The sequence below is a fragment of the Acanthaster planci genome, linkage group LG01, assembly GCF_054643075.1.
Source record: "Acanthaster planci isolate LZ-2023a linkage group LG01, COTS_SCS, whole genome shotgun sequence".
NCBI lineage: Eukaryota > Metazoa > Echinodermata > Asteroidea > Valvatida > Acanthasteridae > Acanthaster > Acanthaster planci.
The window spans coordinates 16128266-16704981 of NC_141777.1; the positions used below are offsets into that span (position 1 = coordinate 16128266).

The window sequence follows — 576716 nt, forward strand, 5'->3', positions numbered from 1 at the left end:
AAAAATGGTCCTAAGTGCCCGAAAAGTTGAGGGTTGCCACTTGAAAAATGGCTGCAATCAGACTTCGGAAAAATCACTTTTTGGGGGGTGATTTTGTTTTGTGGGAATAATTAAAAATGTAATTGGTTAACCCACAAAAATTGAAAAGAAATTGAAAGATAAGTGACCAGACAAGAATTTCATTTGTGTTTCAGAAATCTCAGGGATGTTGGCGTGCATGCTATTGGGCCCTGAACGGTGCTGATTTTACACTGTTTTCAATGGGGCTTGAATTAGTGGACTGGACCCGTAGAAGATTTCAACCTTGATCTCATTTGTAGCTTGGCGCACGCACCTTGGGCCTGTTGCCGAACCTGGGCCGTTTTCCAATACTCGACCTCGATGAGTTATAGACTTCAACTGTTTTTACTACCTGACTTTAAAGCCACAAGCACATTAGTAAGTCTGGTTGTGCCTAAAAACATCAAATAAGATGCAAAAGAGCCAAACATTATGGTACTTTTTCAATTTAATTTAAACACTTTAGGACCACAATCGGGGACTGGTTTCGGAGACGAACCTAAATGGAGACGAAATTGAGTATTGGAAAACGGCCCTAAATTGAGCGTTTACGAAACGACTGGATTCGGTGGGACTGTGGTGTACATTTTGTAAAGATTATACGGCGACAACGAGGCGGTCGTCGGTAATGCTACGATCGGTTTCTACACATTAAACTTCACTTGTGACAGCCGGCTACTGTGATGACTTCGTCTTATCTAAATCAAATGAACATTATGAAATATGCTATGGTTTCAGTCATTATGTCGGATATTCAGAAGTACGGTAAGCAGTGTAAGAATATAAATTACTTATGACTTAATTTGTTGAACTCAGGTAGCATTAAATGTAATATCAAACTCTAACGTAATTGACATCAAGGATAGAACACTGAACATATTAAACGAAAGAAAAATTTCAAAATAAGGCGCACACATGCAACACAGGTGCACGTTGATGAACGTGCGGGCGCAAAAATTAAACCAACAAAACGCGTATCAACATGAATTTAGTCCTTAACATCCCAGCCCCTTAAATGTTGCTATACGAACCAACATTTACAACTAATCATCAATCATTTGACACCAAGAAGCTACTAAAAGTTATGAAGTTACATTAAAAATGGTAAAGTAAATCTTAAAAGTTTAAAGCATTATTTACTAGTTTTCTTCGAATGTAAAAACCAACAACAAGAAAGCAAAAACAAACAATAAGTGGTGGGGAAAAGCTTACTGAGGCCGGATATATTTAATCCAGGTCGCCTTCCAGGAGGCAAAGCTTGATGATCGGCCTTTTGAGGCGTCCACTGTGCGTACGAGTCCATCTACCTCAGGAAAAGCCCTAGTGACTCTGGCCAACGGCAACTGGCCACGAGGAGTGTTGTTGTCACTGATCAACACGATATCTCCCGGTTTGAAGTTCCTTTGAGGCTCAATTCATCTTTGTCTCTGTTGTAGGGTAGGTAGGTATTCAGAAATCCAACGTTCAAGTTCCAGAACATCTCTGTCAAATACTGAATATGTCACCCGGTGATTTTTTTCCAATATTTTTCTCTTTCAATCCTCTCAGTGGGATTGGATGACTAGGTCTGAATTTGAGCAAATGACTAGGCGGGAGGGCTTCCAAATCATTCGGGTCGTCTGAGACTGTAGTGATAGGCCTATCATTAACTGATTCTGCCTCACAAAACAGTGTACACAGACGCTCTCGTCCATGACTTGATCCTTCATTAGTGCTCCAAGCACTCACCTTCCGTACGGTTTGTATTGGCCGCTCCAGAAATCACCCACGTGTGAAGCAGCAGGTGGGTTGAATTTACACTTAATGTGTTTCTCCACGGAAAATCCATGCAATTTGCTGTCCTTCTCTAACTGAGAGATAGCCTGCCTTATCTCTTTCTCGCCTAGCTCCAGCAAAGTTCGTCCCGTTATCTGACAGCACCTTTTCTGGGGTACCTCGTCCGCTCGTTGCTTGACACGAGGCATCTTTTTACAGCAAACTCGTTCAACACAAAAAGCTCATCAAGACACTTCGCCCAGTTTTCCCTGAGTTTTGACCTCCAAAGGATCATCCCAACTCTTGCCAACTATACGGCATTCGTTCTGGAAGAGGAGCTTCGCCCGAAGGACATACGGGCAAACAAATTCCAATGGATCATATACTGAGCAGATGACGCTAAGTAATCCTCTTCTTGTCTATGTTTCAACTTGATCATCATCCTAAGTAAGTCACGTTCAGTGTCCCAGTGGACTCCCAATGCTCTCTCAGCAGGGAGCTCTTCTTTGTTGAGATCGAGGTTCTTGACAACCGCTTTGGCACTCTCGTCTGGCCTCACAGATTTAATTACTCTTGTGCTATTGGTGATCCACTTTGTCAGACGGAAGTCCCTTTTGCCAGTAAGTTGGTCAATTTCTTCGCCATGACTACTGCGTCATCCTCAGAATCTAGGGACTTCAGACAGTCTTCCACGTAGAAATTCTCGTTCTTGTATCCACCACTGAAGTTGTTCGTGTTATCTTCTCCCGTTCGTCTGTGGACATAACTTGCACAACTGGGGCTCCTTACGCCTCTAAACAGGTGTACTGTCATGCGGTACACGTCTGGGGATTTCATGGTATCACCGTCTTTCAACCAAAGGAATCTCAGGGCATCCCTATCCCTTTTTCGAACTTGCACCCAATGGAATATCTGCTCGACATCAGCCATTATTGCCACCGGGCGCTCATGGAAGCGTGTCAAAGCACCAATGAGTCGGCTCATCAAGTCCAGACCCTGTTAGACCATACCATTCAAAGACTTGCCTTGACTCTTCGCGGCGCAAACAAACACAGTTCTCAACTTTTCTGGCTTGTTGGGGGTGATGACACAATGGTGTGGCAGATACCAAGTTCGGCCTTTTGGCAGCATTAAGTTCCGCGTCTAGTACCTTTTCTGCAAAGCCTCGTTCCAGAAAAAAATTTATCTCCTTCTTGTATCTCTCCTGTAGCTCAGGTTTATTCGACAATCGTTTGCCAAGACTCTTCAGGCGCAATTCTACCATAGGCTTGTTATATATCCACAAGTTTCGGAGGGTTCAACTTAAAGGGTATTGCTAGCTGGTAGTGGTCGTTCACCAATATGATTGACTCATTCCAGATCTTGACTGCCCTTTTATCTTCAACAGATGCAGCACAGGAATCATGATCATCAGCCACAGTTCCGGCGCTGTCTATTTTCCAGAATCTTTCCAGATTCCCTTGCACAAAGTTTAAGAGAAAGCCGTCTCTGTCACTTTGCGTTCAACAGGGCCATTAACTGTCCAACCGAGAGACGTTCGCACTGCATAGGGCTATCCCTCGTTGTCATACCGTACTTCGAGGGAATCAGCACCCCTGGTGCATCTTTACCTATTAAGATGGTTACACCTTCTGCGGATACTTTCGGAATTGGAATATTTCTGAGATGACTGTAGCTGCTCAGGTCTTCACTCGTAACACAACTGTCCCGCAGTGACGAGAAATCTTTCAAGGCGTACACCCGGGGCAGATGAAACACCTTGCTTCCACAACCCTTTGCGCCAGATAACGTCAAGCGTAACTTCGAATGTCTCCACCTGTGAACTCTTGTTGAGGGTGTTGAGGGTAAGGGGTCGCAGACTGCCTCGTATGTCCAGTATCTTGATTAGTTCCATAGAGCAGATACTTTTGTTGCTCCCCGGGTCGAGTAGACCGTAGGTCTGGACGAGATTGTCAGAGTAATACTTGTTCATTGCAATTTGCGTCTGATTTATTGTGCATTCTCTCGCAGCAGAACGCCTATGGTAAATAGAACAGTCTTGTTAAGCGCCGATTCGGCTTGACCAAAGTTTTAGAGAATTTTTCCCGCCGAACGATTTTTCATCCTGGTTAAAAATCTCCGATCGCCATAGGTTAGCACGCGATCGAGTGGTGCGTCTGCAGTTACCACGGACTACATTACACCCGGCCATGGATATTGTCAAACTAAATTTGCGTTTTGTTTGTATTTACGTTCCTGATTCACTTTGTTTATATTCATGAGTTTTGGGTAGAGTAGACTTTGAGCTTGGAAAGAGTATCTGTGTGTGAAAGAAAAAAAAAACGATTTTGATCTCCAAGGTGGTATTAAACATCGAGTGTGTTAGCTGAGAATTTTTACAAGTGACCGGTACGAACTTTCCTGAGGTCTCTGAAGCAGCAGATGACGATCGCCTGGAGAAAACCCAGTTTCGGTACCATCGGATCGTCAGATCTAGCTATTACAAAGCTAGTATGATTCTTCAGAATCCGGTCCCTGAATTTTGCAACTTTCAGCCAGATATCGTTGAATAATGTTACCTGAAATAACCGTAAGTTGAATATTTTGTCTTCTAAGAGATTGTTGTTGAAATGCAGTTTGCTTGAATCAAAAGTACCCTGTGTTAATTATTAGATACAGACTGACAATACATGACCATGATTTGCAGTTCAGTGTGAGATTTTCTTGGTGTAAGATAATTGCGAACGTGATTGATACATGTTGTTTCAAACGCAATGCAGTTTAACTGAATAAGAAACATTGTGACTTACGCAGTTGTGAAATGGAAACTTTTGAGTAATTTCCGGCATTAATTAGTAGACATGAAACTTGCACATGACAGTATTGAATTTATTTGTATAGATGGCCGTAACCTTTGGTACTTGAGAATTCCCTTTACATCCACTCTACGTGTACTAACGATAGTTCTGGGTAGCCTAAGCCCTGAAGTCAAGCTGTCCTTGAGAGGGGACTACGCCGGACTCTGTAGCCTGGCTGGAACGCCACGGAACCGGTCGAACACACCGTTACGGAGTGGGAATTTACATCTTTACTTGTTGAGGGAGTAATCACATATCAGGTACTTATACTTGATCAACATAATAAAGTTACCAATTTTCAATAACTAAGTACATAGCCCTCTTGGAAATCTAGTAGACGAGTAAAGTACATATAGTAAGTCATGGGACAATTATTTCAAATTTAAATTAAGGGCTCATTGTAGCGATTATTCGTCTTATTCAACATCATTGTAAATAATGTACATAATCTGGAATTGCAAATACACAAGCCCGAATTGTACAGACTGGTTCCAAGTCATTTTTTCCATGTGTCTGAAGTATCTTTACCCGGAGTCATCGCTAACATAATGACAAAACTTTTCAGTTTAGAGAAGTGGTGACAATTCATTGTCCGGGAAATCGCACATGAATTGTCATTCAGTCGCTAACCACCTAAGATTACGGTCCAGTATAAGGTTGTCTTGTTTAAATATCGAATAAAGTTATGTACCATGTACTAATTCTATTTTCTTCTGTTATTGGTCTACAGGCTATTTGTTGCTTCCCCTTTTCCCTTCAACCAGGTCGTTTGCTTCTGGGGCAGCCTTGCTGGTAAACTTCCCAAGTTTGTAGATGGTTGTTTTATGGGTAACAACCGGTCTTCCCCAAGTGCTGCACTGCCACGAATCGCCACTTCGTCTGGAGATGCTGTGATAGTCTCTTCACAATTAAGGCGAGGCTCCTCTTGGTGTCGGCCTCATCTAAGTTGTACATAGCTTTCAGTGCCAATGTACAGCTTCTCAAGTCGTCTGCTGTTTTCTGAATGGTTCTGTATAGTCTCCTGGTGTGACTCGTTGCCCTTCTGTAAGCCTTCTCACCCGTGATCCAGAAATTCTGTAATAATTTCCAAAACGCTCTCGAAGGAGCTCTCTAGCTCTGGCATAACCTTCACCTGGCTCCATCATGGCGCAACATCGGATGACTGCCAAAGCTTCCCCTTCACAGTACTGGAAGAGTCGATTGAGCTCAACGCACTGGCTCAAACACTTGAGTTACCGACCGCTTTGTCAAAGCTCTGGATGAACACCCAATAATCTAGTGGATCACCATTGAACTTGACGAGCTTACATTTCGGTCGAAGCATTGTGGCGATCATCTGGCGCTGCAGATCTGACGCAGAGTTGTCGGATGAGGGAAGAACTGAGGTAGTGGGGACGGGTACGGGCAGAATTGTTGAGCGCTGTACTGGCAGCGTGTGGCTGGGTACTGGTGGAGTTGCGAGTTGGACTGCAAGAATAGGCCTGACATTAGCTGGATTAGTCTCATATAGACTTCCGACGGGACGCAGTATGGGCGGTCCAGCCTCTGGTGACTGATGCTCGTCTCCAAGCCAAAGCTTGACCTTCTCTCTTGAATCGGACATGACTTCATCGACGAGCAGAAATTTGCCTTCAAGTTCGTCCAGAACTTGTTCCCCTGCTGCAACCATGTCCAATTTAACTTGTAGCTCAAACTCCCTCTTCCTCTGCCGCAATTTCAACTCCTATTCAATTTCTACAACTGACATGTTTGCCGTACACCCTTCACCTGACCTAGTAGCCTGTGACATTTTCTAGCTTAGCAAACAACTTAATCTTCGACAAATTAAACAGCAATTCAAATAGGCTAAATGACAATGAACAGATAGGCTACAACAACCATCAGGACAGGTAACAATTGAGTTTGCAAACTCAAATGACCAGATTCTTGTTCTAGCTGCGAGAGACCAAAAATGTAAACCACACAAGCCCAATTTTTATCAAATTGTAGCAACCATATAAAAAGCAGTATTCAATCATTCGTTTAACAAAGGCAGTCACTAAAGGCATTTGCGGTCTAGCATGAAATTCTCCCTGAACCTCCATCACAGATGCTGAAAGAAAAATCCTTTAAAATACAGTTTACTGATTTGTAATTTCTTCATTTTATACACAAGAAATACACTCTCCGTAAACTTGCACGTATGCTAAGATTTTTCGGATTCTCTTGAACAGTTGCTTCTTTTCTTTTCTTTTTTTGTCACTGATTTCAAATATTAATTTTTTGTGACATAAATAATTTTATTTCACCTTTTTATAGAGATCTCTACCCATGAACCAAACGTTTCCTTTCTTGAAATATTTTGAATAAATGAATAACACTGCACGAATCTCACAAATGCTTGCCGATTCACGAAAGTGAACGCTAATGCACGTTGTGCGGGAGTGTCCCCTCGAATTTGAATGCGTTTATGGTGTTTTTCCAAACTGAACACTGACCCATTTTTTGAATAACAAAACTGCGCAATCACATGCTCTTATGATGAAATCGAATCATCAGTTTTGCTCTTTAAATGGTGGTCTAGATCGTCAATCGTTTTTGTGCTGTTCGGTGCTTTGAATGAAACCGTCGCTAATTCTTGTCCGAAGATGATGAATTCGGCTGGGAAAACCTATAACATCCAAACTATTTGAACGTTAGACTGATGTTCACAGATTGAATCAATGCTTGAAGGTTAAACTTAAATTAAGACTGGCTTAAAGTTGGAATGAATTACGAAACTGTTATCGTTTGATTCAAAAAGAATAGTATGGAGGGAACAACTGACATTCTGAATATATTCTGTAAAACGGGTGAATTTGATAATCGATTCTTAATTGTTATTTATGTCAAAGATATCTGGTCAAAAATACTTCAGTATTTAATATATTATAAATGAATGGTTGTCCGGTGAAGGAGACGAGACCAGAAAATACATGTAGCTGACATCTAGGGGTACTAGCGCTGTGCAGCTGTTGAACACCCAAACCTAGAAGGCGGTGCTTCCAATAATCAACCGGTAGTTGACACCGGCACCCGCTCTTCCTAGTTATAAAAAACTGATTGTATTAAAGTTTGTGAATTTTAACTTCAGAGAAAGTTGGAATTCAAAGACTGAAATTTACCGATACTAACTGAAGGAAAAAGAAGGAACAATACGTGAGTAATTTTAAAGCTAATTTAATTTGGAAAGTGAAAATACCGGTATTGAAAATGTTGTAAATAATTGTTAATTGTGAATAGAACACAGTTAATGAAAGAAGACTTATTTTGTCCAATGTGTTTCTTTCGCTTTTGGAAAAAACGTATAGTTGGAGACGTTTGGACACATTGTCTAACATAATATAATCGTTTAGTTTGTATTACTGGGTAAAATATCTATCAATATAATCATTTTGCATTCTTTGAAATCGTGTCTGTCGAAACTTAGGGTTTAAAAAATTGTAATGGAGACCACGAGAGGGATTTTGATCTTTCCAACTCAGAATTCGTAGAACTGCTCCCCGGAAAGGTTGCTCATAAAGTTTGATATATTCTGTTATGTGTTAATGATCTCTTAATGAATCTTAATGCAGCCCAAACTGAGGGCACTAACATTGAGGATGATGATCTCCTCTCTGAAATGGCTGCACTCGTTGACAATTATACTAAAGAGGGTCCTCCTATCATCAATGAGCAGTTGGCTAAAATTAAAGGCGTTTTAGATATCATTACGTCAGGTTAACTCCAATCTGCAAGTGGAGTGTGTGACTCCCTATATTATTGAAATTTAGTGAACGGGTAAGTAGGACACGTTTGGGGGTACCATTTTAAGATAAATGTCGATTCCATGAACTACAAAGTTATTCTGACTGTTCAAACCATCAGATTAAATGCTGATGATACTTGGGTCCCGACAAACAGTTTACTGGATATAAAAATATGATGACCTAAAATGTGTCCCATTCGTTTAAATGCATGGGGTATATGTGCACGTACGTATTCCCATTGTGAACAGGTAGGCCTACATTTTGCAAAAACGGTCCTTAGTACAAGCTGTACAGTCCACATTCCTTGCACAAAAAGTCCCTCAGTTATCGACCAAGAATAGTCCGGGGCGAGATTCGTCAAAGCCTATAAGATCCATATGGAATTCCATATTTGCCGTCCCCGTCGTGCGTCACCCGTCGTCCGTGCTTTTTTTCACGATTGCGTAGTGGTATTTTTAATTTTGACTCTTGATCGTTTCACATTGAAAGAAGAAATAATATCCTTTCATTTTTAAAGACTGACATCGGTAAAGTGACGTGTATATGAAATAATACCATTTTTTGTTACACAAGTAAATTAACAAAATAGACATTTGTTAGGGTAGATTGTTTTTCTTGATAACTTAGTTACCCTAGACGTAACTTTCCTCGTTAACGGTCTGACGTTAGGTCTATAGCTTACGTAATATTTCTGTCTATCCCTGCACGATATCCCACAGAACGGAATGTAAATAATAAATTATTTACAATGTTTGATTCCTTAATAGTTTTCATAAGAGACGGACTTATTCAACATTATTTTGAGGGCGGGTATACCTATGATGAAATCTGCTGTATACTCCAAATTAGACATGACTTGAGTTGCAGGTAGGCTCACAGAAGTCTTTTAAACAGTAACGTTACTTGTTAGCCCCATAAATAATGCTGATATGCTGGGCAACCTGTTCTCATCGGTCTATCCACCATGGCATACACACCCACAAAAACCAACACGTCACATTTTTTGAAACTTAAACCAAAAGGTAATTTCCCCTAACAATTCATTTAATTAACAGTTTGTTATCCACAGCACTGTCTAGTATTTCTGGATTTCATGGTGAAATTGAGAGGACAAAATGGAATATCTGTATCGGTTGGCAGATTTCTTTGTAAAATTTGGTGAGAAAAAGTCGGCACATTTTTACAGTATGCAAATTAGAATTAGACTGTGGAGAAGTTGGCCAGAACATTTTTGCTGAAAATTCCCCTCCCCCAAAAATGGTTGAATTCTCAGGAAGGCGACATTTTCTTGTCAAGGGGCAGGGGTAGCTTAGCATTATTGGCATTAATTATGGGACTGGTATATGCTTTGCAGGTGGGATTTGTACTTGCCTTGTTGGGAAAAGATCCTTAGAAGTGAGGGAATCATCATATTGTCATTTGTTAAACCCCGGCTTTTGCAGTCCTATGCAACCCCCTTTGACGGGCGACGCACGACGGGTGACGCACGACAGGTGACGCATGACGGGCGACGGGCGACGCACGACGGAAGTAGTGGGGGGCCTGTTGAGCACACTTTGACCTTTGACCTAAAAAGAGAAAAGGTTATTAATATGCATAAGTATAATAATATGTTATTGATATGAATGGGAATGAGGTGTAGGGTGAAAAATTCTGGCACAAATTGACCTTTGGTAAGGGATAGGCATAGGATAAGGTCAGAAAGTTTGGTACATGTTGACCCTGGTGTATGGGATAAAATATATAGGAATAAGGCACGGGGTAAAAAGTTTTGGTACAATTTGACCTTGCTTATGAAATTATGGCACAACATGATGAAAGAGGATGAGTCATATAGTGTGTGATGGTATACTGACTGGCCCACCAGGCAATCCTAAGGTAATCAAGGAGTGTGAAGCGATAATCCCTACACAATAGACAGCTTGTGCCGCCGGGTATTAAGAGGGATAATCCCTAGATAATGGACTGTATGTAGTGGCCGAGCTGTGTCGGCAGACTATTGTGTTAATGATTACATTGTGTACGTTGGAAGTGAGTGTTGGTCTGACTTAACCTTTGGACACTAATTAAGGATGAGAGGGCGCCCACATGCTAGCGGTCTTCGGTTTGGCTTACTATGGCTACCGAGATTTGATCGATACGGGAAGAAGACTCTGTTGTCCCTAGCTGAATTTTTTAACCCTTTGAACTAGAGTGTTTTACGTCCCGTTACCCTATACATGTACACGTTTCACAAATTCAGTCAGAGTTACTGTTGTTCTTTATTGCGGAACCTGAATGTAAAATACAGCATTATAAAAAAATTAAGAATTCTGGGGGTGGCATGACGTCAGTTGGGGATTTTTAATACGTAGCAAAGGGGTAAATTTATTTGTCGTGCTGTGGAATATTCTGCAGAAGTTCCGGCCAATATCCGACCTGAAAATTATTATTCAATAGTCATACCGATAGGTATAACACAAAACAAATTCAGTGGACTTCACATATTGATTTCTGGTACGTTTGTACTGGTACCGTTATATTTCCCGTTGTTCATCATATTGATTTTTTACAAAAATTATCTTTGTAATTTTGCCAGTAAAATGCCTCGTCACAAAATCGTAATGGATAATGCGTAGGTGCTATATCTCCGAAAAGCAAAAAGGAAGATGAACCCTGGCCTTACACATATAGAACTATGGATTGAATTTCGAAGGGTTCACGCATTTGCCAAATTCATTTTTCAAGGTATTCTGTTGAATAGCAAAAACCATCTCAAACATCACAGGTCGATTCGGAAAGCTGGAGAACGCAGGAAATGAGATGATTTGAAAATGCCAGAAAAAAAAACAGTCCCAGGTAACTATGTGCTGATGATGGATGGTTAATTAACACTCAAAGACGTAAAACACCACAGGTCAACATGAAACTGAGGGCACATAATACCTCCAAGGTTAACGTTAATTGTGACCGGGGATATGGCCAAGTCGGAAGATCTTTGGCGAGTTCTAGCCGTAATTATAGGATCGTTTTTATGTGTCTAAAGGTTTACACCCCACACACGGAGAGCATTAGACATCATGTGATCTTCGTGCCTGCCCTGGTGTCAGCGTAGGTTACCCCAGCTGGCGAGCGGGTCTCTGGAGGCTGCCCGAGTGTAACACGTCACGGATGGACTGTCCGTGTATGGACATGATGGAATTGGTGGAGACTTGACCTTTTCCCCAGACTGTCTTGGCTAATACGCGTACGCAGGAGCGTTCGATTAGCCGTATTTCGAGGCTTCTCTTGCATGTAAGACTGGTGTATTGAGGGGAGTTAATCGAACACACCCACTCTTTCAGTAGTAGGAAACTGACAGTTCTGGACCACACGCCCTTTTCACCGTTTTCAACAAAAACCCCTGGGTACCTATACGGCCCAAAAATCTCAGGGAATTCCCTAAAAATCTTAAATTCAAGATTTCAGCAAAAACCCCTGGGTACCTCATCGACCCCCCTAAAATCTGGCTCTAAATATTATACATTTTGAGCCAAAATCTCTTTTACCCATCACACGCACCGCTCGCTACGCTCGCTCACCTTTTGACCCCGGCGCCGCTCGCTCGCTCGCTGACTAAACAACTCGTGACTAGCGCCGGGGATTTCCACTCAACTTTTGACCCCGGCTGGCTAAACAACTCGTGACTGGCAATCGGCACTCACTCACAAACAAAAAGGGATTTTCCCTTGCTACAAGTCGAGACTTGCCCGACCTGAACTCGTGACCTCTACTTAAAGCATGGCTCTGTTCAAAGCAAAACACGCTATATTTACAACCGCCTTAAATAAATGGTCTATATATAAAAATACAAAAAACATGTCAAGTCAAGGCGTCAGAAAAAATGATGAAAATTTTAGAGATCTACATATAAATAGAGACATGAGCAACCCACAACACCGGCCTCTACTAACGAACTTTAATCGATTTAAGAAGGCGTTTTTAGAAGATTTTGTCAAGCGGTATAACATCCCATTACCGGCAATCACCCGTAAATCTCACACTAAACCCGAGCTCATTGAAGCTATACGGGCAGATCAAAAACAATTTAGATATCTCCCGCGTCAGTCCTATCGGCAGCTGTTGAAAACGGTACAAAAATATAATATTCCTTATGCAAACAAAGACAGATACGTCAAACAGGACTTTATTGATGCGATTAAAGCTTATACACAACCTAAAGAACTCGAGGAAGTAGACATTAAACGTATAAGGCGTTTTAAAGATAATTTTCGTAATTGGGAGTTGATTCCTCGCTTCTATGAAGACGATTTAATACATTTTTTTTATTTTTACAAGCAGTTGATAGAGAAAACAGCGTTAGCCGAACTCAAAGAAATCGGGAGTTACAAATTACAAACACATCTTAAAGTGCAGTTTAGATTGGAAAAAATTGACGGAACGATTGACTACGGCACCTTTTCCTTTCAGAGTGATCAAGACGTAGTAACGAGTAAACCAAGCGCTAAAAATGCACTTGCTAAGCAACGCGAAGAACAAATCGAACAGGTGGAGGCTCATACACAAAAAGGCTCGGGTTGGATCTTTGACAAGGTTGTCGCTTTTTACACCAACGTGGTTAAATATAATCCAGTGGGTTCTTCTTACATTCCGTTGCCTAAGGAACTGTTAGACAAAAAAGCAATCATAAACGTCCAAAATAAAGATCAAGAATGTATCCGATGGGCGTTGAGAGCAGCTTTAAAGCTGTATTCAGACGGCGTCAAAAGTCAGCTAGAAACAAATTCAAAATATAAAATACATGACGAGCGGCCTTCGACTTACCGGTCAGAAGCAGACGGTCTAAATTTTACAAACATAAGCTTTCCAACACCGATTTCACAAATCCCTCGTATCGAATCGCAAAATAACTTGGCAATCAATGTGTTTGGTTATACCAAAAAAGACGGTATTTACATTCTCCACAAAAGCAAGCGTTTAGAAGAACCAATCAATTTACTTTACTTTAACAAAGGTGACGAAAACCACTACTGTTGGATTAAAAACTTTTCTCGGTTGACGGGTGACATCAATAAACACGACGGCCAAAAATACTGGTGTTTCAAGTGCATGACACATTTCCTAACTGAAGAAAAGTTAGCCAGCCACAAAGAAGATTGCCAAGGCTTAAACGTTCCTACGTGTAAAGTTGAAATGCCCGTCAAAGGCGAGAATATACTCAAGTTCAAAAATTACAAAAATAAGCAAGACGCGCCTTTTGTCATTTACGCCGATTTTGAGTCTGTTTTAGAAAAATTACCGCTGACTGACACAAATACGGTGAAAACACAGATTCACAAGCCTTGCGGATACTCGTACGCTGTCGTTAGATGCGATGGAGTTTGCACTAGCCGAAAAACATATAGAAGTCAAGACGCAGCCGTTAATTTTGTAGAATCACTTTCTCGGGAAAAAGAAAAAATAAACGAAACGTTTAAAAACAAAGAGCCATTGATTTGGAACGATCAATTACAAAAAATCTACGAAAATTGTCATAGATGTTGGATATGCGAAAAGTTGATAGATCGAGCAAAAGCGGATGAACGAAGTGAGTATGAATCTCACTGTCAATGTGATATTCCAAAACCACCTGAGACAAAAGCTGACAAAATTGCTTTCTGTCATAAAAATGAAGCTGGGTTCAAAGAGTGGAAATGTTTAGATTGCGAAAAGCCCATCAACAATTTTAGAAAAGTTCGCGATCATTGTCACGTGACGGGGAAGTACCGAGGCCCAGCGCATGCTAGTTGTAATCTCAAGTTAAGAATAGTGCCCGACCAAACACCTATTCCGGTTATCTTACACAACTTGGAGAAATATGATGCGCACTTGATTATGCAGGGTGCTCACGAATTTTATGGGAAATCAATTAAGTTGATCGCTTAAAATATTGAAAATTACATTTCGTTTTCTTTTGGCCAACTCAGATTTTTAGACTCATTTCATTTCATGGCGGCTTCGCTAGATCGGTTGGTTAAAAATTGTTCACCAGATGATTTTAAATTACTTTGCGAAAGGTTTCCAACGAGGACGAGTTTACTTTTGGAAAAGGGAATTTATCCTTATGAGTATATCGATTCCTTTGATCGATTTCAAGAAACAAAACTCCCACCAGTAGACGCTTTCTATAGCTCTCTGAAGCAGGGAGGGATAACCGAGCAAGAATACACTCGTGCAGAGACAGTATGGGAAGCCTTTGGTTGTCAAAACTTGGGGTACTACCACGACTTATACGTGGAAACGGACGTGCTATTGTTAGCGGGTGTATTTGAAAACTTTCGGAAGGTATGCAAGAAGAACTACGGCCTTGACCCGGCCAACTATTATACGGCGCCAGGCCTGTCGTGGGATGCATTGTTAAAGCATTCGGGTATCCAACTGGAACTACTGACAGACATCGACAAGCACTTGTTCTTTGAAAGGGCCAAAAGAGGTGGTATCTCGAGTGTGGGCGCAAAGCGATACGCGAAAGCTAATAGTCCAGAATTACCCGACTACGACCCAAATAAGCCAGAGTCACAGATCATGTACCTAGACGCAAATAATTTATACGGCTGGGCGATGAGCAAATATCTACCCGTAGGGGAATTTACCTGGGAAACAGACTTAGAAAAATTTACTTACTATTACATCCAAGAGTTGCGACTAACTGACGACTACGGTTACATGTTTGAGATCTCTTTAGATTACCCGGAACGTCACCATGACAAACATAATGACTTTCCACTTGCACCCGAAAACATGTCGGTGCCGAACGAATGGTTTTCGAGTTACCAACAGGATTTAATTGGTAATGGTGAGCAAGTGACCTCGGTAGACAAACTAGTGGCTACTCTCGGCACCAAAGAAAACTACGTGGTTCACTATCGTACATTACAAAAATATCTCAAACTAGGGTTGTGGATCAAAGAAGTTCACCGGGTACTGCGTTTCCGCCAAAAGCCGTGGATGAAGAGCTACATCGATAAAAACACAAAATTGCGCAAGAAAGCAAAAAATGATTTTGAGAAAGACTTTTTTAAATTGATGAACAACTCGGTCTTTGGCAAGACGATGGAAAATGTAAGACATCGAATTGACGGCCACCTCCTAAGGGACGAACAAGACGCCGTCAAATACAAAAAATTAACGTATAAACCGAATTATAAATCGACGGTACCATTTGAGGATTGCGAGCTTTCGTTTGTGGAGATGTACCGAACCAAAACAAAATTAAATAAGCCAATCTATTGCGGTGTAAGTATTCTCGATATCTCAAAAACGTTAATGTACGATTTCTACTACAACGAACTAAAATCAACTTTTGGTGAAAAAGTAAATTTACTTTATACGGACACTGATTCTCTATTAGTTCAAATCGAGCAAAGCTCTGACGATTTAACTGGTTACCTAAACGAAAAGCGCCATTTGTTTGACTTTAGTAATTATCCACCGGGTCATCTGCTTTACAGCGTCAAAAATAAAAAAGTCATAGGCAAAATGAAAGACGAGTTTGGCGGTAAAACAATTTTAGAAGCCGTTTGTATTAGGCCAAAAATGTATTCAATCTTAACTACCGATCACAATTTAAAGAAGGCGAAAGGGGTCTCCAAGGTAGTAACCGAGAAACGATTGACCCACGAGATGTATAAAAGATGCTTATTTGAAAGGGTTTCTCATTTCAATAAACAACAACTATTTAGATCGGATAAACATCGGGTGTTCACCATTTCACAAAATAAACTTAGTTTGTCGCCGTTGGACACAAAGCGTCACATATTGCCGAACGGAATCGATACGTTGGCTTACGGGCATAAGCGAGCGCAGCGAGCTAATCAACAGCGAAGCGAGCAACGAGCGGAGCGAGTATTACTCTGGTAATTCGGTGTCCTCGGGTACGACCTGAAGTTCCTCTTTGACGAAACTCCTATTCGGGCCGTTTAATAGGTAGTACAATGTTGGGCCCGTTTTGACGCGTTTTCCTTTCACTCGTTTAAATTGACTGGTGCGCTTTTCAATTTGGTAGACGTCCACGGACCATATCGGATCTGTTGCCCTTCTGACGGTGCCGCCCTCTTGCTCACCCGGGTAATAGAGGTACCTGACGACTGCGTCTGGAGGAAGTTCTCTTTGGGTAATACTCGCTTTGCTCGTAGCTCGCTGGCGCTCGCTTACAGGTGCACTCGGTTCTTGGTTCACTCCGCTCGCTAATTTGACGGCTTCTGCAGGAACGGCATCTATTAATCGCGTTTTTTCCTCGTTTAACGATTTCACGACCTGAGGCAAACGTTCCACCCATTCCACGTTACGCACACCCACGTTTAACATTTCTTGAGCGTATTGGTGGCCAAATAACCTTTCGGCTAAAGTACGGTTAAACCTTTCTACAATTCCTTGAGATCTGTGTACCCCAGGTTCACCCACTTGAATTTGTACTTTATTTTTTGTCATTAACTTTTTAAACTCGCCTTTGAATTCAGATCCCGAGTCTACCATTACGAATTTGGGCCATGTCAGAGGTGATCGCGAATAAATCTTCTTTATTACTTCACTCACTTGTTCGGCGGTTTTACTGGTCAACGGTTCTGCCTCTTTATATCGCGAACCCACGTCTACCACGGTTAAAGCGTACTTAAACGTTTTCCTTTTAACGCGGTCCCAGGGTAAATACAAAACGTCCATTTGATGCGCGTAATTAGGTTTGACCGATTCTGATTGCAACATTGTAGGTCTGGGTACGTAATGTGGTGCGGGTAAGTATATTTGCCAAACGGCCTGCTTTTTTAGCCACTTCCTAATAACTGATTTGTCCGCACCGGTCTTTTCGTGTAGACGATCGACAGCACTTTCTCCTCGCCAGTAGCCTTGCAGGCTGTAAAACAATTTTGAAAATTCTCTCTCCATTTTAAAATAAGTTACACAAAGCGAGCTACGACCGAAGGGAGTACCGGTAAGCCAACAACCCGACTATCGCAGTTCCACCTATAATCCAAACAAACTCGCGAATTTTTTGATCTTCGGAAGGCTCGTAAAAATCGGACAACTTAGGCTCTGGTGGTAACGGGATAATACTCTTACCGGTCAATTCTGAATACTCCCGCGACCCTTCGTCCACGTTTTCAAATGTCTGCTGACTCCTGAGTTTTTGTTGACTTCGTTCATATAAAAAGTCTTGCATGTCTACGCGTTTTTGTTCCCACTCTTGTTTTGCTTGCTCCAATTGTTCTAACGCGAGGTCGTGACGCTTTTGTTCTTCGTCGACGTTGTTATCTTTTGATAAACTGCCAAATAAAAAATTTGAGCCCGTGAATGCTAAGGCGTTTACTATCGCTCCTCCAACCATCATTAAAGCACTAGCCATTTTTAAAATAAGGTTAAATTAAATATGGAGAACGAACGAAGTGAGTACGACTGGAGGGAGTACGAGCGAAGCGAAGCGAAGCGAGCAACGAGCGAAGCGAGTATTACCGAAATTAAAGATAAATTAATCGAGATTCAAACCGAACAGGTAGAAACTCAGCTAAAGATCGACGAAATCGCCCATATGTTAGAAGGTGAAAAATATGAAGATCTGTTTTTTGCAGCGGGTTTAACGTTAGTCGTGTTTTCTTTTCTTTTTAAAATTATAAAATAAGAATTGTATTATATAAAAGTAAGATGTATACCAAAAAGCTTAACCCGAGTCGCAGACTTAAAGTTCCTCGCGCGATCAAAGGCGAGCGGCGCGAAGTCACCATTACGCACAACCCGAGTACCGTAGACGCGGGTCACACGTTAAACGTAAAATTCCCCTCTTTAGGTATGGACGAAGTCATGGTACCCGGTACTGCAAAGTTGGCTTTTAAACTCGATCTCGACGGTGCCTCGGACGACAACCGGACGGTTTATAACAACGTGGCGAGAAACCTGGTGTCGGAAATAAATATATCTCTCCAGGGAAACAAAATCGTAAGTTACTATGACGCGGACGTATTTCACAATTTCAAGGACAATTGGTTACCCCCGTCGCAGACCAAAAATATGGCGTATTTTGGTTTGGAAAGAGAAAACGTAGCTAAGATACGTCTAGGGGCTGACGATGCTAATGCCGCCGCAAACGATGGTAAGGACAAAGCAATTGCTGACGCTTTTAAAAACAGGTACGCGATTCCACTAGACACGCCTATGTTGACGGATCACGCTCCATTTTATCCTTCGTGGTTTAAAGAGCCTCTAACGTATCAACTAACCTTTAACAGGCATGACAAAGTGGTTAATTCGTCAGATACCGCGGCTGAATATCAAATTTCAGATCTGACCCTGGAATACGAGGTAGTCACCAACCGAGACTTGGCCCAAACCTTGAGAAATAAGAAGACGATGTATTATCTATTCGACCGTATTCACTCGTGGAAGAAGCAAGCGGTAAACAAGTCAGACACGCTGTGGAACATCAGCATCGACCAGAGTATTAGAAGCCTAAAAGGGGTGTTGATTTTATTCAGAGACCCGACGATCAAAAATCCGCAAAAATTTTATAATCCGCACATCACTAAAACGGTCGTCACAGTCGAAGGAAAACCAAATCAATTGTACTCACAGGGTCTGTTTGAATATCAACACTGGAACGAAGTTACAAAGTATTTCGGAGACTCGGATAAAGAATTGGCTAGAGGGGTCGTCTCGGACTTATCCTTGTTGGGAGTAGACATGGCGGACTATCTAAAAGACAAGTACGGTCTATGGCTCGACTTCCGAAGTTCCGACGACAATTCTGCTCACGGATCGGGCAGACCTCTAGGCGGAGGAGGAGACATATCTATACAGATGGAACGAACGGCTGAGAACGCAGGACCGCTGACTATGTACGTATTCCTGGTGATGGACTCTCAACTAACGGTGGAAGACGGGAACTTTAAAAATCTTGTTTATTAAAAATGAACGAGCGAGTGGAACGAGCGAACTACGAGCGAAGCGAGAACGAGCGAGCGAGTTATGAAAGAAGTGAGAACGACCGGAGGGAGCATGAGCGTAGCGAGAACCAGATGTTTAAGAATCCCCACTGCGCCTTGATCGTGGGCAAAACTGGCAGCGGGAAGACTAACTGGATCTTAAATCTTTTAGAGACAGAATACCGATTCACCTTTGAAGCTATCGTCATTATATGCCCAACGCTTTTTAAGAATAAAACGTATTTAGAACGACTGTGGGTGTACACCGATGAAAACGTTTACCTATGTGACCTGGATCGAGAAAGACTAGAATTAAATGAGGCAATAGAAATCTACCAGAAAATATTCGACGGGATAAATACATTGTTTATTATCGACGATTGTGCAGCTGATCAGTTTATTAAGTATCGTAAGAAGTCTAAGAGTGGTTCAGTTTGCGCGTTGTCGAAAATGGCGTTCTCGGGTAGACATTACCTTCACAGCTGCTGGCTTTTGACGCAAAAGTACAATTCAGTTTTAAAAGATTTTCGCGAGAATACTGCTTGGACAGCAATTTTTCATTGCAAGGACCGTGGTTCGTTTGATCAGTGTCTGGACGAGAACGACATTGTACCAGATGAAAAGAGAGGGGAAATTAAAAAGCATCTACGCACCGTGAGATTTAGTAAGTTGGTGTTAAATACCGAAGCGCCCGCAAGTTACAATATTTTTTAGCTAGTTACTCAGCTCAGTTGTAACTAAATAATAGCTATGTTATAATACGTTTTAGCTAGTTATTTATTTGTTTTACTTTGTTGATTAACTAGTTACTAATTACTTACCCTTTGCTTGAGCATAGCTAATTCAGCTGTGCTATAATAAAATTTAATTTAGTTATAGTAAATAGATAACAATGCTACAATACGTCCAGCTAGTTATTCAGCTAGTTATTGCAGCTAACTTGACTTATTATACAGTTGAATACATACGACTAAAGTATACTTACAACAAATTTAAAGAGTACTTATTATTAAAATGGACGACATAAAAAGCATATTCACTGAATCAAAAAGCGAAGCAATCAGCTCAACCTCAAACGTAAAGGATAGACTTTGCGCGATATCTGCCTCGGGCGAAAGCAAGAAGTATCTCGGAAAAGAATACTCGATAAAAGAGATCGAAGCCATGTCACCAAAAGAACAAGAAAAATTATTCAATTTGTACGAAGTTAAGTTTGGCAAAGAAATTGTCAAAACCCTCGGTCACTCGATTTTGAGCCTCTACTCTCGTCTACTAGGAATAGCTACTCCGATCGATCTACTCGGATTCAACGTCAACTTAAAGTCCGAAGAAGCGCTTACTAAAGATCTCAACGACGATCCGATTATCAGTCAAACTATGGGTAGACTACTTACAGAGGTCTGTTATAAATATGGAGTTTATCTTTCTCCACTTACAACAATGCTGATTACAACAAAACACCTGGAGTTTAACAAAAGTTCTGTTATTATAAAAGAGGATGTCAACAAACGAAGTGAACCCAACAGAAGCGAGCAACAACGAAGCGAACTCGAGCAACCAAATTCAGAAAGCAGTTAAGTCAGTTACTAAAGCTAAGAACCCAAAGCGCGTAGAACAAGGTAAGAAGTTGGCGGAACATAACAAGAAGATGAAGCAACAACTAGTCAAGATGAAATTAGCGGACGAACCGAGTGAAGAATCTAGCTTTACCCAAACGGCCTTTGAAAACAGAAGCTTGATACTCGGTGGATTGGGTATCGCTGGTGTTGTGGTTCTCTACTTAATTTGGAAAAATAAGTCGACTAGTTCACAACAAATTAGCGTTCAACCAAAGCAAAGCTTGACTATTCCCAAACAAGAACCAGATTTGGTTATGGATTAAAAGTTCCTTATTATTAAATATGAGTAACGCTAAATCAATCGACGTAAACGGAATCGCCAATACGGTTTACCACGGCGCAGTTGTTTCAGGTATCTCACTCGGATACGCCATGCTGTCGAGTAAGCTATTTAAAATTAAACCACCGGACTTCAATAAGTTGTCTGCCGAAGATGCATTAAAATTAACCGCTTTGTCCAGCGGCGCATTGGCTACCCAAGGTTGGTTGGTGGGGCAGGGTATCTTACCCTCAACGTTTCCTATGGGCGGACCGAGTTAAGTTTTCTTATTTTAAATGGCAGAAGGGGGATTTGAAATGGATGAGACAACATCTATGTTAGAAAATCAAGATCGAGGTAACTTAGAATCTGACGGTGACTATTACACAACGGTCCATATAAACGATGACTATTTTGAAGATCAACTTGCAAATTTAAATCCTCCCTCAACGAGACCCGAGGCGGGCATCGAAGAACTAAAAGCGCAGAATGATAAAGATTATGAGATTAATCGTGATAGAGAAGTAGATAAATTTTATAAACACTTTAGCGAGAGAGAAGACAAACCACCGAGTTATATCTATCAAAAGTTTGTTCACACCTCTAAGGGTTTATTTTACGATGGTAAAAAGGGTTTTGTTATGCTAACCCGTAAAGGTGCAGGAAATGTTGACCAACCCATAGAGCTTAGTACAATCGTCGATCATGCTCGAAAAGCTGGCTATAATACTGAGCGGGGCGAGGCTCAAGCTTTTGTTAGAGATGAACTAGGGTTTGAAGACTATGGGTTAGCGGCTGAAAAAGCTTGGAAAACTAAAACTAAACAAGCACGATCAAAATTAGACACCATTCAAACCGAGAACATTCCAATGAAAGAGCTTCCCAAAACAGCCGACCAAGTAAGTGAAGTCATAGAAGACCTCACTAGTGACATAGACATTCAAACAGAAGGACTAAATTATAGAGAACTCGTCGCTTTAGATAAAACGTTACAAACGGTAAAAGGAGAATTAATTTTAAATCAAGGTAAATTAGATGAGTTAGACGCAAAAATTCAACAATTTGAAGCCGAGTTGGAAGAAGCGACGTCCGAAGGAGAACGTATGGAACTTCAACGGCAATTGGACGACTTACGAGTCGAAAGACGGGGTAGATTAGAAGTCATCAATAGAAATACCGATCGATTGAGGAGTCAAATTAATCGAATTAAAGAAACGATTACGTCAGTAATAGATTCGGATTTGACACTACGCGAACGAATTAAAATTTTATTTAGAGAACAAGGCGTCACAATCGTGAGCATTTTAACGGCTATTGGTTTAGCGATAAGTACCATCGTTAGTAGTATCGTGGCTAGCGTTAAGGGTGCCGGAGCTAGCGGAGCGATCAAACCAGCACCTAAACCAACGCCTGCTCCTCCTTCCAAGGGCGGGGTCACCGATTGGATCAAACGTCAATTACAAAATTTAGCCAACGTATTAAAGAAACTCGGGTTGAGCGCATTAGGAGCTTTGCCCGGGATCATCGGTAGCATTTTGAGTTGGATTTTTAACGTAGCGAGTAAAGCGGTTGGATGGGTGGCAGAACATTTATGGACCTTGTTTGTAGGCTTGGGTGTTTTGCTTTTAACGTACGTGCAAAAAGGGTAAAAATAGATTTTAAAATAAGATAAAAATTCACCCCAAATTTGAGGTGAATTTTTTTATGCCTTACATCAAACCGTTTAAGTTAAAATTTTATACAGCGTAAAACCGATGACACCCACGGCAACGGCTCCGATGGTTAAGGACAGTTTTTCTTCGTTGTGTGCGTCGAGCGGCTTGGTCGCTGCGGCCTGGGTCGGGGTCGGGGTCTGGGTCGGGGTCTGGGTCTGGGTTGGGGTTGGGGATGTTGTGGTGGTAGTCTGCGGGTTAAAATTGTCTTCGGCCACCGGGTTTAAGTTTAGACCTTGTACATATCCAGTCTGCATGTCTGCTGTCGCGATTTGTAATTTGTTGTTATATCCCTCAAACGTGCCGATGCGTAAGTCCATGTCCGAGGGCACCAGGTATAACCCCGGAGCTATTACATAATCTAACGGCGTTTTAGCAATCTGTAATATATGTTGAAAATCACCTATTGATTTAGAAGAACCGGGGTTTTTCGGATGGAATTCTGCCTCCACGATATCGTTAAATCCTTTTTGTGCGATTAATCCGGTTCCATAAGACAAAATACTCGCCTTACTCTCAAATTGAGATCCTAATAACGCATAGACATAAGCTCTAATAGATTCGTTTACCTTTACATATCCTATATCCGTCAACCTAGACTTTTTAGGAATAAAATCCCACCAGGCCAGAGTAACCGCGTCCGACTGTGAAATCCAGGTAACTGTGTATGTACTCGCGTGACCAGAGCCTTTAGGTGGCTTCGCCCATCCAAATCCCATGTAAGTAGATCCCGCATATTTACCGTTGGTCACGTGTAAGTCGTGCGTGTCGTAGTTTTTACCCGGAACGGGTATATATCCATTGTCATAGTAGTAAGCTGTGCCTAATCCGTTCGACAAAGTGTCCCTTGTTTGTTTGTACGATTTATTCGGGTCTACTCCGTATGTAGTAACACACATGTCGGTAAACTTCCGATGGTCGTAATTATTGTGTAACGCGTCAAATACGTCGTCGCTCGGAATGGGCATCACGCAGTCGTAAAATATTTTTCGTACGGTATAATACAAGTGAAACCTCATTATAGCCGAGACGTATGGATTAGGGTCAGACAGCAGATCAAAACCCACACCGCAGGCCGTCGTCGCGCAATAGACCGCAAAATTAAATTGATTTTGGTAAAACGATATCGGCTCGGTAGACCACCTATTTACCGCTTCATCCGTGGTTACTTTCGGTAATTTATACGCATGCGTTAAATTTGGAAACTCGGATGTAAAGGAATTGTCTTTGTTTACTAAAATATTTAGACTACTAAAATTACCTCCCATTTACTTTAAAAGAATTTTAAAAATAATCTTTACCAGTCTTTTACAGGTGCCGTTGGAATGGTCGCTTCTCGATAAGCGGGTGGATCGCTCGCTTTGCTCGCTTCGTATTTAACCGACTTTGTAAAACTTATTCGCCAAGTTTTTTCATAAGATCTTTTTTTAAAACCGCCGCCCGTTCGTTGGCTAGCGCTTCTGCTCTTTCGTTGACTTGGCGTTCAAATTCTTCTTTGGTATGAGCTTTAGTTTCTTCCAATTTTGTAGACGTACGCGATCTGATCTTTTCTTTCATCTCGTTAAACTTTCTCAGCTCGGATAAAATAAGGGCAAATTCTTCCTGGGATATGTCGCCGTCTTCAATCGCGTGAGATACGTATTCTTCGATGGTATTTAATTTAGCGTCTGCCAAAATTCGAATTTGGTCGTGTTTTTTAGTTTTGTGGGTGAGTCTACGAGATGCATACTTTAGAATCGCGTAAGCGCCAAACGCACCGATAGCGATTCCTTCCATCACGAGCCCGACGGGACCAGTGATCACTCCCAAAATAGCGGGAATGCCTACGGCCGCCGATGTGGCACCCAGTGCTTCTACTCCGTACTCTACGTATCCAAGCGCTGTTAAGAGTCGTTTGATCTTTTTATAACTATTTTCCCTCGCGTCGCGTTCTCTTTGGATTTGAGATTTAATTTCTTCGATCTTTCTTAGCCTGTAAACCTTTGTCTCCGCTTGTTCGGTTGAAGCTCGCTCGTTCTCGCTCCGGTCATACTCCCTCCGGTCGTTATACTCACTCGCTTCAACCGAGTTTAAATCAGGATATATGTTAGTCGTCATCTTATAATTAAGAGTTTTTAAACGATATTCACCTCGAGCAAAATTCCATCTCCTTCACCGCTTACCAACCTACCTTTGTCGTTTTTTAAAGAAAAGGTGAGCTTGCTTATGTTCCGATCTACGAGCCTTTTACAGGTTGGGTTGACCTCTAAGTTACAAAGATCTGTGTCTCTGGTACTGAGTATCGTCGAAGACTTCCCGTCATAAAAGTTATAATTTGGATCGAGCTGCTCGCAGTGTATAAACAGATATTTGATACTATCGATGTCATATTTGCCTTTGTGCACAACTATGCTTTGTAGTTCGTCCTGGGGCAGGCCGAGCAATTGACCCACGCGTTCATTTAGTTTAAGTTTTAAATAAGGGTCAAAATTAACAGGGTTACTATTTGGGACTCTTTATAAACTTTAAAAATAACACCCGGGATAGCGTTTAAAATTGAAGCAAACCAGTCAATTCCGTAATACCCGGGTTTGAGAACAAAAATACTACTACTATGAGGTGCCCCTGATGATGTAAGTGTAATTCTATTTATATACCGATGGCCACCCGTTTTGTGAACAAAATTACTACTATAAAACCCAGATGTGCTTGATGCCTCAGACGCCTCACTAACATAAAGTTGACCAAACTCATAAGGCGTCCCAGAGTGTTTCACAATATCCCATATAAACACCTGTTTTTCTCCAGTTGACTCGGGCGGCCCCTCTACGAGATAACTTTTATAATCTAAATCATCAAAAATTTCGCGCACCGCATAATAAATGGTACCTAATATCGATTGAAAAAAGGGGTTAGTAGTAGACACGCCCAAAAAGCTCTCGTCTCTTCTTGGATCGTCATACATGCTACGCCTCCAACTAAATCTCTTATATCTAGTTGAGAAAAAAGAGTCATAATCTGAATTAAGAATAGATAGCCTCTTTGTTGTCGCAGCAACTCTATAAAGTTCAAGAGGCACATCTTCTTCGGTTGACGAGTCTGCGTCAACCGGAAAATTAATATCAAGATAATAATCTGGCTCATACTCACCACCAAAATAAAAAGAAGAAAAATCTATAAACTTGCGCTTTAATGTTTCTATTATAGTTAACATGTGTGATTTATAGATTTTTATTCGTCTAATGTTATATTCCCAATTTCTAATATATTTTTCCACGTTTGCTAAAAAAGTTCTAGAAGTATAATAAAATCCCATAAAAATATCTATTAAATGTAAAGTCGGTTCTTCAATCTCATATCTTTCACCTGTATATAAATCGCTATATTTTTGTAAAAAACCTGCGTTAATGCCGCCATACATGCCGGGTTCAGCAGGTAAAATATCCCCTAAGTCCCACTCGATCTCTGTCTCTCTCATAATGTTAAAAAACTTTTTTTCTAGCTGAATGTTTTTGACGCAGATACGTTTGCTCCCTTTTTCGTTTTTAATCTCGTTTTTTAGTTTAAATGTTTGTGGATTTTCAGTCAAGTGAAATATATGCGTCTCCATTTTATTAATAAGCATCTAATTCAATCAAGATTTTACCGACGTTGTTCAAGAGTTCATCTCGCTCGTTTCTCAAAGAAAAGGTCAACTCACTGATGTTCCGAGATAATAGCTTTTTAGGTGTTTTATTCGTTGATTCATAAGGGATAACGCCAAGCAGGTTAGAAGACTTTCCGTTATAAAAATTGATAGAGTGATCCAATTGTTGACAGTGAATAAACGTAGGAGTTGAGTTATACTCACCTATATAAATAACGTTGGGTGAAAGTTTGTTTTCGGGTAAGTTTAACAAGTTAGCCACCTCTCTATTGAGCCGCAATTTGAGATTGGGATCCGTAATGGTTAAGGTCACCCTTTTTGATTCCGAGTGCACCTTAAAACTTACTCCAGGGATGGCGTTTAAAATAAAATCAAACCAATCGATTCCGTAGTACCCGGTAGACACCACGATGCTTCCTCTTTGCGACTCGGGCAACGGTTGAGCCAAACTTGGAGCTAGCAAAGCATATATAGGTTCTTTCATTCCCGTCAAAATAAGTTTTGGAGCCGTCTCTTTTCTTCTTTTTTCGTTTCTGTCCAAATTTGTATCCCATTGAATGTCGGTGTCTTGCGCCACGTATAAATATTCAGCTTCAAACTGAATGTTTTTGACTCGGACTACTTTATCGCCTTTAATGTTGTTAATCTCGTTTTTTAATTCAAACGTTTGAGGATTTTCAGTCAAGTAAAACGTATGCGTTTCCATTTTTAAATTAAACTATTTTTAAACTTCTCCATAGCGTTTTCCCAGTGCTTATCCGAGACATCAAAAAGTTCTTTCACTTTAGATTCGGTTTCCCCAGTGACGTCTTGATAACAGACTGCAATTAAAGCCTTCAACGGTTTACCTCGAGAGATATTACCATTTAAAACTTGGTTCAATCGATATTCTATTTCACCCGCTTCGCCGTTTTGAAAAGAAAGATTATACTTCAGCAACGTTTTTCTCGATTTTGGCGGCTTAGGTTTTTTCCAAACGTGATGCTTGTGATATTGATCTCCCACGTCTGCGGCTCTGAACGAAGAAACCCACCCAAAAATTTGACCGCAATGTTTACACGCGTATCTTTCACCCGTTTCAAGTATTTGGTGATCGCAAGGTGGCCTCGGTTGAACATTTCTCGTTGCCCCAATTATGTATACTTCCTTTAGATTCAGCAAGTGGCAAAGTTCCGCATCAGTCATTTTATATAAGAGTTTATTTATTTAAAGTAAAAAAAAAAAAATTTAACCCCGGGATAACCGAGGTTAAATTGACTTTCACTAACTTTTATTTAACTCCCTTCGGTCGTACTCGCTCGCTCTGCTCGCTTTTAATCAAACGCGTCCAAAAGGTAAGGTTTCTCTTCAACCGTTAGCATAGCCGATATAACTCTATACCTAACACTCGCGCCGCAAGAAAGTGAACCGTGCGCGCCGTAGTAAATATCTTTAGGAGAGATCAAAGAGATCGCTTGGCATTTCTTATTAGCAAAAAGAGAGCGATCAATTTCTTTAAACGATTTATCCACCAAAGAGGCGTCATAGGCTGTCTTAACGTACATCCTATTTTTATCGGTATAAGCCGGCTTAACTAAGTAATTAATTTGGTCGGGTATGTCATCTAGTTTTTGAGACACCTTAAAAGAGTTGCGCGTAATCGCAGGTAAGTCTTCCAAGATCCCATCTGTTAACTTTTCAAAATGATTGTAAACTGACTCATTTATACGTAGTAGCAGCGATTCAGTATCGGGAGACACTTGATAACAAATTTGATCTTGGCCAGTAGGTTCCTTAGTGCCATATTTGTAAACCGAGTTAACGCCATAACAAGGGTCTTCGAGTCTAATCAACAATCGCTTGTGTTGCCCCTCGTGAGAATAGAGAATCTTAGAAGAATTCTTTGCAGGTCTTAAAATGACTAAGTTTTCAGAGTCAAAGGGGCCATAAGTAATTTTTGGGTTTTTGTTGCCGGCATTTAGAGGTTCGTGGTCATTTGAGACGATATACATTTGAGTTGACATGTTCTATTTATAATTAGGTTTCTAAAAATTTTTTCATTTTTATTCAGACGGGATTTCGACGTCAGCGTTGTATTCAATAATTAATCCAATTTTGTATAAGTCCGCGTCGAGTTTAGTAGCTGAATCGGGCAATGACTCGTTTTGTCGCGCGTGCCTCAGCTTTTTATGCTTGTCGTCTACGAGCACCACGTGATCCATTCCTTCCAACTCGACACAATTTACGCAGCAGGCGCAGTACGTACAACCAAAACACTCGATACAATTAAGGCAGTCATAACAATCCTCACAACTGTCCAAGACATTTGAATTTCTGCAGTCATAAGAATCAAAACAAGCCACACAATTTATACATCTGCCACAATCGTCGCTGGTAGAGCAGTCCTTACATCTGACACAGTCTTTACATTTGTGGCAATTGCGGCACTCTTTACAATCAATGCATTTGCGTAAACTTTTGGAATTAAAACAACGAGAGCAATCGTACGAATCTATCAAGTCAACCGAATTTCTCGTGTCTTTGCAAAAATAACAATTCACGTTTGTAGTTTTATCTACCATTTATTTTTATGTATTGTTTATTTATTTTTTCGTTTTTTATGACGGGCAAGTCTCGACTTGTAGCAAGGGAAAATCCCTTTTTGTTTGTGAGTGAGTGCCGATTGCCAGTCACGAGTTGTTTAGCCAGCCGGGGTCAAAAGTTGAGTGGAAATCCCCGGCGCTAGTCACGAGTTGTTTAGTCAGCGAGCGAGCGAGCGGCGCCGGGGTCAAAAGGTGAGCGAGCTTAGCGAGCGGTGCGTGTGATGGGTAAAAGAGATTTTGGCTCAAAATGTATAATATTTAGAGCCAGATTTTAGGGGGGTCGATGAGGTACCCAGGGGTTTTTGCTGAAATCTTGAATTTAAGATTTTTAGGGAATTCCCTGAGATTTTTGGGCCGTATAGGTACCCAGGGGTTTTTGTTGAAAACGGTGAAAAGGGCGTGTGGTCCAGAACTGTCAGTTTCCTACTACTCTTTCATAATAAAATACTTGAAACGCCACAGGTTGGTTTAGAAAAAAGGAGATTTTAGATATCAGGGGTGACGACGAGAAGGACAAAATCTTAATTTCTATATTGTTATCTTTTGCATTTAGGGGTTGCTAACATTACTGGTGGCTTAACTTTTCCTGTCGACACTTGCTTATGGGTACCCTTCCTACGGAAAACAACAATCGGTGAAACCACCTCAAGCAACACTCGTTGATTGGGAATTTCCTGCAGAGATAGTTGCATCTGGCTTTTCCGCAGCAATGCCAAACGATTCAATTTGCATGGTAAAAGGAAACGAAAGACCACGACATCACGTGGATGAAGACAGACTCTGTTTCTTGACAGTTTTTCTATACACAAGTTACCTAACACTTGTTTCAAACAGGTGTTCTAGAGTTGCGTCGAACCTGGAAAATAAAAACGAATTTTTGTCGGAATCAAGTATAGGAGCGACCAGGCATGCTTGCAGGCGAATCGACTGTGGCACTCGGAACGACACAGTCACAGCGACTTGGTTTCAAAAGTCGTTCTTTCCATGGGCCGAACACAATGCACATATTAAGTTCGTCTCTCTGAATCCAAATTTAATTGGGTCGACCCGGGTCGCTCTTTATTCTATTTGGTTCGGCGCGACCCGAAAACGCCTGTCTGAACCGGGTGTACTGTTGCAGGCGCTCTATCTGACGGAGTGTTAAAGGGCGCCCTCACTGGCGAAACACGTCCATTCACCTTAAACGCCACAGGTCGTTTTGGGACGGAGGCCGGCACGCTATAGTGTGAAGACCCGATAATTCCGACTTTTCTCGTCGAATCAAGGGTTAGGTATCACACAGTGTTCACTTGACCGAAATATTCCGAACTCGTCCCGTCCACATTCGGATAGCACCGTTGATGTTCGGATATTTCTGGCCATGTCTGTATGCATTATGAGATTGATGAGCTGAGGAGTCAGGGGTCGAGTTCGGGCGGCCTGGTCTTGACCCGTGTTTCTTGTTCTCGCGCTCGAACGGCGGGAACACGACTCAATAACACTGTTCTCGGAACAGGAACACACACAACCTCCTCGTCAGGGTTTTACAGGAACACACAAAAAAATAGTGAGATTTTGGTTTTTAGAACAGCTGCCAAAAGTAGAGGGATGAATTCCAAAGCCATAGACAGTGGGTGGTTTTGCAAAATTAACACTGATTATTTTCCGTAACACAGAAATTAATGTTCCTGTTTCTATAGAAAAGAATTCAGCCCATCCAAACATTAACTCGCAAATAACGTAGCCTACGCGGACCCCGCCATGTTGCATGTTGCTTACCATTAACTAATTAACCGGTTGTTTGTTCCCGGTGTTCGAGCGGCCGACCTACGAAAAACAAATCGAGCTATTTGTGAACATACGAGAACAAGCCGCCCGAACTCAGCCAGGGTGATAGGGCCTAATGTAGATTGAAGTAATGTGATAGGCGACCTGATTGGGATTTTAGACGGAGAAGGTGTGGACTTCCGAGCGTACGGACTGGTGTTCCAGCTGAAGGCCTCTTTTTAGGCACAATGGGTCGTATGAATAAAAACTAGCAAATGCTGTGAAGTTCAGTTACCAAACAGCAAAAGCATTTACTGAGAAATAAAAGCATTAGGCCTAAGGATAAATAATTTCTTGAATTTGTATGAATAAAATGTTTATTTCACTGTTCAGCGTCTGCTTGTACAAATAGTAGCAAATGTTTAATGCTTGTGGCTGACTGCACAGTCGAATGGTTTTGCACAATAGGGCTTCCGTTGTCTGCACGTATACAGACACACAGTGCAGCACGGTGCTGCATCTTGAGACCTAAGCATGGCGGATAAGCACAATGGCAGTAATTTTGATCGCAAAAACGTGATGAAGAAAATTGCTCTACCGCTCTCAAATCGGTACAGCTGCCTACATCTGGTTTCTTGAGGTTCTCTCCTAAAGGCATACAGCTTTTCCTTTCGAATGACATTCATGAACGCTGCCATTTTGAATATAAGTAAATGCTCCTCGTTTTCAAGCTTGCCTTAACCCATTCTTTAACAATGTCAAGTAAATACTCCAGTTCTGTAGAACTTACTCATTTTAATTCATACAAAATGAAGCAACTGCTTATTGTCAAGCACAAGCTTAACGAGTAAAAAGTAAATACTTTTACTTTTTAGCAATGGCACTAAAGTAAAAGCATTTGCTTCATTATAATTCACACAAACACGAGTAAATGCTTCAAGGATGGTAGTAAAAGCAAACGCTACTTTTTATTCATGCGACCCAATATTTACACTTGGGGACTCACCCAAAAGTTCTGGCTGGATTTCTTTACACGTCGTAAAACTGTGTGCATTTATCGCGAAGGTTCTTTAAACGCGTAGTGCAGTTTCGACACAATGTGCCAGATGAGATACCTCCCCCCCAAAAAAGCTGGAGGTCACACAATTTCTTCCTTTTTCCTACCTCTCCCTGCAGATATATATTTTTGTTTTACCTATTGCCCACATACATTACAATACCGTTCCCTTCCTACGACTTTTTTCCCCGAGTTTCTAGCATGTTTTAAAAGTGACTGTCAACATTAACAATGGCATCTAAACATGGAGGAAGGACACAGAAGGAGTTGTAACACAGGCACTTTAAAGCGTCCAATGATGGTCGCCGCCGCGTCTGACGAATAATAGAAAACATTCTAAAAATCCCTTATTGCTGCCTGACATTAGCCAGACAAGCGGGGCCAGTAATATCCTGGCAATACTTGTATTTTTTTGCTTGCAATTAAATACAACTATCGATGTGACCAGGAAATAGAGAGAGAAAAATTCCTGATATTAGACCTACTTTTGCCATCATAAATAAACGTTTTAAATGTTGACACACTGTTTCATTATCCATGCAAAGTTTGTAATTCTAGTCTCCTCCGTCCAATATATCAGTGTTCAAAGACTAGGTACGAATTTGGCTAAGACTGGCCATCAAAATCTTCACTACTTCTGGAAAGCTCAGTTCATTGGGAACAAAATGCGCTATTTCATCACAGGGAGTGATCGTGAAATGTCATAAAATACGCCTTTGTACAAATGCCATAATACAAATTATTCAAACAAAACACAAAATCTTACAAACAGTTTGGCTATTTATTCCAAAAAAAGTCAAGAAGAAAGCGTTCGATAGGGGCAACAACTGCACATGAACACTTCGGGTACACAGGTAGTAAAAGAAACTACGCAAGCACTAAATTTGATGTTGTTGACGGATTATATCAAGCACCAACGATGGCATGAATATAAAACTTCCTATACTACAGTACACAACGTTTTAGGGATGCAGATTACCAACGAAAAATTGCGGCGACGATCGTAGGTACAAAGAGGGCTTATGGTTGCAAAACAGGTGGTGAGTAGCAGGCGTGCGCTGCGCTCTGGCTATAGACATAGCGGGTATGCCAGAAAGCGGTATTTGGCCAGACGTTGTAGCCCGGGCAGTTCAAACTCCTGTGTCCTTCCTCCATGATCTAAACATACGATGCGCCCACATATGCAGCAAGGTATGAGACGGAGAGAACCCCCCTGCTTTGCATTGGTCATTGTCTCGCAGGAATCTGGGGAACTCCTTTCAGACATCTTGGGGATGTGTTAAGTAACAATAGTCTGGAATGTATATAGGGATTGGACATGTTGGGGGGGGTACCCCTCGGTCTCATTTCTTGCTGGGTATATCCATCCAGGGCGTCCTTACAAGTAAACCTTGGGATGTTGCGTCATGGTCTATTCACATCCATGGGTCACACCCAGCCTAAGATTTTATCAAGCGTCGTCAGCAGGGAATATTTTGTCAGGGTACCAGACTAACAGGAAAAGCAATAGTGTCTTTCGTCTGCGAATTAAAATTTGTATGTTTATGAGCACTCAGGTAACTTAGAGTATCGGATTTTTTATTCAAATTTGATTTGCAAAAGGCTTATTGGCTTTCCTTATTCTGAAGACCGTTTCGTCAAGCCATAAAAAGAAACATGACAGCCATCAAATTTCTAGTCTTAATTAATGCATCTTTCTTAGGATGGGTTTAGTGAATTGATCTCGGAACACCGTGAACACGTCAAAGCTAAAATCAGAGTAGGGACCCGTCTTAAGTTTAAAAATGAGTTGCAAGATAAGATGAGTTTCGTGCACAGGTATCATTTTACACAACCCAGATATTAAGTATATTCTCCTCAGGTGAACCCCTTTGCAAATAGCCCCGGTAGCATTGACATAAGAATTTCTTAAAATTCTTTCAAGGGTACTGGCCTCGTCTGAATCGGAGTTTCCACAATGAAACGTTGACCGAGTATAGAGGATTGGACTCAAATTTGCCTGGCAACAGCTACATTGTTTTCGTTGAAGAAGCAGCGCGTTTTCGAAGACAATCACACTCTTTCACCTAGAATGCCAACTGCGCAGCCATGCGCTAGCGAACAGGTGATTGCGTGAATGAGTAACATATTGTAGCGTGGATTGCAGGGATACGCCATGCTATGCTAACCAGAATAGGGGATGGAGTCGCGAAGACAGGTTGAGCGTCAGAGATGTGGCTATCACAAGAAATGGAAACCTGACGGTGTCGTGTTCCCGTAAGTAGCGCTAACATTTCGCAGGACGGTGAATAATCCCCTATGATTGTGCAGCTATGAGTGTGTGGGGGGAGTAGGCAGTTCTGTTCAGATATTTTGTGCATTATTTTGTTAGTTTTGGCTGAAGAAAATGTTGCCGAGTGTCATAAATTGGTCGACGGCATCGGATGTGCACCCACCCATAGGCTATACGAGTTATGACAACACTCCAGACTCTGGCTGGCGACATTTTGTTCACGATTTGCTAATATGTAGAGGCGTTTACGTAATTTAATTGTATGCAGTAACAGGGACATTAGGGACATATTAAAACTTGACTGTTTCACCGTGTAGGCCTACCTAATCATTTAAAGTCGCGGTTTACAGGCCCTACAATACTGCTCCTACACCACAGCAGTGTTGCGCTAATTCATCAAAGTCGATCATTTGGGCACTGCTTGATGGTGTTTTGATGAACGTAATTGTACTTGTTATGATTTATAACCGTTTCACTTGTTAAATTCGTCATAAAATTAACGAAGAGTTTATTTCCAAAATGCGATAAGCGCCAAAATTGATATACCTTTCAGAATCCTACCTTCTCTCAGTTGCCTACAGCTAGTTTCTGCATCTCTTAGACAGCCAAACACAACTCTAATGAGTCAAAACAGTGAAACAGAAGCTTGAAGATAACTATTCACTGCTTAATTCTTCAATCTTTCATAACTGTGAAAAAATGTTTTTCAAATGGATATAGGTCATCCCATGTCCGAGCAGACCAACACACTTTTAAGCCTAGGTCTTGAGATTTTGATAAAAAATGCTGTGCTTGTAGACATCAGTGAATAATAGATACATACCAATTATTAGCAGAAATTGCCCTTCCATGTGGTCAGGGTAGAGATCAATAAAGTAGCCAGTTTTCACGTAGAAATTCACCCTTTTAGTAAAACTGAAACACCGTCTCATTTTTCATCAATATATGCATTTTTTCTCGAAATAATCAGAACATACTATTTTCATTGATGTTGCGAAGATTTGGCTTTGAGAATCAAGGGCTGCATGACCTTTGACAAACATCTGTGACCTTTTGCCCCATTTAAAAAAAGAGTATTGGTCTGACATGGAATAACCCATATACCTCATTTTGGAAACAAACTCTTCAAATAAAAATTCTTTTGTCGTGGCCAAATCAAAGTGAATTTATGTTATTTATAGGCTGATTCATCATTGAATTTCATGCATTCTAATTCATTTTTACGGCATCATTTAAAAAACTTTGATTCATACGTATCTTTTCATTGTTTGTGTCGTTCGATGAAAAGTTATTTTATGTTCCTTATTTTCACACTTTCTGATAATTAATTTTGGAATCAGAAAAGGGCGTGCAAGCTTGGGCAAGATGATAGGATATAAATTTATTTACCCTTTTACAAGTTCTTTGTTTCGTAAACTTTGTTGTTTATAAAACCTTGTTTTCAAATTCTTTATAATAACATCCAAAAGAAATAAGAAGGAAGACGAGATACATGTGTGCAGAAATAAAACAAAGAAGGAATGCAAACTCTATAACTTTACAAACATTCAGTTTTGCACGTTTAACATTATATGTATATCCTTAATTCATCATTCTTACACATTCCTTATTCCATTACTAAGTTTTAGATTCATGATAAGAAAAGAAACTAATTGCAAACAAAAAGAAAAGTTAATTCGGAAGTATTTCGATACAATTTTCATATTTTTGATGACATTTCTATGTCTGGCCATTGGTGAATTCGAACGGCAAATTTTACGGTGTTGAAAGTTCTTTACTGAAAATATTGGAACGGAATGTTGAACAAGCGCAAAAAGTGGCTGATCAATTTCACAATTTATCAAATTATTTGTTCCGTTCAACCTTCACCACCTCAAATCCTCACCAACAAGATTGTCAATAGTTCATGACACCTAATAGGCCTATGTCTTTTACAGCAACCAAAGGAAATACTCAAATGCTAGTACAAATTCGTTGGATTTTTTCTCCAAAGTCCCTGGGCCTGTTTCTGTGCTGATGTGTCTCAGACACTACCTTATTTTCAAGTGCTGTTCCACTATTTCAAAGGTTTTTTTTACCACCTTTGCAGTGTTATGCTAATAAATATTTCCACAAAACTGTATTGTCATCCCAGCGAGAAAGTGCCAATGTTACATTAGTTTTCACACATAAAGTCTTTTATTTTCGGTAGATTTTTCTTTTTGCTGATTCATTGTTGTTTATGTGCATAACAATAACAAAGCACCAATCCCTCTCTAAGAAATGTTTTCAGTTGGTAAATTTTGGGTTCACAATTATTTGAACAGAAACATTTGTGTACTGCCCCACGTCTTCCTTAGATGACTTCACAGCAACAGCGTCCTCAGATGTCCCGGAAAGTATGGATAATTTTAATTGTTGAAAAGCATACACTTTTCAATGTATTCAACCAACTAGAAAAGTAAAGGAGTTGTCATACATTGAAGTAGAATGGAAAGTTGAAGAAAGATTGTGTCTTAGAAAACTATCAATTTTACTAGAAATGGTTTGGGATTATTCATCCTCAGTTTTTGTATAGCTCAGTTCTTTATGTATTGATGACCAGGGTCTTTATGTCATGATGTCTCAAAGTCTTGAAGTTCTGACGTCTTGGTGTCTTGAGGTCCTGGTGTATTTATATTCTAAATCTTGATGTCTTGGTGTCCTTGTAATTTGGTGTCTTGATGTCCTGATTGTCTTGATGTCTTGGTGTCTTGATGTCTCGACGTCCTGGTGTCTTGATGTCATGATGTCTTGGTGTCTTGATATCTCGATGTCCTGATGTCTTGGTATCCTGATGTCTTGATGTCTTTATGTCTGGATAGCCCGATGTCTTGGGAAATTGGGTGATGAGATCGGTTGGGTGAGACTGGTTGGAGTTCTTCCTTCTTAGTCACTTCCTTCCTCTGACTTTTTCCCCTGATGTCCTGATATCCTAATTTATTGATGTCCTGATGTCTTGATGTCTTGGTGTCTTGATGTCTTGTTGTCATGATGTCCTGGTTGTCTTGACGTCCTGACGTCTTGGTGTCCTGATGTCTTGATATCCTGATGTCTTGACGTCCTGATGTTTTGGTGTCTCGATGTCGTGATGTCTTGCTGTCTGGATATACTGATGTCTTGGGGAAGTGGATGAAGAGATTAGTTGGATGTTGAAAGGCATACACTTTTCAATGTATTCAACCAACTAGAAAAAGTAAAGGAGTTGTCATACATTGAAGTAGAATGGAAAGTTGAAGAAAAATTGTGTCTTAGAAAATATAATATCAATATTACTAGAAATGGTTTGGGAATATTCATCCTCAGTTTTTGTAAAGCTCAGTTCTATATGTATTGATGACCAGGGTCTTTATGTCATGATGTCTCAAAGTCTTGAAATTCTGACGTCTTGGTGTCTTGAGGTCCTGGTGTATTTATATTCTAAATCTTGATGTCTTGGTGTCCTTGTGATTTGGTGTCTTGATGTCCTGATTGTCTTGGTGTCTTGATGTCTTGACGTCCTGGTGTCTTGATGTCTTGACGTCCTGGTGTCTTGATGTCCTGATGTCTTGATGTCATGATGTCTTGGTGTCTTGATATCTCGATGTCATGATGTCTTGGTATCCTGATGTCTCGATGTCTTTATGTCTGGATAGCCCGATGTCTTGGGAAATTGGGTGATGAGATCGGTTGGGTGAGACTGGTTGGAGTTCTTCCTTCTTAGTCACTTCCTTCCTCTGACTTTTTCCCCTGATGTCCTGATATCCTAATTTATTGATGTCCTGATGTCTTGATGTCCTGATGTCTTGGTGTCCTGATGTCTTGGTGTCCTGATGTCTTGGTGTCCTGATGTCTTGGTGTCTTGATGTCTTGGTGTCACGATGTCTTGGTGTCACGATGTCTTGGTGTCACGATGTCCTGGTTGTCTTGACGTCCTGACGTCTTGGTGTCCTGGTGTCTTGATATCCTGATGTCTTGACGTCCTGATGCTTTGGTTTCTCGATGTCGTGATGTCTTGCTGTCTGGATATACTGATGTCTTGAGGAAGTGGATGACGAGATTGGTTGGATGTTGAAAAGCATACACTTTTCAATGTATTCAACCAACTAGAAAAGTAAAGGAGTTGTCATACATTGAAGTAGAATGGAAAGTTGAAGAGAAATTGTGTCTTAAAAACATATCAATTTTACTAGAAATGGTTTGGGATTATTCATCCGCAGTTTTTTGTATAGCTCAGTTCTTTATGTATTGATGACCAGGGTCTTTATGTCATGATGTCTCAAAGTCTCGAAGTTCTGACGTCTTGGTGTCTTGAGGTCCTGGTCTATTTATATTCTAAATCTTGATGTCTTGGTGTCCTTGTGATTTGGTGTCTTGATGTCCTGATTGTCTTGATGTCTTGATGTCTTGACGTCCTGGTGTCTTGATGTCTTGACGTCCTGGTGTCTTGATGTCCTGATGTCTTGATGTCATGATGTCTTGGTGTCTTGATATCTCGATGTCATGATGTCTTGGTATCCTGATGTCTCGATGTCTTTATGTCTGGATAGCCCGATGTCTTGGGAAATTGGGTGATGAGATCGGTTGGGTGAGACTGGTTGGAGTTCTTCCTTCTTAGTCACTTCCTTCCTCTGACTTTTTCCCCTGATGTCCTGATATCCTAATTTATTGATGTCCTGATGTCTTGATGTCCTGATGTCTTGGTGTCCTGATGTCTTGGTGTCTTGATGTCTGGGTGTCACGATGTCTTGGTGTCACGATGTCCTGGTTGTCTTGACGTCCTGACGTCTTGGTGTCCTGGTGTCTTGATATCCTGATGTCTTGACGTCCTGATGCTTTGGTTTCTCGATGTCGTGATGTCTTGCTGTCTGGATATACTGATGTCTTGAGGAAGTGGATGACGAGATTGGTTGGATGTTGAAAAGCATACACTTTTCAATGTATTCAACCAACTAGAAAAGTAAAGGAGTTGTCATACATTGAAGTAGAATGGAAAGTTGAAGAGAAATTGTGTCTTAAAAACATATCAATTTTACTAGAAATGGTTTGGGATTATTCATCCGCAGTTTTTTGTATAGCTCAGTTCTTTATGTATTGATGACCAGGGTCTTTATGTCATGATGTCTCAAAGTCTCGAAGTTCTGACGTCTTGGTGTCTTGAGGTCCTGGTCTATTTATATTCTAAATCTTGATGTCTTGGTGTCCTTGTGATTTGGTGTCTTGATGTCCTGATTGTCTTGATGTCTTGATGTCTTGACGTCCTGGTGTCTTGATGTCTTGACGTCCTGGTGTCTTGATGTCCTGATGTCTTGATGTCATGATGTCTTGGTGTCTTGATATCTCGATGTCATGATGTCTTGGTATCCTGATGTCTCGATGTCTTTATGTCTGGATAGCCCGATGTCTTGGGAAATTGGGTGATGAGATCGGTTGGGTGAGACTGGTTGGAGTTCTTCCTTCTTAGTCACTTCCTTCCTCTGACTTTTTCCCCTGATGTCCTGATATCCTAATTTATTGATGTCCTGATGTCTTGATGTCCTGATGTCTTGGTGTCCTGATGTCTTGGTGTCTTGATGTCTTGGTGTCACGATGTCTTGGTGTCACGATGTCCTGGTTGTCTTGACGTCCTGACGTCTTGGTGTCCTGGTGTCTTGATATCCTGATGTCTTGACGTCCTGATGCTTTGGTTTCTCGATGTCGTGATGTCTTGCTGTTTGGATATACTGATGTCTTGAGGAAGTGGATGACGAGATTGGTTGGATGTTGAAAAGCATACACTTTTCAATGTATTCAACCAACTAGAAAAGTAAAGGAGTTGTCATACATTGAAGTAGAATGGAAAGTTGAAGAGAAATTGTGTCTTAAAAACATATCAATTTTACTAGAAATGGTTTGGGATTATTCATCCTCAGTTTTTTTTATAGCTCAGTTCTTTATGTATTGATGACCAGGGTCTTTATGTCATGATGTCTCAAAGTCTCGAAGTTCTGACGTCTTGGTGTCTTGAGGTCCTGGTCTATTTATATTCTAAATCTTGATGTCTTGGTGTCCTTGTGATTTGGTGTCTTGATGTCCTGATTGTCTTGATGTCTTGGTGTCTTGATGTTTTGACGTCCTGGTGTCTTGATGTCTTGACGTCCTGGTGTCTTGATGTCCTGATGTCTTGATGTCATGATGTCTTGGTGTCTTGATATCTCGATGTCATGATGTCTTGGTATCCTGATGTCTCGATGTCTTTATTTCTGGATAGCCCGATGTCTTGGGAAATTGGGTGATGAGATCGGTTGGGTGAGACTGGTTGGAGTTCTTCCTTCTTAGTCACTTCCTTCCTCTGACTTTTTCCCCTGATGTCCTGATATCCTAATTTATTGATGTCCTGATGTCTTGATGTCTTGGTGTCCTGATGTCTTGGTGTCTTGATGTCTTGGTGTCACGATGTCTTGGTGTCACGATGTCCTGGTTGTCTTGACGTCCTGACGTCTTGGTGTCCTGGTGTCTTGATATCCTGATGTCTTGACGTCCTGATGCTTTGGTTTCTCGATGTCGTGATGTCTTGCTGTTTGGATATACTGATGTCTTGAGGAAGTGGATGACGAGATTGGTTGGATGTTGAAAAGCATACACTTTTCAATGTATTCAACCAACTAGAAAAGTAAAGGAGTTGTCATACATTGAAGTAGAATGGAAAGTTGAAGAGAAATTGTGTCTTAAAAACATATCAATTTTACTAGAAATGGTTTGGGATTATTCATCCTCAGTTTTTTGTATAGCTCAGTTCTTTATGTATTGATGACCAGGGTCTTTATGTCATGATGTCTCAAAGTCTCGAAGTTCTGACGTCTTGGTGTCTTGAGGTCCTGGTGTATTTATATTCTAAATCTTGATGTCTTGGTGTCCTTGTGATTTGGTGTCTTGATGTCCTGATTGCCTTGGTGTCTTGATGTCTTGACGTCCTGGTGTCTTGATGTCTTGACGTCCTGGTGTCTTGATGTCCTGATGTCTTGATGTCATGATGTCTTGGTGTCTTGATATCTCGATGTTATGATGTCTTGGTATCCTGATGTCTCGATGTCTTTATGTCTGGATAGCCCGATGTCTTGGGAAATTGGGTGATGAGATCGGTTGGGTGAGACTGGTTGGAGTTCTTCCTTCTTAGTCACTTCCTTCCTCTGACTTTTTCCCCTGATGTCCTGATATCCTAATTTATTGATGTCCTGATGTCTTGATGTCCTGATGTCTTGGTGTCCTGATGTCTTGGTGTCTTGATGTCTTGGTGTCACGATGTCCTGGTTGTCTTGACGTCCTGACGTCTTGGTGTCCTGGTGTCTTGATATCCTGATGTCTTGACGTCCTGATGCTTTGGTTTCTCGATGTCGTGATGTCTTGCTGTTTGGATATACTGATGTCTTGAGGAAGTGGATGACGAGATTGGTTGGATGGGATTGGTTGGAGTTCTTCCTTCTAAATCACCTCCTTCCTCTGACTTTTCCCCCGATGTCCTGATATCCTGATTTCTTGATGTTCTGATGTCCTGTCGCCTTGATGTCCTGATGTCTTGATGTCCTGATATCTTGGTGTCCTTTTGTCTTGGTGTCCTGATGTCTTGATGTCCTTGTGTCTTGATGTTTTGATGTCGTGATGTCTTCGTGAACTGGATTCTTGATGTCTTCGTGAACTGGATTCTTGATTTCGGGGTATCATGGTATCTTGATGTCTCGAGCTGGTGAGATTATACGGTTAATTGAGGCTGGTTGGAGTCTGTTTTCACTTGTGCTACAGGTTATCTGTTTGTGAACGATGACGTATTCGGGATAGTCTTGGTTTTTCAGTACTTTCTTCAATATTTATAATGTTCAAAAATTATGAAGTAGATCCGGATAGATTGCCGTATTGTAGTCACCTCATGCGGGCGATTTGTTGATGCACACGCAAGCTTATTCTGTATGCAACATTGGGTACCTGCATTGTTCAATTTAAATCAATTTCAATGCAGTGCAGTGTCAATGCAGTTTGATTGTCATTCAGAAATGGGGTCACAATATAAATAGCCTCCTCCATGGTTGACGTCACAGAAATGGCACCAACAGATGTAAAGAAATGATTTAAAATATTTCATTGTTTAAAAAAGGTCCAGTTTCAAAGTACTTAGACCACAATGGATGTAAAAAACCGTTTTCATACATACAGTAGTTCTGATGTGAACTGTCCGATCGCAGTATTCAGCCATGGAATGTAATGGAAATGGTCACTCGGTGTTAAACGTGTGCATCTAAGCATTCATATCTGTGCCCAGCTTTCAACTGCGTGAGCTTGGCCATTCGAAATTGCGAGTAAACAAGTATCTTTAAAAATACAAGCGAAGAAACCCAATACTTATTCATTTATTATAAGTACAGCCGAGAGCATATTTACTCAGTGCGACCACCTGAAACTCACTTTCAGTGTTGTTGTTTTCAAGGTTTTCAGAAAAAATAACAAATGTCCGTTTTAAAACATTTCTTGCTAAAAGTCATCTTAATTACATACACAACATCAAACACAGACAAGCAACATGAAATATCCTTTTCCGTTTTTCATGGCTCTTTCAAATGTTTTTGACATCGTGACCCTGATGTGATTATTATTGTGCATACAGGAAGTGCTAAATTGGCAGCATATAAACGGAAAGGGAGAATATAATGTAGGAGCTTTGTTGATTCACGGGGTGTCGAACTAAATGACAGTTAATCGTATTTTTGCACATTATCGAATAAAGAAATTATATTTCAGACGTATTTCTTATGAATTGGAACGGACATTCTGCTTGAATGTGAGTTTTTAATCCCTTCTTGTTTCCCTTTAAGGACTATTCATAAATTTGTGTCTTTGTGACGCGTTTGTGATCAGTGTTTTTTTATTTCGCTTTCGATCCTTCAAATAATGTTTACTTTCTTGCATGTACCGTTGTAATGGCTAGCATTTCGTTTCATGATTTTGATTTCAAGTAATGTTTCTTTCTTTTTAGTTTTTCTAAAACTTAGCTCTTTCATGTTCAGGACTGTATGACGCAAACGGTCGACAAAGGAAAAAGCAAACGTACAGAACCTGATAGGCAAACACAACTTTGCTAAAATTTCTTTATTGTCATTTTGTTTTGCTTTCTGTTTGCTGTATGTTGTGGTGGTTGCTGTTTTGTATTTGGGGGTTTTGTTTTGTTTTATTTTTGCACATTTTCTGCTTTAGTAATTTCCATTTTGTATCGTTTCTTGTCCTTGTCCCTTTTTTATCTTTGTTTTCTTTAACAACTGTTCAAGTAATCGATTTAAACTTAAAACCATCGTCGTTTAACGGTCGTTTTACTGTCGCTTTTGAGCTCTTGAGGGTGTTTTTGAGCTAAAATTTAAAACCTTGGATTCAGCTTGAATCTTTTTATGTGGAATTAATGCACATTGTCTATTCTTTAGTGTCTGTGTTTTGATGTTCAGAAAATTGATGTATGGAGCCTCTGGATGGATGGCTGAATCGAGCTGAAGACACCGGTTAGATTGCTTCCACTGGACAATTGCTACATTGAAATGAACGTCAGCTTCATTTTATTTGTTTAATCAAAATGTAGTCCAAACTGGTCAGACTCCCCTCCCCAAAAAAGAGCTACATTTTCTTTAATTTTAAGGGAAATGTATTTTTATCTGTGCCGTCTTTCAATTTTCGTGAAAAACAGTTCGTGCGCTAGATCTTTGTTCCTCGGGCGTATACGTTCTTGCCGTCGCGTTTGTTCCGTCGTTTCGTTAGCTCTCGGTTTCTTTCTGTTTCGTTGACCTGTGGGATTCAGTTTTAATTATTTTGTTCTCTTTTCTTCAAGATGGTGTCTATTGATTCTTAGGTCATAGATGTGCGAAGAAGGAAGCGAGCTGAAGATGACTGGTCACTTAGCATTTAGATGTTTCTCACTGAAGTGCATAAGATAAGTAATTTTTCAGTTTGAGCAAAACTTTTGGCCTGTTTAACGAAAGGTAAGGCTCTGAGTTTCTTTTTTCTTTTCTTGCTTTCTTTACCATGGCGTATTGTTGGCTTCCACTATTTGTGCTTCATTATTGTTTCGCAGGTCGTTTCTTTTTATGTGTCTTACGTATTTTTGTATTCTTTCTTTCGACCAGCGAAACAAATTTATTTCTCATTAACTCCAATGAGCAGACGTACAATTCTGACGATGGAGGAAGCAGACTGTACACGACTTAACACAAACTGCAAATAAGGTGAAGGTAGTTCAGTTTTAGGCATTTTTTCAAACTCATTGACCCTTGTTGGTCATTCCTTTTTTTTCTCCAGCAATACTCGACGCTATATTCCGTGGCTCGTGTATACCGTTTTTTTTAGCTGATAGTTTCTTTTCCATGTTCGTTTTCGATGGTATTTTTTGTGGCTGCGTGTGTTATTCGCGCAGTTTTTGATATGTGCTTATGTTTTTCTCATGTACTTTTTATCTTTTAAAATCCGAAATTGGAACCCGTGAGTAAGCTGACAATGACCGGACATAGGACTCTGACTGATTTGTTTTTAAATTAAAATAAAGCGTTTTTTTTGAAGTGTAATCATTCTTATTGGACAACCTTTAAATTGTGTTTTCAAGCCAGTGAGTTTTGCATTGTTGTAAGTGGCTTTTTGCTTCAATTTGTCATTGCATTTGATTTTTGTTTGTTTTGATTATCGCCGTTTAATTGACAGTGAATTAACTTGATGTGGATTTTTCTATCTCTTGAGTTTTGTCTTTTGATATCTAGGTACTGGATAATGGAAGCATTTCAATAACTGAAGCAAACTTCGGAGACATCATGCATCAGTCGATGCCATCACTAACAGAAATGCATTTTGTACACTCGCGTGGATGCGTTTTTGTCGCGTTCGTTCCGTCATTTCGATGGCTCTTGGTGTCTTCTTGTTTCGTTGACCTGTGGGATTCAGTTTTATTATTTTGTTTTCTTTTCTTCAAATTGGTGTCTCTTAGTTCTTAGGTCATGGATATGCGAAGCTGAAGATGACTGGTCACTTAGCATTTAGATGTTTCTCACTGAAGTGCATAAGATAAGTAATTTTTCAGTTTGAGCAAAACTTTTGGCCTGTTTAACGAAAGGTAAGGCTTTGAATTTCTTTTTTCTTTTCTTGCTTTCTTTACCATGGCGTATTGTTGGCTTCCACTATTTGTGCTTCATTATTGTTTCGCAGGTTGTTTCTTTTTATGTGTCTTACGTATTTTTGTATTCTTTCTTTCGACCAGCGAAACAAATTTATTTCTCATTAACTCCAATGAGCAGACGTACAATTCTGACGATGGAGGAAGCGGACTGTACACGACTTAACACAAACTGGCAAATAAGGTGAAGGTAGTTCTGTTTTAGCCATTTTTTCAAACTCATTGACCCTTGTTGGTCATTCCTTTTTTTTCTCCGGCAATACTCGACGCTATATTCCGTGGCTCGTGTATACCGTTTTTTTAGCTGATAGTTTCTTTTCCATGGTCGTTTTCGATGGTATTTTTTGTGGCTGCGTGTGTTATTCGCGCAGTTTTTGATATGTGTTTATGTTTTTCTCGTTTACTTTTTATCTTTTAAAATCCGAAATTGGAACCCGTGAGTAAGCTGACAATGACCGGACATAGGACTCTGACTGATTTGTTTTTAAATTAAAATAAAGTGTTTTTTTTGAAGTGTAATCATTCTTATTGGACAACCTTTAAATTGTGTTTTCAAGCCAGTGAGTTTTGCATTGTTGTAAGTGGCTTTTTGCTTCAATTTGTCATTGCATTTGGTTTTTGTTTGTTTTGATTATCGTCGTTTAATTTTAATTGACAATTAACTTGATCTTGATTTCTCTTTCTCTCTTGAGTTTTGTCTTTTGATATCTAGGCACTGGATAATGGAAGCATTTCAAGAACTGAAGCAAACTTCGGAGACATCATGCATCAGTTGATGCCATCGCTAATAGAAACGCATTTTGCACACTCACATGAAAGAATTGTTTTGACTCGATCATCCTTAACCATATCAATTTCCCACAGGATTACTTGAAGACTAAACAGCAAAGAACATGTACCTGAAGCTTATGCGTATTATTCAGTTAGTAAATCCTTAAAAAGGACAGTAGAGATTGTTTCTGTCAAATTTGTTCTGCTGTTGACATTAAGTTAACTTTGTTTCCATTTCTTCTCTGTTAACTCTCCAGGGACTAAATCCTTGAAGCAAGGTTTTACCAAGTGGATGAACTTGGGATGACCACCAAAGATATTGTGACTATCCATTCTGATTAGTATTTTGTATTTTTAGTGTTTCCACATTCTTGCAACTTGTCCCTTGATTCTTACTGATGTACAAACGTAGTCTAGGTTCCTTAGATTCTGTTGTGAGAAGTGTGTCTTTGATGTCTCTGCAAAGGATGTTGTTTCACTTAATTTCCATATAGTGATGGAAAGTATACATCGGCGGAGATTTTGTAAATGAGCCAGTTCGGTATTCCTACAGCGTATGCCCAGCACAAGGCTATTAATATGGCCACGCGCGCGCACGATAGTCTGTCCTATCAGCGCAGCCATAAGCTGACTCGCGCGCGCTTTGTTCCCAAAAGACCTTGGCTTTATGAATACCCAAATAGCTCATTATGCTCAAGAATCTCAGATATTGACACTGATCCCTTAAAAGAATCTAAATTTGTTTCAGAAGATGCTTATTGTGTGTACTGTTTTCCTCCTATTTGTCCAGGATATGTTTGCGAAGAATGAAGACAGTCGAAGACAAAGCACCGGTCTACACTTTCCATCTTGGAGTTGTTGGAGCATTATGGTTTGAGAATTTCATTACGTAATAGTTAGATTACTTTATTTGGTTGGCAATTTATTTTTTCCATAAAGTATGCACTGTAAGATTTACACACATTATGAGGTATAATATTATCAATAAGAGTCTTTTGTGATGTGGCAAAAGTAAAGAAACCCACTTTTAAAATGTAAAAGCACTATGGACCATGAAAATATTTTGCTTTCATTTTTTGTTTAAACAGAGTTTTAAGACTTTCTATCACCATCAGCTGTTTCCAAAGGAATACATCGGGAGTCTATGGTCATCAGGCTCGGTCAGTGAGCTTGGTGCGTGCTTGCTGTGGTGTCGGACTCAAGAGATGTGGTGTTTTGTGAAAGTAGAGCTTCTGCTCATTTGTTTGTCTCCATCAGCCAACAAGACAGAATCCACTTTATTCTTCTGATAAATGAGTATATTCTCAATAGGAAAACAACCACACTAATGGTGGACTTCGCAAGTTAGCAGTGTTATTTAGTGTTTTGTATTATAGAGCCCATTGACAGGTAGTTGGTATTCCTGATATATTTCGACTGACTTGATACATTAAAGTGCAGAGAAATGTTCTAGGAGTAATAGGTGTAAGCGATTTTAGATGGGAACAGTGAAACTCGGATGAAACTGAAGCATGCATAGCTATTTCTTACTGTCGGAAATCGAAGGATGAATGTTACATTTGACATAGGCAAAAATCCTCAAAAGTTCATTCACCCTAACACAACCACTTAATACTAACACCAACACTGACTGCCATTACTTATTAGTCCACCATCCACCAAGGACACAGTGCTAAATTATTGCCTAATGCAAATGAAACATTCATAGGGCCTATGCAGAAATTCTTTTGTAGATGTGTAAAAGCATTAAGTGCCGAACTACGTCGTCTGAGTTTTAGTGTTCCCGCCACCTCAATGTAATGTTGCACTAGGACAACACTGTATGCTTACTTTGTATTATCGTATAATTCAGCTGGGAATTTTTATACTAAAGAATAAAATGTCAAGTTATTTACCACAGCTTGCATTGAGATGTATTCCTGGATTCTTCAGCTGACTTGCATTCCCTTTCCAATATTCTTGTTGAAGCTGATGATTATTTAAATATATCCATGTATGCGCGTTGCCATTTTTTTGGGGGGGGTGTTTCTGGGGGAAGCATTCATTGGTATCAAACTGATAAGCATTGGAAGGGGGGTATTATAAGGGGTTTACATTTTAAGTGAATTATGCCATTTTTACTCCTTTCAATTTTTAATTTTTTTTACTTCTTTTTTCATCATTTTTTTTGTCGGGGGAGGGAAAGCGCCATCGAGGGATACCGCCATCGCAAAGTTAACAGAAAGCCCGCCGATTGGTGAAATGAAGCCACGAGAGGGCGCAATAGAAATCGGTGAGCGTATGCTCGATCGAGTCCGCTATCGATATATCGAGTTCTGCCGTCTATCTTGGCCCGAGACTAGGGTAACGCATGCGCATTGAGTATTTGCGAAGTGGTTGAGGTTGGTGTGTATCCATGGACGCTGTATCGCAAGCATTGGCTATGATTACTTTTTCCTCATCGGAAGCTTGTTGTACATGTACATTGTAGGCCTACGTCTACCCCCGGCTCGTCCATGGTGTCGAATACATTTTGGTACGTGACATAGGGACTAGCTAATTTCCTAAACCGTGGAGGAATGTGTTTTTATTCCTCCATGCCAGGTGGACCTGAGCTCTAGCCTGCTGAACTACTTTACTATAAAAAGTTAAGGACCACTTGTTAGTTTTTGTTTTGTGTAAATGTCTTAGGAACATTAGGAATGAGATACTTTACTGCTGAAAATACTGCAATACAGCCTTGAACTGAATTACCTTGTTGGCCTGGCTGGGTAGTTGGTTTCACTTACAATTATCTGGATTTGTGACTCTAATAAAACAGGTATCCGCATCACATCAGAGATGGGATGCATAATGTCTCTTGCATCATTGCACATCTGAAATTACAAGTTAACAAAAAAGTGGGCACTTGCCAAAAAAGTTTTTCGATAATTTCGAATATTCTTGGTACAGACGCAGCTGGAAACCATCCAAATGGTCTTTTTCTTCTCCCCTTACCAATTTTATTCATTTTAATCTTTGTAACAATTTTTACAATTTTGAGGAGCATTAAATAAACTGTGTTGACGTTAAACAGAATTTAATATGGACAGGATAAGTTCGGAATTGTTTGACTATTCCCGGAAATCTGGAGGAATGTTGGTCACGTGAACATTGCGTGATACAGCTAGGATAGGACCTTTGATTAATAGAGTAGTCGGAATCATTGGGTCTGGTATCCAAAATGAGTATTAATATGTAGCGAGTTGAGCTAGTTTTAGCTAACTCTCCACGGTGAAATAAATAACTTGCCGCGGTGAGATAGTAAGTCGCCACGGTGAATTACTATCTTGGCGCGAAACATTTTTTGCAAATGGTCCTTTTACGCTTCCGTATACATGAAAGGGGCCGGGTGAGGAAGAATTTCCACCGGCTACATCCATAATGTGCATGATGGAATCATGCCGTCATGTGTTTTCGCTAACCAAATTTTATTCCCGTTTAGTACGTTACCGTGAGACCGTGCAAGATAATTTGTGATTTGTGTGCTTGATGTGATGTCCATACTCACCGCTATCCCCGACTTTTAAGGTGTTGAGAATAAAGTTACCTGCGTAAATATTAGATAGATTGATAGATTTATAATTTGTATATTTTTTGGGTATGTTAGTAGTGCACTTTTAACTGATTTCCAAAGGAGCCCAAAACACATAATCAGTTACCAAATATTCCAAACTTAACTATCGTCTGCTTGGGCAAGTTTCTGAAGGCAGGCAGCACTTCAAGTTACCATTTTGCTTCTTGGATTTTTATGGCTTGCTAATGTGGCAAAAATGTTACGGTCTTGTTCAAATTGAGGAGACTTTGTTTTGTTTTTCTCTTTTAACCTCAAGCTCAATTTAAGCTGTCCACTGTTTGAAACACTCATTAGCTGCCATATGGAATCAAAATGCAATGATAAAAATGTTATGCAAAGTTCAAATTAAATTGCATCAGGATGCAGTCCTTGAATTTATTTCTATCGTTCTATCTCGCAAGTACATGTAGGCCTGAGAACATATTATATATAGTGATTTTAATGAATTTATAACAGGATTTAATACGTTTTAAAGACAAAAACCTTTTTCTTTTTAAACTGCAGACTGTGGTCAATAAAGGGAAGACGAGTTACTGCAGTATTCTTATGATTCATTCATTTTACTTCAGGGAATGTCAATTAATGAGGCTTCAAGAATTTTGTCTGTCCCATATTCTGCTCTTTGTAATAGAATTAGCGGAAAAATTAAACTGGAAACAACTACTGGTAGGTCTGGTGCTGAACTCCTATTTTTTTTAGAAAGAGGAACAAACGCGGGTCAATCACATTAATGTGATGTCTTCCTATGGCTACACCCGTACAGAAGTTACAGCACTTGCTACTGACTTAGCAGTTCATATTGGGAAGAGGAAGAAAGTGGACAAGCCCCTCTCACCTCAGTGGTTTCTCAACTTCATGGCACACTGACCTGAGACCCTGATCACTTGAGATAATGAGAGCAAAGGCCACCTCTAAGGAAACGGTGAACAGATATTTTGATGAGCTGGAGGAGTTCATGGAGAAATATGAAAAAAAATCACTGATATAAATCAACATATTTAATTTTTTGGGAAAAAAGCAAAAGTGTTTCAATTTTTGAATTTTTGTTACTGATTGGAAATGTTGGCAGGTTTTGCACAATTTAAACAGCAAATATTCCCTCTGTGAGCCTTGCAGTTCTTAGTATTAAAGAAATATGAATGCACATGTGTTACACAAAATCTGGGTTGTAAGATTTTGATATTCAAATCTGTCCACTTGTGTTGATTTAAATCAGCTTTTTGGATTCAGTAATTATAAGTGCGTTTATAAGGAAGGATTTATAATCATGATTTAATTTTACTTCATTTAAATTGCCCACTTCAGAGTTTAACCATAGAGGACTCAGGAAGGGCACAGAAGGAGTTAGAACTCTGGCACTTCAAAGTGCTCGAGCACTGCCGCCTGGTCAGACACACAATAGTAAACATTACAAAAATGCCTGATTACTGTCTGCAGCTTTAGCTGGACAAGTGGGCCAAGTAATATCCTAGCAATATTTTGTGTCTTTTGTTTGTAATTAACTACAACTTATCGACTTATCGCCGTGACTAGGAAATAGAGAGCAGAAAGTCACTGACATTATATCTACTTTTGCCACCGTGAATAAACATTTTACTTTGATATGCTGTTCCATTATCCATGCAGTGTTTGTGATTTTATTTTGTTTTTCCAAACATCACTTTTCAAAGTCTTTGTACGAATTTGGCAACGACTGGCCAACAACATGTTGAGCACCATTAGACAATTAAGTTCATAACAAAATGTGCTATTTCATCACAAGAAGCGCTCAAGAGATCTCATGAAATACTTTTTTGTATAAATGCCATAATAAAAATGATTCAAATAAAACACAATATTTCATAAAGAACTTTGCTATTCATTCCCAAAATAACTCCAGAAGAAAGCGTTCCATAAGGGCAATGACTGTGCATGAACACTAAGGGTACAAAGCCCAAAACAAGCAACTGCGTAAGCATTAAATTTGATGGGGTTTTCAGGTCATACCAAGCACCACCAATGGCATGAATATTCAACTTCCTATACTGCAGTGTACAACATTTTAAGGATGCAGATTACCAGCGAAAAATTGCGGCGATCATCATAGGGTACTAAAAGGGTGTATGGTTGTGAAACAGGTGGTGCGTAGCAAGTGTTCGCTGCGCTCTGGCGATGGACATACCAGGTATACCAGAAAATGGTAATCGGCCAGATATTTTAGCCCAGACAGCTCAAAATCCTGTATCCTTGCTCCATGATGGTTTAACATGGTAAAATATCAGTGTACATCAACCTTTTATATCTCTACAAGTAAACATGTATTTTATTGAGATTAGAAATGTTAGTCATTATACACGTAGTGTAACTAAAACCACTAAATTTATGCCCTGAATAAAGTGATATTTAGTCAAGCCTAGGTCATTGCTCTGTGAAGTTGGATCACAAACAAAATGAGACTGCTTTTGCACACAGGTGTTATACTGCATGCACTTCACCAAGGCTAAGATATGGTGGTTTGTGAATTAAATCAAATTACTTGATTTAAATTTCTTCATTTAAATCCAACTTTGTTTACGTTTGTCACAAGACAAATAAATAAAAGAAAACTGTACACATGCACCTAATTTGCTTGCTTTTGAATGGACATTTGAGCCAACTTGTCTCAAATTTGTATCAGAATAAACAAAAATCTGATTTAAATAGAAAAATCTGATTGAAAAAAAATCTGATTTTTTAATGTAAACAGTAAGAGAATGAAAAGAGCCAAACTTTTCCCATCATTTTCCGTCAATTTTGTGCTCTTTTTTTTCATGGCTTTTGTTTTTCAAAGTTATTTCTTAGGTGCATTAAAATACATCAGTTGAAAAATATACTGAATTCTTCTTCTTGTTGAGAGAGGTTTGAGAGAGGTCCTCTGGTACAAGTACTTTGCCATAAAACTTTAAATGAATTCAACTCCATTTGATTTGCACTGGTAGCCAACCAAATGTCCACCAAATGTACACAGTATGCCTAATTATCCCCAAATAATCATGTTTATAAATCTGAAGGTGCTAATTTGTATTTTACATGATCAAAGTCAGTCTGTTAGAAGTTTTGAAAAATGACATGTGGAGTTGCATTTTGTTCCATTTTATGAAGAACATGCCTTATGCAAAAATTCAGGCTGGTGATGTCATCAGACTGGAAGTTACTATGTGAAGACATATAATTTATTAAAAATCACTTAGAAATCAATCATGACAGATGAAGTCTTGAATTGTTCAAATTGAAGAACACTTCATTATCTCTCTTGGAGAAATTGTATTGTGGCCAGTGACAATTAATTTAAATCAATAGATAAATAAATATAATACATTTAATACAAATCCTGGCCCAAAAAATAATACATTAAAACCTGTTTATATGTTAAAAATAAAAAAAATTAAAAGTGGTAAAGTAAGACAGTTATAAATCACTGTTTACATTTCTACACACCCAAACATGTTGGCTGCTACTAATACATTTTTGAACTGTGCGTAATCTTCACTATGGGCGAGATGCTTCTGGCTGTTTGTAAAAATACAGTAGGCCTACCTACCACACAATTTAGCAATATTATTGATGAATTTTATTGACGACATGAGCCTCAGTATGTGGGTAGAACACAATCCCTCGTCTTACTGCATCAAGTAGCATACGCGTATTTCTTCCATCTGCAGTCATTTGTCAGCGTTGCGTAAGCAAGCACTCCTCCCCACAAGTAAAGACTCACAGCAAACACCTACACCATCGTGATTTTCATCCACCATAGGGTAGCACTTGCTTTATCACCTGAAATGCTCCAAACAGTCCAGTAAACAGCAGTTTACTGTACTAGCCGAAGCATGCAATTTCAGTCAACTATGCATGCTTGAGGCTACCTACATGTTCATTCACTTCACGCAACCAGCCCTGTGCGGTAGGAAAGAATGTGTGTACACTTCATTTCACATACCGGTACCAGTAATCACGTATTGTCTTGCTGACCTAGCAACACTTAGAATTTGAGAACATAATTCCAGCTCTAGTCTTATACTATTGTCGATTAATGTCTGATGTCATTTTTGCTTAATGCAAGTCGGAAAGTGCTTCAGCATGCCTTTATCATTACTAAATTCCATTCTCCAAAAATGTGTATACATAGGAATCCATTTATTTTCCAGATTAACCTGATGAGAGACTTTGGATGAAAATGAACTATGCAGCATTCTACTGAAGAAAAAATCTTGACTGCCAGGCCGGTGCTCCCCCCGATTAAACCTGAGATACTGGATCAACACACACAGCAGAGGCTGAAAAATGGCCTTGAATGTAATGCCGTGGAAGAAATGGTAAATCCTGACTACTTTTCTGAAAAGTGTCTTGAGGAGAGCAGATATTCTTTGATAAAAGAAACATTTAACCAGGTGAGTTTATCATGTTGTGTACATGTAGGTGTAAGAAAACCATTTAGTTCTGCTCACACAATGAACTTGTACTTTCTTGAATATTCAGTGGCAAAGTAACACTGCTGTAATAATAAATTATGTTATTGCAGAGGTACATGTACATGTAGTTGTCTGTGTTTTTGTTGTATGAGTAACAATTTGATAGGCTGCATTCTTCAAATTTGGCTACTGCTAACAACACCAAAGCCACAGGATAGGATCTCTAGCCAAGGTGGGGGAATTCATGCATGTGCACGTATGTCCACTTAACTTCGACTGGGTAATGTGCAGTAGGGTATAATATCTCTTCCTATTTTATGCGAGCCACGAAAATAAATTTCCCCCCTTCTAAGAAATGAGGTGTGCACAACACATTCCTGTAGTGTTAGAAATATATCCTCCTTTTTTTTAGAATGTCCATCGTCATTGGGTATTTAGAAAATTGCATTTTGTCATTATCACTCTCACTTGTACACACAAAATGCCTTGGCTGGTGTCATTTCTTACGGAGGTGTTGTGGTCACCTTGGGGCAGCCTCGACTCTCACTTTTTTAGGGAACAGTTATGCAAAGCTAGCTAGAAACAAATACAGCGACCTCTTGAAAACCAGTTGGATGACTTGAAACTCTGCTTATCTCTCAAAATCTTTGACCATTTATGTCAAAGATTTTGAGCAGTGTTGTTGACACAAATGAACCAAATGGGTATGTATCCCGCTGTCTTCTGCTTTCATCCTACCCAAAACAGTCTCTACATATGCAAATTTTCTTTGTGTCTAATTCTATTTGCTAAAAACTTGATCAATGGTAGTGTGCCCTCTAAACCCATAATGTAAAATGAGGTAGCCATAATCATCCTTTTTCTAAGGGTCATTTCTAATGGACGTGTCATTTTTTACCTCCATTTTTTTGAGATTCTTTTTCACAATCACGTTCCTGTGATAATTTGATCACCTGTAACATATACATGTAATAATAAACTGTAATACAATTAGGTGTCATCCACATTTCGCAGAATCACGGAGAGCATGCTAATCCCTGCCAAACAGGCTGTTAGAAACTTGGCGGATCCGCGGACGGAATGCAACACGCAAGCTTTATGTATTAAAATTACTGTAGAGATAAATACCTGGTATAGCGACAAGGCCGTCTTTGGTAATGCTACAATCGGTTTTACACATTAAACTTCACTTGTGACAGCCAGCCACTGTGATGACTTCATTTAGTAACTTTGTTGAACTCAGGTAGCATTAAATGTAATCTCTAACTCTAACGTAATCGGCATCAAGGATAGAACTGAACATATCAAAACGAACAACTTCAAAATAAGGCGCACACATTCAAATGCAGGTGCGAGTTGATGGGCATGGGCATAATTAAAATTTTAACAAAACACGCATTAACATGAATTTAGTGAACCCTAGTGCCAGTCTACTCAGACTAAAAATGAAGGCGTAACTCAGACGAGCAGAAGACCAAACACGATCTGCCAAACACAATAATTAGTTATTTATTTCAAGAAAGGACTAAACTAAACTCGGGTATTTACACTTCTTTTTCAGTCAGTATAATGGGCCCAGTGGGAATACGTTACGAAATAATCCTGTAAGCAGGGAAAATGGCTCAATATATTACACAGCAAGGAAAATAATACAATATAAATATTCCACAACTCTCTTAAATACTATATAAATACAATGTAAGGCCGGTCATGGAACAAAGGCTTAAGATGAATCCCTGGACCACAAGAATGTGAGAAGGAAGTCCCCGGCTTATGTTCTTGGTAGGTCGCTATGCACTGACCATCGGAAAGTATGTGGTGTTTAGGCCAGCATTCATCAAAGTCACATAGCAAGGTCAAAATCAGGATCATGGGGAAACTGGGATAGTAGCCACTGTGCTAATAACACACAGGGTAGAATTACAAGATACCCTGTAATATATAACATACTCAAGGTTTTCCTGGCTACCACACCGCAAAGCTCAATTCAGACAAGGTGGGCACAGGTTATATACCTTCCCATCTCCCTGTACCCGATTAATACATTTCTAACATTTCACATGTACACTGAGGCAAGAAATAAACAAGAGGACACGAGCCCAGTGCGTATGCATAACCAAGGAATCCTGGTTTAGCTGGCTGCAACCTCCCAAGTTAAATGTGTGTATGTCAGACAATTTCTCCTGTTAAAGAAACAGTGTTAAACTTGTCTCATGACAATCGCTTTCCCCCAAGAAAACTATTTAAAATTTACTCAAATGTTATCCTTTTATTTCTGATAAGAACCCCTAGATTTTACAATACTTTCCAAGTTACATTCTTTTTGGTTAATGTTACATACAGTGTACATGTATAATGTCGATTTGAACCTCCAAATATGTATAACACCTCAAAAATTTACTAAAGTTTTATCTGCTCACACTTTGAGTACTCCGGACACCTACTGAGGTAGTCGGCACCGATGTTATCTGAGCCCTTGATAGCCTTTACCTGTACGGTTGTAACTTGAATTCCCAACGCATTAATGTATGGTTATTAATGTGACTCCCTGCAAGATATGTCTGTTTTTAACAAACTCAGTACCATATAAACATACATGAACCCTATCTATTACCCACACTAGGGTAAGACATTCCCTTTCAATTACAGCGTAGGCGACTTTGCGGGCAATAGCTTATGGCTAGTGGCCATGGCTATTCTTGTGTATTGGTCCGTTGAACCTGATAAGGCTGACCTTTTTTTGTCGGGTCTGTTATAGGCGCAGCTATCGCCACGAAGTTTGGAATAAACTTGCGATAATAATTGACAAGAGCGACAAAAGACTGAACTTGTTTATTAGTTTCAGGTCTCTTTGCAGTGAGTACACTCTGTACTTCATCTGGTTTTGGTTTTATCAACCCTTTTCCTACGATGTGGCCAAGAAATCTACCGATTCAAACCCAGTTTTACATTTGCTGGGTTTTGCTGTGTGCCCTGCTTCTTGCAACCTTTCAAGAACCTGTTTTAGCACTATCATGTGTTCTTACCACGTCTCAGTAAAAATGAGCACATCATCAATGTAATGAACAACACTGGCTTGCCCATCCAAAACTTTCGCATCATTGGAGTTAAAACAGCAAGAGCATTTACCATGTTGAATGGGGGAACTTGACATGATACAACCCTTCTTCTGTAATTAAGGCAGTTTTGAGTTTGTTCTTGTCACATATGGGTATCTGCCAGTAACCTTTGGTAAGGTCCAGTTAAGAGAAGTATTTCCCTTTAGCTACTTTATACATGATATCTTCAATGTTGGGTATCGGTTCAGGATCGAACACTATCTTAATGTTTATGGAAGTCTACACAGAATTGATTTGACCCATCTGGTTCCTTGACGACAACTGGTGAAGCATATGGAGATTCTGATTTTTCAACAACATCTACCTTCTACGGGCAATCAGTTCATCTTTGATTGTTTCTTGCATCGAGTATGGTGCTGGATATGTTTTACAACACACTGGTTCGGTACTTGTTAACTGTTAACTGTATAGTATGTTCAATCAGACTTGTATGACCAGGTACGTGTACATCAGTAAGCACATCAGTACAATCTTGCAACAGATCATTAATTTCAGATTTCTTAACCTCTGTTCTGTTTTCACAGATGTGTACGTGCGTGTGCATTTCAATACTCTTGAGTTTGCTCCATAGATGGAAAAGTAATTTCCATCAAGTTTTCATCGTCTGCTTCAATGAAATTTGTGCATGCATGAATAGGGCTTACTGCAGCGTGTACAATCTCTGCATCATTACACTTACTGTCTTCATGTCTAACCACATACTAGTTGAGGAGATCTGCATGGAATACTTTCTGTTTACATCAATAACATACATGTATATGTAGTCCTCTGCATTTTCAATTTGTTATTATCAGTGGGATGCAAAACAGGAAGCTTGTCTACAACTATATATTTGTGATCCCAGGTTCTAGTGCCATGGTACTGTATCGTTTGTGTCATTTTGATGCTTCGACAAGTTGTTGCCTTGCTAGTTCACAGGTTGAATCAAGAGGATTACATAAGTCTACTACATATTCATGGTATTTTTGACCTCTTCAATGTTTTGTCCCATCCAAAGCTCCACAAGAATGGCAAGAGGGCCCCTTACAGACCTATCGAACATTAGCTCAAATGGAGAGAAGTTGAGGCTTTCCTGTTTCACTTCCCTGTATGCAAACAAGAGCGCTGGCAAATAGCGGTCCCAATCTTTGGGCCGTTCTATACACATTTACGCAGCAGTTTTTTCAGTGTGCCATTAAACTTCTCAACTATTACACATAAGGTGGTCAGGTGTTGTCATCCGTTTCAAGGACAAAAGGCATTCTATTTCCCTCATTAAATCTTTATATGTATATTGAGTACCCCTATCACTTAGAATTTCCTGCGGTACTCCCATGCGAGTATATATCTCAACCAAAGCCTCTGCCACATGCTCAGTTTCTATGCGGGGAAGTGCAACTGCTTCTGGGTACCTCGTCGCATCGTCTACCAGTGTAAGGATATATCGATTCCCACGCTCAGTAACTGGATCAACTGGACCAATGATATCGATGGCTACCCATTGAAACAGAATGTTGATTAATGATATGTGCCCTAATGGCACTTATCTTACACTACCCTTGGCAATTGTTCGTTGACAGAATCATAGGAAATGCAGTATTTGTACACCCCCGTTAACACCGAGCTAATAAAAATGAGCTTGATCTCTATCTAGAGTTTTTTTAACTCTCGTCAGGTGACCTGCGAGCTGAATTATGAGCGAGTTCTAAAACCTGATTCTGAAACTGCTGAGGAACCACCAACTGGTTAACTGGTTCTGCCATGTCCATTTTGCTTGGCCTGTCTTCTCTGTAGGCTATTTTTCACTATGTAACAACTCTCATTTCCAGCACCTGTAAGTTTAGGTTTACCTACTAAAGCTAAGTCCCATAATTTTGTTAGCAAGGAATCAGTCCTGTTTAGTAGCCAACAATCTAGTACACTCTGGTACTATCAGTGTTTTAAAGGTTGTGCTCTCTTCACCTTCTGAGTCCTAGCTTCTACTGCCACAACTGGTTGAGTGTCGGTACTAATATGACTTTCAACCTCCAGTGTGACTTTTTGAAAACTAGATTTCCACTCAGGGTCTGCATTATTTGGTTCCCTACTTCATTACCTAAGATAAAAATTATACAGTAGATATTCCAAGTGCCTGAACTGATCCTATATAGTAGGGTGTGTCTATTTTGATTTGAGCAGCAGGAAATTGGCATACTGTACTGTCCAGCATGACACAATTTTCATTGTAGCCTAGCATCTGAGCTTATTGACTAGACATCTTTTTACCACTATGGTGCTACAACCACTGTCCCTAAGAACAGCAACCTTTTGATTCCTTATCTATCCACTCAAAACTGGCATGCATTTCAGAGTCACGCAAGCAGAACTAACTACCGGCAAAGTGTGTCTGCAGGCAAGCTTTATGTCAGTAAAAGTTTTGGTCAGTGCCTCTAAAAGGGTTTTGACAAGCCATTGTATTCATCTCAGTGCATACAGCAATTTTATGTTTTCTTTCACTGGGCTTTTCTTTGCCTTCGCTGGTCAACTCAAGTGCTGCTCCTTCTGTTCATTTTGCTCATTTCGCTTGGTGGTTGACTTGCGCCATGATACTTATGGTGACATGCACGTGCCACGTGCCCTCGCTTGCCACACGCATAGCATCACCTGACGTCATTGTCCGCATTGTATGAGGGTGGTTTTGAGCTACACTCTGACGTTCACTGAACCTTATAAGCATGAGAATTTCTGTTTAATTTACTACTATATTTCCTATGAGCTTCTACATAGTGATCTGCCATATCAGCCATTTTGATGACACCTTCTGGCTTCCTTTCTTTCAAGAATATGCCTAGCTCTTTTTCACACACATTTAACATCCGTTCCATAAGAACCAAGTCAGTTAAACCCCCAAAAGTATCAGAAGTATTTCCAAGATTCATCCATCTGTTCAAATATGAATGAAGTCGTTCAACAAACTGTACCTTACACCATGGTCTGGTGTGGAATTTCTGAATTTCAAACCAAAACCTTCTGTCAACTGAAACCTTTGCAACAGTGACTTTTGAACCTGGTTTAGTCACTTGCTTGTTCTACTGACAACCTTGAATTCACTTCCATTGCTTTCCCAGTAAGTAAAGCATTAAAGTGTTATGGATCGATCTGATTCAGGCCAACCCATAGAGGTTGCAAACCATTCAAAATGTCTAAAGTACCCATCCATATCATCTTTTTGTTCATTGAAATGTGGGTAGCGTAGGCATTTTCGCTTTGGAATGTGGCGTGCTTAACACTGTTGACTTCGTTGGATTAACTACATTACTATCAGTACCCTTGGCATTTTGTTCTCGAAGGATTTTAAGTTCATAGTTAAGTCCCACTCAGCAGATAAGCCAATCAGACCCTCCATCTGTGATATGTATTTATATGTAGTTGCATATGAATGACATGATCTTGCATAATGTATATGCAGAATTTCCACCTGTCAAAGTTGTCAGACTTAGAATTTCCGCCAATCACAGTAGTCAGTCTTGTGGACTCGTTCATTATAACAGAGGTATGCACAATGCTAAAAAGTCCGGCAATTTGATTGGCTGCTACAGTAGAAGCACATCACATCACCATCTTCGAACAGTTCACATGGATCTTCCAACTGGCTACATCTGCCCCAAATCTAATGTGCTCTCCGCCATGAAGATTTCCTATAAGGGAGTCAAGTCCAAACTTTAAGATCTCTTGCTCTATGGCAATGATCGCTTTGCCAGGAAATTTATTGAAAGTTTGGAGGCTGAGGTTGAACAATTTGACATTTCCCACAAGCTTACCCTTCGCGAACTTCCCCTCCTCCAACCCAGGGTGTCAGGTCAACTCGCCCCCTGACCGACTCACCCCTTACCAACTCGCCCCTTTCCAACTCGCCTCCTCGTAAACTCGTTCCCTGACCGACTTGCCCCCTGACCGACTCGCCCCCAAGTAATGTCAAGCAAGTATGGCCGGCTCAATGTGTAAAAAAAACCAAAAACGAATGGTTCTAACCAACGATGTGACAAGAACGACTCATGGACGGTGATCCGGATATTCGAACATCACCACTAATCACTTATTTATTCAAATGTCTTAGCGCTTCCCACGTCCACTGTCTGATTAGGTCATTTGTACATCAAACATACCCTCAGGATCAACAACTTCGAACCCTCCGTCCCATTAATGTTTGGGTATGTGACTGAGGTCCACAGAAGGGCCGCAGCTGGGCAGATTGCCCATACACATGATAATACTGAATTAGTTTTACCAATATTTAAAAAATATTTTTACCCCAAATTCCACAGAAAGTAAACATCCACCAAACTTTTAACAGTTTAACTTTCATAATTCTCAACTTTTAGTGTCTGCTACAAACCCCAGAACCTATTTCTACGGGCAGCAATCACTGATTCCATCTCCGCTGATCGTGTTTTGTTTATTAAATGGTGAATGGGCCGGCCATACGTGTACGTGCTTGGCAAACTTAGGGGACGAGTTGGCCACGGGGTGAGTGGGCCAGGGGGCAAGTTGGCTAGGGGGCGAGTTAGCAAGGGGTGAGTCGGCCAGGGGGGCAAGTCGGTCAGGGGGTGAAGGTGAGTCGGCCAGGGGGCGAGTTGACCTACAATCCAGCCCAGCACCAGTACCAAACAGACGACCATTGAGCCTGACCCTCCAGTTTGGTCCCACACCACAGGTTGTCAAGTCCCTCTCATTCCTTTCGTTGGCCCATTCAACAGCCGAGTTACATCTGTCCCTTTGCTGCTTACTCTACAAGGTTGACACAGAAGAACAGCAAAGGAAAGGCACTCGGCCGTTCTGCTCCCAGGGCCGGCACCGATGACTATGCAAATTTTTGTGACCCCCCCATCCTGAACCCGTCAGGGGCCACTTTCAGTCTTTCACAGGGTCCTGGAGAGATATCCCTTCAGACAGCTCTCCCTGGGGTACTCCCTTAAATTTACGAGCACCCCTCCATCTGTGCCACTCCTTCATCCAGTCATATAATTACCTTTGAAATCACTGGTCACCGTGAGATTTAGTCCAGTCTCTTGTCACTTGTATTGGCATTATTGTAACCTTTATTGACATTGGAATTAATTACTTAATCACAGAGCGGTGGTGGACTTCCACCAAATGAACACCCCCCAAGGCAAAGTCCACTGTTCATTAACTGATATTGCCCCTTGCGTATGGATAGCTGCTCATTCTTGCTTAAGGTTAACTGAATATATTTGTGGGGTTAGGCCAAGTTGTTTCCATCCCCGATCAGGCCAGTCTGCTGGTCCACCACAAAAAGGTTTCGGTTGTCCCACCACAATACTGTACCTTGCATGGGCACCCACTGGCTTGCTCCTGATAAATATGAACGAAACCAGTCTAAAGCTGTACCTGACTTACCATGCTTTAATGGTTGGCTTTTAAGGGTGTTATGGTCAACTCTGACAAATGAGTTCTAATATTACCAGTACCAGCACTAAGATCTAATAGTAGTGGTACCAACAAGGTACAGTGTATATGTACATGTACATGTTACATGTTCAGAAATCATCCATTAAAATGTTGTGCATCCTCATCAGTAGAGCTGTTTCTGTACTATGGTGCTTCCTGTAGGCCGATTGTGATGCAATGAAATAGTAGTGATAGGCTCTTTTAGTCAGCTTAGATATGGCAGGTTCCTCAAAATATGGACCATTAGATAATGTTTAACTTCGGTGGTTCATTTTTCCTGAAGTGAACAGCAGTGAATTAATTTCCAATGTTTGATGTAATAAGGGAAGTCGTGGTTGATATCTGGAACAATGATGACCGTGTTAACCTTTCAACTTAATTGGAGTTAATTAATCAAAGTCTGGAACGTTAGCAATTTTGAGGGACATGAACTCGCTGTTAAAATCCGAGCGAATAGAATTTACTGAGGAGTGATAATCCCCGAGGTTATTTTACACAGATTTAAATGTGGTGAAAGGTGATAATATTTACACATATTAAAACCATAATCACAAAATTAAAAAGTACCTCTTACAATTAAGCGGGTCCCGAAGTCGGCAGTTGCGGATGTCACTTGATTCTGTCATTAGTGTCCAAAAAATCGACTGCAAAAAAGAAAGTAAAATCCATATAGCGATGTACAACACAAGGTTTAAAAAAGAGTGCAAAAAAGCACCGCTAAACCATCATCCTTTTACGACTGGACCGATCACATTTTCTTCTAGTCTGTTCCCGAAAACTGCAGTTGGCAATTTTGCGGCTTCCATCAATCTCTCGCGGTGACGTTAGAGAAACATTTCGCTGCATCGTGGCCCATTTGACCTTTGACATCAACCCAGATGGTGGGCCCTGTTTTTTATTCGATATTCATGAGCTCGCCCGGAATGGCGACGCTCCGCGATTTTTCTCTCCAGAACAATTTTTCTCAAAAGAAAATCCGTCATTCTGAATGACGTTCGCAAGAAAATGACGTTTGAGACATAAAATACGATTCATGATGAAAATCTAATGCTCAAAGTTGTTAATTTCGATTTTATTTTCAGCGGAGTTATTTCCAAAATAACTGGCAAAATGAAAAATCGCGCATGGAATTTTCGAACACTACACGTTGACAGCATTTCCGGCATTCTCAAACGTCATGCAGTTTCTGTCAAAATTCTCGAACGTCATCAAAATTCTGTCAAATATGACGTTCGCAGCAAACATATTGTACTCATTATAAATTTTTGATGCAGCCAAACTTAAAGATAATTTTTGGTGGTCGAAAGATACAAGACCTGGCAAATAAGTTGGTGTAGTGAGAGTAATTATAAACGGTAAGAGAATAAAGAGAGCCAAACTTTTTCTCATCATTTTCCGTCAATATTGTGTTCTTTTTTTCATGGCTTATATTTTTTAAAAGTTATTTCTTAGGTGCTTTAAAATACATCAGTCGAAAAATATATTAAATTGTCCTTCTTGTTGAGAGAAGTTTTGAAATCAAGCCCTCTGGTGTAAACACTCTGACGTAAAACTTTAAATGAATTCAACTCCATTTGATTTGCACCATAAGTACGTATTATGCCTAATTATCCCCATATAATCATTTTTATAAATCTGAAGGTGCTAATTTGCATTTTACATGATCAAAGTCACTCTTTTAGAAGTTTTGAAAAATGACATCCGGAGTTGCATTTTAGTCCATTTTATGAAGAACATGCCACATACATTGTACATGTACTGAAAAGGAGCTTTGATTGAAATATCAGCCCAGGAAAGATATTCTGTTTTCAATGGGAGCAGTTGGAAACTGTGCTTCGCACACTAATTTTTTGGTACACAAGAACAAAAGAAATATCTTACAAAAATACAAATGTAAGGGCAGTTGTGGGTGTGCGGGTACATGTGCGTGTGTATGCATAGAAATGATACACCCTGACTTAATAAATGCGTGTACCTCCCCAAAAGCTAAGTTGCCAAAAGGATGATTTTAATTGAGTTGTCTCAGACAGAGCCACCTTCTTAAAATTATTCATAACACATTTTATTTCTTGTAGCTTGCGGAGTACTTACCCGGATACTGCCCACTGTTAATGGCAGTTAAAGCAGAATTTGAAAACTGCATACAAACCATCCAACGAGGAAACCAGGAAGCGTTGTATCTGTCTGGCAAAATCAGATCCATGGTTGCTGAACAAACTACCCTGAGTTACTATACCAGGCGGATTGACCAACTTAAGCAAATGTAAGTTGATTCCCCATTATTGCTATGATTGTTCTGCATCTGTAGGTACAATAGATCATTACTATAATGACAAGATGGGTCAACAAACTTTGTTGCAGTGTTACAAGGGTTACAGAACAGTGATTGTCAGCAGAGTGCCCAGTACATGTATCTCTTGCCTATTTAAATGTGATGTGGCTACCACATGCCTTTTTGTCCAAAATTGCAACCTCACGTTTCTGACCCATTTAATTATTGTTGAATTCATTTTAAGCGTGGTTTTGTGTCTTCTACAGTAGGTTTTATTATAATTCCACAGTAGGCCTATGCAGATATTTATTTCTTTAGTTATTATTTCCTCTATCCGTAAATGTCGGGTTTTTCTGAAAATAACTGCTCTAAAGGTTATTTAAAGTCCAATTTGACCAGAATTCAAGGCCTACATTACCCCATAAGCTGATAAGTGAATATAAAAAAGCAAATGTGTCAGGCTGTGCAGTCTACATGTACATGTACATGTAGGTGATACTCTTGCTTATACTGGTGATACTTGGCGGCTTCGGGTAGGAGACCTGATTTTGCCATGGTCACAGGGATTTGCAGCCAACAACGATTGCGAGCAAAATTTTATTTTGCAACAACATGGACCTCGCAGAGTGCGCAGACTTCCATTGAAGTCTTGTTCCCGTACCAATACTTGTCCTGTACAGATTGTCATGTACAGATCACAAGGGAGCTGACTACAAAGCAACAACGCAAAGGAAGAATGCGCTGCGCAAGTATTTCACAAGCCCGCACAGGCAAAGCGCCGTGCGGTGTGGCTAGCTTTAGCATTAAAACTGCCTTCACAGTATCTGTTGAAAAAGGACGCAGTTGGGCCCTAAAAGTGGTGAGACTGTGTAAACCATTGCCAGGGTCAACACATTTGAAAACATGGTCCCAAGTGCCTGAGAAAGTTGAGAGTTGCCGTATGAGTAATGGTAGAAAGCTGACTTCATAAATATCACTTTTGGGGGGTACTTTTGTTTTGTGGGAATAATAAAAAAGTAACTGGTTAACCCACAATAATTGAAAAGAAACTGAAAGATTAGGGACCGGAAAATAATTAAATGTGTGTTTCAGATACCTCGTGGATGTTGGTATGCATTACAGGCCCTAAACATATTGCTGACAATTACCATGACAGTGCTGTTGCCAGGCAACCTCTGAAACCTAGCCCCTCGGAGTGGCCATTTCATCATGCTTGGCATTCCTGACAACAGTCGCCCAATAATAAAAATGAATGCCCAGTCCCTTGGATAAGTCTCATTGCTCTACGCAAACGTAGCAAGCTGCCGGCGCCCAGTTCCCACTGTCCTGTCTTGGCAATGAGCCATAGCCTACATGTAGCTGTCGGCTATGCTGCCAATCATAGTACATGTACATATATATCCACAAAAAAGGCCAAACAAATTGTGCATGGAACAAAATTAGGTTCTGCGTAATTACTGGTGCCATTAAGGTTTAGTTTGACCAGGCTCCCAAATCATTTTGAAAATTATTTACAACAAAAAAAAGATAACAGGAGTTTCAGTTCACTGGTTTTTCTGATAGTGTTGAAAATTTGAAAACTTTGTGTCAGGGCAAAATGGCATGGCACAGTCAATGTATATGGCCTTTATGGGTTGCATTTTTTAATCCGGGAACCCATGCCACCAATGGCAATTCCCTTTTCAAAATCCAGCATTATTGTACATGTACGTGTATGTTTGTGAGAGTTGCTTTCGTCTTGGACTTCGTTGCAATAATTACTTGTTCATTGCATCGTGAAAGTTTTCATACAAGAATTATTGGTCTCCAGTAAAAGCTCCAATCGACATGTTTACTCTCTAACAATTTTCAGAAATAAACAATTTAAAAGCTCCAAATGAGACTTGTTAATAATTACATAATAAACACCTTACTCATTTCTGATTTCAAAGGTTGCAATGAATGACACAAACATTTCTTTAAGGGTTCTTTTTAGCAAATATACCACTAAAAATACAGACACAATCCAGCATTAATCTGGACACAAGTTACTGTGTCTGATTCATTTCTGACTGGTGAGTTTTAGCCGCTGTTGAATTTTCCTCTGCTCTGCTCTCCCACGATGGTGTTGTTTTTCTTCACTCTTGTGTGGTACATTTCTGGCATTTCTGCAGCAAGTTAAACAAATTTGGCGAACTGTTTTCTTATTTTGAAGAATAGAAACCCACATGTACACATGCGCAAGTAGCTCTTCGAGCAAAGTTTTACACAACCAAATTGGAATGATGATATGGGGACAACTTCGAATTTTGGGGTGAATCTCTGACTCTAACCATGTTAACACGCTGAAATGATAACTTCCCCAGATTTCCATCTTTCAATTTCACCTGTTAGATTTCCCTTTTTAGAATCCTCACATTATCAACTCACTGAATGGGACTTAGAATATGACGAAATACTGGTATCAGGCAGCATTGTGGCTGCACGACTCGTGACAGACAGGCATGCCATGTATATATGGTGGTAACTGCTGTGCATATCCTGTATGTACATGTACATGAACGTACCGGTAGACTCCCACAATACAAGAAAGCAGCACCATGCATGCTACAGGGCCTCTTCGTGCGCCATGTGCAACCACACTCGATGAATCGCCAAAACCTGTCCTTTTCATTTCGCTTTCCGTGGACTGTTTCACATTATAAAGCTTTGCAACCCAAATGAAAATTACGATGAAAGATCAAAGATTTGCACGTACCTTGTTCTCTGACAAAGAGCGGACATTTTAGACCGGAAAAACTACATTGTAATTTTCAAAATGTAACTTTGCCGTCTGTGAATGGATCATTGTGGAACACTGGTGAAGGAAATGTTCAGATCTATTCGGAAAGTGCCATGAAGACAATTAAACCAATCAGAATGCCCGGATTGTTTTTGGAAAAGTCTGTCCCGAAAACAAGTTCGTACAAAGAGCCGCTGAGAGTGATGCCCGTGTGTCCTGACCTTCTAGTCTGTTCAGGAAAAGGATGCTAAAGACACGTAATTTTTACCATAAAACCAAAACCATTTAGAATTCAGCAACAAAATTCTGGAATGTAGGAAAGAAATACACAGAATAAACCCGTCGAAATTTTAAAATGATCTTCTGAGGGCTTCATTTTTACCATTTTTTGCAGCTCAAGGCTGTTCCCAAATATTTAAGTGGTATATTTGTACAGTCTGCTGAGTTTTTGTTGAAAAGAACCCTCAGTGATCTCTTTTCCGGGTACCCAGGTATCCGATGTTGACAAAAAACGGTACCTGGTTCCAAAAATACCTGGAAATGCACACCCCTAATAGATTGTCTTTCAATTTTTCAAATACTATTTATATGTTGTTTAGTAATCCTGCTAAATAATTGCCCAGTGACATTATGATCGACAAAACTGATTATAATAAATTTCTTGGCTTATAGTATATTGATTATCTATGTACCGTGAGATTGTTGCTAGGAATGTAGGTGTACTTAAGATTAGGTATTTTTTACCCAGAAGTATTTTGGAATCTCTTTACAATATCTTGATTGTTTCTCATTTTAACTATGGCCTGCTTGCTTGGGTGGTGGTTTTGGCACTAATTTAAATAGACTGTTTTTTTAAAGAAAAGAGCCTTGTGTATAATAAATTTTGCTGATTTCTATGAATATACAGATCCCCTTTCTATCAAACATGAGACCTTAAAACTAAAAGTTTCTACTAATCTATAGATTATCTTTAAGCAAATGTTTAAATCTACCATAATTCAACCATACCATTAATCATGCCTGTGGTTTACCTACTTTATTTCTTGTGGTCTCGATAAGCCTGCTGATCTGTACTGCATTTTTTATCATTTAATAATTGTTGAACATATGGTGTGGGATATTCACCTCGGGGCGCTATGCGTCCCTCCTTTGTTCACAACGTCATATCCCACACCAAAGCGGTCAACAATTGTTTTGTCATACCTCAGTCTGAATGAATTTATCCAAAGAAACAAGCTGAGCAATTTCAGAAGATGATAGGTCTATTGTAAAACTGTACAGTTAACGTACACAAATGATATCATTTGCAAATGTATTGTACCCTCTGATCCCTTTCGTTAATTGCATAAATGCTAATGCGAAACTAGTGCGGGTACCAGTGAGTACATTTATATAGTCTGGTTAGCAGTCCCTGCATTACCTTATACACTGCGGGGACGGGAACAAGTCTGTTATACGAGTGCAATCAATGATCAAATTCCCTGGTAGCCTATGCACAAAACGTATAACGGGTACCATGCAAAAATGACCAAATTACCAAATGACCAAATTAAGTGTTAACACGAGTATGCTTGAGTGCTCAAACGGCTGGAGTACGACCCGTGGGTCAGCGAGAGTTAAAATTACTAGCAATGAGTAGTATCAAAATCGACTGTAGTAGTCTTATGTGTGCAGGCATTCGGTGGCCCAACAGGGTTTTGCAAGTTGTTCTGGGCAGCACAGCAGACCTATCAATGATGACATAAATACATTTTCCATGTTCACTTTATTATGAGATGACCCTGTTTAATGACTATTTACATGTACATGTATGTTAAGGTGATTTGTGGTAATTGAGAATAATTTATGTTATGTATAAAATATCACACGATATTGAGGGTGCTCCTCCTATCCAAGATGAATGGATTTAGGAAAAATGGCAGGAAAAGTTCAGGGCAAATAAAGTCTCTGGCAGAATGCCTTTATTTTGGAGGGCATATGTGGCTTTTGCCGCTGACGCAATAGCAAAAATGGAATGTAGACCTAAAGGGCTAGGGTTTGCAGGCTTTACAGACTCAGTGCAGGAACATTTCAACCATTTTGCTTGCATTAGAATAGTGCATTTGTGTAGGTAGAGTAGTTCCATGTACATGTGGGTCAGTCAGCGTCATAGTGTGCACTCCCTAGGTATTATTTTGCATTGAATTCATTGTTTGGTCTTTGGCAAGTTCGTTTTTACATCACAATCATGATGAGGTTGCATAATTCTTTGGTTTGTCCCTTGCTTTGACCAAAGTTTGGGGAACATACAGGACAAAAAGTTGTTACGTTCAGCTTGTGCTTAAACTCAAATGGGCATGCATTATCCATCAAATTCCTCAGTTTGCTCGGGCCATTCAGACTACAGCGACATTGTTGCAAGCAGGGTTTAATTGCAGTTCATGCCATTTAATGATGATCAGTTTGGGGCCCATTGGAGTGGGAAGACTTTCATGTAGACCTTTGGGAAAGCCTCACTGCATTACGTTTATGAAGATGGTCACCGATTTGTTACATTTGCAAAATCTTTTGAAAACACTGACACATAGTCAGTTTAGTGTTTTTTATGGTGTCACGACTGAACAATGATAATGGTGGATATGCGAGAAATGGGAAATAGACAGGCCCCTAGGTTAAATACCCAACAATACACAAGTGCAAGGGCATTTTCAAGAGATAACTGGCCCTGCGTTGGTGGTAGACAGCCTTTAAGTGCTTAATGGTGTTATGCACAGTAGTTCTTAGAGTGAGCCGGCACTGAGAAATACAAAGGATTCGATTAGCCTTAGTTGCAAATGCTCTGGCCAAGATGCCATTTTAGTATAGTTTGACTAAGCAGCTATGATAATGGGGGTATTGCAAAGTAGCTCACAGTGAGCAGCTATTTGGTGACTAAAATAATGAGGTCAGGAGAAATTTAGAAGACAGTATAAAGCGAGTTCTTGCTGTACGACTCGATAGCCAATTTTGGGCAATAGGCCTGCATGACCAGACTGGCCTCTCGATATTCAAAGAAGGATGACTCCAGGTAGGGTGTGAAATTTGCAGCGTGTACCCAATTTACAACGTTTCAGTTTTAAACTGGCAGTTACAAGTACATGTAGCTTTGCAAGCGATGGCCTCAAGAAACCTGTTTTTTTTAGCAACATCACAGCTGTTCTTGTGGCCGCCCATAAAGTGTGGCTAAGGTCTGTTTTGGCATACAGAGCAATGGATACGCCAGTTGTGATATTCATGTAAATCAAGATGCCTTTCGGCAAGATTCAAGGGATAAGCCCGAAAGGAAGAAGTGAAAGGCAATGTTTCTGTAAGAAGTGGGCTTAAGGGGTGGATCCAGCTTCGGGTGTCGGGGGCAAATTCAAAAGAGAAATGCAGTTTTGAACGCATTGAATATGATGTTGGGGATACAAATTAAAGCTTTACTCTTGGTCCTGCCATCCTTGATTTTATTTGTTGGTGTTGTTTTCTTAGGGTTTTGTTGCTAATATTTGATTGGAAAACACCGAAACACTTTCTTTTTCACTCACCTAGGATGGGTTCTGTGTAAAAAAAAGAGGAAAAGTTGACATTGCACTGATTGAGCCATGATGGAATGTGTACAAGGAGCACAAGGGACCGGTCGACCAGGCATAGGTGCAATGAAAGGCAATCAGGGCCCCAGTTATCATGGCCGGTACAACAGTAACAAATACTGTAGAAATGGAAAATGAAATTTATATATATTAGTGTGTATAATTATATTAATGGTCGAGGAGCCCTCTGGCTATGAAAGTAATCAAAGATTGGCTCAGTGAAAAGGCAGGAGCAGGTGAGGTGTGAATGAGCCCCCATTAGCCCAAGAGGGAGAGCAAACAAAGTTTAACACCGAGGAAAAGCCAGGAACATGAGGAAAAGGGAAATAAGCCCCTTGGCTATAATAAAGAAAAGCAAAGATGAGCTCGCCAAAGGAAAGGCTGGAGCAGGGAAAAGTGAGGGGAAATACCAGTAAAACTGGGAAATATCCCTCTAAAATGTTGGCTTCTCTTCCAAATCTCTGACTCCAAAGAAATACTTTGAAGGTACTGGTTGAAAGGGGAATAAGCCCCTTGGCTGTCATAAAGCAAAGCAAAGATGGACTTGCCAAATGGAAGACTGAAGCATAGAAAAGTCAGAGAAAAGCCCAGCAAATCTTGAAATGCCCTTTAAATGATGGCTTCTCTTCCAAATCTCTTACTTCATTACTTTGAAGGTACATGTACGTGATGAGGACGGGCCAGCAATGGCAAAATTTGATATTATCATGAAAATAAGGGGAAGCAACAACATCTGAGCGTCATATCAATCAATTACTTTTGGGGGTCAATCTTAGTCAGGCCTTCGTAAAAGCCATTTTGCTGGCTACTGGCCTGAGTGCCATTCAGAAGGCATACGCATCAACTACGGTATGTGAGCAGTTCAAGCATTTGTGCCATGGCTATATCAAAGAAGGCAAAGAGTGGCTTGCTTCATGACAGAGAGGAGCAGGGTAAAAGGGGAATGAGCCTCATCTGCCGTGAAAGCATGCTTAGGGTAGCTCGCCAATTGACAGGAGCAAAATAAAAGGGGAGTGAGCCCTTTGAAATAGGTTTACACAGAAAGAAATTGCATTTGACAAATAAGTCACGCAGGGTAAGACAGGGGTGAGTGAGGGATGGATGAGATATGGGGGAGCCTGGGCAGGAAAGAAGGATATGCCTGTGTTGTAAAGGAGCGAAGGGAAGGGTGGTTGAGGGGATCTAAAAGTTGGAGTGATGAATCTTTCTGCCCATACCTGAGACGAAAGACTCTGAAGCCCGAACAAAGCGGTGATGCAAATAGTTTACTGTAGAAGGCCTTCCATTGATGTTGACAGTCCCTGTGGTTTTGTGAGACATGGCTTCTTATATATTTTTTAATCACTGGCCCCTTTAGGAGTTTATTTGTAATTATTATTGAAATTTCTCTGTGTGTTGACAATGGTACTTCTTTTGTTTTTATATTGTTGCTGTACATTTACCCATTTGATTATGATTTCATGTAATATTATAAAACAGAATGAATGGCTGGGCACTTGAAACTTGAGGGGAGACATTCATCTTATTCCAAAGGAGTTGATTGAAAAATTGGTTCATGCCTATTGGTGCTGAACTGGGGGGGTCCCCAATTTTGATTTGGCCAGGGGATTGCCAATACATGTATATTCTCTCCCCCCCCTTTCAAGTCATGGTTATTCACACCCGTAGCGCCCCCAGTGGAAGTGGGACCTTGGACCCTGTGCTGTGTCACACTCCACACAGGGATAACTTTTCAAAAACCATTCCCCCCCATGTGACAAGAAATCTCTGCCCATGGTCTGGTTCATACTGTATTTGCAGTGGTTTGGCATAAGTTTCTAAACCAGTGGTGGTTTTCAATTGTGTATGTCATTTTGTTCAGGTTTACTGAATTCTTGCCTTTGGGCCCCAATTACAAGTACATTTCAAGCAACAGCACTTCAAGCTCTAGATTGATCATCTGTTAATTCTCCTGTACTGGGATTTTGTACCTGAGCACTTGCTTAAGAGCAGGGTTTGACACATACATGTACATGTATTGTGTCTTTTTCTCATCCTCTGTAGGTCCAATTTCAGGATAACAATGGATCATAGTTGCAGTTACTTCTTTACAATATCGCAATGTCTCATGGATTTCTCTGGGAAAAGTTGCTCAATTTTCTGATGCAATAAAAAAATTAAAGATTCTGGGTTGTCCATTTTATTTAGAACAGAACCAATGAAATTAAAGTATTCAGCAAGACTTTGGTCCCTACAACACCTGGCCACACTTCCACACACTGTGGCAATTAGGTTGCATTTGAAATTGGTTTTTCTGAACATACGGGGTAAAAATGTCCTTTCATTTTCTTCAGAATCCCTGTCATTCAGTCCAACAATAAGAAGCTACATCCTGAACAAATGACCATTCAAATGGAGTCAGGAGATCACCTTCAAGAAATACAGGAGCAAGTGATTTCAGTGGAAGTACCAGTAGATAATGGACATGTAAATGCACCCAAAAGACTTTTCCATGGTAAGTGTATATGAAGAAAACCAGGATATTACTGTGTTTGTCTTCCTTTCAATCTGTTCATCTCAACGCCTTAGCAAACTAGTATGGCTTACTTTTTTGTGTGTTTCCTGTTCTCTTTTAGCTGTGTTCTCAAAAAGTTGGTCATTTAGGAGCGTTTTGTTTATGGTTTTTAGTATTCATCTCACATGGTTGAGTCGGAATGAAACTTGCCGTACACTATTAGTTATCACACGAGCACGAGTGGAAAAAAGTTGTGGGAACATGAGGTTTCTGGTCCACGCTCACCGAGTTTCTTGGATAATTCTTTTATATGTTTCTTGTCCACGGTACAAAGAGCAAATATCCGAGATTTCCAAATCTGGATTTCCTCTCAGAGCCCTGGACCAGGTCGTTGCCCCTTTTTTGTAAATCTTCCCATGCACTCTCAACATTCTCTTTAGTCATGACCTTTGGCATTATTCCAAAAATATACAGTCTACGGTGCTCTACCTTCCCAAACAGTCACTACATATGCAAATTTCCCATGCGCGTATTATTCATTTGCTGAAAAGATTTGATCACCCATGTTGCACCCTGACCTCCCACAATGCAGCGTGGCCTCGCCGCCATGATGGTCTGTCCTTTTCTCAGCGTTGTAATGTAACGGACGTGTCTTTCGAGGCATCTTCGATTTATCGAGCTTCCGTTTTCGCTACACCGTTCAGTGTCAATTTGATCACCTTTCATTCCTTTGTAAATAAAGTATAACTTGGATTTTATCCATTTATTGGTAAGAGTGTTCTTTTCGTGTATAATTTGTGTTTTTTCTTCAGTTTTCTTGTATGTACACACTGCAGGTGTTTACTGTCGGTACTACGAAGTTCGTTCCAGCTACACTGTGTCTACCCTACCAATGAATTATAGGCCTTAGCCAGTTTAATTCAGGGGGGTCGCTGGCCAGGCCTCTGGTTCATTGGACCCCATGGAGCTGACGAGGAAGCTACGTGGTCAACTGTGGAAGACCCGAGTGGGGACACCGCCAGGATCTGGCAAGGACCCTATCTCCTTGGTCAATTGCTGGCCTGGCGAGCCTGCCGTGACTCCTAGAGAGTACCCCATCAGACGTCTCCGGGGCCCGTCCTACCATCATTGTGAGGTACACCACGTCTTTTGCCCGATATAGCCCAGAGGAATCCACGCAGCATTCCAGCCAGCATTCTTCGGCAACACCGAAGAGCACCACCAGCCTTTTAACGTTGGCCTAGAACACCACTTCTCTAGCGGCCCCCTGCGCGTACTCCCTCTCTCCCATATACATAACACCCCCGACACCCGCTTATCCCTCTTCGGGTCCTGCAGAGTTTACTGGGGTTTTTACACCTCCAGGGCCTCAAGCCGCCTTATCCCATCCACGTCTCCGGCTTTCAACTGGGGATCAACAGGTCATCGGACCTCATTTCTCCTAGTCCCTCTGCCTGGAAATCTGCAGTTCCCGTTGACATCGACCGGGAACACACTGTGGGGGTTACACCTCCCGTGACCCTGTCTGTTACCTCTGCTGTCGGGTCGCCGGCCACCGAGAAAAGGCAAGCGCTTCTCATCTTTCTCGACCACCACGACATACCTCTGCGGCTTGAATGTCGGCCTTCCAGTCCATCAGTGAAGTTCCGACCTCCATCACTCGCCACCTCGGCGTTAGACCACCACCAGCCTACACTGCCCTAGACCCATTTCTGGCAGACCAGGCCTTTCTGCCCTCTCCGGCCGCAAGCCGTGATTACCTCAGGCAGGGTTCCACTCTGCAATCACGCCAGCCTGGCGTACTCCCTCGAGAGCAGGCCGCTCCCACGGGACTCTGCGTGGCTCGGAATGAGGCACTGCCCTGTCCCCGACTGGGCAACCAGCATTGTCTGCCGAGAAGAACGAAGTTGATTCCATCAGCACCCTCTCTCTGTCCAGTTGTTGCCTCTGTCCTTCTCAGCGAGACATGATGCAAGTGCTTGGCCTGCTGGTGGCTGCTTTGCCATAGGAAGACATCAGCTACAAGTTGTTTAAATGACATGGCATTACTGGAATCTTCCAAGCAAACTTTGCGAAACTCCCGCTTGATCTTTCATGCGTGGAAATATTCTAGTCTCTTGCCAGAGCTTGGCACGTGTCCGAGTCCGCTCCAGCATGATGGCCCATTGCTTAACTACCTGCCAATCTACGGGGTACCCTCGGCTCTTGACTATAGCACCGCCATATATCAGTCGAAGTAAAGTGACCGTGTCTTGGGTTGAGGATGACACAGATTTTATCGGCGTCCTCACCACCTGTGACATGTTCCAGATTCTGGATGCTCTGTCTGCCTCCCTTCCAGAGGAAGACGCTGACCACGCCTGGGCCAGTCAACTGACCCCCCACATCTTCAGATACTCTTGCTCTGTTGCTCCTATTCATGAAGTATATATAGGCTCTCGCCTTAGCGGACCACTCCCCTTGCAATCCGGAGTGGCCCCATTGTATACAATGCCGGGTAATGTCTCCTAGTTGCCTTCCCTTTATCTAGGGCCTTCAAAAAGATTGTCTTGGAGACAACTACTCTACACTGTTATAACAGGGTCCTTGGAACTTTACAAATTCCATATGTTATCATTTATGGAAAATAAATAAATTAAAAAAAAATAAAGGAATTCCTTGTCATAGGTATGACCTTGTATTATCAATGCTCGTTCCATCTGTCTTCGATTATACATATATTGTGAGAGTCCATCGGTATCCCTCCTCAAATGAACATGAGCCACTGCCCCACTTTTCCAGGCGGCCGTTATGTGCAAATGCGACCTCGCTTCTGACATATCTGCGGCGTGGGCATCCAGACGTAATCCAAACTGTAGTATTTTCCGGGCCAACTTCCAGGATTGTTGCCCCGATGAATACTCCATTGATACGCTGACCCAGTCCCAAGTCTCCGTTACAGCCTTCTGGAGCTACTCCCACTGCCATTGGTAGGCCCGCCCAGGCCAAGGGGAAGTGAGTCCATGCTAATGACCGCTACAAGTCTAAACCTTCCGGCATTTGGGACTACATCACCAGGCACCAAGACAGGAATGAACAAAATAACATTTTCCTATCTTTTTCAGTTCTGTTACAGTGAATTCGTCGTCGTGACGCAGACCTACTGCTGCGTCTCTCCAGTCCACATCCCCAGGCATCCGAACTTCACGTTCTTTAAGCCGTTGGGACCCTGTAATCTGGGGTTTCCCCAAGGGGCCCTGCGAGAAAAATTTTGCAAATCTATTTCCACTGCATCTCACCATGTACAACCCTGTAATCAGCAGAATGACCATTCTGTGGCCCCCACTTATGTGGCTCCACGTGAGCAGATTCTGCTGTGTGGCCCTGCCATATAATGAACACTCTCCGAACACGTGTTCACTTCAAAGTGGGCGTGTCCAAAATCTGTTTGTTGTGACTGTTATGATGTCTGTCAAAAGTAGGCTTGCTTTGAGTCATCTAATTTGTTGGGTTTCTTTTCCGATAATGCTCAGCATGATCAAATGAGAGAGAATTCTGTCAGATCTTATTCATTTCTTAAATGAATACTTTCTGTTGTAAGTTCTTACCACGATTTCGGACATTCGGAAGAGGTTTTTTGTCTGTGGAGATCCTTTCCTTGAGCAGAAATTACTGGCAATTTTCTCCAGTCAAGGTCAATATATACTAGAATGAGTGCTCTTCTCGGAGTGAGTTGCTATGGATGCTCATTCTGTTATTCATATCGCAAACGTCATTTGGCCTGAAGCATTTCACGCCGGCCTTATATTTTTCATGCATGCGTGAAAATGATCGAAGTTTTCCGACGCAGTTGGGTACAGAACATAGCCTTCAACGTCTTCAACACCCTTCCGCATATTCAGGTGTTATACACTGCCACTACAGACAAGTTATGCATTTGACTTAGCAAGCCTTTTTGTTAAGAACTCCTTGCTCAAAAAAGACTGACATTAACTTTATCTAGGTTACATGAAGTCTTTGTCTCGCTCTCTGACCTATTTCATTTCTTCCCCTCTTATCAAGGTAAATTCCTTTCCTGGGAAAGGAGAGTTCTCCTTTCCGCCCAGACCTCACTAAAGTCATGCTAGAAACTCTGAATGATAATGTCATCTCCATCTTTGAGTATGTCTTGCGGCTTTCTTGCCTCTTTTTTCACACTGCCAACCAAAGCCACATTATACAGAAGGGATAAAAGACCAAGCAGTCGACCTGAGACGATCCACATGGCAGGGTCCGACAACGTAGTGGCAGACACACTCTCCCTGGGATGATAGAGCAGCCTTACATCGATCTCTTTGCTTCCTTGAACAATGCTCAACTTCCCATGATCTTCCTCTTCGGGGGGACTTTCTGGCAATGCTACAGCCATGGCTACATGGGACATCATCTGCCCACCTTTCAAATTTGTGACAGCAGAGTTTAGCATTTTGTTATGTGCGTCAATAGTCAGGCTTGCTCCAGCCAACGCTCCTGTGAGTGCTATAACAGACTTCCTTATGTACTTCTTTCACTCGGAGCTACAAGTATCTACAGGTCGACCCTAGCTGCCATACACATTGGTTTCAAAATTGGTTCAACTACTCGTAACAACATGACATTCTATCACCTTTTGTATGATATGCTTATTCAGTGTCCCCTTGTTGGGAAATTGGTCTGGTCATAAGATCTAAGGTAGGTTCTCTAGATGCTTTCTGGTCCTTCCTTTTGAACCCTAAATAATGCCAGCCTTGCACACACCATGTCAGGTTGGCCTTTCTCCTGAAAATGGTTACGTCCTGAGAAAGCAGCAAACTATAGGCTCTCCCCGTTGCTGAAGGCTTTCTATGTTGGGAGCCGCATGGTGTTCACCTCATTCCTTCGATTGGCTTCCTGACAAAGGATCAGATTCCCTAACTGGATCCATCTAATATCTCTACACTCTCCGCCTCCTTGCATCCTGGAGACAATGTGGAATAAACTTTGGGGCCTAGTTCATGTCCTGAAATGGTAAGTGACTAAAATGATAGCATGAGAGGGACGATATCAACCCTGTTGTTTATCACTTTCATTAGACCACACTGTCCAGCGGTGTCAGTACACTATTACCTGTTGGACGGCTTCAGCCATTAGATTTTCTAATCCAGTCTGGCCGTCAAGCTCTGACGAACATAGTCAAAACTACATCAGGGTACATGATGTAAGGGACGGGATCAAAAATACAGAGACCGTTTGCACGCCTGCAAACGCCAGGAACGCATTCTTTTGTTCAAGCTACCTCCATTTTGCACTCGTGAGAACGGCCGTCCTGTTCCCTCACGTTCCTCTACAACAAAAGACCCGTCACGGTCTGTGCACACAGCAAGATGTTGTGGCCTCCATGGTGGCACAAAACCTATGCGAAGAAAATGTGTCCCCAAAACAAGAATAGTGTTCGAACAACCGTCCATGGATTTGCGAACGGCGGGGAAAATTAAATGTTGGGCCACTCTTCTTCTTAAGACATTTCTTTTTAATTCTCTGAAGTAGAGCACTTCAGCACTGCATTCCACAAAGTAATACTTTGCTTATTATCAACAACAGATATACATTGTTTAAAGTTTTGAGAGGAGGTGTTTGTTATTGAGTAGAAACATCTTTCCAGCGTTTGAGATTTGCAGATTGTGCCATTATTTACTTTCGGTATGTGGAGCCTGCCAATACTGAACTTGAAGAAAAAACATTAGTGCTTACGATGTCAGCACTCTTCACATTAGAATTAGGAGAAGGATTTTGAGCCCTGCCAATCGCATTATTTCATTCCAGGTTGTATCCTTCCCTATCACAGAGCATTATCACCATCACAAATATATTCTGCCATTTCACAGTTTTGTCATTGAGATCTAGGCAAAAACATGTCATGCCCGAACTGGCTGCTTTTTTAAAGATTTTTAATCTTTATTTTAAGCTCCTCCAGGAAAAAGAATATTCTTGCCTTTGCACATTTAAAAAAAACGATCCAACAATACTTGTGCTTCACAGGTTTGAAGAATCGGAATTTATGTTTAATTTTCTAAATGTTTAGCAACTTTTCAATTTGCCATTTAACCATTTGGCCAACACCAAAAAAAAAAAAAATAAAAGCCGCCGCATGTCAGCTCTGTTTCTGCCCAACAAGTTTGTTTTTAATGCATGTACAGTATGCAGCTCAACAACAATGTATTTGTGGTTGTCCGAGTGTATGCCGGTGTGCTGTTATTGACGACATAGGACTTTCCAAGAAAATAAAGAGAGAACGGAGGGGAAGTTGTTGCAATTGATCACTGTGTAATTATAAGAAATATATTCATTTGGGCTTTTCAGCAAAATATTTTTCCTTCCAAAAAGGTGAATAAATTTTTGTGGAAGAAGTTGTTTATAAATTTTATGGAGTGGAAAATGCCATTTTTCATAATTTAATGTGAAGAGAAGGAGGTGAAGGAACATTATTTAATTTATCCAAGGCTGTACAACAAAGTCTGGCTAGCAGCCAGGCAGAGTCCCGGCAGGGGCTTGAAGGAGCCCAGGATTTCCCATGTTGATACTCTTTCTTGGCAACAGTGGCATTACTCTCGGTAGGATCCAGTGGCTGCTGTACTTGCTAAGAATCAACTTAGTAATTGGCTGAGGATTTATGATCAATATATCTTCCCCCAAGTCTTCCTACGAACAGGGGGCATCTTCAAAGATAGCCTGGGTGACCCAAAGTCTTGAAAAGATACATTGTGTCTAATGGAACAATAGAGCTGTCAATCACTCCTCAGAAGATTTGTTTTCCTGCAGAGCTGGGGGTGGATTTATTCAAAAATTTTTTTGTCTTCTGGATTTGCCGAGCCACTTGCAAATAATCATTTAGTCCCAAGGTATTTTTTTGGTGTATTGGCGTTGAAGTCAATTAAAAATCATAATATTAAGTATTAATAAGTAACAGCCAAATATTTTTGTTCGATGTTTAGAACGGTACTTAAGGGTTTGACAAGACTGACCATCTCTAAGCCTGAGTAATTGAGAGTTCCTGAAGTGTCGACTTTCGCAGCATCTTTTGAAAATAAAAAGTAGCCCAGATTGCATCAATTGAGCTTTGTGAAACCTTCAACAGTTGGTTCCGTTTAAATGTCTTGGAAAATCTCTCTAATGGATTTAATTTGTTTTGTTGAAACGGTTAAACGTTTAAACTTCCGACCCTTACTGACGTGGAAAGTTTTCATCCAGACATATCCAAAACAGCTCCCAGTCGGAGGCAATAACGTGGATGACAAATGCAAGCGGTCTGTGCACCTTGTATAGATGGGGGAAATCATGGAATGTAATGGTCGGTGATAGTACTTTAGTACCATACAATGGTCAAGTGCTTTGAGGAAAAAAGGAAATTTTATAGAAGTACTTATGGAAGACCCATTTTTATGGGATTAATTCACTGGCCATTCATTATTGTTCAGACCGGGAGAAAAATAAAAGTAGCAAGGGAATAAAATCAGGAGAGTATTCCAAATAAAGTCTCTGAGGAGCTTTCATCCAACCAAAGATTCAGCTGACCGACCCTCATGTATAACAATTGTTCCAGAAGACTTGGTTGCGTCTTCTGATTGACAGCCCGCCTTGGCATTTCTTTTCCTAACACCCTACCCGCCAGTTATTCTCCAACTACAGTGTATATGTGCACAAACCACACATTGACACCATGTTTTGGTTTTTGGCAAAGATTTCGAGAGGCAGGTTTATTTGTTTTTGCAGATTTCAAAGCCACTTTCTGTTGCCACACTTGGCAGAAATTCTGTAAGATTTTCCTGGCACACTTGCCATACTTGCCACACTTGGCAGAAACTCAGGCACACTTGCCATATAGATACTTGCCACACTTGGCAAAAAAACAGGAACAAACTCGCCAAAGGCTTGCCACACTTGGCAGAAAAAGGCAAGGTTGTTAGCAGAAAGACTTGCCACACTTGGCATAACAGGTTGGAATTCCTTGGCACACTTGCCATGCAGACAAACCCCACCGGAACCTGTAGGTGCTTTTCCTAAAATTAATTGTCATGTGATTCTATTTATCATTTACAGATTAAGAAAATCTTACATAAAGCATGCTGTTTTTCCACAGCTTGAACAGGCGGTTGGAATAAGCCCCACCAGAAAAAGAGGGTGCTTGGTGTAGTGTTTAAGAAAAACAAAATGAAACATTACTAACAACTAGCTTTACGTTATAATCACTGAGAGATAAGTTGCGTAAATTGTTTATTTGTTTACTTCGGAAACTCTTATAAGTTGGCTCTAAAATATTTGTTGCCCATGTCAGATACGTGGATGCCATAGTAATGATACAATGCGAACTCCGACCATCTGAACTGAGGGTGGTGCAGCACTGACACTCCCAGTCGACTACCGAGCAAACATGCCCACCTATTGATCGCATGGCGCTTCTTTTCCATTTTTGATGGATTAGTAGACCCAAAGTAACAGGCGCGCATTAAAATATCTGACCAAACCAACTGCCCCTCTGGGTTAGTGTCAAGACACTGTCTTGTGAAAAGTGCCAGCCTTTGTCGGAAACAGAAAAAATCGGTCTCCACCAACTCATTCGTGCCTAAGTGGACGATTAGCATGGCCGGACGAGGCCATCTTGCTGCGAGTTCTGCCATTAATTTGTTACGTCACCATATTTCGCTCCACCCAGGCCATTCCAGGGGACGTCGTGCCTAGTCCCGAGTGTGGTCTCTGCTCGACTTATGATGGAATCCAAGTATCCAAACATCCCCTGTGAACAAAGGGGAGAGGAACAAGGAATGTTCCGGTGCCGTTGTTACTGTTAAATATTAGTATTACTTTCAGTAGTTTATATATTTGTATTTTGTTATTTATTTTTATTTATTCTTGATTATATCATCCAATAGGTGGACAGTTCCCTATGCTATGCACACAAGACAAGCAATTGTCTCTGTCTGATTATGCGTTGGGAAAATGACACGATACCAGCAGGCGAATATAACGCTGAGCGGCCTCCGAACGCCAGCGTCCCGTTGTCTTGATCTGCTCAAGGGGAAAACCCAATGTGAATGCGGTTGACGCCGCTCCGATGCAAAAGGAGTGGGAGCAAAAGTGGGTGTTTGCGAGCCCTAAAAACAAACAACTTTTTTCAAAGTGTCATTAAATTGATACTGCTGGGGAATTTCCAGTATTGTTCTGGTGTGTTTTTGCGTCAGGTTGCAGTCCTAAGGCAATTGAACTGGACTCACCACCTGAAGAGGTGAATGTTCCGGGCAATCTGCTTCCAGCGAAACCTGCGCTGAGACTCCCGGCCTGTCCGCTCGTCACTGTGGCGGGGCACGTTGCCGCACCGGTATCCTCTGCCATCGATCTACCGACTGATGTGGTGGCCTGATCCGCTTCAACCGTAGTGGTGAAGGCTCCGGCACTCGTAGGCGCTGACCTGGACTCAGCAGCTGAGGACTTGCGGGGCCGACCGCGGGGGCGATAGGGGGCATACGGTGTAGGCGACCGTTGGGCCCGGCGCTTCTGCTGCTGTTGCTGTCAGGGCATACTGCACCGTGACCGGTGCTCGGCAACCCAGCTGGGGAAAGGTGCTGGCAATCTCAGCAGCTTGTCCGTGTACAAGAAATGTTGCAAACCTGTCGCACGCAGTCCCAGGAAACCAATTCGCAAGCCAACTCCTGTAAATTCCAGTGATAACTTCAGCAATCCATAAGGTTGCCTCTTCTGTGTGTAAAGGAAATGTCAGACACAGATCCATGGAACCACCCCCTTGGCTAAAACGACTGAAACAGTTCGGCAGTAGAGAGCAACTGTTGTAAAAAAGCAGCAATCAAACCAGCAGAGTTTTAGTTTGTGTGTTGCCACCTCGAAAATCTAAGCCGAAGTGGCCCATTTTTAGTGCCAAACTTGCTGTGGTTCAAAAGTTATTTCCTTGTGGCCTTCTGGCTTCACCAATTATTCCCCTCCAGACAGTTTTGAGTGTCTGGGCCCGGAAGAAGTTCATGTACTACATTCTCTGAACCCTGTTAGGCCTCTGCTGAATAAGCCAGCTAGTGCAAGACAGTGATGGGTGAGACAGTAGCACCTTGTTCCCATCGTATAAACCAGATGACCAGGACTGTTTCACAGACTAAACAACGTGCGTTGTGGTGAGTAATGCATTTTATCCCAAAGCGATAAAATAGAATATATTAATACTTCTCTCCTTGGCATTTTCTATCCTAACCTAGATCACGTGTTGTTTTTATTATTTTTCACTAACACAACCGCCCAGTTATTTTATTCAGAGCACCCAACCCACCAAAAATATAAATTCTTTTCCCCCTTGGCATTTCTTTAAGGTTTTAATTTTTTTCTGCACCACAGTCTCTTTTTTAGTTGGAGCAGCCAACCCGCCAATAATATTAATTCTTCCTTCCTCGGCATTTCTTTTCTATCCAAAGCTAGACCACGTCTGGTTTTTAAATTTTCCCAGCACCTCTGCATTTTTTTTATTTATAGCACCCAACCCGCCAATAATGTTAATTCTTCCTTCCTATCCTCAGCATTTATTTTCTATCCACACCTTTCCCACTTGTGGCTTTTATTTTTTTCCTGGCACCACTGCATTTTTATTCAGAGCATCTATCCCAACCCATCAAAATATATAAATTCTTTCCTCCTTGGCGTTTTTTCTGTCTAAACCTAGACGTGGTCTGTTTGTTTTTCCTCTACCTGTTTTCATTTTTTTCCTTATTTCAAGCACACAACCAATCAAAATATATTATTTCTTTCCCTCCTCAACATTTTTTACCAAAACCTTGACCACAAGGGTTTTTATTAAAAATGTATAATGTAATGTGGGAAGTCGGTACATCAAAGGGACAGAATGAGCTTTTATAAGAGGGAAGAAAAAACATCTTACCGGACCAAACACTGGTGACACTTATTCAACCAAGGCTCAAGAACAGCTTGTATGCATGTTCTTCACATCTTAGTTGTGACCCTGGCATTCTCGCATGCACTGGAACGGCCAATTAACATAATAATACTCTCTGAATCACTTATGCAAGCTAACGGTTGAGAACGCGTTCCAAAGTGCTCTTTGGAACGGGGGTGAACGGGAGGGCATGCAGAACGGAAGGGAACGCGTGCGAACGCATGTGAACGGTCTCTGTATTTTTTGTTCCGTCCCTACAAGCAGTATCTGCATCTTGGTCTCACTCTTGAGATGTTTCCATTGCAGACATCTGCAGAGCTGCCTGTTGGTAGTCTCCTTCTACCTCCTGCAACTTGAGGAATGTCCTGCAGAGCGACACCGCAAATGGCAGGACAATCCTACTGTCCGCAGCACAGAAGTTGAAGGGACCTCCTCTAGGACGACAAGTCATTATGAAGTTCCTTTACCATTTCCTAAATTTATACATTCCTCCTTGTTTATATTTAAAAGTACATTCTTGGCATTAGATGTGTCGTTGCCAACCCCCCACCTAGACAGGTGCTACTCTGCATATGTTGTGACTGTTTGGGTAGGTAGAGTGCTGTAGATTCCTTCCCCACATTAAGTGTGGGTGGGGTCTACCAGAGAATACCTACCTAAACAGTCCTTTCCCACCTGTCCTCCCCACTCTGGCTCCGACCTTTTGAGTAGCTTTCGAAAAGGATGATCATGCCGCGCTGCATTGTGGGAGGTCAGGGTGCACCATGGATGATCAAATCTTTTCAGGGAATAAATAATACGCACATGGGACATTTGCATATACAGTGACTGTTTGGGTAGGTATTCTCTGGTGGACCTGACTCACACTTAATGTGGGAAAGGAGATTCCCCCTTCCTTTTCCCCAAAATGCCCCTTTTTGCCAAGTTTATCCCTTTTTGCCCCTTTTTTAAAACTACCAAGGTTTCCAAATTTTAACTTCTCCCGCAAAATTTCCCAGAATTTCAGGAATTTTCCTTTTTGTTTCTGGTGTTGCATCCAAGACCCAGGATTCCCCAAAACTAAATTGAGAAAATGTTGTATCTTAAAATGACAAATAGAATGCTGAAGGAAACTACCGTATGCCAAATGTTGGTCAAATGCAAATATGAAGAACATCAGAACCAACATATATAATTCCAGTGATTCTATTTCAGCTGTATGACCGCATCAAGCTCAATTTCAAAATTTACCAAAAATTAGACGTGATGAATTACAGACAGTTACTCAGTGTGATAATAATATTAATGTCATACCCATGGGCAGAAATGGTAGGTTTGTGAGAGGAAACTACATTTCTATGTAGAAATTTACATAGTATAAGAAACAACGAAATACAGACAGTTGCTCTGAATAACAGTATCAACCCCCAAAAGACAGGTTTACAAGGACATCAAGTCAGTCTAGAAATATACACTGAAAGAATTATTATGAATTACTAGGAATTGCTCAGAACAATAATATTTGAGTAGTACTTATGGGGAGAAATGGGGAATTCCTTTAAAATGACTTCATCGGAACAAGAGCATACATGTACATGTAAACCTCAATAGAATGGTTTGACATATTCAATTTCAAGTGGTTAGAAGGTTTCAAAACAACTTTACTGAGTTTGACCTTATACCTAGAGTGTTTAACACAGACTCAGAGGAATGCTTTATTTCCTGTAGGCAAATGATTCCTGAGGATAAAGTAAGGACTGTGTTTAGAAACCTCATGTATACATGTACATGAAGCTTCTGCCCTGCCAACCCACACGGTGCACAAGCCAGTTCCTTACCCTACTTGCACACCATACACCTTGTTCAAATTTTTTCCCCTATTTGGCCCGAAAACAATCATCACATCACATGAAATACCACTCTTCATATCAAAACTTTTATTTTCATACAAGAATTGTGCAGTGTAAATTTCTATTTCATTGTCCTATTAAAAGGGTTCAGCAAACGTTCCAAACACATTAGCAAGAATACTGTGGTGTGGATATTCCTTTAATACAAAGTTTTCTGGTATTTTGGTATTTATTGATCATCAGTCGGTAATATATGCCATTGAAAAGTAACTGCCTCTATTTGCTAGTGTAAAATGCCATCCAAGCCAATTTGGGGATGAAAGGTTCAAGGTCAAGGTCACAAAGGTTTAAAACAACTTAAACCTTCCAGCTCTATAACTTGAGAAGTACTTTTAGTACAAACTTCAAATTTGATTTGTGGATTGCTCTTAGGTAATTTTGAGTTAAAAATCCATTGGGTCTAAAAGGTCAAGGTCATAGAAATCTTTTCAGTGCAGTAACTTGAGAAATACTCTGCTTAGGAACTTCAAATATGGCTTAGGCATCGTTTCAGCAATGCCATAAGCCTTTTGCATTGAAGTTGAAAATGTCAAGAGTTAAAGTCACAGTTGCTAAATGACAAATATTGTTTGTGATCTGAAAATTTAAGTTGTGAATTTAGGAGTAGGTTTGGTAGGGCATTTGTGTTACTTCATTCTTGCATTATTTTATGATTTTTTTAGTCTCTTCTAAATTTTATGACTTCATGTAGTCTCTATGAAAGAGCTTATTATACAGGCAGTATAAAAAAAAGATGAATCCTATGCAAAAGTGAAATCCTGTTGTGATCAGGGTGTTGGGCTCTTCATCTTGTACATGTATCTCTCATCTACAACTTCCTATTGGAAATTCCAATACTCAATTACTTTCCTCATTACTTCAACCCTGAAAAATTTGGCAACAATCAACGTTTAGCAGGAGTATTTACATTTAGCAGGAGTAATTTTGAGTGAGGCCTAAAGTGGATCACTTATTACATACAGACACTCTACTTCCGATGAGCATAGAAATGTGACAGGGAATGAAACTACAGCCATCACAGTCTTCTACAGAACTTATTTAGTTCATGTAATATGTCACTGCAGTTTTTTAAGTTGCTCAAAAACACAATTGATATTTCTTAGAAAGTGAAAAAGTCATTGCTTTAAAGTAACTTGTCTTCCAGTTGTGATTCCACTATGTATTTATTCCCATTTGTTGACTTTCTCAACAGGGTTGATACTTGGAGAATCAATTGATGTTGAACATCTTCGTAAACAAAGCTCCAGCTTAGATCAGCAAGTCAACAACCTTCGTCAAGCTAGAAAGAGTCATTATACACCTAGAGAACAAAAGGATCGATTGAAAGTACAACTAGCTACAAAAACCAAAGCAAAAGACCTTGTCACCGAGAAAAATTTTCAACTGAAAGCAAGGTTTGTTGCATTGTAGGCTTTTGCGGCAGAGAATTTATTGAGGTACATGCACAGTACTAGTCATACATGTAGTAAATTATGTATGATGAGTGATCAATAGAAGGTTCCGTGCACTGCAGTGTTTTATGAACTTGAAGGCTTTTGACACCATACAGGCCTTGAATTTGGAATTAAAAATTTTAGGACAAATTGAGCAAAAGTGATATCTTCTTGGAAGGTGTCCAATCTAGCTCATCATAGAAGTTTGTTTTCTACTTCACTTATACATTGTGGAAAACCACATTTTCCTCTCTCTCTGCTGGAAAGACTTCTCCAATCAAGGAACTGACAAGGTTAGAGTAACTTCGGTGATCGCTGAAGTTGAGTTCAGCCACAGGGCTTGCCGAAGTGAGACCACAGAAGACAGATGCTTTCATCTTGCTGTGATCAGTGGTTGATGTGGTGCGAGTTTGGGCTAAAACTGACACTTTGCCACATGTCAGGTTTGGCAAGAAACCACGAAGTCCCATTGGTCCCAACGGGAGCCCTGACCCAACTCTGAAACTGAGAGTCCTCTGATGATGTCATCTGCTGGGTTGTCGACGGAACGAACTTAATGCCGTTCACTGCTGGTTATCGAAGTCTGGATTTCGACAAAGTGTATCGACAAAGACTTTGAAGCTACATGATTCAGACTGTATCCATATCAGCACAGTAGTCGAGTTACTCTGACTTCTTCAAACTGATGAACAACTCGGTTTTTGGCAAGGCGATGGAAAATGTTAGATTTCGAATGGACGGCCATTTATTGAGAGACGTACAAGACGCAAATAAGTAAAAAAAAATGACCTTTAAACGGAATTACAAATCGACGGCACCATTTGAAGAGTGCAACCTTTCATTTGTGGAAATGTATCGGGTAAAAACCAAATTAAACAAGCCCATTTACTGCGGCGTAAACGTGCTCGACCTATCCAAAACTCTAATGTATGATTTCTACTACAACGAACTAAAATCCAATTTTGGCGATAAAGTAAATTTACTTTACACAGATACGAACAGTTTACGTGTTCAGATTCAAAATGACGATTTAAATGGCTACTTGAGTAAAAAACAAACTATTCGACTTAAGCAATTACCCACCCGACCATAAAATTTACGATCCGAAAAACAAAAAAGTTATAGGCAAGATGAAGAACGAATTTGGGGGTAAGGTCATTTCAGGAGTGGTTTGCATAAGTCCGAAAATGTACTCGATTTTAACGGAAGATCAAAATTTAAAGAAAGCAAAAGGTGTCATTAAAGTAGTAACTCAAAAACGGTTGTCGCACGATATGCATAAAAGTTGCCTATTTGAACGGGTGCAGCATTATAACAAACAACAGCTATTTAGGTCTGACAAACGTCAGATACGGTGTCGCACAATAAATTAAGCCTCTCACCGTTAGACACAAAGCGCTATATATTACCAAACGGGGTTGTTAGCTTACGGGCACTGTCAATTGAGGATTAGAGGATTCAAAGCATCTGACCTAGAGCGAGTTAAGCAATCTGTTAAGACAAAAGAACAATGCAAATTGTTTATCACTGGGTGTATAACTCAGATTTTAAAGAAAAAGAAAAGGCTCTTAATTCAGTTTTTGCACAGTTAAGGTTAAAAAAAGCCACCTTGACTTTGGCGCTTAGATCTACTCGCACAGACAACAAAAAACTAAGCGTTCTCGGGTGGTTATTCTGTATCCTCAGGTACAACCTGAAGCTCTTCTTTTACAAAACTCCTTTTGGCCCGTTTAACAGATAGTACAAAGTGGGACCTGTTTTCACGCGTTTACCTTTTACCCCTTTAAACTGACTGGTACACCTCTCTACTTGATAAACGTCCACAGACCAAATGGGATCTGTTGCTCTTCTGACGGTTCCTCCTTCTTGCTCACCCGGGTAATATAAATACCGAACAACCATGTCTGGAGGAAGTTCTCGCTCTGTGCTTTTTTCAGGTGCACTCGGTGTTTGCCATACTTGATCTAATTTGACAGTTTCGGCAGGCTCTTCGTCGATTAAACACGTTTTTTCCTCATTTAATGATCTCACGACTTGGGGTAAATGCTGTACCCATTCTACGTTACCTATGTTTACGTTTAACATTTCTTGCACGTAATGATGACCGAATAAACGCTCTGCTAAAGTACGTTAAACCTTTCCACGATACCCTGTGACCTGTGTACGCCTGGTTCACCTATTTATACCGATACGCCTTTCTTAATAAACATACTTTTGAACTCACCTTTAAATCCTGACCCCGATTCTACCATTATAATTGTAGGCCAAGTCAAGGGCAATCTTTTATAAATTTGTTTCACGGCTCCTAACGCTTGCCCGGAGGTTTTACTGGTCAACGGTTCTGCCTCTTTGTACCGCGAACCGACGTCTACTACAGTCAAAGCATATTTATAAGTCTTACGATTTACTCAGTCCCAAGGTAAGTATAAAATATCCAACTGATGCGCTTCGTTTGGTTTGACGAACTCGGTTTGTAACGTTTTAGGCCTCAGTACGTAATCTGGCGGGGGTAAATAAATTTGCCAAATAGCCTGCTTTTTTAACCAGTTTTTAATACTTGACTTGTCTGCACCCGTCTTTTGCGTTGCGTTGACAGTGCTTTCACCTTTCCAATAACCCTGTGGGCTGTAAAACAGTTTTTTAAAAGTTTTTTTCATTTTTAAAGTTAAAGCTTTTAAAAGTGAACTAACTGTAAAATAAAATGGCTAACGCTTTAATGACGGTGGGAGGAGCGATAGTAAACACTCTGGCATTTGGAGGTTCAAATTATTTGTTTGGTAGTCTGGCAAACAGTAAAGTCGACGAAGAACAAAAACGCCACGACTTAGCCGTAGAACAATTGAACCAAGCGAAAGAAAAGTGGGAGCAAAATGGCTTACACATGCTTGACTTTCTAAACGAGCGAGTGCGATGAGAGGCTGCAAGCCAACGGACGTTTGTAGACGTAGACCAAGCTTTACGGGCTTACTCGGAGTTGACGGGTAAAAACTTGTATAATAGTCTACCACCAGAACCCAAGTTACATGATTTTTACGAACCTTCCGAAGACCAAAAAATGCCCAAATTTATATGGGTTTTAGGCGGAACTACTTTGGTTGGTTTTTTGTCATATTGGTACATTTAAATTGACTCTATTTTAAAAAATGGAAAGAAAGGAGGAAGAAATTAAAAACAAGTTGGTAGACATACAAGCTGACTTAATTGACGTAAGGCAGATGCTGGGCGACATGCGTGCAGATATCGATCATGTTGGCGACATGGTTTTGGAGATACAAAGCGAGACGATTAGAAAGAAAAGTCAACTAATGGAACATGAAAAACTATTTTGTAGCGGGTTTAACTTTAATAGCATTTTTTTTCCTGTTTAAGGTTTTCCAGTGAACTTTCAAACCCCAATAAATTAAAAATTATATATATTAAGAAAAATGTCCCAACAATACGCCAAAAAACTAAACCCGAGTTGCAGGCCCAAAGTACCTCGCGCGATCAAGGGTGAAAGATGTGAAGTAACCATTACTCACAACCCGAGCACCATCGCAGCACACCACACACTAAACGTAAAATTCCCCGCTTTAGGCATAGACAACGTAATTGTTCCGGGTACCGTGAAACTTGCTTTTAAACTAGACCTAGACGGAGCCTCAGACTACAATTGAACCGTGCTTAACAATGTGGCGCAAAACCTGGTTTCAGAAATCAATGTTAGCCTACAGGGAAACAAAATCGTCAGTTACCGAGACGCGGACGTATTTCATAACTGGCTACCAATTTCACAGACGAAAAACATGGCGTACTTTGGTTTAGAATTTGAGACAACATGGCCAAGTTGCGTTTAGGTGCGGGCAACAAAAACGAAGCTGCAAACAATGGTAAAGATAAAGCAATTGCAGATGCTTTTAAAAATTGATACGTGATGTCGTTAGACACGCCGATGTTGATGGACCATGGACCTTTCTATCCGTCAGGGTTTAAAGAACCTCTGACATATCAGTTGACTTTTAACGGTCACGACAAAGTGGTTAACTCGACAGACACGGCCACGGAATTTCGCAATTTCGGATTTGACTTTAGAATATGAAGTAGTAACCAATCGAGACCTGGCGCCAAGTTTGAGGAGTAAACACAAAAGCACCGTCTATTACCTTTTTGACAGGATTCAGTCGTGGAAAAAACAAGGGGTAAACAAGTCTGATACGCTATGGAACATCAACATCAGCATTGATCAAACAATTAAGAGTCCAACAGGCATCTTGATTCTGTTCAAAGATCCAAACGTAAAGAACCTGCAGAGATTTTACAATCCGCACATCAGTAAAACGGTCGTAACGGTCGAAGGTAAATGAACCAGCTCTATTCGCAAGGGCTGTTTGAGTACCAAAATTGGAACAAAGTAAACAAGTACTTTGGTGACTTGGATACGGAATCGGCTTGCGCGTTAACCAAAGGCCTGAACTTGACCGGAGTAGACATGGCCGACTATTTGAAAGATAAGAACAGTATCTGGCTCGATTTTAGGAGTTCGGACGATAATTCGGCGCATGGGTCGGGTAGACCACTTGGCAGAGGTGGTGACACATCGATACAGACGGAACGCAAAGCTGAAACCGCAGGACCTTTGACGATGTACATGTTTTTGGCAATGGACGCTCAATTGACAGAAGAAGACGGGAATTTTAAGAGTTTGGTTTACTAAGTTTGTTAAATAAAAAGATCCAGATGTACAAGAGCCTGTTATATTAGATCGAGTTTAAAATATAATGAACCAGATGTTTAAATCACCACACTGCGCATTGATCGTGGGTAAAACTGGGTCGGGTAAAACTCAGTGGATTTTGGATCTTTTAGAAACTGAATATAGGTTTGCGTTTGAAGCGATAGTAATTATATGTCCCACGTTGCTTGAGAACAAAACTTACCTAGAACGGCTATGGATCTACGCAGACGACAATGTTTATTTATGCGACTTACATGTAGATTGGGAAAAGTTACAGCTAAACAAAGCCATCGAACTTTATCAAAAAGCATTTGATGGCGTAGATACCCTGTTCATTGTAGACGATTGTGCGGCCGATCAGTTTATCAAATATCGCAAGAAGTCCAAGAATAACAGCACGTGTGCCTTGAGTAAGATGGCCTTTAGCGGCAGACATTATTTGCACAGCTGTTGGTTATTGAGCCAAAAGTACAATTCGGTGTTGAAAGACTACCACGAGAACACTGCTTGGACTGCTTTATTTCATTGTAAAGACCGTAACAGCTTTGACCAGTGTTTAGACGAGAATGACGTGGTACCCGATAAGAAAAGGGAACTTATTAAAAGGCATTTAAGAGACGTGAAGTTCAGGAAGTTGGTTTTAAATACTGAGCCCCCAGTGAGCTACTTGGTTTACCTAGTTTAAACCACTTACACCTTTAACATTTTTTAAGTTCACTTATAGTTACAATTAATTCGAGTTACTTGGTTAACTAGTTTAAACTACTTACGCCTTTGTTATAGCTGGGCTGTTCACTTATAAGTTCACTTATAATTAAAGAACAGCAATGTTACAGTTAGTTCAGGTAGTTATTCAATTAGTTATTGTAGCTGATTTAACCTACTGCACCTACGAATACTTACGACTTAAACATACGTTTAACAAATTTAAAAACCATATATTAAAATGGACGACATCAAAAGTATACTTACCGATTCAAAAGTTAAAACAGAATCAACCGAGCTTAAGTCAAACGTCAAAGATAGACTCTGCTCAGTGGTAGCATCGGGTGAAAATAAAAAGTACCTAAAAAAGAATTTACAGTCAAAGACATCAAGTCACTTAGCCCACAAGAACAGGAAAAATTGTTTCTATTGTACGAAGTCAAATTCGGCAAAGAGATCGTGAAAACCCTAGGTCACTCGATTTTGAGTTGATACTTGTGTTTGCTAGGTATTTCCACTCCGATCGAACTCTTGGGCTTCAACATAGACTTGAAATTTGAAGAAGCGTTAACTAAGGACTTAAACGACGACCCTATTATTAGTCAAACCATGGGTCATTTTTTAAGCGAACTTTGTTACAAGTACGGCGTGTACCTGTCGCCCCTGGTAGCCATGCTAATTACAACAAAGCATTTGGAGTTTAAGAAAAGTCCTTTTATATTAAAAGAAGATGTCAACGGAAGAACAAACGCCAGCATGACGCCGGTCAACAATCCAGCAAAGACGCAGGTACAGACAGTATCTGAAGTTAAAAACCCGAAACACATGGAGCAGGGTAAAAAACTTAACAAAAAGATGAAGCAGCAGTTAGCTAAGTTGAAAGTGAGTGAAACGAGCAAACCGAGTGAACCGAGTAAAGTCTACACGAACTTTCAAACGGTTAAAGACAACCAATACTTGATCCTGGGTGGGCTACCAATCGGGGGAATTTTACTCGCGTTTTATTTGAAAAGGAAACCAACTGAACCAAAAGAAACAAATCCAACTGTTCAACCGAAAGTGAGCGGGCAAGAAGTTTTAGACATGGAGTAGTGGAAGTTAAGTGAAAGTTAACTGAAGTGAAGTTAAATTTAAAATACCTTATATTAAAAATGAGTAACATCAACGGAATTGCAAACAAACTCTACCACGGTGCCCTAATCTCCGCAATTTCCATGGGATATGCCATGCTAGGTAAAAGGCTGTTTAAAATTAAACCACCAGATCTAGATCGGTTGAGTATCGAAGATGTAGCAAAAATGACCGCTGTGGCAAGTGGTGCATTGGCTACCCAAGACTGGCTTGTGGGGCAAGGTGTGTTGCTTGCGAGTTTCCCCAGTAGTTAGTTTAAATCGTTTTTCCCCAGTTTAAATTGTTTTTCCCAGTTTAAATCGTTTTCCCCAGTTTTTAAATCATTTTCCGTCGTTTAAATCGTTTTCCCCAGTTTAAATCGTTTTTCCCCAGTTTAAATTGTTTTCCCCAGTTTAAATCGTTTTTCCCCAGTTTAAATCGTTTTTCCCCAGTTTAAATTGTTTTCCCCAGTTTTAAATCATTTTCCCCAGTTTAAATTGTTTTTCCCCAGTTTAAATCGTTTTTCCCCAGTTTAAAGCGTTTTCCCCAGTTTAAATCATTTTCCCCAGTTTTAAATCCTTTTCCCCAGTTTAAATCGTTTATTTTAAAGTTAAAGTAAACTGGCAGAAGGAGGACCTGAAGACTCTGAAATGGGCCGTTTTGACGAAGAGGCCAAACAACAAAAACAAGAACAAGCCGATAGAGATGAGATGGCATGGGACCGTCCCCTTGATACACCGCTAGAAGAAGAGACAGCCGTTCAACCTAGAAGAGCCTACACGGTTGAACCAGAATTGACCCAGCCCGAGTTAGGCCCAAATAAAATCAAATTGAGGGCAGACAACTTTTACAAATATTATCATGAAATGGGTAGAACAGACATACCGAGTGGACCCAATTATGATTTATTTGAATAACGCCCAAATAAAGGACTATTTTTCAAAGGCGCAGAAAGGTGGGCAACGCGAGAGGTATTATTGACGAGCAAAAAGAGCCTAGGTCAATTGATAAATTTAGATACAACAGCTAAACACGCACGCGACGCAGGATATTCACCTACGGGTTTCATGACGAAATATTTTAGGACTTGAATATTATGGAAGGAAAACCCTACAGGTAGAAAAAGGGTTAAATGATGTGGCAAATAAATTACCAGACAAAATAACAGACCAAACCGATCCCGACGAACTCGATGAAGCACTCGATCGAATTCAGGACTTGGCAGAAGACTACGTGCGTGACCCAAACACACAGGGTGAAAACGAAGGACTTCCCCTGAGAGAGCTTCTTGCGTTAGACAAAAGCTTGCAAACAATATTAAGAGGTCAATTACGACTTACAGAAACTAAGATTGCGAGAGTAGAAGAAAATATTCAAACAACTAAAGATGCATTGAAGGAACCAGATATCACATAAGAACAAAAAAGTTCAGAGCTTAAAATGCTTAGAGATTTATATAATGAGATAAATGCATTAAATACGCATGAGAAAATTTAAACATGGGATTTAGAAACCAATTTGGAACGTTAAAAGAAACGATGCAAACAGCTCTGGGTAAAGATTTAACTTTACGCGAACAAATTAATATTTTATTTAGAGAACAAGGCGTCATGGTCGTAAGCATTTTAATGGCTGGTGCACTGGCAATAAGTACCATCGTAAGTAGCATCATAGCTGCTGTCAGAGCTGCCAGCACGCCTAGTTCAACTCCCACACCTGGACCGGGCCCAAAACCTCATGAACCCCCTAAACCTCTGTCCAAAGGGGGTGTAACCGATTGGGTTAAACCGCAAATGTGGAACTTGGCAATGTGTTGAAAAAACTCGGGTTGAAAGCTTTAGGCGCTTTGCCTGGGATCATCGGTAGCATTTTGAGTTGGTTGTTCAACGTGGCTAGTAAAGCGGTTGGGTGGGTAGCAGAGCACGTGTGGACTTTGTTTGCGGGTGTGGGTGTTTTGATTTGGACGTACGTGCAGAGGGTGAAGTAGGTTAAGTAAGTAAAGTCGGCAGTTTAGGGTAAGTAGGTAAAGTAGTTCACAACAAACCAAACCTAGGCAAAGAAAATTAAACCCCTTCCTAAATTTGAGGAGGAATTTTTGTATATGCCTTAAATCAAACCATTTAAGTCAAAACTTTAAACAGCATAATACCAATAACACCTACAGCAATAACTCCTACGGTCAGAGCCATTTTTTCTTCGTTGTGTATGTCCAAAGGTTTTTTCTCGGGAGTCGGCTTTACAGGTTAAGGTTTTGGGGTTGGCTCTACAGGTAGAGGACTTGGGCGTGGTGAAGGCTTTGGAGGTGGTAGACTTGGGGGTGGTGTCTTCGGTAGAGGCTTTGGGGGCGGTTCTGTCTCCGCAAAATCATCTTCAACCTCAGGCTCTAAATTTAAATTCGGCACATAACCAGTCTTCATATCCACAGTCGTGATTTGTAAATTATTGTTGTAACCTTCAAACGTACCGATGCGTAAGTCCATATCCGAGAGCACCAGATATAACCCCGGGGCGACTACAAAGCCTAAAGGCATTTTGGCGTATTGCAACGAATCCTGGTATTGACTAATCGACTGTTCGAGATCGGGGGTTAATTTATTAAAGATTCTACGATTGTAATAAATTGTTGCTTTCTGGTTCAAAGGGCTAAAATGCTTGACCTCGTCTGAGCTTGAGCGCCCAGTAACGTATATACGTAAGCCCTAATGGACTTGTTTACCTTTGTAAAGCCCAAGTCTGTAAAGCTACTCTTTTTTGGAATGAAATCCCATCAGGCCAAAGTGACCACGTCGACTGCGAAATCCAAGTAACCCTGTAAGTACTCGCGTGACCCGAGCCTTTAGGCGGATCAGCCCAACCAAAGCCCATGCAAGTAGATCCCATATATGTAACGACTTCGGTGACGTGTAAATCGTGCGGATCGTAATTTTTATCAGGGACAGGTACGTAACCGTTGTTGTAATAATAATTTCGTTAAACTTTTTCAGTTCGGATAAAATCAGTACGAATTCTTCCTGCGATATGTCACCATCGTCAATCGATTTGATCGTGCTTTTTGGTTTTGTGAGTTAATCGGCGTGTGCCGTACTTTAGCACCGCATAGGCTCCAAACGCACCAATAGCAATGCCTTCCATTACAAGTCCCACGGGTCCAGTAATGACGCCCAAAATAGCGGGAATGCCAATGGCTGCCGAGGTCACGCCCAACTTTTCTACTCCATATTCCACGTAACCGAGTGCGTTGAGTATCCGTTTGATCTTTTTGTAGCTAGTTTCGCGTGCGTCATGTTCTCTTCGGATTGGAGATTTGAATTCCTCGATCTTTCTGAGTCTGTAAACATTAGTTTCCACTTGTACGTCCGAGTTTAACTTTAAATCCGGGTATTTTGTCAAATCGGGGTAAATGTTGGTAGCAGCCATCTTTTATTATATACGTGTTTTAAAAAAGTCTAACTCAAGTAGAACCCCGTCTCCTTTGTTACTTACCAGTTCTCTTCGCCTGTCTTTTAAAGAAAAGGTCAACTCGCCTATGTTTCTGTCAATTAACTGTTTTGGCATCTTATTTACGTCTAAATCGCATGAATCTAAGTCCTTAACGTCTAATATGTCTGAAGATTAGCGTTATAAAAATTATCGTTGGTGTTTAACTGTTTACAATGGATCAATACATTTTTCAAGGGGTTTAAACTATAATTACCCACATAAAGTTTAGACGGAAAAAGTCTGACTTTGGTAGATTCAACAAATTAGTCACTTGGTCACTTAACAACGTAAGGTTGGGATTTGAGATATATAAACTTACCTTCTTAGACCCTGCATAAACTTTAAAATTAACCCCTGGAATTAAATTAAACAAAAGTCAAACCAATCTATACCATAGTAACTGGGTTCTAATATGATAGCTCCTCTTTTAAGCCAGGGTAATTGTTGCGCGTCTTTACGTATTAAATCACCTACAAAGTGAACTGTTTCTGTTACACCTGATGTTAATTCAAAAGGTGGGTCAAACTAAAGGGGTTCGGGGGGTCAATGAGAGGGGGTGTATTTATAATCTTCTCAAGATTTACGAGGTGGGCATAATCACTTTCTGTGGGATGAATGTAATACTTGGTATAAAAACGGTCTGGTATTTTTGGTAAGGGGGTTCTGGTATGGGATATGGCTACTCATAATTTTCTCCATAAGTTTCAGCAAAATTTTTTATAATTTCTCTCCTAGCACCACTCCCACAACAGCCCGATACAAAAAGTAGAAAGTTCAATCGTTTAAAAAGACGTTGTTCTGTATCTTCGGTTAACCCCCGATTAACTTGCTCTGTTAAAACCTTTGGTCTTCAAATATCTTTCTAATGACCTTATCTATTTCTGGAAAATCTTCGAGTAATTGTATAAAATCCTCCTTTGAATCATATCCTGTTGGTAATCTACGTCCATATTGGACCCATGTTAAACCTTCTAAACCAAGAAAAATCCTTTGAGGGCTAGTATCCCATTCAATTTGGACAGGTTCTGTAATTTTTAAAAACTTAGAGTCTAAAAATTTGTGTTTTATCCTAATCAACTTATCCTTTGTGTTATTAATCTCGTGTTTCAATTTAAACGTCTGTGGATTTTCGGTCAAGTGAAAAGTGTGAGTCTCCATTTTATTTTATTCGCGTTTAAACAATGTCAATTTCGAGTAAAATTTTACCGTCATTGTTGTTGACTACCTCTTGCCGTTTGTTTCTCAACGAAAATGAAAAACTCATTATTCACTTATTTACGAGTAATTTAACACTTTTGCTCAGGTCTGACGTGGTACACAATGTGTACGAAGGTCGCCCGGTAAAGTAATTAAAATGGTCGTTTATTTCTCGGCAGTGTATTCAAAGCTCGTCAAAAGGATTTGTATTTATCTTCCCTTTATAAATAACATTTGGCACAAGCCTACCTCTTGGCAGATTTAAAAGTTTGCTGACTTCTTTACTCAACTTTAATCTGAGATTTAAATCAGTTATCATTATCGTTACCAAATTTGACTTTTCGTGAACTTTAAAACTCACACTTGGAATGGCGTTTAAAATAAAATCAAACCAATCCACATTGTAAAACCCCGGAGGAATAATTACATTTTCCTGTTCACCACCTTGTAAAAAATCCGTGGGTGTTTGTCTTTTGTGCAATCGATGCATCACCGGAGTGTTTGAACCAGAAGCCGTGATTAAAAGAGTGGGCCTGGGTTCGGTTTGAGCGGCTCTGATGGTTCTCGTTCTTTCTTCGTTGTCGTCGCGTAAAAATCCCTCTTGAATAAATTCTAAAGCAATGCGGCAAGCTTCTTTGTAAGTATCGACTTGGCCTCGAGTTAAAAGTATTAAATAAATTAACATGTTTTCTTTCTCTTCCTCTGATATTGAACTTAATCCCGAACGTTTATTTGTCTAAAAATGGTACTATCAGTTCAAGTGCTTCTATAATATCCGTGTTAATAACAGATATTGGTGAGTATTGCTAGTCTAACTCCATTGGGAGCTCTTTCTGCGGGCTTTCCTTCTATTTGAGTTTGCCATTCGATTTCGGTGGATTTTGTAATGTTGAAGTTACCCAGGCGAAAGCTTACTTTTCTGATTTATTTTTTTGTCACCTTTTAAATTGTCGATTTGATTTTCTAATTTAAACATCTGGTCGCTTTTGGTTAAGTAAAACGTGTGAGTCTCCATTTTATTATATACATTTTGAAAAATCTTGTTTGGCAAGGTTTAATTTGTCAAGGGCATTTTTTCAGTGCTTGTCCGAAACTTGAAACAAATCTTTTACTTTTAAATCGTCGTCCCGGGTTGCCTCTTGATAACATACTGCGATTAAAGCTTTCAACGGTTTACCTCTAGAGATCTTACCATCTAAAATTCGGTTTAACACGTATTCTATGTGGCCCGATTGTTCACTGGGCAATTCAATGTTTAACTCTTTCAAAGTCTTTCTCGATTTTGGTGGTAGTGGTTTTTTCCAAATGTAACGCTGGTGATATTTACCTCCCACGTTTTCTGGGGTGTATGAAGGAACCCAACCAAACACTAAACCACAATGTCGGCATGCATATCTTTCGTCTATTTCCATTATGTAGTGTTGGCAGGTGTTTTTGGGTGGTGACCTTGGTGGCAGCGGTTCGGGTGTTATGCCAAGAAGTTGGTAAATCTCTGATGGGTACTTATATCTCACGGCTTGACTTGACATGTTTTTATATTTATTTAAAGTCTATTTATTTATAGTAGTGAAGACTCACGATTAGAGTCCAGAAAATGTCCAAAGTTATCGTCAAATTCTCTAAAACATTGCTGATTAAACCCGTTTGGGGATTTAGGTGGTAGTTCTACTTCTACTTCTCCTCCATAGTCAATTACTAAGCCAAGTTTGACTGCTTAGTCTTCTAAATCAGTTTCGGGCTTATAGTCATAAGGTTTTCTTGGTCTCATCTTATAGTAGTGACCAATGTGAGAATCTTTGTTAGATTCAAACGCTAAATATGACTTGCCTATTAAATTTTCACAGTCAATACAACAATAGCAAAAGTCGCAGTTTGTGCAATTGATACAGAGTTGGCAATCCTCACAATTTACACAATACTTACACCCTACACAATTTTGACATTCTTCACATCCAGTACAATTTTTGCAGTCTATACAGTCATCATTGGGCAATTCTTCGGGTACGTATTCAACAACGTGTGTTTCTTCTTCTTTGGTTCTGTCAATCATTAAACCTAATTTTCCAAGTCTTTGTCTAAGTCTGTTTTTACTATGGGCAAAGAGTCGTTTGCCATAATTAGTTTTAGTTTTTTAAAAGTGCCATTTATATATGGCGTAAAATCCAATTTTTCCATACCTGTACCATTGATACAATAAATACAATCAATACAATCGACACAATTGATACAACTTTCATAAGACTCACATTTCCAAGAACTATGGCATTCCTTACAAGATTTACAATTATAGCAATTGGTACATCCTTCGCATTTTGTACAATCTTTACAGTCCTGGCACGAATAAATTTGACAACAGTCTGAACATTGTTTGAATCGATGCTATCTATTACGTTAACAGACGCTTTTATCGTTTTCCCAAAAGTGGCAATTGACGTCTTGTTTTTTCATCTCTGTTTTTATATTAGTTTTAAAAATATTTTTTTCATTTTTTCTCAAATCTTCGTTGTTTTCCATCTCTAATTTTTATAGATCTTCAAAATAAATCTCATTTTTTCTCAAGTCTTTGTTGTTTTTCCATCTCTAATTTTTCTAGATCTTCAAACTCATCTTCTGACCCAAAACCACTAAATGCTTGTAACACAGATTTATTTGAAATAAGACCGTCTTTTCTAATTTTTAACATAGCCACTGATACTTTATACCTAACACTGGCACCGCATGACATTGAACCATGAGTACCATAGTATACGTCTTTTGGACAAATAAAAGATTGTGCATCGCATTTCTTATCGGTAAATTGCTCAATGTTTGACGAGTTAATGGGTCTTTTTTGGTGATCAAATAGAGAAGCATGGGGGTCTATTTTAACGTACATTTGGTTCTTGGCCGTGTAAGGTGGTTTAACGACATACTCTATTTTATTAAGGTTATCGATGTCACGACTGGCTTCGGAGGCGTTTATGGTATTAGACGGGATGTTAGACCGTACACCGACTTGAGATTTGATAAACCTGTAAACAGCTAAATTTATGTGATCGAGAATGTTTGCTGTAGGTTGCTGTATTTGGTAGCAGATTTGTTGGTCCTTTATATTTTTTAGGGGTTTTGTCTCTAGTACCGTAGTTATACAGTGGGTTTATGCCGGTTCGATTGTCATAATTAACAGGCTTTTTTCGCGGCCGTTGTGGTAATAAAAAATAGACGAGCTGCATATGGTTGCATGTTTGTTGTCTTTAATCACAGGTTTTGAAATAATCAATTTACTCGGGTCAAAAGGACCAAAGGTGACGTTGGGGTCACAGTTTTCGCTGAACGGATGCTGAACCGACTAATTCCTTACTACTCAGCACACATCTATAATGTGGCACAGCTCTGCTTCCTTATCTAGAGTGACAATATCCGGCTGCTTGTGTTCAGTCTGAAGTCCCAAAGAACTTATAACACCTCCTTTTCAAGTACTTTTATGGAACATGCTCCCGCCACTTGTCCTTGACTTTGATCCCACTTTTCTGACACACATCCCAGTAGATCAGCCTGGCTGACTTGTTGTACTTCCCTTTGTATTTATTCTGGACCATCTTGCTGAATTCACAAACCAAATGGAACACAGTCTCCTCTTTCTTCCCACACATCGTGCACATTGGAGATAATGTTGGCTCCCTCTATTACCTGGGCTTCATCATGTTCATTCGATCCTGTGCAGCAGAGATCAAACTCTCTGTTGGGTTCTTCGAGTCGCTTCTCTTTGCCTGCCCCCCGTCCCATGTCCCTCCAAAATTTCCCATAGAGTGGCTTCCCTTCCTAATCTCTAAACCTTTCCTCTTTCCTTTCTGCCTGATGTGCATTGGCGTCCACTTCCTTTCCCTTGGCATATTTCTGAGCCATCCTAATCAATCCATGCTGCTCCATATGTTGCCAGTGTCTGTCATGCTCATCATTCTCCGTCCACCAATTGTGGGCCAAGTGTAGCCTGCTGTTCTTAGTCCTCAGATGCAGCATACCATGCATTGTCATCCATTTCCTCATCTTCAGGTCACTCTGACTCCGCCTTAGCTTAGTTAACAATCCCTGCATTCTGCCTCATCAGTGACACAGCTCAGGTATTGATCACCTTCACCATATTGCCCCCATTCAGCTTCAACTTAAACACTTCTTCACCCTCCCCATGTACTCCTTGCTTAGCCTATCCTTCACTTTATCCTGCATCATGCAATCCACCTCTAATACACTAAGACACTTGTATATTCATTTGTCCAAAATGACTTCAGGAGCGATCCATCAGGCAGTAGAATGCTGTCAGAATCCACCCACTTTCCCTGTATTTCATGTGGAAATCGAACAAGAATACAAAAGTGTGGATCTGAATCGAAAATATGGAGTTTTGAAAAGCAGATAGTGGCATAGTACACAGTAGTGACAAGCTTGCTATAGACTGAGTGCCGGCACTATGCAATTCGATCCCAACAGAAACCAATCACATTTGCAGTACACGTAAGGAGCCAGAATTTTGCTCACTCAAATTGTCTACAGTGACCTGGCAATGCACTTTGCATGGCAGCCCTGCCTAACGTCTAACAGGGTGAGCATGGTAATTCATTAGCACTGTGTGGTGTGTACCAGCGTGCTGTGCATACCTTGCTTGTTTGAGTAACGTGTAAAGGTGTAAACTACCAGTTGGGAGTAACATAGCATACTCTGACGGTGTCGTGCAGCAAAATACTAATTTCTTTAGCTGCATACTGATTTTCAGCCTTCTGAATACTGAAAAGCTGTGTTAAAGGTTGGCATCTCTGGTCAAACCAATGGCAGTTACATGCAGTTGAATCAAGTAAAGTGTTAATGTGAATCAGTGTACTTCTGCCAAAGTTGACAACTAAATAACATTTGGTATCTGTAATATTTTTCTCATTTGAAGGTGCCGGAAATTACGTGTTGCATTAGATGCTCTAAGAGTGTACGAGAAGGATGCCCTTGTGCAACCAACACAGGCAGAGGTTATCATTCATGCATTAACTCGATCAAACTCAAAGATGAGCTCCAGAAGTGAGTACAGTATGAAATATGCTTGTTTGTCTTTTTCAGCAAACTTATGTATAGAGTCCGACATTTAACTTCATGCTGTTTTCTAATTAAGTTATTACAAATAATTTAATCATTTGCTTTTTGATCATAGGTGAATGGGCTCAACCCTATAACCTGTTGATTCATTAATTACAAGTTCTTTTATTGGGCTCGGCTGGCATTTCCTATTTGTTCTCTATGAATATATATATTAACCCAGACCACCATAGCCAAAGAATTATACAACAAATCAGATACAGTTCATAAAACAGGCATTATTTTGCACAAATAACACATGTAGGTTCCTACATAGAAACTCAGTGACATCTTCAAATTGATAATATCCCTGCAGCCGATTTCATGAAACATGGCATAATATTGAACCATACGTAAGTCATGCACCACAAATTTATGCTTTAGCTGCACAACTACTTATGTTTGATTTCATGAGAAGTTGTGTAGTTGTGCCACATTTTGATGATATTAACCACTTGGTGGCAGGGTTTCCGGTACTGGACTCCTTAGGTTTATTTGCATAGCCAGGCTGGCCGAAATCGGACAAAAGAGCTGAGCCTTGTAACAAGAGACTGTACTTGGAACAAAAGACTGAGCTGCTGGGAATTGCCAGATTTTTTTCAGTTGTCAATAATTATACCACTTTTTGTGGCATTCAGCGCAAGCGGATTACCTCCGGGGACAAAAGTGCTCCAGGAATGAGTGATACAAGATGTCAGCAGCACACTGGGCCAGTTTCGGGAACAAAAGAAAATTACGTATCACCATGCATTCTGGGCTCTCTTTACAAGGTGGCAGGCCTGGCTGAAATACTCGGACGACAATAAATATTTTCTTTCAGATTAGAGTAGCCACCAGACAGTCATTTAACTGTGTGGGTGTAAACATCCAGTAAATTAAGTTATGATTTTTTGAAGATTTTTGAAAATGGAATACCTTGAAAATGCCCAGGTATACGTCATGCTATTTCAACTTAAACATGGCAGCATATGGTTAAACTTCTGGGCGAGGACAAACCTGGCTTTTATGACAGCTGTTCCTTTCCAATATAACAACAGCCATCAAACAGTCATTGAATCACCTCTGCCCGCCATTTTGAAAGAGTGTTTGTCTTTTCTTCATTGGAATTGGACAGAAAATTTCACAGTTCTCTCACAGCTAAACAAGTTTTTCATTACCCTATAAAGACAAAGCTGCATGTCTCAATTAAGCCCTGTTTAATTCAGCAGTGATGAGGCTTAATTGAATGCGATAAGCTGTTAATTTGTTTTGTAAGTGGCAGATTATGCAGTGCATGAGTTTTCTTAAGTTGATCTCAACTCACATGTACGTAATAAAATGTGTCGTAAGCGGAGTTTGGTTTCGTCTGATATCTCAGGCTCTGTAGAACCTAATTGCAGCTCTCTGACCTCTGTATCTTTATCATGAAAAGTTTATTAGCTTTTCAGCAAGCCCTTTCCTGATACAACAAATGGCAGATTGTTGTTAGGGACTTGTCAATTCTGACTTGTGATTGATCCATACCATACCACATGATCATTACACATGCTCAGTTGACCTGCCCAGGAATTCGCGCTAGCGTTGTGCGTCTTGTGGCTGCCGCTGTTTTGGTGCACGACAGTGAGTATCGGAGGGTAACTTGTGCACATTTTTGCATTCTGATATAGCAATTGTGATGCTTTTGACAGGTTTGTAGTTATCGTGTTGCTGATTTTGGCTTGTTTTCACTTTGCATCCCATGAGATGTGGTCATTTCGGTGGTCAGATCACATGATCGAAGCCCTAAACGAGGCAAACATTTTGGGGTGTAGCGAGCACGACGATGCTGTACTTGTTGAATTGGTGCAGGACTATTTCGGTAGGGATGTACAGTCTGATGACTCTTCTGATGACAGCGAGGTTTCAGATTTATAATATGTAGGCAAAAATTAAAAGCTCATTATCTATGCAAAACAGTTTAATTAAACACTGAAATTTCACTCAAATGTCAACTGAATGTGTTTTAATGTGTCAGAGAAGTTTCTGTTTGATCAAAGGCAACATTGTGGTTGCTGTGTTGTAAAACTGGCCAATGCATTGAGATTATACATGTAGTTTACACAGTTAATTGACTTTGAGCTTCATTTTTTCGCAGTGAAAGGTTATGACTCTATAACTCTCAAGTGCTCTAGTGCGGGCTAGGAATAAGCTACAGCAAGAAACAATACATCAAAATGAAGCTTATAACCTATATTTTCAGGAAATACAACAATCTCAATTTTAAATTTTTGCAAATTTGAACCCATCTCATGTTGCCAGGCCACATTTAAAATAGGCTTAATCGGTTTTCACTGTTAATTAGGCACCATCGATACCGTATTTTGGCTGATACCGATATGTTGTTTCTGTTTATATTGATGTTATCGATATATCAAATTTTATTCATTTTAATTTTCAAGGTATTATTATTGTAGCCTCCGCATTGTTTACGTTGCCTACATGGGATGGGATACACGCTGTTGTGCTAAGGGGAGTTGCTTAAGCCTGTACTTGAGATCTGATGAGCCTGGGCCTGAGTAATTGCCACGTTATCGGTTTCGATCTGAGGCTGGCCTGGGCCTAAAGCCGTGTTTAGAGCAAGCCCTACAGCCGGGGAATCCCCAGCATTGTCCTGGCGTGTCGTTGCGTCAGGTTGCAGTCCTAATGCAACTGAACTGAACTCACCACCTGAAGAGGTGAAAGTTCCGGGCAATCCGCTTCCGGCGGAACCTGCGCTGCGACTCCCGGCCTGTCCGCTCGTCACTGGGGTGGGGGACGTCGCTGAACCGGTATCCTCCGCCCTCGATCTGCCGACTGATGGGTTGGCTGGATCCGTTTCGACCGTAGTGGTGAAGGCACTGGCACTCGTAGGCGCAGACCTGGACTCAGCAGCCGAGGACTTGCGGGGCCGGCCGCGGGGACGAGGGGCATACGGTGTAGGCGACCGTTGGGCCCGGCGTTTCCGTGGCTGCTGCTGTCGGGGCATACTACGCCGTGACTGGTGCTCGGCAACCCAGCTGGGGAAAGGTGCTGGCAACCTCAGCAGCTTGTCCGCGCCAAGGAAATGTCGCAAACCTCTCGCACGCAGTCCCAGTAAACCAATCCGCAAGCCGACGCCTGTAATTTCAAGTAGTAACTTCAGCAATCCATATGGGTTGCCTCTTCCATGTGTAAAGGAAATGTCAGACACAGAACAAGGGAATCCCCCTTTGGCTGAAACAGCACGGCGATAGAGAACAACCGTTGTTCAAAAGCAGCATTCAAACCAGCAGAGTTTAATTTGTGTGTTGCCGCCTTGAAAATCTAAGCCGAAGTGGACCATTTTTAGTGCCAAACTTGCTGTGGTTCAACCGTTATTTCCTTGTGGCCTTCTGGCTTCACCAATTATTCCCCTCGAGACAGTTTAGGTGTCTGAGCCCGGAAGAAGTACTACATTCTCTGAACCCTCTGAGGCCTCTGTTGATTGATGTAAGGCCATGCAGCCACTTTGCTGATCCCATTAAGCCAGCTAGTGCAAGACCGTGATGGGTGAGACAGTAGTGCCTTGTTCACCATGGTATAAGCCAGATGACCAGGACTGTTTCAATGACTAAACGACGTGCGTTGTGGTGAATAATGCATTTTATCCCATGTCCCTTCTCGGACCGGCCATTTCCAAATCTTCAGTGTTCACCTATTGGTCTCGTGCCAAAGCACCGACAGGGCTCTTTTCGCCTTATTCACCATCTCTCCCATCCACTAGGTGAGTCTGTGAATGACTTCATTGATAAGGACGAGTGTGTAGTTCATTATGCATCATTCGATACGGCTGTCGATTTAGCGATGTCCGCCGATTCAGCAACATGGCTAGCAAAAACGGACATTAAGTCGGCTTTTCGGTTGCTTCCCGTCGCCCCTTCTGATTATGAATTGCTTGGCTTCAAGTTTCACAATCAGTTTTATTATGATAAGTGCTTACCCGTGGGATGTTCGGTGTCCTGCAGGCTTTTTGAGGCATTTAGCACCTTTCTGGAATTTCACTTTAAGCAACTGTCGAACACTCAAACTGTCACCCATTATTTAGACGATTTCTTGTTTATTGGGCAGTCCAAGCGCTACTGCCAAGTGCTGCTTAATACCTTCCAGGACATGTGCGCCCAGTTGCGAGTGCCGCTAGCTGCAGAGAAGACCGAGGGCCCCAGCCAGGTAATTACTTATCTCGGTCTAGAGATCGATACGGTTAAGCGCGAAGTCCGAGTACCACACAACAAAGTGCTTGCCCTCCGGGAGGAGATTCAGTCATTTTTGGGTCGGCATAAATTGTCCCTGAAAGAAATCCAGTCCGTGGTGGGTTCCCTTAATTTTGTATGCCGCGCAATTGCGCCAGGACGGGCGTTTACTCGTCGGTTGATTGGTATGTCCCGCGGGCTGCGGAAGCCCCATCACAAAGCCCGCCTATCTCACGGCGCGAAACTTGATTTACGTATGTGGTTAACCTTCCTTAAGCACTTCAACGGGGTTTCCCCATTCCGAGATCGGATCTGGCGCGACAATGACGCTTTAGAGTTATTTACAGACGCTGCTGCAAGCATTGGGTTTGGTGGGTACTTCAGCGGTCGATGGTTTCACGGGCGTTGGTCCCCTGAGTTTAGGGCGCTATCCCCGTCGATAGCATACTGCGAGTTTTATCCACTAGTGATTGCAGTGCATTGTTGGGGTTCCCAGTTAGCTCAGCGCAAAGTGCTTTTCCGCACAGACAACGAAGCAGTAGTGCACATCATCAACAAACAGTCATCCACTTGCGACCAGATCATGCAGTTAGTGCGAGCTTTTGTGTGTCAGTGTCTGCGGTTCAATATCACATTTAAGGCCGTGCATATCCCCGGAGTACACAATGAAATTGCCGATTCCCTCTCACGTTTCCAGGTGCATCGCTTCCGGGCCTTGGCCCCACAGGCGGACATAGCAATGACACCGCTCCCCGACCTTCTCCGGGTGTAATAGAAGGTGAGATGCATCGGTTATTGGTGGCTGCTTCAACAGCAAACACGCACAAAACTTACCGGACGGGTTGGCGTGCGTTTTGTTCATTTATGGGCCAACGACCTAATGAAACTAACTGTGCTTCAAGCAACGATGTTCGGCAGTTTATAGCATGGCTGTCCCTCCAGCGTCTTGCCGCGTCAACTATAGCTACTTATGTATCGGCGGTGGGCTATTTTCATAAGCTTCAAGGTTGGCCCGATCCCACGCGGGATTTTCTGGTGGCGAAATTATTGACAGGTTGTCGCCGGGACAAACCGGGTGGCGATGAACGGTGGCCAATGACCTTACCGTTATTGACCGATATCATTAACGCACTTCAGCATGTGTGCCCCACAAGCTATGAAGCTGCGCTTTTCCGGGCTGCCATGTTATGCGCATTCTTTGGGTTTATGCGCATAAGCGAGTTCGCTGCAGTTGCCAAGTCTAACATCCAACAATCACTCCTTCATGTGTCTGACGTACATATTCAGGAGGCAGATGATGACAATGCAGCGGTGTTCATTTCCCTCCGGCATACGAAAGCTAATCAAACTGGCCGTCCTCAAGTTATTCGCTTGGTGCGCTCAGTTGATGAACGTGTCTGCCCGGTCCGCGCGCTGACGAACTTCTCACGGATTCGCCCCACATCGCCCGGCGCGTTCTTTTGCCACTTTGGGGGCGAGCCACTGACACAGTATCAATTCAATGCCACTTTAAGAAAAATTCTTTGTTTTTTAGGGCTTGCAGACACCCACTTTCGCTCCCACTCCTTTCGCATCGGAGCGGCGTCAACCGCATTCGCCTTGGGTTTTCCCCTTGAGCAGATCAAGACAATGGGCCGCTGGCGTTCGGAGGCCGCACAGCGTTATATTCGCCCGCTGATATCGTGTCATTTTCCCGACGTGTAGTCAGCCAGAGACAATTGCTGGTCTTGTGTGCATAGCCTAGAACTTTCCACCTTTTGGATGATATTATTAAGGATAAATAAATAAAAAAAAAATAATAATAATAATAAGAATAATACTACCACTATTAATCATAATAAATAAAAATAAAAATTAAAAAAAAAATAACACCCATATATATCGATATATACATATGTATAAACTACTGAAAGTAATACTCATATTTAACAGCAACAACGGCACCGGAACATTCCTGGTTCCTCTCCCCTTTGTTCACAGGGGATGTTTGGATACTTGGAGATTCCATCATAAGTCGAGCAGAGACCACACTCCGGACTAGGCACGACGTCCGCTGGAATGGCCTGGGTGGAGCGAAATATGGTGACGTAACCAAATTAATGGCGGAACTCGCAGCAAGATGGCCTTGTCCGGCCATGCTAATCGTCCACTTAGGCACTAACGAGTTGGTTCAGACCGATTTTTTCTGTTTCCGACAAAGGCTGGCACTTTTTATGCGAGAGTGTCTTGACACTTACCCAGAGGCGCAGTTGGTTTGGTCAGATATTTTACCGCGCGCCTGTTACTTTGGGTCTACTAATCCATCAAAAATGGAAAAGAAACGCCGCGCGATCAATAGGTGGGCATGTTCGCTCGGTAGTCGACTGGGAGTGTCAGTGCTGCACCACCCTCAGTTCCGATGGTCGGAGTTCGCATTGTATCGTTACGATGGTGTCCACTTATCTGACATGGGCAACGCGTATTTTAGGGCCAACTTAGAAGACTACATCATTACTGCCTTGGAAAAATAGAATCGTTTCCCGGGATGTGGGCCTAATGGGTGGCATTGTGCAAGTGTTTGAAAAGGGAGGCTCGAAGTCCGGGCGGTCGTCCCAGTGGGGCGCGCGTTGCGCGTCTGGCGGGAACTACCTGGGAGCGACACGCAGTTTCCGAAGTAAACAAATAAACAATTTAGGCGAATTATCTCGCAGTGATTATAACGTAAAGTTAGTTGTTAGTAATGTTTCATTTCGTTTTTCTTCAACACTACGCCAAGCACCCTCTTGTTCTGGTGGGGCTTATTCTAACCGCCTGTTCAAGCGGTGGAAAAAACGGCGTGCCTTATGTAAGTTTTTCTTAAGTTGTAAAGGATAAATAGAATCACATGACTATTCATTATAGGACAAGCACCTACTTGTTCCGGTGGGGTTTGTCTGCATGGCAAGTGTGCCAAGGAATTCCAACCTGTTATGCCAAGTGTGGCAAGTCTTTCTGCTAACAACCTTGCTTTTTTCTGCCAAGTGTGGCAAGCCTTTGGCGAGTTTGTTCCTGTTTTTCTGCCAAGTGTGGCAAGTATCTCTTTGGCAAGTGTGCCTAAGTTTCTGCCAAGTGTGGCAAGTATGGCAAGTGTGCCAAGAAATCTTACAGAATTTCTGCCAAGTGTGGCAATAGAAAGTGGTGTTGAAATCAGCAAAAACAAATAAACTTGCCGCTCGAAATCTTTGCCAAAAACCAAAACGTGGTGTCAATGTGTGGTTTGTGCACATAGAGTTGGAGAATAATTTATTTTATCGCTATGGGATAAAATGCATTATTCACCACAACGCACGTCGTTTAGTCATTGAAACAGTCCTGGTCATCTGGCTTATACCATGGTGAACAAGGCACTACTGTCTCACCCATCACGGTCTTGCACTAGCTGGCTTAATGGGATCAGCAAAGTGGCTGCATGGCCTTACATCAATCAACAGAGGCCTCAGAGGGTTCAGAGAATGTAGTACTTCTTCCGGGCTCAGACACCTAAACTGTCTCGAGGGGAATAATTGGTGAAGCCAGAAGGCCACAAGGAAATAACGGTTGAACCACAGCAAGTTTGGCACTAAAAATGGGCCACTTCGGCTTAGATTTTCAAGGCGGCAACACACAAATTAAACCCACCACCTCCCCATCTCCACCATAATTTTGGACTATGAATTTAGCTTTTACTGGTTTAATGGCGGGAACTACCTGGGAGCGACACGCAGTTTCCGAAGTAAACAAATAAACAATTTAGGCGAATTATCTCGCAGTGATTATAACGTAAAGTTAGTTGTTAGTAATGTTTCATTTCGTTTTTCTTCAACACTACGCCAAGCACCCTCTTGTTCTGGTGGGGCTTATTCTAACCGCCTGTTCAAGCGGTGGAAAAAACGGCGTGCCTTATGTAAGTTTTTCTTAAGTTGTAAAGGATAAATAGAATCACATGACTATTCATTATAGGACAAGCACCTACTTGTTCCGGTGGGGTTTGTCTGCATGGCAAGTGTGCCAAGGAATTCCAACCTGTTATGCCAAGTGTGGCAAGTCTTTCTGCTAACAACCTTGCTTTTTTCTGCCAAGTGTGGCAAGCCTTTGGCGAGTTTGTTCCTGTTTTTCTGCCAAGTGTGGCAAGTATCTCTTTGGCAAGTGTGCCTAAGTTTCTGCCAAGTGTGGCAAGTATGGCAAGTGTGCCAAGAAATCTTACAGAATTTCTGCCAAGTGTGGCAATAGAAAGTGGTGTTGAAATCAGCAAAAACAAATAAACTTGCCGCTCGAAATCTTTGCCAAAAACCAAAAAGTGGTGTCAATGTGTGGTTTGTGCACATAGAGTTGGAGAATAACGATATATCAAATTTTATTCATTTTAATTTTCAAGGTATTATTATTGTAGCCTCCGCATTGTTTACGTTGCCTACATGGGATGGGATACACGCTGTTGTGCTTAGCGATATCATCAACATGTGGTGCTAGTCTATGTAGGTTTGGTTAGCAAATAATTGCCTGTTTTCGAGGATAAATTCTGTGATATTTTCAAGGCAAGGTGTACGTGAATTATTGAGTGTGAGACTGAGATAGGTGACTGAATTTATTCTTTAAATGTCGCCGTATAAGCTGCCTGGAGTATAAGCTACAGGGACATTTTTCAGTCATTGTAAGAACCAATGTAAGCTGTGGCTTATCAAAAATTATGGTAATGTGACAATGCACTGTGGTATTTTTCAATAAAGTTCATTCCTCAGTAGCGATATTTTCGATATATTTTTCATTATCAATGTTTTTAAAGTTTTGATACTTCAGATATTTCTCCAAAATCTGAAATTTTTGCTATATTGATATTACCAAATAACTAACATCGGCGATATTGATATCAAACCCGTATCAATAATATCAATTTATCAATATATCGACGGTGCTTACTGTTAATAATTACCGGTTTTTGGCACATGAGCAATCTGGATTCAGATCACAACACTCGACTCAATTAACTGTAGTTGATGTTTAAAGTTTTTTTAATGAAAGAAATTGATTCTGGTAAATTTATGGGTTCTGTTTTCCTTGATTTATCTAAGGTATTGACAATGAATCATAATACAGAGAACCTGAATAATTCCTGGTACGTAGACCCATCCGTATGGAAACAAGATTGTCCAGTACTCACTGGAGCCAGAGAGATACAGTATGTTGCCTAAGGATAAATACCAACCACATAAAGCTTGAATCATTCCAGCTCTAGTTTTTGAGAGTAGGATCAAGCCATTTTTCATCTTCCGATCCATGGGACAGTAGGCCCCTGTCTTAGATCATGAAGCAACTAGTCTACAGTGCTCTACCTACCCAAACAGTCTCTACATGTATGTATGCAAATTTCCCATGTGCCTATTATTATTCACTGAAAAGATTTCACCCTGACCTCCCACAATGCCAAGCGGTCTTGCCGCCATGATCATCCTTTTCTTAGCGCCGTAATGTAATGGACGTGTCTTTCAAGGCAGCTTCAATTTATCAAGCTTCCATTTTCACTACACGGTTTTGTGTCAATTTGATCACCTTATAAAGTATTACCTTGATTTGTATCCATCTATTGGTAAGAGTGATCTTTTCATGTATATTTTGTGTTCTTTTCTTTAGTTTTTCGTTTTTTATGTGCACCCTGCAGGTGTTCACCCTCGGTACCATGAGGTTTGTTCCAGCTAGGCCTGTGTCTACCCACCAATAAATTACAAGCCTTAGCTGGTTGAATTTATGGGGTCGCCAGTGTTCTCCATGATGGGTTTTAGTAGGGCAGGCCACCCTGCAAAAAGTTTATCTAAATGCAAAGAAGTTTACTGCCCTTTATGGAACAAACTTGATGAGTCTGCCATCATTATTCAGCACAACAGAAGAGCATTTTGCACCATTAGTGATCAAAGCTAGACACAGTATGCATGTGGTACGAAAGCACAAAAATGGACTAGTTCCAATCTCCCGTTCATAGCATTTTCATTTTGTAGTATCAAACACGATGTGGATAAACTTTGGTGGATAAACTTTGGTGCCATGTTCGTGCCCTGAAGTGATACCCGACTAAAATGATAGTATGAGAGAGATGATAACCCTGTCATTTATCACTATCACAAGACCACACCATCCAGCAACGTCAGTCACTCTTGCCCACTGGACGGCTTCGGCCATTAGATTTGCTAATCCAGTCTGGCTGTCAAGCTCAAATGAACATAGTCAACACTACATCAGGATTTGCATCTTGGCCTTACTCTCGAAGTGGGTTCCATTGCAGACATCTGCGAAGCTGCATGTTGGAAGTCTCTTACCTCCTGCAACTTGAGGGATGTCCTGCAGAGCGACATCGCAAATGGCAGGACAATCCTACTGTCCGCAGTGCAGAGGTTGAAGGAATCTCCTGTGGGACGGACGACAAGTCATTATGAAGTTGCTTTACTATTTCCTAAATTTATACATTCGTCTTAACCCTTCTCCTCTCTGAGGGAGTCCACAGGAAGGGGCGTGGTTCTAGACCAGTAGTACTCGCTGGGGGCATAGCGAACAAACTCCAGATATTCCAGGGAGCGAGGAAGCCCTTCTTCTGGACCCAAAATGTATGTAGCAGGATTAAAATGTTTTTTGTCAGGCGCCTGTGTGGGGAGCAACCAGGAAATCACCGCACTCTTGTCACCATGTTGATCTTGAAGAAGCCCTCGGATCTGTGCATAGTAAATACCGCCCTCATTATCTAAGATTGACACAGTGTCACCTGCTTGCAAGCAGACACCATGATGGAACATACTGTTACTTGTTACAACAGTGGCATTGGCTTCTGGAGCTTTCATGGAATGTCTTTTAAAAATGATCCTCCTGTTTTCCCCCTTGGTGGCCTGTGACTTGGGGGTATTAACAATCTGTCATGTCTGTAGCGCAAATTTTTCACAGTTGTGGCATATTTCCTGGTTCCTTCTCTGCCCAATCTTCCAGTAGCCCTGCCACCATTTTGTCCCAAGGTGGCGCCCGTTGACGGCTGCCTTTCGTCCTTGCTGTTGTCTTCTGTTCTGGGGTGTTTCAGACCGCAAGAGTTGCACTGGATTTTTCCCATCAGAACTTTGCCTCCAGATGACAGAATTAGTTGTTTTACATGTTAGACAGAATGGTTTTTCTCCAAGTGGCATTTTGCTGAAAAAAACCCACACTACATTGGACAGAAATCCTGGTTTTTGTTAGTGATAACTACCGCATAATGTAGTATTAAAGTGTGCCCTCTGTATTCTTGGCATTACATCTGTCGTTGCCAACCCCTCACCTAGACAGGTGTCACTCTGCATATGTAGTGACTGTTTGGGTAGGTAGAGCACTGTAGACTCCTTCCCCACATTAAGTGTGGGTTGGGTCTACCAGAGAATACCTACCCAAACAGTGCTCTCCCACTTGTCCTCCCCACTCTAGCTCTGATTTTTTGAGTCGCTTTCGAAAAGGACAATCATGGCGGCAAGGCCGTGCTGCATTGTTGGAGGTCAGAGTGCACCACAGATGATCAAATCTTTTCAGCGAATGAATAATAGGCACATGGAAAATTTGCATATGTAGTGACTGTTTGGGTAGGTATTCTCTAGTAGACCCAACCCACACTTAATGTGGGGAAGGAATTATAATTGCAGATGACAGTGACCTATTCTATAGTCACCCAAATGTCAACACTCTTTATGAAAATGTTAATTGTGAGCTTATCTAGGTTTCAAACTGGCCTAAAGCAAGCAGATTGTCTTTTAATATAAAAAACACTAACTGCATGCTGTTTAGTAAAGCAACGTCATGAAGTACCTGAAATCATTATTGATGACATGCAAATTGATAAAACTGCTTGTGTCAAATTATTAGGTCTGTATATTGAACAGACTCTCTTATGGAAAACCAAATTAATAATATTTGCACGATTATTTCTAATTATGTAGGAATATATGTAAATTAAAGCCTTTTTCCCCTCAAGATGTATTATTTAAACTTTACAATACATACTTTAATTTTACCTTATTTAACGTTTGGGATGTTACCCTCCGGTAATTGTTGAATTGGTTTAATCAGTAGAATACTAAAACTACAAAAAAGTTTTAAGAATAGTCCACTCTGCCACTTACCTTGAACATAGTAACCCTCTCTTTTATATGTATAAAACTCCCAAACTATGATATACATTGTATATGCCCTTCAACGTGGTACCCCCGTGCATCAATTAAACAATTAAAAATTACCTAAATCCATTTGGTCTATGTTTATCAAAAGTGAAAAAGTGCACCACTACTTCAGCAGACAGCGCAAGAAACTTCATTCTTTTGCACGCACCACTCTCACAAAATACAGTTGAGCATGGCGGGTCCCAAGCTGTGTAATTCTTCAGATGACTCGAAAGAATCTATAGAATCTACATACATTTACATGGCTAAACTTTTAACTGGGTATTTAAGTTCTATTTAATTTCATTTAGTTTCTCTGTTTTACACGTTACAAGACATACTGTTCACATGTCTTACTGTTTGCTTGTCCAGTTTTATGTCGTAATGTGTTGTTCGTAATAATGTGTATTATTCCTAATTGGGGTCCCTACTCGACAAGCACTGCTTCTAAGGGACCCCATATATGTTCTTTCGTCTTTACTACATACTAAAATTTATGTGGAAAATAAAGAATGAACGAACATCGCAGAGGTGTTTTTCGGTGGCTTATGTGAAAGGGCCTTAATAAGGACAAGACCTACACAACCAGATGGACAGCTTTCTGTTAGTTTAGGCCTCAGCATTCTTTGACGTATTTGACATCAGCTAATTCACAACATGGTCGTTTTTGTCAAGTCTTTTCGCCACCATTTTTGCCGCATACACATACGCATCTTGTGTTAGTTACATATTTTAATTAAATGGCCAGCCAAACCCAACAAATGATTTTATTGTGACTAAGCTAATGGAAGGTGCTCGGTAATTACTGCCAACAGCCAAATGTAGAGTACCACTTACCTTTGTTTTTTTCATTATGAGTCAGTCTTGTTCCGGGCAGCATTCTTGGCTGGTGTTTTTGGCTTCGTGAGAGTTATAGAATTCATTTTATTCCAAAAAACACATACATTGAGGGGTCTTAGACTTCTAATGACATCCAATTTGGCAGTTAGGGCATACAACAGCCGTCTGTCACCACTGTATTTAGTTGCTCAAGATATAACAAGCATGGTCTTCCAAAATCTATTCAGTCGGTATCTAGAAATATGATTCCTTGCTTGGTCTCCACATTGTTTAGTAAGACCAAACTCCAAAAGCCATTTTTCTGTCATTTCAATAGTCATCCCCTGACACAGATCAGTTTAATGCAGTGTTACAGAAAGGAGTGAGCCTGGCAGGGCTACAGCACCTGCACATATGTGGTCATTCCTTCCGAAAAGGTGTAGCGTCATTAGCATCCTCACACAGTGTGTCGTATAATGACATTGAATAGCTGCATTGGTCACAGGCAGTATTCATCTTGTTTTCATACACTCACTGTGGGCCTGAAAGCCATCTTTTTCATGTAGTTAGCTGTTTTGGTCATCGGCTGAAACAGATTTTGTTTTCGTTAACATTTTTTTATTTTTATTTTATTTTGTTAATTTTTTTTTCAAATTTTTGCCATTGATAAATAACACAGGACTGTTCGGCACATGATTTCTTGGTCCTGGCTGTGGGCCGATTTCCTTCAATCCTGGCACATTGTTAGCCTAACATCTGAAGATGTATGCTGAATCATGACGTCATCATCTGACTTATTATAGAATTTGAATATTTAATTTTTCCCCTTATGTTTTGTACATGCTTTCAATGAAAATTTTGGTTGTTCAGCAATCTTCAAATGTCATTAAAGTTAAACGAAGCAAAGACCTCGAAGCAAAGGTAATACTATGATAATTATGTCATGATGACGTCACCAAGTGATGTATTATTCAATTTTGAATATTCAGATATTACGTTAATGTTGTTAGAATCCATATAAAATCAACCATGGCTTCCTGCAACATTCTGTTTGTGGCAAGTGCCAGCATAAATTGAGTCTTCAATTCCTCTCGTGCGGGTCAAATCACGTGACCCTTCCTTCCGGTCGAAACCGAAAGTTGGCTTATTATTTCAAAGTGGTAATGGGTATCAAGTTGTTTCCAATGGTGTTATAGTCTTCTTGAAATCATCTACTGATGATTTCACGTAATTGTTGAGCACCCTCTAGCAACAGGTTGAAAATTTTTAAAAATGAATTTTGAATAGATGTCTGTGGCGAAGTTCGGTGGAATCACCTGAAAATTGATGTGTATGATGCTCTTTTCCCAGTTAACACATGTGTGAAAGTTGGGGCCGTTGACGTCATCATACCGGAAGTTATGATAAAAAGTCCTCTTACTCTTCACAATTTAGTAAAAAATCAACCATAAAAGATTTCAGAGTGAATTTTCAATTAGATTATAGTTGAAACATTGAAGTGAAGTGCATAATGGTGTACGTCTTCACACTGATGAAGCGCTGACGACAAAATCCGGCCTTAGAAAATTTACGAACCTAAAAATCCCATTTGCATACTGTGCATTGGCTATTGTGTGCGTGGACGCAATCTGCCAGTAATATAGGCAGTGTACAAAGTGCAGAGCTGGCAAAAGGCCAAACACATGGCGGGTAAAGCGTTGGAGCATGTATTGTCATGCTCTACTGTAGCACGGAGGAGAGTGGTCCCATAGAAATTTTGAACTGCAGACTTAACAGCTGTTCGATGTGCCCGTTCCAACTTCGGTTTTCATCAAACCAAAAGAGTTTCCCGAAACAGCTCACTATTTGTCTGCTGACAAACACAGCATTAGTCTCATCCCATTTGTTCAGCTATTTATAGTGTGACACCTCAGGCATGGATGATTTATTGGAGTACTTATTTACACTACCGTTTCACACAAAAAGTGTAATTATTTTGATAAAATAAATTCATAGTTTTGGCCTCTTCCCAATCAGCAATAAAGCCAAAATGTCAAACAATCAATCCTTGGGCCAAATCGCAATGCGCAGCAGTTAGTGTTTTCTGCTTACAATGTCCTCAATTTGTGTGATAAAAGGGGTACTCTTGTCCAGTCATGGGAATGACTTTTTTTGTGAAGAGGAGAATCTTTTACAGTGTATTATTTCCTTACTGAACATATAATGTAAGCTGTTTCAGCTTGCCTAATTTGGCTATCCTGTCCCTTGTTGGTGTGTTCATTGTTTGCATTTGGCAATTTTTTTTAAGGGGCAGACAGCCATTATCTTTTTTATTATTTGAAGAGACAATTTTGGTGTGATCTTTAATGTACAATTGTAATCAGTGTCTTCTTGTGTTCTAAAGCTGGCACAGTAGCTGTAGCCTTTGCAAGTTTCATGGGCTATTTTTCCCCCCGAGTTTGTACATAGGAGGAAATGCAACTGTGTAATGTTTGTCACAATATTATATGGACACATACATGTATACATACCTGTAGCCTCGGCCCAGTTTGCCCATCATGTCGTATCCAGCAGTGATGAATGATGAATTAGTCATTTGGCTATGGCATGAACACAAGCTTTTGTAGACAGCAGTGCCTTTTCAGTTTGATTCTGAGTATAGACTAATTGAAGAAGACACCATAAATGTGGTGGCACTTTACCTACAGTGCATTCTTTTACTTGATGTGTGCATGTATTTGGCAAATTACCACTTCCTATTGGGCTAAGAGGCATATAATAAATGCACACCACCTGTCAGTGAGCATAGTGCCACCACATTATGGTTTCTAAATCTGGTCAGCAAATCATATGCACAAAAGATGTATTGCTGGCATTTCCATGGTTTCTCAGAGGCTGTTTTTGTTATTTTAATTTAGTTACCACCAATGCACAAACTGTTTACCCGCACCTATCCCAGTGATACAAAGCTCTTTTGCCCTCTGTGGAGGCGTTAGGGGATAACCCCATCAGTGTATATGTATGTCTCACAATTCACTTGCAAACTTTTGTCATTGTCAGATGCATGCTCAAGTGAATTCAACAATGTACAGTGACAGTTAAAAATAATTGCTGATATCACCCTCATGCATTTAATGCTTAACAGGTACAGATGTTTTATCGTCCACATTTGATGATGATGACCCAAGTAAAGAAAGAGAAGCTGAGATGCTGCTGGACTATATTGAATATTTTAATGAGTTGTTTGGAGAGGGGAACTATAAAGATGCTGCAATGCATGCTGCGAGTAGTCCAAAAGGAATACTGAGGAACTCTGAGACTCTTTCCCGATTCAAAGGTAAGATAAATTCATTGCCTTGACTTTAGACAATATGGTTTTAACCACTTGCTGCCGGGTGCTTTTTTTTAACCATTATATGCACTGCCGGGCGGTTTTTTCATATTTTCGTTTTTCAAAAATCTTCAAAAATTCATAACTTTTTTTCTGAACGCCTAAACCCCATAAAATGGGTGTCCCGTGGCGAGTCTAGCCCTCACAAGCAACCTCCATTGACCCTTCGGTTTTGCGGCCACGCCGCCAGCTCTGTGTAGAGCCCCCGTTGTGTGCGTTACATAAGGGCTCGTTTGTTCCGGGCCTTGGCCCAGTGCGTTGCTATGCTGCCGTGTTGCTATGCGGAGCGATTGACGGTCAAGACCTCAGCGTGTAATATGCGGTGAGTGAATGGGAAGCTGTGCACGTGCACTGGGCTTGAGTGAATGGGAAGCTGTGCACGTGCACTGGGCTTGAGTGAATGGGAAGCTGTGCACATGCACTGGGCTTTGTCAACTGTTCAGTGAGTGCGGGCAATGACGGACAAATGAATTCATGCTGTAAAAAAGGGGTCCAAAAGTGTGTCTTTTTTGTGGCGCTGCTGCGTGTAACTTTTGCTATTTTTTGAAGCTATTGGGGTTATTTTCTGTTACATATTTTCCCATCTACCAAACTTATATCCCCCCAAACCACTCTCATATTTTATCTCCCAACTTGTTCATTTTCCCTCCCATAGTTTAAGATATTTCCCTTCCCAAACTTTATTTCCCAAACCATTCCAGGTAAAATTTAGAAACCAATAAAATAAAGTACACATAGAAATACACACAGACAAATATTTGGAGAGAACTTCTTTTTCTCTTATTTTCTTCTTGTCATTTTTCTTGTGTTTTCTTTTCTCATTGAAGTAGTCGAACTCATAAAAGTAGTAAAATAAATTTCAACTCTTTCTAATCGAATAAAAATCAAACACCGGTGCAAAGAATAAAAAGTACTTTCCAGACACGTTGTCTTTTTTTGTCATTCTTTTCAAAGGTTGAAAACATGACCTAGTAAAACCATTACAAGGAAATGTGCCACTTTTTCAAGAGATGAAAATACAACATCCTCAAAGCAGTACGTTCCAGAAACTTTGTCTTTTTTGTCATTTTTTTCACAGGCTGAAAACATGACCACCTAGTAAAACCATTACAAGGAAATGTGCCACTTTTTCAAGAGATGAAAATACTACATCCTCAAAGCAGTACTTCCCAGAAACTTTGTCTTTTTTGTCATTTTTTTCAAAGGCTGAAAACATTACCACCTAGTAAAACCATTACAAGGAAATGTGCCACTTTTTTAAGAGATGAAAATACTACATCCTCAAAGCAGTACGTTCCAGAAACTTTGTCTTTTTTGTCATTTTTTTCAAAGGCTGAAAACATGACCACCTAGTAAAACCATTACAAGGACTCCCCTTTCATGCTACACTGTAAATAGCATGAAATAATTGATGTACCGTTATGGGCTACATGTATTTCATTTTGACCTTTATCCACCTAACGTACCATTAACTTGCATAATTTGTAAATTATGTTGAAAGGGCAGGGTAGGGCAAATTGAGCCAAGTTGAGGTGGAGCACCTAATGTGAATCTGACAATGTCAGCAATCATGCTTAGACTCCAGGATATCAGGTTGAATTTGACAAAGAATAACAGAGGGATGGCTATTATCAAGGGTGATTTGGATGTTACCATTTCTGCTGGTAAGACATGTTTTATTTTCACTGCACTTTTTAAATATCTAAGAGGGTCTTTTTGCATTGGTTGGAAGGGCAGAACTTTTGTCCAAAACTGAGAAGATGCGACAACTCCACAGAGGGCATTAGCTCTGGCAGTTGAAGAGGGAGGGGCAGTCCCCCCTCTTCCTGGGGGTTCCCCCCCTACACATTTTTGTTGGGTGCTGTAATAAGGTTGGATTTAATGGGTTGGTATGTCAATGGCTAATGCCCTATGGTCTCACAACTGTCCCCCCCCCACTTTGAAAATGGTTCTGTCACAGCTGGTTATCAGTCATAAACTTCCAAAGCCAAGGAATTTTGGGAGATGTTCCCAAGGTCCAGACTACTTATACAGTTAATCAGAGATGCCACTTTTCTTGTTTCACCTTGGAAAAGGTATGAAAAAGGAGATCAAGTTTTCAACTATGCATGAAAACCATTTGCTTAACCATACTCCCCCCCCCAAAAAAAGAGAAAAGAAACAAATATAGTTTGGAAATACTCTGCAATGTTTTGCAACTTTTCATAATTTTCTGTAGTGATAATTTTTAAAAATCCATACAACAAATACAGCATCCCCACCCCTTGATTTCCCACCAGAATGGTTGTCAAAAGCACTATGATTAATTAATGGACAATTCAGGTATCACTCCTTGTGTAAAAAGTCAAATTGCATTTAAATACATGTAAAGTGTTCATGTAACTGTACAGTAAAGTCACAGAGTAAGTCTTGCATGCAACAGTCATTGATCACAATACAACCTGTATGTTAATCTTCTTCTCTCGTATGAGGCGGCACCAACTAGGTGTTTTGAAAGGGTCTCCAACACCTCATGGTGGTAGGATTGGGTTCATTGAGGTCCTGGTCTGCGGGGTGTCGAAGTTCAGGGCACTCTGTCAGGATTTGTTGAGCTGTCTGTTTTGGAGCACCACACTGACAGGCAGCTGATGAGCATAAGCCCCACTGGTGCATGGCTGAGTTGAAACCCACTCCGTCAGATGAAGGTTCAAGCCTGGGGGGGGGAGTCATCTTGGGTGGCACTGTAAATTGTGCTGGATGTTTAGTTTCCTCCCAGCTTTCTTCCCAGGACTGTAGGAGGCTGAAGTCTGAGTCTCTCAGCTTTGCTGCATGGTGGGAGAAAGGTGTCCTGGACTTCAAGTGTTGAGGGGTAACCCGGGCTCCCTCTACAATGCTGTTGAGGAGGTGGCTGGAGTCAGTGGCTGCCTTGGTAACCAGACTATAAGTTTTGTTGTTCTCTTCGCAGGTGCGCTGGGGCAATGCCTGACAGCACAAGGAGGTATTTTGTGGGTGTTGTACAAAGGAGAGCCTGTTAAGAGCCTCGAGGCATTGTTTAAGGCTGTTTCAAGGCTCTTGTTGTGACAGCTCCTACACCAAACAGGAGAAGCATACTCTGCAGCACTGTAGACTAATGCTACGGCACTGGTTCATATGGTAGCAGTTGCGGCATCCCATGTTGAGCCAGCTACACGATTAAAAAGGTTAATCCGAGTGGTCACTTTTGATGACAGGGACTCCAGGTGTTGCTTACATGTCAGCCGACGGTCAGGCTTCACTCTGAGGTAGATCGGTGTTGTATAATAAGTGAGAGGTGTACCATCAAGATTGATAGTGAGCTTACGGTTGGCTTCCTTGTTCAGGTGGAATACTGTAACAGTAATTTTGTCCATGCTCAGTTTCAGTCTCCTGGTCTTGAGGTACGAAGCAAGTTGTGCCATGTCTGAAGTGAGAGTGCTCTTCACATTTGTTCAGATTCGGACAGCCTGCAGAAATGCAAGGCCATATACATAACCATACTGTCAGGAGCCCGTCTGTAGAATATCACTGATGTGAGAGCTTGGGGGAGAGCACCGAACCCTGTGGGACCCCATTACATAGGTGGCACGGTCTGCTGGACTGTCCGTTGCTGGTCTTCAGCACAAAACTTTGATTGGCTATGATTCTGCTGATAAACTGTACCATTTGATGATCTGGTCCCATACGTTGGAGCTTCAGGATCAAGCCCTGGTGCCATACAGTGGCTGCAGTGAGGTCAACTGGGATAGCGCCAACTTCATGTCCCAGCTCAAAGCTGTCTTTGATGTCATTGGTCAGGTTGATGATCTTGTGTACAGTACTTCGGCCACGGCAAAAACCTGCTTGCTCATTTGGTAGTTGCTGGCGACAACTTGTTCCACCCTGATGAAGGAGTAAGTGCTCCAGAAGTTTATAGGGGACCGATAGAAGAGAGATTGGTCTGTAGCTCTTTGGATCATCGGCTGGTTTATTTGGTTTAGATAGCATGATGACTGTAGCTTTCTGCCATATCTTTGGGATAGACTGATTAGTGAGGCAGCAGTAGTAGAATTCTACAAGCGACTGTTGACATCATGACCCAAGATGTAGCAAGAATTCTGGGAGAATATTGTCAGGTCCCTGATTCTTGCCACTCTTGAGTTGGGCCATTGCTGCAGTTAACTCGTTGAGTGAGAAGGGGCTATTCAAGACGAGCTGCTGAGCCAATGGAATTAGCTGTCACAGGACACATCTTTGGTTTGGAACTTCTACCAGTGAGGTAGTTGAGAGTTTTCCAAGCAATCCTACTGAAGTGTGTGAAGTCTATTCCCTGAACTGCTTCAACCCATCGCTCTTGGTGCTTCTTATCAAGGCAGCTGGTCAGGTCAGAGGCTTTTGACGATGACTCCTCCCCAAGATCAACGTGCAAGAGCTCGTCCTAGATGGTTTCACATTCCTCATCCCAGGTAGGGATGTAATGTCGGCGACAGCCACGTGAGATTGAATTCTTAGCTGCTCTTATGAGGAGGTTGCATAACTTTAAGTAAGCTTGGTCGATGTGCTGAGCCAGTGTGGGGAAATGATGTGCATCAGTGTCTGCTAGGTTTGAAAACGTTTCCCAGTCAGCTTTATGGAAGTTTCACCATTTCACAGGCTTGGTGGGGACTAATTCTATGGGATTTTCTGGAATGATGAGAGATGGAGAAAGGATTCAGGATCACACAGTGTGGTTCAAGTCCTCTCATTTTGGTGAAAGCAAGGTTGGGATTTGTAATCGTATTCCACCTGCCTGAGTGAAAACTATTGGGCTGCTCGGGGTCATACAGAAGTTGAAGACCAGCTAGGGATGCTCAGTCCTCTAGTACAGTGCCATCTGAGTTTGTTACCCTGTAACCCCATGTGATACTCTGGCGACTGAAATCACCAGCATAGATGCAGGGTGCATTAAAGATAGGCAGTGAGTCATCCCCTCAGTCAAAATGAAGGAGGCTTATGTTAACAATGGTAACACCTTCAACATGTGTTGCTGACCATTCCACAGGGGAGTCTGGCAGACTTGAGGCCAGGGCCTTCCATCTTGCGGAATTCCTAACAAATGTAACAATCCCATGGATATCGTTTGCCATTTGAGCAGCTGAAATGAAGCCCAGAATCTTAAGGTAAGAACTATCAGAGACATGCATCTCCTCCAGGAGAACTGTTGAGACCTTGTGTGTCTGAAAGAGATGTTAACCACTTCATGCCGGGGCATTTTTCAATGTTGATGTTGCTGGGCCGGCATGACTATCATTTTTTCCATTTTCAAAATGCTTCAAAAATTCGTCATTTCATTTAACGGTCGTTTATAGCCGCAGGAATTAATCTTTAGGCACTACGCTAAGTTGACAGGTGACATTGACGCCTGAGTATTTCAGCCAGGCCTGCAGCCTTGTAAACAGAGCCCAGATTGTGCAGTGTTGTATATCTGTCTTTGTTCACGAACCTGGCTCAGTGCACTGCTGACCTCTTTTCAGTAGGGGCCAGATTAGCGTGCAGCAGTGCTGTGTGGCTCATCGCTGCGGTGGTGGAGCGCTTTTGTCTCCGGTGGTAATCCGCTCGCTCTCAGTGCGCCAAACCTGGTATACGGTTTCAAAACAAGGCTGGATTATCACTACTTTTGAGAGCAAAAAATGTCAGTAATGCCCAGCAGCCTGGTCTTTTGTTCAGAGTACGGTCTTTTGTTACAGGGCCCTGTTTCCTTTCTCCGAGTTTGGAGACCATGGTCACGCATATAAACCATATGTCTCCGATTCTGGAGTCCCCGGCAGGAAGTGGTTAAAGGATGTTGATCTTGGCTTCAGTGAGACCTTCTATGTTAAGATGCAGTAATGAGATACCTTCCTGTATGACATCAGGTGATGCCTGCCCTAAAGAGGGCACGTGTTCCGGGTTGGTCTCAGGTTGCAATTGTTGAGTGTCCATTCTGAGGAATAGTATCAAATAGTATTGAAGGAATAGTATCGAAGCTGCTGTTGTCTCAGGTTGTTGTTCACCTGTAATCGAGTTCTGAAAACAGTAACCCTACCCACCACGAGGAGGTTAACAACATGGACCCCACCATATATAAATGTTGGACAGTGACCCACCATTTTATTTGGCAGTGATGCGACAGAATTCAGAAAGTTATCATTAAATCTGAGCCTTAAACTTTCCTCTTCATTGAACACTTCCAAGGGCCCACTCATAGTTCACCAAGTTTACTTGGTTTTGTTTACTTCAAGAATATGTAATTAGTCCTCCGTTTTCTTGCCGCAGTATCACTGTTTCGCCATGCGGTACGAGCCTTGTCTCAAGGCATCTATGCAAATTCACAGACTGAATTCCCCTCGTTTACATTAAGCATATGTGTGAGTATGAACTTGTTTGTGTCTTGATTTCAGTGCTTGTACAGTGCACGTGTGAATGGTCAGTGTGTGCACTATACCACGTCGCTGCACTGTGCTGGCGGCTGCCCTCGCTTGAGGCTCACAGATGCCGTAGCGCTTGCAAATATCAGTACCAGCACAGACAACCCAATCATGTAGTGGAGTGGTGCAATTCAGCATGTTTCCAGCATAATTTGTTCATTAAAAGCAACAATTTTAAAGGGTTTGGTACACATTTATTTATGGTTCTTTGTGGAAATTTTTCTTTACTTGTGAAGCCATTCTTAGTGGGAAATTTTGCAAGTTCCATTTTAAGCAATGATTTCCATTTCAAAGTGTTGATTCTGCAAATTCCATTCATTTTCTGCAATCACGGAAAATCATCGGCTCTAAAAATGCTGTTTGCATAATTTTGAGATCGTTGCAAAGGCCTACAGAAGTAGAAGACTGAATAGGATTCTGTTGTTCTGTAGTAAATCTGATGATGGGGGATAACTGGATGTGTTGCCTGCCTAAGCTTGATCAACAGGGGGGTTGTTTATCCCAAAGTCAGGGAGCAGCAAGGTTGACGACCACACACAGCAATGGAGTAACACCCATTTGACTGTTGTTTCACTATTTTATTTTGTTGACTACTGAAAAGACCTCTGGAGTCAATTTTAATGGCGACATTAGGTTCGACATTCATATTAATTTTAAGAATTCATATAAGTCTGGATTATACACACAATTGTTGAATGATAAAGAATAAATTAGGAAACTTGTCGGGAATAATGTCCAAGGACCCTGATAACTTACTATAAGTACAGGATGCTTACCCAACACTAGACAGAAGTCAGCAGTAGGAAAATGGAACTCTGGTTGCGTCCTACGTGAGCTAAAATAAATTAATATTAAATATAATATTTTCTTTCTTATGCTGGTCAGATAAGGTGCAGTGGCAATATAGGGCTATACATGTCAGCCATGTATGTGCAAATCACTACATGTAACACCTATTGTTTTACTTTCATGTAAATGTACATTGCTCAAAGGAAACCGGTAAGTATAAGTAAAATTGAATGAAATTATTTCTCACCATGAGCTCTTGCTCTCCCGTGTCTCTGGCCAAATTGAGAGAGGCTGTATCAGTCAACTCATATATCCATGGGCCATCTTCCTGTGGCCCAATACCCATTTGCCTGTTCCAACTAAGTTTTCTCACAACCATGGCAACATTATTATTTCAATCCCCTTTCAGATTTCACTGAGGAATAAATTAATTAGACCAGGAGTGAGTTACAACGTGAGAAGGCCTATTACCTACTTTTTGTTTAGTGGAGGACCACTTTGAAGCCCGTCATAATTCATATGTTTTAAACAACTAATGTTAAAGGGCAGTTTGATTAAATTGCGTTTAAAGGAAACATATCATAATATAACTCACTTCACAACAATTCCATGTTAAAACCTCATTTATTTCCATTCGCAGCAATTGTGCCCTCCAGAATATTTGACCTCTGACCTTCGTTCTGCATCTTTGTTAGTAAACTTCTTAATCAACAAGATGGTTTTTAAAGTTGTGGTTATTGTGTGTCCAGTGGATCCCTGTCCTTTATTGGTGTGGTGGCAGCACCCCAAAATGACCCATCACCATAGAAAGCTTGGGAAGATGATCAAAATACTGCATTATCAACATATAATTAGTCATTAATAAGAATAATAACCAGCATTTAAAACACTCTTTTAGTAAACTAAATCACGGCGCTTACAAATAACAATTAGTCAAATAATTACATCAACTTAATACGCTAATAAAGTTAACATTGGATATATCTTGTCATTATCGTTATTGGTGGAACAGGTAGGTTTTGAGCATTGTCTTAAATGCTCCAGTGATATCGCACACTGAATGTGAGATGGCAGACTGTTCCAATCCTTTCCTGCGGAGACTGTGAATGTTTTTATTGCCAGCTTTGTGATAGCTTTGTGAAAAGGATTATGGCAGAATACAGGACTGCATACATGTATATTCTGGTGACTGATTATGAAAGGATTTGTAAACTAGAAGTAATAACAAATAGCGAATTCATTTGGAGATGGGTAGCCAGTGCAGTGAATGCAGCAAATGTAATAAAAAATGCGTATTGAAGTGGCTATTCTTTTCAAATGCATATTTCTCGGAATGTCCGTTCAGCAAGATTTTGAGGTTTTTGTCACTTCGTGAAAACACCAACAAGGTGAAAATATTTCGTGCAGTGGTCATCATGTAACATTTAGTATTTTTTTTTGAACATTCACTACAACCTAAATATTTACTATTAATTTGTCAAAATCATCTTTAAAACTTGACATTGAAGTCTTTTTGTCTTTGTCAGGAATATCAGCTAGGTCTGGCAAAACATCACCTCTTCTGATTTATTGTGAGGCACTGGTTTCATCTGTTCCGGCTGTTGGTTTACTACCAAATGCAGAAACATCACTTGAGTGTGTAAAGAGTGCCCTTGTGGAAGATAGACTTGACCTAGTGATGTATTGGCTTGCTCAAAAAAGGTTTGTTTATTTTATGTTTGAAAACAACTTTTATGTTCAGTTAATGTAATTAATGACTCGTATGTTTTTCCCTTTTTTCAGTAGCATTTTTCATTAGTGTACTGAATATTAAAAGCAAAATGACAGGCAGTACATACAGACATATCAGCCAATTACTGAAGAAGCTGATGGTAAATACCTGAAGACATCCCATAAAGTCATCCAACAATTAATTCCTAAACTTTGTAATAACTCATGCAAGTGAGGTATTTGCAGTTATTTCTTTTCACCATTGCCCCTTTTTCCACAGCCTTTTTGCCCTTCAGCCATGATATTGTCTTTGCACAGATCAATCAATTTTGGGGTGAGAATGCTTGTTAGGAGTTTGAAGATTGTTGGCAAACACACTATGACTCTTTCATTCTTTTGACCTTTTAAGCTTTCTTGTACAGCAAGATTGTCATACTTTGTGTTAGCCTAGATGGGATGTGTTTGGGTTGGTCTTGAACACGTTGTTCATTCCTCTGACAAGATCCACATAAACCAGAAGTTTTGGATCCCATTGTGGCCAAGGTTCTTCCATTTGATTTGAGGGCTTCGTCAAGGTAACCCACAGTGATTATTTGCTTCTATTGGGTTTCGAAATGTCTTTGGAACATAATCTCACAAACCATTCAGTTTCATGGTTATGGGTGATTGCATTCTCCAGGGTGTTGCTCTGGAAGTTTTCAGTTTCTTCAGTGGCATTTCTTTCACTGTCTTGTCGTACTTAGCATTAGTTGTAGAAATAAAGCTTGTGTTGATTTGAAACCATTGTTTGTTGATATTCAAGATGTTATACCTTATGAATCTCTGTACTAGGGCTTGAACGTGCATCTCTTCTTCAAAGACATCAATTATCTTTTTCAGGGTTTGTTGGGTCGTGTTGCTTCATTGCAACACACTCTGTGTGACAGATTGTTAAAAGTGGTTGTAAATGTGTTTGTCCAAACTTCAGAAACCAGGAGCTGAACCCCAGGTTATTACCAAATAACCTGGTACATTCCTTTGACAGTCATGTTATGCAAATGATAAAATATAGGATAACATCAGGAACTTCAATATTGAGAAGCGTCACACTTTTCACTGTTTGATTTATCACAGGGGATTTCAGGGATTTTTAGGAGTAGGACTTTACATTCCTTTAGCTATCAATCAATAGGACTATTAATTACATATTAATTTACAATCAACTGGCAGTTGGGTTGAGGTATCAGCATTAACAGTGCAAGTCTCTACGGAGGGGCTTGATTTACCTCAAAAGCAAAAGAGCCGTAGTCAGTGTACAAATGGAGACCAGCAGTGCGTGCAATTTTGTTCTGGGCTTTTGCTCTGGGTCCAGGGGCAGATCCAGGAATTTTTCTAGGGAAGGGGTCATCAGGCCAGAGATTTTGTTTGTAATGTCTCATTTGTGCAGACCAGTGGAAATGATGATGAACATTACATGATATACATTGCTTACAGTGGTATTGGTGCACTTACCTTTGTACACTTTATTTTGTTTTTATTATTTCTCCATTTGTTTAGCCTTTTTTTGAGCGGGGCCCAGATTCACACCTGGGGGCTTATTCTTATCAAGTATGGCATCAGGTAAAATCAATCCCAAATACAACATACAGAACTTTTGTCTGCAAGAAAACGTAACAGATACAACAGATTAAAGATGTCAAGTTTCTCCTTTATCATTTTGTCGATGGATAACTGTCAGCACTCCACACAGGGTCCATGTCTCTCTATCTCCTGGCATTGCCTCCCTTGATGAGATAATAGAAATATCTCACCATCATATTGTCTCCTAAAAAAATGTTTGGTCTTGATGGCAGAATTGGCTGGCAACTGTTGACATATTTATCTTGATGGCTTCCGAAGGGGTGAGCAGTCTTTCATTTTTGTTAGCAATTGCCTCATTATTTTGTCATTGGTGGCATTGATGACTCATGGTAACCTTTAATAACCCATTCAGTGTTTCGGTTAGCCAGATCCAGCTTCTCTGGCACACTGATATCCCAACAGGATTTACACCAACATTCAGTTTTTTTTTTTCAGTGATGTTCTATGATCTGTGAATGCCACTTTCACCAATGAGGAAACGTTCTCTTTTCAACGTCGTCCAGTTTGGTTTTTTTTACTTATAATCTTGGGGGTAATCCACCAGCAATCTTGTGTAAGTCTTTACCATGGTGTCTCCAACCTGATTTTACGTTCAGCATTTGTTTACACTGAGTGCATCTGACAATGTCATGTGGAATATACAAGACGTCTAGGATGTGCAGATCATTGGGCTCAGAAAATGGTTGACTTCTAATAGTAGGCCTGAATACATTCATGTAATCTGGAGGCAGCAGATAAATGTGCCATGTGGATCATCAAGGAGCTTCGTGTGCAGATACAGTGTACATATAGTTTGCAGAGCTAAGCCCTGTGTCACCGAGTGAAACTTGATTTTAAGAGAAATTACCCTTGTGTAAATAATTTTGGAAAAAATATTCATATGATATACCCTGCAGTTGTTGAATTTCTATGTAAATAAATCAGACTTTGAGAAACAACTTGGTTTTCCTTGGTCAAAAACCACTATCATATCCCATTTTTATGGTAACTAGTTATTTTACAGGAATAGGGTGATGTGCAATTTGGTTTAATTTGTTACCGACTGTGCTTGCTTTCTTCCTGGATATTGGGGTCATGTTAAAGGGGCAATATTTACTGAAATTGAAATTAGACCCTTGTGCTTCAATTATTACCTTACTTTTAATCTTTGTTTTGCTATTTAATCCATATTTTGGGGCCTATTTGGTTGTTATGCTCATGTGAATTGGTGTATTCATTAGCAAAACTGTGATGTTATCCAAGACACCAGACCTGAATATGGCAGGTTCCTCAAAATATGGACCATTAGATAATGTTCAACTGTGGGGGTTCATTTTTCCTGAAGAGAACAGCAGTGAATTTCTTTCTTAATTTTTCAACTTATTGGAGTTAAATATAGTCTTGAACATTACCATTTTTGATGGACGAGAACAACTTGTTGAAATCCTAGCCAATAAAATTTACCGAGGAGTGATTATCCCCGCGGTTATTTTACACGGATTTACATGTGGTAAAAGGGGATAATATTTACACATATTAAAACCATAATCATGAAATTAAAAAGTACCTCTCACAATTAATCGGGTCCCGAAGTCGGCAGTTGCGAACATCATTTTTTTGGTCAAAATTCTTGAGCGTCATCAAATTCTGTCATATATGACGTTCACGACGGACATATTGTACTCATAATATATTTCTGATGCAGCCAAACTTAAGATTATTTTCAGTGGTTGAAAGGTATAAGACCTGGCATACATGCTGGTATAGTGAGAATGATTCTAAACGGTAAGAGAATGAAGAGAGCCAAACTTTTCTCATCATTTTCCGTCAATTTTGTGCTCTTTTTTCATTGCTTATATTTTTGTAAAGTTATTTCTTAGATGCTTCAAAATGCATCAGTTGAAAAAACCACTGAATTCTCCTTGATGTTGAGAGAGGTCAAATCAAGAGGTGAAATCAAGTCCTCTGGTGCTAGTGACAGGTCTGGTACAGGAGTCGTAGATGCAGGTAGCCAACCAAAAGGTCCACCAAATGTACACAGTATGCCTAATTATCCCCAAATAATCATTTTCATGAATCTGAAGGTGTTATTTTTTTTTTATCAAAGTCACTCTTTTAGAAGTTTGAAAAATGACATGTGGAGTTGCATTTTGGTCCACTTTATGAAGAACATGCCTTGTGCATTGATTTGTGGACTCCTTCCCTCTCTCATTCCTGAGGTCTTATCCATATCTATCGAGCAAGAACACTGCCGTATACTCATCATGGTTTTTTTGGGCACACCAACTATGGTTTCCCTGCTTGACCAGACTACCTGTGGGATCACTGACACGACTACCAGAGAGACCACACAGTCTATGGCAACCGAAGTTGGGTGTCCTGCACCCTGGACCAACTGATTTACACCTGACATGCTGGCGATTGTCCAACAATCTTTTACAGCAGCAGACCTTTCTGTTGATGCTGCTGGGATGGTCGCATGGGGACGACACCTTTCCACCCGTTGTGTAGCAGTGGTCTTTGCCTTGAGGCCTTGCTTACAGCAACAGCTGCACGGACACAGTCACACAAGAAATGAGGGACGCCTCTTCACTGTTGGATGCCGCACTCAAGACTATCGCGCCGCAGGCGGTGGCCAGGCCACTGCTCATGATGGACATGATTGACTGGTTTATTATGACTATTCAACATCACTACATTTCTCCCTATCATATTTTTTGGCACATTTTTTCTTTCTTCGGCAAATAACTCAATATGATATTGCAACGGTTTCTTTTTCTTTTACTCATAAACATCGTGCCCCTCCAGGACACCTTCTTTATACAAAATTTCTGTTTTCTTCTTACTTGGAAACCATTGCTGCCCTTCAAGGATACTTTTCTTGGAAATGATGGGATTCCTTTCCTTCTTTCATTTCCACTGCGGAATAGGCACTTGAAATGTTTGACTTTTAGTTTTTCACAAAACTGAGTTGAAATCAAAACAATTGTCTACTGTTTTCGTTTTCTTACTTTTCGTGTCATACCAACAAATGTATTAACTTTATTTCCAAATGCCAGAAAACAGCTTGGATTGTATTTTAATTTGGATTTTGGATTGTAATTAAAATGGCTTTAATTTTATTTCCTTATCAGAGCCACTTTCTTTCCTTTAAAGAAAATATGCTGAACTAAATTTTTTAAAACTTTACAAAATAATGACCTAAGTTGTAGATTTCTGGCCCCAGTATTTCTACCTTTGCACTTACATATTAAAGCCATACAGCTGCCTCGTGTTTTCCACACATTGCTTAAGGACAGCTTCCTCCTTAATCCTCCTGATGCGGGTGACCTCCCCAGTGACAAGCTTTGTGTTGGTTGGATCACTGAACCAAGGCAAGAAAGAGCTGGAGAGTTCTCCAATGGAGGATCAAGGAGACCTGCATTGGAAATTGTAGATTTCGCTCCAGCACAGAGGGCAGACCCTGATATTCATCATAGGCATCCCAGACTTCAGTCTCCTCAGTGCTATACAATGAATTTGTGTGAGAGACTTTAACTGAAGCTGGCCTGATAGGAAATGCAAGAATTTGACACGAGGTTGTTCAGTTGGCCGAGGTGTTCGTCCGTCTGGAATGGGCCACGCTCCCTGACGTGGATGGTGATCTCCCATCGCTTGCATTTCCAACAGCTGGCCAACGGGTATAAGAACCACCATTTATCTGAACAAATGTGACATCGTATCACATGGCGTCTCATTTTGTTTGATATTACTGAGCATCCACGTACGGGACACAGCTGAAGACTCTTTGACCATCTAGATCTGTCACCTTGATTGATAGTCGAGCCTTGGCTTACTTCTGGATCGTTGATGACTTTTACTTGTTTCTGGTTGGAGACGCACTGTCTTGGATAATGCTTGCATCATGGCCTGCAGTGGAATCTGCATCTGGTTCGGGTATGTCTGCTTTGTTTTCCTCTGATGATGGACCATAATCAGGAACAAAATCGGCTTCTTCCATTGTGTAACCGCTGTCACAGATATGATAGTTTTTCAAACATAACAGTGTTATTAAAACATACAAATAAAAACATATTGACACTTAAATAGGCCCTTATACTAAAGTGTTTATTTTTTTTGGCAACCTTCCATCAAACTCCTGTTAGACAACATTCTGGTAATAAGGTCCCCAAAAGCTTTGCCTTTTTATTATGTACTCTACCTAATGTCATTATTTCTTTGTAAAGACATGTTGCCCAGCTGCTGCCGAATAACTTCCCAGACTGTACTTTAGTTTCCCTGCCACTTTTAGTAACGACACTTTTCCCCAACTCTAGAGTATTGATCAGGCTTTAACAGGGACTTAATCCCTAACAATCCTCAGTCCTGGAACAGGTAAAGGATTGAGGACTGTTGGGGTTATTCCAAGATTTTCTTCTTGTATATTTTGAGCAGATTGAGGGGTTCCTCCACCAAGTAGTTGTTAACTTTTTTTTGGAGTCAATAAGGCTGTTCTCTGTCTTCACACTTTTAAGAGATCATGGTGCCCGGAATTCGATACAAAATGGGTGACAGTTCTTCAGAAACAGGAAATGGCACTTGCCAAATTGGCTGCATTTGTTGATTGTCCTGACATTGTCGCTTTATTCAGTGTGTAGACACTTGAAGTATGGGCATTAGCAGCCCTGGAAATATCTCCAGCACCATGCATTCTAGTAGGCCTCCCAGTCCTACTGGCAAATAGACCTTATGAAGCCTTGGAAGGGTTCCATTCTTTTAAAGATTTAAGCCACAATGTAGACCCCTAGTAATACTACCACGAGTGTAAGTCAATTTGATATTTGTCTATGCATAGTCTAGCTTTAATTAGGCCTAGGCTAATGCCTGGTCATGCCTGGGCAACCAGTTATGGTTTGGCAGCAGTCGTGTCTTCCATGAGTGGCTAACGTTTTGGCTTGTCTGTCTTATTAACATTACTATCACATAACAAACCTGAACAGAGGGCTTTCATCCCACCCGATTGCAGCAATCAACTTTTTTGTCAAAGATTTCTGTCTTTAAATATTGAAGAATTGTTTTCATTGCTGCTGATACTCTCACATAATGGCACACAGAACTCATACCGACTGTTTTGAGCGCTTGACCTTTGAACTGTGATAAAGGTCTACCGAATGACTGCTGTACCGAACACTCTGTGTGGACCCTTTCACGTTCGTTCTGTATGGGGACTTCTGTTTTAAACTGGGTTCTTCCAGGAGACAGAAAGGGCTGTGAAGGAGGCCAAGGAAGTTAAGGGTGGCCCGAATGAGACGACAGAGAGTGTTCACTGTACAGATGGATCAAGGGAGTTGGTATCAAGCCACTAAAACTGACATTGCTGCCATGACAATTCATCAGATTCTGCCCTTCATGTATACCCTACAGTGCCCGCATGCACTGGCACCAATTTGTGCTGGGAACTGGGGAATGGGAATCAATAAGGGTTACCCCTGCATGGAAATCTGAAAAGCAGAACCATATGACACAAGGAGGTGATGTTAATTATACAGATGTATGTGTGATATTTATTACTATTATTATTTATAATATATGTTATCATTTATTGTATAATTTGATAAGTAGTTGTGTTCCATTGACCAAACCACTGCTAATCAACTCGGTTTAACTGAGAGTGGACCTCACAGCAGGTGGAGTTATTTCTCTGTTCACCCCCCCCCCCGCAAGAAAACATACAACATTGCACACTGACACATTCAGGAACCACTGTATGCAGCAGTGGACTGTTCATTGATCTTTATGCAAATCTTTTTTGATGTTTACAATTCCAGTACTTCTACTCCACACAAGTGGTCACACATGTGTGTATTTATTATTGAACTGATACAAAGGTTGATCATTATTAAGGGAATAAATTTTAGACCTTTAACCACTTCATGCCGGGGCATTTTTCAATGGTGATGATGCTGGGCTGGTATGACTATCATTTTTTCCGTTTCATTTAACGGTCATTTATAGCCGCACCAAGTAATCTTTCAAGTAACTGTCTTTTGTTCACGAACCTGGCTTAGTGCACTGCTGGCCTCTTTTCAATAGGGGCCAGATTAGCGTGCAGCGGTGCTGTGTGGCTCATCGCTGCGGTGGTGGAGCGCTTTTGTCCCCGGTGGTAATCCGCTCGCTCTCAATGCCCCAAACCCTGGTATATGGTTTCAAAACAAGGCTGTCGGTAATGCTCAGCAGCCTGGTCTTGTGTTCGGAGTACAGTCTTTTGTTACAGGGCCCTGTTTCCTTTGTCCGAGTTTGGAGACCCCGGCCACCCATATAAACCGTATGTCTCCGATTCTGGAGTCCCCGGCAGGAAGTGGTTAAGACCGGCTCAGGAGAATGGACACAACTAATTATCAGCATTATCAGCATTCATTTGCCTCAGCAAGTTCTTAAACATTACCGACCAAGCACATGTTTATTCCCATTCAAAAATTCGATCTTTAGACAGAGGGTCAAAAGGAGTCAATATAGGATGGATTTCCAAATTTTAATTTTACTCTCATTTTCACCAACACCTCAATCCATTTTATGGTATATTCCTTGTGCAAAATGTCCGATAGAATCTCCTTATATGGACTTTGTGCGCATGTAGCAAGCCGCATACACACAGATTTTGACCAATCAAAATCAATTAAACTGTCTCGTATCCAGGTGTCAGCACATGATTTGCACAGCGGGCATTTTATCACTTCTCAGCAGGCACTATCGAATGTTAATACACAGTCAAGTTGTATTTTGTGAATGGGGACACTTTCTGAGGTATTTATGAATAATGGTTGAACATCAGAAAATTATCTAGGTATATCAAAATTATTTACACCAAACACTTAATTATCTTGAACAGAAGCCATAAGAAATAATCGTCAAGAGGAAAAAAATGAAGCCATTAACACAGACAACAGCAACAGGGAACACATAAGGAAGCGATAAATGATTGGGTTGAGCCAGAACACCAGAACAGGATGACCTTCTCATTAACATTGTTTTAAAGTTCTTGTATTTACCTTTAAACCACAGACTGACATGCTCAGAACCACTTGGCCATCTTCTGTACAACTACACCCAAGGAAAAAGTGAAGATATTCTTAGTAAAGGTCTTCCCCTGGCTGAAGCAGTGTATACTGAGGTTGATGCACAAATACAAGCTGCTGTATGTATGTGTAAACAGGGTAAAGTGCAAGCCATGGCAGATTATGCAATCAGTGCTGGATTTGGTAAAGGTGAGTTCTGTACTTGTATTATTATTGTTGTCCAGTCGGTTGGAAGCATGTAGAGAAAAGTCCCAATATATTGTGTTGGTTCTAATTGTAAATCAGTTTGAGAGACCAAGATAAGGAACTTTACAATTCAGTGTGATAATATAAGTTTCCAGTTTGCATGGTAATGAATGTGTTTGTGCCTAGAAGAGACTTCACTGAGTAAAGGGACAATTTCTTTTGAAACTGTCGACTGAGGTTGTTTGGACAAAATTGTCCCTATAGTATTTTCGGTCCCAACAAATAGGCGACAAAGAAAAAACATTGTGAACCCCAAAATCGTTGGCAGCAGGAGGGTGGTAAGGGGGACCAGTGGCCCCCACTTTTTTGTCTGGGGGGCCATCCCCCACACACTTTTTGCAGGTCCTGTAATGGAATGGGGCTTAATGAGTCCTCATTGTGATAGCTAATGCCTGATGGTCTCTTAACTGGCCCTCAATTTTGAAAGTCTTTCCGCTGCTGTTGCCCACAGTTAAGGTCCAAAAAATTAATCTTGCTATTATTTCAAGAATAATGCCCAAGGTACATGACATTCATGGGTGAGAATGAGTCGAAGGGTGAAGCCAGGCCCATTCTTACCCAAGGATGGCTTGTACTGAGGGTGTCATGCGACTAAATCTCTACCTGGGACTTCATGCTATTCATGCTATAGTTTCTACCACTCCATTGTTTTGCACGAATAGAGCGTCTTTGTTTTACATAAAGAAGGTCTACAAGCATTTCATTACTTAAAGGCCTTAATCCAATTGTTACAAATTTAATGAAAAACAACCACTCAAGTGCATGCACAGTGCTGTTGCGTAACATCAGTACATTCTGTACGGTGGTATAACCTTTCGGCAAAACCCATGGTAACGTCTTTCATTTGGACTTCTAGATGGCCATAACACGAGACAGCAATGAGAACGATTTTGTTTTTGCTGCATGGAAACACTAATGATTATCACCCACTAATACCATGTATATATTGAATGTGTCACCTTAAGTGGAATTAGAATAAAACCAGCTGATTTTCCAAAACTCCAGGTCCTATGGGCCACTTGACTTTGCACTGTTTTGAAACAGTACACCACTGTTTGTGGCATTCAGTGCAAGTGGATTTCCACCAGAGACAAAAGCATTCCACTGCTGCAGTGATGAGCCACACAGTATCGCTGCACGCTAAACTGGCCCCTATTGAAAAGAGGTCAGCTGTGCACTGTGCCAGATTCGGAAACAAGAGAAAAGTACATAACACCACACAGTCTGGGCTCTTTTTGCAAGGCGGCAGGCCTGGCTGAAATAGTCTGGACTCAATGAAGTAGATGTTGTCTGTTAGATAAGAGCAGCAAACTGACAGTCCTTTGTGTGGGTGTCCAGTACATGAAGATATCAATTTTCAAAGAATTTTGAAAACAGAAAAAAAAAATACTCCGGCCCACCAGAATAAACATTTATAAATGCCCCCAGCCTGAATAATGCCCCCAATTCACGTGTCATGACAATGTAAATCTCCAAACAGGTTTAACAGAATTTTCATCTGCAACATTTATTATAAATGTGAGGTCGAGGCCTTTAGTAAAGGATTCTACCTAACAAACTTTTAGAAGTCTTCATTATTGAGCTAGGATAGCAGAGACTTATCTTTTAACCACTTCGTGCCGGGGCATTTTTCAACGTTGATGATGCTGGGCCGGCATGACTATCATTTTTTCCGTTTTCAAAATCCTTCAAAAATTCATCATTCCATTTAACGGTCGTTTATAGCCGCACGAAGTAATCTTCAGGCACTACTCTATGTTGACAGATGACCTTCATTGACGCCCGAGTATTTCAGCCACGCCTGCAGCCTTGTAAACGGACCCAGATTGTGCAGTGTTATACAACTGTCTTTTGTTCACGAACCTGGCTAAGTGCACTGCTGACCTCTTTTCAATAGGGGCCAGATTAGCGTGCAGACAAAAGCTCTCCACCACGGTAGCGATGAGCCACACAGCACCGCTGCACGCTAATCAGGCCCCTATTGAAAAGAGGTCAGCAGTGCACTGTGCCAGTTTCGGGAACAAAAGAATCTTACATAACACCACACAATCTGGGCTCTTTTTCCAAAGCTGCAGGCCTGGCTGAAATAGTCAGGAGTCAATGAAGGTTATCCTGTCAGCTTTAGAGTAGTGCCCAAAGAGTCCTTTATGTGGGAATAAACGGCCAAATTTTGAAAACGGAAAATCTTGAACAGGACCCGGTATCTTGTCTTGCTCAAGAAAAATCCACCCGGCAGCAAGTGGTTAAGTCAAATTTTAAGAACTGACTAAATGTTGAGCGGGCTGTAATAGAAAGATCATGATGTCTGCCTTTGTGCTCTCCATTGTTACAGTAACTGATTGTGTCAGCAAGAAAGTAGGACTTCAAGATCACACTCAGAACAATGATGAAGTTGAAAAGATTTTTGTTAATGATTTTAACTCTTAAATTTTCACAGATTAGAATCCTAAAAGCTATCATAAGCAGTCATTTTTAAAGCTGAACATCCCTCTGAACCAGTCTGTGATCAGATAAGACCCTGAATTTAGTCCTTTGAAATAAGGTAGTCTTTGTTTAAATTAGCTTGCATAGACAAGTGATCGTGAACAAATAGCCCATTGTTATGGGACAGTGCCTGTGCACAACGGCCTACATGTCCTGCACTGTTTGGCACCTCATTTAATTGAAACATATTTCTAGCCAGATAACAACTGCATGGATTTTTCTCCATTGTATAACAGTGCAACATTTTTTCTAGAAGATCTAGTCAATTCCTGAGTATTTTCTGTAAAACTGGTACCATTAGGCCCAGACATTTTAGACCTGCCTAACCATTAGACCGAAATATGGAGATGGTCTTACTTATTTTGACAGCAAAATTTTGAAGGCCAGCTAACACATACAGACAACCCATGCCAATCAGAATGAACTGATTTGAACATGACAATCAAATGCAAGTACATTCAAAAGTATTTCTTTGAACAGTCCATCAAGATTTGTGTTGGAGGAGTAAGGATGTAAAAAAGTTTATCCTTTTTTCTTATATATGTGTTTACCAAACGACTATACATGCTGACTTTAACATTTTAATTGTAGCTTGGGTTTCGCTTTTTTTTTATTACGACAGTTTGTTTCTAATGTTTTTGTGTTTTAAACAGAAACCAACTTAATATCTAGTCTCATTTTTTTCCAGACATGTATGTTGGTGTTCTGGTAGCCTGCCCGTCACTTGCACTAGCTGAGGTCCTCATCCAGCTGAGGGACACAAAGGGAAAGCCTGCTCTCTCTGTTGGTGCTGTAGTTTTTGCACTTCTGCAAACTGACAGCTATACTGTTGGATTACAGCTTTTGGATGAGATACATCAACGCATTAAATCAGGTAAAATATGTGACCTGCCATGGCATATTAAGGAAAGAACCCCATTTATGACTTTTGAGATATGCATATGAAAATAAAGAGAAAGGAATGGGCTTTCCAGTGCTACCTTATTTATACTCATAGCCAATTATGCTCCGAAAATACAATGCGAAAAAGATGACAGGAAACATCGCTGCAACTATTTTGACCACAGTGATGTTTCAAACTTTAGCCACAAGCATGTTGTGTGAGCTCCATAATCGTTCTCGATCTACATGACCTCAGCAACATTATATTTACGGGTAGCTATTGCCATGAAATAACAAATTAAACCAAAAGAATGTCCTCAAACATTGTTTCCTGGAAGGTTTATTGGAAAAGGAGAAATCCATGGTTGGAGTTACATGATCATGAATTTCACTGCCCCCAACTTTGTTTCTAGATTTTGGAAGATTCCTTTTTAATATTAAAATTTGCAAGTACCTCTTAAGATAAGTTACTCAGTCAAATATCACCCTTTGTAAATTGACAAGTAAGACTGCTATTCTTTGCTAACCGAAAATGCTGGCACTTCAGAGAGCTGTCGTTCAGCTGACGGCATCGGATCTTGCTTTCAGTACTTGCGAAGTTTTCAGTGTACATGAATGTGCTGGTGTCACATGAGCCGCCAAGCAGTGTCTTCAAGTTGAACGGATGACAAGGGTGCAATATAGTAACAAGATACATATTACCCCAGCTGAATGTGGCATAAAAGTCAGGCAGGGTTGTCCCTTTGGGGCGGTCAAAAGTCGCAAGTATTCAGCTTTATAGTGATCGTAACAGTATTCAGTGTACTTGCCATAGTGTTGTAATCGACTCATATGCGCATACATACATGGACATGTACACCATACCAAAGATCATGTAGCACCATATACACGCACACAGCATCGTTGCTTCCGCATACGTGTACGTAAAGTGAAAGTATCTTTTTACGCATGTGTAATGCATGCTGATTGGATAAACAAAGCACTTGTCACGTATCTACGTAAACAATGCTGACTGCACCGAACATTTGAATAACAGGAGACCAACCAAGCTGCTCAATTTTGTCTATGCAGTTTCATCATGTATCCAAGTAACTGTAGTTGTGTGGGGAGTAAATCATGTAGCTTCCTTCTGCAGGCATAGCTCGTGAATGAGGCACAGCTTCTCAATGTAACAGAGGAGATTTGTTTATTTCCTTTTTGAGGCCTAGAACAGGCTAGAGGTTGTCCAGTCAATGACAGTATAAATAGGCTCTTTAGAAAAAGCCCTTTCCAATAGTACGAAACTTCACGCAAGGGCAATAGATGAACTGCCTGAAAACGTGCTTGGATTATGGACAAAATTTCGTCAGTCTATGGCGTTCTAACTAACCGAACTGTCACTACATATGCAAGTGTCCCAGGTGCCTGTTATTTATTCCATGAAAAGATTTGATCACCTTTGGTGCACCCTGGCCTCCCTCAATGAAACGCGGCCTCACCACCATGATCATCCTTTTCTCAGCACCTTAATGTAACGGACGTGTCTTTCCAGGCATCTTTGATTTATCCTGGTCTACTTGAGATTACAGGGGGGAGCAGTCCGGTAGGACGAAGAGCCTACTTCACATCTGGAAGCCCCACAGCAAAGGTATCTGAAGACATGGGGCAGTTGGTTGACTGGTATGGGCATGGTCGGTGTCTTCCTCCAATAGGGAGGTTGACAGAGGACTGACAATCTGGAACATGTCATAGGGGTAAGGACGCAGATGAAAAAGATGTTATTTTCAACAACGATGCGGTCACTTGCTTGGACTAAAGTAAGACTGCGCTATAGTTCAGAGCTGAGGGTGCCCTGTAGATTGGCGGGTGGTTAAGCGAGAGAATGCCTGGCTGGTGCAATTCTGGTTGAACCCTTCCCAGTGTCATCATGGCTCGTGGCCGGGTAGAGGGCGGAAGGGGCTGGTCTGCCAGAAACAGGTCAGGGACTTCGGAGGCTGGTGGCGGTCTAACGCCGAGGCGGTGAGCGATGGTGGTCAGAACTTCATTGTTGGACTGGACGGCTTACATCCAAGCCACAGAGGTATGTCCATGGTGGTCAAGGCGGTGCTACTTATTGGGTTTTGAGGAATTCGATGAAGAAGAAGAGTGCTTGTGCTTGCCTTTCCCAGTGGCAGGCAACCCAGTGGCAGAGGAAGCAGACAATGCCGCGGTAGGGAGAACGCCCGGGGCATGTTCCTGGTCAAGGTCAACAGGAACTGCAGAATTCCGGGCAAAGGGACGAGGAAAAAAGAGGTCTGATGACCCAGTGATGCTTTCGATTTTGACACTGTATGAGCATGGAGGAATAAAACATGTACGAGTGACCACACAGATATAGGAATTGCGAAGTAACAAATCGGTATTTAAAACATCGTCCCTTTTTAAAACAATTCTTTCACATAAATAATTTTTATTTGACATCAAATGGACAGATAAATTATAATAGTTATTAAGTTTAGGGGGTTTTGTGATGTTAAAAACCTTTTATGCTGGCCCCTAGTGTTGTTTGTGGTTTGCCTTTGAATGCCAGCATCGCCGCTGCTTTTTGATGACATCATTGCCTTCTGCAACTAATACCGCGTTATTAGTAAATACCGCAGTATTTTTTTTCATGGATACCGTGGTATCAAAAAAGGCAATACCGCCTAGGCTTAGTGTGTACATGCACACTGTACATGCACCCATGTACACCTTACAGGCAGGCCACGTGCTGGCGCTTGTGCATGAGTCTGAACATGGCATTGGAAGAGTTTGACAATTTTTTCCATCGTTAAGGTAGAAGAACCTAAACAAGCTTTATGCTGATTATTGACAATAGCAAAAATTATGTGTATGCCTGCCCTTGCTTTCAAGAAGAAATTTGTTATTTTTCATTTCATTCTGGATGATAAAGTGAGCATGTAAGGCAAGCCCCGAAACGATTATATGGCAACCTCTTCCCCATGGACTACCTCGTGGGAGAGTGGACGTAATATGACAGCTAACGATTGCTTTGTGAAGGAGGTTGATAAGATGTATGATCGATCACTGGTGAACAAGTATGGCTCCCTCTATTCGTTTTGTTACAAGTTGATGCATACGGTGCTGTAGTTCATTATTTGTAAGTAAGGGAACCCGCCTGCTGGTGTTGATAAGTTCAAACCAAGTGTCCAGACTATAGTCCGAGCATACATGTGCTTTACTGCAGCGTACTTTCTATTTTGGACTTGGCTGATTCCGTGTGTGATGGGGCCGGGAAAAAGCATGGAAAAAGACTGAACTTTTGCTCAGAGTTGTTCACATTTTTTGGGATTTAGATTACACAATAAGGTAATGCACGCCTTAATTTGCACCACCAGGCCATGCTTGAAAAAAATGGGCTGTGATTTCACAAAACTGGCCTTGCAAAAGACGGCTACACGGCTCCCTAGCTAAAACACTGGCTCCAGGGGACCCAGAGAGGAATTAGCAGGTGTTGGGGTGTCATGGCTCAACGGCGCACCAGGCAAGGCAAGCCCCGGCACTCACAGGGAGCCCGGCCCAATGACTTTGGTATCTGGGTAAGAGGGAGTATGGAAGGGGGCCATCAGAGAAATGGTCTTCTTGGCTGATGTCGAAAGGTGGGTGATACTCTTCAGCGTCGCAGGGGAATGCGGGCTGGAATGCTGTGTGAGTTCCTCAGGCAAAGGGCGTGGCATACTTCAAGATGATGGTACGACGGGCCCAAGAGATGCCTGGTGGGTTACTCCCTCTGGAGTCCTGGCTGGCTTGCCAGCCCAGCAAGTGACTAAGGAGACAGGGTCCTTGCCAGATCCTGCTGGTGTCCCTGCTCGGGTCGTCCACAGTCGACCACAAAGCTTCCCTGTCATTTCCGTGGGGCCGAACGAACCAGGGGCCTAGATCAGACCTTGTAGTACCGATAGTAAACAACCTACAGGGTGCACGTACAAGAAAAAATAGAGAACAAAAGCACACAAAATATACACCAGAAAACACTCTTACCACATGAAGTGTTAAAATTAAGGTAATACTTTATTCAAGAAGGAAGGATGGATGAGCAAATCCACACAGAACCGTGCAGCGAAAATGAAAACTTGATAAATCGAAGATGCCTGAAAAGACACGTCCGTTATGTGAAGGTACTGAGAAAAGAAGGACGATCATGGCAGCGAGGCTGCGTTGCATTGTGGGAGGTCAGGGTGCACCACGGGTGATCAAATCTTTTTGGCGATTAAATAACAGGCACCTGGGAAGTCTGCATATGTAGTGACTGTTTGTCTACTGTAGTAGACCCAACCCACACTTAATATGGGGAGGATTTTAAAGGTAAAACAAAAACTCACTCCAGAAATCCTGGTTTTTTCACCTTTGTTTGATCTTCTTGCACAAATGGCATAGCTAGAGGAAATCTTTGACACCTAATCTACCTAAAAATCTAAAACACAAACACAAAAATCCAGAAGAATCGATGTTGACATTTTTTTTTCATATATCCAACTTCAGTCGGTCCACGTCACTGCACAAGCAAGGGATTGCTAGTCTCCGTAGAAACACTGTGGTGATGTAGTTTCGTTTCCTAACAAACACCAGGAATAGGACAGTGCATTGGCTTATTATTCCCTTTTTGTTACGGTCGGAAGGGGATGCAACCAAGCAATATCCAAATTTACATCTGCCCAATCGTAGCTTCTAGATTGCCCACTATGTGAGCATCAGGCTAAAGTGAGTAGGGCAGTTCACCAGTTGACCAGACTGCTCCGTGGACCAGAGAGAGCGGTCTCACAGCACTGCTCCAGATAAAATATCATGCTCGCGCCGCTCACCATGGCCAATTGTCAACTCTCTATGGCCAAGTTGACAGCAACATTTACTTGTTCCTGCCCCACTATGGATGCCGCATTGGATACAGTGACTGGGGCCGGACCCGCCACTGCTACTACTGCTCACAGGTCTCCGGCCAGATCTGCCAAGCCCCTGAACTGCTTCGCTGCTGGAACTTTCGGCCTCCTCTCTTGATCATTCAGCTTGATTAACCTGCAGTGCTCCGACTAATCTGGCTTGTAAGTACCTTTCTGGATCCCGAGTCCTCATCCGGGAAGAAACGCATGTCACAGATCTAATCTTCAGACCACCCTTCTGAGAAGAAGTATAAAGATTCTCCTTTGACCAGAGAAGTGCTCTGCACCATATCAGAAACCTTGTCTGTGCTCGATTGTTCAGTGCTATCCTCCTCCCCATCTGGCCACTACATCCCCGGATCCAAATCTGTATTCGCCCCCCCCAAGCCCTGTACATACACGAAAGACACTGGGACAGAACAGGAAAATCAACCTGCACCATTTCAGCAACATCAAGCGACAGCCACGCGGGGTCAGCGCATTACCTATGCCACACGCCCAACTGAAGCAATCACCAACCCGGATCCACACACACCAGACTTGGCGGATCTGATGTCCAATGAGGAGGGACCCCTCTTGTTGGGTAGTCTATCCCTGTCTGAGTCTCGCCTCCTCCTACTTAGCTGGAGATGGTCCAAGTTCTGGGACTCTGTTGCCCGCAGCCACAACAGGTTACCCAAGATTGTCCTTCCTTCAAGCAGCTCCTGCTAGGGATGTCTGTCTTTGCGGAGCTCCCACTTGACAGGCATTTGCATTGATGCCATGGATAGACTGGATAGACTAGCATTCCTTTGGTGCCCGCTCCAGTAGTTACAACCACTCTCCTGCGAGTAACTACAAAACCTAGTTCTCTGTGCCAGTTGTTCCTGAGGTAGCAAAGGACAAGATAGCAGTGGACAGACGTAAGTCCTCCAACCTAGCCACCTCTTCTGAGAAAGCCAAGAAATAGATGGAGTCCACCTCTTGGATATGGACCTCGCATAGCAAGCTACCGATCCGACCAAGGCACCTCTTTCAACCGGAACCTTTTCAACTCTGTCCTCCTGATATCCGTGGTCAGAAACTACTGTTCAGCTATCGTGACGGTCCACCAAGGCTGCCCCAACTGATTGGCCATCACCGAAAACTCACCGATTCATCACCTTCTAAAGGGAATGTTCATAGAGCTTCATCCCATCCTTGAACCTAGGGGATGGTCTGCAACTTCTGGCTGGCTCTCCATTTGAGCCCACAGGATGGGCCTCTCTCCTTCAGTTAAGTATCAAGCTCGCATTCCTCCTAGCTTTCATTACTTCACTGAGGGGCTGTAAAATCAAAGCTCTCTTTACAACAGATGGCCACATTAGCTGGGAACCACTTGGATTATGCTTTATTTTAGCCATTGGGTTTCTCTCCAAAAAACATCTAGACACCTTTCTTCCCGCCTCCGGACATCGTTGTTCCGGAAATCACTTACACTTAGTCGCCTCCTCGGACAAACTCTGGTGTTCCATCTGGATGATGAAGTGTGTTATATGGAAAGGACAAAGGACATTAGGGGATCTGCCTTTCAGCTACTGATCACCACTAATCGACCTCGCCACCCGGCCTCCAGGTATACGAATGCCAGGTGGCTTGTCCCAGCAATTAATTTTGCCACTGAAGATTGGCCTACCACCCAAACGAGTAATGGAAACATCATATTCATGCCTATGTCCTCCGGGCTGTGTCCTCCTCCTGGGCCTATTTTAAGGGGATTCCCGAAGTTGGCATACTGGAATCCCCATCAACATTCACCTATTGTTATCTGAGTGATGTTGGAGGGGGGGTCACTCACATTGACTAGCCAGTCTCAGGACAGGATCACAGTAACTCAGATGCTGGAACCCCTGCAAGAGACATCATCATAGAAAGATAATCATACTCAAGCAAGCTTTTATGATGAATCAGGGTTTTACCCCCCCCCCTCTTAACCTCTTCGCACCGGGATTCTTTTGACCGTGACTGCTGGGCTGCGGTATGCCCAGTATGCAAAGCTCTGTCCAGCAGCTGGCCCACATTAAAACCGCAGCTGCCTGATGAATAGAATGTATGTGTGGTATGCACTAATCCTCACACAAAGCTGCGGCTGTTCACGGTTCCCGTGCTGAAGGGGTTAAGTTGATAGTCCTGTATACTCATAATATCTCTGGATTGTCTCCTATTTACTTACGGCAGTGTGACTGTGCCCACCCACCTCTTTGGTGTGGTGCTACTCTGCAATTAGTATTGGTAATCTGGGTATATTTTGAAGACAGTAGACTCTTCCCCAACTTAAGGTGGGCTGAGTCTACAAGTGAATACCTACCCAGATTACCTCTTTCCCTCTTTTCCTCCCCACTTCCTCAGCACTCAAAAAAGAGGAAGAATATGGCGATTTTTCCGCTATGCATTGTGGGAGACAAGGGCGCACCACAGGCCAATGGAGAATCTAGCAAATGGCGTAATGGTCTAGTTGTGTGCAGTTGGTATTGGTAATCTGGGTACGTATTCACTAGTAAACTTGACCCACATTAGGTGGGGGTGGGATAAATTAGTGGTTCTTGATTTTAGTGTTAAAAAATTTCAAAGCTGTTTTGATTTTATTTGATTATTGGCTGTCTAAAAAACATCTTTGGAGCAGCTCTTACCTGTACGTTGTTAATTTATACTATTTTGCCTAGTTATTCAGTGATTCATTCTACAAGAAAGGGCAGCCAGGTATGGCTCTACATAGACTACTAGCCTCTGGTGTGCAGACCATCTTGCCTCCTGTCTGTACTCCTGGCAAGACCCAGAAGTTGGGTTGTGCCTTTTTCTGGCAAGTGCAGAGAGTGTTCCAGAGTTGCAGCCTGTTTATCATTTAGGAACTTGTGAATGCTAAATGCTGTGTATTAGGCCCCCCTAATAGTCGGTATCTGGTCAGCGCGCGTGACGATTTTGAATGTGCACATCAAATGCTTTTTTCACATTTTTTTCCTTAAAATTTTTAAAACAGCGCCCTCTATTTCTGCACCACCTGAATGTTAGCGAGTAGGCTGATTCCTGGCCACAAGTCCACAAATCAGAAGGGCAATTTGTTCAGACTAATTCATGGGTAGCTTGTACTCAGTGATAGATCCATTGCGACTGCGTAATGTTGATTTTGAACACAAACAGTAGACCATGGGTAGGTGACAAAGTTGTAGCCAGCTGATCAACAAACTGGCGGCATGACGTGCGACATGCTATACTAGCCTTTGCTCTTTGATTAAATATGTCACTCATTTCTGTGTCTGTTGCCAATCTTAAAAAGCCAACCCCACCCCCACCCCCCCAAAGCATCGCCGCATCAATTCTTGAACTTTTGTCTGACCACAGAGCGAGTGTTTTTTTGGGGGGGAGCCTAATAGGATTTTGGTTAAATCCGGCCCACATGACCTTCCACTCTTTGGGAAAGATACCTGCACTAACTAAAACATGGAGCTTCTGGAGGGAGAAATCATACATGTTGAAAGTACAGTAAAATCTCGATAAGTCAAAGCCTGTTAAGTCAAAACTTTGTTTACCTCGACGCCTTTCTGTATTCCCAACAAAAGAATAGGCCTATATGTACAATAAACTATCCGTAACTCAAAGTGTCAATACCGCTAAAGCCGCTTATCTCTAAGTTTTGGTAGGCTTTGGTGGTTTAAAAACAAAACACTGAATAATGATGAATAAAAAGTGATGAAAGAACGCTTGCCTTCATTATGAGTCATTACTGTCTTACGCACGGCTTTTTCTTTGATGAGCCGAGCATGTTTACACGGGGTAACATTGTCACGTTGAGAAGCACTGGGTGGGCATCAACCACAACCGTAAAAAAGGCCATGTCTGAAACGGGCTTCCAGAGCTACGGCTAGGTCTATTGTCTGCGCGTCTCCATGCATTTCCAATGGAGTGAATACCAAGACCTAGCTCTAGACAAGAGATTCGGATGCAGCCTAAATCAGGCACGAATGATGCACCCTCAAGCACTTTGTACATGTATCATGTGACCCAGCACAGAAACCCCGACCGACTGGCGCAGCCCTCGTGCTGCATTATGCGGTAACAGCCTGATCAAGCAAAGTAAAAGAATGAATTCTCAAGACTTAGACACAGGTACCGGTACATAACTTCATTGGTTTATTGTTTATTAATGTACCACATAAAAACATGTTTAATGATGATGTTTGAGGAAAACTTGCACAGTAGGGATAGCCTAAAATCCATTTCATGTTCGACTCAGCTTGCAGGCCAACTGCCGTAAGCCAGTAAGGTTGCATGTGCACTGAAGCATGTAACTTTCGATAACTCGAACGTCGGATAACTCGAACTTTTTGTCCATTCCCTTGAGACTTATCAAGATTTTACTGTATGCGTAATTTCTTCTGCACAGACGTAGTGTAGAGATCATGGAAATTGGTCATCCCCCCTTTTTTTCATTGTTACCCTTCCCCCTTCTGTTATAGTATTCTGGTCCAGACTGGTTCATCCTTAGGGATAAAGGATCAACCCCATGTCACTGGGTTGCCACAGGTGCAGGGGCAGGAGTTGGCGATGTTCATTGTTCTCCATGCAATGATCCTACCAGCACATGCTACAGTTTTCATATTACATTAAATAAATTTGTCTTTCTTCCTGCACTCCTGACTGTACCTCCGTTATTTCTTACAGGTATGTAATCTCTTTTCTCTTTTACTGAAGTGAATGAATACAAGGTTGGCACAATTGCAGAATACCCCGCCACTCACCTCTCCCACATCGTAGCTGGCTACGATGTCGTGCTTGACTGCTCACACAGAGCTTCGCTACGCGCTCACTGTTTTTTTTTTACTTAAGCCCATAGCTTCACCTAATCACAATTGGACACAAAATGCCCAATTGGCATTGGCCGCAAAATGCCCAATTGGAACTGCCCGTGTTCGAACTGTCTGGGCAATCTGTTGTAGGGGGTTTTGATTTGTTTTTGCTTTTAAGGGTAAAAGATTTGCTTTTGCTTCTAAGGGTAATTCCTTAATTCGTTTTTGCTTTCAAGGGTAATACGCAGCAAAACTAAACATTTTTTCTTTCTGACAAATGGATATCTAACTTCTTCACAAATGAGTATGTAGCCTACATGGACCATTCCACATATCAACTTACCCAAGCTGCCCAGTCTTCTTACATATTGTTATCACCTCCTGTTTGGCTGGATTATATAACCCTGCTGCGTCCAATACAAACAACATGAATATGTCCTGTCCTTTGTTTTTGTATCGGCACAAAAATTCGCCTAAATACAAAGAGTAATGAACTTTCGCCGTCCATGACTTGGTATACTGGCCTTCATTTGTCTCCAATGTCCTTCAATCTTGTCAGTGTGTCCTCCGAATTTATTGACGAATTCCTTGGAATGGTTTATAGTTTTGTGTACGTATCCACATTTCTCCAAATTTGTGTATGCTTTCCAGCAATCCGATACTATGGTCGTGCCGGGGGGCAATCCAGTCCTGTATCAATGGTAGACGGGTAGCCTCATCAGGCTTCTCCACAGTGAGAATGAAACATTCTCTGGAGTCTTCCTCGATGCCGCCGAATACCCACTGCCCCTCCACATGGTATACCCGGTAGTATTTTCCTCTGATCCCTCTGATTTGTTTTTTATCTATGCCCAACATCACTACTTCGCACGTCTCGCGGCAAAACATGTCCCAGTCCACAGATGTGTGCTCTCCTAACTGCAACTGCATCCGAACTTGTTCTTGGGTGAGGTCGCAACACCACCAGTATGTTGGTTTCGATGTCTCCTCCAGTGACAAGTTGCTCTGTGAAAACCAACTTCCACTGCAGATGGACTTTTCACAGCGATGCCTTTTCCCATCTACCTGCTGGCGGCATTCCCATTTCTGGTGGTCCAATCTGTCTGCTGCTTCCATGATCTTTCATCTCTGTTGCAATTAAGCCCATGTTCTGGCACCATGCTACAGTGGTGTAGAAGCTCCATAACACCTCCCTACACAACCTGTCGTAGGTCATGAATCTCTCACCGATGCAGTTATCCTGATGCCGCTGGTACGATGAGGAACCCTTAACAACTTGGGTGCTTTCGTCTTTGGTGCTTGAACTGCCATGCTGGACTCCAACGTTACATTTTCTAACAAACTTGCTCATTTCGCAACCAAAAATCTCACTTCTTCAATACACGACAGATTACAAGAACATGTATAGCTAGTTGTGGCTGGGTTATTTAACCCACGCTTCCTTAATTTCAACTGGCTTTATTTTCTTTTCCAATCCCCCTCTTTCCATCAGCGAGGAATGTTGTGCCAACAAAACGGATATATAATTCAATGATCAAAAACCACTCTGCCCTTATTAAGCTCCTAGCCTTGCAAGACTCGCTAATAAAAAATCCTTCTGACTCTACCTCCAGTGCTTCTCATAATAGCCAGGCAAACCATGCTTGACTTCCACAAAGTTTTGGATACCCTGCCGATAATCTACCATTGCCAGACTGGGCCCGACATATTTTTGGGGGCTCTGTTACCAATCTCCCCATTTTTTCACACTTCCATGCCTCTACGCTTTGGTCTTCTCTTGGTGGCCGCCTTCATGTATTTCACAACAATTACTCTCTGTACACACGACCAAGGTACTTTAAAGCACTTGTTTTCTGTCAACAGACACACAACACAAACAATACGTTTAACTCATCTGCGCATGTACAGTTTCAACGCCACCCTTTCATTGTTAACTTGTGTAACCGAAGCATGAATGTTAACTTGTTGACACCATGACAACCCACGGTCACTCCTTCCCACAGTTAGTATCTGTGAAATCATACTGAATACACACCTCCAATACACGCTTCCGGTCACTGTAAATGTCCATTGATTCTGCACCATTTCACAACAGCAATGGATAGTATAACTAACATTTCGGACTTTGTCAATTTTACTGATATGCAAACAACCCTGCGAAGTGTATGTTGTATGACGCCAAACGCCGAGAACTATTTTCTTTGATCAACTGGGACTTATTCTTCCCAGTTCACCGATGGCCTGTTCAATTAGCTCCACACATTGTTTGTGAGTGGATACTCACAAGCCAGTATTGGAAAAAACTTGCCTGGAAAAGCACTTCTATCAACTACGGTTCATCATTGAGCATTTCCATGCATACAGCAACCGCTGGTTCTACTTTGACATACGCACACACAGGCGCAATTACTTATCAGGTCGTCCAAGATGCACCTAATTCATTCTCTTCTCTTCATGATGAACCTACGGCGTTTCACAATTGCCTCTACCGGATAGTTACCATACGCCAAATACCTTTTGGAAGCTGAAGTTCGCACATAATGGCCTACCGTTTTTGTAACAATAATCATTCCAGTGGCCTTCCCCCGACCACAGTTTATGTCTATGTGACATGTCACTCTGCATAACTAATGCACAAATACTTCTAACATTGCATCTTGTGTACGTAAAGGAAGCGTGGAATAGACATTGATTCTTCCACATTTTCAACTCTACCTTTTCTTATTCAACCTCTCTTTTGCCATCCATGCAACAACAACAAGCCATACCGGCCTTACTGACACTCCAATTTCATTCTTTTGAGCCACCGACAACGATTGCCCGAGATGCTTAATGAACATGCTTATCTGCCTCCAGTACTGCTCAACTGCCAAGCCGCGATTGACAACAAAGTTTTGGGTAGTCCGCCACTAATCTCCCAATTTTTGGCCACTTCCAGTAGACTTCTACTCTGTGGTTTTCTCAGCCTTAGATGACGCCCCACTTTAATTGTTTTGTGCCTCCGCCCAAATATATGGAAGCCGACTCTACTCCGTGGTTTTCTCAGCCTTAGATGACGCCCCATTTTAATTGTTCTGTGCCGCTGCCCAGAGTCTATGGAAGCCGACAGCGGCGGAGCCGCCACAACAAATTATTGTTCACACCTTCGATTTCAATGCGCCATGAACAAAGAACAATTTGGAAGCCTACAAATCAACGGCAATCTAATTGATCTGGCACATCACTCTAAAGGTAATAAATCTTCCCCTACTTTTACGGAACTAGCAGTCAACTCAACCATTTCAATTTTCAGCCTTTGCGAAATTGCGAAGCAGCACCCAAGAATTTGGACACAACTACACCGGCGTCTCATAAATACACCTTTTGATTACACTGGCCTCTTTACCGATGGCCCAGGTGATTTCGTCACACAGTTCGCTGCATCTGTGAACGGCAACTCGGGCTACATCATAATGTCTCTCCTGATGACCACATTCTCCAATCCTTACTCTCTCACACAAGCTCACTACATTCCATGGCTTTTACACCATGCCTAATGTGTACATGCTGTTTGTTGCAAGCCATCAAGTTCGCTGCCACAGGACCTCTATCCCAACTAATACAGGACAAGGAGTTAATCTCCTTCATAATGGAGAAGGCAACACCATCAGAACTCTTCAAGAAACTGGCAACAGACAAGCAATGACTCCTCTTGCCCCTGAGATTTTTGACATTCTCAACAAGCTACTGAAGGCTGACGAAAGCACCTGTAACGACATGTCCTTGCTGTGCAAACTTTTCTCTGGGGAAGGGGCCTCCTTCACGATGGCCACCCACACGGACAGACAAATTCCACGAGGCACGCCTTTGTCCATTCTTGGAAGCACACAACTACCACCCTTGGCAAAACTCGTAGTTCTGATAGACGGAGGATAAGGTTTTTTGTTGACTTCATCTTGGCTGTTAATGATCTGCATGTTAACCCGACTACATGTACCTACATATTCCAAGACTCTGCTAAGGAGATGTTGAACGACATAGAATCAGAATTTTTTCACACACTGAACGAAGCAATCAGAAACGGTATTATACCCCGTAGGTCTAAGAAAATGGATATTATGCAAAGACTAGCACTTGGTATACACGTAACAGATCAAGTCCTTCAAAACCTTGTGAGTGGAAACGTACCCAGCAAACCACCATCACAATTCTCCAAGGAAACGCTTGCAAAAGCTTGTCGATTGACTTCCTGCTGCCATATGCAGAAAGACATCCTCCTTGAGGTAAGCATGTTTCAGTACATTATACTCACCCTTTGGTGTGGCAATCTTTTACTATTAGACCCAGAACCTATATACTATTCAATGTCAACTAGCGTCAACAAGCGTCAATTTATACAATTAGCGTTAAAAACTCAAAATTACCCTTTTTGAAACAAATATACTACAGGAAAATCTCGATAAGTCGAAGCCCGTTTACCTCGACGTCTTTCTGAATTCCTGACAAAAGAATAGGCCTTTATGTAGAATAAACTGTCCATAACTCGAAACGTTAATACCACTTAAGCCGCTTATCTCGAAGTTTTGGTTGGCCAATTAAAAAAAACACTGAAGAATGATAAATAAAAAGTGATAAAAGAACGCTTGCCCTCATTATGAGTCATTACTGTTTTGCGCACGGCTTTTCTTTGATGAGCCAAGCATGTTTACACGGGCTAACATTGTCACGTTGACAAGCACTGGGTGGGCATCAACCACAACCGTTAAAGAATAAGGCCGTGTCCAACACAGGCTTTCAGAGCTACGGCCAGGTCTATTGTCTGCGCGTCTCCATGCATTTCCAATGGAGTGAATACCAAGACCTAGCTCTAGACAAGAGTTTCGGATGCAGCCTAAATCAGGCATGAATGATGCGCCCTCAAGCGCTTTGTACATGTATCACGTGACCCAGCACGGAAACCCTGACCGACTGGCCCGCGCGCTGCATTATGCGGTAACAGCCCAATCACGGAAAGCAAATGAATGAATTCTCAAGACGTAGACACAGGTACAGGTACATAACGTCATTGGTTTATTGTTTATTACCACATAAAAACACGTTTAATGATGATGTTTGAGGAAAACTTGCACAGTAGGGATAGCCTAAAATCCACTTCGTGTTCAACTCAGCTTGCAGGCCAACTGCCGTAAGCCAGTAAGGTTGCATATGCACTGAAGCGAGTAACTTTCGATAACTCGAATGTCAGATAACTCGAATTTTTCGTCCATTCCCCTGAGCTTCGACTTATCGAGATTTTACTGAATTTTTATAAGATTATTAACGTCCTGTATTAAGATGACGGTTGGTCGGGCTCACACAAGCGATGCCAACAAGCATCAACAAATGCCAACCAGCATCAACAAATCATTGGCTCAGTTTTATTCACAAATATTCTACTCTACGTATGCACTTGATTCACAATCATCAAAATCGGCACCGCTCACACGAGCTGGACCAGCTCCCATCTTGGTACCGGTCGTTTATCATGCGAATTCAAAGATGGCAGCCTCCTGACATCGCACAATTGTTAAAAAATTAATCTTTTCCTGCGCAAATATAGAAGCAGCGTCATAATTTGTTAATACATTTCGATTTTCAATAATATAACTTTCTGCTCTCAAAAAGGTAATTTCAGTTCTTGACGCAGACTTTATGAGTTGACTATCGTTTACGCTAAGTAGTATCACTGCTCAACATGTGCTCATCGTACAAGTATATTGATTTACTTCAGGGTCAGCTTCAAGTGAAACATTTTTTAACTGATGCTGATTTGGACATTTGCAATTTCTTCTATGGGGAGAAACTTCAAACAGGGCTCGGGTCAGAGACAGGGTCTCGGTTGGTTTCACTTCAATGTCCACACAGTGACACACACCTTTCAGCCCATCCACGACCAGCACCGAACTAATCAATCCTATAAAATTCCTTCCTACCAACAGTTCATTTCTACCACTCTCAATACCGTTATGGATTTGGAGCAATGCCAGCCAACAAACGACGACATCAAGAGAGCCATCTGCTTGTTCCTGGGACCAGTCCTTACACCGCGGGCATTGACATGGACTTCACCACGCTCCCTGCGCAGACTGACTTCTGAGGAAATATCCGGGCACTTGTCTACCATGCACACTTAGGGGGAACTCATCATCGTCAAACTACCGAGAAGCTGCTGCAGTACAAGTGTTTTCATCAAAAAGACCCATGCAACATCAACTTGACTGGTAACACAATTGTCAACAGACAAGAATATGAGGACAGATACAATCTCCCATGCTCCAATGCTATTTGACAAAGCCTCAAACAATACTTGATAGGCCAAGGCTACCTGCACGCTGAAGGTGATAAGTTGTTTTTTACAACACTTACATAAATCCTTGTTATCTAGTTGGTCTCATTCGATTGCCCCTGTGCTTTTCGCAACAAAATTCTTTGTAATATTTAGCACAACCGTTCAGAAGTTTGATTTTTTGGTCACTGTTTAACTTTTCATTTACCTACGATTTATTGGGCTTACATTTCTAATTTATTTTCCTTTTTAATCAGTTAATCTCAATTTCACATTTCATATTTGGTATGCGAAGTGTACACATGCAGTCCAACCAATTCATACAAAATTATATCTTTTATCAATAGCCTGTTCACCCTTAGCACCAGAAGTACATGTATCTAAGGTTCTCGCACAACAGTATTTTATTGAATTCCACATCTTCCCCTTTGGTCTGTCAACATCACAAGTGGTATTCACTTGCATAACAAGAGCAGTTGCAGCACATGTACATCAAAGATACCGTGACCTCCTGATATCTCGACAACTGGGATTTCTATTAAACCACAAAAAAATGAGTCTCGTCCAGTCTTAATGACCTGTCTTCCTGTCTGTCCACTCCAATAGCTGCACTAGTTGCCAGTCTTCGGCTGTGAACGGTAGAGTCTTGCTTACTCGTCAATCAAAAAGTCTCTCCCGTGATTTTGTCTCATTGTGCCTAAGGTCAGCCTCTTATATCTTGTCCCATGGTGTTGTAATGATCCCACGAGACCACTAAAACTACAGCATAGTGTACATGTACCATCTTCCCTAGTGAGATCCAATCACAATACTCGTGTATACAGTGTATATCATTGCTACTCCATCCACATCTTTGTTGGTGGATGGACGACCTTGAGGCAACCTTTACTTTCCACGGCTTCCCCAGAGATGACGATCACTACCGATGTGTTGACATCGGGCTGGAAGCATGAGCGACCTCTCAGCTAGTGTGGTCATTGAGTCCCCATTTCCTGAGCCCTCACATCAGTGCCTTGGACCTTCGTACAGTTCGCAATTTCTCCGGGCACTTCTAATCTGCAGTGCTGGCTCCAATTAGATGCCGTGACAGTGATGGAGTGTATCAACTGACTTGGCAGCACTCACCTACCAAACCAAAGTCTTCTCTGTTGGATAAACCCTAACGCCTTAAATTTTCGGGCCAACTAAAATCAAGGATCCTAAATTTTTCAGATACGCTTTCTCAGAGGACTGTCTTTCTGACAAAGAGGACATATCACGGGGAAATAACCAAGATGATATTTTTTTTCGCAAGCTCTCGGACAAGCACTGAGCATACAGTGCTTATTAATATACGTTGGGTAAGGGCAAACCTGTTATATATAATTAACATCTCCCCACCGCAAAAAATACATCTTGAAAAATGATATTTGTAGATTGGGAGTCCATAACATTTTATGAATGCAAAAAGTGCCAGAACAGTCGACCTCATGAGGCGCAAGTATCTGATAGGGACATTAAAAAGAAATGCATTAGTTTCCAGATCAAGGGCATGTACTAAGCTTCAAAATTATAAAATAGCACATCGTCAGTACTAAAATGCCCATTTTGGCAATATCTACAGACCTATACATGGTAATATCATAAATGCAGTCTCTACACCTCTTGTTAATGGTCAGTCTTAACATTGAGCACCACTGTAGTACCTGAAAATATGTGGTTTACTGTATATCATCTCAATTTGCGATACCATTACTGAAAAACATAAAATGAGTTCTTCAAAGTTTAAGCTGAAGGGATGCTGAAGGGATGCCGAAAACTTTAACTGCACCATAAACTAGATGGTCATGGAAAAGTGGCTTATGGAATTTCAATGTACATGTATACCTACTGGTGACTTGCAAGGCCATGGTACATGTATCCTACACGAATGACGACACTGCTGCTAATGTTATAACATCAGTACATTACACGTCTTAATCACTCTCATCTTCACTTTCCTCACTATTATATGAGTCCTGTCATTTGCATCATGTGTTCATGTAGGTTCCACACTGTCAGTGTCATCTGTAAGGGTCTCTAGCACTGAACTTAATACCAGCCTAGTCAGCCCTCTTCCAGATTTTTGCTGCACAGTGGGCCTTTATGTTTGCCGAACGTCTTGTTTGTACGGTGGAAGAGAGGCACAGGTTATCTTTTTTTTTTCATCTTTTTTTTCTGGCAAGAGGTCCCTTCTCATTACCACCATTCATTCCTGGGAATGCATTGTATCTTGCTTCATTTATGTCTGATATTTTGAACCCATATAGAAAGCAGACAGAAGGTAATAAGTGGGATGTCTACTTTGTCAGTCGTCAGATACTGCATTGCAGTAACACAAGTTTGATCTGCATATAGATGCTGTAAATCACAACAATTAATGGCATGAAAGCCAATTATTACTTCATTGATAACACTTGGTTAAGAACAGATGCCCATTCAGATGCACCAAACAGACATTTGGCTGTTGCCAGGTACCATAGTCCATGATGATGTTAGTTCTACCGACCTTCCAGAGTGCCCTAATCAGAATATTATCCCCTGAGATGCATTTTGTATGAAAGTATATAAGTGTCTGCTTCCTCTTGGTGAGATCGGAGATGGTATGGGTATTTTGCTTGCTACTTGCGGTGTCAGGCGTACACCGTTTTATGGGCAATGATTCGTACATTTTATTGATTCCTTCATGATGAAACAGGCAAAAGCTTCCTTGAGTGATCCATTCTAAAGTAACTGTGCCACTCTTGTCACTGAGCTTGGTCTGGTTCTGTGATGGTGAATGCTTGAGGAGTCAATGAACGACGCAGTTTTCACTCAGCATCTTTGATGAAGGGTGACTGGTACTTGTCAAAGCACTATGTCGATTTGCCCTCCACGCCTCACACAAACCAAAAGATTTCTAGCTTTGGTCGCATATGTGGACTACCATCCATCAGTGGTAACTTTGTTTGCGTTAAGTGGTTGCTGAATTCAAAGGACTGGGGAAGGGGCACCTCAGTTCATCAGGGTCAGGTTGATAATGTGCAAGTTGAACGTACTGGCCTTCTTGGCAGCAAGAGCCAAACATTTCTCCAAAAATATTTCTGACTCCTCTGTTGCCTCCAGTTTCTTTACTCTGGTGTTAAATTTCCCAACTTTCTCTGCAGTGAAATCCTACATCCTGATCCTTACTACTGGCTTCAAAAACTGTGAACCAAAGACGAGCATGTGCATTCATTCACCAACTTCAGTCAAGCTTCTTGTTGGTGTTCCAAGTAGAAATGTCTTTGCCCCAAAACCCATGATGCAGAGACTCTGGCCATGGAGGAGAGGAGATGCTTTGATGAGAAGGGGATCTACTGTTTTTCAGCTCTCTGAAGAATCTTTAATTCAAGCTGACTCCATCCAGTGAAGTTATTACGAGGGAAAAGAAAATGATCCAGCAAGAGAACCTTGATTCAATAGAGCTCCTCCAGTCCTTCACATGGAAGTTGCTATGGGTTACTGGCTTTGTTTGTGACAGATTACCTGCCTGAAACTTCCGATGACATCATTGGTTGCGCCACAAAGTGTCGTGTGTAGTTGCCGTACCACAAACTGACATATCATGTGTACAAAGTCTGTGGATGGTATGTCACTACATGCCATTTTGTGTTGAAACGGACAATATATATGGACTTGGTTGCCTAACCCCAAAGGAGATCTGATGCAGTACAAGAAACTAAGGAGCACTTGGTCAAAATTGCAGAGGAGACAAAGCAGGATAATTCTGACCTTGCAGTTGCCTTCAAGGCTTAATCTATTCAAGCTTTACAAGCATCAATTTCTGATGGAGCCATCACACTGCTTAGAAATTTTCAACCTGAAGTGGCCTTTTTTGGAGTTATTGGAACCTTTCTGGCAAATTCAAGGCTTTGATACCCCTCACTCAGTCAGATATTTTTGCCAGTGGTTCATTTGAGTTGATAGTGGTTGAAAAAAGGCATCAATTTCATTCAGCACAACTACGCACTTTTTTCAAAATGTTTGATAATTGTGTTTTTTGGTAAACACACCATTTCTTGACAACAGGTTTATGCATTGATTTGAAGAGTCTATTTAACTCGCACATAGAGTCCTTTCATCCAACAGATCATTTTAAACAAGGATTTTTGTTTAGTGGACTCATTTCAAGCATTTATGCTGAGTGCTTGTAATTTTTTTCTTCATTTTGGTCATATGTTTTTTACAGAAATTACACTTACTGCCTGGTATCAGTCTTAGGTAGCAGTGCCATTTCCAACTGCTGAAACAGTTTGTCCTCTTTGTGTAGGAGGTCAAACTGTTTCAGCAGTTTGTAGGGGTGTGCATTTGAGGGTATTTTTAGAACCGGGTACCTGTTTTTTGTTAACATCGGGTACCCAGGTACCCAGAATAGAGATCGCCTAATAACAAATGGCATTGCGCACTACCGGTGGATCAGGTGCCCGAAACACGGTTCTTTTTGGTACATAGTGTAGCGTGTCCCGCTGCACAGGGTTCGACGCTGTAAGAACGACACGCTGGTGCAACTCACTGTTCTGGTCACAAAAATCTCTGCTTTATTCTGTCACAATCTGACAGCACCACAATGTCCTCTTCCGACAATCCTTTTTTTCAAAATGGCGCCTCACGGCAGGGACTGCGCAGGCGCGAGGCGGGAAAACCGCGGGCCGTTCGCAACCAGCGCGGGCAGCCAGCCAACTCCATGCGGGTCCGAGCTGGCGCCCCCACCGGCTGGACCCGCCGGCGCTACACCACCCCCTCCGAGGACTCTTGTTCGTCCCCAAACGAGTCGGCGCAACCCGGCGGGCCAGCCCGAGGCCATCCCGGTCGCCCCTGCGCAGCTTACAAAGAGTGAAACCAAGCAACAAGTACATGTCTGGTGGGTTCCAAGGGTCTTCTCCGCTACCATGGGGGGATCCAGGGGTCCAGTGTGGGGGGGCTCCGGTCACTGCCTCGCCCCCCCCCCCCCGGGCGTTGCCTCGCTGCTCCGGGGGGGGCGGACTCCGGTGGGCGGTGGAGGGGGCTCCCGCTGGACCTCCGACCGGTGGAACAGCTGGTCCCAGAACTGCCACGGAACTTGCTCAGGGTACTGGGTCGGAGGCGGTGCTCCCGGAGGTAAGAAGCCCCCCAGGGACGGCTGCCCGGCGTAGTCGGCATCGACACCGTATTGCACATACGGCTCACCGCCGAAGGTGTACAACATCCGGCCCGGGACCTCATAAGTGTGAACCACTCGGGTCCGGAATTGGCGGTGGCCGCGGCGGTCCAAGCCAGTGGGGGCTACCTCCAACTGCCACTGGTTGTGGTGATGCTCGCACAGGGCTGGGTCCATCGTGGTGTCTGCATCTCTGGTGGCCCGCTCCTCTTGTAGGGTGGCTCGCACCCCCAGTTGCAGGCGGACCCCTCCCGCATACGTCACCCACGAGCCGGGGGGCAGACTCCGACGGCCCCCGCTCCAAACCCGGGGCTGGGGGTTCTTCCTCAGTCTGTGTCTCTGTCTCTACTGAGCGGTGCAGGGGGGCGGTCCCGGCCACAGCGGCCGCCTGAGGGCCCGAGGCCGCACCGGAAGGCGAGTCCGACTGGTCTCGTCGTTCCGGCCGGCCCCGCGACCCCTGCCTTCGGTGCCGAGAGGGCACCGGCAGAGAGGGCTCACCCGCGGCAGCTGACCAGGGGCGGGTCCGGGCGGCTCCACCCGGAGGGCAGGCAGGGAGGGGGGCTGGCTGCTCCTCGGGGGAACTCGTTACCCTCCAACTCCCCGTCACTGGCGAAGACCTCCAGGACGTCAGGATCCTCTTCCCTGACCTGGCCGACGAGGACGTGGTCGCAGTGTCGGTGGTGCCGATCCCGCACATCCAAGCGGTAGAAACAGCGACCACACCCCCGCTCACAGGTATAGGGCCGGGCGGCGAACAGCTCCAGACAAGCCGTCCTCAGGTGTCGCCGCAAATTGGTCTGCTGACGGAATTCCCGCCGACAGTGGGGGCAGGCCAACCGGTCCATCCTGGGGAGAGAAACAGAGGGAGATTCAGGAGTTAGCGTGGAGCAGAATCGCGCCGGGCGCCAAACCCGCCGCCCCTTGCGAGTCATGCGTGCTCCCCGCTCGCACGGCGATGGTTCCGCCAACGCGCTGCCTCCCTGGCTGCTTGTGTCTGAATTCTCCCCGCTCGACACGCCGCCGTTCCGGCCCGGGTGCCCCGACTTCGCTCCATCAATAGGTTCCAGTGCGGTCCCTTCGTCAACGGGGGGAGACGGCCCCCATGGGCAGAACTGAGGGCCAGATCCGCTGGCTCCTTGCCCCCCTGCCTGCTCTGGCGCCTCCTCGGCCAAGGTTCCGCCGGCTGTGCGCTCCCACCATCCAAGCTGCACATCGCCCAGGTAGCGCTTGAGCCGATTGTGATGCACGATTTGAGCCTTCGCTCGGGCGCTACGCTGCACTTTGTAGGTCACATCATTGAGGCATTGTAGCATCACGAAGGGTTCGTTCCACCACCGTTGCAGCTTGGGGGAGCGGCCGACCTTCTTCTTTGGGGTGTACAGCCAAACAGCCTGGCCGGGCTCGAATCCGCCCTCCTGGGCTGCTTCTGGTAGCTCTGAGTCCGCCTCAGGTGTCGCCGGGCAAACTCGTGGGCCCGCATGAGCTTAGGTCTCAGCTCGTCCATGTAATTTAGTGACTCAGTAGTCTCCGTCCGTTCCTCCGGTGACCCCACAACAATGTCCAGGGGAAGTCCCACCTCCCTCCCGAGCATGAGCATGTTCGGGGTGAGCCTGGTGCTATCGTGCTGGGAGGAGCGGTAGGCCATCAGGACGTAGGGAAGATGTTTGTCCCAGTCGTCCTGATTCTCATCCACAAACATGCTCAGCATGGTTTTCACGGTACGATTGAACCGTTCCACCATGCCGTCAGACTGGGGGTGGAACGGAGTCGTCCTAGTCTTGTGGATGCCCAACAGATGGCAGACCCCAGGGAACAGGCCCGCCTCGAACTCCCGCCCTTGATCCGTGTGGATCTCGAGGGGTGTCCCAAAGTGCATGATCACCTGCTCCATCAGGGTCTTGGCCACAGTCTGGGCCGTCTGATCCGGAAGGGGAAACGCTTCCACCCACTTCGTGAAATAGTCCGCCACTACCATTATGTTGGTGTTTCCGGCCTTGGTTCGGGGCAGGTGTCCTGTAAGGTCAATGGCGATCCGTTCCATGGGGGCTCCAACCAGGTATTGTCGAAGCGGAGCTCTCCCGGGACACGGTGGGGACTTCTTAGATCTGCAGAGATGACACTTCTGGCACCACTCCTCAGCCTGCCGTCTCATCTCCAATACACTGGAGCCTGCCTGAGTCGGGCCACGGTCCGAGCGACCCCGAGGTGTCCAGCAATTCGGTGGTTGTGGGCAAGAAGTAGAACCTCTGGTACCCTGGCCTGTGGGACAGCGATCTTCCAGGTGGGGGCCCCCCGTCGGCCCTTGCCCACTTCACCTGCAAGACCCCTCGGAATAGTCGCAGTGTGTCCCATCTGGACCACCAGCTTTTGACCCTGGCGCCAAGGTCGGAGATGTCCTCCCATTCAGGCCGGTCGCTTCCCGCCACCAGCCACTGGCGGACCGGTCCCAGCACCGGGTCGTCCTGCTGCTCCTGAGCTAGCTTGCTCAGGTCCCAGACCTCGGGAAACCCGTCCAAAATCGAGTCATCCTCCTCTCCGTCCATGTCGGCTGACGCAACCAGGGACTCGTCCTCCGCCTCTGGCGGCCGGCTCCGAGGGGGATCCGATCGCCTCGTGCCTGGCAGGGATTACCACGCTCTCGGCCACCTGGACCCGTGCCACCACCGGCTTGCGGCCCGGACCCTCCAGGGGAACCAGCTTGCCGTCAACCACAAGTGAGTTGTCGCTCAACCTCCACTCGCAGCGGTGTTTTGCCAGGAAGTCTATCCTCACAATGACGTCGGGTTCGATGTCCGCCACGGTGTAGGTGTGTAGGGTGCACTGGTCCCCCAGCTGGAGTTTGAAGTCGGCAACTCCGTGCACTCGCATCAGGCTACCATCAGCCATCCGCAGAGTCGGTCCAGCTGGCTGCAATCTGGGTTTGTCGGCGCCCGTAAGTGCATAGTAGACCCTGGCCGACACGAGACTTACGGCCGCCCCCATGTTGAGTAGCACCCGCACTCTCTTGCCGGCCAGCTTGCCGGTGGCGTAGTTGACCCTGTTTCTGCGGTCAACGGAGGTGCAGGGGCTGGCTCCGGCTGCGCCGTCAAGACTGGCACCACCGGCAGCCGGCTCCGGATGGTGCTGCCCTTCCCCTTTCCGTGTGGGCAATCCCGGCGGAAATGTCCATACTCGCGGCACCCGTAGCACTGGGCCCGCGAGGGGGCACCTGGCGAGGGTGGATCTCCAACCACCACCCCTGCCTTGCCCGGCGTACCTGCGGAGGGTTCCTCAACCACCCGAACCTCCTTGGCCCCGATCCTACCCTTCCGCTGATGTGCCTGGGACTCCAAAAAGGCCTCCATCTCAGTGGCCAGGGTAATCGCCTCTGCCAGGGTCGTGGCCTTCCTGGCGAAGACATGGCGCTGCAATTGTTTGTCCCCCCAGGGCGTTCTGGAAGGCTTCCACCGCCAGATCTTCTCGCACCTGTGTGGGCAAGGTTGGGTAACTCCGGAGGACTGTCGGACGGACCTCCCCAGTTCCTCTAGAGACTCTCCCCGACCGCGCACCCGTATGGAAAGTTGAGCCCGATGGAGTGGCACCTGTGAAGCAACTCCAAACCGCCGCTCACGTAGTCCTTCCGGCCTGCGGTGATAAGTCTGTCAATGCCTCCTGGGCCAGTCCCCGCAGATGGGAGGCTAAGTACCCTGCCTTCTCGGCCTCGCTCCATCTATTGACGGTGGCCACGCTCTTGAAGTGCGTAATGTAATCCGCCCAGGACGAACTTCCGTCATACCGGTCAGGAAGTAGCACCGGTCTTCGATCCTTCTGGTCGGCTCCCCCCACTCGGGGGCCCGCTTCGTATGCCCGTGCGCGGATCCGGGGGGAATCCGCCTCAACCAGGCGTGTGCAGACCCCCGGTTGGGGATCCGCCTCGACAAGGCGCGTGCAGACCTCCGGATGGGGACCCGTCTCGCGCGTCTGCGTGCGGACCCGAGGGGGACCCGCCTCACGCAGATGCATGAGGATCCCCGGGTGGGGATCCGCCCTATGAGTTTGCGCACGGATCTAAGGAGGATCCGCTTCACGTGCATGTGCGTGGATCCGAGGGGGATCCGCCTCGCACAGACGCGTGTGGATCCCTAACTGGGGATCCGCCTCATGAGTTTGAGCGCGGATCCGAAGGGGATCCGCTTCATATAGATGCGAGTGGATCCCCGGCTGGGGATCCGCCTCATACAGATGCATGTGGATCCCCGCGCGGGGATCCACCCTAGTCGCGCCACCCGTCGCAGTTTCGCCGTGCGGGGGCGTCCGCAGCTCCTTATTTATCTCACAAACTCCAGCTAGCCCATCTCGACCCTCCCTCCCGACGACCGTGGCCGCGGCCTTGTAGCGCTCCAGGCGGTACGCCACGTCCCCGGCACGCAAGGGCGCCCCAAAACCCCCCCTCAGTTCGCGTCGGGGCCCCAACCCCGCGGCCGCCGCCACGGCTTGGCCGCGCTCCGAGAGGGACGCTTGCAGAGCCACTGCGGCGCCGCAAGAGGGCGCCCCTAAACTATGGCTAGTATTACCAGCATCAGCTACCTCGCAACGAAGCTCCAACCCCGCAGCAGCCGCCCAGCCGTGCTCCGAGAGGAGCATTCTCTTGGCTACGACGGTACCGCGAGAGGGCGCCCCGACGCTACCACAAGACATGAATGAACTTCCGCCCGGTCCCCGCCAGGACCCCCAGCCGCGGACCCACCCTGAGGGCGCTCCGACTGGAACGCCTCTCCTAGTGCGTCCCCGCCGCCAGAGGGCGCCCCACGGACGTCGACGATGGGTGTACTAGTGAGGGGCCGGGAGAATGTCTCCTGGCGATGCCCCGCCCCCTCCCCAGTGACCGGGGCGAAATGGTCGTGCTCCAAACGGAACGGCACCCCCTTCGCCCCATCGACCTTAGAAGGAGGGAAGTCGCCCGGGGACTGCCCAGACTTGGCTGTATTCTCCAGGGGACCTAGCCCAGGACCCCCCCACGCCGCGCACTCGATACCCTCGAATTTCCGCCTCCCACTCCTGGACAACTGTTCCAGATTCCCCGCGAGGAACGACTCCAGCTCGCCCGCCAATCCAGGTGAGTTCCACGTCGCCTTCGCGGTATGGGCCCCCGACCACGTGGCCCCGCGCTGGCCTGTGCTGCCGCTGGCTAGCGAGTCCGGCACCCGACCAAAATCATCCACCAATTCCATGACACAGAAAAGGCGAAGAGTTTACCTGTTTTTCTACAGCTATCCAGCGTCTCGCCGCTGCCACCAGTTGTAGCGTGTCCCGCTGCACAGGGTTCGACGCTGTAAGAACGACACGCTGGAGCAACTCACTGTTCTGGTCACAAAAATCTCTGCTTTATTCTGTTGCAATCTGACAGCACCACAATGTCCTCTTCCGACAATCCTTTTTTTCAACATGGCGCCTCACGGCAGGGACTGCGCAGGCGCGAGGCGGGAAAACCGCGGGCCGTTCGCAACCAGCGCGGGCAGCCAGCCAACTCAATGCGGGTCCGAGCAGGCGCCCCCACCGGCCGGACCCGCCGGCGCTACAATAGGAAGCAAGCAGAACATTGTTCTAAACGTCGGAGTTAATCTCTCCTACGTTTTTATCAAACGAAATTGTTACCTTCAGTTTGTACATTTTTTGTGGGTGTATGAAACAGAAAAACAAATCTTCACGGGGAACGTCAGAAAAGAGAACAGAGCTGCAAACCACCTACATGACATACGCACCTGTAAACGCTCAAAGGAAATGTCCCGGATGCGCATGACCACGTACACGCGGAACACATGTGGCGTGCACTAATGGTGAGCGCTGGTCGTGTCACGTGCGGACCAAATCAGTGCTATGTACGTCACAGGTTAAAAGGCTTGAAGTTTTATGTACAAAAACACCACCGTAACTCGAACAATGCTCACACCATTACATCCACTAATTTTGAAGTTTCTGATTCAAAAAACCGCCACCAAAATGCTTCAAACGGCGTTGAAACTATCGGAAGTCTATATAGGGTTAGGGGTCATCGCAAGTTCGTTTCTTTTCTGACGACGACCAGCACGTTGCATAAATCAACGTAGCTGCAACTGTGTAATCCTGGCTTTCAAAACGCTGAAACTAACCTGATTTCAACGCGGGCCCAATTGTAGTCCCCTTCAGGCAGTCCAATCGCTGACACTGCAGCGGCCATGTGACCGTAAAAAGAAAGGTCATGTGACCACACATAAGGAAGCCCAAGTGAAAAAATAGCAGCGCTTCACGTTGTTAAATGACTAAGCGATACGAAAGTTTTGCCACACGAAGGTGCGTACAACGATGAAGTGGTTTAGTTTAATAAATGCTTTTTCAGGATAACTCCATTCCCCTGAGGTTCAGTTGTCGAGATTTTAATGTATAAGTACTTCGACAAGTGACATTTGATTGGCCGATTGTATTATGACTTGCACCTGTCAACATGTCCTTTTTTTCGAATGAAAAAAATACTTGGATTTGAAATGCTATTTGAAATACAGAAAACATCATTCCTGCTGGAATATTACACAGGCCGCTCTTGCTTCGTCGTCAATCCCGACATAAAGTAATTTTCATTCATATTGTTTTATTTGACAAAAATACTCTTAATTCAAACAGTAAGCACTCCTTATTCCGCACAAAAGTCATTTAGGCCGACAGGGTTTGATAGTTACAAATACAGTCATGCAAGTGTACATCAACAGCGCTTCCCCTCATAAGACAAAACTCGGACCGGCCAGCCGACCCCGGCAAGCTCGGTGGTCGAGTGGTTAAGACATCTGCACTAGTAAGCAGGAGGTCGTGGGTTCGAGTCCCACCCGAGTAAGCTTGTGAGTTTTTTTTTCGCAAGCTCTCGGACAAGCACTGAGCATACAGTGCTTATTAATGTACGTTGGGTACGGGCAAACCGTTATATATAAGACAAAACTCCTTCGGTCTCTTTTTCATATAGGTTTGGCACAGTCATTTCCTAGTTCCGGATCGCGAAAACTATTCAGTAAGACTGCAGCTAAAAAATCCTCAAATTCGAGTGAAATATGGTCAGAAGTCAACTTTGTGTTTTGGATGTACTTCCAATTTTTTTTCAATATCTAAGCTTTTATATTTGGACTCATAGGATCGATCGACGAAAGTGACGATGACACCTTCCCTAATTCTGGATCGGTTTAGGATCGAGACAAAAACGTCTTCTCAAATAAAAAGTAACCATACGAAAAATCCATTTCCAGCCAAAACCATTGTAAAAAGTTGCTTTTCTAATAGAGAATCTTTTAATTTTGCGAAAATTAGATGAAAAATAAGAATTCCAATGAATTAAAAAGGTAGAAATTGCGTAAGGTTTGACTCGACTTTTCAACTGAACAGTAAGCTATCAACATTACCCTCCCCGCGCCGCACAGTTGACGAACCCATTACGTCACATACATTTCTGCTGCGCCCGTGTAGTTGAGTTCGCAACGACTTTGCGTGGTAACGCCGCGCGATCCGAGAGTGGGGGAAAAGCTTGCAGTTTTCGGTAAATTAACAAAAACGGAAACTCTAAAAAAGTCATTTTGATTAAGCAGACATTAGATGCAAAGGTTTATATGACTATTCAATTTCAAGACATATTTAAAATCACACGTAGCGAGTGATCTATCGCCCGTGAATTTTAGTGTTTTTTTCGCTCTTGTGAACTAGGAAATTCCGGAACTAGGAAAACGACTTGGGGTACAATGGGCGGAGTGGGTAACAAAATTAGCTGTCGATCTCCGAATTCAAGTTTCATGTATGACCGCGGGACCGGGTTTTCATCGGCACGGTGGTTTTCCATGAAGTCTGTCCTTCAGTAAGAAATTTCACAGACATTTTATGCATGAATGTTTGTTCCTAATTTATTTACTTTTTTACGGGTACCCAGGCCGGAAAAATGGAACCGGCTTTTGAAATCGACGGGCGGGTACCCGGGTACCCGGCACCTGCCTAGCAGTTTGTTTTTTGAGTTCAGAGTTTTGAGTTTGTTCTTTCTGTTCTTTTATAGGGACTGCTGGAGCAAATTTGAAAGATATTGTGTTCTGTGATTCAGACACAAGTTTGGATGCGTGGAATCAAATTATTGACAAATGTCAAGACTGTGGTCTCCATGATGTAGGTCTTCATCTTCTTGCAGCAGTCACTGTACTCGATGCTGTAAGAAAAGCCACAAGCAAAGTGTCTTCAGTAGAGAGTCTCAGAGACATATTTTAAATCACAACGTAAGTGTAATTTTTAAATCTAATTTGAAAATGCATTTGTGATTTATTTGAAAAATGATTATTATGGTTTGATTTTACATAAGCTATTCCTCGTGGTATTTACGTGCATAACACAATCTCTTTTATCTGATTATCACTCAATCTCAAAGGATCAAGAGTCCGAAAACAGGTTTCTAAACAGTCCAACATTGCAATGGACTTATCTGAATATTAAAAAAAATCAGGGAAAGTAAAGGCACAAACTTTTACAGCAGTTTTATTGGTACAGGTATGTAAAGGTGGGGGGGGCACACAGGCAAACTTTAAAATGATAAAGTTATATTGTGATAGCATATTAATCTACTAACTTTGAAAAACTGCACATAATTGACACTCTCGACATAAGTCAAAAGAGTACACCCAAGCATGAACAGTAAGCATATAATGGTAAATAATTACAACTAATGCATAAAAGATAAATTCGAGCCTGTCCTAGTGATACATATCCCTTGTTTTTAAACTTAAAAACAGGCTATGCATATTTACAAATTTAATGGAAATTTGTATGATGTTTGTTACACAATTCTGTTGTAAAAAACATGCAAGTCCAATATAAGAGCATATGTATTAAAGTTTTTGTGGAAAGTTGCCTTTGTGAAGTAAATGCAATTGAATTTGCCCCCGAAACTGAGAATTGCTGTGTTGTAAATTGCAAGTTTTGGTATCGGTGCTCTTATTTTCATGCTGTTTATTTATATATCAAAGAGTTTCCTCTTTTAAGACAAACTAACTTGGAGGAAATCTGATTAAACTTGATAATCTGTTTTTGATTATATTTCAAGCAACAGATAAATGAATGAGTAAAATCCTATTGACTTTAAGAAAATATTTCATGAAAATGATTATACAGTGATTTGCATTTTTCAAATGCGGAGAAGGAAAGTGGGCTTTTGATTTACAGCAATTGATAAAACAAAATGTCAGGATCACTGAACACCATTCAAGTGGTCAGTGAGATTGAAGCGTCTCGCTACACTTTGCAGTGGGAATGAGGACTTAGAAAATATCGAAGATTGATCTGTTCTCCGACTCTGGACAAGACTAGTAGTAGTGTAAGGCAGTTGATTTCCTTGCTGTTTACTGAGCCATCAAAAAGAAGATATTATAAATTGTGACCCACCTTTTATGTTTTTAATATCCAGCGGTAACCACGGACAGTGGCATCGGTTACTGTAGGTGTCAGACCGGAGCACGCACAAATTCCACACCTTGCATTTGCTTGTATTACCAAGCAATTTGTCTTTCCGTGCGTCACGTTCTAAAATGAATTCATTTGTTTTAGTCACTGGAACTAAACTCACCTTAGAATAGACTTCTGATGACTCTCCGTACATATTAGGTAGTCACGTATCTCCTTCCTCGGTAAGGAAATGCAACTCGGCTCGTTTGTATTGTTAGGTCATTTTTTATTCTTTGTGAAGACTTTATGAATGACACGTACTGCTCGCCTTATGATTATACTAGCTTTTTATAAAAGTTAACAAGGGCTGAATACTGAAGCTGGCTTCAAGTGTGAATGGTGTGACATATTTTGTTCTTCTGCTATGTAGTTTTAACTTTGTTCAGATAAGCATAGCTTCCACAGTTGCAGTGAACTATTTCTTTATCATATGAAAATTAATCCCGATCCTCTCCTTTTTTTCCTTTTAAAAGTGATTTTACGTAACCAGTTGCACAAGATACATTTATGGATAGAAAGTTCTTTGGCCATCTATCATTTAATGAAAGGGATGTGCGTGCAACATAGTGTTGTGTTAAATAAATCACGGTGGTTTTGGCTTTGTACCAATGAAATAAATGCTCAGTCTGAATCTTTGCTTTTTGAGTCTATGCATCCCCATTTACATGCTGACAGTACCTTGACCCATGGCATTAGATGTTACAAGCAAGGAGAAACTAGAGGAATGTTTTTGTGAACAACCACTACGCTGTTTCGGAAGTTTCTGTTTGGTGATGATGTCCTCATGACGTCATAAATTTAAGAAAATTCTGTCATGACGGTCTTTGTTGTGTGTAACTTTCATGATGACCGAACCTCTGAAAATTGCCCAAATGGTGGCTTGAAAATGTGTACAAAGTCAATGGACTGAAATAAATATTGAAAAATCAATGGTAAATCACATAATGACGTCATCATGACGTCATGTCTTTTGAGGAATTCGTGCATAAGGGTCTTTGTTCGATATCACTTTCATAGCGATCAAACATCGCAAAGGTTTCAAAATAGTGGCTTGAAAATGTATACAAAGTCAATGGACTGAAAACACCTATGCACAAAGCTGCTCCTTTATGATGTCACGTGATTTGCATTTAAACTGAAAGAAAATCTTGAAATATTATTTGATATTCAGACTCTTGGGTAAATGTGTAATCAAACGAAGATGAAAAAAAAAATTGTTTTTCCTTCTCACGGCAATTCTCAGCCAAAGTTCGGGACTACTCTCATTAAGATCGATAATATTGTGTAGCAGAAAAACGTGTACAAAACCTATGAGGAAAGCTGCAGCTTTAATCTCATGTCACGTGGCCCCTGATGAAGTTATTTTGACGATTCTTTTTCGGGAGCCTCTCTTCATTAGGGATTTCAAGTGTACATTGAAGGAAATAATTCAGATTTACCAAAGTGCCGAGGACAGGCTGTTGAAAAACGTGTACAAAACCTATGGGGAAGATGAAATATCCAAAAATCAATTTAGAAATTTGTGATGACATCATCATAACGTCATATATTTAGCAAAATTCTTTCATTAGGGTCTTTGTTGTCTGTAACTTTGAAATTGATCAAACCTTTCAAACTAACCCAAATGCTGGCTTGAAAACGTGTACAAAGTCAATGGGCTGAGATGAATATTGAAAAATCAATATTAAATCACATGATGGCGTCATCATGACGTCATTTACTTACAATAATTCTTGTATCAGGGTCTTTGTTGGCTGTCACTTTGATAATGATCAAACATCACAAAGGTTTCAAAATTGTGCCTTGAAAACGTGTACAAGGTCAATGGGCTGAAATAAATATTGAAAATTCAACACTAAATCACGTTATGACGTCATTTCTTTGGAATGATTTTTGCATGAGGGTCTTTGTTGGCTATCACTTTGATAGCGATCAAACATTGCGAAGGTTTGAAAACTGGCTTGAAAATCTGTACAAAGTCAAGGGGAAAATTAAATATTCAAAATTGAAAAAGAAATCACGTGATGACGTCGTCATCACAAATTTCTTCTAGGGTCATCTTTGGATGATTGTCCAAAGGTCTGCGTTATAACGCTCTATTACGGCGTTATAACGCCGTAACTCTATTACGGCGTTTATAGCGCCTTAATTTAAGGCGTAATAACGCCGCAATTTAAGGTGTTATAACGTCCTATTAGACCTACAGCGTTATAAGTCTCTGGTTTAAGGCGTGAAAATGATGGTCTGTTTTTAAGGCGTTACCTCGTCTTCATAATTAATGACAAAGTAAGACCTATATACCGTGTATAGACTGTACAAGGATGGCCACAGTACATGTATAACTGCAAATACTATGTGCATAAGCGGAGCCACGTGTGTGGTTGCGTGGGCGCCGTAGTCGTCGTAATATGGCGTTATAACACCGTAAAATAAACAAGTGTATTCCTGGCAGAGATCAGCAACTGTAGTTCTCTGCATCTTTTTACCCAATCTGCCATTTCTCGACTGCTACCTCACTATCGAATACAATAATTCTTGCCACCATCATAGTTGTGGCCAAATCTTGCGGTGGTAGATTAGTACTTTGCGGTGACGATACTTCACGAAATCATTTGTGGCACTGCCGCGTCTCCTGATTCTAGTTGGACCAGACCACTTTAGCAAATGGTCGTGCCAGGAGCACCGATTCAATCAACAAGCTTAACTAACGTCTCAAACCTTTGTTTCTTGGTATTTTATTTCTACATTTACCAAAAAGACAGGGAAACGGAAGGCTGGAATTAAGGTCATGTTAAACTGAATTTTGACGGACATCGGTTGGTTGGTCAGTGCCACTGACAGCTCTTGCTGTTGATATGATTACAGTTGAATTGGACTGATTTCACACGAGCAGTGTCGTGAAGCACAATTGCAGTTCTGCAGTCATGCCACGTATTCTGATAGGATATTGCGTGAAAGACAGGTGTGACGGAAGTGTATAGGACTAGAGCTAGTCTAATTTTATTAATGAGTTGCAGTGCACGTACCTGATTGGCTAGTGACTTGGTAACGTGTGCTGGCTAGGCATAGCGTAACGCGCTGTGTGCACATGGTCGTGCTACCGCAGCGAGCGCTGCGATCGCATTATATGTGGTTACGTGTTGGACTTCGCAGAGTGAAGTTGGTGAGTTGGCACGGAGCTAAGGCATTGTCAGCGCTGTGCGAAGCGTTGCGTGGTGCTGATGCGTTGCAAGTACGTGATTGTATAGACTGTACGTGGCTGACTAGTGTGTGTAGCTGACGCGTTGCAAGTACAAGGCTGTGAGAGCTGTACGTTGCTGACGCTGGCTCGCATGCACGTTAGGTGAAGCTCGTACGAAGTTGTACAAGTTGTAGGTTGCTGACGCGGTGTGCATTGTTGATGCAGTGCATGTAGTGTGCATGGTTTACACAGCGGTGTGCATTGTTTACACAGAGGTGCGTTGCTTATGCAGTGGTGCATTGCTGACGCATACAACTTTGATGGTGCGCTGTGTGTGGTTGATGCACAGTGAATGGCTCATGCGCATTGTGCATAGTTGATGCATTGGCGTATTGCTGCTGTGGCCCTACGCTAAATTAGTGCTCAATCCAATTAAGTAAATACACAGGCAACCAAACCAATCTCCCAATCACTTCACTATACATTTCATTTGTTGATTTGTGTTGATTATTGTTGAATAAATTGAACGTCCTGTACCAACAGTTCTTCTGTCAAGGATTACTTTCTTTACAGGTTGATTGTGTAATTTAACAGAGACTAATTAACACTCGGTCACAATAGGCGGTATATTTCCTCCCAAACGGTCCCGCACCCTTTGCCTTGAGGTCGCTCTGAGTGGTCTCTCGTCTGGGGAAAAGCCTTAGGTTGGGAAGATCGACTCTGCCACTAATAGTGCTTGGTTTGATCCCATCAACTCAGGGTAGGCCCGGGGATGCCCGCCACACAGGCAAGGGCTTTATGCGCATGCGGATTGGATGGCCAAAATGCATGTCATGTATCCAAGTAAACAATACTGACTTTGCTTAATTTTAGCATTTGCATAACATTTGCATAACGGCTTGAATTTCTTTGCTCAGCTTTCATATCGTAGTCAAGTTTTATATTGTTGGTATGTGAGAACAAGACATGGGTTGTCTATGGTAACACAGGCGAATTGTTTACCTCCTTTCGAGGCTTTGAATGAGTTAGAGGTGGCCTAGACAAATGATGTCATTGCTATCAATAGACAGTCCAGGGAAAGTACTTTCCAATAGTACCAAACTTCACGCAAGCATGTAGAGCGAACTGCATGAAACACACTTCTGTCAACGGGTAATTTATTTGCTGCGGAGCACCCTATTACGAAAAAAATAGTATAGATGCGTCCATTGTGTGGCCGCACATCTTAATGACTTACTTAATGACGACCATGTTGGGCACGCGACTCAATCATTCACACGAGGGGGCTATAAAATTGCTATACAGGATTAAACAAATGTCCGTAGGGAATTGTTTTAGGTCAGAAAGCCAATAAAGAGGAAAACGTAGTTCGCTTGGAAACAACTGAAAAATTTTAAGAAAAATGACCCATCTGTCATAAAACAAAATCAAAAATCTTGTAGATGACATTTAAGTCCTAAAACATAAATGTCAATTTTGACCTCAGTTGATCTCAAAAGGAACTTGTAATTCAAAAGTGGCAATGGCATCCACCCATATTTTGTTTGTTATGGCATAAATGATTGAATATGCTATGAAAAATATTTATAGAGGACATTTTCATAATGCGCTCCATGCTGACCAATAAAGTGACACCAAAATCGAAAATCAGAAATTGTTTTTCAGTTTTGCTAAGTTGTTTGTGTAAAAGTGTAGTGTAAAAGTGTTATACTGTACTTTTTTTTTACAAGAAAATACCATTTGGCCGTCGTAAACATACCGGTGGAAGCTCGCTTCGCTTAAGGCCCAACCGGTTTCTGGAAAAACAGCAGGGTTGAGCAGGATTGATGCTGGAGTTGAGAACGGCGTGGCAACCTCACCGTCGAGTCTGAAGTGCAGAAATAGGGTTTGTTTCCAGCCTTATAGGGCAAGCAATACAAAGTGATTACTTGCTCACCACGAAACAAAAGGCTCTTTTCAGAGCCACCAGTTTTTACAGTTGAGGATAGAACTGTCTGTCTGTAACGTCTTGCAAATAAAAGAATAGGTACTTCCTCCCCTATGAACTAAGCCACAAAGATATAAAAAAAACTTATCAGTTCAAGAGAAATACCCCATCCGGCCCCCTTTCAGTATAAAAAATAATGCGAATATGGTTCTGCTCTTTTCCTCAAAGACAAAACTGAAGGGTAGGCTTCTCTTTACTCAGATTGTTTAATACACATGGACATAAAGTATTCAAAATGCAAAGGCGGTTGTAGAATTCTATACAAATCCATTCTTTCCAACCAACCCCTCATGGGATATGAACAGCACAAGAACACAAAAGATGACCTAGTTCGGTCGAGGATTTAGCAGTTTCCAATATCCAACCAAAAAGAAGAGAATCTGGACGTAGAAATCATCCAAATCCAAATGGAACTCCTTGAAGAACAAAACTAAATTGGAGTGGTTTATCGGTTAGGCATGGATTTTAACCCAAAGATAAACAATGAAATCCACCTCCTCTTATAAGAACAATAATAAAGATTTTTCACCGTCACTTGCAATAAATAAGATTATCGAACTAACAGGGTAACTGATGAAGAGCAGAAAAAGGCACAGAAAATATGGTCTGTTTCAGGCCCCGACACAGAAGGGAAAAACAGGTGGGACCGCATAATATCAGTACTGTAATTTAAATCATTAAGTGAATTAGAAACTAAAGTTACAAAATTAAGTAGACACAAACGAGCCCTTGCATAGCCGAGCTCCGGATATGGAGTTTTAAAACTCCAGCTAATGGGCCCGTGGGCGAGGTATGTGTTGCCAAGTGTCACCACCCTCTATCGTGACCTTGCATGAGACCAGTGATGACTTCTAGTATCGTACTCGTAAAATTAGCAAAATTCACACATACTCTCTAGGAAGCTCCACTCTACACAAACAGTGGTATGTCCACCAATGTATTAAAACAGACATGACACTAAACTTCTCTTCACGCTGGTCGCAAAAACTACTTAACTACATCAGCGAAAAGGTGAACAGTGAAAAGGTAAAACAGTCGATGGACTGTTTACCATTGCCGTCTGCGAAGAAAACTGAGTGGGTGTAGTCATCGCCGACCACCCAATGGACAGGGGTAGCGCTGGGTGTTCCCTTTGCATCCTTTCTGTGCTGTCTGTACTGTGTGGGCTGAAAAGGGAGGGCAGAGCGGAACTTGAATGGTGTCCGGAGCGCCAGCGACGAAACGAACGAGTGAAGTTGTGGTCACGGGGTGCTCAGGCGAGGCCTTGGCTGGTGAGCACAACGATTTGGTGCCGGCTGGCTGGGGAGGTTCACGGAAGCCGGCTTTCACTTCCGGGATGTTCATTGCCTCAGGAGCATTAGGTCTACGGGCAGACAGGAGAACCACAAGAACTGTTCGAAGACAGAGTTGATGCTCTCATGCAGAACCCTGTGAGTCGCCCTCTGAGAGAGAAAGGTAGTACACAGGAGACCGTGGCAAAGATGCTGTATCCCAGCATGTTTTCCTACCTCCATGATCCAGAGTAAGCTCCAGGTTGGCCGATCTTATTAAGAAAGGGGTTCTTGCCGGAAGACTTATCCGAGTCTGAATCAATTTCATCTTTTGCGGGCTTATGTAACTTGGGAACGGACAGGAAGTTGGTGAAGTCGTTCCGGAGGAATTAGTAGTAGGCCTTAGCTCTAGCAGAGTATGGTCGTAAGCGTCTTGTGGGCGGAGAGGATGAGGGGTTGCAATGGGGGGGGGTAGGCTTTGGTCAAGACAGCTGAATAGCGAGGAGAGTGCCCAACCTTTCTGGAACCACGATGACAGCTGGAGAAGACGCGTTTTGATCATTGGTCTCTGATGCCATAGCTGGTGGCAGAGTGGGTACTCCACCACCAATAGGTAGTCTGTCACCACAGCCACGGTAGGCTGCGGTGGTGAGAGCCGCTGTGATAGACTTCTTCCTCCATGGGAACACTAGATACTGAACTGCTTTGGGTAATAACACCATAACCTCATAAGTGCATTGTATAGTGAAGTGCTGCAGCACTGAATGAATGAAAGTGCGAAAACGTCTTTTTGTTAAGGTATTAGAAATTAACCTAGATTATTTATGTCTGTGAGTTTACCACAGCGACGACACGTAATATACTCTGTAGGTACCGCGGGCCGGTAACCGAAGGGCTGTTAACCATGCCCTTAAATGTGTAAAGCAGGTGTTACATCTGGGGCGCTGACAAGGGGAATTGCTGCCTGCTGAGACAGAATCTAACTGGGATCACACAACCATGTCCCCGACAAAACGATCGCGCCTCGGGCGTTCAGTGGAATGGCTTTACACATCCATTCCCCCACATGTAATGTAGTAGCAAAGTAAGAGTAAAGAGTGCTCACCGGTTTGCTAAAGTGCTAAATTTTCGGCCCCATTGAGTCTTCATCGGAGCTGTGGAGGGACTAGTCGTTTAAATGCACAGAAGTCCACATTCAAACCGCCTGGCGTCAGTGTTCCAATCTGGAATATGATGCGAGAATTATGGAAGGGCAGCGTAGCAACGTGATCAGAATATCGACAAGAATGTAAAAATCAAATCAGCGCTCTGAAATATGTGATTGCCGAGCTTTCGGTAACTGAGTGCCTTCTTCAGGGCAACTGAATCTGCTTGCCCTGAAGAAGGTACTCAGTTACCGCAAGTTTGGCAATGACATATTTCAGAGCACTGATTTGATATTATATTCTTGTCGATCTCCGGAATACGGTTTGTGCGTTTAGGTACGATCGTTCTGTCAGAGACATGGTTGTACGTTCCCGGTTGGATTCCGTCTTGCCGTCAAAAGCAGGCAGCAATTCCCCCTGTCAGCGCCCCAGATGTAACACCTGCCCCTACATAGTTAACAGCCCGTCGGTCGTCGGCCCCCGCGGTAGCTACAGAATACGCAGGGATCATACATGCATTACTAGTAATGTGGTTTATTACATTACATGTCGTCGCTGTGGTAAACTGTACATCGGAGAGACCAAGCGTCGCCTTGGTGACCGCTTCGCGGAACGCTTGCGCAGTGTGCGCCAATAAACACCTGGTCTCACTATTGCGCAGCACTTTTGCGCGCCGCCACATACCGTACCCTCGGTGACGTACGCGTCTGCATCCCGTGGAAAGCGTCATCTGATGTACAGCGTAAGGAACTGGAGCAGCGCGTCATTTACGAACTTGGAACGCTGCATCCAGGGGAATGAACGTGGATTTTTCCGCGTTCATTCAGAACTGAATCTGCTTGCCCTGAAGAAGGTACTCGGTCACCGAAAGCTTGGCAATCACATAATATTTCAGAGCTCTGATTTGATATTATATTCTTGTCGACATTCGGAATATGATGCGCTGTTCTGTCTCCAAGCGTTGAGCGTTTGATGTTGTCATGGTTAGGACACACAGCGCACGTCGTCACAAGTGTGAGGTGCCTTGGTGAAGTGCCCTGTGAGTTGACATCAGACGCTTTGCAAGTGCTCGGTGAATCGGTCAGTCAAACCCCATTTTGTTTTTCCGATATAGTGGACACCGCATTGTTGGAGGGAGATACAGTACACGAGGTTGGCTGAAGTACACGTGAATTGTCCTCTTATCTGGGGGTATAACTGCCCTCGGGGCCTCCGATTCGTGAGGAATTGTGGATAAACCTGCAAGTATTACAGCGAGGGCGATTGCAGGCCACAGTGCCGATGTTAAAAACGCATAGAGGTAGGATGACCGAATGGACAGAAGTCCCTCCAATCGATCGGTCACGTTGGAAGGCAAAAAGGGGAGTTGAGTCTTCGCTGAAGATGTTGCTGGTCGCTGGATCGGTACGCAACATGTGAAAGAACTTCATGATGATATCCCGGACTCGCAGGTTAAATGGGTGGTATGTCATGACCAAAGGGGTGCGTTTGCTAGTATGTAGTTAATGGCAGTAGTGCTTTCTCACGGGTAATTGCAGAAACTCGACTTGAGACACTGGTCATGACGTCACTGGGGTAGCCTCTATTGATGAAAAATGTGGCTTGTTGCTTGAAATCGCCGTCATTGCTACTGATACGCTGAAGTCTGAGAATCTGAGAGTAAGGGACAGAATCCTTACAAGACCGTGGATGGGAGGAGTCGTATTAGAGATAGCTATGCGAGTTAGTTGCTTTGTTGAACACAGAGGTTGATAGCCGATCATGCTCAATCTGAAGTTGGATGTCGAGGAGAGAGTGGTTCCTGAGACCGCTGAGGTGAGTTTCAAGCTAGGATGATATTTGCCGACAAAGTCAATGAAGTTGTCCAGTTCCTCTCCAGTGGATGATGCACGTAGCACCAACTATGTCATCTATGTACCTCCTGTAGAGTAGTGGCAATGGGCCAGTGTAATCTCTAAACATGGTGGTTTGGCTATACTCAAACACTATCTAGAGCTTTGCCAGATTCAGGATCCTCCCACCAGCACTCTGCTCCATCTGGCTTACTTCGCGTTCAATGGTGAGCACTGCATTCAGACAAGTGGTCAGGCTATGAGCACACGGATGGGACCAAGCTTTGCATGTCTGTTTGTTGGCCACATCGAGGAGCAGATGCTGACCCAGTATCAGGGCGTGCAGCCAATAATGTACCGGCGATACATCGAAGATATAGGCTAGTTGGTGCTATCACCGGTACGCGTAATGACGTTGAGAATTTCTTCACGTTAGCGGATGCTTTTCACCCAGTACTGCATTACACATATGATGTGTTGCAACACTCTGTTACCTTCTCCGACGTGCGCGGAAACTTGGCACAACCGTACACTACAAACCCACAGATTGTCACAGCTACCCACAGTACCAATTGCCTTACCCCCTAAATGCAATAAATCCATCCCTTACTCCCAGTATCTTTGACTGCGTAGGATTTGTATTAGCTATGCTTAGTTCTCTGCGCGTGGGAAAGAAATGCTAAGTTTCTTCCATCAGCGTGGTTACCCTCAGACACAGACGCTGCCTTCAACGCGGTATCTTCAATCTCGCACGAAATGGCTCTGAAACCCACTAGGGCCAAGCAACGTGATCACGTCCTCCAGTACTCACCACCTTCGAAGCATTCCGGTACGTAATGTACCTCCCTACAGCCCGTTGGTCGCTGGCCCTCATCCCCAACCACCCACCCACCAACCCACCCACCCTACAACCTGCCCGCCCATCCAACTATGGATTTGGACGGATATATCGCGGTACTGCATCGGAACGCCAACGACGTAAATCTTCAATGAGTGACATGGGGAGCGCAAGTTCAAATGCTGTTGCTGCTGCACCAATTCGAAAGGGGTGTGTTTGAAAGTTTTGCCCAATGAGTCCTAGATGGTCGAACGCTTTACTCAATACCGCACTGAACTGGAAACAAGTCAGTCGGCTTCCGTCAAAGAGGATACCACGTTGCCTAGGGTGCATCAGAACAAATGCAGGCAGTGCTTGGACCGGGCAGAGAGTCTGATCCATAGCCGCAGCTAATTGGGTGATTTGTGGGGGACCTGATTGGTTTGCTTTACTTCGTTGGAAAGTGATGTCAACGGAGTGCCCTGATTTTGGTCAAAGCAAAAGCGGATATCCTCAATCTGCAAGACAGACTCCTGGACCTCTTTGTTCGAATTTGCTGCAAACTCAACAACACGCATAAAGCCAAAGAAAGCACAGAGCATTACTGCTTGGAACATAATGCTTTCGTAATGAGATGTGCACATCAGAGATAATGAGTCATCAATACGGGACAGAATAGGCAAGGAAATTGGCATTTTCAAATCCCGACTGGGGATATCCCGACGTGCACGCTCTAAAAACCTGGAAATTATGAAATCATTAGTTGGGTCCGGCCAACCATGCACTTTATGAAAGTGAACCGACCCCGAGACATAAAGTGGAAATTGTGGAAGGGGACAGACTATGTGGTGACAACCAAGCTACAAATTCCCGCCCTACAGGTATAGACGCTGGAAGTTGTGGAGTTCCCACTGTGTTGCAAAAATCTGCAAAACGCTCGCCAACCGGTTGTCATATGCCGTATGAGTGTGGGATACCATGCCAAGGATAGTAAACGCCTTATCTCTGACCCTACTACACTTGGGGAAGAAAAGGTAATTGGGTCATGTGCAGTGCCGGGGGGGGGGCACAGAACGAAAACGGTCCACCGGAAACTGGGACACAGAATCAGCAATATCATTATGAACTCCTGGGACATGGACAGCCTTAAATGTAATATTGAAGTGAAGGCACCACAATACAAAATACACAAACAAGGTGCATAATCTTGGGACACTGAGAAGTGTGGGTATTAATTATATGCACAACAGCCATGTTATCTGAATGGAAACGTACCCTCCTGATGCATAATTATGCATCAGGAGGGGAAGCCCAGCATTGCACTGCAACCACAATTGGGTAAAACTCAAGAAAAGCAATGGAAGGAGATGATGAAATAACTGATGGCGGCCACCGCCCTTGTGCCCATTGCCCCTTTAAGTATGCCCCAAACCCAATACCCGCTGCTGTATCGGTAAACAACTCCAAAGGTTGATTGGATTCCCACTCAACATCCCGAAGTGCAGAAACTCCATTAAATCCGGAAAGGAAATCTAGCCACATCTTCAAGTCCTGTTTGGCCCCTACTGAAAGCCGCACTCTATGATGGGGCTTAGTCAGACCTTGTGTCAGTGCAATCAGACGGCGAAAGAACGCTCTACCAGGTGCCACTGCCCAACACTTAAAATTTAGCGCACCCACCAAGGACTCAACTTCCACCAAATTGATCTTCTTTCTATTCAGCAGTACCTGTGCAATTTTGTCTCTGAGTGCGACAACTTTAGCCTGTGGGACACGCACCTGCATAAGCTTGGAATCAATCTCTAAGCCTAAGTAAGTTATGACTTGCTGTGGGCCTTCTGTCTTTTCCAATGCCAGGGGACCCCAAGCTTTGAGCACACATTAGAAAATTCATCTAAAAGATACTTGCATCCCATCTGAGATTTGTCCACAAAGAAAACGTCATCTAAGTAATGTGTGATAGCTGCTGACTTGGCAACTTGACAAATGCAAAACTCAAGAAATGTACTAAATTTTGCAAAAAGAACACATGAGACTGAAGAGTCCATTGGTAAACATTGATCATAGTAGAATTTGTCCTGAAATGTCCTAAAACCTTTGTCCTAATATGTCCTAAAACCAAGCAACTCGTAATCGGCTGGTGCCACTGGAAGCCTAAAAGCGGGGTTGCGAGCCTGATAGACTGAAACTACTGCCAGTACTAGCGGGGTTGTTGTTGCTTGCTGCTGCTGTTGCTGCAACAGTGAGCCATAGCTCTAATCAACAATACCCCAGCCAATGGGCCTATGGTATCATTAGAAAACGCAACTAAACTAGCAGTTGTACCTGGCCCAGCAGCTGGTTCTGCAATAATGCTTGGTGCACTTGAGCTTCTCCCTGGGTTGTCAGCCTTACTGGTGTGCAATGCTTGCCAAACAGTGGTCGGGGTAGGGCTTGTAGGAAGACCCTCCACCTCCCTGAGTGCCGTGCTGGATAGCTGAGGAGGCACTGCCACTGAAGATGGTGCCAACGGCGGTGTGGGCATCGCAGAAGGAGCCCAACACGTCAGCTTCAGCAGCTGTCGCGCTGGCAATGGCTTGCGCCATGGCTCGTGATGATCGCCGTAGAGGTTGCTGGCCAACCCCAGCAGCCTTTTGTGGCCGAGGCCTGTTAGTTCCAGCCTTTTTGCTGGCTTTCCCGCCACTGAGGCATCGTGCTAGTAATACAGCTCAGTCAGTGCTGACCAAACAACAGCAAACAGGATTCGCCTCCTCCGGCTAGATTTCAAATAAGAGGTCTGGTCCCGCTGAGCTTAAATGTCATGCAATGTGATCATACACACAGGTTCAGCACACTCCTGCTTTCCAACCACACCCTGGCCTCAAAGGTTCCGTGAGGTGACTCGTAGTAACTTTCAGATGGACGGCACACAACTATTTTTTTCCAAAGTCACACTTGTCCAGCATTCTCTTCTCCCAAGAAGGAGAGGCCCCAACACTTTAGCCCTCCAGATAGTCTGTGCTTGCAGTAATCCTGCAGCCTGCAATGCACTGTCAACCACAGCAATTGTGTTTCACAAAAAGGATGATGATCCCAGCTTGGACCAGAATGACCAAGCTGCCAGTCCTCATAATATTCCACAGAAAGAATATTCCAATTGATCCTGCTCCCAGAATTACTCCATACAGAGTGTTCAAATTGACCCAGCTTGCCCAACAAGCTGTGACAGAATGATCCTCACATGAGAATTTCCATCCTAAACTAGCATTGCCTGACAGAAGTAAACTGACCCCTTGCCTGATTGGCTAAAGCAATGAACTGTGATTGGCTACCAGTTAGTGCACAGTAACTCTGATTGACCCACTTTATGAATAATTAGTGCTAGAATCCTCTTCAGAATCCACCTTTTGTGAAACCTTCAATTTTCAAACTGTCATAACTGCAAGAAAGGGGGACGATTGAATGCAAACTGGTGCAGATTTGTGGGGATCTGTTGCAGCTTTCTAGAACCCTGAATAAAACCACACAAGGCAGTGCAGATTTTACAGCATTTTTCTTCTAACCGTGGAAAGCTGCATACATGCTTGTGATCCCACCTTCTGCATAAAGAGTTGAGTTGAGAGCAGTATAACATAGTATAAGTATAACATCTGCCAGGAAGTGTGACAGCTATTTAGGGAAGTGCACATAGGCCTACGTGCTTATATCTAATACAGTAAGATTCTTCAAACCATGCAAAGCAACAGATCTGTGTTCAACCAAGTATAAAGGGTTCTGTCAAAATACATGCATTGTGACAGAACCTCTTATACATATAAAGCATTACATTGATCTCCCCTATATAATGGAGATTAATGGAATTAACATGGATTTTTATGCGTTCATTCAGAACTGAATCTGCTTGCCCTGACGAAGGTACCCATTTACTGAAAGCTCGGCAATAAGATAATTCAGAACACTGATTGTGTAATTATATTTTGGTCAATATTCTGATTACGGCACTACGCAGCCCTTTCATATAAGTCTTAGTGAACAGTAAGACTATTTGTACAAATTTACAATCAATGCATTTCAAGCAGAACTTTATTCAACAGATCAAACGACATGCGTGTGTTTTTGTTTAGGAAACAAATAATGAAAACTATTCAGAATGACACAGCTTTGTATTACATGTCATTTGTTGCCATAATGTGCTTTAAAATGGACAAAGTTGTTGCCTATACACTGAAACTAAACAGTTCAGGTAAGAAATTAAAATTTGAAGTGACTTCAACATTCCCAGAGTAAAGGCCGTGTGAGTGCTCAACCATTCGTGCAAGAGAGAACCAGGCCAAATCTCATTTCTTTTTGTAAATCCTCTGCAAACCTTTCATAAAACAGAGACGGCTAAGGTTTTTAAGTAAAGCTATTTCAATTTACAGCCTAAGAAGTCAACATCCAGTCGTTTCTTAGGACAGTTGATACATTACCGAATGTGTATCGGAATGGTGACATTCATGAGCCTATTCATTTTCTGGTACTGCAGGCTTTTCACCATCTTGCTTGTGAACTCATAGCTTGAGATATGGAACTTCAAGATTGAGAGCACTTTTTTCAGTTTTCACATACATATGACCATATGAATCCAAAATCTGAAGACTAGCATAAATCACTAGTACATGTGAAGACAAATGGTAACGTCCATTGATTTTAACAAGCAAACTGATTACAACTGGGATTGACAAATGTTTTGTATTGAATTAAAACAGAAATCCCTTTTTTCTCATGTGAATATTATGAACATTTTATAACAGCTTTAACAAAAATGCACATGCATATGGATAAAACTCTGTATTCCCTTCCAGTTTAACAAGATAGCACAGCCTCATTTTCACCTACATATGACTATGTTTCAAACAAAAAGAAATTCAAATTGACTAAACAGTATGTCGAACTTTACTTCAATGACTTTTCCATATGTACAATTGAATGACTCTTAAGGAAATGTGTCAATTAAAATTGTTATTCTTATCATTTAGCATAACAAAACATGGTGAAAAGCTTGACTGTAGCAAATTACAAAATAAATTGAATCTAGTTTCAAGCATTTCTAAGTAAATCAAGCAGTACACCTCAAATAAACTGGTTAAACTCGAAATGGGCTTGAAAGGTTGTTTCTGACTGCTGCTTCAGTTAGCCATTATGCAACTTCAGGTCAACTTGGTTGCGATACTGTAGAAGGTCCTGGCATTTTGCAAAGAAGAGAGAGAAAAAGAAACTTATCATTGGAAAGCCCAAATCAATGTAACAAACATTTGTACAAATACCATTTGGCAAACTACCAATAAATGAATGGACACCCAAATTCAGGATCAATTCTGCATCTGAAGGGGGCAGCTGAGGAAAATAGAGCACATAACAATTTCATTTAACAACTATGGATCGGGAGTGGCTGATCCCTTACAAAATTTAATTAATATATTTATAAAACCTTAATACTTTAAAGTCAAGATGGTAAACAATAATTCAAATACACATATTTGTGATATGAAATTATGATGGCATCAATTGAATTTAGATTATTTTAGATTTATAATTATCCTGTATCTCCTTGTCTATGCATAAATTTATGTCAACTCCCATTGACATCTTGAATGTGAAGTGAAAAAGCATGCATTCCCTGTTGTGACATTCTGACATCACCATATGTCACGTGACACTTATAAACCATGACATGACTCATTGCAACTTTTAATCAGGCTCATCACATAGCTTATGATTTTTGTTTGAAATTTATGGCACACAAGATACAAAGTTTTAGCAGACCGAGTTTTCCACTACAATATGTCTTAGCAAAAACTCAAGCCAAGTTATGTTATTAGCTGAAATGACATTTTTCAAAAATCTTTTCCTTTGAATTCTTTTTCAGGCAAAACTGTCTCCCAAACAACTTTTTTTCAAAATATGGTAGGTTGTTTGGAAAATTTTGAAACATCAAAACAACATCTTCACAATGGTAATTTTTTAACACACACATTACGTAAGCTCTAATTGACACACACAAAAAACAGTGGCTAAGTAAAACCTATACTCATAATTACATATACGTGACACACCTCATGACACCACAAGATTAAACACCTATCTTTCATATCTTGTGAAAGAAAACACTGGTTTTATACACAGTATTTTCATGCAACTTAAAGTAAATACTTTATACACATAGCTTATTACACTGCAATGAAATCTAGATAGCATCAATGAATGTCAAGTGGCACATCAGCAGAACTGAATTCTGTGCAGGCCAGTATCTCCAGAAATGAACGTATGAGAGAGATGAAACTTTGCACAGACATTTCATTGGAGAGATGGAGATAGAATTGAATACAATTTATGCTGATGCTTCTAACTGAAACCTGGTCCCAAGCCCACTTTGTCCCACTGTCCACAAAGAATGATTATTCAGCCAACCATGACCATGTGTGAAGAAGTAACATATCATTGGAAAGTCGGGATCTGCAGCTTTAAGTTACTACTAGTCATTTTGGTCTGAAACTAATACAGTCTCCACAAAATTCGAAATAAATTTTGTTGCTTTTTATTCGCTCTGTACCACAAAGATGATTCCAGGTTGTCTTCAACCTGAATCTAGGTTGTCTAAAATCATGAATTAAACAAGTTTCAAAATAGGGCAGTGGCCAGATTAATTTGATTTTGATATTCACCAAAAATGACAAACCGCACCATGTGAAGGGTTTTCATAGAACAAATCACATAAATGTCTTCTGTTTCTTATTTGATGTTAATTTAGCACTATCAGACTACTACTTAAGTTACTTTTAGCAACTTGGAAGGTCTTACTTCAAAGTTGTGTGGCAACAAAACATGAAGCTTGAGACAAAGACAGTCAAGTACTAGAAAACGACCCTAGCATGTAGGTAGACGAGCAATTTGGGTGAAATCCTAATGTCAATGAGTCACGTAACATTTAATATCGGCAATAAATTAATTCCCAATAATGACAGAACTGTAACGCTGTTTGTCTTCAGTGTTAGTGTGTAGGTAAGTGGGAAATGTAACGTGAAATTGTATAGACATGACGTCATCACCGGTCTTGTAACATCATATCAAATTTGCACATTTTAGCCAGAAATAGGGTAATAGAAAGATATGTGTTGATGGGTGCAATCTTGGTATGAAGGTGAACCAAGATGAGTTACAGGAAAAAATTGAGGTGTCGTTGTGATAACATATCATCACCGGTCACGTAACGCTATTCAAAAGAAGCGCACTTGAAAGATGTCGTTCAACAATGGAAGACATTTGTGTCATTTAGGGCTTTCTAACATCTGTGTGTAACTGAAAACACACTACCCCCAACCAAAAAAAACATGATTCTCAACACTGACCTTTCTTTCCAAGCTGAATTACTATAAAAGCCATCATCTGTCTAAAAATTGTCGTTGAGTGCAGCATGTGAATCAGTCAAAATTATGCCCTGATGATACATGGGACTAGATCCGAAAGGTTATTTAAATTGCTCCGCACAGCACGGTACATACTATAATCATTCAAGATGCAAAGGTTTACCGTTATGTGATACAGCTGGCAATGGGCCTGTCTTATGCCATTAGTTGGATAGATATCAGCCAGAATGGCAGCAAATTGTGGGTTTTAACGTTCAAGTATGAATTTTGGCATACTTCAGAACTATGGCCTAGGAAATGTTTTGTTTTGGGGTAGGTATTCAAAAACAGACCTCTCGCACATTCCTGTGGGGGAGGAGTGTTCTGCTTTCAGCCTAGCCCAAATAGTCACTAAACATACCAATCCCCAGGGGGGGGTGAGAACGCACTACATCCACGATGTGTGTTAGAGGACATAGAAACCTTGGGTACTATAGAGCAGACTCACAAGATCATGAAGCTGTTAGGTAGTTCCAGTGGTGGTCCGCCCTGCTGAAGAGCCCTTCTGTGGTGACATGATAGATGTCAGGACAGCCCTTTTATGTGAGGAGTCTTTCTTTCGGTGAGGTAGCATGTGGTGAATGTTGATGAGGTCTTTCAACATGCTGCCTTGCATATCTCTTCCATTGTATTGCCTCGGAAGTAGGCCCATGAGGTCAAGACTGCCCGGATGTCATGAGGTCTGATGAAAGGTTGAGTCTGATTGTCCAGGGAATTTTGCCAGTCAGGGTTGGCAAATTTGATGGATGAACCTGCCCACTTGGCTACAGTATCTCTGGTCTGGTTGTACTTCAGAGGTTCTAGTCCTAGCTAGGTACCATTTAAGAGTTCAGACTGAGCACCAAGGCTTGTCATCTGGGGTCCCAGTGTGTTTAGTAATGGCCGGCACAAAAAATCAGGAGGAAGAAAGGACACAGACTGATTCTTGGCAAGGAATCCAAGGGCTGGGATGAGGCAAACACCATGGGGTTCCCATCGGATATGGCCATCAGCAGTGGATAACGCTTTTAGTTTGCTGCCCCAACGTGAGGTAGTAACTGCTAGTAGAAATGCCAGCTTCACCGTCAGATTGAGTAGTGATACTTTGCTGAGAGGTTTGAAGGGGGGACCGACAAGCAGATAAAGGACAGCTGACAGGTGCCAGGAAGGAATCAACCTTTTTTCGGGGGGGGGGGGGGTTGCTGAAGAAACATCCCTTGGGAAGGTGTTCAAGGGTGCTGTTGTCAGAGACAGTCAAACCATCCTGAATAGATGCAATAGCTGAACGGCTGAACTAACGTTCCGGATGGTTGACACCTGTAGGTTGACTTGAACAGATGCATGAAGAAGTAGGCTGATGTCAGCCGATATGGAGAGTGTTCATTGCCCAAGCCTGCAGATGGTAGTATCTGGTGCAGAACACCAGCAGTTGGGCATTTTCCGCTGAAGCGAACAGGTCAATGTTCAGTCCAAGGAGGCCGAGCCATGCATTGGCGGCAGCCGACTGTTCGGAAGAGAGGACCTTCATGCAATGTAAATGATTGTGGATGTGATCCGTTGTTGGTGAAACTATGCCCTGTTGGAGGTCGATGACTGCTCCTAGGTACGTTGGACATGGAGTGGGAATGGGCTTAGACATCTCAAAATTGATGATAAAGCCCAAGTGGCTTGCGACATTGCAGGTAAGAGGACTGGATGACGCTGTCTCGTTGAATGATCTGCTGATGATGAGCCAGTCGTCGAGATATTTGAATAGCATAACGTCCTGCTTTCAGAGATGAGCAGTGACACTCTTTTCAACCCTTGAAACACTCTTGAAGAAGTGGAGAGGCCAAAGGGAAGAGCTGTGAACTCGAACAGGTTTCCATCGTACAGGAAGTGCAGGTACTTGGAGCTTCATGGGTGTATTAGGACATGAAGGTATGTGTCCTTCAGGTCTATGGAAGAGGCCCAACAAGGAATTGGAAGAGACTAGGAAACTGTCCATAGCATCTCCATGCAGAATTCTTCAGGCTGAATGAACCTGTTCAAAGGCTTGAGGTTGATAATGGGTCTCAAAGTGTTTGGCTCTTTTTCAGGAGTGAGAAAGAATGTGGAAATGAGGCCCTTGTTCATCTTGGACTTGAGAATGCGGCGGATGGCTTGCTTATGGAGGAGCGAGTCTATTTTGGACTCCAGTGCCTCTCGCTTGTTCTGTTGGAAGGAACTGAAGTTGGACGGATAGGAGGTACAGATGGAGGGGTGCTTGTGAATTTGAGGGAATATCCATAGCGGACAGTCGCAAGCACCCAGCTGTCAGAGGTGACTTCTCCCCAGAACCCTGCGAAACCTTGAAGTGGCTCTGTGATGGGTCCGGGAACAGAGGGCGGAAGTGAATCTGCATAGTCAGTGGTGCCTAACCCGATTCAACAGGGGTAGTGCAGACTGGAAGTTTTTCCACTAAAACTCTTGAGAGACGACTAAGGTATGGTGACCATTTAGGTCACCATCCAGTAATGGAAGGGCCCCCCGGTAAGCTTGTCCGGTAGCAAAAACCCCTATCATACCGGACCCACTACCGGACTTGGAGACTGGTCTGTCAGTTGATCAAACACTCATCCATCCTGGAGTTCTATTGTTTGTTGTTTGACTGGCACAATCTAACCCAGAAGAAAGCCCTATCACGTTTTTCATGCTCTCCACTTAACAATAGAAACCCTTCCCAAGCATTCCAAAAAAGCTACAGCCCATGTGGTTTTTCACACAGTGGAACCGTACATCGCCTGGGTGTACGTAGTAACAATGGAGCCTCCCTCACAGGCACATCAAAGCCCCTGCCATGTGGTTTTGTGAACAATGCCCCCTTTAAACCACCACATTTGTGAATATTTTGCTAGCCCCGTGACTCTTATGCATGTACCCCTTGTTTGATACATCTACTCGTGAGCTGTATTCTTTTGGTTTTAACAACCCCTGAATAAAAAAAGGATGTCTGAAGTCACTGAAAAAAAGAATTCCTTCAAAAACCTTTGAAACCCTGAGTTAACTTTGCCATTCCTGGATATAACAATTCAGCTTTATTTCCAATTCCATCTCTTAATTTCAACCAAATGGGTTTTTCACCGAAAATACAGTTACATGCCCTCAAACATAAATGAACTCTACACTAAGTTGAAAAGACTGGGCTGTCTAAAAGTTCTTATCTAAGGTTTACTTCTTGAAGTGGTACATTTTTGCTTAAACTCCTACCAAATCTGCGTGCATTGCTTGCTGATTAACTCAACAATTTTACATTTATAATCAGTGTACCAGTCTTTAAAGTGTGGATATTGCATTTTTACCTGTTGGAAGCAAGCATGATTGCTGCCAGTACCACTGTAATTGACTTGGCTGGACCACTGCCCTAAAGCTCCTACCCTTCATGCAAGCCTAAGTGCTATGTACCCCCATGTTTGCAGTCCAATCGTGGATTTTTTGTAGTGGCCATGCGACCGATCAGAAGCAAGCTTTGTGCTTAAGCGGCGCGGCTAAAGCCTGGTTTCTGCCGCCTGCCCAATTGCAGCTGAAGCACTAAAACGAAAAGAAATGATCTTGTGTTCAAACAGAAAAACCTTGTGCCTGGCACTGGCCAATTAAACAAGCACTGTACGCATCGCGCCGCGGTGTGTGAGAGAAATGTCACAAAGTGTACACAGTTTTGGTGGTTTCTGTTACACTTATCAGTGGACAAGAAAATTTTACGTACATAATAAAAACATGAAGAATTTGTTGTTTGATATAGGTAACAACCACTTATAACGTTTCCAATAGCCACTGTGGGGGCTAGTAGTGTTTCGATCCTGTTCATGCATATGTACATGAGCAAGACTCGGGAACTCTCATTGGCTCGAAATTTGGATAAGTCGAATTTTTTATCAACTGAGGTTTGAGTTATCAAACGTGTAGAATGTATAAACTTTTCCTATCATAGTATAACAAGTATACACTTGTGTATATACAAATCCTTTGTCATTCAACAATGAAGTTGAAAAACGTTAAGGCTTATTTTTGTTAAAAGGTATGTCCTTTAAGCAAAAACTGCAGATCTTCCACGCTTACGTACGATGGTCCACCTGCCAGGCAGAACATAAATGTACTCATCCAAAAATAATGTCCGGACCAAACCCAATCCATTCATGGAGTTCCCTTATTGCATGCAGCTTTACACGTGAAAAATATCACACCTCGATGCAAACACTGGCACTGCATGCCATTGGAAGTTAAACATCCTTTGTTTTTCGTGTTTTCTTAACATCCACTACTTCAAAAGAATTGAGATATGGGATATTATAAAGTTTCAATCTACCAATCAGTTAATTAATAGTCGAAACAATACAATCTGCCTTGAGCAAGCAGCAGGAATAACATTTTGGCCAACTCTTGCTAGTCGACTATAATCCGGTAAGTCTTCTTTTGTTCAGCTCTTGCTGTTCTCTGAGGGGCAATAAATTGATGCTCCTCACTGACTTCAAAGGGCACAGGTCAGACAAGCCTGTTTACAGGACTAGGGCATGCTGAATACCAGCCTGGCTCAATACCGGACTGGGTAGGTTTGGGCCCTTTCCATACCGGATCTAAATGGTCACTGTTCCTCAGAGGGCTGAGAAGAGAAGGTGCGGCCACTGCTCGTCTGCAGGCTGGGTGGACGGAAAGGTTAAGATGAACTGGAGTCCCCTTGATGCTGAGGTCTGAAGGGTTGAACTCGACGATTATCAGTACGGGACTAGCGAGAAAGGGCTAGTCTGGAAGTTTGGAGAAACTAAGCTTATCGGTTGTGTCAATCCGCTTAGCTTTAGCCTCAATCATTTCCATGAATTTCCTGGTGAAAGAGGTCCTTGCTGTAGAGAGGGAGCTCCTAAAATTTTGACTTGACTTCCTCATGGGGGATATTTATGGAAGTGGCCAAGGCACAGATCCGAACGAACTGCTCAATTCTCCAGTCTAGTGAGGTGGCACTTGATGGAGGCATGTAATGGGGCCTCAGCTGGGGGAGGGTTAGCAGGCAGGACAGAGACCTGGATCTTATCCTGCAAGAGACAGAGATATGTTCAGTTGGCTGTGGAGGTAATGTCTTTGATGTTGGGGGATGAATCAAGATCTGCTTGAAGCTGTTCAGCAGGAAGAGAGGCGTCATCTGTTGTGCCATGGTTCTGAGTTTGAGCCTGGAGTGAGCTGTTGATGGAATCCAAGCCCAGATAGGTTGAAGGTTAGAAGTTGTCATGAGAGGGTTGGACTGGCGGAGTCGGATGTGGATGTGGATTCGGGTAGAGTTCCATGGGCAGGGGCATCCGGAGCAGTCGCCGGGGGAGTGGGGTTAGACTTAAGGTTGCTGGCTATTATAGACAGAGTCTCCCAGATTGAGTGGACTGCCATCATTAACTCAGCTGAAGGAATGTCTTGCTCATAAGAAGAGAGAGACTTCTTGTGCTTGGGCCCTGTACAAGAAGATGAGGAGACTTTACGCTTCTTGTCTACAGGTGATGCGATGGTAGAACAGATGGGTAGAGTCCGTAGAGCCGGGGCGTCAGAAGCCCATCCAGATTACAGATCATACAGATCATGTTATTTTGGCTGAGAATGCTTTGAAAGAGTAAAAGAATGTACACGTCTTAATTTAAGCCAAAGTCTATTTTAGAAGTTCTATCCATGTTGACATCTGTTTAAGGTTCTGTTGTTTCCAGATACAAACACCATTTCTTTTGCGATATCTTCCACAATCCGTCCAAACATTCTGACTTCCTAGTCCCAGAAAACTGAATGAATTCAACTTGCTTTATGAGTTTCCATTGATTTGGAAGTTTACCATTTCCATATAAAAGATCTCTGGCGACTTGTCTACATTAAGTAAAACTTAATTTAGGAAGACATGATTCCTAGGATTACTTGTATAATATTATTTTACTTAGGTTTTTATGATATATTACTTCTAGCATACATTGAATAATTACATTCCCTTGACTAAAGTGAAGAGAGGGATATTTCCCTCTTGTACAAGTTAAGTCTTGGAATTTGCAATATTCTTCTGTGTTTTATTACCTGATAAGTTTCATTTGACTTGATCCACCTTTATCTAGTTTTTACCATAGTTCCATATATTCAGTAGTTAGTTTTTCTTTATTCTATTTCAGTTCTTATTCCTTTTGCTTTAAATCGATTTCATTGCCCAGAACTTAGACATTTTAATGTTTAATCTTAATTAACTTTTACCTCCTGATTATGATTCACTCATATTTCCCGGACTCAGACTTCCAAAGTTTGACCGCAACAGTTGTAACCTTGTAATTCCTAAGACACCGGTCTTGGTATAGTGTCCTTGTAGCACCTTAGTCATTTCTGTGTAGACCAACCCACACACACAAATGAGGTACCCAGGTGGACGAAGGCAATGACCGGCACTGGTAACCATGACAACCTTACACACAGTGTAGTGTTTTAAAGGGAAATTCACTTTTGATAGTCCATAAAACTGTTTTACTTAGTATAGTTAGTATTTCACTCCACTTGGCTACTGGACTCCACAGAGACTGTTCTGTTGTCTCTGTGATCTCTCCTTGCATTGAACCTGCCACAATTACATATTCATCCCTGTCCTGCTCTAGGCAAAGACACCGCTAGTACTGAGGCACTAAGGTAACCTCAGTGAGCCTATTGAGCTGCATGTACTGCTGGACAGGGAGTGACTTGAAGCGGAGTCGCATGCATTGTGTTCCCCACACCTGATTTATCCAAGCCAGGGAAGGAGAGACTGTGCAATCGAGTCCGACACACCATCTGCACATAGCCAATGGTCCTCAGAGTTCATCCAAGCCCCCTTGAAACGCAAGTCCTTCAGCTGCAGGCTCCCCAGCTTAGTGGGGAACCTTTGTCTCACATTCAGTTTAAATTACACAGTACAAAAAAATGACCTAGTCTCGTGATTATATGGGTATACTCTACATTATCAGACATATTGCAGAAAAAAAAAATCCTCCATCCTTGAACTACAGGGTTAAGGTCCTAAACTAAGAGTTTCCCACTGGGTAAAGATGGAAATGACGGTGACCTCAAGGATGTCATAACTGATTTTTTTGTAATAATCTTTTATTATTTTTCATATTATAATATTCTGTAGGACCCAGACAAGCTGTTTTATCACAGCTGAGCGCTGCTGACAAGCCCCAGCGAGGGTCTGTCACAGATATAGTATCTCAAATTGTTTCTTCCTCTTCTTCAAACTCTTCTAAAAACAAAAACAAACAAAAAAAGCCTCTGTAAACGATTTTCTCAAGCAGGATTTAATGGCCACTGTGCAGGCTTGCATATTCACCAAATCTGTGTTTGGAAAACTGTTGAAAACATGATGACATCATCACACTTTATGATTGTTTCACACACTAAAGAAGGACAAGTAACATTAAATTCCTTGGGTAGATTAAACTTAAGCTATTGCTGATCATATATTTGAAGATACCACAGGATGAAATCATCAGCTGAATTTTTATTTAATTTTGAATTTTGTTTATCATATATATAGACAAAATAGAGCCTGAAAGTAAAAGGTCATGCAGCGAGCTTCCGGAACCCTGGCATGGTCTGCCTATGGGAATTTTACGTTTTATTTTACGATAATTTTTGGAAGAATAATTCCGTACTGAAACCACCCCATGAAACACTCATGTTGGAATTTTACCTGTGTCTTCCTAAAGTAATATTTTGGAAAAAGTCACCAGGAGATGGGTAAAAAAGGAATGTTATTAACAACCTTTCATCCCCAGTGATATCGTACCAAGGTCTCCTTGTTCATACACGTTTGTTTTCACTCCGCGTGCTTTCTTGAAAACGAGATTGTAAAACCTTGCAAAGATTTACCTACCTGCAGTCGATGGGTTCCAGATTCCGTTGAGTTGACATTACGCAGTTGTTGTTAGCAAAGATTAGATAAAATATTAGAATCTTTCGTAAAAGTAGAATAATGCTTTGTGTTTATTACCTTATCCAAGTGTGTAAAATATTTGATCTGTTATCGGCTTTTACCCACAGACAACCATAAAATTTCAAACCGTAAATATTCATTGCGTACGAGACTGCCACATTGCACTGTTCTTCATATATTTAGATTTTCGGACGTGATGGCAGTTTTTGGCAGGATACCTCTCTTTTAGACCAGGTAATTAAGCATATTTTAATATTACTTTGTTAAAATATTTTTCAAAGTCCTTTTTCCAAGTTGGACTTTTTAAGAAGAAACTGAACAAAAAAATATTACAAATTCTAAAATCTTTGCACATTATTTTTCCTATCCAAGGGTTCCGGAGGCGCGCCATCAGGGGTCCACTTTCAGGCTCTATTGGACGTCATGACCTCATTGACTGCTTTTAAAATTATTTTTTGAGTATTGAATTTACATAAGTCAAATTTACATTTTCCGCTCATGCTTTCTGGCATTTTTCCAAGTCCAATGATTTTCTAACTTCAAAGATATTGAATTCTGTTAAGAATAGGTACATGAATCCCTTACTTAATAGGTTTCATGCATGCAACAATTTTGAAAAACACCTTTATATAATTCAAAATTTGAAGACATACACATTCGAAGAGGATAAAATTGGTCATTTTCACATACAAAGTCCATGAATACGGCTAGGCGGATATGTGTATTTTCACACACCCCCCCCACACACACACAAGGTAGATTTATGTTGCCACCGAAAAACCATGGCTCAAAAGCCATGTATTTTGTTCTTAAGCAGTCATACAAGTAATTCATTTCAGTGGAAAAATTACACCTTTAACATTTGTGTAAAAATGATGCAACAATAGAACATATACTGGTAAATGTTTTGAATTATTTTTCAAAATGTAGTTAAATTAACACAAAGCAATAAGGAACAAAAGTGGATGCCCCTTGAAGAACACCTGGCAGTTCACAGGCTAATTTTCTTGTACACAAGTCTGAAGGGCCTAGTAACTTTCCAGCATGATAAACTTCCCTAAACATCCAGTAGGTTAACTAGAAGCTGAGTACCAAACTCCACATTCATGACATTCATTCCTCTTCACGCCAAAAAGGACTGCTACAAATACTCACTTATTCTACGTACAGTCCTTGAATGGAACCAACTCCCTGACTTCAGCTTGGAAGTTTCCACTGTCAGTACTTTTAAATCCAGTCTACTGACCCTGGATATCATGGCCTTTTTAAATTGCTCCCAGCCTCTAGACTAAATTGTTGTCTACTGCCAACACTATGCCGTTGTGTTTATAACCCTCCAATGGTGCTTGCGTAGTATGGAGCAGAAGCAGAAGAACTTATGTCCCCCAAAAATAAATGAATAAATAAAATTGAATATCAAGAACAAAAAAAAAAACCCTACAACAGCTTTGCTAAATCAAAATGCATGTTTTTGCTAGCACATGTACTTACATCAAGGACCATGCTTTTCTGATATTTTGACGACCACAATACATATGAAGGCATTATGGAAGCTTGTGGTGGAAACTATGATCTTTAAAAAGACATTATTTATGAACCTTTTTGATTTATAAGATCATTAGTCTGTTAGTCTGTAAGTTTGAATCTTTTGAGATAATCTGACACTGTCAATATAACAGACACACCTGCACCATGAATACATTCTCAATGCATATGCCAAGTTTCAAGTAGATCTGAATTAGAAAGTCAAAGTACACAATGAAAAAACAATAAAAACTCAAAAATTAGTAAAATGATCCAAGTGAAAACATCATTGTTACACTTCATAAACATATATTATCATGTGTGACCAAGTTTGTTTTGACTGAAATTGTATAGATGATGCCATGATGTCACAAGTTCTAAAATTCTAATCAACATGCATGTCTATGAAGATTATCAAGAAATATGCAAAATGGAATTTTTAATTATGTGAATCTGGTTGGCTAGAACAAATCAGCATGTTTGAATAAAGTGGATTTTAATGTATATTCTAATATTGATAGAGGCGTTACAGCTTTAGAAATATTAAAAGACAGACTTAAAATGATATTAACTTACTTTGTCTTTTTGTTCACGGACACTATCCACAGCTGCTTCCTTGTATTGAGTATCTCTAGCAGGGTCATCAATGGACAACCTATTGCCAACACTCTGAAAACAATTTGTTTTTATGATAGAATTTTGAAACATTCAGTTGGCTTGTATTGTTTTAGTATTTTAAGTAACCGTTAAATTTACCATTAAAATACCCCACAGAAACAAACTACATGGGATAACTGACTAAGTGCTTATAAATGATTATGAAGATGAACAAAGAAATTGACGGGAGCAGGAGTTGAACCTGCAGCCTCTGGAATTCTATACCAGTGTTCTATCAACTGAGCTATCCAGCCCTACGTTGGTGGCTGGTTCAAATCCCGCTCCAGTCAATTTCTTTGTTCATCTTTATAACCACGAAAACAAATTAGAACTAGGGTTTTGATAAAAAATGCTCACAGAAAATTCTCAAAATTGAAGCTTTGCAAACTTGTAGTTTCTCCTTTTCTCTTTTAGAACAAAACACCTGACAGTCATATCCCTGGACTTGCCGTTTGCTTCATTTTCAGGATTACTAATTTAGGGCCTTCAGCACTTTGCAGTATGTGGCTGATATCCATGTAGGAAAGTTAAGTGGGGACCTGCTTGACTTTATCCATAATGGAATACAGAACACTCTCTATGCATGGCAGCTCCTCATTCGACAAGGTGAATGTCACGCAGAAATTGCGCGCTTTGCACTTGCATGCAATCAATGGGATTTGTCTTCCCTGCGACTGTGCCACCCTCTTTGTCACAATTCGATAATAACTCAGTCTGCAACTTTCCTTTCCATCCAAAATATGCACTGCACTACATTCTCCTCTAATTCATCAAAATTATCCATTTAGATTGATGTGTTTTAATCATAGTTTGCCAGTTATTTTCTATATATGTCAAAAGAGCTACATAGAGCTTTTATTTAAAACACATACATGCATAGGCTGACATATTTGATGCACATCACCAAAAAATGTGTGCTGACTGGCTGGGTGGATATGTTGAGTTTTGGTGCAAACACGTGGTGGCGCTTGTTGCGTTCTGCTGGAAAATGCCATCTTGTGATATGTATTTCATGGGTTTTGTCGGATTTTGCTTGAATGCTGATTTTCAATTCGTGATCCTCAGTGCACAAAGTATTATATGCAATGGATCTATCAGATTTGTCAGAAGTTGCATTTATTGGTTTTGCAAATGAACTCTTCACATGTATATCTATATGAAATTAGTTCTCTTAATTTAAAATGTAGCTTTGACAGGACACACTGTACATGTATTTCTCATATCCATCAAGCTCCAACAGTTGCATTTGTAATATTATGATGTCACACATTATCAAACAAAATTTGAATCAAGCTTTTGTTGATTTTTGTACACTGTGTATGTGTTATTCAAGTGCCAGAGAACCTTAATAAACATGATTGAGTTCATCAGAATTGCCGCAGTATATATTCCATTATGATTTGCTGACATTAACCTATTTCTCGTTTGTAAAAAAAAATGGATTTTAGAAATTTGTAGAAACCATACAGCATCTCTAAGTGTGTTACAACTGTGTATCAAAGTAACATAAATGAAAACTATGTAAGTTTCTTGAAGTAATAAATGCGAAGATTTCCTTCAAGGGAAAACGTTTGTCAGCCATCAGTTTTATTGTATTATTTCTGTTAAATTGAAAGTACTTCTTTAATTAATACAGAAATGATATTCTGTGTCAGTGGCATACTCCTACCTGCTGTGGAAAAAAAGAAGTGTATGCTCCCTTCCATAGGTCCATTGGTGTGCCAACTTTGAGATGATGAACATCGACTTCAGACATCGGAGGTAAACCTGTTGAGAATCAAAAGACTATGCTTGATGGATATGAATAACATTTTTTTAGTAAACATGATGTATACATACATCAGGCCCCACCAAAGAGTTCCGCTTCTGATTATATGCCTTTCCAAATACGGCCTGCAGGTCAGACATTTTATTTCGGACAATTTCTTTTAATGGGGACATTCAATTATGTTAGAATTACTGCCTTCACCATTTCCATGTGTGCTATGAAAGCTAGAAAAGAATACCGATAAAAGTGATAACTCAAATCAATACTTTCCTTACTAATAATGTTTACACTCCATATATGAAATATATGAAATGTGCATGCCAATATGTACAACTATGGTACAACACTATTTAATCACAATGGGAAACTAGCCAAAGGTGTCCCCATACTTTGAGGTAGGCATGTGTGATGCATTTTGTTGGTTGAGCGATGAACATTGTGTTGCAGCAGGAAATTTTGTGGAAAGGTATTCTCTTCTAGTTCAAGTAGCACAACTTCAAGATAAATTCATAAGTGGTGTTCTTCAAACACTGACAATACATACATTAAGAATAAGTTCTGTCAATTAACTTGCAGAAGTCTCTGTTGAAACTTTTCAACCTGCAACTGCATGCAGTGCACATTACAGTGTACATCGATTGGTTGCTGCACCCATCATGCCTTCTTTGACAAGTTTGGTGTGTAACCAAGCAGGAACCAGCATAACATTGCTCCAATGAGCATTACTAAGCATGTTTTCATCATTTCCACAGTGAACAGTGAAGGAAACTTGTACATTTAAAAAATGGAATTTTCTAAATAGAGAATGAAAGTTAAGGCAATCAAATGTAAGCATTTATAATAATTATGATCTGGATTACCTGGGGATACCTCCTGCATACATAGATGTTATTAGCAAGAATGTATAGTTCAAGAAGACACAAATGTGACCTGGTTGGAACATGAAATTATTGCAATATATTAACCACTACCAGCCGGGGACTCCGAAATCGGAGCCGTATGGTTTATATGTGTGGCCGGGGTCTCCGACCTCAGACAAAGGAAACAGGGCCCTGTAACAAAAGACCGTACTCCGAACAAAAGACCAGGCTGCTGGGCATTACCGGCATTTTTCGCTCTCAAAAGTGGTGATAATCCAGCGATATTTTGAAACCGTATACCAGGGTTTGGGGCATTTAGAGCAAGCGGATTACCACCGGGGACAAAAGCTCTCCACCACCGCAGCGATGAGCCACACAGCACCACTGCATGCTAATCTGGCCCCTATTGAAAAGAGGTCAGCAGTGCACTGAGCCAGGTTCGTGAACAAAAGACAGTTGTATAACACCGCACAATCTGGGCTCTGTTTACAAGGCTGCAGGCCTGGCTGAAATATTCGGGCATCAGTGAAGGTCACCTGTCAACTTAGAGTAGTGCCTAAAGATTACTCCGTGCGGCTATAAACGACCGTTAAATGGAATGATGAATTGTTGAAGGATTTTGAAAACGGAAAAAATGATAGTCATGCCGGCCCAGCATCAACGTTGAAAAATGCCCCGGCACAAAGTGGTTAAAAGAAGTCCAGATCCAGAGGGCCAGTCCTGAAGGCCTAGAAAAGATGGCCTAAACAACACCCACTCCATTTCAACCTGGGTGGGCAGGTGCACCTACCAAGTCATTCCTCTATGCAGTCGAAACAGAAGCAACAGAAGAATATAATGTTGGCACTCACCAGCCCACCGTTACTGGACTGTGACCTTGAACATCCGGACCCTCATGGATCCAGGTGGCCACAGATTAGTGACCACCCTCACCACCGCACTCCTCTCACTGCTACAGAGCACCTTTGCTACGACAATGACATTGCTGCACACAGCAAAAGTCATCTTGCTCTTGAAATCTCAATCACCGAGCTTGGAGGTTATTCTTTCCTTCAGGAACGGCTCAAGGAGGAGGCTCCCAGGATCCATGGCACTGGTTTGGCCATCAAGACATCTCTTCTTCTTCTTCTGCCTGAGACCCCTATTGGTCTTTGTGAATTCCTTATAACCTCACATGTTCCAATTGAATATCCCCACCTTCACCTCCACAAAGGCTGTGAAGGACGAGTTCTATGATCTCATGGACTGGACGTTCAGAGCAATCTTACAGACAAACTGTTTCTTCTTGGTGACTCAAAAGTATGGGTTGGTTCCAGCCACACGGCATGGGGTGACATCATTGGCAGACATGTAGTCTATTCCGTTAATTCTAATGGTCTTTATCTCCCTAGCCTGTGTGCAGACCACAACTTTGTCATCACTAACACAATGTTTCAACTGTCAGACAAGCTGAGGACTATATGGATGCACTCTCGTTCTAAACTGTGGCATCTTATTGATTATGTCATTGTTTGACACTGTGATCTTCAGGACGTGCTCATCATCCGAGTTCCGTGTCCCCTGCATCTGCCACCTGAAGATCAGGCTCCCAGTCTGGAAGCGTCCAGGCAAGGGGCAACTCAACTGTTGTACCCCGCAGAATCTCAGCAAACATCAAACCCTGTGAGATAGCCCAGAGTGTGAGGACTATTTCCTATTCCCCACACACACCAACTCATCCTACGACTCACCCATAACTCATCGGCCACTCCCACTGTCAGATCACTTGCTGAGCAGTGCATGTAGAGCACCCTTTCATCCTCTATCCAGGAGGTGCTATTGCTACACTAGGATACTAGGAACTGCAATTTCAAGAAATGACTACTATAGCCTGTGTATAAGTAATTAGAATTTCTGAAGAAAACTTTTCACCGAATGTCAACAAATACACAAAATTTACAGAATGAACCACTTCACAAAGTAGGGAAACAACTTTCTTCATTAATCGGGAAGACAAATTTTTTGCACCAGTTTTTGATAAAAAAATTTATTCAGAAAGATTGCATAATTTTCTAACACATTTAGAAAATGAATACTTTTGAAATAGGTTCTTTTTGGCTGATGTGATTACTGCTTGATAACAGAATGTGTGTTTTTTTTAATTTAGACAGTAACTGTCCAAAACTGTGTCATCACAGTATACCATTATTACAAGGTGAGGCCTCCAGTGACCGTACCACCAACTCCTCTTCACATTGACCGCAGGTACACTTACTTACATGAAAGCATCAATTAAGTCTGCAGGATGTCTCTGGTCTGCCCATTAGGTATGTGTCTCACAGACTCTTTCACTGATATTTTGGAAAGGGTGGAAAGGTAACAGCAATCATAACCGGAGATCCTGTCCCAAGCTACCCACCTTGGCCAGCTCCACGCAAGAAAGCTGGTGGCATTGTTATTATTTGTTAATATGTAATAGAAAACTCTAATGATACCAAAATAGTCACTGAATGTACACTAGCACATATGCTAGGAAGAACAATTTTATTTGAAAGTTGAAAATTAAAAGTTACTGAGGGCTGATAACCTGAAGAGGTTATTTTTAGTTAGTCCAAGCACACAAAAGGAGTCATTATGTAGCCAAAATTGCAAAACTCAGACGAACAAAAATCAATTCACTTGTAAAGCTTTATTTTCATATTTATGTTCACCTGCAGAAAGTGTCCCTGCCAGGAAAAAAGCAGAGTACATGTAGTCGAATTGTTTGTGGAATCAACATTCAAGAGTTAGCCTGATTTTATCAGGTGATCCAGAACCATTGCACCAACTGTACACGTGTTGACAACAATTTGTACTTTTTCTTTCAGTTGATACACACATTAACAGCCAGTGGTAACAGTTGATGGATTCTTCTCCACATGGAAGATGTTGGTCATAAGACTGTGACAGGCATAGCTAAAAAGTGCTGTGGTCCTTGTTTCCTTTGGACATGGATACACATACTGCTTAAGCTGTGTTGCAAAAACAAACATAGCTTCAAGTAGCATTGAATTTGAAAGTTGCAGATTTTTGATCCAGGGAAGCCACTGTGAAACATGCTTCTCATAAGTATCACTGCAAGAATTAAACATGAGAAACCTTCACCTCAATTAAAGTTACTGGGACTTTGTAAGCATGCCTCCTTGTTCAGCAAGTATGAATCATGTGTTTTAAGGTAACCTTATGATGCATGTTTACCTTCTAAGCCAATGTGAAGGATAGACACACTCCAGTTCAAACTATAGATGAAGATGAATTGTTTTTATTCAACTTTTGCATAAAAACCATCTCCACCAGCACAATCCTGAATCCACCTTTGAATTTCAAATACATACATTTTTGAATAGATCAACAACATAATGACATAATGCAGTGTTTACCCCTTTGAATTGTGGGTAAAAAGTGGGGATGTTGCAGGAACGCGTTGACGTGACACGTTATGTGCACCATATACTATATGGCGTATCGACCTGACACAAAAAAAAAGAAAAAAAAATTAAAATTCCCTATTATCGTCCGAAATGGTCCATGTGCACTGCTGTGTTCCATTGTTTTTATAAAGCACTTAAGGAACGCCAAAGCTGCGTTTTCTTAAACTTCCACGGGACCACAAAGGGGACAGATTTCCGTGAGAAATAAGGCCAACAAAGCGAAGTCCAAGTGGACCTCTGTATGCAGTCTACATTTTGTAGGCAGAGACAAAACTTATGATGAACCAGATCCAAAGATTTTCCTGTGGACAAGTGAGTGGGAGGAGGTTATTTCCCGACAGATTTGGAACTTATCCAAATCTGTCACCTTTTGCGGTCCTGTGGAAGTTAAAAAATGCAGCTCTGGCGTTTGTTAAGTGCTGATCAATGCAATGGAACACAGCAGTTCACATAAACCATTTTGGACGATAATCTGGAATTTTTTTTTTTTATGTCAGGTCGAAACACCTGCCATGTGGTATACGTAACACATAACGGGTCACATCGACACGTTCCTGCAACATCCCCACCTTTCACCCACAATGCACCCCGGTAAACACTGCATTACGTCATTATGTTGTAGGTCTATTGCCTCGGAAACACAGTTTAAACTTTCACCAATATTATGTCAATGAGGTTAATTTTCAAATATGTTTGTGATTAGTGAAGTACAGTGTCCTCCTTTTTAACTGAAAAATCAATTGTTTTATTTTGTACTTACGTGTGCCCCCTTTCAAGACTTCAGACTGGACTATCCTTTAAGCACAATAACAACTTAGTACAAGAAGACCTATAAACAGAGCCCTCTCATTTCAAACACTTATAAGCTTGCTTCTGTAATATAAGCTTCTTGGCTTCTTTTTGAAATTTTGAATTTGATTTTGAAATTGATTATTCTATCAACGACTCGGTCTTCTTATTGACACAAATATACTAAAGGACATAAATACTTATTTTCCTATTCTAAGTTTAGTGATTGAAAGTGAAGTAATTCTGCACCTTTTTGTTGGTTCCAAATAATTCTAAATAATTCTAAATAATTCTAAATAATCTCCTCGACATGAGATTGTTTCAGTTCACAAGTAAATCAGCATACTATATTTTTTTTAATTTCTCATACCTAATTATTTCAGTATCTTTATTGAAAAAAGATCCTTTGTTATTTTTCTGCCTGCATGCATTAGTTTCACCAATTACCTTCAACAATCAGTGACTTAAAAAAAGAAATCAGAACTGTATGATACAGGACAACTTCCTTGCACCCATGTCTCTTTTTCTTCATACTGAGAAGTCTGTAAAGCAGTCGGCGACCTTCTTGCTAGCAAATAAGTGTGGAAATTTTTGTGACCTCAAGTGTCAAGACACTCCATTCAGCTGATTAATTTTATCACTAATATGTAGGTTTACCTTATGGTTTTAAATCTCAACAACTCAAGAAACAACATTTTACAAAAATTAAATAAAATGCAAAACAAATATCAACCAGAGTAGCGCAACAGGAATTTACTTAAAATACAAGGCCCATCAGAAGACCAGGGCCAAATTTCATGGCACTGCTAACAGAGGCTCCATGTAATTTCATGGAGGCAGAAGTCAGTAAGCACAATAAAAGGCATGCTTACATTTTAGGGGAAACAAACATGGAAATCTTTGTGTGCGCACAACTATAAGCACAATCTGGCCAAGCACTACCATGAAATAGTGCTTAAGATAAGCAAATTTTCCTGCCATAGTAAGCACGACTTTTCTGCTAGGAATGAAATTGGGCCCTGTTACAAATGACAAAACCCCAAAGTAATTTCTGGACTTACCAATTTGTTCCAAAGAGTCCATCCCAAACGGAATCATCATTGGTTTATGGTGGTCAAAATTGGCCATCTTCATGCTGCAACAGTAATTCACAACAGATTTACAACAGCTGTTGGTTTCATTGTTTATATGCAGTTGCACAAAATTTTGTTGCTAGATGTGAATTTGAGATTTTTCATACAGTATTACAGCATATTTTTCCCACATACATGTGTTGATTTTAATGAATTTCTATTAAAAAATCAAGATGGCAATACCGAACCTGAAAACTTCAGGCATACCTGTATATGTCCCTTTTTGGGCAAATTCCAGTACCACTAGGAAAGAAGTATCAATCCTGCCAAATCCTTCTGCACATAGCAAGCATGAGCTACTTGAATACATTTTATCTAAACTCTGGGTAGCCTAGCCTCTGGTTCCTGGCAGTTTCTGTTACAATCCGGGACAAATCATGCCTCCCCCTAGCCCCCTGTCAATGTTGTTGGGCCGAATCTTGGTCCAATAAATGACTGCAAAATTGAATGGGGGAGAGGTGGATCTTTTCACTATGCTTCCCAAAAGGTGTTCCAATTATTTTGTCCAGGATTGTACGTGTCTTTGGATAAATAATGAGCTCATTATCCACAGGTAACAAAGCACTGGTCATTTCTGGCTGCAGTCCACTAATTCAAGCAAGAATTTCTGGCCAGCTGATAAGCATTAAAAGTGCCCCCACAGTAAATCTTTGCCAGAATCAACTCCCTGGGTCTTTGGGTTTTCATCTGAGAGCAAAATGGCTGAAAAATACTGTTGAAAAATGGTCCTAAGTGCCCGAGAAAGTTGAGGGTTGTCACTTAAAAATGGCTGCAAGCAGACTTTGGAAAATCACTTTTTGGGGGGTAATTTTGTTTTGAGGGAATTACTCGAAATGTAATCGGTTAACCCACAGAAAATTGAAAAGAAAGTGAAAGATTATGGATCATACAATAATTTAACATGTGTTTCAGATGCCTCAGGGATGTTGGTACGCATATTGGGCCCCGAACAATGCTGATTTTTACACTGTTTTCAATGGGCCTGAATTAGTGGACTACACCCTTCTGCCAGTGTTGGAGGTCTCAAGGCCAGCCTTGACACAGGTTTTTTTCAAAGCCTTGGCCTTTACCTCACAACCAAATTACTCGGCCGTGGCCTAGGCCTTGGCACCCTCTGGACTTGAAGAATCAGTCAAGGTAGATTTGAGGCTTCCCGTTTGAAGTTTTCTCAGCTTTTACCTTACCCCCAAATGTTATTATGACAAAGTACTTTGTTGTGACGTGCAAGTGCACCGATCATTTTTGTGTACAGGTAGTATGGTACCTAGACTCCCTAATAACATGATGCAGAAAATAGATTTTATCCCCAGGGAACATACTTATTTTCATTCATTGATGCATGAATTAGGCTACATGTAGTCACTGAAAGTGCACTATGATTTTCTGAATGGCAGGCAGTAGGTATACACACGCACGGTTGCTCAACACATCAATTTGCATACGACAGCTTCACATGTGCCACCGTGCATGGCGTGGGGTGGACAAGGACTGGGGTGGACGTGGACTGTTGTTTTATATGTCATGTATTCACATGCCACTTTTAATGCTTAAATCACAGGAGCCCCCAAAATGACAAAAGTATATGGAACGATAGGTCACGCACTACCTGTGATTCCAAATACTTGTTTTATACTCATACTTTTGCATCTAATGCCTATTTAATCAGAATGACTCGTAGACTTTCCGTTTATTTAAAATTTGCCAAAAACTGAACAAATATTTTTCCCTAGTTTCAGATTGTGCATTATTTGCACGTAAATACATTGCAAACTCAACTACACAGATGTAGTAGAAATGTATGTCATGTAATGAGTTTGTCAACTGTGCAAGGTGAGGGATACTGTCATTGATAGCTCGCAGCACAGCTGAAAAATTTTAGTCAAAATTTACACAATGTCTACTTTGTAATTCATTGGAATCCTTATTTATGAAATAATTTTCACTACATGTAAATGAAGAAATTCTTCATTAGAAATTCAGCTCGCTATAATGGTTCTGGCTGCAACCTGGATTTCCTGTGCAGTTATTTTTTATTCATGAAGAACTTTTTGTAGCAATTTGGAACTGGTTAAACTAATCCAGAACTAGGAAAAGTGTCCTCGTCACTTTCATCAATCCTGTAAGTTCAAATTAAAAGCTAAGACTGTGAAAATAATTCGGTACTATACATACATACTATACTATATTAATAACACCATTTCGCCGTAATTTAGGGATTTGTTTGTAGCTGCAATCTGACAGAATACTTTTTGCAATCAGGAACTAGGAAAATGACTATTCATCATTTTTTGAGGCACTCCTGATTTTTTTCTTTCATTTCTTGTTGAAAAACGGTTCACTCATAAATTTACTGGTTGCAGGACTTTTTTGGCAACTGTGCAACTGCATGTGTCTGTGAATTTCCATTTGTCTTACTTGATTTTGTTTTGGAATTAATAGCCTGCATTTAAGCCTTAGCTTCTTATGATCTTGTTTTATAATTGAAATACTGAGAAATTATTTTGTAGGGTATAGTACGTATTGACAGCAATTAAAGTTTTTATATTTTTGTGATGGTGAGGGACTCAGTACTCTTACTTTGTTGACAGAAATATAAAAAATGAACTTTGCAACACATGCCAAACAACAGACAATTATGCCCATTCGGGTTTGTTTACCAGGTTGCTTCCACGGGAAACTGAAAGTAACTAATTAAAGATACACAGCAGTTGTTGTTTTTCTTAGACAAAATAATTTGGAATATTGCCAAGTTGTAAACAGCACTTCCTTAATGAGGCTGAATTGTCAAGGTGTGAGAGCACATCTTGAACCTCACAGTAAATCTCTTTCAGAAACACATAATTTTATTATAATAATCCAGAACTTTCAATTATACTAACATGGCAAAGGATTAATTCAAACTGTCATTACACAGTGACAAATTAATGATTGTGAATCATTAAGCTACTGTAGCAAGGGACTGCTCTCCAAGGCAACAATTGCTCAAGAGATTAAATCCAATTCAAACTGTGATCTTTGTATTCCCATGTGCATGTATTCTGTAAGTTGATCAACCAAAATACACCATGCACAATGACCTGAAGGAATAAATTTCTATGACCAAAATGAGGCACCTTATACACACCTGCACGATAATAATTTATACACACAAAACAAATCAATTAAATGTTGGGAGCCCCTGTAACTGAAACTGTGATTAAAGTGGGTGACCAACCAAATATACTTTTCTTAATGTGATGCAAGAGGGCGTCCACTGAACAACATGACTTACAGAAAACTGAAAGAAACTTCTAATTTATACCATGTTTCACTGAAATACTGTATTTCCCCACTTCATTATATAATGCCAGAGCCCCCAATATAATGCCTTATTTCCAATTCATTAATGACCATTTATTAAAAGGGTAATTTTACCTGAAAGGAGCAAGCGGTGTGCAGGCCATCAGCAAGGGAGACAGCACAATGGCATGTCATCGCTTGGTGGCACTGTCACTCACCGCGCAGGGTCATTATTGTTGAGTGCGCCCAGAACCTGCACATCCTTACACAAGTGCTGTTAATTAAGCTAAAAGGCCAGTGCTATTATGTTTTGCATGTTAATATTCACAACTGAAGCTGGGCCTACTAAAAATGTCAACAGACACTAAACCTGGTGGAAACTGCTGGGAAGCAGAGGCCTCCACCGGTTGGGAAGAAATGTACTCTCTCAATAAACACTTCTCTGTTCAAAGACTAAGTAAACAATTAAAGAAAATTCATATTAATTAGTGGAACCTAAGCCTGAGAATATAGGCAATGCAAGACTTGCATTGTTTGGTCTGTTTTGAATACAACTTGGGAATGTGATTCGGGGGATTTTTAAAACAAAGCTGAAAGACAAACCGTAACTATCTTTAATCCCCAATTTCAATATAATTTCACCTGGCACCCCATAGGGTTAGGGTTAGTGCTGCAAGTAGGTGCCAAGGTTTGGTTTGGGCTTGGTTTGGTCATGGTTCAGAAATTTTTTGCCAACTTTGGTTCGGTTCAGTTCAGGTTCGGGTATGTACACACATGTACGTACATGTACGATTCACGTTGAGACATCAAAGAGCTCACTACGAATATTCTGTATGTAGTACTTCCGTGTATAAAATATGTTAATACAAGCCATGAGTCTCCTCTCCATCTCCATCCACGAGCAACTTCGATGTGAACATAATTTTGTTTTCTAAACTGTTTCCCCAAAGTTTATATCGGAGTTAAAATTCTATAGAAAGTTACCGTTGGAGATTTGACGGTTTCTGACCGTGATAAGCCGACCAAAAGCAGTTGTGTTTGGACCATGCTTGACTCAACAAAACGATCATAGGATATGTGAAAACAGAAAAAAACAGCATGCTGAAAATGGGAGTTTCCTCCTTTACAGGATACAAGATCAAATTGGACTTCAAGCAAAGTGTGTTTTGGTTATATTTCAAGAAACAGATTCAACTACCAAACTATGGCTTTTGATGTATTCACAGAAGAACCTTGGTATCAAGTCAGCATTCTTTCCCAGGACAGCACCCAAGTAGCCAAAGGGGCGATTTTCCATCAGTCTTTTTTGAAGAGATAATGGCATTTTGAGATTTGCAAACAACTTAGAGATCTGGCAAACTTCCATTACAACATATTCACACTACAACTTTGATCACACATAATCAAATGAAAGGCCATTTAGGTCACCACTGAAAACCAAATCTTGTCGCGCACTGGAGCACTGCACTGGCCCACCTGGCAAAATCAGTTTTCCCTCTGGAGTAGCTTTCGATCGACCACGAGTCCGACTGTGATCAGCATCCAATCAAAATCGTTTTGCACAGCCATTTATGACATCTTGGCCTAATATGGAATGTAAGGGCGTGGCTATTGGAAATTGGCAAACATGATGCTAAATCTGCATCTACATAAGGGCATTTCGATGAGAATTTACACGTCACATGCCGGTGCGGCATAACTTGTTATCCATTTTTCGCTATGTTTGCTTTTTTATAAAGTTTTCTTACATGCATTCCGGGTGCTATCAATGCCATGCCATTTTAAAGCCAAACATCCAAACTGACCAGTTTGGTTTGGTTTGGAAGTACTACGTTCGATGATTTTTGGTTTATACAACTGCCATGGCATCACACTTATGTGTGCATACCTAAGGTTTACATATGCCTGAATTAGGCAAGTCACATCCTATTTGGTGGAAGAGGCAGATAGAGTGTTATCTCTGACAGTTAACTTTACTTGAAGCCATCTTAAATCTTGAAGATGTATTCTACATCAGAGTATTGTGAACCACTCATAATGTGTTTACCCTTTAACTGATGTACATTTCTAACAATGTATGCTCAGTGTTTGTGCAAGAGCTTGCGAAAAACATCACAAGATTACTCAAGTGGACCTCGAACCCATGACCTCTTGCTTAATAATGTAGGCATCTTGATCACTGGACCATAGAGCTTGCTATGGTTGGCTGGCCGGTCAAGTCAGGTGCACTAATTGGTACTGCTATTTCAAGATGTACTTTGCATCAGAGAGATGTTAATTTTTAATAATGAGCCCTTACACCAACATATATGAATCCCTTAAAGTTTTATTTACCAAGAAGTATTTTGCTTGCCTGTATAATTCCTTTGTTCTTCTGTACTTGAACTATTCCACTATTACATGGGGTTGGGCTACATCTATTGGTAAACAAATTCTGAAGTTGCAAAAAAGAGCTGTATGTATCATTGTTAATGCTGGTTATTGTGATCATACTGCTCCATTGTTTGCCTAACTTAAAATCCTACATTTTAATGATTGTACGAATTTTGTTTATGTAAATTTATGTATAAATATATGAATGATGCATTACCATCTTGTTTTAATGCATGATTTATCTAAGCATCAGATGTTCATTCCTGTAATACTTGAAGTGCATCCAGAAAGCATCTCTATGTTCAATTCAGTAGAACAGCCCCAAATAGAAATTGTCTAGTTAATCACGGCATTTCAAGTTAGAACAAGCTCAACATCATCATTGTCAACTCTGCGTGCATTTGCCAAGAAACTGAAAATGACACTACTTAATACATATTTGTAAAACTAGTAATGCCACTTAATTATTGTACAATGTACCCATCAGATAGATAGATTCAGCCACGGTTAAGTCTTGTCTCATTTGTGTATATTCAATGTTTGAATAGTCCTTGTCAGTCTCAGGTCGGAATACAAAAGCTTTTAGCTTCACCAGCTTTCCTAGACATTCCCCTCGGTTTAACTGCATGGGTTCAAACATGAGAAAACCTCAGTGAAGGAAAATTGATTATCAACCAAGTAGAGGTTGGAGAAAGGGATGACATCCATTTCTGAAGATTGACCTTATTGTCTTGAGGGGCCATCCCGTGTTGAGATGCAGCTTCATGTTCCTGACAGTGCAGTCATCAGCATTATCCTGGTAGAGACGTAATCTGACTGTAAAATGTCATTTTCAAAGTAGAAGGAGAAAGAAAACAGTTACTTCCAGCATGCTACCTTGCAAGTGTCATCAATCCACACATCTAGGCTTATGGGGTGGACATCATGTGCTCCTACATTTTGTTGAACCTGTCCACCAGGAGAAAATGGCCAGTCTCGGTTCACAAACTAGAGATGGGTGCTTGTACCCAGTGCAATGTACTGTCCTGCACTTCTGGCCAATGAGGATGAGTTGATGCCACTGATAGTACATGTAGCTCCTCTGGGTCCTTTAGTTTGCAGAAGTAACACCACAGGGTTTGTATTAGGGACAAGAGCTTGTCAGATTGTTGGGTCACTGGAGTGAGCCTTGATGCTTGGGACAAAGATGTCAGGGGGGGTCAAATCCACAGAGTCCGTCCCACCCTGGAAATGTGGGACCTTTAGCAATCTTAATTACTACGTCAGACAAAATATTCACTGAAATGCTTCCGTTTAATTTACAGAATACTTACATTTTTATTTACAAATTAATTACAAGTTATGTGCACTCTTCATTTTTCCCAGGAGGTTTACAGTTTGCAGACTATATAATTCAAATGAACATAAAATCATGCGAGTCGAAACAACTCCTTGCAAGTATATGCTTGTATTTTGAGATCTGGAACTGTAGACTGGGAAAAGGTGACTTGGCTCTGTGCAGTAACAAGGCAATCCAATGGCCCAATAGTAAGTACAGCTAGTGACCTGCGACTCTGGTCTGAGCATCTGAAATGCTGTTTTCAGTTCGCCCTTGGTTCTCAAGACAGACTACGTCAAGCCTCCTCCCACAGAATTGTCTGGAGTTCTGCCAGCCCAACCGTTATTCTCACAAAAGAACCAGGCTGTACTGTAAACCTGGTTCTTGAAAACTTGAGTCTCCAACGTCTTAAATTGAAGGACATCAATCAGCAATTTCTTGCTGCTGAAACTCAAGATTGACCCAGTCATGGCCCTTCAGCTCTCAACAGCTGGAAACTAAACTATATTCCCCAAATTCATTGACGCTGGCAAAGCATGCCCTCTCCACGCAATCTAAGAAAATAGCATCACACACTCAGAAAATTGTTCCTCTCTCCTTGGCAAAGAATGACTGTAACCCTGTGAAAACCAGTTCCTGTGACTACTAAAACTCATTTTTTTATAACAAATGTAACAAAGAAAAGCCTTTACTCAAGTGATGCTCTGACCAATTGTGAAAATGTATTTCATGATCGAAATGTTAATTGAAAATGTATCTGATTAAACATGAAAATACTGCACGGCCATTTGAAGGCATACTGGCCATATACAATTAGCACTTTGTTTCTTGTAGACACATACACGCACACACACAAAGAGTAAAGAGTTATTTCTCTGACAAATCTAGGAATGAGGCAATGTACTGCCACTACTAGCAATCCTTGATATGCAAACATCCTGTAAATTTAATTCAGTAGTTGTTTTTCCCTGTCTGTGAACTATCCTTTTCTGTCATCATGCAGCTGAGGAAAACCAAATAAGGATTAACTTCTGCCAGTACAAACTGGAAAGGGAACAGTGTTCATTCAGAGTCAGGTCTCCACATCTTTGCCATCACAAGGTTTTCCATTTGCTCAACATCGGGTTGGTTGAATGGAAGCTAAGAAAAGATGGGGGCCTTTACTTCTGACATAGACCATGGGGTGCTTTTTTACAAAAGGGATTGTTGGTGTATATTTCAGTGGTTATCAATGCTCAGAAGTGAAAAGGGATTGATGTATCAGCAAGGTTTATTACAATTCCCAAGCACTTTTATCACTTATCACAAAGTTGAAACACAAATGCGAATGAATGAACTTATTTAATGATGACTTCTAATTTCAATGAACTCTTTTATTTACAAACTGGTTCCACTTGAAGTTCACTGGGATTCAAGAGCCTGCCACACCTGCCTTGTGTATATACACCACAATTCTACAAAGCAAGAAAAATAACTACTCCCAAAGATATTTAAAGTTGCAACTCTATCTGCTGGACTGGAGTGACTGTTTTGCATCATACATGTAAAAGGCACATGTTCACATATTCCAAAATTTTGTTGCGTTCCCTAAATATCAAGTCGATGGTAGCATGGACTTAATTAGTGTCTACGGGATGTGATATTTGGGGTCAACAATTTATTAAAGGGTGGACGTGAAACAAGGGGTTTGGGTGACAGTCAAACTGTATGGTTGGTTTATTGCTCTCACTTCTCTTCATCAAAGTTCAATGTGGGTTTGAAGAAGGTGTAGCTTAACATAATACAACACACAAAAGGCAAAGTTACAGAGAGGCGAAGTTGTATATGAGTGCAACTAAACTACGGTTTGGCAGGACCATTGGAAATGCAAGTCAGACGGAGTGGGTACGGTACGTGTGTGTAGCTAGGCTACACTCATCAGGCCGGGCCGTGGTGGGAGCTGTCCCGGACCACCACGGTGACTAGCAAGGGCTGGACGGGGACAGCGCCGGTATGTACCGACCGCACTGCCGCTCAGACCGCAATGAGTTGAGCGCAATGATAAGATCGCCGCACTGTGTACCATTGGCTTCGCGTAGAGACAGGGAGGACTGGGCTAGCTAGCAGGACAAGGGTGGCGAGGGACACGGGGGTGTCTCGCCCGGCAATCGGTTCGGACGTAGCGGTGACGGGCCGCTACGACTCTCACTAGCACCCTGGGCTAATTCGTACCGCTCTCGCATCAGTCCAAGCTAAGCTAGCTGGCCATTCATATGGTTACATTTCTTTGCCATAAGAATGGTTACTATCGCACTTCTCTCGGTAAGGGTCCAACCGCCGCACTACGTTAAGTTCCGCTCTCGCAATAAGGGTTTGGTCCGCCGCACCTGACCGACGAGCTAAGGAAAATCTGCTCTATTTATAGGATTCTAGAGGCTTAGGAATTAATAAAATATGAGCGTCGCTGAACAGCTCAACCAATGAAAATCTTCCATCTCAAAGGGTCACATGATTTCCTGCTAGAGTCATGTGCAAGAATCTAAGTGTCGTGTGTAAAAAGGTAAAATACAGAATAAGAAGTCACGTGTACAAAGTGTAGAGCCGGGTGCGTGGAAGTGCTTACCTGGTCATCTGTGGGGAATGAGTGACAGTTATAAAGCCTGAGGTTTCTGAACATTGGCATTTCAGGGAACCTTACCACGCCCAACCACGCAGCCACATGGAGGGGAATTTCGACATGCTCAAACTGAGCAGAGAAAACACAAGGATAAAGGAGTGAAGGAACACGCGATCATGCCAGAGTACAGCATGAATAACTTAATACAAAATTAGCATCTCTGCTACATGTCCATAATGCATAGCTGAGCTAAATAAGAGACCCTTAGAAATGCAAGGACCGAGAACGAGTAAAACTAGGGGGCGTTAGAATTCCAAGAATTCCAATACAATACCTCCTCCAATTTTACCCTGTCTATTGTTCGTAATAAGCTCATAACCTTCAAGATGAAAATAACTGTAGGGGGTGCTTTTAACCATGTTTCAGTACGTGCAATGATAGAAAACCTGTGACTGATTGAGTCTAAGAAAATTTTTAACTCATCAAAATGTTTAATCAAACTACGTATATTCAGACGGAGCAATGATAACCCCTCTTTATCATGATTACATATATTTGGAGACTGATCTGCTGAGCAGTACTAAGAATTATTCAACAAATTAAAAGGATTATTGGGATCAGAAAACACATTGCTAACATCATCTTGAGAATCAAAAGTGGAAGGATCAGTACGGGAGGTGCTTGTATGGAAACCGGATAAATTATGCTTATTCATATCAAAAATAGTCAAATAAAAGTCATCATCGTCTGAGGAATTGAAAGGAAAAACATTACTGATGCACATATGGCATGTCCAAGGATTATCATCTCCAACGAGAATATGATAATCATTTAAGGTTAAGAAAGTGCATTTTAAGTATATCCAGGTTTCACAATTGTTATAAAATATCCCATGCTGATTAGATTTTACTGCCAATTTACAAGATGTACAGGGAAACTTTACAGGCATACGTGAGTACAACTACAAAAACTGTAACAAACCCACAACAAGCAACAATGGACAATGAAATAATTGAATAAGAGAGATTTTACAAAGAAATGAACGGAAAAAATTATGTACCCGTGAGTTGCAGGTAGCTACATGTATCATTTATCCTGATGAAGGCACAAATTGACAAACAAGAACTTTGTAGGGATACATTAATACAAGTACCAGCCAATGGCTAGAAGGCTATGCCCCATAACTCGGGTGCATTTGCACAATTAATCAATTGAATTTATAAACTCACAATTTAAGGACATCTTCCTTAGAACCAATGACCAATCGTGCGCTGTCTTTCTGCCGTACTTCGATCCTACCATCTTGGGTCCAGGTTTTGTCGGTCAACGGGTGTCGTTTCGCTGTGGAGAGCCAGCCTTGACGTTCTTTAGTAAGGCTTTCATAGACGTGAATGTTTGAACCTCTGAACTTAACTCTTAGGCAGTAAAATGCAGCATGCGAGTTGTAGTCTATGAACTTAACCACTATCGGTCGATCCCACGGTTTTCCGTCTTTATCCGTACGAGGGCCAATACGGTGAGAGCGATCTAGAGCCTCAGCACGTAGTTCGAAGTCAAGATGCTGCTTAGCTGCTCAAATGATCTTCTAATCCGTGTTCTCGGGCTGTGGCGTTTCTGGAATTCCATGAACAATGACACAGTTTCGCTGGGAGTATTTTTCTTGGTCAGAAAGCCGTTCACAAAGATGGCGGACCTCTTTCTCTAAACTGGCAATTTTTTTCTCCCTGCTAGGTAGCTCCAACTCCAAGGCCTTGTGGATATCCTGGGAAACAGTATCGGCAATGGCACTAGACAAGGCAGGTATCAGGATGTTCCAACAGTTCCTGAGATCTCAGCACCTCGGCGATAGCAGCTGTTAAGGCTGCTGGCTCAGATGGAATAGGCTCACCAGCGCAGGCTGGGCCCGACGTCGTGGTTGACGCTGGTCTTTTGGGCATGTTGAAAAAAAGCTCAAAAAAACAACTTCACTGCAGCTCAAAAAACCACACACTTAAGATTTTGATGTGTGTAGATGTCTGTTGAAACTACTTGGAGCCCTTCATCGAGGAAAAACAGGAGAAAGACTAAAAAATGAATAACTTGTCGGGAGCTACCGCAGTGCATGTCCGTTCGGTCTGGTTACATGTTACATGCCAGTCAAATCAAAGCAGTCAAAGCAGTCAACAATAATTTTTACATTCATTATTCTGTAATACTACTGTTATAATGACATGAGAGTAAGTAGCACAATACAGTTTGTTGAACAGGTGGGCTTAAGTCAAAAGAATTTTTTTTCCTTTTGGGTTATTTCAAGAACGTACTTCACTTTCTAACCATTCAATAATTTTAGATAGATCTAAAAGTAAGTCATTTTTAAGCTTATTCTTATTGTGACCTTTCTCACTATCTCTGGAGATGTTGCAGCAAAGGCTGCAGACTCAGTAAATTTCAAAGGCCCAAATTATAGATTCAGGTGCCATAAGTCACTGAAAAGCTTTTTCCTGAGGAATGTAGAAATACCAAAATCCAAATTGTGAAGACAATAAAAAATTTGCAGAAAATCAATTTATAAATGCTCATTTTATGGTGCCTGTCTTTTTTATAGTCTTCACCATCTTAGTCATTACGTGCAGGTGAAATGAGATGTTCTTCACTTTGCATGCTTTCACAGTTGATGCACTTGCACTCTTTTTATAAAATGAACGACATGCTTATTCCAAAACACTGTTTGAGCAGGGGGGAGATCCACCCAGCGGATTGTTACATTACTGCCAATGATCTTCCATCCTCATCCATGAGGCATCAGCATCTCAACATGTGGATCCATTGCCCGCTTGTAAATGGCTGCTTGATAGTTAACCCTCTGAATATGCAAGCTCAAGGCATCCATGTTTGGGGGCATCACAGGCTATAACATAGTTCTGGAACACGATGTATCTGGAAATTGGTACATATTAAGAGAAATATTTTGATTTACAGTAACAGCAATTTTGAATTCTGAAACTTACATTGTCTTATACAAAACAACCAAGTTTTATGACTAATGTTAGCTTTCAAATTTTAGTAAAACAATAGACATCAAGTTTAGAGTTTATTTTAATTGAGCTCTTTTATTTTATAATTTTATACCAGTTTGTATATATTATTTGGGCAACAGCGAATTTGGGTTAGCAGAATGGCTGGAAAATTGAAATACATTGCCAAACAGAAATTGGACAACATAAAATTTTGGAAGATACCACATGCTGGATTTATGTACACTCTTTTAAAATACACAATAAACAAATGGACAGATTATCTATTGCAAAGTGAGGCTTGTACATCATAATATTTTTCACCATAATGAAACAGTAATGCAAACTGAAAACTTGCTGTTACATATAAATCCTACATGAACCCACAGCAATCACCCCAATGAGAAATGATGAGGTACTTTGACCCTCATGTTGTCCTTTATTTGTACCTTGTCTTTCCGCATGGCCTTTCGTGGAAACATCACAGAAACATTCATAGAACTGCTGATGGTATCCAAATGCCTGTGATTGAAAACAAAGGATTGAAAGCACTGACAGCAACATTCCAAATGTTTCACAAAGCAATTCACTAATGCAATGTGCTTATTTATCATGAATACATATTGACACAGTAGGGCTGGCACAAGTGACAAAATGTTACTTGCATATCAGCATTCAGAAAGTGACAATAAAAAGTAAAATTTAGCAGAGAAAATTCTAAAGCATATCACTTGACTTATTTTTATTATTTTTTTTCAGACCAGTCTTACTAGGCCTAACGTTTGTTGTAATAAAATGTAGGCATGCAACTTGGACTTGGACAAAAATGAGGAAATTCCCACCTTTACAAAACTTTGTACAGGGTTTTTTACTTTTCAATGGTATGAGTGTGATGTGAAAAACAAGGAAATCAGCTGATTCCTGGAAAAGCTGCATGCCTGAAAATGACATAAGTTTTTTCATTTGTAGGGATTAACGTTATGCCTATTAATGTTACATACCTACCGCTGACAGTGAGTCCTGTACACTCCTTCAACGTCAACATGTGCAACAGCCATGGTTCAGTACATCTCTGCTTTTCAACGATTTTGGCCCCTTCTGACTGCAGTACATTATTCTATCTACCAGCACAGTCAAGGAATATTTTCAAACTCTTTTCAGAGAATAACAAAATCCATGATTCAGAATCCACAATGCACAGTTTTGCATCCGAATCACCATTACCCGAGGAGCTTGTGTTGTCTGCCATCTTGCTGAGTTGCTATCAATTGCAGAACCTACACTCTTATGTATGCCTCTAGTACTGGTCTGTTTATTACAGAGATGCAACTAGCCTATGCCAAAAAAATCTGAAATTCAACATATCCACAGTGCTTCGCATGGTGTCGGTTTTACACGTATTAATGCATGGGTCTGCGTGAATGTACATGTACACAACGTGCATCTTCATCGTGTAACCACCTATAAAAACAAAAAGTTCTTTCTTAATCATCACTGGTCGATCACAGAAATGAGTTGCAGCCTACATGCAGGCCAGCCTACTGTTTTTTACTCCAAAAGATACATACTTTTTCTTTAGCTGTTTCGGCAGTCGGCCGAAACAGCTCTTGTTTTCCTTTTTTTTTTCTCCTTATTCAGTCAATTTTTTCTGACATAGCACTTTGGCATTTAGGAAAATCAGACAGACTTTAAATTCGGCAGGTAGTTGGACAATCATCCAAGGACGGTCCTAGAAGAAATTCTCAATGATAACTTAATTAGTATATTTATTTTTGAATAAGTAATTTCTCCCATAGACTTTGTACACAGATTCACGTAGTTTTTGGACTGTCCTATATCAGGCTATGAGGGCGCTATTGCAGAATTACGGTTACACCTGCCTGGGGTTTAAATTTTCAACAAACTGTCCTATATTGAACCATAGATGGCATTGTTGCACAACATAGGGTTTGTACACAAATTGTCTAGCATAATGCGTGAGCAGTCCTCAACTTTGACCGAAAATTACTACCAGAATAAAATAGAAATCAGCCTAAATTTTCCCTTCCGTTCAATTGCAAATATACCAAAGAGTCAGATTATCAAATAATATTTCATAATTTTTTTCCAGTTTAGACATAAATCATGTGACATGAAATTAAGGCAGCAGTTTTCCTGCACACGTGTTTCTAGCCCGTTGACTTTGTACATGTTTTCGAGCCATCATTTTGGTCACTTTGCAATGTTTGATCGTTGCCAAAGTGAAAGCCAACAAAGACCCTGATGCAAGATTTATTGCAAAGGGATGACGTCATGATGACACCATCGCCTTATTTTATATTGATTTTTGACTATTTAATTTTTTCCATAGGTTTTGTACACGTTTTTCTACTTAATACGAGTAAACGAGTAGTCCTTTACTTCGGCTCAAGATTACTATTAGAACAAAAGAGAAATCGGTTACTTTACGCTCTGTTATTTGGATTGAATACACCTAAGAGTCCGCATGTAAAGTAATATTTCATAAAAATTGTTCAGTTTAAGCGCAAAATCACGTGACATGAACTTTCATAAAAATTGTTCAGTTTAAGCGCAAAATCACGTGACATGAACTTAAAGGAGCAGTGTTTCTGCAAACGACTTTATGGCCCATTGATTTTGTACACGTTTTCAAGCCACAAGTTTGGTAACTTTGCAATGTTTGATTGTTGACAAATTGATAGCCAACAAAAACCCTGATGCATGATTTACTGAAAATAAATGACATCATGATGACGTTATCACCTTTTTTTATACTTATTTTTCAATATTTCATTTTCCCCATAAGTTTTGTACATGTTGTTTGACTTTGCATGAACTTCAAAGCCTTTTATCTCCTGAAGGACATGTCTTATCTTGTTGAAATTTTGTAGATAACTAGAAACCGAAGTGTTATTTACAGACGAAAGTTGACCTGCTGTGCTGATTACGTCATCAGGCTATAAGTAACGTAACGTTAAATGTGCACTGTTTAGGGAACTATATCTCCTGAAGTAGATGTCTGATCGAATTCAAATCTTGCAGATATCTTGAAAATGGCGTGCTTTAGAGGAATATTTGCCTTATGTGATGATGACGTCATCAGGAGACAAGTCATGTGACATTAAATGAGCACTCGATGAATTTTTTAATTACTTTTTTTCAAATTGACTTTCTACACAGATATATAGCCAGTATAGCCAATATTTTGGTAACTCAGCTGTATTTCGTAAACATTCTTATTTTATAATACGATTTGACTAAACCAGCAAACTCGGAAACAGCCTGTGTTTGTTCACAAACACCACCTCTAGTTTTTTTTTTTAGTTTGTCATAAATTTGCTTGATCGAAATGGATCAACACTTGCCAAAGATTTATTGAAATAAAGCCTACTGCATACATCATGTAGACTTTTATTAGGCCAAAAAAATACATGTACTGATGTTGTGCTGTGCATGCCTCTGAAAAATTGGATCGGTAGGTCTGAACATTTTTTTTGTTTGGGGGTAATTTTGTGCTGATTGAATGGCATCAGTAGGGAGGAAAGCTTCCAAAAGTATCTCATAAACTGAAGAACACCTGTCTTAATCTATGTAAAAATTTCTGCATACGCCTACGGCAATTCACAAGAAAATTATGTGCAATTCAGGCAATCACGACAGCAAACTGGCCAACAATGTCCATGTATCGCGTGGTAAGCATGCGTGATGCATCTAAACCAGCAGGCGCTAAAATGAGCAGAACAACCTCAAATTTCTCATGAACACAGAAAATACATACATAAATAAGAGACCAAGTTCTATGAGTTAACTTTCAGGAAACTTCTTGCAACATAGCAATCGATGTCTTTCCGGCCTGACACGTACGGCTGATGAAGAGTGATTATGTGCAGTACATTCAGTACACGTACAGTACAGACTGGTACTGATTGCTACATTTGCATGACATATTCTTTTTCATAGGTGCAGCACGGCGGGAACCAGAGCAGCTACGTTTAATGCGTACAGTTTCGCACACGTGTTTTCACCACTGTGACAGCGCGCAAAGAATTACAAGGGCGATTTCATGTCTGTGCATGGCGCTAGATGACATGGGCCGGTGATGAGCGATCAGCCCTGATTAATGTCTCGGGCGTAATTCTAACACAAAACTAACAATAAATCGGACGCCATAATCCCAAATATTGTGTTGATATTTTAAGAGCTGTTATTGATATTTTGGTCGGAAAATTTGTCCAAGCATTTTTTATTTTGTAAAACACAATAACTGCTCGGAGTCGGAAAATGTCCGATGTCTGACTGTAATTTCATGCTCTGATTGTAATCCTTTTCTTTGAGCCATCTCCACTAAAATGTGTCCTTGACATCTCTTTCAATATCATGAAGATCCTCATTTCCATTGACAATTAGATGGTGCAGTTTGTCAGCCCTCGAACATGAAGTCAATCCACGTGTTGATCGTCCAACGTACAGTACAACATACGTTCGTTGTTTACGTTCAGGCATCGCACATGTCACATGAGCATGCATCAAGCTAGTATGCGTTAACTAAAGGTCAATATTTCAATGTATTTCCAGTCACTGACGACACTACTCCACGCTGTCCTTTGTATTTCGTGCCACAATATGACTGATGTAAGCACTCTATACTGACGACTGCGCTCAAGATTAAGTACCCAGTTGCACGGCGCAGGATACATGCGCATCATAGATTTGCTTCCAGTCTTTTCTTCTTTATTTAATTCTGTCAATGTTAAAAAGATTGAAGGGGGAAAAAAATCGGCTTTTGGGGGGAAAAAATACCAAAAAAGTTGAATTTCCAATTAAAATCGGAAAAGTGGCATCTCTGTTATTATGACGTATTGTGTGCATTGACATAACAGCCTCATTGATTGGCTGTTGGAAAATGATGATGTAATTATCCCAAAAATGGGAAAATAAGATTTTTTGGGGCGGTTTTTAGCAAAACTGGTGGACTAATTAACTGTGGATTTATTTGTGAGCTTTATGTCATCTTTATGAATATTTTTCGGTATAAATGATGTACACCCAAGATGTGCACTAGGAAAGTGCCAGATAATTGACCATGCCCATGGTCTAACAGGGCAATATGATGGATACCTAGTGTTTTCTTCGGGTTATGCTGTGAATGAATGCTTAAGTGCCTATACCACGTCCCACTACAACAGGTGAAGCAGGGTTTCATAAGAAGAAAGATTAGTCACATCCAATGAGTCTTCCCAGCCTGAAGGGGAACTGCATGAAGGTTCCAATGAGCAAGGGGATGATGGCCTTCCGGTGTCTTGATCATCCTCCATTTCTCTATCAGAAACTCCAATTACTTTTGGGTAAAGGAGGCTCCTAAGGTAAGTCAAATGCTTGTTTCTGTGCCTTGAGGTATTAGGAACAGTGGTCCCATTGCCCACATCTGCTAGAAGTGAAGTGGGCTGGTTCCCTACAGTTCTCTCTGTCCTGGTCAACTGGAACCCCACGTTGGAGGAAAACAGCTACCAAGGACACTGGCTGCCTTTTACTTGTTGCTGTGCTAGTGCTGTTAAAGCAGTATAGATGCTTTGAGGAGTTATCCTGAAAGGCTACCATGAAGCTAGCTGGAATCAAGCGATGAATTCTTCTTTTTGAAGGGAGTATTACACTTGCTTCTCTAGTGAACCGCTTGATGAGAACGGGAATGACAGCCATTTAAACTGTGTGTCTCATGTGTGTTGCGAGCTGGGTAGTGGCACTCGCCAAGGACACCTCATGTGCTGGAATTCCTAATAGACATTTGTATTGGACTCTTGTCCGCCTGTAGCTTTGGACTGGCTTGGGCTATCCCGGTGGTAGGGCTAGTAGGTTGCTAACCTCTGTTGTGGTTGGTACTAAACTTTGCAAGGAGAGACCAGAAGGGTGGCAGAACCTCAATATTCTTGGCTCCTGGCATGTCCGGAAGCCCCAGGTTGACTGTGAATATTGTCTCCACTGGATGAGTGAAATTTGTTCCAAATGTTTGGGTGTCATTGACAACTCTGGGATGACTGTGTATCTGGCTAGGTAACACAGATTTTGTTCTGGAACAACCCTGACAAGTTGGTGATTTGGCCCTCTTGATCCTCTCTGATAATCACATAAACTTTACAATTATGTGCCTTGAAAATGATGCATGTATAATAACACATGTATACATGTGTAATACACGTGTAATATCTAATAAGTTATGACACGAGCATGAGTGGAAGATGGAATAATTTAGTGAGTCCGTGTCACACGGGACACAGACACACTACATTATTCACATGATCACAAGTAGTTGTGGGAGACATAGAATTAAAGGAAGGCTCTATGTCCCCCCACCGACAAACTACATCATACCACGCCCTGAAAATTTCCAACCGCACAGCTGACCAAAGGGAGCATATCCCGCAAGATTTAGCTACAGACTCAACATTGATGGCAGGAAAGGTGAATTAACACGAAAGGTCTAGAGGTCAGATAGATCATAGGAATTAGATTTGATCTTTCTAAATATCTTTCATATTAATGTGGTTGACTCCATGAAGACAGTGTTGATACAGCACAATATATTAGGAAAAAGGGAAGCGCATGAAGTCGTGGTTTTTGTGGGGCATGCAGTGTGATGGTGAGGTACATGTAAAGCTACTGGTCTTTGCTGTAAGTATCATCCCAGCTTTGGCATAGTTATTATTTGGCTATTGTAGAATTTGTTATGCCTGATTCCTCATCGGTTATATAACTTACTATCAACTGGATTCCATTTACCTATATATCAGTGCTTTACATAGGTCTTCCTTTTTGTCAGGGGGTTGTACATGATGGCTATTTAAACACTCTAAGTAGCAAAGGATATGCAGGGAACCACACAGAAACTAGCCCAACTTCAGATGGGAAAAGCAAAAGACTAGCATATGTAAGCGTGCATGTTAACATACCCACATTCATGGATTTTGAACAAATAGGATAATAATGTGAGGTGGCAACATGACTACAAGTGGCACCCTACTAATGTGTATGTGCATTAAGCCAATCTTGACTTCCTGTCAGTTGAGGAGGCATGTAATGCATACATACCATGTGTCGATGAGCCGTGTGCCACTGCAGTAATGATTTATATACTTTTAGTCACAAGATCAGGGTCTCCTGCTAGGTGAGGTTTAGTGATTGGAAAATCATTCACAAATCCCTCTAGAGTCTCCTGCACTGAAAATGAGTTAGACTTACTTAATTGACAATGGTGCTCCAAAGGCCAAATGTCCAAACTGTGCCTTGGTCCGATTCATCAATCCCTCATGTTTGGAACTGCAGAACTTAATATAATAAATTGAGGAAAAATAAAAACATAACTTGTGAAGAGTGAGAAACGTATGAGCAAAATCACATCAGCTAGCATGTTATGTTGATACTCTAAGAAGTATTGCCTGTCACTTCCACTGACATATTTATTTGAAAATTTTGAGTTGGGTCAGTGTATCATGTTTCTTCATTCTTGTTATGCACAGTTAGAAGATATGAAAGTCAGTTCTTGTGTCATGTGTAATGTCTCATAGGTAACTAGAATGGCGAGGCCACCATGGCTCCCTGCTTCATTTGAATCTAAGTTCCTTTAATGCAAAAATAACGCATGTTAAGAAATATCTGTGCAAATTACAAATGGCATTGCTCAATGAAACAACAAAATCATAGAAACCAAATGTAGGCTTTACAAAGAGAAAGTACACAAAAATGGGCTAATATTATGACATTATAGATGAAAAGTAAACGGCATCTTAAAGGTATTAACCACTTCATGCCGGGGCATTTTTCAATGTTGATGATGCTGGGCCGGCATGACTATCATTTTTTCTGTTTTCAAAATCCTTCAAAAATTCATCATTTCATTTAACGGTCGCTTATAACCACACAAAGTAATTTTTAGGCACTACTCTAAGTTGACAGGTGACCTTCATTGACGCCCGAGTATTTCAGCCAGGCCTGCAGCCTTGTAAACAGAGCCCAGATTGTGCGGTGTTATATAACTTTCTTTTGTTCACGAACCTGACTCAGTACACTGCTGACCTCTTTTCAATAGGGGCCAGATTAGTGTGCAGTGGTGCTGTGTGGCTCATCGCTGCGGTGGTGGAGCGCTTTTGTCCCCGGTGTTAATCCGCTCGCTCTCAATGCCCCAAACCCTAGTATACAGTTTCAAAACAAGGCTGGATTATCACCACTTTTGAACGAGAAAAATGTTGGTAATGCCCAGCAGCCTGGTCTTTTGTTTGGTGTACCGTCTTTTGTTACAGGGCCCTGTTTCCTTTGTCCGAGTTCGGAGATCCCGGCCACCCATATAAACCATGCGTCTCCGATCCCCGAGTCCCCTGGCAGGAAGTGGTTAATATGTTCTACTCTCTACCAATCATCCAAATCCATCTCTAACTCTATCCCCCAACAGGAGCCAACATCCTATAAATTTGTTACTCCATCCATTCCATCCATCTTGTACAGCATACCTATCCCATCATCCCATCCTTCTTGCCCCTTCCCATCGTCCTATCCATCTTCTACTCCTCTCCCATCGATCTCCTACTCCGTCAACCAATCTCATCATTCTATGCAGAGGGCAAGTGGTTGGTCATCAACAAACAAGATGCAGATGGCAAACTATGAGGATTTTAGTGAAGTGCATTTATGGGTATTATAGGAACTAGGACTCTCGTAACAACAGGCAACTGGATCCCATGATTATAATTCCAATTAACAAAATCCAAAAGTACAGTATTTTCCACCATTCCCTACCACTCTACTGCCAGACTTGAGCACTACACTGGCATGCTGATCACTTCCCCTGCATTCAACAAGTACAACTGCAAGGGACTCTGCTTCAACTTAAACCTTGTATTTGTAAGTTTTTAAATGAGAAATAAAATTACAGTCCAATCTTAATAACTCAAACTTAACAGGAATGGCAAAAAAATGAATATCTAATTTTCAAGCAAAACAACTGTTTCTGAGTTGTAGAGTCATGATAAGTCTGCAGTAGAACATTTTTGAGGTTATTTTCCTGCTTTTTATTAATTCCAATGGTGCATAGTTTTGCTCACAAATCATCATTTTCTGAACATCATATTCAGAGATTTTATATTGTTGCATGTACATTAAAGTTTCTTTTCTATTGATAACATGCAAAAAACCACACATGCTTTTAGTCAGTAGCCAACAGATAAAGACACCTTTGGGTGGTAAAACTTCCATGTCGTTGGTCTATCTTGTTTACAGCACAACCTGCAGCGCATTGTCTGGACTTCCTTTCACTTGGATTTTTAATCTGGTCATGCATGGGTCTGCAGTAGCAATCAGGCTAGCTGGAAAGCAAGGATTTGTTCATTCATGCAGCACGCATATATGAGGTCCCAGAGTAAAAAAAAAGACGAAATGTGCTTGGCAGTGATGACTCATAATCCTACTCTCACTTTTCCATTTACCACTTCTTGAAGATGACCAGCATATGGATATGATAAATAGCACGCACAGCTCATGCATTCTGCATGCAAGTTACCAAGTTGCACTTACTGCGTGCATTGTGGCAGGTTCTTTTAAATGATTCATCTGCGATCTAGACATAAATTGTTTGTAAGTGGGCTCTGAACATATTTTGCTCAGATTTTTCCCGAACCATTTTCAGCAAGTAATTAGTAGAAATGAGAGCTTCTCTTTCTAATATGTTGTGTTGACATTTACCAAGGCACTTCCTGATAGTAAAGTTGACAAAAATGTAATTAGGTACCCATTAATCAGCTGTCAGAATGCAGGTACAGCAAGCACAGCCCTAGAGGATTTGCTAAGCATCAGGTTTATTGTTATGGATGGTGGCTGTGTACGGATGGGTAGCTGGTATAGGGAAGATTTAGTGTGAGGATGAGTGTGGTTCAGAAAAGAACCGGGAATAACTCTGAACCGCACATACTCATAAGAGAGATATATTCCTTCGCATAGTGCTACTGCAAGCCTTTCCACCTGTTGCTGTCCTTCACCATGAATAGCCTAAAATTACAGAACTATCTTACTACCAGGAATCTTTTTGATGAATTCAGGATCAATTACTAACAAGTGCGACGAACTGAAAGTTTTGCTCAACCCGGCTAATGATTGCCGAGTGGTTGTCGCAGCTATTACAGAAACCTGACAACAGGCTGATGTCTCTAATGAATGCCTTGCTGTGAATGGTTTTGATCTCTTCACTTGAACCAGGTCCAATAGACATGGAGGTGGAGTTGCTGTTTACATGTATATCAGAAATGGCATTCCTGCAAGTATCTTGACTGTTGCAGCTGTTTCAGACGACTTTGAGTGTTTATGGCTCTGAGTCCGCCCCTATCGTTTGCCTCATAACGTATCTGGACTTTGATATCTGCCTTCTACATTCCACCATTGCTACGAGACAATGAAGAATTGACCGAGCATGTTAAAACAACATTAGACAGACTGAAATTGCAATATCCCACATCTGGTGTAATTATTTTAGGTGATTTTAATCGCACTGATGTTAAGCAATTGTGCAGAGCCCACTCATTCAAGAGAGTTGTCAATCATCCTACTTGCAGTAATGCCATTTTGGATTTAATTGTAAAAAATCTACATAATTATTATGGTACCCTGTGGTAAGCTCACCACTAGGAGAAGTGATTATAACATGGTTTATTGGTCCCCTTCAGCGTAGGAAGGGCAGGGTATAATTCAGAGGAAAATTATTTGGCCTTTATACAGGCATAGGCTTTTTGAGTTTGGGAGATAGATCGCTATTCTTGGCATGAGGTCTTGTTTGAGCCAGATACTTTTGACAAGGCTAAAGCATTTTACGCTACTGTCTCTGAGGCTGCTGAATTTTATTTTCCCTCTAACATGGTTAAAATGTATTCAGAAAATAAGCCTGGTTAACCCTGAAATTAAAAAATATTATAAAGAAATGCCAGGTTGAATTTGAAGAAAGGAATTGGTGTTGTGGTGATATTTGTGCAATAAAATTATTCATGATATTACATGCGAAGAAAACATATTACAAGGACCGTATTCAGAATCTAAAATCAACTGATCTATCAGCATGGCATAGGACTATTCAGTTGATAACAAATCGGAACCAACAATATCTGACCATCAGAGTACCAAATCCTCCGCAACATGATATGTCAGCAATTGCACAGGCTATTAATGATACCTTTACCTCGGTCTCCACACATAGACTCCCAATCAGCCTTGCTGATTTGCTAGCATTTCTACCTGCCTGCCCACCTCCACAAAGCCATGTGTGAAAAATGTATAATGCCACGAGAAAGCTTCATCCTAAAAAAGTTGCTGGCCTTCCTGCTGGCACTGGGATTCCAGCAAGGCTGATTGAGGAGTTTGCCTGTGAGTTTAGCCAACCTGTGACTGATATTCTGAATACATCCTTATATTGTAGTCCCTCAACTATGGAAAGATGCTAACATAACTCAAATACCAGAGGAAACTCCTGCAATAGTGTCCAAACGGGATCAGGTCAACTTGGACCCAAACAACTCAGACCAATGCCAACTCAGACGCGAAGCCAACTCGGACCTGTGCCAACTCGGACCCAATACTAACTCGGACCCACAATCAAATCGGCCCCATTACCAACTCGGACAATAACTAACTTGGACCCACGCCAACTCGGACCCACCAAGCCTTATACTATTTTGGCAACTTTGTGATGATAAATGAAATGCGCAAAGCCTAACAGCCCCAGCAGCGAGGCTTTCGGCATGGATCCCAAAATATTCTTGCCTCTATAAATGTTCCGGTTAGCAATCAATACAATTTCTGTTGGTCCGAGTTGGAATGGGTTCGAGTAGGTTTGGGTCCGAGTTTACTCAAAATCATCCAAACTTAGCCCTCACTGATTTCACTTTTTGCTAAAGTCTGTGAAGGTTTTTTCTCTCAATGGGCTCTTGATAATATTCTTCATTAATTGATTGTAATCAGTTTGGCAGTATTAAGGGATCCTCTACGACACATTGTTTGGTTGAAACTTTAGATATTTTATAGAAAGGTACACTACATTGGCTCTTTGGAAGCAACAGATTTCTCAAAAGCATTTGATTGTGTAGATCATACTTTAGCTATTCAATGACTCCATGAACTCGGTGTCAGAAGTGAGATGTTATCTTGAATATCTAGATTTCTAACTTTAATTTAACCCTTTAATTTTCATGGCAACTGTCAATAATGCCTGAAAGGGGTGTCTGACAAAAAGTTTTAAATATGTCGATGACACTCTTGTGGAAGTCTATTCAGCTTATGACATCAATTACATAAGTGACAATCATAAATCATCAATCATTTTTACCTGTTACATCCGCCCACTTTGTGAATATGCAGCTCCTGTTTGGCATGTTAATAATCCCAGTTCATATAACCATTTCAGTACAAACGTGAATAATGTTGGCCGAAATGTAGCCCAGGTTGGATGACGCCTGCATTGCATTGCATTGCATTGGTCTATTGTCTGCGCGAGGGGGAGCGGGTTAGTGTAGTGGTTCTTTCCTCGCTTTGCACCAATGAGGCCCGGGTTCGAGTCCTGGCTTGGCCCAGGCTTTAAGTGCATTTGGTTTCCAGTCCATACTCGCTCTCACAGGTTTTCTCCGAGTACTCCGGTTTCCTTCTGCCTCTAAAACTGGACCTTCTTCCTAACTGCGTAATGTGATGCTGATTAATAAAGTGTATGAATAAATGTACAGTTATTGGCGTAAATAACCTGAGTTCCTGAAAGCGCCTGTGAGACCTCAGTCGGTAAGGCAATCAAACAACTAATTTGTCTTTTTTTTTTACAATTTATTCCGAAATGTCCCAAGTTCAACACTTTCACATGCAATTAAATATGTCGTGTTAAATATATGCTGTCAATTGATAAAAGTGCAAAAATTCAAAAAATATGTTGATTCTCACCTGGAATATTTGATTTATTAACTGTACAAATCCTATATTAAAAATAATGCTCCGCTTCCGAAAGATGACCCTACTACGTATATTTGAATTGTTTCCCAAACACACAATGCCCCTTCAATAACTGTGGAACTGCCCTGTAATTAAATCCAAAAATTTGATAAGGACTAAACTAAAAGTTTCTTCGAGGGATTCCTAGGTAATTCAAGCACATCCACCATCAAAGAAATCAGAACTGTTTCCAATATAAGCATAGAAACAAATATAAGTTTGAAAGTGATAAGATTTGTTGCCATGCAACAATATAAATATAAAGGTGAAAGGTTGAGGGCATGCTCCACTCACGATCAAACAAGGGCAGCTCCCCACATTTATTTTAGCACATTGACTTTGTACGGTACATGTTTTCAAGGCACCATTTTGGTAACTTAGTGTTCTTCAATCATCATCAAAGTTACAGCCAACAAAGATCGTCAAACAAAAATAAATCCAAATTTATGATGTCATAATGATGTCATCATGTGAATTTTGATTGATTCTTTAATATTTACTTTTTCCATGTAGGTTTTGTACATGTTTTTTACAGAAAGACTTTGGGACTCTGGTCAATCTGCTTGATTTCATATTTGTGTACACAGTAGTCCCCAAGCAAAATCGTCATAATGACATCATCAGGTATCATGTGACTTGACATTACCAGTGCACTCTTCAAAGCACTATATCTCCTGAAGTCTATGGTCAATTGTTGTTACCTTTAAAAAAGGGAAGTGTTGTAGATGAAAATTGACCTGATGTAATGATGAAGTCATAATGACAAGTCATGTGACATTAAGGGGACCCTCCAAAACAATAAAACTCCTGAACTACATGCATGATCGTTGTAACCTAGCAGATATCTAGAGAGGGAGGTGCGGTAAATGAAAATTCACCTGATGCTTGCACTACACCATGTATGTGCCTATAGAAAACAGTGCAAAATCAGACCAAAATAGCACTGCCTGTCAACTCTTGGGAAGAGGTTGGCCTCTTTTTTTTTCACTGAAAATTCAAAATTAGGACCAGAAGATCGCTTTTTGTTTCAATTTTATGGGGGTTAGCCATGAAAATATTTTTTTTATTAACTTTTCCCTGAAGATACCCTAAAATTGTCATGAAGCATGTGCTCAGCTCTGAACGTAACCGCCAACCTCTATCCACGATAGGCCCACAATTTGGGGCTTTGGGGAAAGAAATACCCAGAACTGGAAACTATCAGTCCTAAATTCCGGATTTATAGAAATATTTCTATGATCCCTCTTGATTACGGTATGTCTTATTGTAAAATCCCTGTGGGATCACAAAATATCAATGAGCTCAGGTGCAGAAATACAACCATTTGGTGGAATGCTCTTGCCCCCTCCCCCCAAAAAACAGGCAATGAAATTTGTTTTGCAAAATAATGAGAGAGACAATGTTTTGTTTGTTTCATTTGCCTTCCTTCAAAAATGCTGGATAAAAGCCTGATTTGTAGCCTTACCCTGCAGAAGGCCATGTAACAATCTTAACTTGTCATGAAATGTTTTAGTAGCACTAAATTACAAGTCTCAGTGACTGAACTTGAAGCAATCATCCTGGCCCAAGTGCACAGACAATGCAGACTTGGAAGAAGTGTTCACTGACAAACAGAAGTTGGTCAGGAATACAAACTTCTCCTCATGCAAAAGTTCTCACAGGAAGGTGGTGAGGAAAGTCTTCCTGTTTGATAACAAGTATTTCACTGTGCAAAACACTTAACAAAATAAGTATTTTCTCAATACAAAAACACTTCACAGGCTTAAAGCATCGAAACTGGTCTCATCAGACTTTAGCTCTCTCCTCCCAAAGTTTCAACTCAATTTAACACTCTTTGTTTTGTTTTTTTATACAATACAAATCTACTATATTAGTTACTGAATATCAGTTATAAGTAAAATATGTGTACAGTTACATGTACGTCACCCTGCCCTAAATTAATGACTAATTCCATTGACCAATCAGAATAAAACCAAATGATGTAAACCCATGACTAATATCAATTTCTTAAATAAGTTCCACCCCATCATTTCAAAGAAATATTATTCCATGAAAAAAGGACAAGTTGTGGGTGCACTGGCCTCAGCCCCCACTTTCTATGTAACTAGCCATGTTTTATCAATGGGTCAACGTTTTATCAATGGGTCAATGGGTCAACTTGACCACTACACTTTTCTAGAAACTGTATCCCACCTGTTCACAAAATTTCAACCTTGTTACAGGTCATAAGGCTGAATTTAAAAAAAATGTTTCTTGTCCGGATTTTGGGAAAAAAAGGAGGAAGAAGGGTTTTTTATTTCTTTTAAAATGGCTGCCATTTTTAAATATCCTGCAACCATTAGTGTTTGCACGGTACAAAGACACTTGTAAAATGAAAGACAAGTTGGACAAAAGAACTGAACATATTTACAGTGTCGTTTAGTGTTGTATTGGTCTACAATGAAGTTTTAGATGCATTTGATTAACTGCCAAAAGTCAAGATTTATTTTGAATGAGTGATTTTACAGATAAAATCAAGCACCAAATGTCAGCTCTCAAAACCTACAAGAGTATACGCTAAGCTATAAATAAAAATATGTTTGTGATGAAACTAAACAAAACAAGATTCGGGCTTACAATGAGCATGCATGCATGTATGCATGAGTGACAGAAACATCGACCACGCTAGACTGTTTCCCGAATGCATCAATGAAAATGGGATTAGGAACTGGACTATGGCCGCGCAAGCGAATTCTTTAAACAAGTGCTCAAGCCAGAGGGGCGTTTTCAAAACGAGTGGATTAGGCTTAGTCATTAGCTTCGCTGATCCCAGCCATTTGATGCAGCATTCTAAACTGCTTGCGAGGCTCTGACTGGAACCAGTGAAACTGAAGACCAAGCCTTACCCAGTCATTTCAAAATCCCCTTAAGTCCTACACCGGATGCATTCTGGCTACAAAGTACATGTACATACATGCAGACAGATTCTGGTGAACTCGCCTTGCTCTACACTCTTGCGTTTTTAAAAAAAAATATGATAAACAAATCCAGGCGGCCTCCAAAAAGGAAGCAGACGGGGGGCGAGAAACATTTTTTACTTCCCTAAAAGGTTCTTTGAAAAAAATCAAACTTCATGTATGTTGTCCCCATAAAATCCCCCGCCCCGAAAATTCAATTCTGGATGCATCCTTGGACTATCAAGTCTTCTGAAAAGCTAAAAATCCTAGAAAACATAATCTCTCTTATCTTTTACCTGTAACGTAGCTCCATAGTGGTGTGCAACAAATCTCAATGTCCTTCCAATTATCTTTCGTTTCTCTGAATCAAAATCCTGCAATTCAGATGTCAAAAGATGCCAGGTTTTAAAAAGGTGTGGTGAAAAGTCAACCTAGTCTTGGTCGTAAGGTATCAGCATGTCTGGAACTGGTCTATCACAAGAAGCTCAGTGCCATATCCAGCTTTTGGTGTCGGGGGGGGGGGAAATTTAAAAGCGAATGTGGATCCGGGTTCATTTGATGTTAGGGAGAAAAAATTCAAAGCCTTATTCAGGGTCCCGACATTGTTGCTTTTATTTGCTGGTGTTTTTTTCCGAGGGTTTTGGTGCCAATAATTTGACAAATAAATATACCAATTACTTTCTTGCCTCTTATTTCTTATTCATGCAGAACATGTCATTCATCAAGGGTTGGTCCACTTTTGAGACATAACAGACTTTCTCTTTTCAGGAACAGTTCATCTCAAAGTGGCATGATATACTGGAATAAAAAAATCTATTGCTAGGGCTTCCACTGGCAAAGAATGAAACTTTACTTTTGCGACTACATTTTCATCCTCAATTCATTAATTACAGTTCATACCTAATATACATTTATGGTTCTGTCTTTTTGTCTTGTCGTGTTCTATGGAAAGGCAATTGCTGGAAGTCTGGTATCCCTCTTCACCTCAATACTTCATGTTGACGTGCTTTTCTGATCCCAAGCATCTTTTCTTTTTGCCCATGTACCTTCTGCATTAATGTTTTGTGCATATTTTCTCCAAGTTTTTTGACAGATTCTCCCCAATCAAAGGAGATTTGGGAGTCCACAAAGGGTCGATACTTACCTGTTAAACCTTACGTTTGCATTTTACTCTAGCCTAAGCTCCTAACTGCTAGATTTTTTATAGCACAGTCAGTGGTGCCCTCAATGCCCAAGTCCTTAGCACTGGCATTACTCTGCCACCTTCATCCTTTAATCCTCAGTTGCGAGCACTTCTATAACTGCTACCAGGTGAGCCCTATGTAGGGGGGCAGGGTGGTGGACTCCCAAATCACCTTTAACTTGGGGGAGTCCACTTCTGGGACTCCCTTACCTGTTAAACCTTACATTTGTTGTTGGAGGAGGGTTTGGGTGAGGCTGTCATAATCAAAGTATCTTTAGCAATCATTATCTAGCCTTAACTGGCATCCTCTTGTGTCCGCACCAATTTGAGGGTAGGCAAATACCAAATAAGAGTCAGGGGAGTCAGGTTGGCACAGTGGTTCTTTCTTCGCCTTCCACCTCTGTGGTCAAGGTTCGAATCCCAGCCCGGTCCACATGTGGATTGGGTTTCCAGCCCCTACCTGATTCTGAGGGCTTTACCCAGAATGGTCCTCTGGGGTTTTCATCCCACCTAAGGTTTCTTCAGGCTTGTGAGCTACAGTGCCAAGGCATTTTTGAGGAACCCTTGGTTTCATTACCAGAAATGATTATAAATAATATGGTTTTCTGGCCCTCGTCTGTGGGGGGTGGTAAGAGCAGGCATTCCAACAGCCCACATGGCGAGGGCCTTTGTTTTCTTTGGTTGGTTTTTTTGTTAGTCCAGCACTTTCAACCAATCCCTGCCCGGGAATTATGCAAGCCATGGTAACTTGGTGCGCTCACACCCTTCTCCTGCTAACTCGCGGAACATGCCTGAAAAAACCTCCCTCCCTCAATGAATTCATTAGTCTGCCTAAAACTATAGAGTCTTGGTTGTCCCCTACTTGTGGATGTATGGAGTAATTAGTGCAAGTAAAGGGCAATAACTGGCTTGCTCTGATGAGGCCCTCTTTAACCATATGCTGCTGGGGAGCCCGGTTTCAGGTATGTGTTCTGCATACGCACAGTTCGGGAGGCAAAATCGGAAAAAAGAGCTGGGCCTCGTAACAAAAGACTAGCCTTGGAACAAAGACCTTGCTGCTGGGAATTGCCAACATTTTTTTAGCTGCCAACAGCCAAGCAAATCCATCATTGTTTTGAATGATTATACCACTGTTTGTGTCTTAAGCAACATTAAGCACAAATGAAAATGAACGCGGAACTCCAAGTAGTCTGGCACCACACCATTTGGTAGATTAAACTGAATAAGGTAGACTCAATGAACACGATGAAAAAGGCTTCCTTGTGAATACGGTCTATTACAGCTTATCTATTTTGGGGTATTTGCAAAAGGTTTATAAGGGTATTACTTTGGATCAGTGTGTGCACCTTCGTAAGTTGTTATTACTGATCATAGTCCTTGTCACATTGAGGATTATTGCCTCTACATGTATGTCAGTCATTCTGACATAAAGGTTTATGACACAGAGTCTTCTGGCGCTTCCAAATGTATAACCCCTGTCTGCCTCCCCCGCAAAAGAACAAAAACAAAAGCTCTTTGGTGTGCTGAAACAGCTAAACCTAACCCCCTAAGGAGTATGTAAAAATCGTATTGAAATTGGAGGATTTGGGACTGTTAGGGTTAAAGAAGAAACCTGCACAAAAGTTGAAATAACATGACAATTGACAAGACAAAATTACACACAAACTCACCTGGAAAATATCATACTTTGTACCCACGATGACCAATGGCAATGGGAAGGGGTCAATCATATTTAGGTCCTGTTTAAATACAAAAGAACCGGCTGACCAAAGTACACACTGAGTTAAGTTATCACACATCATTAATGCACTTTAAACCCTTCTTTTATGTACTAAAACCAATTTATAAAAGGGCAGTGATTCTCAAAAGAACCAAAGCTAAAACCCGATGTTTCATTTAATATGGTAGTCCTGAGACACATATCATTGGAAGATTTAATGGGAATGTTTTATCAAATCAGAAGAAGTAAAGGTACATGTACATGTACCATGCCTCATTGACACATTATCACAGGTGCTACCTTTGACGTGCAATAATGTTGAAAGTTGTGCGATATATTCCTTTGTTTTATCAAATTTGGTCATTTCCCGAATTCTGTGAAATGACTTGGCCATTGTTGTTCGGTTAAATCAGGGTTGACTGCCAATTGTGCATCATTTGTAGAAAAAGGTCATTGTTATACCTTTAGCTTAAGTACTGTATTCTCATTGGCCCAGGACTATCATGTTACCAGGTAATAAAAATGTACATTGCCCTCAACATTGTGCATATCGTAATTTCACAAAGCAGTACCCACCCCACAATTACAGAAGGGTCTACAGTTATGGAGTGACAGTAAACACATAGCATACATTATGTGCAGGCTGTGGTTTTTATACGGTACCTGTAGATTTGTTGATGGGTAGGATTAAACTTGCACCCAGAACTTGTAATTCAAATGCAGGCTTACTTCATTATTTTTGTGACAAGCACACGACAGTGTACATTAGAACTTATATGTACTGAGGCACTCTGGTTAATATTAAATGCTTTGCACATTTTAGACAATATAAGTGGTTTATGAATAAAATTATGCATTATTATTCATAATTCAATAACTTTTTAGTGATGCGTGTCAAATATGATAGGAAATGGTGATGCAATAGGAAACATATATAAGTCTGAGCAAATGAATAGTGCATTTCCACTTTAATGCTTTACTCTGCACCACCACTCACTTAAACTCTCTTAATGCTGAAACTTGAGGAAAATACTTCGATTTAATACATCTCCTAGAGTACTTTACAATCGAGCAAGCAAGTCCAATTCAGAAAATTCATGTTTAATTTTTATTTTGAATTAATTCATTCACACAGAGAATTCAGCTGTGAAGTCATTCAGGTGAATCAAAAGCTTGCTGCCAGAACATTCAACTTTGGTAGCTTTGATTTGCTGTGAAAGTGGTGGTGGTGGTTGCATTAATAGACCATAAATGTAATAAGCACTCATCGTTTCCTCAACAAGATTCTATGAAAAAATCTGAAGTCTATCACTGCGTTCAACTAACCAAATAGTAGTACCCAAACAGTAGTATATATCCAAATTTCCCCTACTGCCTTTTACCATTTGCTAAAAACATGATCAAGTGTAGTGCACCTTCCAGTACCACAATGCATTGCAGCACTGCCGCCATGTTCATCCTTTTTCTTAACACCTTGCCTAACAGATGTGTTAGTTTTGGCATCTTCAGAATTTTTAGTTTTCCGTTCACGCTACCTTCACACAATTCTCATGAATCTTCTCCCTGGCAACCACCACCTGAAGATCCAACACTCTGAAGGTGATGAATATTCTGCATAAGGGCATCAAGTCTACACTTCAAGACCTCCTACTCTATGGTAAAGACCTCTTCACTGGCCACTTCATGGATAACTTGGAATGGAGGTGAAATAGATTGACATGGCCCACAAGTTGTGCTTCCAGGAGTCCCTTCAGGCACTCAACAACCCGTGAGCCACAGAGGCCAACAGTTAAAACTTTCCTTGCGGCCTTCAAACTCCAGTCCCTCAAGGTCATTTCGTCTTCCACTACCCCAAACCAGCCATCACAAGCCTCGTCCCTTACGACTGTACCCCAATTTTTTTTCACCCTCATGAGACTGAATGAAGTTTCAACCATCCACCACTTGAACACGACTTTAATCAGATTGTTTAAACAAAAAAAGGCAACACGCAAGTCCAATGTCATCCACTGTTGAAGTTCATCAATTGTTTCATTTGCAACCAATAAAAGTTTTCCAGATATCAAATCTACATATCGAAGTTACTGCTGACTCTCAGGTATGTAATTCTAATGGTACACATGCAATATGAGAGCACATGTAAGACATTACAGGTAATGGGGTATCTGCAAAGTACAATCCTAAAAGTAATCAGAAACGTGAGGTGCATATCCAGGATACATTGCTCTAACAAGGATTTCAGTGTTACTTAAGATAAGAAAAGCACCACTATGATCTCAATTAATAAATAATGATTTAGAAGTGGTTATTTCTGTGGTCAATTCTTATTCATGAGCAAAGATCGTATAGCGCCCAAGGCGCAAGATGGATAACTCTGCCCAAAAAGTGTAATTACCATGGGCACCATTTGAGCAAGCGATACGCCTGCGCAGTTTACGGTAATGCTTCGGCGCAGGCTCACCAGGTGCACGTGCCTGCCGTTCCATTTTCTATATTTTTTTATCTCAGATTTTTCTCAAATTCATCTCAGATTTATCTGAGTTATTGCAATCTGCCGTCGCCTGCAGAACTTGAGGTACAGCAGGTGCACATTATGGAATGGTGATCCTTGGTTGATGTTAGCAAGCCAGGTAGGAACTCAGATTTTCAACCCTTGGATTGGACTTCTGGATGGCGAGGCTGCTGACAAAGAATTAGCGACTTCAAGAATAATTGGAAAATGACATTTGAGAGTTGTTTATACTCGTCAAGGATCCTTTGCAAATGACAGAGTTGTTTGTGTCCAAGATAAACAGAATTTTGTTGGACAGTTTGGACTGAGAGACATTCTCATTCTTTCTATTTTTGTGTGCCTGCCTATTACATGTATGTACTACATGACTACTACACAACACTGTGGATGCAAAGGCAAAAAAAAAAACACTTCGTGCAGCACCCGTACCTACGGCAAACAGTGCCGGTGACTACTCAGATTTATCCATGGCCTCCGATCCCAAACCCAACAGCAGCTGTCTTCAGTCTTTCGCAGGGTTCTGGCTGGACATTACATTGGACAGATGGGTACTTGTTGCCATTTCCCTCAGGTGCCCTCTGGAGTTCACGAGTACATCTACGTCCAAATCAATTCTTCGCCCAACTCCAATCCCCACGACAAATACAGACGTCAAGCTGAGTCTGAGATAGATGCTCTTCTCTGCAAATGAGCAATCACACATGTCCTGCCCTGCCTAAGACCAATGGCTTCCAGTCAACTTTCTTTGTAAACCCCAAAGAAGGAACCAGGCAAGTGGTGGCCAATCATCAACCTCAAGCACTCAACAAATTCATTCGCCCCCCAGAACAAAATTCTGCATGGAGAGGCTACGGTCGGTAACACAATCTCTTTTCAACTCAGCCCGGGCAACATCAATCAATCTGAAGGATGCATATCTTCACATCCTGATACATCATCAAGATAGCAAGTTCCTCCCCCACATTAAGTGTGGGTCGGGTCTATCAGAGAATGCCTACCCAAATGGTCACTACATATGCAAATTTCCCAGGTGCTTATTATTTATTCACTGAAAAGATTTGATCACCCGTGGCGCACCCTCACCTCCCACAATGCAACGCAGCCTCACCGCCGAGATGGTCCTTCTTTTCGAAAGCAACTCAAAAGGTCAGAGCCAGAGTGGGGCGGATGGGTGGGAGAGGACCGTGTGGGTAGGTATTCTCTAGTAGACCTGGCCCACACTTAATGTGGGGAGGAGTCTATGGCACTCTAGCTACCCAAGCAGTCACTCTATACGCTGAGTAGCACCGATCTAAGTGGGGGGTTGGCAACAACACATGTAATGCCAAGAATGCACATTCACATATAAACAGCGAAGAGTGAATAAATTTAAGAAATAGTAAATGAAATCCAGGATGTCTTGTCGTCCATTCTACTGGAGGTCCCTTTGACCTCTACGTTGCGGACAATGGCATTGTCCTGCCATTTGCGATGTCGCTCTGCAGGACATCCCTAAAGTTGCAGGAGGTAAGAGACTTCCAACATACAGCTTTGCAGATGTCTGCAATGGAAACATCTTGAGAGCGAGACCAGGATGCAGACACTACTCTTACATCATGAACCCTGATGTAGTGTTGACTATGTTCATCAGAGCTTGACGGCCAGACTGGATTAGCAAATCTAATGGTAAATTCCGTCCAGCAGGTAAGAGTGACTGACGCCGCTGGACGGTATGGTCTTGTGATAGTGATAAGCGATGGGTTTATCGTCCCTTTTAGGTCAGGTAACACTTCAGGACACGAAGAGGGCACCAAAGTTTTTCGGCATCGTCTCCAGTTAGTAAGGAGGCGGAGAGTGCAAAGATATCTGAAGGATCAGGTGAGGGAGTCTGATCCTTTGTCAGGAAGCCAATCAAAGGAATGAGGTGAACACCATGCGGCTTCCAACGTAGACAGCCTTCAGCAACAGGGAGAGCCTGTAGTTCACTGCCTCCTCAGGACGTAACCATTGTCAGGAGAAAGGCCAGCCTGATGCTGGTGTGTGTAAGGGAGGCATTATTTAGGTTCAAAAGGAGGACCAGTGAGCATGTAGAGAACTGAGCCTAGGTCTTATGACCAGACTAATTGCCCGAAAAGGGGACACTGCATGAACATATCATGCAAAAGGTGATGCAATGTCATGCTGTTAAAGGTGATTGAACTGACTTTGAAACCAACACGTATAGCAGCTAGGGCTGTCCTGTAGATAAGAGTTGTAGATACTTGTAGCTCCGAATGAAAGAAGTACATAAGGAAGTCTGTTATAGCCCTCACGGGAGTGTTAGCTGGGGCTGAAGCTTGATTGTCAAAGCACATAACAAAATGCTAAAATCTGCTGTCACAAATTTAAAAGGTGGGCAGATGATGTCCCATGTGGCCATTGCTGCAGCATCACTAGAAAGTCCCCTCAAACAGATAGACCGAAGTAAGTTGAGTGTTGTTCAGAGAAGCAAAGAGATTAATGTAATTAAGGCTGCTCTATCATACGTCCGCTAGTACGTTGTCTGACCCTGCCATGTGGATTGTCTGCATGATCCCTTATCCTTTCCGTTGATGAGAAAGAAGAGTGCGAAAGTGTGAAAGAAGAGAAGATGGAGATGACATTATCATTCATAGCCTCTAGCATGATTTTAGCGAGGTCTGCATGGAAAGGAGAACTCTCTTTCACATGCCAGGAATTCAGGAAACCTAGATAAAGTTGGTGTCAGTCTTTATAAAGCAAGAACTCGAATGCATACATTTTTCTTAGTGGCAGTGTTTTTAAAGGGGCCACTCAAAATTTTCAATGTTTTTTAAATTTCGACTTTTTTTCCAAATTTTCTTAACCCACCCACCCATCTACCCCCAATTTCGATGAAAAAAATTGATTTTTCTCCTAGTACATTGTTCTTCCAAAAATCCAAATGCACATGGAAAAATTTATAATGCAACACAGGGTGACAACATTTTGGGGGGGATTTTAACATAAAAAGTGAATTTCGATTTTCAATTTATTTCCTTGACCCACCCACCATTTCGAAAAAAAAGTCGAAATTTAAAAAACAAAGGAGTAAAAGGCGAAGGAGTATCCATAGGAACTTACTCCAAAAAGAGAGCTCGTTGTAGTATATGTTAAACTTCATTGGACAAAATTGTTAATAAGTTCCACTCACGGAAAGGATCTCGGCAGACAAAATACCACTTTGATATCCGAAATTGTGCTAATAATTTACATCTGAAAACGTTTATTTCAGAAATGGACTGGGCCTGACAGAATACCCCTCTTCGTTTCGTTCACACTAAGCGTTATTGGAAGAGAAGGGTCGGAACACTATCGCAACACAAACAGGCTGTCGGCTCACAGCAGCCCCACTTTTGACAGACCTCGTAACAGTCACAGTAAAGGGATTTTGGACATGCTCACTTTGAAGGAAACACACGCTTGGACAGTGTGCTTTATGGCAGGGCTGCATGGCAGAATCTGTGGTCACATGGAGCCACGTAAGCGGGCATGGTCATTCTGCAGATCACAAGATTGTACGTGGCGAGCCACAGTGGGAATAGATTTGCACATTTTCTTCCGATGGCCCCTTGGGGAAACTTTGGATTACAGGGTGCAAAGGAGCATGTAAAAACCCCAACGGATTGAAGGTCATTAGCTTTGGACGCCTGGGGGTGCGGACTGGAGAGATGCAGTGATAGGTGTGCACCATGATGGCAAATTTACCAGGGCAGAGCTAAAAAAGATAGGAAGACTGCCCAGGAAATGGTATTTGCTTATTCTCATCTGGGTGCCCGGTGACATAGTCTCAAATGCTGGTAGAGTTAGACCCCAGGAGTCTTTAGAGATCACCAGGTAAGGCATGGACTCATTTCCATGTGGCCTGGGTGGGCCTACGATGGCAGCAAGAGCCGCCACGGAAGGCTGTGATGGAGAATCGGCATTGGGTTTATCAATGGTGTATTCACTGGGGCAGCGATTCGGGAAGTTAGCCTGGAAAGTGCTATTGTCTGGATTATGTCTGCATGTCCAGGCTGTAGAAGTCAGAGGCTAGGTGGCATCTGCGTGTTACAGCCGCCAGGGCAAGTGGGGCCGTGGCTCATGTTCATCTGAGGAGGGAGCCCAATGGACTGTCGTAATACATGTGTAATTCAAGACAGATAAGACCAGCATTGATAATACAAGGTCATATTTATGACCAGGAAAGTTATTATTATTATTTGTTTTTGTTAAGTTCCAGGGACCTTGTTATATTGTTCCACTGTAGTTGCCTCAGAGACATTCTTCTGGGAGGTGCTAGATATCAAGGGAAGGTGACGAGTAGACGCACAGTGTACGTTGCCCGGCATTGTATAAACTGGGGATAACAAGAAGGACCGGTCCGGTAGGGCGAAGACCCTACTTCGCACCTGGGAGCCCGGTAGTGAGAGTATCTCAAGACGTGGGGCAGTCGGTTGACTGGTACAGGCGTGGTCAGTGTCTTGCTCTGGAAGGGAAGCTGATGGAGGACTGACAATCTGAAACATGTCACAGGGGTGAGGATGCTGATGAAATCGATGTCATCTTCAACCAAAGACTTGGTCACCTGCTTTGACTGAAGTAAGGCTGAGCTATTGATAAGAGCTGAGGGTACCCCATAGATTGGCGGGTGGTTAAGCGGAGGACCGTCAGGCTGGAGCGGACTTGGATGCGTGCCAAGTTCTGGCAGTCCTGTGGGGAGCAGCATGCTCCCGCAGGAGAACACCTGGCTGGTGCTTTTGTAGTGTGGAACCCTGCCCGGTTTCATCATGGCTCGCAGAGGGAGAGAGAGCAGAAGGGGCTGGTCTAACAGAAACGGGTCCGGGGTGGTGGAGGCCAGTGGCTGAAGCGGTGAGCGATGGTGGTCAGAAGTTCACTGATGGACTGGAAGGCTGACATCCAAGCCACAAAGGTATGTTCCTGGGGTCAAAGCAGTGCTTCTTCTTGGGTTTAAAGGAATTTGATGAAGAAGAGGAGCGCTTGTGCTTGCCTTTCCCGGTGGCAGGCGACCCAGCAGCAGAGGTGGCAGACAGGGCCATAGAATGCCTGGGGGACATTCCCAATCAAGGTCAGCAGGAAATGCAGAATTCCGGGTAGAAGGACCAGGAGAAATAAGGTCTGATGACTTGGTGATGCCCAGTTGAAAGCCAGAGCCATGGATGGGCTATTAAGGTGGCTTGAAGCCCCAGTGGAGTAAAAACCCGGTAGGCTCAACAGGACCCTGAATTAGCGGATGCTGGGGTGTCACGGCTTGACAGCACACCAGATGGGGCAGGCTCTGGCACTCGTGGGGAGCCTGGTCTGATGACTTCGGCATCTAGGTGAGAGGGAGTACACACAGGCCCTGCCAGAGAAATGGTCTTCTTGGCCGACGTCAAATGGCGGGCATCGCTGGGGGAACACTGGCTGGAATGCTGCATGGATTTCCTGGACCACGTCGGGTGAAGGGCATGGTGTACTTCATGATGGTGAGACGGGCTGGAACCCCCTGGACGATGACAAGGCCTTTTCCATGTCCTGGAGGCCGGAGAAGACAGGGGAGTATGACAGATCCTGACAGCGGCCCCCTGAATTCAACTGGCTAAGGCCTGTAATTTATTGGTAAGGTAGACACAGGCACAGCTGGAACGAACCCTGTAGTACCAACAGTAAACAACCTGCAGGGTGCACATACAAGGAAAAAAAAAAGAAAAAAAACCACAAAATATACACCAGAAAAACACTCTTACCGCACAAAGTTTAAAAATTAAGGTAAATACTTTATTCAAGAAGGAACGATGGATGATCGATTGACACAGAAACGTGTAGCAAAAACGGAAACGTGATATCTTGAAGGTGTCAAGAAAGACACATCCATTACATTACAGCACTGAGAAAAGAAGGACCATCATGGCAGCGAGACCTCCTTGCATTGTGGGAGGTTAGGGTGCACTATGGGTGATCAAATCCTTTCAGCACATTAACAATAGATACCTGAGAAATTTGCATAGGTTGAGACTGTTTGGGTAGGAAGAGCGCTGTAGACTTCTCAGATTCATGAACAATGGAAGCACTGCTCATCTCCACCAAATGGATGTCACACTATTTCTGTACTTGGACCATTGGCTGATAATATCTACTTGCCTCACTGATAACGTAACCACTTGTCTAGGCTTCCTGATCAACCACAAAAAATAGAGACCCATCTCATCAGAGATTCCAACTCGCCTCTGTATCTGATAACAATGCTCTTTGTAACACCTCCTATGTGGATGATCAATGAGTGCCTACCTACTTGACTACTCATACCATCCTGGGACCTGACCTTTATCCTTCACCTTCTTTCGAACCACTTTGCCCCACATCCTTAATGCACCTCTCCACGAAACTGGCCTTCCTGCTAGCTGTAGTGTACATCTTGCATAGGCAGTTACCCAGTAACTTCAGGCACATCCACTATTGACAGCCACATCTACAGAGAACTACATGGCGTCCGACTCATTTCAGTTGTGGATTTCCTCATGAAGAACCAGACCGCATCATTCAAACTACCACACATCTTCGTCCCCAGCATTGCACACATTCAGGAACGACTAATGATAAACTCTGGTGCCCTGTTAAGACTCTCAAATGGTACTTGGCACGAACCCACAAAATTAGGGAGAACCCTTAACAATTATTTGTGACAACAGTCAAACCCCATCGCCTAGCATCCATGGACACAATCACCCAATGGACTGTTTCAACTATTACATTTGCCAACCTCAATTGGCTGACCTCACCTTACAATTGAACTCTCTAACACATCAAAGCACATGACATCAGAGCAATTTCTAGCTCCTGGAACTACTTTCAGAGTGTTCCAGTTGCAGACATATGCCATACAGCCGGCTGGAAATCTCCCTCGAACTTTACCTCATGCCACCCGAGTGACATCTTGCAGATGGACTGTGTTCATGGCAAGAAAACCCTCACATCAGTAGATCCAAAGGGATAAATTCTTTGCCAGGATAGACTGCTGCCAAATCAACTTCACAGAACCACATGGTGAGTTCCCACAAATTACCATTACTTGAATGATTGCTCACCTGTTCCTCCTCTCTGGTACACTTACGATTTGTTTGGTGTGTCCTCACCAACCCTCCTACTGTGATCTGTGCTACTCTGCATATTTACAACTGTTTAAGTGGGCTTAACACAGTGGATTCCTCCCCCACAGAAATGTGGGACAAGTCCAATAGAGAATCTCTATCCCAACAGTCTGCCCTCCCCTCCCCACTCTGGCTCAGACCTTCAAATGCTTTTGAAAAAGACGGATGAACATGACAGCAGCACCACAATGTATTGTTGTACTAGAGAGTGCACTGCAGTTGATCAAGTTTTCAGCAAATGCCAAAAGCATTATTAACTCAGTTTAACTGCATCTATCACCCACGGACAGATGAAATGTATATAAGTTTGTGTGGCTTTCAAGACAATGAAAACAACTGTATTTAGGCGTCATCTCCAAATTGCCAATGTATTCCAGGATGTGGACATTTCACACAATCACAGAGAGCATGGTAATCCCTGCCAAACAAAAGAGCCGTTAGCAACCCAGTGGATCTGCGGATGAAATGCAACATGCAAGCTTTATGCAAATTACCAACCCCAGGAATATGCCCGATCTTCCGTGTATCGGCCGGCAATCTTTGGCACGGCAAATCCCTATGAATTAGCATGCGGCCGAGTTTCCACTGACCGACTGGTTGACTTTCAGTTAGAACGAGACAAAATGCCTATTAGCCAACAACTTGAAAGCCACAAGTTTCTTTTTTTCTGAAGTTGGCTGGCTGCCCTGGTGGGAATTCTGAAATGGATGCATATGTTTGAAAACTGTACAGGATTTGCATGTACTGCAATTTGCCAAAATTGACCAATTTGGGGGTTGTGACTTACTTTGTGTATCATTCAAGGGACTTGTTTCAGCTTTTGAGTACACTGCTCTGTGAAAAATTGACAAAAATGCTGTTCATTTTTAACACTCAGAGCGCAGCTCGTTTAAATGGTCTTGCAAAACACCATGGATCACAGCACGTTCCTGCCTGCCAGGACAGTTCGCTGAACAGATGAGGTCAATCTGCAGACTAGTTATGGCTCTTAAGAAAGACATTCTTTTCCTTCGCTTTGCATGGTAATTGTGGTTGGCGAATTTACCTTAAACTTCGTGTTTCATCTTCAACAATGCAACGCTGAAAATTGTCAAACAACGATTCATCGAGCAGTGAGTTGACTGCTGCAGTACCACAGTGACTACGCGACCAAACGTACCATACATGTACACATGCACGATTGAACACGCGCATACATGTACAGTTCGCTTTTCACACGTTCATCAGCACCGCCCATCGTAAACACTTTATAGATCAACAAATGTGGGAGCTACAATGTACGTGCATCCTTGTGGTTTGGTCATGTGAGTTTCTGTGACTTGAAAAGTAGAAAGCTAAATGTCTCGATATTGGAGATTTTATTTGAGAAACACTGGCCCCGAAGATCCTCTGGAGAGATCATAATTGATTTGGACCATACCATTACCTTGAGGGGTGATATTGAGATAATATAATTTACATGAAGTAAATTTCCAAAGTTTCATAAATACAGTTTAATTTCAGACGATTCCAAATTCTCTTTTAGGTCATTCATTATGGTTATTTATCTATTTCATTAGTTAATCATGACTTCAGGCATATTGATGGCGTGTTGGCATTTTGCACATGACCCATTAATATATACTCTTGCAACAGCAGGAGCTAACGGTTGCAATTGATGAAATTTTTCAAAGATCTTCCATCCAGAAGACCTTTGGAAAAATTTCTCGAAAATGACAGGATTTCTGGCAGTAAGATTTCACAGATTATCTGACACTATTATGTACTTACTTTACATTAGGATATTTCAAAATAATTCGATAGTCCTGTTTTTGAGATCTTGCAAATCCTATGGCTTTACAACCCAGCAGAAAGCTGTCTGACAATCATAAAATGAGTCACAGCATGAAAACATGCTGCCATTAGAAATTACTAGGTTTGTTCCGAGTTTAAAGTTTTATGAGCATGGGATTTGCCAACAAACACCCAATCATGTTGAGGAACAAAGAAAAGGGACCAGTAGCTAAACAACCTTTTGAGAGCGACAGCTAGTGCTGCAACCAAAGTACCGGATCAAGGCCAAAATCATAGAACATGGCACTTTCGAACTGAACCAAACCGAACCACATGCACTGGTCAGTTTAGATGTTCAACTTTGATATGGCATGGAATTAATAGCAAATGGAATGGACTTTAGAAAACTTGATAAAAAAAATGGAAAATGAGTTTGGTAGTTGAATCTATTTCGTGAAAAAAATAACCAGAACACAATTTACTCGGAATCCAGTTTGATTAAGTAAAGCAGGAAATTACCATTTGAGCATACTGTTTTTACTGTTTTCACATATCCTCCGATCGTTCTGTTGAGTCAAGCATGGTTTAAACACAACCGTTTTGGTCACAATGTCACACTGCCTTCGATGAATTCCACGGAATTTTAACACTTAAATAAACTTTGGAAAAAAGTGAAAACTGTTGAAATAAAAGTTGCTCATGAATATGGGATGGAGGAGGAGATTCAATACTTGCATTAATGTATCATTTATACACGGAAGTACTACGGCACGTTTGTAGCGAGCTCCAAATATGTCTCAATGTGCATTGACCATTGCACATGCGCATGTACGATACATGTACATGCGTGTAGATGTCCCAACCCGAACTGAAATTCGACAAAACTTTTCTTAACGACTGTAATGACCCCATTGACTTTACTAAATGTTGATACTGAAAATAGGGAAATGTCTTTTCCGCAGAACGGCTGTTGGTATTCATGAGGTCCAGAGAAATCATGCTTATTCACAAAGCTTTTTGTAACGATAACAAAAGGGCACACGGCCGCCGGGCTCAATAAATCCCTCATGCTTCAGCACACACCCCTGCGGATTTCCCCCTGTGTAACAATGTCAGACCCATTACAAATACGTGGACAATACGCGGAAGAATGCTAAGTTGCTTTGGGGATGACACCTTACTCAGTGACTACAGTTATGTAACTGCAACCTGATTTATATAAAGTCCTTTCTGCTTAAGTTCCACACTTCCTGTTTCTATTGAATGTGTTGTGACAGCCTGTCTTTACTTTACCTTATCACTGAATGAACAGTTTATAACTGTTTCACGGATGAACACAAATATCTACAGATTGTAGTTAATCTGTCTTCCCTGTAAAGCATGTGAAACCTGGATCTCAAAGCATTTGGATGGGGTGGGGAGAGATACATTTAAAGGAGAAAAGTCAAGGCAAACTCTATCAAACTGTACAGTGACTCTTAGGTACTTGTGTACACATGTAAATGTACATGTGCTAACATGGTCAAACATTTTTGTGCTTGACGCCCTGAGATTCAACTGTAATATTTTGTAACCACAATGGGTACACTTGCAAGTTTCTTTTGGCAAATGTGAGAAGATTCATTTTTCAGCCTCTGAGTGATCAAAGGTCAAAATATAGTTTATTTGACCTTCCTTTGAAATATGAATGTTTGCAATGGTATTTGCAATTAAGATGGCCTTATTTTAACTTCAGAAGCCTGGGCAAATAAGCCACCGGGCCATCATTAAATTTGACTCTGATATGTACATGTAGTAAGTGACTGGCAGGTCAAGACTCCCAAATTCAGAAGAGTGCAGACTATACACTGAAAATGCACAATTTGAATATTTAATTAGAAAAATACATTAAACAAAAAATTTGAGAGGTAAATTTTTGATGATCGAACTATTTTCACTTAAAGAAGTCTCACAGAGTGAGATTTCACCCTGACAAATAAATTTGAGTACTTTACAACCATGAGATGCTTCAAACATCAAGTACATCCTGTTTACACCACGCCCATTTTAACCCCAACACACACTCACACTTACCTTACATACCTACTGTGGACATTCCTATCTTTTCGTGCAGTTAAGAAAACTCAGTGAAAATACTTATTTTTCTTCAACTGGGAACACGATTTTCAGCTGTTTTTTGTGCAAGGTTTTCTTGACTTTTCCTCTTCCATTTATGACCCCAACCCCAAATACCTCTAAACTTCTTTTTCAGAGAAGGTGAAACGTCCTGTGGACGTGTGTAAGTCCACAAAACGTCTTTCTCTCCTACATGGTGTGGACATCTTTTGTTCACAAGTCCGTACTAGGTATGTAAGGTTGGTCCAGTATACATTGACGTATATGTATTGTATTCGCACTGAGCAAACAAAACAGTCTCTTAGTTGCAATCTAGGTTCTACTATGGGCACACAGTATATGTACTTACTGGATGATCTCCGAACCGTTTCCGTGATCTATTCATGATTTCTTCATGGATTCTTGGACTAGCCGTTAAGAGTTTGTCCATGACCTTTTCAATTCTCTTCAATGCAGCTTTGAGTAAAACCTCCATAGTTACCCATAGTTCATTAGGATGAGAGAGGTCTAGGATTAACATAACTGATGAGGAGCTGAGGAGAAAATACAAAAACATCAATTATCGTGAATTCACTGACCATAGTTTGCACACTTGACACCCTTTTTAAGAATCATGTGACAGTTGGTACTTTTCTGTCAAAATCCAATGCAAAAATGACTCCACTCTGGTTTATATCCAGTTGTGCAGAAAAAAAGCCACAGTGCAAAGCAAGAAACAGCGAACAAATTTGTTGTATTTCTCATAACAAAAGACAAAATGTCAAATACATACTATGCGTAGAGTGATCTGGTATGGCCCTTCCCTTTCAGATTCAATTATTTCTAATAATGCCAACACCCTATTCCACAACATCGTGACAGTAGACATAAAACTCATCAAGTCCATCAATCAAAAATCTAAAAAAGTCTACAGGTCAGTTCGAGAATTTGAATTTAGGTAACTTAAGTTCTAGCTGGTTATTGTTATACATGTAATGGTTTTAGCTACATGTACAGTACATGCACATTTTCCAAATGCTTGTCTAATGCAGTACTGATACATTTTGTTTGTTGCTCAGGACAATGATTGAATTTGTAAACATTCAATATCTGGAAAAAAAGGCTCTCAGGCAGCTGGAACATCAGGTTGTTATGGTTTCCACAATGAAAACTGACCTATATTAGTCTTTCCTACAGTGAACCTTTTTTAAAGTACATGTACATGCACTTTTTAAAAACGAAAGTTGGCAAAGTGGTTTGATTTCCAGTCAAGTCCATATGCGGATTGGGCTTCAAGTCCCTATACCGGTATGTACATTTACACCATTCTGTTGTTCTCACGGTATTCTTGGTTTCCCCCCACCTTTAACCACTACCAGCTGGGGACTCCGAAATCGGAGCCGTATGGTTTATATGTGTGGCCGGGGTCTCCGACCTCGGACAAAGGAAACAGGGCCCTGTAACAAAAGACCGTACTCCGAACAAAAGACCAGGCTGCTAGGCATTTTTCACTCTCAAAAGTGGCGATAATCCAGCGTTATTTTGAAACTGTATACCAGGGTTTGGGGTATTTAGAGCAAGCGGATTACCACCGGAGACAAAAGCTCTCCACCACCGCAGCGATGAGCCACACAGCACCGCTGCATGCTAATCTGGCCCCTATTGAAAAGAGGTCAGCAGTGAACTGAGCCAGGTTCGTGAACAAAAGACAGTTGTATAACACCGCACAATCTGGGCTCTGTTTACAAGGCTGCAGGCCTGGCTGAAATATTCAGGCATCAATGAAGGTCACCTGTCAACTTACATGTAGAGTAGTGCCTGAAGATTACTCCGTGTGGCTATAAACGACTGTTAAATGGAATGATGAATTGCTGAAGGATTTTGAAAACAGAAAAAATGATAGTCATGCCGGCCCAGCATCCTCAACATTGAAAAATGCCCCGGCACGAAGTGGTTAAAACTAAACTACTTCTCACTGTCATAACTCTGCAGGCTTCTTCAGGCTTATGAGCTATAATGAAAGGGCACTTTTAAGAAATCCTTCCTTTCCGTACCAGAAATGCTTAATGTTCTAGATGTACATTATATTAAATTAAGAAACTTAATAAACTATGTAGTTCAATGCCTAAGCTTAAAATACTCGCAAAAATAAAGATTGTTTGAAAAAAGGTAGTCCTATAATCAAGGGTTAAGAAGGAAAATCTACATATGTCCACTTGCCAGCAAAATGGACAGTATTTCACCATACAGTTAAGGAGAAACTACACCATAAATAAGAAACTCCGGCTTTTCAGCTACACTTTGACAAACATCAGTACCAATATTGTCTTGAAATGGAATCAATACTGGAAGTGGGACAACAACCTGTCTCAAGATGAATTTTCTATGGTTGTTTCACAAAATTTAATATTTAGTGAAGAACCATTTCCAACCTTGTATATGAAATGTGTCTCATGTACATATATTTACTGCTATAAAAGACTCAATGAAAATTTGTAACACTAAGGTCCCTTTCAAGATAGGTAAATCAAATCCAGGCTGAGATCATGAAAGATTGAGTCAGAACCAAGCCTGAGTCTACTTCTGTCCAAGTCTGGCCTAAGGTCTGCTTCCAAACTGTCACATCTGAGTCAATCAGTGTCAGTTGAAAAAGGTTTCTTTAGCTGAACACACAAAGTCAACACACAAAACCCCACAAAACACCATACAAAACCCTGAGTCCACACCATAACTACCAACATGGGAAAGTCCTCCCCCACACAGAGTGGGTTGGGTCTTGTACACTGATGCCCCAACTGCTCTCCATGCCTCAGTGGACATGTGAGAAATGCAATAGGAGAAGCATTGTCTGTAACTCATGAGATACAAGTCAAAATGTGAGTTATTTTCAGAAAACACTGTCCAGAGTTATTATGCAACAGTCCACTGTACAATAAAGATGGGTAAAAAAGGTGATCTCCAGCCTGCTGAAAAACAAAAAATTGTGCAGTTGCTTTCGACAGGGCCAATCTACATTGGATATTGCCAAGTGCCTTTCCAGAGATCGCCGCACTGTGAAAAAATTTGTGGCAAACAGCGAAAGTGGTCCAAAAAAGCAAGTTCAATCAAAATATAAAAACATTAATGCCCGGCACCTTCCACAGATTTGCCGAAATCCTCTAGCAACCAGCAGAGAGGTACATGTATTCGAAGCATGCGAACTGCCCAAAGTATCCAGAACCACACGCTGTAAGGCTTTAAAGGAGATTGCCAAGGTTTGAAAGGCTCAAAGACGACCACCTCTCAACAAAAACCACAAATCCAAATGCATTTCCTGGGCTGAAAAATATATGAAATTGACTTTGCACACGTTATTTTCACGGACGAGTGTAGAGCAACACTGGATGGACCAGATGGATGGGCTAGAGGATGGATAACTCAGGGGCAGTCTGCACCAGTGCAACTATGTCGACAACAAGGTGGGGGTGGAGTCATGTTTTGGGCTGCTATCGTTGGAGATCAGATGAATGGACCATTTCGTGTTGAGGACAGTGTTAAACTGAACTCTGAAGGATATTGTAATCTTTTGAATGCCAACTTTGTGCCATGGTGGAAGAAGCATCCGGCCAGACAACGCAAGCTGCTGATTTTCATGCACAATAACGCACCTTCACACGCATCCCATTACACAAAAGCCTGGATGGAGCGCAACGGATTCAAGCAGGAACAGATCATGGAGTGGCCTGCTTGTTCACCGGATTTAAATCCAATTGAGAACCTCTGGTCGGTGTTGAAGCAGACAATTTATGTTAATGGTAAGCAATACAACTCCAAGGATGCATTGTGGGATGCAATTAAGGAAGCAGCAGCACATGTTTCGAAGGAAACAATAAACAATTTGACAAAAACAGTGGACAGCAGACTGTTGAAAGTCATCAGTAAACAGGGTGGCTATACTGACATGTGACATTTATTAGCATAAAATAGGATGCTCAGTGTAACTGTTTATTTTTTGTTTGTTTAGTATTGTTTTTGATATTTTGATTTTTTTTTCTAAAGGTGCAATCAAAATGATTTCTGCTTTACAATGACCTATAATCTGGAGAAAATAATAAAATATTACTGCACTGCACACTTGTTGTTACTATGTTGCATAGTATCTCTGGACAGTAGAAAACAAACGCTATGAAGAGATGACAATATCATAGTGATCTGGAGAAAATAATTGTTTGTACTGAATTTCATTTGCAAATGAACATACAAAATATAATATTTGAAACCAATAACTTTACCAAAAGTGGTGTTTTGCAATGGAATTTTAATTTTAACACTGAACTTTGCATTTGCATAATAAGTTTGGACACAGTCTAGTCATACTTAACCCTGTTCAGCCAACATATGCAAATTTCCCATGTACCTATTACAATTCACTGAAAAGACTTGATTATGCATACTGCCTCTTGACCCTCCACAATGCACTGCGGTCCCACCGCCATGCTAGTCCTTCATTTCTAAGCCGTGAAAACTACTCGAGCCAAAGTGGGGAAGGATGGGCAGGAGCGGCTGGGCAGGGTACATGTAAGTATCACTAAGGGACCCGACTCACTCCACGTGGGGGAGGAGTCTCCTGTGTTCACAAACCCCTGCCCAGCCTACTATGCAGAGTGGCACCGAACTCTGGAGGTGGGTCGGCGACTACAGTGTAGTTACTAAAAGGAATATAAGGCAGGTGTCGCAAGAGCGAGCACTCACCCGGAGAAACTCCTTAGTTGCATCTACTACCTGGCCGGTAACAGCACTGGACATTGTCCGGACCGGCGAAATAGACGCAGCATCTGCAGAAGGGCACAACGCCCTGAAAGATCGTCCAGCACGCACCAGGATTCTTGTCAGTATTTGAAAACACGGTTGGCAAGGCCAGAACGGAGCGATTCAACATAGCTCCATTCTATCTTGGACAGGACCTTGTGGGATGAGGGAGATTGGGGGGAAGGCATATGCTAGAGGGCCCGACCAGTCAATCTGTAGGGTGTCTGTCGCCCACACCTGCAGGTGAGCGAAAATGGAGCAGAACGTCGGAAGGCAGGCATTATCAGTGGGTGCGAAGAAATAGAATTGAAGACGCTTGATCTGCACGAAAATCTGACTGACAACATTTGCATGAAGAGTCCACTTTGTCGCTCGGACAGCACCGAGAGAATACGTCTGCTGTGAAGTTGCTGGTTCCCACTATGCTAATCCCCTGATCGATTATCTACATGAAGAGCTGCCACGCAAGGGCACAGGGTTGAGGAGAGCAAGTGCCGCCCTGGTGATTGATGTATGTCACTGTCATTGATGTGTCGCTCTGGACTCGAGCGGAACGACCTACATGTACTAAGAGGAGTGGAGGAAGAGAGGTTCCCCATCCGAATAGTGACGCATCTGTTGTCATGGTTACATCTGAACTTGGAGGGACAAAAGTAAAGCCGGCCCACATGCAAAAAGAGGCTGAAGAATTCGCTAAGAAATGAATAATGAGCCTTCTTACATTGTACTATGTTCAAAGTGGCCGTTTGTATCCTTGAGTTAGAGGACTGCAGCCATATCATTACATGCATGGGGCATTAAGGTCATTCCGTATGCATTGGAAAAATATAATAACTGCAGGTAAGGAGTGCCTGAAGATGGAAGTTCACTCCAGGAATAGTATCCAGGTCAGCATCCAAGTATTATAAGATTTCTGTTTATTCACTAGAACAAAGAGCATGAGCAGATCAAGTGGTGAAATAGACAAAAAAATTGCCAAGTACCCTTTTCATTTTGAAGAGGTGTGGATCTGGATGGAGATCCTCACGCGGGGGATTTGGGTCAGGAGCAGTTGCCAGGGGAGTGGAGGTTGACTATAGTGGGCAGCATCTCCGAGAGAGCAGACCTTTGTAATCAAATCAGATGAAGAAATATCTTGCTTAGGTGTAGAGCGAGATTTCTTGCATTTGGACCCTGCAGAAGACGATGAGTGTTTATGCTTATGTGTGGGTGATCCAGCCGTAGAACCCGCCGAAAAAAACCTGGGGTGTCAGCAGCATGTCCGGAAAGCAGGTTGTGATTGGCCAAATCCGGCTGAGCCATCAGGGAGCTGTGATGGAAGCACCCAGGTCGGATAACCCTAGCCGGTAGCCAGAAGCCGTTTTAATGAAAGGCGTTCAAAAACCAAGGTGATGTAGCAGGCCGATGGGTTCTGTAGCTCGAAATGCAGTCAGTAAAGAGCCGCTTCTGAATGGGCTGTCCCCAGGGACAATGGGACGTCGGCCCGAGGCATTGTAACGTCCAAGTGACGTCTGAGTGAACTGCTGTGGAGTTCGTCTGACGGCTGTAGTTCATGGCATGTGGCAGTCATTGTTGCTGGCCCGGGAGATGTGGGGCCATCCCAGTGTGATGAATAGACATCTTCCATGGTAGGTGCTGGTAGTAGGGAGACTGCCAAAGGACTTCAGAGCACAGGAACTGGAATTATAATAGGTACATGGGAAACTTGCATATGTAGGCTGGGCAGGGGTATACCAAAATAACTTTGAACAAGTACTTACAGAATGTTTTCTTCTTTTATGGATACCTCCACCAGTTCAGACAGAAATGTACCCCCTCCGAGTTCCCAAATGTGCGCAACATCCTTTGTCTATATAAAAGAGGAAAACACACAACTTGGATCAATCAAGAACAACATTCATGGGATGCACTTGAGGCGGAAAAAAATTACAATTGGCACTATTCTAGGTTACACTAGGGGAAAAAATTACGAACAATAGCCTTGAAAGAAGTTTCAGCTGTATGTCCTTGTGGCATTTCTCCTAGGTTTTACATAAAGCACTTGCACCATGGTTTTTCCATAACTTGCACTGCTAGTGGAAATAAAACAAGCAACATTTTGCCTATTAACAAGTCCTCCATTATCAGCACTGAATTACCAAAACACAAAAATAAAAGCACATGCTTGTAATAACAGGAGGCATCAGTCAAACTCTGTACATAGGGATACCAGTTTAAAATATGGCAAAATTTTTGACACAAATTCCACGGCCCAAGACAAAACAAACTTGCATGATTTTAAAAGCTACACTTTGTTTCCTAAAGCTCTTCCACTGTGATCAGTGAGGTCTCAAATTTGCCAGACCAGAATAGCAGTGAATAGCAACTACTGTGGAACATCGCTATACCGAACATTCAGCTGTACCAAAAATCGTCCTTGGCTACCAATATTTTGTGCACAAAACCTACCAAACATAATGAAGTTGCCGTTTGTATTTCCTGAATGTCAACTTGATAAAACAGGTGTTTTTTATGTTGGAGAGTGGCAAGTGACCATTATTTCCCCAAGGATTTGAAGGGAATGCCACTAGTTGTTGAAGAATTAATCGTAATTAGCTAGCTGAGAAAGTGGGTACATGTAATAACATGAGCCATTGGTCGGCACTTGTTCAAAGTCGTCTTCTAATACATCCACAGCACGCAGCATTAATCAGCCAACGGAATTGAATGGACACCCCAATTTTTGCGACTCAACAATTGGGTGCAGAAGAAAACGCACATGCACCATGGCATTACACTAAAAATAGGCTAAAGAAAGCGCCGCTGATGCACAAGCCCTTGCTGAGCGGTACCTTTGGTTTTCTTTTCAGAACCAACACATGTTCAAAAAAGAGATAGATCCTGTGCAACTGCTCTGAGCCCCAACCCCCTGCCTCAAAAAGGATAAAACACAAATAAAACACACGCTTCTCCTTCTCCCTGCCCTTCATCATGTTGTCATTTATTATACATGTACATGTATTTATTTTATTGTAGTTACAAGTACATTTCATTCTAAAAACAACATTAAGGTTTAACAAAGATTAATTGAAACCTTAGGACAAATTTGACACTAATTTTGTAACTTAATATTTAATAAAAAACACAAACAATCAACAGATATACATTTTAGAAACCTTGAACGTCAGTGTAATGGCAAAACATCAGAAAAACAGCAAGCATAGTATCACCAGAGGGCGCAAGTTTTAACTTCTGAACGTGTCATGTCAAATGGAAGTTGAAAGTGGTGCAAATAAATGAGCTGAAGAGTTAAAAACAAGTTCAACTTACACTGGCTAGAAAAAAGTGATGGATGATTCGTTTTGGACTAGCCTTACTTACGCTTGCACAGTGCATCGTCTAATCATGTGCAACCAGATATATACATGTAAATATAAAAGTCTCCTAACATTGCACACTTTGACTGTCAATTGACTTAATGTCCTCAGGCAGTGTTAACAGATCCCTTGTTGAAAGAAACTTCATTACGTGAAATACTTGAACTATGACCTTTTATAATGAAGGTCTTCACTATCTGAAATTGAAAAATGGTGGCATCCAGAAAATACGCAAGAATTTAGCTGAGTGTTCCCCAACGTGAATTGATAAATTCTGCAAAATTAGGCCCCCAAAAGTAATTGTCCTTCCAGTTTCCCTATTTTTTCAGCATCAGAAAAAGGATGTGTTTGCGCGGTTACTCCTATTAACATGAGTAGGATATGTGCGCATTACACTCGGGTGCAGGAGTATATTCCTCACTGACCTGCGGGTCATACTCCGGCCGTTTGGCCACACAGGAGTATCTGTTAACAGGAGTAGCTTGCTTGAACGCACCCTAAATTTTCATTGGCAAGTTACAAAAACAAATTTAAAAAGTTAACAAACGAAAATAATAAATCCTGTTGTCTTTTCTGTCTTCACAAAACACCAATGAACAATCTTTTTTCACATTAAAATGCTTGTTTTTATATGTATTCCTGTTTAAATTTGCAACTTTTGAGAGGAAACTTTTATTTTCATGAGTTCCCATTATGTTTTGTCACAGTGGTGAAAGTGAGCTTAATACAATGCTGTGTTGGTTCCCGCCACACCGCGCCTATGCTAAAGAACACATGATGGAAATGTGGCAACCAGTCTATACTTCCCAGCAGAAGTAGTCTCGATACACTACACTGTACATCGGCTGTACACGCACCAACCCTACAGATCCCTGTCGAAAAAACAGAGATGTTGCAAGACGATTTCTGCAAGTTAAACCAAAGAGCTTGTCTACGCATGTATTTTCTGTGTTCATGAATTTGAGATTGTTATGCTTGTACTTGAAGTGAGCATGTTCCCACAAAATTTCCTGCCGTGTCTCCAGGTTCATTGCCAACTTGTCTGGATCAGGCATTCCATATGCTTATCACACGACACACCACCATCGTTGGTCAGCTGGCTGTCGTGATTACCTAACTAGCGTGGTGCATAGTGGTGTGAATTGTCCATCATTCTTATGAATAGTCAACTGAAGACATTTTTACATAGAATAAAGCAAGTTTCAATCCATTTCTTTGGCAATTTTTGGAAGTGTTCGTCCTCATTCATGCCATTCAATCAACACAAAAATCGACCGAAAGGAAAAGATTCCTAACCAACCAACCCTATTTTTGAGATGCATTTAATCCAAAGCATGTTTTTTCTTGGCCTTATTATTTGCTCCACTTGCCTAACCAAGAGTTTGTTAGATTATTTTTGTATTTTTGGGTGCATTTATGAAAGAGGTCATTTTTAACTTTAGAAAAACATTTCATAGGAACTTTGTAGCAGGTTGAAATTTTTTAGTAAATTTAAGATTTGTGAATCAGAATGTTTCTGATTTCATTTATCATGAAATTCAAGGTAAAAATGTTGCTCAGCTAAAAAACGTATTAAGAAAGGTACACATTTGGCTTCCTTTATACCAAGAGAATCGCAAACCGATCTGATGTGTTCTAATATGTGACTAAAAAATCACACATTTTAATGATGTTATCATGACGTCACAACATTTTCCAAAGAGCCCACTCATCTACTGAGTCTATCCAAAGTCCTTTCCCACATTAAGTGTGGGTCGGGTCTACTAGAGAACACCTACCCAAACAGGCACTGCATATGCAAATTTCCCATGTGCGTATTATTCATTTGCTGAAAAGACCTGTTCACCCGTGGTGCACTCTGACCTCCCATAATGCAGTGCGGGCTCGCCACCATGATTGTCCTTTTCAAAAGCAACTCAAAAAAGGTCAGAGCCAGAGTGGGGAGGACGGGCGGGAGAGGGCTGTTTGGGTAGGTACTGGTATTCTCTGGTAGACCCCACCCACACTTAATGTGGGGAAGGAGTCTACGGCGCTCTACCTACTCAAACAGTCACTACATATGCAGAGTAGCGCCGGTCTAGGTGGGGGCTGGCAACGACGCATCTAATGCCGAGAATACACTTTTACATATAAGCAAGGAGGAATGTGAAAATTTAAGAAATGGTAAAAGAACTTCATAATGACTTGTCGTCCGTCCTATAGGAGGTCCCTTTGACCTCTGCACTGCGGACAGTAGGATTGTCCTGCCAAGTTGCAAGAGGCAGAAGACTTCCAAAATGCAGTTTTGCAAATGTTTGCAATCGAAACATCTCTAGAGTAAGACCAAGATGCAGATCCTACTCTTACGCCATAAACCCCGATGTAGTAATTACTATGTTCATCAGAGCTTAACACCAGACTGGATTAGCAAATCTAATGGCCGAAGCCATCCAGCATGCAATAGTGTACTGACATCGCTGGACGGTGTGGTCTCATGAAAGTGATGGGGTTAATATCATCCCTTCCATGCTATTCTTTTAGTCAGGTACCTTTTCAGGACATGAACAGGCCCCCAAAGTTTATCTGCATCGTCTTCAGGATGTAAGGAGGCTGAGAGTGTAAAGATATCGGAAGGATCAGGTGAGGGAGTCTGATCCTTTGTCAGGAAGCCAATCGAAGGAATGAGGTGAACACCACGTGGCTCTCAACAAAGACAGCCTTCGGCAATGGGGAGAGCCTATAGTTTACTGCCTCCTCAGGATGTAACCATTTTCAGGAGAAAGACCAACCTGACACAGGTGTGCGTAAGGCAAGCATTATTTAGGGTTCAAAGGAAAGACCGGAAAGCATCTGGAGAACCTAGCTTAGGTCTTATGACCAGACCAATTTCCCAACAAGGGGACACTGGACAAGCATATCATACAAAAGGTGATGGAATATCATGTTGTTAACCACTGCCTGCCGGGGACTCCGAAATCGGAGCCGTATGGTTTATATGCGTGGCCGGGGTCTCCGAACTCGGACAAAGGAAACAGGGCCCTGTAACAAAAGACCGTTCTCCGAACAAAAGACCAGGCTGCTGGGCATTACCGGCATTTTTCACTCTCAAAAGTGCTGATAATCCAGCGTTGTTTTGAAACCGTATACCAGATTTTGGGGCATTGAGAGCAAGCGGATTACCACTGGGGACAAAAGCGCTCCACCACCGCAGCGATAAGCCACACAGCACCGCTGCACGCTAATCTGGCCCCTATTGAAAAGAGGTCAGCAGTGCACTGAGCCAGGTTCGTGAACAAAAGACAGTTGTATAACACCGCACAATCTGGGCTCTGTTTACAAGGCTGCATGCCTGGCTGAAATATTCGGGCGTCAATGAAGGTCACCTGTCAACTTAGAGTAGTGCCTAAAGATTACTCCGTGCGGCTATAAACGACTGTTAAATGGAATGATGAATTGTGGAAGTATTTTGAAAACGGAAAAAATGATAGTCATGCAGGCCCAGCATCATCAACGTTGAAAAATACCCCGGCACAAAGTGGTTAAGGGCAGTTTACCCCTTCACAGCCGGATTATTTTGACCAAGACTGCTAGGCTGTGGCATGCCATGAATGGAGGGCTTTGTCCAGCAGCAGGCCCCATTTAAACAGCAGCTGCATGGTGAATAGCTTGTATGTTTGGTACGCACTAATGCTCACACAAAGGTGCTGAAGTAGCAGTCATCCGTAGCGAAGGGGTTAACCAATTTTGAAACCAATGTGTATGGCAGCTAGGGCTAACCTGTAGAAATGAGTTGTAGATACAGTCGAATGTTGTTAATAAGAGCACTGTTAATACAAGATTCTGTTATAGCACTCGCAAGAGCCTTAGCTGGAGCCAAAGCCTGACTATCGACGCACATAACACAATGCTAAAATCTGCTGTCACAAATTTGAAAGGTGCATGGGCAGATGACGTCCCATGCGGCCATGGCTGAAGCATTGCTAGAAAGTCCCACCGAAGAGGAAGATCGTGGGAAGTTGATCGTTGTTCAAGGAAGCAAAGAGATCGATGTAAGGCTGCTCTATCATTCCAGGGGGAGTGCGTCCGCCACTACCTCATCGGACCCTGCCATGTGGATTATCTGCAGGTCAACTGCATGATCCCTTGTCCTTTCCATTAATGTGGCTTTGGTTGGCAGTGTGAAAAAAAAGAGGCAGAGGCAAGAGAGCCGCAAGACATACTCAAAGACGGAGATGAAATTATCATTCAGAGTCTCTAGCATGACTGTCATGAGGTCTGGGTGGAAAGGAGAACTCTCCTGCTAAGTAAAATCATGGAGGTCAAATGCATAATTTGTCTTTAGCAGCAATATACAACACCTGAAAACGCAGAAAGGCGTCGAACACTTTCATGTCAAATTGAAGGTAAGCAGTGTTCCATACCCAGCGTGGCCGCTGGCATTCCGACTGTGACGGAAAACTTTGATCATTTTCACGTATGAGTGAAAAATAAATGGCTGGCGTAGAGGAGTCAGTCGCGTGACTTTTGAGATATGAATAACAGAATGAGCATCCATAGCAACTCACTCCGTGAAGAATACATGTGAATCTTGACTGGGCGAAACTGCTAGTAATTTCCGCTAAAGGAAAACCTCCCCGGACAAAAGACAAAACAAATCCATTTCGATGTTAGCGCTTAGCACTAACAAAGTATTCATTTCAGGAACGAATAGGGTCTGACAGAATTCTCTCCCTTCGTTTTGATCACACTCAGAGAAAGCCTGCGTTACTAATGCAACAAAATATGTGACTCACAGCAGGCCTACTTTTGACAGACCTCGTAACAGTCACAGTAATAACATTTTGGACACGCCCACATTGAAGTGAACAAGTGTTTGGACAGTGTGCATTATAGCAGGGCTGCACAGCAGAATCTGTGCTCATGTGGGGCCACGTACACTGTAAGTGGGGGCCACAAAATGGTCCTTCTGCTGATCAAAGGATTGTACGTCATGAGACGCAGTGGAAATAGATTTGCAAAATCTCTCCCGCAGGGCCCCTTGGGGAAACCCAAGATTACGGGGTGTCAAGGGGTATGTAAAAATCCCAATGGCTTGAAGAACGTTAGGTTCGGATGTCTGGGGATGCGGACTGGAGAGACGCAGTGGAAGGTCAGCGTGACGATGACAAATTTACCGTGACAGAACTGAAAAAGATAGGATGACTGCCTGGAAAATGTTATTTGTTCGTTACTGTCTTGGTGCCTGGTAATGTAGTCTCGAATGCCAGTAGGTTTAGACTTGTAGCGGTCATTAGAGATCACCAGGTAAAGCGTGGACTCACTTCCCCGTGGCCTGAGCAGGCCAACCAATAGTAGCCAAAGTAGTTCCAGAATGCTGTCACGGAGATTCGGGATTGGATCCGCATCCAATGGCGTATTCACCGCAGCAACGATTCAAGAAGTTGTCCCGGAAAGTGCTACCATGTGGATTGCACTGGATGCCCATGCGGTAGATATGTCAGAGGCGGCTGCCTGAAAAGATGGGGCAGTCGCTCATGTTCATTGAGGAAGGCACCCAAAGGACTCTCACAATACATTGTATAATCGAAGACAGACAGGATGAGCATTTGTCATATTTATAATTTATAATACAAGGTCATATTTATGACAAAGAATTTCCTTTTTTTTTATTCATTTATTTTCCATAACTGATAACATAAGGAATTTGTAAAAACCCCGGGACCCTGTTATGACAGTGTTCTACTGTGTTCAACAGAGTAGTTGTCTCCATGACATTCAGGGAAGGTGACAAGGAGACATCGTCCCAGGCCGCTCTGGCCTTACAAGGGGGAGTGGTCAGCTAAGGCGAAGAGCCTACTTCATGAATGGGAGCCCCGTAGCAAGAGTATCTCAAGACGTGGGGCGGCCAGTTGACTGGCACGGGCATGGTTGGTGTCTTCCTCCGGAAGGGAGGCTGACAGAGGATCTGGAATACATGTATGTCATAGGCGGTGAGAATGCCGATAAAATCAGTGTCATCTTCAACCAAAGACAAGGTGACTTTGCTTCGACTGAAGTAAGGCTGTGCTATAGTCAAGAGCCGAGGATGCCGGTAGATTGGCAGGTAGTTGAGGGGAGGACCGTCAGGCTGGAGTGGACTTGGACACGTGCCAAGTTCTGGCTAGAGACTAGAATATCTCAGAGCATGAACGATCATTCAGGAGTTTTGGAAAAATTGGCCCGGAAGATTCCAGTAATGCTATACCGTTTAAACAAGTCATGGCTGGTATCTTCCTCTGGCGAAGTGGCTAATGGCAGGCCGGGCACTTGAATCATGTCTCACTGAAGAAGACAGAGGCGGTAATCGGACAGAGCGAGGGTGCTGATGGAAACAACTTCATTCTTTTCGGAAGACAATGCTGGTTGCCAGGTCGGAAACAGGGCAATGCCTCATTCCGAGCCATGTGCAGTCCTGTGGGAGTGGCCTGCTCCCGAGGGAGTACGCCCGGCTGGTGCGATTCTGGTGTGGAACCCTGCCCGATGTAATCATGGCTTGTGGCCAGAGAGGGCGGAGGGGCCTGGTCCGCCAGAAACGAGTCCAGGGCAGGGGAGGCTGATGGCGGTCTAACGCCAAGGCAGCGAACGATGGACTGGAAAGCTGACATTCAAGCCGCAGAGGTATGTTCGTTGTGGTCGAGGAAATGAGGTCCAATGACCCAGTGATGCTAATTAAAAGCCTAAGCTGCGGTGTGCTTGAAGCACCCAGTGGCTGGCGGCCTGGCGGCGGAGGTGGCAGCCAAGGCTGCAGAGGTCAATGGGGGCTGCAGAATTCCAGGCAAAGAGACCAGGAGAAATGAGGTCTGATGACCCAGTGATATCCAGTTGATAGCCGGAGCCGCGGATGGGTAGCTCGAAGACCTGGAGGCATAAAAACCCCGTTAAGCTCCCCGGTCCCGAAGGGGGGCTTAGCGGGAGTCAGGGTGTCATGGTTCGACGCCGCACCAGGTGGGGCGGGCCAGGGCACTTGTGGGGAGCCCGGCCCAGTGACTTCGGTATGTGGGCAAAAGGGAGTACGCTCGGGGGCCGCCGGAGAAGTAGTGTTCTAGGCCGATCAGCGGGTGGTACTCTTCGGTGTCGCCTGGGAACATTGGCTGGCACGCTGCGCGGATTCCTCTGGGCCATGTCGGGCAAAAGACGTGGCGTACCTCACGATGATGGTAGGACGGGCCCCGGAGATGGGGTACTCTCTGGGAGTCCCAGCTGGCTCGCCAAGCCAGCAATTGACCAAGGAGACAGGGTCCTTGCCAGATCCTGGCGGTATCCCTGCTCGGGTATTCCCCAGTCGACCACGGAGCTTTCTCGTCAGCTCCGTGGGGCCAAACAAACCAGGGGCCTGGCCAGATCCTGGCTGGAACTCCCTGGACGAGGGCAATGCCTTTTCCTCATCCTGGTAGCCAGAGAAGACAAGGGAGTATGACAGATCCTGACAATGACCCCCTGAATTCAACCGGCTATTAAAGGCCTATAATTCACAGCGTAGCTGGAACGAGCCTCATAATACCGACAGTGAACACCTGCAGGGTGCACATACAAGAAAACTGAAGAAAGAACACAAAAATATACACGAAAAGAACACTCTTACCAATAAATGGATAAAATTCAGGTTATACTTTTTTACAAAGGAAGGAAAAGTGACCAAATCGATACAGAACTGTGTAGCGAAAACAGAAGCTCGGTAAATCGAAGATACCTTGAAAGACACGTCTGTTACATTGCAGCACTGAGAAAAGAAGGACGATCATGGTGGCGAGGCCACGCTGCATTGTGGGAGGTCAGGGTGCATCACGGGTGATCAAATCTTTTTAGTAAATGAATAATACGCGCATGGGAAATTTGCATATGCAGTGACTGTTTGGGTAGGTAGAGCGCCATAGACTATAAGATTTAGGGATGCTTCTTTTTTCCCTTCGCTACGGAGAACTGCTTCTACCGCACCATTGAGTGAGGATTAGAGCATACCACACATACAGTCTATTCATCATGCAGCTGCTGGCTCAATGGGGCCTGCTGCTGGACAAAGCCCTCCATTCAGGGCATACCACAGCCCAGCAGTTGCGGTCAAAAAACCCTGCCGTGAACGAGTTAATACATGACTGTCATGTGATGACACGATCAACATATGATGTCAATTTTCGTCTTTCACACATTCCTTTCCAGTTTTCCGCAAAATTTCAAACCAATGGGACATGTACTTCAGGGGATATAGGGCTTTGAATTTTGCATCCATGTCACATGACACCTGATGACATCACTATGACAATATTAATGTTCTTGGACCCTCTCTTGCTGTTGTACTAAAAGTGTGCACCTAATATATATTCAGTCTGATTGATAAAAGTGCTGATAAAAATACAAACCTATGGGGAAAATAAAATATTCACAATTCTAAAATAAATCACATGATGTCATCATGACATCTACGCCATAGGGTCTTAAGGTGAAATGATTTCATCATGTCCATGTAGGTCCAAGTTTTCAACCAGACATGTACTTTAGGAGCTATAGGGCTTGAAAGAGTGCACGTATAATGTCAAGTAACTTGTCACCTGATGACATCATCATCACATCAGGTCAATTATCATCTATACCACTTCCCTTTCTACTTATGCCCAAAATGTCAACCCGATGGGACGTGTAATTCACGAGATAAAGGGCTTATAGAGTGCACCTTTAATGTCACATGATTTACCACTTGATGTCATCATCACACCAGGTCAAAATTCGACTAAAACACTCCCTGTTTAAGATATCTGCAAGGTTTCAACCCAATTTGATATGTACAATACAATTGAATGTCATGTTCATCGAGAAAAAATGCACGGAATAGGTTTTATTGGATTTAAAACATTCTGTTGTTTTGGCATTCACATTGACATTTTGGTCATTTGGCATTCCATACCAAGTGACCCAACTTCAGCGCCACATACAGTACTTGTTTTACTGGTCCAAGTATGCCTATGCACTGTGCAATGTCTGAACATTATAGGCAGATGTGATGTGTTTACCCAAATACACGTAAAAGCAAATACACAATGTATATGTATATGTACAAATGGGAAATTTTTGTGTGTGCAAATATAGTAACGTGTGTCTTGTTGTTGGTGCTTCATCTGCGTGAACAAGTAGACCAGTTACGTACTTGGTGCAATGGACTCTAATGTTTAAGCTATTATAGAAACGGCAATTCATGCCTCTTTATACCTTTTGCAGTTGATTGTTTAGGGAATTTTGAAGAATAAAAAGACTTTTTATTATAACTTCCTGTCTGATGACATCCTGGCCCCAACTTTCACAAGTGTGTTAGCAGGGTAAATATTGTGACACAAATGATTATGTTGATGAACATATCAGACAGCGCGAGCACTGGACTTGCCCATGTTAAACTACAGAGAGCACTATTATGCGAATAAAAGAGAGCGCGCATGCGTGGCCAGGCAGTTGGAGTTTGGATCTTGTCCAGGATGGACGTGCTGAAGTTGTGCTCAGGTAATAGGAGGCTACAGGAAGTGCTGAGTGGATTCGGGCGTAGGTCTTTGTGCATAAGGGGGACCACGTTGGGATATCGGGGAGAGAACTACATATAGGGATTAATTCCGGCTCTCAGGGGTGTGGAGTATCCTAGTGAAGAACACTTATAGCGTGGAGGCTACGCTACAAGTGTTCTTCACTAGGATACTCCACACCCCTGAGAGCCGGAATTGGAGGGTCCAAACTAAGAGGCACGCGGGTAGCAGGAGGCTATTTACGCTAGCGCTTAGTAGAGGCTTTGCAACTGAAGTCCAACATTACTCTTGAGGGTACCGCATTATAGTGACCACCTGGAGGTTCGCATTGCCTTGTATAATTGAGGTGTGAATAAAAGAGGCTACAATATAGTTACTTGTCCTGTCCGTTGTTGCCCTGTCTGTCCCCTGGAGGTTGTGGAGGCACTGTCTGGTTAGCCCTGTGCATTAGGCAGTACATCTCTGCCCAACAGACCTGCCCCTCCAGTCGTAGGTTTTCCTGAGGGAGTACCACATTTTGGTAATTCCGCCACAATATTATCATCTACATCAATTTCCAGAGCTTCATCACAGACATCTGTTCAGAATTCCTTTTTCAAAATATCAAGCTGTCACAAGAGGGCACTTGACAATTACATGACGTGGTCAGTAGATGTTTTCCAGAGTACTACACCTCCACTGACTAACACCGTTGAAAACAAGTTGATACATTTTACCACTTTTAAACAATAAATCCACTTCCAGTTTTGACCAGAAGGGTAAGTCAAATGATTTGACCCACACAAGATGAACTGAAGACCAAATTTACCCTGCCACTTGCTGCAAACAGAATGTTGTGGGAAGCCAAGTTTAAGTTGCTTTTATATGGATCTTCAAAAATTTAACATATTTAAATGTTCAAAATCACTTGATGAGCCATCATGACGCAGTTATTTTAGTACTGTTTTTGCTTTAATTGTGCCTTGAGAATGTATTCAAAGTCAATGAGCTGAAAGAAATATTAAAAAATCAATAACAAATCTAGACACATCTACTATACATATAGGATGTTCACTGATGTGAGTTTGATGAAGATCCAAAGTTGCTAGGGGATTAAAGTGGGTGGTGGAAAAAATGTGTACAAAACAAAGGGGATTTCAGTCAGAGGAAGAGGGAAAAAATACGGGTTTTGTCTGTCTTACGGACAAATTTTAACATGTTAACTGGGTAAAGATCATCATCTGCATCAATTTTCAGGAGATTCGGACAAATTTCGTCAAAGACATCTATTCAAAATTTATTTTCAGAATTTTTAACCTATTGCTAGACGTCATCAGTAGCTGTTTTGAAGAATAATATACCCCAAAAGACTAACAACGTCGAAAATACATTGACACCTGTTATCACTTTTAAACAAAAAACCAACTTCCGGTTTCGACCGGTCAGAAGGGTCACGGGATTTGACCCACACGAGATGAATTAAAGACCGAATTTTACTGTGCCACTTGCTACAAACAGAATTTTGCAGGAGACCCCGTTTGTTTTTGTATGGATTTTAAAAAATTTAACATAACATTTAATTATTCAAAATTCAATAATAAATCACTTGACGACACTTTGATGACGATCAGTCATCGCTAATGTGAAAAAACTGTGCCTTGAAAACGTACAAAGTCAATGGGCTGAAATACATACTAAAAATCAATTAAAAAAATCACTTGATAATGTTATTATGACAACATTGTTCCATGCGCATCTTTGCACTAAGGTCCTTCATTGATGTAAGTCTGTTGAAGATCAAAGTTGCAAAAGGACCAAAGTTGATAGTGGAAGAAAAGTGCACAAAACAAATGGGCTTTTGATCAGAAGAGTGTGATGAATCACCAACTATATACGGTTTATATTGTAACATAAAATGTACGACTGCTTGCTTTAGCTCTTAATCAGTGAGATCCAATTGGTTTATACAGCAAGGGGGTGTGTCTTAAATCACCTACAGGGCAATTTCTCATTCTGATTGGCTGATGCATTTAATGTATAGTTTGGACAATAATGTGAAGGCTTAACAGGGACTGTTGTGGCCTATTAAAGGCAGTGCATGGAGATTAAAACTTCACCTCCAAAAGTGATCCTATAAAGACGGGAAGTGGGGACAGAACATAAGTTCATAGTTTCACTGTGTCCATTTTCTTGTTGTCCAGTCTGTCTGTCCAGTCCACAGGCACATATAATCCACAAAGTCCACTGGTACATGTAATCCAGAAAAATCCCGAGGTACATGCAGTCCACAAAATCCACAGGTAATCCACGGAATCCCAGGTCCATTCATCCCCTAAATAATAGTCCTAAACTGACTGGCTTGGCACTACTTTAAAACCTCGGGCATCTAGTTCTTGCCAGGTGCCACGGCCTTCCACAGGGACCGACCGTCATTGAGCAAGACCCAGGGTATGGGAAGTTTGGGTGATGGCCATTAAAGAGGAAAGGGAACAGAGAAAAAAATAGAGTTTATCTGTCTGTTGGTCAACAGAACGGAGGGCTTTTTCACATTCTTTTTGTTAATTTGGACAATGAACCTACTGCACAAACCTGAGGGGTTAATTATTTCATGTACAATGTAATTTAATTAACTCCTCATTTGAGGACATCATAATAATATCAGGTAAATCTTCAACTACAACACTTCCTTTTCTTGTTATCTGCAAAATTTCAACTCGATGGGATATGTACACCAAGAGATAGAGGGCTTTAAACAGTGAATATTTAGGGTCACACGATTTGTCACCTGATGACTTCATCATCACATGACATGCACGAGGACAATAATGGTCTAAATCACTTCCCTTCCATGATATCAGCAAGGTTTCAACCCAATGAGACATGCACTTCAAGAGATATAGTGCTTTGAAGAGTGCACCTTTAATGTTGCGTGGCAAAATCATCTGAGGACATCATCATCATATGAGGTCAACTGGTCTATGATACTTCCCTTTCTAAATACCTGCCAAGTTTCAACCCAAGCAGACAGTACTTCAAAGGATACACCTTTAACCCCTTCACCCCGGGAACCGTCAAAAGCTGCGGCTTTGTGTGAGGACTAGTGCATACCACACATACATTGTATTCATCATGCAGCTGCAGTTTCAATGTGGGCCTGATGCTGGACAGAGCTTAGCATACTGGGCATACCACAGCCCAGCAGTCACTGTCCAAAGAATCCCGGCTTGAAGGGGTTAATGTCACGTGACTTGTCACCTGGTGGTGTCATCATCACATGAGGTCAACATTCATCTACATCACTTCCCTTCTAAGATATCTGCAAGGTTTGAACCCAATTGAACATGCACTTCACAAGACATAGTGCTTTGAAGAGTGCACCTTTAATGTCACATGACTTGTAACATACTGACATAATCGTATAATTTCAATGTCGCTAAAGCACTCCCCTTCTAAGATATATCGGACCTGCACTTCAGGAGATATACATGTATGTACATGTAGTACCTTAAAGGATTCACCTTTAATGTCATGTGACTTGTCGACTGATGACAATGTCAACCTTGTAAACTTCCCGTTCCTAACAGTCTGCAAGGTTCCAACCCAATCAGACATGCACAATACAAAATAGAAAAAAAAATAGAAAGAGTGAAAATTAGAGACTGCAAATATTTTCCCTTTTGGGGTTCCATACAATGCGATCTGCTCTCAGCACCATGTGCTTGGCAAATTTCCAACTCTTGAGTACATGCCCTATGCACTATGTGCTGCCTATGTTACAGGCAGATATTGTGAGTCCATGCACACAGTAACCAATACACAGGGTTTGAATGGGATTTTCAAGTTCGCAAACATTATAAGGGGTTTTCGTCGTCGGTGCTTCATCTGTGTAAAGAAGTACACAAGTTCTGCACTTCATGCAGTTGACTTCAATTTTTTAGCTATCATGTAATGGCTAATTCACGCTTAAATCTGTTACGGTTGATTTCATCAGGATATCAAAGGGACGAAGCTGTCATGAGAAGATCTGATCATCGATGGATGAAGATGCAGATCGAATTCCACGGGTAGAGGGTCCGGATCCAGAGCAGTCATCAAGGGAGCAGGGTTAGGCTCTGGAAAGCTGGCTATTGAAGAAGCGTCTCTGAGAGCGTACGGACCACTGACATCATATCTGCTGAAGAGATGTCCTGCCATGAGGAGCGAGACTTCTTGCACTTGGACCCCATGAAAGAAGGCAAGGAGTGCTTGCATTTCTTGCACACGGGGAACTGGTTGTAGAGCCAGCGATCAAGGCCTGGAGAGTTGGGGCATCAGAGGCTTGCTAAGATTCCAGTTCAGGTACAGCAGATGGTTGGAGGACTGCAGGGGTGGCATCAGTCTTCCTGGAAAGGCTCAAAGGTAGTCAAAAGACGGAGTGATGTACGGTGTGTGGGAGCCCTGACGGTGTAAGAGGCCAGTGGGCTCTGCTGCCCTGGGCGCCGGAGGTTGGCATGCCCATCTGGCCCAGTATGGTCTCTGTAGGGGCTGTCCCAGATAACATAAGCACATTGGACCAATGGAGATTAGTGTCTGTGTCAGGCCTGGGTGCACCAGTTCAAAAGACGTCTGAAGACAATGGCACCAGGGGTGAGGCATCCAGTGCAGGAGGCATTAGGCTGTTGCGGCGCGTGGTCTTGTGAGCCATACCGCTGGATCAGTGTAGACTGTGGTAGGCATTGGTTAAGAGCTTGCTGCCGGCCGACTTCACTCGGTAAGAATGCTTGTTAACTGGGATGCATGGTGGTGGTGTGTCCAGACCCAGCACGCAAGAGAAATTCAACCCAGAGTTCAGCACCACTCTGCACTATCGTTGAGTGCAATACTTTAGTGGTAAAGTAGGATTTTGAGTGGATTAGTGGATCTGAGCATATGGATTTCGCATACACTACAGTTAAGACCCTTGAAGCATGACTTGGACTTACCCTAAACTGGACAGAGGATGGTACTGCCAGCAGGAATTAGCATGGAATCACAAGTACAGCTGGAATGCTACTTGATCTTCCGCAGACTGACTCCTGTTGGTCTATAGGGGAGAGTGGGGCTGTGGAATGGAACTGCTCACACTGCCTCACGAACCCCAACAATCCCAGGGTCCCCCTGTTGACCCCATATATACATTAAGGAAAGAGGGGGATGTCGGAATTGTATTGCTCGAACCACCTCGCGGAACTCCCAACAATCCCAGGGTCACCCAGTTGACCCTATGTATCACTTGGTACTACAGTGATGTAGAGTCAACAAGTCTTTAAGATGCACACACTTAACAGAAGAGAAAATACCACAAAAACAAGAAAATGTACACATCAAACTAGAAAAAATATTAAATATTGGATGTACATTATTACAATACGTTACGGTTGATCAGAGTAAAATAGAAACCTCAGTAAACTCATAGTTTCACACTAGGGAAAAGGACAAACATGGCAGCTGCATCATGGGACTAGAAGGCGCACTACGGTTGATCAGAACTTCCGTGAATAGAATCAGACGCAAAGGAATTTGCGCATTTAGTGACTGTTTGGCTTAAATTGAAAGCAGAAGATTAAAGACGAGAATTGACCTGATGTGATGATGACATCATTAGGTGATAAGTCCTAAAAGTACATGTCTGATTGGGTTCAAAACTTGGATATTAAGGATGAAATCATATTACCATGAGGTTCGTGCTGTAGACTAGTTGCTCAAATCTACAAAAGAATGCGAAAAAAACATTTGCTCTGTTGGCAACAGACAGATACACTCTAGTTCTCTTTTCCTTTTTCAGACTTAGAGTTTGTACACATTCTGTTTTCACTTCTCCAGTTTAATACATCTACATGTAAATGACTTCAAGACAGCAACCATGTTGAAGAGTGTCGAGGACCCACCCATCGGACGTTATTTCCTCCCAGAATCCTGCAAAAGTTAGAAGACAGCCGCCAACGGGTTTGGGATTAACGACCAAAGAAGGGGCAGAAGAGTCACCAAAGTTGGGAACTGAAGAAAGCTGGAGCTAAAGAGCGTGACTGTTCCCAGGCAGGTTGCAAAGGCCAACGAGCATGTCTAGGAGTCCCTGTAGGATGATGCACCGGAGGAGCAGAGTATTGCGAAGCCTTGAAGGAGCTGGATGAGAAACATGAGAATGAGAGTTGGACGGTTCATGAAAAGAGATCTTCCGAGTATTGTCGATCCACTGGACCTCACTTTCAAGAAGAGATTATCTTTAGCAAACAGGGGAAGACTCTTGAGAGTGGAATTAACACACTCGTGGGAAATATTTATAGCCAGAATAGCCGATTTCCTATGGGAAGCTGTAGCACAAAGAGATACCATGGCAAACTGCTCAAGCCCTGTAAGCATGGAATCATCCAGGCAGTGAAAGGCCATGGTCACAAACTCAGGTGAAATATTGGAACCCTCCTTGCAAGCCAGGGACAAGAACTCAGTCGGGAGGAGGATGCAAGACATGCAGCGAATGCTAAGTCAACATCCTTCAGGACCAACTCCATTCGCTGAAGATTCCTATCTGGGTGTTAGTGGGTGTTTGATGGGTGGCTGCTTTTTTAGGGGTGTTGGGTCCTGGGCTTATTTTAGCTTGTTATTGTACAATCTGTTGGTAATCTTTAGTCTTACGGGCATAGTATTTGCATGTTTCATTTATGTACCTGCCTGTTGAGATCTGTTTTACGATGCAATGGGCTTTAAAGAATAAATATTATTATTATTAAACTCTGGGAAGAGGGGGAAGACGAGGTCTCTTCAGATAAACGACGCTTGAATGAGGGACAAAGTACAGTACTGGAGCAAATAAGGACATCGCATGGTCTTACCTCAGACCGATCAAAAGGGAAGGAATAGTAAACTTACGCACTGTCCCATTCCCTTGGTTCACATGGACCAAAACCACCACAAAACACAAAACAGAAATTGACAAGCAAAACAACTCACAGAATAACAAGACAACTGCTCTCAAAGATAATATGATAACCAACAAAAATATACACAAAAAGTGCCACAACTATGGGGAAGTACAATAGAAGGTACATGTATATACAGATAAGCAATTGGAATAAGCAGAATAAAGAGACAAATGTACTCAATTACATTCTGAAATCAACTAGAATATACATAAAAGAAAGCAAACAGCACCACTAGGCAAGAACCTCGAAAAACACAGATACAAAAACTAGGTCAATACAAGGGTCAGTCTGCCAACCTACGCAAGACTGAGAAAAGAACGACAAAATATATATATTTACGAGGGAAAAGGAACAGTCTTACTGTTCACAAAAACGAGAAAGAACAAATAAATATGGTGATTGAGAAATGACACTGAAACACAAAGCAGCGAAGGAGAAACTCTCAAAAATTTCGGAGCCAGACAAAAGTCATCCAATAGTAATGGCGCTAAGAAAAAGAGGAAAAAGAGGAAGAACGTGATGGCTGCGGGAGTCAAGCGATTGATGAAACACTACTGGTCATTGAGAATTTAGCAAATAGAAGTAATGGACTGGGAAATAATGCATACATGTACATGTATGTATTGGTAATCTGCGTAGGTTGCAGGCAGTAGACTAGCCTATTTAGCTTACAAGATTACTCTGGAATGTTTAGGGATTCAGCCATGATCTATCAGATCCAAACTGTAGCATTCAAGCCTGCATCTTCAGATAATGACTGCCTGCTGCATTACTTTCTAAAAAGAGGTCAATATTGCTATTCAGTGCACCAACCAAACCAATGAGATGACACAACAAACACTTCCAACAATGAATTGGAAAACAGGACCATACACAAATTCATTATCCATCACAGACAGCAATTTTTTTCACTGAACTGATCCTCCTTCAAACATGGCTATTATCATTAATGGAAACTTCTCCCTTGCCAACTGGTGCTAAAATTGCAAGTACAGTTGACTCTCGTTATTACAAAATCGGCTACAATGAAATAACAAACACACATTTGTAGTCCTGGTAAATATGGGCACATTTCTATGGGGAGAAAATCTGTTACAACAAAATCGCATTGTACGAAATTCCTATCATGCCTGTTAAATGAAAGATTTTTGTGACTTTGTTGCATGAAAAACCATTGTTGATGGCCTATTTATAACAAACATTTACAAATCGCAGTGGTTCAAGCACGTGCGCAATGCACAACACTGGTTCCCGCCAGGCACAAGCTGAATCGCTGCCAAAGAAGGCATAACGGATGTAACAGTTTGCTCACTTTAGGGCCACTGTAACTAGAAGGATTAGATGCAGGCCGGAAAATGATTGTAACAAAACACAATCTGTACTATTCACAATATTTGATATGAATTTATTCACAAAATTTCTCTATTCTATCATACAAAATATACACAATTCAGTATTTACAATCAGATGTCTCTCAAGTGAGTGTAGCTACAACTCCGTGGTAAAATTAAATTAAGTTTATCAAATGAATGTGTCTATTCACACACGCATGAAAATCAGCATTTGCAATTCAAGTACTTACAGGTAAGTATGTGTGAATTCAAATTTCAAATTCACTGTAAATTCACAAATCTAGTGCATCAAAGAGATATATACTTGATAGTTCTCAATCCGTTGTAATGTAATGCTGTAAAATTTCAGCTCTGAAAAGCACTTCAAAATAAAAGAAATATCAATCGAAATTTCTCCAAGGAAAATCAGTATTCGAAAGAAAAACTTCCAAACAATGTCAGTATCACTTCAATGACTTTACCAGGTATGGTGGAATTTAGTTCATTAGGCGAAATGCCCAACAAATTGCAGTATAAACTCCGGAGACAACAAGGTACATGTAGATTAAAAGTATGCAATAAGCTGGAATAATCTGAAAGACTCAAGGCATGTAATAGAAGATCTTTAACTCAAAACTTGCAAGTGTTATCACTACATCTGCTCTCAATTTTAAAATGTCTGACATACAGTTTGATGTAATATCAAATTCGTCCCTCCTTGATTACAAGAAACCGCCTATGCTAGCTTGGAATGAATTCATGAAGAATTCTGACAACGGAAAGACACTGTGTGCTTACATGACCTACATTTTCCAAGACATAGCTATCCAATCACAATATTCCCTCGTTATCTCTTCAGCGACCGTCTCGCGTCCAGGCCAGGTGGGTGAGTGAATTCAGACAATTGATCAATTGTGGTCATGCAGCTAGTGCCAAACACCAAAACACTGACGGAAAATTAAATAAAAATGTCTCTCTGTGACACAATTTGTGTTGGAAAGACTACTTACACGGATGGGGGCTCCAGTTGATGAGTCTTCATATTCTTGAAGGTACACACAGGCCAACATGTGCATGCCGTTAAGTTAGCTTCGTCCTCATTCATGGCGACCAAAAGTCTTTTTAAAAATCCCTGGATTGATGCTTTCACATGTATTTGCTTTTTATCTCACAAGTTCATTATTCTTAACATCACAACATATTTAATTAATCATAAGTGAGAGATCTTTTAGACATTGTTAACATTAACCACATTCATGTGTACGCTTGTACATGTACAGTACATGTAAATGTACATTGTACATGGTATTGCACACAAAAGGAACAAGTACTCATACAATGCACTAAAGTCATTGCATTGCGTTCGGTCTACAACAAATTTCGGATACAACGAACATTTCTACCAGGTTCTGTGGATTTATGGTCCACTATAGTGCCATCACAAATCTTATTACTACTTACTCCTCAGTGGAGGTTTTTGAAAGAAACCATCGAAGTACCTAATGTCATGTTAAGTGGGGATGTTTTGATTAAGTTTTACTTTGTGAACAAACACATAGGCACTTTCATAGTTCTCTCAAAAGTTAACCTTCTGAGCTAAAATTTTCAAATATTTCTGTGACATGCAGGTTTGGATTTTTAATATGTTTCTTGAACAATTTTTTCTTTGCAAAGGACTATACAGCATGTACCTTGACCTGCATTTATAGGACAATGGGATCATCCTATATGAACAAATACCATAAGCTTCTTACTACGTACTTTTGACACTACATTTGATAGTAAACTACTGTTTGCACATAAGAAAGACTTAAACATTTACCATATTGTGTCCTTTCGCTTTTCTCCCAAATGTGTATTCCAGAGCAGTGGTTGGCTTTGGATGTTCTTCTTTCTCAAGGAATCTCAAAATAATGGATGTTTTTCCCTGGAACATGAAATAAGAATTTTTGAAAGATCAATTTTGTGTTTTACCTGTACAAGAGGAATAAGAAGTATGCGGTTGAGGCCTACTGCAGGGAATTAGAATGACAATTTCAAGATGCATTTTGCATTGGGGAGATGTTAATTTATATATTAAACGGGTTTTGCACTTACCCAACGTACATGTATATATTGATAAACACTGTATGCTCAGTGCTTGTCCGAGAGCTTGCAAAAAAATTCACAAGCTTACTCAGGTGGGACTCGAACCCACAACCTCCTGCTTACTAGTGCAGACGTCTTAACCACTCGACCACCGAGCTTGCCGGGGTCGGCTGGCCGGTCCGAGTCAGGTGTAGCAGTGGGTACCGCGAACTATTTCAAGATGTATTGTGCGTTGGGAAATGTTAATTTATATAACGGGTGTTGCCCATACATTGGGTAAGGGCAAAAACCCGTTATACAGAATGACAATCTTCAGTTCATGCCCAAAACTGATAAAAGGAGACATGAAACAAGATTTTTAAGTCTTTAAAACAGAGGAAAGATTTCTTTAAGACACCATATATTCGCATCTCCTTTGAAGCAGTGACAGGTTAAAAACTTCAACTTTTTTTTTGTACTAATGAAAATTTCCATAATTGAGAGCTAAAGCATAACGTCATCCAAGGCAGAAGAGAAGTGTCTCCCAGCTCTGTGTACAAACGCATATTACACTTTCCTTAATTTCATTGTTATAATTTCTAAATTTAGCTTGTTAATTGTGATTAAGCTGCCTGTTTAGACAATAGATATGGCCTATATTTCTTTACAATATTTTCAATAGGTAATTTTGATGGACAATATGCTCTTCTGGCAAGGAGCCTATTGTGTGCAAAAAGCAAAATAGCACCTTCTAAAAGTATTGATGAAAGATTTCTCAAAATGGAATAACTACCATCTTTTCGTCACTTCCAATGAAAGATGCTTATAAATCTTGTTTGTAGTAGTAATTTGTATGAAAACAAGTTAAGCTGAATTTGGAATCACATTCATTCACAAGTTCAAGTATGGGAGAAAGGTATATGTACATGTAAATCCTTTCACGTATGTTTTTGGCATGTTTGGTGTAGTTAGGAAAACTAAGTGAAAAAAATATTTTTGAACTGTGAACACAATTTGAGCTACATTGTTTTGACAATTTCCTTGGCTAGTCCTTCTCATTTTGTTACAATAACCTAACTCTAAAAATGCCTCTTAGCCAAGTTTCTAGAAAGGAGTTAACCTTGTGTGGACCTGGCTAAGTCCACACAAAGGTTAGAACAACCTGCATTATATTGGTCACTTGTATTTGCGTCTCCACACTACTACTCAGCAGCTGGTCCACATGGCCATCTGTGGACACATGCACATTCATGCAATGTTAAAAATGATACAAACCGTGAGATATTTTGGCTGTTGTTCCATCAAGAGTGTGATTTGCCTCAACTTAGAGATTAGCAGAATTGATTTGTCTTTCAATTTTTGTAAGCAAATATCCTGATGATTTAAATCTACAGTCTACTTTGGAAAACAATGCACCAAAAAATGAGGTTCAACAAGGCTTGAATTCATACTTTTTTCATAAAAATAATTCTCGTACTAAAAATCATCCTTAAAATTATTTGATTCCATCAAATTGATCAAGCAACTCTTGAAAAAGTGTTATTGATCCAACTATAACAATTCAGTAGTACTCACGGCACTTTTACTGCCCATTAAGATGATGGTAGATTCTATTCCAGCCTGTGTTCCTTCATTATCCTCTTGATCTATTTTTTAAAAAGTTGTTGAAAAGTGTCAATCTCTAAGTTATTTAAGCAAAAAACAAATAAAACAAAGAAAAAATATCTGATGCAACAGATTCACATACTCATGACAATGTTTTCATTATCTGTAAAAGTGTTAAACCTAAGATGAACATAATTTGCTGCCGAAGGGGCGGGGGACAATATTCAAGATAATGTATGTAATGAGTGTTGGTCCCAGCATTGCCTAAATATCTCATCAATTCAAAGACACACACACATCAAATACTGTAAGCCAGTTCAAAATGTATACTTTTGTCTGGCAGTAAGTAGGATAAATACATTTTGTTTAGGGAATAACAGAGTGATGGGTAAGTTTTAAACGAGTGAGTTTATGCCAGGAAGCGGCACAGTGACATTTATGCAATTCACATTTGGTTAGGTCCCTAGGCCATTTTTGCTAGGGACCCTCCTTAATCCTCCAAGGGGGGGTAAAATATTGAATTCTCTTTCAATCCTCCAAAATTTCTTTAAAATGTTACTTGGAGGTGTTGCTATTGCTTCAAGCCTTCAAAATCCTTCGGCAATTCCTGTCATTATGTTGAAGCAGTGTGAATGGTATTCTTGAGCAGTGCAGTTGATTCAAAAGAAATATTGAGCTGAATTTATGCACGATTGGGCAAGAAAAACACAAAGTCTAACCCATGACCTTCACTCATGGCATCCTTAGCAAATCAGCCATGCACTTTTGCCATTCACCCTCAATCCTCCCAAATCCTCCAAAACCACCCGAAGGATTTTGGAGGATGAAGGAGGGTTAGGGTTAATGAACCTCACTTTTAGCTTTGTCCATAATCCCACCAGGCCCTCCAAATGCATGTACAGTACTACCCTTTACCTACCAATTACACTTTTATTCCCATTCCTAAATATGTAGGCTAATATGGTCAACAACATTTTTTAAAACTTTGAAAATGTAAAAAACCTTCCAGCAATTTTATTTTACAATTTTGAGTTATGTTACATCATATTTTCGGCCATCAAAATCTTGTTTATGCCACTTTATCACTTGATATATGGGAAAAGAAACCCGACCAATGTCCGCTGCGGTTCTGGGAATATTAAGTTGTACACTGTTAACAAAATACATCCACATCATTATTTTCATTTTTCATGCTCATGTTAGAATTCAGTGTTTTCTCACACAGCACTACTGCATGCACAGTCTCTCCCCTGAACATGCAACCACTTTACACAAAATGTTGTCAATGTCATCATTTCAAGCTGGAGCGCAAATCGCCCAGTGAGACCCAATATTGAGAGGGGACCCAGGGGTGGGGGCCTTACGAGATTTGGCCACCCACCTCTGCAAGCAAGAGTTTTCCTTAACTTTTAAGTCATTATCATATTATCCTAAACATGTTTCTTCTACTCAATGCAAATTTTTAATTAAAGTGCAAAGAAAATCCGGAAGCCAAGGGGCATAATCTGTATACCTGATTGCTTGGAAGAACAGTTTTCAGTACAGCTGAAAACTGCTTTCAATATAAGAATCTAATACGTGTTTATCAATTTATCATCTGCGACACAAACAGGTACGGTACACACATGGGTTGCTGTCATTTTTTAGAAGCTTCGCATGAGCACACATAAAACCCTTCTGAAGGTAGCATGAGATACAGTACGTCTGGGTGCTCCTATGCTGATCACAATAATCTCAGCGGTGTATTAATAGTCTGGTGTCACTGCATGAGAACACGAATACACATGTATGCCACACAAATATGTTTACGTTCCACTCCACCTTCATTGTCTCAAAAGGTCCTACTCCTTCATTTTGGAACAATCTCACAATTATTTCGATGTCCGATGTAAGTTTTAAAGTTTATGCCTCTAATAGTATTTTCTGCACGTTATCACAACTCCTTGTTTCAATGCATTTGAGACAACACAAAGCAAGCTTACGTATATCTTCTTGCATGCCTGTTGTGCATATCTCCCCATTACGTCATATCAAATAAACACACAAACAAAATCTGAAAATTTGATGGATGTTCTTACTTCTTCCAGCTTAAAAAATGTCAAGTAAATTCTGGAAGGTAAGTATTCCTTACCTCGAAAGTGATCCTCCATTTGGACTGACTGTTCAACTTCATGAATTGCAAGGTCCCACAAAATATTGTCTCTGTTGATGAAATAGTCATGCACAGTATATAATGTAAGAATAATGAATCATAATTAATAACTCTGTTGAATCATAACATTGAAGTGTAATCCCATATTGACTCAGCGTTCTTCCGCAATTTGTCCACATTCTTGCCAATAAGTCTGCCATTGCCAAGGAGGGGGAAAATCCGCAGACTGGATGCGGGTGTGCACTCACACATGGCAAAGTTTAATGAGCAGGTCTGGCTATACATTTGTACGTCTTTGTCATTGAGACAATGGATGCAAAGAATAAACATGGCGATCACACAACACATGAATACGAACAGACACAGCAGACAAAACGCACTGCCCAGTATCCGCTCCAAGTGGAACAAAAGAGGGCATGTTTTGGGGGGGACTCGCTACAATGGCGTGTGTTTATAACGGAGATCAATGGTAAGTTTGAGGTGGAGCACGCTGAGTACGAGTAACGAATTTATTCCTTAATGTATGGTCTTTGCGCTCATGCTGAATGCGTGCAATAACCCAATTGGAAAACTTACAACCCATCTTTCTTTTGCTGCTTGGAGGTGCACTTCAACTCAGGGAAGATACAGCCTTGTTTTTGAAATGCCAAAAAGAAAATTGGGACACCTTTACTTTTTTGAGTTGGCAACATCATTTTTCCAAACCTGTGATTAAACCTGAAGGCAGGTTCACTGTCAGTTTGAAAGCCTGCAGTGTGCAAATGTTGGGCTTATTTTAACTTGTTTGAATACTGCAGCTGAAGCACAAACCATTTCAAGTGAATTCCGCTGATGAGCTGTTTTGTGATATTTGCTTCCAGGGTTCTCCCCAAGATTTTCCAAAATGTGTGGGGCATTTGTTGTAGTTCACTGACAATTGTGAAGCCACAGCGTGGGAAGCAGGCCCCCCCAAAGAGCTGTTTTGGGAAACACTTTCAGTTAGATTTTAAACTAGAGCTCATCTGTCTGTTGGCCAACAGAACAAAGGGCTTTTTCTCATTCCTTTATTAATTTGAACAACCAATCTACTGCCCCTGATGGCGTAATTATTTCATCATGACCATTTGGGTCCAAGGTTTCAATTTTAACTCAATCAGGCATGCACTACAGGAAATAACTTGTTTTAAATAAAATGTAATTTGACTCCCCATTTGATGTGTTCATCACATTAGGTAAATTTTTGTCTAGAATACTTCCTTTCCTTGATATCTGCAAAGTTTCAAATCGATGGGATGTGTACTTCGGGAGATATGGTGCTTTAAACAGTGCACCTTTAATGTCACCCGACTTGTCACCTGATGACGTCATCATCACATCAGGTATTAAATCTTCGACTACAACACTTCCTTTTCTTGTTATCTGCAAAGTTTCATCTCGATGAGATATGTACTTCAGGGCTGAATGTTTAAGGTCACAGGACTTGTCACCTTGTAACGTCAACATCGAATGAGATGAATAATCGTCTAAATCACTTCCTTTCCAAGATATCAGCAAGATTCTAACCCAATGAATATATGCTTCAGGAGATATACATGTACATGTAGAGTTTTAAACAGTGCACCTTTAATGTCACGTGACTTGTCTCCTGATGACATCATCATCACCTGAGGTCAATCTCAATTTATATGCATTCCCTTCCTAACTATCTGCAAGGTTTCAACCCAATTAAACATGTACAATACAAATACAATACACAACATTATTGTTATCGAGGAAAGAGCACAGATTAGAGATTTTAAACATTTGTCCCTTTTAGCGTTCCATACAATATGATCTGTTCTAGGCACCATGTGCTCAGCATTTTGCCAGGTCCTGAGTACATGCCCTGTGCACTGTGCACTGCCGGCCACACGTTACAGGCAGATATTGAGCATCCACACAAACAGCAGCCAATCCATGGTACGCAAAAAGGATTTTTGAGTTCACAAATATTTTAAGGGGCTTTCTTCGTCGGCGTTTCATCTGTGTGAAGAAATACACCACTTATGCACTTCATGCAGTTGACTTCAATGTTTTACCTATCATCTAATAAACAATTCATGCTTAAATCTATTACGGTTGATTTTTAACCGAATTTTGAAGAATAAAAGAATTTTTTATCATAACTTCGGATCTGATGACGTCATCAGCCCCAAATTTCACACATACATGTATGTTGTCTGGGATAAGATCATTGTCTACATCAATTTCCAGGCAATTCGGACAAACATCACCACAGACATCCATTCAAAATTTCATTGTTCAGAATTTTTAACCTGTTGCTAGAGGGAGCTCGACAATTACATGACATCATCAGTAGATGATTTGAAGACTGCTATACCCCAACAGACTAACACCGTTGAAAACGACTTGATACCTATTACCAATTTTTAATTAATCAAACAATAAGCCCACTTCCGGTTTCAACCAGAAGGAAGGGTCATGTGATTTGACCCACACGAGATGAATTGAAGACCCAATTTTTCTCTAGCACTTGCCGCAAACCGAATGCTGCAGGAGGCCACGGTTGACTTTATATGAATTTTTACAACATTAACATAATATTTAAATATTCAAAATTCAATAATAAATCACTTGATGACATCATCATGATATAAATATTTCAGAATTATCTTCGTTTTATAGTTAGTGCTTGCTGTAACTTTGATGATGATCAACAATTACTAAGGTACCACAATAGTGCACAAATTGAACAGACTTTTGGTCAGAAGATGAAAAAGAAGAAGAAGGAAGGAAAAAAAAAGAACAGAAAGAATGTCTTTTTCGTAAAATTGCGAAAAAGCCAAAAGTGAAGTTGGAATGGGCGGGAATCAAACAGCTTTCATGAAGTATGCAGTTTAAAATTTAACACATACACTGCACACACTACAAGCATGGCCCAATCGGACATGCACTTCACAAGATACAATGCTTTTACCCACATTCAACAGGCCACAATCAAATTTAGGTTTGCGTGTTTAATAGCTCCATGGTGGGATCACTACCCTCCTTGCTACAGCAGTAACACTACATGCTGACTGCTTTCACTAAGGGGTGCACTGAACCAATTCAAGCTCCATTGAAAATAGTGTAAAATCAACCAAGTTTGGAGCCCCAAATCACTTCCTTTCCAAGATATCAGCAAAAATCAACCAAGTTTGGAGCCCCATGGCAGGCAACTGAAGTCCCTGAGGCCTCTCAAACAAAATATAATGTGTTGTTTGGTCCCTCAGATTTCATTCGATTTTCAATTTTTAGTAGGTTAACCAATGAATTTTTTAATTATCCGCCCAAAACAAACTCACCCCCTAACAAGTGAATGCTGCCAAGCCCTCCCAGCGGCCATTTTTCAAATGACATCCCTCACCTTCCTTGGGCTCTTCTGACTAATTTTCAATCCCATTTTTGTCTGCTTTGCCCCCAGATGGGTGCCCCTGAATCTACAGAGATTATCCTGGGCCATACTGACACAATCCCACCATTTCTTGGCCCAAAAAGACCCCTCTTTTCGAAACAATCTCTGGGGGTACTTTTTGTGCACCTCGGCCTGGCGGAGAATTTTCCTTGCATTGGGACACTGCACCCTGAGACAAATCTGCCAGAGCATGACAGTACACGCTCACATGCTTTAAGTGTCACATCGTTGGCTCTATTATACGCTTTCATGTACAAGGGAAATGGCTCTAACTGCAATGGCTCTTACCCATATGTGTCATGTTGCTGGCATTGCCAGCAGATGGCAATTTTTTTTATTAGCAGGGCACAACATGTATCAACAATGCGACAAGCCCAAGACCTTGGACAATGGATGTAGATCTTTACTCTAGTTTTCAATGAGCAACTTCAGTTTGTAGCTGTCGGGCTTTATTTCTTAGTGATTTTTAATGAATTAAAGGTCTTTGCAACATAACTTAAGGGCTGATGACGTCATCAGCCTGAATTTCCACACAAATGTTGCAGGCACAATGGCCAATGTATCTACTAATTTTCATTTGATTCCAGCAAACTTCGCCACAGACATCTATTCAAAAAAGATTTTTGAACTTTTTCAAAATGTTGCCAGAAGCACTCAATTGAAGACCGAATTTGACCCTGGCACTTGCCGCAAACAGAATGTTGTGGGAGGCCATGGTTGATTTTTATATGGTTTTCGAAATTTACAATATTTAGATATTCAAAATTTTAAAACAAGTCACTGGATGACATCATTATGATGTAATTAAAATGCAAAAAAGCCAACTAGAGGTCATCTGTCTGTTTGCCAACACGATAGAGGGCTTTTTGGCATTCTTTTGCAATTTGAACAACTACATGTACATGTAAATCACTGCACAAACCTGATGGAGTAATTATTTCGTCTTGACCATTTGGGTTCAAGGTTTCAACCCAATCAGACATGCACTTAAAGAAATAAAACAATTTAAAGAGTGCACCTTGTACTTGACTTCTCACCTGATGAACATTTCACACGTGTTCACATGTGTTAAATGAGTAAATATTATCATCCACTTCAATTTTCAGGCCATTCGAACATACTTCACCCTGACATTTATTCAAAATTCCTTTTTCAGAATTTTTAACCTGTTGCTAAAGGGCGCTTGACAATTATGTGACGTCATCAGTAGATGATTTGAAGAATACTATACCGCAAAGACTATACCTACATGTATTACCACTTTTAAATAATAAGCCCACTTCTGGTTTCAATCGGAAGGAAGGGTCACATGATTTGACCTACATGAGATGAATCAAAGACTAAATTTTACTCTGCCACTTGCCGCAAACAGAATGTTGTGGGAGTCCACGGTTGATTTGATATGGTTTTTAGAAATTGACAATAATATTTTAAATGTTCAAAGTTTAATAATAAATCACTCGATGAGGTCTTCATGATGTAATTATTAAATTAGTATTATCTTTGCTTTGAGGTCTTTGCTTCATGGAACTTTGATGACATTCGAAGCCTGTTGAACAACCAAAATGTTACTTGAAAAACAAAAGCTGTTTCAGCTGGTGACCGAAACAGTTATGAAAAAGATTGCCTTTTTTTTGAAAATTGTGAAAAAACCAAAAAAGGCCAAAAAGAAAGCCCTTTTCTTAACTTGCGAAAAAGCCAAAAATTGAGACCAATGTTGTATTTGTCAGTGACACACACTGAGTTGTTTTGGGGAACTCTTTTGATTCCATAAAAAAGAACTTGGAAAGAGTGGTAATCTAACAGGGGCAGTTACATGTAAGTCCGCATTTCAATATTGAATATCTGGGCCATGTAAAAACTTGCTTTCACGATCATGTGTTGGGCAGCACGTTGACATCTATGTGATAACGCTCGGATAAAAAGCCAACGGCCCGAAATATTGTAAACTCCTACGGTTCGCGTTGTCAGCATTAGCAGTGTACATGTATGAGATACTGGTAATTTTCATTATCGGTGCACGGTGTGTATGATAATGCTAGAAGCCCATACACTTTGGAAAATGGATGCAAATATTTACCCTGTATTTGGACGAGTACAGCTGTGCTCAAAAGTATTCATACCCTTTGGAAAATAACATACTTTTCTAAATTCTTCACTTGTAAAAGCTATTGCATGTATGTTGGTACTTCCACTATATATCTTTTGTCTATTTGTTGCAATACACAAACCCACATGTGTACTGGCTAAACTTAATTTGCACAAGAATAGATAAGGCCAGGGTTTCTCTTTTGCTCCTGTTCAAAATTATTCATCCCCCAGGTTTACATACTGTAGTTCTATTGCCTTTTCTTAATAGTCAATAGTGTAGCCTCTGTTCTTGATGACTACCTCAAGATGGTTCCTATAAGTGTCAACAAGCTTTCTGCACGTCTCCTGTGGGATGTTGGTCCACTCTTCCTTGGGGAAAGCCTCCAGCTGGGTCAGGTTGGATGGTCTCTTGACCATTACTCCAGTCTTCGACTCCCTCTATTAGATTTAGGTCAGGACTTTGACCTGGCCATTCCAGTACATGGATACCATTGTCTTTGAACCACTGCTTTACTACCTTGGCATTGTGCTTTGGGTCATTGTCCTCCTGGTATGTCCGATCAGGTCCAAGCTGGAGTTTCTCCACAGACGCTTTCACTTTGTTATCAAGGATCTTGATACAATCCTCCTTTTTCATGATGCCCTGTATGTTAATGAGGTTCCAGGTGCCACTAGCAGAGAAGCAACCCTGTAGCATTATATTTCCACCACCATGCTTGATGGTGGGGACTGTTCTTCGGCTTGTATGCTTCTACTTGCTTCCTCCAGACGCAGCCAGTGTATCGTGAATGCCCATAAAGAAGGCAAAGACTATAAGGCAATTTCCAAGCAATATAAGGTCCCTGTTGCAACAGTTCAGGGTTTCACCAGGAAGCGTAAGAGGTCCAATACAGTTCAGACTAAGTTTCAAGATTGATTTTTAAGTGATTTTTAATAAATTAAGGGTCTTTTCATTATAGCTTCCGGTCAGATGATGTCATCAGCCCCAATTTTTGCACAAACAGCATATCCACCAATTTTCAAGCAATTAAGGCAAATTTCGCCACAAACATTATCCAAAGTAGATTTTTGAATTTTTCAAACTTTCAGCAGAGGGCACTCGAGTGTTGCATGACATCACTGAGGCATGTTTTGAGGTATGCTATTGTGTTGGAGACTAATACAGTTGGAATAAGGTTCATATCTATTATCAAGTTTCAATAAAAAACACTTCCAGTTTGGACTAGTTTCGAGCAGAAGTAAGGGTCAAGCAATTTTACATATACAACAAGAAATACAGACAGAATCTATCACATAGTGCGAAATGCTAACTGCTGGAGGACACAGTTGAGTTTATGCGGATTTTTAAAGGTTTATAATGAATACTATATTCAAGTGCTTGTAATTTGACACCTGATGACAGGATTTTACTATAAACTTTAAATGCCTAAGGCTTTTTTATTGGTTTACTTTAATAAAGTTGCAAGATTGCCAAGTGACCCAAAAGGACTTTCCAAATTGTGTGAAAAACAACTGGGAAAATGTAAAATATTTACGATTCTATAATAAATCAGGTGATGACATCATGATGATGTCATGATTCAGCACACATCTTCAGGTGGTAGTCTAAGTATGTGCAAGTTTGTACAGGATAAAGAAAGAGACAAAAGTGTGTGTGTAGAACGACCCAATGTTATGTCCATGGGGGAAAAAATGAAAGACGACAAAAAAAAGACTAGAAGTCTATGTCTGTTTCAGAAGTAATTTTGTTCAAAAGAATAAAATGATACAAAGAAAGATTTTGGGGGGAAGTAGGGTGTTAACATCACTATGATGTCTAATGTACAAAGTACGTGTACCAAACCTACGGGGAAAATATTGCACCTTTAATCTCAAGTCAAGTGACACCTACATACATGTAATAACGTCACAGTGAGTTGTGTTAACACCCAGGCTGATGGACTAAATATGCACCTAAGATGAAGTCATCAGATGGATAAAAGTGCTCGGATCTGTGACATTAAAAAAGTGCACAAAACCTACGTGTAAGTAGAAAAACTGCACCCTTAATGTCAGGTGATTTGCATTTGAATCTATGGTTTCTGTTAATACAAAATTTTACTTGATATTTTGACTTTTGGGTATACATGTATTTGTTATCGGAGGAAAGGGAAAATCCTACACAATTTTTTAATTTAATTCTCATAGCAATCCTGAATCGAAGTTGAAAACTACTGTCATTAAGATCATAAAATATTGTGTAGTAGAAAAACGTACAAAACCTATGGAAAAAAGGGAAACTTTAACCCTACATGTAACTACCCAAAACCTGCCATACTCCAACAGCAGGTTTTGTGAGGTTTTGGCACATTTGGTACCGTACCCAAGGAACTTGTTGTTGAATTTTGTGAGACTTGGGATGGAAGGCCCAGGGAGATGGTGTTGGATTCTGTGTGAGTTGGGACAGACACCGGTCACTGTGTGCAGCTCAGTGGTCGAGTGGTTAAGACATTTGCACTAGTGGGCAGGAGGTCGTGGGTTCGGGTCCCACCCGAGTAAGCTTGTGAGGTTTTTTCGCAAGCTCTCGGATGGGCACTGAGCATACGGTGCTTGTTGATATACGTTGGGTAGGGGCAAAACCTGTTATATATAATGCAATACATGTTGGACCTGTTATTCTGGTGAAAGTTGTATTGAATGTATCGGTTGTTTTAATTGTACTTATTGTATCAATTGTTTGGACCAGAGTAATTAAATGGCGTTTATAAAAGACTGAAATTAATTGTGCCAAGTGACCCCTTACCTGAAGTAAAAACAGACTTAGACAAAGACTTGGAAAAATCAGGCTTAATGATTGAGAAACCGAAGAAGTAATATTGACCGAAGAAAAATTTGATGATGAATATGAACCCGAAGAATTACCTGATGATGGTTGTACCGACTGTGAAAATTGTACTGGATGCGAATATTGTGAAGGGTGTGACGATTGTGAAAACTGTGTAGACTGTTCCAATTGCATAAGTTGTAATAATTACATCAACTGCAAAAATTTAACAGGCAAATCATACTTAGCATTTGAATGGGACGAAAGCGGCTATGGCGGCTTCTACTATAAGATGAGACTAAGAACACCAAACGACCCCGAACCAGAAACCCATTTGGATGTAAAAGCAGAAAAACTTGGCTTAATAATTAACTATGACGAAGAAGTAGATAGTAGCAAATGATGTACTAAGGGCCCCACGCGGAGTGGTCTTGGCAATTTGTGGATCACATTACGGCTGTAATAGACGCCTTGAGGAGCCACCGAACTACCTTAAATGAATAGATTATTATTGAAAACAATGACAGACCAAAAGATTTATCATTTAACCGGCTCATTGCCTAAATGGCCAACCTTACCACCACGACCAGAAAATACGTGCCAGTACTACATAGTAGAAATAGATGACAGATATGCATGTCAACATTGTGATTAAGTGTTTGAGTGGGTTCTTTCATACGCACCAGAAACGTGTGCGGTAAATATTACCAGCGTTACGTTTGGAAAAATCCACCACCACCAAAATTGAGAAGAACTTTAAAAGAGTTTAACGTTCAATTGGAGAATGGTGAAGCAGGCACCATAGAAAATAAGTTAAACAGAATTTTAGATGGTAAGATCTCTAAAGATAAACTTTTGAAGGCTTTAATCGCGGTATGTTATCAAGACGTGACAAAAGAACCAACAGAATCTGTAAAAGACTTATTTCAAGTTTCGGATAAGCACTGGAAAAACGCCTTTGAAAAATTAACTCTCGCTAAACGAGATTTCCAAAAACGTATAGATTAACCAAACAAGATTTTTCAAAAAATATATAATAAAATGGAGACTCATACGTTTTACTTGACTAAAAGCGAGCAGACGTTTAAATTAGAAAATCAAATCTAAGAGGCGATAAAAAAAAAAAAGTCAGAAAAGTAAGCTTTCGCTCGGGTTACTTCAACATTACAAAATCCATCAAAATCGAACGGCAAATCGAATGACATCGAAAACAATGGCAATGACCTCGAGAATCAAGTAAGATCGTTAATAATTCAGTGTGCACGGTTAAGATCAAGTTTAACACTGCCCAGAGAAAGAGATAAAGAGCAAGAGTATGCGTTAATGGGTCTCGAATTTTTATCCCAAGGCCAACTCGATAATTACAAAGAAGCCCACCGCATCGCTTTAGAATTTATTCAAGAGGGATTTTCAGGCACAAACATTGAAGAAAGAATGAGGACCATCGGAGCCGCTCAAACCGAACCCAGACCCACTCTTTTAGTCACGGCTTCTGGTTCAAACGCTCCGGTGATGCATCGATTGCACAAAAGAGAAACACCCGCGTTTTTTTTACAAAGCGGTGAACAGGGGAGTATATTTATTCCTCTGGGGTTTTACAATGTGGATTGGTTTGATTTTATTTTAAACGCCATTCCGGGTGTAAGTTTTAAAGTTCACAAAAAGTCAAATTTGGTATCAATAATGATAACAGATTTAAATCTCAGATTAAAGTTGGGTAAAGAAGTCGGCAAACTTTTAAATCTGCCAAGAGGTAGGCTCGTGCCAAACGTTATTTATAAGGGAAAGATAGACACGAATCCTTTTGACGAGCTTTGGATACCCTGCTGAGAAACAAACAATCACTTTAATTTCTTCAACGGGCAGCCCTCGTATGTACTACGTACCACATCAGACCCGTGCAAAAGTGCCAAGTCACTTGTAAACGAACAGATAACGAGCTTACAGTTTTCTTTGAGAAACGAGCAACAAGAAGTCGTTAACAACAAAGATGGTAAAATTTTACCCGACCCAGTTTTACCCATGATCAAGGCGCAGTGTGGCTTCTTGTACATCTGATTCATTTTATTTAACTAGACTTATTTACAACCTATCTAATAAGCCAAACTGTTAAAACTCCCGTCCTCCACCGTCAATTGCGCGTCCATTACCAAAAATACATACATCGTCAATGGTCCTGCAGTTTCAGCCTGTCGTTCTATCTGTATTGATATGTCGCCACCATCGCCGAGAAGCCTACCTGACCCATGAGCCGAATTATTGTCCGAACTTCTGAAATTGAGCCACAAACCGTACTTATCTTTCAAATAGTCGGCCATGTCTACTCCGGTTAAGTTTAGGTCTTTGGTTACCGCGAGAGCTGATTCAGTGTCCAAGTCGCTGAAGTTGATATTCAAATAGCCCTTGTGAATACAGTTGATTTGGCTTGCCTTCGACCGTTCAACCATTTTACTTATGTGCGGGTTGTAAAATCTCTGAGGGTTTTTAACAGACGGATCTTTGAACAGAATCAAAACGCCTTTTAAGCTCTTGATTGTTTGATCGATGCTAATGTTCCATGGCGTATCAGACTTGTTTACCGCCTGTTTCTTCCAAGAGTGAATTCGGTCAAATAGGTAATAGATGGCACCCTTGTGCTTACTCCTCAAACTTTGCGCCTGGTCTCAATTAGTTAATACTTCATACTCCAAAGTCAAATCCAAAATTGCGTATTTCGCGTCTGTGTCTGTCGAGTTAACCACTTTGTCGTGACCGTTACAAGTCAACTGATACGTCAAAGGCTCTTTAAACCCCAACGGATAAAAAGGTCCGTGGTCCGTCAATAGCGATGTGTCTAACGAAATTGCGTATCGATTTTTAAAAGCATCTGCAATTGCTTCATCTTTACCATTGTTCACAGCTTCGTTTTTGTCGCCCGCACCTAAACGCAACTTTGCCACATTTTAGGCCAAAGTACAGCAGTTTTTTGTCAGTGAAATTGGTAGCCAGTTGTCTTTAGTATTGTGAAATACGTCCACGTCTCTGTAACTGACGATTTTGTTTCCCTGTAAGCTGACATCGATTTCTGAAACCAAGTTTCTTGCCACGATTATCATCTGATGCTCCGTCTAGGTCGAGTTTAAAAGCCAGTTTTGCGGTGCCAGGTACTATTACGTCGTCTATGCCTAAAGCGGGGAATTTTAGGTTCAACGTGTGACCCGCTGCGATGGTGCTCGGGTTGTGCGTGATGGTTACTTTGCGTCCTTCGCCTTTGATCGCGTGAGGTACTTTGAGCCTGGGACTCGGGTTTAGTTTTTTAGTGTATTCTTGAGACATTTTCTTAATATATACAATTTTTATTTTACGTGAAAATCCTAAATAGGAATGAAAATACAATAAAGGATATGCCGGCCGCAAAAAATAGGTCTTCGTATTCCATTAATTTATTTCGCTTTCTAAACGTTTCATTTTGGATTTCTAAAACCATGTCACCAATGTGATCTAGGTCAGCACACATGTCAGCTAAGGTCAGCTTGCATATCGGCCAACTTATCTTTAATTTCTTCTTCCTTTCCTTGGTTCATTTTTGAGTAGACTTCTTTTTAAAATAAAGTAAACTTAACTGTACCGGTAAACCAAAAAAACAACCAAAGCAGTTCCACCTAAAATCCTTACTAATTCTCTAACCTTTTGATCTTCCGAAGGTATCGGGTACCTTTGGCTCTGGAGGCAACGGCGGCAACTGTTTACCCGTCAATTCACTGTAAGCTCGTAATGCTTTGTCCATGTTCACAAATGTCTGTTGACTAGCGCGCTCTTGGTGCATTCGCTCGTTTAGAAAGTCTAAGAGGGGTTGGCAATTTTGCTCCCACTCTTGTTTTGCTTGCGCCAGTTGTTCTAATGCAAGGTCGTGACGTTTACGTTCCTCGTCGACTTCACTTTTTGCCAGACTACTAAACAAAAAATTTGAACCCGTAAATGCCAGAGCATTTACTATCACTCCTCCTACCATCAAAGTAAGTTAATTTAAAAAGCTTTAACTTTTAAAAATGGAAGGAAAGGAAGAAATTTTTAAAAAACTGTTTTACAGCCCGCAAGGCTATTGGAAAGGGGAAAGCGCCATCAACCATTTATACAAAAAGACCGGTGCAGACAAGTCAACCTTGTGATCCTGGCTAAAAAAGCAAGCCATTTGGCAAATTTATTTACCTGCACCTACGTACCGAGTTTATCAAACCAAACGAAGCGCATCAATTAGATATTTTGTACTTGCCCTGGGATCGAGTTAAAAGAAAAACATTTAAATACGCTTTAACCGTAGTAGACGTCGGTTCGCGATATAAAGAAGCAGTACCGTTGACCAGTAAAACCGCCGAGCAAGTGTTAGAAGGCGGAACACAAATTTATAAAAGATCGCCCTTGACTTGGCCCGAGGTTATAATGGTAGACTCGGGGTCGGAATTTAAAGGGAAGTTTAAAAAGTTGATGGTTAAACATGGAGTAGAAATTCAAACGGGTGAACTGAGCGCTCATAGGGGATCGTGGAAAGGTTTAATCGAACTTTAGCTGAAAGGTTATTCGGTCATCAATACGCGCAGGAAGTGTTAAACGTAGGCAAATGTAACGTAGAATGGGTAAAGCGTTTGCCTCAAGCTGTGAAATTGTTAAACGAAGAAAAAACATGTTCAATCGACAAAGAGCCCGCAGAAGCCGTCGAATTTGACCGAGTGAAACAAACACCAAGTGCGCCTCCTAAAACAACCCCTAGAGAACTTCCCCCGGACGTGGTCGTGCAGTACCTTTATTACCCGGGTGAACAGGAGGGAGGCACCACCAGAAGAGCGACCAATCCAATTTGGTCAGTGGACGTTTATCAAGTGGAGAAGCGTACCAGTCAGTTTAAGCGAGCCGGGGGTAAAAAAGTAAAAATGGGGCCCACTTTGTACTATCTGTTAAACGGGCCAAATAGCAGTTTTGTCAAAGAAGAGCTTCAAGTAGTACCTGAGGATACCGAATTACCGCCCAGGAAAGCTTTTTAAACGTAAATGCGCAAAAACCGAATTGAGGGCCTTTTCTTTGTCTTTAAAATTTGACTGATATATCCACTCGTATATAAATGAATTGTGGTGTTCTTTCGGTCGCTTTGCTCTTGTGGCCGCTTGCTTTGCTCGCTCTAGGTCAGTCGCCTTAAATCCGCAAATTAACGATTGACAGTGCCCGTAAGCTAACGTGTGTATGCCGTTTGATAAAATATAGCGCTTTGTGTCTAGCGGTGACAGACTCAGCTTATTTTGCGTAATGGTGTACACTTGATGTTTATCTGATCTAAATAACTGCTGTTTATTTAAATGCTGCATCCGCTTAAATAGGCAGCTTTTATACATCTCGTGGGTTAGCCTTCTTTGGGTGACTACTTTTGTCACACCTTTCGCTTTCTTTAAATTTTGGTCTTCCGTTAAAATCGAGTACATTTGAAGAAGTCTTTCTCGAAATCAGATTTGGCTAATTTACGCAATTCAGTATTTTTATCGATGTAGCTTTTCATCCAAGGCACCTGTTTAAATGACATGACGTGGTGTACCTCTTTTAACTGGAGGCCAAGTTCCAGGTATTTTTGCAACGATAATGAAGTACGTATTTATGTTTTGTGGCCAACATGGCCACGAGTTAGTCTACAGAAGTTACTTGCTCGCCTTTGTTAATCAGGTTATTTTGGTAGCTTGAAAACCATTCATCGGGGACTACAATGTTTTCAGGTGCCAGTGGGAAGTCCTTATGTTTGTCATGCAAGTCTTTCCGGTAGTCTAAAGTGACTTCAAATATATATCCACGCGTGTCATTTGGCGGAATTTTATAAATAAACTCGGGAGTAAACTGAAACTGAAACTCACCCACGGGTAACGATTGTGACATGGCCCAGCCATACAAATTGTTCGTGTCCAGGTACATAATGTGTGTCTCTGGTTGATTTGGGTCGTAGTCTGGTAGGCCCGGATTGTTCGCCTTGGCATATCGCTTTGCACCCACGCTCGAGATACCACCTCTTTTGGCCTTTCAAAGAACAAGTGCTGGTCTATGTCTGTCAGTAGTTATTTTACACCCGAGTGCTTTAACAATGCATCCAACGACAGGCCCGGTGACATGTAATAGTTAGCTGGGTCAAGGCCATGGTTCTGTTTACAGACTTGGCGGAAGTTCTTAAGTACACCCGCTAGTAATAGTATGTCCGTTCCCACGTATAAGTTGTGGTAGTCACCTAGGTTTTTACAGTTAAACGTGTGCCATACTGTTTGTGCTTGAACGTGTTCTTTCTCTGTCACTGTGGATTGTTACAAAGTGCTATAAAACGCATCTCTAGGCGATAGGCTCCCTTCTTCAAAATGGTCAAATGAGTCGATATATACGTAAGGGTAAATGCCTTTTTCCAATAATAAATCCGTGTTTTCTGGGAATCTTTCCCAAAGTAAGTTAAAATCATCGGGTGAACAATTCTTAACCAGTTGATCTAGCGAAGCTGCCATGAAATGAAAGGGGTCTAGGAACCTAAGTTGGCCGAATGAAAACAAAATGTAATTCTCTGTATTTTTAGCAATTAATTTAATTTCTTCGCCGTTAAACTCGCGAGCGCCCTGCATGATTAAATGCGCGTCGTATTTCTCCAAATTGTGTAAAATAACTGGTACGGGCGTTTGATAGGGTACTTGAGATTACATCTGATACACTGCTGGTCGTTGTTTTGGACGTTTAAAATTGCTTTTTATACGCCAATTGCGCAGGTAGTGGAATGTAAGTTGCATCCACCATGTTGTATTTTACCATGTTGATGTAAAAAGCGTCAACTTTATCAAATATCCATCCGATCCACGTTGCGTGTGTGCCTCCATGTCCTCTATCTGGTTTTGCCTATGTTCTGCGAGTGCATTTTTAATGTCGGTTTTACTTACGACCACTTTATTTTAACTCGGGAAGGTGAATACACCAAAGTCGGTTTGATCGGGTTTTTCCAATCTAAATTGCACTTTTAGAGCTGTTTGCAGTTTATAAGAATCAATTTCCTTTAACTCATCTAACGCTTTCTTCTCTATGAAAGTTTTGTAAAAATCAAAAAAGTGCACGAGGTCATATTCAAAGAAACTGGGTATCAATTCCCAATTTCTGTAATTACCCTGAAAGCGTCTCACGTTTCTAATGTCGACTTCTGCAATTTCCTCGGGTTGAGTGTAAGCTTTAATCACTTTGATGAGATCTTGTTTGACAACTCTGCCCTTGTGTGTAAATGGGATGTTGTGTTGAATTGCCTTTGGTTCGTTCGGATGGCTTGAACAAGTTCGGGCTTGGTGTGAAATCTACACTAGGGTGCCAGTAATGGAATGTTATACTGCTTGACAAAATCTGCTAAAAACGCCTTCTTGAAACGATTGAAGGTTGATAATAGTGGTCTGTGTTTTGGGTTGCTCATGTCTCTATTTATATATAGGTTTTTAAATTTTTTTCTCATTTTTTCCCGCGACTTGACTTGACATGTTTTTATATATTGTTTTTTCTATATATAGTCCATTTATTTAAGGTGGTTGTAAACACAGCGCATTTTGCTTAGAACAGAGCTGCGCTTTAAGTAGAAGTCACGAGTTCAGGCCGGGCAAGTCGAGACTTGTAGTGACCGGGAAAGCGAGGGGAAGTCCCTTCTTTTTTTTTTTGAGCCAAAGTTGTTTGCGCAGGAGAAGCACCAGGGTTTCCCACTTCACTACCTTGACCTTTGACCTGCCTGTTTGTACCAACCCCAGCGGAGAGGAGGAAAGAGAGTGGAGAAGGGGGATGGCGCAGAACCGGCAGTTCCCGACTACTGGGGTTAGGGTTAATCTCATGTCACATGATGTCATCATGACATGATCATTTTGGTTTGATCTCTATATAACAAATAACTCAGTTTAACTTTGATCAATATGAAAGAGCACTATGAGACCAAAATGAAGCTTCGAAAATTGTCTAGAAAGTCTACAAACAAAATAAATGTTAACCACTTCGGACCGGGGCATTTTTCAACGTTGAGGATGCTGGGCCGGCATGACTATCATTTTTTCCGTTTTCAAAATCCTTCAACAATTCATCATTCCATTTAACAGTCGTTTATAGCCGCACGGAGTAATCTTCAGGCACTACTCTAAGTTGACAGCTGACCTTTATTGACGCCCGAATATTTCAGCCAGGCCTGCAGCCTTGTAAACAGAGCCCAGATTGTGCGGTGTTATACAGCTGTCTTTTGTTCACGAACCTGGCTCAGTGCACTGCTGACCTCTTTTCAATAGGGGCCAGATTAGCATGCAGCGGTGCTGTGTGGCTCATCGCTGCGGTGGTGGAGAGCTTTTGTCCCCGGTGGTAATCCGCTTGCTCTAAATACCCCAAACTCTGGTATACGGTTTCTAAATAACGCTGGATTATCACCACTTTTGAGAGCGAAAAATGGCGGTCATGCCCAGCAGCCTGGTCTTTTGTTCGGAGTACGGTCTTTTGTTACAGGGCCCTGTTTCCTTTGTCTGAGTTCGGAGACCCCGGCCACACATATAAACCATACGGCTCCGATCCCGGAGTCCCCGGCTGGTAGTGGTTAAAAACCGATGATAAATCACTTGATGACATCATCGTGACATCGTTATTTTGGTATCATTTTTGTATTACGGTCAGTACTTGGTATAATTTTGAAGAAGATTAAAGGTCCCAATGTGACAGAAATAGCACCTTAAATTTGTGTACAAACTCAACAGGCAAAAACTAAATATTCAAAAATCAGTAATAAATAAACTGACATCATCATGGCATCATTACATGTTTATTGGTATCATCTTTGTACCAGGATCTGTGATTGGTATAACTTTTATGAAGGTTGAAGATCACAAAGTGACAAAATAGCACTTTGAATTTGTGTACAAACTCAATAAGCAAAAATAAATACTCAAAATCGAAAATAAATAAAACGATGACATAATCATGACGTCATACTTCGAGGCACATCTGTGCTTCACCCCTTGACAACGGGAATTTCTTCCCGAAAGCTGACTCCAAGAATTCAAGCCTCGCTAGGCCACCAAGGCCACCTGCCAAACCACAAATTCTCGGTTTGTGGCCCTGCGTGCTCTGCATGCTTTGAATTACACGGTGAAAAGGCTGATTGTTCGGTGGCATGCGGCTCTACTCACCCTTCCACATCCCCATTGCCTCTTTTTAAAGTGGGGACTATTGTGAAGCTGGTGATTATGATGCAAAATCAGTCTTTTCATTTCTGGGCTACGCACAAAGACCGATTACCATATATACAAGAGCCAGGGTCTGCCTTCTTTCACCGTCTTCGCTATCACCGTCTTTGGGCCGAGAATAATAGCTGAAAAGCGGGCTGAGGATCTCAATTTTTACGGTGGCTATAGCTGCCTCCCGGTGCGAAGGGGTTAAGTTCTTTGGTTTATGTAAGTTTGACGAGGATACATGTTTGCAAAGGGACTTATGTCCAGGTGAGAAAAACATGTACAATGTGAAGGGACTTTTATGGAGAAGAACAAAAAAATAGAACAAAAACATTGCATTTTCTGCAACTTGCGGAGGAGCCCCCCAAAAAAAATCTTATGAAAAACAAAAGCTGTTTCAGTAGGTGTCCAAAACAGCTAAAAAGAAACCAAGCTTTTTCTGGAAACTCTCTCTCGAAACAGAAAGAAAGGACGCTGGAATCAATGGCATTCAAACACTGCTCTTTATTAAAAGTCCACAGCACTACTGCAGGAGATATACTGATTGCAATGTTGCATTTCAGAAGTTATGATTGAAATGGTGAACCTTAATTGTCATGTGACTTGTCACCAAGACATTGTCACAACATCAATTATGGTCTATAACACTTCCCTTTCTAGTGATATGCAAAGTCTCTACCTAAAAAGGACATTTTCGTCAGGACTTATACAGATATACATGTACCTGACTTGTCACCTGAAGATGTCATCATCACATTATGTCAGTTTTTTTGTCTGTAACACTTCTCTTTCTAGCAATCTGCAAGATTCCAACATAATAGGAGGACATACATGGACATGTATACTTCAGGGGATACAGGGCTTTGCAACTTTAATGTCACGTGATTTATCTCCTAATGATGTCATCATCAAGTGATCTCAATTTTCATCTGAGATGTCCCTTTCAAGTCATCTGCAGAGTTTCAACCTAATCTGAGGTATACATGTACTTCAGGGGATACAGTGAAAAATCTTAAATCTTGTCCGGAAAAAGTTGTAGAAAAACTGCAAAAGAGTGTCGCAGCAGAATTTTTAAGGCTCCTGAAAAACTTCCCACAATCTTCCTAGAGTGAAGTTATCAGTATTGTATACACATTTTCCCTCCCCTTTGTGGTTTTGGCCAGGCAGGCCACTGAAGGACAGGCAAAGGACTGTACATGTAATATCCCACTCCCTGCAGAGAGCTTTTTGACTCTGACTGTATCATTCATGTCATTTGGAATAAGAAACTTTTACCCTTTCGCAACATACAAATCTTCCTTATGTTTATTTTTCGCCAGCTGGAAAGCTATGGCATTTCAAGCAAAAGGACATTAACAAGAAAAGATCACTAATGTGAAGGCCTTGTATTTCAAACAATCTTGCAGATTTTTTTCCAAGGAAAAGAAATCATGGCATAATATACGGTGTATGGAAAGTTAAGCATGATGTGGCTTTTACACTTTAGAATCTTTTGATGTGAAACACCGAAAAAGAGAAAGTCAGTGTGTTGAGTGATCCAAGGTCAGTCTCTGAAAAATGCAAACCACTTAAATACTGATCACCTATTACAAGCTGCCTAGTAATGTAAACAGTCCTTCACTGTAAGTGACCTACACTAATGCAAAATTCCTTCACAACTTCCTTTCAATAAATGCACAACTACTTGTGGGGGAAATTGTGGGGAAAGGATTCACTTTCCCCACAATTTTGCCACAACTTATCCCAGATGAGATTTGATTAGGGTTCACCTTTAATGTCATATGACTTTTCACCTGATGATGTCATTGCTACATGAATTCAACTTTCAACTATAACACTTCACTTCTGGTTACCTGCAAAGTTTCAACACAATGGTACATGTACTTCAGGAGCCAAAAGCTTTAAAGAATGCACCTTTTATGTCACGTGACGTGTCACATGATGAAGTCATATCAAATGAAAGCTTACAATGTGGGCTTTCTAGTCATGTATATGACGTGATTTTTTTTTGGCAACTTATATCACCTTTTCCTGGAGCGAATCACAAATGTGCCTAGAACATAAGGCCTCAGCCTACATGTAGTTTGAATGGAAGCAGCTAGATAATCAGCAAGTAGGATGTAACCGGGGTGGCCCTTAACTGAAGTTTATGACAAAAGAAAACAGATGCATACACATACCCTTTCTGTGGCATTTTGACTGGCATGAACCAGTAACTGGGTGGTTCCTTCTGGTTGTGAACTCTTGAGACACTATCTACAAGTACAGTTAGTTGAAAGACTTGTATCCTCAACTGAAATTGGGACTGTTGAGACCATGTCTTGAACTGCTGATACAACATGTACAAGGAAAAGGAAACTAATGTCTGGTCTTGCAGATGTACTGTATGTATCTTAACCATGCTTTATAAGAAAAGTCAATACGAAACAGTGAAGGAATGGATTTAACAGAGAGTAGAAAACATTTTATTAAAAACAGAACATCAACTAAGTAAGTGTAACTAAGCAACCATTCCAAAATTATGATTTTTAATTTCAATTTTTTTCGAAATAGTTGGTTGGTGGGTAGGTCAAGGTAAACTTTGAAAATCAACATTCACTTTTCATTAAAAAAAAACAGAAAAACAAATTGTTCTTGCATAAAACAAATCAATTTGCATGGATTACTTGTGTCGCACCAGCATTCTGTAAGTTTTGCTCATTGCTCAGTGCCAAAACAGGTCACTGGGAAAAGCTGATGGCTTTGCACTATGATTGGCTAACATTGCACATGACCTAGCTGTGACTGCGAGGTTATCACTTCCTGATAGCAAAGCGTTTATTTCAATTTTTGGTTCACCAATGGCAATGCTTTGGCATGGGCAAAGTGTTGGCAATACGATAAAAACATGACCTCCGTACAATCACAGTGTGGTAATTTATCTTCTCACTTAATATCACTCATCACGTCTTTTAGCAATATCACTAGTTATCTTGATCAATTATGGATGAATGAATGAAGTGTAGTGAGAATATTTTCTGCAATGAGAAAGAAAACGAAAAAATATCAAATTGATAACCGCCGCTTGTGTAATGCATTGCGCCAGTTTCACACACCCCTGTTTTTAACCACAATGCTCTGCGCCTCGTTAGCTGTGACCCCCGTGTGACATATTTCCTTCCTTGTTACAATCCTTGCAAGATACCGCTCTTTCTCTACCTTTAACTATGATCCCACATGCCCCACCAAGATAGCGGGATGTGTCAGAAGATGACATGCTGCTGACAAAATAATACAGATAAAATTCACTCACTGGTCTGCACCGTGATAAAACGGCATGTATGGGGCTTTCAGAGCCTATCGTTACCATGGTTACTATCTATCGTAGCTACTGTACATGTATATTATTACTACCAGCTTAGGCAGTTTGTTTTTTGGCCTATCTGTCTGTGGCTGGTCTAGCCCAGGATGAACCACATGATGAAGGTTACATCAGTGTTTACATACATGACCGTCACTTAAATCTTGATAAATTTTTCCCATGAAAAATCATTGAGAAGCCAGAAAAATACATGCGTTTGCGTTACACTTACCTACACACTTTGCCACTTCGCACCAAAGATTGTATAGCGCCGCGCACACCAGCTAGCCCGGCCAAACAACGCACCAAACGTAATCTTGGTCAAAACATTGAGGGCGCACTTCATGATAATGCAGAATATAACGCAAGACTACAGGTGAAATACGCACTCATAGATAGAAACAGTGCAAAATCATGATCCAGTCGGCCCGAACTTGATGAGCACTCTGTTGACTCTCGTGAAGAGGTTGGCCTCTGTTTTTTCACTGGAAATTCAGGATTATAGCCAGAAGATAATTGTTGGCTTCAATTTTATGAGGGTTAGCCTCGAAAAACTTTTTTATTCGCCTTTCCCTGAAGATACCCCCAAAATAGCAACGTCGGAATTCATATATATATTTCTATGATCTTTCCTAATTGTGGCCTGCCTTATTGTAGAAAACCTGTGGGCTGGCGCAGAAATACGACCATTTGGTGGAAAACACCCTTTAATATCTTCTCGAGGGCCGGTTTCGCAGTAAAAATGGCTCAAACGGAAGAAAATCTATCCAAGATAGAAAAACCAATTCCAAAAAGTGAATACGTTTTCTTATTTTCTAAAGGATAATACAGTTTGTCCGTTGCCAGTGAGTGCGGCAGTGTTTTGTGCACAGAGACGATCTTATGATTCAGTAAAAGAGAGATCAAACATCTGCAAAACTGCGGGACACAAAGAAGAAAAACTACCAGAATGAGGACGAACAGACAGAACTGTTAACTGGAACTTGCTAATTTCCGTTTCCCCGGCGTCCGGGGGAGCTTTTCTGAAAGAAGAAACAGGGGAAATTTCAGGCCCTTTCCAGTTATTATAGTACAGAATAGTCAATAAGCCCCTCCAAAGAGACACGGTGTACATTCTTTCAATATTTGGTTGTAATGTGACAGGTCATTTACATTTAGCCCTTGCGCAGCGCCCTCGTTTGATAGCTATGCTTGTTCAACATTAGTTTATTGCCAGCTCTTTGTTCAGTGAGTCATTCACCCCACAGCGCTGGTACAGACAACACCACAGTAGTCCAAGATCTACCTCATGTTAGTTGCTGGCAGAAGTTTCATTTATAGCCTTTACACCTCGTGTTAGCCCTAGATTGACTGGGCTAGGGGATTTTCTTGTGGCGACACCATAATAAAGAACTTGAGTGAGATAATGCACACTATCCGTGTCGATCTCATCTTCTCACTGTTACATTTGGCGTCGTAGACAGGATGGTGTGCTCAACGCTACAGCCCCTAGCCCAGTGAGGTGAGCTACGAGTTTCAGCTTCTCTGGTTGACAAGCCGAGCTATAACTGAAGCAGCAAGTTCACTGGAGGAAGATGGAGTTGGAGGAGCTGCGTAAGGAGCTGGAGGCCGTGAAGGCAGCACTGCAGGCCCACGAGAAGAGTGCAGTTGGCAGTTCATCCACCCCGTCATCCACCCAACAGCAGCAAATAGATGCCCTCATCAAGGCCCTCAGTGAGAGACCACGGGGATGGAGTCAGCCGCAACCCCGCAGGTGCTACACTTGTCAGTCAACAGGGCATTTGAAGCGTAACTGCCCTCACCGCCCACGTGGTAATGGATCTCCTTCAGAGCAAGCCCAACGAAGTATGTTCAACCCCCGTGCTCAACAGTTTACTCCAGAGCAGTCCGTTCCCCAGCAGTCTACCCAGCCGCAGTTTGTTCCCCAGCATCCTTCCTTCCAACAGCCATTAAACTAGGTCGGCCTGCCATTGTGAGCCAAACGACAGGCCACCAAGTTTTGCAAGACAGAGGCTCGATTATCCAGAAAATAGTAGGGGACTGCCCAGTTGCACAAGTAAAGCTTGGAGGCACCAAGGTGATATGCCTACTTGACACCGGAGCACAGGTATCCACACTAACCGAATCCTGCTTTAGAGAGAACTTCTCCACGGAAGAGTTGGTTGATATCCGCAACTTACTCCACATCTCTGGTGCCCAGGGTGCTGCAATCCCCTATCTGGGTTACATTGAGCTGTCACTTCAGGCATTGGGACAAACGTTTGACAAAGTAGGTTTCCTGGTGGTGAAGGACCCAGTTGGCACAGCAATGTCTGAAAGGAAACAAGAAGTGCCTGGGGTCATCGGCTCGAACATTTTCAGAGACATGAGAGACGCACTGCAAAAGACAATCGGACCCGGATTCCTGCGCAGCCTGGAAGACGGTTCCGGTGGAACCGAGTGGGTTAATGTCCTAGCTCTCTATGAGGAGATACGGAGTGCCTCCCATCAATTAGACAAACCCGGGAATGTCCGCATTTCTGGTCAGAAGCCGATTCTAGTACCAGCGATGTCTCTGCATGTTGTACAGTGCTCTGTCAGGCCTAGCAATGATGTCTACCAAGCAATGGTGGAAGAACTTGATGTGCACACGAAGCACCTTCCGAAAGGTCTGATGATTGCACCAACCCTTGTCAGTGTTGATAAGGCCAGCAGAGTCCCCGTTCAAGTTGCTAATTTCAGTGACAGTGACTTGTACCTTCAGCCGAAGACCCCAGTTGCAGTACTCTCTCGTGAATTCTCTGAGTACCCCTGCCCTCGAACAGTTGCATCCGACTGTGAGGTTTCTGCCCATCAAACCCCTGAGAGTGATGATCTTGTATCCGATCTGATGACGCGGTTGACGATCGGTGAGGACATCAGCGACGAGCAGCGCTGCAGTTTGAGAGGACTGATTTCTAGATACAGTGATGTCTTCAGCAAAGATGAAGATGACATCGGTTTCTGCAGTAAGATAGAGCATCGGATCATCACTATTGATGATATACCTGTCAAGGTGCCCCACAGACGTATTCCCCCACACTTATGGCCAGAAGTTAGAGACCACATTCAGGCATCCCTAGACCGTGGCGTCATACGAGAGTCTTCAAGCCCATATGCCTCACCAGTCGTCCTTGTCCGTAAAAGCAATGGGAAACTCAGAATGTGCGTCGACTACAGGGCCCTGAATGCGAAGACACACAAGGACGCGTATCCCCTTCCACGAATCGATGAAGCACTCGACGCACTGAATGGGGCCAAGTATTTCTGCAGCCTCGACCTTGCCCATGGGTTCTACCAAATCCCCATCGAAGAGAGAGACATCGAGAAGACCGCCTTCCGTGTTGGTGTAGGTGGCTTGTACGAGTTCACACGAATGCCGTTTGGGCTCTGCAATGCACCTGCCACCTTCATGCGTCTCATGGACAAGGCCTTTGGAGATAAGAATTTCCAGTCCTTGATTGTCTACCTCGATGACATTCTTGTGTTTGGCAAGACGTTCAACGAGACACTTGAGCGACTCCAGATGGTGCTTGATCGCCTCCGTCAATTCAACCTGATGGTGAAACCAGAAAAGTGTCACTGGTTTACCAACAAGCTGAAGTATTTAGGCCATGAAGTATCAGCGGATAGAATTGCACCAGATCCAGAGAAGATACGTGCTGTAGCTGAGTGGAAGAGACCAACCAACGAGGGTGAGCTTCGAAGCATTTTAGGCCTTGCTAGCTACTACCGGCGCTTTGTTCAAGGTTTTGCCAAAGTCGCCGCCCCACTTCATGCGCTGCTTGGTGGTCCAAAGAAGAAGAAGGGCAAAAGAGTCGTCCCATCCCAGCTTCAACTACCTGAATCATGGAATGAAGCCTGCGAAGTCTCCTTCAACGAGTTGAAGTCACTCCTAACGTCGGCTCCTCTTCTTGGCTATCCTGACTTCAAACGTCCATTCATCCTGGAAGTTGATGCCAGTCATCTTGGTCTTGGTGCTGTTCTGTCCCAAGAACAGGACACTGGTCGTGTAGTTCTTGGATATGCCAGCAGAGGTCTCCGCGGGAGCGAGCGCAACATGGACAACTACAGCAGCATGAAGTTGGAGCTTTTGGCACTGCGGTGGGCAATAACTGTAAAATTCCGTGACATTCTGCTGGGAGCCGACTTTGTTGTCTACACGGACAACAACCCCTTGAGCTACCTCCACTCCAATTCCAAACTGGGTGCAGTTGAGACGAGATGGGCCGCCGAATTAGCACAGTTCCGGTTTAGCATCAAGTATAAACCCGGGCGGAACAACAGCAATGCCAATTCTTTGAGCAGAAAGAGAGAGCACGGTGACGAACCAAAATCAGTACGGTTTGAAGAGACCACAGTTGCTGCTGCCATCAGCGAAACCAGTGCTACCAGCATCCCGGTGGTTGTGAGACAATGCATCAGGAGTACCCTACAAGAAGCTGGCTTAAATGAGGTTCGTGCCAAGCCAGCTGTGACAGTTCCCATGGCAACAGCAACACTCACCATCTCTGTCACCGGAAGATCTCACCGCACTTCAAAAGAGTGACGACTTCCTTGGACCACTTTGGCTTTTATGGGAGGGACAGAGTAGACCACGCCCTGACCAGATTATGAGGGAGGCCAAAGAAGTCCGCAAGCTGTTGAAATTCTGGGATGCTTTGGAGGTGAAAGATGGTGTCCTTTACAAGAGGAGGACAGATGCTGGAGAAATGTGCCATCAGCTTCTTCTACCCTTGGCACTGAGAAACAAGGTACTTGTTGCACTGCATGACGAACTTGGGCATCAGGGTGTTGAGAGAACTACAAAGCTAGTACAGAGGCGATGCTATTGGCCAGGGATGACCAAGGATATTGAAGCACATTGCCGGGACTGCAACAGATGTATGTTAGCCAAGGCCGGTAGAAAGTTGCATCCTACGATGGGTTCTTTCATCGCTAAAAAGCCACTGGAGGTTCTCGCAATGGACTTCAATGTTCTTGAGCCTGGGACGAACAACATAGAGAATGTGCTCGTCCTGACTGACATCTTCACCAAGTTCACCCAGGCCATCCCATGCAAGGACCAGAAGGCAACAACTGTTGCTCGTGTCCTTGTGCGTGACTGGTTTGTGAAGTTCGGAGTGCCGTGCCGCCTGCATAGCGACCAGGGAAGGAATTTCGAGAGTAGGGTTATCAGCGAGCTGTGCAGCATGTATGGTATCTTCAAAAGTCGCACAACACCTTACCATCCCGAAGGTAACGGCCAATGCGAGCGGTTCAACCGCACTCTCCATGACCGCCTGAGGACACTGCCCCCAGAGAAGAAGCGTCGATGGCCGGAACTTCTGCCCGAGATCATCTATGCGTACAATGCAACACCACATTCATCGACGGGCTACTCCCCATACTACTTATTCTTCGGGCGTGAACCAAGGCTGCCAATCGACCACCTGCTAGGTACAGACCACCAACCAGAAGATAACGACGATGGGTTGCATCAGTGGGTAGCTGACCACCACGCACGGATGAGCCTGGCATTTCACTTGGCTTCAAGGAAAACTGAGGAAGAGGCTTCGCGAAGGCAGAAGAGGCACAACGAAACAGCCAAGAATGAAGATCTGGACATTGGTACCAGAGTGTTCCTCCGTAACCGCAACATCGAGGGCAGAAATAAAATCCAAGATGCGTGGGACAGCAAACCCTTCAAGGTGATAGGGAGACCTGATCGCACTGGGCACGTCTACACCGTTGCTCCACTCGATGGGGAGGGGAAGGAAAAGACGCTACACCGGAGAGAGCTGCTGCGTGGGACCACCTTGCTGCTGGATGGGAGTAAGACACCGGAACCTGGATACTGTCAAGATGCTCCGGGCTTCGTGGTGCAAGCTGACGAGGATGAGGATACAGACGATGAGCTTCTCATTATACAGCGGCAGGGTACGACACCAGAGGTGCCAGCAGACAAACAGGAGCCAGAGGGACAACCTGCTGCTTCTAAAAAAAGCAGGGGAGCATCACCTCAGCGGCCATGCCCAGCCAGCGCCAAATCCCGAAGTGGAGCACACCCCTTCAGAGCATGCTCCCACTGAGGAACATCCTACAGATTTGCTAGCTTGCCATACCAGTGCCACTCCGGATGATTCTACTCCCGGTGACGACGACTTCAGCAGCAACCCAGATGAGCAGCCAGTACCAGTTCGCCGGACAAGCCGCACAGGGGCAGGTCAGCATGCCAACCCTCATCACCTGCCAAGATCTGCTGTCCAGTGCGAGATACCTGCAGCACCTGTTACAGCACCAAGTGTCGACCCCCAAGTCCTGGCAGACATTAGTCGTACACAGCTGCTGCTAGTGCAGATGTTGGCCGGAGTCCAACCAAGATGATTTGGGACTCTATGACGTATTCTTCCTTGTATAATTTTTCTGTTAAACTTAAGGCTCGTTACAACGTATGATTACAAGAGGTTGTCGAGGCGCCAACCTTTAAGCGGGGGAGTATGTGACAGGTCATTTACATATAGCTCTTGTGCAGCGCCCTCGTTTGATAGCTATGCTTGTTCAACATTTTTGCCAGTTTCCTAAGGAAAAACTGCTCATTTTCTCCGCCAGTAAATAGAAAAAAAGCACTAAAAAAAAAAAAAAAAAGAACCGGGCGCCCCCTTTTGGTCTGTTGCCATGGGCGCCACATCTTGTCTTTACAGGTAGGACTACAAATACGCGCTCATAAAACATGCAAAATCAGATCAGTAGCGCTGCCTGTCAACTCTCCAGAAGAGGTTGGCCTCCGTTTTTTCACTGGAAATTCAAGATTATGGCCAGAAGAGCGCTGTTTGTTTCAATATTATGGGGGTTAGCCACGGACGTATGTAAAAAAACCTGGACTTGCAACGCTTTTGAATAAAAAAGAAGCCAACCAGCGGCCATTTTACTGAGCCGAATACAAAACCGTGGGTTGGCTCCCCTCTATTGACGTCAGGAAGAACAAAGGCGGGCATTGCCAGGAAAGCTATTTGGTATTCGGCTCGGTAAAATGGCCGTGAGTGGATTCAATGACTCTATAAGCTGGTTAAGGGCATTGCGAGTCCAGATTTTGTTATACACGTCCGTGGGGTAAGCAACGGATTTTGTTTATCCACCTTTTCCCGAAGATACCCCCCCCCCAAATAGAGCCCGCAAGTTGACCCCTGATGGCGCGCATCCGGAACCCGTGAACAGGAAAAATAACGTGCAAAGATTTTAGGATTTGTAATTTTTTTTCGTTCAGTTTCCTTTTTTTGAAAATCAACTTTGAAAAAGGGCTTTGAAAAATATTTGCTAGTATATCAATTTATAGAAACTGAAAAATTACCTGAACTAAAAGAGAAATATCCTGCCAAAAATTGACCCATCACTTCCGAAAATCTAAAATACATGAAAAAAGTGCAATACGGGACCCTCGTACGCAGATGAATATTTACGGCTTGAGATTTTATGGTAGTGTGTGGGTAAGACCAAAATAAAAACATCAAAATATTGTTCATACGTCGATAATTTAAAAGGTAATAAACGAAAAGCATTATTCTACTTTTACGAAGGATTCTAATATTTTATCTAACCTTTTCTGAACAGCTGCGTGACGTCAACTCAATGTAATCTGGAACCCATCGACTGCAGGAAGGCAAATCTTTGCAAGGTTGTACAATCTCGTTTTCAAGAAGGCACGGCGAGTGCAAACACACATGCGTGAACATGTAGACCTACAATCCTGCACAAAATAGTTGAAAACCTTGTGGGAAGGGCGTTGACAAGACCCCCCCCTTCAATGTTGCGATAATTTATTGGACCAAGATTCGGCCCAACCTACCATTAATGAGAATCAACCTTGACAGGGGGCGCCGGGCAAGCGGGAGGCATGTTCCAACGAGATTTGTCCAGGATTGTAGGTTCACTTTTCTGCTCTTCGGAAAAGTTACCTCTTCTTTTCAAATCGAATCTGCATGGACAAGATGGAAGGGTTGACAGATTTTGTGCTTTGTTATTAACCAACATGTTGAAACCTATTGGAGGCACTAATTTTTCCCAGGAGGGTATACAGAAGGTCGAGATCTAGAGTAGCTCTACATTGGGGAAAAATGAGATTTCTGATATCCACTTTTGATTTGGATTTTTTGGGATTTGAGACTTTTAGACTCAAAGTTAGACTCTGCGAGTTACTTATATTACGCTTTAGAGAGTTTGTCAAGTAACCCCCTCCCCCACTTTTGCGCCCTACAGAAAACGAACAATTTACATTTTTACTTTTTGATGAATGGCCCCGATTATGGATAGCAAATATGAAACAACATTGCTAAATGAAGCCTTCCATATTTTTGTCTGTTTTTGCACTTATTAAACTTTCTTTTCAACAAAACAAAGTTATGAATAAGAATGAAAGAGCGTTGGACATATGATTTATTTGACGGACATCGCCGATTATAACCTACGGTACATGCTCTACCACACATTTTTCCGTTGTAAAAACTTGCATGTACTACAAACCATTTCAGGAAACTATTTTTAATGCACCTCTCCTGCAGTATTTGTGTTTTAAACATCGAAGCCTCATTTAATTTTAATATTCAAGGATCTATTCTAACACTCAAATTACACACTTTCATTTCGTAAAACGTTGATAAAAACAAATACATGTAATTACTAATCAAATGAAGTACAACCCCAAGGTACACAACCACAACATTTAAGTTTGTCTGAGAGGTTCGGTTATTTGTATTCTCAATTTTTGTTACAAATGTAGACAGATAATTGCATGATATAATTACACCAGTCACTTTCTTTTCATGAGAAATGCTTTGATATCAACACAAGTTTATTCGTGTTTTCTCTAACCAAAATTACATCACAAAGAAACGGAAATGACTCTTTTAAAATATAAAATTACTTGCTACATTAAATTTGCCAGCAATTTACATGACAGAGATTATACTGTATGGCTGACTGTTTAGAACAATTTTGAGTTTAACCAAAAAAAAGATATTCTTCAAGCTATGATCTTAAACAGAAAACATTCATGGAGACCTGGGAGAAACCAAACACAAAGCAGAATTTGAGTTAAAAAGATTGGACCATGATTTTGAGAAACAAAATCTTTCAAAAATTTGAAGGTATTGTTAAATCTCGCATTTTAAAACAGCGTAGTTGCAAATTTCAAATACATTTCCTAAAATCTAATGAAATCTTACAGACTTGCATCCTTTTCACCTTGAATAAAATTCTATGGACCTCACCTGTCTTACACCTTCCAAATGAACTTTTCCAGATATAAATTGTTTTGAGGCTCACATGGAATTGTATAGATGGAACATGTTCAAGATTAAAACCAAGTTTAACAGATGTAACATGTTCTTAAGATTGGAATACATTTTCAACGCTGTGGCTTTTGAGATGGCTTATGCATTTCATCCGAAGTCTCGTTTAGTCCAAATTTGAAAGCCTCCAATCTCATTGATGGTAATGATGATTCGGCTGTTTGCTAAACACATTCCAGACTAGTTTATGTTACCATATGTGAATGAATTTTTTTACTCCAATTCTACTTCATACCGAAACCACAAAGTGCACAGTATTTGATATAATTTTGTGCAACTCATATTGTAAATACAGTTACAAAATCCTACGTTTAGGCCATAGCTGGCCCAACTTAGAAAAATCACACAGAACCTATATCTCTTTATTTGGAACATTAACAATAATGGTAATTTAAACAAACAACACAAAACCAAAGCACAAAAGCCAAAGGTGCTAATCCATGTCTAAGTTTTGTGTATACTGTCCCATTCATATATTTACTGTTTTTGCACCTGGTCAGTTTGAAAAAAAGGCTTACACTGTATAATAAGAGACTTTGTTTTTCTTTTCTGTTTTTTTTAGGGGGGGCATTCACAGATACACCGTCCAATTCACCCATTCCTACTGGTTGACGTCCAGGGTATAAAAGTTGTGTACAAAACGATCACAAATTTGGTTCCAATTTGTTCTTGGTTTACCTTGTTGAAGGAACTAATTTTTCACGTTTACAAATTCTTCGTGGCCTTATCTATCCATGGGTGGGGAGGTTAGGAATTTCAGAACAAACCATGCACTGCAAAATCGAGGAAAATAAGTGACAGACGTTGTATAAAGTACACGCACGTACAGGAATCTGAGCTGCGTGCACACACTACATGTGCGCAATTTCCATTGAAGGTCTGTTGCATGCCTGCTACACACTTCAGTATTTGTCGAATCGGGTGCTTCAGACTGACCAATTAACCCCCTATTGGTTACCCTTAAAATGATCATATTTTGTTCTGCTTTATACCTAAGTTAGCGTAGAAGTCTTTGTATATATGCAGGGTTCTTGTACGGGAATAAATTCACCAACAATCTCTCTTTAAAGTGTTTAACTTGTTTAATTTGTTTGTAGAGATTTGTTGGTTAAAGATTTTTCCCATACTGGCTGCAGTAGACTCAGCTTGCGTGCACATACCGGTAACAAGGCCAACCGTCACCATGATCAATGCACGCCACAGTTTCACCCCCCGGCCAGCTCAATGTAGTGTGTACACGGCACGGAGAGGTCAATGGTATCCGTGGCTGAGAACCACGTTGCGTGCTACGTGCTTTTGTGAGCGTTTTCGAAACGAGTGGATTCGGTTAGAGAATATGGAAGGGCTGCGTAGCATTGTGATCAGAATATCGACAAGAATATAAGATTAAATCAGTACTCTGAAATACATGGCAATCGTATATTTCAGAGCACTGATTTAATCTTATATTCTGGTGGATTTGGTTAGACGCTGGTTCCAGTCATGTAGTTTCGATGTGCGTGTAATACGCAGAATAGTTGCGCGCGCACACTGTACGAACTGCATGCACTGGAGAAAGACTGAAAACAGTCCACGACAATAGCAAGAATTAAACTTCTGATTTATTTTCCAATTTTTTTCTTTGGCGGTGATAAGTCGAATTTTCTTATCCCACCAGCTGTGGAGATAAGGACGCATAGGAGTTAAAGACGTGAAGTTGGCTCCTTGGAAAAGGTAGAAGCATTGGAAATTTTAGTTTCAAAACTTTTCGCCCGATTTTGCACCCTTCATCCTGGACTCCCTCCGTAACGTAATACGGTCAGGGATTCAACCTGGGTTACATGTCATCCCCAGGCATGTTGCTGGTTGAAAAACGCACAACTTGAACACTGCCCCATCATGCTTTCATTCCCTATAAACTAGTCCATAGACACACAAGAATAGCATTGTTGTGTTTGCAAGACCTTTAAATTATAATTGTTGCTCTTCTACTTTAATATATTTCTTCTTGGCTTTACATATTTGTGATTTTCACCCTAGAGAATACAACCAACAGAAATTTGGTATTTCTTCTAACAAAAGTTGCTTTCTTTCAAAAGTAGTCAAAATATACATTGAAGAATTTCTGTCCAGAGTTAAACACACATTGTACGATTTTGTTTTTAAAAATCTAATGTAATACACTTGGAACGTTTTTATGGTGTCTTTATTCTGCAGTCCAATTAAACTAGTTGTCTTGAAGAGATGACAGACAATTTTTCAACTGCTGAACCTGGGCCTGTAGATAAACATATGCAATCTCTATTATACATGTATTTATTGGTCGAAAAGACAGCTATAAGCCAAATACAAGAGGTAACTAAAAACGGCTACAAAAAGGACGAGGGAAATCAAATCTAAAAAGATAATTCAAAGTCTTTGTGTAGTGTCTGCCTATTCCAGCATAGCTGGTCTGCCCCGATTCTAGATTAAGTAAAACTTTGGTGGCAATCCATATTTTGCTATATGACACAAAACACATGCACTACACGCTGTTCAGTAACACAAGCACAGAACACAAGGCACACATCATATGCACAAGCAACAGATCACTGTAGACAGTTTTTCTTTCTGTCACTAGTAGCTCGACCATTTTAACAAAACGACAAGCCCAACACCTTATTAATGCCAATGCCTATTCTATCATTTGAAAGACAATTCAAGATTGTCTTACTCAAAATGGATGTTCTAAAGTGACATTTGAAAAGTCCTACTTCTGGTTCAATAATGTTATCAGGTTCAAACTTCACACGATTAAAGAAAACTTTTGCCACAGACCAACTGAAGCATGTGAATTTGTGTACACTCTTCAACCTGTCGTTTAAGGGGGGGCTGGAGTATTTTATGACGTCACTGGTATAAGGATTAATAATACCCTAACCATCCCCAATACTTCAAAATCCTCCAGGCAGTTTGGGAAGATTTTGGAGGATAGAGGCTGGACAGCAAAATTGCATTGCTGATTGCAAAGGATGCACTGTCTCAAGGCTGTGGGTCAGATCTTGTGTTGTTTATGTTCAGCTATATATAAATTCATGATCATATTTATGTGGATTTGTTTTACCTTTGCATGTTTCAGTTCAAGTTCAGCTAGTTCAACAAGATGCTTTCTGTACGCAGTCACTCTTCTTGTTTTGAAATCAGACAACTCAGTTTTAGCAACCTGTAAAATAATTCAAATAAAAGACATATTATTAATATCAAACAAATTTTATCACTACTTGAAATACCAGAGGTAGTAGTATTTGTAACTGAACAACCCAAAAATCCCCAAATTGTATACATCTAAAATGATTGAGATCAACAAGATTTGTCTTGTTTTAGCCACTGAAACCTTTGACCCTTGACCTTTCAGGTTTTAATACAACATGCTTGAATTATCTACAAAATGCACAAGCCACATTTAAAGTTCCTATGCAAAGTATTTCTCAGGTTATGACACTCACGTACATCGCTATTATTTTAGTCACTTTGACCTGTCAACCCTACATGCAATAGAATGATGAAGACGAATCTATTTCAAGATGTATTTTGTGTTGGGGAGGTGTAAATTTTCAATAACATGTTTTTGCCCTTACACTGATGTGTATATGTATTTAACACTGGATACTCGGTGTTTGTCCGACAGCCTGTGAAAAAATTCACAAGCTCACTCAGGTGGAACGTCAACCCACAACCTCCTGCTCAGAGTCAGACGTAGCAGCAGGTACTGCAAACTATTACTATTACTGACTGTGTAATTTCTAAGGTCAATCACTTGCGTACTATTTCCAACAACGCATCAGTAATTATCATGGGTGATTTCAACAATCTGGCTACTGGCATGCTCAAGCAGCAAACCTTACTAAAGCAAGTTGTAAATCAAGCAATTTTTAGGAGATGCAGTACTTGAAACCGGTTTAAAGCAATGACAACTATAAACTGTAGTTGCTGCCCCTATCACCATAAGCGATCTTGCTCTCGTAATGTATGGACCAAAAATGTCTTCCAATCAAAAAATTTCCCAGTGTCATTTAGATCCTTTCAGGACTCATCTATTTATAGTTTTGGACAGTGGAAAACACATGGATTGGTTGAACTTGTATGAAGTGAATGACCCTAACAATATGGTTGCACACTATCACCAAACCCCTAGTATAAATTATGGAGGGCACTTTGTATATAAAGTTACAGTTAAACTGAAACTTAATGGTAAACCATAGTTTAACAGTGAAATACGCAAATTAATCGAACAATGTGATGTTGCACTTAAACAGTGTCGTGATAATTATAAACCATTCATGGTAAAATGCAAAGAATGATCAAATTAACCAAAAATCAAATTTTAAAATCACAAGATTGCTCACTTGATACAAAACCCCGAAAACTGCACCAGCAGATTTGTCATTTAGTGGGACTCAAAAACAAGCTCTTGTGCTTAATTTCAACAATGAAAATGATAAACAATAGCCACTAATTGAGATAAACAAAATCACTTTTCAACAGTATGTTCTGATCTTCCATCTCTTTGTGTTCCTGTCTTACCTGCACCTATAACACTACTTGTCGGGTCTATAAAAACACATATTCCATCTAGTGAAGCCACACACCCTAATGACTGTCCGCTCAGATTACTAAAAAGATTTGCCTACGAAATATTGGAACCATTATCTCGAAGTCTCAGTGCATGTCTTAACCACTTCCTGCCAGGGTGCCCGGTTTCGGACAAAAGAGCTGGTCTGTGTAACAAAAGACCTTAATCGGAACAAGAGACCTGCTGCTTGGAATTGCTATCATTTTTCGGCTTGTTTTTTTTTAAGGTAATCCGTCACTGTTTTTAAACAGCATACCACTGTTTCGGACATAGCGCGCCCATGGATTAGTACCACGGACAAAAGTGCTCCAGGGCCCCATTGATGAGCGACACAACACGGCTGCATGCTAATCCCGCCACGTTTGAAAAGACGCCACTCGCATTCACTGGGGACAAAGGAAATTACACAACACCTAACAATTCTGGGCTCTCTTTACAGGGCGGCAGGCCTGGCTGAAATACTCAGGAGTCATTGAAGGCTGCCTGTCAGCTTAGAGTAGCCACCAAACAGTCATTCGTGTGGGTGTAAATGTCCATTGAATGAAATGATGAATTTTTGAAGAATTTTGAAAACTGAAAATCTTAAAAATCACCCGTATGTGCGCACTGCATTTTTGAAAGCACCCGGCAGCAAGTGGTTAAGTTACACTCCCACTTTTTTATTTTGCACTCCCAACTTTCCACAGTCCTAGCTAAAACCCAGGAACCTAAAATTGCATGGAATTACCTTGCAACTTCACCTTTTTATTTCCAAGTTCTTAGTATGAAATAAAACACAGTTAAATCTTGATAATTCAAACCTCGGGGAATGGCTTAAAAATTGAGTTACTCAAATTTCAAGCATGTCAAAGTACCCATGTCATGGAGTCACATCAGCCCTGCACAAGACATACATAACATATATGTTTTGTTATGTATATATCATATACATAACAAAATCAACTCGCTCCATTGGGGGTACCTTTTTGTGGTAAGTTTTTTTCTCTTTGTAAATCCTAATGGTGCACAGTTTTGCTCAAAAATTATTGTTTTCTAAAAGTTTAATTTCTATTGAGAAATAAAAACACTTGAACAATGTACAATCATGTGGAAAAATTTCTTATCATTTGGTCTACAACTGTAATAGCACAACGCATAGTGCATAGTCAGGACTTGTTTTCACTTGGGTTTTTTTAAGCGCATTCCCAGGAGCTTTCCTCCTGCAGTCAAATGGCAGCTGCAGAGTCAGCAACTCGTCTGCCAGCATGCAGCCTACAATTGGTTCCCTGGTGGCAATCAAGCTAGACCAGGATTTGTTGCAGTTACAAGTTGGTTTGGTTCATGTAGTGTGCATACAATTGATCCCGGTGTGAAAAGCCTGAGGTGCACTCTGATAAAAACATGCTAGCCTACGGTCTGTTGAACATGCAGTGTGTCATGACTTGTCCTTTTTATAGATTCATCTGTGATCTACATGTACATGTAGATATCAGGAAATTGTCTTACAATTTATTGGCAAGTAAGCAAAAGAAAAGGGTGCTTGCCCTTCTGAAATGTTTCGACATTTACAGGGGCAGTTTTGAGGAATGAAATGGACAAAATACAACCACATTGCCAGTACCCGAGTATGTGTCATGGCCTGAAACTATTGAATTTAAAAAATCATTTGGCACTCTATTTTTATATGGAAAAAACAGCATTCTTGCCCAAGGAGATAAAGAAAATATTTTACTTATACCTTGAGGTTGCAAGTGCACTGAAATACTATCTCCTAACATTAAAGGAGGAGGGACCTTTCAAATGGCAGGTACTTCAATTTTTTTCAAGGCCAATTACTGATTAAAAAATCATGGCCAGACCAAGAGATATTTACTGTGTCTGCTTTTATAATCAATCACCTTGACCCCTGATAAATGGGTTCAAAATCAATAGGCTGCAACAGGAAACCAAGTCTAATACACATACAGAGTTTCATGTTGATGTACATGCAAGGTCCTCAGGGTGCATTCCACCAAATGGCTGTATTCTGCCCTGAGCTCAAAAATATTTTGTGATCCCATGGGGTTTTCACAATAAGACACAATCAGGAGGGATTATAGAAATATTTCTATAAATCCTGAATTTGGGACTGATACATGTAGTTTCCAGTTTGGGGTATTTCTTTCACAAAAAAACCTAAATTGTGGGTCTATTTTGGATAGAGGTGGGTGGCTACATTCAGAGCTGAGCACACAGTTTTGCTACTATTTTGGGGGTGTCCTTGGGGAAAGGCGAATTAAAAAATAATTTGTGGTTAAACCCCATAAAACTAAAGTGGAAAATGATCTGCTGGCCATCTTGAATTTCCAGTAAAAAAAACCAGAGGCCAACCTCTTCCTGAGAGTTGACAGGTAGTTTCGGTCCGATTTTGCACTGTTTTCTAAGGGCGCATAATGCTCTGACCTTTGACCTATAATCTAAAATCGGTAGGATTCCAGAGGACACCAAGTCCAACTCAACTTTCAAATTCGAAGGTATGTGGGGGGGACGTCATTGCACCATGAAATGCATTCGCTACATGAGCTCGCATGCAGGATTTGTTACACAATTACAAAACCAAATTATAATGTCTTTTCTGGAATCGTCTGGATACAGATGGCTCATGTAGGCCTACGTATTTGAATGGAACATGAACAAAATAACCCCTGTAGATATCAAATAATGTGGAAATTGTAAACATGATTTTTCTTGTTTTTAAATGATTTTACACATCCTCATTTTACTAATGGATGAGGCTCATAGACTGCCACATGCACTTGGCATTCTGACCCCTTCCCCCTGGCTTGCATCTATATGGACATACGTAATGTAAATGTAGCTGTACGGTCAATACACATGTTGAACAACACTTATTGAGAGAGCAGAATCATTCTGTGTATGTGGAATAACTTTTGTAGCCACAAGTAGATCTCCGTCTATCCGACAAATACAAATTTTCCTCTCAATGCAGTACTGGCAGGGGTTACATGCACAGGGACACACAAGGCAAATGTAGGTTGCCTCTTTAGCTCCTTCAGTGGGACATTTAATAAACCCAGTTCCCAGAGGCACAATTTAGAAAATACCAATTTCAATGATCAAATTGATGCCTCTTGCAATAGCTGGCAGGCCGATGAAAAATGGGGACCTCATGAGGACCAAAATGGAATCATAACTTTGTGAAGAACTTTGTTAAAGTTATTATTTCTAACTGTAAAAATGGGAAGGTAGCCACAAGTAGATCTCCGTCTATCCGACAAATACAAATTTTCCTCTCAATGCAGTACTGGCAGGGGTTACATGCACAGGGACACACAAGGCAAATGTAGGTTGCCTCTTTAGCTCCTTCAGTGGGACATTTAATAAACCCAGTTCCCAGAGGCACAATTTAGAAAATACCAATTTCAATGATCAAATTGATGCCTCTTGCAATAGCTGGCAGGCCGATGAAAAATGGGGACCTCATGAGGACCAAAATGGAATCATAACTTTGTGAAGAACTTTGTTAAAGTTATTATTTCTAACTGTAAAAATGGGAAGGTTAATGTCAGGAGAATAGTTTTACCAAGTGCATATGTAAAGAAATATTGTTACGGTTAATTTACATGTATGATATTAAAAAGATGCAGTCACACTGTTGCAATGACATTTTCTTACCTCTGATAGTTTTTCAAACTTATCACATGACTCTTGTTGTTTCATCTCAGCCTGATGTACATCCTTATTTTTGGCTCGTGCTTTTTCCAATGCCTTATTTGCAGACTGGTAGTCAACAAGTGCACGCATCCTGCGGTACAGCAAGTCCTGCACACAAAAAGTATATCATTACGTTCATAAGAGAAAACTTGAAGGGTCCATGATGTGAATTTTACTGCAGAACATGTTTTCTTTTCCTCTTGAATGTAAAAACATCTGAAAATCTCTTTTGTTTAAGTATGAGTTATTGTTTGTACCGGTATATTTGCTAGAGTGGAGGTTGGACTGCGAGAGGGTATGGTTTGGATCTCACAAGACGTCCTGTAAGAGGCTTTAATTTGTGACATTTTGCCAGATCCAGGCCAAACATGGGAGCTGAATTGGGGAGTTTTATCCTATCTAAGGCATTGATGTATTTTGCTCTGGCCTCAAGTGCTTCCTGAAAGTTGCTTCCTGAAAGAGGTTTAGCTCCATCAGGGGAGAATTTCAAGATGCTTTCTAGCCCCATCAGATAGGAGGAAGAGGGCATCCAAAATATTGTTCCAGTTGCAGAAGTCGATATTACAATTTAGTTTAGTGAGTTTTGCACATGTAATAAAAATTACATTGTTCTTGTACAAAAAGCAATATAATACACACAGAATAATCATTTGAAAGAAAATACACACAGCTTTATCTTCATTGTACCATTAAGGCGGTTGCTCAACAACTGACTGATCACATGACTAGCTCATGTGACATGAGCTGTTTCAGTTGGCATATGGGCCTTGGGCTTGACCAAGAGAGGGCACACTTTTCCTATCAACTGTGACTCCGCTTGCGGTTCTTTACTACATTTCGCTGGTTAACGAAGGTGTTTCATCACTGATTTACTGCATGGCATACCAGGTAATGTGAAAAGACTATTCCTGAATGTTTTTGTGCACAAGGGCTTCTGGTAACAGCGAGGCGGAAACTAGGCTGTTGAGTATTGAGTTTGGGAGGAGCTAAAAACTTTTGACTATTGAATTAATGAGAAAGAACGTGAATAATCATGAGGTGAGAAACACATGGCGGATTTTGTGAAATAAAACATGAAGACAACAAAGCTGAGGAGCCGCAGAAGGGAAAGTTGCATCTGAATCAAAACACGTTTACAATGTCAATCAGAGGCGGTAATTAAAGCTTTATCTAATTGAAATGAAAAGAAGCAGACGTGCATACTTTCAGACTGGGTTTAATTCTATTTTGAAATAGGGCAAGGTAAAAAATCCCAGGAATTAATTATTAAATATAATTTATCAATCAGAACTGTTGACAGATAAACAAAACTCGTGTTACTTTTTGCTCTTTCCATTTCCAGCCAAGTTCGAAAACTGAAAATTACAATTTACATGAATACAAATTCACATACACATCCGTTATACATAAGTCTTTTGGCATACTGGTACTATGAATAAGCATTGAGTACATGTTTATGATTTTCATAAAAATATAAATTAATCCTTTTTGTTTTAATTTCATGAAGTGGAAAGTTACATGAATAAAACTAACCACACTTTCTCATAATGCAATTGAAAATGGGTACTTTATTGAAATTGATTTTACAGAAAAAGGAACTTCAAGATTTGTGTCAAAAGCGACATGCACCTGTGTAGCAGGATTACCTGGCCTGTGTAAACATGTAAGTGCCCTGCTGTATTATGTAAACACTACCTCCAGAGAACTTGAATTAGTCCTCCTTGACAAGACCATCAACATGGCAAGAGCCATCCAAGGTGGCCAGCTCACTGTATGGAAAAGTACAAATCTCAAAACCGTTTCCAGAAAAAATCTCATGGAAACCCTCCTCCAACTAATTTTGGTAAGCTCTTGCCCAAAATTGCAAGTTTCAATGGTCCCCTTACATTAACAGTGCGGGAAGAGTCACAAAATCACAACCAAATTTCTGAACGACGATGCAAATGCCTAATTGAGGAGTTAATTATAAATGCAGTAAATTCTGCAGAAAGGCAAGCAACAACAAAAGCAACTAACCTCATTGCCAGCCTCAAAAAGGAATCTACAGTAAAACAGAAATTGAAAGTCACCATGCTAAATTAAACAATGAAATGAAGCTCCACTACAAGACAATTGATGAGCCGAGCTACAAATGCACAACAGATTTGTAGGAAGAAACTTAATACAGCATCAACTAACTATGGTGCAAAAATGGAAAGTGAGGCTCGGTTGCAATATGAAAAGATATCAGGAGAGTGTGTCACAAATGTTGGTGTATTTCTTCATCCATCACAACCATGGCTGTGTACATCACCAGATGCTATCATCACAGACAACAATGAACTAAAGTTAATTGAACTTAAATGTCCTTATTCTTGCAAAGATTCAGAGATGTAATCTGATTCTTGCAAAGATTCAGAGATGTAATCTGGGAAACTAAAAAAATCGAATGTTCCAAATCTCAACTTTGATGAACATGGACAAATAGGCTTTTAAAAAATTACAAGTTTACTATATCCAAACTCAGGTAACAATGTATGTCATAAGAGTTATAAAAAATGCATTCTGTTTGTGTAGTCTCCAAAACAATCGGTCACTGCAAATGTGCCATACAATCCTACTTTCATCCAGACATCAATTTCTAAGGTACAGAATTCCTATTTTGAATATTTTCTCCAAGAATTGTTGACAGGGCGTTCTCCTGAAGAGACAGCACCAGTGTCAAGTACTCTTCAAGATCTTTGTCAAATCTGCAGAAAATACACATATGTAAGTGATAACAAATTCATTTATTATCATTGTAATTGCCTCTCTTACTTTCTGTGCAACACAACTTTCTGAATTGGTCTCAGAAAAATTAACATAGGTAATCAAAAAATTAGGGGTGCATATTTTATGCAATAACTGTGAATTTTAGACAGAAAAACATCTTCATTTAAACTAAAGTTTGAAAATGTTAATTAAAAAAACATGGACTGTGCAGTGTGCAAGTAAACAACTTTACTTGATAAATGTTCATTTCTTTATCACAGAACTCTGCAGGTTTGCCGACACATGTGTACAACATCATTTACATATGCTAGCAGTTCATGAGGAAAAGTTACATTTAGAATATTAAAGATTCTAAACCTTTGTATGCCCCTTTCTAGATGTACTCTCACAGAGGATAATTTATATGCAGACTCATGTCCTTTCCCTAAAACTGTTGGTGAAATGTGGCAAATGGGTGCATGACAACAATTGCCTCTCTTCCAGCAACCTGTGTCTTGATTTCTGGAAATACTTCATCTGCTTTGATTACATCCCCTGGCTCTAGTAAATCCGAAATACCAGACTCTATTGTGACTTGATTGTCTGTTGTTCTTTCTAAAAGTCTTGGACAAGAAAGAAATCAATCCGGCAATCAATCAACGGAGAAATACAAACCAATACTTTACAAATGTACGTTCCTTTCTAATGAAAATATATCAGCACCTGTCCCTTCACAGTTGATGGTTTCTCAGTTTGAAATTCAAAACAATCTATAGCACACTTGACATTTGGGTACTAAGAAAAGGCAGATGGCAACAAAGACTGGACTGTTGCTGATGATGGCCAAATGAAAAATGATCCAGTCAAAAGTTGATCTCGACAGATTTTCCAGCACAAAATGAAAAGCTCTTGAAGCTGTTGTTCTGAATACTGAAAAAAATACTCCTAAACATTTAAATGGCGAACCAAATCCCACTTTCATAGGAAACAACAGTAGACAATTCTCTAAACTCATACCCCTTGACTTTGTTGGAAGCAGTAAGAGGAGGAGAAACACAATCAGCTGCACACCTGTCAGGTTGTGGATTTTGTCTTAAGCTGCATCTGTGCCATCCTACGTATGAAATCCATGTGTGCACTTGAGGTTTCCCAACACTGTATTTGGTTCCATGCACTGGCCTTTTAGCTCTGTGTGTCCAATGCAGGGTTCTTTGTAGAAAGATGTCTAGGTACTAGCCTCGGCGCCAGTCATGTACACATAGTATGGACAGCAGTATACAATGTATGCATGAGCTGTCTGTGCACTTGCATTTTGTCTGATTTCTGTTTGGGATCAGCTGACGTGAGATGTAGTTGTGATCAGCAGATCATCCTAGACTCTGTTTAGGTACACTTATATTTGTTGATTTCCTTACTGCAGTCACCACCTGTGTTCAGGGTGAGTTCGATACACTTCTTCCCATCCTCAAAGTGGCAAGCAGTTTCCATGGGGAGCCGTCATGCCTGCACATGTATTTCATAAAATAAAAACAAAATTAAAGGGGAATTTTAGAAAGTGTGTGAGAAATGATGACCGAATGCCTAATGTCAACAGGGGTTTTTAAGTTGGATTGAAAATGCCAACAACTTGATAATTAAAGGTTGATCGACCGATCACGCAAAAATCATGCAATCATCAGTAGTGGCATCCATCAGAACTCAGAAACTGTCCTAAACTTACATGTACATTGTGTATATGTAATGTATCAACATCACTGCTGACCCCCAAAATTTCATTACTTTTAAAAGAAAAACACAACATAAAAAAAAAATGAGTTCCAAATGTAAGTTGTAGGCACTGTATATAATACCATTTTTATCAGGTCACATGTTTGTGCTTTCTGATTACTGAAGTGAAAGGAAGAATTACTGGTGGCCGTAGGCCTATATTACGGAACTTAGGCCTAGGCCTAATGTACCCCCAAAACTTTGGGTCCGACATCCGCCCTGCTCCGAATGTGGCAGCAGGTCGGACTTCAAACCCCAAAGTTCTGGGGGTAGGCTAGGCCTATATGGAACTTTTCCCGCTTAAGTAATAATACTAAAGCCGAGGCTGCTACTAACCTGTGATGACCCAACCTTCCCAACACAGTGATCCATAGTTGCAATCACCTACTTGACTTCAAAAGAAATGGAAAAATGTACCTCTTGGACAAGTTTTTCTATAATGAGAACACCCACGCAGGACACTTTTTGCTTCGTTCGCCATAAACATGATGATGATGAGTCAGCCATTTTCTCGCCTTCTTCAAAGCTGTACCATTTGAATGGAAGACCTTGGTTAGATAGCCTAGACCCTGTGAATGTATGCACGGACACTAAAATTTTTAAAGAACTCAAACTTAGTACATGTACTTCAGCATTGCACAAGGCAAGGTATATATGCATACTAGTGTCGTGCAGCACATCGCGTCAACTCGCATGCATTACCAAACAAGATGGCAATCGATTGAGTACTGTGGACCATTGAGGGGGTACTTCTAGTCGAGGCGGACAACATCACGATTGGATGGAAACAGCTCTCACTTGTATTCAGAATATTTGGCGAAATATGAAGGTAAAGTTTCCATCTTATCTTGGTTTTTCTTGATTTAAGTGCTGCATTTGACACGCTCGATCATGCTATTTTGCTTCAACGGTTAAAGTTGCATGTTGGTGTTTCACAAAGCACGCTTAATTGGTTTCCTTCTTAACTTTAATAGTGATCATTTTCAAAGAATTCTTATTCAAAGCTCTTGTCCGATTGTTAGAAAGGAGTCAATTGTGGATCAGTGAGTGACACTTATTCACTAAAGTATGGTGTCCCTCAGGGTTCTGTGCTGCAGTTGTTTAATGTGTACATGTACATGTATATGTTGCCTCTACAATGAAGCAAGATATGGGACAGAGAGCACCAACCCTCCATCTTTGTGTTGATCATTGTTTGATCAGAATCTCAGGAATTCTTTACAGACATCTGTGTGTTAGGCAACAATAGTCTAAAGTGGGTATAGCTTGGACATGTAAGAGGGATACCCCTCAGTCCCATATCTTGCTGGGCATACCACAATCCTGGACAAATCTCGTTGGGCTTCCATCCCCAAGACCCCCTTTAAATGTTGGGTCTATTCATCATGCTTGCACAAGAAATGCTAACCTTTACTTGTCCAAACACACTATTGTAATGCAAAAACATGAACACAAACTTATTACGTCCCGTTTATTTCCCAAAAGTAAAAATACATGTACGAGGCTTTCCAAAAGTTCTCTTATTTTTAAAATTTGCCTTAAATGTCACATATTGGCACCCTTTTTAATGGAAATAACCATGTAGAAAACCCCCTTTGTTTACATGTCATCTGGTGCGATGTGGTACCAGGTAATTGTCAGTCAAAGCCAAGGGTAGAAAAAACCATTAACTAAACTTTTTTCTGAAAGCCAACTCCGAAAATTCCAGCCTCGCTTGGCCACGAAGGCCACCTGCCAAACCGCAAATTCTCGGTTTGTGGCCCTGCATGCTTTGAATTACACAGTGAAAAGGCTCATTGTTCGGTGGCATGCAGCTCTACTCAGGCTTCCACATTCTCGTTGCCTCTTTTCAAAGTGGGGACTATTGTGAAGCTGGTGATTATGATGCAAATTTGGTCTTTTCATTTCTGGGCTACAAACAAAGGCCAATCACCATATATACAAGAGCCAGGGTCTTTCACCGTGTTCGTTTGAGCGTGGGCTGAGAATAATAGCTGAAAAGTGGGCTGAGGATCTCAATTTTTACGGCGGCTCTTACCGTCATCCGTGGCAAAGGGGTTAAAGCTCCGTCGATTATAGACAATTGCCGATATTGATATACAGACAGCTGGATATCGATAATGCTGATATATCAAATTTTTTTCGAATATATGTTTTCAAGCTCAAAACCAATGGCACAATTAGTCTGCTTAATTTGCGAGCTTTTTAATCTTTCCCAAACAAAACAGCACCTGACAACACCAACAACCTGCAGTCAGAACGGTGTATTCAAATGCGAAGGCATACATACTCCAGCCAGTCTGCAATGTGAGTGGCTGGCTTCATGCATTGACGATATGATTTTCTTGCTCAAACCCTGGTTGCTCATTGCTTCCTGGGACAGTAAGTTCCTCCTTCAACCAACCACCATTGATGAAATCGCTATGCCACAATACAACATGAATATACATGTACATCACCCCTAACTATTGCGTGTACGTGTACATGTACGCAGAGAGGGTGCAGGACTCTGATGCAATATTCACATAAGTTTCGGCAACGGCTGTGAACCTTTTCACTCATAAATTCATGATTCACACTTCTTGCCGCCAAGACCATTTGTGCAAATGTGTGTATAATTATGAATTTATTTGTGAAGAAGGTCTATTTCTCAACCACTTGACAATCTTGCCTGGTGTCGTACATGTACATGTATATGCAAAAAGTACACACATAAGTACCAGACAAAATTCACTAACATTGAAGTCACAGCCACATGTAAAACTGTCTTCAAACTTCTTTGGCCATCAAAGCTCCGCTGCGCTGCACGTGCAATAACCAATAAGATTTGGTACCCAGACACAAGGGTATTTTACAGTTTGTGTACACATTTTCCCTTGTGTGGAAAGGTGCCCTGCTAAATGTACAGTATGCTTAATACACAGGAGTTTTTACATGTACGTAATGATGCAAAAAAATCATTGTACACCACATACGATTACTTTTTAACACTTTTTTTAAGCTTTTGTACAGAGGAAAAAAACAAATCAAAGGTAAATTTGCTGCCTGCTATTCTTGGCCTCGAAAACTGGACACTTTTATTTCAAGACAAAATATTGTCTAAAACAACTACAGTACAGGTACTTTTTTTTATAGCTTCATTTTATTCATTATATCGGTGCTTTCAATATATCAATTTCAATGTTGAAGTAATATCGATATCAAAGTGAAATTGATATATCAGATATTATCGATATATCAACGGACCTTAGAGAAAACATACCTTTGCGGCAGCAGAATCTCTCATGTAGTATCGCAGGAGGTCAGAAAGTTTGAGGTCTTCATCTGATGCCACCCTTGTCTCAAGTTTCTAGTTCAAAATATTGAAAACAAATTAAGCCCAAGTAACTTTTCTTTCGGTTTTTGCTCTTTTGATGTAGCAAACCTATAAAACACAAAGCGCCAAGAGTAATGTGATGACAGGTGTGTAACAGATAATGAGCTACGATATTTGGGCACAGGGTCACACTTGAGGTCAGGTCTAATGTTCAAGATATGTACATGAAACATCAAGTTACCCTTTTCAGAGGAATTTGAAATCATGCAGAAAAGTGAATTGTAGCATACAAAGCCCAGTTTTGTTTTTCCTCCAGGTCATTCCACGTAAATTCAAAATGATTTTTTTTTCACCCAATTCTCATTGATTGGAAGAATATTGGTGTGATGACTGATCTGTGTGAGAAAGCTCAAGAACTAATTTTTAAAAACTACACTTTTACAAACTCTCGACTAACTCTTAAATTTAAAAGTACAACCACTACAAAGCCTGGGGATATATCATTTTAAAGCTCTTTTAGTGGCAATTATTTCAGGAAACAAAACCAACATTGCAGCATGAAGTAGAGACCTGAAATTACAAAATAAATGTAATTAGAATTTCATAATTATCTTCCAGATGATGTCAGCCATGTTCTTTAAAAATTTTGTCAATGGGCACTCCCTATGTAATGTTTTCTAGTTAGCTACACTGCTATCTACAGCAATGCCAGCAGCGCTGACTTTTTTGGGCAATAAAAATTTTCCTCCCATCCATATCAGGGGTCACAATTAACTTCAATCTCTTAGTGGCCCGCAGGGCCAGTGGGGAAGTGCACCGCACTGGCACTCGTGAAAATTTGGTGGCTTGGGTTGAGTACATGTATTGAAATTAATCAGGCCCAACATACATGCCCATTTGCATTAGTTAAACTTTTTCTACCAAAACAGTTAATTGGCAGGCCTGACTGGATTTAAATACACTATTTAAGACCAAATATACAAGTTCTGCTTCTGGTTACTCGACCCAACCTAAATTTTTGGCACGACCATAAAATTAAATTGGTAAGTTAGAAAACACATTTTAAAATTCCAAAAAAAGAAAACAAATCGTGTCTTTCCTGTCTTCACAAAACACCTCTCAACAAACTAAAAACTTGTATTTTTGTTTGCCCACTTAAATTCCACTCATTTGGAAAAAAAGTTCTGTTGTTTTCCCAAGTTCCCTTCACATTTCACTATCACAGTGGTGAAAACACACACACAATATTGCTCGATGCTTAGAAGCAAGGCTTAATTGGTTCCCGCTCACGGCACCACTGCCAAAGAAGACGTGATGGTAATGCAGCAACCAGTCCGTGCATTCCCCTAAAAACAGCATTGTACAATTCACCGTACACACATGGTATACAGCTGGACATCGAAAAAAAAAGTTGCATGAAGATTTCTACAAAAGAATTCCCAGAACTTGATCTGCTGTCTATACAAGTATACACGTATGTATTTTCTTAGTTCACAAATTTAATTCGAGATTAATATTGTGATACGACCTGCAAAGGTTTCATTGGTGTCCGTGGGAGATAACGTTAAAATGGCATTGTAAAAAATGATATCAGCCGACATACCAGGGCAGGTGCCTGCTGCACGTGTATGAGCTGTATATACACCATGAAATGAACAGAATGTTGTGCCGTTATGTTGCATGTGGTACACTGCCGCGCAGACAGTGAAATTATACTGTGAACTCTAAAGGGCTGCTCGAGTGACTTGGAACGCGAGTCGTAAAATGTGATTGAAAGTTTTTAAAATGTGGCCATGTTCCTCAAATGACCACTGTCCCACCAGGCCATCATTTTGGGAGAATGCAGTGGCCCAATGAATTTTTTTGGTTGCCCCGGGCCAGCAGACCACCGTTAATTTCGACCCCTGCACAGGATTACACGCAAATTTTGCATGATTAAAAACTCACCAATACTGTTAACATAACCATGTTGAGGTAACATATAATTTTATAATGCAATTAGGAGACATGAATGTGCAGGTATATAAATGTCCACAGCTGGACACTCAAGGAAACCTTGATGAATAAACCATCAGCAATTGATCATAGCTGCCACTGTAAGTTATGAAGCATTATTCAACATATTTCAAACAGTAGAGCTCACGGGCGGAAATCCCAGGAGGGACAGTGGACACAGTGTTGAATGTCCCCTCAATAGAGGGATTTCACAATAGTTCCGTCTGCGCATATCTGCATCGAAACCAAGGCGCTGTGTGTTGAACTTCGTCGCGTGCTCGCGGAGTCCACACAGTACATCCGGTTCGTAACTATGACGCCACTTCAGTTTAAACCACGCCCACTGCACATGCAGATACATGACCATCGCAGGAACATTAGTTTGCGGTAAATTCCCGTTATTTTTTCTTTTGATTTTATGTGTCGAGTCATCCTGAAAGACTCTTCCACAAAAATTTGCAGCCTTAAAGTCTGAATTTAACATACATGTACCTTTATGTATTTTGTGTTTTGACTCCTTACTTTCAATCGTCTGATCATATTAAGAATTGAAGCTAACACATACAGCCTCGTTTTTCAAATGCAGAAGTGTGCAGATGCTAAAAGTGTCATATTGGGATCCCTCTATATCTTAAGCAAAACAAAATACTAAAGGAATAAGATAACTGATGTCCCCCCATGATCCAGGAAAGATTTCCGCCCATGGTAAAGCTGCATAACACTGACCCCTTGTATTGCTGCTATACTTTTGTGCACTATCTGGACAAAATATATCAAATCAAACTTTTACCCTTTTTGCTTTTGATTTGAACAAGAAAATGATAATCTTACCCTGACTTTTTCCAGAGATTCAGACACCTTTATGAAGAATCTAAAATGAAAGAATAAAAATTACGACTTTAGTAAATCTTAATATGTAATATAATCTATGTAAATTAATTGAGGTGTTGAAACCTGTTTTTGCTGGATGTCTGCAAAGAAATTATGTGAAACAAGCAGCAATATAGACATCCAAATGCTTAAGAATTCAGCATATACATGTAGGCTGGAGCATAAGTGGAAAAATGCTTTACATGAAGATGGCATTTCTCACCATTAACAGAATATCTAGGTAAATTCCTTCGACCTTAAGTCTATAGCTGAAGTCATTACAATGCTCAGTAAACAGTCACTTATGGTGTGACTATGGATGTTAGATCATTCCCAAACAAGGAGCTTGGGAAATGGCAGGAAAACAGGAAAGCTCAGTACTGCCATTATGCTTCAACCAATCAGATAAAAAGATACAATGCCCATGATTTTGATCAGGCATGTCAGGATTTACTGTAGCGCTGATGGGCCAATGCTGATAGGAATGCCCAATGGAACCATGTACCATGAAGGCTTAATGGGCTGAAACTCGGCAAATGTGGTGTATAACAACAGTACTGACATGGTAACAGCTGTGACACCTGGAATCAAAGAATGGCTTAAAGAAATGTTACCTCGTTCAACTTCTTTGATTATAGTTCTTTTTTTCCGCAGAGAATTAACAGAAGTCTGCAATTAAGCTTTATGACACAATACCAGGAAATACACATAGGCCTACAAAGGTATACCTTAGCCAATAGTGATCTGGCATTCTGTATTTGGGGACGGTTATGGTAAAAGCATTACACACCAATGCTTGCACAAAAGTCACAGGGCACTTGAAGCCTCGATTCTCCAAGTAGTTCCATTATTTATTATATCATTTTTTGGTCCCATTATGATTGAATACAAAATTTTCAAACCCACAATGCCCCGAGCGCATCTTCACTACTCAACCATTGTCCGGACCATGGTCCAAACCCAGTGCCCGCCACAGTGCCAACCACAAACCGCTTTTCAGCATTGTCAGAATGCAGTGAAGCTGACACGAATGACAACTCTGTTCAACATATGGAAAGACTAATTGACTCATTCTATGATGCCATTCAGTCTACAGAAGTCTGTGAGAAAATCTAGCATTCACAGGAAGAACATAATCTTCCAACGTTCCATCAACAACTTTGTCAACATCGAGAAAAACACCGCCAACGACACAACTGTAAACCTTCACTTAAACCCCAGACTGACGTTTTAGTAATCAGTGACTCCATGATCAAGAGGGTGAAAGGACATAAGCTTTCGTGCTCCTAACAGGTTAAGGGCTCATCTCAACCCGGTGTTATGGTTGACGACATCTATCCACATGTCATCACTCAAGTGAAACAACACAGGCCCTCTGAAATAATCCTGCACACTGGTACCAACAACGTCAAAGACAGCGCTGAGGACATTCAGGATAAAATCGTCTCTCTGGTAGAGGTAATCCAGTCTTCTTCTGAAGTACAAAAGCACAAGCCCCAACAGATTGCTCTATCTGGTGTTATCCACCGGTACAGTAAGACTGCCTCAGAATCAACCAAAGTAAATATGACCAACAGATGCTTAAAGGAAGCGGCTTATCAGTGGGATTGGGGCTTCATTGATAACGCTAACATTTAACGTTTAATGTGTAAACAAAAATCTGATTATTATTGTGGTGTTCTTTGTGACAACAGAGGAAATGGCAAGAAAATATGGAACTGTATTAATGGGGTAATCTCTAAGAAAAAAAACCCTTTACCAAATTCGATCCATCAAGAAGGTAAAAAATGTGATAAACCTGACAATATTGCAAATGTGAAATTGATTATTGTTACTTATCATTAAATGTTTGATAAAAATTAACTTCTTATTATTAATTTGATCCTCAGTCTTGAAATTCCTGTATTTTTGTTCACAAATGTATATGAAACATCATCGTATTTCAGAATTAAAATGGTCTTAGAAAGTTGGAATCTGTGTTTCACTTTAAATATGGTAAACTGTTTAAAATTTTGGTACACCCACTTACGAATCACCCCTTAGACAATCTCCCGGTCACTTTCAGTACATGTATGTTTTACAATGTCAGCTGAAGTGTTTGGCTGTATTGGAAAATGATCCGAAAAGAAGGAGCTAATCAAGACACGACTAATAGGTTTCTCATTTTATAGTGCCTGGCTGATCACACACTACTCGCCCTTTGGCAACCAAAGGCCCATTAAAAACCCCTTCCATATCCTCATCAAGGGTATCCTCTTCATCGTCAAAGTCAGGAAGGCATTGATGTCTGGCAACATTGTGGAGAATGATGGAAGCTTCAATCACTGCACATGCTCTATCCAGTGACATTCTCATCTCCTCATGCATTGCTCTGGGCCATTGCTTCCATACCCCAACAGTTCTCTCTACAATGCAGCGTGTTGATGCATGTTTGCAATTATATCTGTAATGCTCAGGGCTTTGAGGGTTGATGTATGGTCACCGAGCAGGTAACAGTCAACTTGAACTTTGTCAAAGACCGTTTTGATTGGACTTTAATGAAAGATTCGAGAGTCATGAGTGGGATCCAGGCCAGCAAATTTATACACAATTGGCAAACTTCATTTGACTATCACACATTACTGGTTAAGGCTGTAATACCCTTTCCTGTTGATGTAGAGAAACTCTTGATCACATGGGCTTTGGATTCTTATGTGTCCCATATTGAACCCCTATCACGGAGGAAACCCTGCAATGTTGTAGAACCCCACCTTCTGCTCCTGAAGAGTCCTTTCTTGGTTAGGTTCTGCTGAGCCAAAGACATTCTTCGTACTATTCTGCAGGCAGTACAGTTGTTTGATTTAAACTTGTTTGATTTAATTGGGTGAGAACAAAATCTATCTATCCTAAGACTACATGCCTAGAACTCTATATTTGTGGTACAGCTCCTTGTCATCTTACATGTATTTCTCAAGAGGATTCAGTCTGTTCCTGACTGTCCTGTCAGCGCAAGGCTTTTCGATTAAAATTCTCAATAGCTAACAACTGAAAAACTATTCTCACTACAAATATTACAAGCAGTCAGTGCTGTAGTCAAGACCACAATAAGACCTTATAAGAGCTTGATGGCTGGACGTTATGGTCTTGTGATAGTGATAAACGACAGGTTTATTGTCCCTATCATGCTCTCATTTTATTCAGGTACTACTTCGGGACATGAAGAGGGCACCAAAGTTTATCCACATCATCTCCAGTATGTAAGAAGATGGAGAGGGCAAATATATTAGAAGGATCAGGTGAAAGCATCTGATACTTTGTCAGGAAGCCAATCAAAGGAATGAGGTCTGGCTCTCAAACAGCCTTCAGCAACGGGGAGAGCCTGTAGTTTGCTGCCTTCTCTGGAGGCAACCATTGACAGAAGAAAGGCCAACCTGACGCTGGTGCGCATCATAAGGAAGGCATTATTTAGGGTTCAAAGTAAGGACAAGAAAACTTCTAGAGAACCTAGCTTAGGTCTTATGACAGGACCAATTTCCTGACAAAGGGACACTGGATGAACATATCACGCAAAAGGTGGTGGAATGTCAGGAAGATTAAAAGTATTTTATTCGTTATAAGCTTTCCCAACGTTGTTTATATAGAAACAGGATTTCATACCTCCCCTTGAAGAAAATGGAAGTGTCCAAATTAGCTGAACAGGAAAAGAAATGAAATAGGTCAGAGACCGAAACAAAGCCTTCATGTAACCTAGATAAAGTTGGTGTCAGTATTTATTGAGCAAGGAGTTCCCAACAGAAGGTTTGCTATAAAAGCAGGATGCATAAGTTGTCTTTATCAGCAGTGTATAACACCAGAAAGTGTGGAAGGGTGTTGAAGATGTTCATGTCAAATTGAAGGTAAGCCATGGCCCGTACCCGGTGTGGACACTGGTGCCCTGACTGTGACAGAAGACTTTGATTATTTTCACACAAACATGAAAAATAAATGGCCAGTGTAGAGAAGTCAGGCTGCATGACATTTGCGACACAAATTACTGAACGAGCGTCCACATGAGCTCACTCCAAGAAGAGAACTCATTGCAGAATATGTTAAACTTGACTGGAGGAAATTGCGAATAGGAACTTATCACAGACACACGCCCACTTTTAAAGTATTCACACTCGGATAGTGTGCGGTATGGCAAGGCAGCATGGCAGCATCTGTGGTCACATGGAGCCATGTAAGCAAGAGCCACAGAATGGTCATTCTGCAGATCACAGGGTTGGCTGAAGTGGGAATAGAGTCACAAAATTTCTTCTGGAGGGCCCCTTGGGGAAACTCTGGAATACGGATGCCAAGGGACTTGTAAAACCCCAACAGCTTGAAGATCGTTAGGTTCAGATGCCTGGGGATGTGGACTGGACAGACGCAGCTGTAGGTCAACATCATGATGGTAAAATCACCGGGGCAGAGCTAGAAAAGATAGGAAGACTGCCTGGGAAATGTCATTTGCTCTTTCCTGTCTGAAAGCCTGGTGACATAGTCTCAACTGTAGGTAGGTTTAGGCCCAAAGCGGTCATTAGAGATCACCAGGTAAGGAATGGACTCACTTCCAAGTGGCCTGGGCAGGCCTACCACTGGCAACAAGAACCGTCCCAGAAGGCTGTGACGGAGACTCTGGATTAGGTCAGTGTACCGATGGCATATTCACCAGGGCAGCGATCCAGGAAGTTGGCCTGGAAAGTGCTTCTGTCTTGATTATATCTGGATGCCCATGCTGAAGATATGTCAGAGGTTAGGTGGCATCTGCATGTAACAGCCACTTGGATAAGTGGGGCCGTGGCTCATGTTCATCTGAGGAGGTGTCCTATGGACTATCACAATACATGTATAATCAAAGACAGTTAACTACTTCCTGCCGGGTGGATTTCTCTAGAGCAAGATGAGATGCTGGGACCTTTTCAAGATTTTCCGTTTTCAAAATTCTTCAAAAATCCATGTGTTCATTTATTGGATGTTTACACCAACACGAACGACTCTCTGGTGGCTACTCTAGTCTGTCAGGCAACCTTCATTGACACCCGAGTATTCAGCCAAGGCCTGCATCCCTGTAAAAGAGAGCCTAGAATTGTAAGGTGTTGCATAATTTCCTTTGTTCCGGTGAATGCAAGTAGCATCCTTTCATATGCAGCTGGACCAGTGAGCAGTAGCGCTGTGTCGCTCATCAATGGGGCCATTGAGCACTTTTGTCCACGGTGCTAATCCGCGGGCGTGCTATGCCCAAAACAGTTGTATACTATTTCAAAACAGTGCCGGATTACCTTAGAAAATGTATTGAATTTTTTAATATAAAAATTAGTGAAATAGTTTTGTTTGCATACAATAATAATTACTTTTTGTGCAAAGTGATTAAAAATATTTTATTCCTCATAAGCTTTCCCAACGTTGTTTATATAGAAACAGGGTTTCATACCTCCCCTTGAAGAAAATGGAAGTGTCCAAATTATGTGAACATGACTGATCAACCAGGACGCACCTCGTACATCGACATACATTATGCATGTTTGTAAACCATTAGCATTCAGGTGATCTACTCAATGCTCAATAAGGGCACAATTTTGCGCAGAAGGTTTTGTGTACGTGAAGTTATAAGGTAGAATAATGGACCGTAACAGGTTTCTTTAATACCAGGCTCACACCGATAATGATGCCATAAAGCATTTGCTGCTATAAAATTTGCCAGGGAGCAAACATGTTAAACATTTGCCAACTCTCAAATAATCGGCACAAACGTAACATGATTGTTTTTGTCTTAAGTTGGTGCCGAATTTGTGCTGCAAATTTTCAAACTAAACACCCACTGCACAAAATTCACAGCTGATAATGCTTCCTGAAGTCAAAACTGCATTTCAACAAGTTTAAATCCACAAAAAGAATGTACTATGCAGATGTTTCTCGGAGTCAATCATTTTATTCCAACAGCCTCCTGTCCGTGAAAAGAATGCAATATGTAAATGTATCTCCTACTCGATCATGTTTTCCCACATCGTCCAGTCCGCTTAAAGAATGTAAATATGTATCTGTATCTCGTGACACAGTTTCTCTGCAACAATAGTGCCCGACCGGGACAGCTCATTGACTCCTTGCACACTTGAGTGTGCACAGGCGTGGAGTTCACTAACTTTCCAGCCCCTTAGCAACGACAGACTTGCCTTTAAAAAAGCAGACTTTTCGTGGAAGACCGGTAAAGCCGTACTGGTAAGCCCCCTTAAACGGAGAATGGTCAGGCTGGAGAGGACTCGGATGCATGCCAAGTTTTGGCTGGAGACTAAAATATCTCCACACATGAAAGATTAAGCGATCATCCTCCTCAGAAGACAATGCTGGTTGCCTGGGCGGGGACACGGCAGTGCCTCGTTCCAAGCCATGTGCAGTCCCATGGGGAGCGGCCTTCTCCCAATGGAGAACGCCTGGCTGGTGCGATTCTGGTGTGGAACCCTGCCCAGTGTCAACATAGATTACGGCCAGAGAGAGCAGATGGGGCTGGAAATGGGTCCAGGGTGGTGGAGGCCAGTGGGGGTCTAACGCCAAGGCAGGAAGCGATGGTGGTCATTAATGGACTGGAACGCTGACATCCAAGCCACAGAGGTATGTTCATTGTGGTCAAAGTGGTGCTTCTTCTTGGGCTTCGAGGAATTGGATGAAGAAGAGGAGCGCTTGTGCTTGCCTTTCCATTGGCAGGCAACCCAGCAGCAGAAGAAGCAGTGATAATCTGCAAAGACAGTTGATAAGGGCAGCAACTGTTCAGGTTAAACACAACAATCATACAGACTGAAGGAAGATTTATTCTGATTTGAATTGAACCGATTCTGACAAGAGACAATGAATAACGTCTTACCTGCCAGCATTTGTCAAAACATAGTACATTTTGATTGAGTGTTCTAGTATTTGTATCTTTTCTAGTCGAATCCCTAACACAGGCTAAGATGCCTGAGCGAATGATCTGGACCTTCAAGGATGCTTCTGATGATTGCAAGGAGGCAATTCATGCCTCGTAGAAAACACGATGAAGCACTCAGTGATGAGGACATTTTTATTAGGCTATGCAGTTTCATTTTAATAATATCTGACAAGTAGTGAGCATTAAGATGTAAAAATTCCCAACACATATGCTACGTATCAATTTTGCAAGCATTCACCTTGCTGAAGGGAGATCATAAAACTGTGAAAAAAAATGCTGTTTCAAAAAAGAACTTGTTAACAGCAGTACCTTCAAACCCTCTGAATTTCAAATCATGTAACACAACTGAGATAAAGTGTCACTAATTTTTATTGAGCAAATTTTTATAGTTTTCCTCTTTGAGCTTTGTTGACTGCAGTTGAGTAATAAAAAGCGTACTCAATTTCATTAGTGGGGTTATCTACCTTTAAAACTGTTGAGGTCTGAAAAATGAGTACATACAGGAAATCTTGACCCATGTAAAGAAGTCGTAATCGAACTTGGAAAGAATGAGATATGTAAAAGTCTTTACTGATTAAATAACTGATTGACCTTCTGAACTAAAAATTGGCAAATGCGATCGGCAAAACTTTCCCAGCAAAAAATTAAGCTTGTTAGTGACAAAACTGAAAAATTACATCGAGTCTTTGACTACTGGAAGTCAACAAGAATGTCCCATCCAGCCATGCATGTAGTGTGTATGTTAAACATTTTTATATTGCAGACTTTAATATGACAGCCATTTTATTCTCACCCATTACTTCATTTTTCATCCAACTGAAAGAGTCCCCAGAAAAAGCTATGTTTGTCTCCTGACAAACAGAACATTCGTCTCATCTTTGTTTTCTCAATCAGATCACATTGCACGCTTACTTTTCATGTACAGCACATCATGGGCCGGTTTGCCTGGATTGCGATCAGGTATCCTTACACTGGTTCACACCATACAGTAGGCAAGTTTTGGTGTCTGTAAACCAGCAGTCTTGGCAGCATTAGCACATGCATAGTAATGCTGGCAAAAAGGTGTTTCAGTTCAGAAACTGTGATTTTAAAAAAAGACATTCGGTGGGTATACATGAATAAAAGGGTTACGTTTACAGGAGATTCTCGTCCATAATTATGCAAATATATTACATGAATGTCTGGAACTTATTGTGCATCATGGTATTTTACTCACTAAGACAAACTAATTTCAGACAAAAAAATTGAATTATTCAACCATATTTTTAGTCCATGTGCATGTGTCTGTAGCCACATTCCTACGTGAGGGGCCTGCAGATATCAGACCAAGCTGAATAAGTAAGGTCATTTTAACATACTGTTTTGTGGCTCATCGCCATGGGGGAGACTGTTATCTTTGGTGCAACTTGGGTCTACATAATTCCACTGATTTGTGGAGTGTACTTTGTGCCAACTTGCACCTGGGGGGGGGAAGAAAGAGTGTTCAAGCAACTTAATATTTTGGATCATAATAACCACTATTTTGCACCTTGTCTGAAGTTACCCTATGTTCAAACACCAAGCATTCTCGAGGGTGCTCGTCCAACTTTGATAAAAGCACTATTAGGACATCGGCTCTCCCACAATCGTGCTCGATGGCTGCTCGATTTCTCCCGCTCAAAGACTGTTCCATCTTTCCATTTGATGCAGGCTCGATCTCTGCTCGATATGTTCTCGATCTCTGCTCAATATGTTCTTGATCTCCGTTCAAAGTGTGCTTGATCTCCACTCGAAGCATTTTCGGTCTCCACTCCCTACATCTTCTACAGCTTCTGCTCAATCTTCGGCATCGAGCAGCTCTATAATCGAGGCTTTTGAGCAGTTCGATATGTAACCTCAATTATGAAATGGAGTGTACATGTATGGGTCTTGACGCAATAAGAGCCAGGGGACATTAACGATAGGGAAATGAGTCAAAACAGAATCAATCAAAAATTACTTAAAACAAAGGAATGACACATAAATATGGGGAAATCAATGCAATGCAATGAAAAGGAATTTATTTGATGTTACAGTTGATAGGGTTACCAAAGAAGGTATAGTGAAACAGAAAACTCAAAAAATTCGAGGATGCCAAAAATGACACTTCCATTAGCAATGGCACTAAAGAAGGATGAACATGTAAGCGGTGCCATACTGCATTGTAGCACTAGAGGGCGCGATACAGTTGACCAAGTTTTAAGCAGATGGTGAAAGGCATGAAAGGAAATTAGCTTATCAAGTAGTGACTGTTTGGGTAGGATGAAGGGTAGTGGACTGCAAGATTTAATTGGCCTTGTCAGACCTAAAGTGTTCAGTTCAAGTGTCTCCTCAATTTGATTATTTCCACTTCTGCACTGGTTATAATTCACTTTGGGCTGTCACTGTACATGTATCAGTTGCCAGTCTCATTCACAGACTTGATTTTTTGTTGATCTAGTTCATATCTGAATGACTGGGTTCAATCTTAGAGCACTGATTGATTCCTGTTTTTAACACTGTGAGATTCCTTGACAGCTGGAATGGCATAGTGCCCTTCATTAGTTCCCTAATCCTTTTGATAGGATGTAAGCAGCAGAGAAACGAAACAAAACAAAACAACACAAAGTAAAAATTTTGTTCTCAAACTCTACCGAAAAAAGAAACCGCATCTGGTATGCTACAGTTATAACAGGAGAAATGTGATAGTCAAAAATCAAATAATAATTAGTTGTTTTAACAAAATAATTTAACAATTTTAGTAATATTTCTAAAATTTTTGACTGGTGTTATAATTCCAATTCATGTTATGTATCGGGCAACTTACTTATCCAAGTCGGTCTTTTCTGCAGTTGCCAGACCAAGTAGTCCTCCTGAAATTTTGATATAGGATGCTGCAACATCTAAAGAAAGAACAGAAAGTAACGAAATATTTACAGTGCCATACACATAATCCGTCAAAGACCCGGGTTATTTTGGCCAATCCCATAGTAGGTGGAGGGATTCTGCTCTTGCTTCCCCCACTAGAACTTAGCTGTAGCCACGCTCGATTTTTAAAACTTAGCGTGCATGTAAAGACACTCCTTATCATTGCAATTGTGAAGTTTGTGGTCACTCAGACATATGGGTTTTGTTGTTATACGGTCATTTGAAGTTCAAGGCAACACATGTGCCAGCCCTGTTCATTGAGCAACACAGTGAATATACATTTTTGTCTTATCCGTCTTGCAAATGTGGCCACTACACAAGAACTATATGTTTGATTTTCACAAAATTGGTGTAACAGTGACTGCAAAGAGTTACTAAGAAGACCATTGAAGGTTCACCTCCTGAAAATAATGCACTGCAGGGATATCGGATAAAATGTTGAGAGGGCCAGATTCTGCCCCCTGGCTCTTTTGGGGTTAAACTCCTCCCCCCACATGGAGTAGGTCGGGTCACCTAGTGGTATATACTTACTCCTGCCCAGCCTACATATGCAAATATCCCATGTGCCTATTACACTTCATTGGAAAGACTTAAGCATACTGCCCCTTGACCCTCCACAATGCACTGTGGTCCTGACGCCAAATTTGTCCTTTTCAAAGTGGTGAAAACCACCAGAGCCAAAGTGGGGAAGGATGGGCGGGAGCAGCTGGACAGGGGTAACACTAGGAGACCTGACCCACACCACGTGGGGGAGGAGTCTCCTGTGTTCACATACCCCTGCCCAGCCTACATATGCAGAGTGGCATCAAACCCCGGAGGTGGGTTGACGACAGGAGTGTAGTTACTAAATGCAAAATAAGGCAGGTGTCACAACAGCAAGCACTCACCAGGAGAAACTCTTTAAGTCGAAGTATAATGATAAATAATAACAATAATAATTGACATTTATAAAGCGCCCAATCCATCAAGCTGGTCCCAGGCGCTGTACATCAAAATATAGATACATAAATATAACCTACATGTACCATAATCAAAATCAATACTAAGAAACTAAAAATGCTTGTTTAAAAAGGTGCGTCTTCAGCCCGGTCTTAAAACTCTCCACATTCCTAGACTCTCTAAGATGAACTTCAAGCTGGTTCCAGAGACACGGACCAGCCACAGAAAACATCCTCTTGCCAGCAGAAGACAGCCTAGTTTTTGGAAGAGTAAGCTTAGACGAGTCCAGGGCGGAACGAGTGAATCGACTGGGAGTCCTAGTATCAGCACTGGACATTGTCCGGACTGCCTAGAGCAGGGTCACTCTGCCATGGGCTGTTTCGTTCTGCAGAGCATCTTTCAGGTAGCACTCGGTGAAGGTAGACGGAGATTTCCAGCAAGCCATCGGGCAGATTTCACCCAGAGGGACTCCGCTGAAGTACGACCAGGATGTAGAGGCGGACCGAACGTCATGGGCCCTGACCTAAGATTGGGTCGTTTCATGTTGTGCCGCCCAGTCTCGGTTAACAAACATAATGGCCTAGACCGTCCATCCGGCAATAGTGTCCTTTGATGCCAGTTGAAAGGGTTTTGTTGTGGTGACGAAGAGCTGGGAATTTGATTCTCGTCAATGCTTGGTCCTGGCAATATACCAATTGAGAGTCTGGACCGGACACCATCTCTTGTCAGAGTCGTCTCACGAAAGTGAGGCTATGAGGGGAACAAATATGTCGGGAGGCCGGAAGGTAGGCGTTTGGTTTTTCGACAGAAACCCGATGGTAAGGATAAGGCAAACCCTGTGTGGCTCTAAGTGGATGTGACCATCGGCAATCGACAGGGCATGTAGCTCGCTACCTCATCTCGATGAATTGACTGCAAGGAGGAATGCCAGTTTGATGCTGAGATGGAGGTCAGACACATCGGACAGCAGTTCAAAGGGGGGACCAGCAAGAACATGTAGGATGCTTCCGAGGTCCCAAGATAAGACAAAGCGTTTGACGTAAGGATGCTTGACAAACATTCCTAAAAGGAGATACTGGATAACAGCATTGTCGGAGAGAGTTGAGCCATAGCTGAAAACTGAGTGGACAGCCAGCAAGGAGAACCAGTAGTTGCAGATAGCGGCTGTCTGGAGGCCCGTGTGGAACAGATACATAAAAAAGTCTTCAACGAAACTCACAGGAGCTTCGGTTGGAGAAACATCCCCCAATGATGAAGTTTCAGACATCGGAGGGCTCGATGAGGCATTGGGTCTGTGGGTAGGGCGTTGACATCTACCGCAGGCATTAACGAACAAAAAAACAGTAGGGAGAATAAAACACAAATGGTAGGCTGATCGCGTTTTATTTACCGGGATAGTTCCAGATAATGGTACAGAGACGCCTGTATAGCAGATTTCTGTTCCCCACCTAGCTGGCCCCCAGGCATGGGAGTCACGGGTGCTAACTAGCAGTCTGATGTGTAGTGTAGCGGTAGGCCTATGAGCTATTGTTCGAGCCACGATCAGGGTTTAGTATGCGTGACCCAGACTTGCATTTACTATAAATGTACATGTATAGGGGCCGTATGAGCAAATGACTTAAGGCGGCCCGGTAGAGTATACAGTGTACATGTAACACCTGCATGCCTGGATGCCCCAAAAAGTGGGCAAATCAAAGCAGAAGTGTAGGCCTGAGTAAGAAACGTCACCACATAGTAAAACAAATTGGTCAGACAGTGTTGCACATTTGTTAATTGCCCAATCTTGGTTAGAATTACCACATTGTTGGTTAATTTCCATCACTGTTGGTCAAACATTGACCAAGGATTAGGAAGAATTTGCACAAGGTCAGGAAGTTGATATTTACACCAATATAGGGGAAAATATCAATCAAAAGATGAACAACCTTTTCACAGTGCAGTTGTACCTAATACAGAAAAGGAGATGCCAACAGGCATACTATGTTCACAGGTTGGAGTTGGATGTGAGTCGTAGGTAGAACCCGGATAAGTTGAAGAAATATTATTGAATTTATTAAGTGCAAACTCAATTCAAAAATAAAATGAATGGGTGTCTGTGCATTGAACGGACAGAGCCAGATGTGAAGCCAGAAATGAAGCCGGAAGCGGAGCCGGCTACAAATCCAGGTGAGGATTGGATGGAGATCCTCACGTGGGGGGATTTGGGCAGGAGCAGTCGCCGGGGGAGTGGAGGTTGACTCGAGGCGGCTGACTATAATGGGCAGCGTCCCTGAGGGAGTGGACCACTGTCACCAAATTAGATGAAGAAATAGATGTATTTTGCTTAAGTGTAGAGCAAGATTTTTGAATTTGAACCCTGCAGAAGAGGATTAGTGTCTAGACTTCTTATGTGAGGTTGATTCGGCCGAAGAACCTGAAGGAAGAACCTGAAAACCTGCAGCGTCAGCAGCATGCCCAGAATGCAGGCCATGATTGGCTGAAGCAGGCTGAGCTGCCAGGGAGCTGTAACGGAAGCACACTGGTCAGATAGCCCTAGCCAGTAGCCAGAAGCCATGGTGATGAATGGAATTTGAATTCACGGACATGGTGTGTGGTGGTTGTTGTTGCTGGCCCAGGAGGTGTGGGGCCATCCTGGTATGTAGCCCCTGTGTGTAGCCTGGTGAACCATACTGATGAATAGATGTCTTTTACGGTAGGCTCTGGTAGTAGGGAGACCGCCAAAGGACTTAAGGCCCCCCCAGACCCGGCTAGCCGAAGAGAAGGTTTACTAGCCTCGAGTGCAGCACCACTCTGCACTAACGTTGACTGTGATGCATTCTGGTGGTGACCAGGGAATCTAAATGTTAGCCCAGTGCCTGAAGTGTGGCGTTGCAGCTAGCCTTAACTAAAGAGGGACCAGTCCTGTCAGCACAAAGTGAGGCTGCATGCCGTGCTGTACACTCGCCCGTAGCAGCAGGAGTAGAGCGCAGCGAACCCGCTGTGGAGCCTGTTGCCCACTTGGAGGGGTACTCTGGCTGATTTCCGAGCAGAAGCAGCATGGCCAGTAGAAGCATGGCGAGCAGAAGCAAAGGAACCCGGCAGGTGGTGGCCATCGCCATGCCAGCGTATGGGCGTCCCTAGAATTCTACGATTCTCATATTCAACCAACCCTTATTTTTGTCTTGACATAAATAAAAAGAAAACAGTTAAGGCTTCTAAGGCACGGATACTGTTTGGACACTGGAGTCCGCTGAGGGAGAAAGCTTTCTGCAGTGTGCTGAGTTGCGCCAACCCTGTCTGGAATTTCCTTTAAAGACCAACTCCAACGATGTTGATTTTTCTCATATTGAATCCTATTCAGAAGTACCAAGTCTAATAAAACTGGCACATATATCAATATCTCCCTTGACTCATCAGCATGTAATGAATATTAGATGCGGACGACAGCACGAACTTGAAGAATATTCTCATTCTTCGGAAACTCGAAGAATTTCAATCCCGGTTCTTTTGCAGAATTTCTAGTACGTCCACCAAGACGCACTATTTAGGCACGAAAAAAGGAGCACAAACTCTTGACCAAAAAGAGATAATGCGGCACAGTAGAACCTGCACACAGATCGATCCCTGACACACGGTGCACGCACATGTAGATCCATTTTCATGTATATGTATGTTCGTAGCACAACCAGTCGTGCCACGGATACCAGTTTCAATGTTTTTTCCGGTACATCACACAAATTTCTTTTCTCAACAGCGCCACAACGTTCAAAAGTTTCAGCAAAATTACAAAAAATACAGATGCAATACAGACATGATTTGGAAATGAATATATGATTTATTAAATACTAAATGCAATAAGAGTTATTTTCAAAACTTTTAAAACAGTTGGAGTTGATCTTCAAAGAAATTCTGAGGAAAGCAAATAATTTTTACCCACCTCCCCCGACTGACCAAGTGGTCCAACTTTACCCAAGCTACCAGTAGAAATAAAAAAAATGAGAACCACAGCGTTAACTATGAAGTATGAGGCCCTCTTCTTACAGCAGAAAAGTGAACATGGGACCCTGGAGTTGTACCTCAGCACAATCATTTAATGAGTTGTGTTCTTTGTAATGCAGCACAATGTCCTTTAAATTTCACCCTGCCCATTCTTAAACCCTATTAACCAACTGCAAAAGCCAAATCAAGCAGACTGTCGATAATTTCCATTTCCACAATTTTCTTTTGAAAGTACTTGTTTTTTCCACACAGTTACATTTTTATCGATTCAACAAAGCTAAATTCCAAAACAAGCCACATCCAGTCCTGCTCTGGCCTCAACATATCAAATTTCAAGGTAATGTACTTTTTGTGATCAACGTGCCACTGATCTAGCCCTTGCTGGGCCAGGAGTGCCTTCACTCACAGTACCTCCTGCCCATGAAAGGCCCAGAGTGCCTAAAATCACAGCACAACTTCTGCCCTCACCGCGCCCAAATTTCCTCCGATCACAGCACTTCCACATCCTGCCCTTCCTGGTCCCAGAATATCCTCCAATCATCGCGTCCTGCCCTTAAATGACCCATGTAAATGTAAAGTGTACTGTGTGGTATGTACCAGTCTTCCAGTGCTAACGGTGTGAGTGCCATCTTCTATTTCCACTGCATTTCAAAAGCAAGCGCTGTCTTCCTATACCCAATGCCAACAAAAATCATGGAACAGTGGCCAACAATCAATCAGAATACTAACAGCCAAATTGTTTTTTTTTGCCCAAGTTAGTAAAGTCAAACCAAAAATGGAAAAGAGGTGAAGGGCTTTACTATATCAGGATTTGTAAATAGCAATGACTTGGGGAAAAATTTAACTACAACCATCTAAGTGGTGCAGATGGGCTGCCACATCTATCTTCGAGGAGAGAAAAAGGTTGGCAGGAATCTGGTGTTCCTCTCACTGTATATAACCAGTAAGATTGCCTTCTCCTGCAGAAAAGTCTATCTCGGCCTCCAAGTTTTGTGGATTGGACTTGTTATGAGGAATTTGAGTTGGTTTCAGTAATGTGTTGAACGAGATCCAAAAGACAAAGAAGCTAATAAGCTCCTGTCTCAGCATAAGAACTAGGCGAAAAATAAGTTTCTCGATTGTATCAATCCACTTTGCTTCAGTTCACTGGCATTTTTCTCCTCACCACTTCTGCCCGTAGGTTGTCATCACTAACGCAATGCAGATCTGTACGAAGGAGTGAACCAGAGGTTACGGAACATACCACTGCTAGGAAAAGACAGTTTTGCTGTCCAGTTCCTAAAACTGGAGGCTGTCAGAGGATGGTTAAGAGTGAGTTTCCATACATCTGAGTGCCACTGTAGCAAAGTCAGGTGACACGGGGGAGCCTTCCTTACATGCTTGTGCCAGAAACTCAGGGAGAAGAAGCATCATGGCACTGCATTTTGTTCCAAAGGGGCCGCTTTATCCTTCAATGTATTTTCTAAGGTATTTTTGTCTCTGTCAAGGAAAACAGCTTATTAAGATCTGACTTTATCAGCAGACATTTTGTCTTTGGATTTTTCTATTAACCCAACGTTCTCTATCCCATCAATTTACAACAGCAGAGTTTGTTGAAATTTGACGGGTTGAGTTCTGTGAACATACATGTATGAAACTTACTACATGAAGTGTTGGGTTATGACAGGATGAGTCCTGCAGGGCTTGAAATTAACAGGCGCAGGTCACTAAAATGCTCCCATTTGTCTCAGAAATGTGCCTGTAAATCATAAAGACAGGTGCACATACTTACACCTGTTTGATTCCATTATTGTAATGAAAAATACATGTACCTGAACATTTTTACTGTTTGTTTCTACTTTTGTCATGAAAAGTACCTGAACTTTATTACTTCACTTCAGATCAGCCCGGAACCGTAACACAGTAAAATTTTTTACGGTGTCACCGAGCAGTCTTGCATGCGATGCATGCACACACATGAACGTTCACATGCATACCAACGGCCAGTGTAACGATCTTGCTGAATGGTCTGCACAGTGGCCATGTCTGAATCGATACGGCTGGAATTTACACATGATTATATGGAAACTGGCCGCAACCACAACCCCCTAGACTCGTGCATTGGTGAGAAGCCGAGAACCTCTACCATTTCCATCTGAAGAAGGAGGTGTGATTCTGAAGCAAAAGCCCACAGGCTGAAACAGATTCGCCCTCAGTGGATGACAGGTCCCCATAATCCAATTCATGCAATCCTGAACCTGATCCAGGTCCCTGTGAGCTTAATGTGATAATACATTTGTCCACTGAGAGGCTGCTGAAGGTTTGTCCCTGGATGTCTCCTTAGGCAGGCAGCTTTGAACAGTCAGGTTTATTGGTGAAGAAGGTGGCAAATGCAAATCTACATCCCAATGAGTTGCTGCCGATGGAATCCTGGGGTCTAAGCTGTGAACTAGTGTGGAGATTGATTTAAAGGTCCGCACGACTCGAGGGGGGCAGATCTTCAAAGCGATGTTTCTTCCTGCTGCCAGAGTAGTCTCAAGAAGATGAGGAGTAGTAGGTGGAAAGGCTTGCAGTAGCACCATGCGAAGGAATAAATCTCTTATTAGTATGTGTGGTTCTGAAAAGAACCGGGAGTATACTCAACGTTCTAGAGTGCGTGCTCAATCTGTCGTGAGGACACAGTCCAAAACGTTGAGTATACTCCTGGTTCTTTTCAGAGCCACATATACTCATAAGAGATTTATTCCTTCGCATGGTACTACCGCAAACCTTTGCACTTTTGCCATCTTTCACCATAAATAGCCTGAAATTCCATCTCACAAGATGAAGAGTGTTCAAGTTTGTGTTTCTTCCAGGCCAAAGAGCCAGACTCAGATGTATGTGGGCTTCCCTGTCCTTCTGGAACAAGATACGACACGGTGCCATTAAAGTAGGCCCAGCTACTTCAAGGACTGGGCCTTGAAGAAGCTGGCAATGCAGGTGGAGGAGGCAGAGATGTTTTCAGCATTTAGGTGTTGGGCTATTGATGTGGGATTTGTGGCTGAGCCTAGGTGACCAGCACGTGTTGGGGCCGAGGAACAGCTTACCCCTTTCGCAGAAGCACCTCAGTTTCCCTGACTCAGTTTTGTCAGCTCACTCAGTGGAGAGCATGGGACATTGAGTCCTGACTAATGCAGACTGCTCTCAGAGGTCACCTGCTTGTGCCCTTCGAGCACTGGATGGTTGCTGCCTCCATACTGGGTTAGACCGGAGAAGGAAAAGGAATCAACATCCCAAGAACTGCCTCTCAACCTCTGGCAAACTACTAGAGTGTATTTAGAAGGGGAGCTGCAATGGATCTCTACATAGTCAAAGCAAGCATGGCAAGTAACCTGAAACTGTAAGAAATGGAGCAACAAAACATACAAAAATTCACACAAGAAAACATACCCTCACCCAGAATCCTTAAGATGATACATAGTTTTATCTACTAATCAAGCAGTTGATTGGAAATAAACATAGAGCTCATGTAGCAAATGAAAAACAGGAAACAGGAAATATGACAGTAACGGTGCTAAGAAAAACAACAAACATGGAGGCTATGCCGCAATGCACTGTGGTACATATGGATAAGGGTGCACTAGCAGTTGAGATTTATTTAAATGGAGTACTGGCGCTAGGAAAATATGCAAATTGTTGTTCAGGTAAGTTGAATGCAGTGGCCCGTTAAATTGTTCACAACTTACCTTTATGGCATCTTGTCATTCGATCTGATTTTGTGGTAGCATCCTTCACCTTGGTGTGATACTCAACTAAAAAATTTTTTTCATGCTCAAAGAAGGAATCCACATCCTTAAACGAAAAGTCAAACACAATGTGGAAAATTAATTTTCAAGGACAGACATTATTAATAATGGCATTAGGAGAGGATTAAAACAGAAAGAAACAAAATTCATTCCCTTTTTGATTTATTGGCTAGTACAGGTTACTGACACTGATACTGATTGCTGACAGAAGTAAAACTTCAGAGGAGTCACAACTTCATGATCAAGATTATTATAGAAACAGTATCATATCCAAGTCTTAGGCCCAAGGGGGCAACTTTTTTTTTTACCCATAAAAGATATCTTCTTTACCCTTCTCTTCCACCCCCTTTCCACAAAAGGTGTTAGTATTATTTCAGAAGTGTCACAGCTTTAAATTCCTGATAAACACGAATAAAAGTCACATGCTTAAGGCCTACCCCTACTTGATATACCACTGTATACAACCATTACAAGCCAAGGTATTCCTGAAATCTTAATTGCTTTTCAAAGATATGCAACCCAGCTTCGGGTCACTGACCCAAAGTTTTACTTTAAAACCTAAATTACAAACAGGAATAAATTCTTACAAATGTAAATAAAGAGGTTTCTTTTCTTAAAAGAAGTTAATATTTTACACAAACCTTTTGACCTGAAACAAGAACTTCATCCACAGACTTTGTGACAAACTTCACAAGACTTCCAAACTTCTCTTTTTTGTTTTTTCCACGGACATTCAACTGCAAGGAACAGGGTGGTAAACAAATGTGTGACCGTTTCAACTACAATTGTGTCCCCAAAGTATGTGTTTTGGTATATACATGTACACGTATCTTCACAAATTATTATTTAGATCACACAGGAAAGAATAATTTGAGATTTTAAGAAAGAAAGGAATGCTTTTAAAAGCACTACTTTAGATGCTTGTTTTGAATTATAGTCTAACTGGGCTTTTTCTACATGGAGTTCTTGCTTAGGCAGAACTATTTACTTGACCACAATACAGAGAATTCCTTTCTAATACAGAAATCTAGGCATCTAGTCAATTGCTAGTCCAGATTCTGGCTATTGTTTATCATTTTTTTCACCAACCTGCGCAAAAAATTCATACACATACAGTACATGTACGTGCCTTGACATAGAATGACATGGCACGCACACCCCAAAAAACGACATCATACTGATCATTGAAGGTCAAAGATTACTTAGTTAATATGAATATGTAAGTTTGTCTACAGTTATTATGTATGCAATAATTCTAGCACTGTCTGATCAGGTCAGACAAGCAGTAAGGTGTTTGTGAGCAAAGACAGTTGCCCATCAACTTAAACTTAAACATCATATGAAATGTAGACATTCCTTTTTTCTCCTGTGGTTAAGGTAAATGCTTGTTTTTCTCCCACTAGGATAACTCCTTCGAGCTGGATCTTAGATGATTTCCTGGACTGTTCCTCTTCACTTTTCCCATGGATAACCTTGACCCAAAAATGCCTCTGAAACTGTTTTTCAAAAAGGGGAAAACAGTGTGCGGATGTGTGCAAGTCCACACAATGCCATCGTACCTTGTATTATGTGGACTTCCTTTGTGCAGAAGTCCACACTATGTACGTCACGCCTGCACGAATTTACATGTCTTCATAGTTCAACTTTCAAGTGACCATTCATAAACAGAATATAAACAAATTATTGACACACAAATCAAGATGAAACATTTCATAACTAAAAACAAGTGTTACATTACCTCTCCCTTATACTCCAGGAAAACTTTGAAATTATGATCATTTCGGAGAGTTGGGTGTGCAGCTAGACGCTGCAAAAACACTTCATGCATGGCAACAGTCTTCTTAAATGTGGCAAGGTATTCTCTGTGGAATAAACATTGTTTAAAAAGTATTTCATTCAAGACATTACATGTACCAATACGTACCATCAATTTATACATACACATTTTGCCTTCAGGGTTCATTCTTGTAACTTCCCTACTCTATCCCTTCAAGAAAGGTTGAGCATTATACTTGTAGCTTTACTCTGTGTAACCCCAACAGACCTGGCTGCTGATGCATAGTGAAGGTGGTGTACTTTAATATTTACATGGTAGTACAACACAGTTTGAGAATACCAGGGAAAACAAAATGGAACCTAACTCTGGGCCAACTTTTGCCAACCTACATTGTTTTCCAAACAGAAAGATAATTTGTCAAATTTGTTATAGTTACAAATGAAGAAAAAAATTTATATGAGAAATCCTGCAACTGTATGTTAACCAGCGAGCACGCCCTGAAATTCAGAAGAATAGCTATTCTATCTGCCTTTACCTAAGTTGACCTATGGAATCTTCTCAAACACAATGAGAAAAATCAAGAAAACAAAGTTAAACACTGAATTCATTTTAAATAAATAATAAATCAGCCTCCTGAGACTATTCTGGTCTCTAAACTTCAATGTATTGACTATTTGACTGCACACTATACATGCCTCCCACATGTATTGTAAAATCAGCTTTAAGCAAATCTTACGACATCATCTTGGATAAATATTGCAATAATTACAGTAGATTCCCGTTACAGTGCTCTCAAGGGCACCTAACAAAATTGAGCATTATAACCGCACAGCACTATAACCAACATGTGCAACACACATGTGCCTCTATGTACATGTATAAATTCATGTATCTACACGTATGTCATGCATGTGAATTTCATTTACATGTACATGTGTTGGCAGATGTATGCACCATAATTTACGAAGTATATGCCTTGTATCCATTTATCTCAACATTTTCATGACACCGATAAAAAAACACAAAATCTCTTCAAAAACTGCCACAGGACCTCATACATGATGCATCGCGGCACACGCACTGCGTCTGCATCCACCACGACATCCTGACTGCTACTGTGTACCCCATTCATGGACAGTCCAATTGCTGTCTTTTCCCAATAACCATGCTGACCACAGAAAGTGATATGTCATTAGAAAATCCAAGTGAACACAGCTCTGACATGTCACGCCAAACACAATTGGCGAAGACGAGATTTGCTCCACAAAGATGGAAGATGTTTTTTAATTTAATGTTTTTCTTTTTCGGTTTTGATGTGCGTATTGATTAGTAGCTTTAACCCCTCAAATTTTCATAGAATGTTCTTTCCCCCTCCAACTTAAGTTGACAAGGCCATGATTCTTCTTCAAGAACGTTCTCAATGTATACACCCCTCCAGTTGGAGTCCTTTCATGCAGGTCTTTTGTGTAGTGGAACTATTTTTCTTTCACTGATAGAGAAGTATTGTTTAGAGCTGAATCAGAGATGGGAGTCCACTAGGAAGTTTTCTTAACCTCTCTTGACAAGTTGGTTAAATGTTCACTTCAGATGTGTTGAACAACAAACCAGAATTGAAGGTGAACCTGTGTCTGTGTCTCTTTCCTTTGTAAATTAGGTTAGCCAGGTTCTGGCAAAAAGCTGCTTCTCTTATTATTTAAAAATTAGCTTGAGCTTGTTGGAGTGAAGTGTGAAATGGAAGTGATGTGGAAAGTACCATAGCTAGGCTGAGAGTCAGAATGCCAGATGATTCCGCTGTGTCAGCATGACATTTGAGTAGCTCCCAAAAGCATTTTCTCGTTGGCCAGACGACACCATTAGAGGCACTTTTGCCCAGTAGGCACAAATTCAAGTGCCTCATCCAACAACTACGGTAACCTGCCAAGGTTAGAACAGAACCGAGGAAAACCCTGCCTGTCAGATTTTGTTGTCAAGGCCAGCAGTGGAGCAGAACTCACTCACCTTACGTACATTGCGGTGAAGAAACTGGTAAGTGTAAATACCCTATTTATTTGGCAGATTATTCTCTAAGTTCATTGATGTTTTGACAAGATGAACTTCCTTTCCTTCACTGAAAATATCAATAGAATTTGTGACTTTACAGTTACATTCGTCAAGGGTGAAGGATTCAGCTGTGTAATTTAATCCAAAAGCTATTAAGGACTATTTTGAAGTTTAAACTTTAGTGAGGAACTGACCTTTTTTCCAAATTAGAAATGTAGTACTTTCACGGTTTGGCCATTTCTTTAAATTTAGATATTAAGTAGTCACTTGTGATGTTGATCACAACTACCCTGCTATCCGTGCTACCCGGTGTCACAAATTGATTTTGACGACAGAATGTCTACAAATACTTGAGGGCAGTGCTGAGAATTGAGCAAGCAAGAGTTGACACACTGCAGGAGCCGGACTTTAACTATAAGGGACGTACTGTATTTTTTATGACAAAGAACTCTAATCATCTGTGATTGTAAGGAGCCTGAAATGATTTGTAAAGGGTCGCATTGATTTTGTGTTTCACTGATTGAATTTGATTTGTTTTCTTATTAATTAACTACATTAAATCAGATAACTGAGAATCAGAAACAAACAGACAGTTTAACAGTTGATTGTAAACCTCATTTTTGCCTACAACTTGTTAAAATCCTTGATTGAATTGTGTTCTTTTTATGCCTATGTATAAAGTTTTGTAAATAAAGCAGTTGTGAACCAGAAAGGAAGAACACTTCAATACTGAGAAGTTTCCGCCTCATCCTTTTGGCAAATGATAAATGTACAATTTAAGCAGCTGATTTTATTTATCGGTAGAAAGAAAACTTTAGGTCACAAAATACTACATGTACATGTAGTATCTCAATGTAGATTACTGTGTCCCAAACTACACTACAAGAATAAATAAAAATTGTGAAAATAATCACTACAATGTCGCCACAACAAAGCCACGCGGGCGCGGCTAACCATGGTGAGCACATGCTCGCAATTGTGCTGCATGGGGTGTCCCACTGCGTGTCTGCACTCTGTGTGATTGCGAAACTACTGGTGTCCAGGATGGCCGGCCAATCACAGCGGCTTTGCGATTTCAGTTTCATAAATGTATGCATTGATTTTCAAAGAATCTGATTTTCCAAGGTAAAGAGCGCTGTAACCAGAATCATTAGACATGCTTTGTATAGTTTTGGGGCCGAAAACTGTGAATGTTATATACCGAAAAGCATTGTAAACGAGAGCGCTATAACCACATAAAAATACATACAGTGAATGGGCGTGTAGTTGGGGAAATGAAAATAGAGCCTTATATATCGGTAAAAGCATTATATCAGGGAGCGCCATAACGGGAAATCTTCTGTACATTAACCCTCCTATGCTGAAGTCACTCTGTGGGTCACTTGGTAAACACCTCAAACTGCACCAACATACAAGAGAGTGACCTTGGGTACTTGTGCATATTTGTGCTGTAAAACCAAAGGAGGGTTAAACATACATGTATCTTACCTTTCTATATCAACTGTTGAGGCTCAATGGACAAAAATCACGATGTGATTTGAAAAAATTTAATGTAACATAAGTGTTGCTAATGGAAGCAACACAGCTGGCCCTACAGGATGACGAAGAGGTCATAACCTTTATCCTCTTTCTACAACTTACAATCTGACAGTGGGCCATGAATACATTTACACTGATTGCCGTTTTTGTGTGCACGCTGTGCCAAAAACCACTGCCACAAACTCGAAGGAGCTTCATGTCTTACGTACGTTACAAACGGACACAGGACAAGGACTTGTAAATGATTGTATTTTTTTCTGAATTATTTATAATATGAAATCCTCAGTGCCACAAAATGTCCTCTTGAAACAAATGCTTCTTGATGAAAAGTATTAACTTTGTTTTTTATTTTTTCCAGTAATGGTCCATCACTGTATATAACATAAGTTACAATCCTTTGTAACATTTTACTGATATGGATTGGGAGCATAGTTACTCGAGGGTTCTGTTGAAAAGGGCCATAGTGGTAAGTATGTCAACACAGTGTTAACAGAGTACCTAGTATGAGATTGATTCAGATCATTTCAAAAGTCACAGTTTTTGTGTCTTTTTTCTGAAGATGATACAGATACAACTTGGATAAAAACTCTTTGAAACATCACAGGCTAAATATATCTTTTAATCACACATAATAAAAGTGCTAATTCTCTCCAGTTTCAAATACATGTACATATACAAATGGATAGAAGAACAAATCTGAGTTCTAACTTACGCTTCAAGCTCCTGCTTCATCTTGGTGAATTCTTCCTTAGTCATGGTGCCTTCACCATCTCCAAGTCTCTGGAGCTTTTCTCTGGAAGCATCAAAGTCTGGCCTTGGAGGCGCTGGAGGAATCTTTTCAAACAAAACAGTTACAACACATGTATGCAAATAAGAATTCATCCACAGGTTAAACACAATTAAGAAATACTTTAGACAGTTTCCCTATTGAACCATGTGCAATTGGCCAATACCTGCTGCAATTTGATGGTGCATTGAATAAAGTGCTGGCACCTGGATGCAAGATAAAGTTTAATCCATTCTGTTCCTACTGATCAAGAGTCTGTGCCCTGCAGCACGCAAAACTCGCCACATGCGTGCCCAGTCCATATAACAAGCTTTTTGGGGATAACTTGTACAAGGAATAGACCATGAAGGGGACAGTGGTGTTCGGAAAATAGAAGTTCAATTCTTGAACAGAATCCTAGGAAATTGATCGTATACTGGCTTCTTTTGACTCTCTGACTAAAACAGTATTTATAAATGGGAATAAATATGTGCTTGGTTGGTCTTTAACATTTAAGACTGGCTCAAATAAATGAATGCTGATAATGCCCTCGCCTGCCACTGGTGCATTAGTCGCGTCCATTTTTCCTTAGCCAGTCTTAAATGTACATTTAAGACTGGTCAAGCACATATCTATTCCCTTATACATGTAAGTGTGCAAATTGTAAAATTATCTCACTTTTTAACCCTAATCCTTCCAAATCCTCCAAAATCATTTTCTGCCTAATGCAGGAATTTGGAAAATTTAGGTTACTTGGAAATGAAACATCAGAGCCCCGTTCTGAGTGGACTCGCAGTTCAAACAAACTTTGGGATTAGTGGCTCTGTTTTTGTGAAGAGCCGGGTACCACCACTGGCGGTTCGACATTCAAAGAGCCAACTCCAAACATCAAATCCAAGTTGTAGTCACAGCTCAGGTAGGCCTACCGTGCCCATGAGGGACAACTCTAAACATCACATCTGAGTCACCGCTCCGGCCTATCACACCAGCGTGTATGTACTATACATGTAAATTGCACATGTACCAATTCACATGTATAAAGAACGCTGTACATTTAGCAGAGCACCTTTCAACACAAGGGAAAATGCATGTTTTTACACAAATAAACTGTAAAATACCTTTGTCTGGGTACCAAACTACATGTAGTTTGGCGTATGAAGCGGAACTTTAGCCATTTTCCAATACTCAACTTTGTCTCTGTCTCAGGCTTCATCCCCGAACCAAATTCCCGATTGTGGGTCTGAATGGTTACTGTAATTTTTGGCTCTCTTGTGTGGCATTATTAGACTAATTATTGTACTTTATACAGCTTCAAAGAGTGATATTAAAAACAGTTGAAGCCTAAGACAGAGCTTAAGTTGAGTATTGGAAAACGGCCAAATTTGACAGCCGGAAGCTTGAAGACTGTTTTATATGTGGCTGTAACTTCAGCATTTGCAAATTTTCCTTGGTATTTGTGTGTACATGTCTGTACTTTTCGCATATATGCCACAGGGCAAAGTTGTTGAGCTGTTGAGAAATCCCTAGCCGTTGCCTAAAAGTGTATGAATGATGCATCAGACTCCTGCGCACTTTGGCATACATGGAATAGTTGGAGGTGATTTTCATGTAAGACCAAGATGTTCGTGTGTGGCACCGTGTGATGCACCAGCAACAGATTTTTAATGTGTTTTATTAAACCTTAGGTTTTTCTTCATATCTTTGGGAGTCTGTTCTAACTCGGAGGGTGTCAGGCTCAATGTACCACATGAGGATTCTGGAGGATTTAGGGTGTCAGGCTCAATGCACCAAATGAGGCTTCTGGAGGACTTAGGGAGTCAGCCCCAATGTACCACATGAGGACTCTGGAGGATTTTAGGGTGTCAGGCTCAATGCACCAAATGAGGATTCTGGAGGATTTAGGGTGTCACACCTAATGTACCACATGAGGATTCTGGAGGATTTAGAGTGTCAGGCTCAATGCACCAAATGAGGATTCTGGAGGACTTAGGGAGTCAGCCCCAAAGTACCACATGAGGATTCTGGAGGATTTTAGGGTGTCAGGCTCAATGTACCAACTAAGGATTCTGGAGGATCTACGGTGTCAGGCTCAGTGTACCAAATGAGGATTCTGGAGGATTTAGGGTGTCACGCCCAATGTACCACATGAGGATTCTGAAGGATTTAGGGTGTCACGCCCAATGTACCACATGAGGATTCTGGAGGATTTAGGCTGTCACGCCCAATGTACCATACAAGGATTCTGGAGGTTTTAGGGTGATAGCCTCAATGTACTTACTAAGGATTCTGGAGGATTTAGGGTGGCAGGCTCAATGTACCAACTATGGATTCTGGAGGATTTAGGGTGAAAGCCTCAATGTACTTACTAAGGATTCTGGAGGATTTAGGGTGTCAGGCTAAATGTACCAACCAAGGATTCTGGAGGATTTAGGGTGTAAGGCCCAGTGTACCACATGAGGATTCTGGAGGATTTAGAGTGTCACGCCCAATGTACCCCGTGAGGATTCTGGAGGATTTAGGGTCTCAGGCTCAATGTACTAACTAAAAATTATGGAGGATTTAGGGTGTCAGGCTCAATGTACCAACTAAGGATTCTGGAGGATTCAGGGTGTCAGGCCCAATGTACCATATGAGGATTCTGGAGGATTTAGGGAGTCAGGCTCAATGTACCACATGAGGATTCTGGAGGAATGAATTTTACCTTTCAGCTTTAGAATAGTGCCCAAAGACTCCTTCATTTTGGTATCAACGGCCATTAAATGAAATGATAAATTTTTGAAGAACTTTGAAAACGGAAAATCTTGAAAATGAGCCGGCATCTTGTCTTGCTCAAGAAAAATCCACCCGGCAGCAAGTGGTTAACACTCCATAATCAGACGAATTTGGAGGATTTAGGCTATGAGTTCAGAAAATTAGGGTAGGGGTTAGGCTTAATGCAATAAATTACACGTACTGTAGCTCTTGTAACAAAATGTACCACTGACAAAGGCACACACACCCACTTACCACAATGCCACCATAATCCTCATTTTCTACATACATTGTGTGTAACCACACAAACTCCTCATGTTCACGTTGGACTGAAAACTCACTATCACTGAAAGATGGCAGAGTAGTCTGTAAAGTAGAAAAAACAAAATAAAGGTGCTTTATATGACTTAATCATACATTGAAACTGAGGCAAGAAAGTAATGGACGGCACCCCAAATTTTTTCAACCATACATGTACATGTCGGAATTTCCACAAAAATATGAGAATTTTAATCACTTGGGGCCAGGGCCATTTATAAATGTTGATTCTACTAGGTCAGGCTTGCATCAACACATCTTCTGATGTCCCCTAAACACGCCAATCCCCCACTTGTGTTGTGCACTTTAATACAAAGTGAAAGAAGTTTTGTTTGATTTAAGCGATAGATCTCCACAGAAGTGTACAAAGTAATGACTATGAACACAGGTACAAGTATGTGTTTGTTACAATGGAAACCCCCAATACAGCTTTTAAAAGGTGAAAATTGTCATGAAGAAGCTTGAACTCGATGACCCTTGCCAAAACAAGTCAAATGCTATACAATAATAAGTGAAACCCAAGTCTACTGCTTTGACTCAAAAGTAACCTGCGAACAAGTGAACTCCAAATTTTGACACCGCTAATGGTAAACCATTTTTTTACACAAAAAAAACATGACGCATAACACAACAATACACAAGTAACCCTTTTATAAAAAAACCCACAAAAGAACAAAAAAAAAAATGGGACGACGAAAAATTGAACAAGTGTTTAAATACATGTACTTGTACCTTGGTGTGAACTGTGAACTTCACTTTTTCCTTCTCACTTAAAGCATCTGATATGTCCACAACCAATGATGTATCTAAATTCAGGTCAACTGTATCAGATCTTTCCTGTGAAAAGACAAATGAAATTTAAAAAAATACAAATTACTTCTGTTCCATTTAACTGTATAAATTAGCCTTGTCTAGTAAACGTATACCAGCAGAGACACAGGGCAAATTGTGAACTGGGCATTTCTGTGTAAAAAGGGAAAATGGACCCAATTTTTTTTCACTGAGTTTCTTGATTTTGTTGTATTTTTACAATAGCATAATTGACTAAAGCTATGGAAAAAGTCCTGAACTAATCTTTGCTGGACTTGTAACTTGAAAATTCACCTTTTAAAAATTAGGTGTGGTAATCATGTAGTTAATTGACCCATCGAAAGAGCTATTACACTATTACTACTATTATTGCGGTTTTCTTCCGCACCCGATCATGTGGAGTCGCAAAACCAGAGTCAATTCAATACTGTTGACAACTAGTGGCTTTCCCTTCCAGTCCTCGGGGAACTAATGGCCACTTGTCACTTTCCAACATAAAAAAACAACGACTGTTTTATCATGTTAATTTTCGGGAATTACAAACGGCAACTGAATAGTGTTCAGTAGGTTCTGTGCACAAATATTTGGGAGCCAAGTACAATGTTTGGTACAGCAGAATGTTTGGTATAGCGGTGTTTGGTATAGTGGCGTTCCACTGTAGTTGTGTAAGAGCTTTTTCTCATTACATTTTATGACAAACATTCCCTTTCTTTTCTAACTTTTTCAGGACGGACCCGTTGAATCAAGTGGTGGTGATGATGTAACATAATACACAAAAAGTTAACTGAATACAAAAACCCCAGGGGTATTGAGTTTGTCAATTATAAACCTCCTCCTTCAGTGTTCAGCAAAACAAATTATAACAAATTATTTGTCGACGCTGAGTTAAAAAATTAACAATCCACTTCACAATGGATGGAGAAATGTCCAAGTCTAAAAGGTTTTTCACAATTTTGTGGTTCCCCATGTTGAATGCTTTAGTGAACTCTGTAAGCACAAGGGTACCTACGTTACTACGAACGTTAGCACCGGAAACTAACTGGTGGTATACATCAACACGACAATGGGTGGTGGTGATACTTTTTTGATTTCCAAACTGTCTGTTGTCTATGTTGGGCCTAATGGAATTCATTGCCCACTTACAAATAAACCCTTCAGCTACTTTGGCCAGCATTGAGGTAAGAGAGATAGGCCTCAATTTGTTCAGGGTGGATGGCATTTATTTTGGAATCAGCACAACATTTGTGTGTTTCCACTGGAGTGGGACAATACCCTGGGAAAACGACATATTCAAGATATCAGTAATAGGGGTGCTTAATTCATAAGTGAACCCTTGACAATTTTTTCAGGCACATTGTCAGGTCCACCTGATTTCAATACAGAAATTTTTTTAGAGCACTAAAAACTTCCCAGGGTTGAACTTGGGGTAGTGGCTCATAGGATGGTAAGTAGGCTGGCAAATTGTCAAAATTAAGTGGATATTGAGATTGCGAAAAACTGGCCAAATGTTTGTTGATTTCATTGGCAACTGATCTATGATCAGAGAGATCAATGCTCTCAATGTGGATGGTCATGTCACCTTTCTTTAATTAGCCAGGTTTCATACATGTACCTCCTTGTGCCATTTCTCCGGGTTAATGTTTTGCAGTTTTCATATTCTACCTGCGTAGGAGGATTTTTTAGCCACATCAATTTCCCTTATTACTTTGTTTCTAAGGGAATAAAATTGTTGTGTATTACCATAGCAAAAGCTCTCTGCCTCTGAGCGATCATGAGTTTCAACCGGTCAGTCATCCAAGATTTATCGCAGGTATGACGTTTGACAAGGAAAAATTCACTAATGGCCGGGTTAATATGGTTGTAAAAAAAGTCAGCCTTGTCTTGGCAACAACAGGAATTATTGACATCATTCCGTCTTTGTGTTTGTATCAGTGTTGGAGTACTCATACTCGAGTACAACTCAAGTACATGCAAGTACTTGACCTTTACTCGACTATCAGTACTCAAAATTTATTTGGACTTGGCCCTTACTCGATTCTTAGTACTCAAATTTTGCATGTACTCGGACATCAAATACTCCGTACTTGGCCCCAGTACTCAAGGGTATAATTCGAGTACAGCGCTTGATCGATTCCTCTAAAAATTTATGCATCAACAGTGCTGGGCATGGTGATTTAATGCACGCTGGGTACGAGGATTGATCTTTAAGGATTTTAGTCTAGTTCCCATCTCCATGCTGCGGATATAGTACTAATTTGTGAATCTGGAGTCAGGCTAGAGTCAGTACGTTCCTGCCATGTTTTAGCGGTACCTTGTGCGTGCATGTGAGAACAACGCATTTATATGGAAGTCTCTTTGTACGTGTTTCCGTGCAGAAGCCATTGCTGAAGTTCGTGATATGAGGGCCACAGATATTTCACTTTTCTTGTTTTTTTCAATCGTTGAATATGTCAAGCGCTCCCGTAGAGCGGGTATTCAGCACAAGTGGTATTTTCTTGCAACTTCGGAAAACTTGATTTCTATTAGTTTGCAAGACCATGGAGTGAAGCGTTTCCTGTTACAGTAGACCTTTTTATCATTCCAGTTCAGGGAGTACTATTACTATTGATATGAAAATATGGATTCTCAAGTACAAAGTGTTTGGTAGTTATAATTAAACCTGAGGTGCATTCAGATTTCTTTCAAGCCATTTCTTTACTTGTGTTTTTGTTTTGTGATACAGCTGCAAGATTTTAGTCTGGTCTCAGTCTTGGCATCAGATATGATTCAGGTTTGGGTTTCTGTCTTGGTCATAGGGGTTTTAACAGCAGGTTATAAGGTGACTGGGTAAGGCTTCTATTTCAGTACATGTCTTTATTTAGGTTTATATTAATATACAGTCTTGCTTTTGTGTTCAGTTTTGATATCTCAGGGTTTCCTTACTTAAGTCTTTGATAAATGTTTCCGCACGGGTATTCATAAGCCACATCAACTTTTTCGCATGAATAAAAGGTGTGAATATCCACATGGTAATGCAGATTTGTGTTGCAAGAAGACCATGTGCCTGTGTAATTCAGTTTTAATTATTTACTTATTTGTTTATTGTACTGCTTTGCAATTGAACTCAGGCTCGGACTAAGGTACTTAGAGTCAGCCCAGTACTAAACCTTTGATGTACTCGGACTCCGAGATCTGGACTCGGACTCGTCACCAGTGTACTTGTACTTGGCCCAGGCCCCTAAAGTACTCGGAGTACTCTGTACTCGGATTTGAGGACTCGACTCCAACACTGGTTTGTATCCACCTTCCAAATGCTCTAATGCTAGAGTCTCTCATTGGACGAAATGATTTTGCGGTTACCTTAGTGGTGGTGTTAACGAATTTGGGTACCCAGGTAACACAACTGTGATCACTTCTACGGTACGTGTACCTACATACCAGTATCTATATCGGTCTGCAAAGTTGGTAATGATGGGGTCAAGAATAGCATCCCCTCTGATTGGGTGTTGAACAACTTGTTCAAGATTATTCCCATTACAAATCAGCTGGATATCCTATTGATTAAAGTTGCCCAGCAGAACCACACCAGCACAGGGCTTACTTGTCCAAACGGAGTCTTTGGTACTAATAATGTGTTGGAAAAGCAGGTTTTTATGAGGTGAGTCTGGAAGACAGTAGACTACATGTACAAACATCACTATAGAGGGTACACACCTGGAGAATGATGGGTGATTCAACAGTATCCATTGACCCTCGCTTTCAGGTGGAATGAAAATATCCTCAACAATGACAGTAGCATGTATGTCATGTTTAACATAAATTAACACTCTACCGCCGGTCCTGCCTACTCTGCACCTGTTGAAGATATTTTAACCATTGATGGCATACTGGTCAGGGGAGGTGTTCGCTGTAATCCATAATTCTGTACTGACCATTACATCGGCTCGCTCACTTGACAGCTTCGATTCAACTTCGTCAAGTTTACTGAGTACCGAACAGGCATTTGTCAATCAAAAAAAAGAGGGAGGGTAATGGCCTGGTTGTTTCTTGCAGGTTGTCTTGATGATTGGCTGGGGTTCATAGGAGTTACATGTAGCTGTCTAAGTTGTGGTGGAAAACATGAAGATCTTGAATATTTGACGATCTGTCTGTTACCAGTAACAGTTTGAATGGGCTGGACTTTGGGTTCTAGGCTCCTTCTACTAATGATGGTAGTTAGTAAACGGTTTGAAGTGCATGTATGGCAACAGTTTTGATTGCCTGCATGTATTCCTCTAAATCGCAAAATATCATTTGAACGAAGTATGTTCAATTCATTCGCGTTCAAGCGGAATGATCTCCGCAACCCAAGGAGTTGGTCTCTGCTACAGTTCAATTTTTTTTCTAGTTTCTGGTATGCCTGCAGTTTCGTCCGGCAAAATTCCATTTTTCTGCTTATCACGTATGTTGTTTACATTGCCACGACTTGGTTCTGGGTTTACAGACACAAATCCAGTTATATTCATGGGAGGATCGCCGCCTGATACAACCATGCAGGTCTTCCATGCTTAGTCAATTTTACTAAAGGGATTCAAGGTGGTTTCAACTGACAGGACTTCAACATCGAGGTTCTAACTCGCAATGCTGGATATATCAAATATGTTTTTATGGAATCAACAGGGCTTGAAGCAGCTGGTACAGTCTATATATATTGCACTGAAGACTGAATCAGGAGTAGTGTAAAATACTCACAGTCATTGAGGCCACGGTTACATCAGTATTCCTGGGCTAGCTTTCATGTGGGAAGTACAATAAAAATGTTCATCAAATTCTCTTTGAAGTTGAACAATGGCAACACCAAAATCACATCAAAATGACAGTTAGGACACTATCACAATGGAGCACTCGTACGACGGTACGATGGCAAGATGAAAAGCAGAATTTTTCTGGATAAAAGTAACAGTGTAGACTAAAAAATCGCAGAACGCGCAGCTACAGAAGAGCATGATGGAAATGCGGTAACTAGTCTGCGTATCCCACCAAAACAGCATCATTGCAAGCCAAATGAAAAAGGGTTAAGGGGATTATAGGTAAAAGGAATAACGTTACAAAAATCCCAACTAGCAATTCCTTTGTATCAAAACAATTAGCAAAAAAAGGCCTATATCTGCTATGCACCTTTTGAATGTGAACAAGTTGAGGTCTAAACACACACCACAAATCTACTAGGGCAGTTGAAAAACAGCTGAAACAAAAGAACTTAGGGAAAAAAAGAAAACACTGATGCCTAAATTCAAGAGTTGTGCCTTTCTACCTATTTTATGGGTGCCAGCAATAAATGGCAAGGTTGAAGAATTTGTCCCCCCGACAGCTTTTCGGGGAAGAAAATCTGACATTAACTGGCAATGAATTGTTGACTGTACATATTTATATATTTTTACATTAATTATGGCAAGTTTTATCACTTTTTGTGACAACTTTTGGTAGCTTTTGTCCCCATTCCATCAGCACAAATAATTTGTCCCCTCCCCCCCAAAAAAATTGACCCTAATTTTTGAGAGACATGTACATGTAATTGGAAGCTGAGCTACTTTTTTCTTGGCGTTTTTGCTCATACTGCCCATTCGTCTCTGATGTATACAATTGTGTTTGAGCTTTCCATAGGCACATGTGAAGGGTCATGCAAGTGGATGCATGCTGGTAATTTACTTTTCAGCTAAACTCAACTTCATTAATTCCGTTCCATCTGACCAGACAGTGAGGCTTTGCTTTCGACTGCCACAAGAAATGGAAGATGACCACACATATGCAACTGTGCTTCAGGATTTTTTTTCTTTTCAAAAATATGTTCAGCTTCAAAGTTTACAATGATTAACTGTTTTTAGACAAACTTTTACTCATGAAAACATTCAACTAAGCTTTCTACTGGGTCAAGGGATAAGAAAACAGGCTGAAAATGAAGTTCAAGTTGGATGCACCAAAAGAGAAAAGAAAAATTTAGACCAAAACAGCACTCTGGGGATCAGCACCAGTTGAAGACTATCTTCCCATACCAGTGTGACTGGATTACAGTCGACTCTCATTACTACAAAACTGACCAATAAGACTTGAAGCTATGCAGAAATGGTAGAAGCTATGGTAGAAATACTAAATAAGGTTAGGTTTGCGGTTACACCATGGACAAGAAAATAAAATCTCTTTTATGAGTGTGTAGTTCTGAGAAGAACCAATGGTGAACTCTCAACGTTCTGAACAGCATGCTCTGTTCGTCTTCAGGAGGGTGACTGGTTGCCTTGCTCTGAGGATGCTGGTTCAAGTGCTGGAGAGGATGCTGAGGGTGCACTGGAGCAGAACGGCTTGCTTGATGGCTGATCCGCTGGACTGAAAGGCTACTGAGTGTGCTCACTGATGTGTGGCAGTGGGATATTGGGTGTAGTGAGAGGAGGAACTAGTGACCATGGGTATAGACAACCCATTGGTCTGGGAGGTAATATGGAGTGCCAGATACTGCTGATGTAGAACCCAACGTCTTAGGGTACTGTGTCATGCTTGTAGATCTGGATTGCTTCCCTGACGCGTCTTAGGTACCATCTGTTGACTGGAGCGATGAGTTGAGCTGCTTACCAGTTGAGGACGTGATCCTTGATGTGTGAGTGCTTGACAATCACTGATTATCACAGTCACCTCTGCGTCCATGGGTGATGAGTTCTTTGAGTCTGCTGGGCAAGTCCTGACCAGTCTCACCGATATACACATTTGCAGGGGATCCTGTAGACACCAGCTTTCGTCTGATGGTTTGCTTGTCCTTGTGGGTCTGCAGGGTAGTTTGAAGTTTCTTGGCTGCAGCATGGAATACTCGGATGTTGGCTTGGTGAAGGATGCGTTGGATCTTGTGGGATGCGTTTCCTACATGTGAGGATGGTAGGGTCACTGTTGCCTTGTACGAGGTTGGTTGACTTTGGGTATAGGAGACCAAACCGTCAGTAGACTTCGGTTCTTGATGTTGGCAGTAACCGTTGCACTTGAAGGGCTCTTGAGATGTACTTGAGTTCTTCTTGGATGTGTTCTTGGTCACAGATCTTGTAGGCTCATTGCACCAGGGGACAGTTGACAGTTAACTGATGACTTGATGCTGGGATGATGGAATGACGAGCTGTGCAGATATCCGTCTGTGTGGGTCAGCTTACAGTAGACGGCATGCCACTGGGATCAACCTGGGTGGCGGGAGACCTTGACATCCAGGAAAGGCATGGAATTCTTCTACTCCTGTTCCATGGTGAACTTTATATTGGGATGCAGGTCGTTGAGGTGATCCAGAAACGCTTGCAGGTGTTGGGGGCCATGTGGCCAAACGATGAAGGTGTCGTCCACATAGGATAGCCAGGTGCTTGGGATGTGTCAAAGTGCTGTATTTTCGAAAACTTCCATGAACATGTCATCCAGGACTGGGGATGGAGGAGATCCAACGGAGGTCCCAGGTGACTGTTGAAAGAACTTGTCCCTCCATTTGAAGCTAGATGACGAGACGCAGGTTGGCAACAGGTCATGGATTTGGTCAAGGGATAGGGCTGTGTGCTCACAGAGAGAGGGGGCTTGCTCTAGGCGTTCTTTAGCAATGAGGCAGGCACCGTCTGTGGGAAGTTTGTGAAGAGGGAAATGAAATCAAAGCTAACCATGATGTCGTCAAGGCTGAGTTGAAGTTGCTTGATCATTTAAAAAACTGATCAGAGTTGGGCACACGATGCAGGGATTTACCCACCAAGGGTTGGAGCATTGTGGTAAGGTGCTTGGCAGTGGTGTAGGTGGGGCCTCCTCTTGAAGCGACAATGGGACGGAGTGGGGTGCCAGGTTTGTGTATCTTCACCTGACCAAAGAACCTGGGGCAGGTGGAGCTGGTCGGTCTGAGCTGTCTGTACAGCTGGTAGGGGATGGCATCAGAGCAGTGGAGTGCCAACAACTTGCTGGCGATCTTCCGTTCAACAGATGGAGTGGGGTCTTTCTGCAGGGGGTGGTAAGTAGGCGTGGAGAGGATGTCAGTGACTTTATTGACATAGTCGGACTTAATCATAAGTACTGTTGCATTACCTTTGTCTGTTGGCAGGATGTGGATGGACTCTTCTTGACATAGGTTCTAGAGCACTGTGAATACTTGTCTTGAGACAATAACGATTGACAATAACAAAATTCCTGTTACAACACAAATCAGTCCCGGCGAGAACATCTGTTGTAGCGAAATCCTACAGTGCGAAATTCCTTGACATGAAAGGTTTTTGTGACTACATGTATGTTGCATGAAAAGCATTTTGGCAACCCACTTATAAGGAATGTTTATAAATCCTGGATCACACTTGAAAGCAGAGTTATTCATCACATGGAGGAATAAGATCTCTTGTGTTAGCTGTTTACTTTTGGCCCGATGTAGAATGTTGGACTGTGCACAATCACTAATCGTCCGTTTCGGTTACCAACTACAGCCAGTCATCAAATGCACCGCCTCGGTGACCAATATCAGTTATCGATTTTAAAAGGACTTTTATCACATTCAACTTCTCAAGAAATGAAGCCATGAATGCCCAACCCCCCCCCATATCTCCTGCCCCATTCACCTGAGCAGATCATCACAAAACAAACAAAAAAAGATTACTTACCAGTTGATCATCAGTCTTGGCATTCTAGCTGTTGCTATGTTGACTTTGTCCCCGGCCATAAATTACAATAGACCGGTCTTGGTGTTTGCATTTCATTTGTATTACATATATCTTTTTTTTATAAAATAACAGTAGCACCTGTAACTTACTGTAGTTTTCACAAAAATTTGTTTCACATGTTATGATGCAACACATGTACAGTGTACATACAGGGCAGGAACTTCACAGAGGCATTGGAAGCAATTGCCTTGATGCCTCTGGTCTTTGCCCTGATGCCAACTGAAATGTCCCTACAGGCAAGTTGATTTTCAAATACAAGTGCCCTTCGCAAATGAAACATTGCCTTGCTCCTTCAGGAACAAAGTTCCTGCTCTTTACATGTACATTTGATGAAATATCACCATACAACATGAGGGAATCAGATACTGATATTAAGCTTTTTTCTTACCTTGCTTTGATCCTCTGAAAGGAGGTCAGAGCTGTCTTCCACCCCATCCTGCATTTTGAAAGGAAAACCTGAACTTGTATTCTCAATTTAAAGTGTCCAAACTACTTAAATGAATTAATTGTTAGTACTAGATCTGTTTCCCACAAATCCACTCGCCAGTCCCAAGATGCAACGAGGTTATACTGTCCAAAAACTAAGTTGTCTTTGTATGGTGACAGAGCGTTCTCAGTTGTTGCCCCACAAGAGTGGAACAAGCTGAATAGAACCCTTAGGGAAGCTGAGTCTGTCAGTGAATTTAAATCCGGATTAAAGACTCATCTTTTTAAGCAAGCGTTTTTTTAATCTAATTGTCCCAATTCCATTTTTGAGGTAGGTATATTTTACAGATTTTTGGATCATTTTAAAACTTTTTAATTGCTAGTTTTTATTGTTTACAATAATTTGTTTTACTATTTTTTATTGTTTTTAGTGTAATTGTATTGTAGTTTTAACCAGTGTCTTAACTTTTTGGAAAGTGCCCTGGAGCACGATTTTATCATGGACGGGCGCTTTATAAATACTAACTTATTATTATTAAAGATGGTTCTATGAGAATGCTTTGAAAATACAAGTTGATGACACTGATGCCACAAGCCAAAGGCTTAAATATACCCTTTTAGAGTCTACAATGGCAGCACTGGGAGGTGTGCACCCCAGTTATTAACTTGGCCTCCATAGGCTTCATGTACATGCACCTTCCTTCACTAACCCCTGGGCCTGTAGAATACGAAAATGACACTTAAGTGGCTATTCAGGATAAGTGAAGTGAATCGCACTCGTATTTCAAAAGCTACATACTTGCACCCACGTATTCTCCCGCACGCCATGTACATGGGATATTTCAAGCTCAAAAATACCTAGATTAAGATCACACAATGTATGGTGGAAATAAGCATGGTGCGGTAAGATTGTACCCATTCAAACAAGGTTGGTCGGGAATATACTCCCTTGCCCCATTAGTATACTGGGTTAATACTTCTGTATCATGTCTGGCAGCATGTTAACAATTTACGGAAAAAATGAGGCATACATGTGTCTCCAACCAGGGTTTCCCCTGCCTATTCACATGTGAGGTAGCCCATCTCAATGATTTATTCGGCTCCTTCCATTCTAAATTTCTGAGAAGGCACTTCCATTGCATTATTTTCACAGATTCCCTTTGTTATATTTGTGGTATGCTATTGTGCTGAAGGCAACAAGTACATGATAATGCTCGATAGCTCAATGCAATGTTGCAATGCCGCTACACTAAGCACTAAACCTGCCAAATAAAAATGCGGCAACTGGTCTGTTCTAGGCTGATGTGCATGACTAGCAAAATAAACATGGTAAATAGTGCGTAGGCCTCACACTACACTCACGCTGCCCTGGAATTTGGTAAAAGTTAGGCCCTATTCTCGCAATCGGGATGATGTCACTGATTCTTTATTCTTCTCTCTGATTGGTCGATTGGTGACTATTCCACATTTCACACACGTATGTTCATGCCCCTCACTTTGTTTATGCGCATGCGTACTACATCCCACTACAGCCAGAAGCCAGTAAAATGGCTCTTGACTCGGACAGGTTGACCCCAAAAGTAATCGATCAACATCAAGCTCAGGAAAAGTTGTTTGCCCCTCATTTTCATACCAATTAGTATTTAAACACTCAAAATCTCTTTTGCTAACTTGCACATGATAAAAATCCATTTTCTGCCAAATTTTTGCTCGTCTTTCTTAGTCTTACGTACCTCTAAAGTAACAGAGTCAGAAGTTGGATGTGAAGCCAACATTGTAGAGGGAATTTTTCAGTTTTGTCGAGTTTTCCCCGACATTTCTCAACTTGTGAATGGTGAGGAATACCATGAATGCTCTAATGAATAGTATCATGCAAGAAGAAAACCGTATGGATGAGAACTCAAAGTTTTTGTTTGGACCTTTTAGTCGGGCAATTTGACGTCGTTGTATGTATTAGTGCAGTGCAGTAAAAGTCAACTAGCCAAACGCACTCGTATCCAGGTGTATGGATGTGTGCGTGTGCACCAAGCCCAAAATCCGGACATCTCATTTTTGACCGCTGTCCAGCATGTCGGACTCAGTGCGGATATTAGAATCCGCATGAAAAACAAACCGCCTTTCAGACGAATGGCTCTCAGTCTGGAAGAAATTAACTGATGGATACAAATGATTAACCAGTCTTCCAGACAGTATCACCGAAGACCTGAGGGAAATTCGACAAAAGTTTGAAAATTGGGCACTTTAGTAAGGTGAAAAACATGGAAAACGACGAAAATGGGTCCAAATAAAAAACGAAGTCAAGTTCAAAACAAGGTTTTCTGCCGAGAAGAAATAAACTTTTTTGATCGTAAGAGTTACTAGTCTTTCATGTGGCATCAAAGTTATTTGAAGGTAAACCCGGCAAAATTGTGAAAATTAGACTCAAATTTAGCTCTAAAAAAGGTAATTTTTGATAATTATCCAAAAACATAAATTGATGTTTTCCACTTCTTTGATTAGTAGACCGGAGATCTTTCTTATCAAAAGCCATTAGGCCTATATATCACCATTTGAAAGATTCTTGGCAATAAACGTTTTCAATGTTCACAATGCATTGGGTTTGGATGACATACATGTACATGAAATGCATTTTATACACAGGCCTATGGGAGAAGTGTACCTGCCAAACGTTAATCTATTTCCATTTTATTTCAAACTCCAATTCAAGCCACCCCCTTCTGACAAAGTTTGGATTATTGATTTGGGACGAAGATATTCACAAAATTCGAAGTTTAAAGCTTGGCAGAGAAGAAAAATTCAGAGAAATCCTTCCAACAACACTCCTTTTTGTCACGGATCGTGCTTTGACTAATTCGTGAATGTTAATGTTCTAGCATTTTCCAGTCAAAATTACAACTTGCAGCTCATTCGTCCCGCTTTGACCAGTCACGTTCATTTTCAGCCTGTAGAGTGACTGGTGCCCTTAAAAAAAAGGCAATTAAGGATGATTTGTTCTTACAAATATTTAAAAACATATTTGAAAATGTTTCTTGAATAATTTGATAATACGCAGTGTGAGTTAAAAATTATTTAGTAGAAAACTGTAACTTGATTTTTGACTTGGGGTTCACTTCCCCCATAGGGTTGTGCATAAAATGTATTGCTTGTTTGTCATCCACACCCATAATGCATCGTGAACGTCGAAAAGGTTTATTTATTCACACGCGAGGTCTCCAAGGGAAATGGCAGGATAAATTCCTCACCGATATGCGTTGTCTACTAGAATATCAGTTTTCAGGCCGACGACCATATGTTACTGTTGAGCATGCGTGAATTCACAAACTAAATGCATGCACTGTCTATGGGGACCGAACATACGTGCACACTCGAAGCTCATTGGGGCAAAAAGAGTGTTGTCGCCTTATGTCTATGATGAGAAAAATCTGAGTTATTGACTCAAACTCTTGACATTTACATCAATTTGATCAAATGTGCCTGAAATTTAACTATTTATGCGCTAAGATTATCTCCAACTCTGTACCGGAAAGGTTTCAGTTATAATTTATATTTATCATGTCGCAGCAAAAAAGGAGGAAAAGTGAATGGAGACTCCCCCTTAGCCCAGACCGCAGACTAGCCCCACTAGTGTGGCACGGACTCTCACTCCCGATCCATCCTTAGCCACACATCCGTATGCACAATTTCGTGTCGGCGTACTGAACATTTTTGGCGCACCCACTTATAATCGTGGGTGCAATTTCTTTTGCACACGAACATGATTCTTGACCTTTCCGTTTTCTAAATACCATTTATTGAATGATTTCACTCACGTTATTCAGGTATTTTCCAGTCTTTTTTCCTTTATAAATCCATTCAATCTAACAGGCTCACTCTCACAGTCGCCATCTTTAAAATAAGGTCGTTGAGCATTACGTCACTTGACCCCTCATCGTCTCAACGGCTGTTCCATGTCAAGACATCTAAACTGCTGCCAAAGTTTTGGAAGAGTCCATTGGTACATCGCTCAGTCCGTTTATTACATGTCTTGACATGGAACAGCCGTTGAGACGATGAGGGGTCAAGTGACGTAATGCTCAACAACCTTATTTTAAAGATGGCGACTGTGAGAGCGAGCCCGTTAGATTGAACGGATAAAGGAAAAAAGACTGGAAATACCTGAATAACGTGAGTGAAATCATTCAATAAATGGTATTTAGAAAACGGAAAGGTCAAGAATCATGTTCGTGTGCAAAAGAAATTGCGCCCACGATTATAAGTGGGTGCGCCAAAAATGTTCAGTACGCCGACACGAAATTGCGCATACGGATGTGTGGCTAAGGATGGATCGGGAGTGAGAGTCCGTGCCACACAGTAGTGGGGCTAACCGCAGACGTGACCGTGAGAATGTTAAAAATGTACACGCTCAATCATGTCAATATGCTATTTTGCTGCCTCACCATGTTCACTGTCCACTGCTCCGCAAAAAAACAACCTCAACCAGTCAATGTGTTCAATATATCAAACTAGTACACAGATCACTCCCAGTCAACTAAGTAGAATGTAGACCTAACCGGCAACACCTACCATCATGGCCGATTCCTCCCAGTATTTATGAAGCTTAGACAGACGTTCAGTACAACTAGTACCGCGTGAACGTGTTACAGTTGTAAGCCGTAACCGCCAGGCAGCGGATTTGCAAGTTTGCCCGTCAACCAGCGCCCGGGAAGGAAGGGCTGATTGACTTTACACTGTGGCTACGACCTGTGAGACAAGGTTATCACTTCCTGTACGTGTAAGCCAAGCGTTATACGAACAACCTCGCTCTCATTGTGTACGATCTTGCATAGCTTAGTCAAGGCGATTCTTTCAGCACCCTGAAGAGCACGGCGAAGAGCGACCTCACGCGGCCTGGAAAATATGCAAATCAGCGGAACCAGGACGAACGCCGGGCTGAGTTCGGATGGCTTGTTCCCGTATGTTCACGAACAGCTCGATTTGTCGTTCGTGGGTCGGCCGCTCGAACGCTGGGAACAAATAACCGGTTATCACAAGCAACATGCAATATGGCAGCGTCCACGTACGTCGTTCGAGAGTTAAGGTTTAGATGTGCTGAATTCTTTTCTATAATTGAACCGAACAACCATCATTCGACTCCCATTGCTGGTATAGTACACCGTCTCTCACCACCAACTGATCCCGGTATGACCAATACCTCTCACTTGCCGGAGACCTGTGAGCTACGAGGGGCTCCTTCCCCTCACCCTTGGCAATTAACAGCCACTTTGTCGACTCATCCGCCATTTGGGCGTTTCTAAGTCCTTTGCTGCTTACAGCAGGCTCCACTACAGCAACTCGGGCCCCTTTCTCATCTCCTGGGCTCGAGGTTGACTTTTGTTTATCTTCTTCCACAGTAACAGTCGCATCAATATCGGCATTGCCACCATCAGAATCATCTTGTGCATCACAATAGTCGCATTGTTTTCAAGGTCGTCTAGACAGCTATCAGCAATTGCCGACAACTGGCGCACCGGCAGCAGTCGTACACTTAATTCGTTCGCCATTGACACATAACTCAAGTCTACTGAAATCAAGACTACCCCCTGTAGACAACAACCAGTCCATTCCCAACATAGCTGGTGTTCCAATATCTGCAAAGGTGGCTTTAATCGGGTGCACAGTCTTCCTGATTCGTAAATCTAACCATGCAGTCCCGTATACTTTCAACGGGCTTCCATCCACATGCCGGACCATGGTATCACACTCTTGCACAGTCGGCCTCTGTTTCTTCGGTAGTTGGTGACATACTGTCATGTTAATCAACGTGTCGGTAGCGCCAGTATCGATTAATATTCGAAACTCGGTTGATCTAATCGACCCCTTAACAAATAAACCATGGTGTGGCCCCATTGCTGGAGTCATTACCGTACCGACTCCAACCTCGCTCTCATTCTTCCTCTTCAAACTCTGTCGCCCTTCACCTGTGGACCCTCTGCATTCCTCAGCCTTTCCGCGGACCCTCCGTCGGCTGGTTCTCGTTTCCCTGGTTACGGGGACGCTTTTGTTTCGGCTGTGTACATTGTCTAGCAAAGTTTCCCGTTGCACCACAAATATGACAATTTAATTCAGCCTTCGGCCTCCGCAGAGGAGGCGGGGTACCTGACACCTATTGGTCTAACGTAGCCGGTGACGCCACTGGTCGTGACAACATGGCCCCCAGCAATTTCTCCAAAATGTCGGCTACACAAAAAATTTATGGCTCGTTCGACAGACTGCATCCTTTCTTCAATGTCCCTATCTACACCTCTGACAAACTTGACTGGTCTCTCGTCGACTTTTCTTTGCGCCTCTACCTTATGGAAGTTCTCAGTCTCAAGCGCCGCCTGCAATGCCTCAGACAAATTCTTCGGCCTTGCTCGGAAGATTCCCTCTCGGACGTACTGATCAGCTACAGCGTCCATAAAATGATTTTTCTCCAATCGCTCTCTCGCCTCTTCGTGAATTTCCGGATACGCCTTAACTGCTAACTCATGTACTGCCCGACACAACTCTTGCAAAGACTCCTTTGGCTTCTGCCGACGATGACGTAACTCGACTAGAAAATTCTCAGCCTGCTGGCCAGGCCAAAACCTCCTAGCCAACAGCTTAACTAACCTTTCATACTTCAACTTCCGGCCCTGGAGGGTGCCCTCTCCAAGAATGCGAATTGCATCTCCTTGGAGGCTCGCGGCCAAATACTCGGCCAATTGTAAATCGTCCCATCGGTTCACCAACCGACAACTCTCGAAGTGCCCGTAGTACTCATTCCACGGCACTTTGCCACTGTAGCGGTCGGGAAAAATACTTGGTCGGCGGGGAACCAGACTAATCCTTCCCCGCAACTCATCTTCTCCAACAACTTTCTCCTCCCTTTTTACTGGACAAGGCCCCGCCCCATCCTTCTCATCAGCCCGCGCGTTGTCAGTCTTAATACTTGGCGAACGCGTGGCAAAACTCATCAGCTCGCTGTGGAGCTTCTTCTCTGCATCAGGTGCAGTTGGCACGTGAACACATGGACTCTTGTTCACACCCCCTCCATGTACCGCAGAGACTATCGGACTGGACGGCGCCTTTTACCTTGGAGGTGTCCAATCAATTAAACTGCGCCCACCATCGTCTTCCTTGCAATGGACTTCTGGCGTCATCAATTCAGTCAGCGCTGGTGCTCTGAACGACCGATACCCTGACGTCTCCTCTCTGTTTCCAGCCAAATCTTGGCCGGGGAGCCGGAATACAACATTCAAATCAATTATCACGTGCTCAAATGACTTCTGCACATCACTTGGACCAGGTCTGCGAATCGGGCTCGATCCTGCTTCCTTAGCATCTCGCAATGCCGCTTCTGACTTCATGATTCTGTCCAACTGCTGAGCCTTCTCCCACTGCAACAACTGAACCTCCACCCGGGACCTGTGCAAGTCCCCCTCACTTGAGCTACCATTCATACTGCTGTTTCAACCTCGTACTAAGCCGGCGGATCAACTCTTTCAGACCTCAACCAACGGAAGTACCTCCTATCTCTTCGATGAACAAGCCGAACGTACCAAAAGTAAATGACAGCCAACACAATGCAAACCAAAGCTAACGCAGTTGACGCCCACAGTAGCTGCTGCATCTGCCAATCAAATCACAGGAAACTGGAACTCAAAACTCTCTGTAAACAAAACCTTCGAGGATGATCCCACTTCTGACACCAATTTGTGACGCCGCGCCCCTCCGACGAAGGTGAGGGCGCCCTCCTCCTCGAGGTGCGGCTCGTCGGACGGCACGCCGGAGAGTCCCTGTGGGGCTGGGGACGAGTCCGTTGGGACTGAAGTATACCGTCCCCCAAGAAAATTGGTCTTCGTCGAGATAATGGCTAATCTGATTGGTTGAAACTTAATGACGTAACCCAGACAGACCTGACTTATATAAGCAATATATATATATAAGCAATACACCAGTAGAGGGCGCTATTGACGGGGAGACTGTGTGATTATACGTGACCGGACTTCGCCCAGAGCAGCGAACACCACAATTAATTGTGGGCATCCAGTGCCGAATCAGGGACTTTAGCAAGTCTACGGGGCTTATTGTCAGGGCTGCGCTACACGCAACTCACGTCACGAGATAGCAATCCGCCCTTGCATCGACCGCAAACTCCTATCAGGAACTATACCGCACCACCAATTAGCCCCTCAACCTACCGAGCCCCTCAACGACACACGCACCACTCGGGACTTAGGCACAGTCACACTATGTACTAGGCACGGTGACTTTAGCCCTTGCACTGGATTCTCGACCCTTACCTCAGGATCAGCCATTGATCAAGACGACTAGACCTAGCCTGCGCGCGCCCTTTATAGCTTTTGCGCTGCTGTGACCACGCCCGCGCTCAGTGACCAAGCAGTGACTTCTGCTGCCCTATCGCACAACGTACAAGGCGGAGCCTATGCGTCGCGCTTGCTTAACACACAGCTATGTGTGCCCAACATCTGCCTCTGTTACTGGGCAGAGCGCTTTCTGTAACTTTGCACCGCACCTAGTGACTAGCGCCCTCTGTCACGTCATACCTGGATACCTAATCAGGGTAAACTGCCTAAATACCCCATTTGTCTAAGTTTTATAATAAAAAATAAAATTAACAGTGCCCCTGGTTTTGGTCTAAGGAATAGAATTGTAGTCGCTTTGCTCCTGTTGTAGCGGCTCGGCTCACCTCGCTGCGCTCTTCTCACTGCCTCGCTGCGCTCCTCTCGCTGCTCTCGCTTTGCTACGGGTAGCGACGAGGGGGATTTTAAGAAAAACAAGTTTTAATTTGTCTCGTTTCAATTTGAAACGAGACAAGTTTGGTTTTTACTCACTCGCTGGTGGTGCCGAAGTGCTCATTTCAGTTTCTTGCTCACTGTATTTTGGAGGAAAACCCTTGGGTTGTTTTTTTATAACAGTGACGACAAACCCACTCAGTCTCCTCAAACGTAAAACGACCCCCCATCTTTTTACAACCCTCCGAATTTGGGAGTGGTTTCTCTCGCGCTGCGCTCTTTAACGATCTCTTTCTTTATGTCTTCAATCTTTTTGAGTCTGTAGAGTTTTGTTTGGTCATCTTGCACGCTTCTCTCGCTGATTTTTGGTAACTCTGGCTGACTTGACTCTTGAGGATTATTACTCGTGGTTTCTTTTTAATTATTCACTTGAAACCATTTTGTGAGTGGCAAAACTCAAGTCACCACTAACTCGATCGAAATTCCAGCTCCTTTATTGTTAATCACTTCCCCTGTCGTTTCTCACGTCACTGAAAAATGGAAAGTTGTTATTTTACCGGTTTTAAGTGGTTCTGCTGTAATGCTTGGGTCTGTGATAGAGCACAACACATCTGAAGGTCGACCGTTAAAGCAGTTTTAACTCGTGTTCAACTCGCAACAGTGTCTCCAAAGCTCATTAAAAGGGTTTACGTTTATTTTGCCTTTGTAAGTAACAATTACTGTACCTTTTGGTAGGTTTAACAGTTTTGAGACTTCTTTACCCAAATGCAATTTAAGATTTTTGTCTGTTATCATAATTGTAACTAAATTTGAGTCTTGCTGTACTTCAAAACTTACGCGCGGAATTGTATTTAAACAAATTCAAACCAGTGAACGTCGTAAAATCCCTGAGGAATGACGATGTTACCACGCTCTCCATAGGCTGCAAAACATTTCCAGATGTCGCCCGTGTGTATGAGGTGCCCTTTAGGACTTTATCAGCAAATAGATATAAATCGAACGAAAGTAATATATATTGGACGAAACTGATATACGTAAGACGAAAGAAATAAATGTAGAACGAATTTGAAAACATAGAAATGATAGAACCAAACATGTTTAAAGATATTATCAATATGGATTAAAATAAAACCAAATTTTATGAATATGGCACGAAAGTTATAAATATAGAACGAATATAAAACTGCAAAAAAGGATATGAAAATATATAACCAAACTTGTAGAAATATATGACTAAAAAAATAAAAATAAAACCAAAACTAACAAATTTAAGACGAAAGCTGTAAATATAGAACGAAAATAAAACTATATTGAACGAATCTTAAAATATAGAACCAAACTTGTGGAAATATGTTACCAAAACAAATAAACATACAACCCAAACCAATAAATATAGGACGAACTTGATTTGCACCATATCACCACCGGTAGAGTCAGCGCTTCGTCATGTATATAAATCTAGGTTTTAGATTTATAAGTAGTAGTAGGAAACTGAGAGTTCTGGAGCACACAACCCTTTTCACCGTTTTCAGCAAAAACTCCTGGGTAGTACATCGACTCAAAAAATCGGGGGAATCCCCTAAAATCTGGAGTTCTAGATTTCCTCCGGTAGGTCATCGACCCAAAAAATCTGGCTCTGAGGTACCGGTGAGTATATACATTCTGAGACAAAACTCCCCTTTCACCCACCACTTGCGCCGGTGCACTTTTCCTGTAAACAACTCGTGACTAGCACCGGCCTGCACCAGCAATTACTCACAAACAAAAAAGGGACTTCCCGTCGACCTGGACTCGTTATAAAAAACGAAAAAAAAAATAAACAATAATAAAAATACATAAAAATAAATGGTAGATAAAACTACAAACGTGAATTGTTATTTCTGCAAAGATACGAGAAATTCGATCGACTTGATAGATTCATACGATTGCTTTCGTTGTTTAAATTCCAAAAGTTTACGCAAATGCACCGATTGTAAAGGATGCCACAATTGCCACCAATGTAACGATTGTGTCAGATGTAAAGACTGCTCCACCAGCGACGATTGCGGTAGATGTATAAATTGCGTAGCTTGTTTTAATTCATACGACTGCCGAAATTCAAATGCCTTAGACAGTTGCGAGGACTGTTACGATTGCGCCCATTGTATCGAATGTTTTGGTTGTACGTACTGCACCTGCTGCGTAAATTGTGTTGAGTTGGAAGGAATGGATCACGTGGTGCTTGTAGACGGCGAGCATAAAAAGCTTAGACACGCACGAGAGAACGAGCCACTGCCCGATTCATCGACTAAACTCGACGCGGACTTATACAAAATTGGATTAATTATTAAATACGACGCCGACGTCGAACATTAAAGTAGAAATCCCACCAGAATAAAAATGAAAAAAAATTTTGGGAAAAGCGGGAAAAATCAGAACAATGTCAACTCAAGTATTTATCGTTTCAGACGACTACGAGCGTCTCAATGCCGACAACTGCGATCCCAATGTTACCTATGGTCTATTTGACCCGAGTAAATTAATTATTTTAAAACCCGTGGTTAAAGAAGGGGTCTACACTTCGCCCATTTTTTACCATCACAACGGCCAAAACAAACGCCTGTTGATTATGACGATAGAACCATGTTACGGTATAAACCCACTTTACAAATACGGCACTCGGGATAAAACCCCTGAAAACATTCAAGGCCGTCAAATTTGTTACCAGATACAATCACCTACCGCGGACATACTTGATCACAAAATTTGGCCGTTTATAAATTTATCGAGTCTCAAGGGTCTAATCTCCCGTCTAACACCGTAAACGCCTACAAAGCTAGTTGCGATATCGAGGAATTGAACAAGATCGAATATGTAGTTAAACCGCCTTATACGGCTAAAAACCAAATATACGTTAAAATAGATCCCTATGCTTCGCTATTTGATCACAAAAAAGATCCATCGACTCGTCAAATATCATATATTTATATAATAAAAGATGCAACGCGCAATCATTTATTTGTGCAAAAGACGTATACTGCGGTACCCACGGTTCACTGTCTTGCGGAGCCAGCGTTAGGTATAGAGTGACAGCGGCAATGTTGAAAATTAGAAACGACGGTCTAATTTCGAGTAAGTCGGTGTTGCAAGCGTTTAGCGGATTTGAATTAAAAGTCGATTAAATTTGAAAAATCAATTTAACCTCGGTTATTCCTCGGAATAACTGGGGTTATTTTTTTTTACCTTAAATAAATAAACCCTTATATAAAATGACCGATGCGGTACTTTGTCACTTGCTGAATCTAAAGGAAGTACACATAGCAGGATCTCAAAAACAAAGTAAACCGATACCCGCTTGTAACCACCAAATAGTTGAAATAGATGAAAGAAACGCTTGTAAACATTGCAGTCTAATTTTTGGGTGGGTTTCTTCTTATACCCCCGCCGACATGGGAGATCGATATTACAAGCATCACGTTTGGAGGAAACCGCCACCACCAAAATCTAGAAAAACGTTGCAAAAGTGTAACATTTGCTTTAAAAACGGCGAGGCGGGCAAAGTAGAATATAAGTTAAACCAAGTTTTAAACGGTAAGATCTCTAGAGGTAGACCGTTGAAGGCTTTGATCGCGGGGTGTTATCAAGAGACAACCGGGGAAACCGAATCTAAAGTGAAAGATCTATTTCAAGTTTCGGATAAGCACTGGGAAAACGCCCTCGATAAATTTTCAAAACGTATATAATAAAATGGAGAATCACACGTTTTACTTATGCTAAAATCCTCAAACGTTTAAATTGAAAAACACCATCAATGATTTAAATGGTGATAAGGTAATCTTAGTTAAAAACATTTTATTTGAAAGTGGTTATACGTTGGAATCGAATCAACTCGCGTTTATTTATTGTCCTCAATTGGACGCTGACTATTTTTTATAACGGGCGATCGTTTGATTTGTTACAAGTTATTTCAACATATCAATATTTTCGTAGCGATTTTGATGTGCCCAAGAAATTGCAACGGAGAAATATAGACGAGTTAACTTTTTACATCAAATTGGAAAGTGGGGAATTGGTACAAAACGAAAACAGTGGAGTAATTATCGAGTTAAATATAATATAAAACGCGTAATTATAAAAGTAATATTATAATAAAAAATGACGACTAACATATACCCAGATTTAAGTAAACACCCGGATTTGACTTTAAACTCGGCTGAACAAGCGGAAACCAAAATTTACAGACTCAGAAAGATCGAAGAAATTAAATTTCAAATCCAAAGAGAACGCGACGCGAGGGAAAGTAGTTACAAAAAGATCAAACGACTTTTAACCGCATTGGATACGTGGAGTACGGCGTGGAAGCCCTGGGCGCGACCTCAGCAGGCGTCAGCATTCCCGCCATTTTGGGAGTCGTTACCGGGCCCATCGGACTAGTGGTGGAAGGCATCGCTATCGGTGCGTTTGGCGCTTATGCGATTCTAAAGTACGCTTCTCGTAGACTCACCCAACAACCTAAAAAACACGACCAAATTAGAATGTTGGCAGACGCTAAATTAAACACCATTGAGGAATACGTATCTCACGCGATTGAAGACGGTGACATATCCCAGGAGGAATTTGTCCCTATTTTATCCGAGCTGAAAAAGTTTAACGAGATAAAAGAAAAGATCAGATCAAATTCTTCTACAAAATTGAAAGAAACTAGGGAAACATCTAAAGAAGAATTCAAACGTCAAGTTAACGAAAGAGCCGAAGCGCTAGCCAACGAACGGGCGGCGGTTTTAAAAAAAGATCTTATGAAAAATCTGGCGAATAAGTTTTACAAAGTCGGCGAAGTTTGAAGAAAAACCAGAATTTTTAAGGTGCTCAAAATTACCAGAACTTCCACCCGCTTATCAAAACATGGTCTTTCCAACAGCCCCTCTTTTTAAAAGTCTTTTAAAATAAATGGGAGGCAATTTTAGTAGTCTAAACATTGTAGTCAACAAAGACAATTCCTTTACAGCCGAGTTTCCAAATTTAACGCACGCGTATAAATAACCGAAAGTAACCACGGATGAAGCTCGATATCGGTTTACTAAAATCAATTGAATTTTGCGGTCTATTGCGCGACGACGGCCTGCGGTGTGGGCTTTGATCTGCTGTCTGACGCCAACCGTACGTCTCGGCTTTATTTAACTTTCACGTGTATTACACCGTACGAAAAATATTTTACGACTGTGTGATGCCCATTCCGAGCGACGACGTATTTGACGCGTTACACAATAATTACGACCATCGGAAGTTTACCGACACGTGCCTTTTATACGGAGTAGACCCGAACAAATCGTACAAACAAACAAGAGACACTTTGTCGAACAGATTAGGCACCGCTTATTATTACGACAATGGATATATACCTGTCCCGGGTAAAAACTACGACGCGCACGACTTACACGTGACCAACGGTAAATATGCGGGATCTACTTACATGGGATTCGGCTGGGCTAAACCGCTTAAAGGCTCAGGTCACGCGAGTACCTACACGGTAACCTGGATTTCGCAGTCGGACGCGGTTACTTTGGCCTGGTGGGATTTTGTTCCTAAAAAGTCTCGGTTGACAGGCGTGGGAATCACCAAGGTAGACGAATCAATTCGAGCTTACGTCTACGCGTTACTCTGGGCGCAGGCGCAGACCAAGACCAGCGTTTTGGCCACCGGCACCGGATTAGACGCGCAACGGCAATTTATTACGATCGTGGAATCTTTAATCAATTCGGACCCCGATCTCGAACAGTCGATCGACCAATTCCAAGATTCGTTACAATACGCGAAAACGCCTTTGAATTTTGTAGTCGCCCCGGGTTTATACCCGGTGCCCTCGGACATGGACTTACGCATCGGCACTTTTGAGGGATATAACAATAATTTACAAATCGCGACTGAGGATATGAAGACTGGATACGTACCGAGTTTGAACGAAGAAGCTGATTTTAATGAAGAAGCGACCGAGGTGAACAAAAAAGAACCGAAACCAACAATTTTACCGAGGCCAATTGTAAAGCCAATTGTAAAGCCAGTTTTAAGTAAGCCTTTAGACTCGCACAACGAAGAAAAACTATCATTAACCGTCGGAGCCGTTGTCGTTAGCGTAATTTGTTTTACGTTATACAAGGTTTTTACATAAACGGTTTGAATTAAGACGTAAAAAAAATTTAAAAAATAATTTATTAAAACGTAAAAAATAAGAATGACAACAAACGAAACTAACATTTGTAGTATCTGTAAAAAATCAAAAGATTTTTCTAATTTTAAAATAAAGAAAAACGGAAAGACAAATATAAATTGTAATGAGTGCATTAAAAAAGTTAAGATTTATCAAGACAGAAATAAATGTGAACACGGGAAACGAAAATATCGTTGCATTGAATGTGATGGAACATCCATTTGTGAACACGGTAAAGAAAGATATATTTGTAAAGAATGCAACGGAACTAGAATATGTATTCACGAAAAACAGAGACCGTAAAATATGTTCCGACCCAGTCAGCGCTTCTTCTGATTTCAAGTTGACGTTGAATCCCAGGAGATCGATTGGAGTAGCTATACCGAGCAGGCGAGAATAAAGGCTCAAAATCGCGTGGCCAAGGGTTTTAACGATCTCTTTGCCAAATTTAACTTCGTACAAATTGAAAAGCTTTTCTTGGTCTTTGGAGGATAATGCTTCAATCTCCTTGATCGAGTATTCTTAGCCGAGATATTTTTTTACTCTCGCCTGACGCAACTATTGAACAGAGTCTATCTTTGACGTTTGGTTGGTGCTCGGTTGGTTCACTGCTCGCTCCGCTTCGCTCGGCCAGTATAGATTTAATATCGTCCATTTAATTATATGATTTTTAAATTTCTTGTAGGTGTGCTTTAACCGTATGTACTCGACCGTGTAGTAGGTCAAGTTAGCTGCTATAACTAGTTGAATAAGTATCTGAACTAGCTCTAACATTGTTGCTTATTTATTATAACTAAAATAAAATTATTTAAAGCCAGGCTGACATAGCCCAGTTATAACAAAAAGTAAGTTAAAGTAAAGCAAATTTTTTAATGAACTAAATAACTAAGCGGCGGTTCTGTATTTAACACCAATTTGCTAAATTTCACGTCTCGTAAATACCTTTTAATTTCCTTTCTCTTTTCGTCCGGTACTACGTCGTTTTCGTCTAGTCATTTTCGATCCTTGCAGTGGAATATCGCGGTCCAAGCAGTATTCTCTCGGAAGTCTTTTAGCACCGAATTGTACTTTTGCGTAAGTAGCCAGCACGAATGGTTATAATGTCGGCCTGAGAACGCCATCTTAGACAAAGCGCACGTATTGCTACTCTTAGACCTCTTTCGGTACTCAATAAATTGATCGGCCGCGCAATCGTCGATAATAAACAAAGTATTCACCCCGTCGAATATTTTTTGATAAAGTTCGATTGCCTCGTTTAATTCTAGTCTTTCCTGATCTAAATCGCACGGGTAAACGTTTTTGTCGGTGTATTATATACATTATATACATATATACAATTTATACTCGGTTTCTAAAAGATTTAAAATCCAGTTAGTTTTCCCGCTGCCCGTCTTACCCACGATTAAGGCGCAGTGCGGATTATTATACATCTCGCTCAGGTGATACTCGCTTCGCTCGTTCGCCTCGCTCATTTAATTTTAATAAACCAAACTCTTGAAGTTTCCTTCTTCGACTGTGAGTTGAGAATCCATCACCAGGAACATGTACATCGTTAGAGGCCCCTCGGTTTCAGCCGTTCTTTCCATCTGTATAGAAATGTCCCCTCCTCTACCGAGTGGTCTACCAGATGCATGAGCGCTGTTATCGTCAGAACTTCTGAAATCGAGCCAGAGACCATACTTATCTCTTAAGTATTCGGCCATATCTACTCCGGTTAAGTTTAAATCTTTAACCACCGCTCTCGCCGATTCTCTATCCGAATCGCCAAAATATTTTGTAATTTCATTCCAATGTTGGTATTCAAACAGACCCTGAGAGTACAATTGATTCGGTTTACCTTCGACCGTCACAATCGTTTTCGTTATATGCGGATTATAAAATTTTTGCGGGTTTTTGATAACCGGGTCTCTAAACAGGATCAAAATTCCTTTCAAGCTCTTTATCGTCTGGTCGATGATGATGTTCCGTAGCGTATCAGACTTGTTTACCGCTTGCTTCTTCCAGGAATGCACTCGGTCGAATAGGTAATACATCGTTTTTTATTCCTCATGGTTTGCGCCAGGTCTCGATTAGTAACAACTTCGTATTCTAGGGTCAGGTCCGAAATGGAGTATTCTGCGGCTGTATCGGTCGAGTTGACTACTTTGTCGTGATCGTTAAAAGTTAGTTGATACGTCAGAGGCTCTTTAAACCACGACGGGTAGAACGGAGAATGAGCCGTCAACATAGGCGTGTCCAATGGAATCGCATATCGATTTTTAAAAGCATCGGCGATTGCCTTGTCTTTACCGTTGTTTGCAGCTTCGTTTTTATCGTCAGCACCGAGACGTATCTTGGCCACGTTTTCCTTTTTCCAAACCAAAGTATGCCGTATTTTTCGTCCGCGACAGAGGTATCCAATTGTCCTTAAAATTGTGAAATACGTCCGCATCCCGGTAACTTACGATTTTGTTTCCCTGTAGACTCACGTTTATTTCCGAAACCAGGTTTCTCGCCACGTTGTTATAAACTATCCTGTTGACGTCCGCACCGCCGTCTAGATCGAGTTTAAAAGCCAACTTTGCTGCGCCGGGTACAATGATGTCGTAGATGCCTAGGGCCAGGAATTTACGTTTAACGTGTGACCCGCAGCTATTGTGCTCGGATTATGTGTAATGGTGACTTCGCGCCTTTCGCCTTTGATCGCGCGAGGAACTTTAAGCCTGCGACTCGGGTTTAGCTTTTTGGCGTATTGTTGTGACATATTACTTTTAATAATATAGTAGTTTTATTTTATTTTAAAAAGAAAACGCGATTAAGGATACACCGACCGTAAAAAACAGATCTTCGTATTTTTCACTTTGGATCTCTAAAACCATATCACCAATGTGATCTATATCGGCGCAAATATCACCCAGTATCTGCTGAATCTCCGTTTGGACAGTTTGAATCTCGATTAATTTATTATTGATCTCCAACAGTTGATCTTTAACTTGATCTTTATTTTCGCTATTCATTTAATTTAACCTTATTTTAAAAATGGCTAGTGCTTTAATGATGGTTGGAGGAGCGATAGTAAACGCCTTGGCATTCACGGGCTCAAATTTTTTATTTAGCAGTTTATCAAAAAGTAAAGTCGACGAAGAAAGAAAGCGTCACGACCTAGCGTTGGAGCAATTGGCGCATGCAAAACAAGAGTGGGAACAAAACCGCGTACACATGCTAGACTTTTTAAACGAACAAATGCGACAAGAACGCGCGAGTCAGCAGACATTTGTAAACGTGGACGAAGCCTTACGAGCGTATTCGGAATTGACCGGTAAGAGTATTACGCCGTTACCGCCAGAGCCTAAGTTACCCGATTTTTACGAGCCTCCCGAAGATCAAAAAATTCGCAAGTTTGTTCGGATTATATCTGTGACGGCCTTGGTGGGGTTGTTAGCTTATCGATTTGCGTAACTTATTTTAAAATGGACCAAACTTTTAAAAGCTATTTTACAGCCCACAGGGTTACTGGCGAGGAGAAAGCGCGGTCGATCATCTACACGAAAAGACTGGTGCTGACAAATCAGTTATCAGGATCTGGCTTAAAAAGCAGGCCGTTTGGCAAATATATTTACCCGCACCACATTACGTACCCAGGCCCACAATATTGCAATCAGAATCGGTCAAACCTAATTACGCGCATCAAATGGACGTTTTGTATTTACCCTGGGACCGCGTTAAAAGAAAAACGTTTAAGTACGCTTTGACCGTGGTAGACGTGGGTTCCAGGTATAAAGAAGCCGAGCCGTTGACCAGTAAAACCGCCGAACATGTAACCGAAGCGACCAAGAAAATTTACGAGCGATCACCTCTGACCCGGCCCAAATTCGTAATGGTGGACTCGGGATCCGAATTCAAAGGTGAGTTTAAAAAGTTAATGACGAAAAATAAAGTACAAATTCAAGTGGGTGAACCTGGGGTACACAGATCGCAAGGAATCGTGGAAAGGTTTAACCGCACTTTAGCCGAGCGTTTGTTCGGCCACCAATACGCTCAAGAGATGTTAAACGTGGGTGAGCGAAACGTTGAATGGGTAGAGCGTTTGCCCCAGGTCGTGAAATTGTTAAATGAGGAAAAAATGCGTTTAATCGATGCCGTTCCTGCAGAAGCGATAAAATTAGCGAGCGTAGCGAGCCAAACACCGAGTGCACCTGTAAGAACTACCCAAAGAGCACTTCCTCCAGACGCGGTCGTTAGGTACCTCTATTACCCGGGTGAGCAAGAGGGCGGCACCGTCAGAAGGGCGACAGATCCGGTCTGGTCAGTAGACGTTTACCAAATTGAAAAGAGCACCAGTCAATTTAAACGGGTGAATGGCAAGCGAATAAAAACGGGCCCAACTTTGTACTATTTATTAAACGGGCCAAAAGAAGTTTCGTCAAAGAGGAACTTCAGGTAGTACCCGAAGACACCGAATTACCGAATTAGCTTAGGTTCGGTAACACTCGCTTCGCTCGTTGTTCGCTTCGCTCACTCGATTAGCTTATGCCCGTAAGCTAACGTTTCGATTCCATTTGATAATATGTAGCGCTTTGTGTCCAACGGTGACAGACTAAGTTTGTTTTGCGACAGAGTAAACATCCGATGTTTATCCGATCTAAATAATTGCTGTTTATTGAAATAAGAAACCCGGTCAAATAGACAACTTTTATACATCTTGTGGGTTAACCGTTTCTCGGTTACTACTTTTGAGACCCCTTTCGCCTTCTTTAAATTTTGATCGACCGTCAGAATCGAATACATTTTTGGTCTGATGCAAACGGCTTCTAAAATTGTTTTGCCACCAAATTCGTCTTTCATTTTGCCGATGACTTTTTTATTTTTGGTGCTGTAAAGTTGATGATCGGGCGGGTAATTACTAAAGTCAAACAAATTGCGCTTTTCGTTTAGGTAACCAGTTAAATCGTGTGAGCTTCGCTCGATTTGAACTAATAGAGAATCAGTGTCCGAGTAAAGTAAGCGTACCCCCTCACCAAAATTGGCTTTTAGTTCGTTGTAATAAAAATCGTACATCAACGTTTTGGAGATATCAAGAATACTTACACCACAGTAGATAGGTTTATTTAATTTTGTTTTGGTTCGGTACATCTCCACAAAAGAAAGCTCGCAATCCTCAAATGGTACCGTCGATTTATAATTCGGTTTATAAGTTAATTTTCTGTATTTGTCAGCGTCTTGTACGTCCCTCAGTAAATGACCGTCAATTCGATATCTGACATTTTCCATCGTCTTGCCAAATACCGAGTTGCTCTCATCAATTTGAAAAAATCTTTCTCAAAATCAGACTTAGCCAATTTACGCAATTTTGTGTTTTTGTCAATATAGCTTTTCATCCACGGCTTTTGACGAAATTTTAATACTCGGTGAACTTCTTTGATCCACAACCCTAGTTTGAGATATTTTTGCAATTTACGATAGTGAACCACGTATTTTTCTTTGGTGTTGAGAGTAGACACGAGTTTGTCTACCGAGAGGGTACTCGCTTCGCCTTTACCAATTAGATTTTGTTGATAGCTCGAAAACCATTCGTTCGGTACCGACATATTTTCGGGCGCAAGTGGAAAGTCATTGTGTTTGTCATGGTGACGTTCCGGGTAATCTATAGTAATGTGACGCGACAGAGGGCGCTAGTCACTAGGCATAGTGCAAAGATATAGATGGCGCTCTGCCCAGTAACAGAGGCAGATGTTAGGCGCGCATAGCTGTGTGTTAAGCAAGCGCGGCACATAGGCTCCGCCTTGTGCGTTCTGCGATAGGGCAGCGGAAGTCACTGCTTAGTCACGTGAGCACGTGCGCGGGCGTGGTCAGAGCAGCGCGGAAGCTATAAAAGGCGCGCGTAGGCTACGCTTAGTGGTCCTGATAAAGGGCTGATCCTGAGGTAAGGGTCGAGAATCCTGTGCAAGGGTTGAAGTCACCTAGCCTAGTGTGACTGTGCCTAAGTCCGAGTGGTGCGTGTGCTGTTGAGGGGCTCGGTAGGTTGAGGGGCTGATTGGTGGTGCGGTATAGTTCCTGAAAGGAGCTTGCGGTCGATGCAAGGGCGCATTGCTATCTCGTGACGTGATTTGCGTGTAGCACAGCCCTGACAATAAGCCCGTAGACTTGCTAAAGTCCCTGATTCGGCACTGGATGCCCGCAATTAATTGTGGTGTTCGCTGCTCTGGGCGAAGTCCGGTCACGTATAATCACGCAGTTTCCCCGTCAATAGCGCCCTCTACTGGTGTATTGGTTGAGTGTGTTGATGAATAAACCAGCCGCTTGTGAATTGTTGTATATAAGTCAGGAGTCCAGGCGAAGTTTATTTCGAGTCAGGTCTGTCCGGGTTACGTCATTAAGTTTCGACCAATCAGATTAGCCATCATCTCGACGAAGACCAACTTTCTTGGGGGACGGTATACTTCGGTCCCAACGGACTCGTCCCTAGCCGCTCAGGGACTCTCCGGCGTGCCGTCCGACGCACCGCGCCTCGAGGAGGAGGGCGCCCTCGCCTTCGTCGGAGGGGCGCGGCGCCACAGTAATCTCAAACATGTAACCGTAGTCGTCAGTTAGTCGCAACTCTTGGATGTAATAGTACGTAAATTTTTCTAAGTCTGTTTCCCAGGTAAATTCCCCTACAGGCAGATATTTGCTCATCGCCCAGCCGTATAAATTATTTGCGTCTAGGTACATGATCTGTGACTCTGGCTTATTTGGGTCGTAATCGGGTAGTTCTGGATTATTGGCCTTTGCATATCGTTTGTCTCCTACAGAAGAAATTCCACCCCTTTTTGCCCTTTCAAAGAACAAATGCTTATCAATGTCTGTCAGTAGTTCCAATTGTATACCCGAATGCTTTAACAATGCATCCCACGATAGACCTGGTGATGTGTAATAGTTGGCTGGCTCAAGGCCGTAGTTCTTCTTACAGACTTTACGGAAGTTTTCAAAAACAGCCGCTAGGAATAAAACGTCCGTTTCCACGTATAGGTCATGGTAGTCGCCTATGTTTTTACAACCAAAGGCTTGCCATACTGTTTCCGCACGAGCGTATTCTTGCTCGGTTATTCCTCCCTGCTTCAGAGAGCTATAGAAAGCGCCTATAGGCGGGAGTTTTGTTTCTTGAAATCGATATATTCATAGGGATAAATTCCTTTTTCCAAGAGTAAATGACTCTTATTTGGAAACCTTTCGCATAATAAGTTAAAATCATCGGGTGAACAATTTTTAACCAACCGATCTAGCGAAGCCGCCATGAAATGAAATGAGTCTAAAAATCTGAGTTGGCCAAAAGAAAATGAAATGTAATTTTCAGTATTTTTAGCGATCAACTTAATTGATTTCCCGTAAAATTTGTGGGCGCCTTGCATGATTAAATGTGCGTCATATTTTTCTAAGTTATGTAAGATCACCGGAATAGGTGTTTGATCGGCCACTATTCTTAACTTGAGATTACAACTGGCGTGCTCAGGGCCTCGGTACTTCCCCGTCACGTGACAATGATCCCTGACCTTTCTAATATTATTGATGGGCTTTTTGTAATCTAAACATACCCATTCTCTGAACCCAGCTTCATTTTTATGACAGAAATCAATTTTGTCAGATTTTGTTTTTGGTTCATTTGGAATATCACATGGGCATCGAGATTCTTCTTTTTCATTTTCATCAACTTTTCGCAGATCCAACATCTATTACAATTTTCGTAGATTTTTTGTAACTCGGGTGACCATATCAACTTCGCTTTGTTTTTAAACGTTTCGTTGATCTTCTCTGTTTCCTGAGAAAGTGATTGAACAAATTTGGTAGCCGCGTCTTTACCTCTATAAATATCTCGTGAAGTGCATTCACCATCGCATCTAACGACCGCATATGAGTATCTGCAAGGCTTGTGAATCTGTGTTTGAGAGTGTTTGTATCTGTTTTTCTAAAACAGACTCAAAATCGGCGTAAATGACAAAAGGAACATCTTGTTTATTTTTGTAATTTTTGAACTTGAGTATATTCTCGCCTTTGACCGGCAACTCGACCGTACATGTGGGAACGTTTAAGCCTTGACAATCTTCTTTGTGTCTGGTTAACTTTTCTTCCGTTTGGAAATGCGACATGCAATTAGAACACCAGTGTTTTTGACCGTTGTGTTTGTTGATGCCACCCGTCAACCGAGAAAAGTTTTTAATCCAACAGTAGTGGTTCGCTTCACCTTTGTTAAAGTAAAGTAAATTGATTGGTTCTTCTGGACGCTTGCTTTTGTAAAGAATGTAAAGACCGTCTTTTTTGGTGTAACCAAACACATTGATCGCCAAGTTATTTTGCGATTCGATGCGTGGGATCTGAGATATGGGTGTTGGAAAGCTTACGTTTGTAAAATTTAAACCATCTGACGCCTTCGGCATGTAAGTTGAAGGCCGCTCGTCATGTATTTTATATTTTGGATTTGTTTCCAACTGACTTTTAACGTCGTCTGAATATAACTTTAAAGCTGCCCGCAACGCCCATCGGATACATTCTTGATCTTTATTTTGTACGTTTATGATTGCTTTTTTGTCTAACAGTTCCTTAGGCAATGGAATGTAAGAAGAACCCATTGGATTATATTTAACCACGTTGATGTAAAAAGCGACGACTTTGTCAAAGATCCAACCCAAGCCTTTTTGTGTATGAGCCTCCACCTCTTTTATTTGTTTTTCTCTCTGTTCAGTGAGTGCATTTGTAACGTCGGCTTTATTTGCGACTGCATCGTTGTCGCTCGGAAAGGGGAATACGCCAAATTCAACTTTCTCAGGTTTTTCCAGTCTATACTGAACTTTGATATTTGTTTGCAATTTATATGGGCCAATTTCATTTAGTTCTTCCAAAGCTTTTTTCTCGATGAAAGTTTTGTAAAAATCAAAAAAGTGTATGAGGTCATATTCAAAGAAACGAGGTATCAATTCCCAATTGCGAAAATTATCCTGAAAGCGTCTTATATTTTTAATGTCGACTTCCGCAATTTGCTCGGGCTGAGTGTAAGCTTTAATTGCATCAATAAAGTCCTGTTTGACATATCTGTCTTTGTTTGCATAAGGAATATTATATTTTTTCACCGTTTTCAACAGCTGCCGATATGATTGGCGCGGAAGATACCTAAATTGTTTCTGATCATCTTTGATAGCGTCGATGAGTTCTAATCTTGTATGAAGTTTACTTTTAGGTGCCGGTAGCGGAACGTTATATTGTTTGACAAAATCTTCTAAAAACGCCTTCTTAAATCGAGTAAAATATTTTAATAGAGGTCTCTGTTCTTGGTTGCTCATGTCTCTATTTTTAAGTAGGTTTCTAAAATTTCTTCCATTTTTTATCGCCATGTTTTTTTATATACTATTATTTTTATATATAGACCATTTATTTAAGGCGGTTGTGAACTTAAAAGCAAAAGGTCACAAGTTCAGATCGGGCAAGCAAGGGGAAGTCCCTTTTTTGTTTGTGAGTAATTGCTGGTGCGATCGGTGCTAGTCACGAGTTGTTTACAGGAAAAGTGCGCCGGCGCAAGTGGTGGGTAAAAGGGGATTTTTTGGCTCAGAATGTATATACTCACCGGCGTCTCAGAGCCGGATTTTTTGGGTTGATGAGGTACCAGGGGAAATCTAGAATTCCAGATTTTTAGGGGATTCCCCCGATTTTTTTAGTCGATGTACTACCCAGGAGTTTTTGCTGAAAACGGTGAAAAGGGGTGTGTGGTCCAGAACTCTCAGTTTCCTACTACTTAAGTTTCGCTGATACATTTGTACAAGTTTGGTTTTATATTTTCAGACTCGTTCTATCAAGTTTTATTTTCGTTCTATATGTATTTCGTCCTTTTATTCTAATTCATATTGGTAATACATTTCAACAAGTTTGGTTCTGTCATTTCTATGTTTTCAAATTCGTTCTATATTTATTTCTTTCGTCCTACTTATATCAGTTTCGTCCAATATATATTACTTACGTTCGATATATATCAATTTGCTAATAAAGTCATAAAGGGCGCCTCAACGTAATAACTAAAGAGCATCTCTGGGTTCAAATTGAGCGCTTCTCATTATTCTCGTTCTTTTGTCTGAATTGTCTTTTACAAATCCTTCTAGAATACATTTTAGCGCAATGCGCTGTAGTTCTATAATAATATCGCCTTCTTCTTGGGTCAAAAGCATTAGATAAAGAAAAGCGTTATCTTGTGGTCTTTCACCTCGTGGTCCTACTCTTGCTATCATAATTATTAAACGTTCTTCTCTCAAATTTATTGTTTGTTAATTCAGGTCATTCAGTTTTCTAATCGTATCGCTAAATGCTTCTAGATTTTCTGCTTCGTAAGCTCGAATATAATTTCTTATTATTTCATAAAACAAAACCGAACTGCCTGCCTCTAATTCTGACAACGGCACTGTAAGTTCAATTGATTCTGATAAACTCATATCTATATTTTGTCTATCGGGGACTTATGTTTGAAGTGATTGGTTCTGACGGTTTGCTATCCCCCAATTATTGCAATTCAGTTCTACATTTTGAATGCTCTTTTCTTTCTGGCGGTCTGCCGTTGGTATGAGTTTTCCAATCGATTTCGGTGGAGGTTGCAATGTTAAAATATCCAGGGTAAAACCTTTTTTAACGCTAACGAGGTAGGTTTGTAATTGAAACGTCTGCTCATTTTTAGTAGAGTGAAAAGTGTGTGAGCTAACTTCTTCCCTTTTGTTGTTTTTATTACTTGTTTTAAAACTAAAAAAAGTCAAAAAGTAACGTTAGTTTTCTCTTGCGGTTTTAAAAAATTAGTTCTTAAAATTATGGAAGTTAACTGTCAGTTGTTTATTCTTGTAAGCAAATAACACAACTCGTTTTTTGCCGAGTTTCCCGATATAACTTCAGCGTATAAACTGCCACGGATAACAAACCAATGAGAAGTTGATCGTTGGAAAAGTGATCCTTTTCGTTTTATCAAAAGCAGTTAAATTTTACGGTTTATTGTGCAACAACAGCGTGTGGGGAAGACTTTGGTTTAAAAAAACAGTCTTGACCTGTATCAGCTTTGTTTATTTTTTGTATTCTACACAATAAGAAAGATACTTTTTGATTGTTCCATAGCTATACCTGGTGACAATATATTTGATCCATTGAACAGTCACTTTGACCACGCATCGTTTGTAAACACCTGTCGTCTTTTTAAACGTTGATTTAACCAAGTCTTTCAAACAAACGCGAGACACATTTTCAAACGGTTGGGACACTGCTTATTATTACGACAGAATAAGAAGCGGAATATATTTACAGGTGCCGGGGTGAACTACGACCCTCAACCCGTTTATGATAAGCATGGAGACGACTGGGGCAGACATATGATGCAAGATATGGGGCGAAGAGAACCCCCCCGCCTTTATATTGGTCATTGTTTGATTGGAATCTCAGGAATTCTTTACAGACTTCCGGGGGGATGTGTTAGGTAACAATAGTCTAGAGTTTGTATAGGGACTGGACATGAAGGGGGTACCCATCGGCCCAATATCGTGCACTATATCGGGGCAGAACAACCACGGGATTTGGCTGGGCACCTCCACCCAGCTGCTCTAGTCACCAGAGTGATCTTTCTGTGCGATGGATAGTGCAATCTGATGCTGTCAAAACAGCTTGGTGGGACTTTTTACCACGCAAGTCTAAGCTCACTGACATTGGAGTTAGAAAAGTCAACGAATCTGTAAGGGCTTACGTGTATGCGTTGTTTGCGAGCACAAGCGCAAACAAAAGCCAGCGTGTTAGCCCCAGGCACAAGGATAGATGCTCAACAGTAGTTTGTTACCATTATAAATTCTCTGATCAACTCAGTTCCAGATCTCAAACAGTCGATCGAACAGTCTCAAGACTACGCCAAAACTCCTTTGAACTTTGTAGTCCTTTGTAGCCTAGTGCCTTCAGACATGGACTTGAGAATCGGTACATTATGAAGGTTACAACAATAACGTACAAATTGCAACTAAGGATGTGCAACCGGGGTATCAATTCGACATGAACTCTCAAATCGCTCCACAATCAGAACCGGACTTTGAACAAGCTTTACCACTGTTTCAGAGAGCGTAAGCTGTATAGCAATTCAAGAAGCAACCAAACCAAAAGGTACCAAGACTCCTACCCAGCTAGACATTCACCAAGATGATAAAGCTGTCAAGGACGCTTCGTCATGTCAATTCATTGGAGTAAACTTCGACACTTGAGAAACTACAACAAAGGCAAGGTATCCGCCCCGTAGGGTAGTAGTAGGGATATGAGAGTTCTAGCATTAATCTAGTCGGGTACCCACCCGAGACCCTAGGGAGGTTAAGGAGCACCCTCCTCCTCTGGATACCAACCCGACCCCCCTCACCAAAACCAAAAAATCCCCAAAATTCCCAATCTACAAAAAAAATCTCAACTCCTCGCACCAAAATTCCCTTTCCGAAAATTCTGAAAAAAAAATCCTAAAATGCCCCATTTCCAAAATGGATCTAAGCTTTGCCACCCAATTCGAATATGCCAAATTAGTCGCGGCTCACGCGGCGTGGTTATCTTTAAACGGCAGCGACGTGAAAGGGGATTTAATTCAGAAAGCGAAACGTAAACTGTTAGTTTTGTAAAGATACTGTTCGATCAATTAACGTGGTAGATGCCATTGATTGGTTATATTGTTTAAATTATAAATACATGTTTGAATGTATCGACTGTAAAGAATGTTATGACTGTCACAAATGTAAGGACTGTATAGAATGCAGTCAGTGTTCAACTTGCAATGACTGCGGTAATTGAACTGCGTTTTTTGTTCAGATTGTTTCGACTACATTGTAATGCTTGTGATAGTTGTGAATATTGTTTAGATAGCAGCAGTAGTATCGAGAGTATAATCTGTACCGATTGTATATGCTGTGTTAATTGTAGTGAATTATACTAAATAGACCATGTTGCGTTTGTAGATTACCGTTACAAAAGGATGAAACATAAAAAAGAAGATGATCTACCGCCTAATTCTGAATCTAAGGCTCTGTTCGAGCGCCATCAGCAGGGAAGAGTCCCTTATGGACTTCTCCAGGGCACTAATTCGGTTGCATGACAAAATTCTAGAGGTGGCGTCAGAAGAGGAAAAGGGTCTCTTCTTGCTCTGAGGGACATAGTGCTCATTGGGCAATTCGTTTCGGGGGCTCGAAACCAGACAGTGCGCCTGGAACTGCGGCGCTTAGAGCTGGAGAAACCGAACCAAAAATGCGGTGATTTTCGTGATGCCGCTAGGGACCTTTTTTCGAGATTTATACCAAAAAACAAAGAAACCCAGGCGCAGTCATGTAAACCCAGTTATAGCCGAACATTCCGGTGGTACACAAGAAAAACGCCTGAGCCTGAAACCTGTCGATCACATTGAAAGTCATGATTAAAATGCAAGCGCAGAGATTAATGCAGTAGGTGACGCAATGCTGCAGAATGTGCTCCAGCAACAGCAGGAGTTACTGAAATGTATGAAACAACAGCAAGAGCAGATTGGAAAACAAGAAGAACAAATCACGGCCTTGCTACAGCGCGTACGAGAAAAGGATAATTCCAGAAGTGAGTGGGACAGTGGTACTCAGCCCAGTCCTGCGCCTAACGGTTGGCCCCAGTTTCATTGCTGTCGGCGGCCAGGGCAAATTCGTTGACTGGAAACTGCAAATGGCTCAAGAAAGGGAAAACCAATCTCAAGTGGGTGGGACTCAGCAAACTAATGGGCAGCCACAACCTACTTCTTTGATTAGCTCTTCGGATAACAATCCGTTAGCCTACATAAACACGGCTAGACTAGGTGCATGTGAGACGCGATGGGTGGCCCAGTTGGCCTCATTCGACTTTGAAGTAAAATTCCCGTCCCGCCGGAGTTATCGCTGTGCCGATGTCCTTAGCCGCTACCCCAGGCATCTTTCCCCCAAGAAGAGGCAGATCTCTCACACAAGCACTATTCCATTGTGCACCAAGGTAAACAAGATCAGTCAAATGCGACTAGCTGGCAACGGAGGCACAGTTTAACGGTAGGCCCCGGGTTATTCCCTTCGTGGTAGGTAGAACAAGTAGCGGCATTGCGAAGGGAAGACCCCTACATCGGGGTCCTGTGAGAGCACTAGGAGCAAAATGCAGTTCCGGGTGAAGTTGAATAAATATAAAAAGGTCAAACATTCTGATAAATATATTTCCGTCGACTTTTGGCTCTATGAAAGTGTCAATAGTGCTTACGAATCACACAATCACGTTCGAAACTTTGGGCAAAAATAACTTTGTTAAAAAAAGAATTAATTTTCAATTTGATTCAATGAAAATGTTATTAATGTTTAACTGCAAGGATGTTTCAAAATACTTTGCTTAACATGAATGTTGCGACTGTTGGTTGATGTTGTATGACAGTGTTTGCATTTCATTGTAACGACGTTATTACAATGTACTACGTTGTAAAAATATCATTACAGTGTTGCTTTGACCTCAATTTACATATTGACCCTAAGAGGGCGTGGTTATCAAGTGTTGTTGCAATTCTGTCATTTTTGTAACCAAAATTCCAGTTTTACTCAATAGACATGGCTTTTTAGAGTACTTCAATGAAACATAATGTTGTAGAATTTCATGATTCGTAGTTTCACAAAAACTAATTGACTAAAATAGTGAAAGAAATCCAATACAGAGTGACTAAGTGACAGTGACTAAGGAGGACAGTGATATTGGAGTACATAAACAAGATCAATAGACCATTTCGAGCTGTGGCGCATTGGAGGTGTTAAACCACGCTATACTAATCCCAACTATGTATTAACTTATGTGTGTTACGATTTCAGGCCGGCAGGTTACGATGTCAGGTGGATACAATATCTTGGAGTCATTTGTTGCAGGAACAAGTGGAAAACTTAATTGCAATGAAGGTGAATGTTGATTGGGAGGCAAACAAGACGTGAAAAGTTCAGTGGAATGTGAGCGTCATGAAACCTTATTATTTTGAATTTTTTTACCAGAAAGTCAATGTAACTTCGTAAAAACATTGCTCATACGTTTCCTTAAAAAGTCATAAGTTGTCATAAAAATGTTTGTAAGACCATGTCGCTTTAACATCATTCACAAATTATACATAACGGGTTTGCCCTTACCCAACGTATATTAATAAACACTGCATGCTCAGTGCTTGTCCGAGAGCTTGCGAAAAAAACCTCACAAGCTCACTCGGGTGGGACTCGAACCCACGACCTCCTGCTTACTAGTGCAGATGTCTTAACCACTCGACCACCGAGATTGCCGGGGTCGGCTGGCCGGTCCGAGTCAAATGAAGCAGTGGGTACCGCGACCTATTTTCAAGACGTTTTTTTTTTTTTTCAAGACGTATTTTTTTGCGTTGGGGAGATGTTAATTATATATATATAATTAACATCTCCCCAACGCAAAAAATACGTCTTGAAAATCATTCACAAAGATGACAATATTGCCATTAACACATCAGTTTGATGTTTTTTAACATAATGCTAATTAAACATTGCAAAGACGTTTCGCCAACGTTCCCTTAAATGTCATAAAAAGTCATTAAAATGTTTCTGAGAACATGTCGCCATAACATTTTTATGGAATGTTATGAAAACATTAGGCATAACATGTCTATCACGTTGAAAAACATCAATGTGTATACAATGTTTTACAACGTACACTCCACAAGTCACTCCATGCAATGACCCTGTGACCCCTGGCAGCCTGCCCAAATACATGTACACAGTAATTTTTAGACCTTGGCAGGACATGTGAGCGCCACCATACATACACATGTATACCTGCACACACACACAAAAAGCAATTCCCCCTACACACTCCCCTACTTTGTCGATCTAACTACATTCCCTGCACGTTCGAGTAATTCTGACAATAATTCTTGACAAAATCCTGATCCCGAGTAGAATCTGTACGCCCAAGAATCTGGTCTAATGGGATGAGCACAAACATGAGAGTTTTTTCTGCATTCAAATTGGGACCCTGAATAATAGAGGACAATAAGGTCCCCGATTGGCAGAGGGTCCCCAATTAACAACTGTAGCCAACTATAGCTACAGAACCTTGACAATGAATGATTGGTGCAAAAGGAATGTAATTTGGTCCCGTAGTACAACGACACTTCCTTTATTCAGACTAATGAAAATTGTAGCATAGAGCAAGGAACGATTGGAGGTACTAGCTGACTAGAAATTTGGACGTATTAAAAACAGGAGATTATTATGACGGAAGGTTTAAGTCGGAAGTCAGAAGACGGAAGGTTTTGCTGTAACAAATGAACAAAAACTCTAGCTATAACTACGCATGTATATATAAGTAATGACACAAAAGTAAACTGAAACAATAAGCTGTCTGAGCAGTAAAACAATATCAAAACAATTAAATGTTGACTTAGAAATCTATAAAATGTACTTACTACGCTGGGGGTGTTGGCTAACAAAGATGATCGATTCAAGACTTGGAAACGTGGAGGAATGATGCATGAAAGAAAAGGAGGGACCTTACTCCATGGATGTGGGCAACAATATGATGGTCAATCTGGAAGGGAACTGTGGCCAAAGCACAGTCAGGGTCCTTTCAGGGGGAGATTTATAGCCTAAGGGAACATGTGGTCTGGAGAAAGAGAGCGTTACTATGGGAACAGCCACAAAGGCCTGGCAGAAAGGTATGCAGAATTCAGGGATCGAGAGATAAGGACCAGGGATGGTCAAGAAAAGTTGGGTAACTAGGTCTGGGTTTCAGGAGGTGCCTTTCTCTTCCTGCAGGCTATGCAGCGACGAAGGACGCGCTTGACGGTAACCCGCCCTTTCACGATCCAATACCTTTGGCGAAGCTCGGCAAGGATTGTCTCACATCCGGAATGACCAAACTGATGGTGGTAATACTCGATGATGAGCTTGGTCACATAGTGGTTGTTCGGCAGGATCCACGGATGTTTTGCCTGGTGTTTGATGTTGGCGTTGGTAAGGCGTCCCCCGACGTACAAGATTCCTTGGTTGGATGTCATGGGGGACAACTTCTGAAGGTGACTGGATTTCAGCTGCTCATGGTCTGAAGAAGCCTTCTGGATGTGGCGTACAATCGCGACCTCAGCACTCTGGAAATCCTTGACCGACAGAGGCTTTCCAGCAAGGGTGTCCGTCTATTTGAGGGCCCTCATGCGTAACAATTGCTTCACACGAATGACCCAAGCCACGGCTCTCTTTAACTTGTACCAAGATGAGTAGCGGGCAATGAGGTTATCAATAGGATCTGACATCGGCGTGGTATCTGTGGCGTACACTTGCTGTTCCCTTTTAACTTCTGCATCCCGTTGGAGTTGGAGGGATTCAAAGTCCGGCTGAGCTGGCCAGCCGGACTTTTCCCTTAAGCAGGAACGAGGGCCCTCCAAACCAGCTGTCAGAATGGACGAGTTGCTGGGTGGTTATTCCCCTTGACACATCGTCAGCAGGGTTCGATGCTGAATCCACATGTCTCCACCGGCTTGGAGTGGTTTGCTCTTGTATCACGGCAACTCGGTTTGCAACAAAGGTGTGGAATTGCTTGTCTTCATTTCGCAGGTATTGTAGAACAATCATGCTGTCAGACCAGAAGATAGGCTCTGCCAATGGTAACTGTATATGGAGCTTGATCAGCTTGTCCAGCTTCACCGCCACAACTGCAGCAGCAAGCTCCAGTCTGGGTATTGTTGTTATCTTCAGGGGTGTGAGCTTAGCTCTAGCCATCATGAATGTGCAGTGGTTGTGCCCATTGGTGTCGGTGATACTCAGGTAGCTGACAGCCCCATAAGCTCGTTCAGATGCGTCGCAGAAGTGGTGTAGCTCAGCCTTGATGACATTACAATGTGCCGGTTGATGCATCTGCGAACGCAGACTCCTTCAATCAATGGTAAATCTAACAACCACCGCTTCCACTGCTCTACTATGATGCTTGGATGAGGGTCGTCCTATCCGATCTTCAGGTGGCAGAGAGTCTGAAAGATCATCTTCGCCTTCAGGACAAACGGGCTGACAAATCTAAGTGGGTCATATACTGAACTTGTTGTGCTCAATAATCCTCTCCGAGTGTCTGGCTTCTCCTTGCGATTGGTATCGAAACCGAAGGTGTCAGTCTCGACCTTCGAAAGTACTCCCAATGCTCGATCAGAGGGAAGTACTTCGTTATCCAGGTCTATGGTTGTGACGGCCTCTGCGCATTCAGCCTGAGGTATTGACTTCAACACGGTGCGGGAGTTACTCAACCACTTAGTGAGTCAGAATCCTCCACGGGCTAGCAACTCGCGTAGTTGAGTGACCAGTCGAGTTACTTATTCTTCGGTCGCGACAGATTTCAGACAGTCATCGACGTAGAAGTCTTGATCTATGGTCTTAATAGTGGCAGTGTCGCACAGGGCATTGTGATTTTGTGCTACATGCTTCAGGGCAAAGCTGGCGCAACTTGGACTCCAAACTCCTCCAAATAAGTGGGCTGTCATCCGGTATATCTGTGGTTGTAACTCCACATCATCCTCCTTCCACCAAAGGAAGCGAAGGGCATCTCGGTCAGGTACGGACACACGAACCTGATGAAACACACCCTCAATATCGGCCATGAGAGCTATGCGTTCCTGTCGAAAGCGCAGAAGAACCCCGATCAACTTGTTTGTCAGGTCGGGACCTTGGTAGACGGTATCATTGAGTGAGGTACCTTGGTATTGGGTGGCACAGTCAAATACGATGCAGACCTTGCCTGGTTTACGCAGGTTTATCACAGGATGGTGGGGAAGGTACCAGATGCAGCCATCTCTTCTGTCGATGTCCTTTGGAGAAACTGGCTCCACGTATCCCTTCTCGAGCAGATCATGTATGCCACTGGTGTACTTATCCTTGAGTGAAGGGTCCTTGGAGAGGCGTTTACCCAATAGTTTGAGTCGGTGTTCTGCCATCAGCTAGTCATCAGGCAAACGTGGCGGCCTTTCTTTGAATGGAATGTCCATGGTGTAGTGAGTCCCATCACGATGTAGTGAGTTCTCCTAAATTGACAGAACCTTCCTTTGGCTGATGGACATCGTCTCATCACAGCTTGCATTCTGCACATCACCCATTCTCCAAATCTCTCAACTTGGTGTTGAAGGTGCACATCTGTTGTCGCAAAGCAGGAAGATGAAGACTTGGGCTCCATGTACTGTGTTACTGGACCGTTCAGGGTCCATCCCAAGGCTTTCCTCATGGCATATGGTTCGCCCTTGGAGCCAGTGCGAACCTCCCTCGGTATCAATATATCTGGGGCATCTTGCCCAATGAGAAGGTGAACATCATCGATCTTCACATCTGGTATATCCAAATCACTAAGGTGTAGCCAGACGCTCAAGTCTTCCTGTACTGCAAGACTGTTGAGGCCAATGTTCAGATGGGGCCTTGTGAGAACTCCTGGCAATGAAAAGAGGTGGGTGTCGTCAAGGTCGGCTACTTCGACGTGCACAATGCTGGTGTGTACTTTGACCACTTTCTGGTCAAGCGTGGTGAGACGGATGGTATCCTCCTTCCCACAGATACCTAGATGCCGCGTTAGGTCCTCAGAGCAGAAGCTCTGAGTGAAACCAGTCTCAAGCAGGGCGTATGTTTTCACGAAGTGATGTTCTCCATGACCCTTGACCTTGACAGGAACAATTGGTAATGCAACCTTTCCAGTGCCGAACCCAGTGGAATTACAGACAACCGTGGGATTATCTGCAGGTTGTGCCTGGGATGTGCTGGAAGACCCACTTGATGAAGACTGGCCGTCGTCAGCAGCAGGCCCCAAGGAGGGAGAGATGTTCTGTGGGCGTGGGAGGTGCGGGTACTTGTTGTGTTTCTTGCCGCATCCTTGGACTGAGGACACAGAGGGCCGTGGGCAGTCCTTTTGGAGGTGTCCTGGCTTGTAGCAGTTTACGCAGAGTTTCTTACGCTGCAAAAACGCCAGTCGGTCCTTGAATGCGTTGCATTGGTTGAGGTGATGGGTCTGTCCACAGCTGGGGCAGGGCTCGAGGGGTGATGAAGTTGGCCTAATTTTGGGTTTGTCTTCAGGATTGGTTGCTGAAGACGTGGTTTGGATGCCACAGTTCGTTCGTCGGTCACTTGCCTTATTGGACTTTGGCCTGGTATTATAATATTTGGCGGTCTCAATTTGGTGCTCTTTATCTTGTGTACCTCTCGTAGCCATCTGGCTCTCAGGTGGTATGGTAACTTGTCAACAATAAGGAGTAGGCTGCTTCGATTATTCATTTCATTGAGAAACCCCATGGTGTCGAGGGTCTCTCGGCAACATCTCAAATCATCAGCGAGATCTTGCAGGGATTGATTGTCGACGACGTTAGGCCTCGTTGTTACCTTGTCAATCCATGCTTGTGATATGGTGTGCTCATAACCATATCTCTCCTTGAGTAGCCGAAGTGCGAGGGCAAAGCCCTCTTGAGGTTCCTTCACAGTGCAGCACTGGAGGAGTTTCTTTGCCTTACCAGTGCAATACTGGAGAAAACGTGTCAGTTTTGCACCATCGCTGATTGTCTCCCTTGCGACAGTGTTCTCAAACGCTCGAATAAATGTCCAGTACTTTAGGGGATCACCGTCTAATGTTGTGATCGTTGCCTTGGGGAGTTGAAGTGCGTTCACAAGAGATTGTTGATGAACACGCGTGTCACTGATCAGTTCACGTAGTAGATTTCCCATGTCGGGTTGGTCTGATGCAGCAGCAGCTGTAGGTGTGGGAACGAGGAATGGTGTTGACGTATAGCTGGGCTGTGCAGACTGGGATGGGATGTGATCATATTCCAGAGGGCGCTTCGGTGTGGGTTGAAAGATAGGGTTGGGTTTGAAGCATACGTCTGAAGATGCATCCACAGCCTCAGCATACGTTTTGGCCAGGGCATCAGCTCTGGTGTATTTAACTTTCAGCCCCATTTCACGCTTTCTTTGTTGTAATTCGAGCTGACGATGCTCGATCTCCATTTGAACTCGAAGAGTCTCAAGTTTAAAGGCAATTTGCTCCTCAATGACCTGTTCTCCGCCACAAGTACAGCCTTTTCTGCTCTGGCCCTTATGTGGGCACTTGAAGTTGACGATTTCACTGATGAAGTAACTGACCCGGCACGTGAGGGTTGGCGCGATCGGTTACCATGCTGGAATGCAGAGTCACCGACCTTGATGTCATCGTGTCCAGTTTCTCCATGTTCTTGTGGGGGATCTCCATGACCGGTATTTACATGTTCATAGTTATCCATTGCGACGTAGACTCATAGAATTCCAGTGATCGTACAAAACTAATGTAGCCAACTACAGCTACAGAACCTTGACAATGAATGATTGGTGCAAGAGGAATGTAATTTGGTCCCGTAGTACAACGACACTTCCTTTATTCAGACTAATGAAGATTGTAGCATAGAGCAAGGAACGATTGGAGGTACTAGCTGACTAGGAGTTTGGACGTATTTAAGACAGGAGATTATTATGACGGAAGGTTTAAGTCGGAAGTCAGAAGTCGTAAGGTTTTGCTGTAACAAATGAACAAAAACTCAAGCTATAACTATGCATGTATATATAAGTAATGACACAAAAGTAAACTGAAACAATAAGTTGTCTGAGCAATAAAACAATATCATTGATCAGTGATCTGAATTAAGAAATTCTTCATAATGATGTTTAGTATCAAAACAGTTAAATGTTGACTAAGAAATCTATCAAATGTACTTACTACGCTGGGGGTGTTGGCTAACAAAGATGATCGATTCAAGACTTGGAAACGTGGAGGAATGATGCATGAAAGAAAAGGAGGGACCTTTCTCCATGGATGTGGGCAACAATATGACGGTCAATCTGGAAGGGAACTGTGGCCAAAGCACAGTCAGGGTCCTCACAGGGGGGAGATTTGTAGCCTAAGGGAGCATGTGGTCTGGAGAGGGAGAGAGTTACTATGGGAACAGCCACCAAGGCCTGGCAGAAAGGTATGCAGAATTCAGGGATCGAGAGATAAGGACCAGGGATGGTCAAGAAAAGTTGGGTAACTAGGTCTCTACAGTGGAATGAAATAAGCATACATGAGTTTCTTGAAATATAAGGAAAACATGTACATGTATACTTAATACATGTAATCAAAATTACTGGTTAAATTTAAATTAAAACACAACGTCCGCTACGACAACTTTGTACAAAACATATGGGTTGTCTTCTAAAAGTTGAAGTACAAACAAAAGAGGAACAATAGGGGATCCCCAGTTGCAGGCAAATACTCATTTGTGTGTGTGTTTTTTTTTATATAAATGCGCCTCATATATTATACACGTTTCCACCAACTGTTCCTCTGTAAGCCCTACTGCACTATCTTTCAGGCAATGTGCTACTGTCCCTGTATGAGCATAATGATCGTGACTGGTCTCTTTGTGTGACTATTTGTGCGGGACAGCATGCTCTGCAATTGAGTCCGAAATTGTATGAGGTACAGTAGGACCGTCACGATTTTCTGCAGGATTAACTAATGTACCATATATTACATCAACACTTATCTTATCCGACTTGGATGCTACTCTTTTATTCGCTAATTCGCAACTCAACCGCGAATAAATTATTTTCTATCGCGCCATCAACCTCCCGCCCCCCCCGTATCTCCTCCCAACCTGTGGAGAAAGAGCATGTTAATAATGCACAAAACTTGGGGAACATCGTTCTTCGGCGGCGAGCTATATAGGCAGACAGTGACTCCGACTAGAAAGAACGTACCTCAATGATCAAGTCATAATTTAACCCCCAAATAGGTCAGGCCTCATGGGTGTCACTGCTACGAACGCTGAAGTTCTCAAGGTATCGACATTAGCGCTGGACGGAGTGGCGGGAAAATTAAAATTCGCACCTTGCGGAGCCACAGGCGGAGGCTGAGTCATAGGAAATCTCAAGGCATAAACATGTAGGGAGGAACACCAAAGGCATGGATGGCTCAGATGACCAGCTGCAGTCGAGGGATACAGGGAAACAGAATTCCACGCCCCTTGGTCCCACAAATGGTGCACCCCACTGAACCTGCGGAGGACAAACCGGTGGATTAGTGTTGCCATCCGAACACGGAGTGACAGAACCAGCCGAGTTACCTCACAAGCCTGGTGTAGTGACAGAGGAAGACGACACCGACAAAGAACGCCGACAAAGAATTGGAGGAGGCTGCCATTGCCGGTAGGTCTAGATTTGGATTAAATCGGACTATAGAGCTGGGAACATTGCTCTCCCCTAGTCAGCCGTCCCTTCAGCCGACGCGGTACGCACAACACGGTTGTCGCCCTCAGGCTGGCAGCCCGCATAACCCTTATTATGCGCCCTTATAGGATATTCTTTATTGTTCAATGATGTCACACGTCACCAGTCAGTAAGTCCGACTTGATGGATAAGCCAATCGGACCCCCATTAGTGATATGTAATTATTCAAAATTGCATGTGAACGACATGATCTTGCATAATATATTTAGTAGTGTAGTATAAACAGGAACAATGTTGACAACAGGTACTAACTTTTGAGAAAGGAACTTTTATTCTAAACTATTTCACAGCTTGTACAAGAGAGAGTTGGAGTACTGCGCGTAGTTATGTTGCTTGGAGAGTGGTTGTGATGAGACTGGTTAAAAATGACCAAGTGGTGAAAATAGGGTTGGAAACACAGGCCGCAAGAACAAGGGTAAATCTAACTAAAATCTAATTATAAAGTAATAAACCCTAGACCAGAAGTCTGCCAGAGGAACGTGGTAAGAAGGCCAAAGCAATAAAAGTGGGTCCTTGTGTAGGAGTGCTCTTAAATCAATCAGGAGGCTTGACATTACAGGGTCAAAAGTTAAAGGCTCCTAATCTACTGCTGGGAAAAATGTACATGGAGTCTACTATATATGCAAGTGTTCTTATTTTTACAAGGGGGAAAACGCTACAGGAGCCCCCTTCCAGTGAGTGACTACATGAGGAAAAGGAAAGTAAAATGACTTGAGAAATTAACGAAAAAATTAGGAACGAACGAATGTAACATAGCGTTTTGGCCAATGGACGGTACGGCCGGAGCGTGTGGTACGCTTGGAGGGAGTGCCTGACAAAGAGGAATTGTGATAATTATCGAGAGCAATATTAGGTGCGAGTGCTGGCGCAGGTTGGTTAGGCTTGGGCGGAACAGCAATTGTTTCTTTGGCAATGTCTAGGTGTGCAAATTTGAGGCGGTCAATGCTAATAGTGTCCTTTCGATGTCCTAGTTCGAACGGCTGAGAACTCTGAACGGGCCATCGTAGGGGGGTTGGAGAGGTTTGCGTACCGCGTCACGGCGGACAAAAACATGGGTGCACGTATGCAAGTCTGAGGGACCATGAATGTTAGTCCGTTGTTGGGAACGGCCGGGGGGTGGTTGAAGACTTTGCATTGAGCGTTGTAGACGATGAACGTAGGCCGTGGGGTCGAGGTCCACGGCATCTGTGGTAGTATCGAAAAATTCTCCGGGCAAGCGAAGAGTGGTTCCATAGACACGCTCAGCCACACTGTGGCCGAAGTCTGCCTTGACGGCGGTTCGAATCCCCAGCAGGACGAGTGGTAATGTCTTTGTCCAATTGGTTGTGTCAACTTGTGACTTGAGTGATGATTTGAGTTGCCTGTGGAAACGTTCCACTAGGCCATTGGCAATGGGGTGGTAAGCAGTGGTACGTATACACTGAGTGCAAAGTAGGTTGGTCAGGGCACGGAAGAGTGCAGAATCGAACTATGCACCACGGTCAGTGGTGAGAGTTGATGGAACGCCGAATGAGGCAACCCAGTGTGTGACAAAAGCACGAGCAACTGTTTCAGCAGTGATGTTAGGCAATGGGATGGCCTCCGGCCAACGTGTGAAACGATCAATGCATGTGAACATGTATGTATTTCCATTGGATGGTGGTAATGGTCCTACCAGATCGATGTGGACATGTGAAAAGCGACAGTCCGGGGCAGGAAATTGAGAGAGGGGGGCAAAGGTATGACGACTAACCTTTGCACGTTGGCATTGAATAAATGATCGGGCCCACTGTCTGACATCTCGGTTGATAGATGGCCAAACATATCGATCTGTGAGTAGGCGTTGCGTAGCGCGAATGCCTGGGTGTGACAGGGAGTGCAGTGCGTCAAATACGGTGCGACGAAACTCTACTGGCACGAACGGACGTGGATGTCCTGTCGAAATTTCACAAATTAATGTTGTGTCGCAAGAATGGAGAGGAACTGTGTGGAATTTGAGGGAGGATGACGATGATGTTTGAAGTTGTGCCAGTTCCGCACTGTTTGTCTGCAACTCCGCCATTTTGCGGAAATCGATGCGAGAAGATTGTTCCAAGCGAAGAGTGTTAAGTTCAACACGCGACAGTGCGTCGGCTGTGAGGTTATCTCCACCTTTCACATGTCTGATATCACAGGTAAATTGTGATATGAAGTCGAGGTGGCGACTTTCGCGAGTGGGGGGACGGTCAGATGAGGTGCTGAGAGCATATGTGAGCGGCTTGTGGTCTGTAAGCACGTGAAAATGTCGACCTTCAAGCGAGTGCCGAAAATGTTTGATGGCGAGGTAAATGGCTAACAGTTCGCGACCGAATGTGCTACAACGTGTCTCGGCGGGTTGAAGTCTCTTGGAGAAAAATGTGAGTGGTTGCCATGCGTTGTCCACTCGTTGTTGGAGAACAGCTCCAACAGTGACATCCGAAGCATCTGACATGACGCACAGAGGCGCGTCTGGCTTTGGATGAGCGAGGAGAGTGGCATTAGTGAGGGCAGTTTTGATCGCTTGAAATGCAGCCGTAGCAGTGTCACTCCAAGGCAACGGTGCTGATTTCTTTCCTGCATTAGTGAGCAGATCGGTGAGTGGCTGGAGGACTTGCGAATAATGAGGAATGAAGCGGCGGTAGAAGTTAACTAGTCCGAGAAATTCGCGCAGTTTGGTCAGAGTAGTTGGCTGCGGAAAATCGCGGATGGCACTGACCTTTGTTTCAAGTGGTTGCACCCCTTGAGCATCAACTCGATGTCCAAGGAACTCAAGTGATTCCGTACCAAGGCAACATTTGGCCGGATTGATGACCACTCCATACTCATTGAGGCGGCTAAACAGAAGACGAAGATGTTGAGCATGTTGTTCAGCGTCGGCACTGGCGATCAAAAGGTCATCAATGTAAGCATAACAAAAATCAAGTCCGCGTGTGACTTCATCGATGAATCGCTGGAATGTCTGGGCAGCGTTGCGCAATCCGAACGGCATTCGAACAAATTCAAAAAGTCCAAACGGTGTAGTGATGGCTGTTTTCGCGATATTTTCCGGTGCAATTGGTATTTAGTGATGTGCGCGGACGAGATCGATTTTTGAGAATATCGTTGTGCCATGCAGTGAGCTGGTAAAGTCCTGTATGTGGGGCACAGGATAACGGTCTGGCACTGTGGATGAGTTCAGGGCTCGGTAGTCTCCACATGGCCGCCAATCACCAGGTTGCTTCTTGGGGACCATGTGGAGGGGCGACGACCAATTGCTGTCAGAAGGCCGGATGATGCCAAGAGCCATCATGTGCTGGAATTCATCCTTAGCAGCTTTAAGGCGGTCAGGGGCAAGACGCCGTGGGCGGGACGCGGTAGGCAGGCCTGTCGTGACAATATGATACGTAACATTATGTTTGACTGGAGTGTCACGACAGGATGATCTACTGGTGATGTCCGGAAATTCCTTCAGGATGTCTGCGAAATGTGATGGGGGCGGTGGCGCGAGAACAAGACCAACCGATTGTGTGTTCGAGGCTTTGCCGGTGATGCCCAACTTGGTTGTGGCATCAATAAGCCTGTGATGTCGAAGATCTACCAGCAAATTGAAATGGCGAAGAAAATCTGCGCCTAATATGGCATGTTGAATTTCTGCAACTACAAAACCCAGTGACATGGCCGCTGGATGCCAATGTCAAGTGTCAAAGATCTCTCACCGTAAGTAGCAATTGTCGATGATTTTGCTGCTTGGAGATCTTGACCATGGCGACGGTGGGTGCGCTCGTGCGGGGTAGGGGGGATGACGCTTACCTCAGCTCCTGTATCTACGAGGAATTGGCGTGCAGAGTGGCTGTCAGTTACATAAAACAGGCGAGAGGGTGTGGAGTGGCCGGCGGAGTATGTCGCCTTTACTTGCCGGCCTGGCCGTTTCCCTGGTTGCTGGCATTGAAGGAACAGGGCTGGGTGCACTTGTGGGCCCCGTCACCAAATTTGGCATGATACCAGCACACATTGGCGTCATCCGGAGGAGTTGGAGTGCTGGCACGGGGTTGACGACTGCGAGAGTGAGAACGGGAGCGTTGAGAGTTGGTCGAGAGTTTCTGGATTTGAGTAGTTAGGCGATTTATCTCGCTCTACCTCGCTCTGCAGGTTTTCTGTTGGGGTAGCCACCGGTGTCACGGAGTTTACCCCGTGAGATGGGATGGACACAGCCATGACTTTGTCAGCCAGCTCGGCGAGTTGTTCCATCGTCATGGAGTCTCCTGCTGAGGTGTTTCTTCCGCTGGTGTTTCTCCGAGTGGCATGTTCAGATCACGTCAGGGTCACCAATTTAGTAGTGTTGTATAAACAGGAACAATGTTGACAACAGGTACTAACTTTTGAGAAAGGAACTTTTATTCTAAACTATTTCACAACTTGTACAAGAGAGAGTTGGAGTACTGCGCGTAGTTATGTTGCTTGGAGAGTGGTTGTGATGAGACTGGTTAAAAATGACCAAGTGGTGAAAATAGGGTTGGAAACACAGGCCGCAAGAACAAGGGTAAATCTAACTAAAATCTAATTATAAAGTAATAAATCCTAGACCAGAAGTCTGACAGAGGAATGTGGTAAGAAGGCCAAAGCAATAAAAGTTGGTCCTTGTGTAGGAGTGCTCTTAAATCAATTAGGAGGCTTGACATTACAGGGTCAAAAGTTAAAGGCTCCTAATCTACTGCTGGGAAAAATGTACATGGAGTCTACTGTAGATGCAAGGGTTCTTATTTTTACAAGGGGGAAAACGCTACATATACACAGAATTTCCATCAATCAAAGTAGTCGGAGTTGTATACTCATTAATTACAATGCAGATATGAAGGACGAAAAAACAAGCCGGCAATGTGATTGACTGCTACCACTTTTGGTAGATGAGCCCATTCGCTGTGTACAAACGGTTGGCAGACTCATCAAGTCGGGATTTCTGAACTGAACTCAAAGTAATATGTATCCAAAGTACACTGTTCAAACGAAGACGTCACTGAGATCCCGACTTGGGTCAAGTCAACGGTAGGTCTTAAGTTTGGTCAGGGCATTGCGGCCGACTGACCTTATTAGAGTTACCAGTCCACGACAGGACGAGCGCTGAGTGCTCTTCAGCCGATCCGCCTCGGGCCTGGGACGTGACTCGCACCGTATTTGGCTGCTGCATAATCTCTCTAGTTGTGACGGCCGAAATGTCTACAGCTTCATCTTCTAGAGGTCTGGAGAGTGGAGACCGTGGAGGGAGCTGTAGAACGAACACGACTTCCTTAGGCATGGCGAAAAGTCCGACGAAACTCTCGAAAAAATATAAACCTAAACTAGCAACAGAAACGGAGCACAGAAAAAGTGAACCGATCAGATTGCACACAAGAAACAAAAGACGACTTTACCCAGGTTGTGCTTAGCTTCGTGGGCATCTCTTTGTAAAGAATTTGCATATGAATGAACTTATGAACTTAAATATGAAGGGACGAATCTGCAGGGTGAGTCAATCCGAAATTGTGTAATGTAATTTAAAGGAACCAGGAAGTATAGATATTTTTATAAATTTTACTAAAAACCCTTTGATACTGCATCTTTGATTTTCAATTAACCTAATTTTAAATTTTTGTTTTACAATTTTAATCAATATTTTGATGCTTTTTTGGTTTTTATGCTAATGCATATTTCCATATTCATGACCAGAACTATGATGTCATCCAAGACACTGAATCTTAATGTTGCATGTGTGCACAGAACATTTCTAGATTTTTTTAACCACTGCTATGGCAGATTTTATTTCTTTGGCAATTTTATTGCTATGTAACTATATGGCAATAATCCAGCAAAAATACTTTTCATGGAAATGTTCCCAGATAGCAAATTTGGGGTAAACAAATTGACAATGTTGTAGTCGAGTACTTTCCGAGTACCAACGTTCTCCGCAAAATACTGAACTGGGTAAGAGGGAATAAAGCCAGAGTGCACAGGCATTTGATGGTAAATGTGCAAAAGTAAGATTACAAAATAAATGTTAGACTTCAGACACTCCCAGTTGTGTAAAATTTAAGTTTTAAGGAGAAAAGTACTCGGAAAGTACTCGGCTGAGTACTTTTGTCCTAAAAAGTTAATTTTAATCAAACAGTGATGCTCTGAAGTCATTATGTTGCTTTGTAATCTTACCTTTATGCATGTATCATCAAATACCGATGTACTTCAGCTTTGTTCCCTCCTAACTAGTTAAATATTTGGTAGAGAGCTTGGTTCTCAAAAAGTACTCGACTACATCACTGCAAATTGAACATGAAAACATGCCGCCTGAACCACGTCTTCCTGGGTTTGCATCAAAGCCAAAGCGCCCTCACTTGTCTAGAAATGCTTGGTCAATTTTTAATGTTTGGGAAAGTGCACCGTTCAGTTCCTGTAACTCAAAAAGATGTCAGTCTTCATACAAAGAAGAGTACAGAGATACACTAGTTTCTATTGTGGAAACAAAAAAAAACGAGCGAGGTCTGTGATAAAAAGTCGAGGTAAGAGTTCCCAATTTCTAAAGTTTCCTTGAAACCGCCTGAAAACATGCAACCTGAACCATGTCTTCTTGGATATACTGTACATGATAGTAAAAGCGCCCTCACTTGTCCAGAAATGCTTGGTCAATCCTGAATGTTTCAAAAAGTGCACCGTTCAGTTCACATAACTCAAAAAAGATGTCAAACAGTCTTCACACATGAAAGAAGAGTACAGAGATACACAAAAAGTGATTTTAAGAAAAATTCATGTCCGAAAAAGGAGTAACTTGTAAGGCCTTTTTTTTAAGGACAGGTACGTAGCCTGTACTGCCTGTGTCGTCTGCACCGTTGTAGTAAATGTAAGCGGTGCCTAGCCCGCTACTCAAGGGGTCCCGCGCTTGTTTGCACGACTTGGTCGAGTTAACGTTGAACAGTCTATGAGCGTCAATGAACTTACTTGTTTAACGCATTAAATACGTCGTCACCGGGCACAGGCATGACGCAATCAGACAAGTTCTTTCTTATCGTGTAATTCACGTGAAAGTTAAAAAAACCCGATACGTTATGGTTGGGGTGGCTGAGAGTGAGTCAAAGCATGGAGCTATCAATACCCCACACGCTGTGGTTGCGCAGTTGACCGCGAAGTTAATGGTTTTGATAAAAGGGAGGATCAGTAACCCCATGGTTTATATCTTCGTTCGTGGTCACGCGAGGAAGCTTGTCGTGCGTTAAGTTGGGGAACTCGGCAGAAAACCAGTTATCTTTGTTACTAACGATAGCTAAATGACTGAAGTTGGTTCCCCGGTTGTTGCTTGATTTTTATATTTTCACAAACCATCACGAACTACATGTGCAGAATTCAAATCAGTTGAGGTTCATTGGTTGTGTGTGACCTCCAGTGAGTGTTTTGGCGAACTCCAGTCGATACAGCACTGCGGTAGTAAAAATGAGCACAACGTAAAGGTAAAGTGTATACAATTTTGTTGCCAGGGGTAATCGACAAAAAATCAAAGCAAGTATAATATGTGGAAACTCTTAAAATGGGTAATTACAAAGTCACAAATTGTATTCCCAATTTCATCACTTGGAACCTCCCTTCAATAGCAACAAGTCTTTAGTCTGTGGACTTCGAATTGTCATGCTTTTGTGTAATCAGATAACTCAGGGTACCAGATTGTATTCAAATTTAACTCGCAAAAGGCTTATTTGGTTCAGTATCACTTAATATCATAGTCTGTAAACCTAGTTAAATAATTTTGGGAACAAAATTAAATGGATCATCACTCATCTTTGGTACAAATATCTAGAGATGAAAGGCGTATCGTTCTATCCGTTAGCATGAGGCTCATTAACATCATGGATATTTTTTAATGCATTGTTATTTACTTGGAACATGATTTGCATGTTCTTCCCTGGTGCAACATGTGGTTACGAGAGTCACACTTGACAAGGTATATTCAACTTACATTTTTTTCTCGCGCTCAGTTCTTTTTCTTTCGTAGCTCCGCGTTGAGCATTTGCATTACGTACTAAATGGTACGGATTTACTGTGTGCATCCCTCTTTCAGAACTGCTTGGAACAAACATGAATATTTACGATGCCCAATGACGAAAACTGTGACAGGGTGGGTCGAGTAAAGTTTCTCTTTGGGCACAATAACATTCTCACGTTGCAACAGTTTTACGTACATGTACGTTCAAAACAAAGGAACACTATTCTGGTGCGGCCGAACCGGCCCGGCACGCTGGATCGCGGCCAACAGTAAAGAGGCTCATCCATTTTGTAAACGTAACCAGCATGCTGGTTCATGTTCTGGACGAAAAACACGACAGACTAACGAGTCATTTCACGTCTAGTCACTCGGTGGCGACTGGTGTCTCTCGGGGGCGGGGGGGCTCGAGTCGTTCGGGTTCGGGTTTTAGAGTGTTGTCATCACGCATCTGAAAGACAAGTTTTCCCTGGGGAAACTTTATGGTCCAGTTCCGTCCCTATCCCTACTACAACATCGCACATATATATATGGAAAACATAGAATATTGAAACATTCTGCTTACCATAGAAAGCCACCTGCGTGGTCTATGCTACTAAAAAAAGATAGTGCCTGGTTCGTGAATGACTTCGTCACAATGGCGGACGTGAAACTATTTGCAGGCTCCTATTGGACGATCGCTGAAGTTGCGCGTTAAATTCCGATTCCATAAACGGCGATACGAATGCACGTAACTCTATGGAGTACCGAAGTGTCACGTCACTCACGAACCAGGTACTTTTTTTAGTAGCATAGACCATGCAGGTGGCTTTCTCTGGCCTTTTACACACTATTTGTGCGCGTGAGATATTCACTTAGGTACACTATGTGCAGTGAACATACGAAGTATAAGAAAACTACGGAGCACTGATGATCAGTAATGTAAGAAAAAACAGTGCTCACCTTTCTGCTAAGGTGCTAAATTTTTGGCCCCCACTAGGCCTTCGTCGGAAGGACACGCACGCGCATGTCATCACAAGTGTGTGGTGCCTTGGTGAAGTGGCGAGCTGCAGGGTGCCCCGGGAGTTGAGGTCGGACGCTTCGTAAGTGCTCAGTGAATCGGTCAGCCAAGCACCGTTTCATTTCACTGTTGTAGTGGACACCGCAAGAGATACGATACACGAGGCTGGCGGTTTGAATGTGGACTTTTCTGCATTCGAACTACTAGTCCCCCCACAGCTCCGATGAAGGCCCAGTGGGTCCGAAAATTCAGCACCTTAGCAAAAAGGTGAGCACGGTTTTTTCTTACTTTGCCCCTACATTAACTCTATGTGCAGTGTGGACGTGGTTTAAACTGAAGTGACGCCACACCCCGAACCACATAGCGCCGCGTAGCGGCGCAAGATAGAAAATGGATTGGGTTGGATTTATGGTTGCACTACACCAAATACGCGTCCATAGAAAGCAGTGCAAATTCGGACCGAAATAGCGCCGCCTGTTGACTCTCGTGAAGAGTTGAACCGTCGTCGGGTCGAACCGTCGCCTTTTGCCATTCCGTTTGTACACACACGACGCGTCGTGCGTCGCGTCGTGCCGTCGCCCGTCACGTCGTGCTGTTCCTTGTTGCATTTTTTTCTGCCTAAACGTCGCCCCTTCCGTCGCCCGTTGCGTCATGCTGTCGTGTCGTGCATTGCGTCGCCTGAAGCTAGACGCGACGCACGACACGACGCGACGCGTCGTGTGCTGTCGCCCTTTACTTCATGGTGTATATAGAGGGTGCCTTTACTGTTTTCTTTCCTTTCCTTCCCCCGACCCGTGCTTGCACAAAACATGCCATAGGTACCAGGCCTTGATTCTGTTGTTCTTTTTCGTGGATTCTTTCTAACTTAAGAGTGAGTTGTTGAAGAAAACTCTTTTCCTTTTTTTTCAAACCAAATGCAATCAGAAAGATTTTCCACTTATTTTGAGAGAGCAGTTCCTTCTTATTAGGATTTTCTTTTGCTCTTCTATCATTTTTTCAATAAAATATGACTGAAATTAATCCCAATTAATGAATCGATGAGATAAAAACAATGAAAAATCAACACCAAAGAGCGAATTGCATGTACTTTGCAAGAAAGGTGGACGGAAATGAAAGAAAACAGTAAAGGCGCCTTCTATAACACCATGAAGCTAAGGAAGGGCAACAGCACACGACGCGCCGCCAAAGTAAAATCCCAATTTCTGCCAGCAGAAAATTGAGTTTTTGAAAATGCTTTACGCAAATTCCCCGAACCCGAAGATCTACTAGCAAAAAATGAGAAAATGGGGTTGTCCACTTTTGACGCTCCATAAGCTTGGTCATGCTGAATATGAAAATGAACTGAATCTGCTTGCCCTGACGAAGTTACCCAGTTACCGAAAACTCGGCAATCACGTATTTCAGTGCACTGATTGTATATTATATTTCTGTCAATATTCTGATCACGATGCTACACAGCATTTTTCTACAAAAGCTGACTGGCTATTCAGAATATATGTAAATGTAAGGTCAATTGCACACATATTTCAAAAGCTGTTGCGTAAACACAGTGATTGAAATACTAATTTAAATATCCCAAATAATAAAAGTAGGAATAAGGCATGGTTTGAACCAACGTGGCGGGGCAAGATCGTTCCCATGGGAACGAGGTTGGCCTTACGAGGGTTGGTGTACTAGAGGGCGTCCCAATTTACAAAAATTGCGGTCTAAACTTACTCCACTCCCAGACGTACATAAAAAACCTGGACTTGCAACGCTTTTGTATGAAAAAGAAACCAACCAGCGGCCATTTCACTGAGCCGAATACAAAAGCGTGGGTTGGCTCCCTTCTAATGACGTCAGGAAGAACGAAGGCGGGCATTACCAGGAAAGCTTTGTATTCGGCTCGGTAAAATGGCCGCGAGTCTATAGAGGGATCCCAATACGACGCTTTTAGCATCGATCTGCGCATTTCCGCGTTTGAAAAAGAGGCTGTATGTGTTAGCTTCAATTCTTAATACGATCAGACGATGGAAAGTACGGAGTCAAGACACAAAATACATAAAGGTAGTGACATTCAGACTTTCCAGGCTTCAACTTTTTGTGGAAGAGTCTTTCAGGATGACTCAGCACGTAAAATCAAAAGAAAAATAATGGCAATTTACCACGAACTAATGTACCTGCGATGGTCGTGTATCTTGTGCGGTGGGCGTGGTTTAAATTGAAGTGGCGCCACATTTACGAACCGGATACTGCATGTACAGTGTCGACTCTGCGGGCGCGCGCGACGAAGTTCCACACAGAGAGCCTCGGTTTCGATGCAGATATGCGCAGATGGAGCTAATGTGAAATCCCCCTATAAGCTGATTAAGAGCATTGCGAGTCCAGATTTTATTGTACGCGTCTGTGACTGTACTATCGATTGAGTCTTGGGCCAAAAACGATGTCGCACTGTACGACACGAAGCAAGACTATCACGAAGCTGGTTCCCGCATAGGCATATGCACCTTGTACCAATACCACTAGGCTTTTGCCATGTAAGGTGCACTGAACCAATTCAAGCTCTATTGAAAATAGTGTAACATGAACCAAGTTTGGAGCCATATGGCGCGCAACTGAAGACCCTGAGGCCCCTCAAACAAAAAAACCAATGTGTTGTTTGGTCCTTCAGATTTCATTTGATTTTGAATTTTTAGTAGGTTTACCAATGAATTTTTTAATTATCTGCCCAGAACAAACTCACCCCTCAAAAAGTGAATGTTCCAAATCTTTTCAGCGGCCATTTTTCAAATGACATCCCTCACCTTCTGCGGCTCTTCTGACAAACTTTCAATCACATTTTTGGCTGCTTCGCCCCCAGATGGGTGCCTCTGAATCCAAAGAGATGATTCTGTGCCGTACTGACACAATCCCACCATTTCTTGGCCCAAACAGACCCCTCTTTTTGAAAGAATCTGTTGGGGGGTATTTTTTGTGCGCCACCGCCGGGCGGAGAATTTTCCTTGAATTGGGACACTGCACCCGTAAGTAGTGTGCAGGCTTGATATGGATAATTTCAGTTGCCAGAAGTCGCGTAATTATTAATTGTCTGTGTACAACGGCTCGGATGCAGAGATGGAAGACTCGCCGAGCATGTTGAGTGGATCGAATTCTAATGCAAATTCACTGGCTGAATCTGCCCACGTTGGACAGGAAGAACGTTACAATCATGTCAGAGTGCTAGGAAAGGGGGCATTCGGTGAAGCGGTTCTTTATAGTAAAACTGAGGTAGGCTATATCTACAGCCAGGCATGACATTGACGAAGTAGGCCTACGACGAAAACAGGTTAACCCCTGCCGCTATGTGCATGACCTGCCTAGGCTACCCCAAAAACTATGGGGTTCGACTAGTCTAGGCCTAGTGCCCTACACTACAGTTCTGGGAGTAGGCTAGCCCAGAGGTTGTACAGTCAAACTTCGTTAATAAGAGCACTGTTAATACAAGAGCCTGCTTAAGACAAGGAAATTGTTGGATCCCAATCCTTTCTTTTTCATTTTTTCATTCGTGATAATACAAGGTTTCTGTTATAACAAGGTAGTTTGCCAAGTCCAAAGGACCTCTTATATACGAGGTTCGACTGTACCTCAGAACTGTGGGGTCTGCGATGTCCGCTCCGCTGTTATGCTCCCACGAACTCCACAGACATGACAGAAAATGAGCCTTTTTTGCCATAGGCTGAGGCCTACATCATGAAATTTAACACTGCACGAACAGGGATTCTATTCTAGTTGTGTGTCCATAGAAATGCTGCTCCATTTCCCCCAAGATTTCTATGTAGGGTAGTTTACATGTATATACCTTTGCAAGCCTGGAATATCATTTTTGTTTGGTCACTGCCATTTGCCATTGCATGGGTGGACTGGCTGAAATAAAGGGCACTGACAGAATGATGCCAAATGTGTGGGCATAAATGTCATCAGTGTACTAAAGTAACTCCTGGGCGTTAATGCCATCCATGCCATCCTGGTATTTTTGCATGAAAATCAATATTCATTCAGGCCTAAGAAAAAGTAAGATATGCATGCATTATACCTGAACATGTCCGTGATTAGTGCCGAACCAGCAGCCGAGTATTGAAAAGCTTCAGCTGCAGCCATTCTTTCCTAAGCATTTTGCCTACCAAAGAAATTGGCCAGGCCAGTCAAGTGAGTGATTTTGCACACAACGTACATGTGTACATATACATGAGAATCACGGTAGTCCTGATCCATGTCGTATACATGTACATGTACAGTTCAGATTGCACATGGCACTAAACTGCAAACACCACATTGCGGTGTTAAATTATGGCCACGACTATACAATTGTCCAGTGTGCATGAAAAACGTGGAGCTCATTTACCGCTGACTCGCGTACTCGTTTATAGCACTTAGTTTTAGACCAAAGTTATTGCATGGTACATTGAAATGTTTGGCTTGGGCATGCGCTGTTATGTGAAGTCATTGGATAGGTCGGCGGGTTTTTCCTGGCAACACTGGCTGTACTGTGCCGCACTTGCGATCGAGCAGCGTGCATGACGCGGTGTGCGGCGGGCAGAGTGTATGATATCCCCACAGACACACAGTGCATATACGCCCTGCATGCATGCCATGCACTTGGGTGGTGCTGTGTGCTGGTTGAATGAAAGATCATATGGAACGATGTGTATACGTGTGTCACATTACATGCCGCTTTCTGTGTACATCGCCGAACGGGGTCAGTTGATATGCATGTATAGGGCACTACGGCCAAGAGAAAAAAGGGCACTGCCACCTTGGTGATGAAACACAATCACTTTTCGGAGGCACCACGGCCAAATGGGAGGGCACTGATGGCCATTGCCATCGGGAAATTTGAGGCCTGCTTTTGTTCTGAGGTCCAAGAAAAAATGGGCCAAAATCATTCCATTTTTTAAAAAAAAGGTGAAAAAATTAGTATTAGTGTCTGAGAGTCATACGGTTCACATGTGTACTTTGCAAAGACGAGTCTTGACCAAATGGTTGCCTATTGATACACAAGACATGGAAATTGGCTGCAGCCGCTTTCTGTATGTGTTTGTTTAATTCTTAGCTGTGCTGGTTGAAATGGCAGTAGGCTACGGTGCACTGGGGTAACCCTGACCAACCACAGGGCTCCTCACTATTTATGCCCAAATGGTAGGAATGACAAGCAAAAACCGTTGTGTGCCAGTGCATGTGAGTGCACTGTCGCACTGTGAACACTTTTCTGTTGAGGTTGCACGTGGATGTGGGCAAAGAACGCTGCATGTCCGCATCCACGTGCGGTCTCAACAGAAATCGTTCACTGTGCGATAGCACGCTCATGTGCACTAGCACCTAATGGCGGTTGCTTGTTTGTCCTGAAATTCTAGCATAAGTAATAAGGAGCCCTGTGACTGGTCAGTGTAACCCCCAGTGCGCCTGCCATTTCAACCGTTCAGTCCAGTAGTGGCTAAGAATTACACACACATGTATGGAAAGCGGCTGCAGCCAATTTTCATGTCTTGTTTATTGATCGAAGCCGTAGTCAACTATTTGGTTGCGGCTCATCTTCGCAAGTACACATGTGAACCGCATGACTCTCGGACGCTGATCAGGAAATGTTTGCACCTCTTTTTTTGAAAAGGCATGGTTTTTTTTCTTGGTACTCAGAACCATAGAGGAAAGACACAGAAGGAGTTGCAACTCTGGCACTTCAAAGTGTTTAATGGTCGCCACCACCATGTCAGACGGATAATAGAAAACATGCCAAAAATGCCCGAATACTGCCTGCAGATTAGACGGACAAGTAGGGCCAGTAAGAGTTTAGCAATACTTAGTGTTTTGCTTGCAATTAAATACAAATTATTGCTTTGACCAGGAAATACAGAGAGCAAAGTCCCTGATATTAGACCTACATGTACTTTTGCCATCTTGAATAACTTTTCTAATGTTGGTACACTGTTCCATTATTCATGCAAATTTGTAATTTTATTCTCCTCCCTCCAATACATTAGTTTGCAAATACTTGGTACGAATTTGGCTAAGACTCGCCAACAAAATGTTGACTACTGCTGGAAAGCTAAGTTCATAAGGAACCGAATGCTCTTTCATCACAGGGAGTGATTATGAAATCTTGTAAAATACGCTTTTGTGCAAATGCCATAATACAAATATTCAAACAAGCACAAAATATTGTAAACAGTGGGGCTATTTATTCCCAAAATAATTCCTGAAGAAAGCGTTCAATAAGGGCAATGACTGCACATGTACATTTACACATGTACAGGGCACGTGGCATAATGGCGCAGGCACTAATTTTGATGTTTGTTGTGAGATCATACGAAGCACTAACAAAGGCATGAATATTCAGTTTCTTATACCTCTGTACACAAAGTTTTAAGGATGCAGATTACCAGTACAAAGTTGTGGTGGCGATCATAGGGTACAAAGGGGTTTTGTGGTTGTGAAACAGATGGTGTGTAGCAAGTGTTCGCTGCGCTCTAGCTATGGACATACCAGGCATGCCAAAAAGCAGTAATTGGCCAGATGTTATAGCCCAGGCAGTTCAAACTCCTTCTGTGCCCTTACTTTAGGTCAGAACAAAGGGATGTAAGCTACCATACATAGAAATCTTGGGGGAAATGGAATAGCATTTTTTCCTTGTGTTACCCCGTCCCAAAAAAGGGATTGGGTTACAATTTCAAATTTTATTTCTTTATGACTATGTTTTTCTTTTGCATACTTTTTGTTCTTTGCTGAGCTTTTGACTTTTCTACTGGTAAGCAGTGTTCCAGTGGTGAACCTTTGATCTATTGCCTAATCCTTTTGTCAAATAGCCTGCTCTTTCTTCAGTTTATCTCTGATCATGCTCTCCTTCATGTAGGAGATCACAGGATGCTCTTAGTACACCAGTGTGTACACTCCCAGTAAACTTTTCAGAAGATCAGCAGGATGTTGGAACACTTAATCCCTAAACTTCTGCTGAGTGCTCATCTGCCTAGATACTAATCAGTGTTGGAATCGTATGACATTTTTTAAGTTGTCCAATGAGAGCCTGAGCTGGTCATGTGGCAAGGGCATGTTCTGGGTGGCAGTTTGCCCCAGAGTTTTGGCAAGCCTGGCATTCCAAACTGTGTGCTGACTACGTGCCTGCCGAATTTTGCTCTGCACTATTTTCTTTTGGACTGGAGGACCTCCAAATCCAAGTCTTCCCCTCATGTTAACGAGTGTTGGCTCTCTATCTTAGTTACTGAACTGCATGTTCTGAAAGAGGGTCTGGAGGGGAGTATCTGCAATCCACCTGAAGAGCTGTCCCCAGGCATCTCAGCCACCAAGCTATTGTAACTTGCAGATAAGCACAAGTATACCAAGGCATCTGTGGCATTAATCACTAGTATCAATCTTGCAAGATCTGCAAGTATTCCTTTGCATTACATTTCCTCTGCTGAACTTTTGCTCTCCACTTTTTGTCAACCGGCTACACGACATGATGGACTGCTGTTCTCCCACCTTGGAATGACTCATCGCAACTCATCTCTACATCTAGAATTTTGGGGCCATTTTTTTCCTTGGGCTCAAAGTGTATTCTGACTCAACAAGAACCTGCATTTTCTGTAAATCTCTTATTTTAATTTACGGCCATCTGAATTGGTGTTTTCTGGATTCACTTCATATTTCTCACACTGATTGGCTTGTTTATTCCCTTAAGTAAAACAAAATCTCTTTTGTGCGTAAATTCTGAATTATGGTTTTTTTTCTAAAGGAAATTAGATTAATATGAAATTTGGTTCCTGCTATTTTGAAATGTTAACCACGGGTTGAACTTGATATGTTTGTCAAGTGTGATCTTAACCACTTGCTGCTGGGTGCTTTTAAAAATGCAGTGCACACATACGGGCCATTTTCAAGATTTCAGTTTTCAGATTCTTCAAAATCCCTTTGTTCCCAGTGAATGCAAGTGGCGTCTTTTCAAACGCGGCTGGATCATGTACAACGGTGCTGTGTCGCTCATCAGTGGGTCCCAGAGCACTTTCGTCCGCAGTGCTAATCTGCGGGCGCGCTATGCCCAAAACAGTACAGTGGGTTACATGTACTGTTTAAAAACGGTGACGGATTACCTTCGGAAAATGCAAGCCGAAAAATGATGGCAACTTCCATCAGCAGGTCTTTTGTTACACGGACCATCTCTTTTGTCTGATTTTTGACAGCCTGGCTCTGCATATAAACCCATGGTGCTCGAAACGAGGTTCCCTGGCAGCAAGTGGTTAAACAGGCTGAAAAAGAAGAGCAAGAAAGTTACAACCAAATTGCAAACATGAAGGTATAAGTGGTCTTAACTCGAGGTACATGTACAAATTGTCTAAGGTACAAGTTGTCCAGGGTACGAGTCATCCAAGGTACATGTATGAGTCATCCAAGGCACGAGTTGACTCAAAAGCAACCAGTCAGTCAAAGAATTGGATTACAAAATCATTTCTTTGATCAGTACATGTACATATTGTATGTGCATGTTCATTGTGGTTGTTTTCATCGGTTGCTACCCACCATTTTGCGAAACTCTCGGATGTCCGCACTGTCCATTTGCTTTTGAATCCAGTTTTTGAAGTGTTGATCCAGCAGCAAAAACTCTACTTTTTCAATTACTTTTCCCGTGAGAATACCTATGAGGTAGGCTAAAAGCCTACATGTACATGTAGCTCTTGATCGAAAATGATGTAATGGAAGTTTTCAGATCGTGAGACCAAGAATTTTTTTTTACAAATTTGACATTTTACTCACCAGTCTCTCGATCTTGTTTCTACCTGACGATCACACCATTCATGCTGTTTGTGTTCATCACATTGCACATGCATTGGCCAACCAATGGCCAAGCTTGCTCCACATTTTGGTTCGACCAATCTGCAATCTGTCACAGCTACATGTACACAGGGCAGCGTGTCATGATGGTATCAGTTTAGGTCACGCAGTGAAAACAAGATTCAATTCCCCGCTTCCAAAAATGATAGATGCAAAATGCAGAGCAAGCTTGGCCATTAGCCAGCGCAACACATGCGCAGTATAATAAACACAAAGGGCATGAATGGTGCATTCAGCTTTGGATGGAAACAAGAGATTAGTGAGTAAAAATGTCAGATTTTTCAAAACTACTTAGTCTCATGGTCTGAAATTTCCAGATGAAAGTTCCCAAGGGCTATAGGCACTGCTCGGTTGCTGTCATGGGAAAATTTTATTGAAAAAATTAACAGTTTTCATTACTGGATCAGCCCCGCAAAAATGAGATTAAAAACACAGTGTTATGACCCTATTATAACAACACCTCTAAGTCACATGGAGTAGTGACTTAGACTTCTCTAAGTATGCACAAACATGCTAATTAATGCTCAGGCCTACCTCCATAACTGTGGAGTTTGTCGTCTGCTGCTCTCTCACGACGACAAGCCCACATTTCTGGGGGTGGCTAACACTCACATTATCATCATCACTAAAATTGCATAAGGCCAAGCACGAGTAACTACATGTACGTATACATGTACATGTAGGGCCTACAGGAGAGGTAGGAATCTAACGTTACAAATCGCCTCTTAACCTTTGGACCAAGGCTTGATCCAGACCCTTATTTTTTGGGGGGGGCCCAAAAACAAGTAAGCTGCATCCCCTGTGCACTTTTGCATTAACTAATTAATTGTACCAGTCGCAGTTAAGCAGCTGCTCAGAAACATTTTCCTGAACAAATTGGCTCTGCCCATACAACCTCCATTTAAGACACTTAATATCTTCACTCTGATTGATTAAAAGACTCATATTGGGAGGGAGTGGCATGGCCCCCTTCTTCACCTGGATCCTCCCTTGATTCCGACATGCATTGGTCTACTATTGCTGACCATGTCCAACTGTTGAAAGTGTAGATTTGTAGGGCACTAGTTACTCAGACTACATCAGTTGTAATGTTAGTCTGTGAGTAATGCTTTCTCTTTATATCGGATGCAACTTTGCAACAACAAAAATCACCTCAGACAGCACAGGCACTTTATTGTGAAGTCAAGTAGTTGGAGTGTCGGATAGAATGATACATGCTAATGTTGGGTGCGATCAGTCAGTCAGCACAGTCGCATGACCGTGTTGCACTGTCCTCTGATCCTGCATGAAATCTCTGACTTACATGCAACTACCCCATCTTGTCCAATAGTCATGATTGTAACACTAACAGTTGAAAAAGGAAGGATAAATTTTACATTTTAGAGTGATTGGCTCATACCTGTGTTCCAAAGTGTATTAAGTTTGATGATGTTTTTGATGTCCCTTTCCGCTTGGCAAAGGATTTTGCTACAATGTTTTTGGCACTTTTGACTTCAAGAATCCTTGGCTTTACCAGAAAAAAGTGATAAAAAACTACATGTATGTTTGGGCATGCACATACATATACATGTACATGCATGTACATTCATGTACATGTATTTACCAGTTGGCTTATACCAGGACTTACCTGTACAACTAGTACTAGTATTAAAGTCTCTGAAGAATCCACCTTAGCAGAAGTGCTCCCTCGTCAGTTGAAAAGAGCCATGTAAGTGTAGATTGTTCATTTTGTTGGGAGCAACGCAACTGTAACACAGTATTTCATAGTCCTTTGTGAACAACTGAAGTGCAGTTCCTACCAAAGGAACCTCTGTTGCTAGGAGAATTGTCCTACTTGTACATATGTTGTTCTTAGAAGAACTGGGTGACATTGGTAGAAATCCCATTCCATTTAATGCATGAGTGATCTGATGTTAAATTTATCTTGCAACAGGATAACTCCTTGGTTGTCTGGAAAGAGATCAACTTGGCACAGGCAACAGAGAAGACGAAACGAGATGCTCAGAATGAGATTGATATTCTGTCTCTGCTGAATCATGCCAATATCATCACATACTATAATCACTTTGTGGATGAAAGCTCCTTGTTTATCGAGATGGAGTATGCAAATGGTTTGTATTAGTTATTCATTCTACAGTCAACCTGTGCTTATCCAGAAGTAGTATGTTTGGTCATACATGTACATATAGACCGAGCGCCAGCGAATTTTATTCAACCGGAAAGAGACAAAAGAGATTGTTGATTGTCAATCGTTCATTGAAGATTGGGATTGCTGCCGGCCCAGGGGCTATACGTTTGGCCACAGGAAGCATTTCCAGGCCACCCAAAAATGCATTTATTCAACCCAACAGCGACAAGAAAACTAACTGCACCTTGACATTTGGTAAATGTCACTAAAAGGACCATGACAGCAATTCTATGCTGTATGTTTACAAGAACAGCAGTTTTTGAAGAGGTCACATGACCACATAATCAACCGGAGAGGGACATGCGCCAAACTTGCTTTTTTATAATCTATGATCATTGCCAAATGAAATACCAAATGACAGCAATTTTCTCCTGTACTTTCATCTTGACAGCAACCCTTGATCTCCACACTTTGAATAATATCACCAATGATTATTCAGCCCAAATGCTAAGGATTTTTCAAGTAAGATTTAGAGATATTGTCAACCTTATACAAAAACGCCCTTGACAAAAGTGTCTTTAGTTGGACAAAGTTGGCCTTGAGAGCAGCCTTTGATTCGTATTTTAGTCATTTATGTCTTATAATCCCTTTTACTGTTGTTTTCTTGGCTTTTAGTTTGTTATGCAGTCAGTGGCCGTGTTGATCACAGAATCGGGAAAAAGCTGTTTCTTTCAACAGTCCCTAACAGTATTGTCACACAAAACCGACACCATGAACTAATAGTGCAATCCAATAATATGAATATGGAAATAGAGCACAGACACAAATAATGATGTCGCCCATAAACCAATAAGATCAACACTTACTCTATACAATGTATGCAGCTTGTCCTAATATGGTATGGACAGAATTCCATACGCCAAGTTCCTTTACTGGATTGATCGCTGTAAACTGTCGGTCATTTGGATTTGCTCCCGCTATCCTCACTCCAGGGTTCACCATCACTATCAGGTAAGAGTGTATCCATGGTATCCATGTGTTCTCCTTGTCCCCCATGTCTGGATGGCATTCAAAGGAATCCTCTTTAAACTCCACAGTCTCCAGGGCAGTACATATAGGTCTTTTCAACTCGTCAGGTAGTACAGGTCCGAGAAACCTCTGAAATGTATCGTTTTCAGCTGCATCCACTTCCCAGCCATAGTTAGTGGGATCTATTCCGGCATTTGGGCTTGCTTTTGAAGCAGATTTCCACATCAAGGAGACGTAGTGAGCCCTACGAAGATGCTGCAGAAAGGTTCGCTTGCACGGTGGCAGCGAAGCGCAGTTTATCTTTCTAACTTGCTCAGAAAACTTTCCCGCACCCACCATCTTCTCACGCCTCATCAATACATTTGGCACTTTTATTGCCGTACACATGGCAAACAAATCTTTCCAAACCCACGGCGTCCATTTCGTCTTGACACAAAGACTGCAGAGCTTGAACATGACCCTTTTCCATGATTTCGAATGGTTTCTGTTTACCTTTTTGGTAGAAGGCCGAAGTGTAGTCGCATCCTGTTAGAGCGTGAAAACCAACAACAGCGTCTGTTGTTCCCACTTTATTGTCCTCTACATGTAATTCTTGAGTGATTTCAGACACGTTGATGAAGCGGTGATTGTTTCCACTTCCGTAGTCTTGTATTATGCCATAGGAATGCCTTGCAGCGATTGGAAGCAGTATTTCTAGAATGTCGGTGTCCGAAGAATGTATGGTTATTTCACCTGACATCCCCGTCGCAGCATGGTATGCAATGAGAGTGTCTGCTTCTTCATGTTGGCCTTGATACTTCTCAGGAACGGACACCTCCAGCAGCCCCATGTTGTTCACCTTTAGTTGTATTCAGCTACCTCCATGAGAGATGTACACTGTTTTGCACTCAATGATAGCAAGCATACTGTTCGTTCTGGACCTCTTCCATCATGAAGTTCAGGAAGGCATTCTTGAAGTGGTACAATGTAGTTTTTTAGGAGATCACTGACATTCTTTTTCTGCCTCTGTTCTGGCCCTGTTGTCACAGAATCACCATGTTTATAGATATACCGACGGCCTCACTGACAGGACAGAAGGTTCTTTCTGCTTTCCTTTCAGCACTTTTGTGAGCGCTGACTTGGTAGTCTTTGTCAGTGACCCATTACTGTGTGCGATTGACAAGGGAACCTGCATAATTGGATGGCTCATTAGATCTCGAAGGTTGATAGCTTCTCGTACCACATCTATCGCCAGTATGTGAGCAAAGGCGTCTCTCACACCTTTGGTACCAACTTTGTCACGTTTGGTCGCTTTTCTGGTGTTTTCTGATGCGATGTCCCCGTTGAAGAGTTGTGGTAAGGTAGTCTGCTGTCACCTCTCGGGCACTTTTCCTTGTGGTCAAATTGATGATGGTATGTGGAGTGGTGGCATCAAAAGGATTGCATATTTCAATGAACTTCTGCTTCAGCCGGTCAGTGCTTTCTTTGTCTTTCCGCTGACGTTGGTTTTGGCAGCTGATTTGGCGGTATTTGTCCTCCTTGGATTCCACACATCTCTTTCAACTCAGTTACAGCCATGCTGCGTTGAGTGAGGCTAACACACCACCGCTGGAAAGCCTTCTTAGGTCAATTGCACTGCGGAAGTACGACTTCTTTGTACGTTTTGTGCTGAAGGCACGGGCTCTTAGCATGCCCATCGCAGATGAACCTAGCTGCCGCAGCTAATCCAGATAGAGTGAACCCCACCGAGCATAATTTGATTTGTTCAGAGCGAAGAAAACGTCCACCAGATGAGGTAGGACGGTCACATACAGGTTGACATCGTTGGGTCGCACAGCCCTTTAAAGCTCTCGCTAAACGCAGTTGATGAGGTAGATGTACACAGCCCAAAATGCCGCTGTCTTGCCAAAGGAGCCATTCATGGTGTCCTGAAAATACTTCTCGTAGTCAGGGACAAGCCGCTTGAAACATTCCGTTGTCGACAGTTGAAGCAGGTTGTTTGTGTCACCAGAACCTGTCGACATTACCTCTGTGAGTACCTCTTCATAGTGATCACTTCTTTCTGACAGAAACTGTTCATATACATGTACATGTAGTAATTGCTCCAGGACTCCAGCTGTTATCTAGTGAATGCAGGTACATCGGTTATAAAATTTACCCTTAACAAAACCATTCAAAGAACCTTTGGCAAGAACCTTGCCCTCTGTCAGAATCCACTATGAAGGTTCCAACGGCACCAAAAAATGCTTGTTTGATGTGGAAGTTGCCCAATAAAATGATAAGCTTATCAAATGTGGGCGTGCGGAGAGCTTGAATGGTGAGTGCCTTCTTGGCAAAGTTCATATCGTATGTGACTGGGTGCCATGTTTGACTGGTTTCTTCAGCCACTTTCAGAGATCGTTCCATGGTAGCCTGGACAACTTTGCCGACTGTTGGAGACTCATTTATGAGATCCATATACACTATTGCTGTCATTGAAAGGCTGTCTTCCACGAAGGAGGAGTAAAAGCCATTGAACTGCGGTACTATTTCCTGCACGGACTTGATCACCCACAAAATATCCAATATGCGTGCTTCAATATAGTCATTGCTGGCACTTGAAGTGCTGGCTATCGAAAGTATGAACTTGGCTGCTCGTAAGTTCAAGCGGAAAGCAGGGCACTCTTTCACAACACCTTCAAAGGTTCTCCTTGCTCTCCCAGTGATAGTTGACGTCTCATTTGCCGTTTCTCTTGATGGTCCAGTGAAGCCTTCAGTCAGTTGTCCATTTGGTATGTGTTGATTCTGGTAAGCTATACCTACGGTCTTATGTAGACTGTTCTTACCATCTAGTGTTTCAACGTTCAAGCCAAAGTTGTCCCCGCTGTTCCTGAAACAAAAATAGAAAAATTATTTTCTAATAGTGCGTTAATAGAATGTGGGCTTTATGTAGACTTGCATGTACGTGTAGGAACAATTTACCGAAAATAAATTTTAGTTCCTTTTTTTTATACTTCAAATCAAAATTTATTGCTATTATAATAACAATATTTGGCTATAGCTTACCAGGTGCAAGTTTGGAATCGGTGAGCAGTCCCACTGGTGTTTCCTTCTCTCCAGAAACACAGGTGTAGGCAATTTCAGAAACGAGCCTTTTGCACTCATCATCGATCACAGAATGTCCAAGTCTCTTGAGTACTGTTAGAGCACTCTTGCTTCCTAACATCAAAGAAAACCCAATGCCAAGTGCTGTGGTCTTCCAGGGTTTTACATTTTCTGTGATGCAGTGTATACTGCATCTGACGATAGCGCTTCACACTTTTCTTTTCTTGGTGGCCGATGGTGAATCGATGATGCCACAAAGCAGTGTTTTGTAGAAGTGTTTCGTCAATGGAGGTACTTCTGAGGCAGTTTTCTTCAAAGAATCTGGGAATTTTGTTCTTCTCCATCTGGGGGATCTCCGCTCTGAGAGGCATGGCAGTGGATCGTACTTCCTGTTCACCTCTACTGGTATTCTTCAAAGCCGTGACAGCATCATCAAATTTGAGAGATGACAGGTAAATGAAATTTCCCACTTTCTTTGACTCCTTCCCTTGATATATCTTGTCCTTATACATGTAGGTGTTTTTTATTTTATCAAGTAACTTCTGTGTGGTGTACCCTTCCATATCTCCGGAAAGCCCGCTGTTGGCTTGGAATTCTGATCTGTATAAATCCATTACAGATGCAACACTGACGGGATTGCCCTTTTCGACAACATGGGACTCTATGAATCCTTTTATTGCGTTGAATGTGACCTTATGAATAGCTGAGGGTATAGTGAAATCATAGCCGCTACCTTTTTCAGCACCGTTATCCTGAGTGAATTTCAAGCGACATGTATTGTGGTACATGCCCTCGGGAGCCACCAAGTCGTCTGTACCTCTTACAAGTGCCAGAACTTTTCGACTTGAAGATGCACTTGGGTTTGCTCAAGCGGAAGCCTCAACTGTTTTGCTGCCAGTCATAGATAACATCAGACTCAAAGGTTCAAATGATTGCCCACCTTTGAACCGTTTCTTTTCTTGTGTACAGAAAATGCAGCGTTTTTCGACCATGACACCTCTGGAATTTGATTTTAACAAGCCAGAAACAGACCTTGTCTTTTTAGCAGGGCTTGACAATTTACTACTTTCTTCCTCAGCTTTCCTTTTTTTTTTACAGCACTGAATTTGCTAAGACAGACCGAGTGATATCGCAACTTAGAACTGTCTTAGCAATTCTGAACTTGTTCTGTTTCTTCTTGAAAAATGTCGGTTTGTAGGCAAGTTCGTCGCTCCGCAGCATTTTTCACTCTTACCCACTGTTCATCGCCCTTGAATTGTTTCAGCCCCCCACCATCTTTCTTCCAACACACAAAACAAATCTAAAGCAGAAAAATGAAATAAAAATAATTGGGCGTGCAGCTACTTTTGGGGATTGCAAGGATTCTGGTCTTTTGAATGCAAACCCACACATTGACTAAGTGCCCTGATGCTTAGAAAACAGACAGTTAGGCCTTTAGGGTATGGAAGCAGAGGTGTTGGAAAAAAGGGGATCAGAAAAGGTTCCATATTATGTTATTTGAGAAACTGTCTTATATTTACTCTTTTTCAAATTCGGCTAATCCTATCGCAAATGGAGTCAATTGTTATGATTCAATAAACGAGCCGCAAAAGGTTGGGTCTTTTTCATTCCAGCTTAAAAGAAAGAAATGTTTTAAAATGTATTAAGTTGCTATTTTTGACTGACAGATTAGGGTGGAGTTTTGGGAAAGGTTGTTTGAATGTCTTGTTTGGAGGCTGAATGGCAATACGGTTGGGTCCCATTTCAAACTTCAATGCTGTATTCCATTTATATAATGATTCACCAAAACATGACAGATTTCACCTGCAAAATTGCCTAACATTACCCGATTTGCCACCTACATGTACGTCCCGCGTTGAGGTTCAGAGGTTTGTACAACCTTGCTTAATGCTTTGAGGCAGTTTTCCAGGTGAAATGTTAAGTTTTTGTGGAGTGATTAATTAAGTGGAATATCAAAGTCTTACTTAGACCCTGCTGTATGTATCGCCAGACATGCGACTGTGCTCTCCATTTTTTAAAGGTGAGATAAGGATCCAAGTTACTGGGATTAGACTTAACTCTTCGGAATAATGAAAAATTAATAATACACGTCCACTTACCTCACTATCCGTGTTTGTCAACCTGGCAACCCGGCAACCTTTTCTTTGCTATTTCTTCAACTTGCAAGATTAGCAACAAACACCTGTTCAATTTTCAGCCCGAAGTCGACACGAAGACTTAGGGTGGGTTTACAAACCTCGAGAAATGACAACTGCTTGTAGAAAAAAACTAACCATGTGTAGCATGTCTGGAATCTTCACTCTCTGGGATGTATATAGTTATTCATGAAAAAACAATATTACGCCGCACTACTGATAAGAGGTCTCTCCATTATTAAAAAACCCCGCCTGATTATTGATTGATCATTATTAATACACAGTGAGTATGTATTTGGATTGTAAATCAAATACCCCCTGGTTTCAACCCAATAGATGGATTTGTCTCCTATCAAGATTTCTCGTCATTTATCTTTCAAGTAACAACACGGGCGCACTACTGACCAAGCAGTTTGAAGGGCATCTGACGTTTGGTAAAACTGCATGCATTCGGCCAATTTTGGAAATTGGTGAGAGTGAAAAAGTGCAGGTCTTAAACTTCATTAAAATGTAGACCAAGAGAAACAGTTGTTATCACGAGTACAATATTCAACACGTGCATCCCAATAACAAATTAGAAAAATTGTAAGTTGAATTTGCAAGGTCATAGGTGTTAGTCAAAGTAACAAAGTTGCTGTCAAGGGGAAAGTACAGGAGAAAATTGCTGTTATTGGTATGTATGTCCGTGTTTGGCAATGATCATAAATTGTAAAAAGCCAAGTTTGGTGCTTTTCGCTCTCGGGTTGAATAACTGTAGTCACGCGACCTCTTTAAAAACTGCTGTTCTTGTAAACGTACAGCATAGAATTGCTGTCATGGTCCTTTTAGTGAACTGCAGCCTCTACCAAATGTCAAGCTTCAGTTAGTTTTCTTGTCGCTGTTGGGTTGAATAGATGCATTTTTGGGTGACCCGGAAATGCTTCCTGTGGCCAAACGTACTGGCCCTGGGCCGGCAGCAATCCCAATCTTCAATGAGCGATGGACGATCAACAATCTCATGGGATGGAACCTTTTGTCGCTTTCCGGTTGAATAAAATTTGCTGGCGCCCGTTCTAAGAGAAGAAGAGAAACATGTTTCTTTTCATTGAGGAAAATGTTTTTTATTTTATTGGCCAGATTTTGATGGCATATGTGGTCTCGTCATTAGATATGAAACCCGCTTATTCATATACATGAAAATCAGCAAGAAGAACTTGCTGACCGACCAACCTTATTTGAAGATACCGTATGTAATGAGATTGGCCCTACTAACCCAACATGCACAATGTAAACCAGTATAAATTTATGTAAAAGGAAGCTCCAGATGGAAAGAATTTATTGCATTCAGAAGGGTTGATGAAAAATACAAAATGTGAGGAACTTTTTATCACTCAAGAGTTTAAAGAGGTTTCATTTTCTGACAAGTCAACAGTGGCCAGATAAGCATGATTGCTGCCGATATGGATTGTATTACCATTACATTGTAATTAGGGAGTAAAACATTACGACAATAATTTTTATCAAATAGTTGTCAAATCTAACTTTAAATTGGCACTATTGATATTTTGAATGCAGGTGGAACTCTCTATGAGAAGATCGTTCACCAAGGTGAACAGCTGTTTAGTGAAGAGGTTTGCTTATTTTCCTTTTTGTAACTGAACCACTTGCCAACCTACATATTTACATGTACATGTACATGTACACTGTATGGAATATATATGCACAATAAAAAACATGTAAATGTACACGTACATGGTCTGAAACAGATAATTTTCAGTTCAGGCTTTTTTCAAAATACATACAATCACAGTGTAATAAGGCTAAAACAGTGGATATTTTTTAATCACAGTGTAATAAGGCTAAAACAGTGGATATTTTAATATCCACTGTTTTAGCCTTATTACACTGTGATTGTATGTGATTGTATGGCTACTGCTACATGTAATACATGTAGCAGTAGCCGGCAAATTTTTAAAAATGGTGTTTAGTTGGATACAAGTAGACAGCCCCCTCTTTGATACATATACATGAGTGTAGCCTTTTCTTAAGTAAGCCTGTTGCAAGTTCAATTTGAATGAAATGTGCATTGAACTCTTGAATTCTTTGAACATACAGTATTCTCCATACTGAAGGTACTGTTGCTATACCACGTAATTTGGGCAAGCTTTGCTTAGTTACATAAGAGACGGCTTGCACCAATACACTGTTTTAATGGATAAGAAGTGCACAAAGAAACCAGTCCATTCCAGAGATGGTAGTTGCTGTGCAAAAGCTTGCCTGAGGGAACTCAGATTGTTATGTTTAGGTGCGATCAGGTAATAGGCCGTGGGGCAACCCTTCATATCGTTCCGTTTCATCTGACAAATTAGGGGCAACCTACAAATTGTGTAAAGTTAGTTATAGTTTAAAATATACTTTTCAAGATTTTTGCTGGTCCCACTTCCAGTTTTTGCACGTTAACTTGCAGAACTTCCCAAAAGAAACAAAAATTTTAGGTGAAATCTCGGACAAGCCAGCAGTGTTTGTTTAGTCTTGGCTAATGATAAAAATGCATCCTCACTTGACGCAGTTGCTGGCTGCGTGCTATAACGTACATCTTCTGTGCGGTGGCATAGTGTATCAATGAGTCCTGCATCTTGAATCAAAGCTATAAGGCTTGCACATTGTGATCAATGTCTCGGTGCCCGTCAGTTGTTTTTACATGTAGTGCCTCCTCAAATATAGACAAAATTGGCCCGTTCAGCACAGTCAGCTGGGAAAAATTTGGAACAACCTTAACAAATGGTTGCTGCTCGATGGAAAAGAAAAGGAAGTGGCACAGAATACAGTAGTATTTGCTGCAGAAGTGACTCCAAAGTCGTTGTGGGGCTACCATCGCACTTGCTCAATGGTACAAGGCCTACAAGTAAGTCGCATGCTTTTTTCCATTTTCTGTTGTATAAACCCTCATCTGTTTCTATTTGAAACTCATCCAGGTCAATTTGCATACTGTGCAGTGCATGTTACTTGATTTAATTAATTTAAAACTAATTTCTTCTCTCGAAATATGGGCTGAAAGTCCAAAAAACGAGTGTTCAGAAACAGATAAAAAATTGAGTGTTTTCAAACATGGCACACTCAAAATGTTCATTAAAACAAAACTGAGAACAACTTGCAGGTAAACGTGCATCTTATAGCAAAGTATGGTTCTTTTGTACCGGTAGCACTTGAATCTTAGGGATTGTAAATTTGGAAACCCTGTAGGGGAGCTACATTTTAACTTGTGAATTCACCTTGGTAGATGACTGTGACAACATGCTCGATAACTGTAGGGTTAAAGTAAAAAAAGGGCAGGGTTTTGACTTTTTATGGAAATTATGAGGGGAACTGTGAGTGTTTAACACATGGTAGATTAAAATTTGCATGACTAGTTTATCAGGGAGAAAGTCAGATTTTCTCACAGTTTACAATTTGAACTTCCAAAAAATAGGGTCAGCAAAATAAAGAGTGTTGCCTTTGTGTTTTTTTTGGGGGGGGGGGCTTACCAGTTTTGCAAGATTAAAATACCATTATAATTAAAACAGGGGGTCCCCAAGTATACAATCCCCTGGCTCTTATTTGAGAATGGTTTCATTTCATGTTTGATTGATGTCTGACCATGCTGACCAAACTTTAAAGCAAAAGTTGCAAATCCACTTAGTGTGGGGAAACACCATGGAATGCAACTCAATATTTATTGTATATAAAATATATTTTTTTATATTAACTGTTAAATGATAGCAACTAAATACAAACAGTATTGCTTTTCTGAAAGTGCAGGTCAAAAATATTGTTCATCCAGACCACTGAAGGGAAAATATAACACATCAGCTGACATTAATAAATTAGTTTATGTGCCATGAACACATGTCGTGTCTCAGTTGATAATCAGAAAGAACAATACAGAATTAAAGATGGTCAGCAATTGCTACATGTATACAGTGTTAAATGTTGTTGAGCATTAAGCCAACTGTGCATGCCTACTGGAGGTAACACCGCAATAGTCATGAAATGTTGAAGCCGGTTCACGGCACAGAAAATTTGAAAATAGGGCAATTGTCTTTGAGCATAAATGTGACAATTAGGCCTACTTTTTAGTAGATACTTTTGTATTAAGTGCTGTTTTAACTTAACCCCTTCGCACCGGGAGGTGGCTATAGCCGCCGTAAAAATTGAGATCCTCAGCCTGCTTTTCAGCTATTATTCTCGGCCCACGCTCGAGTGAACACGGTGAAAGAAGGCAGACCCTGGCTCTTGTATATATGGTAATTGGTCTTTGTGCGTAGCCCTGAAATGAAAAGACAGATTTTGCATCATAATCACGAGCTTCACAATAGTCCCCACTTTGAAAAGAGGCAACGGGAATGTGGAAGGGTGAGTAGAGCCACATGCCACTGAACTGTCGGCCTTTTCACCGTGTAATTCAAAGCGTGCATAGCACGCAGGGCCACAAACCTAGAATTTGCGGTTTGGCAGGTGGCCTTCGTGGCCAAGCGAGGCTGGAATTCTAGGAGTCTGCTTTTGGGAAGAAATTCCCGTTGTCAAGGGGTTAAGATGAGCCTTCTTTGGAAAACGTTGGGCCTTTAACAATATTTTCATATTCTTTTCTTCAGATTTTATGAAAAGTCCAAAATTGCTCAGGCTGAAAGATGTCTACAGGGCACAGCTGAGGTTGAAAGACCACCATCAGAGCCACCACGCAAATCACAAAGATTGCTCACTCACCAGGGCATACGGAAACTGCAAATTGAACATGTTCTTCCTGCAAGATGCTTCTTCTTCTGCATACATATGCTTCATATGTAAAAGGGAGAAATGGATCAAGGATGCAGCAACTTGCAAATTGGTCAAGGAACGTTTAATGTGGTAAGTAGTACCACATGCAGCAGCAGAACTTTCCCTGTTTTCCTCATTGCTGGATTCTTACTCTTGGCAATGCAACGCAAAGGGTCTCAGCATTGCGTTTGTTTCACATTGTTCTCATTATTTTGTGTAAGTTTCATTTGCCAACCAAAAGGTAGTTTACTGAGCTACTTTTACTTATTTCATAAAAATCAAATAACAAAGTAGTGAAATCAACATTACTCTGACGCTTTGTCCCCTCTTGTGTGGAATTTCCCCTGCATTTTTTTACTCTGTTCCTCTGTAGATGGGCTGCTTCTGAAGACAGTGAAAAGAAAACATAGTGAAGGCATCTTGGTTTATATTTAAGGAAAAAGACCTTGAAGTGAAATTAATGAACCATGGTTCCTGCTACAAAGCATACACCCGTGTAAGTATATGTTTGCACTTACTGTTTTTTTTAATGCAAATTCGAATCCTATATCTTGATTGATCTATCCATATCAAGTGATAGTGTGGCATTTATTCTGTATAGTACAGCAATTTTCATATTACACATGCTTGTGAGCAGACAACATATAAGTTGGTCTAGTATCCCAACACAAATGTACATGTATAACTGCATACATGTATATCTCGGTTGTCAGCCTACTAATTAAAATATCCATTTGTTTTGAAAATTGTAGTTACGCCAATACCAAGGTAAGCAATGAGGGGTTGTTAGTGACCTCTTACCCTTCAATCACCATGGGATGAGGTAAATTTGTCGTTCGGCTTGTGCTTGTGGAAAAACTGCTATTATTTATTGAATGTGAAATGTTTTACTCAGAATCACTCATTCATCACTGTCTTTCAGGAAGAACCTCAACATGAACCTTCGTGTCAAGATGCAAACAAGATGCAAACAAACATCAAACAAGACGACATGTACCGTGTTTCATTGAGATGCCTTTGCAAGAAGGCTGACTTGTCATGCACTGAACTTTGCAAATGACCGTTGACTTTCGTAATGTTGTAATTGTAATTGTTGGTATCCAACCAATAGCAGAGATTCGACATGTTAAATCCTTAAAATGAAGTCGTTGATCAGTTGAAACATGACTGGATTGTACAGTGTGCGGTAGGGCTTAACCCCTTGATGACGGGAATTTCTTCCGGAAAGCCGACTCCAAGAATTTCAGCCTCACTTGGCCACGAAGGCTGCCTGCCAAACCGCAAATTCTGGTTTGTGGCCCTGCGTGTTCTGCACGCTTTGAATTACACAGTGAAAAGGCTGATTGTTTGGTTGCATGCGGCTCTACTCACCTTTCCACATTCCCGTTGCCTCTTTTCAAAGTGGTGACTGTTGTGAAGCTGGTGATTATGATGCAAATTCGGTCTTTTCATTTCTGGGCTACGCACAAAGACCAATTACCATATATACAGGAGCCAGGGTCTGCCTTCTTTCACCGTGTTCGCTCGTGTGTGGGCCGAGAATAATAGCTGAAAAGCGGGCTGAGGATCTCAATTTTTACGGCGTGTCTAGCCGCCTCCCGGTGCGAAGGGGTTGATAGAAACGAAACCAAGTCTTTCTTATTTGATCACTTTAATACCTGGTTCGAATTGGCAGTTACAAACACAGAAAAGCTGTTTTAAATTCAGCCTAATGGCTGCTGTAAACAAGATAGTAAAATTGAAATGAATATGTGCATGCACGTGTTTGTACAAGGCATAAGCTTTTCCACACTTTTCTTTAAATTCAGACTTTTGATTCTTAGAGAAAGGCATAATACAGAGATTACTGGAAATGATTTTGAGACAAATTCCAATGTAACTAGTAGGTCGCTGCATGTGCTGTGCTCATTTTATGAGCTTTATCCCAGAAATCTTTTCTACTCAATTAAGGTGCACCTGTTTCATGTTGAAACAAGCACAGTCATATTCAGCACTCCTGAATATGGTCAGAGAACCTATTAAAAGTTAGTGTGTGCAGGTTTCTTCTTATGGTGTTTTTAAATACCAAGAACATGATTTTTACCCCAAAAATTACCTTTGTGAAAATAATGCAAAATCTTTGCATTGGAAACAATCATATTAGGAATCGGCACTCCTGAAAAGAGTTACAAAACCTGTACTTAAGATGGATTATGCATTGTTTTTTGTGGTGTTTATTTTTTAAAAATTGGCTATTTTTTACTCCAAATATGACCTCTTGTAAAAGAAAGGGCAGGTTTTGCACATGGAAACAAGCATATTCAGAATCAGCATCTCTAAATTAGTTTAGAGAACCTATTCTAAAGTCAGTGTGTTTTCAAATAAATTGACAAAAAATGTGTTTTTTTCCCCCCAAAAAACTACCTTTACAATATTAAGGTGCAATTTTCAAGACTGGAAACAAGTATATTCAGAATGAGCACCCCTGAGATGTGTTAGAAAACCTATTCTAGAGATCAAATGTGCAATTATCTTCTCAGGGCTTTCATTTTTTCCCAAAATTGCCCCCCCAAAAACCCATATTTTTTATTCTTTTTCATTACCCCCAAATGATCTTAACTGAAACAACATGCAAGTTTTGTGCTCTGGAGCAAGCATATTTAGAATCAGCAGCCTTGAATTGGGCTAGAAAACCTATTTTCAAGTTGCCCCCAGAAGTGACAGACGGACCTCAATTTCTGACACCCTTTTGACGGCTTGCCCCACGGCCTAAAACTCAGTGTGCCAGATTTTCATTCGATTTTAATTTGCAAAAGGCATGTTCCTCTTTCAGTTCCTGGTAGGTTTGGTGGTCTAGTGGATACAGTGAGCATCTTGAGATCCATGATATACTTCCAGCAGAAATTTTCTTCTTTTTTGTTTTGAATTGAATCCAACATGTAATGACAGAGTATACTACTTTTTTCTGATTTGTGGCTCTGGAGGATTTGTGTAAAGGGAAAAATGTCTGAAATTGTAATATCGTCTGATTCCAAGTCGCAATGACTATGTTGGCACAAAACCAAACTAAGATTTGTCGCAGTAAGAATTTGGAAGTTAAAAAAAAACGGTTACTGGACATGTGCCCAGCAAAAATATTTGGTTGAATTTGCCGGCAATGACTCAATAGCTGCCTATGACCAAATATTCCTTTTAAGGACTTCATCTACTCCAAGCTCAAGATTGTTTACTAAAATTTGAAAGCTTAACTTAGTCATAAAACGTGGTTATATTGTATGACATGTATGAGACAGCGTAAGTTTCAGAACTTAAAATTGTTCTTACTGTAAGATCAAAGTATTTTGATCTTCCAGATACATCATGTTCCAGTACTGTGTTGTAGTCTTTGATGCCCCAAACATGGATGCCTTGAGCTTGCATATTCAGAGGGTTAATTATCAAGCAGCCATTTACAAGTGGGCTCTGGATCCATGTGTTGAGATGCTGACCCCACATGGATGAGGATGGAAGATCATTGGCAGTAATGTAACAATCCGCCGAATGGATCTTCCCCCTGCTCCTAACAGTGTTTTTGAATTTGCATGTCATTGGTTTGTGAAGAACATCTCATTTCACCAGCACATAATGACTGAGATGTTGAAGACTATTAAAAAGCCAGCTGTCACCACAAAACGAGCATTTATAAATTGATTTTCTGCAAATCTGCAGCTTGGATTTTGGTATGTCTAAAATCCTCAGGAAAAAGCTTATCAATGAGGTATGACAACTGAATCTTTAATTTGTGAAATTTCCTAAGTTTGCAGTTTGCAATATCTCTAGAAATAGTGAAAAAGGTCACAATAACAATGGCTTAAAAATGACTTGCTTTCGTATCTGTCTAAAATTACTAAATGGTTAGAAAGTTTAAGCACATTTTTTAAATAACACCAAAAAAGAAATTTGACTTTTGCCCCCTGTACAGCAAACTGTATTGTGCTACTTCACTGTCATTGTAACAGTAGCATTTCAGAGGAATGAATTTTAAAATTATTGGTGCCTGCTTTGATTTGTTTGAGGGAGATCGTAAACCATCATTCAATTTAGTCGCTGAATCATTTCCACCAATTGCAAACCTACAGACAGTTTGTATATTTTTCAAGCAAATTGTTCACTTTGCAACTCAGACCCATGATGTCAGAATGTATTCAAAAAGGTGCGCTAACCTTACATACCTTGTGTGGACTTGTGAACAAAAGATGTCCACAACATGCCGAAAAGGAATACGTTCTGTGGACTTGCACATGCCCACAGGACGTTTCCTCTTCTCTGAAAAAAACGTTTAGAGGCATTTGGAGTAGGGGTCATCGGTTGTAAAAGGAAGAGGAATAGTCAAGGAAACCTTGTAGAAAAAGCCAGCTGAAAATCGTGTTCCCAGTTCAAGAAAAACGAGTAATTTCACTGAGTTTTCTTAACTACATGAAAAGAAAGGAATGCCTGCACTAGGTCTGTAATGTAAGCGTGTGCGTGTGTGTGTGGGGGGGGGTAATCAACAAATGTCATAATGTTTGTTGACACCAGTTAATTGTGGTCAGCGAGAACATGAGCCTTTTACAAGTATGATGCAAAACAGTCACTCCAGACTAGCAGATAGATTTACCCCCCCATCTTTGTAATTTGAGAGCAATTATTTTTCTTGCTTACTGGAATCATGGTGGAAATACATCTTTGAGTCCGGCTCTTGAATCCCAGTGAACTTCAAATGGAACCAATTTTAAAAATAAAAGCGTTCATTGAAAGTGTAACCTGGAAATTTGCCCCGCTAACTTAATACACAAGACTTTGGGAAAGTAACAAGATCTGAAGACACTTGGATCAGGAAGACTGGGTCGCGATTTATTTGGAAGGTCAGGACAAAGTAAAAAAAAATGAAAAAAAATAGAAATATGATAATAACCCAACACAGTGCCACAAGTGGATTACTCGAGTGACCAATCAGGCACAAACCCCAGCTGCAACTGGTGACAAGAGCAGAAAAGTGCAAATGTGGGAAGGCTGAAGAGAGCTGTGAGTGGTAATGCTCACTCTTCAGTAGCACGCACCAGTCTGAACAGTTAACTGCAAGAAGCTCGATGAGCAATGCTAAACTATAAGGTGATACAGGGTACCAGACAAGTTGCTGACTAAACTAAGGAAGCTTGTAAAAGAAAAAGTGTCATGCAAAAAACCACATTCAAATCTCCCTTCCACACTCGCCACCACTTAAAATCCTTGTTGTCCTCAACAAGGGAAGCTTAAATACATGAAATGCACCATCTAACCTAAGTTATCACAGTACAATACTTATTTCCACTCCCCAAAGCGCTGAGGTGGTCTTCGCCTTCGTGGAGGACGCCGTCGGGAGAGTACCTCCTCAAATGACAAGTCATTGTTCTCGGTGTCTGTACTGGAACCAGGCTCTTCCAGCTGTGGTGTTACAGGACGTCGTCTTCTAAGGAGTCTGGGTAGATGTGGGTGCCTTCTGCTGTCATTAGTGTGACCACTTCCTTCTGACTCACTCTGACCTGGCAGTTCACTTCTTGAGCTGTCACGGGACTGACCATTCTCTGTACTGGCATCTGCAAAGGCTGGTTCTGCTGGCCTCAGCTGAGATTTAGCTTGTGACTCTCCAGAGTCTGAAGTTCCCGGTACCGATACTACGTCGAATGGGCAGAGCATGAGCATGTTGCGGTGAAGAGTCCTGGTGTTGGGAGAGCCTATCCGCCGGACCACATAGACTGGGATGCCCTGCTGTTTCCTCACAACGATATAGGGGTCTGTTTCCCACCTGTCCTTCAGTTTGGCTTTCCCGCGCTGAGACTTGTTAGCAACAAGGACCTTGTCACCAGCCTGGAGGATGCAGTCACTTGCCTGCTGATCATACGTGGCCTTCTGCTTGACCCTGGCCCTTTCAGCTGTCGTCTGGACTTCCCGGTAAACGTCATGCATGTGCTGTCTGAGGCGCCGGACATAATGGGGGTAATCGTGGTCAGGCCTTTGCTCTGCCTCGTTGTCTTGAGTTGATGGGATGAGGATGTCTATGGGTAACTTGGGCCTCCGCATGAACATCAGATAAAATGGGGAATACCCAGTAGACTCATGTTGGGTGCAGTTGTATGCATGGGTCAGGACGCCCACATGCATAGCCCAGTTGACCTTCTGCTCCGGATGGAGTGTCCCCAACATTGACATCAGCGTCCGGTTCCAACGTTCTGTCATTCCATTCCCCTGGGGGTGATATGGTGTGGTTCGGGTCTTCTTCACCCCAAGCAGCTTACACAACTCCTTTATCACATCCGACTCAAAGGACTTGCCCTGGTCAGAGTGCAGCCTCTCTGGAATCCCATAATTGACCACAAATTTCTCCCACAACACCTTGGCCACAGTCGTCGCTTTTTCATCTTTGGTGGGGTATGCCTGGGCATATCTGGAGTAGTGATCGGTTAAGACCAGAACGTGTTCATAGCCACCCTTTGACCTTTCTAGGCTCAAGAAGTCAATGCAGACTAGCTCCAGCGGGCGTGTAGTGCGGATACTTTCCAGCGTTGCCTGTCTTCGGGTGTCTGGGGTCTTCCTGAGTGTGCACCGTCTGCACTTCTTGATGTAAGCACGGATGTCAGAATAGAGGCCAGGCCAGAAATACCTCTCCCTAGCTTGGTGTAGTGTCTTGTCGAGACCAAGATGCCCCATCGAGTCATGAAGGTGTTGTAGCACCTGCGATCGAAGGTCTACTGGTATGACAAGGAGGTACTGCCGGCCAGCTGCATCACCACCCGGACGATGAACAAGGAGATTGCGTCTTACCTCCAATCGGTCCCAACTCCTCAACAGCCGACGGACAGCCCTGGTCTCTTGTCCCAGTTGCCTTTTGCATGGTCTTCCTTCTTGTATGCCCTTCAGGTATATAACCCTGGAGATGGCTTCATCTCTCAGCTGTGCTGAGAGGAGGTCAACACCCTGACCAAAGCTTGTACCTGGGATGAGGTTGTCGTAGGTAGTTGAAACTGATTCATCACCCGAAATACTGGGACTTTCTCTTGGCGACGTTACTTCTTGAGCGTGCACCTGTGCTGATACCTTCTCTCCTCCATTCTGTTCTTCGCCGGCCAACTTATCCTCCGATCTGTCCATCCCCACTTCATTGGTACCAAAGATGCAAGATACTTCATCCCTGACAATTCGTGACAGTGCATCTGCATTGCCATTGGCGTGACCAGGCCGGTAGATTATGTCTAACTTAAACTGAGACAAATCGCTAACCCATCGCTGACCATGAGCATCCAGCTTCGCCGTCTTGAGAATGTGAGTGGGTTGTTGTCGGTAACTGCAGTGACATCTTGACCATATAGGTAATCGCGGAACTTTACCGTTATTGCCCAATGAAGAGCTCGGAACTCCAGCTTATGAGCAGGGTACTTGGCCTCTGACGGTGTAAGGGTGCGACTGGCGTATGCTATTGGTTGCTCTCGTCCACCTTGCACCTGTGTGAGAACTGCCCCACACCCATCGGCCGAGGCATCCGTCTGGACAGTGAATGGGAGGGAATAGTCAGCATAGGCAAGGACCGGGGTTGAAGTCATTTTCTGCTTCAGTAGTTCAAAAGCTTTCTGACACTCCTGACTCCAGGTGAATGGTGGATCCTTCGTTCCACGCTTGCCTCCTATCAGGGCAAAAAGTGGTCCCGCAATTCGAGCATAATTGTGAATGAAACGCCGATAGTAGCCAGTGAACCCCAAGAAACTACGGACATCCTTCTTGGTCTTCGGCTTGGGCCAATCCACGACGGCAGAGGTCTTTTCAGGGTCGGTGGCAATACCATCTGCAGACACAACATGACCAAGATAGCGAACTTGTGACTGGAAAAAATGGCATTTGGATGGTTTAAGCTTCAAACCATGCTCGCGCAGCCTCTCAAAAACCTTTGCAAGCCTCTCCCGGTGTTCATCTACAGTGCTGCTGAATATGATTATGTCATCAAGGTACAGAAGGAGGGAGTCGAAGTTCATGTCCCCAAGGGCAGCGGTCATCAGCCTTTGAAATGTTGCCGGGGCGTTCATCAGCCCGAAAGGCATTCTGGTAAACTCATACAGGCCCATGGGGGACGTGAAAGCCGTCTTGGGTCGATCCCTTTCAGCCACCTTGACTTGGAGGTACCCGGACGTCAGATCCAGGCTCGTGAAGTATTTGGCTTTACCAAGGGCGTCTAAGGCATCTTCGACACGGGGCAGTGGAAATGCATCCCGCACAGTCTTGGCATTCAGCTGGCGATAATCGACACAGAGCCTGATTTTACCGTCCTTCTTTCATACGATTACAATGGGGGATGCATAAGGGCTCTGACTCGGCTGTATCACTCCCGATGCCTTCAGCTTGTCTATATGCTGTCGGACTTCTTGGAATTGCCCTGGTGGGACCCTGCGGTAGGGCAGCCTGAAGGGAGTATTATCAATCAGGGGTATTTCATGTTCTACCGTCTCAGTGTAGCCCAGGTCTTGATCATCTCGGGAGAAAACATCCTTATTTTCGGAGAGTAGCTGGAAAACCTGTTCTGCCTGCTTGTCTGTCAGGTTCTCATAGTTGACATCAATCTCTGGGACTTGGGGTTCCACCGTCGACTGGTTACATACCGCTGAGTGGGTGTTGCAGCTCGATTGGGTTTCTTTGTCCGCTTTAACTCTGCCAATTTCCTCGACTACCGACAGGGTACCCAAGCAGGTATTTGGCCTCAAAATGAATTCACGTGCAGAGAGGTTGCATACTCGAACAGTGGTCGTTCCCCTCTTAACCTCCGAAAAAGTTCTACCAACGACCAGATTCTCCTCAAGGGTTGCATTGGCTGGCTCCACAAGTGCGCAGAAGGTCTTTCCATGTGTTCGTCTTGGGGCTTGTGTTGGCACATCTACCTCCGCACAGGGCTTTATCACCAACCTTCTCTTGCTGGCATACTTAAGTGGGCCAATTTCACCATCCCTGTTTGCAAAGTCAGTCCCATCACTGTTGACACACTGAAAGGCCTTAAACCAGGGGTCAGAACGTCGTCTGGTCCTGGCCATAAACCACCGGCCATATCTTTGATGCAGTCTATCACGTAAGGCCACAATGACATTGGTTCCCAAGAGAACAGGGGTGGATTGTCGAAAGTCTGTGGTAGGCACCACAAAGGCAGGCACATCACAGATTGTCTGACCCAAAACAACAATGTCCAGCACGATGTACCCACCATGCGGGACACTCTGGCCACCCGCTCCATAGATAGGAACATCTGTTCTGCGCATGACTTTATCTTGCAGTTTGGGATGTGCTGACATGTACCGATCTGTGATCGTAGTCACCTGCGATCCAGTGTCCAACAGCGCCTGACATGTCCGCCCAGCCACAGTAACTTGAGTAGTGCTCACAGGGCCGACAAGGTGCTCATCTGCTGATTTGCGTTCCCTACTGCCTTCCGAGCCCTGTGAGGCAATCATGCATGTCCCCTTCACTTTGTCGTCCGGGCTTCTCAGCTCCAAATTACCCCTTGATCGCCCCTCATCAGTGGGTATCTCTAGTTTAACTGATGCTGGCCTAGACCATTCCGCTGGGTGCAGTGGCGAGCAAAGTGGCCTGGTGCCCCACACAAGTAGCAACAGGTGTCACGCTTATGCAAAGCGAGTGGGCCTGTTGGTTGTCTCCATATTTGCTGATTCACCCGGCTACCTGAGATGCGTCCTTCCAGTTCCTGTACTCGTTGACCAAGGTATTGCTGCCCTTGTATCAAATGATCCAATGTGGTCAACTGCCGTTGGGCTAGGGTGGTCAGTTCGGTAACCTGGTCACTGGTGAACTTACTTTGACTTGAATTAGCATTGCCTGCATCCTGGTTGCCTTGCTGCTTTGTCTTGGCTCGCCCCGGTGCTGTCCCAGTTGTTTCCTCTTTGGCTGTTTGTTGGCACAACTGGAAACGTTGCTGTCTCATCTCCCTTGCCTGGTGAAGTTCTTCGCTAATCACACGTAGTTCCTGACGGAGACCTTTGAAGCTCATGCGTCGAGGCTGCATCGGAGCGAGTCGCTGCTTCACCGCTTCATCTCGAAGGCCTGTCATGAACTGCGTTGTCAGTAGCAAATCTCGGTCTTCACAGAGTGATGCTTTCCTCCCTTGTCTTCGCTGAAGATCTTCAGTGTGCCTTAACAGCGCCTCCAATGCAATTGCGAACTCAGTTGGGTTCTCATCCGGTCGCTGTCTTCTCGCGAAGAATGTAGCGATGGGCATCACTGCAGTACAGCCCTCACCAAATTCCTCAATGAGTTCCGTAATAGCTGCCTCTGCTGTGGTTTCTCCTCCCCGACTCTCAAGGTTTAAAATGACATCGCGTGCTTTCCCCCTCGTGTGCCTCACCACTTCATGGAACTTCACCTGGCTTGGTTGTGGTCCCTTTGCCTCAAGCAAGTAGGACATGTCACGTGCCCAATCTTCAACTTTTAGACCGTGCTTTTCGGGGGTTGACCCTGAGAACATCGCAACGTCTTTGACCTGATGAGTGGTATATGCAAACGGTACATGGCGCTCGGCAACTGGGAGGGGTGGATCAAAACCAGCCAACTGTAGGGGACTAAGGTTCGGCTGGTCACAGAGTCCTGTTTGATGAGGTTGGGACTGAGTCGGTGTAAAGGAACTCCTTAATTCCTTCAGATGACTCGGCTGCTGAAGACTTGGCACAGGCTTACTGGTGTTCGGTGGGAAACAGAGTTCATGGCTGTCCTCTGACACTATCTGGGGGGGCTGCATCTTTGTAAATTGATCACCACTGACTTGGATCTGCTCACTGGGTGTGACCTTTGGTTGCGACAGCTGGAAGGGTGGACTCGGTTGTGGTATCATGGGTAGTGGCAGACGAAGGCTATCGTCGGGGCCATAGTATGGTAGGTTGAAGTCAGGCGGGCAGCATGGAGTTGACGCCATCATGCACCACAAGAACTCCCCAACTTATGACACTGTGCTGGGCTGAGTGATGTGTGTTTTTTTTGTTTTGTTTTTTTTTGTTTTTGACCGTACAAACAAATGGCTAAATTCCTCAGAAAATCAGTCTTCCCGGGTTCCGGCACCAAAAAAAAAAAAAGTTAAAAAAAAATGTAACCTGGAAATTTGCCCCGCTAACTTAATACACAAGACTTTGGGAAAGTAACAAGATCTGAAGACACCTGGATCAGGAAGACTGGGTCGCGATTTATTTGGAAGGTCAGGACAAAGTAAAAAAAATGAAAAAAAATAGAAATATGATAATAACCCAACACAGTGCCACAAGTGGATTACTCGAGTGACCAATCAGGCACAAACCCCAGCTGCAACTGGTGACAAGAGCAGAAAAGTGCAAATGTGGGAAGGCTGAAGAGAGCTGTGAGTGGTAATGCTCACTCTTCAGTAGCACGCACCAGTCTGAACAGTTAACTGCAAGAAGCTCGATGAGCAATGCTAAACTATAAGGTGATACAGGGTACCAGACAAGTTGCTGACTAAACTAAGGAAGCTTGTAAAAGAAAAAGTGTCATGCAAAAAACCACATTCAAATCTCCCTTCCACAAAAGCAGTAGTCATCATTAAATGATTTCATTTATTCTCATTTGTGTTTTGACTTCGTAACAACTGATACTAGTGTGTGGGAATTGTGATAAACTTGCTGACATATCAATCCCTTTTCACTTGAAAACAATGATTACCACTGAAACAGACACTAACAGTCCCTTTTGTTACAAACCAGTAATAAAAAATCTTCCCAAAGGAAATGTACATGGTTTTTCAACCCTTGTCAACAGAGGGTGCCCCATTATATGTTCATAATTAGAATGCAAATGTTTAAATAACTGGTGAGTTTAGAATTGTGGATTTTGTAATCCACATGGTCTCGACCAACAAATGACAGTGATTCCACTTAGATCCGAGAAGTGCACCAAGGAAATTGGTTTTTGGGCATCTTGCAGCAATGCCCTATGGTCCCGAAAAAGCATTTTCTCCAAAAGGATATTCCAATGTGTGCGCACATTGATGCATGTAAAAACATTCGCATGAAAATCAGTGCAGGAACCAACAGGCATGCACTTACTCCATCCATTTGCACTACACTTCCTGGTTCAAAATGGCATCACCCTTTAGTAGTCTGTATTGATATACATAGAATTGACACCATGGCATCTTTGTTTCATATTGTCCTGAAACATCTTTTTATCTTCTTTGTCAGGAAGTTGTGTGGTACTTGTTCCAAATTGCATCTGCAGTTAATCACATACACGACAATGGTATATTGCACAGGTAAGTTGCACAAGTAATGTATTGTGGCATTTTATTCCCATGAGCCAGCCTAGGTCCCGCCAGTCCGGGTGAACTGTCTCCAACTGTGGGGAAAGTCATCTGACCTAAACCTAAACTATCTGCCTTTGACCTTGAGTTTGATGAGCAATCTAACGTCCAGGGTTGTTTTGGCGGAAATATACCACTGATTGGTAATTGATTTGGTGACCCGGTCGACTGGCACAACAATGAATATGTACGTACACAAGATATTACCGGCAAGATCAACTTATTTAATATACTTTTCTTAATCGTTACGGTTACTTACTAACTGCTTAGATTACGGAACCAGTATCTGAATTGCTCGCAGACTGTCAGCGGTAACACACACAAAAGAAGCGGTCACACTAGTGCTGTTGACTCACTGAACCAGGCCTCCAGACTGCCTCGAGACTTCTGCTAGACTAGACTGACTGCACCATGCGTGGCATGGAACAAACTAGACAAAACATAAATTTACGCCAGTCCCACACTGTCTTAAACATGTACATTTACCTGGGAAATTACGCACAGATTAATGCTAATATACACAGGTACCAGTACAGTGGTCTCGCACATTCTCTGTGCCTATACAAAAATAAGAATGATGTCACCATTGACTGAAACTTAAACTTGTTAAAGCCATTTCGTCACAGTATTAAAGCGAGTGATGAAGCATCTCACTGGTGGTTGCCTGAAGTGATGGGGCAAATGTACATCATGGTTTAGTACCTGAAGTATCTGTTAATTAGACTAAACTAATTTTGAAATAATAATTTTTACCTTCCTGAAAGGGGAATTGAGAGAGGAGGATCTGATATGGATAAGATCCTGGTCCACATTACATTATTGCAAGGGGAATAAAACCACAGGGAGCTACTATAACAACAAATAAACTGTATCACATTTGCACTGGATCTTGATCATGCTTTGATTTACTTGTTCCAATCGAAGGTCACTGAGCATGCGCTGTTGCCATATTGGCATTTTTTTCACACTGCGTAATTGGTGAAAAAAGCTTGCTTCATTTACATTTCATTCTGTTACCCTCTCAAAGTAACATCAAAATGGATGACTGCCATTCACTTTTGAGACAATGTATCACCTTCATGCGTGCATGGTGCCGCCATGTAATGCCTTCTAATTCTGACTGTCCCATCAGATGTTTCCACCAACTTGTTGAATAGGTGGAAAGGCTTGCAGTAGCACCATGCAAAGGAATATATCTCTCTTATGAGTGTGTGTGGTTCAGAAAAGAGCCAGGAGTATACCCAACGTTTCGGACTGCGTGCTCAGTCTGTCGTCAGGGGACTAAAGAGATGCTGAAGATGGGGCTGTATATAGAAGGTGGCTGGATGCAGCATGGTGTGACGAGGATGCTGGTTGTGGGCGCTCATGCGGGACAGGGTCCTGCAGGTCGGGAGGCATGTAAGTTGGGCATAGGTAGGTGCGGGGTGAGGGCCGAGGGTACAGGAGACCCATAGGCAGGGTGGGGGTGTCCTCTGCGTGACCTCACCGAAGAACTGCACCACATCTCCATGACACTTCAACACAACGGCTACAAGCTCCAGCAGATCAAGACTCAAGACCCAAGACCAAGATCCCCTCCCGGCCGAAGGGTCTCCTGTACCCAAAGCCACTAAGATAAGGCCCCTAGTTCTGTTACCCTTCCCTACCTCGGTTGTACTTCCCACCACATCCAGCGTATCCTGAACAAGCACGGCATGAAGGTGTTCCACACAGCTCCTCTCAAGATCTGCAGCATGTTGACATCCCACAAGGACCGACAAGATCCACACCACCAACCAAGGGTGTACAAGATCCCTTGCCAATGTGGCAAAGTGTATATTGGCGAGACTGGTAGGGACCTCCCCACCAGACTCAGGTCCATGGCAGGAAGGGAGACTATGAAAGTCGGCGATAGTCAAGCATTCCAACTCCGAAGACCACCGCATCGACTGGGATCAAGCCCACCTCATCACTAGCATGGAGAACTGGTAGGTAGACACATCAGAGAAGCCTTGGAGATCCTTAAGCACGACACCGTTCCCCAAGACATCGGTTTCTCCATCAGTGACATCTGGCAACCCCAGCTCACCTCCCAGTTGAATGGGTCCTCTACTAGGACACTCGTCACACCACGCTGCATCCAGCCACCTTATATATATACAGCCCCATCTTCAGCCTCTCTTCAGTCTCCTGACAACGGACTGAGCACGCTGTCCGAAATATTGGGTATACTCCTGGTTCTTTTCTAAACCACACATACGCATAAGAGAGATATATTCCTTCGCATAGTGCTACAGCAAGCCTTTCCACCTGTTGCTGTCCTTCACCATGAATAGCATGAAATTCCATCTAACTTGTTTAATGAAATGATGTGGCCTCTTAATGCCAATTTGCTACCAAATCAAGTGCAAAAATAATGAAACACATCAGCCCCGAAACAAGTTGATGAATGCAGTTGTTCCTGCTGGGAGTGGATTGGATCATATGGTACTCTTTTCTCAAGTGCCGCTCATGATGCATGTGTAATAATTCAATAGCAGCAATCACTTAGTCTAAGCATTTTTGATACATGTAAACACAACATTTTTTAAATTTTATGACCTTTGAATTTGATTTGTTTGAAATAATTTAGTTTTATACTGTTATGTTGATCTTTGATACACTGGAATTATCTGTTCCAAGTAATCTTGTTCTTAACAGAGACATCAAGACATTGAATATCTTCTTAACAAAGCAGAACCTGATCAAGTTGGGTGACTTTGGCATCTCAAAAGTATTGAAAAACACTGAAGTAGCAGAAACAGTTAAGTGAACAATTTATTTTTTAGTCTTGAAACAAAAGAAAGCCTACAAAATTAAAGCACTTGTATGAAGACTGTGGTCTTGTTAAAGGACTTTTTTTACCTCTTGTTGCCGGGGAACCCTGTTTCGAGCACCATGGGACTATACGCAGAGTCGCGGTGCCCGAAATGGGACAAAAGAGCTGGTCCAAGTAACAAAAGACAGTACTCGGACCAAAAGACTTGCTGCAGAGAATTGCCATCATTATTTGGTTTGCATTTTTCAAAGGCAATTCATCACTGTTTTTAAACAGTATACCACTGTTTTGGGCATAGCACACCCACGGATTAGCACCGTGGACAAAAGATCTCTAGGGCCCTATCGATGAGTGACACAGCACCGCTGCATGCTAATCCAGCCACGTTTGAAAAGATGCCACTCGCATTTACTGGTGACAAAGAAAATTACGCAACCCCTCACAATTCTGGGCTCTCTTTACAGGGCGCCAGGCTTGGCTGAAATATTCAGGAGTCAATGAAGGCTACCTGTTAGCTTAGAGTAGCCACCAAAGCGTCATTTGTGTGGGTGTAGACATCCATTAAATGAAATGATGACTTTTTGAAGAATTTTGAAAACTGAAAATCTTGAAAGTCTCCCATATGTGTGCTCTGCATTTTTAAAAACACCCGGCAGCATGAGGTTGAAGCGAACATTGTATGAGTAGATATTTTGAATTTGTGTGATGGTGTGTGTGCTAGAACCAAGTGAAATCTCTTGTGAGTGAGTGCAGTTCTGAAAATAACCGGTTGGACTTGGTTTCAGATAGTATGCTTTCCCACTGACCACAGAAAGAGCTTACTTGAGTCCACTAGTTCTCTTCAGACTCACAAAAGAGATTTCATGTGGTTCCACTGCAAACCTCTGTCACATTATGATGTCTGCTATGCAAACTTTCAAGTTATTTTTGAAATCAGACTTTGTATTTCAGCATGGGAGTTGGATTTAAGATAATGTAAATGCAAAAAAACCACAACTTTGAAAGTGTATTATGGTTTAAGTAGCATATTTCAGGTTCTTTCCATTTTAGATATTAAAAGATGCTGAGGTAGGAAAGAAACTATAATGAATGAGAAAATAATCCCAACAGTTTACAGTCTTTAGATTGCTTACAAGTAATTTCTCTTTACATTGCTGCTAATGGGCCAACAACTTTTACTGAGGGATTTTGAAAAAAATTTAAGTGTATAAGTCTTCTATTGTTAAACATGCATGAGTTGACAAGTACACAATTTCCCTGTATCGTTGCAGGTGGTAGGCACTCCGTACTACATGTCCCCAGAGCTCATGCGGGGTCAACAGTAAGTATCCCATAATAAAGTACATTGTACAGTTTGCTCACTCAACTTGTGTCTTTTATCAAATTCATGTGAAGTTTTCAAAGTGTCATGAAATAAATACTTTGCTAAAATAAGATTTATGGTGGTTTTGGATATATGGAACATATTTTCAAAAGAAAGGAAATGTACATGTACAGTATGTTGCTTCTTGACATAATCTGAGTTAACCTGATATAAATGCTTTGATCTTTTCTTGACAGACAGAAGAAATGTCTGGTTAGGGATATGTAAAAGTTGTTCGTTTTATGTGCTTGTACTGATCAAGGAGAATTGTGTTCTGTTTGCACTAGTAAGCCTTAGTGCATGGGTTTGATTACCACCTATGAAAGCTCATGAATTTTCCAGAAACCTTGGGCAACAATGAGTATACAGGGTTTAGAAATAGTCTGTGACAAGCAGAAATACCCAATTGATACAGTAGTCCACTTGGAAAGTGACCACGATACATTTTTAAGAAGTACAATAAGTACAACATTTAATTGTCTATCTTTGCATAAAGCTTACATGTTCTTGTATCTTTTGTATTCGTGCAGGTATGACATTAAAAGTGACATTTGGGCAATAGGCTGTGTGTTATATGAACTACTGTCACTCAGACGGAGTTTTGATGCATCAGTAAGTATTTTACCCCACAGTGTGTAAAAATAGACAAGTTGGCTGTGAAATGACTTTTGTTATAGGAGGATTTTACTGCAACAGATTAAAAGAGGAGATGAGATTTTGAATTTGTTCTAATGGCAAGACATTGGAAGGACACTAAAGATAGAACACTTGTTTTGTGTTAGTTACCCTAATGAAAGAAGTATTTGCTGCTTCCAAAGATTCATATTTACAAAGCTTTGGAAATAATCTGTGTGAAGTCAGTACATGTATGTAGTATGTAAGCTGTATTTGAAGTCTTGCCTAAGGCCCAAAATTCAGGTTTTGCCAGACATTTGCACATTTTTTGGTTCAAATTCATACACAGTTACCTTTAAATTCATCCTGAGAAGACTTGCAGACACAAAATGGGCCATTCTACACATTTGGGGTCCAGTTTTTCCCATGTCCTTGTTACGTCTGAAATATATGATTTGTAAATTTACAACTTGTACTATAATTTCCAAGAGTGATTAGTACATGTAATGCAAATTACTTGCCAAACAAATGACGACAGTTTGAAGTCAATTTCAATTAATTAAATATCTCTTGTCAAATTATGCAGGTTAGGTGTAACAGGGACAGAAAAATGTTGGAACCTACATTAATAAAATGACCCAAATGCTACTATAAACCTGTAGTCATTGGTCATTCCAAATGATTAATGGTTGATCTTTTTAAATATTTGTCCATTCAATTTGTCAACTTCCAGTGGACTTTTTCTTACTTGATGGTCTTGTATGTAATGCAAGTGTTGCATTATCCACTTTCTGCCGGAGACTCCAGAATCGGATACGTATGGTTTATACGCGTGGCCGGGGTCTCCGAACTCGGACAAAGGAAACAGGGCCCTGTAACAAAAGACTGTACTCCAAACAAAAGACCAGGCTGCTGGGCATTATCGACATTATTCACTCTCAAAAGTGGTGATAATCCAGCGTTATTTTGAAACCATATACCAGGGTTTGAGGCATTGAGAGCGAGCGGATTACCACCGGGGACAAAAGTGCTCCACCACCGCAGCGATGAGCCACACAGCACCGCTGCACGCTAATCTGGCCCCTATTGAAAAGAGGTCAGCAGTGCACTGAGCCAGGTTCGTGAACAAAAGAAAGTTACATAACACCGCACAATCTGGGCTCTTTTTACAAGGCTGCAGGCCAGGCTTCAATACTCAAGCGTCAATGAAGATCACCTGTCAACTTAGAGTAGTGCCTGAAGATTACTTTGTGCGGCTATAAATGACTGTTAAATGAAATGATGAATTTTTGAAGGATTTTGAAAACGGAAAAAATGACATTCATGCCGGCCCAGTATCATTAACATTGAAAAATGCCCCGGCATGAAGTGGTTATCCTCTCTTCTAACTTTTTAAGAATGTTTTGATCAAATTCAGTGCATAGTATACACACTTGCACAGACATATTTGGTGGTGTATTGCAAGAAAAGAAATTGAAGGTTGATCAACCAATCCAAAGGATAAGAAGAACTGAATCACCTGTCTGTGAAAGATGTGAAAATATATATACACTTTGCTTTTCATAAGTAAAACCTACCCATTTCTTGCATTATATGGAAAGTATACAGTTTTGTTTGCCTATATATGGACCTTATTTCTACCAGTTGTTGACACATAAAATTGTTGAAGAACTAAATGAATAGACAAATACATGTAAGTATGGAAAAAATAAAATTTTCCTTATTTAAGTTTATAGCCCCATTTTTAACAAGGAAAATACTAAACAGGCACACAGAAATGAAGGAAATAAGCTTAAAGCAGAGATGAACAAATGAAAACATAAAGATACCAAGGACAATATACAAGCATGTGACAAATTTGAATTGAATTTATATTATAAGACTTTGTTCACAAGTAATGAAATTGTTTCATCTATCGTTTTAACAAATGTGGACAATGAAATTAAAAGGTCTTTCATGACAAAGTATGATAAATGTATGCAATTATCAGAGCAAAGTGCAAAACTGAAGCAACCGAAGATGAAATTAAACATGGGATATGAAAGGTGAATTTAAGAGACAAATTTGAAGTTACCCATGTATGAATTTGACAAAAAAGCTTTGAAATGTGCTGGAAAACCTATGGCCCTCAGAAAATGTTGGCCAACTGCATCTATTTCCTGTAGACTTGTTACTTTCCTGCTGGGCTAAATTTTACCATGCTGCTTAAGCACATGATTTAACACTAACAGAGGCTTCACCTCATTCATGAAGACCATAAGCAGTAAGCACAACAAAAGGCACGCTATTTCAGAGGAAAAATTTGCTTGGTGACATAATTGTGCAAATCTCTATACACACCCACTACAATTTTTTTGCTAAGCACAGCAACTGTAAAATGTTCACAGTGAAATATGCTTACTATTTGCATCGCTGTGAGTGTGAGGGTACAAGTAGCCATCGGTTTAAAATCAGGTTGTTTCAAGGTCGTGTGTGTTGCATGTTCGCTTCGGTTGTGCTCATGCCATTTCCATGATCCTTCTAAATTGGTCAGCTTGCCGCGAGTTTTAAATTCACGCTAAGCAAAGGCCATGTGGATGAGGTTAATGGTTCATTCTCCCTCTGTTGTGGAGGTAGAGTTGGTGCAAGAGGGCAGGTTTATTTAAATCCAGAGAGAACAGGTAGGAGATATCCAAACCCCATTTTGGTCTTTGAATTTGCACGCCCAGGGAGTGAGGCGTTTAGACCATGGTTAGATCTCCTTCCATCTCTTTGGGGCATTTCAGTATTTACAAGAGAATATTCTTCAGGTTTCATTCATTTGGCTCGCTATTTGCATTCTGTGAGGGGAGCAGCTGCTAAGATCGGAGGGTGCGGCGCTATCAGCGGCCCTACAAATACAACCTTAATCGGTGCATACTGACTCTGTGTATGTGCATGAATGTTCTTTTATCACATACCAGGCTGAGGGCACAGCTAATACAACCCCCCCCCCAGCGTATAGGAACCCACCACACAAGCCCGAGATTACATTCATCATGGAAGCTTCCTTGTGGAAGAGGTCTTAACTAAGCAACGAGTAGTATCAAAATCGACTCTAGTAGTCTTATGTGTGCAGGGTTTTGCAAGTTGTTCTGGGCAGCACAGCAGACCTATCAAAGACAACATAAACATAGTTTCCATGTTTCACTTTATTATGAGATGACCTTGTTTAATGACTAGTTATGTAAAGAATATGATTAATGCTGTGTGAGGATAATTCATGTTAGGTATAATTTATCACACAATGTGAAGGACCCGGTCGGGATTACCTTGACGGTGCTTCTCTAATCTAAGATGGATGGATTTTAATAGGAAAAATGGCAGGAAAAGTTCAGGGCGAACAAGGTCTCTGGTGGAAAGCATTTGTTTTGAAGGGCATATTTGGCTTTTGCCACTGACTTAATTACAAACACGGAATGTCAACCTAAAGGGCTAGGGTGTGTAGCCTTTACAGGCTCAGTGAAGGAACATTTCGACCATTTGCTTACATTAGAATAGTGCATTTGCATAGGTATAGTAGCTAGGTCAGCCAGTGTCATAGTGTGCATTTCTTGGGTTTAATTTTGCATTGAATTCATTGTTTGGTCTATGGCAACTGCTTTTCCGAGTCACAATCACAATAGGAGGTTGCATAATCCTTTGGTTTGTCCCTTGCTTTGACCAAGGATTGGAGAACGTATAGGACAAAAAGTTGTTACGCTGTTTAATTGATTTGTGCCACACACATGTGCTTGCAGCCTTATCTGAACTTTCTGAACAACTATATAGCTTGTGCTTAAAGTCAAATGTGCATGCATTGTTAGTCCAATTCTTCAGGTTGCTTGGGTTATTCAGACTTAAGTGACATTGTTGCATTGGGCCATTCAGACTTAAGTGACATTGTTGCAAGTAGGGTTGAATTGCCATACACGCCATTTTATGATGATCAGTTTGGGGCCCATTGGAGCGGGAAGATGTCCATGTGGACCTTTGGGGAAGCCTCAGTGCAATACTTTTATGAAGATGGTTACCGGTTTATTACACTTGCAAAATCTTATGAAAACACTGACACACATATGTGGATTAGTGTTTTATGGTGTCACGACTGAATAATAATGATGGTGGATATACGAGAAATGGTAATTACTAAATGGATAGACAGGCCCCTAGGTTAAATACTCAACAATACACAAGTGCAAAGGCATTTTCAAGAGATAGCTGGCCCTGCGTTGGTGGTAGACAGCCTTTAAATGCTTAATGGTGTTATGCACAGAGGTTGTTAGCGTGAGCCAACACTGAAAAATCATTTAACGGTCGTTTATAGCCACACAAAGTGATCTTTAGGCACTACTCTAAGTTGACAGATGACCTTCATTGATGCCTGAGTATTTCAGCCAAGCCTGCAGCCTTGTTAACAGAGCCCAGATTGTGCGGTGTTATGTAACTTTCTTTTGTTCACGAACCTGGCTCAGTGCACTGCTGACCTCTTTTCAATAGGGGTCAGATTAGCATGCAGCGGTGCTGTGTGGTTCATCGCTGCGGTGGTGGAGCACTTTTGTCCCTGGTGGTAATCCGATCGCTCTAAATGCCCCAAACCCTGGTATACGGTTTCAAAACAAGGCAGGATTATCACCTTGTTTTGAGAGTGAAAAATGTCGATAATGCCCAGCAGCCTGGTCTTTTGTTTGGAGTACAGTCTTTTGTTACAGGGCCCCGGCCACGCGTATAAACCATACGTATCCGATTCTGGAGTCTCCGGCAGAAAGTGGATAATGCAACACTTGCATTACATACAAGACCATCAAGTAAGAAAAAGTGGTTAAGGGGCAGATCCAGCTTCGGGTGTCGGGGGGCAAATTCAAGAGAGAAATGCAGTTTTGAACGCATTGAATATGATGTTGGGGATACAAATTAAAGCTTTACTCTTGGTCCTGCCATCCTTGATTTTATTTGTTGGTGTTGTTTTCTTAGGGTTTTGTGGCTAATATTTGATCGGAAAACACCAAAACACTTTCTTTCTCACTCATCTAGGATGGGTTCTGTGTTAAAAAAAAAAGGAAAAGTTGACATTGCACTGATTGAGCCATGATGGAATGTGTACAAGGAGTACAAGGGACCGGTCGACCAGGCATTGGTGCAATGAAAGGCAATCAGGGCCCCAGTGATCATGGCCAGGGATGGTGATTGACCTATATCATAGCCAACCATTTTAGCTTTATGTCTTCGCAACAGTTTTAACACATCCCCCTCCCAAAAAAGGGAGTCTTAAAACAGTAACAAATACTGTAGAAATGGAAAAGACAATTTATATACATGTATATCAGTGTGTATAATTATATTTAAAGGCGAGGAGCCCTCTGGCTATGACAGAAATCAAAGATTGGCTCAGCGAAAAGGCAGGAGCAGATGAGGTGTGAATGAGCCCCCATTAGTCCAAGAGGGAAAGCAAACAAAGTTTAACTCCACGGAAAAGCTAGGAGCATGAGGAAAAGGGGAATAAGCCCCTTGGCTCTAATCAAGAAAAGCATAGATGAGCTCGCCAAAGGAAAGGCTGGAGCAGGGAAAAGTCAGGGGAAATCCCAGCAAAAGTGGGAAACTGTTGGCTTCTCTTCCAAATCTGTGACTCCATTACTTTGAAGGTACTGGTTGAAAGAGGAATAAGCCCCTTGGCTGTCAAAGTAAAGCAAAGATAGACTCGCCAAATGAAAGACTGAAGCATAGAAAAGTCACGGAAAAGCCTGGCAAAACAGGAAATGCCCTCTAAATGTTGGCTTCTCTTCCAAATCTCTGACTCCGTTTCTTTGAAGGTACATGATGAGGATGGGCAAACAATGGCAAAATTTGATATTATCATAAAAATAAGGGGAAGCAACATCTGAGCATCATGTCGATCAATTACTTTTGGGGGTCAATCTTAGTCCGGCCCTAGTAAAAGCCATTTTGCTGGCTGCTGGCCCTGCATACACACAAACTACACTATGTGAGCAGTTCAAGCATTTGTGCCTTGGCTATATCAAAGAAGGCAAAGAGTGGCTTGCCTCTTGACAGAGAAGAGCAGGGTGAAAGGGAAATGAGCCCCGTTTGCCTTGAAAGCATGCTTAGAGTAGCTCGCCAATTGACAGGAGCAAAATAAAAGGGGAAATGAGCCCTTTGAAATAGGTTTGTACAGAAAGAAATTGCGTGGGTGAGACGGGTGAGTGAGGGATGGGTGAGATATGGGGGAGCCTGGGCAGCAAAGAGGGTTTTATATGCCCAGGTTATAAAGGAGCAAAGGGAAGGAAGGTTGAGGGGATCTAAAAGTTGGAGCAAAGAATCTTTTTGTCCATACCTCAAACTAAAGACTCTGGAACCCGAACAAAGCAAATTAAGCAAATTTTTGTGCCATGATAAGTCAACGAATTATCTTAATGGTAAGCAGCACCATGAAATTGGGCCCTGTTCGGAGTTAAGACATTTGGAAGCAGCTTCGTACCCATGCACTTACTACTGAAGTTGTAGTAGTGATAGCTTTAAAATTATTCCGAACATTTACGTTCTATGAGCACAAATGGAGACAGCTTGAGGGGATAAAAGGGTTTCTGTGGACAAGATTATGTTTCATTACCCACTACTGAAGATTCAGGTTTTCATGTCTCGGCACATGCAACAGCAACTATCCTCCTTAGTTCTTAGTCAGTAAGCCATGTTCTGCAGCTCATTTAGTGGAAGAAATCAATGCCAAGAAATCCAAAACAATGCATAAAAACACTCTGCAGCTACCAACTCTGCAGCATGAGTCTTGAAATTGTATCTGTTGGAAAATCTGAAGCACAAAACTTCTGAGTGGGCAAGCCAGGTGCACTGAATGTCCTGCATTATTTATGGCGTGCAAGATCAACTGAAAGTGTGTTCTACTGAGCAAGAACTCTTGAACATTTAAGACAAAGTCTAATGGATATCTGAGGGCACCACCATTCAACAAGAAGTTTGACATCAAAGACAATGAATTCATTGTGCAATGAGTCCTTTAATTATTAAGCTGCGGTACACCCCTGTTTTTATTTTTGACGTGTGTATCTTTAGTTCATTCGAATTATTTATTTATATCATGTACAGTGCGCATAGGCCCCTATAATGTACCATCTTTACCTTGCGCCAAGCTTGCTTGAAGACAAATTCAATGTCATGCTTGCTTGAATAATGTGTCTGGTATACCACGAGGCAGAAGGACACAGATGCATTACTTTATTTCATGTTCCACTCATGTTCATTTTATAACTAACACAAAACAGACATGTATCTAAATTAGTTTACTTGGAGTATATCTTTAATGTTATGATGCCCCTAACCCTTATGTTTTTGAATCACCTGTAGGTATCTCAATAGTGTCTTTGAAAGAAATAATCATTTCAAATAAGTGTAGCTTCAGGCCGGTTGCCTGACCAGAGATAGGGGGGGTTCGTCAAACCCAAAAGTTGAACTTTTGTTACTGTTAACACATATTTTTATACAAAGGCCTATCACAATGTGCTTTGGCACACAAAATCAAACAAATTCCATGTTTTTTGCAAACCGAAGGATGCATGTGTAGACTTACATAGGCCTCCTACTTCAGTTTTCAGTATTCATGGGGTATTGTAACTTGGACGGGTATACAAATTTGCTCTTCACTCAGCACCTTGAATCTGGCACTGGGTGATGAGTGAATGATTTGACCATAATTACTAAAAAAATCTCAAAAAATCCCACAAAAATTTTTAGAAGTTCTAAAAAAGTGATAAATTCTAGTAAATCATTATTACCTCCACTCACCGTACTAAAAATGAAAAGGAAAATCGGACCAAATTAATATGTCACTGGAACCTACTGTTGTTTTTTGTGGCAACAGTTGCCTGAAGTGTGATGGGTTGAACACATTGCAGGAAGTTGCCCCAAATAATTTCAAAGTTATGTTTATAGCTCATAAGACTTCAAAGGCAAGTGCACCCCTGATTATTGAGGGTTTTATGTGATTTTTTTTTTGCTGTAATGTAGAAGTTCCATTTATAAAGTTTTCTTTGCAGACAGTGATTGATGTTAAATTGTTTGTTTTTAGAACCCTCTTAAGTTGGTTTGGGAAATTGTGCAGAAGGAAATTGATACAGATTCCTTGGATGCTATGTATTCATCTGAGATGAAGTCTTTGGTACGTCAACTTTTGTCAAAGGTGAGTATACTTTATTTCATCTCAATAATAGGTACCACAAGGTTAGCTGTTAAACCACTTGCTGCCGAGGAACCTGTTTCAAGCACCATGGGTTTATATGCAGAGCCGGGTTGCCTGAAATGGGACAAAAGAGCTGGTCCATGTAACAAAAGACAGTACTCGGAACAAAAGACCTGTTGGGAATTGCCATCATTTTTTGGCTTTCATTTTCCAAAGGTAATCTGTCACTGTTTTCAAACAGTATACCACTGTTTTGGACATAGACCGCCCATGGATTAGCACCGCAGACAAAAGTTCTCCAGGGCCCTATTGATGAGTGACACAGCACCGCTGCATGCTCATTCAGCCACGTTTAAAAAGATGCCTCTCGCATTTACTGGGGGCAAAGGAAATTATGCAACCCCTCACAATTCTGGGCTCTCTTTACTGGGCGGTAGGCCTGGCTGAAATATTCAGGAGTCAATGAAGGCTACCTGTCAGCTTAGAGTAGCCACCAAAGAGTCATTTGCGTGGGTGTAAACGTCCATTTAATGAAATGATGAATTTTTGAAGAATTTTGAAAACTGAAAATCTTAAATACCTCTTGTGCACTGCATTTTCAAAATACCTGCCAGCAAGTGGTTAAATCTGTACACCTTTTATTCTGTGTCAAACATTTCCGGGTAAAACCAAAAATGCAGATGGACTGCAAACGATTGTTGGAGGACAGACAAAGAATGGATTTATTTTTTCTGAGATCACCATACTAAACAAAATGGCGTGTATCATTGAATCATGTATCATTTTCATTGTCCCCATATCACCACATTCCCAAATACTGAAATTTGCCTTAACCACTTCCTGCCGGGGACCCCGGGATCGGAGACGTATGGTTTATATGCGTGGCCGGGGTCTCCAAACTCGGACAAAGGAAACAAGGTCCTGTAACAAAAGACCGTACTCCGAACAAAAGACCAGGCTGCTGGGCATTACTGACATTTTTCACTCTCAAAAGTGGTGATAATCCAGCGTTATTTTGAAACCCTATACCAGGCTTTGGGGCATTGAGAGCGAGCGGATTACCACCGGGGACAAAAGCGCTCCACCATCGCAGCGATGAGCCACACAGCACCGCTGCACGCTAATCTGGCCCCTATTGAAAAGAGGTCAGCAGTGCACTGAGCCGGGTTTGCTAACAAAAGACAGTTATATAACACCGCACAATCTGGGCTCTGTTTACAAGGCTGCAGGCCTGGCTGAAATACTTGGGTGTCAATGAAAGTCACCTATCAACTTAGAATAGTGCCTGAAGATTACTTCGTGCAGCTATAAACAACCGTTAAATGAAATGATGAATTTTTGAAGCATTTTGAAAACGGAAAAAATGATTGTCATGCCGGCCCAGCATCATCAACATTGGAAAATGCCCCGGCACGAAGTGGTTAAATATGATTTAGGATGGACAGTCTCACTCACAAAGGAACAATAGCCAACATGAGGCACAATCGATATCATTTGTAGGTACATGTACATGTATGCATGTGTGACCATGTATGTGTGTAGACTAGCCCGCTTGTATGTGGATTTATTGTGATGTGGAAACTCTTGCTTTGTGTTATTACTACAGAAGCAAGGATTTTACCTCAAAAATCATCAAACCAAAAACACACACACAGACAGATTAGCTTTTGTGACTTCACTCACCGAAAACTTCATTAGATATCTTGTTAGTTTCAGTAATTTTTAAGAAAGTTTGCCTGACATACATGTATGCATCTTATGTTGCCAGCTGTGGTCATGTATCGTTGTGGCTCCATTGCTAGAATCACGGCCCACCAATGATAGTTCCAATTTAGCAGTGGGAAAATGAGTTTAACTGCATCGCATATTGCATGTCATTTTGACATGAATGACTCAAGGAAAACTCATATGGGAAACTTGATTTCATTTTGCAATTGGATATCCAGTGAGAATTACCAGAAAGGTAAAATATTGAAGGAAATGAACATACATGTATATCAAACAAAATACTTGAATTTCTGTTTTATTTATTTTTAACTTGATTTTTGGCTTGTTAGTTGGAAGTGTTAACCCAAAATCCTTATGAAGAAGCATTCCTGAGGCAGGCTACCATATGTTGAATGGGCCAGTGTTGGGAATGGATGTATCAGCCACTGAAACTGCTATACCGAACCTCCACTACAATAAACATTTTGTGCGGACCCTGTTGTGTTCGCTTTAGCAGTGATGGACTCTACATGTATCTACCTTGCATGCTATCTACAGTGGAATGTTACATATTACACTTTAGGCCTTTTCACACTATGAACGTCTTATCAATGTCGAAATCTACACAGTTCCAACCCATGTTGACTTCTTAAAATTTCAACACGGTTCAATTCCGCCCCATTTTCACACCCACTATCACACTGCTGAACACAGTGCCAGCATTTTTGCTACACGTGTAATGTTTGGACCCGTGTATTGTGTGATTGTTTCACACTTACGAAACACCCGCGCATCCGACACGGGTCAAATTGCTTCTTTTGAGAAACGACTTGCTGTTTCTTGTCGTGCCATCAAGCTGGCTTTGGATGAAGCTGTCAGCCCAAATTGCCAACAGAGCCTTCACCTTCTCTTTCCATGTCGGCCTTTTTTCAGATTGAAAGCCTTTAATTTATCTGACATGTTGGATGTTTTTTGCAAGAGCAAAATCAAAGCCAGTACGATTACCAAGAATGCACGCAAAAATAAGGGCATGTCGCACGTCAAAGGTAAATTCCTTTTTTGTTGGCATCCTATTACGACAGTGTGCATGTGAGTTCGCCCTCACGATATTTACACGGGTCGAACAATAACCCACTTAAGTTCACACTATGGCTTTCAACACGTGTTGGATGTCTCAACACAGGTCGAGAGCTCTCAAACCACCTCCCGAGCAGGGTTGGTTTCGACACGGGTCAACCGCTCTACACGGGTTAGTGCCATGTTCAAATGGTGTAGGGGGAAAAGGTTGGTGACTTTTACACGGGTTAGACCCGTGTCCAACCCAGAGATTTTGTGTAGTGTGAAAAGGCCTATAGGCACCATTTATTTCTGTAACTTGACAGGAAAGAGTCTTATTGTTGGTTTAGGATATTGGCCTCTTTAAATAAAAAGGTGATACAACATGAAGAGACAAAAGGAAGATAGGCTCTTTTTTCTGTGACCTAATGTTGGCGGTTATTTGTGTGTGTGTGTTTATGAAGTGCAAAGAGGTATACATTATGCCCCACAGAAAGGGTTCATCTGTGCTTTCATTATTAAACAACAACTAAATCACAAAATTTATTTGTAAGATTTTTATATTGAGCAGGTACTCCTAGCTCCTCATCTAAACCAGTAGTTTTATAAAATTTCCTTGATTCCTGAATGTACAATTCAAATAAATGCCTATTTTGGAACTGTGCCCAGGTATCATGCCTTATTAAAATGAAGTGCTTTGTTAGGTCGATTGCGTAAATATCCTTTATCTTGTGTGAAGGGAAGGCATTTGGGGCTTTGTGCCTAGGCCAAGGTGTCAGATGGCAAGTGATCAAGAGTGTACCTCCATAGCCCTGGAGTCTCCACAAAAAAAGTTACAGTTGTTGCTTAAAAAAGAAAAAAAGACAGCAAAATAACTCAGGGCTACTCTTCACATTTAGTCTTACCATCCAAAAAGCTGTTATGATCAACTGACCATAGTGGAGTCAGGTGTGAATGAAATTGAGTAACACTGAGAAAGGCATGAGCAAGGGCAAATCGTATCTGCACAATAAAAATGTTCAAAATTAACTCTGGGGTTTTTTATTTCATACTCTCTAGACAGACAATTTTTGGGGGAAGCACTGCATTTAAAACAGTGCAAGCCATTATGTGATTAGTTGACTATTTTCTGAGTTCATAGAGATTTTGGCATGGATTTTGCATTAAATAGCAATTTAATTAGTCATGAAACTTCTAGATTGATATTTGTGAAGTGCATGTAAATTTTCCACATTTCATATCTGATCTATTGAGAAATTGTAAAATGCTTCGAATGGAAGATGTGACAGCTTATCTCTTTGGTATCACCAGGATCCAGAAAAGAGACCTACTGCAGTTGAGTTATTGAGGCATCTGGTGACAGAGGCCACCAATGAGTAAGTTGGATAAACTAGGAAAAGAGGTTTGCGGTAGCACTGTGTAAGGATATTTCTTTCTGAATATGTGTGGTTCTGAAAGAACCAGAGGGTACTCAACGTTTGGACAGTATGCTCTGTCCATCGTTAGGATATTCAATATACAGACATTGACTGCATCCATTGGTATAGTAAAACTAGCCCAAGGCAAATTGGCTTTGCCTCAGGAAAATAGAATGCCTCATGGATCACCCAGGGTGACTAGTTTTACTATATCAAGAGATAAAGCAGTCACCATTTGTTTTATAACATTTCATCCACAGATTCTCTACAATTTAAGCTAAAAATCAATGAAAACACCAGAGAGCAATGCGTCAGTGTTAGAAAGTGTGTACCAACAACATACAATACAGTGTGTGACATACACGTACCTGACCTGATTACTTGCATCTTTGTTCTCTTAACTTATTCAATTTGTAGCTGGTACAGAGCCTGGTTAACCTATTTGAGAGTGACAGATAAAGGTTTAAACATGGTTCATGGTATGAGACAAAATACATGCCGGGCACTTGTCCTGGTTTCGTTACTACGTAAGCATTGTCGACTATCAATATATTGATATTGTCGATATTGGTTTGATAACAATATCACCAATGTTAGTAATTTGGTAATATCGATATATCAAAAATATCAAACGTTTGAAAACATCGATATTGAAAATATCACTACTTAGCAAACAAACTTTCTTAAAAAATACGAAGGTGCATCGTCACATTATCATAAGTTTTGATAAGCCACGGCTTATGTTTGTTCTCACACTGAGTGAAAAATGTTCTTGTAGCTTATACTCTGGTTGGCTAATACTAATGATAATGAAGAATAAATTCAGTCACCCATCTTACCATAGTCTCGCACTCAATAATTCACATACACATTGCCTCAAAAAATCACCAAATTTATCCCCAAAACAGAGAATTATTTGTTAACCAAAAGTACGTAAGCTAATACTACGTGCTGAAGATATCGTTATGCACGGCTGCGTGTATCCCATTCCCTGTAGGCAATGTACGCAATACGAACACTGGGATATGTCACTAAAGGGAATTTTATCAGCAATTCACGCCTGTTATAATACTGTTATGAAAGTTGAAATGAATAAACTTTGATATGTCAATAATATCGATATACAAAACCGCAAAATTGATATCGGCAAATATACGATATTGACGGTGCCTATTGATACAGATATAGTTCTTTGGTTGCTAAGGGTATAGTTCTGTTTCAGAGGAAAGCTGCAGGTGTAAAGTCTTTAAAGTGGTGGTACGAAAATAGCAAATCACCAATTTAAATAAATGGCTTTTTTTTTAAATCACTGATTTAAGTCAACATATTTAATTTTTGGGGTAAAAAGACAAAATGTTTCAATATTTTTTGACTGATTTGAAATGTTTGCAGGTTTTGCACATTTCAAACAGTAGATCCCCCCTCCCCATGAGCCTTCCAGTTACTAGTATTAGCCACTTCCTGCTGGGGAACCCCATTTCGAGCACCATGGGTTTATACGCAGAGTCAGGGTGCTCAAAATGGGACAAAAGAGCTGGTCCGTGTAACAAAAGACAGTACTCTGAACAAAAGACCTGCTGCTGGGAATTGCCATCATTTTTCGGCTTGCATTTTCCAAAGGTAATCTGTCACTGTTTTCAAACAGTATACCCCTGTTTTGGGCATAGGGTGCCCACGGATTAGTACCATGGACAAAAGTTCTCCAGGGCCCCATTGATGAGCGACACAGCACTGCTGCATGCTAATCCAGCCGTGTTTTGAAAGATGCCACTCGCATTCACTGGGGACAAGGGAAATTACGCAACACCCCACAATTCTGGGCTTTCTTTACAGGGCGGCAGGCCTGGCTGAAATACTCAGGAGTCAATGAAGTTATGAATTTTTGAAGAATTTTGAAAACTGAAAATCTGGAATATCTCCCGTATGTGTGCACTGCAGTTTTTAAAGCACCTGGCAGCCAGTGGTTAAAGAAGTATGAGTGCACATGTGTTACACAAAATCTGGGTTTACAAGATTTTTATGTTCAATTCTGTCCACTTGTTTTGATTAAATCACCTTTTTGGATTCAGTAAGTGTATTTGATGCGAAGGATTTATTATCATGATTTAATTTTACTTCATTTAATTTGCCCACTGCATAGTTTAATCATAGAGGAAGGACACCGAATGAGTTAGAAATCTGGCACTTCAACGTACCTGATGAGCATTGCCACCTGGTCAGACAAACAATAATAAACACTCCAAAAATGCCCGATTACTGCCTACAGGTTAGCCATACAAGTGGGGACTGGTAATATCCTAGCATAATTTTGCCTATTTTGTTTGCAATTAACTAGAACTTATCACTGTGACCAGGAAATAAAGAACGAAAAATCACTAGCATTAGATCTACTTTTGCCAGCAAACTTTTTACTTTGACACGCTGTTCCGTTATCCATGCAATGTTTGTAATTTTATTTTGTCTTTCCAAAACATCAGTTTTCAAAGTCTTTGTATGAATTTGGCTAAGACTGGCCAACAACAAGTTGGCTACCACTGGACAATTATAATAAACAAAATGCAGTATTTTATCACAAAGAGTGCGCAAGAAATCTCATGAACATTGCATTTGAAAGTTAATGCTGCGAAAAGGAATGGGAAAAAATGCGAAAGCAATTCGCATTTGGCATTTTGACGACAACTTCCCCCCCCCCGTGAATTTGCAGTGAATTGGATGCGAAAGGGACAAACGACGTGCGAAAACAGTGCAAATGTTTTGCGAACACGGCGTGAAAATTTTGCGAAAGCAGTTGGAAAGGTTCTGAAAATTATGCGGAAAAATGCGAAAGCATGAAGCATGGTGCAGCAAATGCTCCATGCTGGCCCCACGCACATATGCAGTGAAGAGTCCATTATGCACATTACGCAGGCTGTGCTGCGCTTGGGGCCGGTCGGGGCCAACTCACCACATGGAGTGTGCAGTTGTAGTCTAGTAGTAGCGATTTCCTCAGCCAAGCCGTCCGCTCCATGCAGCGCTATCGAGAGCACATGCTCACCACGGCGAGGTGCGTCTGCATGGCGCAGTGGTTTTCTTGGATTACCATAAATAAATACTTGTCAATGTTGAAGAATAAATTTTTAAAAGTTGTCCCCGAGTTATGAAGTCACGGAGCACATGAATTGTGTCTTAAAATAAACTTAACTTGCTCTGCTGTGGCAACATGGGTTATTTGCCCACTTTTTATTTATTCTCGTGGTGTAGTTTGGCACACAAAATAATCAACATTGAGATACTACATCATGTAGTATCTTACCAAAAGGTTGCTTTCTACCGAAAATAAAATCAGCTGCTTTAATTGTAGGTGTATCTTCATGTAGCAAATCTCGTCTTTATGCCGATTGTGCTCGGCATGACATATCAGGTCTGTTTTCACTTGGGTTTTCTGATGACATGTCACTTTCTGTGGTCACATGGCTATTGGGAAAAGTCAGCAATTTGACCATGAATGGGCATGCAGTAGCAGTCAGGATGTCGCGGTGGGTGTAGATGCAGTGTGTGTACCACGATGCAGCATGCACGAGGCGGCGTGTTTTATTATTTATTCATGCTTATTCTTTTTCATCACATACAAGATGGGCAAAGGAGAGGCAAAAGCTATGACAATCACTGTGGCCAAAGACCTGCCATTCCACATCAAGTTGTGTACAGAGTAAATAAATTTAAATAAAAATACGAATATATAACAGTATTTGAAGCCAATAGTTAGAACTTAAAAATATTAAATAGAAAAGAGGAATGACTGGAAATGAATAAACATAATGTAAGCAATTAAATATGAAATTAAATAAGTTAAATGAATAAACGATAATTACACAATAAATAAGGACATGATAAACAGTTTAAATACAAAATGATACATGTGTAAGAAAAGAGTAGGTACATGTAAGTATACGATAAATGTAATGAAAGCCTACAGGATAATTGACAAACAGAAGGCTGAAATAGTACTTAAAATGATAAGAAGACCTGCTGCTCCTCATCAAGGTACATGTAGGTAGAATATATAAAAATAATAATGCTTCATTTCATCACTTTAAGATAAAATTCATTATTCTCATCAGCAGGCACACATTATGCATGCCAGGATCCAGGTTGCAGCCTATTGTCAATATAGAGGCAAAAGACCTGTAAATAGTATTGAGCAGGCTAAGGACACCAGAGAAGTTAGGATTTTAAAGGCCATTTCGATAGCAGTTGTTATCAAACAATTCTATACGAGGTTATTTCGGGAGGCGCTGTAGCAAGTTTTCTTAATATTGTTGTTTCATCCAACTGCCACTCCAGCATTTTGGCCTTGTAAGAGCAGTGTTTCTCTTGAGTGTATAGCATAGGCCTACGTCGGAGGAATAACTGTCCCACTTGCCGGCGGGCTAAACTGAGGGGTTTTACCTTCCAAGATGCCACGCCAGAGGCTAGAATTGCTAAAATATGCAGAAATAGTTTGCATGGCCGCTGTGCAATTCCCTGGCCTAGGCTGGCGCATTTACGATGAGCAATTCCACCTGCATATGGAAGCGAACCTGTCCCGTTCATGGGCTACCATGGACATGGAACTGTGGGTTACTGTCGCTGCGGGTGGCAGCTTGTTACCTACGGTTAATACTTCTGCGAATACAGTTGTTGAGGCCGCTTCAAACCACTGGACTAAGCACATCTGCTTTGCGTTTAATTCCGCTTTGGGTTGCCGGTGGAATCCCTGCCGGTATGTACATCGTTGCAGTCAGTGCACAAGGCTGGGACACGGTGCGGGGTCATGTAGAACGGGCATGCAGCCTCCCATGCAAGGAGGCACCACCGCCAAGCATTCAATCCCTCCCATTAGTGTTACGTACACGCTCTCCATCTACAGCGTTGGGAATGTGAAGAGCATTCCGGCCGGCGATAACCAGCAATGCGGGGCACTAGCACGAGCACTAGGTCTAATAAACAGAACCCGCAAGCGAATTTTTGTGCTTCCAACACCCATTAAGTTGGCTGTTCTTCAGCAGTGGTTGGCACATTATCTGTATGAGTCAGCGGCAGATTCACTCAGACAAGATTTTCTCGGGGATTTACCCTTGGTTTTAAGGGTCCTAGACACTGAAGAGGCACTGTGTAAATAAGTGGGCACGTCCCTTGGCTGTCGTTTCGGTGTGTCGGTGCTCAACCACCACAGTTTAAGTGGTCCCAATTCGGGCTGTTTCCGCTACAACGGTGTTCACCTGTCGGATACTGACAACACACATTTCAGGCCCAACCTTCACAACTGTATTAATGCCTCGTTTGTTTAGAGTTTCATAACTGTTACACGACACAATTGCATGCCATTTTGATGACGATTCAGACTTTTCAGTGTATGATGCTGCCGGTCGTCCCAGTAGGACGTGCGCTGCGCATATGGCAGGAAATGTCTGGGAGCGACAGGCAACAGTGCCTGAATTTAAAATAAATAAACAAATAGCTCAGATGAAGACTTTGACTTTGCCCTTAAAGTGTTAAGGTAACAAATTAGCGTTCAATCTTTACAACAGTACGCCAAGCCCTCGCTAGTTCTGGGCTTCCAATTTTGACTGTATTTGCCAACAATGGAAACAATCGGTGTACTTTCTGAAATTCATTTTGATAAGTAATTTAGCCACGTAATAAGAACTTCTAGTCAAGAAACCAAATGAAAAACACTGTGACTACCACCCATTTCTTCCAATGGGCTTAGTTTTCTGGTTGGTAAGCGTGCCATGTTTTTTGGGCCCACAGGATGCTAAGCGTGGTTAGGATTTGGGCAAGCGTGCCCCCATGTTTTATGGTCAATTTAGGCTATGCCAAAAATTATGATTTAGAAACTCAAAGAAAAAGATAAGCGGCACAAAGAACTATGCCCTTAAAGTCAATCACTTGTTTCAAGTTGTGTTTTGTGTGTTGTCTTAGAAACATAGACCTGGAGGAGAAAATACAATGGACTGCCAACTCCAGCGGGCGCACGTCAATCTTGCGTCAACCGGAAGTGCCGAATTTACTGGCACAGACAACTTCCGTTTTGCTGTCGTCGGTATGTTAAATCGTGCTGCGTGCATAAGGTGTTGATCTTTCCTCCTCAAATTTGCATAAATGTCCCGGTAATAATTGTGCAAAAATTGGAAGCAGTGCCTAAAGACACAAATTGGGGTTGAGTTTCTGTGGTATACCGAAGAGGTCAGATCCAGCCCCAAAGCGGCAAAAAGATGAGGCGGAACAGAAAGCGAACGACAAGAATGAAGGCAACACAATACATGTAGTTTGCAATTGTCAACATAGCGTTGTTAAAAAGGTGAGTTCATAGATTTAAATATCTGTACATTTACTACATTAGGGACTAAAGACCAAAGTGTTTTCTTCCTCGACTCAGTTGAAACATTGTCAGCTTATGATGTACAAGTCGTTTTTGTGCCAAAGTTTGTGGTGATAACATTAACATTAATAAAAACCGCATGTACAAAAAATTAAAACAAATTAATAAGGAAAAATGACTTGGTTTGCTTGTAGTTTGGTGCAGTATTCTTTTGCACTTCACCGTTAGTCTCCTTATATTTTATTTTGTGGTATATGCAGGTGCCTGCATCATAGCCTATTCACTTAATTTCTGCCCACATCTTCACTATATGTAGTATGTCATCAAAATGAGTCCTGGTAAGTGCATTGAGATGGTTGGTTGAGTTGGTTGTTCATTTGAGTTTTCCTGTGTTAACCCTAACACTCCTCAGACCTCCAACAGGTGAAGGATTGAGGAGTGTTAGGGTTAAATATTTGAAATATGACTTCTGAAATAGTCATTTTAACAATTTTTATTTTTTTCTGTGTTCTCATTTTCAAGCATTTTCTTGTGTCTGGCTCCAAGTATGGATGTTTTTTTCATATTGCACTGCAATGCATGCTTTTCTGTTGATGTTCACATGTAAACCCCTCATGTCAACCCCTCTGTAAATTTTTGAGTAGTAACCAGAATTTTATGCCTGCTATAAATTTTCAAAAGCAATAAAGTAAGATTTTGACTCCTGTTGAAAAGTAATTCTTGACCAGATGCCATATCTTAGGTTCATGTCATCAAATTGGGCCAATCCAACCAAGCAGGTCTGAGCCCTTTTATTTTTGATTTATTTTTTGTGGGTAATTAAGAACCATTTTTGTGTTTGTATCTTTTGAATTACCTTAATTATGTACATGTACGTTCCCTCACACTAATCGGAATATGGTCTTTAGGTGACCCTTTGATTGGAATGGTTCAGAATGTTGCCATGCCTTAAACTGGCCTTTGAAAATAATGCAAGTGGAATTAGTTCTTGTATGTGAAAAAAGATACTTGGGTTTGAACCCAATTCAAGGGAACTTTTATTCACTCATACTTATACTTTGTTGAATCTCACGCCTTTAGGTTGTGCGAGCATCACTTGTACTATCCCCTAAACTGGTGGCTCACGTGGACTTGAACGATGTGCGAAGGGAAGCCACAATGTTGAGGACGCAACAGCTACTGACAGCAGACTGCAAGGAGTGCACTGATTGATCATTTCAGCAACTTGCAACACCTATAAGGAGCATGAAACTTTAACAGGCCACATGCTTCAACCACTTTGCACTCATGAACACTGGCAGGTGCACTTAACGCAATCATATGCAATGTAAATTTGGAGGATGCCACAAACAGTAAGAAGAACTACGTGTATAATGGTAGCTTCAAATAGCTCCAGTTTTTCTTGACATACTGGAAATATTTTTTAGTGCAGTTGTTGCATAAAATCCATGAGTGCAAATACTGTACATGTATATAGAATTAGAAAAAATTGTCTCATGTAACATGGACACCGTATCCCTGTCTCAACTTCATGGAATGACACTTGTAACACTGTTAATCACTGAGTCAGTGGCATCTCAAGTGAATTGTATAATTGTAGCGATGTGAAATATTCTTGAGCGTATGCACTAAGTTCATTCAGTTTTTCATATGTTATTTCAGTTCCTGTTGCAAAAATGATTTCAATTGACCAATCAACAATAATCAGCACAGTAGTGTGCCATGCTTGCTTCTTCTGCGTTTGTCTTTACACAGTATACTGTATGTCATATAATGTATGTCACTGTATAGTTTGGGTAGGGTTCATATGGCCGCAGCAAAAATTAAATTTTGAAGTAAGCAGGATGTTGTGTGCTTGATCCCAGCCTAGCACACGGTGGGGTGTTTTCCTCAGGGAAGCAGTGTTTAGTGTTAATAAAGTTATTTTGCATGAAAGAAATGACAAGCTCACTTAATATTGCAATTTCCTCACTTATTACATCTTACCCCCTTGAAAAATGAAACAGTTGATTTCAAAGAATGAAGATTTTAGGAGGCGTTCTTTAATCACTGATATTGAAGCCAGAGTCCAAAAGTCAAGTATCATGATGACTAGTGTACTTTACACATTTCAAATATGTCACATAATTTTGTACATCAGTACCTGCAGATTTTTTTAAGAACTCTGTTCCATTCCACATCTTTGGGGAGACCACTGTCCTCAGTTATGCCACCTACATGAATTCCTTTTATCAATATGGACTAATTCAATTAAAACCAAAAAAGGTATCATACAGGATGTTTTGATGAAACCACAATTTTATTTGACAAATTGACAGAGACAACTTTGAAACTTGTATATGTATAATAAATGGGATGCTTGGAAAAATACAATGTTTGTACGTGTACATTGTAACTCCACTTATTTTAATATATTTAGTGTTTTGGCATTTTTGAAGGAAGTAGTTGAATTACAAACTAATTTGAGTAATTTTCAGAAGTGCTTGCTTGCTCCTCCGGCCAAGGGAAGCCAGAAACTTGTCATAATCTGCCTGACAATTTATAGAGCTGATGCATCTTGTCATTTTTATGAGGTTATCAGCTTATAATAATCCTATTAGTATTACGTACAGTTTGTGAAGTATGGTATGTACATGTACAAAGTCATTGGGGAAATTATGCTATGGGCCTTCATGTTTCCCACACATTTTCTTATATACCCATTAAAATTTTAAGTATAATCTTGTAGAAGAACACAAAATGTGCACATACATGTACATGACATAGGCCCTGCATTTAAAATATTGTTAAAAGACTTAGATCTGAACGGGGGAACATGCACTAGTTTTCCCCTTGAAATTAGAAAACCCCACCAGATGAGTATTATAACTCTGGAAATTGCTTTACAACTCAGAAAAAGGGTTTTGCAGGGTTGATGGTGAGTAAACATCATACTCATACAGTACTTGGTACATGAGAAAAGAATACATAAACAGCATTCCCTGTCTAAAAGGCTTACTAATTGTCAATAATTCTCATGTCAGTTTACCCGTAATTCTCACAAACCATAACACACTTGTATGCTGTCTATCTTGTCCATTTTGCAATTTTTTTCCATGAAAAAGGTAAGATCCGAGGCAAAATTATTATGGCAGTGCCGGTCGCTATTATTAATCGCACGTGAACAATGCTACAAAGGTCAACTGGAAGTTTCCTGTGCTGGCAACTCCAGAGCTTCCGGCTGACGGAACATGTTTACGTGCAAGGCGCGGTGCACCGGCTGGAGTTGGTAGTCCATTGTATTTTCTCCTCCAGGTCTATGGAATAAATAAGAACATATGAATATTTCGATATAAACGAAATAAAAGGAGATGACTCACTGGCAATGAATAACATTAGAAATAAAAATGGAAAGGGATAAAAATGATGTAAGAAATTGATTAAATTAAGGAACTACAGAGTTAGCAATAAAGACACAATAAATACCAAAAATACATGCATAAGAGAAAAGATGTATATAAACATATACGACAAATCAGATAAAATATAATTGACAATTGGCAGAGAGGAGGCTCAATTTAAGTTATAAGCCTTACATGTACGTGTGACTCAAATATGTGGTTGGAATTTATGAAAAGAGAACACTGTTTCAAAGAGTGGGGAGGAAACGTTTAAAAATACTGTAAACTAATGGCAATACAAACGTGTTCAGGGAGACTTGACCAAAGACAAAGGAAAGCATGGAAGCAATACAATAGTATATCATCAGTGAATAAAGCACAATCAGAATTAATATTATGGGTGAAGTCATTGACAAATATGTGAAAAAGAAGAGGTCCAAGTACGCTGCCTTGTGGAAAGCCAGACTTCACCGCACACCACTCCGAGTTTTGTCCAACAAAAGTTACTCTCTGGAGACGGTCCACTAAGAAATCCTTGATCCACCTCTAGAGAGCACCTTTTATGTTACACCCAGAAGAAGCTAGTTTACGGAGGATGTCGTGAGGCATGTAGTCAAATGCTTTACTCATGTCAAGAAATACTGCATCTATTCTTGGTGGGTTACGCTGGTCAAGAGCAGATGCCCATGCGTGATACACACTGAGCAACTGTGTGACACATGACCTACTGGGAATAAATCCATGTTGATAGGTAGACATTAGACAATTGTCCTGTAAATGAGTTGGAACATTATCAGAAATTATTCTCTCCATGATTTTACACACGATGGATGTGAGAGCAACAAGTCGATAATTTGTCAATTTGCGACGGTCACCAGATTCAAAAACTGGGGTAATGTTTGCAGTCTTCCATGCATGAGAAAGTCTGCCACAGGAAATGGAACTGGTGGAGATTCTGCACAAAATTGGTGAAATCGTGTCAACAGTATTACGTAAGAATCTCACACCAATTCCATCTGGGCCAGGAGCCTTCCCAATGGCAGGGAACAAATAATCCTGTGTATGCTACCAGCAGAAAAGCTGATGGAAGGAAGACTGTCAATAGGAAAATCACAAGGAAGTGGTTCATCAGGAATACAATTGGTTCAGAAAAAACAGAGGCAAAGTTGATATTAAAGGCAGAGGCTATCTCCTGTGGATTAGAAAGGAGGTTATCACCATCTTTAAATGACAGTTGAGTAGGGGACCATTTTCTGCATCTAACAAAGGACGAGAATCATTTTCTTATTGTCCTTGGAGAGAAATAAATTATCAACATAAGTTTTGTTAACTTTGCGAGTAAGGGATTTTAAACGGTTGCGAACAGTCTCGTAGGTTTCCTGGACTTCTTGGCTCTTTGAATAGATGGTGCTTTGGTCCACACAGGTGCTTTATATTAGCATCAACCCCGGGACAGTTCATCTTTCTGGATTTTGCCAGTTTTACAGGCAGGGCATCTTTCAGAGCTGCATCAATAATGTCAAGAAAACCATACCATGACTGGTTAATGCCAGTTCTACTGATGAACAAATTCCAAGGAGCATATCTACTGATGGCTGTGTTTCCATTGGGAGGACGGTACAAAACTCCAATTAGCCATTTGAACTTGTGAACAGAGATACAGATCCAAATTGGCTCGATGTTGGAGGTCTGGAGTTCGTCTAATCGAACAGGTTGCAAGCTCTCTTTAACTGCGATGAGGACACAGCTGCCTCGTCCCTTCCGATCCTTTCTGAAGATGGAGTAGTCCTGAGGCAGGCCTAATATCGAGTCAGTGCCCCTTGGCCCTAGCCAAGTCTTGGTGATGCCAAGGATGCTGGGTTCATTGTTAATGGACAGTGAAGTTACCAAGTCGATCCCTTTGTTACGTACACATCGTGCATTCAGTAATAGGGCACTTATGTAGTTTCGCGGACGAGGTGTAGAAGGGGAGGAGTCGGCACACAGGCTGTTTATCATTGGTGTCACTGGATCGTCAAAAGTCTCGAAAAGGCAGTCAGGAAAGCGAAACTCACAATGATGGCAAGTCCATACAGTGGTCAAGTTGGCAAGGAGGTTGTAAATTAATGTTCTCATCCCAATACACCGTGCATGGTACCATAACTAGCAAGATTCACACGGGATGCCCTTCTAGCTACTACGTACTGCCTTCTCACAGTCAGCACTGGGGTAACAAACAGGGCCAGTGTTTGGATGAACCAGGCCAGGCTACATATGGCATCAGAATTGGGATAGTAACTGACTGGTTTATGTCCATACTCGATTTTTTGTACAGCCACAAATCTGGAGATTTGATGATTTTTGGTGATCGCCGTCATGAAAACGTTGAGACAACTGGATACAAGGCATTTTTTCCGAAATTACGGTACATGTACATGCATCTGCCAATACATGTAAACATGATTCACATACATGACAACATGTGGATACATGCACATGTATGTTGGACATCCATCCATGTTGGTTTTACGCTAGGCTGTGTAGTTATAATGCTCAATTCAGAGCGCCATAACGGGAATCTACTGTAATTCAGCTGTTCAGTGTTCAGTGCTGGTCTCCGACCTCCACCATATCCAGCTTTGATTTGGCTTGTCGCATTGTATTTTGCTCAAAACTGAGAAACATACTGCGTTGAAATTTTAATGCTGTCTTCCTCAAGTTATCTTCTGGATATTCCAGAGAATTAAAGTGCTTTTGTCTCAGATTGATTTTTCTCCGCTTTCCGCATTCAGAGATGCACATGTTTGAAACCACAGAGAACAAAAACTTCCTGATGTGTACATGCACAAATACTATTTAATGGAGAAAGCTTGCAAAATTATTTCACTACCACCGGAGAAAATCTGTGAAAATCTTTTCCCACTTGTGAGAAAAAGTGTGAAAATCTTTTCTCATTTGTGGGAAATCTGTGAAAAATCTTTTCCCATTTGTGGGAAAAAGTGTGAAAATCTTTTCCTATTTGGAGAAAATCTTTGAAAATATTTTCCCACTTTCGTGAAAAGGTGTGAAAATATTTTCCCACTTTTGGTACACTTTTTCACAATTTGTGAAATGAAAAGGAATTCCCTGGGAAGAGAAAAAAGAAGTGAAAAGATTTCCCATTTTGGTGTTAACTTTCAAATTGCAATGTACTGTACCTTTTTGTATAAATACCGTAATAAATATGATTAAAATAAAACACAATATCTTTTAAACAACTCGGCTATTCATTCCCAAATAACTCCGGAAGAAAGCATTCGATAAGGGCAATGACTGCACATGAACACTAAGGGCACACAGCCTACTCTAAGCAACTGTGCAAGCATTAAATTTGATGTTGTTTTCAGGTCATACCAAGCACCATTGATGGTATGAATATTCAAGTTCCTATACTGCAGTGCACAACGTGTTAAGGATGCAGATTACTAGTGAAAAATTGTGGCATTGATCATAGAGTACAAAGGGGCTTATGGTTGGGAAACAGATGGTGTGTAGCAAGCATTCACTGCGCTCTGGCTATGGATGTACCGGCCATGCCAGAAAGCGGTAACTGGCCAGATGTTATAGCCTGGGCAGTTCAAACTCCTTCTGTGTCCTTCCTCCATGATGGTTTAACATGGTAAAGTATCGGTGTACATCAACCTTTGACATCTCTACAAGTGTACATATATTTTATTGAGATAAGAAACGTTAGTCATTATACCTGTAGTGTTAGAATCACTAAATTAATGCCCTTAATGAAGTGATTTTTAATCAAGCCTAAGTCATTGCTGTGTGAAGCTGGATCACAAACAAAATGAGACTGCTTTTTGCACATAGAGTAAGGTAAAATTTCCGCATGCTGTACCTACACATGTAGCATGCAAAATGAATGCATACATGTTGTTCATGCCATGTTTCTTACTCATCAGTCATTTGATGCATGTATAAGTACCCTATTAACAAATTCTTGTGAACTCTAATTTTGTCAAAACTTAAGAGTATGCACTTTATCCTCGGTATATGTGCACATACTTCTCTGAAGGAAGTGTCTTCTGTGAGGGTACATGTACTGATAGGTGTTTTACTGCATGCATTTCACTAAGGCTAAGACATGGTAGTTCATGATTTTTATTAAATTACTTGATTTAAATTTCTTAATTTAAATCCAAATTTGTTTAATTTGTTTTGTTTAACAAAAACTATTAAACATGCAGCTAATTTGTTTGCTTTTGAAAAGACATTTAAACCAACTTGTCTCACATTTTTATGAAAATTAAAAATCTGATTTAAATTTTTGAAAGTCCAATTTTGTGGGTTTTTTTAAGATAAAAAAATAAACATCCCTTAAAAATAGTTAAACCAGCAAGCGTCACATGACACCCTTTTGACCAGTCAAAATACAGAATCTGTGAGTAAGGTGTTATAAATAGAGATAACCTTACATGGTGTTGCTGCAACCTCTTTACCCAAGTATTCCCTCATTGAATGAAGAAGGGGAATGGTGGATACCATTTCAACTGGTGCCCAGTGCACAGCACTGTACATGCAAGTAAAAATTGGTCAGGTTATTTTGTTCTGCATTGTCTGTTCATAAAGAATAGACCATGCCACCTATCCGCTCCAAGCAAGACCAAGAGAGGGCGTGTGTTTTAGAGCAACAGCATCCCTTTGGTGGGAACTCACTACGTGTGTGTGCATGTTAATGCACGTCAGTTGGCACTGGATGCACTGAGTACTTGCAATTAATTTCGGTGTGCGTGTACAGTCTTCACATGTGCATGAGTCCCACTTAGAAAACCTCCCACCGGCATCTCTTCTTTTCTAATGAGGGCTGCCATCAACTCAAGGCAGATGGGGCTTGGTTATATATCAAGGATCTTGCTTGTAAAGGGGCCTGTCTTTAGATTTGATATAGAAATACATGTATTTGTTAAAGCTGCACTAAAACGGAGTTGAGAATTGTGATTTTGTCCCTCAAATAGCATGGGTAGGCATTCACCGTGTTATGGGACTAGTTCTTTTGTTAGGGAAATTTGAACCGAGTTGTGGGGACATTTCTGAGTCCCCACAACATTTTCAGTCCCCACAAAATAAGTGAAATGTTGAGAGTATGTCCCCACAGCTACGGTGCAGGAGTGCATGTACTGTTGTAATTCTTCACAAATATTTGCAAACAAAACATTTCCTGCATTTTCTTAAGTCAGAAAGAAAGCAGAGTTTTGGGCCCTTTTGTCCAGGCTGAACAAGCCTTTTGCAAAAATGGCAGTGTCGTCATCCAGCAATTTGCATGCGCATGTCCTGCATAATGCATGAATGAACGATGATGTACATGTAAGAGGTGGCATTCAATTGGTGCACACTGTACTGTACATGTAGATGTACAGCGCTAAATTCCAAAAAAAGAAGACGTCTGGGAAGAACACAGCATTGACGAGGAAGAAGTTGATTTATCTGAGGCCAGCAACAAAGATTCATCAGATTTGGACCAACCAGATGACCTCGAGGGCGATGAAAAAATAGTTGAAATATGCAGTGCCGAGGCCTACCGCTTCGAGCCAGCCGGATCATACCGATGACGATGGGGGCGGTAACGCTGCAGCAGCTTTAGGGTGGACAAGAGCACAATCGGTTTTGGAACACAGATTGGTAAAGTGGTAGGCCTAAATCACAGTTTTTGTTGCCACTGAAATGGCTGTTATACCTTAGAACCTGACTTTGTACACGTATTTTATGCACTCATTACTGCATGTACTCCATGGAAGAAATTCCAACTTTTGAAGTCTCACGTTTTTGGTTCAATGTGTACATAGCCAGGGCCTACGTGACATGTTTACTGATCGGCTGCGAGTCAACTCCTACGTTTGCGTACGAAAAAAAATGGAAATACCATGTCTTTCTCTTGACAATGTCTTCACTGTATTTGATTATAAGTAAATTCAAGTTGTTAGAGGATTAATGATGACCTTCACCCCATGTGCATTATAATATTACATATTCATTGTAATTATGTCCACACATAAATATGACTGGGCTTCCTAATGTGGTGTTTGTTTTGTTTTTTTTGGTAGGTGGAGTTGTGGGCGCTGTTAGGCAGAAACGCTGTCCAGGGCACTCTTTTCCAGTATGTACAGTTCATGCATTTTATTGATTTTTTGGGGGGAGTGTGATGATCAATATTGATTAGGATTTTATTTACTGTGGGTATATTTGTGTTTCGCATGTTACACTCTTACACTCAAGTTTTTTTGTTCTTTGTCAAAGAAAAGCCCATTTTTATGTCACTACCCTGCTCGGACTAAGTTTCTTTAAAGCCCAGCCCAAACGCCTATATTTTATTTATAGTGTTTTTGGTCAAACTTTTTTATTCGCGTCAAAATAGTATTATTGGTTTTTCACATTATTAGTTATCATTAGCTTTTCATGTGTTTTTATTTTTTACTCAGGAAATATCGCCACACGGCATATCATCAAGCAGTTCGGTGATGTTGAGGTTGGATGCCACTACAGTCCCATTGCCATCATGGACAACATTCCCCAAATGTATCCAAATGTAGATGACTAGTACAAGGGATTCCGATATCCTCAGTTGGATTTTGTTTGTTTTTTGTATCTAAGGTGAAAACACATCACACCATCTTGTTTGTTGTGCATTCCAACTCTTTTAATTCTCTTCAATACAACTTGCTGCTTTCGACTCACTGCTGTCAACTTATTCTATAACTTTACAAGCAGGTTTTCAAATCCACACTGTGGTTACAGTACATGTACATGTATTAAATATTGTATGATTACATATGTAATACCTTGAAATAAACCAAGCATACCAGCATGAAGCATGTACTTGTGTACATACATGTATATTTGTGGAGGAGTATATTATTTCAGAACCTATGTCTATTGCCATTCAATTTTGATCCGTGCCTAAAAAGTAAGTATAATGCTCTCAACTTGCACATGTATATCACGAAACAACTACTTTTTGGAAGTTTCTCACATAAAATAGTCATATCTTTTTCCTTTACTTTGTATTGTTCCTGCTCTCAAAGTGGATTTTTTTCCAGACATGAATCCTCAAATTAAAATTGATTTGTTCAAATTGGGCCCCAAATACATGTACGCCTATCTGGGTTTTTACATATACTGTGGTTTTCCTTCATTTCATACATTGGAGGTGCAGGAACTGAATAATTCTTTGGACCTCAAAAAAAAATAAATAAATAAAAAATTAAAATGCATCTACATTATCACCCTGCCAATCCGAGGTCTTGGAACTTTATGAATACCATGTACCTTGGTTTTTTTTTATGACAGAAACCTGTGTTTTTATGAGTTGAATACATATACAAAGAAAAATAAAGACCGCGACCTAATCTTTTTGATGTTACAGTAGATACGGTAAACATTGTATGCAATGTAAATTTATGAACAGTGCTCTTCTTCTGAACCATTGTTGACTGGGTGCCTTGGTGGAATCACAGGTCTTCATGCAGGAAAAGGCTGTAACATCCTCTTCAACTGCACTGAGTTCACTTGCCTGTAGAAAAGTTTTAAAAGATTTTCTTCACCATATCCAAAAGGAAAATCGAGTAAAACATAAACAATTACAAAATTTTTATTAAATAACCGCAGCTTGACGGGACTATGCAACAAAAATATTTTTACACGTATGTAATAATGATACAAGTTTACAGATGAATGACTGCTAAAAGACTGATTTAGACAAAATCATGCAACAACCATTTTGTCAAGTTCATAAGGCGAAGTACATGTACATACTGAAATTCCTACTCAAGAAATTATTCAAATAACAAATGCTGTCTAGTATAAGCCTCATGTGTATGTACAAAATTGTACATGTACTGTCGAACCTCAAGAAGTCCTTGGGCTGTTACAAATTGCCTTGTACAGGAACCTTGTACATGTATTATCAGGAGTGGAAAACAATGAAAAAGAAAAAACTGGGAACTTAACTTTCCTTGTTACAACAGTAACATTGTATTAACAGTGCTCTTATTGAAGTTCAACTTTACATGCGAAGTACATTAAACTTCAATTATCATTCATCAATTGCCCTGGTTATTCACAATGAAATCAAGCTAACTTCTTTAGACTGCAGAATAGAGCTCATGCTATAGAAGCATCAAATTCTTCAGGAGGCTCAGAATCCTGTATGGAGTGCTATCTGAAGGCTTCTTGAAGTACCTGAAACTGCAATGAAAATACACACAATTACCCAGGTAAAAAACGTGGAATGTATAAGAATTAGGCTGCAGGTTTAGGGCAAATCTGGGTGACATTGTAGGGTATGAATGGGGTGAGGTAGGCAAAGCAGGCACATACAAGTTTTTAAATACACAGTAATTTTTTTCTATTCCCTCCCTTCAGAAAGCACAAAAACACAGCTCTGCCCAATAAAACAGGTTTGTCTGCCTGCCCCCAGAAAATTTGGATTGGGATCAGTCCATACTTTGAAAAATCATGTAGCCTACACGTGCATGTAACTGGAGTTATTTTTTTTTTATTTTTTGCAATTCTTCCCACATGGCCAACCTGGACACACAGCAGTTACATTCTGCTAACTCCACTGCTTATTTTCCCCACAGGATTTTGAATCACCCGTGCTCATTGATATGCTTAATCACCTCCTGCCGGGTCAGTTATCAATGTTGATGATGCTGGGCCGGGATATTTGGCTTTTTCGCAGTTTGCGAAAAAGGCATTCGTTTTGTTCGGGGTTTTTTTTTCTTCTTCTTCCTCTTTTTCTTCTGGTGCCCATGCCTTTGTACACAGTTTTTCTCCGCGGCACTTTAGTCCCTTAGCAAGGGTCAGTCTTCATCAAAGTTGCGGTAAGCAAAGACCCTATTGCATAGATGTGCCGCGAAGCATGACATCATGATGATGTCATCAAGTGATTTATTATTGATTTAAATATTTATTTCAGCCCATTCACTTTGTACACGTTTTCAAGGCACTATTTCGTCGTCAAAGTTACAGCAAGCACTAACTATAAACTGAAGATAATACTGAAATATTTATGTCATGATTATTAAATATTGAATATTTAATTATAAAAATTTTATATATATTAAATTTATAAAAATCCATGTAAAATCCTGCAACATTCTGTTTGCAGCAAGTGGCAGGATAAAATGTGGTCTTGAATTCATCTTGTGTGGGTCAAATTACATGACCCTTCCGGTCGAAACCGGAAGTGGGCTATTGTTTAAAAATGGTAATAGGTATCAAGTTGTTTTCAACGGTGTTAGTCTGTCGGGTATTGTATTCTTCAAATCATTTACTGATGACATCACCTAATTATCGAGCGCCCTCTAGCGACAGGTTAAAAATTCCTAAAAATGAATTTTGAATAAATGTCTGTGGCACAGTTTGTTCGAATTGCCTGAAAATTCATGTAGGTGATCATCTTTACCCAGTCAACACGTGTGTGAGGTTTGGGGCTGATGACGTCATCAGACCGGAAGTTACAATAAAAACTTCTTTTCGTCTTCAAAGTTCAGTAAAAAATCAACCGTAAGAGATGTCAGCGTGAATTGTGCATGAGTGGACATCTAAAACATTGGACTCAGCTGCATGAAGTGCATAACTGGTGTACTTTTTCACACACATGAAGCACTGCCGACAAAAACCCCCTTAAAATATAAATTGCCAACTCGGAAATCCCATTTCACACAATGCTGTGCATATGCTACTGTGTATGTGTGGACGCCCAGTATCTGCCTGCAACATTAACAGCGCAGAGTGCGTAGGGCATATACTCGGGACTTGGCAAAATGCCGACCACGTGCTGCTGAGAGCAGATTGCATTGTATGGAATGCCAAAGGGGACAAATGTTTAAAAATATAATTCGTGCCTTTTCAGTAGTAAGTATAATGTTTTGTATTATATATTGTATTGTAAATGTCTTGTTGGGTTGAAACCTTGCTGGTAGTTAGGAAGGGAAGGTTTAGAAACGGAAATTGACCTCATGTGATGGCAATGCCATCAGCAGATGAGTCATGTGACATTAATGGTGCACCATTTAAAGTACAATATCTCCAAAAGTGTATATCCAATTTGGTTCAAATGTTGCAGATATCTTGAAGGGGAGTGCTTTAGAGGAACTTTGACGTTATGTGACAATGATGTCATCAGGAGACAAGTCACGTGACATTAAGGGTTCACTCTTTAAGGCCCTGTATCTCCTGAAGTACATGTACATGTCTGATTGGGTTTAAATCTTGCAGATATCTTGAAAAGGGAGTGCTTTAAAGGTATATTGACCTTGCCTGATGATGATATCATCAGGAGACAAGTCACGTGACATTAACCTTTGAAGGCCCTTTATCTCCAAAAGGACATGGCCCAGCATGTTGAAAGTTAGCAGATATCGAGAAGGGGATGTGTGAAAGACTAAAATTGACCTCATGGGATGATGACATCATCAGTACACAAGTCATGTGACATTAAAGGTGTATCATTTAAAGCCTTATATCTCCAAAAGTATATGTCTCAGCTGGATGAAACTTTGCAGGTATGCAATCACGACAATGGGTTTTTCAAAGAAAAGCGAAAAAGCCCTATGTTTTGTTGCAAACAGACATAGAACATCTCGTTATCATTTTTTTTCTGTTTTCAAAATTCTTTAAAAATTCCCATCTTCCTTTACTGGACACTTACAAACACGTGAAGGACTGTCTAGTGGCCCCGCTAGCCTGACAGACAAAATCTATTGATGCCTGAATATTTCAGCCAGGCCTGCAGCCTTGTAAAAAGAGCCCAGATTGTGCGGTGTTATAAAACTTTCTTTTGTTCACGAACTTGGCTGAGTGCGCTGCTGACCTATTTTCAATAGGGGCCAGATTAGCATGCAGCTCATCGGTGTGGTGGTAGAGCACTTTTGTCCCCGGTGATAATCCGCTCGCTCTAAATGCCCCAAACCGTGGTATACTGTTTCAAAACAAGGCTGGATTATCTCCACTTTTGAGAGTGAAAAAATGTCAGTAATACCCAGCAGCCTGGTCTTTCGTTCCGAGTACGTTCTTTTGTTACAAGGCCCTGTTCCCTTTGTCCCCGTTCGGAGACCCCAGCCATACATACAAAGCATACGTTTCCAGATCCGGAATCCCTGGCAGGAAGTGTTTTCGGTCCAGTTACAAATCTTAAAACTTTTAGGGCCCCTACTTCATGTTACAACTAAAAATAAAATATCCTCCAGACTTTCAAAGAAATACAAAAGGATTTAAGGCTCAATAACCCAAGAAAATAAACCCAGCCTTTTGTTTCTCCCTCTTCTCCTATGCCCTTCTTGAACGTCTGGCTGGACAAGACTGATTGGCATGTTCAGTAGCGCCAGTCCTGGTGGCTATGCTGGGCAATTCTAAACTCGGTACTGCTTCCGCCTTGAGTATGTATCTTGTCTTCAGGCCAAGTTGTTGCTTCAGCCCAGACGACTGATCTTGTCAGTCATCATCAATTCAAAGTGTTTACTGCATACTGCCGAAAACTCTGCACTAGTGGTGCAGACAACTCGCACCCACTACCAGCAAACGCAGTCATTTTTCGGGAACTTAAAAACCTAACACTGTGATTCTTCGAGGATGTTCTAGTACAACGGCCAACCACACAATCTGAAGGAATCATGAGACAGAGGCAGAATTAGAAAAATCATAAATTCTCGTCCTCGTTTTCACTTGATCCCGTACACGTGCTGAGCTATGTAAAAAATGGATCGGTTTTTCAACCCCATTAGAGTGCAGCTTTAAGGGTTGTACTGACTCTGACTTAGTCATAAAATTACTACAGTACTTTTACAGTTGTCTTGTAATGTTGCCGTGCATTTGCGCAAGCATTTTTAACCAATGAAGTACAGATTGCTTGGAGTGACAGCACAATTTTGATCCGTGATTTTATTTTATAGAACCATGGAGAAGAAAGTCTGGTCACTAAATGCTTCATCAAGGAAGGCAAGGATAGCAAGCAGTACTGCAACAGAGACAATTCCAGTTGTCACATCTAAGACGAGTGAGGTTTGTGCTGTAATGCCATCGAAAATCATTATTTTTTTTAACAAACTAGAAAACTGCACCTAGAGTATGCATATTTTTATGCCCAAAAACTGATTTTAGGGATGAAACTTATCAATTTAATGCCATAATTTTAGAAGTGTTACATGTTCTGTGCTCCAGAAAGATGTTGATAAATCATGTATATCATGCATTCCCTCCCCTCTGTACCTCCCTACATGGAGTCTGAATAAAATATCTTGGTACTGTACAACACCAATTACCAAACTCAGTGAGTGCCCACCAAATCTTCCCCAACATCAGATCCTGCTTACATTTACATAGTGAATGTGGTATGGGGTTGTAGTACCCATTTACTGTCCGGATAGCATAATGTCTGTAATGTGTTGCGTTACTGTACTGCAGGTGTGTAGCATTTAATTTTGCTTGATTTAGAATGTTTCCCATCAAAAATACAAGGAAAAGCGGTTACCATCTAAGTATCTATATATATTACAGTGTCACACCGTCTATGTAGAATCAAGTGAGCTATGTGTTTTTACACCCCTTGCAAATCTATGTGTATGCTTGTTGTACGTGTCATGTCTGAGCTGTATTCCTAACATCACACTAACCAATATTGTATTTCTGTTTTGTACTTAATCATATGTCCAACATGCATAGCAGATTACAGTGTATGCTTTTTCCAGGGTAACACTGTAAAATGTTTGTAAAATTAAAGCAACACAACAAAAACAATAATTACTTGTACTCTGTGAAAGGCACAAAACACACATGAAGAATGAATAAATTGTGTTGATTCTGAAATACAGGTATACTACTGGGGAGGTGGTCGGTTAACACCTTATAAGCTGGAAATCTTCAAAAAGGGTAACGCAGCATTGCAAGTAGCAGCCGGCAACCTGCACTTTGCGGCTGTAACTGTGGAGAAAGAACTGTTTACTTGGGCAGTAAGTTGTGGTAGTGAAATTTAACTCGTTTTACTATGGGGCAAATTGTTTATCAATAATTTACTTCACTTTCTGTCCGCTATGCTTGTTTTTATGGCCTTTCTTTTGTTATGGGATGGGACTAAACTTGTGACAGTTCAAGTTGCTGCTAAATTTCCTCGCTGCCTGGAAAGATGAAACATCTTACATGGCATCATTTGTGGATACATTGCACATGTATGTGTCCACAGGCATCCGTGTAGACCAGCTGCCCAGCATGTGTATGCAATGCGGGTGTGGAAAATTTTACGTGAAAATCACTACGAAGCCTGGGGATTTTTTCCACTAGAAAAAAAATTACCAAACTGAAAAAAAATGACTTTCATGCTGAACAGTTTGTGTGGACCTAGTCATGTTCGTTATTCCACTGTGATGACAGTTTACTGTCATGAAATTAGTTGATGTTAAAAAGAATTTGTTGGAAGAATGACTTTTCATTTACTGTTATTCATGTAGGTTTCTGAGCATCCGTTTGCTTTTTTGGCTATGTAACAAATGTTTTTTTCATTCTGTAACTATGCCATGTACCAATATGCATCCAATATACATGTATTTATGAACTAATTTAACACAAATTCTTTCCAATAAAACAAAAAGTTTTTCACATTTTTTACCTACTTGCATTAAGCAGAAGTGTGCAATGGTAGGGGTCTACGCAGAGTATAGGTACCTGGTACATGGAGACATGTATACACAAGTCAGTACTTGTCTTGTGAAATTCGAACAGAAAGAATACTTTGGAAAGGTCATTTGAGTTGGCTTGAAATGGAGAAGAACATATCCTGACTTTGGACCAAAAACACAATCCTGTGTTGTTGCCCTCTGAAGGAGATTTTGTTGAGAGAAATCTAATGTTAAAATGATACCTAATCTATGGGAAGCAATACCTCATTCTCATTAAAGGTAATGATAAAGCATGACTGTGTTTATGTCTCACTTTTTGTACCATAGCTTATAACTAATTGCAACATCATAGCAATCTCATAAAACCGGCACATAGCATGATAGAGAATTGCTGGGGAAAATTTTTCAAGGGGGGCATTAATATCACCTGAAGCGGCAATTACTCAGTGGTTGGAACTTGATCTTGCACACAGATGAACATGTACACCTGTACTTCAAATTTCATATATCACGTTTTACAAGTGTTATAACTCCGAAACAAGTTGGAAAGCAAACAGTATTGTAAATGAATTTTTGGATATCTTGTGCAAAACATGTTGAGTTATAATCATTGTGAGGACACTCGAACCACAAGGTCAAATTCAAGATCAAAGTAGTTTTCAGATAGTCATCATATTCCTAATTGGGGTGACATGAAAAACTTCTTACATTGTGATTCCTCATGATACATGTAGTTCTTTTCAAAGAAACCAGTTTTCCTACCTATATAGTCATTTCATAGGTGATTGGCGTGACCAGTTCTTTCAGAATCACCAGAGTGGCAGGTGATTTGGAAAAACTGTTTGTTATAGTCCAACTCCAACAATGCTTACTTTTCTCATATTGAATCTTATTCAGAAGAGCCAAGTGTAATAAAAGTAGCACATGACTCCATTGTCTCTGAGGCCGTAGGTGGCCTGAGACAGAATAAACTCCGCCCTGCCTTCAAAGCAGTGAAGTGCTTGCACGGAGTTGGCCAGCATTCAGCTCCTTTCTCGGTTTCCAGAGCAGACGGCTCTCCTTGCAACTCGTCAGAAGAAATGCTGTCCTGCTAGAAAGAACACTTTTGCCAGTCGCTAAACTGCCCAGCTGCTTCCCCCAGACCACTTTCAACCACATCTCCTGAAGCTGTAGTTTCTGATCTGGACTGCGACCCTCCATCGTTGAGTGAAGTGCGGGCTGCTATGGGAAAGTTGAAATTGGGCCGTGCAGCAGGAGATGGCATCTTCTCTGAGTACTGAGTGCTGAGGTGCCCATAAGCAGAGCTCTTTCACAAGATCTTTTCCAACCTGTGGTCAACAGACATGGCTCCGACAGACTGGAAGGGTGGTATAATTCTACCCTTCTTTAACCCTAACCTTCCACACAGAATTAAACAGTAGTAAAGTGTTTAATTCTGTGGGGATAAGTCTGGTAGGCCCATAACAGCTGGCTTTTGCATTGGGTTTGGCATACCTCAGAAAAACTAAGTCCAACAGCCTCTGTGCACAAAGTCCCATATGGGTGTTTTAACTTTGTGTGAATGGGGAAGGTTAGGGCCAGCAACCCTTGGGAGGTTAGGAATAAAGGGAGAGGTTCAAGGACGGCTGCAGTAGTTATCGCCCCATCACCTTGCTTTTGATTCCTGGCAATGTGTTTTCGCATATTCTGCTAGCCAGAATTTGTCCACTACTTGTTTCCCTGCAGAGACCACAGCAGTCAGGTTTCACTCCCAGCTGCTCCTTGTCTGACGCAATTCTTGCATTATGTCTACTCGCTGAACTCCATCATGAGTACAATTGCCTGCTTAATGTCGCCTACGTAGACATCAAGGCTGCCTTTGATTCTGTTGACCAAAACCAGCTCTGGGATATCCTCTCCTTAAAGGGAATTCCAAATACCATTCTGAATCTTATCAAAGCTCTGCACTCCGACACCAAAGCCAAGGTCAGGATAGGCAATGATTTATCCCCCTCCTCAATTTCCTCAGGAGTCCAGTAGGGTTGTGTGCTAGCCCCCACTGTATTCTGTGCCGCCATGGACACTATTCTGTCACAGTGTGAGGCATCTCTAGGGATCGATGTTGGTAATCATAGGTTTACCGACCTCCTATATGCTGATGACGCTGTGCTGTTTATTGACAACCCAGACAGATGAGGGAACACCTTGCAACCTTTGAACGGGAAGCTAGTTACATCGGTATCAGCTAAGACCAAGGATCAATCCCTAGGTGGACCTTCACCTGCCCTGGTTTCCCATGGCCCTGATGGCGTAGATTCTGTTCAGTCCTTCTGCTACCTCGGAAGTACTATCACCACCTCAGGTCTGTGCAGTACTGATGTCCAACGCAGAATTGGCATCGCCGGCAACATCATGGGCCAATTAGACCCGTCTTTGGAGAAGCGAGGCTCAATCGAGCTTGTGTACTTTCTGCCCTCCTCTATGGGGCCCAAACCTGGACACTGAGAAAAAGAGATCAACAGCGTCTCCTGGCTTTCCATATGCGGTGCCAGCATTGCATACTGGGCGTCCAGTGGTCTGACTTCATTTCAAATGCCATCATCTCTCAGCGCAGGGGGCTTGATAACATCGTTTTAGAGGTTGCAGGGAGGCGACACACTTTGTTTGGTCTCGTCCAGCGCCTCCAAGCCCCGGCTCCTGCTTGTTTTGCCCTCGACGCAGCTATCCAATTTCATCTTCGTCAGTGACCTGCCACCTGGAGGAGGCCTTGCCACCATCCCCATCTCACTTGGCTTAAGCAGGTTGCCGACGCTGTGCAACTGTCTCCAAATGAGTGCTGGTCCCTTGCTCTTGACTGTCATGTACGTAATGATGACGAAGATGATATCAATATATCCCTTGGAATACACATTTTTGTTTTAATAAAAACACATTTTTTTGTACCCAGTTTTCCTGGGAGTCCAGTCCGGTATTGTAAAATGGTTGTTGTCATCACAACACATTAGTATCTAATGAATATTGATTTTTGTGATGTATTACCGTGGAGAGGAAATTCCACAGTGTGTGCGCTGTAAGCATCCATAGCATGCGTAGCCTCAGATGATAGCATGAACTTGAAGAATGCTCTATTTCTTTGGAAATTTAAAGAATTTCAATACCGGTTCTTCCACAGAATTTCTAGTACATCCACCAATGCCGCACAATTTTGGCATTGTTGTAAATCATGAAGAAATGAGCACAGACTCTAGACATAAAAGAAATAATGCGGCACAGTAGACCCAGCACACAGATCGATCCCCGGTATGCGGTACATGCACATGCAGCTCCACGTTCATATGGACATGTATATTTGTTGCGGAACGAGTTGTGCCACAGATACCAGTTTCAATGTTTCTTCGGTACATCATACAAATTTCATTTCTCAACAGCCCCGCCAGCAGTCAGATTGTGGAAATTTTTCATAAAACTCAAAAATACAGACATAGTACAGACATGATTTTGTAATGAATGTATGATTTATTACACACGCAACACAATAATAGTTTATTTTCAAATCATTTAAAACCGAATAGAATTGGTGTTTAAATGGGACCAATGTGTGTAATTTCAGCTTTTTCAGACTCCATTAGCTCATACATCTAGGTCTGAGAAGTACATGTACATATGATAATAATGAGTCTCTGATGTCTTTTTTTGTGATAAATGCACTGATAATGATCATTGGAAGTGTTGTTTTATAATCAGAATGTGCAGGGGGGACAAGCCTTGGTCGGTCAGCTGGGCCACGGAGACACAGCTTGCTACAAGAACCCCAAGAAAGTTGAGTCCTTACAGAATGTCAGAGCAGTGTCATGTGGAGAGGAGTTTACTGCATGTGTCACAGGTAGAGAGGATAACTATTATGGGTTTCTCGACATAATGTTTTTGACAGACATGAGACTTAAATTCTATAAAGAGTGAATTAGTTTCAATTTATATGCAGTGGATGTATTAACTCTGACACCTTGTTTTTGAAAGTTTGAATCAAAGATTTTAGCGGGTTCATTTTGAAACAGGAAATTCCTGTACAGTTTTCAGACCACGCACAATGTAGCTATTATGCTACATTTAAAAATGTGGTTTTCTTTAATGTATCATCAAAGAGGAATTGTTGGCATGGAAATTCAGTACAATGCTGCTATAACATGTACATTATACCAAACATTTGGATGAACATGTAACCCGTGGTTCACATTTCAAAATAGCAGGAACCAAATTTCATATTAATTTAATTCCCATTAGAAAAACTCTTGTCCTCACACAATGTAGGATTTACAAACAAAAGATATTTTGCTTTATTGGAGGGAATAAACAAGTCAATCAATATGAGAAATACGAAGGGATTCCAGAGAACACCAATTCAGATGGCATAAAGTAAAATAGGAGATTTACTGGAAATGCAGGACCCTGTTAAGTTAGAATACACTTTGAGTTCAAGGGAAAAAATGGCACCAAAGTTTTAGATGTAGAGATGAGTTTCGACGAGTTGTTGCAAGGTAGCAGAACAGCAGTCCATCATGTCGTGTAGCCAGTTGGCAAAAGTGAAGAGTAAAAGTTCAGCAGAGGAAATGTAATGCAAAGGAATTCTTGCGGATCTTGCAAGATTGATGCTAGTGATTAATGCTACAGATGCCTTGGTGTACATGTGCTGTGTCTGCAAGTCACAACTTGCTTGGTGGCTGAGATGCCTGGGGACAGCTCTTCAGGTGGATTGCAGATACTCCCCTCCAGACCCTCTTTCAGAACATGCAGTTCAGTAACTAAGATAGAGAGCATAGTGGTCCATGCCACATTACTAATATAAAAACATTTACGAGGTCAGACCAACACAACCGACTTTCTTTGGGTTACACGCTTTGGTAGCTGTACATCATGTATGAAAACCTCAAAATTAAATACCATCTTGCATGTAAGTTAACATGTAAAGGAAAAAATATATCTAAGGCATTGACTTAGAACAAATCTTAAAACTAGACAGGATCACCCTAGGAATACATTTCTCTGTCCCACATATCATGAGGTAGGAATCAATTGGTGAAAGCTCCAACTCTTGATCATACTGGTTATATATGTATATATGAAAAACAAAGTCTAGAGCTTGACCAAGAGACAATTCATATCTCTAAGTTCTGATGTATTCAACACGCATCAGAATCTATCGAATATTCACAAACCCTGTTCAAATAAACCATAGTCATTGGAAAAGCATTACAAAAGCATCAGTCCAAACGGTAGGACTACAGTCAGTCTATCACTTACACCATAGATATGATAGGCGATAAGTCCTGACGTACACTTATGTACAAATTATGCACATATTTCTCAATGCAGTGAAGGGCACAACTTATTCCCAGCCTCCACTAAGTTATAAGTCAAAGTGATTGAAAAGTGCACTCAAACCACCCCAAATAGTTCACTAAACACCTCTTAAGCTAAATGTAAAAGCAAAGCTTTCCGAGGAAACATCTCTTTTAAGTCTATAGCCTCAGAACATTACTGGCTAGTGGAAATTACTAGATACCAAAACTTTCAACGTCATATATTCATAAAATCAATTGGTACACTTCTTTTCACAATTTACATCAGGAGTCACAGTGAAAAATACAGTGACTAAACCCAGAAAAGACACACAATAGTATAAAATGATATAAATAGGAACTCAAGCTTACAAAATACCCATGATAGAGAGCCGACACTCATGAACATAAGGGAAAGACTTGAATTTTGGGGTTCTCCAGTCCAAAGAAAAATAGTGCAGAATGCAGACAAACCTCGGCAGGCATGTACATGTAGTCAGCATGATAGCAAACTTTGGAATGCCAGGCTTGCGAAAACTCTGGGGCAAACTGTCACCCAGAACATGCCCTTGCCACATGACCAGCTCAGGCTCTCATTGGACAACTTTTAAAAAGTCACACGATTCCAACACTGATTAGTATCTAGGCAGATGAGCACTCGGCAGAAGTTTAGGGATTAAGTGTTCCAACATCCTGCTGATCTTCTGAAAAGTTTATTGGGAGTGTACACACTGGTGTACTAAGAGCATCCTGTGATCTCCTAGGAAAGCATGAACATTAGAGATAAACTGAAGAAAGAGCAGGCTATTTGACAAAAGGAATAGGCAATAGATCAAAGGTTCACCGCTGGAACACTGCTTACCACTAGAAAAGTCAAAAGCTCAGGAAAGAACAATTGAAGTATGCAAAAGGAAAACATAATCATAACAAATTAAATTTGAAATTTTAATTCAAGACCTCTTTTAGGATGGGGTTACAAACAGAACATGAAATGTCCCCTTTTTTTGCCCAGAATTTTCTTTGTACTGTTAACTTTAAAAATTTAGTTGGGACTGAGGATAATGGCTGAAGCTAATGAAATTAAATTTAAAGTGCTCAGGAAAAGGCTTCAAATATTTCGACATTTAGTGTTTTAGAGATAGATTTGCCAGAAACTGGTATACAATGATGTAATATCTCCTGAAAATCAACACAAGAGAATAATGGGCATTTTCTTTCCATGACCAACTGGGCCAATTTTGGAAACATGTAAGGTCAAATTTTGTGTTTATGTTGGGTTATGTTAGAAAGGCACGACAGGCATGCATGAACCTCGCACGAATATTTATGTACATGTAAACTGGCATCGTTGTGGCCTAAATGCATTAAAATGAGTTTTGATAACGTGTAGAAAATGCACAATATTATACATTAATCTGTAAGATGTATTAACCTAAAATCTTACCCTTAGCTGGTGGAAATAATTGTGAGATTTTTTCCGAAATGGAGTACAAGACGTTGAAGGTGGAGAAGAACATATTTCTGTGACATTCTGTTCACGTGCGGTGTGGCAACAGACTATTCATAGAAAAACTTGGTCACCATAGGAGTCAGTACCCAGACCTGAATCTTTGGCTGAATCGTGGGCTACTTTGTAATGTGTGCATTCATGTGAAGCTTCTGGACAAGGACAGCAACCCTGGGCTTGTTTATTGCAAAGTATACAATTTTGAATGTGTTGAAGAAAAATAGATAAACACATATAATAATAACCCGAAAGGTTTATAATGCACTGTCCGGGCATAGTCGATTCAACGTGTTATTGCACAGAAACATCGAGACCAAGTCTCAGTGTTCGAGATTCCTGTCCGAAATTACAAACTGCACAAGACCAGGATATGTTTTATTTTATGACAAAAACACAACAAATCATGCACATAAATATGATGGATGGAACAATCAACATAGTGGACAAGAACTGAGTGAGAACATTGCATTTTGATCATGCCTCTGCTACGAGACTTGTGTGGAACATACACACTGTTTACAACTGTATTTCCCATATGATGTTTTAAGGTCACCAGCATATCATTAATACACAATGAGTGTTTCTGAAATTGGTGTTAAAGGGACTCACCGAAGCCCATTTTTGGGATATATTTCTGGCCATAAATAGGACAACTGTTCAATTTTTTCATGTTAATTTTGAAAGATTGTCTTGCCACTTCTTGTTTAAAGGTTATAACTGGGGAAAGAAGGTTTTCTTTTGCCTACCTCTGTAAGTAAAGGAAAAGTATCAACACGTGATCCTTATTGTGGGTACATGCACAAGTATTTATATGCACAAACAGCCATGTACATAGACAGTACACTGGCCAGGCATTGGGAACATTTATACAGAAAAATCTCATTGCACTTGATCAATACAAAGGTTGGAAGTTTGGTCTTGGAGAAATTCATATAAAATGGAAGGTAGGTACACAGACATGTGTATCTACCTTCTGTTTAATATAAACTTTTGGTTTATATGGTACATAATAATTGTGACTTGCAAATATTTTGCATTATCCGATTGTTTTCGACAATGATTTACATATCCAAGTTAGCCACTGTACCTTCGTTTCTGTTGCAACTGTTCAAGAGGGTTCAAGTAATTTTATGTAACGGGTTTTACCCTTACCCATCGTATATTAATAACCACTGTATGCTCAGTGCTTGTCCGAGAGCTTGCGAAAAAAAACCTCACAAGCTTACTTAGGTGGGACTCGAACCCACAACCTCCTGCTTACTAATGCAGATGTCTTAACCACTCGACCACCGAGCTTGCCGGGGTCGGCTGGCCAGTCCGAGTCAGGTGAAGCAGCAGCTATTTTCAAGATGTAGTCTGCACTAGTAAGCAGGAGTCCCACCCGAGTAAGCTTATGAGGTTTTTTCGCAAGCTCTCGGACAAGCACTGAGCATACAGTGCTTATTAATATACGTTGGGTAAGGGCAAAACCCGTTATATAAAATTAACATCTCCCCAATGCAAAAATACATCTTGAAAGGATTCAAGTAGTGAATATTTATAGGTGAATTTTTGTGCAACTTTATACTTTTCTTGAGTGTATGAAAAATAAGACTTTTTTAGGGTTGTGTATTGAAAGCCACTTATTTAAAAAGTTTAAAATTGTCTGTGCTTTTCCAGACCGTTGAGAGTGCTGTTGCTTTGATGCCATTCAGAGCAAAGACCGTTCAGTTGAAATTTTTTTCTGCTCAAATTGTGAATTCAAAATTCGCTCACTGAAAAGCATTCTAAGATGGGTTATTTTTTGGCTTACTGCCATGTACAATATACTTACACAACATTGCAATATTGCAACATCAATATTTTCTACTTGGAATGACATCACATTTTGCTCTTGACCATTGAACTTGGCTTTCAACAAAAACATAAAAGCACCAATATACTATGTGAAAACAGCAAAACCAAACTTCAAAATAATTAAAACACAAAGTTACATTTCCAAGGTTTGTAGTAGAAAAAAAAATATTGCAGAAACCCCGAAGTGTATCGCTGGTAACCACTGTAACACTACTGCATGTAGCATACTATTTGTGCAGAGTCTTAAAGAAATTTCATTTCACCTCAAGATTCAGCTTCCAGTGAGAGTAACCCAAAAATTGACAAATATTATATACAGAATTCATTGTATGTGTAAGATGGAAGTGTTGGCCAAAAATCTTCACGAATACAAACATGTTTGTGATGAAGGCCATCACATGTTTGAATAGGTAGGGACCGGATGTATATAGTTTTGCTCAAAATTAAATTTTTTCATTTTTAAAAGGTTTTATGCTGGTACTACCACTATTTGTTGCAATACACAAACCCACATGCGTTGGCTAAACTTAATTTGTATAATACTAGATACGGCCCCCTTTTTTTTCTTTTTGCTCCTGGTCAAAATTATTCATACCCCAATCAAAATCCCCCCAAAAAATGTCCTTCATTCATACTGCTAATTTCACTTTCTGTGACTGAAAGAATCTTTGGCATGAAGCTATTTCAAGATGTTCCAATAGAATAAATACCTTCTTTTGATGACTTTATGTTTAAGATGCTGATGAAATACTATCTCCCCCCAAAGAGTGTAAAAAGAAGAAAACTTTTCAGATCATTCTCAGCTACTTGTCACCATGGCCAAGAAGAAAGAACTCAGTGAGGATATACGCGAGCGTATCATGAATGCCCATAAAGAAGGCAACGGCTAAAAGGGAATTCCAAGTCCTGTTGCAACAATGCAGAGTTTCATCAGAAAGTATAAGAGGTTCAACACAGTAAAAAAAAAAACTCAATGGGCTTGGCAGGAAATGCAAAGAATCTCCCAGACTCACAAGAAAAATCTGCCAGGAGGCCAACAACAACCCATGTATCACAACCAAGGCCTTAATCGATGCCCTTGACAAGGTAGAGATGAAGGTGTCACAGGCAACCATCCAGCGAGTATTGCACAAAGGAGGTCTCCACGGATGCAGGCCCAGGAAGACACCACTACTCAGAGAGAAACATAAGGGGATTCGTCTGGCATTTTCTAGAGCACATTTGAATCAAGATACTACCTTGTGGTCATCAGTCCTATGGTCTGATGAGACAAAACATGGATATTGCCTACGTCTTGAGGAAGCAAAGAGAAACATACATTTACAAGCTGAAGAACACAGACCCAACGGTAAAGCATGGTGGTGGCAACATAATACTATGGGGTTGCTTCTCTACTAGTGGCACTGGGAACCTCATTAAGATACAGGGCATGAAAAAGGAGGATTATTTTAAATCCTTGATAACAATGTAAAAGCGTCTAGCGAGAAACTCCAGCTTGGACCTGATTGGACCTACCAGCACACCACCAAGGTAGTAAAAGCAGTGGTTCAATGATAATGGTGTCCATGTAATGTACTGGAATAACCATTTCAAAGTCCTGACCTAAATCCGATAGAGAATCTGTGGAGGGAGCTGAAAACTAAAGTGACGACCAGGAGACCATCCATCCTGACCCAGCTAGAGGCTTTCACCAAGGAAGAGTGGGCCAGTATTCCACAGAGATATGCAGAAAGCTTGTGGACACTTGTAGGAACTGTCTTGAGGCCGTCATCAAGAACAAAGGTTATGTTATTGACTATTAACCACTTCGCATTGGGCCCATTTATCTATGTTGATTCTGCTGAGCTGGGTAATTCTTTTTTTCTGTGTTGAAATTTTTTTTGAAGTTCACAACTTCATTTACTGGACATTTACACCCACACGTATACCAGGCACGAAATGAGACAGAGGGGTATCCTCCCACAAGTCAAATCCCTACATACACTCCAGCCTATTGTCACTTAACACATCCCCCTTGATGTCTGAAAAGAATTCCTGAGATACCGGTATAATAATGACCAGCACAAAGGGGGGGTTCTCTCTGTCCCATAGTTTGCTTCATATGTCCACACGAATAACTTTCTGGTGGCTACTCAAATCTGACAGAAAACATTTATTGACACCCGAGTATTTCAGCATAGAGGAAGGACAAAGAAGGAGTTGCAGCTCAGGCACTTCAAAGTGTTCAATGATGGTCGCTGCCGAGTCAGACGAATAATAGAAAACATTCCAGAAATGCCCAGTTACTGCCTGCATCTTGGCTGGACAAGCGCGGCCAGTAATATCCTAGTAATACTTGTAGGTTTTCGCTGGCAATTTAATACAATTTATCAATGTGACCAGGAAATAGAGAAAAATCTTGATATTAGACCCACTTTTGCCATCGTAAATATGCTTTTAAAATTTTGATACACTGTTCCATTATCCATGCAAAGTTTGCAATTTTATTCTTCTCTGCCCAATACATCAGTGTTCAAAGGCTTGATACAAATTTGACTAAGACTGGCCAACAAAATGTTTACTACTTCTACTGGAAAGCTTAGTTCATTAGGAAAAAAATGCGCCATTTCATTACAGGGAGTGATCAGGAAATCTCATAAAATACGCTTTTGTACAAATGCCATAATGAAAATGATTTAAACAAAATGCAAAAACTTGTAAACAACTGGGCTATTTATTCCCAAAATAACTCCAGAAGAAAGAGTTCATTAAGGGCAATGACTGCACATAAAGATTTAGGGCACATAGCTTAATGCAAGCAACTGTGCAAACATTAAATTTGATTTTGTCATGAGATCATACCAAGCACCAACAAAGACATAAATATTCAATTTCCTGTACCTCGGTACATGAAGTTTTAAGGATGCAATTACCATCGACAAATTGCGGCGGCGATCATAGGGTACAAAGGGGTTTCGTGATTGGGAAACAGATGGTGCGTAGCAAGCGTTCGCTGCGCTCTGGCTATGGACATACCAGGCATGCCCGAAAGCGGTAATTGGCCAGATGTTACAGCTCGGGCAGTTCAAACTCCTGTGTCCTTCCTCTATGTTTTCAGCTAGGCCTGCCACCTTGCAAAATTTGCCCGGATTGTGCAGTGTTATGTAAGTTTCTTTTGTTCCTGAAACCGGCACAGTGTGCTGCTGGCAGCTTTCAATAGGGGCAAGATTAGCATGCAGCAATATTGTATTTCTCATCATTTGAGCATTGGAGGGCTTTCGCCCCTGGTGGTAATCCGATCGCGCTGCATATCCCAAACAGTGGTATAATCTTTCAAAACAATGATGGATTTCCTCCACTTTTGACATATAAAAAAATGTTGGCAATTCCCAGTAGCTCAGTCTTTTGCTGCAAGTATAGTCTTTTGTTACAAGGCAAAGCTCTTTTGTCCGGCTTTGGGCTCCTTGGCTTCGTGTATAAAGCCTATGACCCTTAAATCGGGCTCAAAGTGGTTAAGAAGAGACTTTGGACTAGGGTATGTAAATCTGGGGTATGAATAGTTTTAACCAGGAGCAAAAAAGAAATGTGGGCTGTATCTATTATTATTATTAAGTTTAACCAACACACATGTGGGTTTGTGTACTGTAACAAATAGACAAAAGATATAGTGGAAGTACCAACATAATAGCTTTTACAAATGAAGAATTTAGAAAAGTATATTTTCCAAAGGGTATGAATAATTTTGGGCACAACTGTAGTTGGCTAAAAGTCGCTTCTCCGAACTACCACTATGCAGAATATTTTTGTTGACCCATTGTGTTGGTAATAGCAGTGTTGTACATGTATTTTACTCAAGATCACGAGTATGTCGGTGTTTAAGTATAGTATCAGGAATCCAGAAAATGGGCTCTACATCAGTATTGTGACTTATTGTATAACTGCAGTTGAAACAGTCTTAATAATCTTAGTCTTAATGTTTCCAAGACTCAAAGAAAAGTTCTGCATAAGAATTTTAGAATTGTACAAGTTAATGCTCAGAGCACACCCCTACACATTGACACAACAGTACGGTTTCAGCACTGATTGGAATATGGTTAGTCATTGGTAACATTTCTAGATGAAGAATGACTTCTAATTTTTGTGTACATTGTATATAGATGATGGTGAGCTTTATACATTTGGATCTGATTACTATGGCTGCCTTGGCTGTGATAATGCCGAAGGTGATGAAGTGACTGAACCAATCCTTGTAGAGTTATTTAGTAGTAAACCTGTGGAGCAGGTGTCTTGTGGAGAAAGTCATATTGTTGCTCTGACTAAAGACAAGGAGGTGTATTCCTGGGGATGTGGAGAGTTTGGTAAGTTTGTGTGTTAGGGCTGCAGAAATGTGTTATTTTTATTTGTTTATGCATTTCATGAAACATGCCTCAGCTGTTGGCTATAAGTGAAGACATTGCAGATATCTTAAGAACTCGAAAAAAAATTGTATCATTGGAACATGTACCATAGGGTTTTATTTGTCAATACATGTAGTTTCACCAACTAAGAAAATGTTCTCATACCACCATCTTACTGTTTATTGTCAGTGTTTCTAGGATAAACTGAGGCTTACTGTGTCCAGACAAACACCTTTGGAGTTAATCGAGTTGCAAATTATATTTCATGATATGATGTTAAGTCTCCATGTACATTGTATGTTATCCCTTACAGGTCGCCTTGGCCTTGGCAGTGAAGATGATCATAGTTTACCTCAGAAAGTAAGGTCATTTACAGAATGTTCAAAGCTCTGAAATGTTGGTTAAAATCCTTGTTTTGTATTGTTTGGGGAAAAGAGGTTCAAAGGTCTAGATGTTGCTGTATGTCACTACACTTGATAGGCCCATGCTGGTCATATGGTATTATATTCACACTTAATCCTCAGAGAGTTAAGAATGCTAGTTTTAGATTCATTGTTTCAATTGTCATGCTAAAAAAAATTTGCAAAAGCTCTGCAATTGGTGGCTTTAAACCTATTTGAAATTGTAACTTAAGATGAGTTGTGTGAAAATGATAAATCCTTACCTCAGATTTCCCAAAACAGTGACAGCTAATGAGGATTGTACTTCAGTCCTTAAAAATGCACCAGAAACTCATATTATTTAAATCTTTCAGAAACAACTGAGACAAATCAGGTTGGTTGCAGTCTCCATCATCTTCCGCAACTGTGTGGTTCTGGAGGACTCAGAAGGTTAAAAAATCACAAAGAAGGAGAGTTACTTTTAAGATGAATAAGCCTGATAAGTTGATATCCTTTCATAGATAGTTTATTGTGTCTTGTTATTTAGGTACACATTTGCGGCAATAAAACCATCTGTTCAGTATGTGCAGGCTTTGATGGGACATTCTTTGTCACCACTGATGGTAAGGTATTGGCTTGTGGAAGTAATGAAAACAACAAGCTTGGTTTCAACACCGTTACCAAAGGTCTCAAGAAACGTCAGGTCAAGGTACGTACATGTATATTGTTGAATAAACTGGTTACTGATTTACAGTCTAGAAATTTCATAAATTTCACGTGATACTCCAGAGGTGACAAACATTCAGTTTAATAGCATTTTCCTTTTTGTGGCTTAGGTCGGGTCAAGATTACTTCTAGTTTTGGTTTTGATTTTTTTTTTGTCTTGGTCATTATGGTCCTTTTTGTCTTGGTCAATTGGTCTTGCTATTTTGTTCTGGTCGTTCAATTTGGTCTTTGTGTTTTTGTTTGTGTGTGTGTTTGTTTTTGTATTAGTCTTTGGATCTTTGGTTATGAGTTTTGTTTCTTTTGTTGGTTGGTCAGTTAGGTTTGCATTTTGTTTTTTGAAAATTGGTACTTTATGCACAATTATCAGTAATTTTTCTATATGAAAACTCTGACATACACGTAACTGTGCTTCATTCAATAAGCGAAATTACTGTATGTGGCTGCATTGAGCTAGAGGGACAGGATAACCATCCACATACATATTAATCTTACTCTTATTGCGACGTATACATATCTTTTCTTATTGAATGTATTGTTTTGTAAGTCATTTCTCTACTTGAATGACAAAAAATTTATCAGAGAGTTTTTGGATAATGGTCCAACTCTTTGTGTAAATTCAAATGTACCAATGGCATGTTGTAATTTCTGAGATTTTGAACTCTTTAACTTCTTGTTTAAGTAACGGCAATATACCTGGAATGTGTGCTTTCATACTACACGATAGTTGCAGAGTTATTATTATGCAGCAAATGTTCATGCTTGATTGACACGAAATACATGAAGGCTTTTGTAACATCTTTTTTATTAACAGTGCCAGTTTGCATTGCATTGCATGTCAGTTAGGTCATCAGGTAAAGTTTATTACCGATCATTCTTAAAGGTCACTATCAGTGTAGTGTTTACATGTAGATTGCTTTATATAAATTTCCGGGTTCAAGATTCCTTCATAATTGGAGGTTTTCAAAAATTCCAAGTCCAGTTCTTGTCAGGTGGGCTGAATTTTGATATAGTTACATGCGTATGAATGATCTTGTTAATGATTTTATTTTCAGGAAAGCTATGACATTCCATGCAAAGATATTCCTGCTATTGTAAAGCCACTAAACAGATATCACATAATGTCAGTATCCACTGGAAAGGATCACTCTGCTGTCATAGATGGTAGGTTTACTATTATGCTGAGATGTTAATGTTCATATTACTATCTATTCTTAAATACTTCAGACAGTTTCCCTATTCAGCAACGTGCAACGTGACCATGCATTAACACTTGATAATGCCTGCTGAGATTTTATAATGCCTGCTGCATAAAAAATGCTCTGGCACCTGGATATAAGAGTCATCCCTAATGGTTAAGAATCTGCATGTGATGCGAAAAGCAGAATGTGCCACATGTGCGCCAAGTCCATATATGGAGATTCTTCAGGACAACTTTCACGAGAAATTCACCATGAAATAGACAGGAAATGAAAGTAAACTCTGCTAAAATTGTTGGAAATCTATCATATATTGACTTCTTTTGACTTTGTGACTGAAAAAGGTATTTTATTTCGAAATCTCGCGAGAGATTCCGTGAGATTCCAGCCACGCACATGCGCAGTCATTACGCTACGGCGCAGCTTCAGTGGTAACTGCGAAACAATTTTCGATACTTTTAACCACGATCATTGAAGTAATCTTCAGCGCATGAGAACCTTTGTTTGCCTGATTTCACTCTGTGATAATCATTGACACAATAGGAAAATCAAAGTCTGCAGAAATTGTCAGGAAACAACTGATAAACTCGGGCAATAACACCCGGTCAAACCAGGCGGCTTGCACCAGTACTACTTTACACACATGTATAAGCACGGTGGTTGTCACAACTAACATGCATGTAACATACACTGATGCCTCAACCACTGCAAGCGCAAAGATGTTGCCGCCGCGCATGCCAACCAAGCCGACGAGTTTGAGCAACTCGGACCAGTCAATGCCAAAAAAGGCATGCTCTAGCAAGTCTACGGACGATGCAGGCGGAAAAAACACAGAGTTTCCAAGGCATGATCAAGGGTGCACTGGCGCCTTACATGACGGCGGCTGACGATGACACCGCTAGCTACAATAACAATGCAGGCACAGAGAATACATGTACTACTGAGGAGGTCAATTTGTGTGACCCATCTGATGATGACATGGTTTCTGAACCTGCTTGTGCTAGTGGACTAATGTCCATGAACCAACAAAGCCCAGACTCCAAATCACAGGCACAGCAGGCTGACTCCAACCAGACTGCAACACCACAGGCACTGCCTACGGACAAAGGGTTTGCTTCCCCATTTACTGTTCCGTCTGGGGTTGGTAATCCTGTTAAGGAGGACATAGCGAACAGTCTAACTTTTCTTCTAACAGAAAAACTGGAAGAAAAGAATCTGAATGACACTGCAGACTCATACCAGTGCCCCAGTAACTGTGAGGCTTTAGCAGTGCCCAAAGTAAACCCACAAATCTGGGACAATGTCTCAGCTAAAACCCGCTCCAGAGACCTGAAGCTTCAAAGGGTGCAGAAACCCCTCATAAAGGGGGTCACTGCTCTTGCTCATGCCTTTAAGGGTCCATTAACCTTTGGACAGGGAGATGGTCCCGGCCAACTTGAACTGAATAGTCTCTGTAAGGAGCACATCAGCCCAGACCTGAACCAAAAATATGCCCACTTGTGCAGACCATCAACGAAGGTGACACAGTGGGAAAACAGGGAAAAGAGCTCTGTGAGGAGCAGAAGGCAACAATGGGGGCGATGCGCTTCGCATGCCAACAACGAGGGGATTTTTCACCCTTATACAAACAAACGTTTCCAAGCTGCAGGCTGGAAAACAGGTGGACATACCTCTGGAACTAACAAAGTTCCTTTATTTAGGGGAGGGGAGCCACACTCAGCTGAAGCTGAAACAGTTCCCACGCCACCGCACCAACCAATATCAAGGGAGACAGTACACCCAAGTCCAACAAAAGAACAGCCAGGCTAAAAAACCAACCTGGATGATTTATACCTGGCAGGCCGGGCAAGACCTACCGCAGTCGAGGTAGGTATACACACCAAAGGAGATGTAACTGTAATATGCATTTACAGAAAAAACATGAACATGTAGGTGGTCAATTGAGGCTATTTAGCAGAAAATCGGAAAGCCTAACCTCAGACAAAGTGAGTTGAGAGGCCATCAATGGCTATCACTTGGAGGTTGGAAAATTAGGTCCACCCCCGAGGCAGCTTTTTGCCCCAGTGCCTTACAAACTGACATACGAGGAACGGCAGGGGGTTGGGGAGGAAATAAATAACCTCCTCCAAAAAGAGATCATTGAGAAGACATGTTATGAGTATGATCAGTATGTCTCGAACATCTTCACTTGCAGAAAGAAAGATGGAGGCATGCGGATGATATTAGATTTGTCATCTTTGAATGAGTATATTGAATACAAACACTTCAAAATGGACACTTTTGAAAGTGCAATGAATTTCATAACTGAAAACTGCTATATGACCTCACTCGACCTTACAGATGCCTACTATTCAGTGCCCATTGCTGTAGGATGTAGAAACTTCCTCAAGTTTTGCTGGAACAATGAATTATACCAGTATAAAGCCCTCCCTAATGGGTTGAGTTCAGGGCCGCGCCTCTTCACCAAGATATTGAAGCCCCTTTCTCCAGATTACGAACCATCGGGCATATCATTACAGGGTACATAGAAGACATGCTGATTGTGGCACCCTCAAAGGAGGAAGCAGTCACAGCACAAATGCTGGCAGGACTAGGATTAATCATTATCATACACCCCACTAAATCAGTGTTCACCCCTCGACAAGAGATAGAATATTTAAGACTTATAATTGACTCTATGAAAATGAAAGTTGTCCTGCCAGCTGCAAAAAGCAGGTAACTTAAAGTGGTTTGCCAGTCCCTACTAGATGCATCCACATACACAATAGACAGGTGGCTAAGGTTATAGGCAAGTTAGTAGCCTCATTCCTGGCTGTGCAATATGGGCCATTACACTACAGACAGCTGGAGAAGGAGAAAACTTTGGCACTGAATGTGAAATATGGCCAATTTGACAGGTGTACATGTATGTACTTGTCTCCACCCGCAAAGGAGGAACTGCTTTGGTTGATTCGAAATATTGATAGTTCTGTTGTCACTCTTTGTAGAGGCAGACCTGATGTGGAACTCGCGTCAGATGCATCAGGGAAAGGATGGGGGGGCTACCAATGGCTCCACCCACACAGGGGGTCATTGGAACAGCACTGAATCTAGGAGAGTAGAGGAAAATGAGATTATCTTGAACTCCTAGCAGCCTTTTTTGCCCTGAAATCCTTTTGTGGGAGCATGCATATTATCCATGTTAAATTGAATTTTGGTAACACCACAGCAGTAGCCTACATTGCCCAAATGGGGGGGGGGTTCAAAATCAGAGATCTGCAACTCACTGGCTGAGCAATTGTGGAAGTGATGTGTAGAAAGAGCCATTTGGATATCGGTTGCCCATTTACCTGGGGTACAAAACACTGTAGCAGATCAAAAGTCACAAGAATTCCAAGATGAAACAGGGTGGATGCTCGATAAGAAGATATTTAATCAGTTATGGGAGTTCTTTGACAGGCCAGTTATAGATATCTTTGCTACGCGGTTAAATGCCCAACTTCCCCGATATGTATCGTGGAAACCCGACCCAGAAGTTGAGGCAGTGGATGCACTGTCTATGAGCTGGTTTTTTTTGTAATTTTATGCTTTCCCACCCTTTTGCCTAATTGGAAAATGTTTACAAAAGATAGTTTCAGACAAAGCAGAAGGAATTCTGATCATCCCAAAATGGCCTACCCAGACATGGTTCCCCAAAATGCTTAGCCTGTTAATTTAGATACCTGTTGCAATGCCCAAAAAATGCAATCTACTCACCCAGCCTGTTTCTGGTAATTACCACCCACTAAACCAGAAACTTGACTCCTTTGTTGTAGGTTGTCCGGCAATCCATCGAAAGTACTCCAAAGACATCTGCCGACATTATCCTCTCCTCTTGGAGACAGTCAACCAGGAAGCAGTACAGCGGATACATCGAGCGATGGCCTGACTTTTGCAGTGCAAGGAAAACAAATCCTCTGCAGGCAAATGCAGTGGACATTGTGACATTCCTGACCGATCTTTTTGAACGAGGACTAGGCTACAACTCGCTTAACGTTGCACGAAGTGCGCTTTCATCCTTTGTAGTCTTACGGGGGGGGGATGCAATAGTGGGTACACACCCCCTTATTGTCAGATTCGTGAAAGGGGCATATACCCGGAGATCTCCAGCCCCAAGGTACACTTTGGTCTGGGATGTGTTTGACTTTTTGCGTAAACTGTCTCCTGCCCACATACTCTCACTAAAGGAACTGACATTGAAACTTGTCATGCTTCTGGCATTGGTTACAGCTCAGAGAACACAGACGTTACACAAACTACACCTGGACAAGATGCAGCTGAAAGCCAGCTCTGCCATCTTCATCCAGGATCTGCTCTAGCAAAGTAAACCAGGGAACACTGGAATGATCATCAAACTTAAAGCTTATCCCCCGGACAGACGCCTTTGTGTGTACACCTACCTTAACCACTTCGTGCCGGGGCATTTTTCAACGTTGATGATGCTGGGCCGGCATGACTATCATTTTTTCCGTTTTCAAAATCCTTCAACAATTCATCATTCCATTTAACAGTCGTTTATAGCCGCACTGAGTAATCTTTAGGCACTACTCTAAGTTGACAGGTGACCTTCATTGACACCTGAATATTTCAGCCAGGCCTGCAGCCTTGTAAACAGAGCCCAGATTGTGCGGTGTTATACAACTGTCTTTTGTTCACGAACCTGGCTCAGTGCACTGCTGACCTCTTTTCAATAGGGGCCAGATTAGCATGCAGCGGTGCTGTGTGGCTCACCGCTGCGGTGGTGGAGAGCTTTTGTCCCCGGTGGTAATCCGCTTGCTCTAAATGCCCCAAACCCTGGTGTACAGGTTCAAAATAACGCTGGATTATCACCACTTTTGAGGGTGAAAAATGCCGGTAATGCCCAGCAGCCTGGTCTTTTGTTCGGAGTACGGTCTTTTGTTACAGGGCCCTGTTTCCTTTATCCGAGGTCGGAGACCCTGGCCACACATATAAACCATACAGCTCCGATTTTGGAGTCCCCGGCTGGTAGTGGTTAAACACTACCTGGCACGAACCAGTTCGCTGAGGAATCAGGGTCAAAGCAAAGAAAACCAGCTTCTAATCAGTTACAGGCTCCCACACGGTGCTGTCAGTAAGGACTCTGTCTTAAGATGGATCAATATAGTGTTGCCTCAAGCGGGTGTGGACACTTCATGCTTCAAGGCTCACTCCACCTGACCAGCTGCCGCATCCGCTGCAAACAGAATGCCCAATCCCTGATATCATTCAGACTGCAGGTTGGGCATCAGAGACCACCTTTCAGAAGTTCTACAACAAACCACTTGGGCACCTCAGGAAATGTGACATGCATTGCTTAACAGTTGTGCTTAAATGACTCACATGGATTGTCTGTGAATAGTTCCGTCCATATATTGTTATTGACCTAATGGTTCCTATATGTTGGCTGTCTCTTGGGTAATTCCAGAGCATTACCATGGTTCAATGCTGATGCGGTATGTCATAAGCATTAGTGAGGAGACAAATATTGATCTTCCCTGGCGTCATCGAATATTGGACGTGTATTTTGCGATTCCAGTCATCTTGTAACCCACCATGGACTATAGATTGTATTTGTTCATGTCTTAACTTGGAATTGCTTGATTGATATATCATGTTGCAGAAGGCAATGTTTATACAGGTGTTGTAGTTGGCGGTGATTGCCACATAAGTATACAGTGATCACTTGATTGGAGCCTGGATAGGTAGTCAAAGACAGTTGTCACTAATGTTTGGTGCGAGTTAATGACACAGCTACATTTAAGCTAGAAAGAAAAACAGTATTTTTCTTTTACAGTTTGTATGGCACAGACGAAAGCCGTGTGTTGGAGTTTAACAGCTGTATTAAAACACTAGTGTACCACAAAATCACATGTACTTGGTTTTGTGAAGTGTTATCCTATGCCAAAGAATCGCCCATACAGACTCCATACTGGATATGCGGCCAGATACCTGTCAACATCTCACAGAAACTCTCGCGAGATTTTGAAATAAAATGAAAGGATTAAATGAGAACTTACCTGTTTAAAATTTAATCCCAATTTTATGAGAAAGGGTGAGCGAGAGATTACGTGCCCGCCTCTCCCGCCCTATTTCTCTATCAATAGGACAAGTTCTCATTGATCCCTTCAGTTGTAACTGGGATAAGGTTTTTCATCTGACCTCATATCTGGTTTTCAATTATGACTTCACATGCGCGTGGCTGGAATCTCACATAATCTCTTGCTCGCCCTTTCTCATAAAATTTGGATTAAATTTCAAACAGGTAAGTTTTCATTTAATCCCTTCATTTACGAATGGGAATAAATATGTGCTCGGCTGGTCTTAAACTAATGTTTAATGACCGTTGGTCTTAGATTAACATTTAAGACTGGCCAAGCACAAATTTATTTGAGCATTTGTCCCACTCATTCTCCCGAGCCAGCCTTAAACACATGTTTAAGACCGGTCAAGCGCATACTTACTCCCTTATTTACACTGAAATATAGAGGTCATCAGGAACAATTCTAGTTCAGACGCTGACTGGCAGAGCCTATAGAAATCAATAACTGGGTACAGAAAGTTTGTTGATGTCTGACTAAACATGAAATTGTTGGAAGTAGGTCAACCTTGTGTACACATCTGTGGAGTGATGTTGGTGTGAAGGATATAACTTGGACACTATGGATTGTAACACATGGATGGTGCATGGAAATAGTGCGAAGCATTTACTGTTTTTTAACATATTCAAGAAATAATGGAGGATTTGGGAGGAGGGCTGTTGGAGGATTTTGAAGGATTGAGGATGTGCCCTGGCAAAATGGGCTGGGGGATTTTACTAGGTTAATGGAAAACATACAATGAACTCTGCTTAATAGTGGTTTTTGAACAGTGTGCCAAAGAAAGTACCCTCTGTGGCTTATGTGGTAGTTTGCCCGTACTTTTTAAAAATGGCACCTTTCTTGAAACAGAAATTATGGCCATGCACCCATTTTTGCTAGTTGAGAGATATTTTAAGCCTGTGGTTGACATCAAATTGACACGCTTTCACTGAAGATTTAATAGCTGTAGGTTTCATTACTGTTTCAATTTGTGGCACACAGTTTGTAGGTATCGTTTGTAGTTATGAACTGTGCAAACTTCATCAGTAGTTATTTACTCCTAATATGATGATGACAGACTTTGTCTGAAAATATGCATTTTTTAAACCTGTAATTCATAGAATATAAAGATTATTCAGGAAAATCAGGTATCGGCCCTTTGCATTGGTGCTTGAAATATTGTAAGTAAAAAAACGTCATTTGGTAATTAGAGTAAATGAAATATAATTTGAGAAGTTCTATTTCTGAGAAGTGAACTCTTGGGCATTGCCTTTTCATTTTTGCTCAGGGATTCCCACACTTCAGTACAGTGTGCGTGTTCAAATTCCTTCAAAGGTTTGTGCTTGGTAACTCAGTGTAAGAGAGTAGAAGAAGAGTGGAACTTTAGAGCATGCAGCTTGTGTCAACCTGTGAACCCCTGCAGCTATTAAAAAGGGTTTTGAAGAACAGTGCAAAAGTTACTTCAGTATTAACCCTAACCCACTAGGGCCTTTTTACTAGGGCACATCCTCAATCCCCCCAAATCCTCCAATTGCCCCACTTTAAAAACTGCATTCATCCTCAATCCTCCAAAATCCTCCAGTTAAATTTGGGGGTTATGTACAAAATGAAGGGCACCCGAATCCTCAATCCTCCATGGCCCTACTTTTTTTGGGGGGGTGTCTCTTTTGTTTTGGGGGGGAGTTGGGCATATCAGGTTGGTTGCTGGGCTGAAGCTGTTTGTTGCAGAGTTGGCTAAGGGCTTTACATTTGTAATAAACAAAGCAGACATTGTTTTAACACACTGCAGTTGAAGCTTGTGCAATTTATGACCAGCAGCAGTGAACAACGTAACACTGTCCTTGGGTACATGTATGTTGTGAACAGTGTTATGTGTGACCACATGCACCACTGTTTGACCGATTTTTAGTACTTCATTCACCATTCATCCTCAATCCTCCAAAATCCTCCAGCTTTTAAATCAGCATTCATCTTCAATCCTTCGAAATCCTCCATGCTTCAATCACCATTTATCCTCAATCCTCCAAACTCCTCCAGTGTTCAAATCATCATCCTCAGTCCTCCAAAATCCTCCAAAACCACCCAGGGGACTTGGAGGATTGAGGTGGGTTAGGAGAGATGCATAAAACAAACTATTCCACAATTCAAATAATTCAGATGAAATCAATCTACACTGTATGCTGTCATTTCACAAAAGCAAAAGAAAGATTTCTGGAGTTTATTGTACGGTAAAAGTGTACTTATTTGTAGAGATTTGCAGAGAAATTGACTGGAATGGTATTTGAACCTGTGACCTTACAAAAGTATCCCTAAACAAAAATAATGGAGAAGTTAAATTCCATGTTTGTGCAAGAACGTGTATTGCAACACATAATGGAAGCTTCATTTGGTAAGCATTACCATTCAAGTACACAGAGACGAACTTCAGTGGCCCATTTGCACACACCAGAAGGAGCCACCAACAAAGGGCTGGATTAAAAGTTTCCTTTCTACCAGCTGTGATTAGTTGTCATGACCAGTTTGGTTTATTTTCCCTTTGTGTAAATTCTTTGATTTTTATGAATTGTGATTGAAATTCCCAATTTGTTTTCATTGTTCAAAGATACTGGTCGGTTAATCACATTTGGTCTGAACAAGCATGGTCAGCTGGGTGTTGGAGACTGCAAGCCCAGATCAGGAGTCAATAAAATCAGTGGTGTACTTAGTAGTAAACAGGTACTACGTGCTGCATGTGGGGATGGTTTTACAGTCATTGCAACCAAGGGTAAGTTCAACCTTTGAACAGGGACCAAAGGAAACATGCACAATTGACATTGTTGTGTTCACTTACAATTGACCGCCTCCAAGAGGTGGAATTCTAGTAATGTCTAATCTAGAGGAACACTGTCTTCAATCCTATGAAAACTACCAATTATGTAAATATTTAACCTGAGCTCAAGTTTATGATACTGTGCAATCCATGTATTATGGGATGGGTAACATGACTTTTGGACAATACTTTTAGTAGTTTTTCAAAACCATTAATTCCAAAATGTTGATATTTGTCGAAACTAATGATTTTATATATCTATCAATAACAGATAATCAAATCTACTCCTTTGGGAATGTAGAGAGTGGTAGACTGGGCATACCTGTTGATCCAAGCCTTACCCATCGTAAGAAAATGGCTGTTCCCACGCCAAAGCCCATATTTGGGTCACTACACTTTGTGTCAGATGTATCATGCAGACATTGGCATTGTATTGTCATTGTTGGTAAGTTTCAATGGAAATGTGTTCAGGAGGTACCCATGTTTTGATACCAAAATGTTACTCTCATATAGTGAACATAGCAAAGAACCACCTCGTGGGAACAAGGAATGTGGTACACATAACAGATCTTTCAACTCCAAGATCAATTGTCTGTATTTACCGGTAGTTGTAAATTCTGTATCATGTGTCCAACCCACACATTTGTTAGTGTACTAAAAAGCCTCATTCTTGTGCTGCACTTAGTTTGGGAGTTTAAAATTAAATCTGCGCTTTGGCAATGCCTTGCCAGACAGTTAATTTGTTATATCATAAGTTAACTACAGCAGTTAAAAATGGCATTTGGTGAGATACAGTAAGTCACCAGTTGTCTTGCATGAAAAAAACCCTACTACCTGTGCCAGTTTATTACATGTAGCTATGACAGACAACTTCCTGCATTTTAAACAAGTTGAACACATAGTCAGGTTTTGTTGGATTCCAGGTAAAATAATCAGTCCAATCTGACACTTTTCAGTATCAATCTAAATCCATCTAAACCAGGTTTACTCTCAACATATTTGTTTTTCCATCTTTTTCTTTATGTAGAAAAAGTTCTGAAATCTAAAACTATTCGCTCTCCTCACCAAGACAGCTTCACTTCAAGCAGAGGTAAATTTTTCTACTCATTAAATTATAGCGTTGCACTTTTTGTATTGTTATTGGCCTCTTTCTACTTGTGGTGGTTCAGTGGTATTTTCAGTCATTGCCACATCAAACTGGCAACTGCTATTCTATCAACCACTGGAGTTTTGTGTCCTACTCCTGTACTTTATGCATGTAAGATTCAGAATGGACACAAACTTTTCACCAAGGGGAACTTTGAAATGTACAAATGACATTTCAGTTTATTTGAAATTCAAATAGAGGTCAGTTGCACAAGTCTTAGTTTGAAGTTGCAGAATCAATGGGTAAACATGAATTAAAATAATGTTTTTACTTCAGGAAAATGGAACGCACTACAGATCACCTGAAGATGCTTGTTTACCATAAACCTCAAAGCTATCAGTATTGTGTACTGCTTTGATATAGGATATCATACAAGTGGAATATAAACCAGAAGTGGTCCACTAATTACCGAGGGATGTTAGTTCTGGTATAGACTAATGTGAAGAGATACCAGTACTGCGGTGGCCCCACAGTCTGGGGCACATTCTTAAACTTCATGTGTGCATACGTTTTGGCCAATTACAGCACTTTTTTGATTGAAGAGGCAAAAAAACAGGTGTACGTGTACTGGTACCACCTTTGCAAACGTGGTGCCACTGTTGTAATGACTTCATGTACTGGTTACCGAATAAGTTGATACCATAAGATAAATAATTCAGTGTTTGTTTTTTAACACCTCACCCATGGATTCTTCACAGTTTGAGCAACTCTAAAATAATATAACTCTTAAACTGGAATTTACTGTTTGGTTTTGTCGCATTTAATTAAAGATACCATTTAAGAAAATATTCACTGTGTATCTCATACTTTTTTAGTTTACTTTGAATCAGTTAAATTAAGGAGTCTTTAAATTCACTGTCCATTAGGAGAGCACATCGGTGTTCATGCTTCTATTTTATCAACTTGTATGCAGAAATTTAAGAGCTGTTCTAGTACAGACCCCCTGCTTATTTTGCAAGGTGAACTTATATCATAATTTTTACAACTCTTTCTTGGCAAATCTGTATTTTCTCATTTATGGAGAATTAAGGAGATTTTGTTTGTTTTTGCAGGCTCTCAGCTATCAGAACCCAGTCAGGATGATAGCGTCTTTACTAGTGAAAGTTACATTTCTGATAATGCTGACAGTGAAGGGGCTGTAACTTGTAATGAAGATGAGCAGGATGTGCTGGCAATCACAGGCTCTAGTGATACAAACTCAAGGAAGGGAGATGATAGTATGCCACCATGGTTAGCTGAGGTGAGTATTAGTGATATTGTCTTGACTAGCTGTGCGCCGATTGTAACAGAGCTGCAGGATGGCAGCTGCCAAGGATGGAGCACAAGTCAATGAATATGATGCTGTTGTTGCTGCTCGATACATGTTTTCTGTAACTGTCTCAGGGAGAACTCTGTGTCGACAATGGAATGAGATGTGCAAAATCCACACTGGATTTCTGTTGGCGAGGACCTACAACCTGGGAAGTAGCACACAGGCAAGGACCTTGCTGGTGATACTCAATAGGGAATGCCGCCGTTGTTGTCATCTTATCTGCTACCTTTGTTTCTGTAAAGAGTGATTATGTTTGCATATGTTACATGTAGGTCTTACTGGAGTGCAAACACTTCAGAACCTTGGGTGGGGGAATGCCATCAACACCTAAGGGACTTTTATTTAAGCTCGCCAATGGCATGATTGACTACAGCCAAAGTGATTTCCGTATCAAGCTCATTCAGGATGGAAATGTTTGGCAGAGAATCATTAGGTCATGTACAGTTTCGTTTCTAGTGTCAAGTCATGAAACCAGTTTACTTCTTGTTAGTGAGGCTGGTTTGTTCTTAGGAAATTGCAGAAATGCATGTTCATACATTCATGGACTCATTAGCTGCTGTGTTGATATTGGATTATGATTAGATTGGACTCACACTTTGGAAATGCCTTATTCCTTAATCATGCTGTTGTTTTTTATACACAAACCTTAATTGGACAGAAGTTATTAATCCAAGAAAAAAAATAATTCAAGCATGTTGTCTGAGTTTTCATCAGAAGGGAGAGAGTTTTCATGTTTTATTTGGTTGAGTTTAGCTCTGACTGGTTTCTTCTTTATGCTGTCAGGTTTCTTGTAAATGAATTAAAGAGGGTTTGGAAAAATTTGTTTCAGAGCTGGCTAGCTTGGGACTGTTGTTTGTGATTGAAGCAAGAGCGGGAAAATTTTGGGCCTTTTTAAAAAATTATCTTTCTTTTTTTGTGGGAACACCTCTTTTCTAGTCAGTTTGCAACAGCCCAATTCAGTCTCTTCTGGAAAATTGTCATGATTCAGAAACGAACAATGGTGTGGTGGGGCAGGAAAGATGTGTTTGCACTTGAAACCTCGTTTTTGGGGTCATAGGTGTAGGAAATGGGCCAGCAAATGGTGACCTGTCTGGAATTCTTTGAGAATAACGAGATGGCCTCTTATCCTTCCAGCACACCTTCATGTTCTTTTGTAAAATGTAAGGCTGTATTCAAATAACTTGTATCTGTATTACTTTTTGTGACCTGTGTCATTAATATACTGTTGCTTGTAGATTTTGCTTTTACTTAAAACAATCTGTAGAAAACAACTTATGCCATGCTGTCTTCCACAACCTTGGCTTGTTTTGACATAAGCAGACTGAAGAACCAATGCACAAATGTGTCTACCACTGAACGATGTGATGAGATCAGATAAAGTACTCTTGAAAATTTAAATGCCTTTAGTTTTTTTCATTTTGCCTCTTATTTCAGGAGCTGGAAAATGCAGAATTTATACCCTTGGAAAGTGAGAGTGATTCCCCTCCTGATCCCATTAACCCATCTGTTATAAACCAGCCTCCTCATGACCTGCAGCATTTGGACTGTCCTACACATAATCCAGCTGTAGCTCCACCAGTGGCAATGTTGTCTACATCACATGATCAGAGATCTCTTGATGCCAGTTCCATTTCTGTTGGGTTTGCCACAAGCCAGGTTACCCATGGCATACCCTTCTCTGTGCCCCCTCTCTGTCTGGATGGTCTGTCAGGATCTGGGGATTCAATCAGACTTCAGATGATACGTGATAGGGAGAGAGATGAAGAGTTGGAAGCACTCAATCAACGAGTGATTCATCTTGAAGCAGAAAATAAAAAAGTAAGAAAATACACTTGCTTTAACCATTTGCTGCCGGGGAACCCTGTTTCGAGCACCATGGGTTTCTACACAGAGCCAGGGTGCCTGAAATGGGACAAAAGAGCTGGTCCAGTAACAAAAGACCCTACTCGGAACGAAAGACCTGCTGCTGCTGGGAAGTGCCATCATTTTTCGGCTTGCATTTTTCGAAGGTAATCTGTCACTGTTTTTAAACAGTATACCTCTGTTTTGGGCATAGTGCGCCCATGGGATTAGCACCATGGACAAAAGTGCTCCAGGGCCCCACACAGCACTGCTGCATGCTAATCCTGCCGCGTTTGAAAAGACGCCACTTGCATTCACTGGGGACAAAGGAAATTACACAACACCTCACAATTCTGCGCTCTCTTTACAGGGCAGCAGGCTTGGCTGAAATATTCAGGAGTCAATGAAGGCTACCTGTCAGCTTAGAGAAGCCACCAGAGAGTCAATTGTGTGGGTGTAAATGTCTTGAAAATCTCCTGTATGTGTGCACTGCATTTTTAAAAGCGCCCTGGCTATGCATACAAACCCAAGGTACCTGAAACCGGGTTCCCCGGCAGCATATGGTTAATGTGGAATTCTAAGACCGCTAAAGAAAAATACAGATAAAATGTGTTTGTTCTAGTTATAGAGTTGTGTTACAAACACAAGGTGGTCAGACAATTTCAATTTCTGATGCAATGACGTCATAGAAATTTGATGTGCGCATTGGAAGATGTAGTGACAAATATTAACCCGAATCCCTTGCAGTGCATACACTGTACAAGCGTGGAATCACAATGATGCCATCATGTATCAAATTGGAAGTGATTTAAATCCCCCCAAAACTGGCTTCTTTCAGCAGTATCTTATGAACTAATCCAGGTATGGTGTTCATATTTTGGTATCAGACAAATTGTAGGTCGGGCAATAAGTTTGTCTGGGTGTCAAAGTCAAGTGATGCTTGCTTTGGGGATTAACCCTGTTGTGGTTTAACAGTATAAATGTTCACATGCCAACAGTTACAGTGTATTGGTTGCCAGCACGAAATAACACTGGGTCTTTTGTACTGTCATAACTGATACAGTTGGTTTACTGCACAGTTATTTACACAAAGCAGTGAGGCACAATTGTTTAGCCCTAACCCCCTAGGCTCCTGCACTAGAAAGCATACTGAACCTCACAAATCCAAATCCAACAGGTTCATGTACTTGTCTATGTACTTGTACATGCAGGTTACTGTACCAAACCTGATAAACTCCAACAGAATGAGCCCGTTGGAGTTTGAGTGATATTGTATGGATGGGTCTATGCAGTATAGAATGACTTGCACTGAACAGTACCAAACCTGACAAAATCAAGCATAGTTCAACAATTGGTACAGCAAGCCAGACACTGCACACAGTGACCTGTGTGTGTCCCAACTCACACAGAATCCAACACCATCTCCCTGGGCCTTTCATCCCAAGTCTCACAAAATTCAACAAGAAGTTCCTCAGGTACGCCACCAAACCTGCCAAAACCTCACAAAACCTGCTGTTGGAGTATGGCAGGTTTTGGGCAGTTAGGGTTAATACACAGTACAATCTGTCATATCATTATCCCTATGAGGGTGAGTTACCGCAATGTACAGAACTCACCCAAAGAGTGATGTCATCATAGGAGGGTTAACCCTCCTTCAGATGGTTTTGGAGGATTTCAGAGGATTGAGGGTGAATGGCAAAAGTGTATGGCTTATTGTGAAGGATGCCTTGCATGAAGGTTGTGGGTTAGACTATGTGTTGTTTTTGCTTAGTCCTGCACAAATTCAGGCAGATATTTCTTTTGAATCAACTGCACTGCCCAAGAATGCCAGTCTCACTTCCTCAACATAGTAACAGGAGTTGCCAGAGGATTTTGAAAGATTGAGGCAGTAGGCACACCTCCAAGTAACATTTTCAATAAATTTCAGGGGATTGAGGGGGGGTCCCTAGCAAAAAGGGCCCAGGGGATTAGGGTTAATGAAGGGTCAAAGTTTAGGTGCATTTTAAATGCTTAGAAAAATTCTAAAATAACACACCTGTCAATATCTTCTGAACAGTTGAGGATACTAATGTGAAACCTTGTACTTGTTGGTTCCTTGATACCAAGATATGTAAGCTGTCATGATATAACTGTGATGTACTCAAATCTGAAATTATGAGAAACTTAAGGTCAAAATTAAAAAAAAAAATGTTTTCAGCTGTACCGTAATTTGGGAATTGAATGAGGTAGGACATTTGTATTTAGGGACCTGGTAGACCACACCTTGGGCAACTTTAGTGATTTCATTGGAAAGTGATGTGATCTGGATGTCTCGGGTAACTGATATGTTGTTTAATTGTTTGTTTGTTTGTTGGGGTGTTGGGTTGTTTATTTGTTTGTTGGGGTGTTTGTTTGCTTGTTTCAATATTCTAACTTTATGTAGGATTATTGCATTGATGTGTATTTTACATGTTTAATGATAATATGAACCAAATCTTGTCACATGCCAGAGCACTGCACCGGCACGGCCTGCCTGGCAAAATCAGTTCTCCTATCTAATCAAAATTTGTTTTGCACGGCCATTTATGATATAGAACATAAGGCCGTGCCTATCGGAGATTGGCAAACATAATGTTAAATTGGAATATACAAATTAGAATTGTTGTGCGGAAAGGCTGTACGTTGCATGTTCTCAGTTGATTATTAGTGAATTCTCACCACATGGTATTTACAACCATCACATGATGTGGGGTCATTGTAAGTTTACTGTACATATGCACGTATGTACATGTACAGTATATTTATAGTACACGTACGTGTGTAAACCCACACGTGCCGACCGCTGGTGCAGCGGAACTCGTTATCCATTTTTCATTGTGTTTGCTTTTTATCACGTTTTCTTGTGTGCATTCTGTGCGCTGTCAATGTCATGCCATATTAAAGCTGAACATCTGAACCAACCAGTTTGGTTCGGTTCGATTACAAAAAGCCACGTTAAACAATTTTGGTTTGGTTCAGCGGTTTGGCTGCAGCACTACGGGTAGGCTTAGGTGGGGGAAAGGGTTGGGGTCTAGCTGTAGAGGGTTAGGAGTGGATGGAATGGCATGGAATTAATGGAAATTAGGTAGGGTAAGATGGGAATTTGGTAGTTTTGGGTAAGGATTTGTTAGTGTCTGCTGGGGATTTATTTCGTGGGTTGGTTAAATTTTTATTGTATTCATGTACATGGAAAAACATCACCTTCGATAGCTACAAATGCGCATGTGCAAGCATAACTGCTGAAAATAACACAGACCATGACAACACCCCGGACACACTGTATGTCCCACATTCCCTGTGTAGCTCTCCCCTTCAGCGGGCACACCGCTGAGTACAAGCACTTTCTCTGAGCAACGTGCCATTACTTAGTACTTGCTGTACAACTGTTTTTCCAACACTTTAAACCGTTTATGTTAATCGTGGTTAAGGACAAGTAAATGTCAATCCTGTGGCAGCCCATCATCAACCTTTTGATGTCGATGTTCACTTCAACTGTAAAGACATCAATTATAATGCCAAGATCTTCACAAGTCTTGTGTTTTGGCTTGCTCTCCTTGTCAGAAATGTCGAGAATTTGTCAGCATTCTTGTGTGGGAGGACTGCAGTGTCACCCTAAGATAGATGGAGTTCCTGCATGCATTTTAGTTCTACATCTGCAGTTCAGACAAAAGCTTCCGACAGTCTGTGTCCAATTTGCAATTTTCTGCCCTGTTCTTCCCTACCAAACATGACAATTTCTTTGCTTAAGCATTTCCTCGTGCATCGTGGGGAGGTTGCTGGTTTCATCATACAGTCATATAATATACCATAATAGCCTACCGGCCACTAGCGTTACTTGCACATTCCCGGATGAGTCCATGCTCCTCAATGACCATGGATTACTCCTCTGCTTTTATGCCTGCAGATCCCGTTTACAGTATCTGGCTTCTGGGGGGAAATTTTCTTTCCTTGCAGTATCGACCAGAGTTTCACACAGAGTACTTGCTGCCAGCAATCTCAGACTTGAATTAACAGTCCTAGCAACACTTGAGCCATGCACTTTGGACGGGCGGCCAACGCCTCACCAGATCGTGTTCGGGCTCCCACTGAAGCAGCAGGAAACATGACTATGTCCATGCCTTCGCTCCCTTTCTTCGATTTGGTGATGCAGTCATTCTCCTTCATACAGCTGTTCTGGGTTATCTCTGGGCCACTGCACCCATGATGATTCACCCGTGTGTTCATTGTTTTCTAGTGACTCGGGAGATTATTCTTTCCAGCTGGACAACACTTCTTCTCTCACTGAGGTTACTACCTGGTCATACCTGAAGTGAATTATTAAAGTCTTTAAATTTTTTCCTTTTCTAAATGTATAATCCCTGCTGATGGGTTTAGTTCAAGAAATTCATTGCTAGAGCCCAGCTTCAAGAGCAATTCCTCTTCCTCGCAAAATCTGAGAACCCTTCTCAATATTTTTATGCCTTCTGTTTCTACCAGGGTCAATAACACTCACCATCTCCACTGTTTATGAGGGACCCCTTTGCCGATAAATTTGGCGAGTCTACTGCCTGCATCCTACGCAGATTACCAATACCTATGCATTATTTCCCAGTCCATTACTTCCATTCATTAAATTCTCGATCACCAATAGTGCACCCCCACTCACTCGCCCCCTGCAAAGGCACCAGCCATGTTCATCCTCGTTTTCGTAGCGCCATTACGTTAGGGAACGTGTTGTTTTGGCTCCGAATTTTGGGAGTTTTTTCCTTCACTGACGCATGCTTCGGTGTTATTCCTCTTTCACCTTGTTTGTTTATTTGTTCTGATTCTTGTGAACAGTAAGATTGTTCCTTTGTCATTTTATTTCTGGATATTTTATCGTTTTCTTTTCAGTCTTGCACTGGTGGCAGACTGACCTTGTATTGACCTGTATTCAGAGTTCGCCAGGTGGTGCTATTGCTTTGATAAGCATTTATTTCCGTTGCTTCAGAATAAATATTGAGTATGTGTGTTTATTTATTCTGCTTGCTTGTTTATATTCTGTGATTTGACCCAGTTGTAGCATTCTTGATAATAATTTGATTAGTTTTCAAAAGCAGTTGTTTCATTATTCTACGGTTATTTACTTGTTGGTTTTTCATATCGCCGGGTATTTTGGCATTTCTGGTTTCTTGATATTTCTAATATTTGCTTGTCGATTTTTTGTAATTGCTGGATATTTTGGCATCGCTGGGTTTCCAATTTCTCTCTGTGTATTCTGTGTATTAGATGATCAAAAACCTGAGGAAAGTTTGAGTTAGTCTTTACCCCACTTTGAGATATTCGCTCGCTTGTGGGCCAGGGATCACTTAATTAGCAAGGACAGTGGTGTGTTGGTTTCAGCCCTTGCTAAGCTAGGGAATAGGACAGTGTGTGGTTAACTATTCCTTCTCGTCGGCCGGTCCAGGGTACCACCGTGCGACACCCGTAATTGCTCCAGTAGCGTACAGTCGAGAACACGAGTTCGCTCTTCGAGCATCAAGTGATATTCGCGAACTCATAGTGGCAGTACTGGTGTGGTATCTGGTATTTACGCCGCAAGCTCTGAGATCCGGTATCTCCAGTCTGATCCCACTGCACTACTGCCTTCGGGAGCGAAGTTGAGTCAGCCACTCGAGGGGCCACTCGGGCAACTCAAAACTCGGGCACACTGTAACAGACCTTGGTGTGCCGACGGGCATTACATAGAGCATAGCTCTCCCTGTGGGCCTTCATCGAGCTTCAAGCATCACTGGCCCCCTATGCTCCACTACTGCCATGGCCCACTCGACTTGGTAGGTTGCATCTCGCCTAGTGTTCCCTTATCCTAGGAGGTTGGTTGGCTTTCGGCAATGGCGTCTCTCCCAACCACCTTGACTAACCACCTTGATCTCGGCATCTGTTATTGTCCAACTGCAAAAGATACAAAAACAAGAACACTCAATCAAAAGGTTGTGACAAATACTGATTGGCACATTTCTCCTTATTTAAGGATTTACTTCTTGTTTTATGTATCAGAATCAATTCAATTTAAAACAAATCAGAATTAATTTTCCTTATGATCGCTGTGTTTGACGGATGGAAATGCTGCCCTTATCAACTGTCTCTGCAGATTGTCATTGCAAAGAAGAAATTTTAACAATCACCTGTCAGCGCCAATCACCTGTCAGTTGTAAATACAGGTTTTAACTGACGTGAATGACGTGTTATCGGACCTTCAGCACACACATTAAACATGTTAAAAAATATTTGCTGACAAAAATCATTTAAGCTAGTTAACCTCTTCCCCAATCATTGGCTGTCACAACGATCACATCTGGGTAGTAAAATGTGGCCTAGAGCTGTGAGCATAAGGCTTGCACAGTCACAGCATGCAGCATGTTCAGCAAGGCCATTGACAAAGTGGGCATTATAGACAGTCAATGGAGCCCCACACTTGACTCAACGGCAGCCCACCACACACGGCGGCTGCGCCAGTGCTTTTGTGACCGGGGCCGGTGTCAGCTTTCCTCCCACGGGTGTCAGCTTCCAGGCATGCAAGACAACTTGGCTGGGCATGGTAGCCATGGCTTGATCTTGACGTTTCTTATCTCCGATAAAAACAAATAAGGCCAAAGTCTCATATTTTCACAAAACAACCAGCATTTGATCCAAACCAGGGAGTTCTCTAACTCTTCAAGACACTGTTCACATTGTGTCTGCAATTTGAATTCGAAATATCACCAAAATCATGATATTCCTTTGTGAATTTTCCTGGCTAAAAATATTTTTGCTGTCTTCCCATGATCAAAACAATGGAGAATGCACCCTCATTCACCAAATAAAAGAACTTAGATTTCTGTAATAAATCTGGTTTTATATAAGCTTCATTTTTTCCAAGCTGTACAGAGAAAAATTATGTCTTAATTCAAAAATGTGTCAAACATTTGAACTTTCATAAATTCACTTTGCAAAGGAATGTTTTAATCATTTAAAGAATAGTTGTCATTTTGATGAAGCGATCTAAGCAACTGGTGTGACTAGAAACTGTCAGCTATGATGTCGTCACTGGAAGGAGACAATATAATTGGAGAATCGCCTGAGTTTATAAAAAAAAAAATTAATTTTCATAAGCGATAATAAGGGGCGCCATTCTCAATTTTTTTTTCGCTCATGCGCATACTTATATTCCCTTGCTGCCGATTGTAGATATGAAGGAGATATACTCGGTAGGGTTATACTTGTGTTCATCAGAGAATAATTTGGAATAACGGAGTGGGTTTTATGTCCACTGTTCTTCTTGTCCGGATTGCGGGAGATCGGAGTTTAATTTGTCCCCATCACGAAGAATCAACATCGGTGACTAATACTTTTATTTCTCACGGAGGCTCCAGTTGAGATAAGGTTTTTTGTCTCTTTGGCCGGTTGCATACGCTGAGACTTTAATTATGCATGCAGTAAAATAGCTGGAGTCCTTCAGTAAAGAAACATCCATGGCTCTTCTATGTATAAGACAAGACTCATTTTTCCATTCTCCAGAAATGCTGCACCGACACTCACATATGCTGGAGCTGTTCATTGTCACTAGGCACAACTTCCACCCGACTTAACTAGTCTTCCGGCAGTGACTCCTTGCTTGATAAGGATATTCAAACCTTCTTCATAGATCTGGGCCATATGGAGTTTCCTCCGGTATCTGACCTTTTCGTTGTTCATAGCTTATCAGAGTACCTTCCTTTATGGCCTGACAGCAATTTTCCCTGTTGCCTGGCCCTCACTGCAGTCATACTTGTGTTAAAACAAAAACAAAAAACAAAAAAAAAAGTGTTCACCTCTTTCTGGATATTTCATTACATTTTCTTATCTATCCACACCTACACATAAGACTTTGTGATAGGGTCGATTTAATTCCACCCATTTCTAGACAGAAAAAACCTGTTGCTAACTTACCATTTGTCATGAAGGATTTGGAGGAGACAAAATGTAACAGTTCTGCTCCTCCTTCCCTCCCCAATTTTTTACGCACTGGTCAAGTCCTGCTCTGCCTTCTCAATCTTCACGAGCAGGGCTTGGGACATAGACCAGAGGGGACTTCGACACTGCCCCCACCCCCTTGGGTCTGACGCTAATGGTTACATTGCTTCGCAGGTGCCTTCAATGCCCAAATTTCTAGGCTCTATCTTCGGTAGCAAGGTTCTAGCAGACATTTACTCAGAGGAATACATTTGTCTGTTTATCTGACTACCCTCATGCAGTTTTGGGTGCCCTTCATTCAGCCAGGGTCTTTATTGGACTCCTACCTTTGTTGATACAGGTAATTGTTTCATGTGTATGGGTTCTTGTCACAGCAACTTGACCCCTGTTAGGTTCAATCCAGACTTCATTGGGATGTTGTTTTTCTTCCATTCCAATTCTCTCATCTGGGCCTTTTATCCCAAGTACATATCTTCGGCCCGAGGACATATCCTCAAAACCTGATACCTTTTGCCGTCAAGACATACTTTACTAGCAGTTGAAACTGACAATGGGCCCTCGACTACTGGCCTCTGCTGGCACTTCTTGATCTTCATGGACCACTCCTGTTCCTGAACTTTCAAATTTCAGGTACAGGAGTACGTGGGTTGGCACATTGTCACTTCATCAGATAAATCACTATGGAGGTACACTCTTACTATGCCTCAGCCTCCTGAAAGTTGGATGTTCCGATGAGCTCTAGGCTTTGAGATAAACCTGAAGGTAACTCTCGTCTTGAAGCCAATAACTCCTTTACAGACGTCTGCTCCAACGAAAGGATTCATGCAACAGAACAGACATTTTATTGCAATGCGACTGAGCCAGTCCCTTGGTACCCGACCATCTGCATATTGCCGGCTCAGCCTTCTAGTTGCTGTTATTCCACACCAGACTCTCAGGGATTCTGTCAGAATTTACCAGAGAAAACATCTGCTATCCAGACCATTAGACCTTCCTAACCCTGAGAATTAATTTACCCAGATTCCTAGGGTAACATTTATACAGGAGTACACAGTTCTCTGTTTTCAAGACGTGACGAACAGTGTGAACTCCAATATGTGCGGTAAGCAATTCTCTACTTTGCGACGAAATATTGCAATCGCCAATTACATGTAGCAACTGTTTGTTGTCTAAGCTACTGATGTGCTTCCCAGATTAACTTTTATCCCTTAGACAATACTGATGCCAGGTATCCTCTTCCTGGCAAACATTTCAGTACAGCCACCCTTTGTTGCTCCCAATAGCTGCTTCATTCACGTCTGTTAATGGTATCCTCTACACATACTGTCGTTGGGTGATAGTCCCACAGCATCCCTTTCACCTTCATTGTAGGCTAAAATTTAAGGCCCTGTTCATTCTCTCCGTACTAAAGTGGGCCAGGAATGAAAGCTGAGAGGTATTGTGCTTGAGAGTTTCGCCTTTGCTATTTGGATTTCCTCAGTCATAAGCCTCATCTGTTCCAAATGACTGATATTTACAGACGTCAAACCTTGCCACCCTATCATGATCCACGATGCTATGAACATGCACCAATGTCGACATCTTCCGTTAGTGTATGTTGGCAGTTATCTACATTGCTATATGTTAGATAATGCTATGACCATTTACCTCAGGCTACCTTAAGCATGGGAGTTCTTCTGCCCTCAATGTGATTGGTTCACACAAATGTGCAGAGGCCTAAACATCTCTTCCAAAGTGGGCCCCTATACTGGAGCCGTTTAATGGAAAACGATGTAAAACTGTAAATAAACAGATACAAAATAGTTTGAGTAACAAGGAATAAGTCACTAAGTTCCATAACAATACACAATGAAATGTAGAAAATGCAGAAAGTCTAAGGCCTGCAAAAAGTCTATTCTACCTAAAGTACATGTATACACGTGTACATGTAGGTCAAAGTAAAAGGACACAAATAGATGTAAATACGTGTACATGTAGATAGAGTTCATGTACAAACTAATGGGTAAAAATGCAATGTGTGAGGAATGTAACTATGAAACCTCATAAAATGCAAACAGTCCTGTGCGTACAGACAGATAAAAATGCAACATGCACAGTAGTGAAAATGAAGAACACAGGACACAATGTACCGGAAATCTTTGCTTAAACATACTGGTGAAAATGCGTGTACATGTCAAATTACATGAACAGGGCAATACTCCATAACACGCTTCAATTTAAAAAGATCAACTTGTGAAGTCAAAGAAGGCAAGATAATTACAGACAGTTCCACAAACAGAACTTACGATAAAACATAACAGGCACTGGCAAGAATGTGTGTATTGTAATTGTATACAAAATACTACGCACGTGAGTGGAGGAGGTGAGTGTGACACTGAGAGGGCTTTATATACCAGAAATAAACCCTAAATTGGACTTATAATAAACTACAGAGGAAGTATATATTATAAAGGAAACACAGAAATGGTAAACTTACGGATCGTGCTTGAACAAGGGCTTATAAACAGGTGTAGCAAGTTGTAAAATGTACGAGTGAAGTAACGTGAATGACATGGAGCGGGAAAGTGAAAAGCGATGGTAGAGGGCGCTAGACTAGATTACTGTGGATGAGCAGCCCGAGAGCAGAACTCGAGGCAGAACACTCCCCGCCTGGCATCTGATAGATGTCAAATCTAAAGAACATGATGATAATAACAAACAGCATGGAATACACAGTGAGAATGTAACACATTCATTCTGAGGATGAGTTGCTAGAGTCTCTAGCGAGAAGGAGAATGACTTCAGTCACGGGTCTCAGGAACAATCTCTGTTCTCCATTACGGATGATTTTTACTTCGATCTTCCTGACTCTGTCATCTCCATCAGGGAAGGTCTTAGTGACCAACCCCATGGGCCATTCAATCCTCTTGGCTTGAGAGTCTTTCATGAGGACGACATCTCCCTGTTGCAAGTTAGGTTTCTCAGTTTTCCACTTGCGGCATTCTTGTAGATTCATGATGTACTCTTGCTTCCACCTCTCCCAGAACATGTTGGCCAATCTCTGAACGCGTCACCACTGACATCTGAAGAGATCCTTGTCATCAAACTCACCAGGAGGGACTGGGGGTGTACCGACTGTCTGCGTGAGGAGCGTCGCTGGGGTGAGAATGAATGGAAGGTCGGGATCCGTAGAAACTGGAGACAACGGTCTTGCGTTAATGATGGCAGTCACCTCTGCCATGAGCGTAGTCAAGACTTCATGAGTTAGCTTGCCTGGTCCCAGCTGAAGCAACATGGCGTCAAGGATGCGACGAGCAGTGCCGATCATTCTTTCCCAACTGCCACCCATGTGTGAGGCATGGGGAGGGTTGAATTTCCACTCACATCTATTGTCTACAAGCAAGCGCTCAACCTGTTCCTTCTGACGTCCTGATGAATTGATGCCAAGCTCTTTGCAGGCGCCTATGAAGTTAGTCCCACAATCAGACCTGAGCAGCTTTGACGGTCCTCTCAAGGAAAAGAAACGTCTGAGTGCATTCACAAAGCTGGAGGTGTCCATTGCCTCGATCACCTCGATATGTACACCTCGAGTGGCCATGCATGTAAAGATGACGGCCCAGCGTTTGTTGTTTGCTTGACCTTCCCTTGTTCTACGGGTCGTGACTGACCATGGGCCGAACACATCTAGGCCTACATAGGTGAAGGGAGGGTCGGCACTCAGGCGATCTGGGGGTAAGTCTGCCATGATCTGCTCTTGTTGTTTGCCTCGTAGTCTACGACAGGTAACACAGTGATAGATCAAACTGCTGATGACTCGCTTGTCACCAAGGACCCAGAAGCCTGCTGCTCTCACCGCACCTTCGGTCAAGTGTCTGCCCTGATGGCGTACCTTTTTATGGAAGTGTCTGATGAGAAGTGTGGTGACGTGGCACTTCCCAGGGATTACAGCTGGGTGAGCTTCATCATTAGAGAGCTTGGCCTTTCCCAGTCGACCTCCAACTCTGAGTTAGATCATTCTTGTCAAGAAAGGGATGGAGCTTGATGAGTGGACTGGATTTGGAAATCGGCTGCCCACTCTTGAGACTTCTTATCTCGTTTGCATAGACCTCATTCTGTACTGAATGGAGAATCGTCACCTTTGCCCGCTCCAACTGTTCTGGCCTTTGGTGCTGCTGACATTAGTGCCATCCATGACATGAGCTGCCTTTGTCCGTCTTGGAAAAAGAGTCAGCAATGTGGGAGAGTTTTGAAATGGCAGTCTGAAGATCCCTCCAAGAGGAGAAACGTTTGAAGCGCTCACTTCCCAGGCCTGCTTCAGACACAACTGTGGCACAGCTATGTGTGGTCGTCTGGGGTCTGACTTCTTTGTCGTTTTTCGGATCGATCAAGTCGAAGCACTCTCTGCTTTGCTCACCATGCCTAGTAGCACCATAAAGGAACTTAGGTCCTGTGAGCCATGATGAGGATGACAGATGAGCTGCTGGGAGTGCCCTAGTGGCGTGGTCGGCAGGATTGCGTTCCGTGGGCACATAGTGCCACTGACTTGCTTGGGATGAACGTCTGATTCGCTGTACTCGATTATGGACATACACATAGAATCTTCTGGACTCGTTGTGAATATACCCAAGTACAACTTTGCTGTCAGTAAAGAAATTGACCTCGTCCAGATGTGCATCCAGTTCTTCCTGGATTGTTTCTGCAATACAGCTGCTCCAAGTTCTAGGCGGGGAATTGTGGACTCCGGTATTGGAGCCAGCTTTGCTTTGCCACAGACAAATCCTACATGGCAATGTCCGTCAGCATTGGTGGTCCTTATGTAGGAGACAACACCGATTGCTTTGGTAGATGCATCGCAGAAGACACATAGCTCTCGCTTCTGGGCTTGAGAGAGTGAAAGGGCAGTGTACATCCTCGGAATCTTAAGCTGCTGGAGATCCTGGAGGGAGTCCTTCCATTTCACCCATTCCCCGGACTTCTCTTTGGGGAGGGGCGCATCCCAGTCACGAGAATCACGGTTGAGTTCTCTAAGAATAGAGCGGCCCTGGATGCTCACTGGTGCGGCAAATCCAAGGGGGTCAAATAGGCTGTTGATAGTAGACAACACCCCACGTCTGGTGAATGGCTTGTCACTGGTTGCCACTTGGAACGTGAATGTGTCTGTAGACAAGTCCCACTGAAGGCCTAAGCTTCTCTGCGTTGGAGGGGGGTCTTGTCCGAGGTCAAGGTTCTGAAGTTCTTCGGCAAGGTCATCACAGGGAAAGACTTTCATGACATCTGCGCTGTTTGATGCGATCTTGTGGAGACGAAGATTTGATTGAGCTAACATGTTTTGTGTTTTTTCCAGCACATCGACTGCCTCATCAACACTGGGGAACGATTTTAGTCCGTCATCCACGTAGAAATGACGATCGACGAACAGTCTTGCATCACTTCCATACTCATCTTCTCCCTCAGCAGCGGTTCTCTTGAGTCCATAGATAGCTACGGCAGGTGACGGACAGTTACCGAATACATGAACTCTCATGCGAAACTCGAGGACTTCTCCATCCAAGTCATGGTCTCTAAACCACAGAAAGCGGAGGTAGTCACGGTGGGTATCCTTGACAAGAAAGCTATGAAACATCTGCTGGATATCAGCAACAACTGCAATTGGTTCAGCTCTGAACCGAATGAGGACACCCAGGAGAGTGTTGTTGAGATCTGGACCCTTGAGTAGTACATCATTTAGGGATACTTTGTTGTGTTGAGAGCTGGAGTCGGACACGATCCTGATTTGCCCTGGCTTTTTTGGATGGTAAACGCCGAAGCTTGGGAGATACCAGCATTCTTGATCTGGCTGGAATGGAGGAGCTAATTCTGCATGATCATTACTGAAGATCTTCTGCATGAAATCTATGTAGTGGTCTTTCATCTCAGGCTTCTTGAGAAGTGTACGACGAAGAGACATGAGTCGGTTGAAGACTTGCTGTCTGTTGTTCGGAAGACGCTGCCGATGAGACCTGAAGGGGAGTGGGCTACCCAACTGTTGGCGTCATCCTGGACAATCTCCTTATTCATGATGGATAGGAAAAGCTCATCCTCGACTGATGCTGCCATCCTGTAGTCATCAGGAGATTCTTTGAAGATGTCAAAACCTGCGCTGGCCGACTGTCTCTTAGGAACACACTCGGTCTCGTCTGTCAATGTTTCTTTGACGTGAAGCTTGTTTCTGCATGGCGTCAGGCAGGTAGGCCGGCCGTTGTCCAGTATGCTAGTCTTGTAGGCATGGACTTCAGGCTTGTGTGCTCCGCCGAGGCACACATCTCCAATTACTACCCAGCCCAAATCCAAGCGTTGAGCGTACGGTGCGTCTGGTGGCCCGTTGCACTGGCTTCGAACCTTGTGTGCCTGAATGACGTCTCTGCCTAGCAGCAGGAGAATTTCAGCTGACGGATCTAGTGGCGAGATCTTATGGGCAATGGCCTCCAGGTGAGGGTGATGACTAGCAGCTTCTGGCGTCGGGATTTCGTCCCGGTTGTTGGGGATGGCATCGCACTCAATGAGAGGGGGCAATGAGATGCTGACTTCACCTTCCAGCGACTGTAAGGTAAAGCCAAAGGCTCTCCTTCCATGAGTATTTGTTGTTCCAGAGCATGTACGGAGTGAGTACGGGGATGAGTTCCCATGGATGTTAAACATGTCGAAGAAAGTGGATCTTGCAAGGGAATGATTGCTCTGGTCATCAAGCATGACATACACTCTCTTCATTTTGTCAGGTTGCCCTTCTGGATAAATACTGGCTAGGCATATCTTGGCACATGATTTCCCCTGCACACCTTTTCCACAAACCGCTGTACAAGTCGAGGTTGTCAGGGGAGGTTCTGGACGAGCTTTCTCCCCGCAGTGGCTCTCTGCATTGTGCCCGAGTTCCTTTTGTGCCCAAGGGGGTGGGCCATCATGAAGGGCTGACACGTGACGGTCACTGTCACACTCTGTGCAATGAATGGCAGCCTTGCACTCTTTTGCCTGATGAGCAGTGGAAGCACAGCAGCGGTAGCAGATGGCATGTTCTTTCAGGTAGGACTTCCTTTCCTCTAGTGGCTTTCCCCTGAACCCACGACATTTTCTAAGTGAGTGAGGTTTCTTGTGGATAGGGCATTGCCTTTCGGGTTCCAGTGGCGTATTTGAGGCAGACGACGGAGCAGTGGTTCTCTCTATTTCAGTCTTCTGGACGGAAACCGGAACCCTGGGTTTGGATCGGTTAGGTGTAGGTTTGTCATTCACAGATGTGGTCATAAAAGACGGGAGGAGTGAGAAGCTTGGGTCGTTCCTCATCTCTGCTTGTGAGTAGACGAAACTGACAAAAAAGGAAAAAGGGGGGAAGGGAACGCTGTGCTGTTCCTTATACATCGAGCCTTTTGTCACCCACTTCTCTTGAAGGTAGTGTGGAAGTTTCTGGACAATTGGATTTGTTCCTCTGGCTGTATCTAGGAAATTGAGGCCAGGCAATTTACCTTCGAGTTTTGCCGCCCGAACTTCAGTGAGAAGATCCGCAAGCTCCTGTAGTTTCGTGTATTCTCTGTTTCCTATCTTAGGAAAGTTCTCCAAACGTGAGAAGAGAGATGCCTCAATGGCCTCTGGAGACCCGTATTTCTTGTCGAGCCGTTGCCAAACCAAGTTCAAGCCAGCCGACGGGTCGTCGATGTGCACAGCTCTGATCCTGGTGGCATGCTGTAGGGACTCCCCGCAAAGCCATCTGGTGAGTAGGTCCAGCTTCTCACTAGGTTTCAGGTTCAAGCCTTGTGTCACATTGTGGAAACTAGCTTTCCACGCCCGGTAATTCTCTGGCCGGTTGTCAAAAGCCTTGAGCCCAGCTGTGAGCAGGTCTCGACGAGTGAGGTGGGCCTTGAGGTCTGAAATATCTGAACGACTGGGTGCGGGTCCATTAGTCTGGCCCCTGTTGTCGGCATGACAATGTTCGGCCACATTTGTCAGGTAGGAGGGGCGTGGAAAGGTCATTGCATTGTTTGAGGGGCTTGGGCAGAGAAGCTTGGAAAGTTCTGCGGAGGATGCGGTGGAGGGGCCTGAGACTCAATGGTGATGCTTTCTGGATGCAACTGTCCGTTAAAAATGGGGGCGGCCTTCGAGTCAGGTTGCTCAACAGGGGGCTCTTGGCGACGGTCAAAATGTGAGTCGATATACTCTTCTGTGCGTCGTGCCGGTTCAGCCGAAGGTGCAAGGGGGTTGCTGACAATGCTTGCTCCATCCTTGATGGCTTCGGCCTCCGCAGCTGCCTCCAGTGTCTTGGCGGCAGCTAATGCAGACTCAGCTTCGCCTTCTTCTTGCAAGGCAGTCAACATGGCGTCCAAACGTGCACGTTCCACTTTCATCTTGATCTGACGTTTGGTGTAGTCAGCTCTCGTGCATGCGGCCTCTGCTTTAGCACGTGCCTCTGCTGCAGCCAAGCTGACGTGAGACCTTGTAGATCGTCGTGAAGCGGAAGATGACGCTCCACACTCTGAACGCACCTCCAGGTTCTGTAAGTCACTGGATCCTTGGGCAGACGACATGGTTGTTACATAGCACCAGTCAATGGGGGAAGCTCTTGAAGTGAAGTGTCGATCCTTTTACTCTTCTGCCCTCAATGTGATTGGTTCACACAAATGTGCAGAGGCCTAAACATCTCTTCCAAAGTGGGCCCCTATACTGGAGCCATTTAATGGAAAACGATGTAAAACTGTAAATAAACAGATACAAAATATTTTGAGTAACAAGGAATAAGTCACTAAGTTCCATAACAATACACAATGAAATGTAGAAAATGCAGAAAGTCTAAGGACTGCAAAAAGTCTATTCTACCTAAAGTACATGTATACACATGTACATATAGGTCAAAGTAAAAGAACACAAATAGATGTAAATACATGTACATGTAGAAAGAGTTCATGTACAAACTAATGGGTAAAAATGCAATGAGTGAGGAATGTAACTATGAAACCTCATAAAATGCAAACAGTCCTGTGCGTACAGACAGATAAAAATGCAACATGCACAGTAGTGAAAATGAAGAACACAGGACACAATGTACCGGAAATCTTTGCTTAAACATACTGGTGAAAATGCATGTACATGTCAAATTACATGAACAGGGCAATACTCCATAACACGCTTCAATTTAAAAAGATCAACTTGTGAAGTCAAAGAAGGCAAGATAATTACAGACAGTTCCACAATCAGAACTTACGATAAAATATAACAGGCACTGGCAAGAATGTGTGTATTGTAATTGTATACAAAATACTACGCACGTGAGTGGAGGAGGTGAGTGTGACACTGAGAGGGCTTTATATACCAGAAATAAACCCTAAATTGGACTTATAATAAACTACAGAGGAAGTATATATTATAAAGGAAACACAGAAATGGTAAACTTACGGATCGTGCTTGAACAAGGGCTTATAAACAGGTGTAGCAAGTTGTAAAATGTACGAGTGAAGTAACGTGAATGACATGGAGCGGGAAAGTGAAAAGCGATGGTAGAGGGCGCTAGACTAGATTACTGTGGATGAGCAGCCCGAGAGCAGAACTCGAGGCAGAACAGGAGTGCAATGAGTTCTGCCGAGATGTACCAATAATACCCTCTTCTCTGAGGCCACAAAAAATGAGTACTTAGTCTACCTTCAGCTGTACTCCGCATCTTTGGGTGTCCTCCTTTCATGGTCCTACACACTATTACGGAATAATGGCATATTCAAGAGGTCAATCTGTGCCTGGTCCACTGGCTACTTAAAAACTGCAAGCTGCTCTAGGGGATTATGGGAAATCTGTGCACAATAGTTTGTCAGTCTGTTGGCTTGCCTTATTGATTAAAGAGCTTATTGATGACACCCCTAATACCCTTCAATGGCATCCCCAGTATAGGTTTTGTATTTCTTTTTTTGTTGTATATACAAATGTGTCGCTGAAATGTTAAAAAATATAAATTGTCTCGATAATGATAAGCTAAATTCCAACTTACTGCGGGAAAAGTTGGGAAATTACATTGACATAAATTATGGACAGAAATAAGATGAAAACTTACATGGAAACTTACATGTTTTCTATTTAATCTTCATGCGTGTCACTTTTATTCAAAAGTTATCGTCCTTAAACTCCTATATCATTACATATTAAAAGTGTGACATTTTACATTTGAAACTGACAAATTCTCCATTAGAAATACCATTAATTACCTTGTGCTTTAATCAATTCTAAGACATTTGTGTGAAAACGTTTTATTTCCTTCAATTAAAGTATGTTCAATTGCCAATGTTTGATTGCCTTTTCAGTTACATTTAGTTATGATTTAGTTTCGTCAAACTACGTTTTCCATCCAAATAAAGCTAAAAGAGAATCACGGGAATGTGTAGCTTCCCTGTAGAGAAAGTAACATTCTTTACAAAGTTTAAGGTGTGATTATGCGTGTGTTTTTAGAATTTGTTTCCAAACCTTAAAAAATGTATAAACTTGATATGATTTCAACTAATTGTTTAATTGCAAGAAGAGGAACATCTCAAACGTTGAATACATGTATTAAGACTTTGTTCCACTCAGCTTTGTTTACATTTATCATTGATTATGTCTCTCAGTTTCACAAAGTTCTTTCCCCAGACTTCCCCTGGAAATTCTGCGGCGACTTGATCAAGCATTGTCAAGACAAGGCGTCGGTCCAAAGGGTCCTTTTTCATCTGTCCATCTTTCGTTATGACCGTAGTTCCTGAGTAATTAGATCTCCTAAGTATGTCCGCCGTGAAGAAATATCCGATAAATCCGCACAGAAAAGCTGTGACTGTGCGGCATCGGTGCCTCAGAGCATCATACTCATCGGCAGGAATCTCTACTGGATCATAGAATTGGGCAGGGTTGATCTCTTCGTGGCTCACCTCGATGAGTAGCTTGCATCTCTGATGTTTAGCGCAGGACATGGGAGTTCGCCATTGACGACTGGTCTAGTCAGAGGAGGTTGCTGTACCGGGCTACCGGCAGCTGCAGGGGTGGTTGTTACTGAGGTTGCCAGGGGTGCTGTTGCTGATTTGCCAGCTGCAACTCTTCCCGTTGACGTCTCTCTGCTTTCCTCTCGACCTGGCCTGCCACTACCCCTTGAATGTTATGCAAAACTAAGAGGATGTTCTGCATGGTCTCGTTAACTTGATCCTCCTGCCTCTGTAGCATCGCTTTGATTACTCCCGCTTGTTGCTCGTAGTCTAACCTCAGCTGTTCATGTTTCTGCTGTTGATCCCGAATAATCTCCTGGACTGCCCCCCACTTCCTCCACCTGCTTTTTGCACTCTTTCTTCACGGCATCTAAATGTTCCGCCAGTTTTTTCTTGATCTCCTCGGTGACATTCGTATCGCGGCAGTCGATGTCCGGACACACTCGTGCAATTTTTGCAAGAGGGGCATCGTCTTCGCTGTCATCTGATTGGATGTGCTGCATTTTATGCGGCTTTGCTGAAAAATAAAAAAGACATGTTAGCTTTACATGTTATATAATACAAGCACTGAACTTTATAATTAATTCGATTTATTGCAATATACCCCAGTCATCAATATGAATACCTGAATGTCAAACGTGACTATTCATGCACAGAATTCTTCAATATAACGTTAAACACCTGTTCAAAACTGCAGAAATTTTTTTCTTCTATCAGACACATTCACTTAAAACTCGAGTACATACGTGTACACATATTTTGGAACAGCATAAAGATAAAAAAGATTAGTTTTATCTCAAAGCAAGATTGGAATATTAATTAGACATGACTGCTCACTCATTTTGGTGTCCATCACAGGTATTACCTCTACGTTACACGATTTCCAGGACAGGGCTATTTATATTTCTTGTTGGTGACAATGTTTTTTTTCGCTAGGTAGCAATGTTGATAGGTTTTCGTGTTCCTGGCAGGCAGTAGAAAATGACAGATAGAGCCATCAAAGTTGGGCATTCGGTGAGGGATGAATGAACATCCAGTGTGAAATCACGTGACATGTAGTAGGGCGTCCTCAAAGTAGTAGTAGAAAGTAGTGGTTTTGGCTGTACTAGGTATCTTGACAAAACAGATATGTTGATTTCAAAAGGTGTGACAAGGGCCCACCTACCCATATTTCTTCTCTTCAATTCGGTGCGTTTACGGGGATTTTCAGGCTAGGGGTTCACAGGCTTTTTCCCGGCTTGATAATACGTTCTTGGGTGAAACAGACGAACCGATTTCAAAGACATATCCAAGGTCTGTATGGACGATCGCACCGATTTTAAAAGGAAACATCAAATGGAGGGGAGGAAAACCCATGCATTTGTTTCGAAACATTATTATTTACTAAATAGGTGGGGAGACAGCATGACACATCATTCCCAAATCATTTCCAGTCAAATTCATATCGGGTCATGTGCATGAGAAGACTGCCTTGAATAAGTGTTTTCATAAAACATTTCTGTCATCATGGATGCTGACGACTGGTCACTAGATTCTTGGCTTAATTCATCACTAGACGATGAGGATGGCTTTGATGACTCCTCAACCGATTCATGGCTGTCGAGTGATGGTGGAAGTGAGAATGCTAAGCCCTGTCAGGTACAAAGTGTTTAACCCTGAGTTCATTTTTCGGTGATGATCCCATTGTGATTTTAGCGAATTTGCATTCCACTTAAAAAAGAAATTGTGCAAAAACTGGTTGGTGCAACATGGAATATTAATTATAGCACAAGAAAAACAATTTATATTCACATATCCTCTTGTCAGCTCAAAATACATGAACATGATTCATTATTAAATGAAAAGGGCATACTGTCTTATTAAAGTTTTATTCAAAATCTGAACAAAGCAAACCCGTGAAATTATGGTGGGTCCGTATAGGAGGTGGGGTATTCCGATGGCAGAATCAGAGGAAATTACAATGGCGCAATTAAAAAATTTAAAAAAAATTGGATTAAAAGAGCAACAACGATACAGCTACATATGAACACAACATCGTGTACATCTGTTTGTTTTGAAGAGCTCTCCACAATTGCACTTCATCTTACCAGCCCCACCCATTCCAAATATTTCTTCTAAGGTTGAAACTTCTCCGTGATTCAGGGGGGGGGGATCTTGTTGGACACGTAATTTAAAAACATTCTTTTTGCATTTATTTCGACAGGTCCCTTCTCCAATCCGAAAGGGCAGAGATGATAGACCGAAGAACAACTTCCCAAGACCAACTTTTTCCTAATTTGGTAGAAGTCGCCACTGACTTTGTGAACCAAAGTAGCTATGCTGCGGATTCAAGACGCTGTACCAGTGTCATTCGTGCATGTAGCACATCCATACCAGCTTTAAGGGAACATCTTCAGAAGGAAATCCCAGGCCTCTCCATCAGCAACACTACTTGTGCCTGGCTGATGATGCCCCCAAACAAGAAAAGGCTATCCAGCCAATTCTATAAAGGCCTGATACAGGCCAAAGTACTGGCGAAGAAGAACAACAAAAAGGACAAGCACATCAATTCCCACTACTGAATATAGAATGGAGTTTGCTGCAGAATTTGCGCCAAGGAGATCGCCATTTTTTTATGTGACTGTATGAACAAGATTCATGTCGGTGGATTGGCTGTGAGCAGGTATCATCAAATCAATTGGATTCATGTGATCGATGATTCCCAAAACTACCCCGACCACGATTTTCTGCAAGGCAACGGCTTTCTCAACACCTCGTGTGGCTACATGCAGCTGGAAAAGGTGGCCAATTCCCCGGCAACATGCTCTGATGAATTCGGCCTTCAACATTTGACCAGCCCTAGAACCGGCCCATTGCGCATAGTGAACAGAGTCCCGAAGTTCAAGAAGACGTCCATACAAGAGCATGTGAACTACCTCATCCCAATCATCAAAAAGTGTACACAAAACAATAAGACGGCAATCGTCCTGCTTGTCGATGGGGGTCCTGACTGGAGGGACGCGTCGTGAACCGTTCTTTTGTCTCTCTCCAGATTATTCCTATGGCTAAACTTGGACTTTATATCTTTCACTAGATATGCCTCGAAAAACTCCGCCCTCAATCCCATAGAACACGGTTGGTCGCCCCTAAGTAAAATGTTGACTTCGGTATGCCTTCCCTACAGTCTCGAGGATGATACAGAATCTTAAAGTCAGAATCTCACACCAGCTGAGTGACGGGCAAAGGAAGTCCATGTCCTTGCAATGGCATGAAGGAAGTAAACAACTATTGGGATGGTCAGTTTTTTGCCGGCCATAAAATACAGTCTTCTCACATCCGTGCCTTGCCCCTAGTTCACCCATCAATGACTATGACAAAGTTCATCCTCTCACGTCATCAGGATCAAAGACCAGAGTTCAAGAAATCTGGTTTGCCGTGGAACACGTCCAGAGACGACCTCGAGAACTATCGATCATAAAGTGTACAAAGCAGTGGTGTACATTCTGCCAGGTGCACCCGGTATGGGCTGTCCAAGCAATGGCTGAAATTCAGGCAAACAGGTATCAATCTGCTTCCTACGCCGTCAACGGATTTCCCGGGTCATTACAAAACCTATCTGGAATTGCGAGCCTCAGATGGAGTTCGAAAGGGAGAAGATACGTCATCATTTGTTGCTAAGAACCTGGGACAATGTCTTTAATGCCCTTGCTACATGTTCTCCTCTAAAGAAGACCGGAAATGCCACCTCAGCATTATCAACCAGTGACACTAGAAATATGTACAAAATTTTGCATTCTGAGGTGATCATTTGGACAATCTCTGACCAAGTCTTTAAAGACAGTCAGTCTGTACTCTTCATCAAAGACGTTTTTCATCTAAAGAAATTAACAACTGTACATGCGTCCATTTTTGCAAGGGTATGCTTTCAGGCCTCAATAGCGAAAAGATGTTCCCCTGGGAAACTGAATTATTGTTTGGCTGTAAATAATTCCAATCTTGCAGGTGATTTTTTGAAAACTAAAGTGCAGTGGGATTGATTTTCCCTTCACTTTGTCACTCAAACGTCAGATGCTTTTGTACTGCTAGAAAAATAGCAACTAAAAAAATTGATCAGGCCAAGGGGCAAAAAATCTGCTACCAAAACTTTAACAAATGAAAATCAAAGTGAACTGTCATAGGTTCCCACATGAAACTACTAGTTCCTTTTCTTGATAATGAATAAGATCAAAAGGTAAAACTTGAAAGAGAGCTTCAAATTTGCCTTTGAACATATTTTAGTGCCCTGACACTCAAGAAGAAACACGTTTTAAAGTTTGTTGAATTGAACATATCTCAAGTAAAAATGACTAGTCATCAACTTTTTCTACAGAAACACAAATTGTCACATACTCAATTGTCTATTTGTGATATTGGCTTTATTTGTATTGTCTTTTTACAATATGTTCGATGTAACGTATTTCAAATCCGTCTGCAGCTATTTCATTTTTTTCTTAAGCGTAATGATTCTTGCAGTATTTTGCACAATCAATTTAATATCAGCTTGTATCATTGGAAATAAATAATTGAAATAACCGAAATTGTAATTTTCCTTTGTCTGTCTCCCATGTATTGCTTTCAGTTGGGGTTAATGAAAGCTCGGGGAGAAATCAAGCAGATGACAGTGACCAAGGTATCGAAAATTATTCATATTTGTAAATTCTTCAATGCTATAAAATGCCAGAGTTCTAATAAAATGATATTCAGTGACTTTATGTTGTCAGTAGGGATGGATGCTGAAAAGAGAAAGGAAGATATTGTAGAATATCATAAATCAGTTAATGAAGAGTTTCATTTAGAAAGTGATCGTGGGAAAGGTGTAAAAAAAATTTAATACATGTAAAAGGGAAAAGCCCAAAACAACAAGTTCTGTCCTCTCTCAAGACAACCCACTTGCACAGATTATTTAAGAGGATTAGATTCCCCAACAAAAAACCCCAGCCCTCCTCTTGTGTGGGTGGAGGCAGGACATGCATGGATTAGTGGGAGTAAGGTACAATAAAGTGGTCTCTTTGTTTGGCCTCTGGACTTCCATGGCACTCCAGAAACCATTCTTTCGGTGTACAGTGACCCGTACATAATGTGCTCATTACAGAGAAAATGGAGGACCCGGCGAAAACCGCTTGAAACCGGGGGTCCACCCAGCAGTTGGGATTATATGTCCCCACTACTGTGCGTAGGTTGCAGGCAGTAGATTCTCCCTCCACCTTATGTGGGTTGGGTCTACTACTGCATACCTACCAGATTACCAATTTCCCTCCCTCCGTCCCATAGGGCCTCGTGGTACTTCTCGCGTCGAAAAAAGAGGTCGAACATGGCCGGTGCCTTTGTGGGGGCGAGTGAGTGGGGGCTAGCACTGTTAGTTTTTAAAGACCCTCTGCATCGGTCCTCTAGTAAATCCAAGTCCCCCGTAGCTCACCCACGAACAGCCTTTCACCCTCCCGCTCCCAAACTTCTTGGACCTTATCGCTCTCCAGAAACTAAGTGAGCGAGGACCAAGTGTGTACAAAAAAGACTTTTCTTCCATAGACTTTCTACATGTATGAATTATTCATAACCACCCCAATCCAGTGCTCCCATTGGCTAAGATGCGGACCCAAAAGTCTATATAAAGCGACCAGCTCCAGCGGTCAGCATCGATCATTCCCTAGCAGGCAGCTTTGGAGAAACAACTCTCTGACCGTTCGTGAGTGTATAGCTCCTATATGATCAACCTTTCTTTCGCTCCCGAAAAAATGGCCCAGATTTGGACGAGCAGTACTTAAGTAATATCCAGCCTTATTAGAAGCAGTTGCTCATTGTAAATATGGAGAAGTAGTGTGTGTATAAGTCAGTCCAATGACTCTCATTCTTTATGATAACGACTCCCTACCTTAAGAGAGACGTTACAGTATAATAGTCCGGCAGCCAGAGGGATGAACCATGTTTTGTCGGATGTATGATGTTTCTTTGCATATTCTAGATAAGGAGGTCATACCTTGGTCAGTAAGAAAGGCAATGACCGCACTGGCACTCATGGCTGTCATTCATTTCAAGGCCTACAGAGTCTGTTATAGTTGGAGAAATAAAGTATTATGAAAGGGCACCAAAGACCTCCAGATTTGTGCACACCACCAAAGATTTTTCAAATGAATATAAGAACACATAATGGTGTTTAATTACTGTAATCAGAAGATATTGTGCCCTTCTGAATGTTCCGTATATCAACATAAGGTACAGCCAAATTCTGTCTCATTTTGCCAGAACACTTCAGGTTTGTTGGCAGTGGGTCAGTTATGACATTGAAGACCTGTGAGTGTCAAACATATACTCTTTCTACCGTACACTTTCACATATTATGTGTATCTCTTTCTTTTCTCTGTCAATTTAATTCACAGTTAAAACATAGAATAGCAGAACAGGATGCAAAGATACAGCAGCTGGAAAAAAAGGTATGTCATCTTAGTGGATTAGAGCAAAAAAGGAAGAGCAAGGAGAGCTTTGAAGTATCCAGTTGCTAGTGTGTTTACTGAATCTTTCCTGAGACTTAACAATTTCCTACCGGGGTGCCTGGTTTTGGGCACATAAGCTTTATACATGAAGCCAGGGAGCCCGAAACCAGACAAAATAGCTGGACCTTGTAACATAAAAGACTGCACTTGGAAACAAAAGACCAAGCTGCTGAGAATTGCTAACTTTTTTCAGTTGTCAAAAGTGGAGGAAATCCATCATTGATTTGAAATATTATAAAACTGTTTAATTTGTGGCATTCAGTGCCAGCAAATTACCACCATGGACAAATGCTCTAGTGCACAGTTATGAGTGACACAATACCTTGCATGCTAATCTGGCCCCCATTGAAAAAACCGCCAGCCGCACACTGTGCCAGTTTCAGGAACCAAGAAACTTATGTAACAGCACACAATCAGGCTCTTTTTACCAGGTGGCAGGCCTGGCTGAAATTCATGGGCATCAATAGATGTTGTCTGTTAGATTAGAGTAGCCACCAGACAGTCATTTGTGTGGGTGTAAACGTCCAGTAAATGAAGTTATGAGTTTTTAATGAATTTGAAAACAGGAAAATGAAAAATTACCCGGCTCAGCAGAATCAACATGGATAAATGGGCCCGGTGCGAAGTGGTTAAATATCATGTGAGAAATGTTCCTGTAAAATTCTGGTAAACTACCACTTCTCAGCAACTGCATGTAGACATCAATTGTTTGTGTTTACCTACATGTACATTGATAAAAAAATCCTGTTTTTCTTGTATAGAAAAATCAAATGTATACAGATATTGGTTGTCTATTGTCAGCTCCTTTTGGTTCTATATAGATGGCGATGTTCATGATTACACATCTGTAACCTACATGTATTACATTGCAAAAGAATGTTATACCAGAGTGGCATATTTATGATTTTTTTTAATTCTCCCTTTTCAAGTGCTATTAAACGCAGTTGTGGGAAAGTCTGTACAGTTCTTAACAATTCACCTTAATTTTTATTCCTCACCATGAAAAAATGTGTTCCAAAAGTGGGGTGCTATAATGAAAATGAATTTAAAACACTCCTTAAAATTTACCTGTTCCATTAATTGCCTTTAATTGTTGTTTCTTGTGAAGCGCATTGAGACTTCGATGTGATGCACTATATAAAAACTGTGTGTTAAGTATTATTATTATAACACCCTATTCCCCCCTCTATTTACATACATAGATTTGGCTTTTATCCCCCCCCCCATGTAAATACATAATTATGCATAATTTAAAAGTTAAATTGTGGCAGACTTTTTAAAACATAAACTTAACACTTTTGAACTGGATTTTTGCAGTAAAAGGTCATTTTCTGCATTTTTTACATTTGTAAGCAAAAAGGGAACACTGCTTGAAATGGAAAGCACTAATCATTTATGGTGTGCAATAATGTGATGTAATTACCAGCTTTTGATATATTCAACTTATGAGGAGTGTTTCTGCTTGTAGGCTTGCTTTCAAAGCCAGTTTTTGGATTGCACAAATATTTGGGAAGCTTATTCATAATTTTGGTCTTGCTTTTAGCATCATGGAAGGCTACTTCAAATGTCACGTTATTGTCAGCAGTCATGTTGGATTGTGGCATTTTTACATTTTTGTTTGCCTGAATTAACACCAACCCCCTAGGGCGTATGTAAAATCATATTGAAATCAGATGATTTGGGACTGTTAGGGCTAAAGAATGTACATGTAGTTCAGTCCTGTACCTCAAACAACATTCAAGTGACTTTTCGATTTAGAACTTTACTAGTTATCCATCACAACTGATTGCACCATTGGAATATCCAAGAAGGGCCATCTCTAAGCAGTGAATTGAAATATGGCAAATTGTCATTTCAAGTCAGTATGACCTGGTTTCAATCTCACCACTTCAAATGCTAAAACGAAACTCAGTTCATATTACTGCTTCATTGAAGTTCTGCTTGCGTTGTTTTTGTGTGGCCCACTCTCCTCCCTTCAGTCTTTCCCATTTTGAAATTTGTAAGGTACATGTATATGGAAAATTTTAATGAATGTGATTTCTAGAATCACAATTATTGGAGATGTTTCAAAAGTTCAAAGGTCATGTGATGTGCAATGTAGAAGGCTCTCACCTCATAGCAGACATAAATAATTTGGTTTTTAAAAGCTGTATTTAGATTTGTATGTTAAAAATAAATGGCCAAATGCAATAGGAAAAAGAAACCCAAATGTTGGGTTTATGAAGGGCCTTCTAAAAGTGAGTTATGAGTAAGTTACTGAAGACAAGGTTTAATAGAGTGTAGCTTGTTCACTCATCATGGTCAAAATATATTTCTTTACTTGATGTAAACATTGTACAAAAATGTTCCAATAAAGTTTCACATCTTTGTATATCATTTTTTGCAGCTTGGTTTACATGCAGCTGTCCCTTTCACTATTGTATTAAGGGAATAGATACATGTATATGTATGTTCTTGACTGGTCTTCAGTATTAGGTAAAGACTATCTAAGCACATATTTATTCCCATTCATAAATACCGTTTTAGTTAGAGTGTCAAAAAAGTCAATATACTATTAATTTCCAAGGGTTTTGTTCAAGAATTTTACTTTCAGTGTCACGAACACCCCGTCCATTTTATGGTATGTTCCTTTTTCAAGTAGTCCAGAAGAATCTCCACAAATAGATGTGGTGAGTTCTGTTTGCCACAATGCACACAGACTCTTGACCAATAGGAATGGATTAAAGAGCAACCCCAACGGTGGTGAAAAAAAATGGGGAATACAGTTTAACCCCTTCGCTACTGAGGACTGCCACTACTGTGGACTGCCACTACTGTGAGGATTAGTGCATACCACACATACAGTCTATTCACCGTGCAGCTGCTGGTTCAATGGGGCCTGCTGCTTGACAAAGCCCTCCATTGAGGGCATACCACAGGCCAGCAGTTGGGGTCAAAATAATCCAGCCGTGAAGGGGTTAATATACTCACATGTTATCTAAGTGATAAGTTACATATGTAAAGTGGCACTGTGACTTCTGAATAAATAGTTATATTGCAATAAAAGTATGGAGTAACTCTATGGGTTTTTCAAAAACTGTCCATGTTTGTGCTGTTAGTGGTACCATGCTGAAATGCCTTTTCAATTGCGCACCAGTGTGGAAATGAAAAACGTCATGACCTCGAAGGACTTGGTTTCATGGGTACATTTTTGTACAAAGGCCTGCACGCCTCAGCTGCACGGCCTTGGGTTCTTTTTGCTCTGGTGAGTGTTCTTCTTGCTCGTACCAAGAGTTGTCACGTTTGGGTCTTCCGCGTTCAGCCATTTTTGGGGAGAATATCTCGGGCCTTCCAGACAGCACGAGCTTGGGACAGTGTAACTGTAACTTCACACTTGTTACTATACTGTGTGAAATTATGTGCATTGACATGACTGTGCCGGCTCAGTGCATACATGCACCAACCAGAGAATTGTTTCCCTGGTGCTATGTGGACAAAAGCCATATTCATGAGATGTAAATGAAGCGATGACGACATGCTCCTTTCAGGAAAGCTAGCCATGGTGCTCGGCAGAAATGGGTGTCAAAAGTGATTTTTTTTAACCAAAAATGTTGCTGAATTCGGGTTTATGTGTGGTGTTTAGTTGGATCCAAGTAAACATACTACGGCCAGATTTCTTATCTTCTTCCATTGTTGGGGTTGCTCTTTAAACTGTTTGTATCCAGGCACCAGCGCATTTTTATGCAGCTGGCATTGTCAAATTGCAGTTGGCATTATCAAAATGTTGCTTTACGGTCCCGTTGTGGGTTGTTTAATATGGAAACTGTCTGAGGTATTTATGAATACATGTATGTACTTTGTGCAATGTGTTAATTATTAACTGTCGGTTAACTTTGTGTGTTACCGTACACAGATCTACGTGTGTATTTGTTTCACACATAGATTTTTGGATTGGAAGTGGTTCGTCTTTTCAAGGGGTCCAATTCTTTACAAGGCAGGCGTGCACATTATTTTTTTTAGGTCTGAATACTTATTCTTGTGTACCTTGGTCATAAGTTTTCTTAAATTGTCGTGTGTGCGTGTGTTTTCGTACTTGTGAAAAGAGTAAACATATTTCAACTCCAAACCTTCAGTATCTCCATTGTGTTCAATTCTCACTACTGTTTATGGTATGTCTGTGTTTTGTCTGCCTGGCCATCTTTCTGTCAGTTATCAAACTCACATCTGTTTGGGTCAGAAAGTATTCCAGGTTATGGAACATATTTTTTGTGGTATTTAGGTACAAGTGTTGTTTTTTTTTCACAAAGGTTTAAAGAGTAATTTCAAGACGTACCAGTAGATAGTATCAAACATTACCAGAAGGTTTCACATAATTTGAATGAAGATGTTTGGCTTTCCAAGTGGTGGATCAACTGGGATCAGTGATGCCTCACCTGTGGCTGGATTCCTCAACAAAGGCTCAGTGGTTATTTCTGAGGGTGCAGCTGAATACTTCAGTGTTGGACCACTGGTTATTTCTGAGGGTGCAACTGAATACTTCAGTGATGAACCACTGGTTATCTCTAAGGGTTTGGCTGTGAGTACCTCAACAAAGGCTCACTGGTCATCATCGAGGAAGTGAGCAGATGCTTCAGTGATGATCGTAAGGTTACCCACAAAAGCATGGGATATTATGGTGTATTTTTACCCCAGAGGAGTGGCCATGTGCATCAATGATGAATGTGTTTCCTGTGCAGATGTAGAGAGATACCTCACTGATTGAGTTTTGTTGCCTCTGACGGGTGGCCTTTATGTTTTCAATGGTATATGCTTATATGGAATGGTTTGATGCTTCATTCATAGTAATCCATTATCAGTGATGGAGTTCTGGCTATTCTCGGCGAAAGAGATGCGAATAAAAAAGAGGATTGAGAGGGAAACAATTGCCACACTAATAAATCCACGTACGTTTAAAGATGAGGTTCTTAATAAAATGAGATAATTAAGCAAGTCTCGAAGCCCTCATATTACATCTGTACTATGAAGGATACCCCGCAAGCATTCCCCTCCCTCTAAATAAAAAATCACAATGCAATGCAACACAAAATACATTTAGTCTGTACCAAAATTATTTTCAGAATTGATGTTTTGGGTATTAATTTAAAGCTTAGGATGTTTAAACGGAGGTGACACCTTTGGATTTTGTCATAATTTAACAAGATTGGTTGATTAGGGGCTGCAGCTTTCATTCCACTGAATTGCTTCATTTTTTAATAAATTGCTTTGTTAAAAAATCGAGAAAATAGAGTGGCATTTTCAACAATAAATTTGAATATCTTGTCATAAAAATCCCAAAACTACAGGGCATTCATAGATCATAGTAAGTGAACAACATCTGAGGGGTTAGGATGGAGAACAGGCAAGACATGTTCTCTTGTCCTTTAAGAAAAGAGAAGTTTTCAACTGCCAGCAGCCAAGTTCACGAAACTTAGTATAACTTTGAACCATGCGTAATTCTTGCACCATAAATTTGTTGTAGTTTATGTTCCATTTCACAAACTGTTGCATAGCTGTGCCAAGTTTTAATATTAAATGTAGTGGACATGGACAAGAAAGTTTTTTAGGATGGCTGTTCCTTTCCAATATAACAACAGTCATCAAACAGTCGTTGAATCACCCAGCCCTCCATTTTGAAAAAGCTTTCCTTTTTTTTTCTTTTTTTTTTAGTTTTCATTACCTTCTAAAACAAAGTTGTACACTTTCCATATAAGCCTTGTTGAGTTGAGCAGTGATGAGGCTTTAATAACCGAACATGACATGCTTGTCAAATCATTCCTTTTCGCTTTGTTTGGCGCCACTTACACCACCTAAAATGACTGCGTACATTGGGCCATAACTTACACAGTGCATAAGTTTCATGAAATTGGTTTTAATTTGTTGTGCATTTTATTAGTAATAAAATGTGGCATAAGTGGAATTATGCCATTACGTAAAGTTTTGTGAAATTGGCTGCAGGACTAGTTAGTGGATTAGCCTAGGAATAATGCACCTCCTTGATAATGCAGCATTGGGGATTCATGGGAAAAAATTCATCCTGGAGTGAAGTGTGCAGTTGACTCCTGTGTCTGTGACATTGATGCAATGAGCGTGCATGTGCAATCATGCACCCCTAGTTTTACTTTTCTTTGCCAAAAATCTTCTAGCCATGCAGCTTGGAAACTTCCATCATGTTTGGACCATATATTATGCCTTGGGGGAATCGAGTTTGAAACATTTTTGTGTTTTGGGGGCTACCCATTATAGCCAATCTGTGCTGCATAGGAAGTTCTTATTTTTGTTTTGCTGTCTACAATTCAGCAAAATTGTTATTTTTTAACTGCAATATTAACAGATATGTTTTTTACTAACAGCCTGCTTAATGATAAGCATGACAGTAGTTCATGAAGACAATTTTGCTGCAGTGTGGAATCCTCACCACGTCGCATTACTGATGTGGGTTTGAAAGCATTGTAGTCTCACCAAATTATAGTCAATTTGCTTCAGCATTAACCCCAAAAGAGCTGGCAGTGGGATCTCCCAACCCTTTATCAACTTCAAACTTAACAGATGAATTTAATGTAGACAACAGTACAATAGCTGTACAGTAAAGATCTGAGGAGTGATAAGTTCCCCACCTTACCCACAACGTAATCCCCATCCACCTCCCTCACTGTGAGGTGATGTGGCAAATAGTACTCACCTTTGGAGTGAGAATGAGTTGTAATTGGTGGAGGCTGTCTAAAGAAGAATGAGGTGAGCAGAAATAACATCTGCCTCTAACAAAGAATTTTGACAAAGGGGCTTTGGTGAGTAACTTTTTTATATTCCTGCCCAACTTACATGTATCCTAATTTCTTGCTCATGCTCAGATCCTCTCTCATACTCATACTTCTGCTGCCTGTTCCCTGTTCTTTTTAAACTTTAATTTCTCAGTCTTCAAAGCCTATTTGCCCAGTTGGTTTCATATTTGAAAGAATTTATGTTTTATACAGCTTTGTAATTCTAGGTGTGATGGTCTGTTCTTGTCACATCCTCATTCACTGCCAAACATTATTGTATCCATTTTTTTATGGACAATGTTGATGAGTTACCTAAATTAAAAAAAATATTTTAAAGAACTAGTTATTTTTCCACTCTTGTTCTTTAGATAGCTCCAGTACTAAGAAGAGATAGGAAGCTATGGAGATGCTTGGATACGTGGGAGAGAGAATGCCAAGCTGCTAACAGCAAGCGTGTTTCAGAACAACCAGCTTATGTATCACAGAAGGCAAGAAGAGTTCCTTCACGTACATCAAGTCTTGTACTATATCCAACCTATAGACACAAACCAACCTATGATTACGAGTCAATAGTCCAAACGATGAGCAGGAATAATAAACCGAGAAAAAACATGTCAGATGTAAAGAGCAACCCCAACGGTGGAAGAAAATAAGAAATCTGGTCAGAGTATGTTTACTTGGATCCCACTATAGACATCTGTGCCATGTAAATCCAGATTCAGCAATATTTTTGGTTTAAAAAAAATCACTTTTGAGAGCCGTTTCTGCCAAATGCCATGTCTAGCTTTCGTGAAAGGAATGTGTCATCATCACTTCGTTTACATCTCATGAATACAGCTTTTCTAGGATTCTGTGGATGTAGCACTGTGGAAACGGTTCTGCAGCTGATGCATGTATGTGCTGAGCTGGCGTGGTCACGTCAATGCATGTAATTACATGTAGTATAGTAACACGTGTGTAGTTAAAGTTATACATTGTCCCAAGTCCGAGGAGCAGAGCCTCACCGCTTCACACCCATCGCGCCAGTGGAGCGCCAACAGGATCCCAATCGGGCTGACGATGGGGCCACCGCCGGTTAACAAAGTGGTGAAGGAGACCAAGATCTGATAAATACGGCTTGGCAAGTTCAGAGTAAAGGACAGATGTTTTCAATGTTTATTGTGTTGCTATTCCGAAAAGAGTGTCACGCTAGGCTAGGCTGGCAGCTCAGGCATTCAGGCCTTTGTACGAAAATGTATACAGGAAACCAGGTCATGACGTTTTTCGTTTCACAGTGGCGCGTAATCACCACGTGGCGCCACCAACCGTACAAATGTGGAAAAAGTTTGAAAAAACCTGCAGAATTGGTCCATACTTTTATCACATTATTACCTTTTATTCAGAAGTCACAGTGCCACTTTACATATATAACTTATTACTTGGATACCACGTGAATTTATTAAACTACATTCCCATTTTTGTCACCACCTTTGGGGTTACTTTTTAAACAGAAAAAAAGGTGGATGTGTTGATACTGATTAAATTGTTAGAGGATTCACAAGGAATTATATACACCAGTAAACTCAGACTGAATCATTTGATGCTGATTACCATTCTTAAATTGGAAATAGAGTCATGTGTCTACAAAGTGGAAAGTCTTCTATACAGATGCAAACATACAAATGTTGATAACGCCATTTCAGAAGTAATTCGGCTGATCAAGGCATATGTAACTTTAGTGTACAGGTACCCTAAGGAATCAGTATTTACTGTTCTGTCATTTTAGTTTTCATTAAGTCTGGGTTTTATTCCATTTGTTGTAAAAAAAATGTAAGGCTTCGTTGGTAGTATTAGCAAATACGGTTTTGTCCACAGGCAACTTTTCCCCCAATATCGAGAATACGGTAATAAAGATTCTTTTTTAACAAAATGTCACCTTAATTTAGATATAGTCTCAAGTTCCCCCATAAATTGCACTATGGCCTTCGATGAGAGCATTTTAAGGGATGTACAGGAGTCTCAGTTTCTTTCCCATGATGTTGAGCATGAACTGATTCGGGATTGGCACTGGCAAAAATCTCTGCAAGAAATTGGGGGGGGGGAGGTAGAAGGGGAATGACTTGTCTGGCCATGGACATTTGAAAAGGGGGGCTACACCTTATACATTATATATACTATATAGGGGGTGATGTTCTTGATAAAGATGTACACCTGTGATGTGTAGCAAATTTATACAGATTCTTACATCAGAATGGCATATTTTTGGCTTAATTAAATTGTTTCACCTTTTTAATGATGTTGCAGACACTTCAGTCTTTGGGAAATCCTGAAAATTCTACACAATTCACTTAGACATTTTTGGTCATCACAAAAAAGTGAGGGAAGATGATTCAATAGCCATTCCCCCCAAAAAAGGTGTGTGTGGAGGGGTATATACCCCATCCTCTATGGGATTTACACCCATGGGAATTGGACAATGTAGTGTTCCATTTATTTTCGCCAGTGTTGCACCTTTCCCTTCACTATAAATGTAGCATTTCCACTCTATGATCTTGATCTGTGTACAGTCATTTTGCTGTTATTTTGGTTGGTCTGATTCAGATTTGAATGATGTGGAATTATGGCGATATTTTCCCTTGTGGTTTTGTGTGTAGAAGTGTTCACTTTAATTTCCCCGGTCAGTTTTTGCGAACGAGAATGCCATTGTGTAGGGCAGTTTACTTGCAAAAAAAATAGGCAGGTTAAAGGATGATGTGGGCAAACAGTTCACCGGTGAGTGAAATTTATAGTGAAAACTACTGAAGTGTGAGTGCTGGATGACTGGCTTGGGCGCTAGCATGGGTCCACGGTAGAGCCATGCAGTGGGCCCGTCGGTCAGCCTGAGAGACCCGTTGCCGCGGCGCTGGTGCAGTAGCGTTTTTAGAAGCACATTGTTTTCAGAGATGCTGTCAAACAAGAGAGTCAGAGTTTTAATAAATGGCCGACAGCCACAAAAACCAGAGAGGAAGCTTCACAGTGTCTTTTGTCAGCATGGTGAGACCCAGGTGGTCAACATTACAGTGATGGCAGCAGTGGCATGCTGACAAAGAGAACAGGTATAATTATAGCTCGAATTTTGTCGTGACTTTTTAGATGCTAATCTGACTCGCCACATGGGAGGAGTGTGGGAAGGGTTGGCGCCTCTTGGACTGTAGACCAGCCCAATGGAATTCATAATAAATCTAGTCTTATAGTAAATGAACTTGAATCCCTTTCCTTTCACCATAAATGTAGCATTTCCTCTCTATGTTCTTGATCTCGATAGTCATTTTGCTGTCATTTGGGCTGGTCTGATTCAGATTTGAATTATGTGAAATTATGGCAATATTTTCCCTTGTGATTATGTGTAGAACTGCACACTGTTCACTTTGATTTATTTCTGTCACTTAATCCTAGGCCCTTCAAAAGGAAAATGTAACAAAAGACGGTGTAAACAAATTTGGAGCACGGTAATCGTTTTGAAAATGAAAACAAATTTTGTCTTTGTGTTCCCTTGCATTAATATACAAAGCACGTACCACTGGAGCAAATTTTAATAGTAGTGTAGCGTGTCGTACAGATTAGGGTCCGACGCTAGTATAGATACACACAGAGCCACAGATCGCTGTTCTGGTCAAGAAATCTCTGTTTTATTGCTGTAGCATCAACAACAATGTGTTTTTCAGACAAGCTCTAAACATGGCGCCTGTTGGCAGGGACTGCGCAGGTGCGAGGTCAGCCAACTCCTTGCGGGTCCGAGCTAGCGCCCCAACCGGCCGGACCCGGCCGCCGGCGCCCCAACCGGCCGGACCCGGCCGCCGGCGCCCCAACCGGCCGGACCCGGCCGCCGGCGCTTCAGTAGATTAAAATATGTCTGCTATAGTTGATTAAATTGAATGTTTAATAAACCTTTGTCATGAAAGCTACAAGTGAATATTAATAAAATAATCATCTCAGATTTGTATGGGCTTATTCATTGAAAGACCGCACAATGATCGTACCATTCTGTCTTTCTCTTGCCAGTGAGGGTGCACTTAAGCTCAGGGTGGATAGTAAAATCTTGATAGCACATTGGCAGTTTTTGCTGACCTAACCATAACCATATTACTACTAGCAAACAACGGCACCGGGCCATGGTTATCTCCGTTTTCCCTCAGGCTGTTCAGTTTTTGGGAACGAGAATGCCATTGTGTAGGGCAGTTAACTGCATGGAATAGGCTGGTCCGATCCAGACCTCCCAACCTTTCCGAATTTGGCGGAAAATTTCAGCTTTTTGGGCTGTTTTCTGCTTTCCCGCTTTTATGCCCTTATTTTCGGAAAAAATAGAGATACCAGGCTGAATGATGCAAATAAACGTTCACATTACAAAGTCAGCGCTAATTTATGTATCTGGTTTCTGCCTCTAAGCAAACAAGTTATATCGCACGTACATTTCATCCCGAACGAGTCCATACTGGTTTCATATTGCCTCCAACTCATCAGGCCCGAACCAATCTCTGTCTCTGGTTTCTCCCTCCAACAATCAAGTCCTATTGCACATACATGCATTATACAGTCCTGGACCAGTCTGTGTGTCTGGTTTCTGCCTCGTACTGCATGTGCTGAACTGTGTATTCATGCAATGCACAGATGAAGCATGCCTTTCCACGCAGCGATCAGTGACATGAGTTGTAGGGAATAGCCGATTCTGGACCACACGCCCTTTTCACCGTTTTCAGCAAAAACTCCCGGGTAGTACATCGACGCAAAAAATCGGGGGAATCCCCTAAAAATCTGGAATTTCAGATTTTAACAATTTTCCCTGGGTACCTCATCGACCCCAAAATCCGGCTCTAAAAATACCGGGTAAATATACACCTTCTGAGCCAAAATTCCCTTTCACCCACACGCGCCGGGGATTCCCACTTCACTGACCTTGAACTTTTGACCCCGGCGCACTTTTCCTGTAAACAACTCGTGACCAGCGGCGATCGCACCAGCAATCACTCACAAACAAAAAAGGGACTTCCCGTCGCTAGCCCGACCTGAACTTGTGACCTCTACTTAAAGCATGGCTCTGTTCAAAGCAAAACACGCTATGTTTACAACCGCCTTAAATAAATGACCTATATATGAAAATAACAATATATAAAAAACAAGTCAAGTCGATAGAAAAAATGATAAAAATTTTAGAGACCTACATATAAATAGAGACATGAGCAACCCACAACACCGACCTCTACTAACGACCTTTGATCGATTTAAGAAGGCGTTTTTAGAAGATTTTGTCAAGCGGTATAACATCCCATTACCGGCACCAAAAACAACCAAAACCCGTAAATCTCACACTAAACCCGAGCTCATTGAAGCTATACGGGCAGATCAAAAACAATTTAGGTATCTCCCGCGTCAGTCATATCGGCAGCTGTTGAAAACGGTTCAAAAATATAATATTCCTTTTGCAAAGAAAGAGAAATATGTCAAACAGGACTTTATTGAAGCGATTAAAGCTTACACTCAGCCCGAGGAAATTGCGGAAGTCGACATTAGAAACGTCAGGCGCTTTCAGGGTAATTTTCGCAAGTGGGAATTGATACAACGTTTCTTTGAATATGACCTCGTGTACTTTTTGATTTTTACAAAACTTTCATCGAGAAAAAAGCTTTGGAAGAACTAAAAGAAATTGGTTCGTACAAATTGCAAACAAATATCAAAGTTCAGTTTAGATTGGAAAAACCCGAAAAAACTGAATTTGGCGTATTTCCCTTTCTGAGCGACAACGATGCAGTAACAAATAAAGCCGACGTTAAAAACGCACTCACTGAACAGAGGGAAAAACAAATAAAAGAGGTGGAGGCTCATACACAAAAAGGGCTCGGGTTGGATCTTTGACAAAGTCGTCGCTTTCTGCATCAACGTGGTTAAATATAATCCAGTGGGTTCTTCTTACATTCCGTTGCCTAAAGAATTGGGAGACAAAAAGCAATCATAAACGTCCAAAATAAAGATGAAGAATGTATCCGATGGGCGTTGCGGGCAGCTTTAAAGTTATATTCAGACGACGTCAAAAGCCAGCTAGAAACAAATCCAAAATATAAAATACATGACGAGCGAACATCGACTTACAGGTCAGAATCAGATGGTTTAAATTTTACAAACGTAAGCTTTCCAACACCCATATCTCAGATCCCACGTATCGAATCGCAAAATAACTTGGCGATCAATGTGTTTGGTTACACCAAAAAAGACGGTCTTTACATTCTTTACAAAAGCAAGCGTCCAGAAGAACCGATCAATTTACTTTATTTTACCCGAGATGAAGTAAATCACTATTGTTGGAAAAAAAATTTTCTAGGTTGACGAGTGATATCGATCATCACGAGCATAAGAAACACTGGTGTTTCAATTGCATGTCGCATTTCCAAACGGAAGAAAAGTTAACCAGACACAAAGAAGATTGTCAAGGATTAAACGTTCCCACATGTACGGTCGAGTTGCCGGTCAAAGGCGAAAATATACTCAAGTTTAAAAATTACAAAAATAAACAAGACGCGCCTTTTGTCATTTACGCCGATTTTGAGTCTGTTTTAGAAAAACTACCGCCGACAGATACAAACACTCTCAAAACACAGATTCACAAGCCTTGCAGATACTCATACGCGGTCGTCAGATGCGATGGAGTTTGCACTAGCCAAAAGACGTACAGAGGTCAAAACGCGGCTGTTAATTTTATACGGTCACTTTCTCAGGAAACAAAGAAGATCAACGAAACGTTTAAAAATAAAGCAAAGTTGATCTGGTCACCCGAGTTACAAAAAATCTACGAAAAATGTAATAGCTGTTGGATCTGCGAAAAGTTGATAGACAATAGAAAAGAAGAATCTCAATGTCAGTGTGATATTCCAAATGAACCAAAAACAAAATCTGACAAAATTGATTTTTGTCATAAAAATGAAGTTGGGTTCAGAGAATGGGTATGTTTAGATTGCAAAAAGCCCATCAATAATTTTAGAAAGGTCAGGGATCATTGTCACGTGACGGGGAAGTACCGAGGCCCAGCGCACGCCAGGTGTAATCTCAAGTTAAGAATAGTGGCCAAGCAAACACCCATTCCGGTGATTTTACATAATTTAGAAAAATATGACGCACATTTAATCATGCAAGGCGCTCACAAATTTTACGGGAAATCAATTAAGTTGATCGCTAAAAATACCGAAAATTACATTTCGTTTTCTTTTGGCCAACTCAGATTATTAGACTCATTTCATTTCATGGCGGCTTCGCTAAATCGGTTGGTTAAAAATTGTTCACCCGATGATTTTAACTTATTATGCGAAAGGTTTCCAAATAACAGTCATTTACTCTTGGACAAAGGAATTTATCACTTTGAATATATCGATTCCTTTGATCGATTTCAAGAAACAAAACTCCCGCCTATAGACGCTTTCTATAGCTCTCTGAAGCAGTCCACCGTGACCGAGCAAGAATACGCTCGTGCGAAAAAGTATGGCAAGCCTTTGGTTGTAAAAACCTAGGCGACTACCATAACCTATACGTGGAAACGGACGTGTTATTGCTAGCGGCTGTTTTTGAAAACTTCCGTAAAGTCTGTAAACAACACTACGGCCTTGACCCAGCCAACTATTACACGTCACCGGGTCTGTCGAGGGATGCATTGTTAAAGCATTCGGGTATATAATTGGAACTACTGACAGACATTGATAAGCACTTGTTCTTTGAAAGGGCAAAAAGAGGTGGGATTTCTTCTGTAGGAGCCAAACGATATGCAAAGGCCAATAATCCAGAACTACCTGACTACGACCCAAAATAAGCCAGAGTCACAGATCATGTACCTAGACGCAAATAATTTATACGGCTGGGCGATGAGCAAATATCTGCCTGTAGGGGAATTTACCTGGGAAACAGACTTAGAAAAATTTACGTACTATTACATCCAAGAGTTGCGACTAATTGACGACTACGGTTACATGTTTGAGATTACTATGGATTACCCGGAACGTCACCATGAAAAACGTAATGACTTTCCACTTGCACCCGAAAATATGTCGGTACCGAACGAATGGCTTTCGAGCTATCAACAAAATTTAATTAGCAACGGAGTAGCGAGCGAAGCGAGCACGGTAGACAAACTCGTGGCCACTTTGGACACCAAACGAAAATATGTGTGCCGTTATCGTACATTGCAAAAATATCTCAAACTCGGGTTGTGGATCAAAGAAGTTCACCGAGTATTGAAATTTCGTCAAAAGCCGTGGATGAAGGGTTACATCGATAAAAACACAAAATTGCGGAAATTGGCCAAGTCTGATTTTGAGAAAAACTTTTTCAAATTGATGAATAACTCGGTCTTTGGCAAGACGATGGAAAATGTCAGATATCGAATTAACGGTCATTTACTGAGGGACGTACAAGACGCTGACAAATACAGGAAATTAACTTATAAACCAAATTACAAATCGACGGTACCATTTAAAGAATGCGAGCTTTCGTTTGTTGAGATGTACCGAACCAAAACAAAATTAAATAAGCTAATCTATTGCGGCGTAAGCGTGCTCGATCAAAAACGTTGATGTTCGATTTTTATTACAACGAGCTAAAAGCAAATTTTGGTGAGGGGTACGCTTAATTTACACGGACACTGATTCTCTATTAGTCCAAATCGAGTGAAGCGAGCATTCCTTGGTCGGCTACCTAAACGAACAGCGCAATTTGTTTGACTTTAGTAATTACCCGCCCGATCATCAACTTTACAGCACCAAAAAAAAAAAAGTCATAGGCAAAATGAAAGACGAATTTGGTGGCAAAATAATTTTAGAAACCGTTTGCATCAGACCCAAAATGTATTCGATCCTACCTACCGATCAAAATTTAAAGAAGGCGAAAGGGGTCACAAAAGTAGTAACCGAAAAACGGTTAACCCACGGGATGTATAAAAGCTGCCTATTTGACCGAGTTTCTTATTTCAATAAACAGCAGCTATTGAAATCGGACAAATATCGGATGTTTACTCTGTCGCAAAACAAACTAAGCCTCTCGCCGTTGGACACAAAGCGCTATATATTGCCGAATGGAACCGATACGTTAGCTTGCGGACATAAGCGAATCGAGTGAGCGAAGCGAATGAACGAGCGAAGCGAGTATTACCGAAGCGAACCTAAGCTAATCAACAACGAAGCGAAGCGAGTATTACTCCGGTAATTCCGTGTCTTCGGGTACGACCTGAAGTTCCTCTTTGACGAAACTTCTATTTGGGCCGTTTAACAGATAATTTAAAGTTGGGCCCGTTTTTATCCGCTTGCCATTCACCCGTTTAAATTGACTGGTGCGCTTTTCAATTTGGTAAACGTCCACGGACCAGACCGGATCTGTCGCCCTTCTGACGGGCCACGCCCGGGTAATAGAGATACCTAACGACCGCGTCTGGAGGAAGTTCTCTTTGGGTAGTTCTCACAGGTGCACTGGGTGTTTGGCTCGCTACGCTCGCTAATTTTATAGCTTCTACAGGAACGGCATCGATTAAACGCGTTTTTTCCTCGTTTAACGATTTCACGACCTGGGGCAAACGTTCCACCCATTCAACGTTTCGTTCACCCACGTTTATCATTTCTTGAGCGTATTGGTGTCCGAATAAACGCTCGGCTAAAGTGCGGTTAAACCTTTCCACGATTCCTTGAGATCTGTGAACACCCGGCTCACCCACTTGAATTTCTACCCCGTGTTTTGCCATTAACTTTTTAAACTCGCCTTTGAATTCAGATCCCGAGTCTACCATTACGAATTTGGGCCAGGTCAGAGGTGATCGCTCGTAAATTTTCTTGGTCGCTTCGCTCACTTGCTCGGCGGTTTTACTGGTCAACGGCTCGGCTTCTTTATACCGGGAACCCACGTCTACCACGGTCAAAGCGTACTTAAACATTTTTCTTTTAACGCGGTCCCAGGGTAAATAAAGTACGTCCATTTGATGCGCGTAATTAGGTTTGACCGATTCTGATTGCAACATTGTAGGTCTGGGTACGTAATTTGGTTTTGCTAAATATATTTGCCAAATGGCCTGCTTTTTTAGCCAGTTTCTGATAACTGATTTGTCAGCACCGGTCTTTTCGTGTAGATGATCAACCGCGCTTTCTCCTCGCCAGTAACCCTGTGGGCTGTAAAATAGTTTTTTAAAAGTTTGGTCCATTTTAAAATAAAGTTATGCAAATCGATAATGTAAGAAACCGACCAAAGCAGTTCCGGATATAATCCAAACAAACTCGCGAATCTTTAGATCTTCGGAAGGCTCGTAAAAATCGGACAATTTAGGCTTTGGCGGTAACTGCGTAATATTCTCACCGGTCAATTCCGAAAAAGCTCGTAAAGCTTCGTCCACGTTTACAAATGTCTGCTGACTCGTGCGTTCTTGTCGCATTCGTTCGGTTTTGTTCCCAGGATTCCTTCGCTTGCGCCAATTGCTCCAACGCGAGGTCGTGACGCTTTCGTTCGTTCGCTACGCTCGCTTCACTTTTTGATAAACTGCTAAATAAAAAATTTGAGCCCGTGACTGCCAAGGCGTTCACTATCACTCCTCCCACCATCATCAAAGCACTAGCCATTTTTAAAATAAGGTTAAATTAAATTAAATGAATAGCGAAATTAAAGATCAAGTTAAAGATCAATTGTCGGAGATTCAAGCTGACTTAAGTAATATCGAGCAGATGCTGGGTGATTTTGGCGCCGATATAGATCACGTCGGTGATATGGTTTTAGAGACCCAGAGCGTAACGTTTAGAAGGTAAAGTAAACTAATGGAGTACGAAGACCTGTTTTTTTACGGTCGGTGTATCCTTAATTGCGTTTTCTTTTCTTTTTAAAATATTTCAATAAGAATCGTAAATAAGAATAGTAAATAAGACTAGTGTATTATAAAAGTAATATGTCACAACAATACACCAAAAAGCTAAACCCGAGTCGCAGGCTTAAAGTTCCTCGTGCGATCAAAGGCGAAAGGCGCGAAGTAACCATTATACACACAATCCGAGTACCATAGCCGCGGGTCACACGTTAAACGTAAAATTCCCGGCCCTAGGCACAGACGACGTCATTGTACCCGGCACCGCCAAACTGGCTTTTAAACTCGATCTGGACGGCGCCTCTGACGATAACAGAACCATATATAACAACGTGGCGAGAAACCTGATTTCGGAAATAAACGTGAGTCTACAAGGAAACAAAATCGTAAGTTACCGAGATGCGGACTTTTAACTTTTAACGGCCACGACAAAGTAGTCAACTCGTCAGATACAGCCGCAGAATACTCCATTTCGGACCTGACCTTGGAATACGAAGTCGTCACCAATTGAGATCTGGCTCAAACCTTGAAAAACAAAAAAACGATGTATTACCTATTCGACCGAGTGTATTCGTGGAAGAAGCAAGCGGTAAATAAGTCTGACACGCTATGGAACATCAGCATCGACCAGACGATCAAGAGCTTGAAAGGAATTTTGATTCTGTTTAGAGACCCGGCTATCAAAAATCCCCAGAGATTTTATAATCCGCATATCACAAAAACGATTGTGACGGTCGAAGGGAAACCTTACCAATTGTACTCGCAGGGTCTGTTTGAATATCAACATTGGAATGAAATTACAAAGTACTTTGGCGATTCGGATAGAGAATCGGCGAGAGCGGTGGCCAAGGACCTAAACTTAACCGGAGTAGATATAGCTGAATATTTAAGAGATAAGTACGGTCTCTGGCTCGATTTCAGAAGTTCCGACGATAACAGCGCTCACGGGCCGGGTAGACCACTCGGCGGCGGTGGAGATATATCGATTCAAATGGAAAGAGCGAGCGAAACCGCGGGACCTCTGACGATGTACGTGTTTTGGTGATGGATTCTCAACTCACGGTGGAAGAAGGAAACTTCAAGAGTTTGGTTTATTAAAATGAGCGAAGCGATTGAATGAAGCGACCAGAGGGAGCAACTAGCGAAGCGAGTATTACCAAAGCGAGTGAATGAATTAAAAACTTTAGTCTCGAGACTTGCAAGATCACTTAAATTAAATGAACGAGATGTATAACCAGATGTACAAGAATCCGCATTGTGCCTTGATCATGGGTAAGACGGGTAGCAGGAAGACTAACTGGATTTTAAATCTATTGGAAACTGAATATAAATTCGCGTTTGAAGCTATCGTGATTATCTGTCCGACGCTTTTTAAGAATAAAACGTATTTAGAACGGCCGTGGATATACACCGACGAAAATGTTTACCTGTGTGATTTAGATCGGGAAAGACTAGAATTAAACGAGTCAATCGAACTTTATCAGAAAATTTTCGATGGAATAAATACGTTGTTTATCGTCGACAACTGCGCGGCTGATCAATTTATTAAGTATCAAAAGAGGTCCAAGGCGAGTAACACCTGCGCTTTGAGTAGGATGGCGTTCTCGGGCCGACATTACCTTCACAGCTGCTGGCTACTTACCCAAAAGTATAATTCCGTTTTAAAAGATGTTAGAGAGAATACGGCATGGACTGCAATCTTTCATTGCAAAGATAGATCGTCCTTTGACCAATGTCTGGATGAGAATGACGTAGTACCGGACGAAAAATGAGAGGAAATTAAAAAATATTTACGTAAATTGACGTTAAATACGGAACCACTGGTGAGCTATTTCGTTCAATAAAAATGAGAAATTTTTTTAAAATACTACTAATAAAAGTAATAATGAAAAAGAATTGCGCTAAGTGTCGTTGGCTTTTAGACTTGACAAACTTTAAATCGCAGAAAACAGACAAAATTAACTCGACTTGTAACGAGTGCATTGAAAAAGTACGAGCTCATCAAGCGTTAAACAAGTGTGAACTCGGGAAGCAGGGATCTCAGTGTGTGGAATGCAACGGATCGTCGATTTGTGAACACAGGCGACTAAGATATGTCTGTAAACATTGCGGTGGAAACGGTATTTGCGAACATAAAAAAAGTAGAGAAGACTAAAATTTGCTCAGATCCAATTGAAGTGACGGTTAGAAGGTGGATTCGCACCACTCGCCATGCAGATAAGAAGCATAATCGATTTGACCCCGATCGTTTTATTGACACAGACTTCTGCCATGGCCTAATCGAAGATTATCCGCGCTGCTTCTATCCAGATTGCAAAGTTCAGATGCAGTTCTTAGAGAACAAAGATGACCTGGGTACCATTGAACGGTTAGATAACAAAATTGGTCACAATAAGTCGAATTGTGTCCTGTGCTGCATGAGTTATAACCATAAAAGGAAGTCTGATAAGCTAATTATCACGTCGTCTAAAGATTTAAAAACTAGTTGTTAAGTAACTAGTTGTTAAGTAGTTACCAATTACTTATCCTTTGCTTGAGCATAGCTAACTTAGCTGTGCTTGAGCAATTTTTTATTTTAGTTATAACAAATGATAACTCTGCTAGAATACGTTCAACTACTTATTCAGTTAGTTATAGCAGCTAACTTGACCTACCTTACGGTCGAGTACCTACGCCTAAAGCAAACGTTCAGCAAATTTAAAACGTATATATTTAAATGGACGACATCAAAAGCATTCTCACCGATCAAAAAGTGAAGCGAGCGTAGCGAGCGTTAAAGACAGACTATGCTCGATAGCTGCGTCAGGTGAAAGTAAGAAGTACTTAGGTAAAGAATATTCGATCAAAGAAATTGAAGCCATGTCACTCAAAGACCAAGAGAAGCTTTTCAATTTGTATGAAGTTAAATTTGGCAAAGAGATCGTGAAAACCCTTGGCCACGCGATTTTAAGTTTATACTCTCGCTTACTCGGTATAGCTACTCCAATCGATCTACTCGGGTTCAACGTCAACTTAAAATCCAAAGAAGCGCTGACCAAAGACCTAAACGACGACTCGATTATCAGTCAGACCATGGGTCACTTACTTACCGAGATCTGTTACAAGTACGGCGTGTACCTGTCACCACTTACAGCCGCGTTAATTACCACTAAACACCTGGAGTTCAACAAAAGCTCTGTTATATTAAAAGAGGATGTCAACGAACGAAGTGAACGAAACAAACGAAGTGAGTATTCCAACCAACCCGACTCCAGCAAACACTCCGGTAAAGACGAGCAAAGCGAGACCTCAGACGGTAACTAAAGCTAAAAATCCGAGGCGAGTAGAACAAGGTAAGAAATTAGCCGAGCATAACAAAAAGATGAAGCAACAGCTCGCCAAGATGAAATTAGCGAACAAAGCGAGCGAAGCGAGCAACGAGCGGAGCGAGCATTATCAGAGCAACCAAAATAAAATTTATCAAACGGTTACAGAGAACAGAAACTTGATATTTGGTGGATTAGCTATTGGAGCGCTTGCGGTATATTTAATTTGGAAAAACAAGTTCACGAAACTAACCGTTCAACCAAAAAGCGAACAAAGCGAAGCGAACGAGCAGAGCGAACCGAAGCGAGTATTCCGAACCAACAAAATTGAAGAACAGATTTTGGACATGAAATAAATTTAAGATTCTTTATTATTAAATATGAGTAACGCTAAATCAATCGACGTAAACGGAATTGCAAATACTGTTTACCACGGTGCAGTCGTTTCGGGTATTTCTTTAGGTTACGCCATGCTATCAAGCAAGCTATTTAAAATCAAACCGCCGGATCTAAATAAATTATCTGCCGAAGACGCGTTGAAATTGACCGCGCTGTCTAGCGGTGCATTGGCTACCCAGGGTTGGTTGGTAGCACAGGGTATATTGCCCGCGAGCCTGCCCACCACTTAAAAAACGTATATTATAAAAGAAATGGCGGAAGGAAGATTCGATCCCGAGGAAATACCTCTCTTAGAAAATCAAGATCAAGAAATAAGCGAGCAAAGCGAGTGCGACCAAGATTGCGATAACTTATCTTCAGATCGACAAGAAACGTCCTTTAAAGAAGGCGCAAATGAACCTGGATGGGACGAAAAACCGACTTCATTACTTGGAGAAAAGGAAGTAATAAAACCGATTGGACCAAAATCGATGACAAACCCCAGACCCATAATAGTACCCAAGGGTGATACTTTAGAACGAGGAAGAATGACATTCAGAACTATTCCAATAGTAGAAGAATTTAACCGATATTTTAAACTCGCCCACAGAAAAGATGTACCATCATCTTTTAAATATGAAAGGTTTGAATACCGCGAAGGCGAAGGTTTATTTTACAAAGGTGAAGGCAAATACGGTGATGTGCTATTAACCGACAAAAGAAACCCAGAATTAGTTGTCGGTCTTAAAACGGTTGTAGATAACGCTAAAGATGCTGGATATATCGGCAAAGAAGGAGGCGAAGACACCATATCAGCGCAAGATTTTATTAGATTTAAATTAGGATTTAAAAATTATGGAAGATCGGTGAAAAAAGCTGAATCAAAGTTAAAATCCATTCAACCCGAGAGCATTCCAATGGAAGAGCTACCGCAAATATCAGACCAAGTCAGTGACATCGTAGAAGAGCTCACCCAAGATACAAACGTTCAAACAGAAGGATTAAACTATAGAGAGCTCTTAGGATTAGACAAACAATTGCGAACGATTAGAGGACAGATACGATTAAACGAAGCTAAAATTACAGAAATTCAAGAAGAAATAAGTAGTCTCGAGACTTCTGAAGATTCGGGCCGTTTACGTGACTTGCAAGATCAACTCAAAGGACTACAAGCTCAAAGAGACATATTAAACGGTCAACTCAAAAGCCAAATATCGCGAGTTAAAGATTTAATTAATTACGCTTTACAGTCGGGTGACACCCTGGGTGATAAGATTCGAACGATATTAAGAGAACAAGGCGTCACGATCGTAAGCATTTTAATGGCTTTTAGTTTAGCCGTGAGTACCATCGTTAGTAGTATCGTAACTAGCGTCAGAGCTGCCGGAGCGAGCGGAGCGAGCACACCCGCACCTAAACCAACGCCGGCTCCTCCTTCCAAAGGTGGAATTACCGATTGGATCAAACGTCAACTGTGGAACCTGGCAAACGTGTTGAAGAAACTCGTTTTGAAAGCTTTAGGCGCTTTGCCTGGAATCATCGGTAGCGTTTTAAGTTGGATTTTTAACGTGGCGAGTAAAGCGGTCGGATGGGTGGGTGAGCATCTGTGGACCTTGTTTGTAGGCGTGGGTGTTTTGATTTTGACGTACGTGCAAAAGAATGGGTAAAACGGCAAAAAAAAAAATAAACCTCACCTCAAATTTGGGGTGAGGTTTTTTTTACGCCTTAAATCAAACCGTTTAAGTCAAAATTTTATATAACGTAAAACCGACGATACCCACGGCAACGGCTCCGACGGTTAAGGACAGTTTTTCTTCGTTGTGTATGTCGAGCGGAGCGATGCTTGGTTGAGGTGCCGGAGCGATGCTCGGTTTGCTCGCTTTGTTTTGGTCGATTCGCTCGTTTCGTTCGCTTTTTGGTTCGTTCGTTTTTTCTGCAAAACTGTCCTTAACCTCGGGCCTCAAATTTAAATCCGGTACATATCCAGTCTGCATGTCTGCTGTCGCAATTTGTAAGTTATTGTTGTAACCCTCAAACGTACCTATGCGTAAGTCCATGTCTGACGGGATTATATACAAACTCGGACCGATTACATAGTTAAAGGAGTTTTAGCATATTGGATCGTATCTTGAAATTGGTTGATAGATTGTTCGAGGTCGGAAGCTGAATTGATTAAAGCTTCTACATTTGTTTTAAATTGTTGTTGCGCGTCTAATCCAGTGCCGGTGGCTAAAACGCTTGTCTTGGTCTGTGCCTGTGCCCCGAGTAACGCGTAGACGTAAGCTCGAATTGATTTATTCACATTTCTAATTCCCACGTCTGTCAACTGAGTCCTTTTGCGAGGTATAAAACCCCACCATCCGGTAGTAGCGACTTTTGAGTCTTGCTCGATATATTCTACTACATATTGTACCGTTTCACCAGAGTTAACTGGTGCATAATGCCAACTCATTACCTTGTGATCTTCTGGCTCGAGGCTGTAGTGATAACCTAAAACTTGCTCTAACGAGCCTGCCCCCATTGCTTCTTCCATTTCTTTATATCTTTTATATTTTTCGGGCATAGAAGAAAGCGCGTCTGGATCAAAGTCACCACCTGGAACGGGTAACCACCTCCTAACACCGTGTCCATCAAACCGGCTCGGTCAAAATAATAAGCTGAACCAAGGCCATTTGTATGGAGGTCAACGGTTTGCCGAAAGTTCATGTCCGAGTCAACTCCAAAATCTTTACAGATGTTCAAAAATTTTTCGCTATCATAATAATTATCAATCGGGCAATTTAAAATCACACAAATGAAAGATTCTTCTAACCGTGTAATATACGTGAAAGTTGTACAAGGCGGATATATATGGATCTGCGTCAACGATTTTCCCAAAGTCTACTCCGCATGCCGTCGTCGCACAATAGACCGCAAAGTTAATTTGGTTTTGGTAAAACGACATCTGGTCTTCTTTCCAGCGTTCTATAACTTCGTCCGCAGTAACTTTTGGCAATTTGTAAGGTGTTGTCATGTCAATAAAGTTTACTGTAAAAAAGTTGTCTCTGTTGACTACAATATTTAACTGACTGAAGTTGGTTCCCATTTATTTTAAAAGATTTTTAAAAAGGAGGGGCCGTCGGTTGGGTCAGTGTGCTCGCTTCGCTCGCTTCTCGATAAGCGGATGGTAATTCTGGTAGTTTTGAGCACCTTAAAAATTCTGGTTTCTCTTCAAACTTAACCGACTTTGTTAAAGTTATTCGCCAAGTTTTTTCATAAAATCTCTTTTTAAAACCGCTGCCCGTTCGTTGGCTAGCGCTTCTGCTCTTTCGTTGACTTGGCGTTCGAATTCTTCTTTGGTGCTCGCTTCGTTCGCTTCCTATTTTGTAGACGTACGCGATCTGATCTTTTCTTTCATTTCGTTAAACTTTTTCAGATCAGATAAAATAAGGACAAATTCCTCCTGGGATATATCACCATCTTCAATCGCGTGAGATACGTATTCCTCGATGGTGTTTAATTTAGCGTCTGCCAACATTCGAATTATGGTCGTGTTTTTTACTTTTGTGGGTGAGTCTACGGAAGGCATACTTTAGAACCACGTAAGCGCCAAACGCACCGATAGCGATGCCTTCCATCACAAGTCCGACGGGTCCGGTAACGACTCCCAAGATGGCGGGATGCCGACGGCTGCCGAGGACGCGCCCACGGCTTCCACGCCGTACTCCACGTATCCGAGTGCGGTTAAAAGTCGTTTTATGTTTTTGTAACTATTTTCCCTCGCGTCGCGTTCTCTTTGGATTTGAGATTTAATTTCTTCGATCTTTCTGAGTCTGTAAATTTTGGTTTCCGCTTGTTCAGCCGAGTTTAAAGTCAAATCCGGGTATACGTTAGTCGTCATCTTTTATAATAATATTACTTTTATAATTACGCGTTTTAAAAAATGTCTAACTCGATTAAAATTTTGCCAATGTTATTCAAGAGCTCACCTCGATCGTTTTCAACAGAAAAAGTCAATTCACTGATGTTCCTGTCTATTAACTTTTTAGGCGTTTCACAGTAGGTGCGAGGCTCGGTAACAAGCACGTACAGCAAGTCTAAAGACTGCCCGTTATAAAAATTGAAAAATGTATTGAATTGTTTGCAATAAATAAACGCGAGTTTCAATGGGTTTAAATCGTACTTGCCCTCGTAAATAACGTTGGGTAAAAGTTTTATTTTGGGTAAGTTCAGTAGCTTGGACACTTCTTTGTTTAGTCGCAACTTGAGATTGGGGTCCGTAATGGCCAAAGTCATCCGTTTAGATTCTGAGTGAACCTTAAAAGAAACTCCCGGAATCGAGTTTAACAAAAAGTAAAACCAGTCCATGCTATAATAACCGGGGGATACCACGATGCTTCCTCTTTGGCCCTGGGGTAATGGTTCAGATGAGCTTCGCGAATGAAGTCTGTCGTATATAGGTTCAGTAAGTCCCGTCAAAAAAAGTCTTTTAGTCAATTCTCTTCTGGGTCTTGTGGGTGTTACGGGGGAGTTGGTGGTAGGTCGAGTCGGGGGATTCCCTTCGCGAATTTCTTCTAAAGCTTGTCTTTGCCCCTCAAGCAGTGAAGCTGATTTGACTTTTTTATCGTCGATATCATAAGCTAAACGAGCTCGCGTTTCTGATGGTTGTCTTTGGTTTAACTGATCTTCTAAAGTTGCGATTTCATGGTTTAGCCGCTCAATTTCATCAGCGATGATTTTGAATTCTTCCGCTAAATTGCCTCTTTTATTTGCTTGGATCAATCTGTTTTTAGCTGTTTTTACTAATTCTACATTGGGAGATACGTCCGTTCTTTCCAGTGAGGGTATTCCAGGCGGTCGTTCGCCAAGTACCCCGGCGGCCTACCGTCCAAGTTTGTACCCCACTCTGTTTCAGTGGCGTTTGTTACGTTAAAATATCCAGCTTCAAACTGAATATTCTTTACTCGGACGACCTTGTCGCCTTTGGTGTTGTTGATGACATCTCTCAATTTAAACGTCTGCTCGCTCTCGGTTAAGTAAAACGTGTAGGTCTCCATTTTATTATATACGTTTTGAAAAATCTTGTTTGGCGAGGTTTAATTTGTCGAGGGCGTTTTCCCAGTGCTTATCCGAAACTTGAAATAGATCTTTCACTTGAGATTCGGTTTCCCCGGTTGTCTCTTGATAACAAACCGCGATTAAAGCCTTCAACGGCTTACCTCTAGAGATCTTACCGTTTAAAACTTGGTTGAACTTATATTCTATTTCACCCGCTTCGCCGTTTTTAAAGCAAATGTTATATTTTTGTAGGGTTTTTCTCGATTTTGGTGGCGGCGGTTTCCTCCAAACGTGATGCTTGTAGTTTCGATCTCCCATGTCTGCGGGGGTGTAAGAAGTGAGTGAAGCGAACCCCAAAATTAGACCGCAATGTTTACAAGCGTATCTTTCGTCTATTTCAAGTATTTGGTGCTCGCACGTGTTTTTGGGTGTACGTTTGTTCCCGCTGCCCGCTATGTGTACTTCCTTTAGATTCAGCAAGTGACAAAGCTCGGCATCAGTCATCTTTTATTAATAGTTCATTTATTTAAGGTAAAAAATTAACCTGGGATTTCTACTTTAATTAAATGTTCGACGTCAGCTTCGCATTCAATAATTAATCCAATTTCGCATAAATCCGCGTCGAGTTTAATCGGGTTTTGTTGTTTTTCGGGCAGTGGGTCGTTCTCTCGCGCGTGCCTCAGCTTTTTATGCTTGCCGTCTACGAGCACCACGTGATCCATTCCTTCCAACTCGACACAATTTACGCAGCAGGTGCAGTACCTACAACTTAAACATTCGATACAATGGGCGCACTCGTAACAGTCCTCGCAACTGTCCAAGGCATTTGAATTTTGGCAGTCGTATGAATTAAAACAAGCCACGCAATTTATACATCTACCGCAATCGTCGCAGGTGGAGCAGTCCTTACATCTGACGCAATCGTTACATTGGTGACAATTGTGGCATTCTTTACAATCGGTGCATTTGCGTAAACTTTTGGAATTTAAACAACGAAAGCAATCGTACGAATCTATCAAGTCGATCGAATTTCTCGTGTCTTTGCAAAAATAACAATTCACGTTTGTAGTTTGATCTACCATTTATTTTTATGTAGTGTTTATTTTTTTCGTTTTTAATAACGAGCCAGCGACGGGAAATCCCTTTTTTGTTTGTGAGTGATCGCTGGTGCGATCGGTGCTGGTCACAAGTTGTTTACACAAAAAGTGCGCCGGGGTCAAAAGGTCAAGGTCAGTGAAGTGGAAATCCCCAGCGCGTGTGGGTGAAAGGGAGTTTTGGCTCAGAAGGTGTATATTTACCCGGTATTTTAGAGCCAGATTTTGGGGTCGATGAGGTACCCAGGGAAAATTGTTAAAATCTGAAATTCTAGATTTTTAGGGGATTCCCCCGATTTTTTGAGTCGATGTACTACCCGGGGGTTTTTGCTGAAAACGGTGAAAAAGGGGAGGTGGTCCAGAATCGGCTATTCCCTACTACTACATGTAAACACTTGCATCACAGTGGCAGTTTGATCGCCGATACGCGATCAGAAATCTTCAAAAAATAAATCGCGGAGTTTAATGTGGTTCTGCAACATACATGTCGAAATGTCAAAATCTACAGGGAAAAATGCAAGCGGTATTTGCGGAAATCAGGAAGAACGGCCATGCATCCGACCCTCCGTCAGGTGAGAGCTGTAACGACAGTTACACAATTTAAAGGTTTTAATCACTTCAATTTCGCAGCAATTTCTTCTGTTTTGATCATAAAATGTGTGATTTATTTCTGTACTGATTGGAATTACGATACAACGTCATCAGCCATCTTTAATCATATCCCATCATGCTCTAATTTCCCAGGACTCCCCCAACCGATTGTTCTTATTAACATACAGTTTGTGACATAAAGGCAATATGTGTAACGTCCCGTTACACTCCCCCAACTAGAATCGGCCTGGGAAAAGAATTTTAAAAAAGTGTAGTCGCATAACCAGCTCTTTATACAATCTGATCCGGTCTACAGGGTTATAAATGTAGCATGTTTGCCGCCTTCATACGTTTCCGCAAAGAGAGAACCTCTAAATGTCCTCAGCTCACAACAGTTCTGCGTCCATTTAATTATGGAGTTGATGTTCACTCAAAAGGTGTTCCGGTCACTATCCGGCACATATAAATTGGATCCAAAATGTAAAAGCTACAGAATTATAGGTGTCACTCTGTCTCGATTGTTATCACAGTTTTAAACAATCTTCTCTAATAGTTTTCTCATTCCTGATTATTCTAGTCCTTTAGTAGGTTTTTTCTGTCTTTTGTTTATTTATTTATTTATTTATTTATTTTTTCTCGTGAAAGTGGAGCCATACAGCTCCATTTATTCAATCACTCAAAAGTTAAAGCTAGAGGTACAGCTAAATAAACAGGGTTATTACATTTCCTTTACTAATAAAAAACAGATAATTAAGTACATGTTTTTTTTTTAAATAAAAAGGTACCATTAAAAGGCTATTGGTTTCCCATAATTTAGAAACA

At 41.6% G+C, this 576716-nt stretch overlaps 8 protein-coding genes, 2 long non-coding RNA genes and 3 pseudogenes across 35 annotated transcripts; 3 read left to right on the forward strand and 10 right to left on the reverse strand.

Annotated features, from left to right (window-relative positions):
• Window positions 1-32961: 32961 nt before the first annotated feature.
• Window positions 32962-173385, forward strand: clhc1 (clathrin heavy chain linker domain containing 1). Of its 7 annotated transcripts, none has more exons than XR_015428069.1 (15): window positions 32967-34203; window positions 44058-46478; window positions 46948-47028; window positions 47246-48672; window positions 53916-54158; window positions 64801-64988; window positions 73682-73842; window positions 87845-88046; window positions 104207-104334; window positions 120690-120881; window positions 129670-129844; window positions 138494-138696; window positions 141926-142111; window positions 151487-151691; window positions 171335-171464. XR_015428069.1 is itself a non-coding variant. In XM_087147386.1 (15 exons), exons 6-15 carry the CDS (start codon window positions 53952-53954, stop codon window positions 171538-171540), a joined length of 1848 nt encoding a protein of 615 aa, XP_087003512.1. In that variant the 5' UTR covers window positions 32967-34203; window positions 44058-45570; window positions 46415-46478; window positions 46948-47028; window positions 47246-48672; window positions 53916-53951; the 3' UTR covers window positions 171541-173385. The 7 variants fall into 7 exon arrangements, 6 of the variants coding, with proteins under 6 accessions (XP_087003578.1, XP_087003609.1, XP_087003512.1 ...); XM_087147386.1 differs by lacking the exon at window positions 151487-151691 and having other exon boundaries at window positions 44058-45570; window positions 46415-46478; window positions 171335-173385; XM_087147419.1 differs by lacking the exon at window positions 151487-151691 and having other exon boundaries at window positions 44058-44451; window positions 46415-46478; window positions 171335-173385.
• LOC147800470 (uncharacterized) lies at window positions 108354-112887 on the forward strand. The gene is made up of 2 exons (XR_015427597.1): window positions 108354-109371; window positions 110574-112887. It is a non-coding gene; the product is annotated as an uncharacterized LOC147800470 (long non-coding RNA).
• LOC147800471 (GATA zinc finger domain-containing protein 1 pseudogene) lies at window positions 113577-116513 on the reverse strand (annotated as a pseudogene).
• On the reverse strand, window positions 152156-153167 carry LOC147800472 (uncharacterized; annotated as a pseudogene).
• Window positions 173386-178122: 4737 nt separating the features above from the next.
• On the reverse strand, window positions 178123-182754 carry LOC147800473 (uncharacterized). 7 transcript variants are annotated; one of them, XM_087147791.1, is made up of 3 exons: window positions 180720-182251; window positions 179723-180429; window positions 178123-179298 (listed from the first exon to the last, which is right to left on the reverse strand). In XM_087147791.1, the coding sequence occupies exons 2-3, from the start codon at window positions 179926-179928 to the stop codon at window positions 179022-179024; spliced, it is 483 nt and encodes a 160-aa protein (XP_087003917.1). In that variant the 5' UTR covers window positions 179929-180429; window positions 180720-182251; the 3' UTR covers window positions 178123-179021. The 7 variants fall into 7 exon arrangements, 2 of the variants coding, with proteins under 2 accessions (XP_087003917.1, XP_087003881.1); XM_087147755.1 differs by having other exon boundaries at window positions 179723-179906; window positions 180865-182240; XR_015428143.1 differs by having other exon boundaries at window positions 178123-179906; window positions 180893-182754.
• A 4290-nt stretch (window positions 182755-187044) lies between these two features.
• Window positions 187045-306371, reverse strand: dync2li1 (dynein cytoplasmic 2 light intermediate chain 1). 4 transcript variants are annotated; one of them, XM_022255281.2, is made up of 14 exons: window positions 306283-306371; window positions 304891-305036; window positions 285148-285218; window positions 282987-283057; window positions 281167-281271; window positions 259980-260068; window positions 253802-253985; window positions 239858-239926; window positions 237301-237378; window positions 228306-228391; window positions 208442-208515; window positions 202184-202281; window positions 200434-200526; window positions 187045-188202 (listed from the first exon to the last, which is right to left on the reverse strand). In XM_022255281.2, exons 2-14 carry the CDS (start codon window positions 304914-304916, stop codon window positions 188152-188154), a joined length of 1095 nt encoding a protein of 364 aa, XP_022110973.1. In that variant the 5' UTR covers window positions 304917-305036; window positions 306283-306371; the 3' UTR covers window positions 187045-188151. The 4 variants fall into 4 exon arrangements, with proteins under 4 accessions (XP_022110973.1, XP_022110974.1, XP_087003730.1 ...); XM_022255282.2 differs by having other exon boundaries at window positions 304891-305039; window positions 306283-306361; XM_087147604.1 differs by lacking the exon at window positions 304891-305036 and having other exon boundaries at window positions 306283-306307.
• On the reverse strand, window positions 217170-222130 carry LOC147800474 (uncharacterized). The gene is given in 2 exon segments (XM_087140244.1): window positions 217170-219902; window positions 222078-222130. Coding segments are annotated over 2 exon segments (651 nt in total). The 3' UTR covers window positions 217170-219304.
• Window positions 306372-314457: 8086 nt separating the features above from the next.
• On the reverse strand, window positions 314458-376676 carry snx6 (sorting nexin 6). Of its 2 annotated transcripts, none has more exons than XM_022255278.2 (14): window positions 376538-376676; window positions 371937-371984; window positions 362805-362909; window positions 362010-362120; window positions 358950-359071; window positions 354620-354743; window positions 353523-353618; window positions 352822-352927; window positions 344100-344175; window positions 334318-334357; window positions 331438-331524; window positions 323640-323786; window positions 318477-318575; window positions 314458-317651 (listed from the first exon to the last, which is right to left on the reverse strand). In XM_022255278.2, exons 1-14 carry the CDS (start codon window positions 376541-376543, stop codon window positions 317601-317603), a joined length of 1218 nt encoding a protein of 405 aa, XP_022110970.1. In that variant the 5' UTR covers window positions 376544-376676; the 3' UTR covers window positions 314458-317600. The 2 variants fall into 2 exon arrangements, with proteins under 2 accessions (XP_022110970.1, XP_022110971.1); XM_022255279.2 differs by having other exon boundaries at window positions 376411-376650.
• LOC147800475 (uncharacterized) lies at window positions 323793-328547 on the reverse strand (annotated as a pseudogene).
• Window positions 340268-344088, reverse strand: LOC147800476 (uncharacterized). The gene is made up of 2 exons (XR_015424297.1): window positions 342188-344088; window positions 340268-341086 (listed from the first exon to the last, which is right to left on the reverse strand). It is a non-coding gene; the product is annotated as an uncharacterized LOC147800476 (long non-coding RNA).
• Window positions 376677-403649: 26973 nt separating the features above from the next.
• On the reverse strand, window positions 403650-404784 carry LOC147800477 (uncharacterized). The gene is made up of 2 exons (XM_087145479.1): window positions 404284-404784; window positions 403650-404066 (listed from the first exon to the last, which is right to left on the reverse strand). The coding sequence occupies exons 1-2, from the start codon at window positions 404782-404784 to the stop codon at window positions 403650-403652; spliced, it is 918 nt and encodes a 305-aa protein (XP_087001605.1).
• Window positions 404785-405230: 446 nt separating this feature from the next.
• On the reverse strand, window positions 405231-408130 carry LOC147800478 (uncharacterized). The gene is made up of 3 exons (XM_087145499.1): window positions 408025-408130; window positions 406097-406977; window positions 405231-405851 (listed from the first exon to the last, which is right to left on the reverse strand). The coding sequence occupies exons 1-3, from the start codon at window positions 408128-408130 to the stop codon at window positions 405231-405233; spliced, it is 1608 nt and encodes a 535-aa protein (XP_087001625.1).
• A 13791-nt stretch (window positions 408131-421921) lies between these two features.
• nek9 (NIMA related kinase 9) lies at window positions 421922-557644 on the forward strand. Of its 10 annotated transcripts, none has more exons than XM_087140029.1 (24): window positions 422165-422399; window positions 429922-430099; window positions 437898-437953; window positions 453323-453393; window positions 456121-456223; window positions 457510-457559; window positions 458132-458213; window positions 466291-466401; window positions 470476-470540; window positions 492224-492332; window positions 493142-493279; window positions 497666-497804; window positions 506737-506937; window positions 507290-507336; window positions 507904-508065; window positions 509135-509243; window positions 517976-518137; window positions 518454-518627; window positions 519210-519272; window positions 520382-520569; window positions 522076-522459; window positions 545980-546030; window positions 547775-547828; window positions 555033-557644. In XM_087140029.1, the coding sequence occupies exons 1-24, from the start codon at window positions 422247-422249 to the stop codon at window positions 555315-555317; spliced, it is 3135 nt and encodes a 1044-aa protein (XP_086996155.1). In that variant the 5' UTR covers window positions 422165-422246; the 3' UTR covers window positions 555318-557644. The 10 variants fall into 10 exon arrangements, with proteins under 10 accessions (XP_086996169.1, XP_086996153.1, XP_086996155.1 ...); XM_087140040.1 differs by lacking the exons at window positions 545980-546030; window positions 547775-547828; window positions 555033-557644 and adding exons at window positions 427340-427452; window positions 542938-543020; window positions 543586-545932 and having other exon boundaries at window positions 422267-422399; XM_087140043.1 differs by lacking the exons at window positions 422165-422399; window positions 545980-546030; window positions 547775-547828; window positions 555033-557644 and adding exons at window positions 421922-422155; window positions 542938-543020; window positions 543586-545933.
• The last annotated feature ends 19072 nt before the right edge of the window (window positions 557645-576716 follow it).

Coding starts and splice junctions, on each gene's coding strand:
- snx6 (XM_022255278.2), bottom strand. Junction 354,744..358,949: donor ATGAAGCAGGAGCTTGAAGC/GTAAGTTAGAAC, acceptor TTTATTCCACAG/AGAATACCTTGCCACATTTA. Junction 353,619..354,619: donor TCCTGGAGTATAAGGGAGAG/GTAATGTAACAC, acceptor TGTTCCTTGCAG/TTGAATGTCCGTGGAAAAAA.
- clhc1 (XM_087147296.1), top strand. CDS start 53,952: ATGCAGCATTCTACTGAAGAAAAAATCTTGACTGCCAGGCCGGTGCTC. Junction 88,047..104,206: donor AATTTTCAACTGAAAGCAAG/GTTTGTTGCATT, acceptor TCTCATTTGAAG/GTGCCGGAAATTACGTGTTG. Junction 129,845..138,493: donor TATTGGCTTGCTCAAAAAAG/GTTTGTTTATTT, acceptor TTTAAACCACAG/ACTGACATGCTCAGAACCAC.
- dync2li1 (XM_022255281.2), bottom strand. CDS start 304,916: ATGCCAGTCAAAATGCCACAGAAAGG. Junction 283,058..285,147: donor AATGGAGGATCACTTTCGAG/GTAAGGAATACT, acceptor TTTAAAAAATAG/ATCAAGAGGATAATGAAGGA. Junction 237,379..239,857: donor CAAAGTATGATATTTTCCAG/GTGAGTTTGTGT, acceptor TCTGAATTGCAG/GATTTTGATTCAGAGAAACG.
- LOC147800477 (XM_087145479.1), bottom strand. CDS start 404,784: ATGCATCAACCGGCACATTGTAATGTCATCAAGGCTGAGCTACACCAC. Junction 404,067..404,283: donor CGTTCCTGCTTAAGGGAAAA/GTCCGGCTGGCC, acceptor GCCCTCAAATAG/ACGGACACCCTTGCTGGAAA.
- LOC147800478 (XM_087145499.1), bottom strand. CDS start 408,130: ATGGAGATCCCCCACAAGAACATGGAGAAACTGGACACGATGACATCA. Junction 406,978..408,024: donor CGCCAACCCTCACGTGCCGG/GTCAGTTACTTC, acceptor CCACGTCTTCAG/CAACCAATCCTGAAGACAAA. Junction 405,852..406,096: donor GATGGACCCTGAACGGTCCA/GTAACACAGTAC, acceptor CCTGATGACTAG/CTGATGGCAGAACACCGACT.
- LOC147800473 (XM_087147755.1), bottom strand. CDS start 181,081: ATGACGCTTTCCACGGGATGCAGACGCGTACGTCACCGAGGGTACGGT. Junction 179,907..180,864: donor CCACATTACTAGTAATGCAT/GTATGATCCCTG, acceptor TACCCAAAGCAG/TTCAGTATCTAGTGTTCCCA. Junction 179,299..179,722: donor GTCATCGTGGTTCCAGAAAG/GTTGGGCACTCT, acceptor GTCTGCCCGTAG/ACCTAATGCTCCTGAGGCAA.
- nek9 (XM_087140027.1), top strand. CDS start 422,247: ATGGAAGACTCGCCGAGCATGTTGAGTGGATCGAATTCTAATGCAAAT. Junction 458,214..466,290: donor GACGGAGTTTTGATGCATCA/GTAAGTATTTTA, acceptor GTTTGTTTTTAG/AACCCTCTTAAGTTGGTTTG. Junction 518,138..518,453: donor TACAGTCATTGCAACCAAGG/GTAAGTTCAACC, acceptor TATCAATAACAG/ATAATCAAATCTACTCCTTT.